Source organism: Nycticebus coucang, chromosome 7 (assembly GCF_027406575.1).
Source record: "Nycticebus coucang isolate mNycCou1 chromosome 7, mNycCou1.pri, whole genome shotgun sequence".
Taxonomy (NCBI): Eukaryota; Metazoa; Chordata; class Mammalia; order Primates; family Lorisidae; genus Nycticebus; species Nycticebus coucang.
In genome coordinates, this window is record NC_069786.1 from 57352006 (window position 1) to 57928721 (window position 576716).

General features: G+C 37.1%; 2 protein-coding genes and 1 long non-coding RNA gene across 9 annotated transcripts; 2 read left to right on the forward strand and 1 right to left on the reverse strand.

Moving 5' to 3' along the window:
* Positions 1–42941: 42941 nt before the first annotated feature.
* Positions 42942–405872, forward strand: SLC4A10 (solute carrier family 4 member 10). Of its 7 annotated transcripts, none has more exons than XM_053596756.1 (27): positions 42942–43171; positions 178109–178190; positions 217923–218069; positions 274785–274923; positions 285272–285432; positions 293214–293402; positions 302701–302792; positions 303786–303875; positions 308972–309129; positions 312161–312248; positions 320383–320529; positions 324603–324703; positions 327707–327881; positions 328463–328596; positions 328968–329213; positions 363709–363814; positions 368676–368837; positions 370262–370375; positions 371804–371965; positions 379003–379254; positions 380447–380515; positions 385772–385945; positions 386723–386845; positions 395490–395557; positions 398795–398911; positions 399751–399789; positions 404512–405603. In XM_053596756.1, the coding sequence occupies exons 1-26, from the start codon at positions 43124–43126 to the stop codon at positions 399761–399763; spliced, it is 3357 nt and encodes a 1118-aa protein (XP_053452731.1). In that variant the 5' UTR covers positions 42942–43123; the 3' UTR covers positions 399764–399789; positions 404512–405603. The 7 variants fall into 7 exon arrangements, with proteins under 7 accessions (XP_053452731.1, XP_053452734.1, XP_053452727.1 ...); XM_053596752.1 differs by lacking the exon at positions 42942–43171 and adding an exon at positions 149416–149621; XM_053596755.1 differs by lacking the exon at positions 42942–43171 and adding an exon at positions 149416–149621 and having other exon boundaries at positions 399773–399789.
* Positions 405873–413832: 7960 nt separating this feature from the next.
* DPP4 (dipeptidyl peptidase 4) lies at positions 413833–504803 on the reverse strand. The gene is made up of 26 exons (XM_053596760.1): positions 504674–504803; positions 504120–504207; positions 469486–469584; positions 468993–469084; positions 467683–467763; positions 460205–460257; positions 460021–460093; positions 459247–459367; positions 455525–455685; positions 453886–453998; positions 446222–446357; positions 444132–444176; positions 441952–442059; positions 441626–441693; positions 440626–440679; positions 440164–440285; positions 438567–438614; positions 438221–438319; positions 435904–435973; positions 433211–433405; positions 430574–430628; positions 429890–429989; positions 427086–427150; positions 416935–417007; positions 416598–416671; positions 413833–414976 (listed from the first exon to the last, which is right to left on the reverse strand). Exons 1-26 carry the CDS (start codon positions 504677–504679, stop codon positions 414875–414877), a joined length of 2301 nt encoding a protein of 766 aa, XP_053452735.1. The 5' UTR covers positions 504680–504803; the 3' UTR covers positions 413833–414874.
* A 299-nt stretch (positions 504804–505102) lies between these two features.
* On the forward strand, positions 505103–505584 carry LOC128589898 (uncharacterized). Its single transcript, XR_008381153.1, has 2 exons — positions 505103–505236; positions 505322–505584. It is a non-coding gene; the product is annotated as an uncharacterized LOC128589898 (long non-coding RNA).
* Positions 505585–576716: the final 71132 nt, after the last annotated feature.

The following is a 576716-nucleotide window of genomic DNA, read 5'->3' on the forward strand; positions in this document are numbered from 1 at the left end:
TAGGTGGCTCTGTCTTGTATTCAGCTTGCCTTTTTCTGATTCTAGTGGATTCAACTCTGGGTTTAAATGTCAGCTGTGGAGAAATACAAGCAACTAACACACCCCTACCCCTATGGGAAAAACTGGGAGAAGAACATCAACCTTTCTCATTGCCACACAACTAGGGCACCACCTGAGGGGGTCCTTGGGCAATTGGCCCAGTTTAGGAGTTCCAAACCAATTGAACCAGTCAGTACGAACTCTCAGGTGGGAGTGTTTGAACAGTCTCCAGCAACTAGATAGCAGAGGACTACTGGCTGCTCAAATGTCGCTCACTTTGGCACTCTGAAAGGCCTGCAGTAGCAGAGGTGGACTGGGGGGCTGGTATCTCTTTCCCAACCTTGCACCTCTTTCATGAGTCACTGGTAACCCACAGGGCAGTGGTCCTGCTCCTCTAATAAGCAGATGTGCCAGGGCTTTGTGTCTGCCAGAGTCAAAGGAAAGTTAATGCCCCCTTGGCTTAGCCACCACCATCTGCCACCTGCCAGCTCGGGAAGATGAGGCCTGCCTGCCTCAGGTACTCAACGGCAACTGGAGAGTATTCCACCTGAGCTCAGTCTGAATCTGAAGAAAACAAGTCAGCGAATGATTAGTCATTGCACCTTTGCCCTAGCCACTCTACAGCACTGGTATTCATATAAGCCAAGGTCTGGCTTCCTCTGGCAGTCCTCAGAGTTGGGGAGGTATCTCTCCAATATTACATCCTAGCGGGATCACTGTACTGTTGCTGAATCTTTGTGGGAGGTGTCCCTGTGCAGCTCCCTGGTGGCTCCCATGACGAAAAAGGTGGCTATAGCAGCTTGTCTGGGAGTGCAGGGCACAGGGCTCCAGCAACAGGGTGGGGCACAGGGCTCTGGGCTCTGGCAGGGCAGAGCGCATGGTGCATGGCTGTAGCAGGGTGGCCACCTTACGAGCGGCTCTGGCTGGGCGAAGCATGGGGCTGGCAGCTCTGGCAGGGTGGCTCTGGCTGGGTGGGACACGGCCCAGCTCTGGCAGGGTGGGGTGTGGTGTGCTTGGTACTGGCAGGGTAGGGTGCATGGCTTGCAAGCCTCCTCCTGCACTTGGTTTGCACTTTCACAGAGCCAAGCCCTACAGCCTCCCCCCTTTGTCTGCACTACTGCTGGGCTTACTGTTACAGTGCGACTTTTCTACCATGGCCCTTGCAGTGCCTGGACCTGGCAATGAACTGCAGACCTTCTGGTCTCTGCAGGTGTTAGGCTTCTAGACCATCAGGCAAGGGGGGAGGGTGGACGGGAAGTTCAAAATGGCAGGGAAAACGTTAATTCAACTTTGATGCCTAGCAAGAGAGTGCTCAGGGTCACAGCAGGGTCCCTCTGGATAAAGTCCCCAATTCCTGCAACTCTCTCCCGTGGCATGAGACAAGAGGTCCTCAGTTCACCGCTCACCTGTAGAAAACCTACAGCAAGCCAAAAAGAAAAACAACAACAACAACAACATTCTTGGGGGAGGAGGCAGATATTTTTCCTTTGGGATGAGTTTTGTACCTGAAATTTGCTTTCTTGGAGTTGCAGCTTGCCTCAGCAGAGGTGACATGCAGTTATCACTCTTGTCTCTCAGCTCAGGTCCCAGTCTTCAGCATTGTTGGGTACTTTCTGGTCACAATCCTTCCCTCTGGATGGGAGCTTCTGTTGAAAGCTGGCTCCAGTTGGCCATCTTGCCCCTCCTCCCAGGAAGTGGGTTTTTGAGAGTAAGAGAAATTAGACAGAAAGGAAAATGGCATTGTGTAAAGAAAGAATCTGTGTGATTTGTCCTGAAACAGAATGGTTGTGTAAGAAAGTGAAAGGCAGGGCAAAAGTTAAAGAATGTTTAGAATGTTTGTAGATTGTGCAGGTTAAAAGAAGCTCATAAAAGAGAATTTGTGAAGGAATTTACATATGGTCCAGTTAACTGTCTTTTGGCTTGTAATTTTGTTTAAACAAATGTTTTAAGCTTTTGATATTTGACAAACCTTCCAAAATCAAAATTCTGAATTTGGGGCTTGGTGCTGGTAGCACAGTGGTTGCAGCACTGGCCACACTCACTGAGGCTGGTGGGTTCGAACTTGGCCTGGGCCAATTAAACAACAAAAAACACAACTCTAAATTTGATCTGCTTAAAATGTTAAGACACTGAAAGTCATAGGAAAACAAATTAAACTTATTTAATTTATTAAAAATGTATAGGAAACATTGTCAAAGATAAAATGGTGATTAATTTTGTATGGGTTGTGGTTACATATATGTTCCAATATTATAAAGCATTTATCTGTCCTAATGTATAAAGTATTAGTCTGTCCTCACATATAAGACATTGGTCTGTCCTAAGATATATTGTCAGTAATAATTTTAATTCATCTAAAAAAGAAAGTATTTTTTTTAAATGATTTTTGTAACTGGCTGAGTCCAAAGTTTATCCTAAAAAGAAAAAGAAATATTAAGATAGGCTGATGAATTCTCTTGAATTCAAATTCCTGATGTCTTTGGAAATTGAGTACCTTTGGACTAAAAGCAGACTTTTAGAACTTTCATTGGAAAGTTAACATGTCTATGAGTATTGCCAACCTAACTTCACACAGAACAGTAATTAGTTACATGGAATTGGGCTAGTTTGTTATGGCTTTTTGTTTGAAATATTGTTGATTCTTTCTATGTTCTGTTTTCCAGATGTCAAGAAAACCATTTTCTGTCTTTTGAGCTATTTGTAGCTTTTGTAGCTATTTGTATTTTGTAGCTATTTGTATGTACTTATGAGCAGAAATTGAAACATGTATTTTATTCTCTCTCTTTTATTTTTCCAGAATTTGAAAGCCATTTCTTTCTTTTTTTTTTTTTTTTTGTAGAGACAGAGTCTCACTTTATGGCCCTTGGTAGAGTGCCGTGGCCTCACACAGCTCATAGCAACCTCCAGCTCCTGGGCTTAAGAGATTCTCTTGCCTCAGCCTCCCGAGTAGCTGGGACTACAGGCACCCGCCACAATGCCCGGCTATTTTTTGGTTGCAGTTCGGCCGGGGCTGGGTTTGAACCCACCACCCTCGGTATATGGGGCCGGCGCCCTACCGACTGAGCCACAGGCACCACCCTTGAAAGCCATTTCTAAGTATTCTTAATTTCTAACAATATAGTTATTTGCATAAGTTCAATAAGAACCTGTTTTGTTCTATAGGACATAATGAAGGCACTGGTTATTTTTACCAAGGCTTTGGCTGGAATAGTATTTCCAGAGGTGTGCAGACTGTGTTAAAGAATTAAGGTTGATTTTATAAGGAAAATAAAAAAGCCCTTTGGAAAACTGGCTAGATACCCATAATTAACTTTTCCTGATCTGTGGTAAGTAATGAAGGTCACTTGCTGATGGGTCTGGGAATTGAAATGTGCTTGGCAACCTCAGGAGAAGAGGAATGTACCCAATGCATACAGGTATCTAATGGCACAGATGAAACCTGGGCTTATGAAAGGCTTTCAAGAAAGTTTAGCCTGAGATTTCTTACAAAAGTTTCCAACCAAGCCAATTTTAAAGAAAAGAGCCTAGATAGCTAATAATTAATTATTATTACTGCACTGTATGCAAATAATCAGACCCAGTATACTGAAGGTACAGTTTATTTTGGCAACTGAGTTGGTTCTGCTGTAATTTGTGTTTAGTGGAAAGAGAAATCAGATAGAGAGAAATGATTTAAAAGAAAAAAAGAGGCTGTGGCCCTGTTGTCTGTACTGTCAACTCATAAAATGAGACATAGCTGTTTTATTAAACTGATCTGTTAAATGGAACTAAAAGACTGGCCAAAGAGTATAGAATTATATACGGTAGTTATATTTGCTCTGAAGCCTTAAGACTCAACAAAGGTCACCTGTTGGCCACACTGGAAAAATTTGTGCAGTATTAAATGTTATCTGCTGTGTCTATATAGATACCTCTAGAAAAATTAGGATCTGAATGAGAATTTCCCAGTAAATTGTGTAACTGTAACACTGCGTACTACTGTGCCTAATCTGTATACTCTGCTAAGTCTGCTGCCAGCAGAAGCCAAGTTGCCCACTTGCCTGAACTTAAAGATGCCTTTTTCAGTATAAGGCTGGCTCTGGAAAGCCAGAGGCTGTTTGCTTTCCAGTGGGAGAGACCAGACATGGAAACCGCCATCCAGGATACATGGACCAGGTTGCCACAGAAGTTCAAAAACTCATCCATGATTTTTGGAGAAGTGCTGACTCTTGATGTCCAGAAATTCCTGGCTGAGGAATTAGAATGTGTGCTGCTCCAATATGTCAATGACCTCCTTTTAGGGCACCATACCCAGGAGGGCTGTGTCTAAGGCATGGACTGTCTTTTATGAAATGTAGAGGTATGTAACTATAAAGTGTCTAAATGAAAGGCCCAGATTTGCTAGTGGCAAGTATGTTATCTAGGATTTACAATCCAGCAGGGGGAGAGGAATCTAGGCATGGAATGGAGGCAGGTCATTAATTGCCTCCCTACCCCATGAGCCAAAAGCAGGTTCAGGAATTCTTAGGTGTGGTCAGCTTTTGTCATCTTTGTATCCTCAACTTTGCCATCTTGGCTAAGCCCTTGTATGATGCTGATAAATGCACCTGCATTGGGGCTACCAGACTTAGCCAAGACCTTCACTCTGTATGTCTCAGAGAGAGGAAAGATGTCTGTGGGTGTTTTAACCCAGGTGGTTGGGTCCTGGCCAAGACCTGTAGCTTACCTCTGTAAGCAGTTGAATGAAGTGTCAAAACGATGGCTACCACGCTTACAGGCTCTAGCCACTACTGCTCTCCTTGTGCAAGAAGCTGATAAGCTGACTCTAGGGCAGAATCTCAGTGGAAATACCCACTCTGTGGTCACTTTTATGGATGCTAAGGAACATTTTTGGCTCTCTAATGCAAGAACAACCTGAACCCAGCCATGCTCCTTCCAGTCAGTGGAAGAGAGACTGAACATGACTGTACAGAAGTTATGAGTAATGTGTATTCTAGCAGACCTGACTTGCATGACCAGCCTTGGAGAAATGCAGACTGAGACTTCTATGTAGAATAAAGCAATTGCATCACAATGCAAGGTGAGCTGCGGGCTGGGTATGCAGTGGTTACCTTAACAAAGACTATAGAGGCTAAGCCCCTACCCTAAGGAACATCAATCAGAAGGCTAATTTAATGCCTTTAACTTGAGCCTTAGAACTAGGTCAAGGGAAAAGTGAATATCTACATAGGCTTCAAGTATGCTTTTCTGACTCTCCAAGTGCACAGGGCATTGTACAAAGTAAAGGGACTATTAAATTCTGGAGGAAAAGACATTAAATATCAGCAGGAGCTACTTCAGTTACTAGAGGCAGTATGGAAACCTCAAAAGATGGCAGTGATGCAGTGTCTTCAACATCAAGGAGATGTTTCCACCATCACTAAAGGGAACACTAGGATCAGTACTGATGCAAACTGTATCAGGTGTCATGAGAGGCTCCTCTCTTCTTGTGGGTTCTGGAGTTCTCACCTATCTACTCCTGGGAAGATAAGGAACAGTTGGTAGCAGAGAGGAGCCAGGAAATGGAGGGAAAATGAATAAAGGTGCCAGATGAATGAGTAGCAGTCCTCTAGCTTCTAGGACCCACCATGGTGACAGGAATATTTGATGAAGTTGCTGGGCCAGTACCTCTACATCTCCCACCTGGCAGCCCTGGCCAAAACTGTCAGTCTACAGTGTGTCACCTGCAACTAGTTCAATGTGTGCCAAGAACTGATGGTACCTCCAGGAATCCAATTGTATGGAGCAATGCCCTTCGAGGACTTCCAGGTAGACTTTATTGAAATGCCCAGGTTTAGAAGGAACAAGTACTTGCTGGTGATGGTCTACCAGACTTGGAATAGGTAAAAGCCTTCCCCACTTTAGGAGTTCTTTTAGGATAAATAATAGTGTTGCCCAGAGAAATTATCCTATGGTTTAGGTTGCCACTCTGGTTTAAATTTGACAATGGGCTAGCCTTCATAAAAGAAATAGTGCAAATAATAGCTAAAGCTTTGAATATCACCTGGGAACTATATGTAATATATAGGCCTCAAAGCTTGAACAGAATAAAGTGCATGAACAGGGCTTTAAGAACAGGAATCAGTAAACTCTGCCAGAAAGCAAAGCCTAATCGGATAATGGGCCTTGCCACTGGTGTTGTTCAAAGAGGCCTCTGTTAATCTTCTGCAAATTTGCAGAGACTCCTAAAAGAACTAGGAGAGACTGAATTGAATAGACAAAACCATAGAAAGAGTAGCAAGGAAAATCTCCACTTGGGTAATTAACCATGTTCTGTTTAGTCTTTGGTGTCTGTACATCCTTTCTCTCTGGAGGATCGAGGGGACCAAGTCTAGGTCCAGAATCAGAACCTGGTTCCTCTCAAACCAAGGTAGAAAGGACTTTACACCATCATCCTGACCACATACATGGCAGCGAAGGTGGAAAAAATCCTTACCTGGAGTCATCACAGCTGGCTGAATAGGGCTTCACTGCCCCTTGGAAAGTAAAAGTAACTTTTAAGACAGTCAACATGCCCTGCTCCAGCCACATACTGGGACTGGCTGGTCAACGCACGGCTGAAGCCTGTGGAAACTCCTCAAGGGACTTGTCTTGATTAGACTTTGGATTTTGGGAAAAGTGGGGGAAGAATGTAACAGTAAAAACTTGTTATATATATTAGCCCACCACCACGGTACTATTAGGCCTGAGTAGAGAACCCAAGAAGAGTAACAGTCCCTAAAATCTCAGTGCTGAAAAGTTATTAATATTAGCACCTGCAGAAGCAAGATGATATTGAGACCCCAAATTAAAATATATTGGAGTCTCAAAAGTGGAGAATGAGAGAGGATACCTGAGAAGGGTGAGGTCTAGGAAAACAGGGCTTCTCAAGGACACCACAAGGACGCACCTGCAGGGTCCTCTCCTTGGTGACACAGCTCTTGGGAATTTGTAAACTTAACTTTCTGAAACTTGGAAATTTCCAAGTTCTGTGAAGTCCTGCAGTCCTGTAGGGCCTGGAATAGCATTTCCCTCTTGATTCAAACTGGCCAATGAGAAGGGTAGCTGTGGGTTGGAACTTTTTGATTGTTTATAAAAAGGGAAAGACCAAGCCAGTTGGGGAGTGCGGCCATTTGGAATTCTTCTATGCCGTAAGCTCTCAGTTGGTAAATAAAGCCCTTCCTCTTACAAACGTGGTATTTGAGTGCTCTTTCTCTCTGTTGGGCCTCATCTTTCTGCAACATTAGAAATAAATTCATGCATATATGACCAATTGATTTTGACAGGTGTGTCAAGATCATGCAATAGATAAAGAATAGTTTTTTCAACAAGTGTGCTGGACAACTAGATATCCATATATTTAAAAAATGGATGTTTAACTCTCAAGAAATTGAATTCTCAAATATGTGGTAACATGCTGGAATCCTGTGCTGGTTACAGAGTCCTTTAAGACCCATGGAACTGTCAGTGATAAACTGAGGAAAAATATTAGGAGCAGTGAGAGACAAAGAGACAGGACATGCAGAATAGAATTTTCAAAGGTGGGAAGCACAGGAGACCACCACAATCTTGTGGGGTTTAAATGGTGGCCCTAAGTGTTTGTTCCACTCAGCTTTTATTGAAGGCTACTTCCTTGTTAGCCCAGAGGGTAAGCTGAGGAAGGGAACAAAGATGTCAGTAGTTTCTCTGAGTAAGCATGTCAGCTCATTAACCTTAAAGGTCTGAGCAGCCTTGAGAAATCTGAAACCTGAACCTTATGTGGAGGCAGCCTCCTGTCTGTGGTCACACACACAGACTCCTAAGGGGTGGGGGTGGAGGTAATCCCCTCTAGTTCACTGTGGAGTAAAATGCCACTGGGGCATCAATCCCCTCTGAAGAATCAGTGGGACAGAAGAATTTTCTTCTGATCTCCACCCAGAGAGTCTTCCTCTGTGATAAGGGATATAAACTCTCCTACCCATATTTCAGGGCTTGAGCTGATCCTTTGATCTCTGCCCTGGCCAAAAACAAATCTCCACAATGGGTATTTGCTTTGACTAGTAACTGGGTAAGAGACAGCCTGGTTAATCTTTCTACTCAGGCCTTGCATGCAGCTTCCTTTGCAGCCTTTGTTTCTTCAGAGTGTTCACAGACCCAGCAGGGGTGTTTGCAACTGTATCCCCTACATGCCAAGCTTCCAGGAAAAGCAGGAAACTTGCTCAGATAAGAAATTTAGTGGCTGGTATAGCTGACCTGTTTTTATTCAGCCTTGCTCACCTTATTTCTCTGTTTTTCCCTTTTTCTGGGAGTGTTTTCCCTTGCCAAGAATGGGGTCTTGGATCTTGGGTCCCCATTCTGCCTGTGGTAACATAAAATGGTGGAGCCAGTTTGTATAGCAGTTTGACAGTTTCTCAAGGAAATTTATTACATATTTATTTTATTTTTAAATTTAATTGTATTTTTTCAAAAATTTAACAAGGACTTAACATATGATTTAGCAATTCTACTCTCAGGAACATACCCAATGGAAAACATTGGTTTTCTAAATATTTTTCCGCAAAGTCTCCTGGCATTATTCATAATAGCCAAAAAGTGGAAACAACCCAAATGGTAATCAGCTGATGAATGTAGCAACACAATTACGGTATATCCATATAATAGAATATTATTTAGTAATAAAAAGAAATGAAATACCTATCCATGCTACAACATGGTTGACCTTGAGAACATTATGCTAAATAATAGAAGCCAGACACAAAGGCCATGTTTTATATGTTCCATTTATATAAAATGTCCAGAATAGGCAACTCTATAGAGAAAGAAAGTAGATTAGAGATTAGCAGTTGCCAAGATTAGGGGAGGAAGGGTTTCTTTTTGAGGTGGGTAATGGGAATGTTCTAGAATTAGATAGTGGCTGTGGTTGTACAACATTGTGACTATACTAAAAACTTTTAAATTGAACACATTAAACAGTTAAAATAGTGAATTTTATGTTAGATGACCATGATCTCAATAAAAATTGATCTGATAAAAAAGAATGATGCTTGACTCTTATTTCATATCATATACAAAATTAACTTAAAGTGGATCAAGACCTATATGTAAGAGCTAAACTATAAAACTCTTAGAAGAAAATATAGGACTAAATATTTGCGACCCAGGGTTTGGCAATGGCTTCTTATACATCACAGCAAAAGCACAAGCAACAAAATAAAAAATATACCAATCGGTTTTCATCAACATTTAAAGTTTTGTCCATCAAAGGACACTATCAAGGGATTGAAAAGACAACTTATAGGAGATAATATTTGCATATCATATATCTGATTATTTGTCTAGTATCCAGAATATGTCAAAGAAAACCTTGACAACTCCACAGCAAAATGACAAACAACTCAATCTTTCTCCAAAGAAGATATACAATGGGCCAGTAAGCACAAGAGAAGATGCTCATTAGTTACTAATAAAATGTAAATCAATGAGATACCACCTAACACCTGCTAGGATGGCTATAATTTAAAAAAATAGTAGCAAATAACAGGTGTTAGTGAGGATGTGAAGAATTGTTGGGAATGTAAAATGGGTACAGGTTTTGTAGAAAAGTTTGGCAGTCCTTCAAAAGTCAAACATGTCCATACCATATGACCTAGCAATTCTACTCCTTGGTATACATCCAAATGAAATGAAAACAGGTGTTCAAAAAGAATCTTGTAAATCAGTGGTCATAGGAGCACTATTCATAATAGTGAAAATGTGAAAACAAGCCAAATGTCTGTAAACTAGATGAATGGATGAACAAAATATGTTATATCCATACAATGGAATATTTTTCAGCCATATAAAGAAATGAAATGGTGATTCATGATTCAACATGAATGAAACTTGAAAACATGGTAAGTGAAAGAAGCCAGACACAAAGGCCACTTGTTGTATGACATGACTTACATAACATATCTAAAGTAGGCAAATCCCTAAAGAAACAGTGGTAGTTGCAAGATGTTGGGAGTTGGGAATAATAAAAGGTGGCTGATTATGGGTAAGGGCTTTGTTTTAAGGTGATGAAATTGTTTTGGAACTAGATAGTGTTGATGATTGTGTAACATTGTAAATGCCATGAATTATACAGTTTAGGATCGCAAAAATAGTGTGTTTTATGTTATATGAATTTAACTTCAGTAAAGAATATTTTGATGGTAGGGAAAGCCTGAATTTCTTATAAAATTTATTGGGATTAATTAGCTACTTCTCTTTTTTTGCCCCAATCTTTAAATTGTTTCTTAATTGTTATTTGAATATTAAATAGTATCTTATTAAATGAAATTAAGCAAATCTGTTCTATAATATTATATGAACCTTGGTCAAATAAAAAAAAACCCTTATATACAGTGCACCAAATAATAAATATGATCATTTCATCAGGTCTCAGTTGTCTGTTCATTTATCTTCTGCGGAAGAGAAACATACGTTTAAAATGTTACTCATAAAGTAACAGTTGGGATTAGAACATTTCTCACAATTTAATGATATATTGAGCCATCTGGTTTCATATTAAATGACTGATAGTTGCTTAATTGTGTACATGTTAAATGGAAAATTAAATAACATTAAAAAAATTTTTTTGAGACTGGTCTCACGTAGTTGCCCAGGCTGGAGTGTGCAATGGCATGATCATACCTCAATGCGATTCTCTAACGCTTGGACTCAAATGATCCTCCTGCTTTAGCTTCCCAAGTAGCTTGAACTACAGGAGTGTATTACCATGCCTGGCTAATTTCTTTTTTAATTAACTTTTTCTTTTAGAGACAAGGTCTCGTTATGTTCTCAAACTCTTGGCCTTAAGTGATCCTTGCACCTTAGCCTACTGAATAGCTGGGATTACAAGCATGAACCATGCTTGAATAAAAACATTTTTTTTTTTAAAAGGTCATACTTTTTTTTCTTTTAACATAGCCTTCCTAGCCTTTTCTTAGTTTTTGTGTTAAGTTTACATTCTACATTTACTAAGTTTCACATATACCCTTGTAAGATGCACCGCAGGTGTAATCCCAACAATCACTCTCCCTCTGCCCACCTCCCCCCTCCCTCCTCTCTCTTTCCCCTGTCCCCCTATTCTTAGCTTATAACTGGGTTATAGCTTTCATGTGAAAGCCATAAAGGTGTAATCCCAACAACCACTCTCCCTCTGCCCACCTTCCCCCTCCCTCCTCTCTCTTTCCCCTGTCCCCCTATTCTTAGCTTATAACTGGGTTATAGCTTTCATGTGAAAGCCATAAAGGTGTAATCCCAACAACCACTCTCCCTCTGCCCACCTCCCCCCTCCCTCCTCTCTCTTTCCCCTGTCCCCCTGTTCTTAGCTTATAACTGGGTTATAGCTTTCATGTGAAAGCCATAAATTAGTTTCATAGTAGGGCTGAGTACATTGGATACTTTTTCTTCCATTCTTGAGATACTTTACTAAGAAGAATATGTTCCAGCTCCATCCATGTAAACATGAAAGAGGTAAAGTCTCCATCTTTCTTTAAGGCTGAATAATATTCCATGGTGTACATATGCCACAATTTATTAATGCATTCGTGGATAGATGGGCACTTGGGATTTTTCCATGACTTAGCAACTATGAATTGGGCTGCAATAAACATTCTGGTACAAATATCTTTGTTATGATGTGATTTTTGGTCTTCTGGATATATGCCTAGTAGAGGAATCATAGGATTGAATGGCAGATCTATTTTTAGATCTCTAAGTGTTCTTCAAAAGGAATGTATTAATTTGCATTCCCACCAGCAGTGTAGAAGTGTTCCCTTTTCTCCACATCCACGCCAACATCTCTGGTCTTGGGATTTTGTGATATGGGCTAATCTTACTGGAGTTAGATGATATCTCAAAGTAGTTTTGATTTGCATTTCTCTGATGATTAAAGATGATGAGCATTTTTTCATATGTCTGTAGGCCATATGCCTGTCTTCTTCAGAGAAGTTTCTCTTCAAGTCCCTTGCCCAGCCTGCGATGAGATCACTGGTTCTTTTCTTGTTTATATGTTTGAGTTCTCTGTGGATTCTGGTTATTAAACCTTTGTCGGAGACATAACCTCCAAATATCTTCTCCTATTCTGAAGGCTGTTTGCTTGCTTTACTTACTGTGTTCTTGGCTGTGCAGAAGCTTTTTAGTTTCATCGGGTCCCAGTAGTGTATTTTTGATGCTGCTTCAATTGCCCGGAGGTGGGTGGGGGGAGTCCTCCTCATAAAATACTCACCCAGACTGATTTCTTCAAGAGTTTTCCCTGCACTCTCTTCTAGTATTTTTATAGTTTCATGTCTTAAGTTTAAATCTTTATCCAGTGAGGGTCTATCTTAGTTAATGGTGAAAGGTGTGGGTCCAGTTTCAGTCTTCTACAGGTTGCCAGCCAGTTCACCCAGCACCATTTGTTAAATAGGGAATGTTTTACCCACTGAATGTTTTTAATTGGCTTGTCAAAGATCAAATAATGGTAAGTAGCTGGGTTCATCTCTTGGTTCTCTATTCTGTTCCATGCATCTACCTCTCTGTTTTTATGCCAGAACCATGCTGTTTTGATCACTATCAATTTATTGTATGGTCTGAGGTCTGGTAGTGTGATTCCTCCTGCTTTGTTTTTATTTCTGAGTAATGTCTTGGCTATTTGAGTTTTTTTCTGATTCCATATAAAATGAAGTATTATTTTTTCAAGATCTTTAAAGTATGACAGTGGAGCTTTAATAGGGATTGCATTAAAATTGTATATTGCTTTGGATAGTATGGACATTTTAACAATGTTGATTTTTCCCAGCCATGAGCATGGTATGTTTTTCCATTTGTTAACATTTTCAGCTATTTTTTTTCTTAGAGTTTCATAGTTCTCTTTATAGAGATCTTTCATGTCCTTTGTTAGATAAACTCCCAAATATTTCACCTTCTTTGGCACTACTGTGAATGGAATAGAGTCATGAACTGTTTTTTTCAGCTTGACTATTGTTGGTATATATAAAGGCTACCGATTTATGAATGTTGATTTTGTAACCTGAGATGCTACTGTATTCCTTGATCACTTCTAAGAGTTTTTTAGTAGAATCCCTGGTGTTTTCCAGATATACAATCATATCATCTGTGAAGAGCGAAAGTTTGATCTCTTCTGACCCTATATGGATACCCTTGATTGCCTTTTCTTCCCTAATTGTGGTGGCTAAAACTTCCATTACAATGTTAAAGAGCAGTGGAGACAATGGGCAGCCTTGTCTGGTTCCTGATCTGAGTGGAAATGATTTCAATTTAACTCCATTCAATACGATATTGGCTGTGGGTTTGTTGTAGATGGCCTCTATCAGTTTAAGAAATTTCCCTTCTATACCAATTTTCTTAAGTGTTCTGATCATGAAGAGATGCTGTATATTATCAAAAGCTTTTTCTGCATCAATTGAGAGAATCATATGGTCTTTGTTTTTTAATTTGTTTTTGTGCTGAATTATACTTATAGATTTACATATATTGAACCAGCCTTGAGACCCTGGGATAAAATTGACTTGGTCATGATGTATAATTTGTTTGATGTGTTGCTGGATTCTGTTAGGATCTTGTTGAATATTTTTGCATCTATATTCATTAGTAATATTGGTCTATAATTTTCTTTTCTTGTTGGGTCTTTTCCTGGTTTGGGGATCAGGGTGATGTTTGCTTCATAGAACATGTTGTGTAGTATTCCTTCTTTTTCTACATTTTGGAATAGTTTCAGTAATATAGGTACTAATTCCTCTTTAAATGTTTGGTAGAATTCTGAGGTGAAGCCATCTGGTCATGGGCTTTTCTTTTTAGGGAGGTTTAGTATGGTTGATGCTATTTCAGAACTTGATATTGGCCTGTTCAACATTTCCACTTGATTCTGGCTGAGTCTTGGAAGGTGACATGCTTCCTTCAGATTTTCATATTTCAGAGAATAAAGTTTCTTGTAATATTCATTAAGGATTGTTTGAATTTTTGAGGAGTCTGTTGTTATTTGGTCTTTGTCGTTTCTGATTGATGAGATTAGAGATTTTACTCTTTTTTTCCTGATTAGGTTAGCCAAAGGTTTATCTATTTTATTGACCTTTTCAAAAAACCAACATTTTTGTATTCTTTTGTTTTCAATTTCATTTAATTCTGCTCTAATTTTGGTTATTTCTTTTCTTCTGCTGGGTTTGGGGTTGGAATGTTCCTCCTTTTCCAGTTGCTTGAGATGTCCCATTAAGTTGTTAACTTCCTCTCTTTCCATTCTCTGGAGGAAGGCTTGCAGTGTTATAAATTTTCCTCTTAGGACTGCCTTTGCGGTATTCCAGAGGTTCAGATAATTTGTGTCTTTATTGTCATTTTGTTCCAAAAATTTGGCTATTTCCTTCTTAATCTCATCTCTGACCTAGCTATCATTCAGCATAAGGTTATTTATCTTCCATGTTTTTCTAGGAGTATGCAGATTCCTGTTGTTACTGAGTTCAACTTTTATTCCATGGTGGTCTGAGAAGATGCAAGGAATAATTCTCTTTTTTTTTTCTTTTTAAACTTTATTTATTTTTTATTTTTTTATTTTTATTCTTGGGGATTCATTGAGGGTATAATAAGCCAGGTTACATTGATTGCAATTGTTACATAAAGTCCCTCTTGCAATCATGTCTTGCCCCCATAAAGTGTGACACACACCAAGACCCTACCCCCCTCCCTCCGTCCGTCCCTCTTTCTGCTTTTCCTCCCTCCCCGCATAACCTTAATTGTCATTAATTATCCTCATATCAAAATTGAGTACATAGTATTCATGCTTCTCCATTCTTGTGATGCTTTACTAAGAATAATGTCTTCCACTTCCATCTAGGTTAATACGAAGGATGTCAAGTCTCCATTTTTTGTAATAGCTGAATAGTATTCCATGGTATACATATATCACAGCTTGTTAATCCATTCCTGGGTTGGTGGGCATTTAGGCTGTTTCCACATTTTGGTGATTGTAAATTGAGCTGCAATAAACAGTCTAGTACAAGTGTCCTTGTGATAAAAGGTTTTTTTTCCTTCTAGGTAGATGCCCAGCAATGGGATTGCTGGATCAAATGGGAGGTCTAGCTTGAGTGCTTTGAGGTTTCTCCATACTTCCTTCCAGAAAGGTTGTACTAGTTTGCAGTCCCACCAGCAGTGTCAAAGTGTTCCCTTCTCTCCACATCCACGCCAGCATCTGCAGTTTTGAGATTTTGTGATGTGGGCCGTTCTCAGTGGGGTTAGATGATATCTCAGGGTTGTTTTGATTTGCATTTCTCCAATATATAGAGATGATGAACATTTTTTCATGTGTTAGCCATTTGTCTGTCATCTTTAGAGAAGGTTCTATTCATGTCTCTTGCCCATTGATATATGGGATTGTTGGTTCTTTCATGTGGATTAATTTGAGTTCTCTATAGATCCTAGTTATTAACCTTTTGTCTGATCGAAAATATGCAAATATCCTTTCCCATCGTGTAGGTTGTCTCTTTGCTTTGGTTATTGTCTCCTTAGCTGTACAGAAGCTTTTCAGTTTAATGAAGTCCCATTTATTTATTTTTGTTGTTGTTTCAATTGCCATGGCAGTCTTCTTCATGAAGTCTTTCCCTAGGCCAATATTTTCCAGTGTTTTTCCTATGCTTTCTTTGAGGATTTTTATTGTTTCATGCCTTAAATTTAAGGCCTTTATCCATTTTGAATCAATTTTTGTGAGTGGGGAAAGGTGTGGGTCCAGTTTCAGTCTTTTATGTGTAGACATCCAGTTCTCCCAACACCATTTACTGAATAGGGAGTCTTTCCCCCAAGGTATGTTCTTGTTTGGTTTATCGAAGATTAGGTGGTTGTAAGATGTTAGTTTCATTTCTTGGTTTTCAATTCGATTCCAAGTGTCTATGTCTCTGTTTTTGTGCCAGTACCATGCTGTCTTGAGCACTATGGCTTTGTAGTACAGACTAAAATCTGGTATGCTGATGCCCCCAGCTTTATTTTTATTACTAAGAAATGCCTTAGCTATACGGGTTTTTTTCTGGTTCCATACAAAACGCAGAATCATTTTCTCCAAATCTTGAAAGTACGATGTTGGTATTTTGATAGGAATGGTATTGAATAGGTAGATTGCTTTGGGAAGTATAGACATTTTAACAATGTTGATTCTTCCCATCCATGAGCATGGTATATTCTTCCATTTGCTAATATCCTCTGCTATTTCCTTTCTGAGGATTTCATAATTTTCTTTATAGAGGTCCTTCACCTCCTTCATTAGGTATATTCCTAGGTATTTCATTTTCTTTGAAACTATGTTGAAGGGAGTTGTGTCCTTAATTAGCTTCTCATCTTGACTGTTATTGACATATACAAAGGCTACTGACTTGTGGACATTGATTTTATATCCTGAAACATTACTGTATTTTTTCATGACTTCTAGGAGTCTTGTGGTTGAGTCTTTGGGGTTCTCTAAGTATAAGATCATGTCGTCAGCAAAGAGGGAGAGTTTGACCTCCTCTGCTCCCATTTGGATTCCCTTTATTTCCTTGTCTTGCCTAATTGTATTGGCTAGAACTTCCAGCACTACGTTGAATAGTAAAGGTGACAGAGGACAACCTTGTCTGGTTCCAGTTCTAAGAGGAAAAGCTTTCAGTTTTACTCCATTCAGTAAAATATTAGCTGTGAGTTTGTCATAGATAGCTTCAATCAGTTTTAGAAATGTGCCACCTATGCCTATACTCTTCAGTGTTCTAATTAGAAAAGGATGCTGGGTTTTATCAAATGCTTTTTCTGCATCTATTGAGAGGATCATGTGATCTTTATTTTTGCCTCTGTTAATATGGTGGGTAACGTTTATGGACTTGCGTATGTTAAAACAGCCTTGCATCCCTGGGATGAAGCCTACTTGATCATGATGAGTGACTTTTTTCATGATAAGCTGTAATCTATTGGCTAGGATTTTCTTGAGAATTTTTGCGTCTATATTCATGAGTGAGATTGGTCTGAAATTCTCCTTTTTGTTTGAGTCTTTTCCTGGTTTTGGTATCAGGGTGATGTTTGCTTCGTAGAATGTGTTGGGGAAGATTCCTTCTTCTCAGTTTTTTGGAATAATTTCTGCAGTACAGGAATAAGCTCTTCCTTTAAGGTTTGATAGAATTCTGGTGTGAAGCCATCTGGGCAGGGAATTTTTTGGTTGGAAGATTTTTTATTGTTTCTTTGATATCAGTGGGAAGGAATAATTTCTATTCCTTTAAATTTACTGAGGTTAGGGTGGCACCTGTGGCTCAGAGGAGTAGGCGCCAGCCTCATATGCTGGAGGTGGCAGGTTCAAACCCAGCCCTGGTCAAAAACTACAAATAAATAAATAAATAAACAAATAAATTTACTGAGGTTAGACTTGTGACCTAAGATGTGATGAATTTTGGAGTATGTTTCGTGGGCTGATGAGAAGTGTGTGTATTCAGTTTTTTTGTGCTGAAATGTTCTGTAGATGTCTCCTAAATCCAAATGTTGAATGGTTAGGTTTAAATCTAAAATTTCTTTGCTCATCTTCTTCTTGGAAGATTGATCCAATACTGCCAAAGGAGTGTTGAAATCTCCAACTATTATGGAGCTGGAGGAAATCAAGTTGCTCGTGTCTGTTAGAGTTTCTCTTATAAATTGAGGTGCATTGTTGTTGGGTACATAGACATTAATATTTGAAATCTCATCATATTGAGTATTACCCTTAACAAATATGAAGTGACTATTCTTATCCTTCCTTACTTTTGTTGATTTAAAGCCTATTGTATCTGCAAATAGAATTGCAACACCTGCTTTTTTCTGATTACCATTTGCCTGAAATGTGGATGACCATCCTTTCACCCTGAGTGTATATTTTTCTTTTAAGGTAAGATGTGACTCTTGTGTGCAGCCAATATCTGGCCTGAGTTTTTGTGTCCAGTCAGCTTACCTGTGTCTCTTTAGAGGACAGTTTAAGCTGTTCACATTAATGGTGAATATTGCTAAGTCTGGTAATATTATGGGTATCGTGTTTTTCGAAAGTCCAGTGGACATTTTTAATCCTTTCACCACTGTGGAAGTTGGAGTTTGATCAAAAGGTTCTGAGTGAGTTTACTTTTGTGGTAGAGGATTGGGGTGGTCTTTGTGGAGAATAGGTCTGAGAATATCCTGAAGAGCCGGTTTGGTTATGGCAAATTTCTTCAACATATGAATGTCATTAAAGTATTTAATTTCTTCATCATAAATGAAACTCAGTTTAGCTGGATACAGGATCCGATGTTGAATGTTATTTCACTTTGGAGATTAAAAGTCGATGAGCACCCTCTTCTGGCTTGAAAATTTTCAGCAGAGAAATCTGTAGTCATCCTTTGTACTTCATGGATTTCTTACATCTGGCTGCTATCAGAATTTTCTCCTTCACATTAACTTTAATAAAGTTAATTATGATATGCCTGGGGGATGTCTTATTCAGATTGAGTCGTGCTTGGGTTCTGAAACTGTCTGCTATCTGAATTTCATAATCTCTTGGCATGTTGGAAAATTCTCTTTCATAATTTCATGGAGAAGGGCCTCAGTGCCTTGTGAGGCCACTTCATCACTTTCAGGGATTCCAGTGAGGCAGGTATTCGCCTTTTTGAATTATCCCAAAGCTCTCTGAGAGAATGATCCATTTTTGCTCTCCATTTCTCTTCGTCTTTGAGAGTTTGGCAGTGTTCAAAGGCTTTGTCTTCAATATCAGAAATCCTTTTTTCTGCTTGGTCCACTTTGTTACTGAGGGATTCTACTATATTTTTCAGACCTTTGAGGGCTGCAAATTCTTGCTTCAGTGTGTCAAAATCTTTGGTGGTTTTGTCTTTAAATTTGTTAAATTCTTGGGACAACTTTTGAATTTCTCCTCAAATTTCTAATTCTGACTTTTGAATTGCTGCTCAAATTTTTGATTCCAAATTTTCCTCCATTTTATTAATCTTGTTTGCCATCCAAATTCTGAATTCGATTTCTGACATGTTGGCTATCTGCTTATGAATGGGATCTTCAATTACATCTGCCATCTCTTTCCTTGGGTGGGGGTGTTTATCTATTCTGGTTATTCATGTTACCAGAGTTTTTCCACTGATTCTGCCCCAGGATTGTTTTACACCATTCGATTTTTCCCCTGGAGCTTTGTCGAGGACCCATACAGTGCTATGGCCTGGGAAACTGGGGACCTGTTTGGTGTGCTAGGGCTAAGTGGCTCTGTCTTGTTTTCAGCTTGTCTCTGTTCGACCCTAGTGAAACAGTTACTCTGGGTTGAAGTCTCAGCTTTGGAGAAATACCAGCAATTAAGTCACCCTGTCCACCACAGGTGACATTTGGAAATGAAATATCAAACCTTCCTACAACCACACACCCAGGGCACCACCTGAATAGTTCTAGGGTGATTGGCTCAGTTCAAAAGGTCCAAATCAATTGTCTCAGTCAGCACCTGTCTCAGGTGGGAGAGTTTAAAAGGTCTCTGGCAAGTGGATCACAGGGATCTGGTGACAACTCAGATATGGCTTGCTCCAGTGCTCTGTGGAGTCAGGAGGACCCACCCAGCAAATGGATCAGTCTGGGAAGGTTGATGCCTCCTTCCCCACCTTACACCTCTGTCGCACCCAGTCACTGATAGTCTTGCAGGGCTTTGACCCATTTGCCTATAGTGAACAGATGCTCCAGGGTTTTGCACCTGCCTGAATCACAAGGAAATCTATTTCTGTTCAGCCAGGCCTCTGTGCTCTGCCTCTATCTAGCAGGGGGAGGTGAGGCCTGACAACCTCAGGTGCTTGATGGAGGCTGGGGGGTATTCACTCAGTTCTAGCCCCGCCCCGATTGATGTTACTGACAGAACAGAACAACTTTGCGGGAATTTGTTTCTGTCCCTGCTAAATTCCCCTGCAGAAGAGAAGCTATTTTGAGTTCCCAGAGCCTGTGCCTCAGGCCCTGTCTTTGTTCCTGCAGGTTTGTATTCGGTTACCTGTCAGTTCTAGCCTCCTATCTTTTTTTGTTTATAAGCTGACTATCCCCTGAGGGCTGAGTGCATCTTAGGCTCAGTAAAGCGGTCCTCTGCTGTTGGAACTTCCCAGCTCTACGCGTGAGTTCCTAGTCCCCATGCTCCACCCAGGCCGGTACTGCCTCAGGCAAACCTTTTACTCATGGGGCCTGCATTTCCATCCCAGATCTGTTCCGTGGTGTTTGCCACCTGAGTAGATGCTCGGCCTCCTCTGGTTGCCCATGGAGACAGGGGGTGTGGCTTCAGAATATCTGGGAATGAACCCTAATGTTGCCAAAAGATGGCTGCTGCTCTGTGCCTCAGGACACCACTGCTCTGGTGTGGTTCCCTCTCAGCCGACCGTCCTCTCCTTGCTCCCATGCCCCAGAGTCGGCACTGACCAGCTGCAGTCTAGGCCCTGTCCACATCCCTGGAGAAATCACACAGGAATCTGGACTCCTGGGGGACAGGCCTCCAGACCTCTTGAGTGAGAGTGGAGGGGAGTGCTGGGATCTCAGAGTTGCAGGTAGAGAATATGTACAGTTTTATACAGTTTTATGCCTGGCAGGAGAATGCTGTGGCACCCTAGGAAAGGAGGTAGGTCCAGTTTTTAGAGGGTCTCTCCCGTGAAGTATAGTGGGAGGACCGCTGAACTCTGCTCATTTGTTTGTGGAGCACTTCGAGCCGTTCTTATGGGGGAGGGGACTCACATCCACTTGGTGATGGGTTTTGTACCTTTTGTTTTATCCTTGGGATCACAGCTCGCCTCAGTGGGGATGATATGCGTTCTTCAACCTTCTCTCTTTGTACCACTCTAATCCACCAGGTTACTTGCTAAATTTCTGTCCTTTAACTCTACTTCTGGATGGGAGCCTCTGTGAAAAGCTGGCTTCAGTCAGCCATCTTGTCTCCACCCCCGCTTTTTTTCTTCTAAGAAAATTTTAGATTAATATGAGGGTACATACGATTAGGTTATATCATTTGAATTTGAATGGAAAAGTTCAAGTTGTCGTATGTTCTTTATCCAGGGAGTATACCATAAACCCATGCACTGTACCCATTGGGTAGGATCTTCCCTCCATCTTTCTTGAATTCTTTTTTCTCATGTGGACCTGTACTTGTTAATCTGCTAGTTTCAACTTAGTATTGAATACATCTTCCCTCCATCTTTCTTGAATTTTTTTTCTCATGTGGACCTGTACTTGTTAATCTGCTAGTTTCAACTTAGTATTGAGTACATGATGCTTTATTTTCCATTCTTGTGATATTTAAGGGAATATTCTCCAAATCCTTCTATGTTGTTACAAAAGATGCAAAATTCTCCATCTTTTTTATGGCTGAATAGTATTCCATGGTATACAGTACTTCAGTTTCTTAATCCATTCGTGGGTTGAGGGGCATTTGAGTTGTTTCCACACCATTGCAATTATGAATTGAGCTGCTATAAACATTCGAGTGCAAATGTTCTTGTGGTAAAATGACTTTTTTCTTTTGGGTACTGAGTAATTGCAGGATCAAATGGAAAGACTACTTAGATTTTTGAGGACTCTTCATACTTCTTTCCATAAGGCTGTATTATTTTACAGCCTCACCAACAGTGCTTGAGCATTCCCTTACACCAGGATATGTTGCTTTTGGAGCTTGTGTTGTGGGTAATTCTCACTGGGGTTAACAGATATCTCAAAGTGGTTTTAATTTGCATTTCTCTGATGATTAGAAATGATGAGCATTTTTTCATGTGTTTGTTGGCCATTCATCTGTTCGTATGAGAAAAGACTTTGTTCATGTCTCTGGCCCAGTTTTTTAATGGGGTTTTGCTCTTTCCTTGTTTTTGCTTGAGTTCTCTGTAGATTCTAGTTAGTAGCCCTTTGTCAGATTCATAACATGCAAATATCTTCTCCCATTCTGAAAGTTGTCTCTTTATTGTCCTTAGCTGTGCAGAAACTTGTTAACTTGATCAAGTCCCATTTATTTATTTTGTTGTTGATGCAATTACTAAAGGGATTTTCCTCATAAATTCTTTTCCTGGGCTGATAAAATTCAGAGTTTTTCCTATCCTTTCTTCTAGAGTTCTCATAGGTTTATGTCTTAGATATTAATCTTTTATCTATTATGGGTTAATTTTTCTAAGTGGTGAGAAGTGCATGTCCAGTTTTAGTCTTTCACATGTGGCTAACCAGTTCTCATAGCCTCGTTAAATGGGGATTTCCTCCCCTCCCCTGCAGTGTATGCTTTTGTTTGCTTTATTGAAGATCAGATGGTAATGTGAGGCTGGTTTCATCTCTAGGTTCTTAGTTCTGTTCCATAGATCTATTGCTGTATATTTATGCCAATGCCATTATGTTTTGATCACTATGATCTTATAGGATAACCTGAAGTCTAGTAATGTGATGCCTTGAGATTTGTTCTCATTTCATAGGATTGTGTTGGCTATTTGTGTTTTTTTCTGGCTCCATATGAAACATAGAACTATTTTTACAAGTTCTTCAAAGTATGACATTAGTTATTTTAGTGGGGATTGCATTAAATCTTTAGATTGCTTTGTGCAGTAAAGACATTTTAACAATGTTGATTCTTCTCAACCATGAGCCTAGTATATGCTTCATTTTGTTAACAGAACTAGATATTGAAGTATCATGTAAAGCAGACACTTTAATCTTGACAGATAATTCACAAGAACCAATTGCAATAGCTAACCATTTTGAGGCAAGTTCTTCATAAAGGATGATACATTTCATAAATATATATCTCTAGACATTGGCCATTTCCAGTATACTGAGATACTTTGTGTAGTTCAACTTTTCCATTTGGTAGTTTTCCTTCCGCTTGTGTAACTCCCTTTAACATTGCTTGTAGTGATAGAAGACCAGTTTAAGATTTTTTATTTTGTCAGAATTATTTTATATTTTGTCTTTGTTTTTATTAAACAGCTTTATTGAGCTTTATTCTAATTTGTATATCATAAATCTGCCATTTTTGAGAATACAATTCAGTGATTTTTAATATATTTATCAGAGCTGGGCAAATATCACCATCTTCTAATTTTATAAGTATACTGGAAATGGCCAATATATGGAGATATATATTTATGAAAAGTATACCAGAAAATTTATATGTTGAAAATTACATTTCTAAAAGTCTATGTTATTATGTGGTTAACATTAATACATACGTAGGATATCTTTCTAAAAGGGCAAAGTTAGTCTAAAGATTAATTCAGTTTACGTGGTTTCAACACTATACATCTAAATCTTCAACATCAGCATTCATATTTATGGTTACTTCACAGATTTCTCTATGTTGATTCTCTCAAAATACAATCTTTCTCTTTTTTTTTTTTTTTGAGAGAGTCTCACTTTGTTACCCTGGGTAGAGTGCTGTGGCGTCATAGCTCACAGCAACCTCAAACTCTTGGGGTTAAGTGATTCTGTTGCATAAGCCTCTCAAATAGCTGGTGTATGCTTTTGTTTGCTTTATTGAAGATCAGATGGTAATGTGAGGCTGGTTTCATCTCTAGGTTCTTAGTTCTGTTCCATAGATCTACTGCTGTATTTTTATGCCAATGCCATTATGTTTTGATCACTATGATCTTATAGGATAACCTGAAGTCTAGTAACGTGATGCCTTGAGATTTGTTCTCATTTGTTCTCATTTGCAGGCACCCACCACAATACCTGGCTATTTTTTTTTTTTGTAGTTGTCATTGTCGTTTAGCAGGCCCAGGCTGCGTTTGAACCTGCCAACCCCGTGTATGTGGCTGGCGCCCTAACCACTGAGTTACAGGCGCTGAGCCATCAGTCTTACTCTTAAGAACAACAACTGGTAGAAAAGGCCCTAGTGGTGATTTTGCTAAAACAAGGCCACATTAATTTTTTCTTCACAAAGCACATCAGTGAGATTAGTAATAATATATTGTTTGGCTAGTCAAAGTAGATACCATATGTATAATCTCTATATGTGTGGTGCAGATAGTTAGATGTGGTAATTATTTATTGTGGAAGTGATTTATTAGATGAAACTGCACCTATGATTTGCTGTGTAATGTAGTTTTACAGGGTTAAGGTACTGTTCATTCATTTATCCATTTATCTAGTTTTTGTATGCATTCATTCATTTATTAATTAAAAAATATTTATTGAATTCCTATTATGCAGTCAGCACCATGATAGACCATGGGAAAAGAGGAAACAAGACAGAGTTAGTCTATAATGTCATGAAACAAAGACTCTAACGGTATCTTTTAAATGAAGTCCCAAATCAATATCTTTTTTCACTTTGAGAAGGAAAAAAACAAAAAATCCAAAACTTCCATGCCCTCATGAAGAGAGCTGCATTGTTGTTATCCCTGATGTCCTGACCTGACACTGGGAATTATGTTTTAGTTTACTATGATTCATTCATTCATTCAGCTGAATGGCATTCTTTGCTTCCTGTCTCCAGCAGATCTATGTCTACCAGACCACAGGAATTAAAATTTCATGGTGAGAGAACTGATATCATGATACAGTTTAAAAATATTTGTGTACTTTTTATGTAATCAGGCATTTTAATAAAGGAAATAATTCTTATTTATTGCTGATCAAACCACTGAACTCTTCCCAGTTAATGTTTTACCTCCTCTTTCTTATAAAAAGATTTGCTGTTTATTTTATACATGTTCTTAAAAATTATTTTGAGGCATTATTTTTATGCTGTTGTAATTCGATTCCATTGAGTATAATTACTTCATTATTTTACTAACCTTCTACTTACAGTGAAAGAAGTAAAAAGAAATAAAAATAGGATATGGTGAAATAATTTCACAAGACAAGGTATATATTTTCACTTATGTCATTTAAAACAAACAATAACAGGCTGGGTGCAGTGGCTCACATCTGTAATCCTAGCACTCTGGGGGGTGGAGTGGGTGGATTTCCCTGAACTCAGGAGTTCAAGACCAGCTTGAGCCAGAGTGAGACCACATCTCTTGAAAAAAAAAAAAAAAAAGCCAGGCTTTGTGGCAGGCACCTGTAGTCCCAGCTACTTGGGAGACTGAGACAAGAGAATTGCTTTAGCCCAAGAGTTGGAGGTTGCTGTAAGCTATGATGCCGTGGCATTATACTAAGGGCCACAAAGTGAGACCCTTGTCTCAATAAAATAAATAAATAAATAAATAAACAATAACCGATTTCCTTTTTTGAGCTACCTCTTCTAACTCTTGCCCTAATTCTTTGCTCCTTTCTTTTTCTTCTAATCTTATGGAATATGTTTTTTTTTTCTTTCTTTTTTTAATCTCAGATTACTGTGAGGTTGCAAACAACTAGCTTGTAATATTTGCATATGTTAGGTGGAGTCTTTCTTCTAGTTGTGTCCTGCAACCAAAAGGTGTGTCAATATCCTTACATTGTGTCTGTTAAGTGGGAGCGCATTAATTCCCTCCCCTCTTCCCCTCTCCATCTCTGTCATTCCCTCTACCACCAACTTGAATTGAATTGAAGTTTTCTCTTTGTGGGCATGAGAAAACTATTGTATCATCTACTGATTTCATATTAGTATTGAGTGTATTGGGCATTTGCTTCTCCATTCATGTGATGCTTTACTAAGAAGAATGTGTTTTAACTCCATCCAGCTTAATACAAAAGATGTAAAGTCACCATCTTTTTAGGGCTGAATAGTATGCCATGATATACATATATCATAGTTTGTTAATCCATTCCTGTATTGATGGGCATTTAGGTTGTTTCCACATCTTGGCAATTGTAAATTGAGCTGTGATAAAAAATCTAGTGCAAATGTCCTTTGATAAAGTGATTTTTTTTCTTCTGGATAGATGCCTAGTAGTAGGATTGTGGGGCCAAATGGGAGGTCTAATTTGAGTTCTTTGAGGAATCCCCATACTTCTTTCCAAAGAGGCTATATTAGTTTGCAGTCCCATCACCAGTGTAAAAGTGTTCCCTTCTCTCCACATCTGTGCCAGCATCTACAACTTTGGGACTTTGTGATGTGGGCCATTCTCACTGGGGTTTGATGATATCACAGGATGGTTTTGATTTGCAATTCTCTGATGATTAAAGATGATAAGCAATTTTTCATGTTTGTTAGCCATTTGTCTGTCTACCTCTGAGAAGGTTCTATTTATGTCTCTTGCCCAGTGATAGAAAGAATTATTTCCTTTTTTTTTGTTGATTAATTTGAGTTCTCTGTAGATTCTAGTTATCAACCCTTTGTCAGATTCATAACATGCAAATATCTACACTTGAGAATATAGGCATAGGTGGCACATTTCTTAAACTGATTGAAGCCATCTATGACAAACCCACAGCTAGTATCATACTGAATGGAGTAAAACTGAAAGCTTTTCCACTAAAAAATGGAACCAGGTAAGGATGTCCTTTATTGCCACTACTATTCCACATAGTGCTGGAATTCTAGCCAATACAATCAGGCAAGAGAAAGATATAATGGGAATCCAAATGGGAGCAGAGGAGGTCAAACTCTTGCTCTTTGCTGATGATATGATCTTATTCTTAGAGAACCCCAGAGACTCAACCACAAGACTTGAAGTGATCAAGAAATATAGTATTGTCTCAAGGTATTAAATCATGTCCACAAATTAGTAGTCTTTGTATGCACCAATATCAGCCTAGGTGAAAAGCTAATCAGAGACACAATTCCCTTCACAATAGCTTCAAAGAAAAAGAATTACCTAGAAATATACCTAACAAAAGATGTGAAAGACCTCTACAAAGAGAATTATGAAACCCAATGAAAAGAAATAGTAGAAGACATTAACAAATGGAGGAATATACTATGTCCTTGGCTGGGAAGAGTCAACATTGTTAAAAAAGGAATCTACAGATTCAATGCAATCTACATTAAAATACCAACATAATACTTTGAAGAACTGGAACAAATAGTTCTTTGTTTTAATGGAACCTAAAAAAACCCCATATAGCCAAGGCAATTCTTAGTAATAAAAACAAATATAGAGGCATCACTCTACCAGACTTGAGGTTATATTATAAGTCTACAGTAATCAAAACAGCATGGTACTGGCACAAAAAATATAGACATAGACATATGGAAACAAACCTGTCTCTTACAGCCATCTGATCTTTGATAAATCAAAGAAAAACATACACTGGGGAAAAGAATCCATATTCAATAAATGGTATTGGGAGACTTGGATAACCACATGTAAAGACTGAAACTGGACCTGCATCTTTCACCACTTACAAAAATTGACTCAAGATGGATAAAAGATTTAAATCTAAGACATGAAACTATAAAAATCCTGGAAGAAAGTGTGGGGACAACTCTAGAGCATGTCAGCCTGGGGAAAGATTTTATGAAAAAGACTTCCATGGCAATTGCAACAACAACAAAAATAAACAAATGGGACTTATTTAAACTAAAAGCTTGGGCACAGCTGAGAACGCCACAATTAAAACAAATAGACAATTTTCAGAATCAAGTATAGTGTTTTTTGTTTTTTGTTTTTTGTTGTTGTTGTTACTTAGGCCCAGGCAAGGTTTGAACTTGCCATGCCTAGTGTGCAGGGCCAGTGCACTAACCACTTAGTTATAGCACCTAGCTGCAAATATAGTTTTTGATGTGCCAATTTCTCTCGTCCTATTGTTTCTAAAATTGCCACCACCCATTCCATTGAACTACTCTTATGAAAGTCCCAGTTACTTCCTCATTGCTAAGTATAATTAATGTTTTCAGTACTCATATATCTTGCTTAATTAAAATGGCATCCTTCCTATAGCTCAGGCCAAAAACCTTGGCATCATTCTTGACTCCTTTCTCTTATACCTCATACTCCAACCTTCAGCAAATACTGTTGGCTGTACCTGTAGAAACATATCCAGAACCCCACCATTTCTCATCTAGTACAAACCTTTCCATTTCTTGGTTCTTGATTTCTCTGCTTCTTGCCTTGCTCATTTCTATTTCCCCCTTTTGTTCTCTTTGTCTGGAAAACTGATTTGCTCACATATATGCATCATCCACTACTGCACCGGCCTCAGCTTTTACTCAGATGTCACCTCTGTGAAGTCTGCTATCTGGCTATCCTAATTAACATCAGAAGTCCAGACACTCCTTATTCTCCTTTCTTGCTTTGTATTTTTTCATTGCATTTATCATCATCTTGTATACTATGCATTTTACTCATATACTTATTTTATTCTTTCTCTGCCTCATTTCCCTTCCTTCACCTAGTGTTTTTGAATGTTTTATTTCTGTAAGATATCCCCAGTTCTTAGGAGAGTATTACATATCTGGTGCATTAAAAGTGCTCAAATAATAATTTGTTGAAGAGGAATACATTTTGTTGTAATTAGGATAATTTCCTATTGGGTCAGTAATAGTTTAAATAGATTTGTTTTCCATAGGCCTGGTTTACTAAGGGACAATATCTGATTTAGATTCAACTATAATTTTAAAATTAAAATAATACAGTATTAATTTTATAAGCACTCTTTCTTGCTTTGTGTGATTTTAGTTTACTTGGATTTGGATGCCAAGATTCATTTTTAGATCTTTCTGTTTATTAATGTGGGAAACGTTTTGGAATGACACAATACAGAACTAACTCCTGATCTCACAGATGTTTCCTCAGGTACCAGAGTCAAGTGATGGAGCAGTGACATCTTGAGGTATGACAACTTTTAACCTAGCTTGTTAACTGTTCAGTTTTTCACGTAGCTGTTCCTCACTTTTTTCACTTAATTCTCAGTGTGTCCTTTGTTGAATATTGAATTATATTTTTGAAGGCAAGCATCCCTGTCTTTGCAATTGCCTTTGCGATAGTCTTGAAAAGTGTCACTATATTTCTTGAGAAAGCTCTAGTATTCCCTCTTAACATCTCCAAAGTAGAAAGGAAATATTATGAAAAGAAGCACTTTTTGACATTAAGTAAATAAAGGGTTAATGCTAAAAAGTATACTATTTTAATATATGTAAGGGAATTCTCACTGAGAATGTGGCAAGCAGTGCCCTCAGAAAAGAACCTGTCAAAATCCATTTTTGGTCACAATTTTTTATGGGATAAAGCTGTGTCTAGGTCTCAATAGCTCTTAAACAGGAGTCAAAATTGTATACATAGAAATCATCAAAAATTTTTCCATTATATGTGGGTGATATTTGTGTGTTAATAAAAAAATATTTTATTATACATGTAGCCCTTTGGATTCTTGTTCTAATCTTAAGTGTAAAATAGTTTTCTAGGAAAATTGATATAGATAATATTACATTAACATAGATTTATACAATAAAAGCAGTAAGGATAAATTATAAGAATACTTATGAAAGGTTTGAAAATAGTTTGATTTATTGAAAACAAATTTTAGGGCGGCGCCTGTGGCTCAGTGAGTAGGGCGCCAGCCCCATATCCTGAGGGTGACAGGTTCGGACTGCAACAACAAAAAAATAGCCAGGTGTTGTGGTGGGCACCTGTAGTCCCATCTACTTGGGAGGCTGAGGCAAGGGAATCACCTAAGCCCAAGAGCTGGAGGTTGCTGTGAACTGTGATGCCACAGCACTCTATTGAGTGCAACAAAGTCTCTATTGAGACTGTCTCTCTAAAAAGAAAGAAAACAACTTTTAGAGTTATAAATTGGGATGTAACAATAGTTGAAACAAAAATTTAGGTGAATTAGTGTGTCATTGAAAAGTCTGGAAGTCTGTTAAAGGTTGGTATTTGCCTTGTAAACCTCTTAAGGAAATATTGTACATAAACTTTCTCTGGTTCCCAAATCCATTATTTCCAATTCTCTTTTAACCAAATGCACATAGATATCCTCTAGCCACCTCAAACTCAGTGGAACAATGATAATAGCCACTTTTTTTTTTTTTAGTAATTACCATTTACTAGACATTATTCTAAGTGCTTCATTTGTATTAACTGATTTAATCCTCAGAACACTTCTGAGTTGATTTTTTTAATACCTTAGTATTATAGATAGGAAACAGACTTCAGGAGTCTGAAAACTTGCCTAAGGACATGGATATTAAGTGACACTTTTGAGCAAAAAACTATGTGTTTGTTTGTTGTTTTTATTGAGACAGAGTCTCCAGGTAGAGTGTGGTGGCATCATAGCTCACAGCAACCTCACACTCCTGGGCTCAAAAGATCCTCTAGCCTCTGCCTCCCAAGTAGCTGGGACTACCAGCACCTGGCTAGTGTTTTCTACTTTTAGTATAGATGGAGTCTTGCTCTTGCTCAGGCTGGTCTCCAACTCCTGAGATCAAGCAATCCACCCTCCTCAGCCTCCCAGAGTGCTAGGATTATAGGTGTGAGCTGCATGCCCGGCAAAACCTATGTTCTTAACCACTGTGAATTTCTTTCAAAATAGACTTCTTGGGAAGTTCTTTGAAATGGCCTCTTTTACTGCTTTCTGTTTTGTTGAATGACACCATAATCTATCAAGGCAGAATCCTAGACATAATCTTCTTCTTTATTCACTGCATCTGAACAGTCAATAAGGCATGTCTATTTTCCTCCTTTGTCTCTTAGAACCTTTTCCTTTTATCCATTGTTATTACAGCTTAAATAGTTCATTGTCATCTGAGTTAGTTATCAGCTATCTAGTCTCTCTGCCAGTCTTGCCTCAACATTTTTCATGTTACACCTCAAGTGATCTTTTTTTTTTTTAATTTTTGCAAGTGTATGGGGTTCATGAGAAAATTTGCTGCATGTATTTAATGCATACTGATCAAGTCAGGTAATCAGGGTGTTCATCACCTGAGTACAGTACATTTTTATTAAGTATAGTCATCCTACTCTCCTACCAAGCCTTGAATTTATTCCTTTTATCTTACTGTATGTTTGTAATCTTCTCTTCATCCTTCTTCCTCTCTCTGGCTCACCTTTCCCAGTCTCTGTTATCTGTTTTCCACTCTTCTACCTCCATGTGTTCAAATATTTTAGTTCCCACATATAAGTAAGAATATTTTTCTTACTTTTCTCTACATCCTCTCTGACATCTGTTAATGCTTCTCTTTTTAATAACAGCCATTCTCATTGGGGTAAGATGATAGCTCATTTTGGTTTGATTTGCATTTGTCTGATGATTAGGGATATTGAACATTTTTTCATATAACCATTGGCTCTTTGTATGTCTTCTTTTGAGAACTGTCTATTCATACACTTTGACCATTTTTTCCTGTTGTTTGTGTTCCTTGTATATTCTGGACATATACATATTTTCTTGTTGGATAGTTTGCAAATATTTTCTCCCACTCAACTGTATATCTTTTCACTCTGTTGATTATTTCATTTGCTGTTTAGTCTCCCATTTGTCTGTTTTTGTTTTATGCTGCTTGGGCTTTTGAGGTCTTAGTTATAAAATTCTTTGTCTAGACCAATGTCCAGAAGATTTTTCTGTAGGAATTTTTTTTTTTTTTTTTTGAGACACGGTCTCACTATGTCACCCTTGGTAGAGTGCTGTGGTATCACAGCTCACAGCGACCTCCAGCTCCTGGGCTTAGGCAATTCTCTTCCCTCAGCTTCCTGAGTAGCTGGGACTACAGGTGCCAGCCACAATGCCCGGCTATTTTTTTTTTGTTGTTGTAGTTTGGCTGGGGCCAGGTTCAAACCCACCACCCTTGGTTTATGGGCACCCTACTCACTGAGCCATAGGCACCGCCCTCCCCTAGGTATTAACATAATATTTTTATAGTTTTGGGTCTTACACCTAAATCTTCAATCCATTTTGAATTGACTTTTGTATATGGTGAGAGATAAGAATCCAGTTTCATTATTCTGCATGTGGCTTTCTAATTTTCCTAGCACTATTTATTTTTTAAAAAGTCCTGTTTCCAGCATAAGTTCTTGTTGACTTTGTTGAAGATCAGTTTGCTGTAAATGTGTGGCTTTATCAGTGTGTTCTCTATTCTGTTCCATTGGTCTGTGTGTCTATTTTCATATCAATATTATGCTGTTTTGGTTACTATAGCCTTGTAATATATTTTTAAGTCAGGTAATGTGATGCCTTCAGCTTTGTCATTTTTGCTTAGGACTGCTTTGGCTATTAGAGGTATTTCTGGTTCCATATGAATATTAGGATTGTTTTTTTTTTTCTAATTCTGTGAAGAATGACATTGGTATTTTGATAGGGATTTCATTTGTAGACTGCTTCAGGCTATATGGTCATTTAAATAATACTGATTCTTCTGAACCATGAGCATGGGATGTTTTCATTTGTTTCTTTCCATAGTTTTCCTTGTAGATATTTTTCACCTCCTTGATTAAGTGTATTCATAGGGTTTTTTTGTAGTTATTATAAATAGCAATGCCTTCCTGATTTCTTTTTCAGCTAGAATTTTATTGGCATGTAGATACACGACTGATTTTTGCACAGTGATTTTGTAGAATGCAAATTTACTGATTTCATTTATCTAGGAGTTTTAAGGTGACTTCTTTAGGTTTTTATAGATAGAAAATTATATCTCTAGCAAAGAGAGGCAGCTGGTGTGATGTGGCTGATGATAGACACTGTGGTGGAGCAACCCACTGGAACCCAAGTAGTCCATGCTGGTGTTGGTGTCTGGTGACAGATTGGGCAGGGCAGTCCCCTGGCTCACTAGTAAATACATGCAGGTGGGTGTCAGCTGTCATGATATCAGTAGCTTAAGTTGGCCTGATTTCATACCCCAGAAGGAGTGATTAGGTACCAATGGTAGTGGACTTGGCTGAGCAATTTCTAAGCCTGTGGATGGTGCATTTGACTGCTGAGGGGATGGGACTGGGTGTGATAGGCGTGTTTTCAGTTACTGACGAAGATGAGGTAGTCCCTAGGCAAAGGGGAGGTAGTTTCCAATTCATCAGGAGGATACTCTTGTGTGAGCTGTGGTGGCTGCATTGTGAGCCTGCCTCCAGGAAAGGTAGGACCCCTCATTTGGAGCAGCATGGGAAGATAGCTGGGGCAGTGCAGTCTGTCCATGCCTTGATCTTAAAACAGCCTGTTTTAAGGCAGGGGAGTTTGTTCTTGGGGTACGTAGGAATGCCTGGTCTCTCCCCTTTCCTTCTCTCACCTGATTGTAGCAACCATATTACTCTGACCTTAGGACATGACATAAATCCCTGGTATCTAGGCTGAAGTACCATCTAGCTCAGATGCCTGTGGAGTCTGCCTGGGTTTCCTTTATGGAACAAAATCTCTGCAATCTCTAGGCATATTCCAATGTCAGGTCCAAAGCCCGCATGTGTTGAGTGGTTCTCTTATAGCCAAGATTGCAGAAGGCTATGGTGGGAGTGTGGAGCCCTGGAGGTTTCTCTCTCACTTTTTGGAGCTTTTCCAGGAGCTTCCCCCAGTAGGATCCCTTGCTGCTCTCCCATTACTTGTTTTCAGTGCTTCCGTTTACTTTTCTGTTGAATGCCAGCATTCTCTCTCAGATGATCTCTTCCACCCTGGCAGAGCTGTGGGCCTCACAGTAGTGACCTAGGGTAACACAGGAGCCCATTAGCACTTCATTCTACTCAGCATGCCTTAATTGATCTTTCTGGTTGCTTAAGATTTTTAAAGAGCTTCCTATCACCTGTTGGATAAAGTCAATCTCCTGAGTATGGCAAATAGGGTATTTTGTAATCTGGTCCTTGCCTTCACTCTCATCCTTCCCTCCTGCCACTTCCTTTATGCATTCCATGTTTCAGTTGTAGAAAGCTTCTTATAGTTCTTGAACACATGGTATTCTTACCGTACGGAATATCTTTCTTCTATTCTCTCCAATAACCCAGGCTAGTAGTGAGTTATAGTAGTGTACTGTGGAATACTGAATTAATGTTTGTCTCTACTCACTGTCCTAGACACTAAATCAGAATTCTTCAGAAATTTGTAGATGTCATGTCTAAAGATGAGACAGTGACAGGCATGGAGAAAGCATGCTGCGTGCCATTTGGCCAAAGGAAGGCTTCAACCACCTGGCTCAGGAGATTACCACTGCAGGATTTCTCACCATGACATGGTGGTTTTCACCTGGATTGTTTTCTGTTAGGAAATAGGATCACATGCTTCTTCCTCAGTCTTCAGTGAATGAGCTCGAAGCAGCACTTGCATACACGATTGATAGAAAGTCTTCCTTTTTGGCTTGACAAGCTTCATTCTTTTAAAACTTTCTGACCATAGTACCAACTCTTAAGTTTGGGTCTGGGGTTCTTCTTCATCTATATGGCAACTGGAATTGGGGAAAACATTTGATCTGGCAACCTGAACAAATTAGAAATCAGTTACAGCACAATGCAGAAAGTGAGCACTTTAGAGGCAGATAGCCTGGTTTGGAATTCTGACACTACTGCTTATAACAGTATGAGGTTCAGCAAACTATTTAACTTCACTCAGCTATAGTTTTTACCTATGTAATTGGAGGCAAAATGCATACTTCTCAGGTTTTATATAAAGGGTAATTTTAAATAATTATATAAAATACTTGGCACAGCACCTTACATGTTGTAAACACTAAATTTTTTTTGTTTGTTTTTGAATAGTGGATGGTATGTTGGTTCATTTAAGGTATATCCTAATATAGTGCTATGTATTCTTGTCTAAATAATTATACATATTTAACCCAAACAATTTTCTTTTAAGAAAGGTAATAGCTATAATTAGATAAACAGAAAGTATGTAAATAAAATTGGAATAGGTAGTGCATAGGCCACTTGTACCAGAATTTCTTGTGAAAATACAGAATCTTTGCCTTGCTTCAATTTACTAGATTAGACTCTTGGATGGGGGACCTAGGAATCAAAAATTTTCAGAAGCTCCTAAGGCTATTCTGTTATAAATTTTAAGAAATAATTGCCTATAAACTAGATTTTTTTTTAGAAATACTGCTTATCTATCTTTAAAAAAGTCATTTTCTATTGACTTTGGTCAGCCTCTAACACTGATGATGTGGTAAACGAAAACTTAATTTGTATCTGAAGTTACAGCTTCTGTATTTTCTAGGTAGGTTTCAAGCTCATATGAATCACATTAATTCTAATACTACATTAACTGTGTTTTCAATCTTATTTGGAAAGACCATACTTTTGATTATAGTTTAATATCCAATATAAAATAATGTTTGCAACAGATTCAAGTCAAGTGCTTTTATGGCTGTGTTAATTATCCAATCATGGTTTAGAGACTATTAATCTTAAACACCAAAACAGAAACAAAAGAAAAATAAATAAGCAAAAATCAAGAAACAAACTTCAACCCATCCTTTTTCCGGTACCCAGCACCAACATTAGTTAGTATGTTTGGATATGTTGTCATGTTGCTCTGCTAGTAATGTTCTCTTTACTGTATATAATATATAGATACACACACGTATGTATATGTATCTATACACACATATCTGGTATGGTAAACATTTTTATATATTTTAGAGTTGATATCAGATATTATCTCCTCTGGGAAATAGTCTCTGATACCCCCTGCCTCTGCCTGATCTGAATCAAATACCCCTTCTATTTCTCTCACATACCTGTCACACTGTCCTTGGAAAGGTCTGATTGTCTCCCTTTTATACTGTGAGTTCCTTGTGGGTAGGAACTTTGCCTTTCCAGAGTCTTGTACAGTACTGAGTCCACAGGTATTCAGTAAATATCTATTAAATGAATAAATCAATTTTTGTGTATCTTAATCAATTTATGAAATGATTATGTCCTTGAGAAGTGGATTGAATACAAACACTGAAATAACGAAATCAATTTTTTCATAGAAATAAAAACAAATTTCAATTGTTTAGCTGACATTTGTCCTATTATTAATATTGAACTAAGTTAATATTTTCTACCTTAAGTTTTCCCCTGTATTTATTTAAGGTCTGTGCATATCTTCATTTAACCGTTAGTGTTTAATGTCTAATGTCTCAGGATTGGATGATACTGTAGAAATCTGGCTTTAAGTTTTCGAAGCCTAAATCCAGGTAGACACAGTTTCCAGATAATAGCATTGTAAGAAAAGATGAAGAATCAGGCTGTCCATATCTAGAGATTCTCCAGAATGGAGGAAATAAAAAATTGGGCCTTTTAAGCAAGAGGTTTAGTTGCTAATGTGCACCCTTGAGAAAGGGCCATATGCTCATTCTCTACTAGTTAAGCCTTAGTTTGGGGTTAGGGAGAGAGAGAGAAAATGGTACCCAATTCAGATAGGTTTGCAGATATTGAAAATAGAGAGACATTGTGTCCCATTACCACGCAGAGGCTTTGAAAGTTTTCCTCATTACTGAGCAGCCTAAGAGAAGTAGGATAGATATATCTTTATAGTAAAAAAGGTTCACACTTAAGAAGTTATTTTGATATTTTTCTATTCAGAACTTCCATTTCATATTTATAATATAATTCCATTGATTTAAAGGTGATAGAAATAGTTAACAAAAGAATGCTACCCACGCCCTGAACTGTCAAAGGAGTCTATAAGAAAACATGCTGAAATGTTAACTCTGAATAGCTCTGTTTGATGGGATTATGAGTGGTTGTCATTTTCATATTTATAAGTCTCTAAAATTTGAAAAATTTTCACAATGAAATGGCTTTTTCATCTTGCTTTTCTGGCTAAACATTACTCACCTTTTAGTTTACATTCCATCCCTCTTCCCACTAGAAACTCATTAGCTGGACAGTGTATCCCTACTTGATACTCTTTTAATATTCTGGATAACTTGTTCTCTTATCACCATGGTTCACTGAATAATCATCTGTCCCCTTTTCTAGAGTGGCAGGCATCATACCTTATTAATCTTTGCACCCAATAGATGGTTATTAAATCTTTGTTGAATTGACTAATAAAAAATGTCAGCATAAAATTTATTTTATGATTTGCCCAAATTACAGTTCTAGATAAGGTTTTCTCTCCATTAAGAAAACAGGCCTTGGTGTGTGTCTCACTTTATGGGGGCAAGACATGATTGCAAGAGGGACTTTACCTAACAATTGCAATCAGTGTAACCTGGCTTATTGTACCCTCAATGAATTCCCAACAATAAAAAAAAAAGAAAACAGACCTCTGTTTATAGGTATGTAATTTGTAAAGACATAGGAATTGTGGAACCGTCTGAAAATCACAAAAGTCAGAACAAAAAATTCTGGCTCATAGGTATTGTAAGATCATGTAAAATGTATCTGAATTCTCTTTGTTCGCTAATCATTTGTTTGCTTATCATGAAGCTGAGAAATTGCTTGCTGAGAAATACATTTTGATTTTTTCTTTTCTTTTTCCTGTATGACGTTTGTCATATTTCTCTGACAGAGTGCAAACTCAATAGTAAACAAGAGATTTTTCTTGTTTGACATCATTTAAGAATGTAAAGTCTACACATGGAACATTGGAATAATGATTCTTTTAGCATAATTTTTCATAACTCGGTATAGAAAAGGGACAAGTTAAGGTTTATTTAGCTACAAGATTAACTCTGTAATAAGTGTGATATTGATTATTTTCAAGTCAGAAATAGAAATGATACATTCAGGAGCATTTAACAAAGATAGTGATAATTAGGCTTAAAGGCTGATAATTGGAGAAGTAATAAGTTGAGGCATGTATATACTTTTTATTTACATAATAAGCAAAGAAAATTATATGTTTTTCCACAAAAATAAATCCCCTAAGGATTTTGAATCTCTGTAGTACGGGTGAGAAAAATGCTATTAAAAGTTAGTCATTTTGTCTTCTGGTTTACCTCTGTGTTTTGCACATATTTTTAATATAAGCACTTTGTTGAATGATGTTGACTTTCTTCTCTTCTAAACTGAGCTTTTGGAGTGCAGGATACATTATTTGTTTCTGCATAGATGCTAGCACAACTGCGAGAAGTGCGACTTGGAGGGTCTTTTAAATCTGGACATCAGCCCAACATTGGAATAAACTCCCTAATTACTTATTTCATGTATTCCTTTTCTGACAATTGATAGCTAGAATCATTATCAGGCTGTCGTCCAAGGACATTTGTAAACAAAGAGCATTATATGATACCTTTAAATTTTAGTACTATATAATGAAGTTTCTTATTATGTGCTATATTTTGGAATGGGCATTTTTTTTACCCCTTATCATAGTAGTTAAGTATCATCACTTTTTAAACTGTCACAGGAGAACATTTCTGGTATCTTTTGAGTTAGTCAAATTCAGCTAAATACTTTTGGATTGGTATGCAGTTTACCCTTGAACAACATAGGTTTGAACCATGTGGGATCACTTAATATGCAGATTTCTTTGGCCTCTGCCACCCCTGAGATAGCAATAACAAACCCCTCCTCTTCCTTCTCCTCAGCCTACTAAACATGAAGACAGTGAGGATGATCTCACTGGGGTTAGATGATATCTCAGAGTGGTTTTGATTTTCTCTGATGATTAAAGACAATGAGCATTTTTTCATGTGTTTTTTTGTCATTCATCTGTCTTCTTCAGAGAAGTTTCTGTTCAAGTCTCTTTCCCACTTATAAATGGGATTTTTTGTTCTTTTCTAGTTGATTATTTTGAGTTCTCTGTAGATTCTAGTTATCAGCCCTTTGTCAGATTCATAATATCCCAAATCTGCAGATGCTGGTGTGGATGTGGAGAGAAGGGAACAATTCTACACTGCTGGTAGGATTGAAAACTAATACAACCTTTGTAGAAAGAAGTATGGAGAATTCTTTTTAAAGAACTAAAAGTCGACCTTCCATTTGATCCTGCAGTTCCATTACTAGGTACCTACCCAGAAGAACAAAAAATCCTTTTACCAAAAAGACATTTGCACCAGAATGTTTACTGCAGCTCAGTTCACAATTTCCAAGTCGCAGAAGCAACCTAAATGCCCATCAATCTATGAATGGATTAACAAACTATGGCATATGTATACCATGGAGTACTATACAACCATAAGAAAAGATGGAGACTTTACATCTTTTATGTTTACCTGGATGGAATTGAAACACATTCTTGTTAGTAAAGTATCTCAATGGAAAAAAAAGATATCCAATGTACTCAATAATATGAAACTAATATATAAACAACTACATGCCCACATGAATGATAAAACACAAATATAGTCTAGCAAGGATGAGGAGAAAGAGGGGAGGAGGGAGGGCGATTGGTGGGATCTCACTTAATGTGCACGATGTAAGGGTGTAAAGCACAATGTAAGGGTGTTAAGCTCCCCTGGGTGAAGGTGTCAATTACAACTTGAACTTTACCTTGGAATTGAAAATTATGTAACCTAAACATTTATACTCTCATGTTAATTTGAAATTAAAAAATAGAAAATTCAGAAAAAGATAATGAGGATGAAGACCTTTATAATGATCCACTTAAAATTATAAATGGTAAATGTATTTTCCCTATGATTTTTAGTAACATTTTATTTTCTCCAGCTTACTTTATTAAAGGATATAGTTTATGATAGATATAACATATGAAATATGTGCTAATAGTAAGGTTTCTGGTCAGTAGTAGGTTGTTAGTAGTTATTATTAGTCATTCAGTTTTGGGGTAGTCAAAAGTTATCTATGGATTTTTTCGTTATTCAAAGGGTTGTCAACCCTAACTCCTCCATTGTTCAATGGTCAAACTCTATTTGCCAAATTTAATAATGCTTTAGATTGTTCAGAATCTTAGTGTGGGTCCCAAAGGAGAGAGCTACAAAGGGATAAAATGTAACTAAAGGCTATGAACTGTGCTGAGGTGTATTTTTGTACATGAAAAATAACAGTTTGTTGGAATATTAATCTTGGTCTGGCAATATTATTACTAAAATACTATTACTGTTCAGAATATATTTCTGAACTCATTGCCAACCTAAAGTTCAGCTATTTTATATTAAAAGGGGCCAAAGCAAAGAATTTTGAGATCTAAACTAGAAACCTAACACCATCGGGACTGAAACTGTTTTCTTGAAATACCAGTGTTGGTAATAACCTTTAGAATACAGTGTTTTCTTCCAATATAATCAATATTAGATGGCCTTTTCTCTAAGATAAACATTATATTAATGTGCATATCTCAACCCCCAGGGTTTAAAATGGCAAAAGGAGGAGGAACTGGAAGTACATGGAATCCAGGCTGACTTGCATGCTTAGGGGATTAGTACAAATTGAGGTCAGCAAGAGTCCCAGGATGCAGGACAGATCAAGGAAGGAAGCACACCATGGTGGCTGTATTCTTTTGCTATTGGCCATGACATGGGCAGCTGGAGAGGAAGGTGGCTCTTTTGTTAGTTTTTTTTCTGAAATTCCTCTTTGTCTGTATGGTTGGCTGATGGTCAATACTGACTTTTATTTCATTCTGCAAGGAGGAAAATTCCACTTTAATTATTGCTGGGTATGACAGGAAAGAGCATCAGAAGCATAGTACCTCACACATAGTAGGACTGGCTAAATGAAGACCAGACTATTGTTTCATTCCAGCAGGGCATCTGGAACATTTAGTTCCTGGGAGAAATTCAATCTTGCAACACTTAATGTGATGTTTTAAATTATGGCTAATAGAATCTCCTTGGATTTCTAAATATGAGCAGGCTAAACGTGAACCCAATCATCCAGGACCCAAAGAAACTTTTAATTCATCCAGGACCCAAAGAAACTTCACTATAGTGGAAAGAGTTCTGGATTGGAAGAAATATAAAATTTACTTGGGATTATTTTTCAAAAGGTCTATCTTCACCTACTTCCTCTCCTAGCTCCCACGAAGGTTATAGTAGAATATCTAAGGCAGATAATATGTAGTTGAAAAAAAGCTGCTCGTGCAAGTTGGATTTCCTCTTCCCATTTGTTTCTCTTTAACTCTTGAGTTTGACAATCAGTGGAGAAACTGAGTTGTAAAATTCTTTGATTTTGTTAGCAAAAATCCCATTACCTAGTGATTTCCTTCCCCGGAATTTATGAGTTCTATACTTAACTTCTTAGAGAAAAACATAATGAGACTCAAGTTGGGGGCAGAGGGGAGAAGGGAGGAGGATTGGTGTGCTCTCACCTAACAGGCACAATGTAAGGGTGTATGTATGGCACACCTCCTGGGTGAGGAGCACAACTGCAACGTGGGACTTTACCTAACAAAAGCAAACAATGTAACCTAGTCATCTGTATCCTCATACTAAACCGAAATTAAATAAATTAACAAAAATTAAAAAAAATTTAAAAATATACTTATCTTCTTCATGGGGACTTGTGTAATATGTAGATATATTCTCTCAGGTTATGGGCATTAATTCTAATATATTCTGTGAGATAAACATAGTAGGTTAAATGAAGATCGTGTTTTCTTTTTTCCATTTTCTTTTTGCTAGGCTAGTATTCAATACTTTAGATCAGAGAACTTTAGAAATATGATTTTTCTTGTTCTTTAGAAGTAGGATGTCTGCTGTTGCAACCCTCATTAAGTCCTGTTCTACTGGTAGAAATAGTATTACTGCATACATTAAGCACTCAAACAATGGTTGTTCTAGCAAAGTACCTTCATGATTTAATAACATACACTGTAAAGAAATATAGATTAACAGTAGTTTAGAAGACAATTCTATTTTTATTCTGGCTTTTGGAATAAGAATCAGACTTTTTCCTTGTTACATTTAAACTAATTTTGAAGAAATATAAAATGGAAGGCTTAAAGCTTCTTAGAAATATTCTTTCTAAATAGAATTATTTTTATTCTAACAAATTATTTGTGATTGTTGACTATGGTTATTTGAATGTCAAGGGAGCTTTTATTCATCAGTCTGTGGTAGACAGTTAAGTTGAGCCCCAAATCAGTAAATTCCTAGTTAGATATCTTGTCACTTGAATATGTGTTATTACTTCAATGTGCTGTGTACAAAGTAGGCACTCAAACAACAGTAATCATTATGGTTTTAAAAAAACCACATTTTTTTCTTATGTAAATAATAGAAGCTATTTTGAGGAATTGTATCAAGAAGGAAAAAGATAAAAGTTATCTATAATTGCACCTGTGATGAGTATTATAGAAAATTTACATGTATTGCTGAAAATAATTTAATATCCACTTCTACTGATTAAAGGTTTTAGAATTTGGTGAAAATTTTCTTATTTACAATAAACTATCTTAATAATTTTAGTCATCCACTTTTAACCCTTGAAAGTTTTTCACACCTATTCATTTGTAACCTCCATAATTAATCTGAGATCCAGTGATATATGGGCTTTGTTTCTTAAAAAACTCTGTCTATAATCAATTTTAGATTTTAAAAAATTGCTTAAAAAACTCTGTATCTATAATCAATTTCAGAAAATATGTGAAGTCAGTTAGTGATCATTATCAACTATTTTCCCTAACAAGAGCTTCTCTAACTTCTTTTCTTCCATGGATTGTTTAGATATCCCTACCTCTCTTTTGTGGAGACTTTTAACCTGAAGGGGTATATGTTTGGGCTATCTTGTCAGAATCATTGTCTTTTCAAAGTGCTTTAGTATCTTAATCCTTTCTGCTATCAAAATATTCTCTTGCCCTGTCATTTTTGTTGAGAAGTCATAGAAATAATATATTTCATTTTCAATAGTATATGAATTACCTAAGTTTCTTACTATTTAAATATTGAAAGTATCTGTCCAATTCTTATTGAGTGAACATTAATGTAAATGTTTCCCTTTTTTTGTGGTTAGTGAATATTCAGTCTCACTAAGATGTACTAATTTTGAGGTTATCTTATCTGTTTTAAAAGACCCCAGGTACTCAGAGCAGGACGCCTAGTAAACATTCTTAGTAACATCATCTTGTTTAAATTGTGTCTGCTGTGGGGTTCTGGGACTGATGTGAGTTGCCTCAGTGTCAAAATCAGGCTTAGCTGGTTGCAGTCCAGCTTGGACTAGTCTGTGTAAGAAGTTAGCATCTTAGGTGAGATTCTTAATGTCCATTAGACTTACAGCATTACAGGCTGTATTTTATACCAGTAGCCAGGTGTGGGCAGTGATACAGGGCTTGGGGGATCTCTCTTACCGGCCCAGGGATCCAAGGCATTCAGTGCAAAACCTGGCCAGCAGCCCGAGTGAGTAGGAGCCATGTGACTCTGGTGAGTTGGAGTGTGCAATTGCCTCCTGCTTCAGAGCTACCTGATCCGAATACTAAGCAGAGCTAGTGCCGGGCTGGGTGTAAGACACTGAAGACACTGCAGAGCAAGGCGCTTATTCCAGAGGCGTTACAAAACATGGAGATTAAAGACCAGGGAGCCCAAATGGAGCCGCTGCTGCCTACGGTAAGAGACAACCTGCTGTCACTTAGATTAACAGCGTTTGCTGCAAAACCTGTCAGGCAAGTGGTCTGTTAGCTAGGTGCAGTGAATGTACTTTTGGGGTGGTGGATAGCTCCCACGACATATGGACAGGGGTCTCCTCCCATCTCCGGAGACTGAAATGCATAAAGCAAAGCACATGATTTCCCCCACCCCCCTTCTCAATATGGATGCACTACAGTGATGAAATGTCTCATGTTTGCTGCTGTTTGAAGAAATGGCTAGGTTTTAGCAGCAGGGGCAGTTGTATCTCTCTCTCACTGCCTGTTACTGCTTGGTGGTTTAAGCCCTTGCAAAGAAGCCCCCTTTTATCATTTTTAACCCCTGACACATTTCCTCCACATACCTCATTCCCAGGCAGTGAGGTGAGGGAATCTGCTGCTGTTTCAGCTCTAAAGATTTAGTCTCTGCAGCCACCAGGAGAAAGAATAGAGGATTGTGTGTGTGTGTGTGTGTTGTCACTCTCTTTCTCAAAGGGAAATAGGTCATGGTTCATGTACAAATAAGGTATGCATTTGGGGGAGACAGGCACACTATTCAGATTTGAATATCTGAAAGGTTCCTGAACTCATTTGGAAGTAGCCTATCTGTTTATTTCTGGGTCCTTAAGCTGTCTCCCTAGATTTAATTTTTAGATAGGTGATTGATTTTTCTGTCCTCTCCACAATTTCTCTGTCTGGCTTGCAGACTTTGGAGATCTTTAGGCAACATCTTTTTCAGTCTGGAGCAGCTGATGTTGCTGTGTTTAAGAAAAAAAGAAAGAAAGAAAGAATGAAAAAATACCCCAGTATTTTCTTGACGCAACAGAGATGCATGCCAGGCTGATAGCTTCCAGGAATCTATTAGCAATGCTACAGCAGAAATCCCTTCCCTGCACTAAACCAGACTGAAGGGCTGTTTCTCAGCTCTCTGTTACTTAGGTGGGTGACCCACCTGCAGACTAGGTACTAGAAGTAAGCTGTCCATTTCCGAGTTCATTCCCAGGCTTTGAACACACCTTTAAATCAAATGGTACTATTTGAGGAGTGGGCAGATTCTGGGCCACTGCATTTTCAGGGCCTTACCTCTCCTGCCGGGCTCAAATGCTGCAAAAAGATTCCAGTTTGCATCTCCGGAATCAGCTGTGACTACTGAGCATGCCCAGTTCTCCTCCGGATGCCAGGTTTGGGCAGAGAGTGAGCAGGGAGATAGGAAGAATGCAGGAGTCACTCCTAAGAATAGAGCCTAAATAAAGGGCAGGAGACGTGTCAGAGCAGGGGTGGGGGCAGGGGAAGGAAGTATGTCAGTCAGCCTGCCTGCTAAAAAGTAGAGATATTTCTCTGAGGAATCAAAATGGAGATATATATATATACATATGAGTGAAAGGTTTGTCCACTTTACTAAACTTAAACTGATGCATAAATTAGGATACTCTGATTGCTCAGAATATATAGGATCAATGCTACCAGTAACAATTTCTCTGGAAGTGAGAGAAGAACTATACACAGGATTTGTTGTATGGAGATTTGGGGAATATTAGATATAGGAAAAAAATCCGTTTTTGGAGAGAGAGGAGAGATTGGGAGAGAGTGAGAAAGTGTGTGTGTGTGTGTGTTGGAGACTGTCCTAGAAAAACAGGCTGAAGGCTGTTTGATGTGGCTTATGGATTTGTCACTTGTGGGGAACAGTTAAAGGGTTTAGTACCCAATGAGGATTAAGTAGAGGAATTTAGAAAAGGATGATATTACTGGGCTAGATGGGTAAGCAGTTGTGGCTTAAAAGAACAGGGAAAATACAAGTTTGGCTAGGGAAAAAGGTCTGCAATAAAGCTGATGAAAATTTTAGAAGGCCAAAATTTGATTTCATATTATCCCCATGAAATAAATCAAAAGTTTGCATTTCATGAGGATAATGGCCAGTTCAAAATAGTCACATAGTTTAATGGCAAGAGAGGATCGTGTTAGCAGTTCATTATAAGAAAAACAAGCCTGAGAGTCCAGAAAGGTTGCTGAATTCTTGGGCCAGTTTACACTCATATGGTGTTTTCACCTTCCTCAATTGCTTTTATGGTGTTTTTAATTTTTTTTAGTTTTCAAAACAAGTGTGTTATGTAAAGCAGGTTTTATTATTTTCATTTAAAGATGAGAACTTGAGGCATAGGGAGACTGAATTAAATGCCTAAGATCCCACGGCGATGAAGCTAAAACCCGAATATAGGTTTTCTAAAACTAGTTGTGAAATTTTTTTAAAACATTCAATATTTTTTGCATCACTTTCTTAATCAGACTTAACATGTTTTTTACAGTTCCAGGACTATAGCTTTTGGGCTCGGATGAGAGAGAAAGAAGTAGCACTAGGCTCTGATTTAGAAAATTAATCAGATGATTAAAATTATGTGAGAGGCAATATTGGATAATATTTAAGAACATAGTCCAGTAGGTCTCGGCCCTGTTATTTATTTACTATATGATATTGGAAAGTTATGGCTCTTAGTTTCTTTAGCTGCGGAAAGGGAATGGCATGTAGCTTTTAAGTTTTGTGCTGAATAAATGAAATAACCTATGTGGAGTACCTGGCAAGTAGTAAGTGCTCAATAAACATCCGTTGCTATTATCATTGTTAATGTTGTTATTATCATGTTTATATGAATACGTGTATATATTATTGCTATATATTCATCTCGGTATAGACATTGAGAGGAAGTTTAAGTTTCAGGTTTTTATAAGGGTAGTTTGTCAGTCCTGTCTACTAAGAAAGAATGGGAAAGGAAACACGGGAAGAGACTTTGCAGTGGAGGTGGGAAGTGGGGATTCAAGTGATAGCTCTGAAAGTTTGCAGTATGAGTGGAAAGCCAATTGGAAAGGCATCGAAAGGTAAGATTAGATATGGGGCAGAAGCAGCCAGCGGTAGATAGAGAAGTGAGGGGAAAGAAATCAAGGAAGGAACAAGTATGTCATATGAGTGAATGTATTAATTCAGATTCCGGTGAAATGGAGATTATAATAAAACTTCCCAAGGTTTACTACCATCTACTATATATGAAGTACATCTGGAGGGTGCTGGTGGAGGAGTCCCTGATATGTTTCTCTTTTCTCCAAGACTTTCTTAGGAAGCTTCGAAAATACTTTTCTTTTACAAGACAAGCCATTATTGCATTTTGTAAGTTTAGTCACTCTAAATCTGAGGGAAATCACTCTTCTAGGGCCAGAACACAGTCTGACTTTGGTAGCAACTGACTGCTATGACAGAGGTAAAGAACACGCATTTCCAGAAGATTCATTCACTTATTAAGTGTTTACTATTGGCCTAACATCTTCTTGGTGTTGGTGATACAGCAATGAATAAGACAGTCAGAAACCCGTGATCTAGCTAGTCTAGAAATGGGATTCAGTTTAACTTTTCAAGAGACTGCTGCTTTCTCCTCAAATATTTAATCACTGTTGTAATCTTTTTGAGATGGATATATATGGCTATATATATAATGGTGATATCACTTTAGTAAGGATGGAATTAACTTTTTAAAAGCATGAAGCCAAATATTTAGGATTGCATTAATTATTTCATGTTTTCCTTTGACATTCAATATTGAATTTGCTTCTGGGACTAATCTAGCAACTTTTAAATTATTGGGCAATGGAAAAACTTCTAGGAGAATATTTTTATAAAAAATATATCCATCCTATGCCATTTAATCTTGGGTGATATACAGAAAGTCTCTTTTGGGTCCCTTAGAAGATTCTGATTTCTTAAAATTATGTCTTTTAATTTGGGCTTACTCATAAAACTTCAAGAAATATGAAACTACAATAAATCTCATTTTAAAAAGGTAATTTGAGGCTGGACACAGTGGTTTATGTCTGTATTCCCAGAACTTTGGAAGGCAGAGGCAGTACGATTGCTTGAGCCCAGGAGTTTGAGGTTGCAATGAGCTATGATCGTGCCATTGCACTCTAGCTCCAGTGACAGAATAAGACCCTGTCTCAAAAATAAATAAATGAATAAATAATAAAAGATAATTTGATGGAATGGGATAGATGATAGGATTTAGTACCTTTGAAAATGCTGATTCAAGATTTCTAAATAGCCCAGTTTATTGAATTGTTTTATTTGTGGAAAAAATGTTATTAAGAAATCTATATTATTAAATTGGGGGAAGGAAAATGGGGGCTAAAATGTCAAGGTAACAAAAGGGGTACATCAATTGGCTAAGAAATACTGTTTTTTTCTATTTTATTTGAATTGAAATTTAAATTATAATCTGAATTTACAGAAAACATACCACACGTGGTAGTTTGTAGGAAGCAATATTCATTCTAAGAAATTAATTCTAAGAAATTAATCTTCATCCCACTTTCATGAATTGACTTGTTATTCTAGAATGGTGAGTTACTATAACTATAGAAATAAAATATATGTGTAGGGTTCTAAGGTTAGGGATGAGTGATAGAATCTAAAGTCTACAAGTATTAAGTTTATTTATTGATTGATTATCATAGTGTTAAGTTCATGATAAAAACATTGAGGTCAGGTTAAGAAGTAGGATAGTTTAAGATGATGAGTTAGAAAATATCTGGTCCAAAGTCTGGACCTCAAATAAAGTTAGAGACTATGGTCAGAATATAATCAGACTTCTATCATTTCTTCAGATGTCTCAACTGGGTGTGCATAGATTACAATGCCTCACAGTGTCCTGTCAGTTAATAGAGAATGCCAGTGTGGGGGCCACTCTCCACTCTCTGTGTAGAGAAATTCAACTCTGCCTTTTTGTATCTCATAGAATACATGATATTTGATCACTTAACTTTCTGTGAAGATGCCACTTTCAATCTATATAACAAAGATTAAGTTTTATGATTTTTAAAAAATAAAGTAAAATTAAATTGAAATTTTGATATGTCTAAGACATATCAAAAAATTATCTCAGGTATTCCTTGGGGGTCTTACTTTTCATTAGAAAAGGGGAATTACTTATATATGTTTCATTTTTATAGAATTATGTACATACATATTTTAATCAGTCTTATTATTTAGGGAGGTTTAGGCTCACAGCAATACTGGGAAGAAGCTATAAAGATTTCCCATATATCCCCACCCCTATCTGCACATGCATAGACTCCCCTATTAAAACCATCTCCCGGCACAGTGGTACATTTCTTCAATTGCTGAACCTGTATCAACAAATTATTATCTTTGCATTAAGACCTGGTGTTAAACATTTAATAGCTTTGGGCAGGTTTATAATAACATGTATCCACTTATATTATATCATACAGAGCAGTTTCACTGCCCTAGAATTCTCTGTGCTCTTCCTGTTCATCACTCTTTCCCCACCAACCTGTGGCAACCTCTGGTCTGTTTATTCTTTTCATAGTTTTGTCTTTTCTATATTGTGAAATAGGAGGAATCATACAGGAGCATTTGCCGATTGGCTTCTTTCACTTAGTAATAAGCACTTATTTCCTCCATTTTTTTATGGGTTGGTAGCTCGTTTCTGTTTAGCACTGAATAATTTTCCATTGTCTGGACGTACCAGTTTGTTTATGCATTCACCTACTAAGAGACGAGTAGGCTGCTTCTAGGTTTTGGCAATTGCGAATAAAGCTGCTACAAACAAATCTATATGCAAGTTTTCGTGTGGACGTAAGTTTTTAGTTCTTTCAGGTGAATTCAAAGGAGTATGATTATTGAATTGTACAGTAAGAGACGTTAGTAATTTTAGAAACTGCCAAACTGTTTTCCAAAGTGGCTGCACCCGGTTGCACTCCCACTAACAAAGGAGAGTTCTTGTTACCCCACATACTCACCAGCATTTGCTATTGCCAATGTTTTGGATCTGCATTGAATTTATAGATCAAATTGGGAATAACTGATATTTTGACAATATTGAGTCTTCCTATCCATTAACATGGAATATCTTTCTACTTATTTACTTCTTTGCAGCCACAGGATGGATCAAAGAATTATTATAATTCTTTACAATTATGTAGTTTTCCTCATGTAGATTTTCTTTTTTTTATCATGGGGCACCATACACTGGTTTTATAGAATGTTTGACACATTTTCATCACACTGGTTAACATAGCCTTCCTGGCATTTTCTTAGTTATTGTGTTAAGACATTTACATTTACTGTTTCACATATACCCTTGTAAGATGCACCGCAGGTGTAATCCCACCAATCACCCTCCCTCATGTAGATCTTGTGTGTATTTTGCTAGACTTATACCTGTTTTAATGTTTTTGGTGCCTGTATGAATGATACTGTGTTTTTAATTTCAAATTCCACTTACTTACTGATAGTTTCTAGAAAAGCAGTTGACTTTTGTATATTAACCTTGTATCTGCAACCTTGTTATAATCACTTACTAGTTCCAAAAAATTTTTGTTGATTATTTAAGATTTTCTGCATAAGCAATCAAATAAAATCCAAAGACAGTTTTTATCTTTGGGAAGAACTAATCAGTTTGTTTTGTTTTCTTTTCTTTTTGTCTTATTAGCTAGGACTTCCAGTATAATGTTAAAAAGTGGTAGTAAGAGGGGACATCCTTGCCTTATTCCTCGTCTTAGTGGAAAAGTTTTGAGTTTCTCACTATTAGGCAGCATAATAACTAGGATTTTTATAGATATTCTTTCTCAAATTGAGGAAGTTCTTCTCAATTCCTAGTATACTGCAAGTTTTTATCATGAATGGGTATTGGATTGACATTTGGTTTTGTTTTTTGCTTTCTGTAGATATGATCATGTGATTTTTCTTTAGCCTATTGATATGATGTATTTGCATTAATTGATTTTCAAATGTTGAAATAGCTTTGCATAACTGGAATAAATCCCATTTAGTTGTGTTATATAATTAATTCTTTTAATACATTGATAGGTATGATTCAGTATTCTTTTTTTGAGAATTATTGCTTTTATATTCATGAGAAATACTGGTCTGTAGTTTTCTTTTCTTCTAACGTCTTTGTTTTTGGTATTACGGTAATGGTGGCCTCTACAGAATTAGTTAGCGAGTATTCCCTCTGCTTCTATTTTCTGAAATAGATTGTAGGGAACTGGTATAATTTCTTTTTAAATAATTTGATAGAATTCACCAGTGAACCCAGCTGTGCTTGGTCCCTTCTGTTTTGCAAAGTTATTAATTAATGATACAAGTTTAAAAAATAAATAGACTCATATACAGTAGAACCTCTGTAAGTTTACCACCCAAAATACTGTAACAAATTGGTCAACATACAGAGGTGATTAACATAAGGACTTTTCATTGAGTACCCGTGGTACAAATCTGGTCTTTGAAAATTAGTTCAACTTAAGGAGGTGATCAATGTGGAATGGTAGTCAACTATGGATGTTCTACTCACAAGACTGTCTTGCTGCACATTGGAAGAAGAAGAGTTGTCTTGGGTCACACAGTAAATTCACAAGCAGTAATAAAAGCTGATTAGCAATCATAATAACAACAACAACAATAATGTTCCTGAGTACTTTTCATATCTGACACCATAGATAAGCAAAAAACGTCTTCACAAAATTAGCATGTGGCCTGCAGCCACAGGTTGGACGCTCCTGTCTATGTGTTTGACCCAAAGGCTATTGAGATAAACTGAAGACAAGAATTTGTACTGGCTACTTAATTTACGGATGATGAAACAACATCAAAAGCATAAAGAAATATTTTTAAGGGTGTGCTATTTCACTTGTTAATGTCAGAACTTGGCCTGGAGTCCAAATCTTTTGATTTCTAATTTATCATTCTTTCCACTGTTATATCATCCCTATTCTAGTGTAGAGTTAACAATCAAGTCCCAAACTGCAATAGTAATTAGGCAATCTTTGTGAATTAACAATAGATATTGTCTTAGGTGCCTGATGGTATAAACGTCTCTAATCTAATGATAATCCTGAAAGGCTGCTAAAATTTTCTTTTTTTTTCTAACCTTATAGATGAGAAACTGAGGCTAAGAAAGTTGAGTATATTATCTAAGTTCACATAGCTAATAAGTATTAAGCTAGGATTTGAAAATATTTCATCTAGCTAATACGTGGCTTTATTCCTTTAAAATCTTTTAAACAATAAAAAGGAATTTCACTATAAAACAAACTTGCACTTCTACTTCTTCAATCAAATATGAAAGTGCTCTGATACAAGGTGCTTGAAAAATAAGGTATTTTTTACTATATATTATATGATTCCATTTATATGAAATGTCCAGTGTAGGTAAATCCAGGGAATATGACGGCTAACAGATACAGTTTCTTTTTGAGGTGATGGTAATGTTCTGGAATTATATAGTGGTGATGGTTGCACAACACTCTGAATATACTAACAAAACACTGAACTGTACACTGTAAAATGATGAATTTTTTTTTTTTTTTTGTAGAGACAGAGTCTCACTTTACTGCCCTCCAGTAGAGTGCCGTGGCGTCACACGGCTCACAGCAACCTCCAACTCTTGGGCTTATGCGATTCTCTTGCCTCAGCCTCCCGAGTAGCTGGGACTACAGGCGCCCGCCACAACGACCGGCTATTTTTTTTGTTGCAGTTTGGCCGGGGCGGGGTTTGAACCTGCCACCCTCAGCATATGGGGCCGGCGCCCTGCTCACTGAGCCACAGGCGCCGCCCTAAAATGATGAATTTTATGTTATGTAAATTTTATCTCAAAAAGAGTATGTTGTTGTTTACTATTATTACTAACAGGGAGAAGACCAAAGATCTGAAAAATGTTTATGTCACTCATATTTATATAAATTAAGAAGACTGCATATAAAATATTTATAAAAATTTAAAATAACTTGAGATACACACTCTAGATATTCTTTACCATACAATCTACTCTCATTGTGAATATAATGTTCAGGTTGGTCAGAGTTTCAGCAAACTATTTACCAACCTAGAGATCTCTTGGAATATATATTTAAAGTTGAGTTATGAGTATATGGCATATTCTATGTACTAGAGAGGAAGAGAACTATTTTACTTGGGTCAAATTTTATTTAGATATTAATTGCTTGTGGCAATGTTTTATCTTAGTGGGATTCTCTAGGCAATATATTAAGGATAACATGAAAATTTCTGAAGAGCTATTTGTATAGTTGATCTTATATTAAGATTAAATATTAAGTTCATGTTAAATTTCAAATAGTTCATAATTCCAGAGATGTTCTCACAGGATGAAAATGGAGCTTAATATACAGACTCATTTGAATATAGAGATATTGTATGATAGCTAAAAACTCTTTGTATAGTTTGAAATAATGACAAAGTCCCTGTATCAGTATCAAAAAGACTTACTCATTCATCATGGAAATTATACTCTCAGGATCTAATAACTCAAGTTTTTAAAGCAGAATTTTCCCATTGCATATTGAATGTGTTAGGTTGCTGGAATGCCTCCAAAATTTATTTGCGACTGTGCTTGTTCATGCTAATTCTGAAAAACCAAAATTATTTAGAGAAGTCTCTTTTTAATGGCTTTTTAAAAAAATTAATGGGATTTTGATATCAAAGATGATGACCAGGCCAAATTACAGAGAGCAAGTGCCATGAAAAGCAGTTAGGTATGTAACAACTACCAGATGGGATCAAAAATATAACTGTGCTTACGAAACACATTTCATAATTTTTAAATTCATACAGCTTGTTTCACAAATGAAGTCGTGGATTTCTGTTGGTATTTAAGTTTCTCTAGGAATAAGTCTAACTGAACATATTTGATTTGCGGTGAAAAAAATGACTAACAAAACAAAACCCAGAACAAACCCAACATGTAGACAGCAGTAGGACATAGCCCTAATGTATAATATGTTATTTGAATTCATACCATGTACTTTGTGGTTTATTAACATAGTATAACTTTATAATAGAAATGTCTCTCAAATATCTGATATTATATAATTGACAAGGAACTTCTAGTAGATTCAAAAAATTGGTATTTTTTTCTATTAAACAAAAAAATTATTGAAAACCTTGAACTTGAAGACCACTAGCATTGGAGGCAGCAAGAGGGCTAGTTGAAAATCTGTTTCAGGTCTTATTCAAGCCTATGGGCTCAGAATGTTAAAGAGTTAGCACCAGGAAACCAGCATTTAAAAAAGTGCACCAAATGATTCTTAGATACATTAAAACATGAGAATTTTTGCCTTGAAAAATTAACAAAATAGAAAAAATCATTATATGTTTTAAAATTATTTTAGCTTTAAGAATGCTGGGAGACTGAGTTTTGCTACAAAACAAAGAGAGCCATTTTTCAAAATAAATCATGACAGGTTAGAAAATTCAATGCTTCTTGCCCATTTTACTTAATTAGCATGTATTGTGTATTACTTTGAAATATTGTGTATATACATCTTTATCTAGACATATATGTAGATGGTTCCAACTTACATGGCTTGACTTAGGATTTTTCAACTTTGTAATTGTGCAAAAGGTAGATGCAGTCACTATTTTTCTTGATGTATGATGGGGTCACCTATAGGTGAACACATTGTAAGTTGAAAATACCATAGGTAGAAAATGCACTTTTGACATAGATATGTTCAATTTATGATGGTCTTAGTCAGAAAAAACCCTATTGTAAGTTGAGAAGCATCTATATACAAATTGTTTTGCTTGTTATACATAAAAACACATATAACTTGTTTCCTGAATCAGTGTGCTAGATTCTTGAATGTATCGTCATTTTAGATAATTCCGCGCTGCTCTCACAGAGCCAAGTTTGTGGAACTCCTTAATCATATTATGGGTGATATACTAAGGAGCAACACTGTTATGAGCTTGGGCTCTCGAGTCAAATAGTCCTGTTTCAATTAATAAATATGCCAACTTTGGCAAATTGTGTTAAGTGTTCAAAGTCCTACTTTTCTCATCTGTAAAATAGGAATGGTAACAATAGTAGTATCAGCATCACAGGTTTATGAAAATTAACAAAACATATATAATATTGTTCAGACTAATGACTCAATAATAATAGCTATTATTATATGATAATAACCTCATAACTTGAAAACCAATTCAACAAATATATTTGTATATAATCATATATTAATAATATATGATAAATATTATATATCTATACATTAATATAATTATATATAATAATTATATGTCAGATAATTACATAATATTTATATAATCTGGTAAGTATAATAAAATGCATTTTCCTAATTATAAAATTGTAATAGGAAATTGTATTTTAGTTAGGATAGCTTAGAAAGCATTGAAAGTAAACATAAAAGAAAGTACTTATTTTGTAATTTTTAAACTTTTTATTTTGAGATAATTCTGACTTACACAATAATTGCAAAAACAATACACAGAGTTTTCATATACCTTTCATCCACCTTACACTACTGTTAACATCTTACATAACTAAGTTAATTATCAAAATTAAACTAGGAAGTTAACATTGATATAATTACATTAACTAACCTACCATATTTATTCCAGAATCACCATTTTTTCCACTAGTATCCTTTTTATATTCCAGTATACAATTCAAAATGCCATATTATATTAAGATATCGCTTTTCTGTAATCTTCAATTTGTAACAATTATCTAGTATTCCATTATCATTCATGAACTTTCCACTCTTGAAGTGAACAGGCTTCTGGGAGATTGCCTTTGTGTTTGTTTGAGATTTTCATAATTAGATTGAGGTTGTGCACTGTTAGCAATATCATAGAAGTGAGGTTGTTCCCTTTTCCATGTGTTATAACTGATACATGAAATCTTATTTCTGGTGATGTTGACCTTGATTATAGGGATGTCTTCAGTGTTTTCACATTGAAAAGTAAAAAATTTTCCCTTTGTAATATTATTTTGGTGAATAAACTTTGAGAGTGTGCAGATATCATTTTCCTCAAACTTGTGCATACTAATTTAAGCATTCATCGGTGAATATTTCTCGCAGCACTTATCTCGGTGGTATTTGCTTTGTAGTGATTTTATTTTTTAAGTTTTATTTGTTTTTAATCAACACATAGAAATTATATATATTTGTGGGGTACAGTATGATATTTTGATATGCATATACATTGTACATATTACCTCTAATCAGGGTAAATAACATATCCACCACCTCAAATACTTACATCTTTGTGGTGGAAATATTCAAAATCCTCTTTTAGCTGCTTTGAAATATAATTGTTACAGTCACTCTACTGTGCAATATAACACCTGAAATAAATTATTTCATTTATCTAACTATAACTTTGTACCCTTGACTAGCCTCTTCTCTCTACCCTTACCTATTGGAGAGATTCTTTTTCTTCACAAGACTAAGAACTGCTGTGGTCAGTGAACTGGGAGCTTCTTGAGAACAGAGCACTGGCTGCTGGTCCCTTTGGGGTCACTCCCCTTTACCACAGACCTGAGCTCAATCAAGAGGAAAGAAGAAAGTCCACAAGAAATATGGACTATGTAAAATGGCCACATTTAAAAAGTATAGGCATCCCTGTGGAGGAAGAAGAAAAAATAGAAGGCCTGGAATACTTATTGAGGGAATAATTGAGGAAAACTTTGTTACTGCTAGAGACTTAGCCATCCACATGCAAGAAACCCAATGAGCAATGGGTAATTTATTGCAAAAAAGAATAGCACCAAGGCATGTAGTCATTAGACTAGCCAAAATTAATGAGAAGGAGGATCTCCTGTGAGCCTTGAGGTGAGAATATTAAGTAACCTACAAAGGAAAACCAGTAGACTGACAGAAGATTCCTCAACAGCAACCTGGCAAGCTTGAAAGGAATGGGGTCCTATCTTTAGACTCCTTTAACATAATAATTGCCAGCCAAGAATTTTGTATCCTGCAAAACTTAAGTTTATAAATGAAGGAGAAATAGTCTTTTGCAAAGAAGCAAACACTAAAGGAATTTGTCACCACTAGACCTGCCCTACAAGAAATACTTGAAAGTGTTCTACACATGGAACAGAATAATTGATACCCACCAGTGTAAAAATTCTCAAAAGTTAAAACAGCTCTTATAAAACATTAACACAAGTGAGAAAACAAAGCTATAAGGTAATAATCAATGTTATGACCAGAACAGTAACTAACAATATTAATATTGAGTATGAATGGTCTCAATGACCTACTTCAAAGATATAGATTGGTTGAATGGATGAAAAAACAAAAATATATGTTGTTTCAGGAAGCCCATTTTACTCATGAAGATTCTCACATACTCGATGTAAAGGAGTAGAGGAAAAATAATCCACACTAATGGAAATAAAAGAGCAAAGGAGTAGCTATTCTCATATAAGACTAAAAATACCAAATCAACAATGGTTAAAAAAAGGACAAGTATAATCATTATATAATGATAAAAAGGGATCAATTCAGTGAGAAGATAGAATAATCTTAAAAACATATGCACATAACACAGGAGCTTCTAGATTCATAAAACAAATTCTTCTATAACTAAGGAAAGAAAGAAACACACCATCATTATAGCCACAGACTTTAACACTCCACTGACAGAACTAGACAGATGTTTAGGCAGATCAACAACAAAACATTGAACTTAAGCAAGACTCTCGAACAAATGGACCTAAGAGATATTTATAGAAAATTCTACCCCAAACTATAGAATATACAGTCATCTCATCAGCACATGGGACATTTTCCAAGATAGATTATTCATTAGGCCATAAAATAAATCTCAGCAAATTTAGAACAATTGAAATTAACTTTATATCTCAAATGGTATAGAAATTGATTAGAAATCAATTCCAGGAGGAACACTCAAAGCTTCACAAATACATGGAAAGTAAACAATTTGCTGCTGAGAGATGCTTGAGTCAATGATGAAATCAAGATGGAAATCAAAAGTTTTTGAATTTATTGAAAGAAATGACAATGGCTTCCAAAATCTTTGGGGTACAGCAGTAGTAAGAAGGAAGTTTATAGCCTTATATGCCTACATCAAAAAGACAGATCACAAATTAACGACCTAGTGTCACACCTCAAGGAACTAGAAAAAGAAAAACCAAACCCAAAGCTAGCACAGGAAAATAAATTACAAAAAGCAAAGCAGGAGTAAATAATATATAAACAAAAAAAAAGGATCAATGAAACAGAGGGTTTCTTCTTTGAGAAGATAAAGTCACAAACCAAATAAAGGTCATGTACTTGGGGAAGAGGAGGTTAAACAACCCCTTTTGTTGATGATGTGATCTTATCTGTAGAAAACCCTAAAGACTCCATGAAAAAAACTTCTAGAATTGATAAATTCCATAAAGTCTCAGGTTACAAAATCAGTGTTCACAAATCAGTTGCACTTTTATACCCTCATAACAGCTAAGATGAGAGTCAAATGAAGAACTCAATGGCATTTACAATAGCTAAAAAGAAAATATATACCCAGAATATACTTAACCAAGGAGATAAAAGATCTCTGCCAAAAGAACTACAAAATGAAAGGAATCATATATGACACAAATGGAAAACATCATCTGTCCACGCACTGGAAGAATAAACATCATTAAAATGTCCATACTGCCCAAAATTATTTATTGATGCAATACAATTCCTGTCAAAATACCAACATCATTTTTCACAGATTTAAAACAAACAATCCTAAATTTCATACGGACAGAAGAAATAGTCTGCAAAGAGAAGCAAAAAGAACAAATCTGGAGGCATCGCGGTACCTGCCTTTACTGCTATAAAAATAGACAAATTCAATGACATAGAATAGAGAACTCCATAATAAAGACACACAGTTACAGCCAACTTATTTTCAACAAAGCTGACAAGAATTTACACTGGGGAAAGGACATACTTCAATAAATGGTGCTGGGAAAAATGGATAGTCACATGCAAAACAATGAAACTGGATGCCTGTCTTTCCCCATACACAAAAATTAACTATAGGTAGGTTAAAGTCTTAACTGTAAAATTTGAAACCATAAAAATTCTAGAAAAAAATGTAGGAAAAACTCTCCTGGACGTTGGGCTAGGCAAAAAATTTGTGACCAAGAATCCAAAGCAAATATAGCAATATCTAAAATAAATGAATAGGGCTTACTTAAAAAAAAGTTGCTGTACAGCAGTGGAAATAACCAAGAAAGTAAATGGACAACCTAAAAAATGGAAGAAACTATTTATAAACTATATGTCCAATGAGGGGCTAATATTCAGAATCTACAAAGAACTTAAATCAGCAAGAATAAGCCAAACAACTCCATTAAAAAGTGGGCAAAAGACATGGGCAGACGTTTTTCAAAATAGGATATATAAATGACCAATGAAAAATGCTCACTATATCTAGTTATCAGGTAAATTCAAATTAAAACCACAATGAGATATCACCTTACCCCTATCAGAATAACCATTATTAAAAAGTAAAAAAAATGGTGTAGATGTGGTGAAAGGAATGCTTATACACTGTTGATGGGATATAAATTAGTATAACCTCTATGGAAAATACTATGGAGACTTCTCAAAGAACTAAAGGTAGACCTACTATTCGAGCCAGCAATGCTACTTTCCTTTAGGTGTCTACCCGAAGGAAAATAAGTCATTATATCAAAAAAGACACCTCTGAGTGTTTATCATAGCATAATTCATAATTGCAAAGATGTGAAGTCAACTTGTTTCCATCACCTGTTAAGTGGATAAAGAAAATATGGTGTATATATATATATATATATATATATATATATATACCAGGAAGTACTACTGAGCCATAAAAAGGAAGGAAATGATGTCATTTGCAGCCACTGGATGGAACTAGAGAACATTATTCTAAGTGAGGTATCTAAGGAATGAAAAAACAAACACTGAATATTCTCACTAATAAGTGGAGGCTAAGTGATGTGTACTCAGGATCATGAAGTAGTGTGAAGGACATTGGAAACTAAGAAGGGGAGGATGGGAAGAGAGCAAGCAATAAAAACTTACCTACTGGGTACAACGTACACTGTTCTGGTGACAGGCACATTAAAAACCCTGACTTCAAGATTATACAGTTCATCCATGTAACAAGAACACTTGCACCCCCCAATGTTTTGAAGTACAAATTATTTAAAAAATTAAAAAAAAGAAAATCAGTAGTTTTTTATTCACTGACAGCAAACAGAAATCAAGAAAGCAATCCCATTTATAAAAGCTTATGATGACTGTCTATTTCTCTTGTTCTTTATGCATTTATAAATTAGAATTCTGTAGTGAAGAGTTGTTACTTATCTTCCATTTATTTGTTTACTGACTCATTTATTACACTTATTTTTTCAGTATGGACTCAGAGGTATTTTATTGTCTGGGAAATAATTTAATACACAATATTTATTTTTTTGGTCAGATTATTTCATCCTTGGACAGGAGGAGCCCCTTCAGCTGGCTCTCGTGTGCTTGCAAAGTACTTTCCACCTTTTGTGAGTGGTTCTGTAGAATATGGCACTATAAAGTTTTCCAAGGTCATTTTGTATTTTCCCTAACTCAATCATGGAATGAATCACATCATTGAAGAGGTACTAGGCTAATTTTTGAGGCTATTTAGAAATATTGCTAAAATTCTATCCAGAAAGATTAAATATCAATTTTCACTTCCACTAGAAGCTTCACTGATATTTAACAAACTTTGTCAATTGGCCTGGTAGACATTTCACTGACCCTTTCTTTTTTTTTTTTGTAGAGACAGAGTCTTACTTTATGGCCCTCGGTAGAGTGCTGTGGCCTCACACAGCTCACAGCAACCTCCAACTCCTGGGCTTAAGCGATTCTCCTGCCTCAGCCTCCCGAGTAGCTGGGACTACAGGTGCCCGCCACAACGCCCGGCTATTTTTTGGTTGCAGTTTGGCCGGGGCCGGGTTTGAACCCGCCACCCTCAGTATATGGGGCCGGCACCTTACCGACTGAGCCACAGGCGCCGCCCTCACTGACCCTTTCTTTTGTACTCCATTTCCAACTTTGTTTGCTATGAGTATGTTAGTATTTTTTCATGAAGTTCTTTCCTTCCCTCCCTGTCTCTTCCTCCCTCCCTCCCTTTTTTATTATTATTTATTTTGAGACAGGATCTTGCTATGTGTCCAGGCAGGAGTGCCATGGCTATTCACAAGCATGGTCGTTATATTGCACTGTGGCCTGGAACTCCTGGTCTCAAACAATAAACAATCCTCCTGCCTCAGCCTTCTGAGTGATGGGGACTATAGACATGTGCCACCAAGACTGACCTGTATTTTTGTTTTGTTTTTTTCTTTTAAAATCACAGCCCAGAAAAACTACTTAAAATAACCCTTTTTTTTTTTTTTTGAGACAAGCTAGGATTATAGGCATGAGCCACCATGCCCGGCCTATTTAAAAACTTCTTTAACTTAGTTCACCAGTAGCATGTACTTCACAAGTAATGAGGTATTACTGAAATGCCACGTAAGACAATTACTATCTTATCTCTTATGTACCTGGTTCCTTTGTTCAGTGAAGGTATGAATTTTCCAGACACATCATTACACATCCTCACTAGATACCATTTTGGCCATGACAATTTATAGTCTTCTTTGAATAATGAATGAAATGGTTCCCCTGCTTCCTCAAATACCATAGACATTCTTTAATGTCAAGAATAAAGTTGAGGGAAGTCCCATTTTCAGGGAGTTTCAGTGTCTTGTTTTTTCATCAGGCTTACTGTTTATTACGATATAGTAGATTGGATATACATACTCATTTTCTTTGTTAAGATGATTTATACGAACAGTACTTTCATCTATATTGCCTCTTCTGAAGAGACTGTCATTCTTATTTGACTTGTCTAGTACTTTCTGTGTTATCAAACCCATGTTGAAGAAGTGCCTGAAGATCCTGATATGACAAAGTTGAAAAAAGTAAATTTGCTAGACCTTTCTATATGTTGTTACTTAAAATACAACATAATGATTTGAACCCTGCTCACAATGCTTTGATTTAATAATTCTGCTTTTTATCCTTGTATGCTTTGAAAAGTAATTAGTGTATAGAACTTGTTTTGATAGTAATGCCAGTATAAGAAAGGGCATTGAAATCTCCAGGAAAGACCATTTGTGCAATGTAAGGTGACGTAATATTTTGCTAAATCGTTAAGAGGACAGAGAAATGGTGAACTTAATATCCATTTCATCCATTAAAATTATCTATAAAGCTGCCCCATAATTCTGGAAATTATAATCATATGCTATTCATTTCAAATATATTGATCCAACTTGAACACAGCTTTGACAAAATCAGCCTTTCACATAATAACTTTTAATATCTTATCATTTCACCTATTACCTTTCATTATTTATAAGTATTATTTCATATCTTTCTACATACTTGATCTTCACCATCTCTGTTAGCATTATAATTCAGTATTCCTAACCTTTCTCATCTATCTAAACACATTCCCGCCATCTCTTCAGATAGTAGCATGGGACTGAATAGGACTGAAAAGGGATATTTTTGTCTTTTATTCCCTAGAGTATTGATGTATCTCAATGTAAAGATGCCTACCTAGCTCAGCAGCTCTTTTGATTTCAAAGAAATAAAATATTTTTGATTGAATTCTACTGCCTAACTTTCATGGTTACGCTGAAACTTTGGCATTACAATCAGCTTTTCTTGGAAAAATGGACTTTCCTGATATTTTCCTTGGTTTGAAAAATATCTTGAAAAGAATGGAAAGGCTTCAGAAGTTTATTAAATCTTACATTGTTCCATAAAACAATGATTTGATAATTTTATTTCAATAAGTTATCATCAACACACATTGACCTGCATATTTCTCTTCAAAAGCACCTGCATGTTTAGAAAACAGGGCACATGCAATGGAAATTTAGAATAACAATATATGAATTAGTCATATAATTTAATGAAACTGAAATTTTAATTAATTTACATTAATTACCTTTCTGGTTGTGTTTTATTGGGTAAGCATAGAGGGGGTAAAGAAGTGGCTTTTTTATTTTTAAGAAATGCAGGAATTCAACCCATTTAGAGAGGACAGTAAAGTGCTGTACAAGGGCATAAGAAATATTTTGTACTGCTTTGCTCATGATATGTTTGTGTGGATGACCCATAAGAAATAAGATCAGTATAAGCAAATAAGACTCAAAGTTTGTTCAAACCATTTTAAGGCAATGGTTTTTACCGTCTAGTTTCTTAAACCTTTTACTAAGATTATTATAGAGTAGACAAAATCCTTTGGTGCAAGGTTTCTTTTCTCTAGTCCAGTTAGAATAATTACTGATGTATCTTGGTGCAAAGTTGTCCAGTTTTTTGAGTTGGGAAATCTTCTTATGGAGCTCTCATCTCAGCTTTCATTTATTTTTGTGGATTTGTGTTTTATATCAAACTCTCTTTAGTATTTGTAAATATTGTAACTAGGAATGGTGGAAAAGAAACAGTCTGATGAAAAGGTAATATGTAATTCAGTATAGATAACTTCTATTGCACCTGACAGTAAATCATGTTTTTCTGAAAATTTGTGAGAATCTTATATTTCCACTAAATTTAATAGTGAAGAATGTGCCATTGAGGTATGAAATGATTAGACATCAGTCAGTTTGAGGAAAGCAAAAGTGAACAGACTTGAATTTTTTTATTGTTATAGTTTGGAGAATTAGCATTTAAAAAAATCAACACTTTATTAAATATTAATTTAGACTGAGCATAAATTTGCTTTAAATAATTTGTAAATAAATTGATTTTAATTTGAATTATGCATGTCAATAAATACTTAGTAGATCGGCCATTTTTAGTTCAGTTTGACAGGCAGTTATTTGCTTATAATGTGGCATAGTTATTTCATATACAATGAAGGTTTATCAGGTTGAGGCTATTAGAGACTGGTAACTATGTTTGGTTCTTTTTTTTTTTTTTTTTTTTGTCTCTCTTTGTTACCCTTGGTAGAGTATCTTGGTGTCATAGCTCACAGCAATCTCAAACTCCTGGGCTCAAGCGATTCCCTTGCCTTAGCTTCCCAAGTAGCTGGGACTACAGGTGCCTGCCACAACACTCAGCTATTTTTAAGAGATGGTGAAGGCTCTCTCTGGCTCAGGCTGGTCTCAAACCTGTGAGGTCAGACAATCCACCCGCCTTGGCCTCCCGAGTTCTGGGATTAGAGGCATGAGCCACTATACCTGGCCTATGTTTGGTTCTTATATTTGTTACTAATATGCTCTGCATAAGGCAAGATATTTGAATATTTTCCATTTCAAATATTTCCATGTTTTTATTATCTGCATTTTATTCTACAATGAAGTCTTTTAAGGAATACTTTTATTCAGTGCAAAGTAGGTTTGAGTAGAATAGCTACTTTTGAACCCAGTTGAGACTGGAGGATTTGGGGTGGTATAATTCATGTTTATGATGGCAGCACAAGTGTGTTTGCTTTTCTTTACCCTTCATTTATTTCTTGGTTTATGTATGCTACACAAAGACACTATTTCCTTTTCTCTGGCCTTAAATCTGCTTCTCTTTTTTATTAACTACACTTATTAGACACTTGTTTACATAGAATGGTAATATCTCAAGAATTTTTAGACACATGGAAATATCAAAAACAACAAGACAATGTTGCATAAAAAAACTAGTAAATTAACGAATTAAAATTGTTTCAAATCTGTGGTTAAATCTTATCACTTATTTTAAGAAAATTCTGTTTTTTGACTAATTCCATTGTTGGATTTTAATAAATACATGATGTATTGATTTGATACAATGTTTGCTTTAGAGCAAAATGTCAGGATTAGGCAACAATTTCATCAGTAACAGAATTTTGCCTTGTTTGAACTAAGGAATTAATTACTTTTTGCAATTTAGCATTCATGACCTTACCATTTTTTTCTGTGGGTATCTTGTTCTCATAAGCTTCTGTTTTAAGTCAAAAGTTTTCATAGAGATTTTTGTTCCTATCCACTAGTCTTCAAAGAAAAAACAAATACACAAATAAAACAAAATGGAATTCATTTATTAAAACATTTTGGAGACTTTGGACTACACTTTGAAATGACAATAAAACAAGAAGGATGAGTCTTAGTCCATCTAACGCTTCATACAGTGGGTGATGAGGAATGATGGAGTAAGATGATTTGATTTTCAGAAGTAATAATTTGATAATCAGAAGCCATTGAAAATTGGAATGGGGGGCGGCGCCTGTGGCTCAAAGGAGTAGGGTGCCAACCCCATATGCCCGAGGTGGCAGGTTCCAACCCAGCCCCGGCCAAAAACTGCAAAAAAGAAATAATGAAGAAAATTGGAATGGATCGTCATTTATTCTTAATAGTAGAATGATTATGCTGCCTTAATCCATAAATTGTGCAAAACCAGGAAATTTTAAAAGTGGCTAGGTATGAACATCCTACTTTATTTATTGACATCTATGTTGGGAAAGATTTGGGAATTTCCAATAATGTATTTTAATTTCTTGGTTTAATATGTTCCCATGAAACTATAGGCTTTGATAGTTTCTGGAATTTTACTGAAAATTCCAGATACACTGATAATATTTTTTATACTGAAAGACTTCTGATGATAATATTGTCCATAGCTAATACACTCAGAGTTATACCTATATATTAATATATGGATTATAACAAAAACAATATAATAATAAAGATGAAAATACAGAGAAGACAATAAGCCATTCTTACTAACTTCGCCGTGATTGCTCTGCTAGTTTTCCACAAATGAATGAATAATCATTTCATCTTGATGTGACTTTCTAATCGCATATTCCTTTCTTAAAAGCTATTACAGTGGTTTTATATTATGTGAATAAAGAGACAAGAGTTCGCCTTTGATTATTTTGGATAAAGCCTGCATGAGAAAACATGCTATATTGTTTGGACTTTGTCATATTTTAAGAGGCTTGGATTTTCAAAAAATATTATATTCCCAGAGAATTTAGTGCTGGCTGAACATTCAAATTGAAAACCAAGGAAAGTAATTTTACATAAATCTGAGAGCCAGTCAAAATAATGAGCAGTGAATATTTATCAACTGCTGACGTTATGTTTGGAAACTTCATGCTAATTCTTTTCACTGTTGAGGACCTGTATTGTATATAAACCTCCATTTAATATTAGTAAGCATTTGCCTATGGATGGGGGAAAGGAAATGGCTTAAGAAAAAGATGATAATATAACTTAAAATAGATACATTCTATTAATGCACATGACTACACTGTGTGAATTAAATCATGCTTAAAAAAAATTTTGACAGAAGCTTTAATTTCCACTGTAGTCAAAAGAGAATTATGTGCAAAATTTAGCTATTGCATCTAAGGTTTATAGCTTCTAGTGCTAGTGGCTTTTTTTTTTTTTTTTAAGAAAGTCTGTGTTATTTTGTGATCTATTTATAATGCAGCTAAGCAGATAAATTGATTCAGTGACTACTAGGGTCAGGTTCAGTATCAGGCTAGAAATTCTAGCCAGGCATAAAAGGAAAGTATGGTTATGTCTCATAAGGATAATTTAGATTACCCTTTGTTTACACTCCTTGGCCTTATCCCATTATAGACTAGGTAGATTTCTTTATGATAGTCGCCAGTTTGAGCGCCAGTTTGAGCAGCTTAATATGTCTGACCATGCCCTTCTACCAAATTTAAAGGATAGTTGCTAAAAATAAAACAATGCAATTATTTCTGTCTAACTTTTTTGAATTATGCAACACAAATAAATGGGAAATATTTTGGTGTTGGGAATCAGAAAACACCAGGCTAAATAATTTTCACTCAATGGTTCCAGCTCTATACTTTAGAGCTCAAATTCAACCTTGCATAGTCCATTAACTGATTTGAAAGTCCTGTGTGTGGATCTAAAAAGGTAGAGGACATGTTTTCAAATGTCTAAATAAGTAAATATGTATTTTGTTATCAGCACTGCTGATAATGCTCTAACCTGTAACTAGCAAATGATTTCTTTCCTGTAAATTAAATAAATTGCTTCACGATTAGATATAGGTAATGCCATAAATATTTTTACCCTTAATATTAACAAAAGCTTATGGAAAGCCTAGGCACTGTTATAGAAAAACATTTTACATTTGTTAACATCTACCCTTTCACCTAGTTTTTATATGTATTGTCGTTGAAATTTTCATTATCTTAGGTAGCCAGGGTTTTATGAGGGTATAAATCCTAACTTCTTTCTCATTTATTCATAGTTCTAAAATAAGTACTATTCTGGTACCAGAGGCATGTCTCTTACATGCAGAGATTTTACAGCAGGCTTTTAAAAGTCAACTTTTTCTTTTTCTGGAATTACATAGGAGATATATATATATTTTTTTTTTAGCAAATATTTTTCTCTCATTCTGTGGGTATTCACTTTATTGAAGCTTTAAATTTTGATGAAGTCCAATTTATCTATTTTTTCTTTTCTTTTTTTTATTAAATCATAGTTGTGTATATTAATGTAATCGTGGGGTACCATGTGCTGGTTTTATGTACAGTTGGAAATATTTTCATCACACTGGTTAACATAGCCTTCCTCGCATTTTCTTTGTTATTGTATTAAGACATTTATATTCTATATTTAGTAAGTTTCACATGTACCCTTGTAAGATGCACCTTAGGTGTGGTCCCACCAATTAATTTCCCTTCACCCATTCTCCCCCTCCCCTACCCTCCTTTTCCCCTTTCCCCATATTCTTAGGTTATAACTGGGTTACAGCTTTCGTATGAAAGCTATAAATTGGTTTCATAGTAGGGCTGAGTACATTGGATACTTTTTCTTCCATTCTTGAGATACTTTGCTAAGAAGAATATGTTCCAGCTCCATCCATGTAAACATGTAAGAGGTAAAATCTCCATCTTTTTTAAGGCTGCATAATATTTCATGGTGTACATATACCACAATTTATTAACCCATATTCGTGGGTTGATGGGCACTTGGGCTTCTTCCATGATTTAGCAATTATGAATTGGGCTGCAATAAACATTCTGGTATAAATATCTATGTTATAATGTGATTTTTTGGTCTTCTAGGTATATACCTGTATATACCTAGTAGAGAAATTATAGGATCAAATGGCAGGTCTATTTTCAGATCTCTAAGTGTTCTCCAAACATCTTTCCAAAAGGAATTTATTAGTTTGCATTCCCACCAGCAGTATAGGAGTGTTCCCTTTCTTCATGTCCATGCCAACATCTCTGGTTTTGAGATTTTGTGATATAGGCTAATATTACTGGAGTTAGATGATATCTCAAAGTATTTTTATTTATTTATTTTTTTATTGTTAAATCATAGCTGTGTACATTTGTGCAATCAAGGGGTACAATGTGCTGTTTTCATATACAATCTGAAATATTCTAATCAAACTGTTCAACATAGCTTTCATGGCATTTTCTTAGTTATTGTATGTAGACATTTGTATTCTGCATTTAGTAGGTTTCACCTGTACCCATTCTAAGATGCACCGTAGGTGTGGCCACACCCATTACCCTTCCTCCACCCTGACTTCCCCCTTCCCTTCCCCTCCCTTGGCCCTTTCCCCATATTCTTGTGCTATAGTTGGATTATAGCCTTCATATGAAAGGTATAAATTAGCTTCATAGTAGGGCTGAGTACATTGGATACATTTTCTTCCATTATTGAGATACTTTGCTAAGAAGAATATGTTCCAGCTCCATCCATGTAAACATGAAAGAGGTAAAGTCTCCATCTTTCTTTAAAGCTGCATAATATTCCATGGTATACATGTACTACAATTTGCTACTCCATTGGTGGGTCGATGGGCACTTGGGTTTCTTCCATGACTTAGCAATTATGAATTGGGCTGCAACGAACATCTGGTACAGATGTCTTTGTTATATTGTGATTTTTGGTCTTCTGGATATATAGCTAGTAAAGGAATTATAGGATCAATTGCAGGTCTATTTTTAGATCTCTAAGTATTCTCCAAACATCCTTCCAGAAGGAACGTATTAGTGTGCATTCCCACCAGTAGTGTCGAAGTGTGCCCTTTTCTCCACATCCATGCCAACATCTCTGGTTTTGGGATTTTGTTATGTGGGCTACTCTTACTGGGGTTAGGTGATATCTCAAAGTAGTTTTGATTTGCATTTCTCTGATGATTAAGGATGATGAGCTTTTTTTCATGTGTCTGTAGATCGTTATGTGTCTTCTTTAGAGAAGTTTCTCTTCAAGTCCTTTGCCCACCCTGAGATGGGATCACTTGTTCTTTTCTTGCTAATACATTTGAATTCTCTGTGGATTCTGGTTATTAACCCTTTATCGGAGGTATAACCTGCAAATATTTTCTCCCATTCTGAGGGCTGTCTGCTTGCTTTACTTACTATGCTCTTGGCTGTGCAGAAGCTTTTTAGTTTGATCAGGTCCCGGTAGTGTATTTTTGATACTGCTTCAATTGCCTGGGGAGACCTCCTCATAAAATATTCACCCAGGCCGATTCTTTCAAGAGTTTTCCCTGCCTGTGCTTCAAGTATTTTTATAGTTTCATGTCTTAAGTTTAAATCTTTAATCCAGTGAGAGTCTATCTTAGTTAATGGTGAAAGGTGTGGGTCCAGTTTCAATCTTCTACAGGTTGCCAGCCAGCTTACCCAGCACCATTTGTTAAATAGGGAATCTTTCCCCTACTGAATGGTTTAAAATGGCTTGTCAAAGATCAAATAACGGGAAGTAGCTGGATTCATCTCTTGGTTCTCTATTCTGTTCCAGACATCTACTTCTCTGTTTTTGTGGCAGTGCCATGCTGTTTTGATCACTATCAATTTATAGTACAGTCTCAAGTCTGGTAGTGTGATTGCTCCTGCTTTGTTTTTATTTCTGAGTAATATTTTGGCTATTTGAGGTTTTTTCTGATTCCATATAAAACGAAGTATTTTTTCAATATCTTTAAAATATGACAATGGAGCTTTAATAGGAATTGCATGAAAATTGTATATTGCTTTGGGTAGTGTAGACATTTTAATGATGTTGATTCTTCCCAGCCATGAGCAAGGTATGTTTTTCCATTTGTTGACATCTTCAGCTATTTCTTTTCTTAAAGTTTCATAGTTCTCTTTATAGAGATCTTTCACGTCCTTTGTTAGATAAACTCAAATATCATCTTCTTTGGCACTACTGTGAAAGGAATAGAGTCCTTGATTGTTTTTTCAGTTTGGCTATTGTTGGTACATATAAACCCTACAGATTTATGGGTGTTGATTTTGTAGCCTGAGACATTGCTGTAGTCCTTGATCACTTCTAAAAGTTTTGTAGTAGAATCCCTAGTGTTTTCCAGATATACGATCATGTCATCTGCAAAGAGTGAAAGTTTGATCTCTTCTGACCCTATGTGGATACACTTGATCACCTTTTCTTCCCTAACTGCAATGGCTAAAACTTCCATTACAATGTTAAAGAGTAATAGAGATAATGGGCAACCTTGCCTGGTTCCTGATCTAAGTGGAAATGATTTCAGTTTAACTCCATTCAATACGATATTGGCTGTGGGTTTGCTGTAGATGGCCTCTATTAGTTTAAGAAATGTCCCTTCTATACCAATTTTCTTAAGTGTTCTGATCCTGAAGGGATGCTGGATATTATCAAAAGCTTTTTCTGCATCAATTGAAAGAATCATATGGTATTTGTTTTTTAATTTGTTATTTGCTGAATTATACTTATAGATTTATGGATATTGAACCAGCCTTGAGAGCCTGGGATAAATCCCACTTGGTCGTGGTGTATAATTTTTTTGATTTGTTGTTGGATTCTGTTTGTTAGGATCTTATTGAGTATTTTAGCATCAATATTCATGAGTGATATTGGTCTATAATTTTCTTTTCTTGTTGGGTCTTTCCCTGGTTTAGAGATCAAGGTGATGTTTGCTTCATAGAATGTGTTGGGTAGTATTCCTTCTTTTTCTATATTTTGGAAGAAGTTTAATAATATAGGTACTAGTTCTTTAAAGGTTTGGTAGAAATCTGACGTAAAGCCATCTGGCCCTGGGTTTTTTTTTTTTTAGGGAGATTTTGTACAGTTCATGCTATTTCAGCACTTCATATAGGCCTGTTCAACATTTCCACTTCATTCTGGCTAAGTGTTGGTAGGTGGTGTACGTCCAAGTATTGGTCGATTTCTTTCAGATTTTCATATTTCTGAGAGTAAAGTTTCTTGTAATATTCGTTAAGGATTTTTTGAATTTCTGAAGGGTCTGTTGTTATTTCATCATTACCATTTCTGATTGATGAAATTAGAGATTTTACTCTTTTTGTCCTGGTTAGGTTGGCCAAGGGTTTATCTATTTTATTGACCTCTTCAAAAAACCAACTTTTGGATTTATTGATCTGTTGTATAATTCTTTTGTTTTCAATTTTATTTAATTCTGTTCTGATTTTGGTTATTTCTTTTCTTCTGCTGGGTTTGGGGTTGGAATGTTCTTCCTTCTCCAGTTGCTTGAGATGTCCCATTAAGTTATTAACTTCCTCTCTTTCCGTTTTCTTGAGGAGGGCTTGCAATGCTATAAATCTCCCTTTTAGGACTGCCTTTGCAGTATCCCAGAGGTTGTGACAATTCTTGTCTTCATTGTTGTTTTGTTCCAAAAATTTGGTGATTTCCTTCTTAATCTCGTTTATAACCCATCTATTCTTCAGCATAAGGTTATTTACCTTCCATGTTCTTGTATTTGTATGCAGATTCCTGTTGTTATTTAGTTCAACTTTTATCCATGATGGTCTGAGAAGATGTAAGGAATAATTTCTATTTTTTAATATTTGCTGAGTTTAGATTTGTGGCCCAGGATGTGGTCGATTTTGGAGTATGTTCTGTGGGCTGATAAGAATGTGTATTCAGTTTTGTTGGGATGAAATGTTCTGTAGATGTCTGTTAGTCCAGATGTTGAATGGTTAAGTTTAAATTTAAGATTTCTTTGCTTAGCTTCTTTTTGGAGGATCTGTCCAGCACTGCTAAAGAAGTGTTAAAATCTCCTATTCAGCTATTAAAAAAAAAATGGAGACTTTACATCCTTCGTATTAACCTGGATGGAAGTGGAAGACATTATTCTTAGTAATGCATCACAATAATGGAGAAGCATGAATCCTATGTACTCAATTTTGATATGAGGACAATTAATGACAATTAAGGTCATGGGGGGAAGGAAAAGCAGAGAGAGGGAGGGAGAGAGGGGGTGGGGCCTTGGTGTGTGCCATACCTTCTGGCAGCAAGACATGATTGCAAGAGGGACTTTACCTAACAAATGCAATCAGTGTAACCTGGCTTATTGTACCCTCAATGAATCCCCAACAATAAAAAAACAAACAAACAAACAAAATAAATAAATATCTTCAATTTTGTCACTTAGAAAAAAATCTCCACCTACTATGGAACTGGAGGAAATCAAGTTGCTCATGTCTGTTTAAGTGTCTCTCATAAAATGAGGTGCATTCTGCTTGGGTGCATAAATAATTGAAATCTCATCGTATTGAGTATTACCTTTAAGAAATATGAAGTGTCCATCCTTATCCTTCCTTATTTTGGTTGGTTTAAAGCCTATTACATCTGCGAATAGGATTGCAACACCTGCTTTTTTCTGATTTCCATTTGCCTGGAATATAGATGACCATCCCTTCACCTTGAGTCTATATTTGTCTTTTAATGTAAAATGCGATTCTTGTATGCAGCAGATATCTGGCTTCAATTTTTGTATCCAGTCAGCCAACCTGTGCCTCTTTAGAGGACAGTTTAAACCATTCACATTAATTGAGAATATTGATAAGCCTTTCAATAGTACAGTGGACATTTTTAATACTTTTGCAACTGTGGAAGTTGGAATTTGATCAAAATTTTCTGGGTGGGTTTACTTTTGTGGTGGAGGATTACATTGGTCTTTATGGAGGATAGGTCTGAGAATGTCCTGGAGAGCTGGTTTAGTTCTGGCAAATTTCTTCAACATGTGAATGTCACTGAAGTATTTAATTTCTCTGTCATAAATGAAACTCAATTTAGCTGGGTACAGGATCCTGGGTTGAAAGTTATTTTGTTTTAGGAGATTAAAAGTCGATGACCATCCTCTTCTAGATTGAAAGGTTTCAGCAGAGAGATCTGCAGTTATTGTAATATTCTTGCCCTTGTAGGTGATGGTTTTCTTAGGTCTGGCTGCTTTAAGAATTTTCTCCTTCATATTAACTTTAGTGAAATTGATTACGATGTGTCTAGGAGATGTCTTATTCGAGTTGAGTTGTGCGGGAGTTCTGAAACTGCTGACTGAATTTCAGAATCTCTTGGCATGTCTGGAAAGTTCTCATTCATAATCTTATGGAGAAGAGACTCTGTGCCTTGTGAAGCCACTTCATCACTTTTGGGGATCCCTATAAGATGAATATTGATTTTCTTTGAATTATCCCAGAGCTCTCTGAGAGAGTGATCCGTTTTTGCCCTCCATGTCTCTTTCTCTTTGAGATTTTGGGAGCGTTTGAAAGCTTTGTCTTCAATGTCAGAAATCCTTTCTTCTGTTTGCTCCATTCTGTTACTGAGGGATTCTGCTGTGTTTCTCAGATCTTTAGGGCTGCAACTTCTTGTCTCAATGTGTCAAAATCTTTGGTCATTTGGTCTTTGAATTCATTGAATTCTTGAGACATCTTTTGGGTTACTGCTTGAATTCTAATTCGATCTTATTTGCTATCCAGAGTCTGAATTCGATTTCTGACATCTTAGCTATTTGTTTGTGCATGGGATCTTGCGCTGTGTCTGCCCCATTGTTCCTTGGGGGAGTTGATCTACTCTGATTATTGATATTGCCAGAGTTTTTACTTTGATTTCATCTCATGATTGTTTTTCACCCTTGCCTCTGGCCATCCTCAGAGTTGGGGTGGTGTCTCTCTGAGATTAGACCCCGGGGGTGGGGATCACTCTATTATTCTTGGACCTTTGTAGGGAGTGACCCTCTGTAGCTCTTCTGGGGCTGACCCAGCCAGGGAGTTCTGGTTCTGGGAGCAGCTCTGGAGTGTGACACCCCCAGATCTAGCAACAGGGCTGGGGGTGGTGCTCATGGTTCTGGGCGTGCCTGGAAACCAGTGACTTTGGCACAGAGGGCCCAAGGCTCCAGCAGTCTCTGGCCAGGAGAAGGGCTCTTTGCAGAGGGAGGGAGGGCTCCAGAGGGCACGCAGCTACCAGCGTCCCTTGCCAGACCAGCAGGCGGTCTGGAGGCAGCGAGGGTACAGAAGGGAGGATGCGGGGTTGCACGGCTCCCAGAGTTCCTGGTCAGGGCGTGGGGAGGCCCGGCAGGTGGGGTAGTGGGTCCCTGCACAGCTCTTACCGGGGTTCAGGAGGGTGCAGTTCTTCCAGAGTGCCGGGAGAGTCCCGGAGCAGCTCTTACCTGGGTCTGGGTGGATGCTGATCACGGGTCCCAGCGCAGCTTTTCTGGAGGTGGGAGGGTGTGATCACTGGCCCTGGAGAAGCTCTTCCGGAGGTCTGGGAGGGTCTATCTCAAAGTATTTTTGATTTGTATTTCTCTGATGATTGAGACAGAGTCTTGCTCTGTCGCCTAGGCAAGTGTGCAGCTGTGTCACAATAGCTCTCAGTAACCTCCAACTCCTGGGCTCAAGCCATCTTCCTATCTCAGCTTTCTGAGCAGCTGGGACTAAAGGCACATGAAGTGCCATGACACCTGGCTAAATTCTCTACGGTTAGTAGAGAAGGACTCTTGCTCTTGGTCAGGCTGGTCTCAAACTTCTGGTCTTAAGCAGTTCTCCTGCCTCAGCCTCCCTAATTGCAGCTAAGATTACAAGCATGAGCCACAGCACCCAGCCATAGGATCTTCTTATTTGAAGACTGTTAACAAAATCTGTTGTGTTTGTTCTTTCATTGATGAAATGAAATTATTATTATTATTATTATTTTTTAAATTATTTTCATTTCACTTTGAAACTAGGTAGTTCCTAGAATGTCTTTGTAACCATGTACTTAATGACATTTCCATGCCTATCATGTTTAGTAGTGTAATTATTCAAACAATTGAACAGATTAATTTCAGGTATTTCATTCTATAAAGGTGATTGTCAAGGAACATAATTATTTTTATGTCCAAATTAGGACAGATTAAACTGTGAAAATTTTGAAATATTAGTTGATAATCAAGATGATATGTCCAAATTCACGTATAAATCTCCATTTGTACGCACACAACTGAAATGATAAAAGTTTTTAGGGCCTTGGTGTGTGTCACACTTTATGGGGGCAAGACAAGATTGAAAGAGGGACTTTACCTAACAATTGCAATCAGTGTAACCTGGCTTATTGTACCCTCAATGAATACCCAACAATAAAAAAAAAAAAGTTTTTGATGTTCTGTTTGGACAATATTTTAAAATATTGAATACAAAATAGTATACATATCCAAACTAGTATAGACATCTATCAACATTTGAAATTAATTGCAAAGCAGTTGAGAATGTATAAATTTGTTTATGTTATCTTTTAATCAATTTTATTTTGCCTGTTTGTAATGTTTTTTTCTATAGAAGTTTTTCATTGTAAGGTAGTCAAATTTATCAATCTTTCATTTGTCAGTTTTTCTTTATATATTAATCTCATAAATACATTTTCCTATCTATATTGTATTTTTTTAATTTTTTGGTCTTTCACTTAAACTTTTTTTTTTGGTTGTACTTTAGGACAGATATTTCAAACCCAATTTCTTTTAAAACTTTTTATTTTGGAATAAATTTTGATTTATAGAAAAGATGCAAAGATACAGGAAGTCCCTGTCTGTCCTTTACTCAGTTTCCTCTAATGTTAACATCATGCACGATATATTTGCCCAAACTAAAAAATTAACATTGGTATGTCACTTTCAACTGAATAGATTTTATTCAGATTTTCCCAGTTCTAGGATCTTATCCAGGATGCCACTTTGAATTTGCTAGTCATGTCCCCTTAGTCTTCTCTGATTTGTGACAGTTACTCTGTCTTTGTTTTTCAGCATCTTGATACTTTCGAAGAGAACTTGTCAAATATTTTGCAGAATGTTCCTTGATTTGGGTTTGCCTGATGTTTCCTGCATGATTAGATTGGTGTTATGAGGTTTTAGGAAGAACAGACAGAGTGAAGCACCTTTCTCATTACAGTTTGTCAGGGGCTGCTTGCTATCAACATCCTTAACTTGGTAATACTGACATAGATCCCTTGGTTAATGTGATATATGCCAGTTTTGTCCACTGTAAAGACACTGTTATACCTTTTCCATACTCTTATGATGTTTGGAATCCACTTATTAAGTTCAGTCCATATCAAGCTCCATCTCTTGCAAGGAAGGATGTTTCTATGTGCATCATTTGTATTATTCTATAAGAAAAATTTATCCCTTTTCTCTCTTTTGTCTATTTATTCGATGATGTATTTAATCAGAATGGATTCATACATATTTATTTTATATGTTGACTCATAACGCAACACTATTTTATTTATTTTGTTACTCAAATTGTTTAAGCTTTAGGCATTCAGAGATTTCAGTTCAGCTCCTAATAATTTTATTTTTACTGTTGTTTTGAGGGGATCATGTTGAATGAAAGGGAAAAGATATGTTTGTCATGGATTTCTTTTCTTTTTTTAGACAGTCTTATTTTGTTGTCCTGGGTAGAGTTCGATGAAGTGAACTCAAGCAACCTCAAACTCTTGGACTCAAGCAATCCTCTTGCCTCAGCCTTCTGAATAGCTGGAACAATAGGCATTGCTTGAACACCCAGCTAGTTTTTAATTTATTATTTCTTTTTTAGTAGAGATTGGGTCTCACTCTTGCTCAGGCTGACTTCAACTGGTCTTGAGTCAAGCAATCCACCCACCTGGGCCACCTGGAGAGCTAGGATTACATGTATGAGTCACCATGTCTGGCTTTGTCATGGACTTTTTAGAAATCTCAGAAGTAATAACATACACAAAATATACTTATTTTTCTAATACTGATTTTTTCCTTTGAAAATACTTAGGACTTAAAGTAATGCAGGACATTTCACTTTTCAAGATTCTCTTTTTTTCAAATTTTATTTTATAGTGATGAGGAACTTAACAAGAATTCTACCCTCTTAAGTATTTTTAAGTGTAAAATATGGTATTGCTAACTATATGGACTGTGTTGTATAACTCATATTTATTACTATTGATTAGGAAACTTCCTATTTCCCTTTCCCCAATCTCTGGAAACCACCATTCTGCTCTCTACTTCTATGGGTTTGACTATTTTAAATACCTCATAGAAGTGGAGTCATGCAGAATTTGTCTTTCTGAGACTTATTTCACTTAGCATAACGTCCTAAGGTTCATCCATATTGTTAAATGCAGCAGGATATTTCATAGTATTATATCCAAATATGGACCATATTTTCTTTATCCATTCATTCATTAATGGATATTTAGGTCAGTTTCACATCATGGCTACTGTGAATAATGCTTCAAGATACTGATTTTTGTTTCTAATATATATATACATATATATGCAGAAGTAGAATTGCTGGATCATATTCTATTTTTAATTTTTGAAGAATCATCATACTGTTTTCCATGAACACACTATTTTGCATTCCCACTAAAAGTGTACTGTTAACAGTCCCACAAAATGTGTTCCAGTTTCTCCATATTCTCATTAACACTAGCTGTCTTTTTGATAATAGCTGTGTGAACAGAGGTGATGCGATATCTCATTGTGATTTGATTTGCATTTCTCTGATGATGGGTGATATTAGACATATTTTTGTATAATATTGGCTGTTGATTTGGAGAAATGTCTCTTCCAATTTTTAGCCCATTTTAAAATTAGGTTATTAGGTTTTTTGCTATTGAATTTTAGGAGCTCTTTATATATGTGGAAATTAACCCATAATTCTAATATGCGGCTTGCAAATAATTTTTTCCCATTCTATATGTTGCCTTTTCTACTCTGTTGATTGTTTCGTTTGCTGCACAGAAGGATTTTAGCTTGTACTCTCATGTGTCTATGTTTGTTTTGCTTGCCTATGCTTTTAGTATCATAGCTGTGAAATCATTGCCAAGACCAATGTCATGAAGGTATATTTTTCTTTCTTTTTTTTTTTATAAATTTTTTTTATTGTTAAATCATAGCTGTGTACATTAGTGCAATCAAGGGGTACAATGTGCTGGTTTCATATACAATCTGAAATATTCTCATCAAACTGTTCAATGTAGCCTTCATGGCATTTTCTTAGTTATTGTATGTAGGCATTTGTATTCTGCATTTAGTAAGTTTTTAGTACCTATTCTAAGATGCACCATAGGTGTGGTCCCACACATTACCCTCCCTCTAACCTAACCTCCTCCCTCCCTTCCCCTTCCTTGGCACTTTCCCCATAGTCTTGTGATATAGTTGGGTTATAGCCTTCATTTGAAAGCTATAATTTAGCTTCATAGTAGAGCTGAATACATTGGATACTTTTTCTTCCATTCCTGAGATACTTTGCTAAGAAGAATATGTTCCAGCTCCATCCATGTAAACATGAAAGAGGTAAAGTCTCCATCTTTCTTTAAGGCTGCGTAATATTCCATGGTATACATGTACCACAATTTGCTATTCCATTCGTGGGTTGATGGGCACTTGGTCTTCTTTCATGACTTAGCAATTATGAATTGGGCTGCAATAAACATTCTGGTACAGTTGTCTTTGTTATATTGTGATTTTTGGTCTTCTGGGTATAAACCTAATAAAGGAATTATAGGATCGAATGGGAAGTCTATTTTTAGGTCTCTAAGTATTCTCCAAACATCCTTCCAGAAGGAACGTATTAGTGTGCATTCCCACCAGCACTGTAGAAGTGTGTCCTTTTCTCCACATCCACACCAACATCTCTGGTTTTGGGATTTTGTTATGTCAGCTACTCTTACTGGGGTTAGGTGATATCTCAAAGTAGTTTTGATTTGCATTTCTCTGATGATTAAGGATGATGAGCTTTTTTTCATGTGTCTGTAGATAGTGTGTCTATCTAAACTACAGTTTCTCTTCAAGTCCCTTGCCCAGCCTGAGATAGGGTCACGTGTTCTTTTCTTGCTAATACGTTTGAATTCTCTGTGGATTCTGGTTATTATACCTTTATTGGAGGTATAACCTACAAATATTTTCTCCCATTCTGAGGGCTGTCTGCCTGCTTTACTTACTATGTTCTTGGCTGTGCATAAGCTTTTTAGTTTGATCAGGTCCCAGTAATGTATTTTTGATACTGCTTCGATTGCCTGGGGAGACCTCCTCATAAAATATTCACCCAGGCCGATTCCTTCAAGAGTTTTCCCTGCACATGCTTCAAGTATTTTTATAGTTTCATATCTTAAGTTTAAATCTTTAATCCAGTGAGAGTCTATCTTAAGTAATGGTGAAAGGTGTGGTTCCAGTTTCAATCTTCTACAGGTTGCCAGCCAGTTTACCCACCACCATTCGTTAAATAGGGAATCTTTTCCCCCCGAATGTTTTTAATTGGCTTGTCAAAGATCAAATAACAGGAAGTAGCTGGATTCATCTCTTGGTTCTCTATTCTGTGCCAGACATCTAATTCTCTGTTTTTGTGCCAATACCATGCTGTTTTGATCACTATTGATTTATAGTACAGTCTTTGTTTTTATTGCTGAGTAATGTTTTGGCTATTTGAGTTTTTTTCTGATTCCATATAAAACAAAGTATTATTTTTTTCAAGATCTTTAAAATATGACAATGGAGCTTTAATAGGAATTGCATTAAAATTATATATTGCTTTGCGTAGTGTAGACATTTTAACGATGTTGATCTTCCCAGCCATGAGCATGGTATGTTTTTCCATTTGTTAACATTTTCAGCTATTTCTTTTCTTAAAGTTTCATAGTTCTCTTTTTAGAGCTCTTTCACGTCCTTTGTTTGGTATACTCCCAAATATTTCATCTTCTTTGGCACTACTGTGAAAGAAATAGAGTCCTTGACTGTTTTTTTGGTTGGTTATTGTTGGCATATATAAAGGCTACAGATTTATCGTTGTTGATTTTGTAGCCTGAGACATTGCTGTATTCCTTGATCACTTTTAAAAGTTTTGTAGTAGAATCCCTAGTGTTTTCCAGATATACGATCATGTCATCTGCGAAGAGTGAAAGTTTGATCTCTTCTGCCCTATATGGATACCCTTGATTGCCTTTTCTTCCCTAATTGCAATGGCTAAAACTTCCATTACAATGTTAAAGAGCAACGGAGACAATGGGCAACCTTGCCTGGTTCCTGATCTAAGTGGAAATGATTTCAATTTAACTCCATTCAATACAATATTGGCTGTGGGTTTGCTGTAGATGGCCTCTGTTAGTTTAAGAAATGTCCCTTCTATACCGATTTTCTTAAGCGTTCTGATCCTGAAGGGATGCTGGATATTATCAAAAGCTGTTTCTGCATCAATTGAGAGAATCATATGGTCTTTGTTTTTTAATTTGTTTATGTGCTGAATTATACTTATAGATTTATGTATATTGAACCAGCCTTGAGAGCCTGGGATAAATCCCACTTGGTCATGGTGTATAATTTTTTTGATGTGTTGTTGGATTCTGTTTGTTAGGATCTTATTGAGTATTTTAGCATCAATATTCATTAGTGATATTGGTCTATAAATTTCTTTTCTTGTTGGGTCTTTCCCTGGTTTAGAGATCAAGGTGATGTTTGCTTCGTAGAATGTGTTTGGTAGTAATCCTTCTTTTTCTATATTTTTGAAGAGGGTTAATAACATAGGTACTAGTTCTTCTTTAAAGGTTTGGTAGAATTCTGACATAAAGCCATCTGGTCCTGGGCTTTTCTTTTTAGGGAGATTTTGTATAGTTGATACTATTTCAGCACTTCATATAGGCCTGTTCAACATTTCCACTTTATTATGGCTTAGTCTTTGTAGGTGGCATACTTCCAGGTATTGGTCAATTTCTTTCAGATTTTCATATTTCTGAGAGTAGAGATTCTTGTAATATTCGTTAAGGAATTTTTAAATTTCTGAGGGGTCTGTTGTTATTTCATCATTACCATTTCTGATTGATGAAATTAGAGATTTTACTCTTTTTTTTTCCTGGTTAGGTTGGCCAAAATTTATCTATTTTATTGATCTTTTCAAAAAACCAACTTTTGGATTTATTGATCTGTTTTATAATTCTTTTGTTTTCAATTTCATTTAATTCTGCTCTGATTTTGGTTATTTCTTTTCTTCTGCTGTATTTGGGGTTGGAGTGTTCTTTCTTCTCCAGTTGCTTGAGATGTCCCATTAAGTTATTAATTTCCTCTCTTTCCGTTTTCTTGAGTAAGGCTTGCAGTGCTATAAATTTCCCTCTTAGGACTGCCTTTGCAATATCCCAGAGGTTGTGATAATTCATGACTTGATTGTTGTTTTGTTCCAAAAATTTGGTGATTTCCTTCTTAATCTCATCTATAAGCCATCTACCCTTCAGCATAATGTTATTTAGCTTCCATGTTTTTGTATGGGTAGGCAGATTCTTTTTGTTAATGAGTTCAACTTTTATTTCATGATGATCTGAGAAGATGCAAGGAATAATTTCTATTTTTTTTAATTTGCTGAGGTTAGATTTGTGGCCTAGGATGTGGTCGACTTTGGAGTATGTTCCATGGGCTGATGAGAAGAATGTGTATTCAGTTTTGTTGGGATGAAATGTTCTGTAGATATGTCTGTTACGTCCAGATGTTGAATGGTTGAGTTTAAATCTAAAATTTCTTTGCTTAGCTTCTTTTTCGAGGATCTATCCAGCACTGCTAAGGGGGTGTTAAAATCTCCACTTACTATGGAACTGGAGGAAATCAAGTTGCTCATGTCTATTAGAGTTTCTCTCATAAATTGAGGTGCGTTCTGGTTGGGTGCATAAATATTAATAATTGAAATCACATCATATTGAGTATTACCTTTAACCAATATGAAGTATCCATCCTTATCCTTCCTTATTTTGGTTGGTTTAAAGCCTATTGCATCTGCGAATATGATTGCAACGCCTGTTTTTTTCTGCTTTCCATTTGCCTGGAATATAGATGACCATCCCTTCACCTTGAGTCTATATTTGTCTTTAATGTAAGATGTGATTCTTGTATGCAGCAGATATCTGGCTTGAGTTTTTGTATCCTATCAGCCAACCTGTGCCTCTTTAGTGGACATTTTAAACCATTCACATTAATTGAGAATATTGATAAGCCTTTCGATAGTCCAGTGGACATTTTTAATCCTTTTGCAACTGTGGAAGTTGGAATTTGATCAAAATTTTTTGGGTGGTTTACTTTTGTGGTGGAGGATTACATTGGTCTTTATGGAGGATAGGTCTGAGAATATCCTGGAGAGGTGGTTTAGTTCTGGCAAATTTCTTCAACATGTGAATGTCATTGAAGTATTTAATTTCTCCGTCATATATGAAACTCAATTTAGCTGGGTACAGGATTCTGGGTTGAAAGTTATTTTGTTTTAGGAGATTAAACATCAATGACCATCCTCTTCTAGCTTGAAAGGTTTCAGCAGAGAGATCTGCAGTTATTGTAATATTCTTGCCCTTGTAGGTGATGGTTTTCTTTCATCTGGCTGCTTTAAGAATTTTCTCCTTCATATTAACTTTAGTGAAATTGATTATGTTGTGTCTGGGGGATGTCTTATTTGGGTTGAGTCATGCTGGAGTTCTGAAACTGTCTGCTATCTGAATTTCAGAATCTCTTCACATGTCTGGAAAGTTCTCCTTCATAATCTCATGGAGAAGAGACTCTGTGCCTTGTGAAGCCACTTCATCACTTTTGGGGATCCCTATAAGATGAATATTGGTTTTCTTTGAATTATTCCAGAGCTCTCTGAGAGAGTGATCTGTTTTTGCCCTCCATTTCTCTTCCTCTTTAAGAGTTTGGGAGCATTTGAAAGCTTTGTCTTCAATGTCAGAAATCCTTTTTTCTGCTTGCTCCGTTCTGTTACTGAGGGATTCTACGGTGTTTCTCAGATCTTTACGGCTGCAACTTCTTGTCTCAATGTGTCAAAATCTTTGGTCATTTGGTCTTTGAATTCATTGAATTGTTGAGACATCTTTTGGGTTATCACTTGGAATTCTAATTTGATCTTATTTGCTATCCAGAGTCTGAATTCGATTTCTGACATCTTAGCTATTTGTTTGTGCATGGAATCTTGTGTTGTGTCTCCCCCATTGTTCCTTGGAGAGTATATCTACTCTGAGTACTCATATTGCCAGAGTATTTCTGTTAATTTCGTCTCATGATTGTTTTTCACCCTTGCCTCTGGCCATCCTCAGAGCCGTGGGTTGTCTCACCAAGATGAGAACCCAGCGGGATCACTCTATTGTTGTAGGATCTTTGTAGGGAGTGACCCTGTGTAGTTCCTCTGGGGCTGCCCCAGCCAGGGAGTTCTGGTTGTGGAAGCAGCTCTGGCTTGTGACACACCCGGATCCAGCAGCGGGGCTGGAGGTGGTGCATATGGTTCTTGGAGTGCCTGTTGCCCAGTGACCTTGACACAGAGAGCCCAAGGCTCCAGCAATTTCTGGCCAGGAGAAGTGCTCTGGGTAGAGGCAGGAAGGGCTCCAAAGAGCACACAGCTACCTGTGTCCCTGTCCAGACAAGCAGGCCAGTGTGGAGGCAGGGAGGGTACAGGAGGGAGGACACGGGGTTGCCTGGCTCCCACAGTTCCTGATCAGGGCATGTGGAGGCCCGGCCGGCATGGGTTGGGGGTCGCATGGCAGCTCGTATAAAGGTCTGGGTGGCACCATGCCCAGGAGTTTGAGGTTGCTATGAGCTGTAATGCCACAGAACTCCACCCTCGGCAACAGCCCAAGGCTCCAGTGTGCCAAAGCCAATAAGGCTGTAAGGCAGCTCAGTCCCCACCTTAAGGCTGCTCAGTCACTAAGTTACTAGCTTCCACCTGATCCTTGCTCTGTGACCCTGAGCGCAGAGCTTTCTGGGGCAGTTCTCTCACAATGGCTCCCTGCGGCCCACAGCCAAATACTGTTAGCTCCGTCCGGCTCAGCGGCTCAGTCTGGGGCTGTAGGCAATGCTCAAAGTTCTCTGCACTCCTGCTGAAGCTCTCCCCAAGGCAGTTCAACTGAGTACCAAGTCCAAAAACACTAAAACAGTTCACAGGTAAGGCCTTTCCGATTTGCAGTCTGACTGCTCCTTGTATTTATGGTTGCCGGCAGGATTAGGTTGATCGAACACACGCAGCCACTTGCCAGTTTTCCACTGTTTTTGTCTTCCTCTTGGGGTCTAGAAGTCCCTTGCTGACTACCTGTATCCTCAAAAGGATGATTATAGGCAGATCCCACCAGCCAGAGATGCCTGGATTCTTATCTCCCCAGAGTCACTGTGCCCAGTTGTAGGGAAGCTGTTACTCAGCCGCCATCTTGCTCCATCCTTATGAAGGTATATTTTTCCTAGGAGTTTTCCAGTTTTAGGCCTTGTGTTTAAGTCTTACAACCATTTGAGTAGATTTTTGTAAATGTTATAAGTTAAGGGTCCAATGTCATACTTCTGCATGTGCATATATAGTTTTCTGAGCACCATTCAATGTGTATTCTTGGTACCTTTGTCAAATATCAGTTGACAGTATTTGTATCGGTTTATTCACAAGCTCTCTATTCTCTTCCTTTGGTTCTCTATGCCTATCTTTAAGCCAGTATCACACTGTTTAAAGCTTTATATTTTGAAATTGGAAAGTATGATGGCTCCAGTTTTTTCTTGTTTACCAATAAATATTGATTTAGCAACTTGGAGTTTTTTGTGGTTCCATGTGAATTGTAGGATTTTTTTTCTATTTATAGAAATTCCATTGGGATTTTGATAGGGAATGAACTGAATATGTAGATGGCTTTGGATATTATTGACATTTAAACAGTATTAAGTCTTCTAATTCATAAACATGAGATGTCTTTCCATTTGTTTATGTCTTTTTAAATTTTCTTCTTTAATGTCTGGTAAGTTTTAGTGTATAGATCTTTTACCACCTTGGTTAAATTTATTCCTAAGTATTTTATTCTTTTCAATGTTATTGTAAATGGGATTATATTCTTAATTTCTTTTTTAGATAGTTCATTGTCATTGTACAGAAATGCAAATGATTTTTGTTTGTTGATTTTATATGCTACAATATTGAGTTTGTTTATTTTAACAGTTTTTTGGTGGAATCTGTAGGGTTTTCTATATTTAAGATCATGTTGTCTGCAAACAAAAAGAATTTTACCTCCTTGTTTTCTAATTTGCATATCCTTATTTCAAGTTCCATCTAGATTGAATACAAGTGGTGAGAGTGAGCAGCCTCGCATTATTCCTGATCTTGGAGGAAAAGCTTTCAGTTTTTTAGCATTTATCATGTTAACTGTGGGCTTCTTAAATTTAGCCTTTATTATGTTGAGGAGACTGAATTAGTAATCAAAAACTTGCCAACAATCTTAGAATCAGATGGCTTCATTGGTGGATTCTACCAAACATTGCAGAAAGAATTAATGTCAATCCTTCTTAAACTCTTCCAAGAACTTGAAGAGGAGAGGACACTTTCAAACTCATCTTATGAATCCAGCATTACCCTGATGCCAAAACCAGATAAAGACACCACAAAATTAAACTACAGGCTAATATCTTTTGTGAATGTAGATGTAAAAATCTCTAAAAAAAAAAAATAGTAGCAAATTCTATTCAACAGCATATTAAAAATCCTTTTAATACCTCTTGACCAAGTGGGACTTATCTTTGGGATACAAGAATGGTTCCATATTGACAAAACAATAAATATGATACATTAATAAAAAGAAAGAAAAAATTGCATTATTATCTCAATAGACTCAGAAAAATAATTTGACAAAATTTGACATCCTTTCCTAATAAAAACTCTTAGGATTCTTTTATACTTTGAGAATTCTTTCTTTATTAAGTTATTTCAACTTATTACTATCTAATAATATTTTAGTGGAAGAGTATTAAATAGTTAGTGACTTGTCCACAGTATATAAAGTTTTAAAATTTAAATAAAAAATATTCTCATATAAGAAATACAGGAAATGATACCACTTATCAAATGCACAATTATTTGTTTTTAAATAAGTGAGGTATAGAATATATTAAAAACAAATGTATTCGCTACTCAACAATTATTTATTCATAACTTTCTGAAAATCTCTTAACTTTGAAACTGCTTTATGATAATATGTATAAAGTAAAAATATAACTCATATAAAATTGAATAATATACTTTTGATAAAAGTGATAACTTTTGAAATACTGTTTGGTACATGAATCACCTGTCATTTTAAATTTTCCACACTGACTGACATTCAAACTAATAGAACTTAGGTGTGAGAAATAGAAATTCTCTCATGAGTAGTTTTAAAAATATGTTTTGCAGTCAAGATGAGAAGCTAATTAAGGACACAACTCCCTTCACCATAGTTTCAAAGAAAATGAAATACCTAGGGATATACCTAACGAAGGAGGTGAAGGACCTCTATAAAGAAAACTATGAAATCCTCAGAAAGGAAATAGCAGAGGATATTAACAAATGGAAGAACATACCATGCTCATGGATGGGAAGAATCAACATTGTTAAAATGTCTATACTTCCCAAAGCAATCTACCTATTCAATGCCATTCCTATCAAAATACCAACATCATGCTTTCAAGATTTGGAAAAAATGATTCTGTGTTTTGTATGGATCCAGAAAAAACCCCGTATAGCTAAGGCAGTTCTTTGTAACAAAAATAAAGCTGGGGGCATCAGCATACCATATTTTAGTCTGTACTACAAAGCCATAGTGCTCAAGACAGCATGGTACTAGCACAAAAACAGAGACATAGACACTTGGAATTGAATTGAAAACCAAGAAATGAAACTAACATCTTACAACCACCTAATCTTTGATAAACCAAACAAGAACATACCTTGGGGGAAAGACTCCCTATTCAATAAATGGTGTTGGGAGAACTGGATGTCTACATGTAAAAGACTGAAACTGGACCCACACCTTTCCCCACTCACAAAAATTGATTCAAGATGGATAAAAGACTCAAATTTAAGGCATGAAACAATAAAAATCCTCAAAGAAAGCATAGGAAAAACACTGGAAGATATTGGCCTGGGGAAAGACTTCATGAAGAAGACTGCCATGGCAATTGCAACAACAACAAAAATAAACAAATGGGACTTCATTAAACTGAAAAGCTTCTGTACAGCTAAGGAGACAATAACCAAAGCAAAGAGACAACCTACACAATGGGAAAGGATATTTGCATATTTTCAATCAGACAAAAGCTTGATGACTAGGATCTATAGAGAACTCAAATTAATCCACATGAAAAAAGCCAACAATCCCATATATCAATGGGCAAGAGACATGAATAGAACTTTCTCTAAAGATGACAGACGAATGGCTAACAAACACATGAAAAGATGTTCATCATCTCTATATATTAGAGAAATGCAAATCAAAAGCACCCTGAGATATCATCTAACCCCAGTGAGAATGGCCCAAATCACAAAATCTCAAAACTGCAGATGCTGGCGTGGATGTGGACAGAAGGGAACACTTTGACACTGCTGGTGGGACTGCAAACTAGTACAACCTTTCTGGAAGGAAGTATGGAGAACCCTCAAAGCACTCAAGCTAGACCTCCCATTCGATCCTGCAATCCCATTACTGGGCATCTACCCAGAAGGAAAAAAAATCCTTTTATCATAAGGACACTTGTACTAGACTGTTTATTGCAGCTCAATTTACAATCGCCAAAATGTGGAAACAGCCTAAATGCCCACCAACCCAGGAATGGATTAACAAGCTGTGGTATATGTATACCATGGAATACTATACAGCCATTAAAAAAATGGAGACTTTACATCCTTCGTATTAACCTGGATGGAAGTGGAAGACATTATTCTTAGTAAAGCATCACAAGAATGGAGAAGCATGAATCCTATGTACTCAATTTTGATATGAGGACAATTAATGACAATTAAGGTTATGGGGGGGAGGAAAAGCAGAAAGAGGGACAGAGGGAGGGGGGTGGGGCCTTGGTGTGTGTCACATTTTATGGGGGCAAGACATGATTGCAAGAGGGGCTTTACCTAACAATTGCAATCAGTGTAACCTGGGTTATTGTACCCTCAATGAATCCCTAACAATAAAAAATTAAAAAATAAATAAAAATAAAAAAAAATATGTTTTGATTTATAAATACATAGCTATATTGTGAGATGAAACCAAAACTAATTTAAAATTAAAAATTGAGATTGTTATACATTTAAAATGGTGTTTTGAACATGAAGAAAATATACTATGTGGTCAAATTTGCAAAGATTTATAATTTGATAGTTTCTAAGATATACTATTTCAGTTGGTACTCAAGAGTTATGTGATTAGTTTTTCCTACTTCAGACAGTGAATCTATCATCATTAAAATGTGTAATAATTGTGGCAAGCTATAATAATATAAACAATGAATTTGCAGTGTTCTAAAGTAAATTATTTTCTCTTTTGAGTATCTGTTAGTTATTAGGGTTACGGATGCTAACAAGCTTGTTCTCTGAATTTCAGTTTATGTATCTTAAAAATATTTTGCATGACTTTTGTGGGGATTAATAATATAATGTATTAGAGTAATCTAGCATTAAGCCTAGCACATAAAAATAGAGCTATAAATGTTAATTCTTTTTTCTACACTAGATAAAATTTGTAAAAATAAGTGTTTTTGATCCATATTTTTTCTAGAGTTAAGCTATTCATTAACCTAGCCTGCTCCTCATATTTAATCCACTGAGCTTACTATGAATACTTATAAAGAAAAACAAAAATTTCAATGAAAGTTAAGCTATTCATTAACCTGGCCTGCTCCTCATATTTAATCCACTGACGTTACTATGAATACTTATAAAGAAAAACAAAAATTTCAAAAATTTTTTAACGATGGAGGAAATGTTCATAATTGGCTATAAATATGTTATCTTGATTTATCAAGAAAATATCATACTACCAACGTTCATTTTATGTGCTATGATGATAGGCATTTATGGTAGATATAATAAATTTGTTACCACTGCTTCCTTTAGTTGGCAATTAACAACATAGGGAGCAAAACAAGATATTTCTGTGAAATTAAAGAGATAGTTTACTACTCATCCATAAAAAAGGATGAATTAATGCCTTTTGCAGCAATTTGGAAGTAACTGGAGATCATTATCCTAAGCAAAGTATCTCAAGAATGGAGAAACAAACACCACATATACTCTCTTATAAATAGGAACTAATTGATGAGCACACAAGTACACAGAGGGACGTTAAAGTCATAGGAATCAATCTGGGGGAGGAGTAAAGAAGGGAAGGACAAAAATCAGCACAATGAACACTATTTGGGTGATGGGCACATTTATAGGCCTGACTCAAGTCATGTATCAAAAACATCTGTACCCTTTAATATTTTGAAATAATAAAAAAGAGGTAGTTTAAAAACTAACATGGGAAATTATGATAGATATAGGGGCCAACATGCAATCTTCAGAGCAAAGACAGTAATGACAAATAGTTTTATTTGCTAATAACATTGCTTTTTGTTCTCAATTTATGGCGAGGCCATAAATTCTTACTTTTTTTTTTTTCCTGCAAGCAATGCATGGCTTCTGGATGCTAGTTGACTTGTTACTTTAGTAGATAGCACAGATAAGTCACTCTTTTCAACATTTATTTACAGATTCACTTGCTGTCCTGCAGAAATTTTAAAGTTTTTACTATTTCATCTTTATTTTTTTTTAATTTAAGGTCTGCTTGATTTTTTGTTTTTCATCATTTGGGGGGAAATTCTTAGCAATTATCTTTCGAAATATGTCTTTCATCTTTATCTCCTGCCCTTCTGGACTTCTAATTCAATGTAAGTTAGATCTTCTCGTCATATCATCTAGATCTTTGACTCTTTCTCTTATATTTTCTATGGCATGTTTATCTTTTTGTCTAAATAATTTCTTTTGGCCTATCCCTTATCCATTGAGGTCTTATTTTAAATCATGATAGATTTTAGTTCGATATTTCCAGTTGATTATTTCACAAAACTGCAATATTAGTTTTTATAGTTTTTTGTTTAGTTCCTTGCTAGAATTTGTAAATTTGACTTTTATTTCCATAGCCATAGCAAGTGCAGGCTTTTTCTTTTTTTTAATGTTCTGGCTCTGACAGTTCTACTTGGACAATCAGTGGGTCTGTTTCTGTTGTATGTTATTTATAGTGGCTCTTATTCACATTATCATGTCACCACCTCTTTTTTGTATGATTAAATTTTACTATGCGCTGAGTATTGTGTTTGTACAATTATTCATAGAAATAATTTAAGGTTTATGGTTTTATAATTTTCCTGAGATAATTCTTTCTCCCTGCTACTGCCAAGCATCCAGGGAACGAGAAATTCTGGATCACTTTCCTCTGATTTCAATCTGTGAGATTTTCTGAGCCATTCAGAGAACTCAATGCATGACTAAAATCAATGTAAAGGCTGTTTTACTTATATCTCATCCTTACAATTAGAGTATAGCCTTTTGATATCTCCTATCACAACCACAAGCCCTTCAAATTTTGCTTTCAAACCCTAACAGGCTATCAGAAGTACTATTTAGTTTCTCAGCTAGATCAGACCAGCCCAGAACAAATGGCACCAAATGCTGCACTCACCTGTTTGATTTTTTCATAATTCCTCACTCTCATGAGCTTTTTTCTGTTTTTAGAAACATGTTATTTATACTTCACCCATATTTTTTAAGTTCATATAAAAGATTTTATTTTATTATTATTATTTTTTTGAGACAGAGCCTCAAGCTGTCACCATGGGTAGAGTGCCATGGCATCACAGCTCACAGCAACCTCCCACTCCTGGGCTCAAGTGATTCTCCTGCCTCTGCCTCCCAAGTAGCTGGGACTACAGGTGTCTGTCACAATGCCTGGCTATTTTTTGTTGCAGCCATCATTGTTGCTAGGCTGGCCCAGGCTGGATTCGAACCTGCCAGCTCAAGTGTATGTGGCTGGCACCTTAGCCGCTTGAGCCACAGGCGCTGAGCCAAAATATAAAGGATTTTAGCATTATCAGTGGGAGGATTAGTTTGAATTAACTGCTCTACCATAACCAGATATATAAGTCCTTCTGCAATGCCTATTATATTGAAAAATATATTTCTAGGTAGTTCTTTATAGGAAAATATTGCCATAGAATTAAAATTTATTCTATATTGAAAATTAAAAAATATACTGATGGCATTTTTGTTAATTCCAAATGGAATCCATTCTTACTGTGTCTCAGAGTGAATTACTATGTGTAAATTCAGAGCTTTACATGTATTCATAGCTTTCATAAATAATTAGCTGTTAAAGCAGAGGACTAGTGAGTGTATAAATGACCATGTTGTTCCATTAGAAATAAACTTTGTAACAAGCACTTAAAACTGAAGATTTGAAAACTCCTTTGGTCTGAAACCTTTCAAAGGTGAAATAGTGTTAAGTGTCAGAAAATAGCATTACAGTAATTAGATTACATCTAATAAGAAGATTTAAAATGTTAGTTCCTATCTCTGGTGTTCAATTTGACTTTTCATCATCCATCTGACAGCAATCATCCTTGTGCCCTGTAACTAAAATGTCAGTCATTCATGATAAACTCCTATAAAAAGATGTATTTAGTTATGTATTTAAGTATGATCTTATTTTTATGATACTTTATAAGTTTTTATAGGTACAGAAACAATGGGTAAGAGTGAAGGAAAGATTCTTTAGTCAGTACTTGGGAGAACCTATTTGGTAGCTTTTAGAGGCAGAATATCTTTAAATATAACTTCAGTTAATGCTGAGCACTGCGTTCCTTTCTCCTTCTCCTGAGTCCCCAGGGTTAACACATACTTAGGTTTTAACAGTGTTTTATACCATTACAACACCTGTGTTCACTAGAAGTGAGTTTATTGATGATCATACAGTGTAAGTCAAGTTAGTGGGAGAGATGTGGGACTGGAGGGGCTTTCAGGGCCTCTCACTTGCCTTTGTCATGGTACTTCTGTACACTGTTTACTTGGGGTGGAGACCAAGGAGAGGAGAGAACCAAATGAAGCATCCAGAGAAAAGATTCCAGTGATATGATTTTGATAAAAGCTTATTTAGTAGATGTGTAAGCATTAAGGAAAGTTACCATTTTAAATATTCCAAAACCCAGTTATCCTTTCATATCAAAACATTCACTTTTTTGTTTTTTGCTTTTTTGTTCAGAAAAAATACTGAGTTAAAAACATTTTAATCATATATTACTGGTAATGTGGCTCCTAGACTTTTGTGGAGGGCTTTCAGAACCAGTTACCATAACAGAGCCAAGTCTCTGTAGGGAAAAAGGAGAAGATCCTGGTTTAAGAACATATTCTTCTTAGTAAAGTATCTCAAGAATGGAAGAAAAAGTATCCAATGTACTCAGCCTTACTATGAAACTAATGTATGGCTTTCATATGAAAGCTATAACCCAGTTATAACCTAAGAAAATATGGGGAAGGGGGAGAAGGAAGGGAGGGAGCGGGGAGGATGGGCAGAGGGAGGGTGATTGGTTGGATTACACCTGCGGTGCATCTTGCAAGGGTACATGTGAAACTCAGTAAATGTAGAATATAAATGTATTAACACAATAACTAAGAAAATGCCAGGAAGGCTATGTTAACCAGTGTGATGAAACTGTGTCAAATGGTCTATAAAACCAGTGTATGGTGCCCCATGATCACATTAATGTACACAGCTATGATTTAATTAAAAAAAGAAGAGGCTTTGGAGGAATTAGAAGAAAATATGTAGCAAATCTGAAGGAAAAATGTTTAAAGACAACTATGGATAGAACAAGAATTAGCAAAAGCACATGCAAGAGCAGGAAGAGTAGAGGAATTGGAGCAGTCATATTTGGGAATAGAGAATAACAAAAAAGTAGGGAGTATGCTGCTAGACTCTCAGGTGACATCATATCTGTGGATTACATCTACTTTTGCAGGATTACAAAAGGGAAACAAAAAGGACTGCATAAACTGTGACTAGAGAGAATTCAGTGATGGACGTGGGTAACTAGATGTTTATAGAAAATGTGGCTTTGTCCCTGTTCAAGAACAGATCCAGTCAGATTTATAGATGTGTTTCCTTTCCTTTTTTAAAATTCTTTAATTCTATCTTCCTTAGCTTCTATCTGAAGTGTTTTGGAGGGCAGGATTGTGGAAAAAGCTTGAGACCAGATGTTAGAAGGCCAGATACTGTCCTCTTTCACAAAGTGACAAGTCAATCTCTGGTTGGTATGTTTGTGAAGTAGACATAATAATACTGTACCATTATTTTATAGGGTTATTTCAGGATAAGCTGAAATAGTTTTGAAAATGCTTTGAAAAATATACAAAAGGTAAGGCTTTATTTCATTAAATACTTATAAGAAGCAGTATGTTATAGAATCACAATAGACCTAAGTGAACTTCCTGTACACCCTTTTCCCATTTGGTCAAGTTACTTAGTTTCTCTGATTAGAAATATTCTCATTTATAAAATAAAGATATAATGACTCTATCTTAAATAGCCTTGAGTATTCACTGACACTACATGTGAAGAGTTTAGTGGCGTATCTGGCACACAGTAGGTGTTTGTTGAGTGCTTGCCCCTTCGTTATCTACAGTGATATTAGGAATCTCCTCCATGACTATTGGTTAATTTGCATGGTTCCATTTCTTTACTTATTATTTATATCTACCTTATTTGTACTATTATATACTTCATTTTTATGTTCTTTGTAGCTTATATCCATGTACTAGGGTTACCTGTACACTCTATGCCAGTAATTGGCAAGCTGCTGAAAGATGGAAGCACATCTTGACCACTTTATGTTCTCTACCATGTATAAATCATAGGCAGTTTGTCAACAGTAATAAATCTTTACTGTATTAGATAGGTCCCCAATTAGATTCTGAATGAAGCTTTTGTGCTTGGTAATGTCTTTAGTTTGACTCTAAGGAGTATTTAACATCTATACTGTGTAAGCCAAGACAGTTACTAAGAAATGCAAGCATTTATTTCTGCATCTACTTTTTGATTTTTGTCCTCCTGCAAGTCCATGTCAGTATGTGTTTGATGGCATTTGGGTAGATGTTGAGTATCTTTGCAAGGTTGATGCTTTGAATCTCTTATCTCTAGATCTTCCTTTGAAGAGTTCATTTGATTAGGTAAGGCCTTCATGGAATAATCCCTCTTTTGATCAACTTAATATTAGTTAGGGACCTTAATAATACCTACAAAATCCCTTCACCTTTGCCATAAAACATAATCATGGGAATTATACACATATCCTATTACTTTTTTCATATTGTTTTGTTTAGATTCAAGTTACAGTTCCTGCCCAAACTCAAGGGTAGGGATTACACAAAGATGTGAATACCAAGAGGCAGGAATCATGGGAGTAGCTTAGAATTCTACTTATTAGAGTACTGATATAATTTTTTGTATCCAATTGTAAATAGTTTATCAAATAGGAACTTCTGTGACTTGATAAATTCTGTTGTGAGTCATTGAAATTTTGCATTAGAACAACTTAATCTGAGTCTTTTAGATTATCTATTAGGTAGTACCTCAACCCAGAAGAAAAAAAATATCAATTTAGGTGGGTGGTCATTGTGTATGACACACCTTTGGGGAGTGGGACACAATTATAAGGGGGACTTTACCTAACAAATGCAATTAGGGTAATGTGGTTCTTTGTACCCTCAATGAATCCCCAAAATTAAAAAAAAATATCAATTTAAAGAAAAATACAGATGAATAAAAACTTTTGAAATAAAACAAATGGTAGTGTTTTCCTGGCTTTTTAAGAGGTTCGTACCTTTTTTGTTTTCTTAATAGACAGCAGAAGATAAGAATTTTTGAAAAATTCCTAGTTTTGATCTAACTTAAATCTCGTGATCAGGTTAATGGATAGTAATTTTGGCTGACTCAATCAGCAAAATAAAAAAAGGGGATCTGAATTTGCATATAGTATGGTTAACTTTATTTCCATTTTATTTATGATTATTATCACCATCCAAAGGTATTGAGATACTTAAAAAATGTTTTACCATATGTTTAAGAAAATAGTTTCAAAAAAGAAAATAGTTTCATATTTCATTTTAAAAAGAATATGTAAAAATTGAATTTCAAAGGAAAACATGTGCCCACACAAGTACTTGTATAGGAATGTGGGAACATTATTCATGATAGACAAAAAGTGAAAAAACCTAAATGCCCATTAACTGTTGAACAGTTAAAATTTAGCATATGGAACATTATTTGATAATTAAAAGGAATCAATACTGACATATGCCACAATATAAATAAAACTTAAAATGTTATGCTAACTGAAAGAAGCCAGTCACAAAAATACCACATATTATATAATTCCACTTACATGAAATGTCCAGATAAGGTAAATCCATAGAGATAGAAAGTAGATTAGTGGTTGCCTAAGATAGAGAGGGAGGAGGGTTGATGGGGGAGGAAAGAGACTACAAATGGTGATAGAGTACTTTTGGGATGACAAAAATATTCTACAATCAATTAATGTGATAGTTGTATAACTCTATGAACATACCGACCATTGGGTAATCCACTTTAAGTGGGTAGATTGTATGGTATGTGAATTATATCTCAATAAAACTGCTAAGAAATACAGAATAGCATTTTGATGCAACTGACCAAATTATTTACTGTTTTACTTATCTTTCCTGAGCCTTTTTGTTGTGAGGCATGTTTTATCTGCTAAGGTATGAATATCCAACATTGAAAAATGTAGTTATCTGTTGATTTATTTTCAGTAATAACCTGTAGAACTATATAAGAACATTATTATTGTCCAAGACTTTTACCATATTTGGTCAAAAGCAACATATAATCCTTTTGAATGAAAAGTAAAGGACAAAAGTACATAGTGAATTCATTAAATCTTTAGTCCCTTGTTCTATTGAATTAAATTTAGATAAAAGCTCTGATTATATGAAAAAGATTTTAGGAACACCTGAGATCACCTGTTATAAATTTAAAATTGTAGCCTTAACAATTTTTAATTTATGTCATATAATTTTCTTTTCTTTTCCCCCTGCTGCTCATTAGAGTCTTTCAATTTAATTTGTGTCTCTTGTGGTGTAATGTTAACTATAAAAAGGCAATATAAAAATAATGTTCAATGACAATGTAGATGAAACAAAGGGTACAAGTCCTTTTGACTAGATTCAGTTTAGAAATCTTTAAGGCAGTCTGATACTTAGCTGCTATTTAAAAATACTTTATGGAATTTCACTGTATGAGGTTTTCTTAGAATGCCTCTGAGAATGTACTGCTTTGCCTTTAACATTGTTTATGGATTTCTGAGGAATTTATTAATACTTTAGGCTTTTTATTTGCTTGTTTCACAATCCCATTTTGCAGATTGAATTACTCAAGCTGCATAGTTAACATGATTTATCCAAAATTTAGTAGGCAATAACAATTTTGAAACCTAAGCTTTCAGAAACGAATTATGGTTTTTGACTAAAAGAATATTTAGTACCTTTGGCTACCTTACTTTGGCCAATGGAATTTTAGTTAAACTTGTAAATGTTCAGAAGCTAAACATGGGACCTCATATTTGGTACTTCTTAAAAGTAAAAATGATAGTCTTAAAAATATGCTTTATGGAGATACTCTACTTATTAATAATTACTTAAAAGTGAATGATACTGCAACACTATGGAGTCTTTAGTTTCTTGCTAGTGATATGACCTGATACGAGTGTCTTAATAGTCTTGATATTGTAGCCAATTATTAAAGAGCACTAAGGGATCATTGAAGCCTTTTTAAAATCTCTTGGTAGATCACGTCTAAATTGTCCCACAACTTATTTTTTTCTACAGTAAAAAACATGGCTTGAGCATTTTTAAAAAATTGTATCCAAAGCAACCAAAACTCTTTATTCATTGTTTTGTGAAGACAAATACAAAATGGTTTGCAATTTCCTTAAAATTGTAATTTATTATAATTACTTTCTATTTAAAAGAGTTTTCTCTAAGGAGATGCAGGGTTTGTTTTTTTTTTGTTGTTGTTGTCGTTGTTATTAACATTATCTGTCAGTAATTCTGTAACTAGAAATTATTCTACTCTATCATAACAGGTAGCCTGTATTACAAATATAATACAATAATAGTAGCAGTAATAAAAACCAACTACATTTTACTTGTTTCTAATTCTCTCGTTGTTTGCCTACCTTTTCCCTTCAGGCATCTTGACACATGGTTAATCTGATTGCTATATGATTTGCTTGTCATGTGAATGTCTGTATATTTAAAATTGAAACCACCACATTGCAGCCTTGCCCACAGCAGGATCTAGCAAGGTAATGTGCAGATAGTACCTACAAATTTATCTCTAGGCCTAAATACATTTCGCACTCCTTTCAGAGGTTTTTTGTTTTCTTTTGTCTGTTATTCAGGGACTAAGCCAGTGAATATATCAGTCACAGTGACCTATTAGTCTTTAAGCTGACAAACCATTGCTATCTCTGTGTGTCCTAAATACAGCTTCTTGGAAGTGTTTTTGGTGTTTTGAAGTGAATATTAATGATAGGGTAACTAGCCGGTGAGGATGATTGTTAGGTTGTTGACATGTTTGTTTAACTTCAATTAAGAGAGAGAGATGTGATCCTAGCACTTGGGGTAGTGTGTGTTGTCCCACCTGCTCAGCTGTGTGTCTGGGTGGAGTCCCTATTAGCAATGTGGTAATTTGTTCTTATAAATTAGATGAGGGACTACAGTACGAGGCTCCTGCTCACAGTACCTCACTTTCCTTCCAGATAATTTTAGAGCAATCTCTTTATAACAACCAGTTTATTTATATCCTGTTTCCTTTCTAAAGGAACTAAAACAATTTTAAAAATGCTAAAACTGAGTTCTTCAGAGAAAAACAGCTACTTGGTGAAACAATTTAAGAGAAATAAGAATCCCAAACAAACACGCAAAAAAAAAACAAAACCTGAAGAATGAGAAGTTTCTCCTTAACTTATTTTGTTTACACTCACTTATCTTTTAAATTTCCATTTTCTCTATAGAATTATTTTAAGTAACTATTATCCACAAAGTTTTTTCTTTCCAAGTTCACATTCTACCTTTGTAAAGGCCTGATGTTAAGTTGCGAGTATGATATTATAAACATTACACCCCTTAGAATGAAATATATAAAACTCTCCTTTAGCATATTTGAAGCTAGACTTATTCCTTATTAATAAAAAGAAGAAAAAATAAAGTGAAGGAAAATGTAAATTCTAAAACTATTTGGTTAATGAGTGTGGGAGGGTGAGAGCATGCAAAGGGAAGCTGGACACTCTTGGAACATATGATTATATTTTCTATATTCTGAGGTATTACAAAATTGGAATAATTATAAAACTTTTTTTATCTGTACATTATTTTTATTTCAGTTTGTTTCCAGAGATGATAAGATATAATCTTGTCAAATTATTACAATGCTACAATATGAATTTGTTTATTCTGTTTTAATTAAATCATAGCCGTGTACCTTACTGCAATCATGGGGTATAATGTGCTGGTTTTATATACAATTTGAAATATTGCATCTTACAAGGGTACATGTGAAACTTACTAAATGTAGAATATAAATGTGTTAACACAATAACTAAGAAAATGCCATGAAGGCTATGTTAACCAGTTTAATACAATATGAATTTTTTAACAGCTGCTTGTTTGGTAAGAGATCTTGGTATTTATATAGAATTGTGGAGGCTGTATGTTTTATACTTGCATACATTTTTGTTAATAGATACTTATAATATTACTTATAACATTTATGTTCTACCTGCTAAGAAATTTCCTGTGGCAAAGGAACATGATCTTGAGATACATTTCTCAGATTTGCTTCAGATTCGTAGTAGTGAAATGTTAGGCTTTATTGAGGAAATGAATGTGGTCAACTGGACATAGAAAAACTAGAAACATGAAGTTCTGGGATTTTAATTCTGACTCTTCTTTTTTGATCTTGCAAATAATATTGTTTACTTAAATAAATTAGTGAACAAATAAATGATCGTTTTGGTTATCTCTATGATCATGTCACCCGAGTTAATAAGGAGCAATGAACAGAATAGTTGAACCTTTTGTGCAGTGCTATCGTTGAACTCATAGCTAAAAGTCACTTGGGACAGTAAATAATCATAATGGCATTTGTGTTTAAACCCTGGTAAATAGTAGAATGTTGATACAAAGTAAAATTGGATATTTGATATCTAATGAATCAACCAATAGGAAAGGATTTTAGACTTTGTAACCAGAGATAATGACCCATGAAGGAACTACTATGGATTCTATTACAGTGGCTTTTTGTAAATACACTTTCTCTAGCATATTTACAGGCTATAGTATCGATTGCTAGACCAAATTAGATCACTTAGATGTGTAGTTCATATTTTAAAACAGACTTTTTCTATAATGCTCTTTTTTTTTTTTTTTTTTTTTATTTTTTTTGTAGAGACAGAGTCTCACTGTACCGCCCTTGGGTAGAGTGCTGTGGCGTCACACGGCTCACAGCAACCTCCAACTCCTGGGCTTAAGCGATTCTCTTGCCTCAGCCTCCCGAGCAGCTGGGACTACAGGCGCCCGCCACAACGCCCGGCTATTTTTTGGTTGCAGTTTGGCCGGGGCTGGGTTTGAACCCGCCACCCTCGGCATATGGGGCCGGCGCCCTACTCACTGAGCCACAGGCTCTTTTTTAAAAGTCTTCTGAATTTAGAAAGAATTTAGAAAGAATGAAACATATTTATAGGAAATACTGACTTATTACATAGGTTTAGTGGGAATTTTTTTCTCACTTGGTCTTTCTGATTTTTTTAGGGTGTTGAGTAGACATAATGTTAGCCTTGGTGTGTGTCACACTTTATGGGGGCAAGACATGATTGCAAGAGGGACTTTACCTAACAATTGCAATCAGTGTAACCTGGCTTATTGTACCCTCAATGAATCCCCAACAATAAAAAAAAAAAAAAAAGAAGTTTACATAGTACCACAGTTGCTGTTATGGGCAAAATTAACTGCTTTAGCTTACCTGCGTTTTTACATTTTATTTATATATACATATGGTTTTCTTAGTGAAGATATTTTTCACATGAATTTTTGAAACCGGAGAAACAATCTAAGAAGGAAAGGCAAAGACAAGAAATTCTATTTAACATTTTTATGTTTATTTCACTTTAATGAATTATACTACAATTAAAATTGGAAATGTATTTCTAGAAAAATTTTGTATGACATTTAATATGCAAATTACACCAGAGATCAAGAATGTATTTCTGTAATCAGAATTGCAGGCATATAACTGAACCATCTCATGAAAGACAAGTTCAATCCAAAAATAGTAGCATCTTTTGATAAATATACTGAGGTAAGTGCTTTGAATGAGTACATTTTCCCCTTGGAATTGACAAGAAATGAAATAATCATACACTTAACTTTCCAAAAGAGCTTATTTTGTTTTATTAAGTTTCTTTGAGTTTTCAGGACCCTATATCTGAGAAGCTCTGAAGTGTCATGACGACAAAGATAGAAGGTTAATGTTTTAGCCTTGTCGCTGGTACGGAGAGTCATGTGTTAAATGGAACTAGCTATGGTGTTCTGGATCACTAACTGAATATGATACTTACACTCTAATCTTGGTGGAATTATTTTGTTTAGATAGGTAAATACTGTATTAAATGGACATTATTTTTACAAAATGAGGAGGGAACTGGGAAAAGAGGTGAAATCCTATGGAAAGAACATATTTGAATATTGGTTTCACCATTCATGATTGAGCTCTGAGATTTCAACTAAGGGCTGGATATATAGTGGTAGATACTTTGGACTACTTAAGTTTCAAAAAAGGGGGCAAAATCTTAATATATTTGACAGATGAAAGAAATATCTTTTTAGTATAACCAGGATTTTGCACAAGCAAACTTTCACATATAGCACTGAGCCTTAGCAATTGGCTCATGTAGTTTAAATGGTAATACTTGAGGCAGGCAGAGAGTACTAAAAAGAGCCTAGAGGCCAACCTTTCAGTGCAGTTTGTGTGTTGCTGTGTTGTGAGTATGCAATTGTGTGTACTCTCTATCTTAAAATTCAAGTCTTTTTGTGGAAAAATCTTAATATCGTTTTTAAGTAGCTGTCTTTAATAGGAAGCTATTTTATGGAAATGAGGCTATTTGTGATTTTTTTTTGTTTTGCCATACTTACAAATGAACTTGCATGTTCTCAGATATTTAAATTTTTAATGTTAAAAAATCCAGTAATAACACAAGGATAGGCATCATCTATTTGTGATATGGTCCAATCTAAATTGAGGCAAAAAAGCTGTATTAGTTAAACAGTACTAGCTAACAATGAAATATTTTTGGTAATATCAAAATTAACTTCTAGTTTTCTCATGACAGAATATTGTACCAAATAAAATTTTAGAAGCTTTGAAATGATCCTCTCTTTGTTAAAGTGCCAGTTCCTTTGGTATGTGTTTCCTTTTGTCACCTGGGGCAATTTTTCCAACACGTAACACATGTGATGTTTTTTTCTGCATTTGGAATAATCAGCTTTTCCTTGGGCTCATTAAGGGGGAGAAAAACTGCAGTCAAGGTATTAGCACAAAGCAAGGTATTAACACTGCCCAATCTCTACCAAATACCAAGTTCCTTTGTCTAGTACCTAATTAACATACTTTAATGAGTTCACCAAGTTTAATGAATACTTCATGTAAAACTCAGCACTTTCTAACTCCAAGATTAATCTGACACCTGATGTAACAGAGCTGGCTGATATTATGAATAATTCATGAGCTAGTATTTCTCAAATAACAAATAATAAAGAATATGAAACATTTAATATGGAAGGAGGTCTTAAAGATTTGCTATATACTCACTTGAACATACTATGATTCTTTCCAGCAATCTATTGAAATGTACGTTCAAGTTAATAATAGCTTGAAAGAAACAATGTAATTTATGTAAATATATTTCTCTTCACACTAATGATTTTTAAGATGTGATGAACCATTTAATAGTAAAACTCGCTGCTTATAAGTTATGTCCTATAAATAGACTTTGTTACTTTGACTCTGTTGGGTTGATCTACAAAGTCTGTTTTAGTTTTAAGATGTGAATAACAAATATTTCTTTTGTTAAAAAATAGACATTTTGAACTGTTGAAGTTGGAAAGAGTATTCATAATGCTATTGTTAATTGTAATTGATATTGTATTGATAAATGCAGACATTCAGTTTTGTGTCCACATCGATGTGAAGCTTTTCATTTGCTGTTATACTGGGAGGTATAAGCACTCTGAGAATTTTAAGCATGCTGCCTTAAGGTAACACCACAGTGTTAGGATCAGTTTTCCTCCCATTTTCTTCATCCTACTGCAAAAAGTGGGAAGAGAAGAGATATGGGTAAATTGGCTAATTTTGTGATGTAATTTTAGCAAACATTAGACATAGCAAATATGATTAGTGTTTTCCAGGTTCTATTCTAGGAGCTGGTAAAATAGAGAGGAAAACCAACATCTCTGTCCTTGAGGAGCTTAACTCTAACAGGGAAGACAAATTAAATAATACTTGTAATAAAGTATGACAACTATGAAGGAGGTTATGAGACACAAACAATCATTTATGATTCAGCAATGAGAAGTAAGCTTTGACTTGACATTTTGCAGGTAGAGTAGGAAAACCTGACATCTCCACATGTCAGCTAAAAGTCCGGTGTAAGCCAGAGACATTAGCTAATGTTGAGGATTTTTCAACATTGATCAAAATATACCTATCACAATGAGTTGCATAAGTTACTTTGAGAAAATATATTTATATTTTGAATATATGTGTGCATATGTGTGTATATGTATGTATACACACACACAAGTAATATTGCCATCATTCAAACTATTTTTGCTCTTCTTTTGGAGTTGTCTTCAGGTCCTGTGACATACTGTTTTGACTGTGGTAGCAGATTTTCATGCTTTGAGGCTGGATTTAGTTTTTCAAAGAACCAGAAATCATCCAGAACAAAATATGTAAAATAGGTAGCTAAATGGAGTAAAATCATTCTTGTTGTTTCAAAATATTAATACAATAACAGGTACAACAATTAAACAAGAGTGTAGCTATGAGATAATGAGTCTAATTTTTTTCTTAATCAACTCTGAAGATAATTTTTTTTAAAAGTATTATTACATATTGCCCTGTAGCAGCAGCGCTGGTATGTGCTGCTTTAGTAACAGGAATTTTATGGTTACACTATATATAGGTTAGATTTCTAATAAATAACTCTGACAATAAAACTTTTAAATACTCTACTGGTTAAAGTGTAGAGTGTCAGATTTTATGAATGCTATTATGGTCTGACTGTATACTTGGAGTTTTTCATTAAGAGAAGTGTGGCCAAGGGAGAAAGGAGGAGGGAAGAAACTTGAAGATGTCACTGGGAATGGGTGAAGACTTCATGAAAATTCAGGCTGGGAAGAAAGAATTCAGGGAGGATGCAATAGCTGTTTGAAATTATCTGAAGGGCTTTCATATAGAAGAATTAGGTTTACTTTGTGTATCGCAGGGAGAGCAAAACTCGAGCCAGGGAGTGGATGATATGGAAAAACAGCTTTTCTCAAAATGGAGCAAACAGCCCCAGAAGCAGTGAGTTCTTTATCACTAGATGTATTCAACTAGGGAACACCCGATCACTTGTTAATTATGCTGAGGAGGGAACTCAAATATTAGGTGATAAGTTTTATCAACCCTATGATTCTAGGACATCTGAAAAAAAATTTTCCAGAATTGATTTTACTGGTGCAGGAAATACATAACTTTCCTTACATACACTTCAATTCTCACATCTTGGAATATGCTCAGGTTATAATATAGTCTTTTGGAACATGTTACTTGATTTTATTTTTTTATTCCCAGAGAATATGGGTATGTACAATTTTCCCCTTTTTAGAGGAATTTTTTATAGAAGATTTCTAAATGGATTAATTTATCCCTATTCCTGGTTCTCTCCATTTAGTTTTTATAGAGAAAGCTAAGGGTACATTTTCTCCTTTCAGTTTACTTTACTTTGAAGATCCTACAACATACCTTGATTCATTATTAAATGTGCATTGTGTCATGCTATCAAGTTCTAGCTTTGTGTGCTTTGTGGTAAGAATTTTGTGTGGAAGGTCTTTTCCCCCTTTTAAATGAATTAGTGTATGTCTGCCTCATGTTGAAGCTTGCCTTCTGTCAGTATTTGTGATAAATTAGCTTCTGAATATTATTTGAAATGCTAGACACAAGCTGTATCACTATAAAACAATTTCCAGTATTACAGATGAAGCAATTTGTTTTTAGCCCACTAGATTGTCCGTCTTTTATTTTTGTGAAGAAACAAGCTAAATTCAATGTTTTTGCTTACCAAGATGGGATTGTAGGATTGTGTAGGATTTGTGGCCTTTGTAGGCAAACATTTCTCATTCAGGAACACTGAAGGATGTATTCAAGCAAAAAGTCACATGGTCTGTTTCATTTACTTCAGGTATATACACATGCACAGATACACATATATGCACACACATACATACACATGTATGACCTGTATATAAGATATATAACATACGTATATTCACATGCACAGATATACATATATGCACACACACACATGTATGCCCTGTATAGAACATATATAACACATGCATATATGCACACACATACAGACACATGTATGACCTGTATATAACATATATATAACACACACAAACATAAAAAATATAGATTAGTGGTTTCTTAGATTGCTCTTCTCAAGTCCAAGCAGATTGCTTTGATAATTAAGTGTGCCCTGGTTACTTCTGGTGCACTTAATTTGGCACACAAATATTATTATATACAATGCTAATATGAGCAACACACTTGGATTTGGAAATCATTTTATAGTGAGGGGCAACATTTTGTAATATTAAATTGGTAATAATATCATGTGGTATATAAACAAGGGACACAATCGTTATTTTAAAACATGATCAGCCCTCACTATTCATTTACAGCAGGCAAACAAAAGTGTGTCACTCTTATTTTTGTTTTAAAGATGAGGCTTTTCGTTGACCTCCTTCTATAAAGAAGAAGCAAGTTGAGTCATTATTTAGAATACCAGTCCACGCTTCCAACTGTGTGACTCAGTGAAACTCAGTAGCCCTGGTTTAACATATTCTCCAAAGTCTGAGGGAAACCATGACCTCTTTTTAGGCTTGTAAGTGCAAGGTCTGAAGTCAAATGGTCTGTGTTAAAATTGCAGTTACATTGCTGCTGCCTGTACGTGTCTTGCTGTCTCTCTCATTCTCAGTTTTTGTATCAATAAATTTGTTACAATAATTGTACCTACTTCTTGGGTTGTGATGAAGATTAAATGAATAAATATAAAGTGCATATAATGGTAACTGGCATATAGTGATAAATGATATCATTCTTATTTCAGTTTCTAGGGTCTTTCATGACGTCTAGTTTTCTAAGAAGGAGCCTTTTAAGTTGCTGCTGTTCAGCGCGTACTTTCCCTCCTTCCTTCCCTCCCTTTTTCCTTCCCTTCCTTCTTTCTTCTCTTCTTTCCTTTCATCCTCCTTTTCTTTCTTTCATTGCATTTATTGGGCATTAGCTCTAGACATTGGATATGAGAGGAGGAAATTTTCATTTTCCCTGTTCATTAAGTATGAAAAATCTGCTGCTCTAGGAAGCAGCTTGCCTTGAGTTTTTCAGCCATTCTAGCCAGAATTACTAAGGCAAGAGTATTAAAATTCTTGATCCCCCTCCCCCACTCTTCTACATTTCCAGTTTTGACTCCTTTTTGTTTCAGTTAGGTTTTGTTTGATGCCTACATAATTTACTCCCATAGTGATCTTGTTTTTAGATACTAACATCACAAGATTAACTCTTGTCTGCAGGTGTCTTTAAAGTTTGGTTCAACCCAATTTCTTTTCCTTAGTTTGTTTGTTTGTTTCTTTTGAACATGTTTGCCTGGATACCTTTGCTCGCACAGTTCTAATAGGATAGCATTTCTTGTAGGAAATTTTTTCTCCAGGGAGAAATTAAATTCTCCAGGGTCCAGATGAAACTTCATAGCTTTCTTATATCACTCTAAGTGGAAAGTGTCTCTTCCTCTTCTAAGAACCTGTTGAATTCATCTGAGTATTTACTGAGTGTCCTTTGAATACTGAAGCCATTTTAATATTTCTCTGCACCTTTTTCTCCAGAATTTGATACCAAACAGGCAGAATGATAATAAAGTCTTTGCTAAATATTGGTGGTATGGTCCAAAATTTATATGTTGAAACTTAATTGCCAATGTGATAGCATTAAGAAGTGGGGCATTTAAGAGGTAATTATCTCATGAAGGCAAAGCCTTCATGGACCTAATGAGTTCCTTCCTTTCGAACTCTTCCATCATCTAAGGGGACAGCTTCTTTTCTTCCAGAGGATTCAGCAACAGGACACCATCTTGGAAACAGAGAGGCTGGGCCCTCACCAGATACCAAACCTGTCAGAGCTTTAATCTTGGACTTTCCAGCCTCTAGAACTGTGAGACATAAATTTCTATTGTTCATAAATCTCCCAGTCTCAGATACTTTGCTATAGTAGCACTAAGAGACTGAGGCAACCAGTTGATTTGATTTGTTGACACAGGAGCAGTTCTTGATATTACTTATTTTAGTGTTAAATATAATGTAAATTCAAAAACTGTCTGAAAATAATTCAACTATGTTAAATCTTTTCATAGCATTTCAGAGTTTAGGGAATTTATAGCTTTTAAATTATAGTCATAGTGCTAGGTACTAAAGGGGACAGATGGATAGCTAAAAATTATCTCTGATCTCAAGGTACTTTCAACTGAGAAAGAGGAAAAACATAAATCGAGGCAGAAGAAAACAGATTCTTAAGGAGTGGGAAGGTAATGTGTTTTGTTGGTGTGGGGAAAGAACTAATTTTGATAGACTGAATTAGGGAATGCCTTATAAAGAAAGTGCTATTTAAGCTGAACTATGATTCCCGAACAGAATTTGGGAGAAAGAGATTGGGGATGAGGGCAAGCTGTATGATAGGAACGTAGGGTATATGGTAAAATGTACTGAGAATTGTGCCTGAACAAAGAAGTTTGGGATCAGTTCAGTAAAGAGCTGATGCCTTTTAAGAAATAAAATAGCACGGTCCAAAGTGTTTAAGCATGACAGTCCTGGTAGCTTCTTTAGAGGTGAAATAAGATTTTAATGATTTGAAATAGAAACTTTAATTTTATAATAACCATTTTTTTCTGCTTTGTGCATTTTTGGAGACCTAAGACATGTTTGAGTGCCTTTCAAAATTTGATGTTTAAAAAACTCCCCCAATTTTAATAAGCAATAGGTAACAAAATATCACTCCCCATTTTTTTATTCAAATTAGATACTGGGGTCTTTCTGATTCACTGACTTCTTTCTTTGCCTTTTTGAATTTCTGCATCTACTTCTACTTTGAGGTGTGACAGAAACATGGAAACATTTTAATGTGGCATTACTTAGCATTTTGCATGTAAATTTTTGTCCTTTCAAGCCTATATATAAACCAGAAATTCATAATTCAGCAAGTCGCCTCACAGACATTAACCTCGTGATCCAACTAATTAATCTTATGTGGCAGCATTAAATTATAATGCTAAATTATATCAAAGTGAATATCTATTAAACTTCTTTAAAGAATTCTGGAAATGTATTTTTGATCTTTTCATTTAATTATGATTATTTTGGCTGTTTTTGAACTATGTACTCAGAGGTACAAGAGAGAAGAAAAACATTTTGGGATGGTGCAGTTCTGGAAATGAGGACAGTTATTTTAGGTCATCAAATAAAGGTCAAACCATTCTGGAGCTTTCGGAGTCTCAGGCCAATGCTCTATCATGTGGGTATGTGAATGCAATGTTATTGGACCGGGAAACTGCCCTGGCCAGGGAAATAAGGAATTAATTATGTACTTATTGATACATGAAACAGTCCAGCTAACGCTCTTGATGAAGTTGTGGAATAGCCATGAATAAAGTTAGCTAAACATTCCTGGATGGGTGTTGAAACAGTCTGAGGTTGCATATGAAGTCTCCCTAGTGTGCTGTGTGACCCTGAGAGTTTAGTTTCCCTGTCTCTAAAATAAATCACACGATATATTTCCTTGATTCCAGTTGAGAGGTCAGTTTCATCAAGTGAAGGTTTACTGTGAAATATTTGATAGAAATATGTGAGTGAAATGCATTCCTAATATTAGTAGTGTTTTATTTTTAAATAAATTAGCCTTAGTTTTAAAACTGTTTTAATAAATGACTGGAGGTGGGAAAGGGGAGGGGAAGAATAAACACTTTTTCAAAATTCTATAAAAGATATAATCTGGTAAGATTTTCCTAGTGGTAACGAATATGATCTACTTTGTGAGACAGATTAAACAAACTACAATGCACCTTTGCTTCCCTATGTCATTAAAATGCCACGTATATAAAAAAGGTTGCCTTTAAATACAAGAATCTCAAATAGAAAGCATTTAAGTAGTAATATATTTTTTTAAATGAGAAATAGAAGTTCATAGTTTAACAGATATGGTTGAAAAAATAAAATCTATATTTAAAAATAGGTAAGTTTTAACATAATTATCACATTTATGATCATCTGAAATGGTAAAAAAAAAATGCTTAAGAATCAATTGGATTTATGTTCATTTATCAGCCTTGAGAGAGGCAGTATGATGTACTAAAATGATGTGACATGTGGCTTTACACAGGTCTGAATTTGAAATCCAAATCTATTACTCCTGGATGTATGAATTTAGAAAAATATCTTAAGCTCTCTGAACCTTTTTATCTGTAAAATGGAATAAAATTTCCTACTTTAGAGCACGTGGAGACTATTGATAGTGCATTTAATTTTGCACTTGATAGGTACTAAATGACTAATGTATGGTAGCAGATATTTACTAGATGGTAGCTGTTACAATTATTTCTACTGTTGCTGCTGCTATTGCGGCCAAGGACTGTTCTAGCAGTTTAGAATAAACATCTTTCTGCACCAAAAGAAAAGAGTTTCCTTTTTTGTGACAACACTATTCTAAAGAAAAGGGAGTATAAGGTTGATCTCCTGAAATTGTGTCATAAAATGTTTTGATTTTTCTTTATATTGGGGCCAAGACAAGAAATATATTCATAGCCTGTTTATATTAATATACACCCCAACCTAGAAAAAAATTCCTCTCAGTCTCTACCCTCTATAAATACACAAATATTTTTGTTTAGCAGCTACTTTGTTATGCCTTGAAGATGCAGCTGTGAATTAACACAGAAGTAACTCTTGCTAGTAAAGAGACTACATATTAGTCAGAAAAATAGGCACAAAGAACTGAGAGAACTAATTTTGTTAAATTCATTAAAACATTTTTTTTTAAATCCAAACCAAACGCTTGTAAGCATGACATTTCTCAAAATGGACAAGCATTTTTTCTCCTTCTAAGATACAGCAGCTTATGGGACTTTAATAAAAACTTCTTAACGCAGTAGACCTATCTAATTTCAATGATCTTAAGAAAACAAAATCCATTTTAAGATTAGAATTGTGAGGTTGCAATAAGGCCAGCTCACTGTAGCTGTAATTAATTTTGTGTGACAGTGGCCTGTAAGACCAGAGCTTGTATTATGTGATGAAGGGGCAACTCCTACTTGGCCACTGACTTAATTGTGCCTTTGAGGCCTTCTTGAAACCTCATGGGTTTCCTCCCACTCTATTTTTGTATTTTATTCTCCAAAGATGCCCCAGATGACCTTCATCATGGTGATTATGTTGCTGACGGAGGAGGGTGGACTTGAGTCCTACTTGCACAAGTGTCTGCCCAATTCAGAGGGCTCTAAGTATCAGGACAAAAACGGTACCCAAAGTTTCGTAGGATCTGTGTCTTTCCTTGGTAGCACTTTTCAAATAATTTTTCTAAGAATAAAACAAACAGCTTCATTCTTGCTTTTATTTTTTACTTTGGAAGATAAGGTATATGATTTTTTTGAACTAAGGATGTAGAAGTAAAGAAATTATATATACACCATACTTAGTAACTATGTGACTTTATGGAAGCTCTAACCTCTTTGGGTTTCCTTTGTTATCTATAAAATGAGAGAACTTGATCTTTTTTAAGCTCCTTTTTAAACCTTAAAGAATTCTATACTTTTATAATTCCATGGGCTTTTAAAAATATTTTCTTTTTTTTATTAAATCATAGCTGTGTACATTGATAGGATCATGGGGCATCATTCACTAGCTTCACAGACCGTTTGCCAAGTTTCATATATACCCTTGTAAGATGCATAAAAATATTTCCTATTAAATGATGTCTACACTTTGTTTATTTTAAATATAAAATAGTTAATATATCACTCATATGTAAAATATATCTTTTTCATCCCTTCCAATGAAAAATCATGAAAAACTTTATAGCATATGCTTTTTTTTACAATTATTTAAAAAATAAAACATATATCTTGGCTTTGTTCTTCTATGTCTATCTTTAATTCTTCTGCCAGGAGTATTTGAAGCCCTCAACAAAATAATGGTATATATTTTTAATTTTTATTTAAAATTAGAATACTGCTTTTTAGTCAAGGAGGATGGGAAAACATTCTTTATGCTAAACTTCTAGACTAGAACTTGAGAATCAGACTATGAGTTGGTTTCAAGGGTTTCATGAATCACTCAAAATTGTAGGTATCACACGTAGTGTATGTGCCTTGTATACTTATGTGGGCAGAAAGCTGACATCAGATTATAAAAGGAGCCCATAATCTGCCAAAAGTTAAGAACTACTTTCTGCATCAGGCAGATTGGCAAAAAAAGTGTTACTCAAGAGATCTTGGTAGCCTTTATCATAAAACAAGGGATAGGGAGCTAGTAATGACCAGCTTAACGTTCCTCATGAGAAGAATGTGGGCTCTGTTATAGACCACGGATACAGATGCTGAAATGCCTGTTGCGTGACCGGAGACGTGAACCGAGCAGCAGCTTTGCTGTAGGTGTAAACTCGCTCCTGTAATTATTAAGTCAAGAAACAGACTATACACCGTGGGATGGCATATAGCAAAATTATCTTTATTCCAAGTTTTAGTTTTATACTCTTCCAGTCACGTACACACCTAATCCATTATCTATTAGTTTCATCATCTTATCTTCTTTTTTACATATCTGTAATTTAACTTGAAAGGAAATATTTATCATATCAATGCAATCACTTGTGTAGTAAATCTCTTCCTCCAAACAGTGACTAGGTTTTGAGCAGGTATCTAAAAGGTGATCACAAAGACAAAAGTAGCCACAGGGGAATTGAATATTTTCACTCAGTTTACTCAGTATGAAGTAATGACTGTGACCTTCCTTCAGGGCAGAGCACCTATAGACCTCTGACAATATGTCGTTAACATATGTCAACCCTCTGGCCCGTATCTCTGAGGAAGGGCAGCATGCCCTTTGATTTCAGGCTTCACGGAGTGTACTGCTTCAGAGAAAAGGCCTAAGGAATTCGTAACTCCAAAAGCCTAACTCTGCGAGTAACCCAGGGGGGTCCAAGCCTCTTAAGCCTCTGGAAGAAAAGCAAGTCATTTTAAACTCACACTGAATTTACTTTGTGTGCTTGATGTAGGATATGTTTATTTTTAAATATTATCCTACAAATGCTACTTAAAATAATTTGATCATTCATTGCCTTTTTTGCAAGTCTTTTGTTGGTGTTTATATGTCAGCGTTCTCTTTTCCTTGCCTTGTACTTCATGTCTTATGGCAAATTTGGGTGATATGGTAATGTTTGATGATTATCTTTGCTATCTGAGAAACTCACTTTGTAGCCAAGACAGATTTTTCAAGCTATGTTATAAATTAAATGAAGTTGTTTATTCTAAAGGCTGAGGCATTTAAGTTTTAGGAAGAACTATGTGGACATAAATTGACTATAATTTAAGTATTACAAAATAGAATGGGCTGTCTTTCTGCTTTGGAGAGTTTAATTTTTTATGTGCTTCTGTGTTGGTAATATGAATGTCAGAAATTGACCTTGATTTAAAGTTTCCAAGGATTACTCATACCTTGAGTTACTTCACTAAAAAATATTCAGATAGGTTTGGAAAATGCAGTGCTGTGCTAACACTAATATTTGTAGTTCTATGTAAATGCTGCGGTGTTTCTGTAAGGCAATCCTGGGTAAAATGCTGTACATATCACCTCTTAGCCTACTTGAGGCTCTGTAAAGATCTCCTGTACCAGTTTTAATTTTGGTTATGATCACACAAATTTAAAATTAGTATCAATATTAGGTGAGGCTAGTGCTCTGCAGAATACCAGGAAATTATTACAAACTGTTTTAACCAGATATCTTATTCTTAAGCTACAGATTCTTCCACACCTTGTTTCCTTGCTTTTATCTTTTCACTATGTATCTATCTATATTAGATAGACACATATTTCTTCATAACCTGACTCCTTTAGGTATAAATAAATTCCTTTCATGACCTGTATCTGTCCTAATCTGGATGATTGGCTTAAATAATGAATCTGGGGGGTTGGGAAGTGACAAAGAGCAAAATGGGAATAGAGCATTGCATTTGAGCTCTGAAGCCCTCCTAACAGATGGAGAAAGTGCTTTGCCTACTTAAAATCTCATTCATTTTTGCTATTTGTAGAAAGGAAGTATTGTACACCTGAAGCTGGATAGATATCTATTCTCTTCAGAAATGACTTAAAATCAATACAGAAAAAGTTATTTTTATTAATGCCAAAATGAGAGGGCATATGTAATTTAAACATTTGATGAGTTTAAAATACACACAATAAGTGCAGTAATCTTAGGCATACAATAAGTGAATGTTCCTAGATACATATGCCTATGTAATCATCACTCTAATCAAGAAACTTCCTCACCCAGAGGTAACCATTACTCCAATGTCCATCACCATCGATTGGTTTTATCTCTTCTTGAACTTCATATACATTGAAATCATACAATATGAACTTTTTTAAAGTGTTAAAAAATATTTTACTGTGAACTCTTAGAAGCTGACTTTTTGTTTATCATTATGTCTGTGAGATTTATTCATGTTTTTGTAGGTAGCAGTTCACTCTTTTTTTCATATAGTATTCTGTTATATGAATGTACCACAATTTACTTGTTCATTTTGCTATTGATTAACATTTTATTATTTTCATTTTTTTGGTATTATGAATAAAACTGACATAAACATTCCTATACATTTCTTCTTCATAAATATATGGAGACTTCCTCTTGGAAGTCTAAGAATGAAATTATTGGATCATGGAATATGAATACATATTCATATTAGGTTAGTATCTATTGCCTAACAATTTTCTCTTCTTTTTTTAAACTAAGTCATAGGTACATAGATCATGAATATGCCTAACAGTTTTCTAAAGTAGATTTTATCAATTTTCATTCTCACCTATATATAACTTATGAGAGGTCTAGTTGCTCCACATACTTGCTAACCCTTGGTATTGTCATTCTTTTTTTGTTTGTTTGTTTGAGACGGAGTTTCATTTTATCACCCTCTGTAGAATGCTGTGGTGTCACAGCTCATAGCAACCTCCAACTCCTGGGGCTTAGGTGACTCTCTTGCCTCAGCCTCCCAAGTAGATAGAGTAGCTGGGACTACAGGCACCCGCCACAACACCTGGCTATTTTTTGGTTGTAGTTTGGCCAGGACTGGGTTCGAACCCACCACCCTCAGTATATAGGGCCGATGCCCTACCTACTGAGCCACAGGTGCCACCCTGGTATTGTCATTCTTAAAGTTTAATCATTCTGGTGAGTTTAATGATACATATATTTTATGCACAGGGAGGAAGACTCATGTAGTTTATTAGTTCAACAGATATTTATTTCAAGCTTTTTCCATTCATTATGCTCAAATGTTCTTAGTGCAGGCTTATAGTCCAAGGCAATAAATCATATTTTTCTTAATGGAGCACAAAATCTTGTATTAAGTGAATACTTACTAACACTTTTCAAGTACTCAGAAGTGTGCTTAGTGATGGGGAGGACACGTAAAGGAAAAGTAGAAGCCTAATACTTGCCCTCAGTCATGTTACAGACTGTTTAGGTAGATAAAAACAAAGTACGTAAAATGAGCAATCCAAAAGGACATGATGACGTATAGGTGCTGGCTCCTGTGTAACAGATGATAATAGGAAAAGGGAATTAATACTGATGTTTTTCAGGTAGTCATTAGAGGCTCTCTTCTTCCTCAATGTCCCATATCAAATCAATCACTATGTGCTATCATATCTGCTTTCTAAATCTCAGGAATCTGCTTTTCCTATTGCAACTGTAGGTCAGCATTTGTGTGTGTGCATGCATGTGTGCACATGTGTGTATGTGTGTGTGTGTAGAATACTAAAATTGCCTTCAAGGAGTTAACTCTTTCTACATTTTGAGTCCTTTTTTATTCATTCTGCTATCAGACTGTTCTTCCTAAAAATTGGGTCTCATTACTTGAAGATAATCTCTTAGTTAAAATTTTCTAATTGTTTTCTATTGTTTTGGGGGCAAAATCAAAACTCTTCAGTATGTCAACTAAGACTTTATCATACTCTAGCCCAAGCCTATATTTCTAGCCTTGTATCTCGCCACCTTTCATAGGTGAACATACTGTTTTTCATATACCCTCAATGACTTGCATCCTACTGTGATGTTTCATACCATTGTACGTGATGGGTTCCCTTTGTGTTTCTCTTTCTTAAGGACTTGAATGAAGGTCCACTTCTGCCACCTGTCTCATTTCAATTCCCCTTCTCTCTCCTCTGATAGAACTCTTTTGCATTCTGCTCACAGAGTATTATAATTGTTGATTTGTGTGTTCATTTTCTTTACGGGATAGTGACTTTCTTAAGGGAAAGGCTGCTGTCATTAATACTTAATAGTCAGCAAATATGTAGAAGAGCTAGAATTTTAGCCACCTGTTGCTAAATGTATAGGATTTTAATAGATGAACAGGAAGGGATGAAGATTTCTCAGAGGTGGAAAAGATAGCAAAATCGTGGAGGTGGAATTAACACTGTGTGTACAGACAGCAGGAGAGAGACGTGTATGTGTGGAAATATATAGGAAAGGTGGCCTGTGTTGGAAGTATTGGATTAAAGTGGATAGTTTATATTAAAGGATAGAAGTGTAAAGGTTGATAAAGTGGAATGAGGTCTGATTATGGAAGGCTTTTTTGAGAGTCTAATAGAGAGGTTTAGGCCTGATATGGATGACAAGAGGGAGACATTATTGGTTTTTGAAGAGGGAAGTAATTTGATAAAGATAAGTTTTAAGGAAATTTATTTATTTATTTATTTACTCTCCTCTCAAGGTAAAATTGACAAAAATTATATATTTCTATGGCATAAAATATCATATTTTTATGTATGTATACTTTGTGAAATGAGTAAGGAATAGTAAGGGCAGTTTGCAGAAGGAATTTGAGAGGAAAGACTATAGCTAGTAAGATCAGATACAAGGCTTTCCTGCTCTCTGAGGTGAGATGCTGAAGAATTTAGGTGATGATAATGGCAGTGCAGATACAGTGAAAGAGATACATATAAGTTATATATATATTTTATATATATATAAAAGATAGCAAATCTTATATATATATATATTTGCATTTTTTTGGCTGGGGCTGGGTTTGAACCTGCAACCTCTGGTATATGGGGCTGGTGCCCTACTCCTTGAGCCACAGGTGTCGCCCATAAGTAATATTTTTCAAGACAAATTAATATGACTTAGCAATAAATGAGACATAACTTCATTTTTTTCAACTCTCCAGTTCATTGAGAAGTCAGGGGGCACTGGATTATCTGGTGTTACTTAAGGAATGTCAAATGACAGCCTTCTCTTTTTTTTTATGTTGTTTGAAGTCGATGTCACTTATTTCAGATTCTCATTACCACTTACCACCCCCCTTAATACATTTATAACTATCATAAGGAACATAATGGATTCTCCATCTTCCTCTCCTGCTAGTTGGCTGCCAACATTCATGCTCATGACTCATAGAATTCCTCATTTTACATCAGCCATTTACTGATAAAGACTTAATCATCATGTGGCATGAATCCATCTAGAAGCAGAGGGTCACAGAATTCTGAAACCAGACAGGAATATGCCATTCATATTCATTTTGGAGATGATCCGAGGCCAGAAGTATTATGTGACTTATCTAGTGTAACACAACCAGTTAGTTCTAAGTCTTCTGAGTTTTAGTTAAGGATGCTTTCCACTACTCTGTATTTTCTAAGCCTAAATTTCTGTGGTGAAATCATAGTTAAACTCTCCTTAGATCAAAAACTTAGTAGCTTTGCTCCTGTATTCCTATCCTCACTTAGCAAGCTTCTTGGCTAGACAAGGATTCCTGCCTTCAGGAGTTACTTTACTCTCTTAAACACTCTCTGACCACGTATGACTCCTTCTTCAATCCGGAAGACATTTACAGCTATTTTATTATTAATATTTTCCTTTTTAACATAATAAGCTTTCTCATATTTTTTAATCACTGTAACCTTTCTTCCACCTCAGTTTTTGTGTTTGTCTTCCTAGAATACAGACCTTATTGAGGGAAAAAGAATCATGGAATTATGTTGACACGAACCCCTATTTCTTACTATTTATTCTTAGTATTGTCTGACATATCCCCATCTCTACTTTGATTTGATACTTCTATTTTTCTCTATTTTCTATTTAAATATGGTATATCTTTTTAAAATGTGCTTTTTCTTTTGCTTTGTGAGAAAATGAAGAGCTTCAGGGACAATCAGACCTGTCCTGTTTTTCCTTAACTGGTCCTTACTGTGTCCATTTTCCCAAAACACATTCCCAAAAAGAATTTCATAAAAATCCTATTTCCACCAAATACATCATAGAAAAAGGATTCCATTTCTAGTATATTTGGAAAATATTTATTGTTACATCTCCTTCTTGAATTTAATAAACTCAAGAGCAAAGTTTCCAAGTAATCTAGTAGTAGAGATATTTTGTAATTTCATTTAATCCAGTGGGTCTTTTGGGGGGAGGGATTCTTTTTTTTTATTAAATCATAGCTGTGTATATTGACGCAATCATGGGGTACCATGTGCTGGTTTTATATACAATTTGAAATATTTTCATCAAACTGGTTAACATAGCCTTCCTGGCATTTTCTTAGTTATTGTGTTAAGACATTTATACTCTACATTTAGTAAGTTTCACATGTACCCTTGTAAGATGCATCATAGGTGTGGTCCCACCAATACCCTCCCTCCATCCATCCTCCCCCCTCCCCTTCCCTCCCTTTCCCCTTTCTCCCAGTGGGGTTTTTTTTTGAGACAGAGTGTCACTCTGTTGGCCCTGAATAGAGTGCCATGGCATCTCGATAGCTTACAACAACCTCAAACTCTTGGGCTCAGGTGATGCTCTTGTCTCAACCTTCTGAGAGGCCAAGACTATAGGTGCCCACCATCGTGCTTGGTTACTTTTTCTATTTTTAGTAGAGATGGGGTCTCGCTCTTGTTCAGGCTGGTCTCAAACTCCTGAGCTCTAGTGATCCACCCACATAGGCCTCCCAGAGTGCTAGGATTACAGGTGTGAGCCACCTTGTCTAACCTAATCCAGTGTTTTAAAAATTTACTTATCTTTGAAACCATTTTCCTTCTAACATTTGTTAAGTTCACTCAGTACTAGTGTACTATAAAATGAGTGAGTACAGATGATGTTCATAGAGCTCTGTGCTTATGAGAATGGTAAGGAAAAATGACTACAGGGAAAATGAAGTTACCAATTTCAAGCTCAAACTTGAACGGAAAGGCAAATGAATTCAGTTTTTAGGTGTTAAGATTGAGGTGGTGACATGTAAGTGTAAGTTTATAGGATGTGAATTTAGCAAGATGCTGTTTCATTTATCTATTGCTGTATAGCGAACCACCCTAAAATTAATGACTTAAAACAATAATCATTGTATTTGCTCAAAATTCTGCAGTTTAAGCTGGGCCCATCTATATGGCTTTTTGTTTGTTCTTGAGGTTCTGACTCACTTGGCTGCAGTAATCTGGAGGTGGCTGAGGGCTGGGCTCAGATGGGAAGCTGGACAGCTGCATATTTTTCTCTGTTTCCATTAGTTTCAGACCCTCTCCCCCTCCACCTGAACCCTCCACATGGTGTCTCCTGTAGGGTGGACAGATTTTTTACATGAGAGCTCATGATTCCCAATAGTGCAAAAATAAAAGCTCTTAAAGAAGTAGCTCAGTATTCCATTCTATTCAATATTTTCATTTTGGTTGGTGCCCATTGCTAAAGAGCTGGCATTCCATTTTGGGGGTGTTCTCTTGCTCTAATTTTTCATACTTCTGGAATTCTTTCACTGATCCTTCTCATCTGGGGAAGCTGTCACTTTTTATTTGAGTTTCTTTTGTGTAGATGGGGCTTCTCCACCCACACACATACTTGTATAGGTGTGTGTATAGCCTATGTTGGGTAAAAAACTTTGGCTTTGCTTGTAGGTTCTTTGATGGTGATCTAGGTTCTGGATGGATGACTTAGTTATAGATAATCCTTAGTTTTTTGGTTTTGTCAATTTCAAGTTATTTATAGGATCTAATAGCGGTGAGCTATTTGTGTGGATAGATTCCCTGTCCCTCTTTGATGACGGAGTATGGAGACCTTTGAAATCATCTCTCTTTCTCTAGTCCTATGATCTTCTTTTTTTCCTCTTATGATTTTCTTAACATTGTGAATTGTATTGGCATACCCAGTTTAATTTCTGAATTAGTAGGTGGTCTTTCTGGGTAACAATCAAAGACATCCTGTATGATTGAGCTGGTAAATGATGAAAAGACATGTGAGATAACCTTCTTGTCAATAGGTGGCACTTGCCAGAAGAAACATCTGCAATATTGTTTTAGGGTCCTGTGGTCGGCTCTGTTTTCCCAGGAGAATTGCTAGAATGCTCAGATGGTGGGTGGGGGCCTAGAACCTCCAGGCGAGTCCTTATTCACCACAGCAGAAGTGGGTAGAGGAGTGAGGCTGGGTGGGGCAGGGTTGGGTGAGCCTGCTTCAGGCTTCAAAAAGCTGCTAAGGTCCTGTGTTGTTTTGGCAGTTGTCAAAGCTGCACATCCACCCCCACCCCTACACACACATTTTCTGAGAAAGCTGTCAGAGTTAGGGAGTGGTTGAAGTAGCCCCACCCAGCCAGAAAGTCTGCTTGAAGAGTCAGGGTTGTTCAGGATTGGGTTACCCTCTTCTCACCCCTCCTCTACTCTGTGAGCAGGCAGGAAGTCACACTTGCTGAGCTCCCCCACAATGGTGCTGTGGGCTGGGAGCTTCCCTATCTAGGATCTTGTCCTAGGCTGAGAGCATGGCCTAATATGGCTTTAATAATAAATTCATTATATTAACATATAAATATCATAAAATTTATATGTAATATATAATTTATATAATGTAAAAATTTGTAATATATAAATATATTTATTATCAAATATTAAATTTTTTTCCATAAAATAAGCCATAGGCCTAGTTCAGGTCCAAATGAGGGGACCATAGAAGGGTGGGAATACAGGGTGTATGTTTGATGGGGGCCATCATGCAGCAGACTACCATAGATGCCATACAGCAAATAGAAAGTACACCAGCTTGAGGAAGAGTTTTAAAATTTCCTATTTAGTTGTTTGTTTCCCACACTAGAACACTGAAGCAAAGACTTTCATTTACTATTATATTCACAGCACTTAACACAGTACTAGGTACTTGGGAGGAATTCAATAAACTTTGGTTTAATAAATGAATATATATATGAAGAGAAGAACAGAGAGTTAAGTACCCAACTTCCTTCATAAATACTTTACAGAGAGTGTATTTAGGGAACAGAGAACTAGACAATGAGTGAGTTTCACAGGAAGGAAGGTGAATGATAGTGTTTATTATAGCAGAAGAGTCAAGGAGAATAGAGTAGAAAAAACCCTATAGGCTTTTATTAGCCTTCTTTGAAGTTGCATATGTCATTCTTTATTCTGTCTTCTTTGGTTGGTTGGTTGAAATGTTCAGAGATTTCTCAGGTTTTAAAATCTTTAGCCAAATTTTATGCTATTAAGCAATTTAAAGTGCAGTAGCCCCAAATGAATCTGTTTTATGGTAATGATACTGAGAGAGGAATATTTTGACTTATTACTTTTAAACATTTCTATAAAATGTCATCATTTTGTAAAATCTTTAATAATGTCTAAAGAAAATAAAAACAAAACAATCCCAACACTTAAGGAGGGTGAGATTGGAGGATAGCTTCACGTGTGGAGTTTAAGACCAGCCTGGGCAATATGGCAAGACCCCATCTCTAAAAACAACAATAATAACAAACCTAGTAAAATCAGAAAAAAAACTATAGACTCTAGAGTTACAGTCATAAGTAGAACTTACATTCAATATTTTTTATTGTATTGTATTAAAATATACATGATAAAATTTATCATCATAAACTTTTTTGAGGGTATAGTTCTGTGGCATTAAGTATATTCACAGTGTTGTGCAACCATCACAACCCTTTATCTTCAGAACATTTTCATCATCCTATATTGAAACTATATACCTATTAATCAACAACTCCCATTCCCTTCTTCCTCCAGGCTCTGGCAACCACCATTCTTTCTTTCTCTATGAATTTTTCTAACTAGGTATCTCATATCAGTAAAATAATAGAGTATGTATCCTTTTTGTGTGACTTACTTGAGTTAGCATGTTTTCAAGGTTCATCCATGTTGTAGCATGTATCAGAATTTCATTCTTTTAAAAGGCTGAATGCTATTCCTGTGGCTGAATAGAATATGCCACATTTTGTTTATTCATTCATCCATCTGTTGATAAACATTTGAGTTGTTTTTATCTTTTTATTATTACAATTTTTTTTGCATGATCATAGCAGTTTTGCACTTTTACCTCTTTATAGTCTATTTAAATTCTCTATGTTCTCTTTTCCAGTTTTGCTTATTCAGGAAAATTTCTGGCCCTGGAGAGATCAAAGACGTTTCCAGCTATCAGTAGAAAGCAGGGCCATGTTCTTTTCATAGTTGGAGAAGGGCTTGTACAGGGGCTTGAAAAAAGTGGACAGTATTTGTCTGGAGATAAAATCTTTATTATAAAAGGAAAGGGAAAGAATTTTATCACTTAAATAGCTATGTGACTTTAGACAATGCATTTGATCTGTTTGTGTCTCAGTTTCCTCAATTATGAAATATGGAAATAATATCCATGTCATAGTTTTACTATAGGGATTAAATGAAAGTGCTTGGTTCAAAAGAGGATAATAGATAAAATGAAATTTCTGTGTTGGTGTTTTTGTCTCACATCATGAAAAAAGTGGCTGGTGGATTGTCACAGTTTAGGCTGAATAATTGGTATGACGTAACTTAAATACGGGTTATATCATAATCCTTCAGGGGACTGGGGATAGCAGAGCCAGAAACAAACAGTCATTTTCCATGTTGCTGAGACTTGGTGTTTATGTGTAGGGGGGATCGCATGATACTCATGTTAGGAAGCTGTGGGAAGTGAAGATAAACAGCAGGTTTGTATATGGGCCCCATGGAGAGGCGTAAGGCCAGATGCCTAATTGTAGGCACTGAGGTTATTTGCAGTTGAGCTGCTTATCACCCGGGCAACTCGCTTTTGCTAGAATTAGAGTGATTACCACCAGAGATTTATTTATTCAGTTATGATTAATGATTCTTATGACAATATTGGGAAGGTCAGTGAAAAACTAAGAACTGTCATTTAGTGAATATTTACTATGTTCCAGATTCTAGGCTAAGCTCATTACATATGTCATCTCATGCGACACATATACTCCTCCCAATCATTCTGTGAGGCATGTGCCCATTGCCAATTCCATTTTACAGATGAAGAATTTGAGTGTTAGTGAGATTAAACAATTTGTGGAAGATTGTATAGCTATTAAATGGTAAAGTTGATATTTGAGCTCAAGTACTTTGACTTAACTGTGCTTTAACAACTACAAAGATGCTAATACAAAGATTAATTTCCTTCCTTTATGTTCTGATATCTTTCATCCAAGGTTATTTGACTTAATTACAATTACATTAACATAGAATTCCTCAATTTTTATAATATAATTGGGAGTTTAAAATGAGAAAAGTATCACTATTTTAGTTAATACTGATTTTCTCTTAGATGAGGAAAAGTAAAAAACTTCTCATATTTCTACAAAAAGAGGGACTGTACATCAAAATGACTCAAGGTTAAAGATACTGAGGTTAAGCCTATGCAGGGGTCCTCAAACTACAGCCCACAGGCCACATGAGGTGGTGTGATTTTATTTGTTCCCGTTTTGTTTTTTTACTTCAAATATGATATGTGCAGTGTGCATAGGAATTTGTTCATAGTTTTTTTTTTTAAACTGTAGTCTGGCCCTCCATCAGTCTGAGGGACAGTGAACTGGCCCCCTGTTTAAAAGTTTGAAGACCCCTGCTAGAGGATGTTACAAAGTCATCTTTAAGAATAATATTATATTTCTAAGTAATATCACTAATAAGAATTTGCCCTCTGAAAATTTTGCTGGAGGAAAGGCATATTCTTTCATTTTATTTGTCTTGTAAATATTAGACACCTATTGGCGATAATGTACTATGCATCTTTACAGTATTAAAAAAGGCACAGTCCCTGCCCTCAAGAAGGCTATAGGCCGGTGGTGAAAATGTGTCTGCAATTACTATAATAAAGCACAGGGTCTTGTGGCCAGAGGATTTAGCCCTAACAGGACGGTGTAGAAAAGAAAGCTAAAGCAGAGAGACTCAGGTCGAAGTTTAGTTGGCTAGGGTTCAAAAGGAATCGATAGAAAATAGAATACATAAAATTAAAAACTAAATGATAAAACTGGAAAAACATTTATAGCTTATTTTTGGTACTCAAAGGGTCGATATTTCTCTTATATAAACCACTTTTATAAACAATAATCTTAAAATCAACTTCTTTGGACAGAGATTTAAGAGAGGAAGTTTTCAAAGCACATTGTTAATGTTAGAGTGAAGAAAGAAAACAAGGAATTAGGGCAGCGCCTCTGGCTCAGTGGGTAGGGTGCTGGCCCCATATACCGAGGGTGGTGGGTTCAAACCCGACCCTGGCCAAACTGCAACAACAACAACAAAAATAGTCGGTGTTGTGGTGGGCACCTGTGGTCCCAGCTACTTGGGAGGCTGAGGCAAGAGAATTGCCTAAGCCCAGTTGGAGGTTGCTGTGAACTGTAACGACACGGCACTCTACCGAGGGCAATAAAGTGAGACTGTGTCTCAAAAAGAAAAGAAAGAAAAGAAAAAAGAAAACAAGGAATTCTCTAAAGAATTCCAAATAGCCTTGGTAGTAATAAAAATTAGTACAAAATTGAGATTCATTTTTTCAATAATCAATTTGTTAACTATTCAAAGAGTGGTAACAACCAGTATCGATGAGGCAAGGCTAAGGGTTTAAAAGACACTGTCATTCACTTACAGGTACAGATTAAATAGCTTCATCCTTCTTAGAGAACAAATTGATCATATGTATTGGAAGCATTAATTTCTTCTATCAGATAAATTTTACTTCAAGTGATTCATTCAAAGGAAATGAATAATCAGAACTCTGGGAAGAGTGTATGGAAGAGCTATATGATGGCACTATTTACAATAAATAGAAAAGTACCAGCAATCATGTTGGTTAAATACTTACGTGATTTCATGCCATTAGCATTGTCGAAGACTTGTAAAAGAAGATACCAAAAACCACACATAATGAATTACTAAGTGGAAAAGCAAGGATATAAAAATATTTACATTATGATTCTGTGTATGTATTTAAATATTAGAATGGCATACATTAAAATATATGCAGTGGCTTTAGGAATGTGGTAAAACTTCAGATGGGTTTTTCTTCTCTGTCCTATTTGTGTTTTCCATACTCTCTGTAATACACCAGTACTATTTTAGGAATTTATATAATTTGATAATGTCTTGATTTTATAACATACAATGATCACGAGAGTCAATTCAGCAAGTGTCTTTCCTTTTCAGTGATGTAATTAAGTGAATTATGCATGTTTAAAATTTTAATATAGCCTTTCCTGATTTTACTGGTTTTTCTTTGTAATCTATACTATCTTCAAAGTAAAGGTCTTGCAGATATTTTTAAGTAGTCTGTATATTAAGACACATGGCAAACATTGGTCATCTTTTGACCAGTGTAGTTTTTTTTAATTGTTCATATATAAATGACAGTATAATAATATTGAATTATATTTTATTTATAACAATAAAAGGAAAGTGGCTTAAATTATAATAACAGAATTACATAGAACATTACTTAGAATTTTTTTAATTTCAAAGAAAACACTAACTAGTCTTACCAAAGAAAAGCCTTCCATCATCTGTCTATTGATAAAGATGGAAGAAAAAAGTAAGAAGGAAGAAAAAATATCTCTTTTAGAAGGGTTAGATGTTAAATTTTCTTTGAGACAGGATGGTTACACCTAATGACCTCTTCCTACTTCCTCTATTGAATTTTCTTTTTATTTTATTTTAGTATAGAATAATGAAAAATATTTCCTGGTACAGTGACTCTAAAGTTATTGAATCAAATGAAGTCTCTAAATACATCTCTTGTGTAGAGTATGAGATGCATTTGTACTGCTGAGGTTTGATAGTTAAAACCACAACTAACTTAGTTCTCTAAATTTATTAGGTAAAAGTGTTTTATAATCAAAATTGTATTTCAAAGAATTAAGTTTTAGAAATTTACTTTAATGCTAAGGAAAATAATTTTTTATTAGGTAAGAATTAATTAAAATATCTTTCGGTACTTTTGCGTCCTTTCATCTTTCACTTATAGCTAAAGAGTGACTTACAGACACAATTTTTGAATGTAATTTAAGTGGTTGGCTTTCTTTAATGGGGAAATCAGGAAAATAAGTAGTTAACCCACAACAGATTATTGATTTTCAAGTACAGACATGTGCTTCATAACAATGTTTTGGTCAACAAATGACCACACGTGCCGTAATGTTCCTTAAGCTTATAGTGGAGCTGAAAAATTCCTATCACCTAGTGGTGTCTTTTTTTTTTTTTTTTTGTAGAGACAGAGTCTCACTTTATGGCCCTCGGTAGAGTGCCGTGGCATCACAGAGCTCACAGCAACCTCCAGCTCCTGGGCTTAAGTGATTCTCTTGCCTCAGCCTCCCAAGCAGCTGGGACTACAGGCGCCCGCCACAGCACCCAGCTATTTTTTTTTGTTGCAGTTTGGCCGGGGCTGGGTTTGAACCCGCCACCCTCGGCATATGGGGCCGGCGCCCTACTCACTAAGCCACAGGCACCGCCAGTGGTGTCTTCTTTTTTTTTTTTTTTATTAAATCATAACTGTATACATTGATATGATCATGGGGCATCATACACTCGCTTCATAAACCATTTGACACATTTTTATCACAGTGGTTAACATAGCCTTTCTGGCGTTATCTCAGTTACTGTGCCAAAATATTTACATTCTACATTTACCAAGTTTCGCAAATACCCCTGTAAGATGCACCACTGGTGTGATCCCACCGATCCCCCTCCCTCTACCCACCCCCCCCTTCCCACTTCCCCCTATTGTTAAGTTGTAGCTGGGTTATAGCTTTCATGTGAGAGTCCCAAATTAGTTTCATAGTAGGGCTGTGTACATCATTGGGTACTTTTTCTTCCATTCTTGGGATACTTTACTAAGAAGAATATGTTGCAGCTCCATCCATGTAAACATGAAAGAGGTAAAGTCTCCATCTTTCTTTAAGGCTGCATAGTATTCCATGGTATACATATACCACAGTTTATTAATCCATTCGTGGATCGATGGGCACTTGGGCTTTTTCCATGACTTAGCTATTTATGAATTGGGCTGCAATAAACATTCTGGTACAAATATCTTTGTTATGTTGTGATTTTTGGTCTTCTGGGTATATGCCCAGTAGAGGAATTACAGGATTGAATGGCAGATCTATTTTTAGATCTCTGAGTGTTCTCCATATATCTTTCCAAAAGGAATGTATTAATTTGCATTCCCACCAGCAGTGCAGAAGTGTTCCCTTTTCTCTGCATCCACGCCAACATCTCTGGTCTTGAGATTTTGTGATATAGGCTAGTCTCATTGGAGTTAGATGATATCTCAAAGTAGTTTTGATTTGCATTTCTCTGACGATTAAAGATGATGAGCATTTTTTCATATGTCTGAAGGCCTTGCGCCTGTCTTCTTCAGAGAAGTTTCTCTTCAAATCCCTTGCCCAGCCTGCGATGGGATCCCTTGTTTTTTTCTTGCTGATGCGTTTGAGTTCTCTGTGGATTCTGGTTATTAAACCTTTGTCAGATATATACCCTGCAAATATCTTCTCCCATTCTGAGGGCTGTCTGCTTGCTCTGCTTACTGTGTTCTTAGCTGTGCAGAAGCTTTTTAGTTTGATCAAGTCCCAGTAGTGTATTTTTGAAGCTGCTTCAATTGCCCGGGGGGTTCTCCTCATGAAATACTCAACCAGACCAATTTATTCAAGGGTTTTCCCTGCATTCTCCTCTAGTATTTTTATAGTTTCATGTTTTAAGTTTAAATCTTTAATCCAATGAGAGTCTATCTTAGTTAATGGTGAAAGGTGTGGGTCCAATTTCAGTCTTCTGCAGGTTGCCAGCCAGTTCACCCAGCACCATTTGTTAAATAGGGAATCTTTTCCCCACTGAATGTTTTTAATTGGCTTGTCAAAAATCAAATAGCGGTAAGTAGCTGGATTCATCTCTTGGTTCTCTATTCTGTTCCAGATACCTACTTCTCTGTTTTTGTGCCAATACCATGCTGTTTTGATCACTATCGATTTGTAGTAAAGTCTGAGGTCTGGTAGTGTGATTCCTCCTGTGTTGTTTTCATTTCTGAGTAATGTCTTGGCTATTCGAGGTTTTTTCTGATTCCATATAAAATGAAGTAATGTTTTTTCAAGATCTTTAAAATATGACAGTGGAGCTTTAATAGGGAGTGCGTTGAAATTATATATTGCTTTGGGTAGTATGGACATTTTGATAATGTTGATTCTTCCCAGCCATGAGCATGGTATGTTTTTCCATTTGTTAACATTTTCAGCTATTTCTTTTCTTAGAGTTTCATAGTTCTCTTTATAGAGATCTTTCACGTCTTTTGTTAGGTAAATTCCCAAATATTTCATCTTCTTTGGCACTACTGTGAATGGGATAGAGTCCTTAACTGCTTTTTCAATTTGACTGTTGTTGGTGTATATAAAGGCTACCGATTTATGAATGTTGATTTTGTAACCTGAGACGCTGCTGTATTCCTTGATCACTTCTAGGAGTTTTGTAGTAGAGTCCCTAGTGTTTTCCAGATACACAATCATATCATCTGCGAAGACCGAGAGTTTGATCTCTTCTGACCCTATATGGATACCCTTGATCGCCTTTTCTTCCCTAATTGCGGTGGCTAAAACTTCCATTACAATGTTGAAAAGCAATGGAGACAATGGGCAGCCTTGTCTGGTTCCTGATCTGAGTGGAAATGATTCCAATTTAACTCCATTCAATATGATATTGGCTGTGGGTTTGCTGTAGATAGCCTCTATCAGTTTAAGAAAAGTCCCGTCTAGACCAATTTTCTTGAGTGTTCTGATCATGAAGGGATGCTGGATATTATCAAAAGCTTTTTCTGCATCAATTGAGAGAATCATATGGTCTTTGTTTTTTAATTTGTTTATGTGCTAAATTACATTTATAGATTTACGTATATTGAACCAGCCTTGAGACCCTGGGATAAAACCAACTTGGTCATGATGTATAATTTGTTTGATGTGTTGCTGGATTCTGTTTGTTAGGATCTTGTTGAATATTTTTGCATCTATATTCATTAGTGATATTGGTCTATAATTTTCTTTTCTTGTTGGATCTTTTCCTGGTTTGGGGATCAGGGTGATGTTTGCTTCATAGAACGTGTTGGGTAGTCTTCCTTCTTTTTCTACATTTTGGAACAGGTTGAGTAATATAGGTACTAATTCCTCTTTAAAGGTTTGGTAGAATTCTGACGTGAAACCATCTGGTCCCGGGCTTTTCTTTTTAGGGAGGTTTTGTATAGTTGATGCTATTTCTGAACTTGATATGGGTCTATTCAACATTTCCACTTGATTCTGGTTAAGTCTTGGAAGGTGGCGCGCTTCCAAGTATCGGTCTATTTCCTTCAGATTTTCATATTTCTGAGAATAAAGTTTCTTGTAATATTCATTAAGGATTTTTTGGATTTCTGATGAGTCTGTAGTTATTTCGTCTTTGTTGTTTCTGATTGATGATATTAGAGATTTTACTCTTTTTTTCCTGATTAGGTTGGCCAGAGGTTTATCTATTTTATTGACCTTTTCAAAAAACCAGCTTTTTGATTTATTGATCTGTTGTATTATTCTTTTGTTTTCAATTTCATTTAATTCTGCTCTAATTTTGGTTATTTCTTTTCTTCTACTGGGTTTGGGGTTGGAATGTTCTTCCTTTTCCAGTTGCGTGAGATGTCCCATTAAGTTGTTAACTTCCTCTCTTTCCGTTCTCTTGAGGAAGGCTTGCAGTGCTATAAATTTCCCTCTTAGAACTGCCTTTGCAGTGTCCCAGAGGTTCTGATAGTTTGTGTCTTCATTGTCGTTTCGTTCCAAAAAATTGGCGATTTCTTTCTTAATCTCATCTCTGACCCAGCTATCATTCATCATAAGGTTATTTAACTTCCATGTTTTTGTATGGGTATGCAGATTCCTGTTGTTACTCAATTCAAGTTTTATTCCATGATGGTCCAAGAAGATGCATGGAATAATTTCTATTCCTTTAAATTTACTGAGGTTAGACTTGTGACCTAAAATGTGGTCAATTTTGGAGTAAGTTCCGTGGGCTGATGAGAAGTATGTGTATTCAGTTTTGTTGGGATGAAATGTTCTGTAGATGTCTGCTAAATCTAAATATTGGATGGTTAGGTTTAAATCTAAGATTTCTTTGCTCAGCTTCTTTCTGGAGGATCGATCCAACACTGCCAAGGGAGTGTTGAAATCTCCGACGATTATGGAGCTGGAGGAAATCAAGTTGCTCATGTCTGTGAGAGTTTCTCTTATAAATTGAGGTGCATTCTGGTTGGGTGCAAAGATATTAATAATTGAGATCTCATCATATTGAGTATTACCCTTAACAAATATGAACTGACCATTCCTGTCCTTCCTTACTTTTGATGGTTTAAAGCCTACTGTATCTGCAAATAAAATTGCAACACCTGCTTTTTTCTGATTACCATTTGCCTGAAATATGGATGACCATCCTTTCACCCTGAGTCTGTATTTGTCTTTTAAGTTGAGATGTGACTCTTGTATGCAACAAATATCTGGCTTGAGTTTTTGTATCCAGTCAGCTAACCTATGTCTCTTTAGAGGACAGTTTAAGCCATTCACATTGATGGAGAGTATTGATAAGTCTGGTGGAATTTTGGGTATCGAGTTTTTCAAAGGTCCAGTGGACATTTTTAATCCTTTCGCCAGTGTGGAAGTTGGAGTTTGATCCGAAGTTTCTGAGTGAGTTTACTTTTGTGATATAGGATTGGGTTGGTCATTGTGGAGGATAGGTCTGAGAACACCCTGAAGAGCTGATTTACTTATGGCAAATTTTTTCAACATATGAATGTCATTGAAGTATTTAATTTCTCCATCATAGATGAAACTCAGTTTAGCTGGATACAAGATCCTGGGTTGAAAGTTTTTTTGCTTTAGGAGATTAAAAGTTGATGACCAGCCTCTTCTGGCTTGAAAAGTTTCAGCAGAGAGATCTGCAGTTATTCTAATATTCTTACCTTTGTACGTTATAATTTTCTTTCGCCGGGCTGCTTTGAGAATCTTCTCTTTCATGTTAACTTTAGTGAAGCTAATTATGATATGTGTGGAGGATGACTTATTGGGGTTGAATCGTGCTGGGGTTCTGAAGCTGTCTGCTATCTGAATTTCAGATTCTCTAGGCATGTCTGGAAAATTTTCTTTCATAATTTCATGCAGAAGGGCCTCTGTGCCCTTGGAGGCGACTTCATCGTTCTCAGAAATTCCTATAATCCTTATGTTGCTTTTTTTCGAATTATCTGAGAGTTCTCTGAGTGAGTGATCCATTTTTGCTCTCCATTTCCCTTCCTCTTTGAGAGATTGGGAGCGTTTGAAGACTTTATCTTCAATGTCAGAAATCCTTTCTTCTGCTTGCTCCATTCTGTTACTGAGGGATTCTACTGTATTTTTCATATCTTTGAGGGCTGTAAGTTCTTGCTTCAGTGTGTCTAAGTCTTTGGTGGTTTTGTCTTTAAATTCGTTAAATTCTTGAGACAATTTTTGAATTTCTCCTCGAATTCCTAATTCCATTTTATTAATCTTGTCTGCAATCCAAATTCTGAATTCGATTTCTGACATGTCAGCCAGTTGTTTATGAATGGGATCTTCAATCATATCTGCCGTATCTTTTCTTGGGGGGGGTTGATCTATTCTGGTTATTCATGTTACCAGAGTTTTTCCGCTGATTCTGCCCCATGGTTATTTTACTCCCTTTGGTTTTTCCCCTGGGGTTTTATCGAGGGCCCGTACAGTGTTGTGGCCTGAGAAACTGGGGCCCTGTCTGGTGTGGTGGAGCAAAGTGGTTCTGTCTTGCTTTCAGCTGGTTTCTGTTCGGTCCTATTGCAACTTCTACTCTGGCTTGAAGTCTCAGCTGTGTGGAAAAATCAGCAATTAAGTCACCCCGCCTGCCCACCTCTGGCCCCAGTTGGAAAAGGAGAATCAAACCTTCCTACAATCGCACACCCAGGGCACCGCCTGAAAAGTCCTCAGTCTATTAGCCCAGTTCAAAAGGTCCAAATCCGCTGTCTCAATCGGCACTTGTCTCGGGTGGGAGAGTTCAAGAGGTCTCTGGGAACTGGATTACAGGGGCCTGGTGACTCCTCTGACATGGCTCACCCCAGTGCAGCGTGGAGTCAGGAGGAGCCACCCAGCAAACAGAGCAGTCTAGGAAGGTTGACGTCTCCTTCCCCACTTTGCCCCTCCGTCGGACCCAGTCGCTGGTATCTCTGCAGATGGCTAACCCAGTTGCCTGCAGTGAACAGACACTCCAGGGGTTTGCACCTGCCTGAATCGCAAGGAAGTCTGCCAGGCCCCCGCAGACTGCCGCTATCTAGCAGGAGGAGATGGGGCCTGACATCTTTGAGTGTTTGATGCAGGTGATGGGAAGGAGGTGTTCACTCAGGCTTAGCCCCGTCCCTGATGGATGCTGCGAACAGAACAGAACAGAACAGAACAGACAACTTTGCGGGGTTCTGTCTCTGTTCCTGTCGAAATCGCCTACAGAAGACGGGCTGTTTTGAGTTCAAATGTCTTTGCTGCTGGAGATTTGCGTTCGAACACCTCTCTGGGTCGGCCCCACCCTGGAAGTTTCCCAGGTTTGTGAGCCGTGTCAGGAAATCCCCCGCTCACCGGTGGCCTCCTCTGGTTCCCCAGGGAGACAGGGGGTGTGGCCTCAGAATATCCAGAAGTGAGCGTTCTGCTGTTAAAGAAAAAACGGCTGTTGATCTACCTCCAGGGAACTGCTGCTCTGGTGTGGGCACTCAGGCGACCCTTTTCTCCTCTGTCCCGCGCCCCAGAGTCAGCACTGAGCGGCCGCAGTTTGTGCTGGGTCCACACCCCTCAAGAGATCCCCCAAGAATCAGAACTCTTGGGGGATGGGCCCCCAGACCCCGATTGGGAGTCGGTGGGGGGTGGGGGGGAAGCTAGAGTTTCATTCAGTTTTACGCAACACTACGGCCCGGGGAGGGCTCCTGCACTGCACCGCAGGGAAGTGCCGCCAAGGCTTGATTTCCCCTCAGCAGAGTGCCCTCTCCTCGCTCACGTGTCCCAGAGTCAGCGCTGACCTGACGCAGCTCAGGTACTGTGCACTCCCCTTGAGAAATCACCCAAGGATCCAAACTCCGGGGGGATAGGCCCTCAGACCCCGAGTGAGAGTAGGGGCTCTCAGCTCTCAGCAGGGAAGCTAGAGTCTTATTCAGTCTTGTGCCCCGTAATGTTGCCAGGGGAGGGTTGGTGCACTGCACCGCAGGGAAGTGCCGCCACGGCATGACTCCCCTTCAGCCTGGTGCCCTCTCCTCACTCGCGCGCCTCAGAGTCAATGCTGACCAGTCGCAACTCGGGGACTGTCCACTCCCCTTGAGAAATCACCCAAGGATCCGAATTCCTGGGGGACAGGCCTCCAGACCTCAGTGGGCGGGAGGGGAGCGCCGGGGATTCAGGGTTGCCGGCAAAGGATTCCCAAAGTTTTATTCAGCCCTATGTCCGGCAGGAGAACGCCACGGCACCCCCAGTAGGGGAGGTAGGTCCAGTTTTTAGAAGGTCTCTCTCTGGAGTGTAGTGGGAGGGCCTTTAATTTCTGCCCGCTTGTTCAATTGTGGGGCTCTTGAGCCAGTCTCATGGGGGAGGGGGACTCCCGTCCGCCTGGTGGTGGATTTTGTACCTTTTGTTTGCCTCCTTGTGATCACAGCTTGCCTCAGCGGTGTTGATGTACGTTCTTCAACCTTCTCTCTTGGTGAGGCTCAAGTCCACCAGGACACCTACTACATTCCTGTCCCTTAACTCTCCTTCTGGACGGGAGCCTCTGTTGAAAGCTGGCTTCAGTCCGCCATCTTGTCTCCCTCCCCTCCAGTGGTGTCTTGATGATCATGACTCTGTATAGGCTTAGGCTAATGTGAGTGTTTGTGCCTTAGTTTATAAGCAAAAAGTTTACAAAGTAAAAGAAAAATAAACGTTTTAAAAACAAAAATAAGCGTATGGAATAAGGTTATAAAAAAGGAAATATTTTCGTACAGCTGTAAAATACCTTTGTGTTTTAAGCTAGTGTTATTACAAAAGAGTCAAAAAGTTAAAAAAAATTTTATAAAGTGAAAAATGATTAAGCAAAGGTATTGAAGAAAGGAAATTTTTTTTATAAATTTAGTATAGCCTGTGTACTGTACAGTGTTTATAAAGTGTACAGTAATGTGCAGTAGTGTCATAGGCCTTCAGATTCATTCACTACTCACTGGACTCAGCCAGAACAACTTTCAGACCAACAATCTGCATAGTAAATGCTCTATACAGGTGTACCAGTTTTTATGTTTTATACCACACTCTCACTGTACCTTTTCTATGATTACATATGTTTAGATACCCAAACACAAATGCTTACTGTTGTATTACAACTGCCTGCAGTATTCATTATGGTAACGTGCTTAATAGGTTTGTAGCCTAGGAGCAATAGGATACAGACCATACACACCTAATATGGTTATTAATGTTATTACAAAAGAGTCAAAAAACATAGCCTGGGTGTGTGGAAGGCTGTACCCTCTAGATTTGTTAAACATACCCCACAATGTTCACACAATGAGAAGAGTCACCCAATGAAGCATTTCTCAGCATATGATCCCATTGAAGATTTAGAAATTGTACTCTAACATATAAGATCTTTCCAAATTTTATAGTATATTTTCGATTATTGCTTTTGGTCTCTCAAGTTTTCTATTAGTTAAATCAACACTTTAGCAGCCGAGACAACTGTGCGGTAAGCACAGCAGTCTCTTGGCAAAATCACGAAGCACAGCAAATATATCTTTGGACCTTTCATCTTTTCTTTTGGTATGTTTCCATTCAGATTCTTTATTCAGATTCTTTTTTGGCAGGTTCTGTCCTAAGCACACCAGGCTTTCAGCAACCTTAATACTTTCCTATTCTTTAAAGAAAGTAGTGAATTCATGATATATACTAATCTTCAAAACGAATTTGGAAGTTCCATTTAAGAAACATAATCTCTTAATCCAATAAATTAATTTAAGACCCTTATAGAATGACAACTGATGCTGAAAATTTCAAACACTGCTGGTATGTCTCATGGGTCTTCTCAAACCACAGTGTATGAGCGTGCCCAGTCTACTCCATCCCCAAGTCCACTCATACAGACCCTGGCTTGTTTATTTGGTGTCCTTTTATGCTTTTAAGCAGGTGTTATTTGTATACTAAAAGGTCTAGGATCAACATCATAGAATAAATTCTCAGAAACTGGATTTGAGACAGGTGATGACCAAATTATGTCTTATATAATAGATATTAATTTGATATACATGTGAATATAAAGACTATATGTACAGAAATATATATTTTAAATTGTGCTTTAATTTCTATAATCAGATATGATACACTGAGATAGAGGTATAAATTTTATATATCAAGAAAATAAAAAGCACATTTATACACTTAATAGTTTAATTCCCTTAAAATAGAGAAAGTTTTGAATTTAATTAAAAAAATAGAGATCACATTTGTATGGTTACAAAATTAATATTGTCATTATTAAGAAAAAGTAAGTAAATTTTACTGAGCACTTATTATGCACTCAATTCTATTATTTTAAAGAATCATACTGAATCATATTCACTCCATACTGAATCTCAGAGTCAAAGCATTCTATAATAGACATACTCTTAGACAATGTGAATGTTACTTTCTTTGCATTATTATTATTTATTATTGCTTAATATTTCGATGTAGCAATTGTCTGATTCCTTTTCTGAATGTATTTATGTTCGTTCGTTCTTTACAAGGTTTTTGCTTCTAATCCTTATCTTAAACATTGTTATTGTTATTAAATTTTAAATTTTGTGAAGGCGAAAAAAACCGGAAACCTAATTAACACATGTATATGTAAAAATTAAAAAAAAAATCATAAAATATGGTTCCTGCTTTCAGGCAGTTTAAAATATTGAGGAAATATGCCTTTCATTCTTTTGCTCGGCAAACATTTATTGAATGTTTACATATGTAAATTAAGAATACTTCCTCTTGAGGGGTTTACAGGCTAAGGAAGAGATAAAATATGTACATGAATATTATGAAACAAATTTGTAAATGGTAAACTGGTAAAATAGAAGTTCAAATAAAATGTGAAGTTTGGAGGCCACATGCATAAAAAGAAAGGTGTCCAAGTGAAGATAGGTGTCCATGTGTCTAGAAGAGAGGAGCTGTAAACACGTGGGCTCACACAGTGAAATGATTATACAATCCACTTATAATTAGAATTTTTCAGACATTTACAGAAATTGCATGTAGGCATGTAGAAATATAAAATTAGATAATTTAAATAAAAATATCAATAATAATGAAATGTAGTACATTTTTAGATGGGCGTACATTTTGAATGTTGAACATTTGACTCACTTCACCGTGAAAGGAATATTCCTGTTTGCTTTATTATAGAACTTCGCAATAGTGAGTTGAACCCCAAGTAAGAGTGCCCTATGACAATTAAACTTTAAGGTCAATAGTTAAGAGGTAATATGAAACGTTGTTTTAAACTTGAGATCAAATGACTCCCAAACCTAAAACGTTTGTTAAAAACATTTTGAATATTAACATTGCCAAAGAAAGACTGTTCAGTCAGAAGGAAGAATGGTCGGCAGCCTGGAGAGCGTGGCAAATGATGATAGTGTTCCTCTAGTCCTGGGGAGGGAATTGAGGGGACCCAACCTCTCCAATGACCTATCCAGATCTAGATTCAGTGGCTTTAACTTATGCAATCAAATATTTGAATCTTACCTAACTCATCCAGGTTTGATGCTACATTCACCAAACTTAATTAAAGTTTTACTGTCCATGGTGGTGCTGGAGAGGGCAGTAGCCTCAGCAGTGGTATATTATAAATTAACAAATCTTGGTAAGCAAACGTATTATATTTTCCTTTTTTTTTTTTAACGATACAGACAGAAAGTTCTTTATTTTCAGCTTGTTTTAAAATGAAACAATTAACAGTATTTTATGGGTGATTGCCATATTCCCTTCTATTCCAAAGGAGTGATGCTATCAGAACTAGAGAATAAGGTAAAGTGGTGTTACTTTAAATTCTGTTATGATTTTTATACCACTTATGCTCCCTAAATTGCAAAACTTCCTTATGATTTCAGAACTTTACAGGGAAAAAGGAAACATCTTGGTGATTTGCTGCCAATATTGCTGTATATGGCTTTGTTAAACTCTGGACATATGAATTGAATGGGAATTTGAGAAGTGCTTTCTGTTTTTAACTAATTACGTGTTTTATATATATTTTAGTTTTTAGAATATTATAGGAGTGTACACATTTTGATTACATAATTTGCTTTTGTACCTTTTAAGTCAAAGTTATAAGTGTGCCCTTTACCCAAAGTATGTGCATTGCACCAGTTAGGTGTGAATTTACCCAACCTTTTCTGCCCCACCCACCTACTTGATTTCTGTTGAGTTTTACTACCATATGTGCACATTAGTTCCGATCCATCAGTTCCAATTTAGTATTACATACGTGTGGTGTTTTGTTTTTTTTTTTTTTCATTCTTGTGATATTTCACTTAGTAGAATGGTCTCTACTTCTATCCAGGTTGTTACAAACGGTACTAGATTACATTTTTTTTTGGCTGGCTCGTACTCAATGGTATACATATACCACTTTTGTTAATCTACTCATGAATTAATGGGCACTTGGATGTTTTCACATCTTTATAATTGTAATTGTGCTGCTATAAACATTTGAGAGGAAGTGTCTTTTTGATAAAATATCTTTTTTTCCTTGGGGTAAATACCTAGTAGCAAGATTGCTGGGTCAAATGGTAGGTCTACATTTAGTACTAGAGGCTTCTCCATAATACTTTTCATATAGGTTATGCTAGTTTGCAGTCCCACCAACTGTGCAAAACTGTTCTTTTTCTCTCTGCATCCACACCAGCATCTGTTGTTTTGCGACATTTTGGTAAAAGCCATTCTCACTGGAATAGGGTGATAGCTCACTGTGGTTTTGACTTGCATTTCTCTGCTGATTAGAGATGTTGAGCATGTTTCCATCCATTTGTTGGCCATTAGTCTATCTTCCTTTGGGAAGTTTCTGTCCATGTCATTGCCCCACTTTTTAATAGGGCTGTTTTTTTTTCTTGATGATTTATGTGAATCTTTGTAGAGTCTGGTTATTAGTCCTATATTGGATATATAGCATGCAAATATTTTCTCCTGTTCTACAGGTTGTCTCCTTTGTTGATTGTGTCCTTTACTAGACAGATACATTTTAATTTAATCAAGTCCCTTTTGTGATTGCTTTTGGGGTCTCCTTTATAAATTCTTTCCCTAGGCCAATATCTATGAGTTTTTTCAACATTTTCTTATAGAATTCTTAAAGTTTCATGCTTTAGGTTTAAGTCCTTTATCCACTGTGAATGGTGAGAGGTACAGATCCTGTTTCAGTCTTTTCCATGTGACTGTCCAGTTTTTCCAGCACCATTTGTTGAATAATAATTCTTTTCCCTGGTGTATGTTTTTGTTTGCTTTATAAAGATCAAATGGGAATATGAGGATGATTTCATCTCAGGGTTCTCTGTTCTGATCCATAGGCCCATGTCACTGTTTTTGTGCCAGTACCATGCTATTTTGGTTCGATATTAATTTAAAGCAAATCTTATCCCCAGCATTCCCAAAACAACATTATCCCCAAAGAGACCAAAATAAAAGTGACATTTTAAAGTATGAGCCTGAAATGTCACGTGAATTGAATTGTTTGCCATTTCCTAGAAATCTGTTGGCCAACTATGCTTGTCACAAGAACTCAGTGTGCAAAGATATGCTGTGTTTTTTGTGTGTTTTTTCGTTGCCTGGCTGGCTTTTATTTTTTCCCCAACTTCATTGAGTTTAATCACAAATAAATGAAAAACGAAAGATTGTACCATTTGACCAATATCTTCCTATTTCTTCCACACATGAACCCTTGGCAACCATCATTTTACACTGTTTCTACAAGTTCTACTTTTTTAACAATACCACATATACCACATTATATGTGATACTATGCACTGTTTGTCTTTCTCTGTCTGGCTAATTTCACTTAGCAAAATATCCTTCAGATTCATTCATGTCATCACAAATGGCAGAATTTCCTTCTTTTTATGACTGAATAATATTCCATTTTCTCCATATACACGATATATTCTTTTTTTTTTTTTTTTTTGAGACAGAGTCTCACTATGTTGCCCTCAGTACAGTGCCGTGGCGTCACAGCTGACAGCAACCTCAAACTCCTAGGCTTAAGAAATTCTCTTGCCTCAGCCTCCCAAGTACCTGGGACTACAGGCACCTGCCACAACGCCTGGCTATATTTATTTATTTATTTTTTATTGCAATTGTCAGTGTTGGTTAGCTGGCCCTGGGTTTGAACCTGCCAGCCTGGGTGTATGTGGCCGGCACCCTACCCACTGAGCTACGGGCTGCCCTACACCATATATTCTTTATCCATTCCTATGTCTATGGACCTTAGAGTATTTCCCTATCTTGGCTATTGTGAATAATGCCGGAGCAAACATGGGAGTGCAAATATCAAAATCATAACTCTTAAGGTACTTAAGAGAAATACTCAAAACTTGGTACATTCATAATAGTGCAAATCAGTGAAGTCCCTTGAGAGACAATTGACATCTCCAGGCAACATCCCCTTTTATTACTCACTTTACTTGCATTTTCCAATAATTTTGTGAAGACATGTGTGACTTTCAGACACATCATTTGTTACATTTGACTTAATATCATAGTTGCTTACTATAAATAAAAAATAAAAAAATAAAAAATCATGGTTGAGAGAACAAATTTATTTTAATGTAGAAATTAATCACGGAAAACCTGCATTGAGGCTAAGACCCCATAACTACCATACAACTTCTAGGTACAACTCATATTTATCTTATTATTTGTGCATGGCTGTTTTTTCTTCAAACATATTTTATGTTGTTAAGACCAAGAACATATTTTGCTTCTTTTTGACCTCATGGTATTAAAACAGAAACTTGATAAAATTGTTTAATGAATGAAATTCAGAAGCTACAAAAGATTGCTTTAAAAGAAAGGGTATAGAGCCTTTTTATTTCTGTTAATACTATACCTTTTTAAAGAAAGGAATTTACATTAGAAGAAAAGTAACGGGGGGGGGGGGGGAGGGTAACCTGCTGAGGATTAAGGTTTTAGTAGAGAAACATGGAGGTATAATAAAACTACCTTGTTGAAACTAATGGCCAGAATAATTCCAATTCTTGTTTAATTTATGTTCTGTGATGAGTTTGCTACTTCACCTAATTAACTTAGAGTATAGGCCTTATTAACCCAATTTTAAATTTAAAAGTTAGCCATCAACAAAAGATAAAGTTGCAGAATTCTCTTCAAAAGAATTATTAACAAATCCCCTCCTGTCATTATTATGTTAGTTTAAAATTACTGCTAGAGGTAAATGATAATGACATAGATTATTTCAGAAATCTTAGTATATCAATCTTGAACAACTTTTTATATTTTTGTGTTCTATAGTCAGAGTTATTATGATCTTAAGCTATATTTTAATAATCCATTTAGTTGTCCATAAATCTATACACAAAAAGACTGAATGTGAAATTATAACTAAGCAAAAATGTTTGTGTTTGTGAATATGAGGTAGTAATTACTTTTAGTCCTCAAAGTAATAGCAGTACAATATTTGAAATAGACTGAAGAAATGTTATAACTTTAAAATACAAAGAAATTAAGAATCCTAAAGTCAGTTGGATAGAGAAGAGATTGCTTTTCTTCCTTTGCTTATTTCTATGTTTCTGAAGTTTTCTGCCCTGTGCCACGGACCGCAACTGATTTTTAGCACACTTACAATCAACATTTATTCTGACTCATGGCTGACATTTCATTATACTCTTCTATACCTAATACTGGTTGTTCTTAGGGAGAAAAAAATGAAGAGTACTACTGGTGATTTTTAAAATGTCATATTCTTGATGTCTTGTTCCTAGTTTCATTTTTATCTTCCAGGAGGTACAATTTTGAGACAACTCCTTGAGTATCCTCTTAGTCACAAATCCCACTGATATCAATTGTCATCTGTGGTTCCTTAAAGATTTTTATCTGCACATTTATAGTCATTTCTGTTTAACAAAACATTTATTGATTAACATTAGGAGTTTTCCAATATTTTGCTATTACGAATACTGTTGCCATAACCATCATTACACTTCTACCTTTGTGTTCTCATTCATAGGCTAATTTTATAGAATACATTCTCAATAGTCAAAACATTTAAAATTATCAGAGATCTGTTTAAAGTCAAATTTAAGAAACACTTTTTCATTAAATTTAAGAGCTTCTTAATAGGATAATTTCTGCATTCTAGAAACATAAGCCCTAACGAGAACAAAACATTCAATGAAAGAAATTATGTGGCAATTACATGACTACCTGCCATTTATCCTATTTCCCTTATTTGAGGCATCTTTGAAACTTCTCTTTTGTTTGCTAAGAATACTATACCAGTTTTGAAATAGCCATTCCAGCATATATACTTGGCCTGAAAAATGCCCTGAAAAATGAATTCATCCTTTTATTGACTTAATACCTATTTTCAAGTACATTGTAAGTTCAGGGAACTACATTTATTAGGTGTGATGGGGAAGATGTTGTTGTTCATATAACAATTTTATCTTAAGGATCATAATAATTGAAAATGAGAGACAAGATTTAAATTTTAAAAGACAGTGCAAATGTTTTAGCAAATTCTAGAAGTTAAAGTTGAGGATTAAACAGCTTCTAAAGAGGCAGGCAAGACCAAAGCAAGTAATCAGGGAAGGTTTCATGGAAGATGTGTTTTGTTAAACTTTGATGGATAGATTTAGAACTGTGGGGATGAGGGAGAAAGGCATGCAGTTTCATACCTCTACCATTTGTTAAGAACTTTTTATTTTCTAGATAAGAGACACTTTGTAAATTAAGCACTTTATATTTTTAATACATCTAATGCTCAAAAAATCACTGTGTAGACAGGTGGTTGTTATTTCTGCTTTACTGGTAGGAAATCTAAGGTCCCGGCATAAAATAAATGGCAGCCCCAAAACCTGAACCAAGATCCAGCTATAGTGGCATGAATGAAGCTAGAAACCTTAACACATAAAATAATGATTAGGAATAACTGAGCCATTGATTAAGTTTAGGTGGAGTATCAGACAAATATAATAAAAGATATAATAATAATGAAATGGAAAATTTGTCAGAGTGCACCCTGGAGGTCGTCATATACCTATGTAGGACTTTGTAGAAAATTATTGACTAGGTGGTGAAATAATTTGATAGCTTGAAAGTAAGAATGGGGGCAGCACCTGTGGCTCAAGGAGTAGGGTGCTGGCCCCATATACCAGGGGTGGTGAGTTCGAACCCAGCCCCAGCCAAAAACTGCAAAAAAAAAAAGTAAGAATGAATAAGGTTGCTGATTTGATAACTAGCTGGCAATTAATATAGCAAATGTATCTATTCAGTCATTTCTCTATACCAGAATTGTGAGGCAAATGTTACCAGTGTTGATAATAATGAGGGCAGAGAAATGACCGCTAGATGTGGAAAGCGGGAGGAACTGGTTTCATTAGGTACTTTCTCCCCTACCTTCACCTTATCAACTTTTTGAGTGATCCATTTGATACCTCTCTCACTAGTGGAAATTATAATAGCAGTAATAACAATAAATATCATTTATTGAGATTATATTTTAGACTGTGCTGATTGCCTTATGTATATTATCTTATTTAGCCTTCAAAATAACTTTATGGCATAGATAAACATTACCTGTATTTTGCAAGTAAGGAAACTGAGGTTAGATACTTAAACAACTTACTTATGGTTAATAATGCAAGATTTACTCAATGTTTGTCTTCAAAGGCATTAGAATGTAAAAGTTGTATTTTAGCACTGATTTTTTTTTAAATGTTTCACTCCACGAGGTCTGGAGTATTTGCAGTGCCATCCTCTGAGCTTGAATACTACTGCTTCCTTATATATTTTTGATTATTTTGTAATTTTATTTTATATGTTTTTTTTTCTTTTTTGATTATTGCAAGTCATTCTGAGAATGATAATAGCAGCACATTTATTTTGCAATTACTCTGTGACGGTCACTGCTGTACCCCCTGGTATTAACCATATTTAATCCTTGCAACAACCCTACTAGGGTTATCATCATTTTACACTGAGGAAACAGGCACAGAGAATATATCCAGATCCTAAGGTCAAAACCAGCATTTGAACTCAGGAGTCTGCCTCCATTACCTATGCTTTTATCCACAAACTTATGAGTCCTTTTGACAAAGGGTGGATTTTGAGGGATTTTACTTCATTATTTTTGGTGTTTTTTACTGTTAAAAATCATATTTATTTATGATTTGTGAACACATTACAAACAAACCCATTACAGACAAAATCATTAAAGACAAACTTGCCTTCAATTTTTTAAAAGTATCATTTTACAAGCTTAGAGTTGGCAAGATTGCATTTATTTCCACTATACACTGTTTTTATTTTTTATAAAAATTTTAATGTGTTTTGGTATACAATAGTTCTACATATTTTTGGGATACAAATGATATTTTGATACATATGTATGATATATGATGATCAAATAGGTAATTGGGTTATCTATGACCTCAAATAGTTATCTTTTCTTTGTGTTTTGAACATTCTACTTTTTCTCCTCTAACTATTGTTTGTTTGTTTATTTTGGAGACAAATTTTTGTTCTATTGTCCAGGCTAGAGTGCAGTGGCATCATCAGCTCACTCCAGCCTTAAACTTCTGGGTTCAAGTGATCCTCCTGCCTTAGCCTCCAAAAGTGCTAGGATTATATGTGTGAGCCACCATGCAAAGCCTCTTCTAGCTATTTTGAAATGTAGAATAAACAAATGTTAATTATAATCTCCCTTTTGTACTATCAAATACTGAAGGCTATTCCTTTCATCTATTTTTGTACCCATTAACTAACTTCTCCTTATCCTCCCTATCTCTTCCCTTCCCCAGCCTCTGGTAACCATCATTCTATTCTCTACCTCCATGTGATCCACTTTTTCAGCTCCCACATATGAGTGAGAAATCATCAGGGATATGCAAGTCAAAATGAAAAAATCACCTTCTCACTCCTATTGAAATGCTTATTGAGACAAAAAGTAAGAGATGCTGAGAAAGGGAAACATTCATACACTGTGGAAATGTAAATTATAGCCACCGTGGAAAATAGTATGGAGGTTTCTCATAAACTTAAAACAGATCTATCATATGATCCAGCAATCCCACTGCTGAGTGTATATCTCAAAAAAGGATTCATAATGCTGAAGAGTTATCTTCACTCCCGTGTTTATTGCAGCACTATTCTAATGGCCAAGATATGGAATTAACCTAAGTGTTCATCAACAGATAAATGGATAAATAAATTGTGGTATAAACAATGGACTATTACTCAGCCATAACAAAGAATAAAAAAAAATCCTGTCATTTGCAGGAACATGGATGGGATTGGAGGTTATTATGTTAAATGAAATAGCCAAGATTGCATTTTAATGATAGCTATCAAAAAATTTCACTCAAAGGATCATTATTTTTCCTAGCAGTGAAAACTTTTAAAGATTAAACACATTATGAACTTTTTTATTTATATTTACCCTCATTAGCTCTGGAATGGTGCTTGGGGGAGAATAAATTGACACTGTTAAAAAATATTGTCTTTACACATGGTATTTTGGAGGCTTATTGGTACCCCTGAGGGGTTTCTAGGCTGGAAGTATGTTTAATTGTTATTTGAAAGGTTTCCTAAAGCTATAAATTTCTATCTTTTTGTTTCTATGAGTAAAATAGCATCATTCTGGGTAAAGGACTGCCTCTCTTTAGGTTCATTCATTCCACAAATTTCACAGAGAAAAAAATAAAGATAAAATCCACATTTATCATTGCATTGTCTTGTAATTAGTTTCTTTTGCCATTTTTAATAACTTCTATTCAAGAGTTGATGGTTAGCTTTACAATCCTAGATACATTCCCTTGGGACCATCTTTATATCTTTGTGTATCAGCATAGAATCAAGGAACGTTTGTTTACCCTAAGTTTTTGCTGTTATTTTTAGAAAACTTATAAGTCTATTAGTCATCCTTATTTTAAGCCTTTGTGTTAATGTATGCCAACTTTTCCTTTTTTTATTTTCATACAAACTTATTGAGGTTATTATTCTACATACAGACTGTGTGATAACCCAATTGGTAAGACAGTGAGGAAACAAGATAAGTCCACCCGAATATTTATTTACTTTGATGCAGTAAATCTGTGTGCACAAAGATATTTATTACATATTTATAATGCTTAAAAATGGAAAAAATGGATATACTCAATTGGGGATTGGTTAAATATAGTACTTCTATTTGGTAGAATATTTAGCCACTAAATTTTATGTTTTAGAAAAATAATTATTGACCTAGGGAAATGTTCATAATATAATACTTGGTCAAGATGAATAATAATTTAATATAATTTTAAATGTCTATTAAAATGCTAAAAGTAAAAATCAGTAATAGTTATCTTTGTGTAATGGACTTTTATGAGTTATTCCCCCCACCTGTTTAATCTTCTGATTTTCTTTTCCGTAGAGATATAAAGTACTTTTATAATTGGTATAAAAGTTAGTAAATGCAAAGTCAGTATTATCCACAAAATTGTTACATGTTTTATTTTCCTTTATTGTGTGACCTACTATACCAGTGGTTCCCAACCTTCCTAATGCCACAACCCTTTAATACAGTTCCTCATTTTGTGGTGACCCCCAACCATAACATTATTTTCATTGCTACTTCATAACAGTAATTTTGCTACTGTTATGAATCTTAATGTAAATATCTGATGTGCAGGATGGTCTTACGTGACTCCCGTGAAAGGGTCATTTGACCCCCAAAGGAGTCGTGACCCAGAGGTTGAGGACCACTAAACTATATAGCTTTACTAAGAAAAATAGTAGAATGATGATGAAATTAGAAAAAGTTGCATCCGTTAATAACTAGAATAAGAAAATGACGTGATGTGTTGTTGAAATTTGATGTTTTCACTAGCATATTGAAAAGATACCATCTCTTTCCCTGATTAGACAGGTAAAGGATTTGTGTATGTGTGTGTGTATGTGTTTAGATAGGATCTCACTCTGCCACCCAACCTAGAGTTCAGTGACACTATCATAGTTCCCCGTAGCCTTGACGTCTTGGGCTCAAGCAATTCTTCCTCAGCCTCCCAAGTAGCTGGAACTATAGGCCTGCACCACCATGCTGGCTAATTTTTTAATTTTTTGTAGAGACAGGGTCTTGCTGTGTTGCTCAGGCAGGTCTCAAACTCCTGGCCTCAAGCACTCCTCCCACCTCAGCCTTCCAAAGTGCTGCAATTACAGAAATAAACCACCAAGCCAGGCTTGGCTTTTTTTTTTTTTTTTATGGTACAAATCTATCATATGACCTAACCTTTTGTGTTGTAGCACCCAACATCTACCCCATTAGGCAGCAGTGATTACTTATCACCATAATTAGGATTTCAACAGAGATACTCAGTTTCCTCATGATCTGTTAGGTTTTCTTTCCTAATAGTTTTGCTGTACACCGTATATACTTGGTGACCTATGTCTACAAGTTCAATCATATTCTTTGTAAAAATGAAAAAAGGCAAATTTTACCACTTCTTAAAGAAGGGAAGTAAGTGCTCTGCAGGACTCGCAGCATTTCCCATTGTCCTGCTCTTTGTGAAAATCACCTTAGATTAACCATAATGACGAGTTAGAAAAACAGTGACACAAAGTTATGCCATACAAATTTTCCCCATTTTTCTTCATAAAACACTAAACGGTTGTGAGAGCTATTTGTCAAAAACAGTCTGTACCAGCTTTAGCCCAATATAAATAAGGTGTGAAAATAAACAATCAATCATACACACATACTAAATGACATGCAAGGCTCAAAAAGAATGATTTTTAAAAGTAGATTTGAATATTTTCATGAAACTGGAGCAGGACTATAAGTAAACATTACACTGAAATTTCAGATAAAATTTTTAGTGAAAAGAGGAAGTACATGAGAATCAGAGGTACTTGTTCCACTACTAAAAGACTCTTCAAAAACTAGTTCATACTTCTACAAAAAAGGTGAAGTCTCTAAGTATATATTTATAAGATGACTCATACTGGGAGGCCATCTTTTGGAAATCCTTTATTTTGTCTCTTTTGTTCAGTACATTCTATGTAATTGATTGTGCTCCATAAATACATCAAGGTCTTATTTTCCATTTAATATTCTGTTATGATGCACACTTTCCTTTGCCATTAACATCCTTTATTCATAGTACTCAGTGGTTACATGGTATTACACTTTTGGAGTACCATAACTTAATTTTTCTCTTATTTCTATTATTTCTCTTCTAAATAATGTGACATCAAACATCTCTGAGCATAAATCTGAATCTGCACTATTACCATCAGAAGATTCTCTAAATATAAAATGGGATTGAATATTGTTAAGAATCTGATTTCACCAACTTCTTTAGAAAACAAGAATTGACTGCTTCTCAACCTAACAAATATAGAAAAAAGTATTAAAATGAATATTATTTTACTTATTGAAGATAGCTTATTTTTGCAAAAATATAATTAAAAGACAGTGATTTATATAGAGGAAAACTCAGAGATAGGAATCTTGAATTCTGGCTTGGGTTCTGCTATTACCTGACCTTGAGCATGTCACTTAACTTCTCAAAATTTTAGTTACTTTATCTGTAAAATGAGAGTATTGGTTCACATGGTCCCTGAGAGATGCTAAACCTGCAGTAATTATTATAAAGTTTTCTTTTAAAAATGCAATCCCTTATTATTTGGGATGTTCAGATATTCCACAAATCATTTAATAGATAAAAATTGGCCTCAGTTTGTGCTTTTACCCTGCTATAGTCTGAAAGTTTTTATATCCTCAAATGTCATATGTTGCAAAGCAATATAAGTAGGTGGGACATCTGGAAGGTGATTAGATCACAAGGGCAGAGCTCTCGTGAATTGAATTACAGCCATTATAAAAAAAGGTCCCCCAAAGTTGCCATGCCCTTTTCTTCTGTCATATGAGATTATAGCAAGAAAATAACCCTCACCAGACACTGAATCTGCTGGCACCTGGAACTTGGACTTCTTCTCCTCCAGAGATGTGAGAAATAAATTCCTGTTGTTTATAAGCTACCCAGTCTGTGGCATTTGTTACAGCAGCACAAACGGACTAAGACCCTTCCTTTTGTCTCCCTTTTCAGTCAGCCCAAGCACGTTCTTCTGCTAGCTTCCATCTCTTGTATCAAACATTTGTTAGACAGACAAGTTAGGAGAACTGTAGAGATATTCTGCTTTGCTGTTATGACCATACCTTAATAACACTGGCATGAGTATGAATAAATAATTTTTTATAGAGCAATAGTTATTTGAAAAAATAAGATCTTACAGTATTACTTGTTTAAGTGGGACAAGCAATAGATTATAAATAAAGAATTATTTGGTTTAAATAGATTTTATCAACTAGTTCATAGAGACATTTTATCAACTAGTTAAGAGAGCCTCTTTGCACTCTTGGTTTGGTGTTTTTATTGCAAAAATCAATCATTAATAAATGTGTTTGCAAGAAAACACTGGGGAAAAATAGGTTACATATTCTAATTAATAACATCCAGACAATGATGAAAACAAAGTTTGTGTCCCAAGCTTTGACAAAATATCGAATGGAAAATTCTGTTTTCTTATATCCCATTTATTCATTTAATAACTTTGTTCAAAATATGTACATATGAGAGAATACAGAAAGAATGTAAACCAAATATTCTTTCTCAAGATTTTCTAGGCAGTTTATAAAAAGTAAACATATGCACAAGAAGTGGACAAATAACAAAAACTAGAGAATTTGATGAGAGTGCTTTGCTTATAAAATGAGATCTGAAATAGTAGAAGAGATCAGAAGGGAACGCTGACGTTTCTCTTTCCTTCATTTCTCATGTTCAATCCCGAAATTCTATCCCTTTTCACTAAGACGTACATCTGGAACTCACTCATTTCTTTCCATTCCTACCTCAACCTCTTTGGTTCAGGCCATCATCATCATCCTCTTATCAAAATTATGCGACATCCTCCTAACTTGTCTCTTCCTCCAGGTTTGCTTTACTCCATTGCTGCTCACAGTGTAACTTCGATAACCTAAAACATACAAACTGGTTATGTTCATGGCCTCTCATTCTGCTAAGGGCAAAGCTCAAACTCTTAAATGCCTCCCACGGCTTACAATAGTGGAGCCTTGGCTCCTCATCTCTCCCTTGTGTTAAGACTCTTTCTGGTTTCACCAGGCTGCATTTACCACTCCTTGAATGTGACCTGAGAAGAATCTTCCCAGTTTTAACGGTACTTTTCTACGGAGATTCCGTCTGATCCCTAGATTAGGGTAGGATGCCCTGTTGTTGCTCTCTATCTCCTTTTTAATTTTTTAATTGTAACAAAACATAATTGTTAATTTACTTTGTGTGATGGCAAGTTTTGTGATGGTATCGTGTCCTTAGCACCTATGCAATACCTGACCCACAGAAGATGCTCGATATTGTCTACATAAAAGATGAATATAGAAATAGAGATGTGTAGTTGGGAAGGCCTCACTGACAAGATGAGTACCTATTTTGATACTTTGACAATAAAAGGATAACTACTGCATAGACAAATCATGTTTGTCTATATGTGATTTTTCATCCAGGGGTGTCATTGTACGCATACAGCCAAAATTCCGAGTCCTGTGTCTGAACCTGTGTCTGTAATTTCTGTAAAGGGATTGTGTGGATCAGTGTACACAATTTCTTAAGATTCGTTGTGACTAGTGTCCAAGATAATACATATTACACTCATCAAATAGTGTGAGTGGGAGATGGGAAATTATATTGATTTATTCTTAGTTTACATTTATCTAAAACATTTTCTGTATGACACTTTAGCTATTATTGAATAGCAAGTAGTTTATTTCCTTAGCATAGAAAGTGATAATAGTGTCATTAATTCAGACTGCACATAACGTGAAGGCTATTTTAGGGTAATATGTTGCATTTGATGTCCTAGTTTTGAATTTAGTTAAATTGACTATAGTCATAGTCTGTTTTTGGTTTTATTTTCTTATTTCTAAAATATAAACTTTGTTCCATGGTAAAGAGAAATCATCTCCAATTATAATTTTACAGAATATTGATTCTCTATTAGACTACTAATCAATCTTAAAATTTCATAATTCTATTATTTTGTGGTAAGAGAAAGCACTGCTATAAACTTAATGAATGAGACACAAATGGGGTGGCATGTGTAGCTCAGGGGGTAGGGCACCGGCCACATACACCCAGGCTGGTGGGTTTAAACCCAGCACAGGCCAGCTAAACAATAACGACAACTGCAACAAAAAAAATAGCCAGGCATTGTGGCAGGTGTCTATAGTCCCAGCTACTTGGGAGGCTGAGGCAAGAGAATCACTTAAGCCCAAGAGTTGGAGGTTGCTGTGAGCTGTGACGCCACAGCACTCTATCGAGGGCATCATAATGAGACTCTGTCTCAAAAAAAAAAAGACACAATGAAAATTCATAATAAAAATGCCAGTAACTTATATAGATTCCATTCCTAGACTTAACCATGCAGTCTTAGAATTTGATAATAACACATTATCTTTTGCATGTTAAAGTTTCTAGAAGAATATATTAAGTAAAAATAAAAAGATATGTCTGAAGAATCTTAAATACAAATGAAGTTCCTGAAAATTAACAAGTAAATATGCATTTACCTACCTATTTACTGTAATATGCAATTATCAAAGATTGACAGAATAAAAAACACTTCACGTTTAGGCACTTACAATTATGCTAGGTTGGATAAGGGATGATACATGTAGTATAGAGGGACGATTCCTTTAAGAGAGTACAATTTTACTTGTTAACTCATAAAGTTTAACCTTAGTCACGTATGGAGAAAGCTGTCTAGTAATTAAGAATCGATATTTTAACATATTTTCAACAGACACATTGGATGCTTAATTAAATAGAGCATTGCTTATTTTTAAAGAACTGAAAAAAATCAAACTTTCCTTAGCAAGGGAAATCTGTATAGGAGCAGAAATGGAAAACCTGAACGATGTGGCTCCTTCTGTGTTCGGATGATGCAGAATTGCTCTAAGCAGTAAGCTTACTGTTTTCAGACAGCAGTAGCAGCATCAGCAAATACAACTGTGTCAGTCTCTCTTAGTACTGAGTGTTTGTAACTGCACAGGGAGATGATAAACAGTATATGAGATCTGATACTTTGATGATGCCTTAAACAGATCCTGATGGACAATTCTGCTGTTTGATATTTTCTTCACTAACCCTGAAGATGCTGAGAGAGAGAGATGGCTGTGATTACCTTTTGTAAGACAGGAAATGCAATCGTTAGGGATTTCTGGAAATAGAAAGGTCATGCAGTCTGGAACGTGTGAGTCTTTTCAATCTCTGAGTCATCAGGTATGACCTCATGAATTATGATGATAGTATTAGAATGTGGGGTTATTGTCTTTTTTAGTTGTTACTCGTTTATAATATATTCATTCATGCAATTGCTTATCGTCAGATTTTCCTTAAAATATTTGAATAAGTAATATTTATAGTGATGGGCAATAGCTAAACAATATGAATATTAGAAGTGTATGTGTATATGTGTGTATTTGTGTTTACTTTTGCTTTTTTGGGAAGTGAGGGTTAAAGGAAGAGATTTTTTGGATATGAATAAAAGCAAGGTTTGGAGCTCTTCAGATTCAGCCTGAATAGAGTTAATCTGCATCTTTTACTTCAAGTAAAAAAATAGCATAAATTGATGAAACTGATAAGGATACCTCATAGCAAGCTGCCTACAAATAGTGCTATATTACAAATATTTTATTTTCTGAAATTTCTTAAGCATATGAATCAAAGCTGCTACCATTATAGTATGCCACACAACAATAAAAGTTTTATGAGTAGATTCATGTTTATCAGCCTCTGGGCTGTAAGCTAATTTCCTGAGATTTATATTGCAATGAACTGTTTTAGAAGGCATTGGTTTAAATCATTTCTCAGACCTATCGACAACGCTCTTAGTGCTTTTTAAATGTAGATATCTGCTGAAGCATTGCTCTTAGATGAAAGCAGACTATATAAATCTGTTTTTCACAAAGAAAGCTTGTAGCATTTAAGGATGTTGAAGATTTTTTGAACAGAGAGCTTTGACATTTGCTTACTTTCATTTTCTAACTGAAAAGACTTGCCTATGTTAAACATGTTAACTACTAAGAGTAGAGAATCATCATAGCAAAGGATTTGAATGTATATATCTATTTTGAATAGATATTTTCTATATTTTGAATTCTGAAACTCGTATTTATTTTAAACTATCTTTACCTATCAACTTACAATGCATTTAACTTTGGGTAATATGTTTGACACTTGGGTAATATGTTTGACACGCAGATTTTGAAGGAAATATATATATATTTTTGGCATTACACATATTCCTCCCTCAATTTTATAGCACTTGTCAGATACTTCATATTAAATGATCAAAATGATGCAGCATTTCTCAGCAGAAAGATAGTTCTGTCTTCATGATTCTGTAGCATGATTATGATTTAATGCCTCATCAGGGTGAAATGACATAGATTTAAAAAGTAACATATTTCAGGAAGTCTGAAACTGAATTGATTCAGTTAAGGAGTTTCTCCTTTTTAATTAAAAACACACTGAAAAAAATAATACCTACTAATATTGGCTATAATTTATATGTTATTCAGGCTACTTAGCCAGCTTACATTCTTATTAGTAGGGAAGACTGCCATATTCTTAAGCTTGATTAATTTTGGAATGATTTGAATATACCTTGTAGTTGCTACAAAACCTGTTTAATTTGTTAGAATTTATTTCCAGTATTTGCATGTATTAGTCACTGTGAGTACATTCTGTTTCTTGGCATCGCCTTTGGATTCCTCTAGGTATTGATTTCACAGCATTCAACTATTTTTCACTGTATTTATGACCTTTCAAAAGAACCAAACCCTAAGGATTTTTGGTTACTTTCTGTTAGTGGCATTTAAAATTAGACTATCTCAGTAATGTTGTGAGGTGAAAGAATTAAGTTTGTGTCTTAGAATTGTCCTTTCTTCTACAAATCAGAAAGAAATTTCTCTGTTAAGATGTCAAAATACATTAGGTTAAAAAGTAAAGACTGGTTGAATGCAGCAGACATTTAAATGTAATGTCAATCCTTCTTCTTGTGTAGCAAGATGATCTTGACCTTTTGAATGATAAAATTGATTGTAAACCTGCTCAGCAATGATTGGTCATCTGCTTTTTACAAAGGTCACCTGTCTGTACTATTTACACATGAATTTCATTATACATCATAAAGTTTAATTTGTAAAGGTGGGATATCTATAAGCAACCATTTGAGTAATTCTTCAATTCAGTCAACATTATGTGAAAGCTGCTCATTTGCTTGATGCTATATGTGGTAGTGTAAGAAATAGAGAAATGAAAAAGTCATTTCCTGCTTTCTAGAAGATTGTGAGAAAATTTATGAACTGTGCTGACATTTTGAACTGACTTTTCATAGGTGGCATGCTACAATCAGTTTTACTTTTATAAACTGATGAATCCTACAACAAGTTAACTCTTGTTTTTTCTCGGGTATGTCTCTTGGTATTAGAGAAATAAAAGTTTGGGTCAAATTGTATCATTATCTATTAATTCCATAATTTTATTGTCAACTCTTTTAGAATGCCAAAGATGTTATTTCAGGACTTTTTAAACTATATAAAATAGTTTGTATGCTTTAGAAGCCTTTGTTGTTGGTGGCTATAGGTCTTACTGCAGCCAGAGTGAAGGTGAGTGGACCTAGCCCGTTGGCAAGAGGCAGAAGCAGGGACCCCAAGAATCAGCTCAAAAAAGAGATGCAACCAATCCCGTTTAATTCCAGGCTAGGTTGGGGTAATTAAATATTATGGAAGAGGGTCTTGATCCACTTCCATAATACTTAACTTTATTAAAAATTAATGGGAGTTTGGAAATAAAGAGTAGCAAGTGTGGAAGTGTCTGATACTACTCATTTAGGGGGTCCTTTGAATAAAATGAGGGAGAATAGTACTCAGGCTCTGAGAAAGGGGGCTTGGAGCAACTAGTATGGATGAACCTTAGCTCCTGACTGGTGGAGAGTCAGGCGTTAGTCTCTTCTCTTTCATACCAGTATGCTGGCTGAAAGTAGTAGCAGGCAGGAAGGTAGATGCAAAACCCTTGTTTCCCTAGAATCCTAAACTGGGACATGCTGCTAAATAGTGCTTCCAAAAGTCTGTTTTCTTGTACTAGAGCAATGGAAAGTGGTTTGCTAATTCTTCTGGCTGCAGTAAGAGCCTGTATAGCATGGTGGTTCAGTGTCTGGACTGCCATTTTCACTGGGTTCAAATTTTAGCTATACTACTTCCAGCTGTATGATTTGGGGTTGTTTCCTCATGTACAATATAGGGATAATGAAGACATCCACTTTAAAGAGTTGTTATAAAGATTAAGTGGATTAATGTACATAAAGCATTTATAATAGTAGCTGTCATATATCAAGCACATTATTGTCAACGTCATTTCTTGACAGACTTTATTATACACATTCTAAGGGATAGGATGGGCTATTGTCAGGCCTTTGGAGCAATAGTGATGCAGTTTAGTTTTGTTCCCTCTCCCTCACTCCCCTTATCAAATAAGAAATTCAGGCAAAAACATATGCTACACTGAAAAAGATGGTTCTAAAAAATGCAAAGAACATTCTACATCCAATTAAATTCTAACATTTACTAACAATAAGAGTTGTATTATTGGAAAACTTTTGTGTTGTTTGCATCTAGTTACTGGGCTGATCTAAACTCTGTTGGGATTTTATGTGTGCAGAGCCTTTGCTTACCTACGTTATATCAACTACTTCATTCATGACAGAAAGATCAGTAGGCCTCTGGGCAAATTCAAAAATGATTTTAGGGCTTCTGGGTTAAATTTGAAAGTTAAAAATTGAGATTTAAAGAAAATAATAAGACCAAGTTTATATAGTTTAGATTTAATGATCTGAGTTACTTACTTAGTCATTGGAGAAGTCCAGGACAAAAAATTTCTCTGAAAATTAAACACAACTTATTTTAATACTTTTATTTATTAGTGAGTATTTTTAATTCTAAATGTAAGATTAAAATTAAATATACTGTAAATAGGATACTATATATGTGAATAGAACAATTTCAGTTCCTATTTCATACAGTATAGTATTTTGAATTGCTGGTGATTATTTGACATAAAAACGTCTATCTGCTTAAAAATTGTCAGTAAACTCCTAAGTACAAGTGAATAATTTGTCTTTTGGATGAAGTTCAAATGCTTAAATATTACATTTTATTACATCTCTTAATTTCTCTTCTTCTGAGCAATTTCCTCAATGTGCAGCTATTTCCTCCAAATTGCAGAGTCAATTGAATCTTAGAATAATACAGTTTGTTAAAACCAACCAACTAACCATACAGAGCCCTGTGATGTTCCTTAACAAGCACTGTTTTAGGCAAGGATATAGAGTTCAATAGGTCCATGCCATCAGGCAATCACAGGTAATGAGTTATAAACACTAAGTAGAAGTAACTATAACAGAGTGTAGGAAGTAGTGAGTGCCATAGAAATACAAAAGAGAGATGAAATAGGTACAAATTATTCTGCTAGAGTGCTAAGTGGGGAAGGGAGAGGAGAGGCTATGGGGAGTTAGATTAACATGAAAAAAGTAGCATCTGAGGTTGACCTTGAAAGCTGGCCAAGAGAGAAAAAAGGTCATTTCAGGCAGAGGAAACAACATGATTAAAAGTAAGGAGGTAGAAAGCAAATAATATGCTTGAGCAGTAAAGAATCGTTCATTTTGGCTATAACCCAGTAAGATAATTCCGACTATCACAGGGAAGGTTTGTTAGGACCAGATAGTGTAGAATCTTGAATGTTAGATTATGATTTCTAAACTGAGGCCATTTCTTTGCTGGTCTACTTATTCCTGGGGAAAAGTAAGAAACAAAAGAGCAGTACCTGTATTTTGAAGTCATTTTCAGAGCTCTAACCCTCTTGAGACTTCAAAAATGAAAATTAAATTCCTAAGTAGATTTAGTAGTTAGTAGACAAGGTAGGGGGTAGAAGCAAAATGAAGGATTTTAATAAAATTTCTATCAGAATTACACGTGAAAACATTTCTCAGCCTATCCACAAGCACTAAAAAAGTCCTAGATTTCAGATCCTAGGAGACCTCCTGCTTGTCCCTGATGTAAAATCTATTTCATTGGTAGGTAATCTGATTTAGCTTTGGTTTTGTTTTTGACATTTCCTAGAGCAAGGACAATCTAGTGGGATCATTTTAATACTATGAATACTCATGTCACTATGGTGAATACTTGGATAAAACAGACTGTTTTAGAGAATACTGTGAATAGAAATTGCTGTTTCTAATCATGGTGTCACTGACTATTTTAGCTTTGTTCGTTGTTCATTTAGAAATGATAAATTAAACCATCACTGGTAATACTTTTATTATCACCTTCTTCTTTTCCATAAACCAGAAGCATTTCAGTATTGCCCGAGGTTAGAGAAAAAGCTGGGTAACATCCAAGAGCAGATTTCCTTTAGATCCGACAGCTGGGACATGACTTTGGTATCAGAACCAGGAAGATGTCATCTGTAACATGGTAATTGTGAAAAAATTGGAACCTAATACTCTCAGTACATAAGCTATTAAAAATATGTCAGAAGTTAAACTCCTGAAATTCCAGAGGGTGAATTGAAACAAACGCAGCCACAGTTGCTCTTCTGACTATTTTTAGAACAAAAGGAGACCCATATAATCCACAATACCCTATTTCTTCCTATAGAAATCTGAATTATTTGAAAATCTTATTTTCCAAAAATTTGGGGGGAAGTTGTACCTATTAATCCTTGTAACATTGTATCACCTGGGAAAGAGCCATACATGTGGTAAGGCCCAATAAACTTTTAGTATTTGTTTTAGACCATAGATTCATTCTGGAAGACAATTTGGATGTCACTGAGATTTGAGTTGCTTTAAAACATTTAAACAGTGTTTTCTTCCTCAAAAAGCAGATAAGTAAAAGACATTTGGCAGAAAAGAACCCTTTCTTCACCTCAAGCCTTTTAAAAGTGATGATAAAGGAATATCAAAAAGAAGAATAAGTTAAAATGTACTTGATATTTATTTCATCAAACTTCTCTTTCTAAAAGGCAGTATAGGTATGTTTCAATTAAGTATATTGCTAAATGTGCTACATATAAATGTATGCCATAATTCCTTTCCTTTCTCTTCTTTTTCCAAACTTCATTCAATCTCCTAAGAATTGTTAAGTCTATTGTACAGTATGGAGGGAGACAGTAGAGCACAGGAGTAAGAGCTACAGTGTTAGGGCTGGCCTCCTGGGTTTTCATCCCAATCTTTCACTGCTATAAAAATTCCACTGGCAATTTTTATGTTAAGAGAGTTACTTAAACTCTCTTTTCCTTAGTTCTGTCACCTGTAAAATAAGGAAACTAATATGTTAATCTTAGAGTTATGAGATTCAAATGGTTTCATGAATCAATGCTTTAAATAGTGCCTAGCTTAATAAATATTAGCGCTTATAATTATCCTCAGGGAACTAAGTACAGTCAAGGAGAAAGCTACAGACATGTGTACACATACCCCAAATATGAATAATACATATACACACGTAGCTAAAGCATTCTATGTATACACATATTTAGTACATATGTGTGCATAAACACACACATATACAAACACACATTCTACTTTAAGTATATATGTATGTGTATATATATATATATATATATATATAGTATACTAAAAAAGAAATTTAGTAACTTGCCTAGTCAAAATTGTCTGTAAAGGGTAGGGTGATATGGGGTTTAAACCAGAAAGTCTAGCTCTAGAGTGCTGGTAACCACTGTATTATACTGCTTCAGGTTATAGACACCTAAATTAGATAGCCATGTATAAATTAGTCTATTCTATCAATAAAAGCCATATCACGATAAGAGACATCAAGGTAAGTTTTTTTTATTGTTTGGGATTCATTGAAGGTACAAGGAGTTAGGTTATATTGAATTTGTTAGATAAAGTCCCTCTTATAATTGTGTCCCACCCCCGAGAGGTGTACCATACACGGAGATCCCCCATGCCCCTTCCTCCTTCCCTCTCCTTCATTCCCCTACCCCCCACCTCATTAAAGTAAGTTGAAACTGCCACACAAGACTCCATGGAGAGGTGTAACTTGACTTTTTTTGGTTTCCTTTCCAAGAGAAATAGTATAAAGTCATTAGCATGATTTCTGCCATAGGTGCTCAATAAATTATAGTTATTATTATCATAATTTTATAGATAATTTCATCCCAATCTCTCTTACTGGGTGCAATCTGTCATTGTTCTTAAATACATCAGAATCAAATTAATAACAATGATATTTCAAGCTTATCTCAGAAGTACTAAAGTCTATGAAGACACAATTTAAGTGTCAGATTTTCAAAACCTTCCCAAGTGAATCTGATGAACAGCCAAGATTTACAACTGCTGCTTTGTATGCTCATGACATCTGAATCGACAGCTCAAATCTCTGCCTTACCCTTTGTCTAGGGTTCCACAGTTTATTAATCTATTCGTGGATCAATGGGCACTTGGGCTTTTTGCATGACTTAGCAATTATGAATTGGGCTGCAATAAACATTCTGGTACAAATATCTTTGTTATAATGTGATTTTTGGTCTTCTGGGTATATACCTAGTAGAGAAATTATAGGATTGAATGAAAGATCTATTTTTAGATCTCTAAGTATTCTCCAAACATCTTTCCAAAAGGAATGTATTAATGTGCATTCCCACCAGCAGTGTAGAAGTGTTCCCTTTTTTCCACATCCATGCCAACGTCTCTGGTCTTGTGATATGGGCTAATCTTACTGGAGTTAGATGGTATCTCAAAGTAGTTTTGATTTGCATTTCTCTGATGATTAAGGATGACGAGCATTTTTTCATGTCTGTAGGCCGTGCGCCTGTCTTCTTCAGAGAAGTTTCTCTTCAAGTCCCTTGCCCAGCCTGCAATGTGATCACTTATTCTTTTCTTGCTTATACATTTGAGTTCTCTGTGGATTCTGGTTATTAAACCTTTGTCAGAGACATAACCTGTAAATATCTTCTCCCATTCTGAGGGCTGTCTACTTGCTTTACTTACTGTGTTCTTGGCTGTGCAGAAGCTTTTTAGTTTGATCAAGTCCCAGTAGTGTATTTTTGAAGCTGCTTCAATTGCCCGGGGGGGTCCTCCTCCTAAAATACTCGCCCAGACCGATTTCTTCAAGGGTTTTCCCTGCACTCTCCTCTAATATTTTTAAAGTTTCATGTCTTAAGTTTAAATCTTTAATCCAGTGAGAGTCTATCTTAGTTAATGGTGAAAGGTGTGGGTCCGGTTTCAGTCTTCTATAGGTTGCCAGCCAGTTCACCCAGCACCATTGGTTAAATAGGAAATCTTTTCCCCACTGAATGTTTTTAATTGGTTTGTCAAAGATCAAATAACGGTAAGTAGCTGGGTTCATCTCTTGTTTCTCTATTCTGTTTCATACATCTACCTGTCTGTTTTTGTGCCAGTACCATGCTGTTTTGATCACTATTGATTTATAGTATAGTCTGAGGTCTGGTAGCATGATTCCTTCTGCTTTGTTTTTATTTCTGAGTAATGTCTTGGCTATTCGAGGTTTTTTCTGATTCCATATAAAATGAAGTATTATTTTCTCAAGATCTTTAAAGAATGACAGTGGAGCTTTAATAGGGATTGCATTAAAATTGTATATTGCTTTGGGTAGTGTGGACATTTTAACAATGTTGATTCTTCCCAGCTGTGAGCATGGTATGTTTTTCCATTTGTTAATATCTTGAGCTATTTCTTTTCCTAGAGTTTCATAGTTCTCTTTGTAGAGATCTTTTACGTCCTTTGTTGGATAAACTTCCAAATATTTCATCTACTTTGTCACTACTGTGAGCAGAATAGAGTCCTTAACTGTTTTTTCAGCTTGACTATTGTTGGTATATATAAAGGCTACCTATTTGTGACTATTGATTTTATAACCTGAGATGCTGCTGTATTCCTTGGTCACTTCTAGGAGTTTTGTAGTTGAGTCCCTGGGGTTTTCCAGATGTACAATCATATCATCTGTGAAGAGTGAAAGTTTTATCTCCTCTGGCCATATTTGGATACCCTGGATTGCCTTTTCTTCCCTAATTGCAATGGCTAAGACTTTCATTACAATGTTGAAAGCAGTGGAGACAATGGGCAACCTTGCCTGGTTCCTGATCTGAGTGGAAATGATTTCAATTTTACTCCATTCAGCATGATATTGGTTGTGGGTTTGCTGTAGATGGCCTCTATCAGTTTAAGAAATGTCCCTTCTATACCTATTTTCTTAAGTGTTCTGATAGTGAAAGGATGCTGGATTTTATCAAAAGATTTTTTGCATCAATTGAAAGAATCATATGGTCTTTGTTTTTTAATTTGTTTATGTGCTGAATTATATTTATAGATTTACATATATTGAACTAGCCTTGAGACCCAGGGATAATACCCACTTGGTTATGGTGTATAATTTGTTTGATTTGTTGCTGGATTCTGTTTGCTAGGATCTTATAAAATATTTTTGCATCAATATTCATTTTCTTTTCTTTTTGGGTCTTTTCCTGGTTTGGGGATCAAGGTGATGTTTGCTTCATTGAATGTGTTGGGTAGTATGCCTTCTTTTTCTATATTTTGGAAAAGGTTAAGTAATATAGGTACTAGTTCTTTTTTAAAGGTTTGGTAGAATTCTGATGTGAAGCCATCTGGTCCCAGACTTTTCTTGTTGGAGAGATTTTGTATAGTTGATGCTATTTCAGAACTTGATATAGGCCTGTTCAACATTTCCACTTCATTCTGGCTAAGTCTGGGAAGGTGGTGTGCTTCTAAGTATTGGTCCATTTCCTTCAGATTTCATATTTCTGAGAATAGAGTTTCTTGTAATATTCATTAAGGATTTTTTTAATTTCTGAGGAGTCTTGTTATTTCGTCTTTGACATTTCTGATTGATGAAATTAGAGATTTTACTCTTTTTTTCCTGGTTAGGTTAGCTAATGGTTTATCTATTTTATTAACCTCTTCAAAAAACCAACGTTTTGTTGTATTCATCTGTTGTGTAATCCTTTTGTTTTCAATTTCATTTAATTCTGCTCTAATTTTGGTTATTTCTTTTCTTCTGCTGGGTTTGGGATTGGAATGTCCTTCCTTTTCCAGTTGCTTGAGATGTCCCATTAAGTTTTAACTTCTTCTCTTTCCATTCTGTTGAGGAAGGCTTGCAGTGCTATAAATTTCCCTCTTAGGTCTGCCTTTGCAGTATACCAGAGGTTCTGGTAATTTGTGTCTTCATTATCCTTCTGTTCCAAAAATTTGGTAATTTCCTTTTTAATCTCATCTATTACCCAGCTATTGTTCAGCATAAGGTTATTTAGTTTCCATGTTTTTGTATGATCATGCAGATTCCTGTTGTTACTGAGTTCAACTTTTATTCCATGATGGTCTGAGAAGATGCAAGGAATAATTTTATTCTTTTAAACTTGCTGAGGTTAGATGTGTGACCTAAAATTTGATCAATTTTGGAGTATGTTCCATGAACTGATGAGAAGAATGTGTATTCAGTTTTGTTGCGATGAAATGTTCTGTAGATGTCTGTTAAATACAATTATTTAATGGGTAAGTTTAAGTCTAAAATTTATTGGCTTTGCTTCTTATTAAAGGATCTATCCAACACTGCCAGAGGGGTGTTAAAATCTCTGACTATTATGGTGCTGGAGGAAATCAAGTTGCTCATGTCTGTTAGAGTCTCTCTTATAAATTGAGGTGCATTCTGGTTGGGTGCATAAATGTTAATAATTGAAATCTCATCATGTTGAATGTTATCCTTAACAAATATGAAGTGACCATCCTTATCTTTCCTTACTTTAGTTGGTTTAAAGTCTTTGGTATCTGTGAATAAAATTGCAATACCTGCTTTTTTCTGATTTCCATTTGCCTGAATTATAGATGACCATCCCTTCACCCTGAGTCTATATTTATCTTTTAAGGTAAGATGAGATTCTTGTATGCAGAAGATATCTGGCCTGAGTTTTTGTATCCAGTCAGCCAACCTATGCCTCTTTAGAAGACAATTTAAGCCATTCACATTAATTGAGAGTATTGATAAGCCTGGTAGTATTTTGGGTATCAAGTTTTTCAAAAGTCGAGTAGACATTTTTAATCCTTTCACCACTGTGGACGTTAGAATTGGATCAAAAGTTTCTGAGTGAGTTTACTTTCATGGTAGAGTATTGTGATTGTCATTGTGGAGGATGGGTCTCAGAATATCCTGGAGAGCTGGTTTAGTTATGGAAATTTTCTTTAACATGTATATGTCATCAAAGTATTTAATTTCTCCATTGTAAATGAAACTCAGTTTAGTGGATACAGGATCCTGGGTTGAAACTTATTTTGTTTTAGGAGGTTAAATGACCATCCTCTTCTAGCTTAAAAAGTTTCAGCAGAGAGATCTGCAGTCATTCTAATATTCTTCCTCTTGTGGGTTATGGTTTTCTTATGTCTGGCTGCTTGCAAAATTTTCTCCTTCATATTAACTTTGGCAAAGTTAATTATGATGTGTCTGGAAGACACTTTATTGGGACTGAGTCATGCTGGGGTTCTGAAACAGTCTGCTATCTGAATTTCAGAATCTCTTGCCATGTTTGGGAAGTTCTCCTCAATTATCTTTTGGAGTAGAGCATCTGGGACTTTTGAAGCAACCTCATCACCTTCAGGAATTCCCATAAGACAAATAGTAGGGGTTTTTTTGTTTGTTTGTTTTGTTTTTTTAAATTCATCCACAGCTCTCTGAGAGAATGATCCATTTTTGCTCTCAGCTTCTCTTCCTCTCTGAGCATTTAGGAGCATTCAAAAGCTTTGTCTTCAATGTCAGAAATTCTTTCTTTTGCCTGTTCCATTCTTTTACTGAGGGATTCTACTATATTTCTCACAACTTGGAGGCCTGCAAATTCTTTTCTTAATGTGTCAAATCATTGGTGATTTTGTCTTTGAATTCACTGAATTCTTGAGACAACTTTTGAATTATTCCTAGAATTTCTAATTCCAACTTTATTTCCATTCTGTTAATCGTGTTTGCTATCCAAGTTCTAAACTCTATTTCTGACATCTCAGCCATTTGTTTATGAATGGGATCTTCTGGTGTGTCCGCGTTTTTGTTCCTTGGGGGAGTTGATCTACTCTGATTATTCATGTTGCCCGAGAATTTCTTCTGATTCTGCCCTGTGATTATTTTCACTGTTTGGCTAGATGAGCAGGTAAGGTGAAATTGGATTGGGACTACTAGAGTAGTGATCAACCAGCCCTTTGCCCAAGAGCTGGGACTGGTGACTGTAGCTTTTCCCCTACAGCTTTGCAATGGACCCATGCAGTACTACAGACTGAGACACTGGGGACCTGCTTGGTGTGGTGGGGCTAGGTAACTCATTCAGCTGGTCTCTGTCCAACCCTAGTGAATCAATATCTCTGGGTTGAAGTCTCAGCTGTGGAGAAATACAAGCAACTAGGACACCCTTCCCCCCACAGGCAACAACTACAAAAGGAAAATCAAACCTTCCCACAACAACACAACTAGGGTACCACCTTGAATGTTCCTCAGGTGATTGGCCCAGGTTAAGAGTTCCAAATCAATTGTCCCAGTCAGCACCAAGTCTCAAGTGGGAGAGTTCAAAAGGTCTCCAGCCACTAGATAGCAGGGGTCTTCTGGCAACTTGAGTGTGGCTAACTCCAGTGCTCTGTGGAATCAGAAGGGCCTACACAGCAAATGAGTTAGTCCACAGAGGTCGATGCCTCCTTCCCCACCTTGCACCTCTGTCACATCCAGTAACTGATAACCCTGCAGGGCTGTGACCCACTTCCCTCCAATGAGCATATGTGCCAGCGGTTTGCACCTGCCTGAGTCACAGGGAGAACTGTGTCTCCTCAGCCAGACCTCTGCACTCTGCCACCAGCTGGCAGGGGGAGCTGAAGCCTGACTACCTCTGGTGCTTAATGGAAGCTGGGGGGTGTCACTCAGTTCTAGCCTGCCCCAGATTGATGTTGCTTCCACTTATATTCTTGTGGAATTTGCGTTTCTGTCCCAGCTGTATTCCACTGTGAGCCAGGATCTGTTTGAGTTCACAGAAACTGCAACTCAGCCCCTCCCTGCACCATTTCTCACAGACCTGGTGTCTCTGTCTCCACTGCACTCTGTGTTGGGGCAGGCTCTGTTAGAGTCCACAAAGGGCTCTCAGTTCCTACTCCTCTCTGAGCTGATGCTGCCTCCATGCCTGCTTTTGTCCCAGCTATGCTCTACTGGGTGCAGGTGCATCTTGGGCTCACAAAAGCAGCAATTCTGACTCAGCCCTGCCCTGGGAGTATGCTACCTCTGTATGCACATATTCTAGTCTCCATCCCTGCTGTGCCCAGACTGGGCAGGTACCACCTCAGGCATAGCCTTTGCTCACAAGGCCTGTGTTTCCATGGCTGTCACTAGAGTACAGGCCTGTCTCCCTCTGCTAAGAGAGACTGGAAGTATTTCTCTAAAATATCACCAGCAGTATGAGCCCTATTGTTGCCCCCGCTGCTGCTGTGCTGTACCATGGGGCACCGTTTCTCCCTCTCCCATATGGTTCCCTTGCACCACAGTCCCTGCTTTACACCCATGCCTCCGATTCAGCACAGACTTGTAACAGCCCACACCTTGTTCATACCTCTCAAGAAAATGCCCAAGAGGCTAGACTCTGCAGGGGGCAGGCTTCCAGACCTTGGGGTGGGAGTGGAGGGGAGTGCTGGGGGTTCAAAATTGTGGGTAGAGTATATGTTCAGTTTTATGCCTGGTGGGAGAGTGCCATGGCACACCAGTTGGTCCTCTCTGGGGAAGGAAATTCGGTTTTTAGTGGCTCTCTCCTGTGGAATAGAAAAAGAAGAGATACGAACTCTGCTCATGTGTTTGTAGAAAGTTCGCTGCAAGCTGTTCTCAAGGGGGAGGGAACTCCCATCCACTTTGTGATGGGTTTTGTACCTATTGTTTATTTCCTTGGGGTCACAGCTCACCTCAGCAGGGGTGATGCGTGCTCTTCAATCTTTTCTCTTGGTTCAGCTTCAAACTATCAGCTTACTTGATAAACTTCTGTCCTTTAACTCTCCTTCTGGACAGGAGCCTCTGTGGAAAGCTGGCTCCAGTCGGCCATCTTGCCTCCTCCCTCAGTACTTCTATTTCTTCACTAATACAGTGCCTAGTAGCTGGTAAATGCTTGAAACATTTTTTTTTTTCACTGAATAACAAAATGGGGAAAGAGAATAAAGTGTTTATAGAAAAACATGGCGTGGTCATTTTGAACACTATAGGAATTTATTTTATCTGAGATAGATAAGGATGCTTGCACCAGACTCTAGAGTGTCTTATAATTAAATTGAGGAATTTTAGATTTTATGCTTAACTAATATAAAATCTTTATAGTGTAGAATTTTGGCTAAGAGCATTGATCTGCCTTCAAACCCAGTATCCTCTTCTTGGAGCTGAGTGTTCCTGGGAAAGTTTCTTAGACTCCTTAAGTCTCATAATACTCTTCTGTTTTAAAGATTTTTAATAATATAATGTGTGCAAAGTTCTGGCATTGTGCCTCTGGCACATTGTGAGTCTTATAATGAATGTTAATTATTATTATTACTGCAGTTACATGCAACACTGAGAAAAATCAGACAGCTAAGGGACTAAGAGCTTCAGAATGTAGAGTAAGACAAAAATTGCAATTCCATTTTTCTTAAGTAATCAAAGTAGTCAGACTCTTAGAAAGTAGAATGGTAGCTGCCAGGGCATGAGGGAATGGGGAAAAGAGGAATTCTTCAATGGATGTAGGATTTCAGTTTTGCAAGAAGAAAAAGTTCTAGAGATCTATTACATAACAATGTTCATATAGGTAATGCTACTTTAAAAATGGTTAAGATCATAAATTTTATGTTGTGTGATTTTTACCACAATAAAAAATACAGTACATTAGGGAACTGGTTTCAGACCTGTTCTTCTGGAGAACAATAGAGATTTATTTGGTTTAATCTTTATGCCTAAATAATTTTTAATAATCAACAGGAGTACCAATACAGACTTAAATGGAATTAAAATATTATATTTTTCACCAGAGTAAGTAACACCTTTCTCTTCCTTAACAATTGAATCATTACCTGAAAAATTGTGCTCAGACTTGGGTCCTACATTAGAAAAAAGTTATCAAATTAGGATTTCCGGAGAGGATGATGCAAATAGTGAAAGATCTAAAAAAAAAAATGTGTTAGATTTGGAACTTGTAGTAGGAAGCTGTTGCCTTCTGACCATCTTTCAGTAGGCTCTTCCTTTGGATGAGAAGTCACTTGTTTGATTGGTGAAACCAAGGGAATTTGGCTTTTATTGGTCTTCATTTATCTGTGGCTCTGCATTAATGTGGCTGCCCAGATCTACATTAGTTTTCCTGGAATATCAGAAGATCAAGATAAGGCTGACTGGGTTACTAGAGGCTCTGCAGAACCACACAGCCTAACATGTGGATCCCAAGGTCCCATATGAAGAGGAAAGAGTATAAAGAACATTTCAGTCTCAAGTCTAACCAAGTTGAATTCTCCAGAGCAATACATTAATAAGTTAATAATGACTAACAACTTGACTACTATCTTACACATTTATCTCTATTTCAGAGAGAGGAACATAATTCATTTCCTGTTAGAAAATTAAACGTTTACATGCCAAAGAGAAGACTTACGACTAACAATATTATCTTCAAATATTTAGGATATCAAATAGAAGAGGAATTAAAACTAAACAGGTTGAGAATGGGAAAAAATAAAATAAAGGGGTTGAAATCATAGGGAGATAGATTTTGATCTTATTCTTCAATCCATTTACCTATAAAACTATTTATCTATTATTTATGATCTAGCCATTTTTGTTGTGATAAAGTCTGAGAATGCAAAGATGGTATTACAATCTAACAATATTTCTAAACATTATAACTTTCCAAAAATAGAGTGCACTTGCTGTACAGTAGTTATCTGTCATTAGATTTGTTGAAACAAGGTCAGACATGTGGCTGATAAGACATTAGCCTAGATGACCTCCAAGAGCACACCTGAAAAGCACAAATTGGAATTTGCCACTGGAAAATAGGGGAAGAGCTAATGTCAGCAAAATAGAATCAGAACCACATCTCAAGGCACCTTTTTGTTTTCCATGGATAATCTATTACACTATTATTCCTGTTTTAAACTGTATGCATAATAACTGGCAAAAAACTGTAAAGGTTGCTTCATGAGGAATAGCAGATATTATTTTTATTTCTCTTCTGCATGTTGACATAGTATCTTCATTTAGGTAAGAATAATGGACTCCTAAACCCTGTAATGGTTGACAAATCATGAAGATGTACACATCTAGTCATATAATAAATTCTAGTATGAACCAAAATTATATTTTAATTAGTTTGCTTATTTGATCAATCCAACTATAACTTCATGAAAATAAAAAGTATTATTTTTCTTTTTTAAAAATTTTGAGTGCCTGGCAAATGGTAGGTGGTCTATGAAAAAATGTTGATGCATGAGTTTTCTGTAAATTAATTAAGAATCTGTTTTTAAAAATAAAAATGTTCGCTGATTGGTTTCATTGATTGTATCACTGGTCTTTTAAATATCTTTTTAATAATATTCATTAAAATGTTATATTTAGGGGAAAAAAACCTTTTGTGATACTGCTAAAGTCAAAGGAAAATTTTTACCTTGAAATCTATATGTTAGAAGACAAATAGCAATAACTATGAGATCTGACAATTGACTTCCTGAAGTTGCCCCCAGTGCTTATGTTGGCAGCACTATACAAACAACCTGATATAGTTTCAAACCTTCGTATTTTAGTGTCTCACAGTTGTATCAATGTGTGAAAGTGTCTTTCTGAGTGACATTTATTGTGGTGTGTGTTTTTGTGTGCTTTTGCTAGAATGTGGGAGCTTGAATTAGAGCAATGAACAAACATTTGTAAATTTCTTGTTAAATTTGACAAGATTGACAGTAAAATCAGGGACATTTTAGTCCAAGTTTATGGGGATAATTCCATAAAGGAAATGGCAGCTTACAAATGGATTAAATATTTTTCCGAGGGGAGAGAAAGCATCACTATAAAGAGAGGTGAGGGCAGCTATTTCTTTTACATGCTAGATACAGTGCTAACACATGTGTATTTTCCATAGCTGAAGTTCTGAATAGTAGAAGAAATCCTCACATCTCGATTATACACAAATTTAACTCAAATGAGTAATTGTGGTTTTGTGAAGAGAATAAGTAATTTAGGAAACAAGAAATTATTAAACAAGAGTACAATATACATTTTTACTCACTTTTTCCTCGTGTTCCATATCAAATCTACTTCCATTTTTTCCATGTTCATATATATGTATATATATTTAGTTAACATAGCCTTTCTGGCTTTTTAAGTTTGAGATGTTTTTGACATTTGTATAATTAAGAAAATCACGTTAGCTAAAATTGCTATTAAATGTATACGTGGCTACTCATATTTCTACTGCTTTTTTTAGTTATATAATATAACATTAGTAATCTAATAAACAATCATTGTGCTTTAAGAACAATTACTGAACTGTTAGATCTTCCTACTTTTTAAATAAATTATTTAACCGTATACTTTTTATAACTCATGCTCATAACTGAGGTACAGTATCTTTTCCGACAGCTTGTTTATTTATCATTGAAGTTTATCTTCTCATGTTTTATTTATCTTCTTTTATTTATCTTCTATCTATTTCTAAAAATATCTTGAAATTTCATTATTTATTTAATCCATAATGCCTTGCAACTATTATTTTATAATTCTTACTCTCTCTTTTGATTGTTTGCTTTACTTATATTAGGAAACTTCTTTTCATCTTTAGTTTGCAAATTATTGAGTGATCAAATCTAATTCATCTGTACACATTAAAAATGCAGACACTTATTTCAGTGTAAATAACTCACATCGTTGACTGTTGTGTATATAGGCCAACTCAACTGTCCTGATTAAAGAGATGGCTGAGTACTGTGCAGTACTCTGATTTTGTAGATTCTTACAAAGTTGTAAAGAACAAGTCTTTATTTATGATGGAGAAGCTAGAAATGGCTAATTGCATTTTAAAATGTATAAATCTACCTTTATTCCCTTCCATAATTGAAACTATGTCTCCTACCAGGCCATAGTACAAGATAAAAATATCAGGAATTGGGGTGGTTGGAATGGAGAAAGTTATGGATATTTGGGATCATTATAAATGTTATCTTAGGCTAGGCTAAATCATGGATAAGTACCTGAATACAGAAAAAAAATGACTTTTACATTGAAGCAGAAAACAATTTAATAAAAACTTTCAAGTATTTTACTATGGAAAAGTACCTAGAGGTCATAAATTTTATTTTTAAACTCATTTTAATTTTATTTGTGTTTATGTTCATAATTTATCATCTCATCATTTCCTCTTCTATCATAGACATGACTTCTGGGATAATTTTGTTTTCTTCTGGAAGTCTATACCTATAAATTCCTTTAGGGAGGGTGTTTGGTGAAAAATTCTATGTTTTCTTTGTCTAAAATCTCTTCCTCCCCAACTTTATTGAAGTGTAATTGACAAATAAAAATTGCCAAGTGTACAAGGTGATGACTTAATATACGTATACATTTTATAACAATTCTCACAATCAAATTAATTGCACGTATGTGTGTAGATCTGCTCTTTTAACAAATTTCAAGTATTATTAACTATAGTCACCATGGTGCACATAAGATTCCAGTGTGTAGATCTGATCTTTTAACAAATTTCAATATTATTAACTATAGTCACCATGGTGCACGTAAGATTCCAGAACTTATTCATCTTATGAGTGAAGTTTGCACCCTTTGACAAAACAATCACCCTTCTACTCTCTGCTTTTATGAATTTGACTTCTTGAGAGTCTACATATAAGTGATATCATTTGGTATTTATTTTTCTGTTTCTTGCTTATTTCATTTAGCATAATGTTTTCCAGGTTTATCTCTGTTGCATATTCCTTCTTTTTTTTTTTATGGTTGAGGAATAGTTCAGTGTGCGTGTATGCCACATTCTGTTTTTGCTTTTTTTATTGAGACAGAGTCTCTGTCACCATGGGTGGAGTCCAGTGGTGTTGTCATAGCTCACTGTGAGCTCAAACCCCTGGGCTCAACCAATCCTCTTGCCCCAGCCTCCCAAGTAGCTGGGACTATAGGTGCACTCCACAATACCTGGCTAATTTTTCTAGTTTTAGCAGAGACAGTGTCTTGTTCTTGTTCAGGCTGATCTTGAACTCCTGAGCTCAGGCAATCCACCCACCTCCCAGAGTGCAAGGATTATAGGCGTGAGCTGCCACACCCATCCTCTATATGCCACATTCTTTTTATCTATGTATCCACTGATGGACACTTAGGTTGTTTCCATATCTTGGCTATTGTAAATAATGCTGCAGTGGACATGGAATATGAATAGCTCTTCCTTTGTAGATATACATAGGATATATGTACATAGGGTATATATATATTTCCTTTGTAGGTATATGTAGAAGTGTGATTTCCAGATCATATGGTAATTCTATTTTCAATTTTTGTGGTCCTCTATACAGTTTTCTATAATGGCTATACTAATTTACATTCCCATTAACAGTGTACAAGGGTTTCCCTTTCTCCGCATCCTCACCAACACTTTTTATCTCTTGTCTTTTTGGTAGTAGCCATCCTAATAGGTATGAGTTGATATCTCATTGCCATTTTGATTTGCATTTACCTAAAGATTAGTGATGTTGGGGACCTTTTTATATAATTGTTGGCTTTTTTTATAATCTTGGGGAAAATGTCTACTTGGATCCTATGCCCATTTTTAAACTAAGTTATTTGGGGTTTTGCTATAGAGTGTGTGAGTTCTTTATATATTTTGGATATAACCTTTTATCAGATGTATGTTTTGCAAATATATTATTTCTTTCTGTAGGTTGCCTTTCATTTTGCTGATTATTTCCTTTGATATACAGATGAAGTGTCTTTCTTCAGTAATAGTTTAGCTAGATACGTACTTCTAGAGTAACATATTGCTTCTTGGCATCTCAGAGATATTATTTTACAGTCTTTGGCTTCTCTTTTTGTTGGTTTTTTATTTCTTTGGAAGTGATCTCTTTTTTTTTCTGCCTTGCTACTTTAAAAATGTGTCATTCTACAATTGCACATGATATGTATAGGTGTGAATTTTCTTTCAATTATTATTTATGATTCATTGTGATTCCTAAATTTGAGATTTTAAGTCTTCTACCAATTCTGGAAAATTTTCACCTATTATTTGAAAATGGTTCTCCTCCCTCATTCTCTCTACTCTTATTTTCTAGAACTCCAGTTAAGAATATGTTATCCTACATTTTTTAATTTAGTTTTGACTTTTAATGTTTTTTCATTCTGTGCTGTGTTCTGTGTTTTTTCTTCAGATCTTTTTCCTGGTTCTCTAATTCTTAGATCGTCCATCCACTTAACTATTTTTACCCATCCATGGGGTTTTTAATTTTAAGAATCACACATACACACAGACAAAATTTCTTAAAGTTACACATTTTCCACATTGGGATTTTCAATCCTGTCTTTGCTTTGGGGAGAAGTGTTCTTTCTAGGCATTGGGATTGTAAGAACAACAAACTCAATACCTTGGTACTTTGGTAGCAAGTCATTCTTGCTCTGGGTCCTCTTCATGTCTTTCATACTTATTCTAATAACTAGGGTCTTGTTTTGATACTTAAGATCCAGCTACCACTTTACTCTCTTGTCAGCCTCACAAAGATCAGTTTTCTTTTGTAAATCAGTTCATGTGTCTCTTTATAGAGTCTTTACTGACTTTCTCAGAGAGAAATAGCAACCTTTTTGTGTTGAGTGTCACCTTTATGTATTTCTTTCAAAATACCATTATATTATTGTACTTACTTGAAGTCTGTAATCTTTTCAAGGGAAGCAACAATATCTTATTGATTTTAGTGGCCCTAATGATACAGATAACAATATAACAAAAATTTATGGGGAACTTACTGCATGCCAAGAAAATGCATAAACTTTGTGTGTACTATAAGTAACTCAAGACAAAGAGAGATTATATAAAATGCCCAAAGTCACACATCTAGGAATTCACTGAAACGAAACTTGTAACTAGCCAGATGTTATGTGGCCCCACATACAAACTCTTAGTGTCTCTCCAATGTTGCTTTTTTTTGATACTGTTCAGAATGGGAGAGTTAGCAGCAAATAAATAGGTCATATCAGCAAGAAGCTGGGCTTGCACACTATACAAACTCATGGGGGCTCTGGCAAATGCTTAGGGAAGGACGCAGCGGGACAAATATAGGAAAGCCTGTGAGACAGATGGAAACTTGTGGTGGGGCATTTATGAGCAAGCAACATGAAGAGAATAAAGACAGCATGAGGCATCAACAAGGAAATCTAGCAGCAGTTAATATCATGTTCTGGGTACAAAATTGGATTCCTAGGCAGAACTGAGGCTCCAGAAGGACCCTTAAGAACAAGTCAGAAATAAGCACAGAATTAAACTTGTATGCAAATAATGCCAGTATCACTATCCGTAAAATACTTTTGTCTAAATAAAACTATTATTAACTTCTCAAACACCTTTTACCCTTCAACTGCCAGATGTCAGGCACAGCAGGAGAGACAGTATTCTTTAGGTCCCAAAGCAGTCATAAGTATTATGTAAAACTGTTGTGATGAAATTAATCTTGCGCCAGAAGTTGCTCCAGCACTACATGACTTTCAACCCTGAATCTGACCCTGGATTATTTCATTTCAACAGACCAGAGCCTCCCTGACCTGTCTATGTGGTCCCCTAACTTGTCTTCAGTTTTGAATGGGTGGAGTTTTCCAAGTAAATGAGATGAGAAAAAAAGAGATTTTCATGTGATGATTTAGTTCATGCCTTCTTAACACTATTCCTACAATAGCAGATTTTACTCTCCAATTCTTATTCTCAGTTCTATTTTTTTCGTGTATGTGTAAAGATGAAATAACACATTTACTTTGCATGAGTAAATGAAACCTAAATTGGTTGGTATGCCAACTTCCCAATTAGATACTTTAGAAGGAAACTCAAGTGCTTCTTTAATAAAAATACATAAGAAAGAAAAAGTGATTTAATGGGCTACCTGAGAAGAAACATAGACTTAGCTCATATTCTCATGAGACAGTGTAGTCTATATCACAGAATAGATACCAGATCCTAAACATCTAATTTCTCAGTAGTATGCTAATAAAAAGAGATAGGTTCATTTATTTTATGGAAGTATAATATATTCAGTGAAAGTAAAATTAGGCTTGACTTATGCTTAGTTTTCAGTTCATCTAGTATTTATTGAAATCTTTTAACGTTTTAGTTTCTTAGCTTATTTTTAAACATATATTCCTATTTAAAACACCACAATACAATTAGAGGTTAAGTAGTCAAACCTTTTATATTTGTATTTTACTTTCATTACATGGTAATGTAATGTCTCTGGAGTAAATAATGGATGCATGTGTTGAATATTATTACTGAACCTAAACGCTAATGTTCAATGTTCTTAATTTCATAATTTGAAATAAAAGTAATGAGTTGGATAAGAAAACCAATATGTTAAAATCCAACATCCATTTTTTAATAAAACAGTAGCAAAGAATTACTAAAGCTGAATATGAAAATATAGGAAGTGTTAAAGTCTGTACAATACATGTCTTAACATAGTGAAATGATTAAAATCAACCATAGTAATTTGTGATATATTTTAACATTAATGAGAATTGAAAAGTTTGGAGGCTTTGGAAATTATAAACACTTAATAAACTAGTCCTTAGGTCATGTTTATAAAAATGCACGTGTCCACGTATTTCTGTTGTTCCTTAAATTAAAATTAGAAAATGCTTTGTTCATATTAAATTTTATACTGATCCATAGGTTGAGAAATACCATGCATTCCTTAAGTTGTGAGGAATATTCTTTGAAAGTGTTCTATACTTATTTATTAGTCACTCTTGTTCACTTCCTTTTACACATCCAGAAGTTTATTCTATGCCCTCTTTTTCATATCTGACAGAAATTAAAATCTTTATGAGTTAATCATGCTGTTGATAGTTCTTTGATAACCCAGAGTCTCTCCACCATTTTTCACTCTACCCTTCATTGAGCAGTATTTTTTTTTTTTAGTAGGTATTTCTTAGTCAAAGGCATGCACATAAGTTGTCATTTCAATTATGTGCCCATTTCCACACAATTTGAAGTCATGGATTTTTAGTCATTAAAGTAAATGTGACATACTAATTGTCATATATATGTGTATGATTAGGTCAGAGTCACAGCAAGAAACAGATGGTTATTCAAAAGGGGTCATTAAAAGAGTTTAATGAAGGGACCGTTTATAAAGTTCTGGGCTGGATAAAGGGAAATCAGATAGGGTTAGTGAAATCCTGAAGACCTGCAGCAGCAGGAACCTGTTGCCACCCCAGGCCTAAAGGAGCAAGATGTGAGAGTAGTTAATGAAAACTAGAAGAGCTATAACAGTCATATGACAAGAGCTTTGGTCTTTGATAGAAGAACATAGCCACTGACAAACTATAGCCCAATGGGAAATATGACTCCTCCAGCCTCCAGTCCTCTGCCATTATCTCTCATTGGCTGAATTCAGTCAGAAGCTAGCAGGCAAGGAACCTGGTGATTGCAGTCCATAAAGACAGAGCCTGATGAAGAGTAGAAAGTGGATCTGTAAGGGTTAGTAGAGAATACAGCACATCATACTATGCTAATATCTAATAGAAAAGCAAAAAAGTGGTTGCTTTAAAAAATTGATATGATAAATAATGCAGGGTGATAGGACCCCTTATGGAGGGGAATTTAGACGATCTGGCAGAATTGCAAATTTATCTAATCTTTGACAAGGCAATCCCACTTCTAGGAATCATCTCAAAATATAAACTGGCAAAAACACAAAATGATAAATATACAAGTATATCCATTGCCAATAATTGAGGAGAAGGGAGGCAATTCAAATGTCTGTCAATAGGGGGCTAGTGGAGTGAATTAGGGGCATGCGTACGATGGAGTATTATTCAGCTGCAGAAATGAATAAGAATGATCTTGATATACTTATGTAAAATAACTTCCAACGCATATTATTAAGAAAAACAAGGAACAGAAAACTGTTTCTAGTATGTTTAAGAAAGAGGAGTATGTGTATATATAAATATAATTGCTTAGATTACCAAGTGGTAATAATGGAGGGATAAACTAAAAATCAATAAAAATGGGGATTTATAAGTAGAAGAAATGAACAGGGTAGAAGAGCAGGAATGTAAATAGTTGTAGGGAAGAAAGAATTTTAAATTGAAAATAAATGCAGCGTCATCTATTAATTCATTTTAGGATGCAAAGATAATTGCTAAAATGACTGCATAAAGGACATGAAAAAATTTGTAAAACTGGAAAAATTATATTTCATTGAAGACCACAGATAAGAGTTGTGATAAATCAGAATAATGCATTTTTCATGTATTCATAAAGAGCTTAATGATATTTATAAATAATTCTGAAGAAATGGTTAATATTTGGGGGACCATTTTAACAATTAAATGACTCATGTTAGTTGCTCTTTTGTGAGAGAATACACTGTTTTAAGAATACTACAGATGTGAGACCCAAGGTACAAATCTCTTTTCTGCTGTTGCTCTCTAATACTTGTTCAGTAAAAAATACCAACAACAATAAAAATTCTTCCTTTTAAAAACATTTTTGGAGCTGGAGATGTTCCCAATTTACATTTATACATATTTGGATTCAAAATACAAATGTCTTACTGTTCAGAAGTCATCAAGTTACAGAGAATCATAGAATGCCTTTGGTTATGCTGGTTACAAGTGTTTGTCTTTAAAATGGCTGAATACAAATTCTGTTTAGTAACAATCAGGGTTTAACTAGTGCAAGCATGTACGCCGTCTTTGTTCTTCCTTTAGAAGGCATAGGGGATATGTACTTTAGTGGGACTAGGAAGAACAAACCACTTTACTCCTGATGGAAGGAAGAAACAAGTCAAAATAATACAGCAAAAGGTATGACTTATGCAATTATAAATCCTAAACTTAGCACAACTCAAACTTCAAAAATTGAAAAATATTAACTTCAAAAGTTATAAATTATAGCTTCTGTATTAAGTTAACAGACTATGTAAATAGACTTAAGATGTGATTTCTATAAGGACTGGGCACTGTTACTCTGTTCCAGGGCCATAGTCTTTACCAATGTTTTGCAAATTGCAGATGACAAGCCATTATTAAGTCCTGATATAAATGTAATAGATAGTGACTAGTATTCTTAAATTAAATAGAATATCCTAGAATAGAATATATGAGAATGCATTGTTTATAGTAAGGGTAAATATTGGTTTGTGAAACTTTTGTTTGATTACATATATGTGGGACACTGTGTTGTAATGAGACACAATGAATATGTGACTGTTTTGTTTTTCATGTCTTAAAAAATTTTAAAACATTGTGGTATACTACCTACTGGAATCAGTCATCACACCGTTTTTGACTCCATGTTGTAGGAAGGGTAAATTGTATGGAGGGACCATGTAATATATTTGTGTTTTCTTCACTACACAATGCTAACGTGTGTTCCTAAATGAGTAAATATACATGGAAATTAGCATGAATTAATGTGTCTGATGTTCAACAAATCTAGAAGGTAACTCAATACAAGATGAAATAAGAATTTATCTTACTGGTATACTTGGGGTAACTGCAAGTTCTGGTACCCAAGGCTGTACATTCTTCTGCATTCACCTCATCACACCCAATACTTGCTGTTGGAATAAGGGGGAAGGATAATAGTATATTGAACAATATTGAAATAATCTTTTGAACTATAGTCAAAACAGAGAATTTTCATAATATATATATGAGCATTAATTTGTGTCTTGGGAATTTTCAGCCTAAGAGACCATATATTTGATGTTTCTATGGAACATCCAGTGAGTACTTAAAGGGGATAATGTATATGATGCTGAAGAAAGAAACATTTATATTTAATTACATTCATATCTTTTATTTTTTCTTTCAAAGAAACATTAAAATTAAATCATCTCTACTTGTATAAAGTTAACTTTTAATATTTCTTATTTAGATTCCACTTCTACTTGTACTGCAAAATTTCACTTTATCTCGGTATCTTTCCATTAACTATTCAATGGAATTATCTTTTGTTCAAGGATAGCATACATGCTTTGTATAAATAAAGAGAAAAACCATTTTCATAAGTTAAAAATTGATTCAGGTCCTTGAAATAAAAGTAAATGTTGTATTGTATAGCAGACAATATCTTCCCTGTAAACCTTTTATTTTGTAGTTGTTGCCACTGTAAGGTACTAGTATTATAGTGCCCTTTCTGACCTCTGAACACGGAAGCATTCTTTTCCCATCAGTAAATAACCAGTAATGGGATTGTTAGACCAAATTATAGGTATACTTTTAATTTCTTTGAGGAATCTCCATACCCTTTTCCATGGAGGTTGTACTAATTTGCAGTCCCATCAATAGTCTATAAGTATTCTTTTCTCTCTGCATTCATGCCAGCATCTATTATTTTTGGACATTTTATTAAAAGCCATCCTATAAATGGTAAGGTGATCATTATATGGTTTTAATTTGCATTTCCCTGATGATTCGTGACATTAAAACTTTTTCATATGTTTATTGGCCATTTGTCTATCTTCTTTTGAAAAGCTTCTGTTAATGTTTTTTGCAAACTTTTTAATTGGGTTGTTTTTTCTTGCTGATTTATTTAAGCTCTTTGTAGATTCCAGATATTAGCCCCTTTATTTGATGTACAGTTTGCAAATATTTTCTCACATTCTGTAGGTTGTCTATTTGCTCTGTTGATTATTTTCTTAGCTGTGCAGAAGATTTTTTAATTCAGTTAAGCCTCCTTTATTTACTTTTGTTGTTGCTATAATTGCCATTGGGGTCTTAGTCATAAATTATTTGTCTAGGCTAATATCTAGAAGAGATTTTTCCTACATTTTCTTCTAGAATTCTTATGGTTTTATGCCTTAATGTAAGGCTTTTCTCCATCTTGAATTAATTTTTGTGAGTGGTGATAGAAATGGATTCTATTTCATTCTTCCTCATGTGGCTAAGTTCCTTTTCCCCAGTGTATATTGTTGTATGCTGTGTCAAAGATCACTTGGCTGTATGTGGATGGTTTTATATCTGTGTTCTTTATTCTGCTTCATTCTATGTCTCTATTTTTGTGCCAATACCATGCTGCTTGGTTACTACACTCTTTTAGTATAGTTTGAAATCTGGTAATGTGATGTCTCCTGATTTGTTCACAGCCGAATTCTACCAGACTTATAAGGGACAGCTGGTACCCATACTACAGAAATTATTCCACAATAATGAAAAGGAGGGAATCCTCCTCAACTCATTCTATGAAGTCATTATCACTTAGATGCCAAAGCTAGGGAGGACACAATAATAAAATAAAAGTATAGACCAATATTACTTATGAGTAAAATACTAAAACCAAATTCAACAGCACCTCAAAAAAAAAAAAATCCACCTGACCCAGGATGGTTCAACATATAGGAAAAAAAAATGTGATTCATCACATAAACAGAAGCAGTAACAAAGACCATATGATCATCTCATTTTCTCCCATTTTAGACACCTGACTGTAACATCTCTTTAGTGTTTTAACACTGTTTATTCCAACATCATAAATAGTTAAGAAATCAGTTAACCATATATCGCCCACCTCATTTAGTCTAACATCTAAGTTCTGGAAGACCTTTCTAGGAGATCAGTAAACTAATCAGAAATGATAATTGGAAGCACCTTATTAATGTCCAAGAATGGTGTAACTTGATATTCTTTGTTCTTATAGGAGTATTAATTGCCATTCACAACCAGATAGAAATTGTAAATATACTAGTTTATGTTTTGATTCATTTAATATTTTGCATTTTGTCCATTTCTGCATAGCCAAAATGGATTATACTCAACCTTGCCTGCATTATTTTATTGAGTACCAAATTACTGAGTATACTATTTTAAGCATGTATACAACGTTCAGAAAACATAGCTTCTGTAAAAATATATGTAGAAACTAAATTAAAGTTTAAAGCACATGATCATAATTCACTGTTTAGCTTGAATAAAATGCATTATACTGAAGCAAAGTAATTAGAGTTGTCATTTACCTAATAATTGCTTCTAATTGCTTTCAAGGGATTAGATACTCCAACCCATTTTTAATGGCAGTGGAATTATTTCACCCTGCCATAGCATTATTAGTGTTAATACTAACGATTTTCTTATTTTCCTTATATAGTTCAAGATGTCATCTTGTTAACAAGAATTCTTTATCAGGGATAAAAATGTATGCTGCTAAATTGACAGGATAACCATTTGTTTTCTATTTTTTATCTCACTAAAAAATGATGCCAACTGCAATGTTTGACTGCTTTCAGTGTCAGGGAAAACCAAATAAAATTCCTTCTCTGAATATATGGTCAAATTTATTTTACTTTCCTTTTAAAAATCAACACTTATAATTAGACTACTCATGCACATGTAGATTTAACTGACTGAATTAAGTCCCCAAAATTAGCTCACGGTAAGGTATATTTTTGGAAATTAACAGCAAATATGTATTATCATTTATTCTTCTTTCTCTTTATTCTACAGAGAAATGATGAAGAGGCAGTCGTGGATAGAGGTGGAACTCGTTCTATTCTCAAAACACACTTTGAGAAAGAAGATTTAGAAGGTAAGACTGTCGCGACCCCTATGCACTGGTCTCGGTCGCCACAGGAAGGAACCAGGCCTGACACAGATTAGCAGTACATGTTTGCTGGAGGCGGGCTAACCTTAGGTGCAGGGTAGGCTCAAGCCCCCTCAGCAATGGCTGTTGATTAAGGTTATACATAACAGGTGTGGAGAGTTAAGGTAATTACATAGGAGGCCAGCATGCCTAAGGATTGGCACGTGCCCTCCTCATGCGCTCTTTCCCCACGCATTCTTTCCTCACGTGTTCTTTCCCCACAACCCTCATGAAGAAGTACTAAGCATCAATGTTTATCACATGCTTACTAGTGAGTGACCGATCTTATCTCATTCTGGAACACTGAGTTACTTGGGGGATTGCCCCTAAGTCACAAAACATCTCTAGGCTTGCCAGGAGACTGTGCTGTTCTCAGCATGTCCTTTCAATGTGATAAGAATCGGTAACTGTCCTTTGCAAGCTTGGTGTCCATTCCTCTACATAAGACATTTTTTTGTTGTTGTTGGGATAGCTATTGGTGTGCTTTCTGTAAGTATTTTGAAGAGAAATGTGAGGTCTGTCATGTTGTAGAGAATTGTGGAAGTTGATATAAGAGTAATACCCCGTTTTCCCAAAAATAAGACCTACTTACAGGAAAGATAAGATGTCCCCTGAAAATAAGACCTAGCGCATTTTTTGGAGCACACCTTAAAATAAGACACTGTCTTATTTTCGGGGAAACAGGATAGTGGTGCACTAGTGGTGGAGGGGGATATATCTGATTGTTTCAGTACAGTCAGGAAAGCCAATAATCAGAGCTGCAAACAATGGGCAATGCAAACAAATCTAAAAGACATTTTGTGAACTCCTGTTATACAGGCACTGTGTTGTATGCCCGTCTTTCTTTCTTTTTTTTTTTTTTTTTTGTAGAGACAGAGTCTTACTGTACCACCCTCTGGTAGAGTGCAATGGTGTCACAGCTCACAGCAACCTCCAACTCTTGGGCTTACGCAATTCTCTTGCCTCAGCCTCCCAAGCAGCTGGGACTACAGGCGCCCGCCACAACGCCCGGCTATTTTTTTTTTTTGTTGCAGTTTGGCCGGGGCTGGGTTTGAACCCACCATCTTCGGAATATGGGGCCGGTGCCCTACTCACTGAGCCACAGGCGCTGCCCTGTATGCCCGTCTTTTAATAATCCTTGCTTTAAAGAATCATAATCGGGCGGCGCCTGTGGCTCAAGGAGTGGGGCACCAGCCCCATGTGCCGGAGGTGGTGGGTTCAAACCCAGCCCCGGCCAAAAAAAAACTGCACAAAAAGAAAAGAATCATAATCAACTGGGAAATGAAAAAGTGATGACAAAGAAGCATATTAAGTTCTATACGTAGTATGAGAGCTGAGTATAGGACAGAAGGAGTATCTAACTTGGCCTATGTCGTCAGAGTAGGCTGTCACTGGAAGAGAGTTAAGGGCAATTGGAATTCTTGTTTTACTTGTATGTGTGTCTGTATAAATATATACATATATTTGACAGGTGGAGGAGCAGCTAATTCAACTAGTATGATCAAATGGCTAACTGTTAATGTTTCTGCACTTCAGTTCTCTTAACTGTTAAAATAAGGATAGCAATGGAATATATTTCCTAAAACTTACATGAGAATTTAGGGAAAAATACTCAGAACAGAGTTCGCATAAGAGTTAAGTATTGACAATTATTGTTATACCTCAACTTAATGTACTAACAGCATTAGTTTGTTTTTATTTTTTAACCAGAACTTATTCCTAGTGAAATACAAGGTATATAGTATTTGTAGTCTTTTGACTGAAAAGTGAAACTGAGGTGATCCTAAGAACAAATAATCAGAGAAATCTAATAAACCCACTAAGCTGAGAGGTATAGGTTTTTTCACCTTAAGCATTATAATGTAGCCACTTTAATTTAATTAAAATTACAATTAAATTCATCGTTCTTAGATCTTATCTTTTGCCACAATTACATAACGTGAGAGTCACTGTAATATTTAGAGACAACTTTCAACAACTATTCCTGTTCTGTGCCTGACATTTTGCTTGTTACACAGAAAATACCTAGGCCAGAGAAAGTTATACTCATTGGGTTAACTTAGTGATTTATATCGAAGTAAGCCAAACCTTGAAAAATCTAAACTCATAGTGGATAATATAAAAATAATTTCTCTTTGTGTGAAATTTCATTATATTACTTTTTTTTCAATAGCATATTTACCTTCCTCCTTACATCATGCCATGGCAAGCTGTTCTTATATTTACTAAACACACACCAAAAGCCCCAAGAAAGCAAGAAGTTAGTCTAGAAATATGCTCAATTCCAGAGAAAAGCCATCTTGTTTAAAGATTATGATGTATACTGTATCATAATTGGAACTTAACAATTACTATTTTATAAATAATTATAGTAAAATGCTAACTGGTTGTTTTACACAGGAAATACATAATATATAATACAAAAACAAATTTACTAAGATCAGTTTAATTATTATATCTGCATACATACATTTTCCTTTGCTGAGCATAGTTAGGGAATACAGTTGACAGCGCACAATGCTTATTAAAAGTCATTTCTGATTGGTAGAATGCAATTGAGTTGACCAGATTTTCTTCTATTTACTATATATCAGTGGTGGATATTTTAATTCCAGAAGCTAATAATTGTGGCTAAGTCATTAGTGATCAAAATTAAATATAGAATGCACAGGTATACAGATATACATTTTATAATTTTAAAGGAAAATAGGAATGAACTTTATTTTGACTTTCTAATATTTGTTCTGTCCCTAGACCACACTAAACAGATAAGCAATATACCATTTGAAAATGTTGTGGAGGGTTCTGGTGTGATATTTCTCTCTTCTGTATCTTCTGTACTGTGTCTTTCCCATGTACACAGTGATTTAATAGATCTGTTAGTGGTTCTGGATTGATATCCAGAATTAGAAAATAATGCAAGAGTGATATAATGGGTGTCATGGTTCAAGAAGAATCAGCTGGCAACAGAGTATCAAGTGACTGGTGAGTGAGAGGGCCCAGTGAGAAGGGTGGCATTGCCGAGGTAATGGTGGTGGTAATTCCTCTTCTGCTGTGTACTGCTATAACAGAACACCACAAACTAAATAATTTATAAAGTAAATAAATTTGTTTCTCACAGTTCTGGAGACTGGGCAGTACAAGGTCAAGGGGCCCATATAAGTCAAGGACCATTGTGCTATGTCACCCCATGGTGGTAGGAAGAAGGGTGAGAGAGGGTGACAGAAATGGAAAGATGGAATGCAGAGCTTCAACGCCCTCATAATCCACATTAATCCATTCACAAGAGCGGGGCCCTCATGACCTTAACACCACCTTTAGCCCGAACTCCCAATGCTGTTACATTGAGGATTAAGTTCTCGATTCATGCTTCTCAAGGAACAAATTCAAACCATAGCATCCTGCCTTTGTGCAATTAAAGGAAAAGAAAAGAACTACTTTTTAAAAGCTTCATTAGTAATATAGATAATGCATAATAAATATTTTAAATGAAATAGAGTTAGGAATTGCTATTGTAGACAAATGTATTTTTAACATATAAACCCTTCAATAAAGATTTTAAATTCGAAAATTAGTGTTTCTCAGGATTTATGTATATATACTAAGCTAATAAAATTACTGGTATAATTTAACATCCTTAGTACAGCTTGTAGAAATGCCAGGTGGTTAAAAATATCTATAAAATCTCAGGTGGAATATATTTAATGGAAAATGATCACCTGTTCAATAACAACAGCTTGATGTAATATATTAATTTATTCATGTTTATTATGTATTCTGATGAATATGTCAATTGTTTAATTCTCTCCCTCCAAACTTATTTCTTTTTTGTTGTATATATTCTTTTACCATTTTAATGTCTTCAACTACTACCTAAAATCAAAAGAATACAATTTTATTAGATTCTGTTCATTTTCTATTTTTGTGCATCATGTAAACACTTTGAATCTCTCTCAGGGGTCTCTTCTTCTCCCCTTCCTTGCATTCTCACTGCCTCTGATCTGGTTCTTTCTCTCTTCTGTGTACTGTGTCTTTTTCGTACCCAACCTCCTTAATGTTACCGCAGTGTTGTTTTTGAGCCTACCTCTGCTTTCCTATGGTAAAACGTAGTGAAGGGCATTGAATCCCTATAATTAGATAACCTCAGGATTCTGACTAGAGCAAAAATTGTAGAATTTGACCACTTCCTATTTTTGATCTCTCATGTCAGTGTGAAATTAGTACTACCCAAAGTATAAAATTACAAAAGAGAAAGATATTAATACCCTTAAAATTTTTTTACTTGCTCTATACTACATGGATTGTGGATAGTGTTGCTATATAAAACACAGGATGCCAAGTTAAATTTGAATTTTAGATAAACAATAAATAACTTTTTAGTATAAGTATATCCTGTACAGTATTTTTATTTATTGTTTTTTATTTGCTAAATCTGGAAATGCTGGTAGTGGATGGCACATGAACTACCAACATTCTCTGGAAGGATCGAGGCATTTATTTCCTCAGTTGCCAGAGGTGCTACCTGCTGAGGACGCACACCAAAATTACCATCAACTGAAAGGAGCTCCCCTTGTCGATGGGACATGCTAATTCAGTGAATTATCCGTGAAGGAGTACCAAAGCCTGGCCTCTTTGCCTCAATGTGGGGCAATTCTGAAGAGTTGTCCCAGCTTCAGAGTTCCCTGTGGAATTGACTGAGGCCTCTGTTGCAACTGCACCGTGCACCAAGTCCTGCTTCCTATAATCTTTCACAGATGTTCTTGCTGGCAATTCTCTTTAACAAATTCCCTGAACACAAATCTCTAAGTGGCTGTTTCTGGGGAACCCGTCACTCCTCTGACCTCTAAATAGTGCCAGTAGACAAACTTTGTAGTCAGCAGAACCCACACATTGTTTATTTCATCTGTGGGGTTAAAAACTAATGGGTTAGAGGACTCTGAAAATAAATGAAAATCATCTTGTATCAGAAGGGGAATGGCAGGGATTAGTATCCCCTTTAAATACCAAGAATATGCATCAGGCTTGCCACAGAAGAATCTTAGAATCTTGTCAAATCCTAGAGGTTCATAGTGGACTACTTCAAACTCAACCAAGTGGTTGCACCAATTGCAACTGCTGTCTCAGATATAGAATCTTTGCTAAAGCAGGTGAACATGGTCTCAGGAGCATGGTATGCTGCTATTGATCTGGAAAATCCATTATTTTCCTATTACTATCAAAAAAGAGTATCGCAAGTAGTTAACATTCCAGTGGAAAGTACAGCGGTATCCATTTCTAGTTTTGTTCTGGCACTGTGTCAACTGTCCTACCTTCTGTCATAATAGAGTCCAAACAGATTTGAGCTCAGTGATGTTCTGCACAACATCACATTTGTTCACTCTACTGACTGAATGAACAAGAAATAGCAAGTCTGTTTGAAGTCTTGGTAAGACAGACACATTTTAGAGCCTGTTTCCCAGTGAATCTGATTAAAAGACAACATGAAAGTTGGGCAGAGTGCCACACTATACCGAGTCCAGGGTGGATGGATAGATAGGTTGGGTCAGTTTTCACAAGGACTCAATAAAAACAACCCAGAGTCCCTTTAGGTCCTCTTATTCACCTCAGTTCTCTCTTCATTGTTTACCCTTGTCCTATCCGATTTTTCTCAGAATGGATAACTGTGTTTCTAAAAAACTTAGTATTTTTTTCTGGATATGACTGTATCTTTTGCAGGCGTAGCAGTTAAGTCAATGAAGCAAGGCACTAAAACAGTCCAAGTTCAGATAATTAAGTTCATGAACTCACCATAGAAAAAGTGCTGCATTACTTTATAACTGAATATCACTGTGGTTACCTTAGAAGTACTCCCTTGGCAAGCTATGCACCAATACCAGGGTCTAGTCCACCCTTCAGTGAACTTTTTCTAGGATAAATTCACAACTTAATTGTCAGACTTAGTATGGTAACAGCTCTGATGGCCATTTCAGGAAAAGAGTTCCAAAATTGCTTTGAAGGGTAGACCAGGCCCTGGTATTGGTGCATAATTTCCCAAGAGAAGTGATATTCAGCAATGAGGCATGTAGCACTGTTCCTAGCATGAGTTCGTGTACTTAATTGTCTAACCATCTATCCTATTAACTAATTAGGTGATCATAGAATAAAATTTAATAGCCAAATGTAATATACTATCATTTTAGCCATTTTGGCAAAACTAATCAATTTTTTTCTTTTTTTTATTATTTTTATTTATTTATTCATTTTTTATTGTTGGGGATTCATAGAGGGTACAATAAGCCAGGTTACACTGGTTGCATTTGTTAGGTAAAGTCCCTCTTGCAAACATGCCTTGTCCCCAGAAGGTGTTTGAAGACAATAGTGTCGAAAAACCTGATAACTTTAAAAACTTTTAAAATTTTTTTCTAAAAATGTTTTTTCTGTTGGTAAAATATGCAGACTATCAAATTTGCCATCAGTACAATTCAGTAACGTTAAGTACAGTCACATTATTGCGCAACCTATGTCCAGATCTTTTTCATCTTACAAAACTGTGAAATTCTATAAACAAAATTCTATAAGCAAAAACAACTTCCTTTTTCCCATCTGTCTCCAGCCCCTATCAACTACCATTCTAACTTTCATTTCTATGAATTTGGCTACTTTAGATACCTAATACAAGTGGAATCACATAGTATTCCTCTGTTTGTAACACATATTTTATTTAGCATAATGTCCTCAAATTTTAGCCACACTGTAGCATATATCAGAATTCCTTTCCTTTTTGAAGCTGAATAATATTTCATTGTATATTCCCCACTTTCCTTGTCCATTCAACCATCACAGGACATTTTTTTTTTTTTTTTTGTAGAGACAGAGTCTCACTGTACCACCCTCGGGTAGAGTGCCGTGGCGTCACACGGCTCACAGCAATCTCTAACTCTTGGGCTTACGCGATTCTCTTGCCTCAGCCTCCCAAGCAGCTGGGACTACAGCCGCCCGCCACAACGCCCGGCTATTTTTTGTTGCAGTTTGGCCGGGGCTGGGTTTGAACCCGCCACCCTCGGCATATGGGGCTGGCACCCTACTCACTGAGCCACAGGCGCCGCCCCATCACAGGACATTTTACTTCCTCTTATATCTTAACTATTCTGAATAGTGTTGCTATGAACATGGGTATGCAAATTTCTCTTTGAGATCTTGTTTTCAGTTCTTTCAAATATAAACTCAGAAGTAAAATTGCTGAATCATATGGTAATTCTATTTTTGATTTTTTGAGGAAGTACCATATTGTTTTCCATAGCAGCTATTCCATTTTACATTCTCACCAAATGACCAAGGTTCCAGTTTCTCCATACCTTTATCCTTACCAACATTTGTTATTTTCTGGTTGCGTGTGTGTGTGTGTTTTGATACTAGCAATATCAATGGATGTGAGGTGATATCTCATTGTGTTTTCAACTTGTATTTCCCTAATAACTAGTGATATTGAACATCATATACTTATTCCCCATTTATATATCATCTTTGGGAAAATGTCTATTTCAAATCTTTTGTCCATTTTTTAATAGGCTTGAATAGATGTTGGGTTAAATAGAAATTGAAATTTTTATTAATTTAACGGGGCTATTTGATTACTATTGTTGAGTTATACAAGTTCTTTACATATTCTAGGTATTAACTCCTTATTTATATGATTTATAAATATTTTCTCTTGTTCTGTACATTGCCTTTTCCCTGTTAATTATGTCTTTTGATGCACGGAAATTTTTACTATTTATTTAGTCCAGTTTGTATATTTTACTTTTATTGCCTGTACTTTTAATGTTAGATCCAGGATGTCTTTGCCAAATTCAGTATCATGAAACATTTCTCTATGTTTCCTACTAAGAATTTTATAGTTTTGGTTCTAATGTTACCAGAATTTTTTTCTGTAGTATGTCCTTGGTCTCTGGGATTTGAAGAATGAACCCATAGACCACAGATTAGTGGTAAGATAGGATTTATTAGATAGAAAGGAATACAGAAGGAATAAAAAGCACCAGAGCTTCTGGCAAAGGGAAAAACCCAAGTGGGAAGTCTCCAGGTGGGTCTTTTATCTAGGGGTATAAGGTCTTGAGAATTACGTTTTGCCAGGACTTGGTGGATGGGAGACACCTTTTCAAAGTTAATGAGCATATTAATAAATGAATGAATGCAGTCACTCCAGCTCAAGCAAAAAGGTAGGGTATCCACTGCAGAAGAGGCCTGCCCAGCTTACATGAAATTGCCCAGGCCTAGGAAACTAGGGTCCCCTCTCCAGCCTTGAATGGGGGAACCCTGTATCACTTATGTTCAAGTTTAGGTCTTTGATCCATCTTGAGTTAATTTTTGCATATATGTATAGGATGCCTAACATTTTTTTCATATATATTTCTTTGTTTCCTAACATTCTACCTCCTCTAACCAGCATTTCTCCCCTCATGTTGAATTTTCTCCCAAATCATTCTACAGAGAAAACCTGTTTAGAGAAAGATACTATTATTCCCTATATTCTGAGCATGTGCTTCTAACAAAAGTCCTGCTGTTTTTCTGAACTCTGAGAACATAGAAGAAGCAGTAAAACTTTAGGAATATTATTATAGACTTTCCATTCAAAATCATTTTATATTGCTCCATGCCAAATTGATGCCTTCTTATCTTCTCCCTTTGCTGGTGTTTTCCCCAAAGTTTTCTTTTTGCTCATCTATTAGCATTACCTGATCTTCCCCAGGAGAGGAATTATATTCCTTCTCCCAACTTCCCTTTATGACTTTATGCCTTTTTGTGTATTATTGTTTTGTATACCTATACATCTTAACTTTGTTACTTGATTATAAACTCTCAGAGGAAGAAATTTTCATCTTACACATTTTTGTGTCCTCTCATAGTATTGAGCACTTTTTCTTAAACTAGAAATGTACTAAAGAGATGTGTTGCATTGAATCTCATTCATATACAATCCAGCAATATGTCACTAATATAATAATTTATATGTAGTTAGGTACATGAATAGTGTTCATCAGCTATTTAATTAGCTTTTAAACATTTGATATGTAAATACAAAAGTTTCTAATTATGTTTCACTATAATAAAATAAATAAGTCCAGTAACATTTTAATCTGATATTTGAGAATTCATAAATTTAAAACTTTAATGAAAAAGTTAAACTCATCATTAAATCTTGCCCGGCAAATTAAATTTAAAAATAATTTATATTTCGTGTAGCATATATTGAAGTCTTTCAAGCAAGTACTTAATAGGGAAAATTATGTCCCTATCTTGATATTCTTTGATATTTGGGCAAAAAATTGGCTTATAGCTACACTAGGTCTCCTGAACTTCTGACCTACCAACTTCAACTTGGGGTTCTTACAGTCCCCTCCAGGGGGGATTAATTTGCTAGAGTGGCTCACAAAACTCAGAGAATCATTTACTTATGTTTATTGGTTTATTATAAGATACTACAAGATTACAGAACCTTTCAGGCTGCTTTGTTCATAACCTTGCTAGAGCCCAGAAGGTATGGCCTGGAAAGGGTAGCCTGTTTGTGCCTAGAGATAGGGGTCTGATTTCTGAGCTCATCCAGGCCTGGGGAATGGCAGGGGCAGAGTGGCAGTGGTGGTGTCTCTGTGCACACCTGAGCAGGGGAACCCTATATCAAAAGAATGAATCTATTCTCTTGAGAACTAAGTCAGTCTTATGAGAATGAGAATTTGCTTGCTACCTCAAGAATAGCACCTAGTCATTCATGATGAATCTGCTTTCATGACCCAAATACCTCCCACTAGGCCTCACCTCTCAGCATTGCCTCATTAGAGATGAAATTTCAACATGAGTTTTGGTGGGGACAAACCATATCCAAACTATAAAGACCCAAAGTCCAAATAACGTAAGGAAAGCACCAAGCTCAAAGCAACCATACAACACAATTCTATTGATAACAGTACTCTCCTACTTTCCTCCTTTCAACCAATTCATTCCCAAGTTCTAAACGATAGCTAAAATGGTTTTCTGATCAGAATTGTTAGAATTTCAAAACTATTTTTTCACTGAAAAGCCAAAAGTAATTAATGTTGATTTTATAATTATGACACAGTATTTTGCAACCAAAATAAAAAATATTTTGGACAATAGAGAAAAAAAGCCAAACATGACTGGACCTCTACTTTCTGATATTTTACATCCAAAATCTTATGTAAAGGGTTGACAAACTATGGTCTATGAACCAGATCTTGGCTGTAGACATTTTTTTTATATCCTATAGCAAAAGGATGATTTTTATATTTAAAAGTGATTGGAAAAAAATAGTAATATTTTGTGATATAAAATACATTTTGTTATATGAAATTAAGACTTCAGTGTTTATTAATAAAGCTTTATTGGAACATAGCCATGCTTATTCATTACATTTTATCTATGGCTGCTTTTTTCCATGACGATGAAGGAGTTGAAGAGTTGTGACAAAGAATATATGTGTCTCTATCTTTGTTCACACCACTGTTTAGTGTACTATAAATCACAGTGAGTTTGAGTGCCATACATTTCACTGTACCATGATATTTTATTTATTTTTTATTACCAGTGCATGAGTATGACAGGCCCTGTCAGTCTACTAGGAAAAGTGAAACTAAAGCTCCTCTTTGTGCAACCCCCAGAAGTATGAAAAGCCAATTCTTAAAGCAAAAGACTAAAATGTAAAGCAAAACATATAAGAGAAAATTAAATTTTGAATGTCATATTTTTATGGCATAGTGGATTACAGATTAGTTTGTTAGTTAGATGGCAAAACATTTTGTTTATTATGTAATAACACTATAGCTGGACTAAAAGAATAGAATGTATCTCAACCTAACCAGACTAATCGTCATCACAATATTTTTGACTCACAAAAAGGCTGTCAGAAATATTATAAACTTTAAAGGAAAGTTTTTTTTTTTTTTTTTTTTGTTTGTTTTATTTTTTTTGTAGAGACAGAGTCTCACTTTATGGCCCTCGGTAGAGTGCCGTGGCCTCACACAGCTCACAGCAACCTCCAACTCCTGGGCTTAAGCGATTCTCCTGCCTCAGCCTCCCGAGTAGCTGGGACTACAGGCGCCCGCCACAACGCCCGGCTATTTTTTGGTTGCAGTTCAGCCGGGGCCGGGTTTGAACCCGCCACCCTCGGTATATGGGGCCGGCACCTTACTGACTAAGCCACAGGCGCCGCCCAGAAATATTATAAACTTTAAAATGAAATATCTTTTAGCAGAATTTTCTCACAAAATAAAAATGACAAAGAGACTACCACCAGTGTATATTTCTGGATTGCTCAATTTTTAGCCATATATGAGAACTTGTTTGCTGTTGATAAATTAATGAAATAATTTTTAATTAAGGAAGCAGAAGAAATGTGCCTAGAGAAAACAAGCTGTTTAATGCTATTAGCCTTTTGGAAAATAGCTGCCTTAAAGAGATGAGTATACTGGAAGTAACAAAAATAGTCAATTAAAACATGATAAAGTAGCGATATCAGTAAGATAGTGGATTAGGAATCCCTGGACACTTCTCCCCTTTAATAAAACACAAATTCAGGAAAAAATCATGGATAAATTTCCTTTGTGAGAAATCCAGCAACTAATTAAAAAGTTCTTGCACCCCAGGGAATATGAAACTAAATTCATTGAAGCTGGTTAGCATATTTAAAATGCATGCTTGCCAGAATTACTACCCTAAACACAAAATCATACAAATGGAAAAAGACTCCCCTCTCCCAGCTCCTCCCAGAAGAGGAAAAGAATTGTTCTGCGTATCCAATGCCACACTTGTATGAGGGCTACATAAAGGATTGGCTTCTGTCTTGAGTGTCTGAGGCTGATGGTATATAATCTAGCCACCTAGAGAACAGAGATGACAGTTTAGATTGTTAGCCATCATATTTCCTCAACCCCAGCTCAGCACAGAGTAAGCAGTCAGAATCTTATCTTCCAGTGTCTCCCTGAGGACAGAAAAAGTTGGTTCACATGTCCAAGTATTGGCTTTTTATATTTCTAGGGGTTGCATGAAGAGGAGCTTTAGTCTCACTTTTCCTAGTATATTGACAGGGCCTGTCATACCCTAGATGCCTGGGACTGAAAAAAGTAACAAAAAAAAATAGATTGGACCAGCATGAGAATTAAGAAGCCTCAGAATATACCTTGGATGATTGGTGGCAGTCTTCTCCTGTATAAGGCCAGACCGTTAACAATGGGAGAGGAGGCTACATTGTCTAATGTGAAGATACCAACAGAGAGTATCAACAAAAGTGAACAAATAGGAAAATATGCTCCCCCACAAAGGAGCATAGATCTACAAAACTTAACCCCAGTGAAATGGAGACATGTGACTTACTTGACAGAGAACTTAAAATAACTATAACAAACATGCTTACTGAGGCTTGGAGAATAGTATATGAACAAAGTGAGAATTCAACAAAGAAATAGAAAATGTTTTTTAAAGTATCAAATAGAAATTATGGAGTTAAAAAATATAATAACTAAACTAAAAAATTCACTAGAGGGGTACAACAGTAGACTATATTAAGCAGAAGAAACGATCAGTGAATTCAAGGACAGATAATTGGAAATTATTTAGTCATAGGAACAAAAAGAAAAAACAATAAAAAAGAGTGAAGAAAACTTAAGGGACTTATGAGACACTACCAAGTGGATCCATGTAAGTATTATGGGAATTCCAGAAAGAGATGGGAGAAGAAAAGGATAAGAAAGTTCATTTAAAGAAATAATTGTTGAACTTTTCAAATTTGGGGATCCAAGATCCAAGAATTCCAAACAACTCCAAAAAGATGAACTCAAAGATATTCACTTTAAGATACTTGATACTCAAGTGGTCAAAATTTAAAGGTCAAGGGAGAATTTTGAGAATAGCAAGAGAATCGTGAATTGTCATGTACAAGGTGAAAACTTCGTAAGAGTATAAGTAGATTTCTCAGCCGAAACCTTGTAGAACAAAAAGGAGTGAGATTATACATTGAAAGTACTGAAAGAGAAAAATGCCAACCAAAAAACCTATAGCCAATGAAACTATCCTTTAATAATTATGGGGAGATAAAGTCTTTCCCCTGGTGAATGAAAGCTGAGGAAGTTTATCACCACTAGACCTGCCTATAAGAAATACTAACGTAAGTTCTTCAAGTTGAAACAAAAGGATACTAAAGAGCAACGTGATAGCATAAGAAAAATATAAAACTTGTTGGTAAAGGTAAATATATAGACAAATACAGAATTGTAATACTGTAATAGTGGTGGCTAAATTACTTTTAATTCTAGTAAAAATGTGAAATATTTAATAATTAGAATTTTTCTTTTTTTTTTTTGAGACAAAGTTTCAAGCTGTCACTGTGGGTAAAGTGCTGTGGCATTGCAGCTCACAGCAACCTCATACTCTTGGGCTTAAGCAATTATCTTGCCTTAGCCTCCCAAGTTTCTGGGACCACAGATGCCCAACACAACACCTAGCCACTTTTTTGGTTGCAGTTGTCATTGTTGTTTGGTGGGCCTGGGCTGGATTCGAACCCGCCAGCTCCAGTGTATATGGCTGGCACCCTAGCTGCTTGAGCTACAGACGTGGAGCCAGAATATTTTTAATAAATAAAAATATGTTAACATATAAACAGTTTAAGTAAATGTAAATTGTGGCAACAATCGTATAAAATGTGTAAGAGAGGCAGAATTAAAACAGTTGTGGCTCAGTGAGTAGGGCGCTGGCCCCACATGCCGAGGGTGGCAGGTTCAAACCCAGCCCCGGCCAAACTGCAACAAAAAAATAGCCGGGCGTTGTGGCGGGCGCCTGTAGTCCCAGCTGCTTGGGAGGCTGAGGCAAGAGAATCGCGTAAGCCCAAGAGTTAGAGGTTGCTGTGAGCCGTGTGACGCCACGGCACTCTTCCGAGGGCGGTACAGTGAGACTCTGTCTCTACAAAAAAAAAAAAAAAAAAACAGTTCTGTTTTGTATGTGATTGAACTTGTTATCAGAATAAAATAGTCTGCTATAGCTATAAGATAAATTATGCAAGCCCAATTGTAGCCACAAAGAAAATATTGAGAAGATGCACAAAAGAAAAATAGAAAGAAATCAAAGGTTATCAACACAAACAATCTTAATAAAATATAAAAGATGACAGCAAGAGAGAAAAAGATGAACAAAAGAACTGTAAGGCTAACGGAAAATGACTAACAAAATGGCTATCATAAAATTTCCCCTTAAATAATTACTTTAAAAGTAAATGTATTAAATTCCCCAATTGAAAGACCCAGGGTGGGTGAATGGATAAAATGACAAGAGCCAAATAAGTGCTGTCTACAAGAAAGTCACTTCAGAAAAATATCCGTTAAATGGGAAAGAATAGGAAAGATATTCCATGAAGATATGTAAAAAGGGAAAGAGAGAGATGACTACACTTATATCAGATGAAATAGACTTTCAGTCAAAACTATCAGAAGAGGCAAAGGAGGACATCTTATAAAGGAATGAATTCATTAGGAAAATGTAACAATTATAAATATTTATATACCCAATATCAGAGCATCTAAACATATAAAGCAAATATTGACTCAGTTGAAGGGAAAAATAGTAAACAATACAAAATCAGTAGGAGACTTTACTATCCCATGTTCAATAATAGGTAAAAAAAAGTCTAGACAAAACATTAATAAGGAAGCAGAAGACTTAAACAACACTGTTGAACAAATAGTCCCAATAGACAAGTACAGAATATTCCACCCAATAGCAGCATCATGCACATTATTCTCAAGTGCACCCAGACAGAATATTCTCTAGAATAGATCACATGTTAAGTCACAAAATAAATCCAAAGAAGTTTAAAATTATCAAGATCATACCAAGTACCAAGTATTATTTCTTTCTATTTTTTTTTATTAAATCATAGCTGTGTACATTAATGTGATCATGGGGCACCATACACTAGTTTCATAGACCTTTTGACACATTTTCATCACATTGGTTAACATAGCCTTCCTGGCATTTTCTTAGTTACTATGCTAAGACATTTACATTCTACATTTACTAAGTTTCACATATACCCTTGTAAGATGCACCTCAGGTGTAATCCCACTAATCCTCCCTCCCTCTGCCCACCTCCCCCCCCAAGTATTATTTCTGACCACAATGGGATAAAGCAAGAAATCAATAACAGTATGAAAACTAAAAAATTCACAAAGATATTAAATGAAACACTCTTGAACAACCAGTGGGTCAAAAAAGAAAAGGAAATTAGAAAATATCCTGAGAAATATGAAAATTAAAATACAACAAACCAGGGCGGTGCCTGTGGCTCAATGGAGTAGGGCAGTGGCCCCATATGCTGGAGGTGGCGGGTTCAAACCCAGCCCCGGCCAAAAACTGCTAAAAAAAAAAAAAAAAAAAAAAACAACAAACCGAAACTTCTAGGATGAAGTGAAACAGTTTAAAAATAAAAAAAATACAACAGGCTAAAACTTCTAGGATGAAGTGAAACATTCACTTCATTGTTTAAAAGACAATTTCCCATCAACAAAAGTTTACATTAAAAAAAAATCTCAAATAAATGACATAACTCTACATTTGAAGGAACTAGAAAAAGAACTGGGCTCTATGTTATCAGAAGGAAAGAAATAATAAAGATCAGAGCAAAAAGAAACAAAACAGAGACTAGAAAAGCAATAGAAAAATGAACACAAAAGTTGGTTTTTTTAGAAGTTAAAACTGACAAACCTTGGCAAGAATTAAGAAAAGAGAGAAGATTCAAATAAATAAAATCAGAAATGAAAGAAGAGATATCATAACTGATAGCACAAAAATAAAAAAGATCATAAGAGGCTACAGTGAACAATTATATCCCAACAAATCAGATAACTTTGAAAAAAATAGATAAATTCCTAGGAACCTACAACCTGTGAAGCTTGAATCATGAAGAAATAGAAAATCTGAACAGACCAATAACAAGAGAAGATTAAATCAGTAATCAAAAACCTTTAAACAAGGAAGAGCCCAGGACCAGATGGTGTCACTGGTGAATTTTATCATTTAAAGAAAAATTAAAGTGAATCCTTCCCTAAGTCTTCCAAAAAAATTGAAGAAGAGGGAATACTTCCAAACTCATAGTATGATGCCAGCATTACCTCAATACCAAAGCCAGACATGGATGCTGTAAGATGAGAAACTTAAATATCCTTGATGAACATAGATACAAAAATTGTCAACAAAACACTAACAAACAGAATGCAATAGCACATTAAAGGGTTTATATATCATGATTAAGTGTAATTTATTACTGGGATGCAAGAGACACATCTCTGGGATGAGTTTGAAAACACACAAGTCAATAAATGTGACATACCACATTCACAGAAGGAAGAACAAAAACCACATTAAGTAGATAAAGAAAAGGCATTTGACAAAATTTAACATCCTTTCATGATAAAAATTCTGAATAAATTAGATATAACAGGGATGTAGTTCCACATGGTAAAGACCATATCCTGCAAACGCACAGTTTACATCACCATTGACTGGTATTACTAAGATCAGAAACAAGGCAAGGATTCTTACTCTTGATACTTCTATTCAACATAGCACTGAAAGTCCTAAGCAGAGTAATTAGGCAAGTAAAAGAAACACAAGGCACCCATTTGGGAAAGGAAGAAGTAAAATTGTCTTTGCCCGTAGCAACATCTGATAAATAGAAAACTTATGGTCTACTAAAAAACTGTTAACAACTAACAAATGACTTCAATCAAGTTGCAGGATGCAAAATAAACATACAAAAATCAGTAGCATTTCTACATACTACCAATGAGCTGTCTGCAAAGAAATTATGAAAACAATCTCTGTTATAATATTATTTAAAAAATAATTAAATTTAACCAAGGAGCTGAAAGATTTGTGCATTAAAAACTATAAAATACTGAAAAGAGAAATGTATTATGACACCAACAAATGGAAAGATTGCTTGTGTTCATGGGTTAAGAGAATTAATATTATTAAAATGTACATTCTACTCACAGTCATCTATAGATTTAATGCAATCCCTATCAAAATTCTAATGGTATTAGAAAAATAATTCTAAATTTCATGTGGAACAACAAAAGAGTCAGACTATCCAAAGCAATCTTGAGCAAGATGAACAAAGCTGAAGGTGTTACACTGCCTTTGATGATAGTAATCAAAACAACATGGTGTTAACAGTGTGGCATAATAACACTTAAACTAATGGAACTGACTAGAGAACCCAGAAATAAATCCACACACATACAATCAACTGATTTTTGACAAAGTTGCCCAAAACACACAATGGAGAAAGAATAGTCTCTGCAACAAATGATGTTGGGATAACTGGAGATCCAGAAAAATGAAGTTGGGACCTTACAGCATACATAAAAATGAACTCAAAATGGATTTAAGATTTAAAGGTAAGACCTGAAACTGTAAAAGTCATAGAGAAGGCACAAGGAAAAAAGCTTCATGTCATTGGTCTTGGCTATGAGTTCATGGATACAACCTAAAAAGTACAGTCAACAAAGCAAAAAAATAAGTGGATGACATCAAACTGCACGGCAAGGGAAAAAAATCAGCAGAATGAAAAGTCAACCTATGGAATGAAAGAAAATGTTTGCAAACCATTTATCTCATGAGGGATTAATTTTTAAAGTATAAAAGAAACTCTTACAACTCAATAGCAGAGAAAAAAACTAATATTTTGATTAAATTATGGGCTAAATATGTGAATAGATATTTCTTCAAAGATGACACACCAATAGCAAACAGGTATATGAGAATATACTCAATATCACAAATTAGTAAACAAAAAATACACTACAAATACCAAATATGGCTATCTAGTCAATCCATAGCTTCAAGTAGGAGGATTAATATTAATTAAATTAATATCAGGAATTATTTATTAGGTATGGTGACCTGGATTTGATGTATCTTTTTTTTTTTTTTTTTTGTATCTTTATAGGGTACATGCGATTATCAGGTCTTTAGGTAAACAAGGGGTGAAATTGTAAATATAGATAGGTATAAGCACAAATGAGATGTAGCTTCTGCCCTCAAGGTGCTTGTGTTACAGGTAGAAGTTTGAGCATAGCTCAGTGTAATAAAGAATTATAGTCATGAATCACTTCACAACAAAGAAATGTCCTAAGAAATGCCTAGTTAGGCAATTTTATAATTGTGAGAACATCATAGAGTGTGTTTACACAAACCTACCTGATATATACAGCCTACTAGGCTATGTGGTTGGTATGTTCAATTGCTAATAGAATACAAACCTATACAGTAGGTTACTGTACTGAATGCTCCAGGCAATTGTAACACAAAGGCAAATAAGTGTGTTAAATATATTTAAACATAAAAAAGGCACAATGAAAATATGATGTAAAAGATAAAATTTAATACCCCTATGTAGGGCACTTGTAGCATGAATGGAGCTTGCAGGACTGGAAGTTGCTCTGGTTGAGTCAAAGAGTGAGCAGTGGGTGAATTTGAAAACCTATGACATTACAGCACACTACTGTACGCTTTATAAAATACTATACGCTTAAGCTACACTAAATGTATAAAAATAAAATTGAACTACCACATCATGAAGGCCACACCATTAGAAGATAGGGATTTTTCAGCTCCATTATTAATCTTATGAAACCACCATCCTATATGCAGCCCTCATATACAGAAAAATCATTATGAAGCTCATGACTATATATACAAATTGCCAATGGAAACAGAAAGTAGATTCTGCTGGGAAAAACTAATGTTGGCTTCATAAGACAGATGTGGGCTTTGAAGGATGGATAAGAGTTCTGAAGTCAAAGAAGGAAGGATCTGTTATGTTCTGGGAATAGGAAATATGATGTTACTAGGCACTGGGATTATTTTGGGGGACATAAAATGTGACTGTACATAAAGTTTCAGACCTTACATGAGGTAGTCAGATAGTGAAGAATGAATTAATCTTTGAGTCTTTTAGTAAGATAAGTACTATTATTAACTCCATTTTACAGACGAAGAAACCAAAGCACAGAAGATTAAACAACTTGCGCAGGGTTACATGACTAGTAAGTGGTAGAGCAAGGATTTAAACCCCGAAGGAAGACTTGGCCATAACTATTCACTTTTTCATGACTACTTTTAAAAAGTTGAGACTGTCCCATTATGAAGCAATACAGAATTTCGTATTTAGTTATATCCTGTATCACAGTAGGTTCCAAATAGTTTTGCAAAATGTTGAAAAGTTTTATAGTTAGAGTGGGATTTCCATTAGAGTGAAATTCATTCACATAAACAGGAAAGCCACTCCTTGAAGACTAATTTTATTATAGCCTTTTGTTCTTTTTTTTTCTTTTGTTCTTTTATTTTAATTCTCTCTGCTGCTGTGCCACAAAATGAATAATCTTATGGCTTTCTTAATTCAAATGTCTTTCTTTTAAAAAGTGTCTTTGCTGTTATTGGTCGATTAATTTTTATGCAATTTAGTATTTTTGATTATAGGTTCAATGTCAATTGATGGGAAAGTTCTAATTGGTGTTCATTTCTTTGGTAATAGCTAGTGGATCTAATTACACAGGTGTCATTTGGAATTGTATATTTTGCTGGCCAAACATAGATACCTGAGGATGAGAATTAGGGAGACAGACTAATCTGAACATTTTAGAAAAAAATATCCAATAGTAGATTTCAGTCTCTTATTGGGGTATATTTGACACCTGTGTGGATTGTGTACTAAATTGTTCTATTTTCCCATGGGTATTTTAGGAATAATAAGTAAGTAAGAGAATATTTTCTTAAAGTCTTTAAAAATGGAGTATACTTTTTTCCTAAATTAATTCTCAGATATTTGATGCTTTATATTTCTTGATTTTAATTGTTTTACATAATTTGTGTGAATAAATTCATTTTGATATATAATTTATTTCTGGTATTTGTTTATTTGAAGTGTGAGGCAACTTGACCGTTATTTATGCTTAACTTTTACCATTTGTTGTATTTCCTGGTAAATTAAAAAATCTGAAGTATTTTTCTAAATTGGATCATAGTTTATTAGACCATTTGAAAGTACTTATAGATACACATTTGCATGAGGATAGTAACATATGTGTATCTATGGCTAGGAAATCTGCAAATTTATAGTTTCATAATTTGGGAGTCTTAATTATAGACTTTACATCGCTAGCTTAGGATGCCAGCTTTTAGGCAGCCAACTTTAGAATAAGAACCCATATTGTTAATCTCCCATCATAGTTCCTTATAAGTCAGGCTCTGTTTAATACTATTCTCTATCTATCAAAGGCACAGTATTGTATTTGAGGTATTTGCTCCTTAATGTGACATATGACATATTCTTTGTGAATTGGAACTATATATTTGTGTACGTATGTACATGTAACATTTTCAATTACTATTTCAGAGATATAATAAAAAAGAAATTCACTTTTGTTACATTAAATATAATCCCATAAATATTAAAAGAGGAAATTATATAGCAAGAAATTCTTCCTTTCCTTAAATATACATCTTTGAAGACAAACCACAGATGACCAAAGCCTCTTAATATTTACAGCATAGGTTTATATTTACACTATACTTTTGTTGAGTTTTCCAGATATCTAAGACTTAAATGTTTATTATTTAGTTATATAGTTTAATAAATGGGGGAATAGTATGACAGGAGGTGACTTTTAGACGGAAAGCAACTTAATCTACTTTCTGGTTACATTTTAAAAACTCTGTTTCAGCTTTTCAGCTGCTAATCTGCCTCCCTATTGGGATCCTAAGAGTTCTTCAGCTACATATAATACAGCCTTCACAAATACTGATAATAATGAACAAATGTTAAATAATAATTGAAAGTAGTGATTTTCTTGATCTTTTGGATAATATACACCCATAATTTTTATAATACTGGAATCACTGGAATCCTAATAAAATTAATTCCTTTTGGGGGTAGCAGTATTCCATATTACTGTTCTGAATGTTCTTTTTTATATTTTTCTCTCAGTGAACTTGTTTCCTTCCCTATTCTTTCTAAAAATTCTATTATTTTTAAATAGATAAAATTGTATATATTTATTATGTACAACATGCTGTTTTGACGTATATATAATATACTTCAAAATATAATATAATATACACTTTATGGAATAACTAAATCTAGCTAATTAACATATGTATTACCTCACATAGTTATCATTTCTGTGATGAGAATGTAGCATTCACTCTTAACCATTTTTCCAGAATATAATATATTGTAATTAAATGTAATCACCAAGGTGTACAACAGGTTTTTTTGGATTCCTACCAGCTGGAATTTTGTATACTTTAACCAGCACCGCTCTACCATCCTCCATTCATCCAAACTCCTCATCTGCTGAGAATTACGTTCTTCTTTCTCATTCCATGTGTTCCTTCCTCATTCTGTCTTCTTTCTTCCCCAATTACTGCTTCATTATTTACTGGCTACGATAGGTCAGAACCATGAAAATCACAATGATTTTCTCTTTCCTTCCCTTCTTTCTTATTGCCACCCTTTTATGAATTTCAGGTGGAAAGATAATAAAGGAAACCAAAATGACTGAAATTATGATTAGAAGAAAGTAAAATTTCAATTTTCTGCTGGTAAGATAAGCTTTTGTCTGGTCTCTGGAGCAGGAAGATTATGCATATTCTTTTGTATTACTGTTAAAGCACTTCTAAATATCTAAAGTGCATTTGTAATAAAAATATTACACCTTAGCAAAAGAATTTCTTATTTTGAGGTAAATATTTAAAATTATCACTGTTTTTCCTTTGCATAACTCATAACTTGTTTCTTGTAAAAATAAATTTTCATGATTTAATTAGATGATAATATAGCAAGAAAGCATTTTATGACATCACAGTGATTAATCCAAAACCATAGCTTCAGCAATACCAGTGAAGTAAATGACAATGTTGTTCATAAAAACAAAGGCATGTTTACAAAATTGGAACATCGTTTACATGTGAATGGCTTCTCTCATGCTATCTCACTAATTTTCTGTTAAGGCTTATTAAAATACATTCTATTTATTTAAATAGTGCTCTTAATTGCCAGCTATCATGGCTACAGTGGCCTTCTGGCCTCAGTCCCTTTCAATTCTTTGTTGCTTTCAAAACTTTGACTGTGTTTTTTTATTTTCAGATTTCTTTTCTCTCAGCTCTCTTCCCTGGGTGTCTTCTCTTCTCAGACCATTTCTTTATTGATGTATTTCCTGTTTTATCCACTAGCCACTCCCACCTATCCCGAAGTTTCCACATTTTTCCTCAAAATGAAAATAGTTTTATTACCTTAAAAATTATTAAAATAATGTAATACCCAACTAGAAAAATCCAATAAATATATAAAGGTGTGAAGAAAGCAAACAAAACAATCCTGAATCCACCACCCAGAAGTAATTACTGCTAATAGTCTGAACAGAATCATAACAGAATTGATATTATGAACAGAATATTAATTATGTGTCATAAACAGACACATAATTATAACTAAATTATATATAAATTGAATTATGACACATTTTATCTTTTAAGCTGCTCTCTTTTCATCAAAAGAATCAACTTCTTTTCATGTTAATAAATATAGGTATTATCCATTTTAATTACTACACAGCATTTTATTGCACAGTTGTACCTTGCTTCATTTAAATAATTCCTTATCATAGACATTTTATGTATTTCCTATTTTTACCTTTTGAACAAAGCTGCTATGAATATTATTATTATGCATCTCTGTATTTGATGATCTTCCTGATGTACATTCTCAGATGGAGAATCACTGGATCAAAATGGTACAAAGTTAAAGCTTTGTACCATCTTCCAGAATGATTATACCTATAGACAGTCTTATACATGAGCAGTTCTCTAATACATGTAGTGTATCTATTTCTTTAAACCATTGAAAATCTCTCACCTTTTATATGCTAGTTTCTCTCCACATTTGTCTTTATATTTTTATTCTTATTTGTGTATGTGTGTGTATGTGCATGCACTCTTGTCTGGATCACTCACTTCTAGGAGGGTTATTTGCACCGATAAAATAAGTGCTGTAATTGTCTCTATGCAGTTGTCTAACCACAATGTTGCAGGTGTGTCCTTTTACACTCTGAGCATACCTATGGTAGACACACTGAAGAAGATGGATATAATTCCAGTGTAGGTCTAATACGTTCACTTTATTAAGGTAAATTGATCAGACCATTCTGGGATATCGAAAATTGCCAGTAACTAAAAAAAGAAAATTAGGATGTTCCATCTTTATATCCCCGCCAGGTACCAGGTAGTGATGTTCTAATAATCCTTCTGCTCTTCCCCCTTATCCGCTGCCTCACCAAAGCCCTTGATTTGTAGCAGTTGACAATTTTTTGGTTAAATACTTTCTCTGTGGCTGATTTCAGGCACTGAGGTATTTCCTTTGAACACAGAGTTAAGAAGAGATGTGCACATCTGGTTTTGGTGAGCTGGGATAAGCCAGGTTATTTGGGACAGAATACAAGCCATTGTTTTCAGTAAAATAGTCTGTAAAAAAAAAAAATCATTGAAAAATACAAAACATAGTTTTTGTATGCCAGTACAAGTCCGTTTTTATTCCAACTAATGTTTAAGGAGATAGAAATTCCTTTTACTTCCTGATAAAAACAGGTGTAGTGTCCTAATATACGTTCTTGAGCCCTCTGTGTTTCTGTGCCTCTCTTCACAAGGCCTACTTTCTATTTTTTACCTGCTAATACACATCCTATCTTCCTTAAAGTTCTGTGGGCTATTTATTGAACATTTTAGCCTACTCTAGCATATAATACTATAAAAAAAGCCTTTATATTTGGTGTAATTTGATTATTTATTAAGAAACACTTGCTGAACTTTTAATGTCCCAGAACTTAGAATTTAAACATGCTCGGACATACCATGTTACAGCCTATAGAATCTATCATAGACATTATACACATTGTTATACAATGTTATTTCACTGAAATTTTGAAACATTTTGTAAGAAAGTTTATTTAAGAACCTTAGAAAACAAGGTTCTAAGGGAATGTATTATTGGCAGTTACATGTGATAAAAGTACATTTGGCAGATCTGATTTTGAATCTTAATTCAGTCTTTGTATGGTTTGGGGCAGGTTGTTCCTTTAGTTTTTTTTAACTTTATTGAGGTATGATTGGCAGGTAAAAAGCAATACAAATTTAAGGTATGCAATTCACTGAGTTTGGGCAAGGCGATACCCGTGAAATCATTGCAAGGATCAAATCCATGGCTATATCCATCATCTCTCAAAGTTTCCTTCTGCCCTTTTTATCATTGTTATTTTTGTGTGTGTAGTAAGAACACAACACAACACCTCTTTGGAGATTTTAAGTATCCACTACAGTTTTGTTAACTGTAGGCCCTCTGCTGTATGGTAGATCTCCAGAACACATCAGGAAGACTGTCTTTTACTTTTCTTGATCCTTATTTCCTTATCTGTAAATTTGGGGAAATAGTCCACAGTATATAGGAATTTTGTGAAGAGTAAAGGAAAAAAATATAAGTAAAATGCTTAGCATCGTAGTGGTACATTGAAGGTTCTCCATATAGGTCAGTTTCTTTTTTTAGCTCTAAACTCTTACAGCTATTTCAAGTACCAAATGACTTGGCATTTATTTAAATTCTGCCTTGAATTTTGTTTGCCTTTTCTAGTGTCCTCAGCTTACACTGTTAAGCAGTTTCTTATGCATAGTCTGTTATCCCCATCAATGTTGGTCACATAGGATCAATAATTTTTGATTGTTGTTAATTTGTCTTCCTATTGAAGTGTCAGTTATTAGTTAACATTTTCCACTTGTTCTCCTGTTTGAATTACTTTCCTCTCTTTCAACACTGTATTTTTATTGTCAGTCCTTTTATAGTTTCTTAATTTTTTTCCAAATGATTTTTATCACTCAGCTATAACATCTAACAATACAAACTTGGTGGCTTCAGATAGAATCATTTTGGTCATAATTCTATAGGTTATCAATGTGAGTTGGACTCAGCTATTTCATACTTCTGGTCTAAGTTGGGTCCTGCTTCAATAATCAGCTGATGGTTCGGCAGCTCAGGCTGGCTGGTTTATGAGGTCCTCAGCTGGATGGTTATCAACCAGAGCTTCTCTGTACAGGATGTCTTATACAGTAGGCGAATCTGGGTACTGTGAGTTCCAGAAGCAACAAATGGTAAGAACCAACGCATAGGTACTTTGTAAGCATTTGTTTGTGTCACTTTTGCTATTGTTCCCCTGGTCATTAGCAAGTCACCTGACAAGTCCAGATTCAAAGGTTGGAGGAATACATTCCACCTCTTGATCGAAAAACTATTAAAATATTGTGGCCATTACAAAATATATACCATATTGTCTACTTGTTTCTCATTTATAAACGTCTCCATAGAACTGCCAAGTGTTTTTTATCTTTGCTGTCAATTGTTTAATTGTTTTAGTAGGGTCAGTTTCACTTTTTTCTATCCATCAACTTTTCTCAAGGAAATCTCTTGTTTTTGCCCCCAGCAACTCCTCAGTTTTTCCCAGCAAATCTTTATGTTCTTAATTACCATAATTTTCAGAATGACCCATTTTTTACACGTGTACATGTCTTTTGAGTTAACATAATACAAAACTGAATCTGGAAAAATTTATAGTTTAAAATTTTTTGTTTATTTCCCAACTTGCGTCCCTGAAGCAAAGTAGCACGATTGCTCAGAAATCATAATTTAATTAAAATGGGGTTGTAGAGGTAAAAAAGTACTTCTCTTTTGCATTCATTTTTCTCAAGTATCCCAGAACAGATGCTGATCGATATTCTCCCTCTTCCCTGCAAAATAGAGCAACACAATGTAAATGTTTAAAAATAGTAGTGACATTTCAAGATTTTTGATTATAAAAATATATGCTCTATTTCACCTTGTTTTTTCCCCCCATTCTGACATGAACATTATCTCTCTAAATTGTTCTTCTGTTTTTGCTCACATTAGAGCAAAAACTTCTCACTCCTCTGCTGATTCAAACCTATTTATGAGGACTAACTCAAGTCCCGCCTTCTCCATGAAACTTTCACTGATCATTATTCTTGATTTTACTCTTATTGTGAATGCCTAAACATTTAATTGCTGGAACCACAACAATTAAAAGAATATTAGTAATATTCTTTTATTTTACAGAATACTGTAGAACAGATTAGTATTGTTTACTGCTTTTTTATGTGTCTTCTAATTTGTATGATTTTCTGCTGTTTTCATTGCTGGACTTGTTTTTTGACTAATTTGAATTCTAGGCTCTCTGAACACTGTAACCATCTAGCATTAAGCTGTTTAACAATCTACAAAAATTAGGAATGTCTCATGTCTTTTTTTTTTCATTTAGAAAATCCATATTTTTAGGATTCATTTACTCAAAAAATATTAAGTACTTATTACATTCTAAGATTAAAAAATAACACTGCTATCTCAGTTTAGTTGCTGTTTTGGGTAAAACAGTGTTACAAACTGGTAAGAAATAGTATTTGTGAAAATATGCCACAGTATCTTCTAAATTAGTAAATCTCAGACTATGGCCCCTTTGATGATCAACTGGTAGGACTTCCAAGATTTCTGCTTTCTATACTCCGTTTTTTTCTTCCTATCGAACAAGATTTCTACTTTCTACTTGCAGTAGTCACCTTCATGAGGCCCTTTGTTTTGTAAGGATTACAAATACCATCCCGGGGCAGGTGACCTTGAGCACTGGTATACTTTTCCTTTTAGCAAAACAACACAAGAAATAGCAGTACAGTGCCCTAGTAATACCTCCTGGCTATACACACACATAGTCACATTCTCTTGATCTCTTTTTTTCTTTCTATTGCTCCACCTTAGCAGAGAATTTCTATTAGAGTTCTTTGATGTATTCTGAGAAATGATGCCTTGTTGTGTTTTCTGACTCTGTTAGAGTTTCCATGGAATTAAAGCTTTTAGCTTATTCAGCTTAAGAAGGTACTTGATCTTTTCCTGTGATTGACACATCTAAATTTCTGTAGCAGCTCAGTAATTGTGTACTAGCTGTGTTATATTCATTTCACCTAAAAAAAATTAATAAATAAATAAAAATAAAAACCAAAAAAACAGTGTTCTTTTCTAAAGTAGATAGCTTGACCCCTTCCCTGCCGGCTAAATGAAGGAGAGTAGTTTATTACTAGTATTGCTAATTATAGTCTACAAATGCATCTCTTTATTCATTGTATTCTGTAAGCATTCATTATACAACAACCACTGTCACATCAAAAATTGTTTCAGTATTGGTAGTTATTATTTAATTAAATTATTTTCAATAATTCTGAATTTGCTCAACAGAATAAAAGCCACACAATTTATTTTAATAAATACTGTCAAAAATCTAGTATTTGTTAGCAAGATTTGTGTTCAGAAAGCAATGTTTACAAACTTGTTTTTCTTTATGGGGAAATTGTATTTTCTCTCAACTGACACATGTGTCTTTGTCAGTTGAGAAAATTGGCCCTGAAATTTTTCTGGGACTTTTTCCTATCCATGGCAATAATCTAACTACATTTATTTTTCTCAGAGTTCATTTTGAAATCTGTATAGGTTGATGGAAACCTGATTTTGCTTTCTAATACAGATTCTATAGGAGAAGTTTAGATTAATTGTTTGAAAAGTTGCTTGAAGAAGGAATCTTAGATGAGATTTATAAGACAAAAGGAATCATCTCATTTTTACTTTGAGCCTAAATTGTAAGAATGATTCTAATTACAATTAAATTCTAAATAAATTTAAGTTTTCTGAGCTTATATAAAAAAATATATATTTTTTTAAATAATACTGTTCCACCCTTCACTAATGTTTTCAAAATATATTCAGAACTAAATGATTCTGTTTTTTGTTTGTTTGTTTGTTTGTTTTTAGTTTGGGGTTTTTAACATGATATAAAGTCAATTCTTATTGAGTACTTTATTAATTTAAGAAATTTCCATTTGAAAAGATTTCATCTTTTCACTAAATGTTGGCCTTTGTTTTAAAATAAAAATTGTTCTGTATATAATTTTGAAACATAATAAGATTAGGATTAATATTTGTCAAGTCATTTCAGAACAATGACACCTATTAGTAAGTTTCTTAAATTCTTCATCTTCTTAAGTGGTAGCTACCAGAGTAAAAATTTCGATCATGGATATAATGTAGTCAGAAAAACTGACAATAATATTCATCTGAAAAAAATTTATTCCCCTTTCTTATTCCTTTAAATCACTAAAGGTTAGCAGTGTGAATGGAAAAGGGAACTTACTATATTATTAGTGTCTACTATGTAACAGGCATTGTCTTCAATATTTTATATCTATTATATGAGCTCATATAATCTTTGTAAAAAATCTTCTAAGTCTTTAATATCTACCATTACTTATTTTGTCCTGTAAACAAATGAGGTTTTTGAATCACTGACAGACTATTTTGATTACTTATAGCAATAACCACACAGGTTTTCCATGCCCTATTCTCCTTTGGAGGAAAAAATGTACACAGTAATGTGCATAGGAAGAGCGCTCTGAAATTATAAATCTGTGAGTTTATACAGATTAACTTGGAGTTAATGTACAGTTCATATACAACTCTTTTCTCTTGTTCAGAGAGAGGAAGAGAAACCATATCTTCCTTATATACAGTAATCCAGTCTTCTCAGGGAAGAGAAAGGGAAGGTCCCCAGTTTAAATCTTTTGAAATGTAAACTGATTACTCTGGGATTTTATTTTCTTTTGAAAGATAAAACTCATAGTTCTAGAAGATGACTGTCTCTATTTCTCTAGAGATCTCTGTCTATTCAGTCAACATTTAACCCAGATTCTAGTTTTTCTTGCTTTATAAGGTCCCACTGAGCAGAAATATGAAAACATTTTCTTTACAGTGCGACAGCTATGAATTGTGGCAGTTTTAGTACTATTGCTATGAAATTGCAACCATTAGCTTTCTTTCCATTCCTTTCTTAATGTGTTTAGTAGCTTAATTCATTAGTAATCTGCTGTCTATATATTTTTCTTAAAAATCCCCCTCCTTATGCAAAAGATTATTTCTTCAACAAATATGTATCAAGCATCAAGAACTGTCAAACTCTGTTCTAGGCACTTAGTATACATTACTGAGCAAATCAAAGACCCCTGCCTTTTTTATATTTACAGGGGGGAAACTAGAAATGAAACACTAAACACAAGTAAATTACAGCATATATAAGTAGTATAGAAAATAAAGGTGGAGAAGAATGAGGGACATGAAGGGCTTTAAGAGGATAGGATATAATATTCAATAAATGCGTATGGTATGCTTCACTGAGAAGCTGAAATATGAGCAAGGACTTGAAGAGGAATTAGCCAACTAGGAAAAATATTTCAGGCAGTGAAAAATGACAATGGAAAGTCTCTAAGATGGCAGTGAGAACAGTAATGAGACTACATGGCTGGAGTGAAGTGGAGTGAGGGGAGCATTAGCAGGAGAGGTCAGAGAGCTAACAGTTATGGGTTGTGCAGGTCATGGAGGATCTCGTACAGCAATAGAAAAACTTTGGGCCATTTTTCTGAGTGAAATGGGTGACATTAGAAATTTTAGCAGAGGAATGGCATGATTGCATTTGCATTTTAAGAGGACTACACTGATTGGCTGTTATATTTAAGGCAGACTGCTATTCAGGAAGGCCTGTGGGGAGGCTATTGCACTAATGTAAGCTGGGGATGATGATGGCCCTTACCAGGGCAGTGTAGTAAAATGAGAAGAGACTGACTTCTGGATATATGTTGAAAGTTGTCCCAACAGATTTTTCTGATAGATAGGTTTAGAGAAAGGGAGGAGTCTAAATAATTTAATGTTTGGACCTAAGAACTAGAAAAATATTTTGTCATTGATGACTGAGATAGACAAGGTTGTTGGGGGAGCAATTTATTGGAGGAGGTAGAATGGGGATGATTAGTTTAAGTCTTGAACATGTTTAGTTTGGAAATGTCTATTAGACATGCAATAGAGGTGGTTGAGTAAAGAATTTGGATATGCTAATTTAGAATTTAGAAGAGTTTGAGCTGGAGATATAGAAGTGGAAGCTGCCTATGTATAGATTATATTAGCAATGGAGTTTTGGTTTTATGGGTCCCAAAGTTTGTAAACTTTTGAGGGTTCTTTCTAAGCAAAAAGAACTCAAAATTTGAATACATATTTGGAATAGAGGTAAATATCCATTTCAGATGAAAAAGAGTCAAAACAGTTATTTGGAAACTGATGAATAGCACAACATCCAAAAATTTGGAGAAGTATCTTAAGATATTTAATTAACTGTCTGACATATCACTGTAATACCTGTCCTCCGACATTTTTACATCTAGTGCCAATGATTTTGTAATATTTTCTGTTGAGAATATGGAAAAATTAAATTACTATATCCTCTATCATGAGTAATTAATTTTGTGTGTGTGTGTGGAGACAGAGTCTCGCTTTGTTACCTTTGGTAGAGTGCCATGGCATCACACTGCTCACAGAAACCTTCAACTCCTGGGCTTCGGTGATTCTCTTGCCTCAGCCTCCCGAGTAGCTGGGACTACAGACACCCACCACAATGCCTGGCTATTTTGTTGTTGTTGCAGTTTGGCTGGGGCTGGGTTTGAACCCGCCACCCTCGATATATGGAGCTAGTGCCCTAATGACTGAGCCACAAGCGCCGCCCATTAAATTTTATTTTTTATTAATGATAGTCTAGAAAAACTTCTTTCATCTTTGTAACTCATTTATAATTTTATGAACATCTTCAGTGTTGTCTTAAAATTAAAAAAAAAAAACCCATATCAATCTTTTTGCATGCATGACCTGTAAGATCTGGGAGAATTTTCCAGGGACTAACTTTTGGCTCTATACAATTCAAACCTTGATTCTTCTCTACTTCCATATACTTCTAAGTCCATACAGATTCTGATACCTTTTCATATGGTAATACCACGTCCATCCCTGTACCTGTGAGTCATGATGTTAGATAAATTTGTCACAGTGGATGCTAGGAGTATTCCTGGAAGGTATTTCTACTCTAGAATAGCTAACAATAACCTTATTCTTATATGGAGTGACTATGAGCTCATAAATATGTTCCACCAATATAAATGTATCTCCAACTCAATTTCCTCTTATTTCTCTGAAATATTCACAGATACTCAAGCATGATGAAAGAGAAAGGAAAGAGACAATTTTAGGCAATTGTGGTTAATGTATCTTGCATTCACAAATTTTCCTAAAAGATATGACCATGCAATCACAGTATTACCTGTCCCTTACCTATCTGTACTCTCAGGGACTTGGAAAAGGCCCATGCAAGTGAGGGTACCTACAACTTAACCTTCGGGAAACATACAGTAGCATCAGAAAGTTCATTAGTGGAGTGGCACCTGTGGCTCAGCAAGTAGAGTACCTGCACCATATACCGAGGGTGGAGGGTTCAAACCCGGCCCTGGCCAAACTGCAACAAAAAAAATAGCTGGGCATTGTAGTGGGCACCTATAGTCCTAGCTGCTTGGGAGGCTGAGGCAAGAGAATCAGCTAAGTCCAAGAACTGGAGGTTGCTGTAAGCTGTGACACCACAGCACTCTACCAAAGTAAGACTCTGTCTCTAAAAAAAAAAAAAAAAAAAAAGAAGAAGAAAAGAAAGTTCTTTAGTGAAAGTATTATTTTTCCCTGGATCTTGTGATCCTTGTGTTGCCAGCTTTTTAAAAAGGTAGGGTGTTATAATATCTTTTCTAAGTCTATATAAATATTTACTTTAATATCTAATTTTATGTTAATAATTTTATATTTTTTTCTTAAAGGGAGACTTCAACATTAATTAAACTTCAGACTCCATACAAGGTAGATCTTTTTTTGAGGCCTCAGTGTGACTGAGGGATATTTGATGTTAGGATTCCATAGGACATGAGCTATAAAGACAGGAGGTTGTAGGATGTATAAAATTGAGATTATAGAGAGTCTCCATTCATTGCCAATGAAAGACCTGGGATAAAAAGATCATAGGAGTTCAAGGAACCTAAGTGCCAAACAATCATCTGCATGTGTTTTGGAATCTCATGAGCTTAAAGTAGGAATAATACTGAAGAAAGTGATAGTAAACCAGAAGCTCAAATCTTTTAGAAGTGAGTAGAAATTATCTGGACCTTGTAGATTTCAGTAGCCATGAGACAAAGCATGTAGTGAGTATTATCTACCATGGGATTTAAATATGAGAGATATGGGGGAGGATATAGGGAAATAGTCTGAAAGGACCAGAATGTAGCAAGGGACACCACATTACCTATTCTATTCACCCAACAGAGGCAGTAAAACAAGAAAGACACCTTTTCCATATTGTGTGAGAATTATGGGAAAGAGGCAACAATTCCTGTAAGGTTGTACGTGATGCAATTCTCCAGAGAAAGACAGGTTTCTGTTTTAACAAAAAAAGTAAAGAGAACATTTAGAAAATTGATTTTTGGCTCACTGGAGAGGATTCAGCATTTGGAGAGAAATGAGAAAGCAAAGATATTTTTTACCAGCTTGTAACATCACATATATTAAATTTGTTGTAAAAATAAATCATTCCTTATCTGTAGGGGATATACTCCAAGACCCCTGGTGGATGCCTGTAACTTCAGATACTACCAAACCCTATATATACTATGTTTACCCCTATACATACATACCTATGATAAAGTTTAATTTATAAAGTAAGCATAGTAAAAGCTTTACAACAACTAATAGTAAAATTGAACAATCATAACAATATGCCGGCATCCCTACTTTTGTGCTTTGGGAACATTATTAAGTAAAGGAATGATTCCTTGAAGACAAGCACTGTGATAAGTGACAGTTGATCTGAAAACTGAAATGGCTTCTAAGTGACTAACAGTCAGCTAGTATATAGCATTTATATGATGGACAAAGGGATGGTTTATGTCCTGGGCAGGATAAAATAGGACAAAATGTGAAAGCTGAAGATTTTGTCATATTAGTCAGAATGGCACTTGATTTAAAACTTAATGATTGTTTATTTCTGGAATTTTCCATTTAATAATTTTGATTTTCAGTTGACTGCAAGTAACTGCATCTGAGAAAAGTGAGTCTGTGGATAAAGGAGACTATTGTATTGCCACATAATACTAAATCACATGGTTGTGTTTTGCATGTTCATTAACCTATTGAAGAACATTATGGTTGCTTCTCATTTTTGAAAATTATTGTATGAAGAAAGCTGATGTAAACACTCATGTGCAGGTTTTTCTGTGAAATTCATACTTCCAAACATTAATCCTCAGTGTAATGGTATTTTTTACATTATACAATTATTTACACTTAAAGGTGTGACTTTTGAAAGATAAATAGGTCATGAAGGTAGAACTCTCATGAGTGGGATCGGTCCCTTTATATAATAAAGAAAAACATGAGAGATGATTTCTCTCTGTCTGCCTTGTGAGGACACAGCAAAAAGGCATCTATCTGCAAACAAGACAGAGGATCTCACCAGAAATCAGTTTGGCCAGAACCTTGATCCTGTATTCCCAAGACTTCAGAACTGTGAGAAATAATTTTCTATTATTCAAGACACCCTATTTATGGTATTTTTGTTATAGCAGCTGAGTAGACTAAGACAACTTAAATATAGAAAGCAAAATATAGAAAGACATCTCAAAACTCAGTGATAAAAAACAAAAATCCAATTGCAAAATGGGAAATTATATGAACAGACTTCTCACGAAAGAAGATAGACAGATTGTAAATAAGCAAATCAAAAGAGGTCTTTGGGTAGCAACCTATTTGCACAACCACATAGGTTCTACCCCTATCTGGAACAGTGCCTTCTCTGAATTCTTACAATTCCTCCTGTGGACCCAGCCTCATTCCTAATTTTTCATTTCTTTTGAATCTGTTTCACAGTCCTCTTGGGACTTCCAGCTCCTTAAAGTTTTCCATCTCCTTGTTTATCAGGCTTCTCCCTCCTCATGCTGAATTCTGTAGGTTAGGCATTCCAGCTCATGTCTCAAGTCTTGCCTGATTTTCTATCGTATCATCTTTACTAATTTCTAACCCCATATAGGAACAGCATTAAGTAAAATCAAAGAGACCTGAGAATTACCTAGTTGTTCAGGTATGAGGGAGCACACACTGGCTTTTAGTGTGTGAGGCAGAGTCTATTTAAAAATATGCCTGGAGGGGGTGGGGAGGGGAAATGGTAGCCTAGAAACAGGCTGCCAACACATTGCTCCCAAGAAAAGAAGTGAAAGGCACAGGCAGCTCATCTGAAAAACAGCATTGGGAAGTCACAAAGAAGCAACATAGGACACTCAGAGTAAAGGGGGGAAAGGCATAGAAACAGGTGATGGGATAATTCATATAATAAGATCAGAGTCTCTGCAGGAAACAAAGGGAACATAGACCACTAAGGCACTGTACTTGCTCTGCTAGCACTGTGTGAACTTGTCTGTGGGACAACTTCCACCACCTCCACAGACCTCTGCCAGGTCAGATCAGGGACCTACCAGAAGTCTGTGCAAAGCCATTGCATGAGACAGCGGGCATGGTGGGGATAGGACAGCAGCTAACTTATATCCTGAGCTCTCAGGTGCACCATGCCAGGCTTGCATTGGGCTAGGGAAGGAACAAATTTACTCATGGCTTTCCTGAGCTATACTCTGTGACTTGAAACCAAGAATTTCCCCTGTAGTGCACAACGGCATCTGAGCATAGGAATTGACTTGGAATGGGTGTAGCAGGCTTCAACCTGAGAGGCTGTGGGCTACCACTTCACTTCAGCAGGTCTTAGGAGGAGTGTAGAGAGCTTTGCCATCCCAGGGCATAGAGACAAGACAAAGCAATGAAGTTCTACACAGTAAGACAAACAGAAATCCACCCACTTATCAATTCTTTCAATAAATGTGAATGGCTGGAATTTCTGACTGAAGAGAGATGGGTTGGCTAAAAGAATACAAAAAAAGAAAATACAAGCCAAGTATCTGTTGTCTTCAGGAAATACATGTAACCCATAAGGACTCATTTAGATTCAAGGTGAAAAAATGGAAAACAATATTCCATGCAAACAGAAACCAAAAGAAAGCTGGTATAGCCACTCTCATATCAGATAGCAAAGAATTGAAATCAATGAAAGTAAAAGAAGACCAAGATTTTCCTGATCTAATTGTGATGGGAATAATTCAACAAGAAGACTTAACAATCCTAAATATCTATGCTCCTAACACAGGACCACCCAGATTCATAAAGCAAATCCTGCTGAAGCTATACCAAAGGATAAACAGCAGCACCATAATTGTCACAGACTACACCACACCACTATCAGAACAGGAGAGGTCCTCCAAACAGAAAATAAGCAAAGAAAACAGTGGACTTAGAACTCTAGAACAAATGGGCCTAACTGACATTTATAGAACATTCTCCCACAAAACTACTGAAAATATGTTCTCATCAGCTCATGGAACATTCCCTAAGATTGATCCTAGGTCATAAAACATGTCTCAAATTAAAAGAAATTATACTGTATATCTTCCCATACCACAGTGGAATAAAACTTTAAATCAGTTCCAACAGAAACACTCATCCCTACATAACGTTTTGCAAACAAACAACCTATTGCTAAATGACAGCTGGGTCAAAGAGGAGATAAAATGGAAATCAAAAGATTCTTTGAGGTATGGGCGGCGCCTGTGGCTCAGTGAGCAGGGCACTGGCCCCATATGCCGAGGGTGGCAGGTTCAAACCCAGCCCAGGCCAAACTGCAACAAAAAATAGCCAGGCATTGTGGCGGGCGCCTGAAGTCCCAGCTACTAGGGAGGCTGAGGCAGGAGAATCGCCTAAGCCCTGGAGTTGGAGGTTGCGTGAGCTGTGTGATGCCACGGCACTCTACCGAGGGCAATAAAGTGAAAATCTGTCTCTACAAAAAAAAAAAAAAAAGATTCTTTGAGGTAAATGATACTGGGAACAAAAGTTGTTAAAATCAGTGGGATACAGCAAAATCAGTCATGAGAGGAAAACTTATAGTCTTAAATGTCCGAATCCAAAAGACAGAAAGATCACAAATCAACAATCTAATAAAGTATCTTAAGGAATCAGAAAAGGAAGAACAAATCAATCCCAAACACCACAGAAGAAAAGAAATAACCAAGATCAGAGCAGAACAAAGTGAAATCAAGAACAGAAGAATTCTGCAGAAGATTAACAAAGCAAAACTTTGGTTCTTTGAAAATGTATACAAAATTGGCAAGCCTCTCGTTAGATTAACCAGTAAGAGAAAAGAAAGGACTCTAATATGATCAAAAATGAAAAAGGAGATATTACAACTGATGTCACAGGAATACAAAACATCATCTTTGAATACTATAAAAATCTCTAAACTGATACACTTGAAAATATGGAGTAAATGGACATATTCTTGAAAATATACAACCTCCCTAGGCTCAGTGAGGAAGAAATAGAACTCCTAAACAGGCCAATATCAGGCACCAAAATTGAAGCAGCTGTAAAAAAAATCTTACAACCAAAAAAAGCCCCAGACAAGACAAATTTTATTAACCCTACTAAGAATAACTTATACATGTACCCATACTACAGTAATTATTCCTTAACATTGAGAAGGAACAAATCCACCCCAACTCATTCTGTGAAACCAGTATCACCTTTATCAAAGCCAAGAGAGGACACAACAAAAAACAAAACTTATAGATCAATATCCCTTCTGAATGTATATGCAAAAATTCTCAATAAAATCGTAGCAAACTGCAGAGATGCAAGGTTGGTTCAATATACACAAATCAGTAGCTTTCATATATGCCAAGAACAGTTAAACTGAGAGCTAAATCAAAGATGCAATATCTTTCATGGTAGCAACAAAGAAAATAAAATACCTAGGAATATATTTAACTGAGGTGAAAGACCTCTATAAGGAGAACTATGAAACCCCAAGGAAAGAAATTATAGAGGATGTAAACAGATGGAAAAACATGCACACTCATGCACTCACGATTGGCAGAATCAACACACAAGAATGGAGAAATAAGAATCCTATGTACTCAATTCTGATATGACGACAGTTAATGTCCTAGTACACATTGTTGGGGGGTGAGGGATGGGGAGAGCTGAGAAAGGGAAGGAGGGAGGGGTGGGGGTTCAAGGGATGTGGGACACCTTTTGAGGGTGGGACACAAATATAAGAGGGTCCTTATCTAACAAAAGCAATCAGTGTAACCTGGTTCTGTGTACCCTCAATGAATCTCCAACAATAAAAAAAATGTCTATACTATCCTAAGTAACTTACAAATTCAATGAACTCCCCATTAAAATACTGTTATATGACCAGAGATGCGAACGAACAGCAGCTTTGCTGTGGGTGTAAACTCACTCCTATAATTATTAAGTCAAGAAACAGACTACATGGGATGGGATGGCATATGGCGAAGTTATTTAGGGGTTTGATTTTATATCTTTCTAGTCACATACACACTTAATCTATTATCTTTTAGTTTCACCATTACCTCAATTTACCTGTCTGAAATCAACTTGAAAGGAAATATCCTGTTACCACATCAACACAATCACTTTTGCAGTAAACATCTTCTTCTAGACACTGACTAATCTCTGGGCAGGTGTCTAAACAAAATCATAAAGAAGAAAGTAGCCACAGGGAACAGAGTTAATGGAAGAATATCTTCAAGCGTTCACTCAGTTTACTCAGTATGAAGTAATGACTGTGTCTTCTTCTCAGGGCTGAGCACCTATAGACCTCTGACAATATGTTGTTAACATACATCAATCCTCTGGCCCGTATCTCTGAGGAAGGACGGCATACCCTTTGATCTCAGACTTCACGGGGTGCACAGCTTCAGAGAATGGGCTTGTGGAATTTTTAACTCCAGGCAAGCCAACTCTGCGTGTGTCCCAGGGAGACCCATGGGGACCCTTAAGCCTCTGGAAAAAAAGCAAGCCATTTTAAACTCACACTGAGTTCACTTTGTGTGCTTGATGTAGGATATGTTTATTTCTAAATATTATCCTACAAATACTAACATTATTTTTCTCAGATCTAGAAAAAATAGTTCTACATTTTGTATGGAACCAGACAAGACTCTGAATAGCCAATACCATCTTATGTAATAAGAACAAATCAGGAGGCATCATTTTACCAGATTTCACACTATACTACAAGGCTATAGTAACCAGAACAGCATGGTATTGGCACAAAACCAGAAATATAGACCTATTTACTTTGTATCAGGACAGAGAACCCAGATATGAAACCATCCTCCTATTCCAATTTGATCTTTGACAAAGTACACAAAAACATACACCAGGGCAAAGAATTCTTATTTCATAAATGGTACTGGGGAAACTGAACAGTCTCATGTAAAAGGCTGAAACAGGATCCACACCTCTCACTGCTCACAAAAATTAATTCACAGTGAATTAAAGACTTAAACCTAAGGCATGAAAGTGTAAGAATTCTAGAAGAAAATGTTGGAAAAACTCTTATAGATACTTGCCAAGGCAATGAATTTATGAATTTATGAATCACAGCAACGACAAAAATAAATAGACCTGACAAAGTTAAAAACTATTTTTTCTGGAATGACCATTAAAGCTGTCATCACATGACACACAAAAACATGCAAGAACAATAATGAACACCACACAATAAGATACTGCCACACATCTACACAAACACAGCTGTGCAACACTGATGTACGTATAGCAAGGTTATGAAACCTACCAACTAGTTTGTACAGTGTGGCCAACGTAAGCACTCGATGGCAAGTTTGCAAATTTAATTGTTAGACCTCTGAAAGATGACAATTCTGATGGTTATTCTAGAAAGAGTCCCAAAATTGCTCTGAAGGGTGGACTAGGTGTTGGCTTCAATGCATAGCTTCCCAAGGTGAGTACTTCAAAGGTGACCATAGCGATATTCAGCAATAAGATATTGGGACTTTTTCTAGGACGAGTTCATGAACTTAATTGCCAAACCTCCTATATCATAGTTGAAATCATGAGGTCAAGAACAGGATCCTGGGGGTCCCCAGCCTTGAATGGGAAGAAGAAGAAGCAAGGGAAGTTATATGGCTAAAACAAAGGAAAAAGAGGATGAAATGAGAGAAAGTAATACTGAGAAGATTGTTGTCAGAGGTATCAAGTGCTACAATGAGAAACAGTAGAAATGAAAAACTCCCCCATGAGACTTGGCATTAGTAGAGGCCTTAGTGAAATCTGTTTATTAGAAGGTAGGGACTTTTTCTCACACTTAACTATGAAGGGAAGGGAATTGGTAGAATAACACAGTTAGTTGAGGGTGGGGAGAGGGTAAAACAAATTATTTTCTAGTAAGAGTGTAATTAAAGTGTGGGGAATAGACAGATTACAAAATATATAACTAAACAACTAGTATCATAAATGGTTGTGATAGGCCTGTGGCATACTTAATTAGGAAATGTGCCAAATAAAGTGCCAAGTCCCAAACTTTACATCTTATAAAAACTCAAGAATGATTTGTTGGATTAAATTATGTTGAGTTTCTATTAACATGTAAATAATTTTCTGTGCCCTGAAGTAATTTAGAGTTTAATTTTTGCATTTATTCCCTAATAAAGGTCATCGAACACTCTTTATTGGAGTTCATGTGCCCCTGGGAGGAAGAAAAAGCCATCGACGTCACAGGCATCGTGGTCATAAACACCGGAAGAGAGACAGAGAGAGAGATTCAGGATTAGAAGATGGAAGGGAGTCACCTTCTTTTGGTAAGAATCTTTTTCCTTGTTTTTATGATATGATTGTAATATGTATGCTTGGACAATTTGCAGTTATCAGCAATACCTCATACTCATAAAATTGTTGATACTTTTATAAAAGAGATTGGGAGTGGTGGGAGAGAGAAGTGGTAGGAGTAGTGTTGAGAGAGAAGGCTTGATCTTTGTTTTTCTCATATGCATTTGCTTTGTGAAAATGAGAATTGATTTAGATTTATGATGTAGGAAATACAACCAAGTAATAAAGCATATTGTATAAGCTCTTGATAATTTATGCAAATATAGTCATTTGTCTATATTTCAAAGTTGTTTGAAAATTCAAGGGAAAATGCCTTTATTTAGTTCCCATTTGCACTATTATTGATGCTGCCCAAATTTCACTCTTAGGACATGAATGTTTTATTATTTTTTTTAATGTTCTTCCTTTGAAAGTATATTCAAAAGTATATTCAAAAAGTATATTCAAAGGAAGAACATTTGAAAGAATATACAGTGCATGTTTATGTAGTTGTTTATAATCTTTGTGACATGAGAACCCATACACATCACATAACCAAGAAGCTAGTGTTCAGCTCCTTGACCTTCCAACCTCCTGTGACCTTGGCTAACACTGTAATCAGCTCACATATTCCTCCATAATTTCTCTAACTCTGACCTTCAAAGTCACTCACTCACTCACCTTGCTCCCTGACCAGCCTCTCTCCTTAATTGCTTGTGCAACTACTTGGCCCCTCTATTTTTTTTCTATCCATAGTGTTGTCCTTTCTTTTGTTACTCTGATTTCATAGCATGTAATTTTAGTAATACTTTAGTATTCTTTTTTTTTCCTTTTTTTTTTTTTTATTGTTGGGGATTCATTGAGGGTACAATAAGCCAGTTACACTGATTGCAATTGTTAGGTAAAGCCCCTCTTGCAATCATGTCTTGCCCCCAAAACGTGTGACACACACTAAGACCCCACCCTCCTCCCTCCATCCCTCTTTCTGCTCCCCCACCATAACCTTAATTGTCATTAACTGTCCTCATATCAAGATTGAGTACATAGGATTCATGTTTCTCCATTCTTGTGATGCTTTACTAAGAATAATGTCTTCCACTTCCATCCAGGTTAATACGAAGGATGTAAAGTCTCCATTATTTTAATGGCTGAATAATATTCCATGGTATACATATACCACAGCTTGTTAATCCATTCCTGGGTTGGTGGGCATTTAGGCTGTTTCCACATTTTGGCGATTGTAAATTGAGCTGCAATAAACAGTCTAGTACAAGTGTCCTTATGATAAAAGGATTTCTTTCCTTCTGGGTAGATGCCCAGTAATGGGATTGCAGGATCAAATGGGAGGTCTAGCTTGAGTGCTTTGAGGTTTCTCCATACTTCCTTCCAGAAAGGTTGTAGTAGTTTGCAGTCCCACCAGCAGTGTCAAAGTGTTCCCTTCTGTCCACATCCATGCCAGCATCTGCAGTCTTGAGATTTTATGATGTGGGCCATTCTCACTGGGGTTAGATGATATCTCAGGGTGCTTTTGATTTGCTTTTCTCTAATATATAGAGATGATGAACATCTTTTCATGTGTTTCTTAGCCATTCGTCTGTCATCTTTAGAGAAAGTTCTATTCATGTCTCTTGCCCATTGATATATGGGATTGTTGGCTTTTTTCATGTGGATTAATTTGAGTTCTCTATAGATCCTAGTCATCAAGCTTTTGTCTGATTGAAAATATGCAAATATCCTTTCCCATTGTGTAGGTTGTCTCTTTGCTTTGGTTATTGTCTCCTTAGCTGTACAGAAGCTTTTCAGTTTAATGAAGTCCCATTTGTTTATTTTAGTTGTTGTTGCAATTGCCATGGCAATCTTCTTCATGAAGTCTTTCCCCAGGCCAATATCTTCCAGTGTTTTTCCTATGCTTTCTTTGAGGATTTTTATTGTTTCATGCCTTAAATTTAAGTCCTTTACCATCTTGATTCAATTTTTGTGAGTGGGGAAAGGTGTGGGTCCAGTTTCAGTCTTTTACATGTAGACATCCAGTACTCCCAACACCATTTATTGAATAGGGAGTCTTTCCCCCAAGGTATGTTCTTGTTTGGTTTATCGAAGATGAGGTGGTTGTAAAATGTTAGTTTCATTTCTTGGTTTTCAATTCGATTCCAAGTGTCTATGTCTCTGTTTTTGTGCCAGTACCATGCTGTCTTGACCACTATGGCTTTGTAATATAGACTAAAATCTGGTATGCTGATGCCCCCAGCTTTATGTTTATTACTAAGAACTGCCTTAGCTATACGGGGTTTTTTCCGGTTCCATACAAAACGCAGAATCATTTTTTCCAAATCTTGAAAGTACGATGTAGGTACTTTGATAGGAATGGCATTCAATAGGTAGATTGCTTTGGGAAGTATAGGCATTTTAACAATGTTGATTCTTCCCATCCATGAGCATGGTATGTTCTTCCATTTGTTAATATCCTCTGCTATTTCCTTTCTGAGGATTTCATAGTTTTCTTCATAGAGGTCCTTCACCTCCTTCGTTAGGTATATTCCTCGGTATTTCATTTTCTTTGACACTATGGTGAAGGGAGTTGTGTCCTTAATTAGCTTCTCATCTTGACTGTTACTGGTGTATACAAAGGCTACTGACTTGTGGACATTGATTTTATATCCTGAAACATTACTGTATTTTTTGATGACTTCTAGTAGTCTTGTGGTTGAGTCTTTGGGGTTCTCTAAGTATAAGATGATGTCGTCAGCAAAGAGGGAGAGTTTGACCTCCTCTACTCCCATTTGGATTCCCTTTATTTCCTTGTCTTGCCTAATTGTATTGGCTAGAACTTCCAGCACTATGTTAAATAGTAAAGGTGACAGAGGACAACCCTGTCTGGTTCCCGTTCTAAGAGGAAAAGCTTTGAGTTTTACTCCATTCAGTAAAATATTGGCTGTGGGTTTGTCATAGATAGCTTCAATCAGTTTTAGAAATGTGCCACCTTTGCCTATACTCTTCAGTGTTCTAATTAGAAAAGGATGCTGGATTTTATCAAACGCTTTTTCTGCATCTATTGAGAGGATCATGTGATCTTTATTTTTGCCTCTGTTAATATGGTGGATAACGTTTATGGACTTGCGTATGTTAAACCAGCCTTGCATCCCTGGGATGAAGCCTACTTGATCATAAATAATGACTTTTTTGATGATAAGCTGTAATCTATTGGCTAGGATTTTGTTGAGAATTTTTCCATCTATATTCATGAGTGAGATTGGTCTGAAATTCTCCTTTTTGTTTGGGTCTTTTCCTGGTTTTGGTATCAGGGTGATGTTTGCTTCATAGAATGTGTTGGGGAAGATTCCTTCTTCCTCAGTTTTTTGGAATAATTTCTGCAGTACAGGAATAAGCTCTTCCTTGAAGGTTTGATAGAATTCTGGAGTGAAGCCATCTGGACCAGGGCATTTTTTAATTGGAAGCTTTTTTATTGTTTCTTTGATCTCAGTGCTTGAAATTGGTCTATTCAGGAGCTCTATTTCTTCCTGGCTAAGTCTAGGGAGAGGGTGTGATTCCAAATATTGATCCATTTCCTTCACATTGTCAAATTTCTGGGCATAGAGTTTCTGGTAGTATTCAGAGATGATCTCTTGTATCTCTGTGGGATCAGTTGTTATTTCCCCTTTATCATTTCTGATTGAGGTTACTAGAGATTTTACTTTTCTATTCCTCGTTAGTGTGGCCAATGGTTTATCTATTTTATTTATTTTTTCAAAAAACCAACTCCTCGTTTCATTAATTTTCTGAATGATTCTTTTATTTTCAATTTCATTGATCTCTGATTTGATTTTGGATATTTCTTTTCTTCTACTGAGTTTAGGCTTAGATTGTTCTTCTTTTTCCAATTCCATAAGATCTCTTGTGAGATTGTTGATGCGATCTCTTTCTGTTTTTCGAATGTAGGCATCTAAAGCGATGAATTTTCCTCTCAAAACTGCTTTTGCAGTGTCCCACAGGTTTTGGTAGCTTGTGTCTTCATTGTTGTTATGCTCAAGGAAGTTAATGATTTCCTGTTTTATTTCTTCCTTCACCCATCTGTTATTCAACAGAAGATTGTTTAATTTCCATGCCTTTGGGTGGGGTCGAGCATTTTTGTTAGAGTTGAGTTCCACCTTTAGTGCCTTATGGTCTGAGAAGATACAAGGTAAAATTTCAATTCTTTTGATTCTGTTGATATTTGTTTTGTGTCCCAGGATATGATCAATTTTGGAGAATGTTCCATGGGGTGATGAGAAGAATGTATATTCTTTATCTTTGGGGTGGAGTGTTCTATATGCATCTATCAAGCACAGTTGTTCTAGGGTCTCATTTAAATCTTTTATATCTTTGTTTAATTTCTGTTTAGAGGATCTGTCCAGCTCTGTAAGAGGAGTGTTAAAGTCCCCTGTTATTATGGTATTATCAGATATCATATTGCTCAGACTGAGTAAGGTCTGCTTCAAGAATCTGGGAGCATTTAAATTGGGTGCATAAATATTTAGAATTGAAATGTCTTCTTGTTGTATTTTTCCCTTCACCAATATAAAGTGACCATCTTTGTCTTTTTTGACTTTAGTTGCTTTAAATCCACATGTATCTGAAAATAAGATTGCAACTCCTCTTTTCTTCTGAATTCCACTTGCCTTAAAAATTGTCTTCCAACCCTTGACTCAGAGCTTTAATTTGTCTTCTGAAGCCAGGTGTGTTTCTTGCAGACAGCAAATGGATGGCTTGTGTTTTTTAATCCAGTCAGCCAATCTATGTCTCTTCAGTGGGGAATTCAAGCCATTAACATTTATTGAGATAATTGATAAGTGTGGTAGTATTCTATTCGTCTTATTTGGTGAGAGTCTATTGCTTAGTTTTATCTTTTGCATCATTGTGGAGGTTAGGTTCTGTCCTTTGATTTCTGACTTCTTACTTTGCTGCTGATCCATTGTGGTGGTCAGTGTGCATAACAGGTTGAAGTATTTCCTGTAGAGCTGGTCTTGTTGTGGCGCATTTCCTCAATGTTTGTATATCCGTAAATGATTTGATTTCTCCATCAATTTTGAAGCTTAGCTTAGCGGGGTACAGAATTCTGGGCTGAAAATTGTTCTGTTTAAGTAGATTAAAGGTAGATGACCATTGTCTTCTTGCTTGGAAAGTTTCATTAGAGAAGTCTGCGGTCAATCTGATGGATTTGCCCCTGTAGGTCAACTGGCGCTTACTCCTGGCTTGCAGAATCTTTTCTTTTGTCTTGACTTTGGACAGGTTCATCACAATGTGTCTTGGAGAAGCTCGGTTAGAGTTGAGGCGACCTGGGGTCCGATAGTCCTCTGAAAGCAGTGTGTCAGAATCTTTGGTGATGTTTGGGAAATTTTCTTTTATAATATTCTCTAGTATGGCTTCCATTCCTCTGGGGCATTCTTCTTCCCCTTCTGGAATTCCTATAACTCGTATGTTGGAATGCTTCATAAAGTCCCATAATTCTGACAGTGAACGTTCTGCTTTCTCTCTCTTCTTTTCTGCCTCTTTTACTGTCTGAGTTATCTCAAGAACTTTGTCTTCTACCTCTGAAATTCTTTCTTCTGCATGGTCTAACCTGTTGCTGATACTTTCCATTGCATCTTTAAGTTCCCTAATTGACTGTTTCAGTTCCTTCAGCTCTGCTATATCCTTTTTATATTCTTCATATCGTTCATCTCTTATTTGATTCTGTTTTTGGATTTCCTTTTGGTTATTTTCCACTTTATTAGCAATTTCCTTCATTGTTTCCATCATTTCTTTCATTGTTTTCAACATGTGTATTCTAAATTCCCTTTCTGTCATTCCTAACATTTCTTTACAGGAGGAATCCTTTGCAGTAGCTACCTCATGGTCCCTTGGTGGGTTGTTCTGGACTGGTTCTTCATGTTGCCTGGAGTTTTCTGCTGATTTTTCCTCATGAGTGATTACTTTTATCTGTTTCCTTGCCTTAATTTTCCTTTCACTTCCTCTTGCTCTTTAAGTTCTTGTGCCTGTGGACTAAGGGTTACAGGACCAGAAGGGTGAGAAGGTTGAGGCAAAAAAGGGATGAAAGAAAGGAGGACCGAGTGATAAGAAAAAAAAAGAAAGACAGAGAAAGGAGACGGGGTGGGTATAAGGAATATTGACAAAAAAAGAGAGGCACAGAAAGAGGGAGACAGGGCAATATAGATGTACAGTAGGGTACTTTGACACAATCTTAAAAAACCCCACCTTCTGGGGGTGCCCAGTTGGGTGGTTCCCTTGAGGTCAGCAGCTCTTTGCAAACCTGATCAGACATAGTACCCCACGTCCACCAAGTAGAGAGGAAAGACAAAAATGCTATAAATAAAACCAAAACAAGCAAACAGAAAATTTACAACGATAAAATTGGGTGAAAAACCAAATGATAGCAGTAGAAACACTAGCAAAAATGAAGTTCTAGTTATTAAAAAAAGCAGCAATGGGAAATTATAATTAAACTAGAAAAATTGAGAAAGAAAAAGGGATCTGTATGGAAAAGATTGAAATTAAAAAATAAAAGAACATCAGCAATGTCAAAATAAACTAAAAAACCAAACAAACAAAAAAAAAGAAAAAATACACAACCAAAAACAAAGCAGTTTTTATATGTTATTGAATGTTGTCTGGGCAACACGTGGTCTTCTGGGGTATGAGATGTTAATCACAGTTCTGATACGACTGGAGGCTGCTGATTTCTCAAACCCCAGCAGGTAGGCACCCTAAATCTCTCTTCAGCCCACTTAAAAGGCACTTCGAACTTGTAAACTTGCTGAGCAGAAGCTTTCCCAGCTTTCTCGCTGGAATCACTGCTGAAGTGGCTATCCACTTACCCAGTGTGCCAAAACGGGTCTCACTCTGCCCCTGAGGGTTTGGGCTGCAAGGCAGCTCAGACCCCACCCTTAGGCTACTTGGTTGCTGGGTTACCAGCTCCCACCCGTTTCTAGCTCTGCAACCTTGAGGGCGGAGCTTCCCGGGGGAGATCACTGACAATGGTTCCATGTGACCCACTGCCAAACACTATTAGCTCCGTCCGGCTCAGCGGCTCAGACTGGGGTCCTAGACACCGGCCAAAGTTCTCCACACTCCCGCTCAGGCCCTCCCCAACGCAGTTCAACTCAGTGCCAAGTCCAAGGACACCAAAACAGTTGACAGGTAAGGCCTTTCTGGTTTGCAGTCTCGCTGCTACTGAACTTACAGTTGTGGACAGGTTTGGACGGATTGAACACACGCGACCACTTGCCTGTTTTCCACTGTTTTAATCTTCCTCTTGGGGTCCAGAAGTCTCTCGCTGACTCCCTGTATCCTCATAGGAGTGATGATAGGCAGATCCCACCAGCCAGAGATGCCTGGAGTCCTATCTCCCCAGACTCACGGTGCCCAGATGCAAGGAAGCTGTTACTCGGCCGCCATCTTGCTCCGCCTCTTACTTTAGTATTCTAATAAGTATTTCTAGTAATCTATTTAGTAATGTTAGTATTCTAAATGCCAGTGGTCCTGTGTTAGTTTTATTCATACATTTACCTCTCCTTTTAAAAATCATACTTTTATTTGGTTTCCTCTGTTTTCCTTCTTTCTTCTGCCTCCCCAAATAGACACATTGTGCTGGAAATAGTCATTCAACAGGGTGGATTGTGACCATGATAAATTCATGACTCAACTAGGCCTTCAAAACCTTCTCCCAATTCTTTAAATTTTGAAATGACTATTTTTCACCCTTTATAACCATTCTCCAACATTTCTGTTAGTATTTTTTCTTCTTTTTTCTTCTTACTATTACTTAGCAGATAATCTTGCTTTCTACTTCAGAAAAAAAAAAAAACCCAGATAATTAGAGTAACTGACTTACCTTTCCTCCTTTTTTTTTTTTTTATTAAATCATAGCTGTGTACATTAATGCAATCATGGGGCACGATACACTGGTTTTATATACAATTTGACATATTTTCATCACACTGGTTAACATAGCCTTTCTGGCATTTTCTTAGTTATTGTGTTAAGACATTTATACTCTACATTTAGTAAGTTTCACATCTACCCTTATAAGATGCACCGTAGGTGTGGTCCCACCAATTATCCTCCCTCTCCCCTCCCCTCCGTTTCCCATTTCCCCATATTCTTAGGTTATAATTGGGTTATAACTTTCATATGAAAGCCATTAATTAGTTTCATAGTAGGGCTGAGTACGTTGGATACTTTTTCTTCCATTCTTGAGATACTTTACTAAGAAGAATATGTTCCAGCTCGATCCACATAAACATGAAAGAGGTAAAGTCTCCATCTTTCTTTAAGGCTTCATAATATTCCATGGTGTACATATACCACAAGTTATTAATCCATACATGGATCGATGGGCACTTGGGCTTCTTCCATGACTTAGCAATTTTGAATTGGACTACAGTAAACATTCTGGTTCAAATATCTTTGTTATAATGTGATTTTTGGTCTTCTGGATATACACCTAGTAGAGGAATTGTAGGATTGAATGGCAGGTCTACTTTTGGATCTCTAAGTGTTCTCCAAACATCTTTCCAAAAGGAATGTATTAGTTTGCATTCCCACCAGCAGTGTAGAAGTGTTCCCTTTCCTCCATGTTCACGCCAACATCTATGGTTTTGGATTTTGTGATATGGGCTAATCTTACTGGAGTTAAATGATATCTCAAAGTAGTTTTGATTTGCATTTCTCCGATGATTAAGGATGATGAGCATTTCTTCATATGTCTGTAGGCCATGCACCTATCTTCTTCAGAAAATTTCTCTTCAAGTCCCTTGCCCAGCCTGAGATGGGATCACTTGCTCTTTTCTTGCTAATACATTTGAGTTATTGGTGATTATTAAACCTTTGTCAGAGACATAACCTGCAAATATCTTCTCCCATTCTGAGGGCTGTCTGCATGCTTTACTTACTGTGTACTTGGCTGTGCAGAAGCTTTTTACTTTGATCAGGTCCCAGTAGTGTATTTTTGATGCTGATTCAATTGCCCTGGGGGTCCTCCTCATAAAATATTCCCCAAGGCTGATTTCTTCAAGACTTTTCCCTGCACTTTTTTTCTAGTATTTTTATAGTTTCATGTCTTAAGTTTAAATCTTTAATCCAGTGATAGTCTATCTTAGTTAATGGTGAGAGGTGTGGGTCCAGTTTCAGTCTTTACAGTTTGCCAGCCAGTTCACCCAGCACCATTTGTTAAATAGGGAATCTTTTCTCCACTGAGTGTTTTTAATTGGCTTGTCAAAGATCAAATAATGGTAAGTAGCTGGGTTCATTTCTTGGTTCTCTATTTTGTTCCATACATCTACGTCTCTGTCTTTTTGCCAGTATGATGCTGTTTTGATCGCTGTTGATTTATAGTATAGTCTGAGGTCTGGTAGTGTGATAATTCATGGTTTGCTTTTATTTCTGAGTAATGTCCTGGCTATTTGAAGTTTTTCTGATTCCATATAAAATTAAGTATTTTTATTTTTTTCAAAATCTTTAAAGTATGACAGTCGAGCTTTAATAGGGATTGCATTAAAATTGTATATTGCTTTGGGTAGTATGGACATTTTAACAATGTTGATTCTTCCCAGCCATGAGCATGGCATGTTTTTCCATTTGTTAACATCTTCAGCTATTTCTTTTCTTAGAGTTTCATAGTTCTCTTTATAGAGATCTTTCATGTCCTTTGTTAGGTAAACTCCCAAATATTTCATCTTCTTGGGCACTACTGTGAGTGGAATACAGACCTTGACTGATTTTTCAGCTTGACTGTTGTTGGTATATATAAAGGCTACAGATTTGTGACTATTGATTTTTGTAACCTGAGATGCTGCTTTATTCCTTGATCACTTCAAAGAGTTTTGTAGTAGAATCCCTAGTGTTTTCCAGATATACAATCATATCATCTGTGAAGAGTGAAAGTTTGATCTCTTCTGACCCTATGTGAATACCCTTGATCGCCTTTTCTTCGCTAATTGCTATGGCTAAAACTTCCATTACAATGTTAAAGAGCAGTGGAGTCAATAGGCAACCTTGCCTGGTTCTTGAACTGAGTGGAAATGATTTTAATTTGACTCCATTCTATATGATATTGGCTGTGGGTTTGCTGTAGATGGCCTCTATCAGTTTAAGAAATGTCCCATCTATACCCATTTACTTAAGTGTTCTGATCATGAAGGGATGCTGTATATTATCAAAAGCTTTTTCTGCATCAATTGAGAGAATCATATGGTCTTTGTTTTTTAATTTGTTTATGTGCTGAATTATATTTATAGATTTACATATATTGAACCAGACTTGAGAGCCTGGGAGAAATCCCACTTGGTCATGGTGTACAATTTGTTTGATGTATTGCTGGATTCTGTTTGTTAGGATCTTGTTGAATATTTTTGCATCAATATTCATCAGTGATATTGGTCTACAATTTTCTTTTTTTGTTGGGTATTTACCTGGTTTGGGGATCAAGGTGATGTTTGCTTCGTAGAATGTGTTTGGTAGTATTCCTTCTTTCTCTATATTTTGAAAAAAGTTCAGTAATATTGGCACTAGTTCCTCTTTAAAGGTTTGGTAGAATTCTGATGTGAAGCCATCTGGTCCTGGGCTTTTCCTTTTAGGGAGATTTTGTATAGTTGATGCTATTTCAGAACTTGATATAGGCCTATTCAACATTTTCACTTGATTCTGGCTAAGTCTTGGAAGGTGGTGTGCTTCCAAGTATTTGTAGGTATGCTTCCAAGTATTGGTCAATTTCCTTCAGATTTTCATATTTCTGAGAATAGAGTTTCTTGTAACATTTTTTGAATTTCTGAGGAGTCTGTTGTTATTTCATCGTTACCATTTTGGATTGATGAAATTAGAGATTTTACTCTTTTTTTCCTGGTTAGGTGAGCCAAAGGTTTATCTATTATATTGCCTTTTCAAAAAACCAACTTTTTGATTTATTGATCTGTTGTATAATCCTTTTGTTTTCAATTTCATTTAATTCTGCTCTAATTTTGGTTATTTCTTTTCTTTCTCTGTGTTTGGGATTGGAGTGTCCTTCCTTTAAATTTGCTGAGGTTAGACTTATGATCTAAGATGTGATTGATTTTGGAATATGTTCCATGGGCTGATGAGAAGAATGTGTATTCAGTTTTGTTAGGATGAAATGTTCTGTAGATGTCTTTTAAATCCAAATGTTGAATGGCTAAGTTTAAATCTAAAATTTCTTTGCTTAGCTTCTTATTGGAGGATCTATCCAACACTACCAAAGGCGTGTTAAAAACTCTGACTATTTTGGAGCTGGAGAAAATCAAGTTGCTCGTGTCTGTTAGAGTTTCTCTTATAAATTAAGATGCATTCTGGTTGGGTGCATAAATATTATTAATTGAAATCTCATCATATTGCGTATTACCCTTAACAAATATGAAGTGACCATTCTTATCCTTTCTTACTGTTGTTTAAAGCCTATTGTATCTGCAAATAGAATTGGAACACCTGCTTTTTTCTGATTTCTATTTGCCTGAATAATAGATGATCATCTGTATACCCTGAGTCTACATTTATCTTTTAAGGTAAGATAAGATTCTTCTACGCAGCAGATATTTGGCATGAATTTTTGTATCCAGTTGGCTTTGTATCCAGAGCCAAACTATGCCTCATTAGAGGACAATTTAAGCCATTCACATTAATGGAGAATAGAACTTTGAGTATCGAGTTTTTCAAAAGTATAGTGGACATTTTTAATCCTTTCACAACTGTTGAAGTTGGGGTTTGATTAAAAGTTTCCGAGTGAGTTTACTTTTGTGGTGGAGGATTGCACTGGTCATTATGGAGGATAGGTCTGAGAATATCCTGGAGAGCTGGTTTAGTAGTAGAAAATTTCTTTAACATGTGAATGTCATTAAAGTATTTAATTTCTCCATCATAAATGAAACTCAGTTTAGTTGGGTACAGGATGCTGGGTTGAAAGTTATTTTGTTTTGGGAGATTAAAAGTTGATGACCACCCTTTTCTAGCTTGAAAGGTTTCAGCAGAGAGATCTGCAGTCATTCTAATATTCTTCCCTTTGTAGGTTATGGTTTTCTTACGTCTGGCTACTTTCAGAATTTTCTCCTTCATATTAACTTTAGTGAAGTTAATTATGATATGCCTGGGGGATGTCTTATTCAGGTTGAGTGGTGCTGGGGTTCTGAAACTGTCTGCTATCTGAATTCAGAATCTCTTGGCATGTCTGGAAAACTCTCTTTCATAATTTCTTGAAGAAGAGCCTTTGTGCCTTGCGAAGCCACTTCATTGCCTTCAGGGATTCCTATGAGGTGAATATTAGTCTTTTTCGTATTATCCTCAATCTCTCTGAGAGAATGATCCATTTTTGCTCTCCATTTCTCTTCCTCTTTGAGAGTTTGGGAGCGTTCAAAAGCTTTGTCTTCGATGTCAGCAATTCTTTCTTCTGCTTGCTCCATTCTGTTATTGAGGGATTCCACTGTATTTTTCAGATCTTTGAGGGCTGCAAATTCTTGTCTCAATGTGTCAAAATATTTGGTGATTTTTGTCTTTAAATTCTTGAGACAACTTTTGAAATGCTCCTGGAATTTCTAATTCCAGCTTTTCTTCTATTCTATTAATCTTGTTTGCGATGGAAATTCTGAATTCGATTTCTGACATCTTAGCCATCCTTTTATGAATGGGATCTTCAGTAGTGTCCGCCATATCTTTCCCTAGGGGGGTTGATCTACTTTGGTTATTCATGTTACTGGAGTTTTTCTGCTGATTCTGCCCCATGATTATTTTACACCTTTTAACTAGATGAGCTGATAAAGAGAAGTTGGGGTAGGGGCTCTAGGAGTAGTGCTTAACCAGCCCTTTGCCCAAAAGCTGGGACTAGTGTCTATACTTTTTCTCCTGGAGCTTTGCCAAGGACCCGTACAGTGCTTGGACCTGAGAAACTGGGGACCTGCTTGTTGTTGTGGAGCTAAGTGGCTCTGTCTTGTTTTTAGCTGGTCTCTGTCCTACCCTAGTGAATCAGTTACTCTGGGTTGAATCTCAGCTGTGGAGAAATGTCAGCAATTAAGTCACCTCACTGCCCACAGGCAATAATTGGAAAAGAAAAATGAAAACTTCCCACAACCACACACCCAGGGTACCACTTGGATAGTTCTTGGGTTATTGGCCCAGTTCAAGTGGTCCAAATCAATTGTCTCAGTCAGCACCTGTCTCAGGTGGGAAAGTTCAAAAGGTCCCCAGCAACTACATCAGGGTCTGCTGGTGACTCAAGTACGACTTGCTCTGGTGCTCCGTAAGGTCAGGAGGACCCACCCAGAAAATAGATTAGTCTGGGAAGGTTGATGCCTCCTTCCCTACCTTGCATCTCTATCACACCCAGTTACTGATAACCCTGCAGGGCTCTGACCCAGTTCCCTCCAATGAGCAGATACTCCAGGGCACTGTGCCTGCTAGAATCACAGGGAGATCTATGTCTCCTTAGCCAGGCCCCTGCTCTCTGTCACTATCCAGCAGGGGGAGGTGAGGCCTGATAATCTCAGGTGCCTAATGGAGGCTGGGGCAGTTCGCTTAGTTACAGTCCCGCCCCTGACTGATGTTGCTGACAGAACAGAACAACTTGCAGAATTTGTTTCTGTCTCGGCTATATTCCCCTGCAGATCAGATGCTGTTTGAGGTCACAGAAACTGCGACTCAGGCCCGGTCTATGCCACTGTCTGGTCTCGGCTACAGTTTCCATTGGAACTGCTGGTTAAGCTCATACTCAGCTGTTAGTTCCAGCCTTTGTCTCAGCTATGATCCCCTGAGGGCCAGGTGCATCTTAGGCTCAGTAAAGCGGTCCTCTTGGTCAGCCCTGTACTGAGAATCTGCAGTCTCTGTATGTGCGTGTATTCTAGTCCCTGTGCTCTGCCCAGGCTAGTACTGCCTCAGGCAAACCCTTTACTCATGGGGCCTGCATTTCCATGCCAGATCTGTTCCGCCAGTGGCTGCCACCAGAGAAGAGGCCCAGCCTCCTCTGGTTGCCCAGAGAGACAGGGGGTGTGACTCTGGAATATCCAGGGTGTGAGCCCCATTGTTGCTGCTGTGGCTGCTGCTCTGTGCCTTAGGGCACTGCTGCTCCTGTATGGCTTCCTCTTAGCTTAACGTCCTCTCCTCACTCCCATGCTGCAGAATCAGCACTAACCAGCAGTAGTTCATGCCCTGTCCACACCTCTTGAGAAAATACCTAAGAATCTGGACTTCTGGGGGACAGGTTTTCAGACCTTGGAGTGAGAGTGGAGGGGAGTGCTGAGAATTCAGAATTGTAGGTAGAAAATACTACAGTTTTATACAGTTTTATGCCTGGCAGGAGTGTGCCATGGCACCCTAGTAAGGGAAGTAGGTCCAGTTTTTAGAGCGTTTCTCCCATGGGATAAAATGGGAAGATGTTTGAACTCTGCTCACTTGTTTGTATGGAGTACTGCAAGCTGTTCTCATGGGGAAAGGGACTCCCGTCTGCTTGGTGATGCATTTTGTACCTTTTGTGTGTATCTTTGGGGTTGCAGCTCACCTCAGCAGGGTTGATATACATTCTTCAACCTTCTTTCGTGGCTCAGCTCTAATCTACCAGGTTACTTGCTAAACTTCTGTCCTTTAACTCTCCTTCTGGACAGAAGCCTCTGTGGAAAGCTGGCTCCAGTCAGCCATCTTGCCTCTGCCCCTCACTTACCTTTCCTCCTATTAAACAGATAGACCTATATGACTACAACTTCAACCATCCTCTACTTTTTCTTAATATACTGAGTTTTCTTTTCCATTATGTTATTCCTATTCTCTCTCACCACTTGTGGAAACTGATACCATTTCTAATCTAATTGACCTCTCCTCTTCATTTGGATTGTTCTTATCACTTTTAAAACATGATAGAGTTTCTCCCATCTTAAACAGTTCTTTAGCATCCTCACAACCCATGTTTAGTCATTCAGATATGAAGAACATAAACTATGTATAAAAATGTGAGGTAACAATGTTACTTCTAAAACTATAGGTATTGCTTTACTCAATATCTTCAGTAAGTGTTGTGAGAGAAGTCTGTACTCTACAGCTTTTTCATTTTCTAGGTTTATATCGTTTAAGCATGAATGCTTATATATATTTTCTGTGTGTTTTAATGAAGAAATTTGCTAAGATAGATCTAATGATAGACATATTAAAAAGATTTCCTAGCCTGCATACACTGATATTTTCTACTTGGGGAATATTTTCTTATTATGTCTTCTTATTCTATTCCATTTGCATCGATCTCTTTGTGAATATTAATTACCTAAATGTTGGATTTCTGATGTTTACTTTTTGTCCCATTCCTCTGTTGTTTAATGTTATTCTCGTATATTACCATTTGGTTATCTGTAGTATAAATTCTATATATTACTACTTCTATGATGGGTTTGGATTTTACTGTTGCCTTTTTAGTTTTCTTGAATTCCTTTCTTGTATCATCCTATTTTATCTACAATTCCTCCTGCCTTTTTGTAACTACTTTTTGTTTTTCTTTTTGATAGAGTCTATCCCCAGCTATTTCTGGACATTTTATTATGAAGTTAATAATTTGGGGCTGTCAAGATTAGTTTTAGTTTCCATTGGTTTTTTAGTATTTTTACAGACCCCATTTTTTTTCTTTTTTCTCATTTGTAAATAAGGCAAGTTATATACAAGTAGTATCTACCTAGATGCATCCTAAGATGAGTTACCAGGCTGCTACCAGTATACTCCCTTTCTTCATCACTATGCATGGTTATAGGTGTTAAACTTCTTCAAATATCATATACTTATACTGGGGGTAGAATAGTTGTTGTTGAGGGAGTGTGTAAATAAAAGTACTCTGGTATCCTGCACTAGTATGATAGGATGGTTGTCCCTGAGTCTGTGAGGAGAGAGAAGAGGATGTACTAAAAGTTTCTCACATTTTCAGGTGTTTCCTGTTTTATAAGGCGGAGTCTTGGACTCTAATAGATGATTGCATAGATCACTTTTCTTTCTTTTTTTTTTATTAAATCATAACTGTATACATTGATATGATCATGGGGCATCATACATTCGCTTCATAAACCATTTGACACATTTTTATCACAGTGGTTAACATAGCCTTTCTGGCGTTATCTCAGTTACTGTGCCAAAACATTTACATTCTACATTTACCAAGTTTCACAAATACCCCTGTAAGATGCACCACAGGTGTGATCCCACTGATCCCCCTCCCTCTACCCATCCCCCCCTTTCCCACTTCCCCCTATTGTTAAGTTGTAGCTGGGTTATAGCTTTCATGTGAGAGTCCCAAATTAGTTTCATAGTAGGGCTGTGTACATTGGGTACTTTTTCTTCCATTCTTGGGATACTTTACTAAGAAGAATATGTTCCAGCTCCATCCATGTAAACATGAAAGAGGTAAAGTCGCCATCTTTCTTTAAGGCTGCATAGTATTCCATGGTATACATATACCACAATTTATTAATCCATTCGTGGATCGATGGGCACTTGGGCTTTTTCCATGACTTAGCTATTACGAATTGGGCTGCAATAAACATTCTGGTACAAATATCTTTGTTACGTTGTGATTTTTGGTCTTCTGGGTATATGCCCAGCAGAGGAATTACAGGATTGAATGGCAGATCTATTTTTAGATCTCTGAGTGTTCTCCATATATCTTTCCAAAAGGAATGTATTAATTTGCATTCCCATCAGCAGTGCAGAAGTGTTCCCTTTTCTCCGCATCCACGCCAACATCTCTGGTCTTGAGATTTTGTGATATAGGCTAGTCTCATTGGAGTTAGATGATATCTCAAAGTAGTTTTGATTTGCATTTCTCTGATGATTAAAGATGATGAGCATTTTTTCATATGTCTGAAGGCCTTGCGCCTGTCTTCTTCAGAGAAGTTTCTCTTCAAATCCCTTGCCCAGCCTGCGATGGGATCCCTTGTTTTTTTCTTGCTGATGCGTTTGAGTTCTCTGTGGATTCTGGTTATTAAACCTTTGTCAGAGACATAACCTGCAAATATCTTCTCCCATTCTGAGGGCTGTCTGCTTGCTCTGCTTACTGTGTTCTTAGCTGTGCAGAAGCTTTTTAGTTTGATCAAGTCCCAGTAGTGTATTTTTGAAGCTGCTTCAATTGCCCGGGGGGTTCTCCTCATGAAATACTCACCCAGACCAATTTCTTCAAGGGTTTTCCCTGCATTCTCCTCTAGTATTTTTATAGTTTCATGTTTTAAGTTTAAATCTTTAATCCAATGAGAGTCTATCTTAGTTAATGGTGAAAGGCGTGGGTCCAATTTCAGTCTTCTGCAGGTTGCCAGCCAGTTCACCCAGCACCATTTGTTAAATAGGGAATCTTTTCCCCACTGAATGTTTTTAATTGGTTTGTCAAAGATCAAATAGCGGTAAGTAGCTGGATTCATCTCTTGGTTCTCTATTCTGTTCCAGATATCTACTTCTCTGTTTTTGTGCCAATACCATGCTGTTTTGATCACTATCGATTTGTAGTAAAGTCTGAGGTCTGGTAGTGTGATTCCTCCTGTTTTGTTTTTATTTCTGAGTAATGTCTTGGCTATTCGAGGTTTTTTCTGATTCCATATAAAACGAAGTAATGTTTTTTCAAGATCTTTAAAATATGACAGTGGAGCTTTAATAGGGAGTGCGTTGAAATTATATATTGCTTTGGGTAGTATGGACATTTTGATAATGTTGATTCTTCCTAGCCATGAGCATGGTATGTTTTTCCATTTGTTAACATTTTCAGCTATTTCTTTTCTTAGAGTTTCATAGTTCTCTTTATAGAGATCTTTCACGTCTTTTGTTAGGTAAATTCCCAAATATTTCATCTTCTTTGGCACTACTGTGAATGGGATAGAGTCCTTAACTGCTTTTTCAATTTGACTGTTGTTGGTGTATATAACGGCTACCGATTTATGAATGTTGATTTTGTAACCTGAGACGCTGCTGTATTCCTTGATCACTTCTAGGAGTTTTGTAGTAGAGTCCCTAGTGTTTTCCAGATACACAATCATATCATCTGCGAAGAGCGAGAGTTTGATCTCTTCTGACCCTATATGGATACCCTTGATCGCCTTTTCTTCCCTAATTGCGGTGGCTAAAACTTCCATTACAATGTTGAAAAGCAATGGAGACAATGGGCAGCCTTGTCTGGTTCCTGATCTGAGTGGAAATGATTCCAATTTAACTCCATTCAATATGATATTGGCTGTGGGTTTGCTGTAGATGGCCTCTATCAGTTTAAGAAAAGTCCCTTCTAGACCAATTTTCTTGAGTGTTCTGATCATGAAGGGATGCTGGATATTATCAAAAGCTTTCTCTGCATCAATTGAGAGAATCATATGGTCTTTGTTTTTTAATTTGTTTATGTGCTGAATTACATTTATAGATTTACGTATATTGAACCAGCCTTGAGACTCTGGGATAAAACCAACTTGGTCATGATGTATAATTTGTTTGATGTGTTGCTGGATTCTGTTTGTTAGGATCTTGTTGAATATTTTTGCATCTATATTCATTAGTGATATTGGTGTATAATTTTCTTTTCTTGTTGGGTCTTTTCCTGGTTTGGGGATCAGGGTGATGTTTGCTTCATAGAACGTGTTGGGTAGTCTTCCTTCTTTTTCTACATTTTGGAACAGGTTGAGTAATATAGGTACTAATTCCTCCTTGAAGGTTTGGTAGAATTCTGACGTGAAACCATCTGGTCCCGGGCTTTTCTTTTTAGGGAGGTTTTGTATAGTTGATGCTATTTCTGAACTTGATATGGGTCTGTTCAACATTTCCACTTGATTCTGGTTAAGTCTTGGAAGGTGGCGTGCTTCCAAGTATCGGTCTATTTCCTTCAGATTTTCATATTTCTGAGAATAAAGTTTCTTGTAATATTCATTAAGGATTTTTTGGATTTCTGATGAGTCTGTGGTTATTTCGTCTTTGTTGTTTCTGATTGATGATATTAGAGATTTTACTCTTTTTTTCCTGATTAGGTTGGCCAGAGGTTTATCTATTTTATTGACCTTTTCAAAAAACCAGCTTTTTGATTTATTGATCTGTTGTATTATTCTTTTGTTTTCAGTTTCATTTAATTCTGCTCTAATTTTGGTTATTTCTTTTCTTCTACTGGGTTTGGGGTTGGAATGTTCTTCCCTTTCCAGTTGCGTGAGATGTCCCATTAAGTTGTTAACTTTCTCTCTTTCCGTTCTCTTGAGGAAGGCTTGCAGTGCTATAAATTTCCCTCTTATGACTGCCTTTGCAGTGTCCCAGAGGTTCTGATAGTTTGTGTCTTCATTGTCGTTTTGTTCCAAAAAATTGGCAATTTCTTTCTTAATCTCATCTCTGACCCAGCTATCATTCAGCATAAGGTTCTTTAACTTCCATGTTTTTGTATGGGTATGCAGATTCCTGTTGTTACTCAATTCAAGTTTTATTCCATGATGGTCCGAGAAGATGCATGGAATAATTTCTATTCCTTTAAATTTACTGAGGTTAGACTTGTGACCTAAAATGTGGTCAATTTTGGAGTAAGTTCCGTGGGCTGATGAGAAGTATGTGTATTCAGTTTTGTTGGGATGAAATGTTCTGTAGATGTCTGCTAAATCTAAATATTGGATGGTTAGGTTTAAATCTAAGATTTCTTTGCTCAGCTTCTTTCTGGAGGATCGATCCAACACTGCCAAGGGAGTGTTGAAATCTCCGACGATTATGGAGCTGGAGGAAATCAAGTTGCTCGTGTCTGTTAGAGTTTCTCTTATAAATTGAGGTGCATTCTGGTTGGGTGCATAGATATTAATAATTGAGATCTCATCATATTGAGTATTACCCTTAACAAATATGAAGTGACCATTCTTGTCCTTCCTTACTTTTGATGGTTTAAAGCCTACTGTATCTGCAAATAAAATTGCAACACCTGCTTTTTTCTGATTACCATTTGCCTGAAATATGGATGACCATCCTTTCACCCTGAGTCTGTATTTGTCTTTTAAGTTGAGATGTGACTCTTGTATGCAACAAATATCTGGCTTGAGTTTTGTATCCAGTCAGCTAACCTATGCCTCTTTAGAGGACAGTTTAAGCCATTTACATTGATGGAGAGTATTGATAAGTCTGGTGGAAATTTGGGTATTGAGTTTTTCAAAGGTCCAGTGGACATTTTTAATCCTTTCGCCAGTGTGGAAGTTGGAGTTTGATCCAAAGTTTCTGAGTGAGTTTACTTTTGTGGTATAGGATTGGGTTGGTCATTGTGGAGGATAGTTCTGAGAACATCCTGAAGAGCTGGTTTACTTATGGCAAATTTTTTCAACATATGAATGTCATTGAAGTATTTAATTTCTCCATCATAGATGAAACTCAGTTTAGCTGGATACAAGATCCTGGGTTGAAAGTTTTTTTGCTTTAGGAGATTAAAAGTTGATGACCAGCCTCTTCTGGCTTGAAAAGTTTCAGCAGAGAGATCTGCAGTTATTCTAATATTCTTACCTTTGTACGTTATAATTTTCTTTCGCCGGGCTGCTTTGAGAATCTTCTCTTTCATGTTAACTTTAGTGAAGCTAATTATGATATGTCTGGGGGATGACTTATTGGGGTTGAATCGTGCTGGGGTTCTGAAGCTGTCTGCTATCTGAATTTCAGATTCTCTAGGCATGTCTGGAAAATTTTCTTTCATAATTTCATGCAGAAGGGCCTCTGTGCCCTCGGAGGCGACTTCATCGTTCTCAGAAATTCCTATAATCCTTATGTTGCTTTTTTTCAAATTATCTGAGAGTTCTCTGAGTGAGTGATCCATTTTTGCTCTCCATTTCTCTTCCTCTTTGAGAGATTGGGAGCGTTCGAAGACTTTATCTTCAATGTCAGAAATCCTTTCTTCTGCTTGCTCCATTCTGTTACTGAGGGATTCTACTGTATTTTTCATATCTTTGAGGGCTGTAAGTTCTTGCTTCAGTGTGTCTAAGTCTTTGGTGGTTTTGCCTTTAAATTCGTTAAATTCTTGAGACAATTTTTGAATTTCTCCTCGAATTCCTAATTCCATTTTATTAATCTTGTCTGCAATCCAAATTCTGAATTCGATTTCTGACATCTCAGCCAGTTGTTTATGAATGGGATCTTCAATCACATCTGCCGTATCTTTTCTTGGGGGGGTTGATCTATTCTGGTTATTCATGTTACCAGAGTTTTTCCGCTGATTCTGCCCCATGGTTATTTTACTCCCTTTGGTTTTTCCCCTGGGGTTTTATCGAGGGCCCGTACAGTGTTGTGGCCTGAGAAACTGGGGCCCTGTCTGGTGTGGTGGAGCAAAGTGGTTCTGTCTCGCTTTCAGCTGGTTTCTGTTCCATCCTATTGCAACTTCTACTCTGGCTTGAAGTCTCAGCTTTTGTTTGCGTCCTTGTGATCACAGCTTGCCTCAGCGGTGTTGATGTGCGTTCTTCAACCTTCTCTCTTGGTGAGGCTCAAGTCCACCAGGATACTTACTAAATTCCTGTCCCTTAACTCTCCTTATGGACGGGAGCCTCTGTTGAAAGCTGGCTTCAGTCCGCCATCTTGTCTCCCTCCTTTCTGCACAGATGACTTTTCAATCAAGCTCTGTCTGCTCAGAGTTAGTAGAGACTCCCTATTAGACTCTAGGAAAGGATTATCTGTTGGACTAAGCTTCAATGGTGAGTTTTCATCCTCTTACAGTATTTGGAAAAAAAATTTTACATCCCTTGTAAATGTTTAGTAAACAAATACAAATAAACAGTATTTATCATCATTTGATTATTCGCTCCAAGTTTTTCTGTTCCTCCCCCCTCCCATAGCTCTATTATGTCAGTTTTTCTATAATGGCAGTTCTCAATATTGACTGTACTTGAGAATTCTAAAGATTTACTGCTTCCCAACCCCCACACCATTCAGAACTGTGCCTGAGGGCCAAGCATGGATATTTTTTAAAAAGTGCCACAGGTAATTCTATTGTGCAAAGTTGAGATCTATTCTTCTGGAAACTTTGCTATTCAAAGTGTGATCCATGAGCCAGAAATATTAACATTGCATTTAAGTTTGTTAGAAATGCAGAATCTCAGGCCCCACGTCAGAACTGCTAAATCAGAATCCGTGTATTAACAATATCCTTAGGTATCATACGCATGTTAAACTTTGACCAGAGATGCTATAGGACATGTCTTGTCAAACTTTGTGGTATGTCAGAATCACTTTTAAAAAACATTGATGCTGGGCCCCACCCTCAAAGACTTTTTTTTTAAGTTAATATGGGTGTTTCCCTAGGTACTGGTATTTTTAAAAAGTACCCCAAGGGATTTAATATCCACCTAGGATCAAGAATCATTGACCCTAACAATCTTCTACCTATTTGATAAAACTTGGAAATAAGTCAGGTGGCCCAGATTCTCCCTCTGATATGTCAGCTGCTATTTGTGGATGCCACCTACATCCTTCCTCCCTCAACCATCTGAGTATCTTTTTTGACATTTAGACCTAAGATCTGTTTTATTGGGACAAATGTCAAATGTTTGGCACTCTTGTGGTTTCTAAGCAGTAACTTCCTAGATTTCACTTTGTGAATCTCTCTAAAACTAATCATTTGCCTTTATTCCTATTCCACAGTCAGTTCAGATGCCTTGATAGGTAGTCAGTCATATGCTGAGACTGAAACTGCTTCCTGAACACCATCCCACTTAATTTGGGCTTTGTTATTCTGCATGGTGAGAATATATAAGATTTGTATGTTGAAGGGTTCAAAGAAAATTTCTGTCAACTTAAGAAATATTTGTTTTGGCTCGCCCCTGTATCACAGTGATTAGGGTGCCAGCCAAATGCACTGAGGTTGGTGGGTTCCAGCACATCCCGGGCCAGGTAAACAACAATGACAACTGTAACAAAAAATAGCCAGGCATTGTGGCGGGCGGCTGTAGTTCCAGCTACTTGGGAGGCTGAGGCAAGAGAATCGCTTAAGCCCAGGAGGTGGAGGTTGGTGTGAGTTGTGATGCCACAGCACTCTACCGAGAGCGACATAATGAGACTCTTGTCTCCAAAACATAAATAAATAGAAAAGAAAGAAAAGAAATATTTGTTTTATTTGGATGGTTTCCAAAAAAATATTTGTAGTCATATTTGCAAGTAACTCAAAATTCTTCAGAATTGGACTTCCAAAGAAGTATTGACTAGAAGAGAATTCAAGAGAGCACTAGGTCCCTCTTGTGGGAACCTGGGGATTTTATGTTGCAAGTTGCAGTATGGGTGTGTGAAGTCATGGAATAATTTCAGCCAAATTCTGAGGCAAGCATCATATAACAAAATGATTTTGGGGAAAATGTTTGAATTTTGGTACTCTTAAAAAGTTTTGTCACTCCATTATATAAGCAGCATCAGTAAAAAGACCCAATCGTGTGAATACGGTATTGTTAAGAACCTGATTGTGTTAGTTTTGCATTTAGGTCAGAGAATGGGCCTTTAATATAGTCAAAAGAAACTATGGTGGCTGGGTGCAGGGCCTCACACCTGTAATCCTAGCACTCTGGGGGCCAAGGTGGGTTGATTGCCCTGAGCTCAGGAGTTTGAGACCAGCCTGAACCACAGGGAGACCTCGTTACAAAAAGAAAACAAACAAACAAAAAGCCTGGCATTGTAGGGGGCACCTGTAGTCCCAGCTACTTGGGAGGCTGAGGCAAGAGAATCACCGAAGCCCAAGAGTTTGAGGTTGCTATGAACTGTGATGCTACGGCACTCTACCAAGGGCAGCATAGTGAGATTCTGTCTAAAAAAAAACAAGAGAGCGCGAGAGACTATACTTGTGTCGCAGACAAACAATGATTAAGATTCATAGACAATTCCAGAGATAGACTCAGCTTTTTGCCTGTGTGGTAGTGGTGGTGGCAACATTTTGATTATACAAAAAAACCTTTGTTACCCACAAATAAGTTCAACCTACTTTTGCTACTGTACTTAATAAATATAATAATTTGCTTATATAAATGCGATAATGATTAATTAATTCTCCTTCCTATTGCAATCCATCCCCCAGTAATAGAAAACTGCCAAAAATTTGCATCTTGTTAATTTTCATGATATCTTTTATTCACCTGGTATAATTTGAAATTATCTTTTCAACTGGGAACATTGGTTAACTGTTTTAAAATAACAAGTTTGAAGCATAAGCTTGAAGTCAGTGAAAATATGAACGATAATGAGGGAAATTTGGAACATTTCAACATTGATTTTTTTTTTCTTCAGCCTTCCGGCAAAAAATGTAATAAATAGATGTAATAAAAAGATGATAGGATTATGCCAATTACAATTAGCTAATCTATAAGAGGTACAAATAAATCTAAAAAAAGACTCTTTTAAACACTTCCTTAAAATATGATACAAAAAGGTACTGAATAAATTAGCACAATTCTGAAATTAGACTAGGATTTTGCCAGTCTTTGATGGTAAATTGTGCACACACTTCAGGAGAAATAAAGTAAATATAGAAAACATGACTTCAAGGAGCTATTTTTTGATAGGCAGCGGCTTTCTGTTCCTGTTTTAACTCCCAATTAGGTGATACATAAGAATGTCAAGGTGTTTTTTTAAATTTATTTATCGAAAAATATAAGACAAGTATTCACAGTGTTAGGGCATAGATGCATAAATGTACAACTCAAGGATTTATCACACAAGAACATCTGTGTAACTACCGCCTTGACAAGCACTTCAGAAGGCCCTTGTGCTCACTCCCAGTCACTACTGTCTCCCTCTTTCTCAAAAGGATCCCCGACCTTTTCCTTATACTGCATGTTCTGCTTGTTTTTAACTTGATATAAATTAAATCATACAGAAGGTATTTTTTGCTCAGTATTCTGTTTGTGGAATTCACCAGTGTTTTGGGGTATAGGTTCAGTTTATTCATTTTCTTTTTTTTATAGCATATTGTGTTTTTATAAACCATGCATTCTATCATCAATGTGCATTTAGATATATACAATTATGAGCTACTATGAATAATGTTTCTGTGAACATTTTTGTATATGTCTTTGGTGTACATATACATTTCTCGTACCTAGGAATGAAATTTATCTATTGCTGAGTCATATGATTGGCATGTTTTCAACTTTAGTTGATAATGCCAAATAGTTTTCCAAAATTGGGGTATGTATTTATGCCCTCACAAGCAAAGCATTAGAGCTAATATGTTTTTATATACTTACTAAACACTTGATAATTTCATGCTTTAAACATTGGCCATTCTATTAAGGTGTGTAATGATATCTTGGTTTAATTCTTATTTCTTGATTACCAGTGAAGTTGAGCAATTTTGCATGTGCTTTTTAGCCATTTGCATATCCTCTATTATGAAGTGCCTATCAAAATCCTATATTTTATATTGAAATTTTTAATCAATTTATATCAAATTTTTTTGAGACAGGGTTTCATTCTGTTGTCCAGTCTAGAGTGCAATAGCATAATCATACCTCTGCAATCTCAAATTCCTGGGCAATCCTTCTGCCTGAGCTTCTCAAGTAGCTGGGACTGTCAGTGTATGCCACCATGTCCAGCTAACTTTTTTATTTTTTTAGAGAAAGGGTCTTATTATGTTGCTCAGGTTTGTCTCAGAACTCTTGGCCTTAGTTATACTCCTGCCTTGGCCTCCCAAAGTGCTGGGATTATAGGCATGAGCTACTTATAGATGTAAGTTTTTTGTTAGTTTTACATGTTTTAAACATCTTTTCATAGTCGTGGCTTATGGTTTCATTCTCTTAATAGTGCCTTTGATGTCTCTACAGATTCCAGAAGAGGTTGCTAAGTGGTTGAGACTCATATTCTCTAGGCAAATTTCTCCATGTTGTCATTTATTTCCATTACAAGCTTCAGTAAATATGGAAGCAAACTCTTATCTTGATCTACCATATTCTTGGCTGCAGTTTGTATTTCAATGTTCTGTGGTTTCAGTGACTATCACAAAAATAAAATACCTATCAACATAAGAGAAATATTTATATTAACTTAAAAAATTCTTTCTGATTTTGATAGTTCTGTAATTTACATGAAATATGTAATGCTATTTTAAAGTGTCTATTTTTAGTAGAAATGAAAAACTAGGTATTGAATTATACATTTTGAACATTTACTGTACTGAAGCATATCTGAGTCCCTCTTTAAGATGTTAAAAAATATGTTGGTACGATGATTATGAAAAGTCATTTGTGAACATAACCAAATACCTGTAAAACAATTTCAATTTTAAAGAATAAGTAACCAGAGACAGGGAGCCATATGCTATTTTGAATCTAAATAAAATACCCTTGTTGCTGAACGGATTACCCTACTTTAATAAATTATCATTTCCTATACCATTGCTGTTATCATTGTGTTTTAGAGATGTCTTTTGAATGCCTAATAGTCTACCTCACACTTTTAATTCCTCTTTATTCATAACTGTAAGGGTGTTATTTCCATATTTCTCTTATGACTAGTATTTTAAAGGTGTGTAGTGAGTAATCCTCATGCTTTCTAAGAGGTAAGAATAAAAAGCCTTAAAATTAACACTCACATGCACAGCAATTGAGTATTTGAGGGGGTTGATGCCTGGTATTAGAGCTACCTAGATTATTGATGCCGATTAAACTGAAATAAATCAATGGAAACACTGATGAGAGAACATTGTAGAGTTATGATGACCGTAATATCAGTGGAAGCATGGCTGCTATAAGATGTGGCCTCTGACAAGTGATTGGGTAGTCAGAACAGGCTGTCATGTAACACAAAGTGGCTATGTCTGCCCACACTGGGTAAGTCTAATGGAAAAATATAATTGATTGCCTAGTATACCTCTATAATCACAAATTATGCTTTTATATGGCTATTCAAAGTATTGATTTTTTTTTCTAAAATAGCCACAGAGATAATAGGCTCATTAGAAATGCACAAACTATAAACAACATGTGTTTTATCTATGTAGGTATACTTATACTACATATGTGGATTTTTTTCAAAAAATATATTGGAAAATATTTTTGATACTTGAGACAATTTGAATAAAAGAGATGAACCATACAGCTTAGAAATATTGAAAAATTAAGAAAAATATATGTATGCCATGAATGCATAAAATATTCAGTGGATACTAGTCTATTTTTAACATTTACTACCATAACATATACAAAAATACATTACAAAAGTTAAAATTTATAAAATGTTACATACATGAACACTAATAGACTGTATTGTACATGGTGCCATTCACACTTGAAAGAAATGTAAAAATGCTTAAAGATGTACTATTAAATCACAACCGCATAAAGTTAACTGTAGTATACACCATACTGTTGTCATAATTTTGTAGTCCCCTCCTGTTGCTATTGTGATGAGGTCAGGTGTTGGTAATATTTGTGTAAAATGCCCTGTGATGCTAATCATCTCTATGAGAGCAGTTCGCTTCTTCAGTTAACTACGTACAGCGGTAAAACATGATCTCTGATGGTTCTTGTGCATTTTTCATTGTGTTTGGTGCAATAATACCTTGCATAAAACCATGGAACCCTTAGGAAGTGGTACTCGTGATGCATAAAACCATGGAACCCATAGGAAGTGGCATTTGTGATGCTAGAAGGGCTCCCAAGAAGCAGAGAAAAGTCATGAGATGAGACAAACAAAAGTTGAATTGCTTGATATATGCCATAGATTGAGGTCTGCAGCTGTGGTTGCCTGTCATTTCAAACAGATGATGTAAGCTGATGATGTAAACTTACAGTATCGATAAATACAGCGTAGTACTGTAAATGTATTTTTTTTTCCCCTTGATTTTCTTTGAAGAGAAAGAATATATGCATGAGCAGATGTTTAAAGCAGATAAAAGTGCCTTATTCTGGAAAAAAAGCCACAAAGGACATTTATTAGTTGGTAAGAGAAGTGAGCATCAAGATTTAAGGCAGAAATGGGTAAGCTAACTCTGCTGTTTTATGAAAATACAGTTAGTTTTATGACCAGAACTGACCCTGTCTATAAAACTACTCACTCCTTAGCCTTAAAGGGAAAAGACAAACATCAGCTTGTCAGTCTTTTGGTTATATAATGGTTTTGGTTTTGGTTGGACAATGTTCTCACTTTTTCTGGATTGGGTCTATTGATGCTTTGTCCCTGAAGTCAGGAAGTACCTTGCCAGTAAGGGACTATTCTTTTGATTTTAGACAATGCCTCTAGCCATCCTGAACCCCAGGAGTTCAGCCTGAAGGCATCAAAATTGTCTTCTTGCCTCCAAACAGAACGTCTCTAAATTAGCCTCTAGATGGGGTACAGGGAGGGTGATAAGGACCTTTGAGGATCATTACACACAGTACTCTATGGAAAGGACTGTCAGTGCTGGTGGAGAGAACCCAATAGAGAGAACATCATGAAAGTCTGGAATGATTACACCACTGAAGATGCCACTGTTATTAAAGAAGCCATGAAAGCTATCCAGCTCCGAACAATAAATTCCTGCTGGAAAAAAAATTGTGTCCAGATGTCGTTCATGAGCCCAAAAGATTTGCAACAGAGTCAATCAAAGAAATCATGAAAGAGATTGTGGTTATGGCAAAAAAGTTGGGGGTGAAGGGTTTTGAAATATGGATCTTAGAGAAATTAAAGGGCTGTTAGACACCAATGCAATAGGAACTGACAGAAGATGAATTGATGGGGGTGGGTGCTTCTAAACCCATGCCAGAAGACGAAGAAAAAGACACAGAAAAAGCAGTGACAGAGGACAAATTGGTGTAAGGGAATCTGGCAGAAGAGTTCCAGTTATTCAAGACTGCTTTTGACTTCTTTTATGACATGGCCCCTTCTATGATACAAGCACGATTGGTAGTGTGTGGAAACATTTTTAGAGAAATGAAAAAGAAAAAATGTCAGACAGAAATTACAGTGTATTTCCTTGAAGTTAAGTGTGCCTGCATCTCCTTCCTCCCTTTCCATCTCTTCCACCTCTGCCACCCCGAGAGAGCAAGACCAAGCTCTCCTCATGTCTTCCTCCCCCTCCTCCCCTCCTCTTCCTTGGCTGACTCAGTGTGAAGACAGTGAGGACCAAGACCTTCATGATGATCCATTTTCCCTTATTGAGTCATAGATATATTTTCTCCTCCTTAGAATTTTCTTCTTAACATTTTCTTTTCTCTACTTCACTTTGTTGTAGGAATATAATATGTAATACCTATAAAATATGAAGTATACGTTAGTTGACTTGTTTATGTTATTGATAAGGCTTCCAGTCGACAGTAGTCTATTAATAGTTACGTTTTGGGGGAGTCAAAAATTGTACTCAGATTTCAACTGTCCCAGAGGTCAGTGCCTCCAACACTGCATTGTTTACGGGTCAGCTGTAGCTGCTTTTCTCTTTTTCCTACCTGGGACATCTCCTTTCTCTATATGCTCCATAATATTTCCAACTCTAGTTTCTGAGCAACCATATTTGGAGCATAGGAAATGAGAAGAACTAACGGGGGTAAAGCAGGTATGTTCTTACTTCACTGCTACTCTTGCGAGCTGATGCCACTCTCTCTAGGTTTAGCAAGATTCGAGTTACCTCATTCTCTCTTGCAGGGTTTCTCGCCTGCACTCCCTTCTTGCCTCAGTATTCAGACCTCTTTTACCACCTAGGGGTTCAGCTATCATGGCAGGTTGTCTCTGCTGAGATCTTCTCAGCACTCAGTTGCAGCCTTTTAGGATCTAAGGTGACTCCACATTCCACTCTCTCTCTCTTTCTCTTTCACTTGTGTGACCCATATGTGATTCATGGAAAACACACCCACACATTCAATGCCCTGAAAATTCTGGGAGTGCATGTTATTCCAAATAACAGCTATCAAAAGCTAGGCAGACTTTATGTTTCTCAGTCAGGAATCATATTTCATACCCCATTTTGTTGCAGGAAATGTAGCGATCTCTCGGGCGCCTGTGCAGCTCTGCTCACTTTGCTTGCGGGAGGGGCAGGCACCTCTGTCACCATCCCTTTTTAGAGGAGAAAGGAAACATGGGACTTAATGTCACAGCTCTCTCTGATGACATCTAATTCAAAATGTGTTTACTGTTTCCAGTTCATGACTCTTTTATAGCCTCACTGTGAGTGAAGAGTTAGAGTCACACAACTAGGGTTTTAGGAAGATGATTTGTTAATTCTGCATATAATCTTATATCCCCTTTGGAGAGACATAATTCTTTTTTTTTAATTAAATCGTAGTTTTGTACAATAACGCATTTATGGGGTACAATGTGCTAGTTTTATATACAATTTGAAATACTTACAATTTGGAGGCGGAGCAAGATGGCAGCCGAGTAACAGCTTCCTTGCATCTGGGCACCGTGAGTCTGGGGAGATAGGACTCCAGGCATCTTGGGCTGGTGGGAACTGCCTAGCATCACTCCTATGAGGATACAGGGAGTCAGCGAGAGACTTCTGGACCCCAAGAGGAGGACTAAAACAGTGGAAAACCGGCAAGTGGTCGCGTGTGTTCAATCCGTCTAAACCCGCCCACAACTGTAAGTTCAGTAGCTGCGAGACTGCAAACCAGAAAGGCCTTACCTGTGAACTGTTTTGATGTCCTTGGACTTGGCACTGAGTTGAACTGCCCTGGGGAAGGCCTGAGCGGGAGTGCGGAGAACTTTGGCCGTTGTCTAGGGCCCCAGTCTGAGCCGCTGAGCCAGACGGAGCTAATAGTGTTTGGCGGTGGGTCACACGGAACCATTGCCAGTGATCTGCCCCAGCAAGCTCCGCCCTCAGGGTCGCAGAGCTAGAAACGGGTGGGAGCTTAAACCCAGCAACCAAGTAGCCTAAGGGTGGGGTCTGAGCCACCTTGCAGCCCTAACCCTCAGGGGCAGAGTGAGACCGGTTTTGGCACACTGGGTAAGTGGATAGCCACGTCAGCAGTGATTCCAGCGAGAAAGCTGGGAAAGCTTCTGCTCAGCAAGTTTACAAGTTCAAAGTGCCTTTTAAGTGGGCTGAAGAGAGATTTAGGGTGTCTACCTGCTGGGGTTTGAGAAATCAGCAGCCTCCAGTCGTATCAGAACTGTGACTAACATCTCATACCCCAGAAGACCACGTGTTGCCCAGACAATATTCAATAACATATACAAACTGCTTTGTTTTTGCTTGTGTATTTTTTTTCTTTTTTTTTGTTTGGTTGTTTTTTTTTTGTTCTTTGTTTATTTTGACGTTGTTGATGTTCTTTTGTTTTTTAATTTCAATCTTTTCCATACATATCCCTTTTTCTTTCTCAATTTTTCTAGTTTAATTATAATTTCCCATTGCTGCCCTTTTTAATAACTACAACTTCATTTTTGCTAGTGTTTCTACTGCTATCATTTGGTTTTTCACCCAATTGTATCCCCGTAAAGTTTTCTGTTTGCTTGTTTTGGTTTCATTTATAGCATTTTTGTCTTTCCTTTCTACTTGGTGGACGTGGGGTACTGTGTCTGATCAGGTTAGCAAAGAGCTGCTGACCTCAAGGGAACCACCCAACTGGGCACACCCAGAAGGTGGGGTTTTTTAAGGTTGTGTCAAAGTACCCTACTGTACACCTATATTGCCCTGTCTCCCTCTTTCTGTACCTTTCTTCTTTTTGTCAATATTCCTTATCCCCACCCCCTCTCCTTTCTCTATCTTTCTTTTTTTTCTTATCACTCGGTCCTCCTTTCTTTCATCCCTTTTTTGCTCCTCAACCTTCTCACCCTTCTGGTCCTGTAACCCTTAGTCCACAGGCACAAGAACTTAAAGAGCAATAGGAAGTGAAAGGAAAATTAGGGCAAGGAAACAGATAAAAGAAATCACTCATGAGGAAGAATCAGCAGAAAACTCCAGGCAACATGAAGAACCAGTCCAGAACAACCCCGCCAAGGGACCATGAGGTAGCTACTGCAGAGGATTCCACCTATACAGAAATGTTAGGAATGACAGAAAGGGAATTTAGAATACACATGTTGAAAACAATGAAAGAAATGATGGAAACAATGAAGGAAACTGCTAATAAAGTGGAAAATAACCAATAGGAAATCCAAAAACAGAATCAAATCAGAGATGAACGATATGAAGAATATAAAAAGGATATAGCAGAGCTGAAGGAAATGAAACAGTCAATCAGGGAACTTAAAGATGCAATGGAAAGTACCAGCAACAGCTTAGACCATGCAGAAGAAAGAATTTCAGAGGTAGAAGACAAAGTTTTTGAGATAACTCAGATAGTAAAAGAGGCAGAAAAGAAGAGAGAGAAAGCAGAACGTTCACTGTCAGAATTATGGGACTTTATGAAGCGTTCCAACATACGAGTTATAGGAATTCCAGAAGGGGAAGAAGAATGCCCCAGAGGAATGAAAGCCATACTAGAGAATGTTATAAAAGAAAATTTCCCAAACATCACCAAAGATTCTGACACACTGCTTTCAGAGGGATATCGGACCCCAGGTCGCCTCAACTCTAACTGAGCTTCTCCAAGACACATTGTGATGAACCTGTCCAAAGTCAAGACAAAAGAAAAGATTCTGCAAGCTGCCAGGAGTAAGCGCCAGTTGACCTACAGGGGCAAATCCATCAGATTGACCGCAGACTTCTCTAATGAAACTTTCCAAGCAAGAAGACAATGGTCATCTACCTTTAACCTACTTAAACAGGACAATTTTCAGCCCAGAATTCTGTACCCTGCTAAGCTAAGCTTCAAAATTGACGGAGAAATCAAATCATTTACGGATATACAAACATTGAGGAAATTCGCCACAACAAGACCAGCTCTACAAGAAATACTTCAACCTGTTCTGCACACTGACCACCACAATGGATCAGCAGCAAAGTAAGAACTCAGAAATCAAAGGACAGAACCTAACCTCCACACTGATGCAAAAGATAAAACTAAGCAATGGACTCTCACCAAATAAGACGAATAGAATACTACCACACTTATCAATTATCTCCATAAATGTTAATGGCTTGAATTCTCCACTGAAGAGATATAGATTGGCTGACTGGATTAAAAGACACAAGCCATCCATTTGCTGTCTGCAAGAAACACACCTGGCTTCAAAAGACAAATTCAAGCTCCGAGTCAAGGGTTGGAAGACAATTTTTCAGGCAAATGGAATTCAGAAGAAAAGAGGAGTTGCAATCTTATTTTCAGATACATGTAGATTTAAAGCAACTAAAGTCAAAAAAGACAAAGATGGTCACTTTATATTGGTCAAGGGAAAACTACAACAAGAAGACATTTCAATTCTAAATATTTATGCACCCAATTTAAATGCTCCCAGATTCTTGAAGCAGACCTTATTCAGTCTGAGCAATATGATATCTGATAATACCATCATAACAGGGGACTTTAACACACCTCTTACAGAGCTGGACAGATCCTCTAAACAGAAATTAAACAAAAATATAAGAGATTTAAATGAGACTCTAGACCAACTATGCTTGATAGACACATATAGAACACTCCACCCCAAAGACAAAGAATATACATTCTTCTCATCACCCCATGGAACATTCTCCAAAATTGATCATATCCTGGGACACAAAACAAATATCAACAGAATCAAAAGAATTGAAATTTTACCTTGTATCTTTTCAGACCATAAGGCACTAAAGGTGGAACTCAACTCTAACAAAAATGCTCGACCCCACCCAAAGGCATGGAAATTAAACAATCTTCTGTTGAATAACAGATGGGTGAAGGAAGAAATAAAACAGGAAATCATTAACTTCCTTGAGCATAACAAAAATGAAGACACAAGCTACCAAAACCTGTGGGATACTGCAAAAGCAGTTTTGAGAGGAAAATTCATCGCTTTAGATGACTACATTCGAAAAACAGAAAGAGAGCACATCAACAATCTCACAAGAGATCTTATGGAATTGGAAAAAGAAGAACAATCTAAGCCTAAACTCAGTAGAAGAAAAGAAATATCCAAAATCAAATCAGAGATCAATGAAATTGAAAACAAAAGAATCATTCAGAAAATTAATGAAACAAGGAGTTGGTTTTTTGAAAAAATAAATAAAATAGATAAACCATTGGCAAGACTAACTAGAAATAGAAAAGTAAAATCTCTAGTAACCTCAATCAGAAACGATAAAGGGGAAATAACAACTGATCCCACAGAGATACAAGAGATCATCTCTGAATACTACCAGAAACTCTATGCCCAGAAATTTGACAATGTGAAGGAAATGGATCAATATTTGGAATCACACCCTCTCCCTAGACTTAGCCAGGAAGAAATAGAGCTCCTGAACAGACCAATTTCAAGCACTGAGATCAAAGAAACAATAAAAAATCTTCCAACCAAAAAATGCCCTGGTCCAGATGGCTTCACTCCAGAATTCTATCAAACCTTCAAGGAAGAGCTTATTCCTGTACTGCAGAAATTATTCCAAAAAACTGAGGAAGAAGGAATCTTCCCCAACACATTCTATGAAGCAAACATCACCCTGATACCAAAACCAGGAAAAGACCCAAACAAAAAGGAGAATTTCAGACCAATCTCACTCATGAATATAGATGGAAAAATTCTCAACAAAATCCTAGCCAATAGATTACAGCTTATCATCAAAAAAGTCATTCATCATGATCAAGTAGGCTTCATCCCAGGGATGCAAGGCTGGTTTAACATACGCAAGTCCATAAACGTTATCCACCATATTAACAGAGGCAAAAATAAAGATCACATGATCCTCTGAATAGATGCAGAAAAAGCATTTGATAAAATCCAGCATCCTTTTCTAATTAGAACACTGAAGAGTATAGCCATAGGTGGCACATTTCTAAAACTGATTGAAGCTATCTATGACAAACCCACAGCCAATATTTTACTGAATGGAGTAAAACTGAAAGCTTTTCCTCTTAGAACGGGAACCAGACAAGGTTGTCCTCTGTCACCTTTACTATTCAACATAGTGCTGGAAGTTCTAGCCAATACAATTAGGCAAGACAAGGAAATAAAGGGAATCCAAATGGGAGTAGAGGAGGTCAAACTCTCCCTCTTTGCTGACGACATGATCTTATACTTAGAGAACCCCAAAGACTCAACCACAAGACTCCTAGAAGTCATCAAAAAATACAGTAATGTTTCAGGATATAAAATCAATGTCCACAAGTCAGTAGCCTTTGTATACACCAATAACAGTCAAGATGAGAAGCTAATTAAGGACACAACTCCCTTCACCATAGTTTCAAAGAAAATGAAATACCTAGGAATATACCTAACGAAGGAGGTGAAGGACCTCTATAAAGAAAACTATGAACTCCTCAGAAAGGAAATAGCAGAGGATATTAACAAATGGAAGAACATACCATGCTCATGGATGGGAAGAATCAACATTGTTAAAATGTCTATACTTCCCAAAGCAATCTACCTATTCAATGCCATTCCTATCAAAGTACCTACATCGTACTTTCAAGATTTGGAAAAAATGATTCTGCGTTTTGTATGGAACCGGAAAAAAACCCGTATAGCTAAGGCAGTTCTTAGTAATAAAAATAAAGCTGGGGGCATCAGCATACCAGATTTTAGTCTGTACTACAAAGCCATAGTGCTCAAGACAGCATGGTACTGGCACAAAAACAGAGACATAGACACTTGGAATCGAATTGAACACCAAGAAATGAAACTAACATCTTACAACCACCTAATCTTCGATAATCCAAACAAGAACTTACCTTGGGGGAAAGACTCCCTATTCAATAAATGGTGTTGGGAGAATTGGATCTCTGCGTGTAAAAGACTGAAACTGGACCCACACCTTTCCCCACTCACAAAAATTGACTCAAGATGGATAAAGGACTTAAATTTAAGGCATGAAACAATAAAAATCCTCAAAGAAAGCATAGGAAAAACACTGGAAGATATTGGCCTGGGGGAAGACTTCATGAAGAAGACTGCCATGGCAATTGCAACAACAACAAAAATAAACAAATGGGACTTCATTAAACTGAAAAGCTTCTGTACAGCTAAGGAGACAATAACCAAAGCAAAGAGACAACCCACACAATGGGAAAGGATATTTGCATATTTTCAATCAGACAAAAGCTTGATAACCAGGATCTATAGAGAACTCAAATTAATCCACATGAAAAAAGCCAACAATCCCTTATATCAGTGGGCAAGAGACATGAATAGAACTTTCTCTAAAGACGACAAATGAATGGCTAACAAACACATGAAAAAATGTTCATCATCTCTATATATTAGAGAAATGCAAATCAAAACATCCCTGAGATATCATCTAACCCCAGTGAGAATGGCCCACATCACAAAATCTCAAAACTGCAGATGCTGGCGTGGATGTGGAGAGAAGGGAACACTTTTACACTGCTGGTGGGACTGCAAATTAGTACAACCCTTCTGGAAGGAAGGATGGAGAAACCTCAAAGCACTCAACCTAGACCTCCCATTCGATCCTGCAATCTCATTACTGGTCATCTACCCAGAAAGAAAAAAATCCTTTTATCATAAGGACACTTGTACTAGACTGTTTATTGCAGCTCAATTTACAATCGCCAAAATGTGGAAACAGCCTAAATGCCCACCAACCCAGGAATGGATTAACAAGCTGTGGTATATGTATACCATGGAATACTATTCAGCCATTAAAAAAAATGGAGACTTTACATCCTTCGTATTAACTTGGATGGAAGTGGAAGACATTATTCTTAGTAAAGCATCACAAGAATGGAGAAGCATGAATCCTATGTACTCAATCTTGATATGAGGACAATTAATGACAATTAAGGTTATGGAGGGGGAGCAGAAAGAGGGATGGAGGGAGGGGGGCGGGGCCTTAGTGTGTGTCACACTTTATGGGGGCAAGACATGATTGCAAGAGGGACTTTACCTAACAATTGTAATCAGTGTAACTGGCTTATTGTACCCTCAATGAATCCCCAACAATAAAAAAAAAATAAAAAAAGAAATACTTACAATTTGAAGGTTAACATTGCCTTCACCGCACTTTCTTAATTGCTGTGTTAAGACATAGTTCTTGATGCGTAAGTGGAAACATTCATTTTATAAATCTTTTAACCTGCAACAAAATTCCTAATTAGCATTGATAACAGTATATTATTTCAGTTATACGAATGAATTAAAATACGGAAATTCAAATGAATCGGTTATATATGAGCAAAATATTAAAGTTTAATTCGAGATGGGAAATATTATTGAGCTTTAAGGAGACTGGAGATTTGAATTTGAAACAGAAACTACCAAACTTGTCATTATTTCATGATTTCATAACATAGATTGTCTGAATACTGACTTATCTGAAATATAAGGAAGATAAAGAGGAAGAAAAGTGTCTGTGATCCAGAAACATATAATGGTAAACATTTTGTGAATCCGTTCCCTTAAACTAAATGTCATAGTGCATGAGGCTTGTATACTTCATAACAATAAGATGATATATTAAAATAGAAACTTCTCATTTCACGTCTGTCATTATACTTGTTATGCTGGCGTGCTAAATATATTATTCAACATATGTTTTCAAGGCCTTAGAAATAGAGAACTTTTGGATAGAGCTTGCAGATAGGAGAGTATTTTCCTGATTATTATGAATGATCTCTTTAAGGACCTGGTGAATTGTGAAAGTGATCTAAGTAATGTAGCTAATAATGCAAAGAAGAAAGTTTACTAAGAACTTGCTTATTTTCGGTTATGATTCTACTACTGCCTTTCCTCACAGTATAATTATTTAAATTTCATTTTCTTAACTATTTGTTGAAAATATAGTCTATATTCCAAATGGAGAGAGCTTGTCTATTTCTGATCCTAAAAGTAATATACTTTAGAAGTTCAGTGCTATTTAAAATTATGGCAAATCCTTTTGCTCTTACTCAGTTTTCCTCATTGGCGACTGTTTGGCCTCTGATGCTATTAATTGACTTCTTATTCTTTTTGAAATCTTTTTATACTTTGTTACTGGATATACCACTCTCTCTATCACATGTGAGCTCCATGAGGGCAGAGACTTGTTCTGTTTATAAATGTCTCATTCACTACTTAGAATAGTACATGACACAAAGGTGTTCGTTAAATATTAATTTAATGTATTCATCCATTTACATGTCTGTGCATTCATCTTCTGATTCCTTTCTCAGCTCCTCTTCTTCCTCCCAAAACTTAAACCTGCTTATTTACTTCATGTGAAGTCATCTGCCCTCTTTATTTTTTCATTTTTGAGTCGTCATCCACTGTAATCACATGACCTCCTTAGTTAAATGCCACTTATGTCTCTGTCTCTGAACCTCTCCTCTTTTCCAGAATCCAATCTCAAATCTCCAACTGCCTTAAGACCTCTTTCACAGTCACCTCGAACTCAGCATATCCAAAAGTTGCCTTTTGAACACTCAACCTATAATACTGGTTCCATGTTCTGACAACCATCTTTTAATTAATGGCACTGTTATTTTCCCATTCTCTCTGGCTTCAAATTCTAAATTTTTTTCTGGCAGTTAAGCCTGTATCATCATCATAACCATCACCACTACCACTATCATCAGTATTAAATAATATTTACATATTGCCTTACAGTTTGAAAAATCTAGGGGCTTGGTCCTCTCTCATTCCAGGAGACTAATCAGTTAGGTGGTAATATAAAGAACCCAGCGTTGGTAGTCTGCTCACTCCACATTGCAGAATTCTGACTCCTAGCTCCCTGTCACCTTGATGCTTAGCTTTCCAGAGCTATAGTTTCTTTGCCTCTTTTGGTAATTATGTCCCTGTCTTGCAAATACATTTCTCTTTAATGATATATTTTAATGCACTCCAGTATTCCTATGATGGAACCACTTTGCTTGAAAAGGTCTGCTATTTGGACTTGTGCTGATTACTTGATACAATCTAGTCTGATAAACCTAGGGACTAAACTTTATATTTTTCGAAAACAGTATTCAAGACTCGCTTGTTCTTTCTTTCCTTTGAAGTTATATCTTGACTACAGACCTAACTCTTATGGTACTGACCCATGGATTTGCTTACGTAATTAAATGAGTTTTTTCTTGAACATAGACATTCTCAGTATTAACTGCTTCCAGTTTGATCCACTAATCATTAATTGTGAAAGATATAATCCTAATTTATAATTTTATATCTCTATATTTATTTTAACTTATGTATTTTATATGTGCTTGTATATTTATATGTATAAATACATAAAATTTTTATATCAGATGCAGCATATATAGATGTATAGGAAAGGTTTTTTTTTTTTCTGGTTCCCTAGAAGTGGACTTTTTGCTTTTCTCTTTGCTGGCATTTTTTAATCGCCATTTTATTTAGATGACTGGGCTATTATTTTACTACTTATCCTGACTCTAAACACTTTCCATTTGGCCAGATTCTAGCTTTCCCTTCTTTCTGACTCCTGGTCCAGTGGTATTGTATTATCTGCATACAATTCCTCTCTAGAGCATGCAGCTGATTTTATACCTGAGATTTTATTTTGATCTTCAGCTTCTGAGATATTTTCTTGCATTATCCTATTTCTAAATTCATTGTCTAAACAGAACCATTGATTTTTGTCTCAGTAATTCTGATTTTTTTCTTTACCTTATAGACAAAAATATTATGTTCCCATTGCTGATGTGGCCTAGCTTACTCCTACCTCCTCCTGCTAAACCCTCCCTGACCAATGTAGCTTCTATTTATTTTTATTCCTCTTTACTCTTACAGAAGTAAGTACCAGGCATATTAGTGCTTAATTATTATTTCTTTACATTATCTCCTGAATTTATTTATCCTCCAAAACATATTATCACCAATTTAAGAACAGTAACTGTGTTGTAGCATTTATATTGACTAGAATAGATAATATATGCAGTTAATGAATTGACCTAGTCACTACCCAAATACAACAAGAACAAAGACTGTAATATATGATTTTTTTAAAAAAAGATCCTACTTTATTCACTTAAGAAATCAAGGAAGAAATCATTGTCTTTTTTTGTTGTTATTGTTTTGTTTTGTGGGGTTTTTTGTTTATTTGTTTGTTTTCCTGGCAACTTCTTCACATTCTGTCATTTAATCAATTGTTGTCTGGTCAACTTGGCTAATAAAATAGTAAGCCTGTCATGTATCCTCATGAATCTCAATATAATTGACCTTCTAATGCATATAAATTATTCCACTTTGTTTTTATACTATTATAGTAATTTTATTAAACTTGAATAATAAATAAGAGAATTTTTTATATTGTATGAATACATTATTTGAGGATATTTTGCTTGATTTTCATACTTCTGTATATGTATTATAACACACATTTAAATTGACATGCTAAGTACTCTGTGAGTTTCTGTTCCCACGGAATACATATTATAAGAACCAACACAAAACAATAACAATAGCAACACAAAAAGCAGGACAATTATGTTGAATTAGGCAAAGGATAGTCTTTCATGTTTTAATAATTTCATCTAATCTTATTTTCTTGTTTAGTACAATTAACTAATACTATTTCTTATACAATGGCAGTCTTGACTATTAATGCAAGCATTTTAACCATGATTTCCCAACCATTTTCGCAAAACTATTATATTCAGTCTAACAGACCAAGGCTACCTTTCATTTTGACTGTATTTACTAATTTCTAGCTGCTTCTCAAGTATTTGGTATTATTTACTGTTACTGTACAGAAGACAGAAAACTCTGAATAAAAGTTTTTTCCTTTAAAAAAATATAAACAAAAGTCAGAAAAAACAAATTGACTTGTTGACTGCATACATTTTGTCACCTTACTCTATCCAGAAAGCTATGCATAAGCTGCATAAAATGAGATAAAAATTTTTAAAAATCTGAGTTTACAAAATGTATCTTTGCCCTAAATTATTATTTTTACAGTGCTTTCATTCATTTAGTAAATAAACATTTATTAAAGTTTTGATATTTACTGAGGCCATAAAGCTAATGTGGTCCCTTGCCTGTATATTTCATACCTTCTAGCAGAGGAAATAGACAAAATCAATTATTGCACAATTAATTATTTCATTACAATTGCAATGAGTATAAAAAGAAGTATAAGGTGCTATGAATTTGGATAACAGGGACTTGACATGTTTGCATATGAATATTTTTATACATGACTATATATGTGTTTTTGCATGTATTTTGAAAGGGTGATTAGGTAAGTGTGCCAAAGTATATTACATTTAAGCAGTTATATAGAACAGCTAGAAAAAAACTGTACATGCAAAGACTCTGAGATGGAGAGAGCATGATGTTATAATGTCCCAGAATGTAATAGGAAGGGGAAGAGTGGTAGATAAGTCTAATAAGGTAGGCATGAGTTATCACAGAAATTTATTCACACAGGAATATGTATGATAGTATATTATAATTGTATGTATATTTTTCAACTGTCCAGAGACACATTTATATGAAAAAAACTATCACTTGTGCTTTATGTAATACCTAAATCTTTTTAGTAACTTATTAAATGGTTTATTTTCGTATATAAAATATTTAATATTATAGATTTTAGTAGTCATTATATACTTGTTGTACTCATTCTTTTTTGTTTTAAACTGTTTAATATGTAGCAGATGTTTTAATGGACTAACATTGAATGTATAATACTTTTGTCATTGTTGAGTCTTCCCATCAATAAACACTTATAATTTATTTAGCTCTTGTTTTACATGATTTAATGAGGTTTTATAATTTTCATCACAAATGTATTGCATAATTTTGTTTGATTTATCCCTAGGTAACTTGAATTTTTTCTTCTAAAGTAAATAGAATTTTTTTCCTACCAGATTTTCTAATATTTTTTACAGCCATATAGGGATAGTATAGATTTTGTATTTTGATCTTCTACCAAGCAACCTAGTGAAGGTATCTAGGTAAGCAGTCATATAATCTTTAAAAAATATAAATGAAAGAGGAAGTAATAAAAACAAAATCTCCAAGAATTATTTTTTTAATCTTTACAGAGTGAACTGAAGAATGGACAAATAAAACTGAGAATATTTAGAGGCAGAAAGGCAGTGAAAGTTTCACAAATAAATTTTATTTGAACAAAATCTTTTCATTTAAACAAAGATTTTTTTTTTCCTGAGAGTAATCAGAATGGCCATAAAGATAGCTGTTGGGAGACACTTCTCTGCTGATCTTTAATGCTCCTACACATCTTATGAGCAGAGAGAGGCACTGTCTTTGCAAGGATATTTGTGTAGTCAACAGGTTAGGAAGAGAACTTGTTCTCTCTGGAACAAAGGACAGGTTTATTGTACTGTATAACCAAGATAATGTGTCCTTATGGAGCAAAACTTAAGGAGGGTTAATGTCCTTTATAAAAGAGTTGAGTTTCCTAACATTGGTTTTTCCAAGTCACACATCCCATTCGTTGCATGTGCATTGCATCTCTGGTCCTTTGCACATCATTTTGGAGGAGTTGGGGCTTAGGTACAACGCAAATGGCATTACTCACTGCTGTTCTGTGAGTAATAAACTTCCTTTTGTCTCTGATCCCGGAATGTCATGCCTTTTGCCAGCATTCGTAATACTGACAGGGTAAATGGTACCCTTCACCGTTCTTGATGGTTTTGGCAATGAGGATGGGATGCTGACAAAGACATGGCTTTTGGAGAAAGGATGAGGATCTTATAGCTGATTAGTAGTATTTGGGATCTTACAGCTGATTAGTAGGATTTGAGAGACTTCCACTCATATGAGTAGCAAACATGTTGATGAAATTGTATAGTAAGCAGAGCAATAGATGTTCCTCCACCTTGTTGTCTAAAAATGAGGATTTGGGGACATAGTTGTAGGCTGAGAACCAGGGGGTAGATTTAATGATCAGCTGCATGGCTTGGAGGCTTCTTTGACAGTCTAGCAGTAGTCTCAAATTCACCAGACTGTAACAACCAGTACTTAGATTCATTTGGGTTGCCAGGTGTCCCCGAGGGGAAGAACAAGGTTGTATTTTCTTTTAGACAGCAGTTTCAGAGATACATACTTATAATGAACTTGAAAGGGAAATTAATAACAAGAATAACAAGTATGTGTAGAAACCAGACAAATCATTTGGACTTTGGCTGGCTTTCTTGGGAAGTGAATGAGGTGGGTCATGTGATGTTGGTCATAGAAGAATGGTACATCTAGGACATCTTTTTGCTTGTATTCTTCTATTATGCCAACTTTGAATCCATATGAAGGTGGTAGTGAAAGGTCTTGAAATTTTCCTCAGTGAATTCTATCTGCTGTAGAGAACTTTGCTCTTATGGAGATTTCCTTGGAAGAGACAAAACCAAGGGGAACCCATAGATGAGGCAGTGATTAGGGTTAGGTTCTTACTGAGCAGATTAGATTTATAATAAGTGACCCACTGGAGAGTGAAAACTCAACCAAAGAATTTTAGATAAATTCTTGTGACCAGAATAAAGCCCTGGAAAAGTTCTGTAGTCTTATGTTGAAAACAGGCAGGAACTCAATAACTGTTATCTTAATAGTAGGACAGCACATGTCTCTAATCTGAGTTTGTAGTGTTGTTGTTCCAGCATGATTAGCTCATTCTAGACACACCACTATGGCACTTTAAACTAATCTGTGTGATGTGTTCAGATTTCTGAACAATTTACAGTCAGGTAGTCATGCCTGTAAAACATGTAAACCATGTAAAACAATTGGCTGATTTTCAAAGTATCTGGTAGATCTTTCACATTTCTATTATTTAGGGATATCTGTTATTGCTAAGTGTTGGAAGGGATTTTTAAAAAAATGAAAAAAAATTTCTAAAAGATTTCCAAGTCTGCCACTCTCATCTCTTCCTGGTTACTGAATGTAGGTACCCTTAAAAGATATCGTCTCCTCTTAGCCTCTGTATGGATAATAAGGACAAAAGAGTTAAGGTTTTATGTAAACTTATCGAAACTTAGGATCTCACCACAACCATTTCTAATCATGATATATTATTCTTTCTCCTTGCATAAACCTCAGGTTTGCCTGATTGGCATACCCTCTGAATGGCAATCTAGGTCCCAGGAATTCATACTTACTTCTGGTTTAGCCACCTGAACACTCTTGTTGGCTTGGCATGGTTCTAGATTATAAAAATAATAGTCATTTGGTTGAATACATTGCTTGGCAAGTCCCTATACAGTGGGCCAAATAGCCCACTAATGTGGGTGACATGTGGATCTTTGTAAATTTTATAAAAATACCCTTGTTACTTCTGATCCTTTCCAATGAAAGGTCTGAGTGTGAGTAGGGGATGGATGGAAAAATAGAAGTTATAGCTACTGGACAGAACACACTCAATAGTTCAGTTGCAATAGTGAAATTAATGATCTTTCATAATTTCTCATTATAATGCTAGTGTTCTAATTTGGACAGACCAGAGAGAAACTAAGGCAATGTAAGGCGGGTGTGACATTCTTTATTCAGCTCACAGTGGCTGGTGAGCTGCATGGGAGGTCTACCCTTATCCAGCTCCTGAGAGCTGAGTTACATAGTTTGTCCACAATTTACAATCTACTGTCTGCCCAAAGGGAAGGTCCTGTACATGTTAATGCCCAGGTTGCCAAACAGCAGGCACATGAGCGTGATGTCACTGTGCACAGTTATGGCTGTCTAGGAACACATAGTGCGTTCTAGCCAGGTCATATGTCACCAAGTCCAGACAGCTTTATCTGGTCCCACACTCAAGGCCATGGGCAAGAAAGGACAAACACTGATATCTGTTCCTATTACTCCAGCCTTTTTGGAGTTTCTTACCTCATAATCTATGCATTTAATTCTTCTGCAAATGTCCATGTGTGAGGAGTCTGGAACTCTGCATTCAAATATCACAACAGTAACCCAAGTCCCAACAGTCATAGCTTTTGATGATGGAATAAACGATGGAAAATACAGTGACCAGTACTATTCACCAACCCTGAAGCTTCCTCATAAAGGGAACATTTTGGTGTGGCTCTCCCTAGCTGTGGCAAGTGCCTTAAGTCTAATTCTTCATCTGGTGGCTCTTACCATTACTTGATCACCATTGCTTTTATCCTTAAGAGGAAGTTAGTCAAAACTTTAGGATAGTCTTAAGTTCCTTCATATCCTGCACAGAAAAAACCCATCTACACTTCTGGATGTCTTTCTAACCCCCATTTCTGTAACCATCACTAAGTCATTCCATGAGATGGGTGAATGCTACATGGTGGGTGGCAGGGACAAACAGGTCAGATTGGACTGACTATCCTCAAGTAGTTCCTCTAGAAACAGGGATTAACTTAATTATCTTAATGGAAGTGAGAATTCTAAGGTCTTCTATCTGGACTGGAGGATATGTTGGAGACACTGCCAGCCTACATCTGCCAAGTGATGTAAGTCATTTTTTTAGAGCCCCAGCCATGATAAGCAACATGTTCTTTCTAGGGACATTAAGACTGTATGTCTTATGTCCAATTCATGCTTTGTTGCGCCTCTCTACCAAGAACACAGTGACCTATAAATTATGGGAGTAATAAAAGACCTTTGAATCTTTAAGTAGAGTATGTAGTCCTTAAATGACTCTTGCAATCTCTCAAAGATGAGGTATGCTTGACTATGAGGATGAATTTCCTAGAAGGATAATTGACTTATTTATGTGTTGCCTGGAGGCAGTTACCCCCACAATGGGAAGAATCAGATTAGAAAAAAATGATAAGAAATTTGTCCCTGGATTTAAGAGGTAAATGACACAACTAAGTCTTCTTCAGCCTCACCTCATTGGCTAGAGTTTTTATTGATGGTAAGAATTGCCCTCAACTACCTCCTTGTAGTCCAAAGAAGAGATTGTGTAATTCCTCATAAATCTTACTGTACCTGACTCAACTAATGCCTCCACCCAAGTGGAAAGGTCAGTATCAAAAGTTAGGGAGAAAGTTACATGGTTTTGTGAAGTAGATCTTTATGTTTTAAGGATTTGTTGATCTGGTTAGGTTCAAGAACCTGGCAGCATGGTTGAGGTATATACTATAGGTTGATCCATCCTTCTGCTTTGAGTCCTGATAATAGTAACCTTAAGTGAATGCTATATGAGGCAAAATGAATGAATTTGTTAATAGCCTCTGTTGGCTAAATTATTGAGAGTGACTAATGACATGGCATGCTCACTGGAAAATCTGTCAAAAAAAATGATGTCAAAACTAGGGGTGGGTATTATTGGTTACCATTTTCAGTAGCTCTTGCTATCATAGTATTAGAAGAAGAGAAAGAGAATAAAGAAAAAATAAATCCTTGATAAATTATGGCTAAAAACCTTTCCAAATATGGCAAAATATAAACTTGCATGTTAAAAAGCTCATGTTCCCAAGCAGATAACTGTGAAAAAAGAAAAAGAAGCATATGCAGAAATAACATAACCAAGCCTTTGACAGCTAAAGACAAAGAAAAGAATCCTGATAGTAGCCAGAGAAATATGGTACATTTCATATCTAGAACAATGATCCCAAGGATTCCAAGTTTTTCATCAGAAATTTGGAGACTAGAAAGAAATGGAACATCATTTGATTCAGTGAAGTATTTTTTTAGGCATGAAGGTTAAATAAAAGTATTCTCAGATGAAAGAAAACTATCATCATATTTACTGGTGAAAGATTGAATATTTTTCCCTCTACAGCTAGTCACAAAGTAAGGATGACCACATTCACCATTTCTACTTAATATCATATAACTCCTAGCTAGTACAATAATGAAAATAAAGGAAGAAAGGAGAGAGAGAGAGACACTGGGAAGGAAGAAATAAAATTGCCCATATTCACAGATGACATGATTTTCTACATAGAAAAATCCCATGGAACACACCAAAAAAACTTAGCAATAATAGGTTGCAGGACACAAGATCACAAAAAAAAAAAAAAAAAAATCAAATCACATTTTTATACAATAGCACTAAAAAACTTGGAAATAAACTTAAAAATGTGATTTACAATAGCTTCACAGAATGAAATATCTAGGTATAAATTTTATAAAACATAGGAATATCTTTATTCTGAAAACTACAAATCCTTATGAAATAAATGATTTGAAATGAATAAATAAACTTGAAACGAAATAAATGAAGGTACATACAGTTTCCAGGGATTGGAAAAATAATCATAGGATGCCATTCTTCACAAACAGATTCATAGATAAAATGCAATTTCAATCAAACTCCCAGCAGGAATTTTGTCAATACAGAAAAACTGATTTTAAAATTTATATAGAAAGGCAAAAGGAATAAGATAGCCAATTTTGAAAAAGAAGACTAAAGCTAGAAGATTCATGCCATCTTATTTTAAGGATTATTTTAAAACTATAGTACAAGAAAGTATGATATTGGGAAAGAGACAGACAATGCAATGTCCTGATGTTTGTGTCCCCCTCCCCCACCTTCAAAAAGACTCATGTTGACATTCTAATCTCCAATATGATGGTATTAGGAGCTTTGGCCTTTGGGAGGAAATTAGGTCATGAGAGTGAAACCTTTAGGAGAGGAATTAGTGCTGTTATAAAATGGACCTCAAGGAGGAGACGAGCTGGCTGACTGAAGAAGCTTTACACAGAGGCTCCCATGCAGAAGGAGAGTTAAAGGACAGAAATTTAGCAAGTAACCTGGTGGATAAGAGCTGCACCAAGAGACAAGGTTGAAGAATACACATCAACCCTGCTGAGGCAAGCTGCGACCCCAAAGATACAAACAAAAGGTACAAAATCCATCACCAAGCAGATGGGAGTCCCCTCCCCCATGAGAATGGCTTGGAGTACCCCATAAACAAATGAGCAAAGTTCAAAAGTCCTCCCATTATACTCCACAGGAGAGACCCTCTAAAAACTGGACCTACTTCCCGTACTAGGGTGCTATGACGCTCTCTTGCCAGGCATAAAACTGTGTAAAACTGTATATATTCTCTACCTGCAATTCTGAGCTCACAGCAATCCCCTCCACTCTCACTCTGAGGTCTGGAGGCCTGTCCCCCAGGAGTCCAGGTTCTTGGGTGATTTCTCGAGGGATGTGGGCAGGGCATGGACTGCAGCTGGTCAGTGCTGATTCTGCAGCATGGGAGTGAGGAGAGGATGGTCGGCTGAGAGGGAACTACACCAGAGTGGCGGTGCCCCGAGGCACAGAGCAGCAGCCATTTTTGGCAATAATAGGGCTCACCCCTGGATATTCTGGAGTCACACCCCCTGTCTCTCTGGGCAACCAGAGGAGGCCAGGCATCTACTCAGGTGGCAACCACTGGTGGAAGATCTGGGACGAAACACAGCCCCATGAGTAAAGGGTTTGCCTGAGGCGGTACCGGCCTAGGTGAAGCGTGGGCACTAGAAAACACACGCACAGTGCTGCAGACTCCCAGAGTGCGGCTGACCCAGAGGACTGCTTTACTGAGCCCAAGACGCATCTGGCCCTTAGGGGATCATCAGCCTAGACAAAGGAGGGCAGGAAGCTAGAACTGACAGCTAAACGAGCTACGAATACAAACCTTTGCAGCAGCAAAGACAGGGCCTGAGGCGCAGGTTCTGTGAACTCAAAACAGCTTCTCTTCTGCAGGGGAATTTAGCCGGGACAGAAACAAATTCTTCAAAGTCATTCTGTTCGGTCAGTAACATCAATCAAGGGTGGGGCTGGAACTGAGTGAACACCCCCAAGTCTCTATCAAGCCCCTGAGGCTGTCAGGCCATACCTCCCCCTGCCGGCTAGAGGCAGACAGCAGAGGCCTGGCTGAGGAGACATAGATTTCCTTGTGATTCAGGCAGGTGCAAACCCCTGGAGTATCTGCTCATTGGTGGCGACTGGGTCACAGCCTTGCGGGGTTATCAGTGACTGGGTGTGACAGAGGTGCAAGGTTGGTGTGACAGAGGTGCATGAACCTTACTAGAATAATCTATTTGCTAGGTGGGTCCTCCTGACCTCACAGAGCACCAGAGCAAGATATATTTGAGTTGTCAGCAGAGCCCTACGATCTAGTTGCCAGAGATCTTTTAAACTCTTCCACCTGAGACAGGTGCTGACTGAGACAATTGATTTGGACCTTTTGAACTGAGCCAATCGCCCAAGGACTATCCAAGTAGTGCCCTGGGTGTGTGGTTGTAGGAAGGTTTGATTTTCCTTTTCCAATTGTTACCTGTGGAGGGGTAGGGTGACTTAACTGCTGGTATTTCTCCATAGCTGAGACTTCAATCCAGAGTAACTGTCTCACTAGGTCAGATAGAGACAAGCTGAAAACAAGACAGAGCCACTTAGCCCCATCCCCACACCAAACAGATCCCCAGTTTCTCAAGCCATAGCACTGTACGGGTCTTTGGCAAAGCTCCAAGGAAAAAGTCAAATGGTGTAAAATAATCATGAGGCAGAATCAGTGGAAAAACTCTGCTAACATGAATAACCAGAGTAGATCAACCTCCCCCAAGGAAAGATATGGCAGATGTAACTGAAGATCCCATTCATAAACAGATAGCCAAGATGTCAGAAATCGAATTCAGAAGTTGGATTGCAAACAAGATTAATAGAATGGAGGAAAATTTGCAATTAGAAATTAGAGGAGCAATTCAAAAGTTGGAATTAGAAATTCGAGGAGAAATTCAAAAGTTGTCTCAAGAATTCAACAAATTTAAAGACAACCCACCAAAGATTTTGACACTTTGAAGCAAGAATTTGCAGCCCTCAAAGATCTGAAAAATACAGTAGAATCCCTCAGTAACAGAGGGGAGCAAGCAGAAGAAAGGATTGCTGACATTGAAGACAAAGCTTTTGAACACTCCCAAACTCTCAAAGATGAAGTGAAATGGAGAGCAAAAATGGATCATGCTCTCAGAAAGCTCTGGAATAATTCGAAGAAGGCTAATATCTGCCTCATTGGAATCCCTAAAAGTGATGAAGTAGCTTCACAAGGCACAGAGGCCCTTCTCCATGAAATTATGAAACACAATTTTCCAGACATGCCAAGGGATTCTGAAATTCAGATAGCAGACAGTTTCAGAACCCTAGCACAACTCAGCCCGAATAAGACATCCACCAGGCACATCATAATTAACTTCACTAAAGTTAGTATGAAGGAGAAAATTCTGAAAGTAGCCAGACATAAGAAAACCATTACCTACAAAGGGAAGAATATTGGAATGACTGCAGATCTCTCTGCTGAAACTTTTCAAGCCAGAAGAGGGTGGTCTTCGACTTTTAATCTCCTAAAACAAAATAATATTCAACCCAGATCCTGTATCTAGCTAAACTGAGTTTCATTTATGATGGAGAAATTAAGTACTTTAATGACATTCACATGTTGAAGAAATTTGCCATAACCAAACAAGCTCTTCAGGATATTCTCAGACCTACCCTCCATAATGACCAGCCCAATCCTCTATCACAAAAGTAAGCTCACTCAGAAACTTTTGATCAAACTCCAACTTCCACAGTGGTGAAAGGATTAAAAATGTCCACTGGACTTTCAAAGAACTCGATACCCCAAATTTTACCAGACTTATCTATATTCTCCATTACTGTGAATGGCTTAAACTGTCCTCTAAAGAGGCACAGGTTGGCTAACTGGATACAAAAACTCAGGCCAGATATGTGCTGCATACAAGAATCACATCTTACCTTAAAAGATAAATATAGACTCAGGGTGAAAGGATAGTCGTCCATATTTCAGGCAAATGGTAATCAGAAAAAAGCAGGTGTTGCAATTCTATTTGCAGACACAATAGGCTTTAAACCAAGAAAAGTAAGGAAGAATAAGAACGGTCACTTCATATTTTTGTTAAGGGTAATACTCAATATGATGAGATTTCAGTTATTCATATTTATGCACCCAACCAGAATGCGCCTCAATTTATAAGAGACACTCTAACAGATATGAGCAACTTGATTTCCTCCAGCTCCATAATAGTCAGACATTTCAACACTCCTTTGGCAGTGTTGAATAGATCCTCCAAAAAGAAGCTGAGGAAAGAAATTTTAGATTAAAACTAACCATCCAACATTTGGATTTAGCGGACATCTACAAAACATTTCATCCCAACAAAACTGAATACACATACTTCTCATCAGCCCACAGAACATACTCAAAAATCGATCACATCTTAGGTCACAAGTCTAACCTCAGTAAATTTAAAGGAATAGAAATTATTCCTTGCATCTTCTCGGACCACCATGGAATAAAAGTTGAGCTCAGTAACAACAGGAATCTGCATACTCATACACAAATATGGAAGTTAAATAACCTTATGCTGAATGATAGCTGGGTCAGAGATGAGATTAACAAGGAAATTGCCAAATTTATGGAACAAAATGACAATGAAGACCCAAATTATCAGAACCTTTGGGATACCGCAAAGGTAGTCCTAAGAGGGAAATTTATAGCACTGCAAGCCTTCCTCAAGAGAATGGAAAGAAAGGAAGTTAACAACTTAATGGGACATCTCAAGCAACTGGAGAAGGAAGAATATTCCAACCCCAAATCCAGTAGAAGAAAAGAAATAACCAAAATTAGAGCAGAATTAAATGAAATTGAAAACAAAAGGATTATACAACAGATCAATAAGTCAAAAAGTTGGTTTTTTTAAGGTCAAGTAAGTAGATAAACCTTTGGCTAACCTAACCAGGAAAAAAAAGAGTAAAATTTCTAATTTCATCAATCAGAAATGACAAAAACAAAATAACGACAGACTCCTCAGAAATACAAAAAATCCTTAATGAATATTACAAGAAACTTTATTCTCAGAAATATGAAAATCTGAAGGAAATTGACCGATACTTGGAAGCACGTCTCCTTCCAAGACTTAGCCAGAATCAAGTGGAAATGTTGAACAGGCCTATATCATGTTCTGAAATAGTATCAACCATACAAAATCACCCTAAAAAGAAAAGCCCAGGACCTGATGGCTTCACATCAGAATTCTACCAAACCTTTAAAGAGGAACTAGTATCTATATTACTCAACCTGTTCCAAAAGGTAGAAAAAGAAGGAAGACTACCCAACACGTTCTATGAAGCAAACATTACCCTGATCCCTATACCAGGAAAAGACCCAAGAAGAAAAGAAAATTATAGACCAATATCACTAATGAATATAGATGCAAAAATATTCAACAAGATCCTAACAAACAGAATCCAGCAACACATCAAACAAATTCTACATCACGACCAAGTTGGTTTTATCCCAGGGTCTCAAGGCTGTTTCAATATACCTAAGCCTATAAATATAATTAAGCACATAAATAAGTTAAAAAAACAAAGACCATATGATTCTCTCAATTGATGCAGAAAAAGCTTTTGATAATATCCAGCATCCCTTCATGATCAGAACACTTAAGAAAATGGGTATAGAAGGGACATTTCTTAAAATGATAGAGGCCATCTACAGCAAACCCACAGCCAATATCATATTGAATGGAGTTAAACTGAAATCATTTCCACTCAGATCAGGAACCAGGCAAGGTTGTCCATTGTCTCCATTGCTCTTTAACATTGTAATGGAAGTTCTGGCCATCACAATTAGGGAAGAAAAGGAGATCAAGGGTATTCACATAAGGTCAGAAGAGATCAAACTTTCACTCTTCACAGATGATGATTGTATATTTGGAAAACACCAGGGATTCTACTACAAAACTCTTAGAAGTGATCAAGGAATAAAGCAGCATCTCAGGTTATAAAATTAATAGTCACAAATCTGTAGCCTTTATATATACCAACAATAGTCAAGCTGAAAAATCAGTCAAGGTCTGTATTCTGTTCACAGTAGTGCCAAAGAAGATGAAATATTTGGGAGTTTACCTAACAAAGGACATGAAAGATCTCTATAAAGAGAACTATGAAACTCTAAGAAAAGTAATAGCCAAAGATGTTTACGAATGGAAAAACATGCCATGCTCATGGCTGGGAAGAATCAACATTAAAATGTCCATACTACCCAAAGCAATATACAATTTTAATGCAATCCCTATTAAAGCCCCACTGTCATACTTTAAAGATCTTGAAAAAATAATACTTCATTTTATATGGAATCAGAAAAACTTCAAATAGCTAGGACATTACTCAGAAATAAAAACAAATCATGAGGAATCATGCTATCAGACCTCAGACTATACTATAAATCAACGGTAATCAAAACAGCATGGAACTGGCACAAAGACAGAGAGGTAGATGTATGGAACAGAATAGAGAACCAAGAAATGAATCCAGCTACTTACCGTTATTTGATCTTTGACAAGCCAATTAAAAACATTCAGTGGAAAAAAGATTCCCTATTTAACAAATGGCGCTGGGTGAACTGGCTGGCAACCTGTAGAAGACTGAAGCTGGACCCACACCTTTCACCATTAACTAAAATAGACTCTCACTGGATTAAAGATTTAAACTTAAGACATGAAAATATAAAAATACTAGAAGAGAGTGCAGGGAAAACTCTTGAAGATATCAGTCTGGGTGAGTATTTTTTGAGGAGGACCCCTGGGGCAATTGAAGCAGCTTCCAAAATACACTACTGGGACCTGATCAAACTAAAAAGCTTCTGCACAGCCAAGAACACAGTAAAGCAAGCAGACAGCCCTCAGAATGGGAGAAGATATTTGCAGGTTATGTCTCCAACAAAGGTTTAATAAGCAGAATCCACAGAGAACTCAAATGTATAAGCACGAAAAGAACAAGTGATCCCATTGCAGGCTGGGCCAGGGACTTGAAGAGAAACTTCTATGAAGAAGACAGGCGCACAGCCTACAGACATATGAAAAAATGCTCATCATCTTTAATCATCAGAGAAATGCAGATCAAAACTACTTTGAGATATCATCTAAGTCCAGTAAGATTAGCCCATATCACAAAATCCCAAGACCAGAGATGTTGGCGTGTATGTGGAGAAAAGGGAACACTTCTACACTGCTGGTGGGAATGCAAATTAATACATTCCTTTTGGACAAATGTTTGGAGAACACTTGGAGATCTAAAAATGGATCTGCCATTCAATCCTATAATTCCTCTACTAACTATATACCCAGAAGACCAAAAATCACATTATAACAAATATATTTGTACCAGAATGTTTATTGCAGCCCAATTCATAATTGCTAAGTCATGGGAAAAGCCCAAGTGTCCATTGATCCACAAATGGATTAATAAATTGTGGTATATGTACACCATGGAATATTATGCAGCCTTAAAGAAAGATGGAGACTTTCATGTTTACATGGATGGAGCTGGAACATATTCTTCATAGTAAAGTATCTCAAGAATGGAAAGAAAAGTATCCAATGTACTCAGCCCTACTATGAAACTAATTTATGGCTTTCATATGAAAGCTATAACCCAGTTATAACCTAAGCATATGGGGAAGGGGGAGAGGGAGGGTAGGGAGCAGGGAGGATGAGCGGAGGGAGGGTAATTGGTGGGATTACACCTACGGTGCATCTTACAAGGGTACCTGTGAAACTTAGTACATGTAGACTATAAATGTCTTAACATAATAACTAAGAAAATGTCAGGAAGGTTATGTTAACCAGTGTGGTGAAAATATGTCAAATTGTATATAAAACCAGTGTATCATGCTCCATGATCGCATTAATGTACACAGCTATGATTTAATAATAAAAAATAAATAAATAAAATGGACCTCAGAGAACTCCTCATCCTTTTCCACCATGTGAGATTAAAAGGAGAAAATAGTACATGTGGGATCTATTAGCATAGAGTATAAATGTCTTAACACAATAATTAAGTAAACGAGATAGGTATATATTAACCAGTGTGATGTAAGGGTTCCTAGTTCTATATGAATTCAGCACATTGTACCCCATAAATGCATTAATGTATACATGATCTATGTGTTTATGATTTAATAAAAAAATTAAAAGTATATTTAAAAAATTAAAAAAAAAGGAGAAAATAGCAGTCTGCAATACAGAAGGCCTTTACCAGAACCCAACTATGCTGGTACCCTTATCTCAGACTTTCAGCCTCCAGAGCAGTGATAAATACATTTCTATTGTTACAAGCTACTCAGCTTATTATACTTTGTTGTAAAAGCCTCAGTTGATCAAGACAGACACCACCTAGATCAATGGATCAGACTAGAGAAATGGTTCTCAACCTTCCTGATGCCACGACCCTTTAATACAGTTCTTCATGTTGTGGTGAGCCCTAACCATAAACTTATTTTCGTTGCTACTGTTCTTAATGTCACGGCATTAGGAAGGTTGAGAACCACTGGACTAGAGAGTCCAGAAAAATAGTTCAAACAAATACAGCCAATTGATTTTTAATAAAAGGGCAAAGGAAATTTTAGGGAGAATATACTTTATCTGTGTTTTTTATTTTTGTCTTGTCAAGAAATGGTATGATGTTGGAATACTTTTAACATCCATATGCAAAAAAAAAGAACCTTGATTCTCACATCTTATAGCAACATTAACTCAAAATAGACCCTATCTCTGAATATAAATATAAAACTAAAAATCTCTGGAGAAAAATGTAAGAGAAAATCTTTGTGACCTTTAAGCAGAGTTTTAAAATTTGATATCAAAAGAATGATCCATGATAGAAAAAAGTGATAAATTGGAATTTATCAAAATTAAAAACTTTTGCTCGGTGAAAGATACTATTAAAAAATGTAAAGACAAGTTCCAGATGGGGAGAAAAGAAAATATATGCAAATCATATGTTCAATAAAGTCTTCTGTCCAAAATATATAAAGAACTCTTAAAACTCAAGAGTAAGGAACGAACAACCCAATTAAAAATAAGCAAAATATTTTAACAAACACTTTGCCAGAAAAGAAATGTAGATCTCAAATAAACATAAAAGATTGTCAACAACAGTCATCAGATAGATGTAAACTAACAATGAGATTTCACTACATAAAATGGCTAAGAAATAATTGATAATACCAAGTGGTGGTGAAGATTCAGAGCAGTAGTAATTGTCACACGTTGTTGATAGGAATGTAAAATGAACGGCCATTCTGGAAAGCAGTTTGGCAGTGTCTCATAAAGTTGAACATACACTAACCATATGACCTAGCAATCCTCCTTTTACATATTTACCTTAGAGAAATAAAAACATATGTTTTCCCCAAATCTATCTAAGAATACTTACAACAGTTCTATCCATAATTGACAAACACTGGTAAACCAAATGTCCTTCAACAAGTGAATACATAAACTGGGTGTAGCCTGTTTCTACAAAAGATTATTACTCAGCAGTGACACAGATGAATCTCAAAATCTCAAAAGCATTATGCTAAGTGAATAAGGCCAGTCTCAAAAGGTTACATGCTGTGTTTCCACTTACATAACATTTTGGAAAAGGCAAAACTAGCAGCAAAGACCAGATTAGTGGTTTCCAGGGGCTGGAGTATCACAAGAAGTTTTTTTTTGTGAGTTAAATTCAGCATAGTTTTAATATAAGTGAATTTTATCACAGACAACTTTTCTGAATATTATCCATAAAATATAGACATAATATATATGATAAGAGAAAATGTGTGTATTTGTGTAAGAAATAGAAACAGTTTTCATGATGAGTATTTAAATAATCTAAAATAATCATCATATTTGATTTTTTGATAAAATATATGCAATAATATTTACATTTTACATATTTATGCTCCCAAATCATGCTAGACTTAATGTGATGATAAATTTAGTTTTAATTTTTCATCTACTCAGGATGAGGATTGCAGTGGAGGGCAGGATGGGTGTGAGTTCGGGGTGGTGTTAAGACAGTGACTAGAATATTTTAAGCACAGAGTCTTTGTAATACATGTTCATATTCTGATTGTCCGCAGATACCCCATCACAGCGGGTACAGTTTATTCTTGGAACTGAAGATGATGACGAGGAACACATTCCTCATGACCTTTTCACAGAACTGGATGAGATTTGCTGGCGTGAAGGTGAGGATGCTGAGTGGCGAGAAACAGCCAGGTGAGAATTTTTGTTGAAGGGTAAAGGTATACTAAAGAATTTTCATGTTATTAGGAAAAGAAATTTTTAATGCAATGATTTTGCAAACATCCGTGACTGCTGCTGGCTTTAGAAGTTGTTCATCTGGCCTGGGTATATCCTATAATGGGATACGGGTCAGAATGAAATGTGAAGGCAGTAATTATAGTAAACAGTGACGCAAGCCAGCAGCAGCTGCGGTCTTAAAGATAAACAGTAACATAATTTGTGTGTCATCAATAAAACAATAGAAATCAAAAAGTAATGTATTTCTGTCTTTTCCGCTGCAGGCTTGCACCCAAATTAGTGATAATATGTGATAATTTGAGTATGGGGCTTTTTGGGGGGAAAGAAAGGGCAAACATTATGATAAAAAGTTTTAGGAACAGTCCTCAATTTCATATTTGGTGAGGATAAATATATTTTGTAATGTGTTTCTGGACACATTTAAACAGTCTTTTCAAGAGAGCTTTTTAAAAATTACTTTTTCTATCATGTATAATTAATATTTTCTATTGGCATTCATGTATAGTTGATGAATTATTGTAAAAAGTTAAATATTACATTTTGTTTTGAGTTTTCATTTAGTCTTGCTCATTTGCTCATTTCACAAACCTTCATCAAGTATCCATTATGTGCCAGATGGAATGGATATAGAATAATAACAACAAAAATCTTAGATGTTGCCTTTAATCTAATACAGAAAATTAAACGACATTGTAAATGCTGTGTAATGAATGCCGTGATACAGGATTATACAAGGAATTGTGAGCACACCTAGGGTTGTCCTGTACCCACTGCCTTTCCTAGTTTTAATGTGAATACAAATCATCTGGGGTGTTACTAAAACATAGTTCAGTAGGCCTCAAGCATAAAATCTCAGATTCTGCATATCTAACAACCTTCGATTTGACTTTACATCAAATGTTTTTGGTTTGAGGAACACATTTGAGTAGCAAGTATCTAAACCACAAGGATGAAGGAAAGAGGATCAGGATAGTTTCTCTGGTAGAGGTGATTCAATTCTTGAGCTGACTATTGTAGGATGAGTTGGCAGAAAAGCAGAGGGAACAGTAGTTTATTTATTTATTTATTTATTTTTGCAGTTTTTGGCCAGGGCCGGGTTTGAACCCACCACCTTCCGTATATGGGGCCGGTGCTCTACTCCTTGAGCTACAGGCACCGCCCAGGGAGCAGTAGTTTAGGCAGAGAGAGGCAGGATTTGTACAAGCTCATCTTCAACACAGGTTTTACTGCTTTTTAGGCTATCCCTCCCACGGTCAGATAGCTCTTTTAGATATTCTTTCTGTTGAATACATTTGTTAGTGGTCCTCAGAGTGCAGCAAGTTTCTGAGGGCCACAGTACTCCACTGGATCACATTAAGCTGGTGGCTTCTTTCCATCATTGACTTTACTCAATCTATGTAGAGTTTGTGTGGAATTAAATATTCAATCATGATAATGAAGTTGGTGAATATTACTGGCCCGATTAATTCTTGTCTGATACATTTTAAGTGGCCTTTATAATTCTTCTTTATTGGCAAAATACTAAAGGTAAGTAGAAAGAACCATAGTAGCTATCACATAGTTCATCCCTATTAAATTTTTTAAAAATAAAACTACTGTCAACATTTAAAATTCAAAAAGTATAGGATGATGGAGAAGCAAAAAGTATTTCTCTACCTTTATTCACAGTACCTCTCTCAAAGTTAATCACTGTTAACAGTTTTATTGTCCGTCTTTCAAAAAAAATTTAAATACCTAGATCTGCATGTAAATATATCCCCTTTTAAATTTTTACAGGAGTTATATAAAATACACAGTATTTATACCTTCCTTTTTCCATTTAATAATATGTTTGGAATAGTCGCCATATCAGCAATACAGATTTACACAATCTTCTTAATAACTGATTTGCATTTAATCATATGGAAGTACTTTGACTTAGCCAGTGTCAATAGATGTTTAGATTATTTTTTAAAATAAAAATTGCTACAATGATCATTTACACAAATACTTTGGCATTATTTTGTAGATATTTCTATAGGGTGAATTTCTAACAGTGGAATTTATAAAGCTAAGAGAACAGATTTTTTTTACTTGGATATATACTGCAAAATTACTTTCATAAAATGTTTTAGTTATTTGCACTTCAGCTAATAGTGTATGAGAGTACTTATTTCCCCCAGATCTTTGCTGTACTAAATTATTAAACTGTTTTAAATGATATCAATTTTATAGATGAAACATAAGTCTCATTGTTTTAATTTGATTTCTTTAGTTATTCATGAAGTTTAACATCTTTTCAAATTTTTATTTTTTTCCTGTGAACCATTTCCTTTATCTGTTTTATGTCAAATAATTCATTATTTTCTTTATTTGGCTTTTTGGATACTTTAAATTGGTTTTATTTTATTCTGTGTGAATTAACTTTTAATGAAAAATTTTACATAAATCAATTTTTGTGATGATGTTTTCTATTATAATATTTTAAATATGAGATTAAATTTAAAATAGTTTTTATATGACCTGGTACATTTTAAGATTAACAGCTTTCTACCTTAGTTTGTTTTCCAACTTCATTGAAAAGTAACCATGTAGTAGTTTATTTTATACATACTCATCTTCTCTATTTGGTGACAGGCAATATATGATCATCTTCTCTACAAATTAGTGATACAATTTTTGCTTTTTCATCATTAAGGAGTTGTTGATAAGGAAGTGCACATCTCCCTGTTTAAGACTAGAACCATCTGTCTCCCACTGGTTGTAAGAAACAGGTGTTCCTGAATGACTTGAAAGAAGATTTGGTGGTTGTGATGATTAGACAGCTTGGTTAGTTAGTCTGTTTAATTTATTGCTAAGAAGCACTTTTGGGGAACATTTCATTTAGAGTCTTTTCTTTACCCTCTTATCATATAATAGAGCTGAGAAGTAAGATTGGAATACATACATCCATATTTTGGCGTGCGTAACTCCCTTTTTTCTTAAAGTGATTATTTTTCATTTTCCAGATTAAATGGTGATCCATACCAATAACTTGCTCACTCTTAAAAAGTCAGGAGATGGAAGAAGCAATACTAGACTTTAACTCTTTCACTCTGTCACAATTTGAGAAGGTTGGGTTTTATCATGCTGTAATTAGAGTCTAATAGATGAACTTGAATAACATGTTTATCCTAAACCACCAAAATATATTGCTCTTTATTTGAAAGAATAAAAGAGATGATCCAGTTAATTATTAGCATTTTCTAATATTATTACATGGGTCCGGGTTCTTAGCTACACTTCTGGGACCTTATGCACGGTACATGTTTGAGGTTCAAGGCGACAACTGATGAGTGACGAAAGTAGTAACAGCCATTGAAGAGGTGGATAGATGAACTTTAGCTGAGATGCACTACTTCAGGGAAAAGAAGAATATATAGTGAGGATTTCACAGTGTAGTGAGTTCTAAAGTGGCAGAAGTAATATTGTTCTGCTTGGCCTAGTTCATCTAAAAAGGCTAATTTTAATTAATTCTTGACCCCATCTGATTTTTCAAATGCAATTTAATTCTAATAAATCATTAGCATAACCATTTGAAGCAGCTTTTTCTTTTGGTTAGCATTCCAGGTGGGATTAATAATTTTTCTATCCCAGTAGTAGAAGTAAAAAGGATATTTTATCAACACATTGCACCTGTCACAGATCATATCTTGAATAATTTATACCTGCTGTCATTGCCAAGTAAAACTCAAAGTTTCAGATTTTGAAGCTAAATTTTTGGATCATAATTTTCAATAAATTTTTGTGAAAGCCAGCTGTTCACTTTTAAAAGCCCTGGAAGAAGCCATATGAAGAGGGTAATGAAATCAATGTAATTACAATGTCCTGCTTATGAATAACATAATGTTATTAATAGAAAAGTGAGTAAAGCTACCACAGCTGTGCGATTGTGGAAACAACATTTTTGACTCACTGTGGTTGCCCTTTAAAAATGCTTCCCACAAATGATCTCAGAAGAGACTAAGGAGGGGGTAGCAGTGAGGCCTCGGATACATACATGGTAGTATGGAAAAGGATTATTATATCAAAACAATTACTGATGCTGTGAAAACATTTGATATTCATATTCAAAATTAGTAAAGGTCCAGTCGTCTGGATTGCTCAATGGAATGTGAGGCATGACAATAATATGAATTAAGAACAGCTAATGTCTAAAAACACTAGGTTTTGATATACTTCATTTCCTCTTAAAATGACTATTGCTATTATATGACTACATATTATTCTCATGCCCCACCTTAACTATGTCCTTTCCACTGCCATATCCCCCAACTCTCCTAAAAAGGGACATTTTTTTCTTGAGCTGTTCACTATTTCCCCCAAGGCTAAAGTCTTAGATGATATAGTAACTCTTTTTTGTTTGAGTAGAATCAGAGAATAATAATTCTTAGAAAAGTTAAACTGAGTTAGTGGTAATAGAATACACAAAGTTATCCAGAAAACACCTATTTCTAATTAACAGAAGAATTTTATTTTGTATATTTTTAATATGAATATTGTAGGGAGATTATCATTATTTTAATCTTCAAAGAATTCACGAAACACCTATTTAATGTTGTTTAGTAGAAGGAGGCTTCAGTGTACTAATCTTGGATGAAAAACAGATTCAGATCTACTGAAGGAAATGAAAATAATCTGCTCAGGGTTTAAATCCTCCTCTATCCCCATAGCAAAGGTCATGCAATTGCCTACCATTTTGACTTTTTTTTTTGCAATGTCCGTCACATCTCATTCATGCTTTGAGATTCTTGTTTGCTTGGGTTTGCTGTTCAAACAAATGTCAGGAGAGTTTTTCAAAAACTGGAATAAACTGCAGCACTTTAGGTCATTAACTGCAATCAGGCATTTTGCAACTGACAGTATAATCAGTGACTACAAATCTTAAAACAGTATCTGGTATGTTCCAAGATCTGTTAATTTCTATCTTTGAAGGATGAAGTGGAATGAAAAACAGAAAAGAGAAATATACTTATGTATTTATGTATATAGTGTGTATATATATATCATTTTTAATAGTTTCTTTAAAAATATTCATTTAAATATCTCTTAAAGCTTTTGGCATCATTCTGGAGCTGGCATAAAGCACTGAATCTTGAAATGTTTAGTATCTTTAGTAACTTGATATTTGTAACTTGTGGGTTCCTTTTTATGGAAAGTACCTTCTGCCTCCTCCTATAATACTCATAAAACCCATGGGTACATCAAACCATCCATGCATATAACTTATATTGGTCACCTTAACTACAAAACTGCTTGGAACTCCCCAGGTCTTCATTCTTTTCTAATACTACCAACCCCCCAATGTGAAGGAAATTACTTTAAAGGAAGGAATTTACTTCTTGATTTGTTTTTAAAATGTCGTTTTAGATAGACACATAGATCACTGGAACAGAATAGAAAACCAACAAATAGACCAACACAAATATAACTAAATGGTTTGTGATAAAGGACAAAAACTATTAACTGGATGAAGAATAATCTTTTCAACAAATGATGCTGGAACAATTAGATATCTATAGACAAAAAAATTTAACCCCAGCCTAATCCTCATAGTGTACACAAAAATTAATTCAAAATAGATCATAAATCTAAATGTAAAGCATACAGCTATGAAACTTTTAGATGAAACGTAGGTGAAAATCTTTAGGACTCAAGGGAAACACCAAAAGCACAATCCATAAAAGAAAATATTTATAAACTGAGCTTTATCAAAATTAAAACTTTTGTGCTGTGAAAGATTTTAAGAGAATGAAAAGACAAGCTAGACACAGTAAGACAATATTTACAAACTATATATTTAGCAAAAGTGTTATTTGTAGACTATATAAAGAACTCTCAAAGTTTAACAATATGAAAATAAACAAATCAATTAGAAAAATGGACAAAAGACATAAACAGACATTTTACCAGAAAAAGAGATATATATGGACAATACCACATAAAAAAATGTTCAGAAGCCGGTGCAGTGACTTACTCCTATAATCCTAGCACTCTGGGAGGCCAAGGTGGGAGGATCACTGGAGGCCAGGAGTTTAAGACTAGCCTGAGAAGCACAGTGAGACCTGGTATCTGCAAAATTTAGAAAATTTGAATGTTTGTAGGGCCAGCGACTTGGGTGGCTGAGGCAGGAGGACTGCTTGAGCTCAGGGGTTTGAAGTTAACAGAGAGCTACGCCTGTGACACCACTGCCCTCCAGCCTAGGCAATAGAGACCCTGACTCAAAAATAAAAGTGCAACATTTTTAGTCATTAGGAAAATGCAAATTAATATCACTGCATACCTAACAGAATAGCAAAAATAAAAAACAGTGGTAATTACAAATACTGGTGAGGATATAGGGAAAGTAGATTTCTCATATACTGTTGATGTGAACATAAAATGGCAGAGCCACTATGAAAAAACAGTTTGGCAATTTCTTCTAAAACTAAACTCTGCATTTACTATATGATGCAGCAAATGGCCTCTTGGGGAATTTTTCCTAGAGAAATGAAAACTTATGTTCACACAAAACCTACACATGAGCATTCGTGACAGATTTATTTGTAATAGCAAAACCTACAAACAACTTGAATGTACTCCAATGGGTAAACTACTCAACAAACTGGTATATCTATTCATATAATAGAATATTACTCAACAGTAAAAAGGAACAAACTACTGGTATATACAAGAACTTGGATTGATCTCAAGGACATTATGCTAAATGGAGCAAATGTCCATCTCAAAAGGTTGTATGAGTCCATTTAGATAACATCCTCAAAATGACAAAGCTATAGTTATGAAAAAGACATTAGTGCTTGTCAGGAACAGAGTGAGGGTTGAGACGTAAGGGTGGCATGAGGAATTTCCTTTGTAGTGGTGGAACAGCTCTATATCTTGGTTACATGAGTCTATACATGAGATAAAAATTCATAGAACTACATACATACACACATATGTGTGCTCCCCTCACCCCACATCTGATTAGATTCTTAAAATTTACATTTTTACTTTCAAAGGAGCCAAGATAAGATGATGTAGAAACTTTTTCACGTCTTTAATCAACTTTACTGTTATCCAGAAGTAAAATTTAACCATTTATTTCCTTATTAAGAAAGAATTTGATCATTTTGTTTTTCTTAAAAGAATTTGATCATTTTATACAGATCAAGAGACCCATGAATATTTTTAAAATGACTTTGTTGTTATTGTAAAATGTAAAAATAATATTAATGTATGGGAAAGTTCATAGTTTTATACTTAAGTAATTAAGAAAAACTATCATATTTTAGTACGTATAAATAGATCTATTTCTACATTGTACCTGAGTAAAATTTTTAAAGAAAGAATTTCAGAAGCAGTTTAATATATAGGTATGACAGAAAGTACTGTAGTTCCAGAAATTTTAATTGAGGGCGTTTTCCCATAGAGAAAAATATGTTTCCCAAACACTATTACAGCCTTTCATTACCATAATTCTTTACCACCCAATGACAGAAAAGTAGGCTTCAAATCTAAGAAAGTTCTTCAGTCAAAAACGACACTACCATGAGGGGTGCTATATAATCTCCCTTTCTTTTGTTCTTTTTGTCTGAAAACTACATCATATGTCAGTAGTATACAAGCTGATAGAAGGTTTAATAAAACTTGTACCCACCCCCAGTGGGAAGTTCTATTATAGCCCATTCCACAAAATAGGATATTTGAGTGTTACAAAGAAAAACCACCTGTTTTTATGTAGTATGGTAGGTAGTAAAGAAAACGGGAGAGTACAAAGGACATTTTTCAACTTGAGGTTGGTTCCAGGCAAGGATAAAGATTAAATGTCATGTCATTGTATTAACATCTTTGAGCTGAAAGGACCATAAATTTGATTAAAGTAATTACATAATAGTGGGAGATGGGCACAGATTCTGGAGAAAAACAAAATTAAAAATAATTTGAATTGAATCCTGGTTTGACAAGGTGGTTAGGTAATCTTGGGGGAAATTATTTAATGTGTTGAATTTGTCTCCTTGTTTTAAAGACAAGAAAAGTATGGCCCAGAGAAGTTAAAAGTGTTTTTCTTGATCACTTGGTGGTTTAGCTATTGAGTAGGGACAAAACCTAGATTTCTTTTCATTCTCAATTAGTCCAAGGTACTTTCTACAATACCATTCCATTTCAAAATATATGGTAAGAGGTTGATCCTTTTTAATATTGACATTCATAATGTGACCAAGGCCGTACTCCTATCTCTGGCAAGAAATACTAATTTTTATTATTTATTAAAATCGTATTTGTTCTCACCATTAATTCTAATTAGGATTTTTATGTTGGCATGAATAGCTACAATGGTGACCTGTATCAGTTGAGATAGGTTAAATTATGCTGTAAAACATATCCTACAAACTCAATGGCTTAAAATGGCAGGGGTTTATTTATGGCTCATGATCCAGGTCCATCATGGGTCAGTGGAAGCTCTGCACATCTCTTTGGGATAGCTGCTGCTAGCGCAGCTCCATCTTGAACTCGTTACCATGGCATGGAAAAAGACCACTCCACAGTGTCTCGTCTTGGCAATTAAATACTCCAGGTTGGAAGTGACACACAGTTTCTACTCTCACCTTGTCCAGAACTGGACACAGACACTTGGACCCATGGAAAAGGAGCCATGTAGTGATACCCTATTTACTAGGAAGAAGCTGAGAACCAGTTATAGCTCATGGACAATACTGATGACCATCACATGATTTATGAGGCATATTATGGCCCTGTGAAGGGCCATAACTTTAGAAATCACTAATATGAAAAATTCCTAACTGTGTAAATGAAAGTGTTCTATAAAACTCCCAGCTTCAAAGATAACATTGTACATGATTTGAGGCTTACATGGAAGTTTTTTAACCTCCATGTGTTTTAGGCATAGCTAGTCTTCCCTTCTGGTTTCTTCTTTTTTTCTTTTTTCTCTCTGAATAACCAGAAACAGATTCATACTTTTCTTGATGTCACTTTCTACTCTACAACTTAATCAGTCTGATTAGCTCTTTTGGTTAGTTCCTTTTGGCTAATTTACCTAATTCTCTAATTAGTTACTCTAACATATTTATTGTTCATGGAAGTGGGTCATTTGATTACATAAAACAGTATTGTAACATCATATAAAAATGAATTATATTGCTTAGAGAGAGGAAGTAGGGCCAAAAGTGACTAAGCAGAGAAGGAAAGAGGGAAATGATGGGAATGAGATGAGGAAGGCAATTTAGGTTAAGTTTCATTAGAAACCATGAACTTGAGCTACTTTTCTGCTGCGGGACACAGTACGGGGGCTGCAGTCACTGCATCACAATCCGTCTCATAGGCCACGCGGACCCCTCCATCCTCTCTCCAGGCCGACTTCCTTGCAGCTGGGACCCTTCTCTCTCCAGAGCGCTGATTATTTTTGGCCCCCAGAATCTGTGCGGTGCAGAAAAATTAAAAGGAAGGTGGGGGGACTCAGAAGCGCCGGGCAAGGAGCAGAGACTTGAGAACACCTACTGCAAATAATAAAGACATTGAAAACAAACAAAAAGAGACCATGAAATTAAGTTGGTCATCTATTAAGAATAGAGAGCAAGTATAAAAGGCTAAGAGTGGCCATGAAATACAGGGACTGGTTTCTCTGTAGGCTTTCATTTATCTTCCTTACACGTGTTACATTCGTCTCACTCCGAGAAGGCAGTGGTCTCCCATTGGCATCAGGGTAAGGCTCCCCGACTATCCGTGCTTGGGAGGCACAGCTAGGGAATAGAGTCTGGGCTCCAGTCTCATGTGTTCAGGGCCTGGGAGACTGCTCTCACTAGCTTTGATCCAACCAAGCCCAATGAGGACTTTTCCTATTAATAGTTCACAAATGATACTAGCCTCCTTAAAAATATAATATTTTGCCAAGAGACTAAAATATTCAGGTTTAAGAACTTCCGCTAAAGGAAAATGAGTATCCTTTCATTACTTTTTTAATGACCTTTAACTTTCCATGAAGAAGCATCCTCTATTAATTCTGTAAAAGATTTGCTGTCTCTACTGGTTAAACATTTTTATGAAGCTGTTTCTTCAGAGTAGACACATCAATAAAAGTTACATGAGTTTTTGTTTTAAATTATCTTTCAACTACAAGGAGAATGCTAGTTTAATGGTATTAAGATGAACCCAAACTCATAAAACCAAGAGCAATATGCATATTTTTCTGTTTCTATTTTGTTCTATTTTTATTCTGTTTTGTTATTGGGACAAAGGATCATTCATCTGCAACATAATATGCATGTGCTGATATTTATTTGTGTAGGTGGTTGAAGTTTGAAGAAGATGTGGAAGATGGAGGAGAGAGGTGGAGCAAGCCTTACGTGGCTACTCTTTCACTGCACAGCTTGTTTGAGTTGAGAAGTTGTATTCTGAATGGAACTGTGTTGCTGGACATGCATGCTAACGCTTTAGAAGAAATTGCAGGTATACTTTTTTCCTTTTAGTTTACTTTTATGGGTACAGCGGCTTTTTGTGACTAACTTTCCCTTATAATTTCATACATGTGTAAACTTTGGAAAACAAATTCTCACAATCAGTGTATGGGGCCTTAAAATCCATTTTTTCCTACCCTTTCATTTTAGATAAAAGAAATTAAGTCTCAGGGAAATATAGTTTAGCTTGTCAGTACCAAGCCTAGGATAAGAGCCTTAAATATTGTGACTCCCACTCAGTATTTATTGCTTTTCACTATATTGAGATGGTCACCATTAGAAAATTGAAGGAAAAAAAACCCTTAAAGCTAAAGGTTGATTTTCAAATATTCAAACATGAAATAACCAAATGAAAATATTTTGGAAAACAGAAAGTATGTTGGTTTAAAATGGGCACTGAAATATCTGGCCATTTATTTTAAACCAAATTAAAACTCTTGAATTCCAGAGGAAGCCAAGTGTTGCAGTTGAGATTTTTTCTGTAATTTAATACTATGACTAGCCCTGGGCTGAATGATTTGTATGAAAATCCATTATGTTTGTGTAACACAGACAGTTATATTTAGGAAATGCAGAAAAAAATATGGAAATAGACTCAAAGAACTCTTGTGTCTTTTGGTCTAGAACACAACATGTTTTAATAAAAACAAAATAATAAAAAAGCACAGAAATGAGTTTTTAAGGAGTATAGATGAAATGACTAATGGAGGTTTTAAAAGTTTATAGTTTGAGAAAATAAAATAAGTTCCATATGGAATTTATTTGTGAGGTAAACTTAAGGAAGACTTGAATATCCTAATTATATTTGAGAAATGAGAAGAAAAAAACCCCAAAACTCTGTTTGTGGTTTTTCTGGGCATATAAATAAGAGAGAATATATTAGAAAAATAACATATCTAAATTAATCTTCAAAACTGCCTTATAAAGTAGGTGTAATTTTGATTTGTCAATGAGAAACTAGAAACTCTAGAATTTTCATGGCTTAGGGTCCATACAAGGATCTCCAACTTTGAGCTCAATGTTCCTTCTATTTACACTACAGGTGCTGTCGGGAGAAAAAGAGACACCTTGAGGTAGATGTTGCCCAAATTTTCATGGCAGATTGATCACTTCAAAAATTATCTATTTGGTTACTGGTGCTAATCGGCATGCACACATTGCAATACAGTATGTGTAAAAAGAAAAATAAGTGTAGAAAGTTTATGTTGGCTTACAATATTAAGCAAAATAAAAATACTAAAACAAACAAACACATATACACAAAAAACCCCAAACAGAAAATATAAGCCTTCCTCCTCTAAGTTTCATGTAACACCTATAAAGAAGTTTCCCTTTACATTACATAATTAGAGCCTAAAAGGCATTATAAAGTTGAATATAGTAAAGTTTTCAGAACACAGTTTATAGAAGGACTTTATGCTAATTAAATCAAGGCCTTGAGAAAATAGTTCACTTAGAAATTAGCAGGCTTTCTAAGAATGTTAAAATAGTAGCTATCCCACCCAGTTTCTTAGCTTTATAGTAGTTAAGAATGAAATGGCTAAGATTTTCATAGTACTTTGAAGTTTAGGAAGCTCTTAAGTTCATGTATTATCTTTTTGTTACTAAAGCTATATTATTATTGTCAGCCTTATTTCGTAAGTAAAGAAACTAAGACTGAAAGGTAAAAGGTCTTACCCTGAGGAGTTTATTCCTACTGCTTAATACAGTGATAGCATTGCCTTTGAAAATGGATTAATCTAAATAAGGTTTGTATTGTTTAGGTATATATATAATGATGCTATCACTGTCAAATTCCTCACCTGGCAAACAGCCTGATAATGTACTTTAGATTTTTACCAAGCTTTCAATTTCTTAAAGTACGTAATTTCTAATGCTTTCCTTAGGAAGTTATTCCTCTGAGGAAATTTTCTTTCAGTAATTCAGCTAAAACTATTCATTTTAGCATCTTAGTTCAGTTTTATTGTCTGAAGTTATACTCCTTTTCCTTAACTCTGTCCCCCCCACTTTCCAGTTTCAAGTCTATAGGGTCTATGGAGGTTAGATGTGTTAAATCTAACTTTTTCAGGCAAATTACATTCTCTAGTCTATCCTCACAATGAAAGTAGTTCAACGGAAGTCTCAATATCCCAAATAGCATTTTAGTATTCTTTCTGCTTTTCTAATTAGTGTATGTCTTTCTGACTCTGAAGTAGCTCAACTTGAATGTCCCATTTTCAGTGGAGAGCAGCCTATAAATGACATTCAGAATATTTCAGTAGTTTAGAACTAATATCACATAGAAAAATATAACCATTAATAAGAAGAGGCTTCCTCTTATTAATTGTAATTTGGCTATATTTAAAATAAGTTATTTATTTCTGCCCTCAATAAAATCTTGTTAAAATATTTCTCCTCCCTGAAGCTTATAATTATTACCTTATTTTTTATCTGCTGTTATTTTTACTTTATGATAATTGAGATATCTTATTAGGTGTGTAATAAATAAGCAGCCTTTATAGTTTTAGGATTTCTAACTTATGCAAAGTATTTTTACATTCATTCTAATATTTCATTATCCCAGCAACTTATGAAGTGAGAAGGAGGCCATTTCTCCCATAAATAATACATAAGTGCTATGTCAAAGATGACTTTTGTAGAAATGGAATTTCTTTTTTTTTTTTTTAGAGACAGGGTCTCACTTTATGGCCCTTGGTAGAGTGCTGTGGCATCACAGCTCACAGCAGCCTCCAACTCCTGGGCTTAAGCGATTCCCTTGCCTCAGCCTCCTGAGTAGCTGGGACTACAGGCGCCCACCACAATGCCCAGCTATTTTTTGGTTGCAGTTCAGCCGGGGCCGGGTTTGAAACCACCACCCTTGGTATATGGGGCCGGCGCTTTACCAACTGAGCCACAGGCGCCGCCCTTGGAAATGGAATTTCTTTTGATCATAAATTTTGCTTTATTCTGTTTCATGATAATTTGTGATCATAGTGATTAACAATAAAACCTGGAATTTTTCTCAATGTCCTAGTTATTTATATATGTTAGGCAGTTACTAACATATATTTGTCACAAATTTAAATTTTCTGAAAGTTATATCTAATAGTTTTTTGTTTAGGGCTCTAAACCTTAAGTATTTTGTGAATGCATAGGTTCTGCAGAATTAATGTTTTCTAGACATTTCTTTGTAGAGGAATATAACCCAGTTGTTGTTTTAAAATGATCAAGGATTTTTATATTAGCATTCTACTATGTTTTCTAAGAGACTCAGATAATTCCTTAAAGGGATTTTTATAGACTTAGTAACAGAAAATTCCATTCATATCTGGCAGGTCTGTCAAGAATTTTTGGTATAATTGAAGCATTATTTTCTTTTGGATAGAGTTAATTTAAAATATATATACTTATATCTAAATGATTTCTGTATATTTAAAATATAGCTATTTCCAAATGTTTCAGGGAACTCAATAAATTTAGTTCATTCTTTAAAATATTACTTAACCTTTTCAAATCCTAAATTCTCCAGATATATTTTCTTACCACAATTTACTCTAGTATGGAGATTAATTGTATTGAAAGTGCTTCTTAATTTTATTCATGTAAATTACAGTATATGGTATGAATTGTGGTATATGCTAGTCTCTTTGAAATTAATCATTATAAAGATTAATAATGGAATTTTTTCTCCTCAAAATGTATATGTATACTTTAACCTAATTTTGTCAGTGAGAGTTAGGAAGAAATTAAAACCAAATCAAATTTAGTACCATGGACAGATTATCAATTATAGCTCTCAACTCTTTAAAACAAACTTTGTTGCTTAAAAATCTTTCGTAGGGCTTCGCACCTGTAGCTCAGTGGTTAGGGCACCAGCCACCTACACCAGGACACACCAGGTCTGGCAGGTTCGAACCTGGCCATGGCCTGTTAAACAACAATGAAAACTACAACAACAACAACAAAAATAGCTGGGCGTTGTGGTGGGCGCCTGTAGCCCCAGCTACCTGGGAGGCTGAGGCAAGAGAATCGCTTAAGCCCAAGAGTTTGAGGTTGCTCTGAGCTGTAATGTCACAGCACTCTACTGAGGGCAACAGCTTAAGACCCCATCTCAAAAAAAAAAGATCTTTGGTTGAAAGAAAAATCCATAGTTTGTTTCACTGAATCTCATCTGTAGATTGAGGAATATGGAAGTAACTTTTTATTTTAAACATAAAATAAAAAATTATGATAATGCTTGATCTGAAAAGGATTAGTTTACATCTGTAGTTTACATCTTTAGTACCCACACTCCTGTTAATGTGGCAACCAAACCATAGAATTTAAAACCTTCAAAATCCCCCAATGTCTTTAAAAGTTAAGACAATGGGCTTTTGAAGAATTTATGTGATAATCTTTAAAGAGGCAGAGATTTATGTAGAATCTGCAAAATCTCGTGGCTTCTAGGGGCTTTCATTCAAGATGGATTGGCTATGATAAAATAATCACCTGATTAGGCTGAAAAGAATTTTTCATTTTCTGAGGCCTGTTAACATAAATGCTACTAGTTTTTTTTTAGAGCCTGCTAAGTGTTAGAAGCATGTGACCCATTTATCCTTTTTCTTCTTGCTTTTGCTCCTGTCATCCAGATGCTAGCATTGTGCTTTGGCAGGCTGGGCTATATTATTTAGTCATCATAGCCTGCTGAGATTGCAGGACTTGACTCTGGGCCCAAGGCCATTATGGTCCATTATCCTCTCCTACTTTTCAAGTTAACACTAACATATATTGCAGTGGTAAAGAGAACCATTTGAATGATTACTGAATCATATTCCCTTTGGTACTTAAATCTCACACCAGTATAAGTTATATTCTTACACAAGATGATTAACTCTTCCAGTTAATTAAGATATAATTTAATGCACTTATACTTCAAAGGAGTTTACTGTGTATTTCCTTGTGACTAATGAACAGATGAGTGTTTAAAAAAAAAATATTTGCTTTCCCTTATGTAGCTGTGTCAAATAGAGACCTTATCTATGAAAAACTGTGAAGCAAGTAACCTGTGGGGTTTTTTGTAGTGCTAAAGCCCAGAAAGATTAGGCTGTATCAGAAATTAAAAATCAGAACAGATTTGTTAATTATTACTTTTGATTCTCATTAGAATACCAAAATGGAGATTCATATTATAGCTTATGGATGGAGCTACCTTACAAATATGTCATATTAATGTTTTAGTAACCTACTTTACAGCTTTCATTATGAAGAATATAATACACATTGTATATACACTTTTCCACCTTAGTAAGGTGTCAGTATAATGTCATATATGTTGACAATTATCATTTCCTTTATTTCAAATTAATCCAGGTGTTTTATGACTACTGGTAATCTCCAAAGAACTGCAAAATAAATTTAAATATTATTTTACATTATCATACATTTTTAAAATTGGAAGGGACCTTTGAGGTAATTATAGTGACTAATTTTTAAACACTCCAGGTTTGTGTTATGGCTGACTCCCAAATATTCACTCGACTTCTTTCCATTCTAAATAGAAAAATGATAGAGCAAACTACAAACTATGTGGCAAATGTGGCCTTCTGCCTGATTTTTGTAGGGCTTTTGAGGTGAAATGGTGATTACAGTTTATATGGTTGAAAAATAATAAAAAGATTAATATTTTGAGAAAAATTGAAATGCAAATTTCAGTGTCGATAAAAACAGTTTTATTAGAGTATAACTGTGCCCATGTGTGTGCATATTGGATATGGCTGGTTTTGTACTACAGAGTTGAGTAATTGTGACAGAGATCAGATGGCCTAAAATATTTATTATCTGGCTCAACACACAGAAAAACCTTATCTACCTCTGGTTTACTGACTTCACTCCGGAATGGAGGGCAGTTCTGGATTAGCCTGAGCCAACGATGTGAATCCCTGTCCGTTGCCAGTGATTGCTTCAGGATAGGCAGTTCTATGTCAGATGGGCTAAGGAGATATTTTACTGGACAAAGGAAAAAAGAACATTTCTGTTAAGAGAGAATCACCAAAAACTAATCTGTTTCTCACTAGATATGAACAGACATATATTTCCTTCTTGCTGTTAGAAGTCACTTTATGACCACAATGAAAAGCAGCCTCAGCTTAGAGGTTATACCTAGAGTAGGAGGAAGCTGACCAAATCATAGAGAAATGGAATTAGAGCCAACTTAACTTTGATCTTTCTTTTATATTAGCCAATAAAATTAAATCTTTTAGCTAGTTTGAGTTGGGTTTTCTATTATTGATAAGCCCAACCTTGTCTCTACTTAATAGACTGTTATGAAATCTGAATATATTAAAACCACCATAAATTTCAGCCCAGAAACCTATACATTATTTAATGAAAACTTCAAGGAAAATCCCATATTTGGAAATATTCACTGATGGCCTCAATATTCCAATCAGTGCATCAGGTACTTTATAACATTAGTCTTGGCAACAACATATGAGATGGACATTATTATCTCTATCTATAAATAAGGACACTGAGGTTACTCAACTTTGTGAGATCACACAGCTAGAATGCAGTAGAATGGCCTGAATTTGATTGCCTAGTATATTTTCCTTTCACACTAAAAGGAAACATTGCTTCTAAGGGATAATTCCGCTAATTTTGAAAACTTCAATGTATTCAAAAGGGCAGTGGAAAGCAGTGTGTTGTGATCTGCTTTACGTAAAGGATTCCTCAAGGAAACCAATTGGAGTAAATATTGGGTGTCAGAAAGTTGCTTGCACTGAGGTTTTTTGGGGGGAAATATTTACCTTACTGAGAAAGTTAAAGTACCTTTACCCATTTATTTAACTTTATTTTCATTTCTGACACTATGTATGGTTCATATAAACCTGGTTAATTCTAGCCTTCTGAAACCTCACCTTCTACTCTTTGTTTTGTAGTTTTTAATCCAAAAATTTCAAGGAAATGTATTTCAAGAAAAGTTGGAGAAAAGGCTAACTGTCTAGCAAAATGAAGGAGAATTGTTTACTCTCCAAATGCAGGCAACTCAGATGGCTGACATCAATCAGATTGTCAAAGATGAACTTTTGCTCACTTAAAGAGAAAACAAGGAAATTACTCTGTATTTGAAAATGGAAGAAAACAATATTAAAATATAAATTTAAAACCGTTTTTCAATTTCAAACTTATTAATGATTTTTTTGAGGCCTAATTTACCTCTGTTGCCCTGGCTAGAGTTCAGTGGCACAATCTAGCTCACTGCAACCTCTAACTCCTGGGCTCAAACGATCCTCCTGCCTCAGCCTCCTGAGTAGCTGGGACTACAGGTGCCTGACACCCCACCCAGCTTATTTTTTCTATTTTTAGTAGAGATGGGGTCTTGCTTTTTCTCAGGCTGGCCTTAAATGCCTGAGCTCAAATGATCCTCCCTCTCCATCCTCCCAGAGTGTTAGGATTAGAGGCACTAATGATTTTAATATTATCCCTATAGCTGTTCCCTCCTATCAGTATGAATAATGGAGAAATAAAGAACTTCATTCTCAATACAACTATGTCCATTTGAAAAATAATATTCCATAAGAATTATATATTTAAAATTGAAAAGGCTTATAATTAAATTTTTTCCAAATCTTTCTTATACAACAGGGAAGATAAACTTCTGTTTGTAACACCATACTCAGGTATTTTTAAAGGACATCATTCCTGTTTTAAGAAGAACAATATTATTTGAGAGTGTGCATATTTGGACTCTAGTTCACTGCTGGCACATGTATGACAGCAAAGCTGCACTCATCTTTGTCCTGTATTTTCTCGTAGATATGGTCCTTGACCAACAAGTAAGCTCAGGTCAGCTGAATGAAGATGTACGCCACAGGGTCCATGAAGCACTGATGAAACAGCATCACCACCAGAATCAGAAAAAACTCACCAACAGGATTCCCATTGTTCGTTCCTTTGCTGATATTGGCAAGAAACAATCAGAACCAAATTCCATGGACAAAAATGGTGAATGTTTCTTTATTGCACTCTTTATGTTTCCTATAAGTCTCTGAAATATCAAAGTGGTTCTAAATCCTTTAAAACGTGTTTTATTTGAAACTGATTTATTGACATTCAAGTTGTTGTAGAATTCTTTTCATAAGCATGTATGGTCTTCTTATCAAGCACCAAACTATAAAAATTTAACAAAGAATTTAGATTTCCTGAAAAGCTAATGAAAGAATGCAGGAAAAAAAAAAAACACCTGATATCTAATAAGAACTTACAGATTTAAATGCAGCAAACATAAACAGAACATCTGTGGCATACCAAACAAGGTCCTGGTCTCTGTCCCATAGCTTGAAAATATAGTGGGATGCTTTGACTTATGCCATAGATGATCCCAGGTTAAAAGGAATAGTGATTGCCATCTAATGTTCGTGGAGAAAAGATATCGGTTTCATGTTCTTTGTAGTCAACAAATTCTGTTAGCAATAATGATTGAAAAAACCAGTGAGTGCATTGCTTGTGGCTCTCTATGTTAAGCCTAATTCCAGTTCATGGGCTCACTGCTGTTTGCAGTGCGGAATCCATGGAGCCAACCCAATGTCATCTTCATATACCAACATAGATGACCATTATCTTCTAACAATTGTGACTTACTATGATTTATGCTTCAAATTACTTTATTTTTTCTATATTTTTTATTCTCTCCTTGCATCCATTTAACCCTTCATCATTTACACTGAGGAAGTTGCTTAGAAAACTGTTAACATCCATACTTTCCATTAGTTTCATGGAGAATGAAGTTATCATGATGCTAATAAGAATGTATTTAATGTCCACAGATCTAAAAGAGAAAAATTAATGCAAAGTATTTTGAAATGCTTTTGGAAAGACTGATTTCTACAAATGGACTAAGGCACATGCATTGACAGAATGGAATATCATGCAATTTCACTCTTATTTTCAAAAGCTTCAGAGATGCCTTAAATACAAATGTATGAAAATGAGTTTTCTCCAGACTTGGCTTCATATGGGAATTTTTACCACTTTTTGTACTACTGAATGAAATATACATAAACAAATATAGAAGAAATGACTTATTAAAAAGATGAAGGTGAAGATGAATTTTTTCTCAGAATATAGAGCCAGTTCTTAATGGCAAAATTATTTTTGAAATATTCATTTGATTTTTTGTAGATTCCACTGAACATTTTAAGGATTTGTAACTTGCTTTGAATCAAATCACATATTTAAAATAAATTTATATTATAAATTATAATTTACTTTAAAAATGTAATATATAAAATGATAAAACTTGAAGCTTTGATAACCTGAGGGAGTATAAGTGAAGTACTTTTATCAATACTTACAATGATAGTGTTTATTTGATATAGTGATGTTAATGAAACATACTTGGATATTTACTAATTTTAACTATGGGCTTATCTTTACACGATTCCAAAAACGTTATTAAAATATGTCCATGAACAAACTCTTAAGAAGGCAAGCACATTTCATAAAAATTAACTTTTGCCTTAATTTCACCAGTTTTTATGGAAATCAGATAATAAGATATATGTCTATAAGAAAAATATGTGTTTCCTCAAAGAGGCCAGGATCTTGGATTGGGAATTAGTTAAAGTATATACATCAAATTTCATGGGGGATAATGTTTATTATGCAAAAAAATTTCATTGAATTTTTTGTGTTTTTGAGGGAAGCAGGTATGGAATATTTATTTTAATATCAGGCAGACCTAGACACACTGCTATGACTTTAAACTTCTATTAAACATAAGAAGAAATGATAAAATTAAGTCTTGAATCACGGGTCTACACATAGATACAAGGTTTTCCAAGCGCCTACTTTTTGTCTTATTTAGGGCATGGCTTAGTTTTCACAAAAACTAGAATCTGAGTGGTTCTGAAGTGATTCTGTCACCATCTGTCCGATCAACTTTTATCTGAACACACACAAATCTTTTCAAGGCGTACGTAAGGGTAATAAAAACTTGGAAACATTTCTAATAAGATTCACATACCCAATTAAGTATTGTTGTGTAGAGTATGCTGTCAGAAGTGGTTTTCTAAGCCTAGGCTTATCACACCTCCTTATGACTCTGTTTTGCTTCCTCACACACTTTGCATAATTATGTGTGTTGAGAATTCTGAAAATATGTATAGACTTCACCAATTTAGAAATAAATCTCGTACCCAAAAGTGAAAAAAGTGCAAAAGACCTTTGCTACTAAAGTTCTCAATCTGCTTAGGAACTTTAAAACCTGACAGATTCTAGACAAATAAATAAACTGAAATTAATTGCCATAAAAATGTTTGATATTCTATTTCAAATATGCTATAGAGATTTAAATTTTTTGTGCAGTACTACAGAAAAATGCAAAAAATTTCAAATATCCAAAAAAGGTAAAAATAATCTTAGCTTTAAAAGTCTCTAGTAAAATATTTTATGCAAAAGATTGACTTTTTCTCTTAAGATTACAGAATAGGAATTAAATAGAGCAAGAATTTTCTAGAAACATGAAAACAGAGCACAATTTTCTTTTCAAGCATGGGAATAGAAATAAGTCTCCTTCTCTTGTTTAATGTGCTTTTTACTTTAGAGGCAAAACAATTGAAATTTCCTCAAAAACAAACTAAATGCTTACATAAAGACATCTAAAAGAGTCATATAGAACAAGGTTTCTACTTTGCTAATTGTTCCTTGAGCATGCTACCTTGGTAGTACTGCCAAGAATTAAACATTAAGACACTGCATTTCAAATAAGAATCTGCCCCATTCTACAGATTAGATTATCAAATCAGCGTATTTCCTTGCTCTTTGCCTCCTCAGGGCTGCTCTCTCTTGTCCATACCTTTTTTGAGTGATTTGTGGTAACTTGTCAATGTCACCTTTAGAGATTGCTTTTTTTGTATAATTTTTTATACATTAGTTTGCTTATTTTGTACAATTTTTTTCCTTGGTATTCTGCAGTCTCTTCAGGGCTAAGATGTGGGATAGTATGGATTCACCATGCATTTTTAATGCCACCATGCTGTGTTTAACTTTCACTTTTCATTAAGCATCAAAACTGTGAGAATTAAATGCCGGATTCTGATGTTTCAATAAAAAGTGACAGTTACATTTGGCAAAACAAGGCAAAAAATAATAGAAAAATAATATCTACTTTGATATTAGAACCCTGGAAAGGGTATGGGTGGAAAGCACTCAAATGTACCCAGACATTCAAATAATTCTTTGAATATAGGAAGAGTTTCTGAAACTAAGACTTTCATGTTATATAATATAGAGAGCAATATATATCAGTAACTGTATAATTTAGCTCATATATTCAATTGCATTTTGAGACATTTGATACAAATCTAGTATAAAATATTATTACTTTTATGATAATTTTTATATTTTTGAAAATAATTTGCAATTCTTCATTTCGTTAAGTATAGGGCATCTTTATTCCACTCTTTTACTAATGATTTCTAACTCTATTCCTTTGCCTTCACATATATTAATATTTTCTTCCTCCTAATCTGAATAGTTTCCAGTTTTACTTTTTATTTAGGATCTATCTCAAAAGGAGTTACAGAGCAGAAAGTCTCTAACTTACCGTGCAAAGCCATAGGCTACCAAAGAACATTTAGATTTGTTACTATGGGATATTAGCTCACATTTAGGCCTTTAGACTTTAGCCTTAAAGCAACGTACACATATGTATTGTGCATAATTTTTATTTACAGTTTTGGAAATCGTATCTATCACCTATAATCACTTCTTTTGATTTTCAGATGCATGATGTGTTTGTGTGTTTAGATATTTATTTGCTTTCTTGTTTTTTAAATACTATGTTCTCATAAATAAGATACCCAGAAGTTAAAATATATCCTTCATAATGTTCTACCTTTGAAGAAAAAAGTAATAAATCTAGAATAATAATTCTTAGAATTGTTTGAGAGAAAACACAGTAAAAAATTCATGTATGTGAAATAATTAAACTTTATTTAGTAAAGTTAGTATTTTTCATTGTTTCAAGAAAACAGGATGACATTGGTGGCAAATCTGGTGGGTCTGGTCAGAGGCTATATCGTCATTACTGAGTTTTGGAATGTTAAGGCTACAGCTTAACAGCAAATATATTTCCAGTGTGATGTGTTTAAACTCGTTATTTCTTATATTACATAAATTAAATTATTTTCAGGCATACTAATTTTTCTCCAGGTTTAATTATGTGCATACTTTTCATGTTTTTGAAGTGTACCTCACCTAACCGACATTTTCTGAATATTTAGCCCTTCTTTCCTCATGTTTTCTATTCCCATGAATAAATGTATTGTTACACATGTATGTAACTTTGTCATTCATCTTTATATTTCTTTATTTTGCTCTGTCTTGTGTCTGTCTCTAACAGGCTCATCTCATCTCTGTACCTCCCTCATCTCCTACCCTTTGGGTACTCTAAAATGCCTTGAAGGTTTCTGAGGTAGTGTAAACCAGCTTGGTCTCCAGGTTAATAGTAATGTACCTCCATGTCTTCATCCCAGTTTCCTTCTAGTGTGCGTAATCTACGGTGGTTTAAACAGTAGCAAATGATAATTACACTTAAGAGATATATTCTTCTGTGGATTTGAATTGGGCCAAATATAAATTTAAAAGCTGCTGTTTTATAATACGTATGTATATACATTAGTTGAAGAAAACTATAAAACAGATGAATTAATATACTACTTAACAGGATTTTTGAGAACATATTTATTTTGCAGTTGTGTTATAATAATCAAGGGCTTTGATGGTATTGACAGTACTTAAAGTCATAAAATAGTGTTTTTGATATAATCCCCTGTTCCTTCACAGAACTTTGTTATGAAGGAAATGACTTTTCAGTCTCACAGTAGACTTAATGAATGATTTATGGTGTTACAGGCAGAAAAGTAGAGCTTCCATTTTCTAGTTACTAGTCACTTGAAACACTCTCAATTTTTTTGTATGTTTGCCCCAGATACTTTATAATTATTACTAGAAAAAGACACGGTCTATAATAATTTTTTTTCTTTTTTTTTTGAGGCAGAATCTCACTTACTTGTTCTGGGATTGAGCACTATGGCATCATAGCTCACAGCAAACTCAAACTCTTGGGCTCAAAGGATCAAAGGATCCTCTTGCTTCAGCCTTCTGAGTAGCTGGGACTATAAGTGCCCAACACAACACCTGGATAGTTTTTTTCTATTTTTAGTAAAGACAGGGTCTCACTTTGCACAGGCTACTCTTGAACTCTTGAGTTCAGGTGATCCACCGTGTCAGCCTCTCAGAATCTCTCAGTATGCTAGGATTATAGGCATGAACCACCAGGCCCACCCTATAATAATTTCTTATTTAGCTGACATGTAATCCCTACATGGACATCTAGAGAATAAAAAAGGAGGCATGACTCAAAGAAAAATAGTTAAAACATGGCTAAGTACCCGTAGCTCTGTGAGTGGGGTGCCAGCCACATGCATCGAGGCTGGTGGATTCAAGCCCAGCCTGGGCCTGCTAAACAATGACAACTGCAACCAAAAAATAGCTGGGCATTGTGGTGGGTGCCTGTAGTGCCAGCTACTTGGGAGGCTGAGGCAAGAGAATCACTTAAGCCCAAGAAACAAAAAAAAGAATGTTAAAACAGGTGCTAATATGAATCCTATACAATATATACCTATTTGATAAGATGTCAAACAAATGTTAGAATTTTAAAGTTAAGATGAAAAACTCTTTGACTTTAACATGGCAGAAATTAAATATATATGGTAAATAGAGAAAGATATTAGGTTTCTCACATGTTTACATTTAAATAGTCATAGATACTTACTAGTTAATACAACAATATATACTTTTCATGAGTTTTTAAATAATTTATCCTTAATGTAATAAGGTTACTGAGTTAATATAATTGTCTTTTTTTGTAGTCATTCTTCATACCTCAAAATTATGTAGGTATTATAAAAGGCAATTAAACATTGTAATGACATTCACTTATAGGAAATATTAATATGGCAGTGATCACTGGAGAAAGTGAAGGTATAATATAAATAGGCTAAAGCATTTACGTTTGCAAGCATTGTGACACAGCGATTAGAAAAATTACATACGATTAGCATTTCAAAAGCTTCCATATTTGTATCAGTGCTAAATCCTAACTTTATACTATTTTTTCCTGGAGAGGAAAATATCTTACCAAATTCAAATAATATTACCTTCTGGTTAAAGGTAAAATCTTATACCTAAACATCATTATACTGTGAACTACTATTGCCTTAGATATCAGCAAGAATAATAGAGATGAACTTTTAAAATCTCAATTTATTGATTCTTCTTATATTTATTTAAGTTAATGAAATTCATTTTGAATTTCAATCCCATCATTTCTTCTGAAAGGTGGCAATGATTAGAATAAACTAAAGAAATAAATAGTTATGCAAAAATTGTAATTGTAACAGAATTATAAAAATTATTTTGATTTAGGAGTTTTCCACTGCTTCTATAGACTATAATTCATATGTGAACTTTAGTTTTATTCATATAACAAATAAAATTTTAACCTTTTTCAAATGCTTGTACTTTTTCAAAATAACCCCAACCAAACTTGTTAGTTTAATTTTAAAATACCCATACATTTATCTGTATCTTCAAGTTGTCAAAACCCCCTTGAAGATATATACATTTAATGTGTATTATTTCATCTTAATAAATTAATGTATATTTTTAGAAATGTTCTTTAAACTTTGAAGGATTTTTGATGTAATCACATATATTTAACTAATATTTACTCCCATTACTTAACTGCTACTTTGAAATATAAAAGATAAAAAATTTGTAGTTTATATTTCTGTGTCATAAACTGAGAGTTTTTATACTTTTTCCTTGCATTAGCATACAGTCTATGCACACACATATATAGGATTAAGAACTAGAAAGAAATTTACTGTGCCCTAGTATGTCTTCTGCAGTTAACTTCTCAATTAGGTCATTACCAACGTCACTTAAAATATCTATTAAAAATAGTTTCTAAATCCTTTCTTGATTATCAACTTTATAAGGTACTATTTTATAAGATTTTCTTAGAACAAGACCAGTACAAAACAATAGGTCTTTATAATGTTGCAAATAATATTAATATATTAATTAGTGTAATTATTTACAAGAAGGAATACAAGTGCCAATATTTTAAATATATTGCCCAGGCTGAAGGTAATTTGTAAAATATTCTGCTTCAAATATACAGATGAAAACAAAGTATTCAATTTCTTCAAATTTTAAGTTACAGCATATTTTTTATCCAATTCAGTCTCTTCAGAGTTGATGATTTTTGCACTGGGTTCACTCTCTTTTTGTATGTGCTTGTTAACAGAATTAAATAATTGCTCCTCCATATAATTTTATGCCACATGAAATAAATGACTATAAGGAAGGAGCTATACATTTTTAAAAAATTTTCCATGACTGAAATTTCACCACTCAATTTTATAGAATATACAGTAAATTTAAGTTTACATAAATCTAATGTTCTAACTCATGAAAATATGGAAAATGATGTGAAACTGGTGATTGAAGACATCTGTTAGTAGCACAAATGCATTATGTAAAAGGTTTTTTAAAAATTACAGTTATTATTTTGAGAATGGTAAATTGAATGCTGCTAATGAATAGTTCACAGTCATAGCTGCACCTTGTAGTTAGAAATGGGAGAATGAAAATAGTTGATGTAACTTGTTTGACATTTCTCTGAAGTTTATGTATTTCCCTGGAACATGGTATATTTCTAATCTGTGTACATTGTTTGAGGTGGACTTGCTCTAAAAAGTCATTTTAATTTTCTCTTCATCAAATGGGTTATTTCACTTTGTTTAGTGAAAGCAATGAAATATTTAAGTTCTAGAAGAATCTTAAGCCATTACTTTCTGGTTTTACAGAGTAGCCATAAAGTTTGTGTGTGATTTAAAATTGCTCATGAACTTTATGACTTTCCCATTTAACAATTTAAAACCATAAAATGTTTTACCTTTTAGTAAGTTGACCCCTGCTGCCTAACTGGCATATAATAATATTGGAAAGACAATAATTAGTGTTTTTAATAGCACTTGGTAATTTCTTGATAAGAAAGAGTGAGTTTGGGGGAGAGAATTTAAAGAAAGGGGTGTTTTGTTTTATGTTTTGTATTTACACTCAGAGTTTAGAGAAGTTTAGGCAGAGACTGAAGGTGACCCTAAAGGTGACCTTTGAATAAGCTTGGGCTTTCGTTAGGTAGAGAGGAAAGATAGACAGAGAGAATATTTCTGACATCTGTGAATGATGAGAATGAGAGAAGTGTTTTAGAGTCACTGAATCATGATCATAAATACGGTGAAGGCTTCCAAGTTGGGTTCTTGTTCCTCATTTCATAGCAACATTAACACCTGAAGATGGGGAGAGGTTTAATTTTCATTTCACTGCTGACTATGGACAAATTTCAGATGATTTGTGATTGCAAAGAATGTTTCATATTTAGTCAGTGATGGAATTCAACATCTTATAGTCATTTCACACTCCCAGCTCTACTATCCACTAGGATCACTATCTTCCCTATAATGGAGAAAAGAACTATAAAGTAATTAAGTTTTAGTTAGTATCTATGGAAAATTAATATAATTCAAGTTTATCTTAAACCTTATTGTGTATCATTATGCTTATGTAATAGAATAGTCACTGACATAAAATCATGCTTACAGTATTCATACGGTGTGAAATAAAGGAATTTCTACCTAAACCCCTTATGTAAAAATTACTCCCAAAGAACTTTTTCTCATTGGTTTGGCTTTTTAGACACAATAGAACCTAAAAATATACTGTGTTTTTAGATAAATATTTGTCCTTGTTTTAATGCTTTACCTTTTAAATTCTTCACCTTTTTGAAGTCTGAGCTTACATCTTAATGTCTATCTTATCATTTTTTATATACACCGTTAGTTTTGGTTGAAATTTGGAATCAATAATGTTTCAAAAATCATGGTTACATTTAGATATTTTTGTGGGCAATCTTCATAGAGAATAAACTTTTGGAGTTTTAATCTAAAAAATGGTTTAAATTTTCTCGACTGAATTCTCCCATTTCTATCTGTAATTGATAAATAAGAATTTTTGTATTGATATAGACCTCTTATAGTGATCCTTCATGCTTACATCATACACTCATTAAGAAATGTGTATTAGTCTAGTTCAATTGAAATTCATATTTTATGCAATCTGCTTAGAACTCTGTAAGTAATTGTTTGTATTCTGTAATAACAATCTCTTTTAGCAGGTCAGGTTGTTTCTCCTCAGTCTGCTCCAGCCTGTGTTGAAAATAAAAATGATGTTAGCAGAGAAAACAGCACTGTTGACTTTAGCAAGGTAAGCTTTTCTCTCTGCCATCAAAAAAAGTTGCTAAATTACTACGAGATATTACTAACCATTTTAAGAGGTGTTGACACAATATTTTGCATGCACTTTTTTGTTGTTTCTTAGTCAAAGCTTGATATTGTTACCAATAATGTTTTAAGTCCACCTGTAACATTTTGCTTATTCAGAAAAACCAACTTAGAAGTTTTATGCCTAGTCTTCAGGTTTCAGCCACTTGGTATAATGTATTTCTTCCAATAAGAAGAATAATTTTCACTGGGAATTGAAGAGAATTTAATGTATTGTTTAAAAACATTTGCTGGTTTTTATTTTCAAAATAACTTTTCTTTTGTTTATGTGAAAGCAAATCATATTATATAACATAAATTTTCATGGTCACCATATCTCAGACAAAGGCATTAGTATGAGGTAATTCTACAAGAACATAGTAAAAACTGAGCAGAGTTTTGAATAAAAACATATTTAAGGGCTGCCTGTTGAGGAATACATCTAATTGGAGACAATTCAGATGAAATCATTTAGTTGAATATATTCTAAGAAGATAATAATTCAGGGAAAATAATGTGATTAGGGTTAGCAATTCCTGACATTGTTTATGTTCCAATGGTCAACTATGTCAAACTAACAGCTGAACAGAAAAGATGAGGAGTTTCGATCTTGGGTAAAAATAAGGAGGAGCAATAATTCTCTGTATCTGAGTGGCTGAAACAGTAATAACTCAGAATAACATTTTCATAAAGCCCTTAGCACTGGCAACGATTGTAGCAGTGGGAGGAGTCGGGAATGGGAGGCGGCAGCAGAAGTAGCCTGAATCGCGGTTCTGAAAAGACTAATAGTAATCAGCTCCTTGGACCTGTTTCAGAATCCCTCTGACAATGCCTTAATAATCTAGGCCTAGTTACGTGCATGCTCTCCCTCTGGTGCCTGGCGGAGTCTCCCTGGGAGCATGGTGTACCAGCTTAAGTCTGTTAATTATGCGTGCAGGGACTGGGAGGCCAACAAAAGGGGCATACTAGTCCATGTGGGATGAAACAAAGGCATGAAAAAGGACCTCCACACCAGCAAGAGAGAGAGGTGAGGGTCTCTCAAGGCATTTCCATGGTGGTTCAAAGCTCATTTCACTATATGGAGGCATGTGATTCAAACATTAAGCCAGTTCAAATGCATTCCATCTGCCACTCTACAAATTCTCTTTTTAAAGCATTACATCTTCATTCATCTCCAAGTTGGAAAAAAGTTGTCACAAACTGCTATACATTTAATTTCTGACATTCTTAATTTGAAACAATACCTTAAAACCAATGGCATAAGTTGCTCATTTATTTCTGCAGGCACTAGCAGTGGAACAAGGGCATATTTAACATTTTCAGAAACAATTGTTATAAACCACATAGCTCTTTCTTTGGAATAAATTAACCTTTTAACTTTAAAAAAAAATATAACTTTTCTACACTGATTATCATACCTTCATATTATTTTGCTTAGTTGTGTGACCTATTTTCACAGCCTTCAAAAATATTTCATCACATATGAAAGAAAATGAAGATCACCAATTGAAGACAATAGTCTCATCTCAGACTCTCCCCCCAAAACAATTAAAACTACAGAAGAGTGAAAAATAAATTTTCTTTCCTTCAATTCTTTTCTTCCTCATTGCAATTCCCTTCACTGGCCCATTCGATCTTTTGATAGGCAAGTTAAATTTCTAGAGCCCTCCATTTAATGCCAGCCACCTGCGTTCCTTAGCCCCTGTTCACAGTCTAGTACATTGGCAAGATTATGGCTTTTGTGAAAAAACAGGAGATCTTAAATCCTGACTCTAGCCCTTATAAACTATCTGATTTCAGAGAGGTTCTCTAAACTTCAGCCTTCTCATTTGCAAAATAAAAATATTTACTTATAGTTTTGTTATGAAGATTTACAGAGATAAAATGTAGAGAGAGCCTGACACAGTTCTTGATATACAGTAGGTGCTTAACAGAAATTGGTTACTTTTATTATTAGTAGTGGTAGTAGTAGTAGTAGAAATGATAGTGTCAAAAATAGATACTAGACCAGAATGCAATATGTTTGGTTTCCACTGGACATTTAGTGCCTTGAAAGGTGTTTGGGATGTATTTGTTGAATGACTGCTTCAAGATTCAAAACAATTTAAACCTTTAATTTTGGAATTAAAAACAAAAATAAAAATGAGTAACACTTCTTACGTTATAAACCGGAGGGCAGAGAAGTAGAGTTTGGAAAGAACAGTTGTGATCCATCACTATGGAAGCAAATTTTAGTGCCAGATTTTGCAGGTGTGTGAATTAAGGTGTTTTTTTTTTCCTTACAATTTCAGTTTCGTAGTGAATTTTTTAAAACTCAGCTACTCCCCAGGTTACTTTGACCATTAAGCCCCAGTAAATTTTTGAAATGTTAAGAGAAGTCTTGATTGATCCACATGAGCTGATCCTATATTCTATCTACATTCAACCTCACATTTTTAATCCTTCCAGTGGATAGGGCCATCAAATGTACTCTTTCCTTATCATGTATTCAAATGATAAGGAAAAATTTAGGCCAGCAGTTCTCAACCTGTGGGTCATGACCTGTTTGGGGGTTGAACAACCCTTTCACAGGGGTCGCCTAAGACCATCCTGCATATCAGATACTTACATTACGATTCATAACAGTAGCAAAATTACACTTATGAAGTAGCAATGAAAATAATTTTATGGTTGGGGGTCACCACAACATGAGGAACTGTGTTAATGGGTTGCAGCATTAGGAAGGTTGAGAACCACTGATTTAGGCTATAACCTGAATTGTCAGGTTTCAGCTTCCTATAATGCTTTTAAAAAGCAGATATGTTAAAATACTATTTCTCTGTGTTTTAATGGCTTTTTAATGTTGGTGATGTTCTTTTCATTTCAAAGAACCCAAAGAAGCCTTCCCTTAGTTTTCTGTGTAGAAATAACTTTTTTCTGTATCAAGCTTCAGTATGTGAAACATGTTACAAAGAGTTAGATAATTAAATCCTAGAATGGTAGGAAACCTTACACATCTCATTTAGTTAGACAAAAAGCTGAATCCCAGAGAGAGTAAGAAGGCTACTGGAGAACACTGCCTACTTATTGTTGAGACCCTTTTTCTCCCCGAGGGAATCTCTGTACATTTTCTTGTACTTACTGTAATGGGCTTAAGACTTTAATTTTCTTCCTAAATTACCACCCATTTTTCCTTCAACTCAGTGTTACGGCTTAAGTGTCACACCAAATACCTAGAATAAAGGACTTTCCCTTCTTTGCATAAAGATGGGGCTTGGAGAACCCAGAAGCATGCAGGTGAATGCAGACCCAGAATAGTGTAACTTGATTCTTTCAAGATGCTGGGCAAGATCCTGTTCTGAGGACCAGAAATTTCCAGGATTTCTTTATGTCCATTCCAAGTGTTTGAGCCCACTTGAGGATTGTCTTAGGGAAATACTTCAATTTCGGTCCTGAGAACTATATTAGGAGGTTGTAATTTTATAAAAGATTAAACTGTGGTCCTTAAACATGATCATTTGTTATATTAAAAGGCAGTTTGTTTGCCAGATAAGATTCTTCACAAATTATATAGTACAAAAATGCAATAATATAGGGCTACTCTAGGAATAATATAATTTATAATAATATAATTGGGAAATATATAATCTATTACCCCCAAATATATATCTACTTTAAGAATAATAATGTGTAATAAGTATAATGTCTACCCAAATATATAATTATAATTTTATACATTTTAAATCAAAAGATAAATTTGCTAATTCTGAAATTAAATTTTGTATATTTTAATGCTCTTTTTAAATGTTACATTAGGTATTATATAATTTAAAAACTGTGTAAGGACCATATATTTACTTTTATAAAATTAAACTAATGTGATATACTATATATTTCTTGGTTTAATTAAATTAATTGCCATTTGCCTGAGGCATGGACTTTAATAGTTGAAACTATGGCATTTGCTGCAATGGATGAGTTTAAAGGAAGTTTTCTAGGTGGAATTTAAACTTCAACTATTACCAATGTGATGCTTTGATTATCAATTACAAATTTTCTTTATAAGATATTTTCTCATTTTAAATTTTGTTGCAATTTATTAGTTTTATATCACTAATTTTTCCGCTGAGGAGAAAAACTTAATTGTTTATTCCTTAAGCTGCGTAAAGACTTATGGAAATTTATTATGTTTTTCTCACTTCTTTTTTTTTTGGCCAGGGCTGGGTTTGAACCTACCACTTCCGGCATATGGGGCCAGCACCCTACTCCTTTGAGCCACAGGCACTGCCCCTGTTTTTCTCACTTCTTAACAGTGTATAGAAAGTCTTTTATAAGTTTCTTGGGAATTTTTGTATTATAATGGAAATGTAAAGCATTACTAATTTAAAGCATTTTCATTTTGTACATTTCTCCTAGCTACAAATAAACTTGCAAAAATGCTGGCACAAATTTCATAAAATATGACCTCATTAAATACTTTTGTTATCTATAAATTAAAATTCTAGATCTTACAAAAGTAACATATTTATTGTACAATCCAATACACTTTATAAATTTACAAGTTTATATTTGTGAGTATATTTGTGGGTTAAAATCTTTAGAATTTGTAATATTTGTCATTTATTTCTTTTTATAAGTAGTTTGGCTTTATTACATCATTCTTTTCTTTAAAATGAAATATTTGTTCTATTTGGTACTTTCTGATGAAGTACTACAGATTATTTTTGTATTTAATCCTTGTGATAAAATACATACTGTATATACTAGATTTTGTGTCTTCTGGTACCCTTATCCCCCAGGAAGATTAATTAGTTATAAGCCTTCCAAATATCTATTTAGGGGTCTTAATTTCAAAAAGCAATGTATTTAGTCACTAAAGTGTTATTTTGAATTTTCTAAGTTACTCCAAGAAATTTTAATTTCTTCATCTTAAATTTTAGAATAAATATTCTCAAATCATTAGGCCTGTAAAAGAGCTATCTGGCTTAAAAGTATTTTCACCTTCACCCATATTTGCCAGAGCTCTTTCTTCTGTCTCTTGGCTATTCTCACTTTGATTCTTGACCCCCATTTTGTTAACATGAGGGAATAAAACCAACTACTAGAGCAGATAAACTCTTTTCCCCTGAAAACATAAAAAGCAATTCAAATGAATTAGAAACAAGATACAGACTTTTTAAAATTTCCTTTAGCATCACAGCTTAATTTTCATGTACATAAACATTGGTATCTATTCTTAAGGATATTTTACATTCATTTTCCTGACTTCGCCTTTTGCTCTCAGCATTCCTTCTTGTTAATGATTGCTTTTGTTCTGTGTGCATTCATTTCAATCACAGACATCTCATGTCGGAATTCAACTATGGCTCTTCAGCAACTCCAAATGTTAATATTTTTATCTGTTTACTCTGTTGTATCTAAATTCTCTCCTGGAAAAATAAAATTGAAGAATTATTAGCTCAAGAATAGAGTATGATGAATATAGAACAAACTAGAAAAAAAGAGAAAAATCTAAAGTCATAATTCATAGTGTAAGGAGAAATGTGGTTATATTTTTTTTGAGATAATTTTGTGTATTAATTGAAATATGTTGCATACAAAAATTAAGGTAATGTCGTATGAAATAGTAAATGTTGGTAAATTCTTTAAATTATAGTTAAAGTAGATTTATTTAATTGAGTATGTATATTTCCCTTGCAAAAATTTATGTTTGTATTGGATAATTTCCCCTGAACAATTTCAGGGAAAATTATTAATACTGAAGACGTTTCTTTTAAAAATAGTGAATAGAAAAAGTAGAGTATTTAATTTATTAATGACAAATTAAAATAATTCACAATTAAAGAACAAAGTTATAGAAAAAGAGCAAATGAGATGTTTGTGTATATTTATTTAAACTAAATTTTTGATGGGTTGCTATCCTGTCTCCCCAAAAATAAGACAGTGTCTTATTTTAAGGTGTGCTCCCAAAGATGCGCTAGGTCTTATTTTCAGGGGACATCTTATCTTTCCTGTAAGTAGGTCTTATTTTCGGAGGATGTCTTATTTTTGGGGAACAGGGTATATGTAAGATCTTAGGCTAGAATATGATTTATCAAATTTTTCCAATTTTGACTTACCTTATTTACTTTGTGATGGTCGCAGGTTGATCTACATTTTATGAAAAAGATTCCTCCAGGTGCTGAAGCATCAAACATCTTAGTTGGAGAATTGGAGTTCTTAGATCGAACTGTGGTTGCATTTGTCAGGTTGTCTCCAGCTGTGTTGCTCCAAGGACTAGCTGAAGTTCCAATCCCAACCAGGTAAAATGTATAAGAACATTGTTTTACACTTTCTTAACATATTTTTTTGTAGGAAAATGGGGGTTAAATATGATTTTCAGTTAAATTTTGACTATAAACTAATGCGTAATCCATAAAACTATTGTTTCTTTTCGATCACAGGGGAGGGAAAAGTGTTTTATAAATTATTCTATTTTTTCCTACTCCCTCTCAAATGTCTCATGTTTTATTCTAGGCATGCTCCTCATCTCTGGGTACCCTGGTCTATATAACCATACAAATCCTTTTTTAAATTTTTGGTAAAAGAAGTGATAAAGTATTAGTCTTTTCTCAAAAATTAGATTAAACTGTATACTAAAGAAAGAGAGGGTCTTGTGTATGAGTGTGGTCAAATTTAAAAAGATCAAGATTTCCAAGGTTTGACTTAAGCTTGAATGAGTAGGTCCTCAAAATGCATGTAACCACCCTTATTAAGAAAGTCTCTGCCGCATCAAATATACTGTATGTTTTAATCCTAGGCACAATGTGCCTCCCACACGCAGGGCCTAAAAAATCACTTGGAGTGTGGTTGAATCCAAGTCAAAAGTACAAGTTTAATTTTATTACCTGAACTTGTTTTTCATTTAACTACACATAAAAATTTATGGCTTAGGGATAATACAAACTGAATTATGTTGTCTATTGATATAAAGTTATCTATGGGTAAAATCATTAACAAAATAAAAAGAAAAAACAGAATATTGACTTTAGCACCCTGAGTTCCTAGCAATTTATCTAGGAACCTTGTTTGTTTTCTTTTTCTCTACACAAACTATCAAATGCAATACTTATATACAGATAGCCTTTCACTCTAGTCCTGTTCCCACAGCAAATTAGGGCCCCTATATAGGGCCCTGTTTCCTACGTGACTGGTGCCCTTTGTTTGATGCCACAGCTGACTCAGATACTGTTCAAATGCCTCCTCTTCCGAACATTGAATGCTTTAGCCAAGTAAAAATGAGATGAGTTCAGGTGCTGTGGGAACTGGGTTTGCAGAATAATGTTCCCTTTATAGAACCTTGGCCATATAACACAACAGATTATGTCACTCTATGCTTTGATTATGGATAAGATATTCCAGAAATATGCAATGGTGCAGTCAGGAGAGGCCTCATTTTGTTAAAACTCAGCTGACTTGAATGGGATTTAGTGTTCAAACACCTATGTCTGACTTCATTCAGGTTATAGAAAGAAGTTTCTGTTTATTCTGTTTGAAGACCACTGAGATTTCTGATGAACGTCAACTTCTGTTAACAAATGAAAAGGGTAAATTGAGCACACTGAAGTGGCATCTGACGGTATAATCAAGGCTGTGGTTTTCTATGTACAGTCTATAACCCATGCCAAGTTTCTGGGAATCTGGGATTCAGCTTTAAGATGTCTACTAATCGTAGAGGTATTATTGGAGAAGTGTAAAATTCCTTTTCAATCTTCCAAGCAGGACATTCTCATTCACCACTTAGGAAGGTGTGTAGTGAACTATGTATGAGTAAATGATGGCTATTTATGACAAGGATAGGTCCTGTATTTCAAAAGAAAAGAGAAATTTCCAGGAATAGAGAAGAGCCATAATAGGGTTACGTACTCTCACTTTGAAAACTGTCAGGTTTAGGTGACCTCATTTCGTACTGAGATAGCAAAGTATGTGTAGAGAACAATGGAGGAAAATTAGGGGCACTGGAGAGCAACTGCGGAAGGGGAAATTCAAAGACTAGACTATTTAGTTAGGAAAGGTGAAAAATGGAAGGAGATTAGTTAGACAAGTAGAATAAAGAAAGTCATTCAGGGTTTCTAATTATCCTTTCATAGGAAGGCAAAAGGGCACCCCATCAATATAATGGCAACACATAGTAGAAATGTCAGAAAATAATCTTTTAGGACTTTATAAATAGCCCATGCAATGGGAACCAGAAAAATAGCAAGATGTACATAGGTTAGGAAATTTCTTTAAAGTATTATACTTGATAAAGCATCTGTCACCACATTAAACTATTCCTGTTTTTAATGTATTGTGAACATTTCTATGTAGTAGGAATTGCTTGGATTCAATTACAACTCACACAAAAAATTGTCATATCCTCTAAGATTCTGCAATATATGTATTATGTAAAAACATGTATAGTCACTAAAGTTTATCACTAAATGAAGGGTAGAATTATGGTAAATATTTTAGTGTACCTTATAAAGCAATTAATTAGTCTTCATACTTAATAGCATAAACCATTTAACAAATTAACACCATATAATAATACTTTAGAATATGGGTCATTCTTTAATTTTCATGATTTCCCTAAAGCACTGACCTCAGAGACAGGGAAATTACCACTTCTCTAATATTAGAGCATATATTGATTTCTTTAAAAGCACAAGTTGTGATGATGAATTTGACAAACCTTTGACCTAATTTAGGTGGCATAGTATAGTGTAGCTGCTATTTTTATTTCTTTACCTTTGGAATTAATATATTACTAACTCCCCATTCTCTTCTGCCTAAGTGATTCCTTACAATACTTGTTTATATTTAATATAAATTTTACACAAATCTACTTTTTCTTGACCATATATTCTCTCCTCATTTTTACTATTGTATTACTTTTTCCCCCTTTGAACCTGCTATCCATTTTATGTACACGTACGAGTTTTCTTTCTTTAGAAAGAAATTTAGAAAGGTTTAATAAGATTTTGATTTTCCCACCTTTGTTTTTGAAGGATTATAGAATTCTTACAATACCCAGTAACAACTGCATAGGCTGTACAGCCAACTAAATGGGGAAATACTGAGGTAAAAATAACCACACATTCCTGTTGCTCCCGGATGGTACACATGAGTCAATCATTGTAAAATGTTCAAAATAATAATGAACTGTGAAAAACTATGGCAGTGTTTCACAGCAAAATCTCTGTTCTCACTAATTCCTTTGAGATGAGTGATTCTGTACTACTAAAAGTATTTTTATATTTCTATCACGAAACATTTCTTTTTTCTCTTACATTTCCTTTTTCTTAATTACAGATTTTTGTTCATTCTTCTGGGACCTGTGGGAAAGGGTCAACAGTACCATGAGATTGGCAGATCAATTGCAACCCTAATGACAGATGAGGTATTTATTCTACTTCATTGGGAACATTATCCCCACTAGGTACACCTAACTTTTGTGGGTCCTGTTCTCATGACAGTTTGCTGTGAATCAGATTTCTCTGCATTGAATTCCAATCTCCCATGCTTCCACTATAAAATTTCCTTTGGAAAACTTTGTTCCAGAGGGGTAAGGGATTTATGCATATGAATATAGTGTTTTAGAAAGAACTTCATATTCTAAAGAAAATTTGTTTAGTGGCACTTAGACTATATGAATTAATATTCCCATTATGGTATATGTGTTAAAGTACATGTATTGCTGTTATCATTGCAACTCTTTTTTGAAGGAATAAAAGTTTAAGGTCCAAAGGGAAAAAAATGATGGCAGTAATATCCGAATAGTAAATATGATGCCAAAAGGCCATACAACACCTACCAACTCTCTAAAATTGCCTAAATACAGATGTTCTTGACCTGAGACTCTTTGGACTGTTAGAGGACCCATGAATGGATTTTAAGGGACTTGCGATCTGCCTGACATAGCACACAAATTCTTCTATGTAAAAAAATTAAATGTAGATAACTTTTTGGATTGGAAAAAGCTTTCATTAACTTCTCAAAGAGGTGGATGCCTCAGAAATGTAAGATCGTAACTATAAGAACATAGAGTAGTATCCTGCAATTATTTCCTTTCATTTGGATTCTTTAACACATTATGGAAATTTGTTCTCATTGTTAAAAGGAAGAACAGATGTAGTAGATCACAGAAGGGGCATTGATCCAAAATTCAGTAGTAAATGAACAAATGAGATTATACATTTTCTAGAATACCACCTAAATGATTTAGTAATGTATTTGTTGAAGTACATGGTTGCAGATACTTGAAAATTCTGTAAGAAGATCTAGTTAGTATTGTCCAGGACTTACCTTAGGTTTGTTAAATATGAGTTTGTTTTTAGGGTTCAATAAATTCTTCTATACGTTCAAATTATATTTTATTATTTTATATGAATTAGTTATTGATATTTACACACAGAAAACCGAAATCTGGAAGAGATACTTTTTTTATCAGTTTTGAAAAAGAACCAACTTACTGAGTGCATTAGTGCTCTAGAGCTGCCAGAAAAAATTATCACAAACTACATGGCTTAAAACAAAGGTAATTTTTGTTTTCTTACATTTTTGAGGCCAGAAGTCTGACGTCAAGGTGTCTGCAGAGTCACACTCCCTTTAAAGGCTGTAGGAGAGGATCTGTCTTTGTCTCTTCCATCTATCGGTGGCTTGTGGTGGCTCCTGGTATTCCTCGACTTGTGGCAGCAGAACTTTGATTTCTGTCTCCATCTTCACATGGCCTTTCCCCCTGCTGTAGCTCTGTTATGTCTTTTCATTTTCTGTTATAAAAACATTTGCTATTGATTTAGGGCCCACCCTAATCTAGGATGATTTCATCTTGAGACCCTTATTTTAATTACATCTATAAAACCCTTATTTCTAATCAGATCATGTTCTGAGGATCCAGGTTGACATACGTTTTGGGAGGACATAATTCATTCCACTAAAATGAGTAACTTACTCTGTTTAGGAAATTTGGAGCCACGCCTGTGGCTCAGTGGGCAGGGCACTGGCCCTATATATCAAGGATAATGGGTTCGAACCCAGCCCCGGTCAAGCTGCAACGAAGAATAGCCAGGGGTTGGGGTGGGCATCTGTAGTCCCAGTTACTCAGGAGGCTGAGGCAAGAGAATCGCCTAAGCCCAGGAGTTTGAGGTTGCTGTGAGCTGTGATGCCATAGCACTCTACCGAGGGCAATAGAGACTCTGTCTCTAAAAAAAAAAAAGAGAGAGAGAGAGAGGGTGGCACCTGTGGCTCAGATGAGTAGGGCACCGGCCCCATATGCTGGAAGTGGTGGTTTCAAACCCAGCCCTAGCCAAAAACTGCAAAAAAAAAAAGAGGAAATTTGAGAGAAGACAGGAGAATGAATAGTTTCATAATGACCACAAAGCTGGTCTGATACATGTAGAACTCTCATAGTATATTTGCTTTTAGTGTTTCCATATTTATTAATATTTTGCATTTTTTTACAGGACTATGAAATAAATGATATGGTAATTTGTATCCTACAATCTAAGTACTATTGTTTTCATTTTTATATTGTCAACCTTGGCTCCTTCATTGTCAGTTTCTCCTTCCTTATTCTATCATTTATCTCAATTCACAAAAATGACCTATACTCTCCTATCTTTTAAAGAGAAAAAAATAAAAAGAAGGAAGGGAGAAAGGAAAGCTACTTCTTAGTTGTATGATCTTGGATGAGTTAAATAATCTCAACTCTCTCTACCTCAATTTCCTCATCTTTAAACTGGGACTAATAATACTAGTACTTATTTTGTGTTACTATTGTGATGAATATATTTTTATTGCCTACTATATATTGGAGATAAAGTGGTGGAAATTAACAGCATGGTCACCGGCCTCATGGGGCAAGCCTGAAGCTGTCCTTGCCTCCTCTGGTCTTCATACCCTAAATCCAACCTGTCAGTAAATCCTCCTGGCCTGACTGTTACAATGTACCCAGGATCCTACTATAGTCCTTCTCAAGTTCTGCACTATCACCTGATATTCACTATCACTTGGTCCCTGTCACCATTATTATTCTATAATTGTAATTGCCTTTTAGTTGTTTTCCTGCCCTTGCCCCGCTTCATTCTGCTCTCAATGCAATAGCTAGAGTGATATCTCTTCTGCTCAAGACCCTCCAGTAACTTCCTCTCTCATTCACAGTTAAAGCTAAAGTTCTTATGATGATCTACAAAGTCCTGCAGGATGTCCTTCAGCCCCTTCCATCTTACTGCTCAGACTACTCTCCCTCCTGCTCACTCCTCCCCAGGACTTGGCCCTTTTCTGCTTCTCAAGCATGATATGCATGTTCTGTACTGGAGATTGATTGCTTCTGCCTGGAAAGCTCTTCCTCTGGGTAGCAGCATGGCAGCTGAAATACCTAGTCATTGAAGGCTTTCTAAACTTTTTAAACATGTATTTACAATTGCCGCCTCTCCCCATCATACCCTTATTCTCTTTCCTTGCTTCATTTTTCTCCATAGCACTTTCCATCATCCACCTAAACACATACTCATTTATATTATTTCTCTTTCACTCACCCCCATCCTGAGAATGTAAGCTCCCTGAGGGCATGGCTTTTTGCTGGCTTTGTGCACTGCTGTATCCCTAGCACTTAAATTGTTTGATAAACATTTATTGAATGTTTAATCTGAGGAAACAGGCATTAAACATCTAATTATATAATTAACAATTAATTATAAGAAGTAATTATAATTACAGTGAAAGCTATCAAGAAGAAGGAGAAGGTGTTAGGAAAATATTAACAAAGTGTCTTATCTTCTTTAAGAGGGGGTCAGGGAAGGCTTTTCTGAGAAGTCAGATGTGTTGAAATCAGAATGTTAGGTTAGCTAGACAAAGAGAGGGTAGAAAAGCAATTTCAATTAGGTTATTGGTGAAACTGGTACTAGGGAAACAAGAGTAAACTCTGTTTGTAATTTAAAATCAAACAAATTGCGGTGTCTACTATCTTTAAAGACCTTTAAAATAATAGGAAGTCAGTTGTCAGATGAATTTGGACATTCATTATCCAAAGTAGGATATAGGATCATGTGATCTCTCAAAGCAATTTTTTTTTTTTTTTTTAAAGAACAAGACTCTTTTGGGCAGCACCTGTGGCTCAAAGGAGTGGGGCGCCGGCCCCATATGCTGGAGGTGGTGGATTCAAACCCAACCCCGGCCAAAAACTGCAAAAAAAAAAAAAGAACAAGACTGTTTTATTAAAAGCTTTATTCATCCTGAGTATGATCACTGTGAAAATTCTGTTGACATCGCTTATCTGAGAAGGGCAAAATCCTTTGCTAACTCCAGCCACTGGTCCTCACCACATGCCTGGAAGGCAAGGGCTTCAAGTGAGACTTTGCTGTTATTCACCAGCTGCTGCCATCTAAAGGGGGGCACAAGCCAGTTTTACTGTCCCTTGCACACATGGAGGTTACTGCCCAACCGTTAGGTCTAGGAAGTGACCATTTCAGAAGGAAGCCTGAATGCTGCTCAGGACCTTGGGCAGTGGTAGCAATCACGCCTGTGACCGGGCAAGGGAGGGACAGGAATTGAAATGGGAGAAGTTGGCCAAACACACAGGTTTTTACATCTGTGAACCGACCCATAAGCCAAGGAACAAGAAGTGCCAGCAGATCAGAGGCCAGTGGTTACCGGGAGAAAACAGCTCACTAAACAGACTAGGGGAATGGAAGACATGGAGAGGGGAAGGTCTGTTTCCCTTTACAACAACCAAGTTTATGGGTGGATTTCCAGCCATGCTTGTCATAGGGCACTTAATACATTCAGTGCTCTACTAAAATATTTTAGGAAACAGTATTACAGACACTGAACCCTAATTACTTTATCCATATTGCTTTGTCATACCATATTATTTATAAAGCAGTGGCCTAGAATACATTGCTCCAAAACAAAGATTAAACACACTTCCCTTCTTAACTATAAGTTCTACTTTATTATCATGAACCTGGAATGTTCTAAGAACTTTTCAAATGTCTCAGGGGAAAATGAGGCAGAATTACTTAAAGCTTCCATAAAAGCTAGAAATACTCTTGAGTGAATGATATATTTCACTCCTTCATAAAATGTCTTCTTTTTTTTTTTATTAAGTCATATACACATAGATCATGAATACATTTATGCATATGTGGGATACAATGTGTTTTTTTTTATACAATCTGATGTGCTTACATCAAACCAATCAACATAGCTTTTGCCTCATATCAAACCATAAACCATTCTAATTTTTAACCAAGACGTATGATCAAATCAATACCTCAAAAGAATAGATGATTTTAGGCACTATAACAAGTGACCAGGCGATCTTGGAATTGTCCCAAAATGCCAATGTCTAATTCAAATTTGTTCCTTATTCTGATGAAGAAGTAGGTATCTGTTCTCATTACAAGGGTGATTCCCAGGGAAGAAGTCTGAGGCCGTCAAAGTCTTCAGTTTCCTCGACCTTGCCTGGACTGTCTATAGTACCAGTTCACTCACTTCACTTACATGTTCCAGTGAAAAAAATATTCTAGGAGACCAGGCTTACATCCAGCTTTTCTCCTTTTTTTGAAAATGAAGCAAACACTTGATGTAGAGGTTTTGTACAGAATTTCATGGGATGCATGCTGTTCTTCCTGGGAAGTGGATAATGCTTTCATTTCTTGATACAGAACAGTGACATCAGTGGGAAGAGTCACTGTGAGGTCCTTATACAGCAATCTTGCATAAAATTGGAAAAACTGATCCCTTGGATCCACTTTGTAAGTAAATGACAGCAAGTTGCACAGTGACTTTCTCTGAGGGGGCCCATTTAGAAAGGCTGTAAAGTCACTCTGTAAAATGATATGCCTACAAAATGACTTTCATAGTTTCCTGTTTTCTTTCCAAATCTTCTTCCTCACTGATCTCTACATTGGCAATAAATGCTTTAACTCCGGCTTGTGGTTGCTTCAGTTCAGCCCTCAGCTCATCTTGTAGAAGCCTCAGTTTACGGATCTTGGTTTCAAGAGCACTTCCCACTGCCTGTGCACTCTGTAGCTCTTCAGATCCTTTACCTTTACGGGATCTGTTCACTTCAGTCTCTAGTCTTTCCAAGTGAGCTAAGACACCTCCTTTGGATTCTCCCTCTTGATGTAAAGTATTCGCCCGCTCCATCTCCTCAGATCCCCAAGAGCCTTCCCATGAAACTATCTTGACCAGTGGTAATAGGGACCTAAATGTCCTTGCTCCCTGCCTCTGGTGTGCTCCTGAGGACATGGCCCCCTTTGGCCCACTAGGTTTTCTAAAAAGTCATTCAGCCCGCCACTGCGGTCACAGTTCGGCCGGTCCATGGGGCTTCCTTTCCCTAACCTTCTCTCCCCTTGTTCATACTAGCCAGGGCTTTCAAAGGAATTTTTTAAATTAAATGATATCAAATCAAGAAAAATTTCCAAGAGGATTGCTACTAAGTGGAAAAGAATAAAGTCATTTGCGGTTCTAAGTGTTCAGATGTGGTCATGGGGCCAGGTAAAGATCTTTACAAGAATATAGTCTGAGCCATAAAACCAATGGCTTGTGGCAGGGAAATCTGTGCTTTTAAAATTAAAAAAAACAAAAATCTCTTTCTAAAAGTAAAACTAAGCTATGAACATATCTTTGATATTTTCATATTATCCTAAACAAATTACTATATATTTGTCACATCAATGATATTTTATATAGTGCTTCTAGTTGGAAAGTCAAGAAAACATCTTTTAAAATGTTCAATATCACTTCAGCAGCAGTTTAAATTGAGTATCAAATGAGAAGGTAAAACAAATGACCTATAAATAGAATAGCATATTTAAAAACAGGATTTTCCTGGAAATTTTGAGATCTGGTTACTGTCATCTAGGTCAGCATAAAGAATAATATAGGAGTCCCTAATCTCAAATATTTGTCTGTTCAATTTCAACTTACACAAAATAAAAAAAAGTATCAGAAATATTTATGTTTACTGAAATTACTTTTTCCTCTTTATCCTTATTTTTACTTTCTTGTAGGTATATCATTCTTATCCGTGTTAGTCAGGAGAGATTAGGTTATACAGCAGGAATAAACAAAGTCTTAGTGACTTAAAACTATAAAGGTTTATTTCTGTTATGGTGAATGTACATCACAATACTGGCATCACAATGCTGGCAGAGAGACTTTGCTCATTATAATAACTCAGGCACTCAGCCTGAGTTTCCATCTATATCTGTATTTTCTTGGTCACTAAACAGGGGGAAAAAATGATAATATGATGAGTTACACATTGTCACTCAACTTCCATTCAGAAATGATATATGTACACCTAAGTAGAACATACTTAATTCAAATATTAAACAAGGGAAGGAAAGACATATATCTAGAAGAAGATCTAGAATGTCTTTGAGCAGTTGTAAGGACTACCACGATGCATGTGTGTGTGGCATGGCAGGTGGGGAGGGCAGAAGTACAAAATGTAACTCAAACTTTGGATGGAAATACACTTTCTGCACTGTATAGATATAATATACACTGGGCCTTCCATATCCATGGGTTCCACATCCTCAGATTCCATCAACTACAAATCAAAAAAGAAAAATATTCAAGAAAAATAACCAATAAAAATTAAAATACATGAATAAAAACAATATGAATAGAAAATTGTGCAGTATAACAGCTATTTGCATAGTACTTGCATTAATTCAATACTATAAGTAATCTAGAGATAATTTAAAGTGGAGCTGCTCCTTGACTTTCAGTGGGTTATGTCCTGATAAATCCATCCTAATTTGACATATATGATATTTTCAACTTAAGATAGATTTATGCAGACTTAACCCCATTAAAATTGAGAAGCATACTAGTGCATATCACTTCTGAACCTTAAAAAGATCAAAAAATGTAAGACAAACCATGGGAAGTTAAGAACTGTCTATATATGAGAAAATGTCTGTAAGTTATATGCAAATACTACACCATTATATATAAGGAACTTGAGCCTTCATAGATTTTAGTATCTGCAGGAAGTCTTGGAAGCAATCTCTTGTGGATACTGAGGGATGACTACATATATCCAAAAAATACTAGCTTATACCCTAATCATTTTCAAAATTGAAACAAAGCTAACCTTTCAAATTAGTTTATATATGCCAGGATATAAATATTGCTGAAATTTCTAAAACATTCCACCAATTTTGATCTCTAATTTTAAGCAAGGGCTTTCTCATGAAAGTTTGACTTTCCCACACATAAATAACCTTTGCCTCGCTTAAGTCATTCACTCGAGTTTAATGGACCACCTTTCATCTTCCTTTTCCTTCCCCTTGCTACTTGCCTCAAGAAATTTCAATGTTCATGTTGCGTACTAAGAAAAATAGTATTGATGAAACTAAATTATACTGCTGCACATTACAAACTTTCTTATTGTCAGAGCTGCCTTGTTCTTCAAATTGTTATAATCACACTTGAGCTACCCGGGATAAAAACACTGAAGACGTCAGGATTTTATCATTGTTTCTTAGCTACATATGATATTTCTGTTCTTTCTAAAGGTATTTCATGATGTTGCTTACAAAGCTAAAGATCGTAATGACTTGGTATCAGGAATTGATGAATTTCTGGATCAGGTTACTGTTCTCCCTCCTGGTGAATGGGATCCAAGCATTCGAATAGAACCTCCCAAAAATGTTCCTTCCCAGGTATGTATATTTGAAAATATTCTTTAAAACCTCATTATTTTGTTTTCTTTTAAATGTGTGTCCTAAAATATTAGAACTATCAAAAACACTCAAATGATTTAAGTTATAACCTTTAATAAAGCAGGGGCATGAAGGTACAAAATCTTCCTTGGTGCTATCCAGCACACCTCACGGAGACACTTGGCATTTTGATAATAAGCTACCAAATAAAACAGTCCCATATGTCTAGAAAGATTTTAGACACAGCTTAAAAGATATTACATGTTACGTTGGAGGAAAATATAAATTTTAATAAAGTGTAAACAATAGCCTGAGGAAAAAGTCCTTTGCTGTCTACCTATGTTCTGATACATCCCTTTGACACTGGCAAATATTAGGAAAATTCAAAGGTATGGCCTTATTATATTATGTAGAAAACTTCCTATTACTGCTGATCACAGTAAAAATTGGGAAGATTTTAAAATTATAATTCCTACATTGCCTTACTTTCGTATGGATATGTGGCATAAAAATTATGAAAATTCTGCCTGTGAAAATCTAGTGTGTATTTTAATCATCATGCAATTTAGAAAGATAGAAATAAAAAGTATTGGTGTTATTTGCAATCATTTACTTACTGCAGGCATCACTGATGAGAGTGGTGGCCAAATTATTAAGCTCATGCCTACTGTATCTGCCTCCCAAACCCTCCCAGTCATCATGTTCTCAGCCTTGCCTTTGGCCCTTGCTTTGTAAATTATAGCTTGGTCTGACTCTGGTGCCCTATTTGAAGTGACAGATGGCCTAATTGACCTGGACCAGGACTTAGAAGGTTTCCTGGTTAGCACAGAGGTGAGCAAATGAGCAAGTGTACCTCTCAAACAGGAGAACTTGAAAAGGTTATCTCAAGCCCACTGTTATTTTAAAGGAAATAATCTGAAATCTCATTTCTATATTTTTATTCTGAGGTCATTTTATAATTATTAAAGACTGTCTACTTTCCTTTTCTCAATAGTTTACAACTGCAGCCGTATATGGCAGTTGATATATTATTAAAATAAAAGCAGTTGCTTCAGAAGTAATTATAGGAATTATAGATTATCTCATTTGTTGTATACAACTTTGCATAATGTAATGCTTCCTGAAATAATGATAGAAACTCCTTAATTGATGTTATTTAGAGATAGTCAGCGAAAATATTAATACATTAAGAGTAAGTTTCCAAATGTCACTGTAAAACCAATTTGTTCTTCACACATTGAAGTTTTAGTTAAGCAATTTCAAACACTTTATTTTTGAAGAATACTGTCTTTCAAGCAAGTTGAGGTCTGGAAGGTCTGTAATTTTTATTATTTTTATGAGACCCTTTAACATCAGAATTAATTGCTAGATTCTGGGTATTAGGAGGCAGCAGTAGAAAGAACATTAACTTAAAAATCAAGGCACCTGGTTTCTGCCATTATCCGTTTGTATGACCTTGAACAAATGCTTTAACCTCTCTACTGGTGTTTGTAAAGGTGCTGTCCAACAGAACTTTCTGCAATGATGGCAATGTTCTACATCTATGCTGTCTAATAATCAAGCCAGTAATGAGCACTAGAAACATTGCTACTACAAGTAAAGAACTGAATTTTTCATTTTAATTGACTTGAAGTTAAGTAGACATGGGGTTATTGGCTATCATCAGACTGCACAGTTCTATCCAATGAGTTTCCATTAGCAATAAACTGTATGCTACTTTTCAACATTAATACTTTTAAAATATACTTTGTAATTCAATAATAAATAGTGTGAGTCCACTCTTTATTATTTGGCATAAAATTAATATACATTAAGCACCCTGACCCCATACTCGTTTAAATAATATTCCCCCCTATGGGATAAATTCCATGGTTTTTATTCTTTTGAACTGTGAAAATCACAGCATTTTTAAAGCTTTGTCCCTTCAGTTAAGACAAGAATAACTTGTCACCTCAAAGGATAACCCTGAAAATATTCATTAGAACTTTGCATCAGTCATTGTAAACACTCTAAAGCAGTGGTTCTCAACCTTCCTAATGCCATGATGTATTTTCATTGTTACAAAGGGGTGTGACCACGAATTGAGAACTGCTGCTCCAAAGTTTGTGTGCCCTAAACTTCTTTGCTTTCCTTTCATGCCATGTACTTGCCTGTCAAAACCACAACCCTGTGAGAATCCAACTCTTTACTTTGTACCTGTGTTCATACAGCCGAAACTGAAGGAAAACATTTAACTACCATGCTGTTCTCAGTAAGCTCCTGACCACACACCTCAAGTGCACCCTTAATGTTCCATGTACATCACTTGTTTTTCTCTCCTCAAACCTCCAGCACATCATTTTTGGCCCTCACTCTTGTGTGTGATTTGTCTCCTCCTTCCCCAAGAAATTTGAAACAATTAAGAAAGAACTTCCATAGACTCCCACCAGCATAAGTATCCACCTGCCAGTATCTGCCACCTTCCCAGGTCATTGCTGATAAACTACCCTAAGTCAGCCTTTAACTTGTGTAGTAGAACCTATCTCCTCACATCTACTCGAGAACATTACCAATTATACTCTTTCTCCTCTATCTCATCAATTTTTTTGTATTGTATCATTTTTAGTAGCATAAACATACTGTTAATTCACTAATTTTAAAAACTAGAATTCTCTTGATGCCACTACCCAGCCAACTACTCTTCTTCATTCCCCTTTGCCACAAAATGCCACAGAAGGGTTCTCCGTGCTCCCTGCATGGATTCCCTCCTCCAATTCTCTCTTAACACCTATTTCAATAGGCTTTTGTCTCTACCACTTCCCCAAAATAGACAAAGTTACCAATAATCTCCACAATGCTAAATCCCATGGTCAGTTCTTAGGTGGCATTTTATCTAATTTAACAATCAGTAGCATGTAACAGAGTTGATAACTCCCTTTTCCTTGGTCTATTTTTTTTACTTGGCTTCCCACACACCATTATAAAACAAGTAGCTGGGACTACAGGCGCCCACCACAATGCTCAGCAATTTTTTGTTGCACTTGTCATTGTTGTTTAGCTGGCCCGGGCTGGGTTTCGATCCACCAGCCTCCGTGTATGTGGCCAGCACTCTACCCACTGAGCTACGGGTGCCGCCCTTTTTTTGTTTTTTTTGCAATAGCCTTTGGACATCTCTGAGTCAGAAAGACCCATATTATGGATTACTTCCTGGTTAGAAAGACATCATCCAGGATATACTTTTATTTCATTTTATTTGATTTCATTTTTATTTTACTGAGACAGGGTCTGACTTTATCACCTAGGTACAGTGCAGTGGTGTCATAATAGCTCACAGCAATCTCAAACTACTGGCCTCTCTAAATGTTCCTCCTGCCTTAGCCTCCCAAATAGCTGGGACTACAGGTTCATACCACTATACCTGGGTAATTTTTCTATTGTTTTTTTGTAGAGGTAATATCTTAGTCTTATTTAGTCTGATCATGAACTACTAACCTCAAATGATCTTTCCACCTTGGCCTCCCAAAATTCTGGGATTACAGGCATGAGCCACTGTACCTGGCCCAGGAAATACACTTTTAAAATAGTGATAAATAGCTTTAATGTTTATTGGTTGGACTGTGCCAGGCATCTAATGCCATCATAACTAACACTTCCTTACTCCCACCCTGGTCTCTCTCTGCCGCTTCCCTTTCTTTATACCACCTATCTCTACCTAATATTACAAGTTTATTCTCTTTTCACCAACAGAATGCTTTTTTCTTGCCCATTTTTGCAACTCTAGCATTCCTGAAAATAAATGACACACACTATGCACTCAATTAGTATTAGTTGAAAGAATAAACACCCATCACTTCAGTTAATTCTGTCAAGCATGGCACAAGAGATGTAACTGTGTCCCCCAGTAAATGGAGGAGGGAACTGAAGCTGTGGGAGGCTCCATAACTTCCCAGCTTTCAAGCAGCAAATAAGTAACAACTCCTTGGTTCTAAGCCACTCTGCCTATTGCTTCAAGAGGGAAAAAAATGTTACTGTTGGTAGAACTAACTTCTGAAATTGAAACAAAAAAACAAAACAAACAAAGAAACTCCCTGCAGGAGAAGAGGAAGATTCCTGCTGTGCCAAACGGAACAGCAGCCCACGGGGAAGCTGAGCCTCACGGAGGACATAGTGGACCTGAACTCCAGCGAACCGGAAGGTGAGTGAAAATCACTTGGGTGGGAAATCAAGAATCAAATGACATACCATTCTTACCTGTCAGGAATTTTCAGATCCATTTTGTTTTATATTTTTAATCCCTACTTGGGAGGGGGTGGGGGTGAAAATGCCAATTAATTTAATTTCTGTGAAGTTACTAATGATTGTTATTACTGTTAAACTAAAACCATTCCATTTTATCTTACCAAGTCTTACATTTTGCTATGCATAAAATGCATTCCCAGATTCTTAGAATAAGAAAACTGTCAATTGACTCTTCCAAAAGAGCCCGCTAAAAGCGTCAAGTTCAAGATAGAAATAAAACTGAATACCGAGAGCTCAGTCTTGTAGACCCTATCTCATTAAATGCAAATAGGATCTATATAATGGTATTTTTTATTTTTATGGCTGTGATTTGAAAGAGCTATATGATTTATTTTTCTAATCACACATCTTTGAAGAGATGAAAGTTTCAATTTATTTCTTAAAATGGTTCTTTATGGTTTTTTGACAGCTTGTCTCTCTCCAAGCAATGTGTGAGCAGAAAATCAGAAACCCTTGGGTGGGTCTCTCTTCGGGGAATGTGTGTGCACAGCCTCCATTATCATTAAAGGCAGTTGCAAAGGCTTTGCAGGCTTGGTGCTCCTGCCCTCAAGGCCGTTTCCTGTACTGCTGGCAGTGTGTCCTCTAAGCTAACTTTCCAGTTCCTGACAACTCTGCATTTTAATTCTGTGTTCTTTCCCTTTATCTATGTGTTGTCTCTGAGGAAATGTCCTTTAACGTCTTCCTTAACATCTTCCTCGGGCGTAATACGTAATTTGAGATGGTTCAAACAAGTTTTTCCTTTTTCCTTCACTGGAAGCTTTGTTACTCATTCTGCTTACTTTCATGCTTTCAAATGCTGTCTTTTTTATTTTTGGTGGTATTTTTTTTTTCTCTTTCTCAGGTGTAACATGCCACATAGCTTAGATTTTTTTCGAAGTTCACTTTTCCTTACTGCTTCCTAAATCCTCCCAGGTCACCAATATCCGGTATCTTCGCTTCTCCAGAGTTCTTCCACAGATTCTGTTGCTGACATGACTTGAAGTATCCATTACTCATCTGCTCTCCTGGAGTTGCTGGTGTACATCTGGGCTGCTCTTGCACTGTTCTCTGTAATGAACTCCCACTTCCGGATTTAGATTTTTACTGCTTAAAAGCACATTTATTTCATAGTAATATAACAGCTATTCAGACTAATGTACGCTCTAATAAGTAGTTAGAAGGCAATGGTTTAATATAAAGTTCTATCAAAACTATAAATATTAATTACTAATTAATAGTTCATAACCACATCAAATTCTTCTCGGGGATTAGGTGGGATATAAATCATAAATGAATGTGTAAATAGACTAGTGGAGTAAATCTGCACTGAATTATAGCTTTGACAGGTTAACAAATTATTCAGAAAGGATCCCCCAAATTAAAAATATGTGTATGTTTTACCAAACACAGGGAGTGGAACCTAAGGTCATCTGTGAGTGTGTGTAAATTTCACAGGTTCTCTGCAAGCTTCTCTGAGTTCCAAATGTCCTTTTTTTTTTTTAATTGAAATTTCACTCTTCTCAACCCTCTCCTACTCCTTCTTCCCTGATAGAAGCAATCAGTAGGAAGACATAACGATTCTATACCCGTAGACTAGTAAGATAGTTACTAATATGTAACTATGAGGTCTAGATCATATCTGGGAAATTAAAAACAATGGTAAATTTTTCACTTATTCTGAATACATACATTTTTCAAGGCCAATCACAATTAATTTCTCTAGAGAATAATCATTTTTGAGGTAATTCTAGGACTACCAAATGAACATTCTTATCTATAAAATATGTAATAAGAGTTTAACATTTTTGTATGATCCAAGTATATTAAGCCTTCTGGCAGTATTTTAGAGCATAATAGGTTTTTCACCATTAGCCTTCATGTAGGAACTTAATCATAGTCTTATTCATTTTACTATCACATCTTTACTTCATGGAGCACAAAGGACTTTCAGTAGTCAAGTGTTAAGTCTATGTAGTATTATGAAATGTCCACAGAATGAGAATGTCTATTTATTAAAGCTCTCTTCTCTAATAGATTAAAAAAAATGTAATCCTCAAATTTTAAGCATCACTTTATAGTTTAAAACTCTTTCCCCCAAAATATCCTCCTTCAAATGTTTCAGTGTGGTTTTAGAATTTGTACCACGTAAAGTCATTATTGTTCTTGCAAAATCATAGATGTTGGGAGATGCTAAGGCAATAGTTGATCAAAATTACATTTATCTAGTTTCGTTGTTATAAAGTCCCCTCCTCTGGTTTCCTAAAACTGAAAACAACTCTGGAACCTATCTAGTAAGATAGTTACTAATATGTAACTATGAGTTACATATTAAGTTTTCCATAAGGCCATTTAAATATCTCCCTGGAACAATATCTGATGAGGGACATTTTTATTTATTTATTTATTTTTTATTTTTGGCAGAGAGAGTAGGTAACCATGGTTAAATATGCTTTTTCTCTCTAGGGTGATGTTCACTACTGGCGTATACAAAAGCCACTTAACTCTCCCTCCCTCACTTTCTGCTATACTAAATGGAATGTAAACAATTAGAAAATACTGCCAATGGTTGAGGATGGTAGGCCTGAGTTTAGGAGGAATAGGTTGATGTAGAAGCGTCACAGAGATTAGAGTGATCTTTGAATCTCCTTATTTGAATTTTGATTGGTGAACAGCTCTGAATCTTGTTTGAGAGAACCTGAGATTTTTGTTTGTTGGCACGATATCTAGTTAGGAATTGAGGTAACCTAGAGGTGCAAAGCCGTCCCTGTAGATCCTGATAATACAATGTAGCAGGTTAATGTGGGTCTCACTTCTGCTGATGGAAAACATTACTGTGACCTGGCAACAAAGCAAATGAGCATTTGATTTGTGTTTTTTTTTTATATTTGTATTTCACTATTGTGTTTTCCCCCTGTCTTAGGATTTTTGGGGGACTTATTTTAGATATCAAAAGGAAAGCTCCATACTTCTGGAGTGACTTCCGAGATGCTTTCAGCCTGCAGTGCTTAGCGTCTTTTCTGTTTCTCTACTGCGCGTGTATGTCTCCTGTCATCACGTTTGGAGGACTGTTGGGAGAAGCCACTGAAGGGCGCATAGTATGTATTATGCTTTTCTCCGAACTTTCAAACTCAATCCATGCTTAGCATTCGTAGTTAGACAAGTGAGCATTTAATTTTGGATTCCTTTAATACATGGTCTGGCAGACAAACTTCATACAAGTTTTCGGAAGGGTTAGTGGAACTGTTGGGATGTGGGTGTGGAATATCTCAGAATAACTATTTCTGAGTCTTACACCAGGTTCTAGCTGATGCCTTGCCTGTGCCCCCCTAGTGCTCAGCTAGCTTTAGCTTTAGTTCTTAACTCACAAGAGATCCATTTGCCATATACCTGGGGCATTTTTCTGTTGACACTAATCCTGAATGTATTTAAACTTTTGATAAGGTAACAGAAACACGAGGTGGGAAGGTGGCAAGGACAGCTCCCCATTTGCTATCATTCATTTTCGGCTTACCGTTGGGCCAGTTTTCTCATGTCCCTCCCCCACATCCTGCCCAGGTTTGCTAAACTTTTCATAATGGAGGAGAATGTGCATACCCATGTATTAAACATTTTTTCCCCTAGTTACAGTGGCTGCATATACAGCTTAGGTAATGGAACCATTTATATCTCTACACAGAGTGCAATCGAATCTCTCTTTGGAGCATCCATGACCGGGATAGCCTATTCTCTCTTTGGTGGACAGCCTCTTACCATATTAGGCAGTACAGGACCAGTTTTGGTGTTTGAAAAGATTTTATTTAAATTTTGCAAGTAAGTGTTATGTACTCTTGGCCCTTAGCCCCTCTCCTTTTCTTCACTGTATTTATGCTTCTCCCGGCATCACTTTTGGAGCACTGTTGGGAGAGATGGAAGTGGCTGATTCAATTTGTCATTCATATCTCTCCATGGAAATAAAGGAAAAGTAAAAGATTTATGTATATTGTTATTTAATATTTATAAAAAGTAAGATGAATTTTTGTCCCCTTAGATGTTTCCTTTAGACAAAGTCTTGAGTTTAGAATCTCATGGGATGTGAATTTTATTTACCTACTCCCTGAATTACCCTTACTTTCACTTATTTAAATAGCGTCAAGCTGTTAAATGACCTTCGTTCCACTGTTCTTTCCTTTTCCTCCTCCTAGAGAATATGGGCTGTCGTACCTATCTTTAAGAGCAAGTATCGGACTTTGGACTGCAACCCTGTGCATCATACTTGTGGCCACTGATGCAAGTTCCCTTGTCTGCTATATCACCCGATTTACTGAAGAAGCTTTTGCTTCTCTGATTTGCATCATTTTCATTTATGAAGCCCTGGAGAAGTTGTTTGAGCTCAGTGAAGCCTATCCAATCAACATGCATAATGACCTGGAACTGCTGACACAGTACTCGTGAGTACCATTTCCCCTATTGGATGTTGGACTTTACTTTTTACAAATATTGCTATTGTCTTAAGAAAGATGAGGAACTTAGCGAAGAATGTTGATGGCCTAAGTTGATTTATGGCCTAACTCCTGGACTCTCAGAACTGAATAGGCTTTTGAAAGTCACCTAGTCAGCCACTCACCTGCTCTTTGTGTTCTCGTTTTTTGGTGTGTTCTCTGCCAAGAATGTCTTTTTAAAGTTCCATTTCTCAAGTATTCTCAAAAGTAAGGAGATAATCAACCAAGTCAATTTTAATACACACAAATTTTGCTTTTGTAAAATATATATAGCTTGGTCTTTCTTCCAGGTGTTTTTAATTTACTCTAATCCAAAGGAACATAGTAATGAAAATGTAAGATTTCAGGCTTAGACCAGTGAGGTAAAAGAAACTCGTTGGGTCTAAATTGTACTAGCTTGACTTTTGAAAGTGTGATTAAAACAAATCACCAAGTTCTGTCTTGTTGTGGGGATTTTTAACATTTATGGTGGAAATACTCAGATACTACTTATTGAAGGTAATGTTACAAAGTTAAGGGCTAAAAATGCGATTGGACCTGTTGCTGCTCCTTCTAGTTTTGGTGTGACAGAGGTTTGGAATTTCTCTAAGGCTTTGTCTGCAGATTATACATGGCCATTAGTGAATCTTTTGTTTAATTTAAGAATTTTTTGTTGTATTTATGCATAGATTTTTTTTATAAAGCAGATATTTGAACCAATATATTCATTATCAGACCCTTAAAACCTCTGCATCATCCACCAATGCTTTTCCTATAAACTGCTTCGATATGGACTCAAATCCTTTGAAATAATTTTATCTTTATTTACTACTAAAAATTTAAATTATTGAAATTAGGCCAAACCAGCACAATGCTATAATTTTATTTAGAATGATATAATGATACAATGTTGAAAATAACAATTTTTACTATACTAACTTTTTTTATTGGTCTTCAGAGATGGTGTTAAACAGTGCACCCCTTCTTTTGGGCAAGAAAAATCAAAGAGGAAATATTAATATAAAATAATTTGCCCCTTCAAAGCAAATAGTGAGAGTATTTTGAGAATGATCAAGGAGAGACTGAAGCTAGATGTTAGGGACACTCAGGAAGCAGGCAGATGGGAAGAGCAGTCTGATCAGACCCAGGGATAACGTTCATACATGCCATTCCATTTATCTTTTCTTGAAAAGGGAGCATGTCACTGAATTTGGATGCCCATGTTGGGGTGTATAATTCTTTCTGGTTGGATTTCAAACCTAGTACCTGCCAGCAACTATGGAGGTGTGAGGAAAATCGTGATGAATAATAGTCTGTCCTCAATGCATTTCTGGGTCAGCTGGGACTGTAGACAAGCAGACAGCATAATGACATGAGTGTTGTGTTGAGAGGTTGGTGCAGGTTGCTGTGGTTCCACATTAGAGAAGCACCTCACCCACAGTTAGGGTTCAGAGAAGGATTTCTGGAAGAAGTGATACAGAACAAAAAATCAGTAGGGGTTATGAAGGTTCTGAGGAATAGAGCATAAAGTGGCTCAGACAGAGCACATGCACAGGCCTGGATACGAGAGATTCATTACAGCTTTGAAATATGGCAGGTCCCTAAAGTTGCCATACATAGGGACAGTAGGAAATTAGGGTTAAAAGTACCTTTATTTACAAAAATTCATTACAAAAATGTACAAAGAGGTGGCCAATATATACAGAGTGTTTTGTAAAGTAATATATATGGCAGTAAAACAGGAAATTAAATTATTTTCTGCATAAAACATTTACTCTGTTTCATAAATTCCACATGACACTTTTAGTGGCTTTCTTGTCATTGTGACCTTTTGCACCAAATCAGATTTTAAGTGTCATTGTATTAATTTCAATTTCAAGTTTTCTACTTCAGATGATGCTGGCCTCATGCTTTTATAGTTTTTATTAGAAAAACTCCTATACATTGTTATAGCTGGGACATAATATGTCTGAGATTGTGATCTGTGAAAACTAACTATACCTATAAGGTCACATATCTTCAGTTCACTTGTAAGAAAAGGGCATCATGTGTAGGATCTACATTTCATATATTTTTATGCTCGGCCTTCTGTATTCAGATTTCCTTAAATTCATAATTTACCAACTGAATAACAAAATGTCTTAGATTTTTTAAAAAGATTTTCCTAGTTCCTCTGGCATCCTAACCTTATAATGTGGTAATATGTAGACCTTATATTTGCAGATATAAGCTTTTCTTTCATTGTGCCAAGAGCAAGTGTCAAGATAATCTATTTAGTTTTGAGAATATATACGTTATACCAGATGATCAAGCTGAATATGTCAAGTTAGCAATAAGTAATGAGTTTGTGGGAATAATTTTTTCTTGGTTGCTTTGATTTTAGGAAATGGCAAAAATAGAATGAAGTGTTCTGCTTATGTAAGATGAAATGTTCCTTCAGTGTATAGTAATAATCTAAAGTTCTTAAGGATGGCTAGCTAAAGAAGGATGAAGGATCCCTATCAGTGTTTTGCAGTTGCTTAGGCCAAAGCAAAATGCAATCTTTTACTCTTACTTGTAATACACAGGGTGTCTATAAAGTTCACGTGCAATTTAAAATAGTTGACTATTTTAAATGACCTTTTGGACCTGTGTGTACATATATACAGTGTGTCCAAAAGGTCATTTAAAATAACCATACATATATATATACACACACTCATATATATACACATATATGCACATAAAATGACCTTATATATATATATGTACATACACACATATATACACATGTGTATAGAAAGAGTTAAATAAAATATAATAATTACTAAGTTGCCAAAGAGAGATTTCACTACTGGGTTAGGAAAAATGTTTTCATTTTTTTCTGTCTCTTTTTTGTTTTATGCAATACTCAACCATCTTTTTTTTTTTTTTTTTTTGTGGTTTTTGGCCAGGGCTGGGTTTGAACCCACCACCTCTGGCATATGAGGCCGGTGCCCTACTCCTTGAGCCACAGGCAATACCCCTTTGACCAGATATTAACCTCCTTTGAAGTAGAAAGCATGTAACAATGTTACTCCCTTAGTCCAAGCATAATACTGTCAGTATAGTTAAGTGATATGTGTACTAATGAATGGAACATGTTGCAAAATAATTTACATCACCTGATCAATCTTGTTAAGCAAGAAAAGACAATTTTGCTTGTTTACATTTTCTTTAACAGTGCTCTTAAATATTTCACCTAGAAGTTTTGAATGAATTTGACATAGTATGAGAACACTGACATGGGATTAAAATATATAAAATTTTTTTTCAAAACTAGTTGTGATTTAAAATTTAGACAGGGCATCAACATGGCAACAAAATAATCTGAAAGAACCAAGAGAAGCAGGACAGCAGTTCACAGCAGAACTCCAAAAGTTGATCCGATCAGTGGGAAGAAAGAAGCTGAAAGGGAAGTTATCAGAGTTCCTGGGCCTTGTAGCACTCACTAGTCAAAACACGAAGAATGAAACAGATTGAGAGAAACCTCTGTGTCTCAACTTTTTAAATCACATTTTTTTTTTTTTTTGCTACATATACACTTGACTAAATTTACCCATAATTTCTTGCAACACAACTTTGTAATTTTTAATCTATTCAAGTAATGTCTGTGTACTCCCATGAGATTGACCTTTTTTTTCCAGCTCAGCTCATATTTATTGATTTTCTTTTTAACTTTAAAGCCTTTTATAATTTCTTCTTTTAATCAATTTTTAAATTCTATTTTTATAACGGCTTTTTTGAGATATAATTCACATACCATTCAATTTGCATATTTACATTGCAGAATTCAGAGGTTTTTAGTTATCCACAGAGTTGTACAACCATCATTTCAGTCTATTTTACAATATTTTTGTCACCCCCAGAAAGAAACCTTATCTATTCCCACTAAAGATCACTCCCTATTTCTCCAAATTTCCTCCCCCAGCCTCAGACAACCATCAGTCTACTTTCTGTGCAACTTCTTTTCTTCATGAGATTAATCTTCATAATGGTAGGTTGTGATTATGAGGCATGCCTTTGTACCCACTGTACCTAGCAAAATGCTCGGGACATATGATATTGACATATCTGTTCATATTTTTATATTTCTGGAAACTCTTCTTACAACTGATATGCACATTTGTCATAAAGATTTCCCCCTCAACAAGATGATTTTTAAGTATTGCTTTTTTTCTTTTGTGTGGTTTTTGGCCGTGGCTGGGTTTGAACCCACCACCTCCGGCATATGGGACAGGCGCCCTACTCCTTGAGCCACAGGCGTCACCCAACAAGATGATTTTTAGAAAGTGAATTATCTGACAGCTTAGCATCAAATAAATAGCAGACACTCAGTGAATGATTATTCAATGAATTCAATTCAATAAATTCAATTAATAACCTTCTAACAACCTACCTCCTTCTTGGTTCTGGATCCAAACATTTGTTGTCCTTGTTTTCTCTTCCGGTTTTTGAACTAAATTCTTATTTTAATGATACAGTCTTGTTTACAGAAGCAGTGGTATCCAGTAGAATAGTTTATTGTTTATTGTTTACTTGTTTTATTCTCATTGTTCCTAATGGATCATGAGCCTTTTGTGGACAGAATTAGTCTCTCTCTCACAGTTTTTTTGGTTATCTGGATCACTTTTATAATGCTTGACTCATGGTTATAAGTGTGCTTATTGCCCAGATAGTGTTCATGATATCCGTAAAGTAGGTTTCATCCAACCCTTCCTCTCTCTTCCCCTGTTTGATTTCTGTTAATTTTACTCCCCTCTAAGAATGTGTGTACTCTTAAATTAGTTCCATTTAATAGTGAGTATGTGAGTTGTTTTCCATTCTTTAGATACTTCTCTTAGGACAGTAGTCTCTAATTCCCTTCAATCTGTGGCAAAGCCATTAAGCCTCTTTGTCTTTCTACCTTCAGAGAGCTAGGGATTGGTAAATAGCAGAAAACTTTTATGGTGTCCTTCATCAATGTTATTCTTCCTTTTCTATAACGATAGTTTTGAATTATAGATCTTAAATAAAATTATCTTTCATACTTTCTTATCAAATAGCTATGAAAAGGCAGTAGTTTACATGAGCACCTCGTGTTGGAGGGAGAGAGCAGACCAAGTATTGGTGTTTCTTGGTTTCTTCCCTCACAAGGCATTGAATGGCTACAGTTATGTGGCCGTATTTTGGTGAGATATGGTGTCTTTGAAGTATTGACCCCGTTTCTATTTACTTCCTGAATGGACGTAGATTTAAGGATATATTCTGATATATTTAAAGAGAAATATAATAATGTTTTAATTTACATTAAAATACCTCAACACACACACTGTGGTAAGAAATACAAAGGTCAGACCAATAAGTTTGTGAATTCATCCTAGAAAAAGGTGGTACATACCTCATTGCTGCATATTGCTATGATTGTCTTCTAAGTCCTCCCCTGGGGAAGCTATGCACCAATGCCAGCACATAGTCAGTAATTCAAAGGAGTTTTGGAACTCTTTTCCTGGAATAGCCATTAGAGCTATTGTCGTATGAAGTCTGACTATTAAATTCATGAAGTCATCCTAGAAAAAGTGCTTTGAAGGGAGGACTCAGAACTTCCCAAGATGATCAGAGTGATATTCAGCCATGAAGTATATAGCATGTTTTTAGGAGTTTGTGCACTTAGTTGTCTGACCTTCGTATATGTTAGGTTAAGTAACAACCATAGGCAGCTAGTATTCTGATCAAGAGTCCAAAGTCTAGGAGTGGTTATTTAGCAGTAAAGCAAAGAAACTACACTCGAGAAAAAGCTGCTATGAACCCTGTGATTATTACCTACATCCCACTCTACACTGAAGCTTTCCCTAATGTCAGAAATAGATTTTCGCTTGCAAAATTACTGACTTGTTAATCAATATTTAATCTTTAATTCAAGATATGAATTAAAAGTATTCAAGATATGTGGACTGAACATGATATTTCTAATTCTGCCAGAAAAGAATGTAAGAATCTAGCAAGTGAATCAAGTAGTCTCAACCCTGAGAGGTGGTTTTCAATGCTTACGTTGTAACTGACCCTGGGTCCAGCCATTTTTGTTGACTGATGTCACTAAAACAGTACCAGAATCCTGAGTAGTAATAGAGTCATGTCATTCTTGAAGGAAAATTTCATGCAAGGTGATGTCAACATGTGTGGAGTAAGAGAGCAAGGGCTTTAATGAGCTGACAAAACGGGTTATAGGAAGAGTTTTTCCCACATTTCCCAGTAAATGTTTACTTAGTATATGTATAATCTGTGTATTTGTAGTCAAAAAAATAGTACCCCTCATCTTTGCCTTTCTGAAATGCATTGGAGCATGATGTACCTATATCTATAAGATCATTCACTTTTAATATTTCTTTCATCTGCTGGAAATGTACACTTTCTTTAAAGCACTTTTTCAACCACCAATATATATATCATCAGTGAAAATAAGTTTAGATAGGCAACAAAGTTGTTTTCTTTAAGCAAGTTTCCTAATGAAATGTTCTTCCAAAAACTTTACTGAACCCCAAATACCTCCCACCAGGCCCTGCATTCAACACGAGATTCAGAGGGGCCAAACATCCAAACCATATCAACCACCACAGTCAATGTGTAAAACATTTCCTCAAAATGCTTCCTCATTCCCCTTTGCAGTATATCTCTCACTCTGATCCCTTGACAATCACTGACATGAATTAAGTCTCTAAAGTTTTGCTTTTTCTGTAATTTCACATAAGTGGAATCACAGAGCGTACATGTCTTCCTTTACTTACCGTAGTGCTGTGAGATGCACTGTTCTATTCTACATATCTGTTTCTTTGTATTGCTGGGTAGCATTCTACTGAATGGATGTGCCACAATTCATTTATTTATCCAATCTCAAGTGGTTGATCATTTGGGTTGCTTCTAGTTGGGCTATATTGCTTCACATGCAGATGTTTATTTGAACTATATTTTAATTTTCTCTTGGGTAAATATCTAGAAATAAGATTGCTCAGGAAAGTGCATTTTTAACTTTATAAAATACTGCCTAAGTAGTGATAGCATTTTGTATTCTCATCAACAATGCATGATGTCATATTCCTGTTTCCCTGCATCCTTACCATCACATAGTATTGTGCTGAAATATAGTGGCAGCTCTACTTATCAATGTATTATCTGTCTTCCTATAATCCGTTTTGTCAGCTTATTAAAGACCTTGCTCTATTTAGTCTGCTTTGATCATTGCTTTTCCCAATGACCACATCAATTCCTGCCACAAATAGATGTTCAATGAACATTTGTAAATAAATGAATGAAAGTTTAATGAATATAACCTCTATTCAGAGCTAAAAAACAAATTGAAGCTCTGAATGGTTTACAGCTTGCCCAGTGGAAGAACTAAGGTAAACCCCAAGACAGCTAACACTTCATTGAACACTTTTGACATTGCATTGCTTTGTAGATCAATAGTTGTGCAAAGTAATTTTATTATTAATATTCAGAATATAGATCTAGAGATGTCCTTTGGGCATAATAGCTGCTTAGATATTATTTGTTGATCAATAAATGAAGGAAGAGTCTAGAGGCTACACAGAGAAATAATGACAATGGGATATAATAAGAACTATGTGGGAAATATGTATAATGGCCTGGAGAAGAGGTAACTTCCTATCCTAGGGAGCTCAGAAGCATTGCCAGAGAAAAGAAACCTACAGTTATCTTTTCATTTCTGTTGTATCTGCCACTTGAGTTTATTGTATGTAGCATATCTATGTTTCTTTCTCTCTCTCTTCATTGCACTGTGAGTTCCACATGAGCAGGTTTTCACTGGAGTGGTGGATAGTTGGGTAAACAGAATGGATCCAGGGACCAAATGGCAGAGAGCCTTAAAACTTGAAATAAGTTTTATCTGGTACGAAGGTCACTGGGGATGGTGACAAGGCTCTGGGAAAATTATGTGTCAACAGGTTAGAGGTGATCTCAGGAGAGAAACAAGGAAAAGTAACCAGGGCATGGAATGTTTAAGTCCTGACTATTGCCTGAGACAATGATAATGAAGGAAAAAACTAGAAACAACAAAAAACAAAAATTGTCAAGGCTTTATTCATTCATTCAATAACATTCCTAGGAGCTATGACAAAAACTTTGCATATATGATGGGTGGGACAAGTATTACCCCACTTTACAGACAATTAAATTAGGACTCCAACAAGTTAAATAATTTTCCCAGTATCACATAGACAATGAATGATAAATGAGGGTCACTCCAAGGCCAATTTGGTCTTAAAGCCCATGAAATTTCTGCTATGACATATGAAGTAAAAACAATAGTAAATGATTACAATAATTATTACTCCTTAAAGGCAGGAACTGTCATAGATTTCTGTGTATCTCAAATAGGATGTGGCACAGTACTCTGTTCAAAATAATTTTAAATTGTTATATCAATCATTGAATCAATGAACAAATAAGTCTTCTTATAAGTGCCAGGTACTTGGGTACAATATAGATAGGGTCCCCACCCATATGGAACTTACTGTCTTTTGAAAGAGTCGGACATTAAATATCACACACTGAGTCTTTAGTTACAGTTGACATAAGTGCTATCAGACAAAAGTATAAAGTGCCAAAAGAATGAGAATTATTTCCAAAGTAATATATTTAGAGGCTAAGAAGAAGATACGTCTATTTGAATGGAGATGAAATTCAGATGAGAACAACTTTAATAATTTACTGGAGATATTTTTTATATTTTCAGTATTATCTAGTGTTGGTGGTGTTTAACAAATTTATGTTGCATATCTTTGACAAGCTATTTTCTTTATAATATGCAATAGTAACATGTCTAAGACTAAAATACAAAATATGGAAATAGATGTATTTACAAATGACATATCCCTGCATTATTTAAGTAGTCATCTTAATAGAAACTTATTAAATGTTTAATAATAGAGGAATAAGGCTCGGCGCCTGTGGCTCAAGTGGCTAAGACGCCAGCCACAAATACCTGATCTGGTAGGTTCAAATCCAGCCTGGGCCTGCCAAACAACAACGGCTGCAACCAAAAAATAGGGGCATTGTGGTGGGCACCGGTAGTCCCAGCTACTTGGGAGGCAGAGACAGGAGAATCACTTGAGCCCAGGAGGTGGAGGTTGCTGTGAGCTGTGATGCCACAGCACTCTACCCAGGGTGACAGCTTGAGGCTTTGTCTCCAAAAAAAAAAAAGAATAACTAAGTAAACCGTGTTGCATCCTTTAAAAAAATAATGGTTCTAAACAGTAATGTAGCAACATGGAAAATGCTTGTATTACAGATCTATATACTGTAAAAGAAAAAGCATTGTGTACTTATCAAAATATGTTGAAATATAGATAAGAATTACTGAAAGAAAGATCAAAAATTATAGAAACCACGGTGAAAAGACCAGGAGGTACTTCTTCTTTATTTATTTTATAAATATTCTGTAGTGTGGTTTTATTATTTTTAACCTTCAAGATACTTTTTGGAATAGAAAAAGAATAATCATAAAAAACATGTCTGACTTCTACAATAGGTCAGGATTCTCTGATTTTATGTTTTATGTTAGTACCTAACTTGCTACCCAGCACTCTGGGACCTAATTTTGTCAACAAAAAGACTTAGAAGGGGAAAAAAACGAATCATAAACCATTACTGTTTAGTGCATACAGGAGGGTGCTATTAATACCTACAAAGGCAAAGGAGAGCATCTGCAACCCAGGGACTAAAATTAGTAATAATGTTGAAGGGAGTTCTACCAAATTATGTTTTCCAGAAGACAGGCTCTTCTTATGTAAGGAGGACTGATCACCTCTATTAGCCTTGAAACAAAAGCAAAGACTTCAGGATGAGGGCATTTAATTATAATGTTTATCGAATCACTCTGTAGCCACTTATATAAACAAGATGGCTCAGAGCACGAGCTCTTCTGTGAGCAATAAAGGATAGTAGGGGATGTATTTTGTGAAAAGTATACTTTGAGCCAAACAACCCAGTACCACACGTTAAAATTATTGGTGTTTCATACTGGAGTTTTTTTAAAATGAAGAGCAGTGTAAACTCTGCCCTTTCTTCTGCTTTATAGGTAGATTTTTTTAGTCCATGAACTTGTAACAGTGAGAATAGTAAATAGCCATAAGGTGATATTAACACCTAATTATTTTTTAATTATATCAGGGGCCATTCTAGGTACTTTTACCTATATTAACTCGTTTTACCTCATTATAACCCTGGGAGGTTGATTACTGTCATTGTCTCTACTTCACAGATAAGGAAACTGAAACATCGTGTGGTTAAATAACTTGTCCAGAGTTGCTCAGCTAAATGCTTGCATTTGAAGCAACATGGGTAATCTGGCTGGGAAGTTCAGTGCCCTAAGCAGTAAGCTATATCATACACCAACAGATCTGTATCTATTGTTTGCCTTAATACTTGCATCTTAAGGCCAGAGTCACTAATTTTGGGCAAGATAAACGGAACTTGTTCAGCCTCATATTCCATCTCCTCACAGTGCTATTTCTATTTTTCTTTTCTTTTCTTCTCCTTTTCTTTTCTTCTCTTCTCTTTTCTTATCTTTTTCCCTTTTCTCTTTCTTTTGTGTAGTTTCAGATTGTAATAATTTGGAGTAAGTTCATCAATATGGAGGGGAAAGCAGGAAATGGGATATTTTTCATTTCATTCTTAATTTATTTATTTAGAATATCTACTTTTGATGTTTAAAAACATAAAAGCTAACTACCCAGAAGCCTTCTTTGAGCCACCAAGAGTTGGTACAGAGATCATGTTCAAACTTTCAACACAGCAGCCTCTGAGAATTATCTGCTGAGATTTCAGATATCAAATATGCAGACTCGGGAAAGAACAATGGTGTGCTTGGCTATCCATGATATCTGTGATGTATAAAATGAATCTTCTAGATTAAAAACATATTCTTCTTAGCAAAGTATCTCAGGAGTGGAAGAAAAAGTATCCAATGTACTCAGCTCTACTATGAAGCTAAATTATAGCTTTCACATGAAGACTATAACCCAACTATAGCACAAGACTATGGGGAAAGGGCCAAGGAAGGGGGAGGGAGGGGGGAGGTTTTGGTGGAGGAAGGGTAATGGGTGGGGCCACATCTAAGGTGCATCTTAGAATGGGTTCAAGCGAAACTTACTAAATGCAGAATACAAATGTCTACATACAGTAACTAAGAAAATGCCATGAAGGCTACGTTGAACAGTTTGATGAGAATATTTCAGATTGTATATGAAACCCGCACATTGTACCCCTTGGTTGCACTAATGTACACAGCTATGACTTAACAATAAAAATAAATAAATTAAAAAAAATAAAAACATATTTTCCCATTTTAGAATTGATTTATAGATGAATAGTGTCACTATCCAGAGACAGCCCATCCAACAAGCCACATAAGTGACTAACTTCCACTTTACAGACTCAATTCTCCAAAAATGTTTCTCCTGTGACATTTGTACATCAGATTTCTAACTTAGCACTTTACATTTCAGTGTTGAAATGCACATACTCTACCAGAAGCACATTACACATGATTCCATTGGATTCACTAACACAGTGCAAATCACTTTGGAAGCAGAGACCACAGCCCTGAGGGAGGGGTACCCACAGCAAGCAGAGTGAATGGAGAAGCCAGGCCACCAGCTTCAGATGGGGCTGTGCAAAATAGGAAAGTGGGCGATGGGGCTGAGGGCAGGGGAGGTGGTGTAGCTGCCCCATGAGGGCAGGGCTGCAGGGTGTTTTACAGGGATTTCTTAAAGGGGCAAGGTCCTGAAAGGGAATGCTGGGAGGAACACGCAGTGAAATACACATGATTTCATTGGTTCTGTAGTCATCTCACTCTTTTGCCTTTCTTGATAGAAATGGCATCAAGTTACATCTAGAGGGAACACATTATAGATAAAACAGCAGGAGTTTGAGGGTCAAACAGACCTGGATTCACATTTAATTCTATCAGTACGGCTTTGAGTAAGTTATCAAACATTTGATTTCTTCCACTATAAAAGGTGGAAACTAAATTATTAACGTAGAAAACAAATACCTCCTGCAATGCACATGGTAGCAATATGCATACTATACCTATATGTAGACATGCAGTGGTTATAGAACGCACATACACGTGTGCATATACCTACACGCATAAGCGGATGTATTTATCTATCTACTATAGTAATAGCTTTCTCCTTTGTTGCGTTACTTCTGCAAGATACTTGCCATATTTTTCTTCTTTACATTCTAGTTTTATATATGTGTGTGTGTGTATACTTGCTTTTACCAAATTCTGGGAATATGTAAATAATTTCCCATTAAACTAATGTAGGACCTGTTTTTTCTTCAGGTAAACTAACTGACCAATTTGGAAAATTCTAACTGTTCGCTACCTAAAATAGTAGAATGCTTGCCACTTGATCTACAGCTTCAGATAATACATTAATAACTTACATTAACAAGAAAGAGACTCTTGCTCATAGTGAATGACGTTAACAGTTTTTCTTTTGCTAGCACTGCTATGCAGTGGCCACCTGTGATATAATTATAGTAAAACCTTCATAGGTGACCATCTCCCTGCATTGACCACCTCTGTGAGTTGACCTAAGTTTTATTGACCAGCCTTGCACCATATATACATATAAGTACAATAGGCCTAGTGCCTTATGTTGACCACCTCTGTGTGTTGACTAGTTACTTACAGTCCCTTGGGTGGGCAACTTACAGAGGGTTTACTGTATTTGAATTCACAACAATGCTTGTTTAGGATATAAGGTAGGTCCACTGTGCTTTTCTACATTCAAATTATTTAAATCAGAAACAACATATCTTTGTGCCTAGGTAAAGATTCCAAATAATTATTCTATTCTCCATAACAATTTAAATATGTTTTATAATTCTAAAAGAAGACTAGAGAGCATATCGCAGTTTCAACTAACCACACACGGGACCTAAGTTAGTGCTCCCTGACCAGTGGGTGGAAAATGGATATAAGGAGGCCCCTCAGTTTTACCTGGCAGACCTCCAGACAGCTCCAGGCCATCTTCTGTTTGCTCACTCCAACATGCTTAGTTAGCTGGCATTCACAGTGGGGAGGGAAAGACAGGTAGCATTTTTGTCCTTCCCATAATTGCACTCAATATACCTTTTGATCTTGGAACCATCTCCAAGGATATTAAAACTGCACGAAAATGGAAAACATTTCTTCCTCACAAAGTTGGAGGTCTTGAACCTGAGCTTTACAAGATTTCTTTTTGGATTCCAAATTCTCACAATTTATGCAAGAAAAATACAGAGTACCTGTTTTAGTTTTTATTTTTTATTTCTTGCCCTATGTATTAGATTGCAAGAATATACATAAGAATGAAGTAGTTGATATTTATTTGTTATCCAAGTATAATTTAGGACACAATTATAAATCTTTTTGTTTATGGATTGACTATGTGCCTTGTCATCTCCTAACCTACCTGGTCTTTCTTGGGATATTAAAATTATACCTCTTGGTATGAAGATCCTTAGTTCCAGGATAGATATAGCTTTCTGATTCTGCTACAAAGTAAAGTTAAACTGAAAATAAAGCAATGTTGAGTAAAAGAACCTTTCTATGTTTAACCTACTTCTCAATGACTCCATTTGTAAAGAGTACAGACCAGAAATCCATGCCCTACTGGTTTCTTTCTATGGTACCATCCTGTTGCCAAGTTCCAGTTTCTTCATTTTTAAAATAAGGACAAACATTTCTGTCCACCACTCACAAGGGTAATTATTAGATTTAATGAGTTCATATCAAAATACTTTAAAACCCATAAAACACAAACTTGTATGAGGATCCCTACTTTGTATTGTGCATTTACTAAATTCTAGGATTAATATCACAAGCTTTACACATATAATGTTATCTGTTTTAATCCTCAACACAACTCTGCACTGTTGTTATAATCATGTGCAATGCATAATAAATTAGTAGATTCTGAGAGGTTGGGTAGTTTGCTAAGATCTAATAACTAGAAATGGGCAGATCCAGAATTTAACTCAATGTTACTTGCAGATACAGGCCTTACTTTTCTACTCAGAGCTAACACAACACAATTACTGCATGTCCTTTAAGAATGGTAGCTGTCATTAAGAAAGAGGGGGAAACCACTGAATTTGTTGCCTATCCAACAAATCTGACAAAGAAAACACTTTGTTAAATCTATGCTTTTATGTTAGAATAGACCACCTGAAAATCCCCAAGCTTCGTACCTTTAAAAATTTAGTGTATTTCACCGCACTAATATTTAAATTCTATCACTAAAAACATAGCTATACAACACATTTTCTAATCTCTTAGAAAGTAGAACTCCTTTGCCCAATAGATAGTAGGCACTAAAATAAATAATTGCTCTTAAAAGCAGTACTTCCTCAACTGTGATATGATTTGGTAGTCCAAAATCTTGTTTTTCAATAAAAAGGAGATTTCATGAACAGAAACAGAGCTCCTTTAGGTTTGTTTCATTAATCAATAAATATTTCTAAGTAGCTTCAGAGCAAACATCCTATTAGGTCGGTCACAGGTATGAGGTCTTCGTTCCCCGTAACAGCACTGCCAGCCATAATCATGTTAGCTCTCATTTGTGCATTTTGTGGACAGTGTCAGTGCTCAATGCAGCACCACTGGTCTCTATATCCAAAGACTTGAACAGGATCCTGAACATTTGGCATCATGTCTTTCACAAATTTCGGCCTTCTAAACCCAGGTTTCACTGTTGCAACCAAAGCCATTCCTATCTAATAAGACCATGATGCCTCTTACTCAACTATGGTTTGGTGGTAAATCCAGCCGCCATCCCATTTTTCTGAATGTTTTCAGTCAAAGCACCTGGATTCTCAGCATCCTGAGATGAACAGCTATTGATTGGCTCTTGCTGTAGCCATTGTGCTTAGTCAGTGTTCTAGCCTGGCCAACATCCTCTGCATGTCAAAGAAAGGATCCTGGCGTAGCTGCTCTCAGAGACTTTCTACCACAGGGTGACCCAAAGTAATGTTGGGAACAAAATGCCCCTCCATTTCATCTGGGTGCAAATAATCAGCCCCAGAGTCCAGCACCTAGAATTATTGGCACCTAAATTAGCCAGGTTGCTATTGAGGATGAACAGGCCAGTCGATAGCTGGATACCATGACACTGGTTCCCGAGAACCAAACTACCCCAAGAGTTTGCTAAGAGGATGAAAATATCACCCAATTCATCCTTTTTAAATGTTTAAAAAAAACACATTAGTACTCAAAACAGTGACTAAATTTTCTTTTGACTAAGGAACTGATTTCCCCAGGGTAAATCAGACAACAGACATGAGCTGGAACTCATAAGAATTTACTTTAGGGGGGGGATAAAAAAAAAAAAAAAAAAAAAAAAAGAATTTACTTTAAAATCAGTTATGTCTTCTGTTTACTAGCCTGCTGTTCAAATGAGTGAACTCACAATTTGCTTTGGTTTTGTCACTGGAATGGGTTAGATAAGTTAGAAAAGCTGATTTAGTGATATTGCTATAAAAATGGAATAACCCCAAATCTCTATTGATGGGGTCTTTGGTAGGTATATAAATAGGATCAAAGGGCTACTAAATGTGTTTGTTTTCACATTCCTTTCAAATAAAGCTCTGCTTTGTGTATGATATAAATTACATATACATATATACACACATTGCATACACTTTTCTCCCATTTAATGTGTATATCTAATGTGATGTTAGTTCTCTCTTACTATATTATTACTCCTGAGAGACATTTGACATATTTTCCTATTTCAAATTTCTATTACTTTTATGATCATTAAGTTTACTTATATTAGATTTTCAGAATATGAAAATGTTATCCCATAAAACTCCTCTAGCATTGAGCCTATTTTTATTGAGATAAAGTAAGAGATCAATTTGGGGGAATTTTTCCCATCAAAGGAACGTACTACTAGCTTACTAGTCAGAGTTGGTAAGGCTCAAATAAGTATGAGGAGAATAGTAGCAAGACATTTGAAGCCCTACCTTCTTCCATTTTTCACCTAATGCTTTTTTACTTAACACTGACACTACTGTAAAATTGGAGCAAGAGATTCAGGACAAGACGTTACAGATCCAGTTGACAGTTTTGGGGAGGCTGCTGTAGGTATAATCTCCAAACCTCCACTTGGAGGCTTTTCTTTCTTTCTCTTGTCTAATGACTCTGCCTAGGACTTCCAGTACTATATTGAATAGAAGTGGTATCCAACCTTGCCTTCTGATAGATCTTAGAGGAAAAGCTTTCAACATCATCATTTAGTCTGATGTTAGCTATCAATTCATCACATATGGCCTCTATTATGCTGAAGTACATTCCTTCTATACTTAATCTGTTGAGAATTTCTATCATAAAAGGGTGTTGGATTTTGTGAAATGCTTTTATGCATCTGTTGTCATGACATTCTGTTAATGTATCACCCTTACAGATTTTGTTTTGTCCTTCATTCTGTTAATGTATCACCCTTACAGATTTGTATCCTCACATCTCTGGGGTGAAACTCACTTGAATAATCCTTTAATTTGTAGTTGAATTTGGCTTTCTTGTATTTTACTAGAAGCTTTTTGTATCTATGCTCATTGGGCTATTGGCCTGTAATTTTCTTTTCTTGTAGTGCTTTTTCCTGGGTTTGGTATCAGAGTAATGTCAGCCTTATAAAATGAGTTTGGTGGTATCCTCTTACTCACATTTTTGGAGAGTTTAAGAAAAATGTCGACCTCATAAAATAAGTTTAGTGGTATTCCTCTTATTCACATTATTGGAGAATTTGAGAAAAAATTGGTATTAGTTCTTCTTTAAATGTTTTGTAGAATTCAGCAGTGAAGCCATCAAGTCCTGGGCTATTCTTTGTGGGAAGGGTTTTGATTATTGATTCAATTTCCTTATTTGTCGTTAGTCTGTTCAGATATTCTGTTTCTTCAGGATTCAGTCTTTGTAGGTTATATATGCCTAGGAATTGATCCGTTTCTTCTAGGTTATCCCATTTGTTGGCCTATGATTGCTTTTAATCTTTTATGATCCTTTGTATTCATGTGGTATCAGTTTTAATGTCTCATCTTTCATTTCTGATTTTATTTTTGTGTCTTCTTTCTTGTTCCCTTAGTCTAGCTCAGGTTTATTTTGTTTAAACTTTTAGTTTTGTTAATCTGTTCTATTATTTTTCTAGTCTCATTTATTTCTGCTCTGATTATTATTTCCTTTCTTCTAATAATTTTAGACTTAGTTTATTCTTATTTTCCTACTTTCCGGAGATGTAATGGTGATGTATTTTAAATCTTCTTTTTTGATGTGGGTGTTTATTGTCATAAATTGCCCTCTTAACACTGCTTTTACTGCATCCCACAGTTTTGGTATGTTTTATTTTCATTTTTGTTTGTCTCAAGATACTCTTTAATTTCTCTTTTAGTTCTTTCATTGGTCCATAATCTTTAATTCCCATGTATTTGTGCATTTTCTAAAATTCCTCCTGTTATTAATTTCTAGCTTCATACCATTGTGGTTAGAAAAGATACTTAATATTATTTCAAGTATTTTGGTTACTGATATGGAATTTATATGAGGGTTACATAACCAACCTTAATCAAAAATACCAAAGGCTTCTTAGTATTTTCATCTTATTGGTCATAATACTTACCAAGGACCCCCCAACAATCAGTCTACACAGTCTGGGCCCTGCCTCTCCCAGTCCATACCCCATCTTGTCCTCTACCCCTTCTGCTCCAGCTACTTTGACACTGTTTGATCCCTCTACTTCACCACACCCTGACCATACTGTACCTTACTAAATTCTGCTTCTCTTTTGAGTCTGTTTTCCTTTAACACCCAGACTCAAGGTGTGGCTTCTCCTTTTTTTTATCTTCTTAGCAATCTAGATTTCATATAATACATTTCACAAATGTGTCAGGTAACAGTGGAGTAGGCTGTTTAATATATTTCATCTACATTTAAAGAAAGCCCCCAGAATCATGTCTATCTTATTCAATACTACACTTAGCATGGTATGTTGCATGACACTCAATAATTTTTTATTGAGTTAATTGAGTATTGTGCCTAATGCCTTGATGAATAAGCTTTCAATAGATCCTTTTAATGTGTTTCCAAAGAGATGGAAGAAAACATACTGTAATCTAAGTTCCCTGAAAGTATAGCCTAACAGAGAGGCTTATTGAAAGGTTAATTTATTTTAGGGAGCAGACGTGAAGAGCAGGTAGAGTTACTGTTATGAACTGAATTGTCCCCACCCCCATCTGTATGTTGAGGCCCTAACTATCATTGTTATTGTATTTGGAGACGGGGCTTTTAGAAGGTAATTAAGTTTAAGTGAAGTCATTAGAGTAGAGCCCTAATCCAATAGGACTGTGGTCTTATAAAAAGAGGTAGAGAGAGGCCTCTTTCTCTTTTTCTTCTCCACGATGTGAGGGCACAGTAAGAAGGCTGCCCTCTACAAGCCAGGAAGAGAACCCTCTCTCGAACCCAACCATGCTGCCACTATGATCTTGGACTTCCACCCTACAGAACTTTGAGAAAATAAATTTTTGTTGTTTAAGCCCCCGAGACTATGGTATTTTGTTATGGTATCCTGGGCAGACCAATACAATGATATTAGAAAGTAGACAAGGTTGGTAAGAAATTGTGTTATCTAATTGGTCACCAGCACATGTGACTGATTCTTGGTTTCATGGGATCTGTAAGAAAGCTTATGAAATCCAGTTTACAACTGTTTGTCTTAAGGATGAAAAAGGAAAGCATGTATCTGTCAGTCCCTATCCTCCATTAATTAAGGGTGGCAGCAGCCTAAGGGCAGCAAGAAAGAAACACATGGTGCAGCCTTCAGCTCAAAGGAATGCTTATGCCAAAGAGGAGTATTTTGGAGTGTCTCTTCTAGTCCCCTACAATGACATGATAAGCTGTTTCTACTATTGAAAATAATCCAAATATCTTGGGCATGTAATTCTAATTGCACAAGGCATAATAAGAGAAATATATATATATATTCTCTTATGATTTCACCATGATGACAAATATTTTTGAGTTTTCCGAAGAGAAAAAAGAGAGACAAAGCTAGATATAAGAAAGACTTTGAGATAATTTGTACACACTAAATGAGGAAGTAAATTTAGAGCTGCCGCAAGAACCAATTATTTTTTCAAATACATTTTATTGTTATAAAAATAATCCATGCATATCTTGAAAAACACAAATAGTATAGAATGATTATAATGAAAAGCACCAGTTCACTCAAAAGCAATACTTTCAACAAAGTTTTTGATTATTTTTGGTGCTACCACTAAATCTCTACACAATATGCTTATAGTATTACTATTTATTATTTTACCAATGTTAAATATGACTAATTTACTTTTCACTCTTATACATATGGATTTAGCTCATTTTCTACAACCACCCCCAACCGTCCTCCTCACTGTAGCTCCCTTTTCAATATAATTATATCACATCCTATGTTCTACCATTCCTGTAACCTCTGTAGCCATAAATCAATCAATCACCACAAATAACATTTATGCCTTTCCATTTCTTGTTCTATCTCACCCATTGACAGGACTCCTCACATTCAACCTTGTAAGAGATGAATAACTCTCACCTTTCCTTCCCACTCTGCCTTCCTCCTACTACCTCTACTCTTCCTCCCTCCCACTACCTCCTCATGCCTGATTCCATTATAGTGGCTATTAATATATCTTATTTTGTAGTCATGGTTAAGTAATTTGCCAAAAGGTTAATTTTAAAAACAAACAAAAAAAAACTTTATGTAATTATAGCTATATAAATACTGTTTACTGTAGAGCCCAGTAGTGGGCAATGATTCTTTTCCTTATTCTGAGTATATAATTACAGAATGGTGATATAAGGAGTAGTTTAGACTCTCTCCCTGGTGAAACAATCATAGTGGTAAAAATTATTTTAAAAAGCAATAATGAAAAGTTTGTAGAACTTTTCTTAAAGGTATACCGCAAACGATGAAAATATTATTCAAGAAAATCCACTGTCCAAGATTCATAAGTCAAATACTACTAAATCTAAGCAAAGAAATAAATGGCAGTGTCATAATTGTGGGAAACTTCAACACTCCTCTGGACAGATTATCATTGCCAGAAGATAAGTAAACACTAGACTTAAAGAGGGCTCTAGAGCAAATGGACACAGCAGAGATCTATAAAACCTTCTACCCCCAAACTGTGAAATATACATTCTTCTCATCAGCACATGGAACATTTTCCAAGGTAGATTATATGATAGCCCCCAAAACAAGTCTCATCAAATTCAGAAAAACTGAAATCATTCTATATGTCTTTCACATTACAATTGATTAAACTAGAAATCAACTCCAAAAGGAACTCTCAAATCTACACAAAATCATGAAAATTTAATAACCTGCTGCTGAGCAAATCTTGGGTCAATGATGAAATTAAGATGTAAATCAAAAGATTTTTCAAATTGCGTGATAATCATGACAAAAGCATTAAAAAAATCTATGGGATACAGCAAAAGCACTGTTAACAGGGAACTTATAGTCTTAAATGAAAAAAATAGACCACATATTAATGAACTACTGTCACACCTTAAGGAACCAGAAAAAGAAGAATAAACCAAACTTAAAGAAAAGAAATAACATAAGTCAGAGAAGAAGTAAACAAGATGGAAACAAAAAAATGATACAAAGTATCAACAAAAAGTTGGTTTTTTGAAAAAGGTAAACAAAATCAATAGATCTCTAGTTAGATTAACCAGAAATAGAAGAGAAAGGACTCAAATACTGTCATTCAGAAATGAAAAAAGAGACATTACAATACATACCACAGAAATACAAAATATCATCTGTGGCTACTATGAAAACCTCAACACACAGAAATGAGAAAACCTAGAGCAAATGGTAACATTTTGGAAACACATGACTTCTAAGCTTGAACCAGGAAGAAATAGAAATCCTGAACAGACTGATAGCAAATAATGAAATTGAAACAGTAATAAAAACTCTCTCCATAAAAAGAAAGCCCCAGACCAGATAGATTCATAGCTAAATTCTACTAGACCTACAAAAAAAGAATTGGTACTCATGCTACTAAATCTGGTTTATAACTTTGAGAAGGCAATAATCCTCCCTAACTCATTCTATGAAACCAGTATCATTCTAATACCAAGGCCAGGAAAGGACAAAACAAAAAATGTATAGACCAATATTCTTCATGAGCATAGATACAGAAATCCTCAACAAAATACTGTTAAATGAAATTCAACAGCATATCAAAAAATAATTGACTATAATCAAGTAGGATTCATCTCAGGGACGCAAGGGTAGTTCGGTATATGCAGATCAATAAATGTGATTCACCATATAAACAGAATTAAAAACAAAGGCTTATGATTCTCTCATTAGTTGCTGAAAAAACATTTGATAAAATCTAGCATTACTTTGTGATAAAAACCCTTAATAAACTGTCACAGAAGAAACATACCACAAAATAATAAAAGCCATACATGATAAACCCCTGGCCAAAATCCTACTGAATAGGAGAAAAGTTGAAATCATTCTCATAAGAACCGAACAAGACAAGGATAGCCACTGTCACCACTTCTATTCAGTATGGTACTAGAAATCCTAGCCAGAGCAATCAGGCAAGAGAAATAATTAAAGGGCATCCAAACTTGGAAAGAGTAGATCAAACTATCCCTGTTTGCCAATGATAAGATAGTATACCTAGAAAACCCTGAAAACTCCAACAAAGACTCATATAATTTTTTTTGATATTTTTTTTATTAAATCATAGCTGTGTACATTAATGTGATCATGGGGCACCATACATTAGTATCATAAACCGTTTGACACATTTTCATCACACTGGTTAACATAGCCTTCCTGGCATTTTCTTAGTTATTGTGCTAAAACATTTACATTCCACATTTATTAAGTTTCACATATACCCTTCTAAGATGCACCGCAGGTGTAATCCCACCAATCCTCCTCCCTCTGCCCACCTCCCCCCTCCTTCTCCGCCCTTTCCCCCTTCCCCCTATTCTTAGGTTGTAACTGGGTTATAGCTTTCATGTGAAAGCCATAAATTAGTTTCATAGTAGGGCTGAGTACATTGGATACTTTTTCTTCCATTCTTGGGATACTTTACTAAGAAGAATATGTTCCAGCTCCATCCATATAAACATGAAAGAGGTAAAGTCTCCATCTTTCTTTAAGGCTGCATAATATTCCATGGTGTACATATACCACAATTTATTAATCCATTCATGGACCGATGGGCACTTGGGCTTTTTCCATGACTTAGCAATTATAAATAGGGCTGCAATAAACATTCTGGTACAAATATCTTTGTTGTGATGTGATTTTTGGTCTTCTGGGTATATGCCTAGTAGAGGGATTATAGGATTGAATGGCAGATATATTTATAGATCTCTAAGTGTTCTCCATACATCTTTCCAAAAGGAATGTATTAATTTCCATTCCCACCAGCAGTGTAGAAGTGTTCCCTTTTCTCCACATACATGCCAACATCTCTGGTCTTGGGATTTTGTGATATAGGCTAGTCTTACTGGAGTTAGATGATATCTCAAAGTAGTTTTGATTTCCATTTCTCTGATGATTAAAGATGATGAGCATCTTTTAATATGTCTGTAGGCCGTGCACCTGTCTTCTTCAGAGAAGTTTCTCTTCAAATCCCTAGCCCAGCCTGCAATGGGATCACTTGTTCTTTTCTTCCTTATACGTTTGAGTTCACTGTGGATTCTGGTTATTAAACCTTTGTCGGAGACATAACCTGCAAGTATCTTCTCCCATTCTGAGGGCTGTCTGCTTGCTTTACTTACTGTGTTCTTGGCTGTGCAGAATCTTTTTAGTTTGATCAAGTCCCAGTAGTGTATTTTTGAAGCTGCTTCAATTGCCTGGAGGGTCCTCCTCATAAAATACTCACCCAGACCGATTTCTTCAAGAGTTTTCCCTGCACTCTCTTCCAGTATTTTTATATTTTCATGTCTTAAGTTTAAATCTTTAATCCAGTGAGAGTCTATCTTAGTTAATGGTGAAAGGTGTGGGTCCAGTTTCAGGCTTCTGCAGGTTGCCAGCCAGTTCACCCAGCACCGTTTGTTAAATAGGGAATCTATTCCCCACTGAATCTTTTTAACTGGCTTGTCAAAGATTAAATAATGGTAAGTAGCTGGATTCATCTCTTGGTTCTCTATTCTGTTCCAGACATCTACTTCTCTGTTTTTGTGCCAGTACCATGCTGTTTTGATCACTATCGATTTGTAGTATAGTCTGAGGTCTGGTAGCGTGATTCCTCCTGCTTTGTTTTTATTTCTGAGTAATGTCTTGGCTATTTGAGGTTTTTTCTGCTTCCATATAAAACAAAGTATTGTTTTTCAAGATCTTTAAAGTATGACAGTGGGTCTTTTCCTGGTTTGGGGATCAGGGTGATGTTTGCTTCATAGAACGTGTTGGGTAGTCTTCCTTCTTTTTCTACCTTTTGGAACAGGTTGAGTAATATAGGTACTAATTCCACTTTAAAGGTTTGGTAGAATTCTGATGTGAAACCATCTGGTCCCGGGCTTTTCTTTTTAGGGAGGTTTTGTATGGTTGATGCTATTTCTGAACTTGATATGGGCCTGTTCAACATTTCCACTTGATTCTGGCTAAGTCTTGGAAGGTGACGTGCTTCCAAGTATTGGTCAATTTCCTTCAGATTTTCATATTTCTGAGAATAAAGTTTCTTGTAATATTCATTAAGGATTTTTTTAATTTCTGAGGAGTCTGTTGTTATTTCATCTTTGTCGTTTCTGATTGATGAGATTAGAGATTTTACTCTTTTTTTCCTGATTAGGTTGGCCAAAGGTTTATCTATTTTATTGACCTTTTCAAAAAACCAACTTTTTGATTTATTGATCTGTTGTATAATTCTTTTGTTTTCAATTTCATTTAATTCTGCTCTAATTTTGGTTATTTCATTTCTTCTACTGGGTTTGGGGTTGGAATGTTCTTCCTTTTTCAGTTGCTTGAGATGTCCCATTAAGTTGTTAACTTCCTCTCTTTCCGTTCTCTTGAGGAAGGCTTGCAGTGCTATACATTTCCCTCTTAGGACTGCCTTTGCAATATTCCAGAGGTTCTGATAATTTGTGTCTTCATTGTCATTTTGTTCCAGAAATTTGGTAATTTCCTTCTTGATCTCATCTCTGACCCAGCTATCATTCAGAATAAGGTTATTTAACTTCCATATTTTTGTATGAGTTTGCAGATTCCTGTTGTTACTGAGCTCAACTTTTATTCCATGGTGGTCCGAGGAATAAAGATGCAAGGAATAATTTCTATTCCTTTAAATTTACTGAGTTTAGACTTGTGACCTAAGATGTGGTCGATTTTGGAGTATGTTCTGTGGGCTGATAAGAAGTATGTGTATTCCGTTTTGTTGGGATGAAATGTTCTGTAGATGTCTGCTAAATCCAAGTGTTGGATGGTTAGGTTTAAATCTAAGATTTCTTTGCTCAGCTTCTTATTGGAGGATCGATCCAACACTGCCAAGAGAGTGTTGAAATCTCCAACTATTATGGAGCTGGAGGAAATCAAGTTGCTCATGTCTCTTAGAGTTTTGGTTATAAATTAAGGTGCATTCTGGTTGGGTGCATAGATATTAATAATTGAAATCTCATCATATTGAGTATTTCCCTTAACAAATAGGAAGTGACCATTCTTATCCTTCTTTACTTTTGTTCGTTTAAAGCCTATTGTATCTGCAAATAAAATCGCAACACCTGCTTTTTTCTGATTACCATTTGCCTGAAATATGGGTGACCAGCCTTTCACCCTGAGTCTATATTTGTCTTTTAAGGTAAGATGTGACTATTGTATGCACAAAATATCTGGCCTGAGCTTTTGTATCCAGTCAGCTAACCTATGCCTCTTTAGAGGACAGTTAAGCCATTCACATTAATGGGGAATATTGATAAGTCTCGTAAAATTTTGGGTATTGAGTTTTTCAAAAGTCCAGTGGACATTTTTAATCCTTTTGCCAGTGTGGAATTTGGAGTTTGATCAAAAGTTTCTGAGTGAGTTTACTTTTGTGGTAGAGGATTGGGTTGGTCATTATGGAGGATAGGCCTCAGAATATCCTGAAAGCTGGTTTGGTTATGGCAAATTTCTTCAACATATGAATATTATTAAAATATTTAATTTCTCCATCATAAATGAAACTCAGTTTAGCTGGATACAGGATCCGGGGTTGAAAGTTATTGTGCTTTAGGAGATTAAAAGTCGATGACCACCCTCTTCTGGCTTGAAAAGTTTCAGCAGAGAGATCTGCAGTCATTCTAATATTCTTCCCTTTGTATGTAATGGCTTTGTTTTATCTGACTGCTTTGAGAACTTTCTCCTTCATATTAACTTTAGTGAAGTTAATTATGATGTGCCTGGGGGATATCTTATTGGGGTTGAGTCGTTCTGGGGTTCTGAAGCTGTCTGCTATCTGAATTTCAGAATCTCTAGGCATGTCTGGAAAATTCTCTTTCATAATTTCATGGAGAAGGGCCTCTGTGCCTTGCAAGGCCACTTCATTGGATTCAGGGATTCCAATGAGTCAGATATTAGCCTTCTTCGAATTATCCCAGAGCTCTCTGAGAGAATGATCCGTTTTTGCTCTCCATTTCTCTTCCTCTTTGAGAGTTTGGGAGCGTTCAAAGGCTTTGTCTTCAACGTCTGAAATCCTTTCTTCTGCTTGCTCCACTCTGTTACTGAGGGATTCTACTGTATTTTTCAGATCTTTGAGGGCTGCAAATTCTTGCTTCAGTGTGTCTAAGTCTTTGGTGGTTTTTTCTTTAAATTTGTTAAATTCTTGAGATAACTTTTGAATTTCTCCTCAAATTCCTAATTCCAACTTTTGAATTGTTGCTCGAAGTTCTAAATCCAAATTTTCCTCCACTTTATTAATCTTGTTTGCAATCCAAATTCTGAATTCGATTTCTGACATCTCAACCAATTGTTTATGAATGGGATCTTCAATTGCATCTACCATATTTTTCCTTAGGGGGGTTGATCTATTCTGGTTATTCATGTTACCAGAGTTTTTCTGCTGATTCTGCTTCATGATTGTTTTACTCCCTTTGATTTTTCCCCTGGAGCTTTGTTGAGGACCCATACAGTGCTGTGGCCTGAGAAACTGGGGCCCTGTTTGGTGTGGTGGGGCTAAGTGGTTCTGTCTAGTTTTCAGCTGGTTTCTGTTCAACCCTAGTGAAACAGTTACTCTGGGTTGAAGTCTCAGCTGTGGAGAAATACGAGCAATTAAGTCACCCCGCCCACCACAGGCAACAATTGGAAAAGGAAAATCAAACCTTCCTACAACCACATACCCAGGGCACCACCTGAATAGTCCTCAGACGATTGGCTCAGTTCAAAAGGTCCAAATCAATTGTCTCAGTCAGCACCTGTCTCAGGTGGGAGAGTTTAAGAGGTTTCTGGGAACTGGGTCACAGGGGTCTGGTGAGTACTCTGATATGGCTTGCTCCAGTGCTGCGTGGAGTCAGGAGGAGCCACCCAGCCAATATATCAGTCTGGGAAGGTTGATGCCTCCTTCCCCACCTTGCGCCTCTGTCACACCCAGTCTCTGATAGCCCTGCAGTTGGCTGACCCAGTTGCCTGTAGTGAACAGATACTCCAGGGGTTTGCACCTGCCTGAATCACAAGGAAATCTTCCAGGCCTCTGCGCTCTGCCTCTATAGCAGGAGGAGGTGAGGACTGACAGGCTTGGGTGCTTGGTGAAGGTTGGGGGGTGTTCACTCAGGTCCAGCTCTGCCCCTGATTGATGTTACTGACAGAACCAAACAGAACTGCTAAATTCCCCTGCAGAAGAGAAGCTGTTTTGAGTTCCAAAGCTCTGTCTTTGCTCCTGCAGGTTTGTATTAGGTTACCTGTCAGTTCTATCTTGCTGCCTTCCTTTGTCTATAGGCTGATGATCCCCTGAGGGCCAGGTGCATCTTAGGCTCAGTAAAGCGGTCCTCTGGGTCAGCCCCACCCTGGGAGCTTCCCGGGTCTGTGAGTCGGTACCGCCTCAGGCAAATCCTTTACTCATGGGTTGTTGTCAGCCTCCTCTGGTTGCCCAGGGAGACAGGAGGTGTGGCTTCAGAATATCCCGGAGTGAGCAGTATTGCTGCCAAAAGACGGGGAACTGCTGCTCTGGTGCGGTTCTCTCTCAGCCAACCGTCCTCTACTCGCTCCCGCGCCCCAGAGTCAGCAGTGATCAGCTGCATTTTAGGCACTGTCCATACCCCTCAAAAAATCACCCAAGAATCTGGACTCCTGGGGGACAGGCCTCCAGACCTCACAGTGAGAGTGGAGGGGAGTGCTGGGAGCTCAGAGTTACAGGTAGAGAATATATACATTTTTACACAGTTTTATGCCTGACCGTATTGCTGCTAAAAGCCAACTGCTGTTCCAAGCCTCAGGGAATTGCTGCTCTGGTGTGGTTCCCTCTCAGCCAACCGTACTCTCCTCGCTCCCGTGCCCCAGAGTCAGCACTGACCAGCTGCAGTTTAGGCACTATCCACACCCCTTGAGAAATCACCCAAGAATCTGAACTCCTGGGGGACAGGCCTCCAGACTTCACAGTGAGAGTGGAGGGGAATGCTGGGAGCTCAGAGTTGCAGGTAGAGAATATATACAGTTTTATGCCTGTCAGGAGAACACCATGGCACCCTAGTAGGGGAGGCAGGTCCAGTTTTTAGAGGGTTTCTCCTGTGGAGTGTAGTGGGAGGGCCTTTGAACTCTGCCCATTTGTTTGTGGGGCACTCCGAGCTGTTCTCATGGGGGAGGGGACTGCCGTCTGCTTGGTGATGGATTTTGTACCTTTTGTTTGTATCCTTGTGGTCGCAGCTCACCTCAGCAGGGTTGATGTGCATTCTTCAACCTTCTCTCTTGGTGCAGCTCAAATCCACCAGGTTACTTGCTAAATTTTTGTCCTTTAACTTTCCTTCTGGACGGGAGCCTCTGTGGAAAGCTGGCTTCAGTCAGCCATCTTGTCTCAAGACTCATAGAATTGATAAAAAAAATTCAGTAAAGTTTCAGGTTACAAAATTAAGGCACACAAATCAATAACATTTCTAAATACTAATCACAGTCAAGCTGAGAGTCAAATCAAGAACCCAATAAGATTTACAGTAATCACAAAGAAATTAAAATACCTAAGAATATCCTTACATATGTAGAATATCTCTGTAAGGAGTACTAAAGAACACTGATGAAAGAAATCATAGCTAACACAATGAAAAAATGTCCCATGTTCATGAATTAGAAGAATCACCATTGTTAAAATGTCCACATTTTCCAAAGTCATTTACAGATTCAGTGCAATTCTAATTAAAATTCCAATATAATTTCTCAGGGATCTAGAGAAAATAATCATAAGCTTCATAGGGAACCAAAAAAGACCCTGAATAGCTAAAATAAGCCTAAGCAAAAAACAACAAATCTGGATGTATCGCATTACTTTACTTAAAATTATACTACAAGACTACAGTAACCAAAACAGCATGGTACTGCTATAAATGTAGCTGCATAGACTAATGGAACAGAATAAAGAACTAAGAAATAAAACCATAAAGCAAAAACCATTTGATTTTTATGAAGCAGATAGAAATATAACACTGGGAAAAGGATGCCCTATTCAATTAATGGTGCTGATAAAACTGGATAGCCACATGCAGAAGGATGAAATTGGAGCCCCATCTCTCATTATATACAAAAAGTGACTGAAGATGAGTTAAGGACTTAAATGTAAGATCTGCAACCATAAAAATTCTAGAAGAAAACACAGGAAAAATTCTTCTGGATATCAGCCTAGGCAAAGAATTTATGAATAAGACTCCAAAAGCAAATACAACAAAAATAAAAATAAATAAATGGAATTTAATTAAACTAAAAAGTTTCTGTACAGAATAGAACATGACCAAGGGAACAGACAAGCAATAGAATAGGAGAAAATATTCACTTATAAACTAAACAGCTGCCAGAGGGCCAATATCCAGGAAGAATGGAATGGTGAAAAGGGACAAATCATGCACTGTTGTACAACCACTATGGAGAGCAGTATGGATATTTTTCAAAGAACTAAAAGTAGATCAATCATTCAATTCAGAAATCCCACTTCTGGGTATCTACCCAAAGGAAAACAAATAACTTTATTAAAAAGTCACTTGTAGGGTGGCCCCTGTGGCTCAGAGGTGTGGGGCACTGGCCCCATATGCCAGAGGTGGCAGGTTCAAACCCAGCCCCGGCCAAAAACTGCAAAAAAAAAATTAAAAAGTCACTTGTACTCAAATGTTTATTGTAGCACATTGCACAATAGCAAAGATAAGTGCCTATCAACTGATGAGTGGATAAACAAAATATGATAGATGTATCTTACAGTGTACTATTCATCAATAAAAAGCAATGACATAATGTCATTTGCAGCAACTTGGATGGAACTAGAGAACATTATCCTAAGTGAAGTATCAGGAATGGAAAAACAGATAACCACATGTTCTCATAAGTGGGAGCTACATGCAAGATATATAGATGGTCATAAAGAATGGTAACAGACATTGAAAACTAAGAAGGGGAGTAACAGTGTTGAGCAGTTTCTTTCTGCAGTTGGTCCTTGGTCTCAGGATTCAAAGAATGAACCCACTGACTACAGATCAGTGGTAAAATAGGATTTATTAGAAAGAGAGGAATACAGAAGGAATAAAAGCCCCAGAGCTTCTGGCAGAGGGACAGACCCAAGTGGGAAGTCTCTGTGTAGATCTTTTGTCTAGGGTTACGAAGTCTTGAGAATTACATTTGGCAAGGATTTGGTAGATGGAAGAAGCCTTTTCAACACTGAGCATATTAACAAATGAATGAATGCAGTCCCTTTGCATTCATGGCAAAATGGCTACAATAAACTACTTCAGAAAAGTCCCTCTAGGCTTAGATGAACATGAAATTGCCCAACCCTAGAAAATGGGGTTCCCTGTACAGCTCTGAATGGGGAAACTGTATATCAAGAGGGGATGAGGGATGAAAATCTACCTATCAAGTACAATGCATACTATTCTGATGGGGTACACTGAAAGCTCTGACTTTAGCATGACACTTGTAACAAAAAACACTTGCACCTTCTTCATTTTTTGAAATTAAAAGAAGAAAATCTACTAAATCTTGGTAAGAACAGTGAGTCTGTGGCCCTTGAGCTACAATCTACTTCTTTCCTTCCTCCCTTCCCAGCTCAGCATTAGCAGAAGCTTCACTCTGGGCAGGTATGGCTAAGAACACAGGGCTTCCTCTCCTTCAGTTTCTCATTGAGGTCAACTGTTTTCCCAAGAGGTGAAGGCTGCCAGCATTTCTTGTCCTCCCTACCTTTCTCTCAAAAAGCTAAATTCCAGGTCTATGCATCTGAGAGACTGGGGTCTCTTCTTTCACCCACTAAAAAGGCAGAGGCTTTAATCAAACATGGAACACTGAGAATGTTAGAGGTCCCAGGTATTAACAAGACCCTGCTAGTTGCCTCCACTTAGCTCCCTGCTCCTAAAGCAGGAGAGTCATTCAGAGAAAAGCACAACACTGCCCCAAACCCAGCTCTGCAGTCATGCCTCAGAGATTTTGTCCATGTAAGCACTGTAGCTCTCTCCTAAGGATCTGACTTTATTTGAAACACAGTAAAGGGAAGTTCAAGCTTAAAGGTGTTCTCAAAAATCATGTGAGTTTTGATGGAAAGCAATTAAGAGAAAATTGGTACCTGCATGAGAGATACAAGCTAAACCACAATCAGCAAGCTTGTATACCAGAGAGAGCCAGGAAACGAAGGAGATTTAAGAAAAGACCTCCTGGGTCAGAGCAAACTCAAACAGTGACCTCAAAAACTACCTCTGCAAAAAGGCTGGGGTTTAACTGGATCAATACACCAGAGCAATTTATGCTCCAGGGCATTGTAAAACACAATAGAACAATTAGCTAGCAATTAATGGAACTTAATAGTTGGGTAAATTGTTAGCCCTACAGCTACCACTAAGAAAATAACTAAAACAAAATATTGTGAAGAAAAGAAAACAATGTTTTTAGCATCATTGTCAAATGAATTCTTTTCCACATTTCGTGAGAGGCTTGAAATCCTTCCACATTTTGGTTTTCTTTCTCTTTGGATCATGCCCCTTTCTTTTACAGACTTTTATTTTTCCTGGAATTGCTGTCTTTTTTTTCTCTTGCCTTCTGTGCTTGAATGTCTTTAAGATTCCCCAAGAATTAAAAAATAGCATCCTATTGACCCCTTATTTTTTCTTGGGGAGTTCTTTCATGGAGTCAAATGCCATTCTGGGAAGAGAGGGTATGTGAATGAGTTTGTGTTAGTGGGGGAGAATTTCTGCACTCAACAGTAGAATATTCATACTCTCATTTCCCTTGTTTTCAATGCTGCCTCTTATTTCTGTGAGTTCAGAGCCTTTTGAAATTCTACTGGGCAGGCCAGATCCCTTCGTAACTGCAGTAGGAAGGAGATAATACAGTACATCCTAGTTAGTGATTAAGAGTAGACTACTTAAGTTCAAATTCTGGCTCTAATTTTTCTACCTGGGTAACCTAGGCCAAAGCACACAGACCTCAATCTTTTCATGTAAATAATACTACCCTGTTTCCCCAAAAATAAGACATTCTCCAAAAATAAGACCTACCTACAGGAAAGATAAGACGTCCCCTGAAAATAAGACCTAGCGCATCTTTGGGAGCACACCTTAAAATAAGACACTGTCTTATTTTCGGGAAAACAGGGTACCTATTTTGAAGATTACATGTAAAAGTAACTATGCCATTATAATTATTCTGTTATGCTTTAGCAAACATCTGCTTTCATGTGATTTTTGTGTTTTGTTTATATATTTTTTATTGATGTCTCCCCTCGTCTCTTTTTATATTATTCCTTTGCTTAATTAATTTTAGTTAATAAGAAAAACTAAATACTGTGTTCAGTCCTTCATAAATCAGAAGTCAAAATTGACTATTAATTTTAGAAAATATTCGGTGATTTAATGGTTTTAAATAATTTTTTTTTACTAAATTATCCTTTCTATATGCATATATTATCTTTAATGTGTTTGCTTAGTGATCTAATGACCTATCTTCAAATTAAACAGGGACTTTTTATAAAATGACCTTTATCCTTTGGGTATATACCCAGCAATGGCAGTGAGACTACTGGATCAAATTATAGGTCTACTTTAAGTTTTTTGATGTATCTCCATATGATCATCCATGGAGGTTGTACTAGTTTGCAGTCCCCTCAACAGTGTGTAAGAGTTCCTTTCTCTCCACATCCACATCAGCCTCTGTTGTTTTGTAAAAAGGACACCTGCATTTGAATGTTTGTAGCAGCACAATTCACAATAGCATAGATTTAGAAACAACCCAAGTGCCCACTAATACATGAATGGCTTCATAAAATGTGGTATATACCTAATATGGAATACTACTCAGCCAAAAGGAAAAATGGTGATCTAGTATCTTTTGTGACAACCTAATGATCATCGACCATGATGATAGCAGCAACAATTCCCAAACCACCTAAATATATACTAGGTACCTCGTACATATCATATCTATCTATGTAATTAGGTCATTTATTATGACAATAGCTCTAGTAAGTAAACATTTTCACCCACATTTTACATCTGAGGAAACCAAGATTTAGAGTGGGTAAGTAATTTGCCCTTGGTCATAGAGCCGGTAAATGATAGTGCTAACATAAAGGCCTGTGTTCTATGACTGTGTACAACCAACCTTGGCTTTAGAAACAACCTGCATTAATCAATGCCTATTACCGCATCTCTGCAGTTAGAAGGAGATAATATAGTACATCTTAGAGACATGTCTGGTGTCTCTATGTTCCTTTTCCTGGAGCTCCTGTTTCTGCTGTCACGGAGATCATGACAACTGCCCATAGTATCTACAATTCCTTATCCCACTTCCTTAAAACATTTGTTACCAACTTTCTCATTGGAGCTCCCTGCCCTCTTTGAGGCCTACTCCCAAGCAAGCCCAGCTGGGGAGTCCTCTAATCTCCCTTAGTAAAAGCAAGGGAATGTCTGCATTGAGCAACTCAAGTAGAGATTTGTTTTGTTTTGTTTTTTATATAATTTACATATCTCTTAGAAGAATGACTAAATGGTGGTAAAGTATTTTGACTAAGTTCCTGATGTAATAGACAAAAGAGAGACTATTGCTTAGGCACAGACGTTTACTAAGTAGAAACTATAAGGTATTTTCCTATAGTAATAATTTTAGAAATGGCTGTTAGGTCTTACAGTTCTATTAATATCACCAATAACTTTTAAGTTATGTAATGTCTGTGGGTTAACCTGGGAGATTAACCACCATTTATGAAATGGTTCCATAAGAAAATGCTTTCTGAAGGGAAAATACCAAGTTTATGAGTGAAATTTCGAAAACATTTTATAAATTGAAGTTAATTTCCAAGGCTATTAATTTTTTGGTTATTTTTGCTTGTATCTTCTCCTTAGTTTATAAAAGTATAAGTATGAAGTCAGAAATTGTGTTTTCTATTACATAATAGTCCCTCTGTTTCTAGTCTTTATTCTTCTAGCTGCTCTCACCCCAATCCAGCATTCAGCTTGGTATCTTATAAGTAATAGGTACTGAAAGAATTTATGTATTGATTATTAGATTTTTAACAGGACTACCACTCATCACAAACACTATAACCTTAGAGACCTCAGGTTTTCATTTCAACCTAGCTTTAAATTCTGAATTATATAGCAAAAGTATAAATGAATTTTAGAATTTGAATTAAATATCTCCTTTCATTTTAATTGATATGATTATACAATATTAACTGAAGTGGGTGAATATTTTAATGATAAGAATTGATGGTTATCATTTTTCGACTTGACTTATAATGTAGGGGGAAAATGGTTGTTATAAGGACCTCTCCTTCTAGGAAACACTATAAGCTAGCAATATATCTATTTTGATTTTTGGAAATAATCTGTTGTAGAATAGTTTAGGCAGACCTAACTACCTGTCTGTCAGATGCAGGAATGTTGTGAGTGGGGAAGAAGAATCCATTGTACATTAGCTTGAGTACAGTGACAAAAAGCTACTTCGTTCGGGCGGCGCCTGTAGCTCAGTGAGTAGGGCGCCGGCCCCATATGCCAAGGGTGGCAGGTTCAAACTGAGCCCCGGCCAAACTGCAACCAAAAAATAGCCAGGTGTTGTGGTGGGCGCCTGTAGTCCCAGCTGCTTGGGAGGCTGAGGCAACAGAATCACGTAAGCCGAAGAGTTTGAGGTTGCTGTGAGCTGTGTGACCTCATGGCACTCTACCCCAGGGCGGTACAGTGAGACTCTGTCTCTACAAAAAAAAACATACTATTTTCTCTTTTCAGGTGTAACTGTGTCGAACCACATAATCCCAGCAATGATACATTGAAGGAATGGAGGGAGTCCAATATTTCTGCCTCTGACATAATTTGGGAGAACTTAACTGTGTCAGTAAGTAAAACATTGAAAAACAAGTCATATCTTGAGTCATTACTGTAAGGGCTTTTGTTCACATTTTGAATCAATTGTTGCCACTAAGGTAAATTTGTTTTGAATGCATAATGTTATAAAAGTGATAGATTTGTTTTAATTTTAATTTGGTCCATTTCAGATATGTATCAGTAAACCAGAGTGACCTTTCATGATTAAATTAAAGTGTTTCTAATAGCAGAACTGAATCACTCTAAAAGCCCACATATACAGACTGATATGACTGAAATGAAATGAAAGCACATTAAATACGAGTGGTGTTGACCTAAATGAAACCATATGGCAGAACTAAGTCTGCCTTCTGTGTAAAGAACTCAGAATGCTTTTACTTTGCTCTGTAATACTGCTCCAGATGTTCAGAACATGCTGGGGTGGGGGATGTTTTTAATATTTTAGTGTAAATACTAAAGGCTTTGGGAAGAACAAAAGTCGCTTTTCTTCCCAAAATTCTAGTACCTCTCTTAACAAAATCTTTCTCATTTTCATTATCTTCCACTCAATAAAGGGAATAGAAACATATTTTACCTGCAACAATTAAGTCCAGTACCTTTGTTTTTTCTCTAATTAGTGATTTCTTTTTTTCTCATAGCTGCGTTTTTCTCAATTTTTCTCAATCTATTATGATATTTGTACTTTTCTTATATATATTTCCATCCTTTACTTCCATTTAATAAAATCTTATAATTTGAAAAAGTATTCTGATTTTATATTAAAATTCAAGTGGCCCTAGTTTCTTTTCTGTTCTTCCCTGTCACGAACATCATTACAGTCCAAAGCTTCTGCCACTTTATTTACCTGTGTAAGCTCAAATTTTATCCATCAGCAAAACGGATAAACAACTCTTGTGTTCTGTTATTGTTAATGTTTATTCTGTTCCATCTATTTTCCCTAGAAAAATAACATTGCTAGGCTGCTTCTACTCAAAGAGCCATTTAAATTGAACAATAAAAGAAATTTGAGCTGATCAAGAAAGAATGCTATGGTCATTCAGACTTTAGACATAGGATCGAGGTGGATTCATTCAGTAGTGGGTCTTTTACTTATACTCCCCTTTTGTAAACTGTATTATGTCCATAAGGTCCTTGTGTCCTTTGTCTTCATGTTCCTTAAAACTAAATAATCCATCTGGATGAGTGGTTCACACCTGTAATTCTAGGCAAGCGGATCCCTTGAACTCAGGAGTTTGAAACCAACCTGAGCAAGAACAAGACTTTGTTTCTACTAAAAATAGGAAATTAGCCAGGTATTGTAGCAGGCACCTGTAGTTCCAGTTACTCAGGAGGCTGAGACAGGAGAATTGCTTGAACCTAGGAGTTTGGGGTTGCTATAAGCTAGGCTGAGGCCAAGGCACTCTAGTGTGGGGCAACATTGTCAGACTGTCTCAAAAAAGTAAAAACAAAGACACCCAACATCTAAATAATGCCTTCTGTAAATGATTTAACATGATAATTTATTATATGTGTTTTAGATTTTCTAATAGTTTAAAATTAAATATAATATGATTCTATGTATTAGCATATCCTTAATAATAACCTTCCAAGAGACAGACTTATAGCATAGTTGATCTGCCTAACTATGAATTAATTTTAGATATTAAAAGGTCAAGGGATCTTTGAAGTTATGTAGTGTCAATGAAAACTATCTTGTAATCAAAGCAAATGTAGCATTGTGTTTTTTGTATTTTTTTCAAGTTCTATACTAGCTATTCTGGTAGGTATTTTTATATTATTTTTCATTAGAAGTTTTATAATTGATAATTGATCAGAAATAGCCTTTATAACTAAAGGGAATGCTAGTTAATAAAATTATCTTTTAACCTTTTTAAGTCAACAAAGACCTTAAAATTTTTCGTCTTAGTACTTTTTCCTCCTCAGAATAATCAGTCATATACCTACATTAAAAGTACTTTATGAAGGCGGTGCCTGTGGCTCAAAGGGGTAGGGCACTGGCCCCATATGCCGGAGGTGGCAGGTTCAAACCCAGCCCCGGCCAGAAACTGCAAAAAAAAAGTACTTTATTAATATAAAGTACTGAGCAATGGCTATTTTAACTAATTTTCTTCAAGCTGTATAAAAAATTAAATTGGAGTGTATTATTGAAAAGCTAATTTTGTAATAAAGTCTACAAACTGAAAAAAAAATAAAACAGTGATATAAATTTAATTTACAGTTATTTATTTGGCAGACCTAGGATTGTTTTATTGACTTGTTACATATCTCATGAATTATGTTTTATTCCTTGCCAACTCAGCAAGGGCAAAGACCTGAAGCTTTCTTTGATTCCCCTAACCTGCAATACACATATGCTTAGTAGATGTTAAATATTTGAAATGCTCAATGATAATTTTGAAAAATAGTTTCATCTCACATATTTACTACTTAGTGCAAATATTTATGACAAACTAGAATACTTAGAATTAGGTATTTTTAGCAGTATCTTGAAATAGGCCATTATAAAGAACCTTTAAAATTTAAAGATTTAAAATATTTACAAGCCTTTAACTAGCAATTAGTTAAGAACTGTTTCAATGACTGAAATACATATTTAGCTTGTACAAATATAAGGGGCAGAACACTAATTCCAACTTTAATTTCTTATTTTATCAAACGTAATTTTTGCCAACTTATAGAATTGTTGAAACTTAAAATGTGTTTGAAGAGTAATTAGTAGAAATCAGTTTGTCAACAAGCATTTTTTGAGTACCCATTCATTGCAAGTGAAACCATATGTTAGACTAAAAAGAAGAAAGCAGGATTTGGATTTGGTTTTCACTTCTAAATTTCAGGGCATGTTCTTTATGTGTGTGCACACGTAAATGTGTGTGTGTGCATGTACACGTGCATTGTGCCTGCATTAGGGGTCAATTAGGGTAAACCTGAAAATAAATGTCAAATTTAATAGGTCATAATTTTTCTTTTTTGAAATTAACTCCCCGTTTCTTCCAAAAAAAGAAAAATAAAGAACATTTTCAAATTTGCTGTGAAGTAACTAGGTAGGCCAATGGCAACTTATGATAGAGTAGAAGACAGTGATCCTTTAAATAGCATCTTTGTTCTGAAAAATTGAGACCGAGACTCAGCCAAATCCAAGGATCATTTAGACTATTTTTATACCTGCACAAATGACTGAAGATGCTCACAAATGTGTAGATAATGTGTTTATCGTGGAACTTTTAGTTCCTGCCTGTTATCTGGTAATTTTGTTCATCCATTGTCTTGCTTGGTGATCGGTGTGCTCGCATCTCTAGACAGGCGCAGGAGAAGGGGCTAAAAAACACAAGGATTCATTTTTGCTTCTTTATCTATTTTTATGGAGTTTTGAAAGAAGGAAAATTAAAGCTATAATTAAGGCCTAGGGGATTTTTCTGTGGTTTTTCAATTATCCAAGCTATAGTTCTCTATGTTAGCTTAGCGGGGATAATGAGAATTCAACTTTAGCTATCATGGAAGGTTTTTGCAGTTAGATTAGAAAAGGAAACAGATTCTTTTACACAATTATAAGGTGTAATAACTATATTTCTCAAGAATCTTAAGTCTAGGGTGGCTAGCTACTTCAAGTAGATTTAAATAGTTGTTTGCTTGTTGGTAACAATGTAGCTATTTGTGATTTATTTTAGAATCTTTGGAAGGCACTTGTCTTCTGCTATACAGGGATTACAGGGCCTTATGCCAGATTCATCAGGCAGGCTCTGTGCTGGTGATCCATCTAAAAGTCCGTAGTTTTCTGTAACATCTGTCTGTACAATTCAATTTTTGTTCAGGTCCAGCATATCTCAAGGACTAATGAGGTCACTGGATCATTTAAACCATTCTTTTCTGTGTATTGAAATAAAAAAGAAATACTTTAGTAATCTAAATTTTAAATAAAATAAAAGAAACCAAAGTGAGTTTAAAAGAATTTTTTTCTTTCAAAATAGTTTTTAATGTTTTTCTTAGAGGAAGAAAATTTTTGTGACTCTGCTGCCACCTCATGGCGAAGATGGTAATTAGACGTGATTCTTTAGGGACTTAAAGAAATACAGTACCAGAAAAAAAAAAAACAGGGAAGTCATAGTAAACATGGGCTTTGCCTTGCTGTGTGGTGATTTTTTCTCGTTTGTTCTTTAACTCAAGTTCAATAGCCTGATCTTTGACTCACAGTTTAACTTCGGTAATTATATACAATAGGCTTTCTTGTTGCTTTTCTCATCTTTCTTGGTAGCTTTTGGACTGGATAATTCTACAAAATCACTGTTCTTCTTTAATACATAATAACATTCCTTCTCCGGAATCCTATTTTCACCACAGCTCTGCTGTCACTCAACAGTGGTGAGGCCACAACAAGTTATTGAACATCTCCTCAGTTTCCTCAGACAAGAAATAGAAATAGAAATAATACTATCAACCTATTTTGCAGAGTTGGTATGAAAAACAAAAGGATATATTTAAGTGACTTGCCATAGTGTCTGACCTCAGTAACCATTTACTATCAACTGTGCCATACTTTCAATAATTTTGGTGAATTTAGGAACTTAGAAGATACTAATACTAATACACTAATAGAATACATACTAATTGGGAAATTAATTAGTTTTAAAGATTTAAGTTGAAAATTTTAAAATGGCTCATGTTCAAATTCTACATAATATAAATCTTTGATATTTTTCAGTACCTATGCTGATAAAATTTGAAAAGCATTATGTAATGTTCTTTAAATCACTGTGAGAGTCATCAAGGAAAAGCTTCAACATCTCATTGCAGTTGATCAGAAGATATTAGTTTGCTGAAAGAAATGCATACAGTTCTTTTCTTAATAGTTCCATTTGTTGTACTTCCTCGGGCAGGAATGCAAGTTGTTGCATGGAGAGTATGTTGGAAGAGCCTGTGGCCACGACCATCCGTATGTCCCAGATGTTCTATTTTGGTCAGTGATTCTGTTCTTTTCCACAGTTACTCTTTCAGCCACCCTGAAGCAGTTCAAGACTAGCCGGTATTTTCCAACCAAGGTATTCAGACTATTTAATTTTTCTTATCTAATTGTAAACTAACACACAACATGTTATGAAATCCTACATGATTTAGGATAAAAGAAAGAACAATTGCTATAATAAAGGGAGCCACTGAAAGGCTTTTTTGTGCGTGGGTTGCCGGGTTAGGGGTAGGGTGAGGTGAGGGGGTGACAAGAAAGCATTTTGCGATGCAGGTGCCAGGAGTGCATGTGTCTGTAGGTTTTCCTCCTCACTGAGACCCCCAAGGCTCAACTCCCACTTTCCCACTGAGGTTTTTCGGAGCTTCACAGCACACATTGTGTTACTGATTGTCATTTTCTTGCCCAGTGAACAGTGGGAACTATTCCAGCATGACAGATACCTCAGAGGAACCTATGCTACATGCTCTAATTGGGAAAGCCCCCACAAGACTCATTGGAACACTGTTCTCTTTTTCAGTGTTTAAAGCGTCAGTCGCTCCCCCAACCCACCACGTTTGCATCTGCATATTTGGAAAGGAAAGTAAACAGAGAAACAGCTTAGTTCAATATTTAACACTGCAAAGTAACACCTATAATGTCTGATTCCGCCAAAAAAGGGGGGGAAAAAAGAAAAGAAACAAGGAAACAAGCTTTTTAGGGAAGAGCTATAGATTATAATCAAAATTACACACTGGGAAAATGTTTCAAGAACTGTTCCTTCCACAGAGGGCTTCTTTTTTTGTCACCTCCTCCTTCCCTAAGGTATAAGATTTTTCTGCCAAAACCATAGTCTGATGAATGCAATTTTTTTTTTTATAAATTGAAACAATATCTCAAGCATTTTGTGTATATGTCAAAAGGCAGATCAAAAGAAACCAGATCGTGTTGATAATTGTAAGAGAGTATTTGCTCAAAATTGGCTTTATAAATGAAAAATGGCTTTCAAAACTGGCTTATGTGGAAAAAAATTTTTAATTTGCCCACTCCAACTGCCATACTTATAGATAAACTAAAACATTATGCTTCTTCAATAAAAATATATAATTTTTATCTTACCATACTTGAGGTTTATATATTAAAATAATATTTATGTGAGAAAGACCCCTAAAATTCAGCCAAATTCTGCCCATTACACTTCATTCTGTGTTCTAAATATTCATACACTTGAGTTCATAATAAACTTCGATTTTAAATAAATATCGAAAATAGCACAACCATCATGGAGCTATCCCATAATGCCTCATTCTGGAAAGTTTGAGTGCCTACCAATCTTAACGACAGCAACACATAAACATACATTCAGGTTCTGACAGAGCTAATGGTAATCTTATAGTATGCATAAAAATAATATTATGATATTATGTCATAAAGTGTTTATAATGTGTGACTCTAGATTACTTTCCTGAGTATTTCTCAATATTTATAGCTCCTTCAAGTGACAAGTGTTTTCATTATTTTTAGGTTCGATCCATAGTGAGTGACTTTGCTGTTTTTCTTACAATTCTGTGTATGGTTTTAATTGACTATGCTATTGGGATCCCATCTCCAAAACTGCAAGTACCAAGTGTTTTCAAGGTGAATTCATCCTAGCACTTAATGTCTATCTCTCTATATTTATAGTCTAATCCTCATTTAAATGATGTCTATAATCCCAGTACTTATGATTTTCATGAAAATTATTGAATACAGATTAGTAAAGCAGAAAATAAAATATACAACATGACTAAAATTTTGGTCTCATATTAAAAGAATAAGAATTACAAAATATAAAACCTAACGGTTTTTTTGAAAAAAATTTCCTGTCAACTGTCCCAGTTGATGTATCTATATACAACACTAATAACAAATAAGGAAATATTTCAAAACTAAGGGAAATGCATTATCTTGAATTGCATAGCAGTTAGGACTAGAAAAATAGATAAAGATAGGACTGGAATAGTAATTTTGAACATGCTAGTAATGAGATACAGGTTGAGTATCCCTTATCAAAAATGCTTGGGCCCAAAAGTGTTTCAGATGGTTTTGGATTTTGAATTGTTTGAAAATACATAATGAGATATGTTAGGGATGAAATCCAAGTCTAAAACAAAATCCATTTATGTTTGTATCTAATTTATACATATAGGTTGAAGGTGATTTTATGCTATATTTTTAATAATATATGTGACCTGTCACATAAGGTCAGGGGTGGAATTTAACACTTGTGGCATTATGTTGAAGCTCAAAACGTTTGGATGTTGGAGCATTTCAGATTTTTGGAGTATGCTCAAGCTGTAGTGACCTTGGGCCAGTTCCTTATCCTGAGATGAGTTTTCTCATCTATGAAATGGGGACTCCTCATAGCGTCATTGTCAGAAGGAGTTCCTCTAAGATTCAGCCCAGAACCAGCCATGTTTGGGACCCTTCCTTAAGCCTCTGATGTGAGCAAGTGTCTTTCCCCCTTTTCCATACAGTAGCCTGTGCACACATCAAAATAAAATTATGACATGATTAATATATTCTGCTTATATGTCTGTCTCTGATTCTAAACTGAAGGAAAGCTATGACTTACCTTTGTATCTCAGTTCTAGCACACTGGTTAACATGCTATTTGTAAATGTAAATAAATTTGTCAATAGTAAATATTAATATAATTTCATTTATATAAGTATTAATTAGAAACATAGATATTTTTGAGGCAGTCTGTCAGAGTTCAAATCCCGTCTCTGTCACTTACTAAATTTGGGATCGTGGTAATTTACTGAATTTCTCTCTGCCTCAGTTTTCTTGTCTACAACATCTTCTGTATCAGGGTGTTATAAAGAAAAAATGAGTTAAAATATTTACTGCACCTTATTTACAGTTACCTTATAAGGGCTTTATGAGTAATATTATTATTAATTATAGCCCACTCAGCGCATCAGTTTATAATTAGGACTTTCCTAGTAGTATCGGTAAGACTTAATTGGATTAGGTATCTGTTAATCCAGTTAATAACTATGTATATTCTTTTACTTTTTACAGCCCACCAGAGATGATCGTGGCTGGTTCGTTACACCTTTAGGTCCAAATCCATGGTGGACAGTAATAGCTGCTATTATTCCAGCTTTGCTTTGTACTATTCTCATTTTTATGGATCAACAGATTACAGCTGTTATCATCAATAGAAAAGAGCATAAGCTAAAGGTATATTTCAACATCCAGTTTAACATAAATAATTCCAATTTAACTGACATCAATTAATATTCATTAGACTGCCTATATTCATTTGTTCAGTGAAATATTAAAATAATGTTTTTAGATTCAACTTTTTCTATTGTCTTATAAGATATTTTGTCTTACATTGAGATGAAAATGTATTTGTTTCTAGCACTTGGCTAAACTATAAAGTCTAAGACTTTATCTTAAGGTCTTAAAAAACATCGTCAAAGTTTTAACTTTACCATGTTTAACATATGTTAATTAAATAACAGTCTTTTCTAATGAAGTACAACCATACCAATTTGTCTTACATCAGGGATTTCCCCTGTTCCTCTACTTAACCGTAGGTATATTTATTACATTGAATTAACTGTTGATACAAAATTGTATCTTCAGATAGTCCCCATTTTAATTAATTATTATTCTCCCTGCCCTATAACAACAAAACCCAGACTTTGTTATAGTTTGATATCTTTGAGTTTTATTGCAGATTTTACTAAGTTTTAAAAGTTTTTAAAGAAAGAGAATAACTAAATATGGATGTATCTTACATATTCTGACCCTACCGTTTTGCAATTGTGAATAATCAAAGTTGTTTACTGGTATGCAATTTGCCTGACGTATATAATTTGAATACTATCACTTCCAGGAATATGTTAAATAAAATTAGTGAAATCATTGGATGGTTAAAAATAATCTGAACCAAACCTTGTAACAAAAGAACATGTACAATCTTGTTTTGTTCTAGTGCTATGGGGACATTACCACCTGTCTTCATATACCCTTCCAACTCTAGGAAAGAAATCATTATCAGTGCAAGAGAATTCATATGTGTAGAATTTGATAAGTATGTTAGAGAGATGGAAAAATCCCAGATTAAACTTTTTGATAGGATAATTATATAAATGTAGGAGAGCACACCTATCGAATAAGCCTTACTAAGAGGGAATTTTATGTTGAGAGAACGTGTGTCTATCTTAAAACAAAGGGCACTCTTCATTCTCTTTGTAGAAAGTAACTTACAAGTTCTCAGAACCTTTTTTTAAAAAGTTATCATTCCATTCACTCACAGTTCTTAACAAAATGTTTATTAAGAATATATTTTGCAAAAATATCTCATAAAGTCTTAGAAACTCGACTAGTAGTGTGCCAGGTACCTGTTTAACCTCAGTTTTAAAAAAGAGAGACCCTGATTTATAATGTTTGCCTGTTTCCATGGTGGGGGTGCTCCTCCTGTGGCCCATTTCATGTTATCCAATGTAACAACCACTGGCAGGAAAATTTTTTGAAAATTTAATAATTGCCCCTATGAGTTGACTTCAAAACACTACTGACCTAGGTCATTCAATATTGGTAATTTTGAATTATTTACAGAATTATTTCTTAAAATAAGGAATTCAGATTTCCAAGTTTAATAGTCTATTTAATATTCATAGATTCATTTACTTTTGAAGTTACATAGTGAATTAAATAGATCTAGTTAAAACAAGTTTAAGCACTTTAAGTTGAATATTGTATTTCTAACAAGTAGAAAAACATTTTTCTTAGATATAAGCTTATTTTTTAAGATGCAACATCTCTATTTTTCTGATTATGAAGTAGTACAGATAATATTTAAAAAGTTAAAAGACAAAAATGAAAAACAGTACAATTTTATTACCTAGAGATAATATTGTTTACATTTTGATGCATACCCAAATATGTATTTTCATAATATAATACATAGGGCACTCATGTTTTCATGTCAGGACCTTATCGTGGCAATCATCTCATATCAATGTATATGACTTATCATTTTTAATTGCTAGATATATTTCATCATATGACATATGTCTAAAAATGAACGTAAAAAGTCCTGTTTTAGGAAAGTAGGCTATATTATCACTGGCTAAATAGTATTCCATGGTATACATACACCACAGTTTATTAATCCATTCAGGGGTTAATGAGCACTTGTAAGCTATATTATCATTGTTTACCTTTCAAAGAATGATTTTTTTAATTAGATCATAACTGTGTAGATTACTGCATTTATGGGGTACAATGTGCTGATTTTATAGTTGGAACATTTACATCAAACTGGTTGACCCGGCCTTTATAGTTAGGCAGAAATCCCACTGATTTCACTACAAAACTCTCCTGGTTGTAAAGGCTGTTAGTTAAACGGGTTTGGCCAGCATTTTTTTCTAGTTATTAAGGGAATCACATTAAAACAAATTCAGAAGTAAAGGAAGATTTGCTGAGGGCGTTCTTACCTTTTGGTCGTTCTGGGTCCGTGCTCTTTCCAGGTCTCTCAGTCTTGTAAGTCCCACAGCGCTGGCTCTACATGAACCAACAAATGTCCTTGACAGAGCTCCAAATTGACAATATTTTCCTCTTTTTCATATAGTGTAGAATAACTAAAATGTAGTAAAGCATTCTTTAAGTGGACCTTTCCAGAGCTTATCTTATAGAATTAAAAACAGAGCTAAAGAATTTTATATTTTTGTCACTGAAATAAACCTAACATAATGAGGCTACATTACTAAACCTTTCTTATTGTTTAAATAAATGATCATGTAGTTCAAAGGTTCATTTTTTTTTTTTTTTTTTTGTAGAGACAGAGTCTCACTTTATGGCCCTCGGTAGAGTGCCGTGGCCTCACGCAGCTCACAGCAAAGGTTCAAATATTTGCCCTTTTACAGCCTGGATTGAGTAGATGATAGAGCAAATCTAAATTAATCAGAAACTCTGCTATATTGTCACAGGCAGGAGAGTCAGTCTGTTCTTGGCCGTGGTGAGTCTGAATACTCCATGCTTCTCCTTGGCCATGGATATTTGCAAAGCAAGTTACTTCCAGGGAAGACATATTTTAGTGGCATGAAACTCTTTTTGGGCCTATAGCCCTTGACTCCAATAAGCTTCAGTAAAGTGTGGTCTGACGCTGATTATTTTCCCATTCACTACAACAAAATCATTTTCTCAGAACTTTATTCACTCCACTCAGAGTAACAGTTTGTTCCATAGTCATTTTCTCCACATGTTGCTTCACCAAAATGTTTGCAAAGTCTCCTGGCCTTGACTTGAACCACATTTGCACTAAAAGATGCGTTTTTGGAGTGTATCCCCAGACCACAACTTAACTGCTTGTGAAAACCATTTTCAACTTTTGATAATTTTCTTTTCTCATATGAAACCCCCTTTTTGCCTTCTCTGGAGCCTTCCCCAGAATTGTTTAGTCAATCATGCTTTCTAGTTTCTGTATCAAGCACCTGGTAGACTCCACATCATGTATCCAAGTCTACATCATATGTATAAATCAACTTAGAATTCCTCATTTTGTTTTTTCTTTCCCCAAACTTGTATTTTAGATCTTTTCACTTTTTCTTCACCTCTACTGCCAAAACTAATAATTTTCTTTTTTTTGGATAAAGTTTCTCATGCCAGTAAATATGCTTTTATCATTTTGTGACTGTTGCTTCATACACAATAAAGCTGTGTTGCTCTGCTTTTATTTAAGCCCAACTCACTAAGTGATTACATCCCAAGAATGAGGGAGCTCAAAATTAGCAAATGCCAACTCACTGCTCTCATGATACTTTGGGTGGTTCTAGAGAGAAAGAAACTGCAAATGTAAAAATATAGTATATATGTTTTATGTATATATATATATGTATATATGCATACATAAATCCATACTCTCTCTAGCATTTTGTTTGTTTCTTCCATAAAGAAGTAGACTAGGCATAGGTCAATTGAATCCCTTTGAAAAGCATTCAAAAAAAATCTGCTTGGTTTTTTTCTTAAACACATTCACTAAAAGTGAAAAGAAACACAGATATTATCTTACAGAAAGGAAAGTTTCTGTTAAGACACAACTATGGGATTTCTACATGTTTCTGTAGACAGTTCAGACTTCTTTTGACATCATTTTTAATAAACAGCAATACAATCCCAGATTACTTGAGTAAATGAATGCATTTGCAACATTCATTTGGCACTACATTCTCTTGATGATTATGGCATTTGATATGTTCTTTTTTGCCCTCTTTGTCAGCCTGGTTCTTCATGTCAATCTATAGTCTTTTATGTGGTTAACTTGACAGATGCAGGAAATTGCTGCCAAGCTTTGAAATGCATTTTTTCAGCAGTGGCATCTGGGTATCAGATGGTCCTCTTGGCTGGCCTCTTGTCTTGCTGCATGTTGGTTTTAGTGGGGTCTGGTGTAGCATCACCTGTTGCTATGCTCCCTTTTCCTCCCATATGTCCATTTCCCGTGATTCATGGATGAATGTGAAAATAAAAGCTCTAGTTCTGTCTTTATTTGAGAAAAAAATCTACAGAAATATGTTAGGAGGTGCAGAGTTCTCTCTCTGACAAAGGGATACTTCCCTTTGGCTGGCATGCCTCTCAGCTAATAATTTGGTTACAAAGACCAAGTTTTTAAAGACATTTTAAAATGAAAGGCAAGAAGGATGCTGATTAATTAGTGCAAGTGCCAGAACTGCTTTATTGCCTTTGGTTTGCATTAAATCAAGTTTCTCCCATTGTTGCACAATATAATCAGGGGGAAATTACATTTTTGTTTTCATTATACATATATTTGTGCATTTCAAAGCTAGCCTTCTAAATTTATAAAGGAAATGATTCCCTCCAAAAGGATTATTTTGTGCACTGCCTACAATCCTGACTCTCACTGTTTATACTTGTATCATATTTTTAAAACACTCAATAAGAGCTACAGGAAATAATACCATAAGGAAGTCCTCCCTCACGTTATTAAGCTGCAGTGAACTTGGACCCTTAAAGGTCCAAGGTGTGGTAAAAAACGTAAGTCCTGCTTTCAGGGCCCTCATCCTCTGCCCTCCTCTGATATTTGTCACAGCAACCAACAATGCTTACATCTTCTTTCATTTTCTATTAACAATGCCACAGCTTTGCAAAATAGCTCCAAGGGCACCATTCACATTGCACTCTCTCCAAGGCAGGGGTTTGGGTAGACAGGTCATTCTTTGTTCGACATCCTCACTCCAGACTGGCTAAGACAAAACACTTCTCAAACTGCTTGACATTGTCTTTTAAGGGACCAAAACTAAAGTTCTATTCTGTGGAACTACGTCTTCTAAAATGTTTTGCTAAAAGGCCAAGAAGCTATATTATGCCCCCGATAAAACTTCTTCCTATGCCTTTTTGGTTATCCTGACACCAGGATATTTCTCTTTCCACTCTACAGCTCTTACAGATGAAATTCTTTCTTGAGCTACTTGCAGAAGACAAGTTTCCAGAGTCACAGTCATCAGAGAAACTTAAGTGTAGACATTTTGGGGAACTGTAGCATTGCCTTAGCCAAGCTGATCCCATGAAAGGCATCGCTGAATTGGTGACAACACAGGAGGAAAAGGTCCCTAGGTGGATTTCTCCCATTATCTCCTCACTATCATCTCTTGAACTTTTATAATTTGACTGGGATGAGCAGAGAGGAAAAGAAGTACAATTTAATTTAATAATCCTTTTCTTAATAAAAAGACAACAAAAACTAGATAGCAAAGAGCAGATATTAAAATAACATATATGCAACAAACAGTTTTGTTTCTCACTGTAGGCTATGTAAGTTTTTACATTAACTACAAATTGCTTTAAGTTTGATAAAACTGCCTCTAAGAAAGCCAAAATTATTATTCTAGAAGAGTTGGTAATTTCTGCTTATGATCATAACAAATTTAACTGCTATATTTATTTTAAAATTACACATTAAATTTAATTTTTAGAGATGTTTCAGTGACATCTATTTCACTATTAAAAGTCATTCTGTAACTTTTATTATTTCTTTGTTGTGTGCCAGTGGTTGTACTATAAACTATGGTAAATATTGGAGAAATTATATGATAAGTTGTCTGCTCTCAAGAAACATATAGTTTTATTGAGGTGCTTGGAAATTTATTGTTTGATGACTAGCATAGAATAGTGCCTTTACATTTGCTGAATGTTTACTATATGCAGACATTATTCTAAATAATTTTCAAAATTAAATAATTTAATTCTTAAAGCAATCCAATGAGGTGCTTTCTGTTATTATCAAAGTCATTTTCATATAATTTACTTGACTTGCATTGATTCTAGGCAGTCTGTCACTAGAACCTGTATTCTTAACCACTTTATTATACTCTCTCTCATGAAGTAGTCATTAAAAATTAAAAATAAAAGTTGGAACATACACTCGGCACCTGTGGCTCAAGTGGCTAAGGCGCCAGCCACACACACCTGAGCTGGCGGGTTCAAATCCAGCCTGGGCCTGCCAAACAACACTGATGGCTGCAACCAAAAAAATACCTGGGTGTTGTGGCGGGTGCCTGTAATCTCAGCTACTTGCAGAGGCAGGAGAATTGCTTGAGCCCAGAAATTGTAGGTTGCTGTGAGCTGTGATACCACAGCACTCTACCCAGGGTGACAGCTTGAGGCTCTGTCTCAAATAAAAAAGTTGGAACATAAATTGGCCAAGATGTTGGTCACCTCTGAGGCTTTACAATTCCAATTCCTGTGGGGCATCGAGGGCAAGGGAAATGGTACTTTTCCCCATTTTTGACTTCCCTCCCCAGAACCTCTCCTAATCACTCATTACACCTTTTTTCCCTCCTTTGCATTTCCTGCTTGTTCCTTGAAAGCACTTAACTTTACAACACCTGGAGGTCAGTGACAGTTGAGTAGAATCACAGAGGAGATAGAAAATAAAAACTATCATTTTTAAGGGGAGGCTGAATTTTTCTAGTGCTGACACTGAAACAAATGAGAACAAGATAGCAGCACTGTGTTGACACAAACCTAAATACAGGTAAGGGAGCTTCGGTTCTGTGATACTATTCTTCCCAGTAAAAGTCGCCCACTGAGATAAAAGAGGGTAATTGGAAACTGGATGTTTATCTTTAGGTGCTCTGATATGAAGGGTTCTGGAGTATTGTCAGGAAGTGGTTTCTATTCACAATCAGGCCATTATAAGCTCTGTTGTTGATGGTTTCTTTTCTTTCTTGCTTTCTTTTTTTTAACAGAAAGGTTGTGGGTACCATCTGGATTTATTAATGGTGGCTGTCATGCTCGGTGTGTGCTCCATCATGGGCCTGCCATGGTTTGTGGCTGCCACTGTCCTCTCCATCACTCACGTCAACAGCCTAAAATTGGAATCAGAATGCTCAGCTCCGGGAGAACAACCCAAATTTCTTGGCATTCGGGAGCAAAGGGTTACAGGGCTTATGATTTTTATTCTTATGGGTTCGTCAGTCTTTATGACAAGTATCCTGAAGGTAATTAAATTGGCCTTTATGAATTTGAGAGAAGGTAGAATATATTTATCATTGTTTAGAAATGTCATCTGAATCTAAACTGTACATTTGCAAATAGAGTATTATATGGCATGCAATGAAAGGGATGACTTTCTTTATATAATTCTTCTTAACCTAAAGTAGACAGATTATGTCCTATATTTTAGAATCCTTTACATATATAAAACTTTATTCTTGCAAAATAAAATTTAAGTGTAAATAATAGTAATAATTTTGAAATGATCATCAAACTGTGGGGGAAAGTCACTCATTATTTTTGACAGACTTGTGACCTAAGTTCATTCCAGGCCTACCTAAAGTACAGTTTCTATTTTTTGTCCATGGACAGATATATTAGCAATTAACACTATTTACTATAAGAGAGGTGCAGAGATAAGCATAGTCATGGTCATGGTCATGTACACAGTTTTGTTTTAAATGCTCTAAAAAACAACCACATGGATACCATAATTGTATGTACTTATTTTTTTCACACAATAATTGAAATCCATTTTGAGGAGCATTAAAGGCTAATTATTTTGTCATGTAATTTTAGAAGATTATTTTCAATGTAGGTTAATTGCATTATAAATTATAACTCATTTAAGTTGCTTACAACTTGAAAAATTTATTTATTTAGTCATTTATACAAGTTTGTAAGAATTAATTTCTATGCTATATATGTTATGATAGACATAGGATGATGGTGAACTATTCCAATAAAAAATATGTTTAAAAATATCTGTCATAATGTAGGAACTAATTCTAAATGTTAGCTTTTTTTTTTTACCTTTAATTCAGATATTTTACCATTGTGAAACAAAATTCAAATTGTCTCCAAAGTGGCATAATAGTAGTTAATATTATTGCTCCTCGTACATCGCATGCTTTTGTAAACAGGTTTTGACCTATTGAACACTTATAACACCCTTATTATTATCATCACTTTTTAGATTCTGGGAAACTAAGACACAGAGAGCTTAAGTAACTTAAGTTTACACAGCTAAAAAGTGCTAGTGCTGGAATTTGAACTCACGTCTTTTGGTTCTATACTATGTTGCTTCTAGCGTGAAATACTTTTTCCCCCTGTTTTTCTCTTTGATAAGTGCAAAATAGCATGACCACATTATATTTTTAAATGATTTGTGCCTTTTCTCTAATTATTCTTTTACAGTTCATTCCCATGCCAGTGCTGTATGGAGTGTTTCTTTATATGGGTGCTTCATCCCTAAAGGGAATTCAGGTAAATTATTTACAATGCGAGCACATCTCTGATGACTTATCTTAAGGTCGGTTGGGATAAGTCATGTGACAGCTGAGAAAATGACATTACCTGGGGAGCAGATTTTAAGATAAAATTAAATTTCTTCAAACCGGTCAGAGTAACAAAAGTTAAATAAGATTCTCTCCAGCATCTAAGGTTCACGATCTTGAGAGTATTTTTATTTGCCATATGTATATTAAAACTATAAGAAGTTTAGATTTTACAGCTCTTTTAGAAAACTAATAGCAGTATATGTCTAGATATATCTAAATACTTATAATCTTTGACACTCTAATCATGTGTACGGATTTCTGTCCATGAGAATTAAAAAAAACTTTATGCACAAAGGTGTTCATTGTAATAATACTATTAAAATATTGGAAACAGTCCAATTATCCAGCAGCAGTAAAATAATTAGGTGATGTATGCTACAGTCACTGAAAATTGATAATTATGATGAGCACAAAACTTACATGGTAATAATGCGAAGTGAAAAACTACTTACCCAGGTTGATAAAGCTATGAGTTTGAGCTAGATTAAAAAGGAAGATGGAAAATAAAAATAACTTGCTGGCTGAGCACAGTGGCTCACGCTTGTAATCCTCCCAGCATTCTGGGAGGCTGAGGTGGGAGGATTGCCTTGAGCTCAGGAGTTCAAGACTAGCCTGAGCAAGAACAAGAACCCTGTCTCTACTAAAAATAGAAAAACTAGCCAAGAATTTTGGCGGGTGCCTGCACTCCCAGTTACTTATGAGGCTCTGATGGAAGGATTGCTTGAATCCAGTAGTTTGAGGTTGCTGTGAGCTAGGCTGATGCTATAGCACTCTAACCTGGGGCAACAGAGTGAGAGTCTGTATAAAAAAAAATAAAATAAAAATGAACAAAACAAAATAACTTGTTGAAATAGTGAGCTCCTGGGTGATTTTTTTCCTTTTATGTTTGTTTTTGTGTTATTATTATTACAATTGCATTTATAGAATTATTTTTAAAATTAGACAAACAGTAAAGGTATAGGGTAAGGCAGTTTTGAATATCAGGAAAACTATACCTTGTTTAAGTAACAAATATTTTAAATATTACATGAATTTTATATTACATAGCAAATTACTATATAACTTAGTAACATAACAATAAACATTTATTATCTCACAGTTTCTGGGAGTCATGAACTTGACAAAAGATGAGTCAGGTGGTTCTGGCTCAAGATGTCCCAGTTGGTTGCTGTCAGGATGTGGACAAGGGCTACAGTCTGCTGAAGGCTTGATAGGGCCACCACTTTCAAGGTGGCTGTCACCTGTGGGCAAGAGGCATCAATGCTTTTCCGGTTGTTGGTAGGAGGCCTCAATTTTTTGCCGCAGTTGCCTCTCTGTATATCCTTCTGTGTCCTTGTGACACAGAACCGAACTCCCTCAGGGTGAGCAATACCAGAGAGAGAGAATGAGGATGAAGTCCCAGTGCCTTTTGACATCATCTCCAAAGTTGCACATGACTGTTTCCACTTGACGTAGAAGTGAGTTCTTGAGTCAAGCTTGCACACAAGAGGAGAGAAGGGGAAACTCCATTTCTTGAAGAGAAAAGTATCCAGGAATTTATGGACACATTTTAAAACCTCCACAAGTATATTCCAAATCTTTTACAGAGGCTGTTGGCAAATGCTTTCTGCTTATTTCCTTTGATACTGTTATGGGTTAAACAGTGTTTCCTCACAGTTTATGTCCACCTGGAATTTTAGAATGTGGCCTTATCTGGAAATAGTCTTTGTAGATGCAATTAGATATGGATCTCAAGAGATTATCATGGATTTCGGGTGGGCTCCAAAACTAATGAGTGTGGGCCTTATCAGAAGAGGAGAGGACACAGGGAAGACTGCACACATGACTATAGAGGAAGAGATTAGAGTGTTGCTGCCACAGGCTAGGATGCCTGGAGCCAGGAGGAGCTGGAAGGGCCAAGGAAATTTTCCCCTCATAGGACCTTCAAGGGGAGTACAGCCCTGCCAGAACCTTGATTTCAGACTTCTGGCCTCCACCACTGTGAAAGAATAATTTTCTAGTGATTTAAACAGCTAAGTTTCGATAATTTGTTATGGCAGCCCTAGAAAGTAACACAGATTTCTACTTAAATTGTCCTTTAAATAATCTTCTTGTAGAACTTAACATTATTTAGCCAAAACACTCAACATTTTCTCGGAAATGAGTTTAGAGACTTATTTATTATATAGAGGTTTTCTTTTCAAATAAGAAGAACATATAAATTGCAGCATTTTCTATAACACAGCTAGTAGACTGATTGCTATTCAGAACATATCAAAGAATAGTCACCTGACCAAAGGACAGCTAAAACAGGACCTCAGCTCCTGATTGGACACCTCAACTGGCTCTGACTTTGGGAGAAGAAACAGTGCTTAGGCCTTTAGGGCAGTGCTGGATGTCAGACTGAGGCAAAACTTCGACCTGAAGTCATTGTTAGACCACTGAACATCCAAAGTAGAAAGTATGACCATGTACTGGATCAGGGCGAGGGAGATGGCGAGAAGTTTCATACATTCATAAATTTTACTCCAATTAGATTTAATATGCTCATTTAAAAAAAATTCACGTATGAAAAGAGTATTTTGATAGAATTGGTTTGGTAAGCTGATAGGGAAGAGTACGGAAGAGGTTTTACGTAGTTGTTTTGCTGGGGGACGAGGAGGTTGTTGTTTGTTTTTTTATTTTTTGCCTTTGGCAAAAGTTCCACAAGTACTAATTTCATCTGGAAGTGAAAAGTATTTATTATTAGGCCCCAGGCTTACATAAATATCGCAGCAGAAGTTTGAGAAACAAAGTAAAATCATTTTGATAGGTTTCAACAGATTTTTCCCCCTAATTTCGCTCACATGATTTTATACCCATGAGTTTTAGAATTAAACAAGAATGTCAAGTGTTGGGATTATTTGGGGTGTGAATCTTTTAAATGAAAATTGAAGAAAACATTGTAAAAGGCCAATAAGTTAAGTATAATGAATTTTAAATAACACAAATGAAACAGCAAGCCAGGTCACACATTGACAAACAGGGTCCGCACTGAGAAACAGGGTTTGTGAAAATCTAAGTGAGCCCTAAGCTCAGGCAGTTGAAATTCCTATTTGGAACTGGAGCTAACTGGGTGAAGAAAATGTGATACTGGTATCTGTAAATGTTAAAAATCAAATGCAAAACTCAAGATACACTTACCATCATCATTATTACTTGCATATGTAACGAATACCAACAGTTCAAGGGGCATGTCACGTTGTTATCCTATATGATGGAGGAATCTGTATGCTACCTGCTGTTTGGCAATATTGAGAAACTTATTATCTAGGCTTCTCACTGTGAAACATGGCAGAAAAAAATGGATCACAGTGTTCTTATGAATGCTGTTTCTGTATTCAGATATATAACCACATCTATATTCATTCCAACACTTCAGGAATCCAAAGTAAAGCAAATGTGCCATTTAAACAATAACAATTGAAGCACCCACACACTGAAGTACACTTATGCAATAACAGAACTTCACAAATGGAGAAATGGTGGCTGGGAAAAATTAGTTCTATAGAAAAGGAAAGTTAGAAGCCAAAGGGTTTTAGGTCTTTCTCATCCCCACCTCCATGATGCACCAAGTTTTATTTGTTTGTTTAATGACTTCTAATGTACTTAGGAAATAGAAAGGAAAAGATCTAATGACACATATATGGATGGTATAGAAAGATGAATTCAGGAATGGATTTAGCAGTTAGTACTCTGCATAGGAGTTTCAGTAAATGTTTCTGGAACATATAAATGAGTATTAATAAATGAAGGGTCAGTGGAAGAATTAATGTACGTTTGAGTCTGGTTAGGTAACTAGAGTAAAAAAGATCATGCTGTGCCATAAGACAGCACAAAAGGAAAGACAGGTTTCTGTTGAATTATGTTGTATTATTATATGTACAAGAAAGTTTTGGTAAAACAGGTTGTTTTGATGCTAACATTTTGACTCATGAGTTGACTCATGAACATTTTAACATTTTCTCTGCATATTAAAATGATTTTGGAATATTTGATAAGAATTGCTTATAGTTTTTTATAAGTGTATCTAATAAAGAAAATCTAAATACTTTTGAAAATGCATAATGGATGATACTGTAGAAATGGTGTGAAATAGACAAGTGGTTGACAGTGATTGAGACCATTATTTTCTAAATGATCATCTCCTGTTTGGAACATAGAAAATTGCAAAAATTGGTCTGCGAAAAATTAACCAAATGATCCTCATAAAATAAAACTAACATCCAGTATAATGGGTGATTAAGTAAAATGTTATTGAAGATTCAAACAGAAAATTTGATTTGCTTAATAAAGGGGGCCTCAGAGTCAAAGCTATGATAATAATATTAAGTACTATGAAAATTATTATAGTATATGGCAAAAGTGGAAATATAAATATCATTTATCCATATGAAAATAATTTTATTAAAATGCAATTTAAAATACATGAATGTTTTGACTGTGCAGTATTGGACATTAATCAAGAAATTAAATTGAGTTACAGTTTGCTCTGGAAAACAAAAATTTATCCAGGTTAAACCTTTATGTTTAAGATGTTTGTGTTTGTAAAGATAGCATGGAGACCTCTGTTGAAGAACAAAGTGGCTAATTCAAAACAGCAGAATCAAAACAAGGAAGTGAAAACATCCTAGTCAGATATGGGTCCAGAAGTGAGGAGAAAGAAAGGGGAGAGAGAAGAGAGAGAGCGCATGAGCACCAAGGCAGAGATGTTGGTCTGGGAGTCATTAGCAAGTGTGTGAAAGTCAAAGTCACGGGTATGGATGAAACTCTTCCAGGAGAGAACGGAGGTCCAGGAAGCCCAGTGGTTGAAGGGCAAGTAAGGGAAGAGATTGTTATGTGACAATTAAAAAGAGGATGGTGATTATGCATTTACTCCCAGGCTCTGCTGTTCAAGACAGCAAGGTGTAGCATTGGCTTTACCATTTTTACACTTTTCTAATTTATAATCATATTTGAGAAAACACAGATATTTTTAAACTGAAATTATAGAAATTCAGAGTGTAAGCGTGACAATCCCATTGTCCTGATGTTCAAATATCAACTATAGTGTGATCCAGATATGTTCTGTGAACCTAAAAGTTTGGACATATTAAACATCAAATCTTCCTACTTCTATTGTTGTCTTATTCCTAAGAAAAATTTAGTCTGTTCAATCTTTTAGTTTTTTGATAGAATAAAGCTCTTCTGGATGCCTGCAAAACATCAACCAGATTTTATATATCTGAGGCATGTACCACTTCGAAAAGTCCATCTCTTCACAATTATTCAGATGAGTTGCCTTGGCCTTTTGTGGATAATAAAAGTTTCAAGAGCTGCTATTGTCTTTCCCATGATGGTATGAAACTTTTGTCAACTCTTTTTCTCTTACTTATTTTCTGGTCTCTTTGGAAACACAAATACACGAGCTAAAATTTGAACTGTAGAGTCATTTTGAGTGATTATTAGAAATCCCAGTACAAAGTTTGATATTAAAATTAGTGACTAAGATCAAATTTGAGAGTATCTATGAATTTCAGTGGTTCATGCTAGTTTCGTATCTATCATTCTGAATGTTTGTAGTGGTTTAAATTAATTGAAGCTGGTTGGAAAAAATGTAAACTTTCAAAATATAACATTAAAGATATATTAGTCCAAAATGTTATATAAAAATTATGTATAAAGTTATATATAAATCCAAAAAGTTAGGGACATTTTTTTTTAAAGTGCATTAAATGTTTCAGACAATTTTCAAATACTTCAAAACCATAGTGAATTTGAATGACCATAAATAACTTTAAAAATTATCAGCATAGACAATAATGGTCTGATATTCATTTAATATAGTATAAGCTATTAACTACATGTATTTAAAGAAACATAGTCAAATACATTTTATAATGTTTTAAACAACTTTAAATAACTCTGCTGTTGGTAAAATCATAGCCATTATTCTAGGGATAAGAAAGGGAAATGAAGGAAGCAGAACAGCAGCCAGTGTTTTATACACACGTATCTTCAAATGTTACTTTGATCTCAGCCATAATAGAGATTGATTTGTTTCTTCCCCAACACAAACAAACGAATGTACAGCTTCTATCTTTCCCATTTTAAACTATTTTATTATTTACTTCAGGTGTTAGCCCTGGTGTTTGTAAGAAAGTTGATGGACTTGTTATTTACCAAACGTGAACTCAGCTGGTTGGATGACTTAATGCCGGAGAGTAAGAAAAAGAAACTAGAAGATGCTGAAAAAGAAGTAAGAGTAAAATCAGTATTTTCTAAAGAAGGAAAAAAGAATATAGTAATAACTCTTTGCAAAACTATTGTTTTATCTTTAGACAGTGATTATTAACATAGGTGATGTAATTTGAAAGTTTAATGTTTAAAATCTTAAATATTAGCCTTTTGCGGATAATAAAAAGATAAAGATCTCACAGGAGGAAAACAAATTCTAACGTAATATGCAAATACTTTACACTTAATTATCCTAAAGGCTTATTTTTTTCTGATTTCTCCCTTGTGGATGGCAGAAACTTGCTGATGCTTTTTCAGATTATGGACATGCAATAATTGCTTTTTAGGAAAATATGTGAAAATTAAAAAGACATATTACTACCAAAGGTAATTTCTTAAGGAACAGAGTTGTAATCAAAAGATTCTAATATAAAATTAGTTATTCTTAAAATATGTGAAATGCTTAAGGGGAAAAATGATCTCATTTGCCTTCAAAGTCATTTAAGATTGAGTAAATGTTTAAGAAGCTTGGGAGACTTAATAATTTTCAGACTGCTGATTTATCCTATTCTGTTTCATAAGTTATAACAATTTATTTTAAGTTTATGACATATTTAAAGTTCATATGTTAGCTTGGGTCTATTTTGAAGACTAATCATAACTTTTTTTAAAGTACGAAGTGTACAAATGGAAAAAAGTATTAAACAATGGTTAGCAGAATGGTTGAATCCATACATTGTAAAACATAAAAATAAAACTTCTAGGTGAATAGAAATGACATTGAAAAAAATGTTTTATGAGAAATATTCCTTTTTCTTAATATTTTTCTTGCTTCTACAGGTGGTCAGTAAGTGTGCCCAGTTTCCTATCTATAGAGTATTTTCTCAAACTATGACTATATTCTCTATATCCTTTGGGGAAATGTTTCAGTGGTCTTGGGGTTTGCTCATTCAGTGAGGCCAGATTAGGCCACAAAACCTAATGCAGTTTCTGCTCAGAAATTTGTATAAATTTGGCTGTAGAGTACGTGATTGATGGTTCCTTCACTTTCCATGGTGTTCCATCACTGCTAATGGATTCCCATACATTGAGAATGATCATTATGACACATCTTAATTCTGTATGAATAGATTAATTTTTCCAAATGTTGTAGAGGTATACTTAGAATCATACTATTAGTAATGTTACTGTAACACTGAAAATATTATGTTTTTTTTCTGTTTAATATATTCTTATTTAAGTATTAGAGTTATTATAAATAATACTTATTAAGTACTGGAGTACTATAAAAAATAATCCTTTAGTATATTTTGATACTCTCTATTTCCTTTTAGGGCTTTAGTAAATATTTGTTCTTATCTTCATATATCATTCAAGAAAAATATGACAGAATTTGGCTCCAGTGAAATTTGAATAAGATGGGCACAAGAATATAGAAATTCTAAAGCCTTAGGTTATCCATACTTCATGTGATTAAAATCACTCAGATTAAAACAATTTCCAAGAAGGTTTAAATTCCAAAGAAAATAATTTTGAAGACAGAACTCAATGTCTATGAGCTTCTCTTCCATTATCCAGAAGATTATGTTAAATCTTCTGATAATTTTGGTATAGCAGGTCCTCAAATAACATTGTTTTGTTACATCATTGATGAGAAAAAAAATCGATTCCCAGTGGGGGCCACTGTCTGTCTATGTAGAGTTCTCCCTACATCTTCGTAGGTTTTCTGTAGGGACTCTGGTTTCCTCCTCATCTCAAAGGTGTGCCATTTAGGTGAATTGGCATGTCCATATGTTCCCAGTCTGAGTGTGTGTGTGTGTGTGTGTGTGTGTGCGCGCGCACTCCACTATGGGGTGACTATGGGGTGGCATCCTGTCCAGGATGGGTTCCTGCCTCGCACCCTAAGCTGCTGGGAGAGGCTCTGGATATGCATACTCTGAACTGGAATAAGCAGGTTGGGAAATGAATGAAAAAATGAATAACAAATGCACAATAACAAACAGTGCAGTATGAAATTGCTCAGCAAACCAGTCCATATTTGTTACTGTTTTTGAACTGTGTGGTGGTAGCATGTGCTCCTTAATGTTTTTGCTCTGCAAACATTTATTACTTGGTTTAACCCATCACCTCTATACCCACCATCACTCATTGAATCATCAGGATTTGGGTAATTCATTTCCTTACTCATTTTTATTCATCTTTCTTGATGTATATATAGCTCACATTGATTTCAATGTTTAATATCAAAAGTAGTTTAAGTCTGTATTTAGAAGTTTAGTAATATTTTTGTGATCAGTAATGTGCGGTAGGAACTTAACTCCTGTTTCTAACAATTAGCCTGAGGTAAATTTGGTTTCATCATATGTGTTTTGCTTGAAGTTGCAGTTTCCAGGAAACTATCAACAACTTTAAGTGAGGACTTACTGTACTATTGATTAGGCTCAAGAATTAACATCGATATATCATTTTGTTTTATTTTTCTACTTTTATTTTCTTTCAAATGCCTTTACTGCTTCTGGTAGGATAAGCAAGCCAGTCTGCCAGCCGTCCTCATCTCTCTTTCATAACATTGTCCTTAGGTGATACTCATACCACCAGACAGTCTTGCCCTCAGAACCTCAAAAACTGAAAAATGATATGTAATCTGCTCATTATGTTTAAAATTCTTCCCTACTATGATTCAAAGAAAATTTCAGGTTTACCTTTTATTTTCCTCAGAAATAAGAGGGAACAAGTTTGATTATAATCATACATGTGTTAGAATTTGCTATTCCCATTGCCCAGAACCTCTCATACAGGTGTGTATGTGCGGCCCTTGTATGCCTGTGGGCCATATGTGCATTTTGGATTTTATGAATCTCACAGGGCAAAGAGTAATGAGTTGCTAATCTTTTTACACTGTATACCCACTGTACTTCAGTGGGTGTTTCCAATTATGACGATAAAGACATTAGAAGTAACTAAGTATCACTAAATTCCTAGAACTCATGCTTTCTGAGGGGATACAAGCCAATTAAGAATTTACTGGGGAGTGTGACAGCTATCACCTTCAGATCCAAGTTGGAGGGGAAAGCCTTGCAGCATATTAACCATGCAGGTTTATACATCTTTAAAACTTAGGTGGATTAATATGGTGATACTTTCATGTGACCCTCATCACATAGAAAGGAAAAAGAAAACCAGTAATACAGTCAAGAATAATCCATAATTGAACATTAAAATATCCTTCTGACTGGTGCAAAGATAGCTAATTCTCTATCAGACTGGAGAGAGAAAGGAACTTTAATGATGTTCACTTTCTAGTTTGGGATTAGTATTAAAAAAATATGATCAGTAAAGAGAGTAGAAAGATATAAGGAAAATGATGTTAAATCTTAAATTCCTGGTTGATTTGCCCAGATCTTGGTTTTTTGTTTTCTTGAGGCTTACGACCGACTCAATGGAAGGATATGATCTTACCGTGGCGTCTCATACCAAGGCCCAGCCTTAAGGAATTGTATGTTAAGGACAAGTTCTCCAGAAATGTTGCCTTTCTGCAATTGCTCAAATTAATTGAGTAACTTTGATCGTGATCTGGCAAGATGGTAAATGGCAGAAATGTCTCAGCTCCCTGAGACTTGAATTTAAAGTAGGCTCACCTCTTGTCCTTTTGATGATGGTTACAAGCTTGTACCTTTATCCTCCAGGGTTTTCCTATCAGTAGCCCATTTCTGGTCTTATGGCACTGAGAAAACATTCATTTGACCTTAAAATTCAATAATGAGTGAAGCAGAATAAATAGCTACACAGGCCAGTCCAAGGTCGCAGAGCTTCTGTTCCAAATTTTCATGTACTTCATGCATATGCATATGCATATGCTTCAGTTTTTAGAAAGAAAGGATTATAATCAGGGTAGAAATGAATATTGGAACCCTGACATTTTGCACATTGCTCTGTGTAAAGGGAAGACTGCAGAATCAAATTCTGGATGTCCAAATGTGCTCAGAGTACCAACATGCCTTCCTTCCTACTTAAATATTCTCTAGGACATTGCTCATATTTGTCAAAAGGCTACTGTTAAAAGCAGAAAGCCCCAGCAGAATGTTTGCTTCTAGGCGGGGGGAAAAGGGTTAATGTTAGATAACTTCCAGAAATTCAGTTCTGTGGAAATGATCATGATACTGATACTCTTGATTTACTGGGAGTTCACTCTAACATACACACTATAGGCGTAAACAAAAAGAGGGCATAGATCTTTTTGATCTATATAAAGCAGAATCACGAAAAAAGTCAAGAAAGCATAAAATCAACCTAAAAACAAGAGCAACTGAAAAAAATTGCAGAGGATGTCTTACTACTAAGAAAGGTCAGAACTGGTTTTGGATTGGTAATCGTGGCCAAATTACTACACAGACCAATATCATTTCTAGCTGAATCATAGGGTGGTGCAAATCTATTCTTCTTCCTCTAGCAGTGGTTTTCCAAAGTGTGGTTCTAGAACTTCTGCTGCATCAGCCAACACCTTGCAGCTTGTTAGAATGCAAATTCTTGGGCTCTGTTACAGATTTCTTAAATCAAAACTCTGGGGATGGGGCAACCATCTTTTTTAATAAGGTGATTCTGATGCATGCTGAATTTTAAGGTAAGTCCTTTCCTTAAACCACAGAATCTGGATCTCCAGAATACTATCTTCTAAATACAAGAATACTCTATTGGAATTTTAAAATTTATACTAGTGTATGTATAATCACTTAGAAAAACTGAATCAAATATTCTGATGAAAAATAAGCTACCTCCATGTATTTACATGAGTTCTATGTGGAACCCCTCCCTATTTTTCCTTTTCAGCTTTTATTGAGTGGTTTTATGTATCAACGCTTCTACTGAATGGAAATTATACTTCTTATAAATATAACATTTGTGATATTCAGAGATTTTATGTATATATATGTGTGTGTGTGTGTAATGTTTGCACCATTGTCTACTTTATTAGTCATTGGTGAAGGAAATGATTTAACACTTCCTATGTTCTGTAGACTTTGTTTTAATATTGGGTGAAATAAAGAGTTTGAGTGTGACCTATAAAGTCCCTTCCATTTCTTAAGATCTGTGAATTCTAAAACTGATGACTATTTTCTCTCTAATACTCTAAGCATCCTTGTAAACATCGGCTCTCAGCTGTTTGTGCTTCAAGATATTCAAAGTCTCTTACGTTCCTGTATAGATACAGATTTTGCTGAAAAAATGGATTATAGTTAACAGATGTTACCCATTTCACTAAAGGTGGGTAAAGGATGAAGCATTTGTTAGGTATCATGATATGCGTATGGTCATTTTTATGCTATCACAAAATACAATTCAGATTCATACTGTAATTTGATATATGACACCCTGCTTATCAAAACACACCAGAATTTGACTTCAATTTTATTTTTCACTTCTACTCCACAAAGGCCTTTGGCTCTGACCAGGCTAGTTGTTTGCTGTCTTGCAAACACATCTTATTTATTCCTCCCTTTTCTGGTGGCCTACATCGTTCCTTCCCACCTAGAGTTTCTTCCTTTCTATATCCTCTGCTCCGGTGCTTTCCATGGTGATCCTTCATGTCCTCTAACAGGAGGGCTTATTTCTCTGTTTCCATTGTTGTTCCCTAGTACCTAGCACACAGCCTGTCATGTATATCATTTGTTACATGGATTAATTAGTAGCCCCTGGATTATTCTTCTGGTTCACTATGTGCCTGTCACATAATACGTGCTCAGTTAATGTTCACCTGCTGTTGAGTAAGTTTGTTTTTCTAAGCCTTGAGTTTCCTGCTGGATATAGCATGAATTGTCCTTGTCTTATTTTGTATCTGAAAATCATTTGACTGTCTTTTAAAAGATGGCATTTAAGTCACAGTGAATATCCCTGCAAGGATCTTGGGCAAATTTTGACCATAATCCCTGTGGCATCTCCCCATGTTGGAGAACTCTACATATTTTTGATGGATGCTGTGTCAACTCAGTGCTGAATGGAACTCATTTAAGGTGCTTCTGACTTGGAAGGTGGCAGATACCCATGAGCATCATTATGCTCTCACTCTTTCATTTCTGCTGTGATGGAGAGAACCTAGGTTGTGATTGTGGTGACGGCTTCCTCGCAGTGCTGCCGGGATGCAGCCGGCCCTCCATCCCTACGCTCCAGGGCCCACCCGGCTTCCTTCTGGCACTGGAGGCAGCGGCTGCTCTGCCACCCTTCTCTTCAGATAAGCATGGCTTGGAAGAGCTATCTTTAGAGGTGATGAGTTTTTGTTTGGATAGAATTATGACTAGTATAAAGCCCACACATGCTAACAAGCCACAGAGTGCAAAATAATTATTGAAAGCAATTTGAGAGAAAAGTGGAAAATCATCTGAAGAAAAACCAAAATTGTTCACAGAGCTTGGGTCCAATTTTTACTGTTAGATTGAATCTCGAGCTTTCCTTTTCTGCTGCCAGGTAACCTAAGCAATTACTGTACTATTGTTCTCGCAGGCTTTGTGGGACTTTACTGCCTTTTTAACCTTTCCACCTGGCTTGACATTTTATCCTGGATCCAGGAGGTAACATACTGGACTTCATCTTTCAGTGGGCAACCAAGGAAAGAATTGCATTTTGCTTGGATCTTGGTTTTACTTATATAGCCTTTGGTATTACTAAATGTAATCATCATTGCTCCTATAGAAAGAGTAACCTTTTCTGCCTGAAATGATACACATGCTTTGTCCATGGCCTTCAGGATGTGCAAATAAGATTATGGAATGTATGTATAATATTCTGCATATGGTGACTATATGAGTTGGAAGGCACACCTCATTCTAGGCTGCAGATCAGTTCTGCACTGCTTGAAGGTAATTTCAAATCAATGGTATTGTCTACACACCTTGATTTCATTCTAAAAATAGTACTGTCAAATGACAAGGGGAAGAGGCAAGATACACAAATAATAAAACTTATCCAGTGGGCCCTAACTGGCCCTTTTCTTTACCCCTTTGAATTACAGCAGAGAAAGACAATTACATTCGTTCCTGGAATGCAAGGGGGTAACACACATACCATTAGCCCCACTGAGTATAAATATGGCATACGGTTTCTGGAGGGGAAGCTTGGAAGCAGAGAAATAGCAGAGCTTGCATAATCTCTGGTCTTTCTATTTATTCCCAGTAGAGTTAATAGATTTGCGTGCGCCGAGTCTCAGAGAGAGGGGTCTGCCTTGGCCTGCAGGTTGGGAGAGCACTCCAAGAGTGAGTGAGACCTGCACCACATTGTATTATATATTCATAGGTTAGTTGAAGAAGCACTGGAAAACACTTGGTTTCTTTAAGTAGTGAGAAATATGGTTATGGGATTTTCAGATTATGGAGTGCATGGGTAGAGGGCCAAGATCTGATTGCCAAGGACCCTAGGAACAACCTTGTCCACCAGGAATAATGACATCAATGAAAGTTCTCTCTGGAAGCTGGTTTAGGCCAGTTTACTCTACTAAGCTACTAAAAGAGGGAACGAAAAGAGCCTTCAGGGCCATCCCTATTTTCTCTTATCAGTTTCCATTCAGGCAGGAGGTCACCTAGTTCTTCATGTCTATAACATCTAAAAATTTTAGTTCTAGAGTTAGAGCTATTTTTAAATGACTCAAAACAATTGTTCGAACTTAAGCCATGCTAATTGACCCATTTCAAAATAAATGCATTAAGTAAGAGCTATAATCAATTGATAACTGTCTATTTTGGTGCATGGAAAAAGTTTGTTGATAACTTTCAAAAGTTATTTGAAAACTAAGCCAGGATATTTCAGTATGGGTAGCCAGTCATAAGATTATCTTTATTCCAAAGATACAGTTTTTAAAAAATGTTATATAGGAAGAAATGTGTGTATGACTATGTGAAGTATTTCCACCCTTTGGAGAAAGGTAGAATATTATCACCCTCAGTAGAAATTTGAGGCGTAGAAGACTAAAATGCAGCTAAGTGGAGTCAAACTGCTTAGTTCTCTCCTCCATCAAGGCACGCCTGTGTTTTGATCCATGCAGGAAGATACACTCACTGTCTCATTCCAGGTCTCAAGAGCAGTGATTGTCTAAGTGTGGTCCCCAGACCAGCATAATCATCATCACCTGGGATCTTGTTAAAACTACAAATTCTTGTGGCCTCTATATTCCAGGCTCACTGAGTCAGAATCCCTGGGGGTTGGACCCAGCAATCTATATGTTTAACAAGCCCTCCAGGTGATTCTGATGTAAACTCAAGTCTGAGAACCACTGCTATGAGCACAGTCCTCATTCCCTCCTAACAGAGCATTCTGAGAATATAATCTTAACTTTATAACACTAGAACTGATTATATTACTGTTACCCATACTTGTGTCACTGTAAATGTAGATTACTTTTTTAAAAATGTGCTTGGAAATTAACCAGTTTTTCATTGAGTGACGTGAAGGAGATTGTTGTTAGCATTTAAATTACTTTGTGTTATGAGACTCTCATTAATTACTTATGTTCTTAGTAGTTGATACTTTATGGAAAAGACCTGCGCTGACATTAATAAATGCAAACAGAGTGGGAGGTCCTGAGGTTAATGAGATAATGAAACATTAATCTGTGTTTCTTCTTTAATGTAAAATGGAGATTCATCAGGTTCACTCTGTATATTTCACATTTGTCTTTCCAGGAAGAACAAAGTATGCTAGCTATGGAAGATGAGGGCACAGTACAACTCCCATTGGAAGGACATTACAGGTAAGATGTAAATTTAAAAACACAACAATTAAGTAACGAAATGTGTTGATATGTACTGTACTTGAGAATTTCATGCTGCGTGGCCTCCCATGTAGGTTTGTTGAAGTTGTGTTAGAGTAGATAGAACTGAGAAATAAGGATTAGATTATTGAGTCCCAGTACTGAGTTCTGCCAGGATTAGCTGTGTGACTGACTATTTGCTATTTGGGTATACTTGCAAACAAGGAAGCAGGATGGGAGCTGTTATCTGAAGTATTTTCTTACCATATTTTATAATATATATGAAAAATAGATTTGCTTTGGGTATAGATACATATATATTCACCAAACTGTTCATAGATAAATGCTTTAATTCTGTGAATTTGCCTCTAAAAAAGGCATTTTCAAAGAAATAATGTGTTTCTTGAGTGGAAGGATTGAGTCATGTCAGTCATTTTAGGAAATATTTATGCAGTTCTCCAAAATACGTTAATCTTCTTTAAACAAAGATACAGCAAAATAAAGCAAACTACTGTAAATTATAATAAAATTTTTTTTAAAAAACTCTATTCAAATTAATATGAGGGTACAATATTTAGGTTACACCATTCTCACTTCCAGAGCAAAGTTCCTTTCGTAGAAGAGCCCCTCACCCAGGGGGCGTGCACATTAAGTGAGATCCCACCCCATGCCCTCCCTCCCTCTGCCATACATTCTCCCCCCTCACCCCTCTTGCTTCCCTCTACCCCTGAACTAGACTATAATAGTATCTTATTATTCTTAGGAACATGTTATAATAAAAACTTTTGCAAGTATTCAGCCAAAATTATCTTTTTCTTTCCCTTTCAGTATAATTTAAATAGTTTCCCTCTGCAATTCTATTTAATATTCCATTTAGTACCCAATTTATTACCTCAATGTGCTTAAGGACAATTAAAGACTATGCCAATAAAAAAAAAAAAAAGAAAATAGAGAAGTCTTTTGTCAGAGAAAGGAATTTGTCAAAGTGTGGACAAATAAGATAGGAGAGAATCTTCTGGATCTTCAGAGTCTGACTCTAAAATCATGTTCCCTAGAATTTCAAGAAGTATAATTACATACCACTTAAGGGTGAGTACAAGTATAGAAAGCATTTTATCTTTTTTTTTTTTACAACATTTAAATTTTAAAATCCTGTTGATTGTGTAGTTGAATCAGCATATTCCCAAGTATATTCTGTAGACACCGCCTCTCATGTGGTACCACTCTCAAAAGGGCTTTGTGGTTAAATAAGTTTGGAAAATGTTCCATAACTACATTCCAGTTTGGAAATTCACAATGCATATTAGCATATGAAACAATCTAAGTAGTACTACATATTTTAAAACACATGTTTAGCTTTGTTTAATTTAGCATTTTTAAGAGTTTGCTCTTTCAAGACTCAAGACTCTTCTTCATATAATACGAAAAACTTTTATTTCTCAAGACACTTTTGGAAATTAGTTTCATTCTTTCTTCATTCTTCATTCTTTGTTACTAGGAAACTCTTTCCAGGAGACTAAGGGATGAAGGGATTAGAGGAATTAAAGAACATGTTTCTCAATGGGGCAAGGAAGGAAGATCCAGAGTTTTGTTCCTCTTAAAAGTTGACTTCATTACTCTCTTGTGAATAACAGTCAATGAGGGTCACGTGAGGTCAGCGTAGGGTCGCTGGAGATAGGATTTTTCCATGGCAGAATCTCTTCCCTGCATGTAGTAAAGTGAGAGCTTTTCTCTCAGTTACTGAAACTCTCTTTCACTCAGTTTGTGATTTCTTGCTGCTGCCATTTGTTTAGGTTTCTAGCCCAGGAGATGTTGTGGAGCATCCTAATATTACTTGTAATTGGTACCATTTTTAAAATGTGAAAAGAGCCCCCAGCATAGTACAGGCCCTGCTATTGTAGGTTCCCCCAGGGTATTTGGAAAGACTTCTGTCAAATACACAGGCTGCATTCATTTATTCAACAAATACTTATTGAGTGAGAGCTGAAGGTTCAACTCTTAGGGGAACAGCAGCGAAAGAGTGGTCAAGAAGCCTGGCTCTCATGAAACTTATATTCGAGCAGAATAAGACATAAGCAAATGAGTATGTCATGTAGTATGGTATTTCACATTATGAAAAGTACAATCAAAACAAAAAACAAATAAAAAAGATCGAAGTGCTATGAGAGGATGGAAATAGCACTTTGCAGTAGAGCAAAGCGAGCCTGTCTGAGAAGGTGACATTTGAACAAAGGAGGGGAATGGTCACCCCATGGGAAGGGATGTTATTAGCAGATGGAAGGATGTTACCAGGCCCCAAGACAGCAACAGGCCCGGTGGTGTTCCAGAGCAGTCAACAAGCCATTGCTTTGTGGCCAGAGAGGAGGGAGCAGGGATGCGATGGCAGGAGGTGAAGTTAGAGTGGGAAGGAGAACAGGGCCTTACGGGCCATTATAAGGACTTGGCAACAGAGTGAGTAAGGAGGAGCCACTGACATGTCTGAGCACAGCAGGTAAATAAACGGTGATGCTGTGAAAGTTAGGAACAAGAGCTTAAGCAATGGATGTGCAGAGCCTAATTCCTATTAAATTGAAGTGAATTAAGAACATTGCAGGCCACATAAGTATCTTACAGCTTAAGCTTTTATTTACATTAATTTTTACAATTTTTTAATAACTAAAATATATAATACTTCTCCATTTTAATTATCAAAATATTGTATAATAAACAAAATGTGGCATGTATATACAATAGAATATTATTCAGACTTAAAAGGAAGGAAATTCTGGCACACGCTACCATGTGGCTGAACTTTGAGAACATTACATTAAGTGAAATACCCCAGTCACAAAAAGAAATGCTTTATGAGGCCACTTACCTGAGGCACGTGTTCAAAATCACAGAGACAGAGAGTGGGATGGTGGTTTCCAGGAGCCGGGAGGAGGAGGAAAGGGAGTGAGTGTTTACTGTGTTCGGTTTTATAAAAGTTTCAGTTTTATAAGATAGAAAGAGTTCCGGAGATGGATATGAGGGATGGTTGCACAACATTATGAATGTATTTAATAACACAGAACTGGGCATTTAAAAATGGTTAAAATGGCAAATTTTATGTTATGTGTACTTTACCACAATAAAAAAAAAATGGGAAAACATACTGTACAAAGACATAAGGTTGTCCTCTATTTAGATTCTGTCATTGAATAACTGCAGTTACTTCTTTATTGTTTATTATTTCATTTTGGGTAAACTTCTATCTAGAGAGGACCCGTCTGTGATCAATATTTCTGATGAAATGTCGAAGACTGCCTTGTGGAGGAACCTTCTGATTACTGCCGATAACTCAAAAGATAAGGAGTCAAGCTTTCCTTCTAAAAGGTTTGAATTTCAAAATAATCAAAATTTACACTAATTCCATTTTTTAACATAAATCCATTAGCAAGAGAATAATATTGGTGTCCATCAAATTTAGATCTAAAATATTCCAGAAAATAAAGTGGGTAATAATTTTTTAAAACGGTATATTTTTCAACATTTCCCTTTCAAAATAAAAGCTCACTCCTAAATTATTTCAGTGAGGGGGGGCAGTGATGCTATAAATGAGCCCCAATGCACAAGGTATTTTTAATATTAATTTTGGATTACTAAATTTTGGCCTACTGGTTTGCAGAATGATGTTATTTTACTTTTTTACTGCCCATTTCCCAGGACCCTCTTAGATACCTGGCCACATTTTATACTCCCTCATTCTCATTTGTAAGCCAATGTGCATTATATATATGCAATGATGATTACCTGCTTAATATATTTCTTCTTGCCCATTCCAACCCCTGAGATCTTTTCTAATCATCTCACCCTAAAACTATCAGCTCCTGAATTCTATCCATTCTTACTTTTCTCTTTGTAAACATGTGAACAACTCCTATAGTGGTGGGTGGTAGTTTTAGTGCATGCTGGGGGAAGCATGTGTCCTTAAATATCAAGATGAGATTTCCAACTGAATTTTTTAAAATTTATAAATAAGTGTTCAAATCATTCAGTCTTCTCAGATGCTGATCTGAAAAAAAGGAATTCCTGTATTATGCTAATATCTCTTCTTGTTTAAGAGTGATTAAGGGATTTCGAATAGTGTTTACTATAATTATGAAGTTCCTTTATTTTTATGACCTTAAATTAACTTTTTCTACTTAATTTTTGTATTACATTTTTGTCATAAGCTCCCCTTCCTAATCACTCTAGAAGCTGATTCCCCAAAGGTAAGACCCGTTCCCTGAAACCTATTCCTTGGTTGCATTTTCTTTTGTTAAATGGTGTCTTCTAGAAATCTGGTTAGTCTATGTCCTCTGTGTGAGTTTTGGGGAGGCAAAAGGCATGGAGAGTCTTGGGCTCAGATTCAGGATCATATTGAGTTTCATGGCCTTTCTATAACCACTCAGCTCTTTAAGTGTGTCTGACATCACATATAAATCAACAAATGTCACAGAACTGTATTTAGTAATCCATCGAATTTCTAGATAAAGCAAAGAAAATGTTTCCTTTTAAGAAAAGCCAGGAGCTTCCATGTGTGTACCATCATGTGTTCAAACCTGTAAGCTTTAGCCAGCTTCATGAGACTTCACTGGAAACATGGTCTAGAGAAAGGGGCTACATTAGATTTACAGAGAGTTTTCTTTGTTTCTTTTTGGGCATATATTTTGGTATATTTATATGATATATATATCCTAAAATGGCATGTTGCTTCAGTGTCATCTCCATACCATAAACAAGACAAACAGCAAATGCTCAGAGTCTTCATCCCAGAGGCTGGTGATTCTGTCTCTCAACTACCTCCAAAATTTACTCCAGAGTTGGTTAATATATATTATGCAATAGGCTCTCTCAAAAACTTTTGGTGGGTATTTTCTGCCTTTCAATAGGACTTTAAAACCTTCACATATTTCTTTGCTTGGCTCAAGCAAAAGTAACATTTTATTCCAAAACATTCGTAAACTCCCTTCCTCAACAATCCCTGCGATAGTCTGATAATTCTTACAGTAATTCTGTTTTGCTAGAACTCTTGGAACAAAATCAGAGTTATGAGAAGGATAATTTCTCGAGCCCATTGAAATATGTACTTGTGGACCCTTTTGCATTCAAAACAAGCATTTATCTAATTTTTTTAAAAATGTGAAATTCAGATTTATGAGCTAAAAAGTATGCCATCCTTGGGAAATATGTGGAGAATTTGAGCCAATCAAACCCTAGATGGTTTTTCTTCCTGTATAATAGGATTTATAGTCTGAACTCTTACCCTGTTTTTCTTTTGTTCAAGAAGTTTTTATGACATATTTTAGGTTCTCCTTAAAGTCAAGTGACACTTAACAACAACAACAAAAAAAAGTTTTGTTTTTCTTTTAAATGATGATTTTAGACAGTGGATCAACTCCAGTGAATAATGCCATGTGCTTTAAATTAGGTCCAATATTAAATAGATTATCCTTTAAATTTCAGTTTAACTACTTGTTTCTTTTTCTTCAAACCTCTATTTTTCACTAATGTGTGATAAAATAGTACTTCTTTATTTTTTATCGCTGAAATAAAGCTATTTCCACTATGGTGGAATGAGAGTTTACACATTTTTCCTTATCTTTTGATGTGATCAAATCTATAGTTTTCCATGTGAAAGGTATCTCTTGATTGGTGGTTAATGTCTTTTCCTCATAATAGTAGAAACTGGGAAAAAAGGGTAGAGCTTACAGAAATCCTCAAACCGCTGAAAATTAATAAAGCAATACCTTTCCAAAACTACAGCTTTCTCTTAGTATCTGTTGGAGGCTTTAGCATACATATAATGATCAGGAACTATAAAAATGTTAGCATATCTATTGAATAAAAAAACAAGCCTAAAGACCAGGTTACCAGGGCTTATGCCTCCTGTGTCCTAAGCTGGCTTAGCCTTTGACACGCTCTGCCCCAGTTGTGTCTGTCCCATCTCTTGCTGTAATATGCCTGAGAAAATGCTAGAAATGTTTTCTTGGAATTTGGAATAGAGGTTGTACCTTCTCAATTATTTTATTCACTTTTTGTTGTCAAACATATTTTATCTAGTTTAGCTGAGAATAGACTATAACTAACCTCATGTTCTACCTATTGGGAGGATGTCTGATTTTGATCTCAGAGCCATATACACATGTGATAAGCACCTTTGCTGCTCATTGAATATATTGGTGGAAATAGGGCTCATTAAAAACCACATTGCATCAGAATAGGTGAGCAGCTCTATGTTTGATAACACTGACATCCAAGATTAATGTTTCTTGAGAAGGTCCTTGGAAGTGCTAGGGAAAATAGCACTTAGTTTTGCCTCAGCGGCAGACACTAGGCTCTGGGACCCCTCCCGACCCCCCACCCCCAATACTCCTCACTACCTTCTATCCTGGATTATCCTTCTTTGCTCTGATTTACTAGGCCTAGGCTCTCTGATGACCTCTTGGTAAATATTGTTCATAACAACCATTTTAGAGCCATTGAAAAGTAACAATTTCATAGATTACTTAGGAGCATGACAGTACCAGACCACTTTTTGCCCCCTCTTGAAATATTATTTCCTTATATTTTAAATTTTAACTCCCCATAGACAAAGACAATATTGTCCATCTTGTATTCCTACATCTTTGAAAAGTAACTGGCACATAGTGGACACAATATATATCTATTAGAGTTACACGTAATAGACATGTAATATATGTATATATTTGTTATAATCAAAACCTAAAATTGATTGGCATCCAGAAAAGTGAATATAACAAAGATTCCAGGGAGCAATAGCCAAACAGTAAGAAGATTCAAATTGAGAATATTTTTCAGAGAAGTCTTAATCTGGTTATAAAATGTCTGCTTCATAATTTGCTGAAATATAATCTGATACCAAAACCATAGTGTTAATGGAGAAAAAAAATCCAGTCATTTAATCAGTTATTGTTTTACAACCAGACACCCAATATAAACAAAGCAGGGCACATCTGCAGATCAAATTGACATTCTGAATCTTTTTATTCACTATTTGGTGATGAATAGTGCAATTAGAAACTCGTTTGTTTATCAAAAGTTTAGGAAACACCTCCTACTTTTCAAAGAATTGTGTATATAGGAATTATGCATATGTAGAGACCTTGTCTCTGTCCCCACAAGTTCTTATGAATAGCATCTGGTATTCTGTCTTTTGAAAGATAGAGTTGCACTGAAATTTGAGAATACCAGCCTCAGAATTCTGAAATTTGAGCTAGAAGAAGACATAGAGGCCCCTAGTCCAAAATTAATTTTACAAATGAAGAAACCAAATTTCAGAGAGATTACATAACTAGGCCAAGGTCATCTAGCTCATTCTTAGCTTCTGGTGGTTAAACCCAGATCTTTCAAAACCAAGCCTAGGGTTGCCCCTTTTCATTGGCTTTGTTTAGCAGAAAAGACTGGGAGCCAGGTACCTAAGTAAAAGTTAATTTGGAAAGCAGGAGAGCAGGCACTTGTCATATAAAAAGAACTTAAAGTGGAAGAAAGTGAGTCATACAGATAGAGGAGTTAAAAATACAGAGTTAAGGCTCCCAACACATCATGTGCACACTGTCATCTCTTCTCATGGAAGGAGAAAAGAAAAGAGAGAAGAGTTGCTTTGCTCTGACCTGTAAGGAGTGTATGCTGAGAAGTGTGGCAGGCACAAACCCGGGCGCCATAGACACGCGCTCACACCAGCTCTCAGCGCTGGCAGCGTGCCACAGATGGCAGAAGCTCCGGCACTTCTTACCTGATGGTGCCGGGTAGTGGTGACAACTGAGAAGGGCTGTTTCTAGCTTGAATTGGAGGAAAAACAATTTAAAAAACACACTCTAAGAATGTGTCTGAGTTATTGACCACTAAGAAAGCTGCACAGAAGGCCCCAGAGAAAAAAATAGAGTATTGTTACTTTATTCCTTAGAGAAGATTTATAAAACTAAGGGTGTCCCCATGATCAACTGCTTCATAAATCTATATTAAGGGCTGAAGCTAACAGTAAAAATTGTAAATTCTTCTAGTTTCGGGGCCTCAGAAGCTGGTTGTGGGTCATCCTTGATGTCAGCGGTGGTGGAGGGGGGAGTTCACAGAGAAGCCTGGATGTAGAGAGCTTTGCTCTGGGCTCGAAGGAGTTGGGGAGGGAGCAGTTCTTCATCCTCTGGAATATACACTCTAGATTCATATGAAGGCATTGTTTGAATTTTCCATGAGAACCGTTAATGTAAGAGTAAGAAAAATATACAGGGGAAAAGTATTGAAAAAATAGAAAAAAAATGGTAGAGTCAGTAAAGTTAATTGGAAGATAGATTAAACAGAAGCCACTTGGGAATGAGTTTATTTGAGAAGGAGTGAAGGGAAACATCCTTCCCTTGATGCACAGAGTAAGTAAGGATTTGTCTGTGAAGAGACACACAGATGTCTGGAGAGCAGAGAGCCTGGTGACCTGTCCTTCAGACCAGTGTCTTCCTTACCTGACCAAGGTACAGTCCTCACCAAAAGTCAAGATCTAGTCCATGCAAAAAGGATGAGCCACTTGGGGCAGAGCCCAGAAATGCCTACTCTGACATCTTGTTGATGTCATTTACCAGAATTGGTGCTCTCTGAAGATAGGGGCATGGTTGACATTTTCAGCTATCATCAGTGAGTCATTTGCCCAAATGAGGATCCTGGTATTAATCGTGCATGCCTTTGGAATTGTTTTAAAAAATGTCTGGTTTTTGTTTTGTAGTGTCTGTTTCTGAATTCCCCCTCTCTGCTGTTCTTGGTTTCTACCTCACTGAGTGCAGAGGATTTTGACTGTTGCTGTCTATCTGTGCTTTGCAGCGTGAGAGAGTGATGCCTCAGGGCCCTTGTGATGCTTTGGGATTGATGGGTTTTGTGTCTGAGAAAGCAGATCTCACTGTAGCCGTGCTGGATTGCCATAATACATTTCTCCTTTTTTCCCCCTATAGCACTGAAAGCCGAAAAGAGAAGAAAGCTGACTCAGGGAAAGGTGTTGACAGGGAGACTTGTCTATGACTTGATCTTCAATTTATTTTTTACATATATATGAGAAGAGTGTCACAATTATTAATAAAACCGCTTTGATCATGTATTGTAAACTCTGTCTGTCATCCCAAATCCACCTTCACAATGTAAGTAGTGCAATACTTGTTTCATTTCTGTGTTTAAACTTCTGAGCAGTCAGACACCCTTGTGAGCAGAAACAATAGGTAATGCAAGAATCTGTGTGTTCCTTGCTGTATGTTAGACCTTTGTAAACGCTGATTCTTCTTGTCAGTTTTACGAGAGCAATAGCTTTCCTCAAAGAGATAAGTCATATTTACCTCGTTTGTATTTTCCTACCTGAGTGACCTGCAGGGGCCTGATAGTTTCATTCAGAAGAATTTTGAAAGGTAGTCTTACCTCTTTTTATTTTTTATAGCTTAGCATTAGTGGCTCATTTCCAAAAACCCAAATCAAAAAGTTCGTTTGAAAGCATTTTTTACTAATTGTATTTATGGATTTCCTTGATTTAATATGATACATTTACTACTTAACAATTTATATGTAACTGAAACTTAAAGTCATTTGAAAAAATATATAGAAATCTATTCACAATTTGTTAAAAAGAATCATATAGGATGCAAAGGAGTCAAAGAGTATTTGCTTAAAATGCAAGTTGCGACTACATGATCCAATACTGGGCTTGTATGAAATGCTTTAGAAAAACTTTGTAACAGTTTTGTGGGATTTTCAATATAAACCTCTACCAGAAATATGCTGTTACCTTCCTCTCCCATTGACAACATATGTTTTCCAAATAAACCTATTATATACGTATGTGTGTAATAGCACATGGTGAACCATTGTACATGAAATTCCACTCCTGTACAGTTATCTGCTGCTAGTGGTCATGCACTGCTTAACGCTGGTTCTCAATCATGTTCTAATGTTAGACCAACAGGTCTCCAATTATAATTTTTTTTTTTCTCAAAAGATTTTTTCCACTTTTTACTTAAATGCATGTTGTGGGAAACAATCTTTTAAATGAAATTTTTAGATTCTGTATTTCAGTCCAAATGGAATACAAGGGGAAGGACAGTTAAGAATTTTTTGTAGTCTCAGCTGCTCGGGAGGGAGGCTGAGGCAAGAGAATCACCTGAGCCCAAGAGCTGGAGGTTGCTGTGGGCTGTGACACCACAGCACTCTACTGAGGGCGACAAAGTGAGACTCTGTCTCCAAAAAAAAAAAAAAAAGAATTTTTGAGTATTACGAAAAATACAATTTTATTTCATTTTAGATGAATGTGAAATTAATGAAGACTAAATCTCACAGTGTTCTTGGTTCCTAAGTATGATCAGTAATCATCAACTGTATAATACTTCAGTGTTCAAGTTCACAATAATTCAGAGCCCTGTGGCTTTTCCAGACTATTAATTATGTACACCGTAAATGCACATAAAAAGTGAAAACAACATTCCTCTTGTGACTAAGCTAATGAGGGGGAAAAATAAACAAATCTTCTATTAGGCTCAACCTTTTGATACATTTTACAATTACCCTCAAAACTCTTTAAGGGGTTATTTTTTTTTTCTTATGGAATGTGACCTTAAAAATTATGGGAAAAAGAATTTGCAGTTAATAAAGTTTGTATTTATAAATGCTGATGAAAATACAGAAACTTCTTGTTCCAGTGTATTGCCTCTGTGTATTTTATAATACGGATACTATATTGTAAACATTTCCATTGTTTTATGATTTAGCCGGTCGGTCCCAGAAGCAGCCTTTTCATGTTTTAATATTTTAATAACAGCTCTGCTAAAATGATCATAGTGAGTCAAAACCGCCATATGATCGCCTGTTGAATAAGCAATCATATCCAATGAGATTCTGTATTTCTGAGTATTTTTATAGTCATTTTGTTCTTGTGTGAATTTTAATGCTATACCTATGTTAATCCTAATATTTTGAAATCATATAAAATATAAGAAAAATGTAGTGTTATATATTTACTCCTAATTTCAGATTCCAGGTCAGAATTACTGATGATCTTGAATGTAATTTAGTGCAAAGTTTAAAAAATGTGTAAATGTGGCTAGGATATTGTGTTTTTTCACAACTAAGAAACATTATGTGGAAATAAATATTTATCCTAACTAATTTCTTTGTGCTTTATAAATTATAAAACAAACTGTCTTGTCTTTTTTCTTCATATTAATTAATCAGTGTAGAAAATTTTGATTGAACATAATATTTAAATTCAAGAAAGCTTGGGATGTGAACCTTCAAGAGCATGTTTTAAGAGTAAAATATCATAATTTTATGAACAGAAAATTATGAGAACTTTCTAAGTGTATATTTTCTCATTTTCTCAGAAATGGGCACAGAGGATATTACTCCCCTGACCAGTGAAAAGCTCTAAAGTCATGAGTAGGATTCCCCATTATTAGAACTCTAGACTTCTGTTTTTTTGTTTTGTTTTTGTTTTACACTTCTGTTTTTAACTTCTGTGGGGAAAGATTTCCTAAAAGTTGTCTCCTCCCTATTTTTTTACAAAAGTCAGATGGGACCATAATTCTTTTATAGCCATCTGGCAGTGTGTCGTGGAGATAACTGCTATCTTAGAGAGTTACTTTGTAATTGTCAGTATTTAACATCCTATAATATTGGGAAATTTTTTCCTGATTATAAGCTGAATGTCCCTTGCATGACATTTTAATCTATGGTATGATAGAAACTTTCCTCTGAGGATTTGCAAACAACTTGTATTTTAATACTGGGCCTAGATCTTTCAGGATTTTTCTTGACTCTTAAAAGTGTGACTTATTCTGTTTTTTATTTGCACTAACTTACCTCTGTTTTGTTTTAACTTTAGCCCATTTGCCCCCAACACTTGTCTATTTTACTGTCTTTGCAAGATTGCTCTCCAATTTTTCCAATATATCCATTACATGTCATAGATTCACATGATGAAATGAAATCATCATTTGAAAGTTTTATGAGAATACTTTGGATAATGTGATGATTCTCTAAGTATCTACATTGAGAGGTTAGCTGTAGTCAGCCCCTTCAAGAACAGTCCGCATGTGGCGCAGGGCAGCTATGAATGCGATCTAATACAAAACTGTGAACTTACTTAAAACATTATGAGAGTTTTTTTGTGTGTGATTTTTTTTTTTTGGTGGAACTCGATTGCACAGTTCTTGAGCATGAACTGTGTAGACAACAACAACATTGTATTACAATATCACATAAAATAAACCTATCTATGCTCTCGCTATCTGTACAAATGTGTGGCATTAGTTTTCCAGTGGTGTGTAGCTTCCCCTGTGTTCCCTTCCAAGCACAGTCGAGCTGACACCATCGGGTACTACATGTGGTTGTGGTGACTTGGCAGGGTAGGGATTATCAATATTTCAACCTACCATTGCAACATTAGGTGTTTGATGTTATTTAGGAGTCAGGTAAGCATTTTTATTTGATTATAAGGGCACATCCATGCCCTGGCAGCACCTGACACCTGGCCTGCCCCACTTTACAATCAGCTGTCCGCATCAGCAGCTGAGATGTGGAAGGCACATCTTGATTTAGAAATAGAAATAGAAATAGAAATAGAAAATCCAAACCTTGAGTTCCATTTTCTACTCAATTAATTTTCATAATAATAGTAAAATGGTCCCTTGCCTATTATTATTTGTTTAATCCCATCATGGCTTCTACAACATCTTGAAAGAAAACAAAACCCCCCAAAGGAAGAATAATGGCTGAAGGGAAGATTGTTCAATGAAAAGAGGTTACATAACTATCATTTTGTCAAAGCAAGTAGTAAGCCACACCACTTAATTTGTAGGGAATTTGTGCTAGTTTTCAAAGACTATAATTTGAAAAGGCATTATATATATATATATGCATATAAAGAATTGTGTCAAAAGGACGAAATAGTGGAACTGAAAAAAGTCTCTTTGCAACAACAAAAAAATTTTTTTTAAGTTATAACTCAGGCAGCTTCCATTGTAAAAGCTAGTTATGTGGTAGCATTTAATAGCAAAGAATCAAAAACATTTACTGATGGGTGAGTTTATTAAGCAGTGTATGAAAATCATGGCAGGTATTATTTGCCCTGAAAAGAAGGGGATAGTTCTAAAATCAGTTTGTGTCACCAGATTATAGCCAGGTGAATTGAAGAAATTGGAAAATCTATCAAAAGATGTTTGGAGGGTAAAGCTGATAACTGAATCTCATGCTTTGGTGATGGATAACAGCACTAATCCTACAAATATTGCTCGATTTGCCATTTTTCTTAGAGATATTGATGGCAAATTTAATGTCACTCAAGAAATGGCTTCTTTAGTGCCGCTAAAAGACACAACTAAATCAAGAGATTATGTGAAGCATTAAAAAATATGTCTAAACAATTTTCTTTGTCCATTGTCAACATATCTGGTATAGTTACTGATGGTGCCCCTGCAACAGTAAGTAAAAGAGGGGGACTTGTAAAATTAATAGAAGATGATGCAATTGCTGCCCCAAACTCACATTTGATGAAGTCTCATTACATTTTACGTCAAGAAAATTTATGTGCAAAAGCTGTAAAAATGATAACATTATGCAAATTGTCATCAAGACTGAATTTCATAACAGTCAAGGGATTGAACCATCACCAATTCTAGGAATTCCTTAAAAATATTGATGCTGTCTACAGCAACATCATTTACTTCTGGGAAGGAAGATCGCTAAATCAAAGCCATGAAAAGATTTTATGATTTTTTAAGGTTTTCAAGTTGCTTATGGTATCAAAAACCAAATTCATGCTAGAACCTCACAGTGAAAACTGGCTTACAGATTCCGCATTTTTTGTGGATTTTAAACCACTCAATTAAATGAGTAAGCATCTCAAGGTGAAAACCAATTTGTTGATATAATGTTTCAAATCATGATAGTGTTCCAAATGAAACTGATACTATGGCAAACAAAAATTAAGACAAACAATTTTATGCATTTCCACATGTTAGCTAAATCCAGTCCTGTGAACAGTGAAAAATATGCAGACTTTCTTTTCCAATGGACATAAGAGTTTGGAAATAGATTGCAAAATTTCTGGGAAAATAATATTTTGGTGCATTTGCAATTCCATTTCCAGTTGACCTAAATATGTTACCTGTCAATTTTCAAATAGAATGCATAGAGTGCAATCTGATATTCAATTTAAGGAAAAAAATTGATCATATCTCTTTACTGTCTTCCCTGAGACAAGTATCCCTTGCTTCACAATCATGCTTTATTCATCACTTTTTGGCAGCATCTATACTTGTGAGCAACCGTTTTCAAGAATGAAGCCCATTAAGAGTAAAATTAGGACCAAAATATCAGATGAGCACTTTAAGAAATCACTGAGAATTACAACTACTTCCATGGAACCAGATATTGATGCATTAGTTTCTCAAATATGTCAAATATGGCACTAATTTTATATGGCCCACTGTTCTTTTACTTTTATAATAAAAGTAAAGTTCTTTTATTACTTAGATATTTACATTTTCCATATTAGTGATTATTATGTAAGGACTGTTTTGCTTATCTGTGGTGACGGAAACTTACCCACTAACAAAAGTTTTCAGCTGCTGTTAGTGATGGATACTTAATGTGTGGCCCAAGACAACTCTTATTCTCCCAATTTGGCCCAGAGAAGCCAAAAGGTTGGACTCCCCTGGTATGGAATATAGCAGGGAAAAAGTAGAATTGTCTCTTTAGGGATCTTCCTCCCGGATGATAAAACCAGACAGTCTGTGAATGGTCTGTAAATTTCTATTAGGATAGAAAGCAAACAGACTCAAGCATAGTCCCTGGGAACCTAACACGTACCTCTAGGTACAAAAGCTTTATTATAATTATTTTATGTATAGCGTTCTTTTATGTATGGAGATTAATATCCCCATATACGGACATACAGTTGTAGTTGAAAAAAATGTGAAAAGCACAGTGTGAACAGTAAGCCTGACAGTACTAAAGATATCTACGGAGTAATTTTAGTACAAAATTTAGCCAATGGCTGCCACATCAGAGTCCAGAAGCCACCTTCCTCCTGCCCACCTCACATCCTCACTCACTCATCAGTTTTTACCAGGGACCTATCTTGCCTTCTGGTGTGTGTAGATGCAGAGGTTTCTTTCATGTGACTTCTTTATTCCATTTGTTTCTAATTTTGTGTAGGTAAAAGGGGTTTGGGGTGTTTTACCCCACCTTTGTTACTTTCCAGAGCCCACTTCTGTTCTCTGGTGTTTACCCAGCCGGCAAAGGCTGTTGATTTCATAAATACAATCAGAAGATTCTGCTGGGTAGTTCATTAAGAATGATTAAGTAATTGTTCCTTAGAACATGAAGTACTCTTACTGAGGTACTTACTGAAGCACCTGAGGACACAGAAAAAGCTAAGGCAAAAAGCTAACCTGTGCCACCTCTGGAGACCCCCAGGCAGAAGGAGCAGCTAAACAGCTGATTAGGGAGAGGAAGACAAGAAAGGTGGCTTTGTCCTAAGTGTCTGGCTTTGTCCTAAGTGTCTCTGTAAACTTCACAGCAATGCAACCATTGTGGGAGGTAGGTGTTTTTGTACTGTTTTCAAATGAAGACTCTTGAGTTCAAAGAGGTTAAATAATGTTCTTTAAATGTTTCCCAGTAGTTAGGGGTGGTGCTGAGAACTTAACTCAGGTCCATGTGACCTAGTTTCTGGCGGGGGCAAGTCATTCTGGCTCTTGGAACCAGAATGAGGTTAAGAAGAGAGATACAGTACTTCCTCTCAATGTTACATTGTCTTGGCACCCATCTCTCTGTGAGTAACAGTGAAAACCGAACCAATGCACTGAAATATTTTTATTTTTTGTTCATGAGCCACAAATATCATGATTTTGAGTAAAAGAAGCTTATAAAAAATAATTTAGGATTTCGGTTGTTGAATGGTCACACTGCTCACCATGCTCACACAGGCTTTTTAAATAGTTTGACAACCTGGAGAGCTGGTTCACGTGAAAGGTTATATAGAGTAAGAACTGTGATTAAGTTGAAAACCAGTAAGTGCCAGAAAAAAAGTAAGGAAGTTATCTGTCGATTCAAATTCCTCAGTTTAAATGTTAATATTGTCACAGAAAGATAACATGCAGAGAGATGATATATTTCTACTGAGCATAACATTGTTCTTATTAATACCACGCTCTGATCTTCTCTTGTTAGGTAGGATGTTATGTGCTATAACCCTTATTTGTCTTATTCTCAGCCACCTGAACACCCACGCTAGGTCACTTAGGAGGTATGCAAAAAGGTCCCGGGACACCGCTGAAATACCTGTCACAAAGCTGGCCAAGAATTCTCTGACTTTACGGAAAAAGCCATGCTTTCATTTTGATGTGTTTCATTTAGAGTTTATTAAATCTTAAATACTATGCACATCTAGTTGTCTTATAAATCAGAATTCTCACATCAACTTAGAGCAGAAGCAGCAAATGCCAACAGGTGGGACTGGTAGCCTCAGTGACCACCTGTGAAGGAGAAAGGAAACAGAAACTGCCCAGAATGACACACAACCTGACGATAATTGATCTTTCCAGAGGGGGCTCTGAGTCACCAAGGGTGCATTGAATTATGTTTTGTGCCTAATATTTAAGAAGGCATGAAGGTATGTAATTACTTTTAACAATATTTCTGACAAAAAAGTCCAAAAACAAGTTTTAAAGTGATTTTTCTAAAAATCACTGAAACTTAAATTACAAACCTGTATCCAAAGAAAAAATGTAAACCATTTCTCCCTTCTTTTGGTGTGTGTGCCCTTGGTCACTGATGTGCTTTACCAGGACGTTTACTAGTGGATACTTAGTTATGCAGATACCTGCAGAGGCCACAACATTATCAATGGCAGCACAAGTCTGCACAGCTTAGTGGTATGACTGATTGTCAGACCTAGAATTTCAAATTTACCCTCAGATTAAGTTTATCTCTAGAAACTTGTCAACTTACCTTTTTCCCAAAAAAGCTAATTTAAAACTCCTATTGGCAAGTAAACCTTATCCTATGAGGATCAAATGAAAATCTACATTGATTTTATCATTACCAATTTTAACCCCCAATGCCTGCAAAATATTTGCTGGGATTTCCTCTGGGCTCCAGAAAAAAATATTTAGCATGTTTAAAAACTAAAGAAACAATGAATTCCTCTCATTTTGATATTGGACAAATATTATACAATACCTGACTTAGATACCACTATTGCAAAATCTGCTTATTATATAACATCTGGTATTATATGATATCTGAAAATAAAAGGAGGATTCTCATTTAATTTGCATTTATAACTATTCTATCCAGCATGTGAACATATATTATTATGGCTTCTTCTTGATATAGAATTCTGTAAAGATTGGTCCAGCTGCTCACAATGATTGCACCATATCAAGAAATACAATTTTAACAATATCCCTGTGGGTCTGAAGGTCAGTTTGTGGTTCCAAAGAGTGGGTGGGATTTTAGACTGAATGAAGGTGAAGCTACTCACTGGCATGCTCTGAAAATGTAGTTGAAGATGGATTTCACAGTCCTCTGTCCATGCCTGTGCATGACTCACCAGTCTCATGTTGAATTGATAGATTTGTTTTCCCATTTCTTCCATTTTTAGATTTTTATGCTGTAGCTTACCCTGTCTGGGAAAACTTTGTCTAGCAAATGGTCTGAAACTAAGATTAAATTCATAAAGTCAATTTTCGGAAAAAAAAAAAGACTGCTTTGCAAATAATTGAAACGGAAATCATGATTCTTCACTTACCTAGGCATTGCTTTGCTAAGCCAAATTCAGCACTTGAAATTTGTGCTTTCATTTTTATGGTGATGTCAACCAAACACAATTGGTCAAACACGTAAGTGATTGACTTGACTTTGTTTTGAACTTCTATTAAGGTGTCAGAACTGCCAAAATAATATTCCTTACTAATAATTTATTATATGAGTCTCATCATAATTACCTGGAATAAAAGTATAAATTATGCTTTATATAAATAATTAAACTTATGTTAAGTTGATTTCTCAAAGACTATATGTATTTATGATAACAAATTATGTATTAGACAAAAACCTAATGAACTGCTTAGTTGAACACATTTTTGTGTGTCTTAATTTTTTGCAAAAGCTAAACTCTTTCCATGTTTACAAAGTAGTCTGGGATTACTAACAAAATAAACAGGAAGTTTTCTAGACAAATGTGTCGATATGCCAGTGTGGTTTAGGTCTGATTCAAGACACAACTCACTACATCTGAAAAAATGAAGGCACGTTTATTAAGTGACCAAGAGAAAATCCACAGTAGGTAGAATGGAAATAAGAATACATTACATTCTAGTTTATTTCCCATCTTTAAAAACAAGTCCAAGGAAGTTTAAACATTCTTTTCATTAAAATGCTTAAAGGAATGAAATATGAAAAACTGATGCAAGGACTCCTTCAAGTTAGGATTTGCGATACAAATATTTTCATCTTTTAACAGGGCAAGCTGATGTGTTCACATCTCAGTTTCAAGCTGCTTCTTTCCCTAGGAACATCAGTATTTTTTTTTTTTTAAAGCACATTTACAATGCTTTCCCATCACCCTTGCCGTGTTTTTGTAGCACCTATAGCCATAACTGGCACCTGGGGGCCTGCATTGCTGGCAGTTTCCCTTACATTTCTTTGGAGTCTATTCAACTGCTGTGGTTTTACTTAGAAGTCAGTGCTTTGCATATTTGATTTCCTGAGACTGTTTGAATAGTCTTTCTCAGAAAACTGTGCCAGTCTGGCTGTGAACAGCTCTTCTCCGAGGAGAGCTGACAGTAGCCTGGTCGGGTGGGTATGCGTGGACTTGGGTTCCCAGCCATGCCCTGCTATCTTCTCTCCCTGTTCCCTCTTGTCCCTACCCACAGCTTGCAAGCCCTTCAAACAGGACAAAATCTGGACTAGTCCAGTTAGAAGAAATTAAAATACTGCCAGGGAAGTTATAAGAAGCTCACATAAAAACAATTCCTATTTGTTTCAGCAGCTGATGTGGAAATGATTTTAAATGATAAACAAAACCAGACTGGAGAATTCAATTCTGTAAGGTAAAAATGTGTTGTGAAGACAGAGTCTCAAATTTTGATTATAGGTCTGGATTTTGGAAACAAAGGTCACCTTAAATTTCTTGAGTTAAGTGCATTTTCAAAGAAGATGTAGAATGCACTTAAATCAAGTGCATTTTCAAAGAAGATCATCTTGACAGGTTTTGAGATAATGGGAACAACAATGGCTTTTAAGATGCTTTAAATGGCATGCCATTTTGAGGTGCTAAGGTAAAGAGAAGCATTGTTTTATGAAGTGGCTCATATGGGTATAAATATGTTGGTGTGCTGTGCTGCTAGCGATTCCATGGTCTTCGTCAGTATACCACTAGAGAGGGAGAAAGAAAGGGGCAGAATTAGGAAGTCAGTTATCTTAAAAAAAAAATTAACTATGCTCTCATAAGCATACGTGGTATAAAACAGAGTATTTTAATTCCTGAAACAGTTTACACACTGAAACAGGATTAAACAGGGTGGGTGTCTAATTTCCCTCAGCTTTTCCAGGGCATGTTGTTGTGTCCTACAGAAGTCTGATTCTCTTTTGCAGGTGCTGAGAGAACTCACTGTGAATTTAGTTTTACTGCATAATGCTTTAAGTATATGTAAATTCTAATTAAAACACCAAAATCTATTTCCAAATTTGACTCAAAGGACACTTAGAAACATGCCATGCAAAGGAAAGAATGTTTATCCCATTAAGCCTATTTGTTTTAATAAAGTGTTATCAAGTGTCAAACTTCTTTACACTCTAGTAAGATAAACTGTATTAAAATAAATGAATGTTTTAGAAGGCATTTATTCCTAATATATAGTACTATGAAATTAGAGACATCTATTTCAATATTATACATATATATTATACAATATGTATACATGTATGTATACATACATATATGGAACATAAGTGAAGTCAAAAGTCCAATGTTTGGACTACTACCTGTGGTTGTTCAAAAAACATTACATGGCAAATGTATTGTTTGATACACTTAGATTTTACACTGGATTTTTTTTTTTAACCTGTATCTCTGACATTTATGTACATGGCATTTATAACCTGTGGCAAAAATTTGTCAACTCATACTTTATTAAATAATTGGAAAGTCACTCATTGCTGGGCAAACATATGTTATGGAGACACAAACTAACTTTTTAAGAATGCTTCAGTAAAGTATTATGTCTCTTTTCTTTAAATGGTGGAAAAATAAACTTCAACTTATTATAAAAATAGGACCCAAAATATATGCCAGTTTTTCTCAGGATCAAATAACTGTTCTGCTTCTATACAGTGGGCACCGTGTGAGCTAAGCACAGAGCAAATCAAGTGCTTTGACGCACAGAGGCACAGATAAATGTGCATACCTGGTTTTTACTCAATCTGAAAATCTGTAGTGCAGAAAATGAATCTGACTTAATAACTGGAAAGAGTCTCTGTGTAGGCGACAACAGCTCTAGCCATTTCTGACATTATAAAACAAGCCTAATTGTTTATGACCTGTGGTAGTTCAACAGAAGATAACGTGGCAATTGTAAAAACTGAAGTGTGGCAATCATTAATATCCCACTGTTGTCAGAATGGCTACATACTAGACAGAAATGGATTTTCATATTTGACCTGAGCTATTATCATGCTGGTTTCACTTTAGAATTACTTTGCCACATACTTACCGAATAAGTGATTACTTTTGAACCAAAATAGAGAGAGATCAAACAGTCCCAAGAGTAGGAGAGTGGTGGTTTGACACACACAGGGTATGCAACACTGCATCTCAACCCCAAACTCTTTAATATTATTGAAAATTACTCTGTATATGGCTCAAGGATATCACTCCTCTGTCTTCACACTGGAAAATAAAACCCTTTTTTATTCTGACCCTTCTTTGAGAAGTAGCCTGAAAGAGGTAAGTATGCCCTACTAGCAACTTCCCTCCCTTCAGAAAGTTTTTCGATACCATTGCCTGGAAGTCCACTCCAGCATCCACCAGGGCCTTGGAGATCTGAGCTGACTGCTGGAAGTGAACGTTATCTGCAGGGAAAGAAAGGAAATACAAAGTAGCTAATAGCTGTTCCAGTTTTGACACCAAAGGGTGGGAAAGGCATAAGAAGAAAGGGACTGTTTGAAGTTCTAGAACTCAGCATCCCATTTAGCCCAAGACAAGTGAGTTATGGAAAGCAACACTGTTTTATTGAAGTAAATGTAACAGTCTTGCCCCTCATGCTTTTGTTTTGTCAGTAGTGAAATTGCAAACCTGTCTGTGATACTAAAAAGTCTAATTAACTGAAACTCACCATCTGCTGTTCCATGAATAAGGAGGTACTCAACTTGTTTAAAATTTTCAGCTCGGCTCATGACTGTTGAATTCTGGAATTGGGAAAAAGAATGTCATTATTCAAAAAAGGATCTGCCATAAACTGATTTTTCACTTCAGTTTACAAAATAAAATGTTTTCAGCTGGGGCCCCCTTTGATACAAAATATAGCAAACCGATATTCAAGCAAATGCTGTCTCCATGCATGGCAGGATGCACAGCATGCCCTGTGCCTAGGAGACAGGACTGGGAAGGGAGGATGCCGAGTCTTCCCTGCACATGCAGGAAGAGGGCACCTGCCACCCAGCCTGCATGCAAAACCCCTCGAGTCCCAGATCCCAGATTGGCTGTGTCCTATGCATTAGCACAGGGCAGAGTCTCATATTAGCAATGTATGTTCCATGGGCTTCTGTTGTAGTTCAGCCAAAAAGTGTATTACCATGGCAACCATGTGTCACATGGTGCCATACATGCTACATTTCAAAGAGCCTGTACATAGCATTTGCAACTAAACATACTCTGCAATATGTCATGTAAACTTTGGTCCACATTGCTAGGCTCTGAATGAAAAGCAAATATTACCTCTTTGGGAACAGATGTTAAAAACTGGAGCAAATGTAACATACGGGAGGGGAAAGGGTAGAAAAGATCAAGAATGGCCTTAGAAAACTGGTGGGTTGTTGTCTGCCTCATTCTGTACATTGGAGGAAATGCAGCTATTGGATCAAATCATTCCCAAATCAGCCAAGAATAGGATAAAAAACTGGGAGGCCAGCTTTTTGAGACTGCTTTGTGGCCCAAGCCAGGTAGGGCTCCTAGAATGAGGGTCAGGATTCTTGGATGAAAAAGCCATTAACAGTATAGATCTAATCATCTGATTTTAATTGTAGAATATTTACAAAGTTGGGATGATGGTAGAAATGTCACAAAGACACCTGAGTGCCTCTGGGAGGGTGGAAGTCTGCTTTGATTTTTCTGTTATGGGTTGTTCTGGGCAAGGGGCAGTAGCCTCTCCATGGCTGGTCCTGCAGCATCTTGGTGAATCGAAGTCCACTCAGTGAGAGCCAAGGTTTGTGTTTTACGTATGTCTTTGTAGCTTTAGTATTTTTGCTGGGAACCCTGGTGGCCTGGCAGGGAATAATGCTAAGGTCAGAGTGTGCGTATTCTTGTCCCAGCTTTGGTATCAGTGAGCTGGGCAACTGGAGATATCCTGCTCTCGGCCTTGATTTCTATGAAATGGGAATAAGAACCGAATAGACCCCTCTACAAGGCTTCACCTTCTTCAATTTCAGGGTTCTATGTAAAACACACGAAGATATTTTGAGAGCAAGATCACAATCACATGACTTTTATTACAGTGTGTTGTTACAACTATTCTATCTTATTATTACTGTTGATCTCTTTCTGTATCTAATTTTAAATTTAATTTTATTATATGTATGTATAGGAAGAAATAAGAAACAATGTACACAGGGCTCTTTGCTATCTATGGTTTCAGGCATCCACTGGAGGTCTTGGAACGTATCCCCTGTGGATAAGGGGGGGGGACAATGGTGCCCCTCTTCCTCCCTCACAGAAATAGGAACTAGGAGACATGGCAGAGCATTTTATATATTTATTTTTGGTTAAATGTATGATGCTGATATGAGAATTCTGTTACACAGTGTTTCTGGGGCAAAAAGATGTTATGTCTACAATTTTCAGGACAGAGTCTTCCAAAATGTTTCAGTTGACTGAATGTCCCAAGGTCAACCTGCCCTAATAAGCTTAGAGTAAATGTTCTCCCACCCCTGAGTAGACTAGTTCCCATTTGTCTTAACCATATTCCACTTCTGAATGAACTTTCAGAGCAAACACTGAGGGCTCCTTAAAAGATATTCTTTTATTTTACTTTATTTTTCAAAAACATTTTATCTGGTGAGATGTCTCAGGTCGATACATCCATATGCGAATCCATCCATCCATCCCAACATCACCATTTGTCTATCTGTTCATTTTTTCCCTAGTCAATCAATATTTATTTGTTACATGCCCCACTAAACAATATGATCCATAAGAAAATAAATTTTCTATGCTGTTCGTTATTCTTAGCATCTAACATAGTGGTAAATATTTGCTAATTAAATGAGCAAAAGAAAGACCTCATTAAACACTTGTCCACTACGTTTGATCTGAGTTTTGCAGAGGCAAATGTTATCAGCTGGGGCACACAGAATAAAATAGTCTCCTTCTGAAATTTGCTGAAATATATTTTGCCCACCTTCAAGCAATACGCCATTAGTAATAACAGCTGATTTTCACTGAGCTTTTACCCTATCACTGTGTCAAGCACCAGGAAAGACTTATAAAAGCACGTTGTATCTGATTCTCACAACATCCAAGTAAAACAGGTGTACACCAACCCTGCTTTATAGATGGAGTCCTTGAGAAGTGAACGTTATCTGCAGGGAAAGATGAATATTCACCAGAAGGTGAATAACCAGGTACAATACAACAAGTGTGAAAACAAGACAAAATCTGACAGCAAAGCCCCTGGTACTTCCTGTGTTGCACTACGTCTCTACTAAAATTCCCAGCTGCTTATGATGTGGGCTTCCAGCAAAGGAAATAAAATGTTAATTAACTGTCCCAGAATTTGGAGTATGCCATAATTCACAGAACAGGTATGTTTTGGTACTCTCCCGAGACCTCATGTCTTCTTACTCTGAAATAAGAGAAAAAGAGATTTGTCTGCACAGCCCTGTGAGATTTGGGAGGTGTATTTTCTGACTGTACAAGTGTTATACAGCCTAACGTGGCAATAGAACTCTGAGTAATTTTCTGCCCTTCAGAGAGGAAAGGGTCAAAATCGATCTCCCTAAAAGACACTTCAGCAAGTGTTCAAAGCTGGAGCCAGGAAAGGCTGAGGCTTGAACGCTGACAGGGAATATTACCATCCTGAATCACAGGCGCAGGTGCCCTGATTAGAATCTTTTACGGTGATCCTTTCTGCTAGCCATGCTCTCAGCCCGTGCGACTTCCTCCCTCCTTGTTTCTCCCCAAATTAAATTTAGCTCTTTGCTCATGGAAGATAGTCAACTTTAACACCCAGACCTGACCCAAATATACAACTGTGTCACCTCATCTCACCTCCAAAAGCCTCCTGGGCCTGCCTTGCTTGGCAGCTTGAATAGCAAAAGCTGCTCCTACAACCTTCCCGAGCCATGAAGCTGAGAAATGTCATTGAAACACAGAGTAATAGTTAGGAGACATATAAATACGCAGGACAGTTAGCAAGGAATGTGATAACTACTGGAGTTTGGACCAAAACAGTTTCTGGCTGCCTTTTTTTTTTTTTTTTTCTTAAATGGAGTGAATACAGGCTGAAAGAAGACAATTTTTATAAACAAGTAAAACCCTGAGCCTAAGATAAATGTTGTGATGTACACACTGTAGCTGTGATGAACTAGACATGGTGAGAAATGCAACATACTGAGAAAAAGACGAAAACTGTGATAAAAGTGTCATGATGCAAATTGTTTTACATTAACAATATTACACTACAAAGAAAGAAAGACAAATAGTTTAATGCAGCAAGAGAAAAATAAAACAAAAGCTTTCCCAGCAACTGGAAGATAAGTGTGCCATTGCAAATGCACACGTGCCCTGCTCACTGGGAGAAGGTTCCGGAGGGACCTCTCTGTGAGAGGAGACAGGCAGCCGGGAGGCACACCCCACTTTAAGGCTATCAAACTGCACAGAACGTTTTATTCCTCTAGAAAAACGCAGCTGTGTCACCTTGCCTCTAGAACCACTGATCCTTCCCTACTAGACTGCGCTTCCTGGCTTCACAAGTACGACTCTTTGCCATCCACTGTACGGCATACTTTAAGCTATAAAGGTAACATGCAAAGCTAGTGAAAGAAATGCACACATTGATTTAAGGTACGATTAATGATTGTAAAAAATTTAATTATGCTATTTTCACCCACCAAGATAGGATAATCCCCCTTTGCCTATCCATGGAAACAGAAATAAAAAAGGAAATGGATGACTAAGTTAGAAGCTGAATAGTCTATCACCAACTACTAAAAAGGAAACTCAGAGTGATAAATGGGCAAGGATGCAATGGTGGTGCAGTTGGCACTCTCCTGAGGCTAGAAACTTCCGGAGAGCCCCGCTGCCAGCAACAGTCTGGCAAAGAGAAGTGGGAAGGATTGGTCCAGTGGCAGTGCCGATTCCACAGCCTCCCTGTGAGGAGCTTTTCCTTCAATCCTCAAGAAGAACCATCTGTAACTGCTCGTTGGATCATGCTGGTTCCTCAGTTACCTTCCAACAAATAAATCTTTGTATTTTTTAAATAAAAGAGAGAGCTGATAAGAGTAGGGTAGTACGATGAGAAACAGAAGGTGTAACAATTTTGAAGCTACCCCTTGCGCCACCTAGGAACCAGATGGACCAGTTGCTTCCTAAAGATAATAACATGGCAGCCTCCGTGTTTTGCTTCATAGCAGGCACAGGTGTCTCATTTAATCATTTCAGTAACCCTGGGGGGCGGATCCGATTGTCCCATTATCCAGATGAGGAGACTGAGGTTCAGAGATTAAGGAGCCTCCTCAAGCTCACGGTGATGGTAAATGATGGAAATCGAATTTGAATACATGTCTGTCGAACTCCAAAGCAAATGTCCCCTACTATCACATTCTACTGTCACTTGCCATCACCGCCAAATATTCATCACCATCTCCAGGCTCTTACAGAAAAAGTGAGTAGTCAGTGGGTCTAACAGACTAAAACTCAGCACCTCCATAAGATACCACCTCGGGTTTACCGGCTTGCTCTATGAATTCTCCTACTTGCAACCAGAGCTGCATAAATAATATTAAATCATGCCATTTCAGGAAACATTATTAGTGCCACAACAGAGGCCACAGAAAATGTTTCAGAATAAAATGAATTCAAAACACTCTATCAGATGTTTTACTTGTTTATATCTATCAAACAACTGTCCCCATGAGATGCCAAGGAAAGAGCTCCCGTCAACCCCAGACAGGGGGCTCTACCTCAGGCCTCACCAAGCAACACTGGCTTCTTTAAAGATCACACAGCAGTCAACATTTTATCAGCACTCAACAAACAAGTTAAGGTTTGGCTTAAATCTGAAGGTCTCTCTCCCTTTGGCATATTCTGGGATAATAGAACAAATGTCAAATCAGTACAAGATGGCATATTTACAAAATTGCACCCTGTTTTGCATAACCTAACGATGCAGCAGTTCTTAAGGATTGAACATTTCAAATCTGCTAGCAGAAGACTGCCAAATCTATGACTGTTTCATACACTTGCCAAAAGCCTATCAAATTTTGAGCAAAATGCAAAATAAATCTCCTCTACAAGTTAAATCAGTCCCTTCTGTGTGTTCCAGGCTGCCCTCTTCTCTTGGCAACAAGGCCCAGGACTTGGGCCCCATTTCTCTTGCCCTTGGTCTCGTACTTTTGTGTGTATTCATAATCCACTCCCTCCCCAGGCTTATGTCCTGCCTTACTGGCTGCCACTTGGCCTGCTCTTCCCACAGCCCTTCTCCTGTTATCCCCCAGTTTATGGGGCCCGCTTCACGCATCCTGAGAAAACCACTCTCCCTGCTACCCAGTTGTCTCCTGTGCTGATCGGCCTCTTCCCCTCTGCGTCACCTGTGGAGAGCACCTGTGCTTTTCCTCTCCTCTTCCCAAACCTCCCCCTAATGATGCAGTTGAGTGCCCTCTCCTTTTCCTAACCCTCAATGTCTGTATGTTACATAACATTGTTGTGCCTCAGTTTCTGTGTCAGTAAAATGGAGAGAAAATACTTCTCGGAGAGGATTTGGGGCAGAATTAAACCTGATAACCTATGTGAACAGCTTAGAATAATGTCTGGCCACAGAGGCACCAAGTAAATGGATGAAAATGTGAATGAAATAATGAAACGGGATCCCCTCGGGTTGAGAGAAGTGGGAGGAAGTGGAGACCTTCACTTCTTGGACATTCCTCGTCCCTTCTCGACATGCTCCCAGGTTATAGCATTTCCGGGGCTTTGCTCTCACAATTTGAAAACCATTGGTCTTTTTAAAACATACTGGCTGCCGTGTCTTATTCAGGTCCATCTTTCATTACCCATCCTCTTTTATTTCTCTCCAAAAATCCTGCGTTTTTGTACTGACATGGAACAAACTTCTGAACAAGTAGAACTCTAGGCACCCGGAATGAGTGAATGGAAGTGTGCCCGATGCTAATATTTTTTACAGATTTGACAAAAGGCCTACGATTGGACATAGGAGAGGCCACCCAATCAGCCAGGAGCCCACTCCCCACAATGTGGCTACAGTCGTCTGCTTATTGCTACTGCTTGTAAGGGTTGTTGCCTCAGATGTCTCATTTCTTTGCTCAAATCTGTCACCATTTGTCCACTGGTAACTGAAACAGCAGAAAAGATTCCATAGAGCCACACTACTCATTAACTCAGATTTGTCACCTTTCCACTTTGGCGGCCCATTCAGAACTTCTGGGACCAGCTCCTTGGGATTTTAGGGAGGTGAACATCTTTCCTCTTAGAGTTCCTGATATCCCTTAAAAGTGCTCTCCTGATTTGCTGCTTGCCAATAGGCCGGTGATTATCTTCACACAGAGTCATATGGAGTCACTGCTGTGACACTGCATTTAATCCCAGGGCCCCCAATCTGTACGGTAGTTTTGAAGGAAGAAGAAAGGGTGCTCCCTCAGGTTGGCTGCAGCCCTGCAGGTGCACACCTTAGAATGTGGAGTGCAGACCAGCTTCCAGCAGGGTGTGAGCTAAACCACTGCCCACGGTGTCCCTGCCTCTTCCATTCATGGCACAAATGGTTCCTCTAATGGGAAGCAGGACTTTACTGCACAAGGTGTGCTTCTCTTGATGATGTGGGTTTCTCTACATTCTTTCAAACCCAGGCCATCAACCATCTAATAAATTCTTTTCTCATTTGAGTTTTATTACAAATTGTATTCTCCTCTAGAGGCTATAATTCTGGCTACTGTTGTATCAATTAATTCTTTAGCTCAAAAACGTGGGGAAAAAAAATCAAGGCACTTTGGGTGCTCCTAATGTACTGAAAAGAGTCACTGATTCAGACTACGTAAATGTAAATCATTTTTAAAATATTTCTTTCTGACCCACCGAAATGCACAGGGTGGTGAAAGCCTCTGAGAAATTGTCTTCTTTGTCTTTTCAAAAAGGATGGGAGGGAGAGCAAAAGGGAGGGAGGAAGAGACTGAGAGAGGAAAAACAACCTGGGAAAGAGAAGTAAAAAGATGGGGTCCAGAGGGGCAGCTGGGGCCTTGGAGGAAAAATAGAATCTTTGAATGTATTCTTGCCAGAGACAAAAGCACAGGCTCATTTAAAAAACAAAGGAGGGCAGCTTTATTCTAAAGCCTGCTGTGCACCAAAAATAGGCACTTAGATTCAGTTCTCCACACAGATTCAGTTCTCCACATTTCGGAGGAAGCAACTCACCAAGGTGGAGATAATTCAGTAAAATGCCTTCGCCTCACTTTTATCCTGCCCACCTTAACTAGCACCCTCCCAAACAATTCCTCTGAGTAACACATTGGGAACCTTTAGCTCCCCGGTACTGGCAGTTTTAATGTGTCCATTGCCAGCAATGAATTTCGTGCCAAGAAAACCCGACTCCTGGCGTGGAAGGATTAAACAGTCCTCGGGTGCCATCTGTGCAGTGAAGTGAAAGAGTGACTTTGTGCACCCAGTGTGCCTGTGTTGCCATTGGCAGTAGGAAGTGACTTCTATTTACATGACTACCTCATGCAGCGAACACCTAAGGGGAGAGATGAAAGTGGCCACCTTAGTGGTGGGGCCGAGTCGGAGAAGAGGGGATCTGTGTGGGAAAGCAGAGATGATGAGACAGTCTGGGCGAAGACACAGGTTGAAATGACAGATTAGAATGAATTACCCTATAGGATTATGGAGGGAGTGCTAGTTAAGAAGAACTATCCTGTTGGCTTCTTTGAGGAAGCAGATATCAGGGTTTAGACTTGACCCTGTGCTTCAGAGAAAGTTCAAAAGACTTTTTAGAACAGGCTTCCTTTTGACTCATCATCCACCATATTCCAGAGTCAGGGATTAGAATATCTGAGAAACCCCCTTGACAATCAAATGTAAGTGTTCTGTTGGGTTATTAATAAGAACATGCAAGCTGTAAAATGAGAGCAACTCCTATAACGTTTCCCTTCAGAAAGTTTTGAAGTTAAATTAAGAAAGGTTTGGGGTCTATACCTCATACAAGGAAATCCAAGGAATAGAATGTTGAGGAAAGCCTTGCCTAGGCAAGAGTACTGCAGAGGGGAAAGTCCAATGCAAGATAACTATTAGTTCAAGATAGAATAAAATGAGGAACAAGAGACACACAGGGATAATATGGGTGTGAACACGGGATGCTACTGCAGAGGGAGGGCTGGGCAGGTTTCCTCACAGGTAGAGTTGGAGGGGAAATGACACTCCAGGCAACAGAGGACAAAGACACAACGTGGAAGGCTATAGAACATTCCAGACAAACGTCCATTGTCAGATGGGAGCTGAATACCTGGCTAATGAGCGAGGACAGGACCTAACTGAGCACACAGGGAAGGACGGTGCAAGTGTGGTGGATGGAGGCTCAGCTCCTAGCTCCGTGCACAACAGACGGGACTGTGGGAAGACAAGCTACAGGGAGACAAATTGGGCTATTGTTAGAAAAGGAGATGGGTCGTGTGCAGTGGCAATGCAGTTATGAAAAGAACAAGGGTGTTTACAGCAGCTATGGGACTTGGAGGAGAAAGTGGGGAGACTCAACCTATCAGTAGGGACTGTCAGCAACCTGATCGTGGGACTGTTTTGTAGAGGAAGATGACTGTGCCTGCCTTCACCTATTGTTACTCTTCTAGCTTGACTGAAAAACAGAACTGAAAACACACTTGCAGGCACTAAGGCAAACACCTTACCACCACCAGGCTACACACGCACGCGTGCGTGCGCACACACACACACACACCCCTACCCCTTGCTGATTAAGTAAAAAGTAACAGGTAAAACTAGAAACTTAAGAGTTTTACTGTGTTTTGATCAGAAGGCTTCAGAATCCATAGTAATAATGATGACATCTTACAAAAATGTGCAAATCTTGCTTAGACCAATGTATTAACAGGACATCATGACACAGATGAAAAGAAATTATGTTCTGAAATTATTCTTGCTATTTTTTCTTTCTTGTTAATTCGCCATCCTGGGAAAAATTTTGAAAAATCCTTTGGAGAATGTAAACGTCAAAGATGATTTACCTTGTCAGCTGTAAGTTGCAGGTTTTTTGTTTGTTTGCTTGTTTGTTTAACTACCATGACGAATAGAAATCAGGAAAGTTTGGGAAGGATCAAAGTGCTAAAATAGTCCCAGTACTTATGCCAGCATTGATGGCTGCATCACTGTGGCACCAAAGAGAATACTCTGGCTTTGCCATGGCCCCCATACTAGCACGTGGGGGCTGTCAATGATAGTTGCACCCACACCCTATTTTAAATACTATAGCCCATCTGGAGCAACCTGCCCACTGGTTCTCCCATCAGGCAACCAGCCTGCTGGATGCTGTTCAGTAATTTGAGTTCAAGGCTTTTCAGGGAACTGCCCAACTATACCTCCCCTTACCTACTTTACTCAAATCTCACACGAAAAAACTCTGCAAATTTGGCTATAGGTAAGAAAATCACAGGCTTGTATATAAATCTTACTTATGATAATATCATAAGAAATTTGAATATATAGCTAAAGGTTGACAGAGTCTTCTGGGCTCTAAAAGAATATGTTGAATTTGACGTTTTCTAAATCGAAATTTTTATAATTAAAGTAATTATCTGATGTTGCTTTGTATTTCCAAATGAATGCATATTGTGACCTATATAGCATACGATAAAGACTGTAATTATGCAGAATATAGTAGGGGAAGCTATTGGAGTATCTCTAAACCACCTGTGTTATTTCTTTTTAACAAGAATTTTGTTGGAAATAAAAAAATATATTTTCTTGAATAGATACACTTAAACAGGTTCTTAATCCATTTATAAATAGGTTATAAAATGGGTATAGTTCCTCATCTCTTACCCTGTAATGGCCAAGGTTGTCTTCTGGCGTTGGGAGACCCATGTAACGTTCTGTATACACTGAATCTGTGAAGGAAAAAAGAAAAAAGCCTAATTCATACAATTATCAACTTTTCCTCCTTTTGTTGGGCTACTTTGGAAGTTTTCGTATGTTTTAACTTGTGTATAGAAATATACTGTTACCCTCAGAAGTATCTCTTACAGATCATTTTTATTTGGTTTGCTAATGTAGCCAGAGATGCTGATTCCCAGAATCCTACTCAGACTTATACCTTTCCATACTCAAGCCATTCCCACTTAGCCCTTATGATGAAGGCAAAGGAACAGCAACTAGATGATCTAAAATGCAGCCAATAATCCGCCTGCAGAAAAGTCAAACATGAAGTGCTAAGAGGTAAGGAGTCTTTACATTATTGCGTGACCTACTCAAAAAATTTTAATTAGGAAGTCACCTAATGCCTCAATTGTCTTAATTTTTTTTGGGGGGGGGGGCGGGTCGTGACAGAGGTGTATGCCGTAGTTTATAATAATCTATTCCCTTTCAGAAAGCCCTAATAATGTTCACTTACATGTACTAGTTGCTTACTTAAGTCATAGTTTATTGTTTTGGCAGGTTGGGATTCACTATAATGAAAAGAAAGAATTCAGTTATCATTTATTTGCTGTATGTCCCCATATTGGCTCAGCTACTCCATCATAATGCAAGTTAGACATTTGTTTTCTCTCACTTTGCAGAGAGGCTTCACTTTTTGTGTTATAACAGTTGAGCACTGTGGAACAGATTACATTAATATCGGTCTGTTGAAATGACATAAGCTCTTTTATCTATAAATATGGTAGAAAAAAACAAGTTGCATAATTGGTTTGGTTATTTTAGATAGTTAAACATATTTTTACCCAATTAAAAAAATTAAATCAGACATTGTATATATATGCCCTAGATTATCAGTGAGAAAATTTATGGTGGCCAAATTCCAATATAACTTAAGAATTCTGACATAACTGTTTTGAAAGATGCCCCCTTAAGTGATCGGATTACAATAAATAAGTATAAGAATATTACATTGCCATTGTCCTCTATGGGTGAATGGTTTGAATTTTGCTCATATTGTACAAGTGTTTCAACATTGATTTCATTAATTCTATAAACAAATATATTGTCTAAATTCAACATCCTAATGCTTTTTGAATGACTAGCGTGAAAAATTTGAAACTACACTGAGGAATGTTATTCCACGTGTATTCTTTATGCTATTTCTATGACAATCAAAATATTTTCCTCCAAAAGGAGTAAGAGTGATATTTTATTCTTTTGATTAAAATGAATATGTACTATATATAATTTTATATATTTAGAGGATACTAATATAAAAATGTAATATTTAAAGAACGCTTAAAAATGTAAGACAAAATATATGATCTTCACAATATGCTCATACTTTTTAAACTTAAATATTATTATAATAATTTAGGTGGTTTATCAAAAATAAACATTTGATGGGGGAGGGGAAATGGTGATTAAAAGCAAAGGAAATTTTTCCCCAAGTATCTGCAGACTTCCATTTTGGTTGTCTTAGAACACAATGCCCCTTTCTTATTTATGCTAACTAGGTTTTACATGGATAAGAAGATCTAAAATTTTTAAAATAACATTTTTTAAAAATTATGCACCAATTATAAAATACAGTTGTAAACTTTCAGAAATATGCCTTGAATTATCATTGTGTCCCTTTTTCCTATCTTTGAGTGAAATTGTTCAAATTTACACATGTATAGGAACTGTAGGAAACTCCAGTGTATAGATTGATCAATGTACACATTTAATGAAGTTCTCTTATCATTATGCATATATTTTTATATTTTAAACTCGTAATGATTGTTTCTATTATTTTATTGACCACCAGAGGTCTCCAAAAACAAGCCGTCCAACAAAATAAATAATAAACAGAAAAATATATGAAAACAAATCCATTGTGTATAGAGCAGATTGTAACTCTGTCCTATCATTTTTTTTTCCTAACAGATAACAATGAATTTTTTTAGATTGGCCTCTCTTGATTGGGAGACACTTTCAAAGAGGGTTTGGCACAGGATTGGTACTACCATCCATCATGCTATAGAATACTTCAGGTGCTTATTCACCACCACTGATTCTATTCTTACACGACACAGAGGACTTGAGAGGGGACAGAAGAGGTGCAGGAAAATCATTCATCTCCTTTCCACTTCTGACTCTTCTCTCCTACCTCTCCATCCACTGCTCACTCCTTCCCCCTTCAGGATTGTAGTTTGGGAGGTGTACGATGCCTTATATTCTCTCAACAGTGAATAGCATATTCTAGAATAGCTTCACCTCCTCATAGTGAGAGAAAAAAAAAAAACCCTCGCAATTCCACTGTCCCTACTCTCCTCTTTCCACCCAAAGCCCTACTTATATCTGACATTTAACTAAAGGGAAAGAAATATGCATTTCTTATATTCTGCTAATATGGGAAGCCTCCAAATCAAAGTAAAGATAAGGAAGGATGTATCTGCAGAAATGTGGCATTGAGGCTGTTTTGAAATTTGGAAAACAGAATTTGTTGATAAGAAACTAAACATGTGATAAAATATAACACTGCCTAGCCTTGCACAACAGCAGAATAAATGAGATCGTCTTATTATAGGTATCCAAAAAGAACCTCTGAGATGAATCAGCCTATTATTCACTGTAGAAACACTGACACTCAGAAAGGAATGGTTTTGTTACTAGCATTTTTAAGGTCAACAGTCGGCATCACTTCGTACCTGACAACAATTACATACCATAGTATTCCCACCGGGACACAGGCGCCACAGCTATTCCACACTTGAACACACCACTTCCCGATCCCAGGACCATTGAGGTTACGTACCCTCCATATGACTAAGGAATGGAAACAGTTATTTTTATGGAGGTAAAAGAAAAGGACATATGGTAAGCGAGTCGCAGTTTCCACATTTCTCACATCTTTATATACTGTGCCTCTTTAGAGATAGAAAGCATGGTATAGGAGGCTTAAATTGGCCTTAATTGGACAGTATCTGAAGACTACACTTTCAGAGGCCCGATCCCTTTTCTCAGTAAAATGTAAGGGGGAAAACGTGGAAAACTTGCTGACCCTAGTGACTGGGTAGAACTAATTAAAGAAAAAAACTGAAAACAATAAACACAAAAAACCTTTTCGACTGACTCATGAAAACAAGTCTCTCCCCGGCCCTTTCTTCCTTCTTTCCCTCCCTCTTTCCTTCCTCCACTCTTTCTCTCCTTTCCTCCCCAACCTCCCTTATCATAATAAACAAAGGTTTAAGCTTGGCTCAGTGGAGACCATAGAGGGTTATTACCCAGAGAACTAAGAGTTGATAGACATGATTTTCACCTCCAGATATGTACATACAGAACGTAAATTAACCCGCTCTGTGTTCTAGTCACAAAGGGATGCATTCAGATTCATCAGGCAAACTACTCACCCAGCCCCAAATTGCAATTCGTTTGTTGTCCACAAATCCCATATTTGAAAATTGCCTAAAACACATTGAAGTCCATAAATCAGTATTGCACTGTGTATAGAAAACTAAGATACACATACTGCACAAATGTGAGACCCAGCCTTTTGTTCTTTATTTCATTGTTGGAAACTGACATGAATTACTGCCAGCAGTCAAATAAACACCTGAAATAAATATCTATCATTTTAACTTAAGATCTAGATGAAAAAGGTTTACTTTTGTCCATAATAATTGTGTGTGTGCGTGTGTGTGTGTGTGTGTGTGTGTGTGTGTGTATACGATTCACAGAAAACAAATGCTGGCAGTTTTTTTCACAGCTTTATATAAAAATTTGCAGCCCAGATGCACTTTTCTTTACATAATTGAATTCAAATCTCTCCAGATGTTTTTCAGTTTCAGAGAGTTTGCCCCTGCAATGGTAAAAGATAAGGGTATAAAGAATATCTGAGTAGGGCTTAGAAATGTCTCTGGGCCCCCTACCTGCGAACTTACACACTACTCTCTAAATAAATCCCTTCTTATGTTGAGTGTTGATTAGTTAGCTCAGCATCACTAAATATAAAGCAATTTTTTCTTGGTGGATTAAGAAGTCTTTTTTGCCACTAAACTGTGTTTAGATTGGAATCCTGGTATAGAAATGAGAAAAATATTTTATGTACTTATTTCTTAGCCTTACATCAAAAGGAAATATTTTTTATTAAAAAAAAAAAATCTAGTAAACGAGACCCTTTGTGGGGGATTAGGGAGCTGTTGTGTTGACCTACATGTGACTTTGAGAGTCTTTGTGTTTTTGATCGATGATATAGGCCTAGGCAGTTCTGAGTTAAAAGTACTAGAAAAAATTAAAAATACAGTAGTTTTCAACTCATTATCTTTTCCATGTAAACTTTTTAAAATGGAAGAATGCACACAAACAGAAATGTGCCTACAATTATTAGTATACAACAAAACAACAACAGTACAACTTCCACAAAGTGAACATATCCTTGAAACAACAATCTGTATGTACCATCATGATCCTCCAGGCCATTTGCCTCTTTGCAAAGGGACAAAACAAAATGTTTACATTTATTGGATTCCATAAAAATCTCACCCAAATTTATGCCTGGTTTTGATCCTTATGTAAAACACAGAAGATGTACACTTTGGTGTCCGGCTTCTTTCATTCAATAGCATGTTTGTAAGATTCACCCAGTTGCTGTGCCTAGTTCTTTTTAGGCTTGAAAGAGTGTTCTGTTGTATAATTGCACTACATCTCATTACTTTTTAAATCAGGTTTGTATATTGTGGGTACTCAATTCTGTAATTTTTAGGGCTTTCTTTGGTCAGATTTGGGAGGTCTTGGAAACTATGCCCTTTCTCACAGAGGACAAGTCTGGATAGCGAAAAAATTTTATTTTATTTTATTTTATTTTATTTCAGTTTATTGCTAGGAAAAATTTATTTTTAAAATATCAAATCTTCACTCTTGAATAAATTTATCCTCTGTCTAATCTAAATCTCTATCTTTTCATTGTTAAGGAAAATAGCTTAATAATTTACTTTGGTATAGGAGAATTTCATCTACTCAAGGACAATTAACAAATTGTCTCCTCTTTAGATATCTCTCTCTCCCTCTATCTTTTCTTTTTTTTGTATTTCTTTCTACTTAATAATTCACTGATCTTTCTGCTTTTTCTCACCTATGGCTTCACAACATTATTTTAAACCACCCCACCATCCCCACTATCATGGTTCTCCAGACATCTGTGAAGTTGGTTATAGAAACTCAAAGTTAAATTTCCCACCTACTAATTGAAATTAATAGAATGTAAGCTTCAGAATGAGACTGGATTCTAATTCTGATTCACCTTAGCAAATTACCTAACCTAAGAGCCTACATTTCCGTACCTGAAATATGGAGTAAGAACACCCATATCATAGGATTTCAACAATACTTTTAGGTAAAACACTTCCCCCACTACATGCCCATCATAGGGTAACCTTTATTCACAATTAAAATCTCTCTTAAGCCAGAACACATCTCATCTACGTAAGTCCCGTAAGTAGAGGGCCCTTATGAGATGTGATTCATACTTGACGAAGCCCTTATAAGTGAGACCATTTTCCCAAAATAGAAGAGTCATCCCCATCCGGGTTGTAGGAGGAGTCACTGGAAGGACCACATAGCTGTCACCCACTACAATGTAAATGTGCACTGAACTCCCCTGCTTATCCTTGATGATAAGGGATGGGCTTGCTTGTTTTATCAGATGTTTATTCAGAGTACATTTATCCCTCAGTTTGTCCATTTTTTTTTTTGATGAATTTCATGTCTCTGTTCTTAGGAGATTGTAACACATACGCTAACTTTCTTTATAGAGTCAAATACACAGAGGAATTTAGGAAATGCACTTTTTTGAACTTCATATAAATCTATAACGTCATATATTTTTATCTAAATATAAGATTTGCTCTAAAAACCTACCACAAATATGTGAGATTACAAATTCATCCCAGGACACTCTATATTCTTTTTTATACTTTATGACTTTAAAATATAAATTGAGAGGGGGGAAAAAATCAGATGACCTTTGAAGTCATCTTCTAGTCACTCACCTGGCTGCTTCAATTTGATCTTCAACTTCAAATGTTCCCAGTCTTCTGTTGATTGCGTGCATGATCTTATCTCCTTGGTAACCACTTCCTCTGCCGTCAAAGCTAGCTACTATAACGTTTTCTGTGCTTGCAAGGTAAGTAGCCCAGTTGAGCCTGAAGATAGCGTCTGCTTTTTGACTGCAGGGGCCTGCATATCTATGAAGAAAATCCCAAACTGTTAGCTTTTATGGTTTTCTTGAATCAAATGAAGAGAAGAGTGCTTGCATTTTTCTTCCCTGAGGACAAGAAGTGTGCATCTTTCCTGATCGTGAGCCTGAAATTGTGCCAGCCACTGCTGTGTACAGAGATGGGTCCTTAATACAACCACAGTGGCTGGCTGTTTTCTTCAAAGATGTGCATGAGTTTTATCTTTGAAAATTTGCTATCAGACAGAGACTTCACAGACCAACAGTATTATGTAATCTTGGAAATTTAAGAAATAATTTTTCTAGTAGTTGGGATAGGGTAGTTGTGTTGTGAAAAAATAATGACAATGACAATAAATGCAGCTTTGAATGTATCTTTCCTTCCCTGCTTGCAAACACTCTGGACTACAAGTTTATTTCCCAGGTTGTAACCCTTTTAAGGACTTTACTGCGTCACGGGCTTTGTATGCCCCACAGGACCTAGTACAGTGTTGCTTACACTGAGACTCCATAAGTCGCTGGGGAATGGACCAAAGTATGAATGAACCTATTGCTTAAAACATCAAAGGTGAAAGAAATAGATTGCATTGGAAAATAGATAGGTTGTTTGGCATTCTACTTACTAACAAGTTTAACTGCCTTGTATCTGCAATATTCACAGTTTACACTCTATACATAGCTGTGTGTGCAATCTCCATCAAGCCCTTTCATTTCTGTTTGTTATTGAAGAAAAGCACCTTATAGCTCATTGCATTTCATTTTTTTTCATTGCATTTCATTTAAATATGTTGCCTCTGTACGATCCATAGGACTTTTTGGCATAGACCTTCTCCAATAACTAGTCCCTCCCCAGCCTCTCTCTCTGGTTCATCAGCTCATTGTCCCCCACATAATTGGATAAGTCCTGATTGCATGCCTTTGTTAATGTTTTCCTCTTTCTTCTTAGGGCAGTCAAAAGAACTTTAGTTCTAAAGAAACTATTATATTATTTTAATTTTAAACTAAATACTGTAACATTCCAACTGAAGCAGGAGAATGGGTTCATGCATTTTAGGTGCACGTAAATATTTTTTAACAACATGTGAAATGCCTTTGGCCTTTCAATGATATTTAATGTGCTAGATTAAAAACTTGTCTTAACATTAGGTATGTATTAAGTGACCTAACTCCAAGATTAAACAAGATTTTTGACAAATAGAAAACAAAGATTTAGACATTAAAAAAGAGAGAGAGAAATTACTAAACAGGTGTTCAATTTACCTTTTCTTTTTTTAACCTATCCTAACGAAGGAGGGAGAATATAATTCATACTTACTGGGTTGATTGCACTAATGTACACAGCTATGATTTAACAATAAAAAAAAAAATACTTACTGGGGAGTCAAAGAAGATAAAAATACCACTCTTTTCTAAAGCGTGATTTTTTAGTATTAGAGCTAAAGCCTGAAACAAATTAGTGTCACTAATGAATTTGACTGTATTAAGTCAAAATTAGGCTTAATGAAATCAAATATCACATCTAGAAGTTTAAAATATCTGTCTTTCCCGTTCTTTGTGATTTTTGTTTAGTTTTCATGGAACTTTGAATATAATGGAACAAAATTGTGTCTGATACTAATGTCTGGGCCCATTCTCCTCTCCTTTTCTTTTTGCTGGTAATAACAGAAAAATTATGTTCCTGAGGTTCAGTTTCTCTTCCATGTAATGGGCCAGTAGAAGTCACCATATGGGCTTGTTGTGTGAAAAAAATAAGGCAAATTATGCTAAGCACCTGGCACATGGCAGGCACCCAGCATGTCAGTTACTTTGTTTTGTTTTAATAAAGGAAATGATGCAAGCTAGAACAGGAAGAGTATGACACTGTGGTACTATGGGTAAGACCAGTGTAATTTTAGAAAGATTAAGGTATAGTGCATGCCTAATAATTATCAAAAATATTTTACAAAGTTGCCATATTTCTAATTCACATGAGTTTACATTTGCTGTTCAAAGACTTGTGATTTCAGAACTTTCTCTAAGACTTGAAGAAGTTTGGATTATAGTGAACATTTTCCCCTATCATGTCTCCTGTTCACCAAAAAGGGGAATAGAAAATACCAGGCGACAATATTCCAGGAACTAAAGGAAGAGAAACTTGAGACAACCAATGGTAGGTGGAGGTAGGGAACTATGGCAACTGTTAAAATCCACTTCTTGCTTGTTAAAATGTCCAGGAGGTGAGTTAAGGATGAAAACGGGGATTGCCAAATTCCTTTGAAATTCCCTTGGAGTTCAAAGAAACAAACAAACAAAAAAATCCATATGTCATTCTGAGGGAAGAGCAGCATCTACATACTCTATTAAGATGCGGCAAAACACAGACTGGGATTTATGATTACAAAAACGGAAAGAGGAAATAGTTGTGATTCAGGAAGAGAGGATGCATGTTGGCTCTATTTTTCGGTAAGCTGCAATGGTCAGAAAATACGACTGACACTTCAAAATTGCTCCCTCAGCTTGAATACTTACACATCCAAAAGTAGAGGATATTTCTTAGACTTATCAAAATGAGGAGGCAAGATCATCTGATACCAAAATTCTAAACAAACAGAAAAATTAATTAGTGAATTAAGAACAATTATTAGCACAAGATTTTGTTCCTTATCTTCATTAGTCGATAAGTCATGTCTAGAGTTTAACAACATGTTAAATTAGAATAGAAAAAAAAAATGAACTGCTTGAATTCAGTGTGTTTTTAAAATATAAAAATATTTTTCTTTCCGGTTGAAATACTAGTTAATGCTAAAACAATAAAGTTATTTCTAATGATGTCTCTATTAAATACATTGGTGTCTTGTAAAAAAAAAGTGCATCTTAGAATTTCTAATGTTTTGTTTTTATGATTCTGTTCTTTGGCATCTGATCTACTTATCTAGTTTGTTTATGGCTTATGTTCTAAGTTTTCCTCCAAAATGTTTTCCTCTTCTTGAATTTCCTTGAAGCTGTTTAGGATTTAGTTGGCCCCAACTCTATTTCAAAATTCTGATTTAATAACATTTTTGTAATTCTTATTGCCATCCCAGACCGCAAAGCTGAGTTCCCATTTTCAGCTCTATTTCACAGAATGAAATCGGGTTTATATGGAGCAAACTGTTGCGTACACTCTGTGTGATCTTCCACGGATCTGTTTAACTCTCCACGCTTGATTTAACATCAGTTTAATAAAATTTGTCTCTAAATAATGAGTCAGTTTCCTTCGCTGCTAAATTAAAGATGAGTTATACTAATAAAGCTTAAAAAATGATTTCCCACATTGTAATAAGATTATTTCCAACTACAGTAGATTTAAACTATAAGGGGAAAAAAACCTTTTCTCTAGAGCTATTCCTTATTAGAATTTGATCTTCCTTTTTGTTTTTTTGCTTGTTACAATTATTTTAATTAAAGAGAAAAGAAAGGTTTAGGAGTAAAATACATAGACAGATTTTTCTTCAGTTTATATTTTGCTGATTATTTTTATGCCTTCTGATTAAATGTGCTTATAAGAACAAACATTTGTCTCCATTATAATTTTAATAGAATGTCAAAATATAAGTTGACCGTGATATCTTAATGAACATGCCTAGCCCAGCTTTTGATTTCTGCTTTGTTTGACTTGGCACTAGTTAATCAGAAGGCCTTTTAGTTCCACTGTTTTGGAGATATACACCTTTTTCTTTGGAGTTTCTTTCTACTCTCAGAGCCTCATCTTCCTTTCTCCCTCCTCCCTGACGCCGTTCATTGCCTCCTTTCTGCAGTTTGAATGGTCATAACCAATAGGACATCTGTTCCACCCTCTGTCAAGTTATCCATCTCATTCTGTGGCTTCCCTGACCCTGAAGCCTTCAGAGCTCCCCACTGTTCACCAACTGACAAAGAAGTCACATGTCAGTATTCAGTGGCCTCTGTACCACGCTTTCAATGTTAACTCTGGAAAACTCTAATGTCTTGCCAGTCAACAGTGGCTCAAGGGGCCAGAGCACTGGCACCACCTAGAAGGTCCCTGCAAACTTGGAATCCAGGACCCACTCTGACCTGGTGGGTCAGAATGTGTTAATAAGGTCCTAGGTGACTCATGTGCACATTTCCTTTGAGTGGCACTGCTGTTCCTCAAGACCTTACTCTTCTGGTGCTTTCCTAACATTTAAAATTAGATGCATTGAATATTTTCTATTCACCTAAATTAAAAAATATCTAAAATAAATAAATCCTAATGGATTCCCCATCCCCCATAGGCTGTTACCTCTTGATGGAAAAAAGAAAGAAAAAAAGGAGATTTTTTAGTTGAAGAAACTCATTGTTCTTAGTGGTCTCTGTATATAGTCCATGATTAGACTACCAGGCCAGGGACTAGGCTAACTATGGGAGGAGAAGAGGGTTAAGAAAAACTCAAGTTTTCTCTTCAGAGACTGACAGTAATTTATGGCAAACGCTAATTTTTTAAATCCAATCACCTCAGATAATTTTGATCTTTGGGGGTAAAAGGAAAAAAAAATTAGGATATCATCAAGTTAAATACACAATTAGTATTTACTAGTAAAATAACAGATTTGATAATGAGATAAAACTGAACAAGCAATAGTGTATTTTCTCCAAATACCTTTCCTATTGACAAAATAAATTTTACATGGCATGGTACTGTATTTTAAGACAAAGGAATGTGACAGAATATTTCATAGAAAAGTAGCCGTCTAAATTAGATTTATATACAATACAAAATGCCTATTTTCAGATCAAATTATTATATATAGTTATATTTTATTAGTGTTTGCATGGAAAGTACTGTTCTAAGAGGAATTTAACTTACTTGTTTCATTTAAAATAATAAAGTCCAGTTTTTTTGAGGCCATCTGAATATTCTGCAGCATTTTATCCAAAGCTGAATTGTCTTCCAGGACTCTCAGTTCTAAACAAATACAGAAGACAGCAGTAATTCATTACAATGTGATGAATTTGGATTCTACAAGGCAATAATGAGCAAACACAAAACTCACTGATGGGACTAAACATATACTTCAGGAGCTAAGCCTCGTATTGGAGACACTGGCAATACGTTCTGAAGCCAAGGGAAATCGCAGGGTGCTAAGGACTTGTTGATCTATTCACATGCACCTTCCTACAAGCAAATAAAGGGTAAAATATGAGAAAAATACCTTTATCATTTGAACTGCTATGCAGTGTATAGAGGGGCAGACCAGGGCCTGTTAACATAAACAGGAAAAAATATGTTTTAGACAATATTTTTTAAAAAGCAACAGTATATATATATATATGTTTTCAAAAATATCATTTGTTACCATGTAACTTTGATAGAATGCATAGTTAATATCATTATAGATAAGAACCTTAAGAAATTTTAGCTGTTTTGGATTTTTTTTTCCTTAAAATAATTACCATGGAGTGTAAGAAGTATTACTGGAAAAGCACTGGGCTTGGTAGAATGAAGTGGAGAATGAACCTTTGCCCTGCGAGGCACCTTGGGCACTTCTCATCTCATCTGCGAGGTGAACTACAGCTGCCATCCTTCCCGCCCCCCACCATAAATCTGCAATCCCCATGACCACACAGGCGCTCGGCCCTGCCCTCCGCTGAGGGGGAGCCCTGGAGACCCGCCTCGGGGAGGGGCGGGTTTCCCTGCAGCTCCCGCTCCGGAGTCCCGGAGCCAGGCGCACATCTGCAAGGTGCCTGACTTGGATGAGCGCTCCTTTCTGGCAGGCAAAGTGTTTTTCTCACAAGCCCATATCGTCACTATTCATCCCAACTGTGGTAGTTGCAGAGTGGAAGGTAATGTATAGAAAAGCTATTTTGTGAGCAATTTAATTTTGATACTTTTGGATGGTAATATTAATTTTTACACTTGATTGGAACCACAGTGCAGGCACTATACAGACCTGGGTTTGAATCCTGGCTTACTTGCTGTAAGACTTAGGACAAAATATCTATGCTTCAATTTCCTCACATAAAAAATTGAGGATAATAATACCTACTTTATAGAGCTTTCTTAAAGATGAAACAAGATCATGAATATAAAGCTTTTTGCACATGCCTAAAAAACAATGACTAAAAACAGCCATAGAACATAATAATAAAGAAGGAAGATTCAGGTAACTGGTTTGGAAACCTTTTTTTTTTTTCTTTTGCTACTGGCAGTTCCTTTTAGAATATCCAGATTCTTTCTCTCATTTTGAGAAGTAACTTAGCACAGTGTTTCAAGGGGAAGGCAGGGGAGGCAGAGCCCTGTGTTTGAATCCTACTGCACCTGTAACTAGCTGCGTGACCTGCATGAGTCACTTTGCCTCTCCTTGTCCAAGTTTCTTCATTTCTAATACATAATAGGAACAGAAAATAGAGCAGTGAGCACGTGGGTGACAGGCACTAGGCACATACATTGTCTCATTTAAAGGGGCAAGTGCATTAAATGATAATTTAAAACTCCATAATGTGTGCGTATTTAAGGATGAAATGTTTCTGTTATGCCTGAGCTGTGTTATACACAGGGGTGTGTGTGTGTGTGTGCATAAGTGTGCATGAGCGTGCATGTGTGTTCAGTCTAAAGTAAGCTATGTAAGGCTTTCTTTTAGGAGGGGAAGACAAGGTAGTTTAAACTCACCACTTAAATGTGAACATAAAGAAGGGGACTTAGGTGATTTCAAGAGCTCCTTAAGTTCAAAAGGAAAGGAGGGAGCTACTTTAGATAGACTCTCGAGTCACAGGGATGACTGTCCTCCCCCCCAGGCAGCTAAGACTTACCTGAACATCTCAGCTGATAATACTTTGCCTCCTTACTAAAGGATGCAGAATAGTACTGACACCTTTCTGGATCCAGCTCACAACTAAGGCATGTCACTTTCTTGTAGTCGTTAAGTTGGATTCTATAAAACCAATAGGGGAAATTAAGTGCTTGACGAAAGGATACATGAAAAGAAGGAACTGAATAATGCCATAGTCTAGTCAAAGACAGCAGAATGCCAAAGCAATCCTCAAAATGCTTTCTCCTGATGTGAAGTAAATAAGTGAATTTCCAAACCTCCCATTGCCAGGAAATATCACGAAACTTCTAATCAAGCTATTCTCTTTTGTTGGCATGCAGATTGATTTATGAAGGATTAAAAGTGTTCAAGAGCAATTCCGGTTTAATATTAGGACAAGGAAAAAAAGAAATTGTTTTATCAGCTGAAAAGACTTATGTCAACAATGCGACAGAACTCTTACTTATAAAGATTTCTTCCTCCTGGCATTCCTTTATATTCATTACTAATGTAGTATCTAGGAAGAAAACAAATGAAATATATATTATGTTTTTTTAAAAAAGTCAGATACCTGCCACTGAGCTCTACCCTGGAGCCCAGAGTGCACACAGTACAGGGTCCTCTGTCTCTGCTCCCCTGCTCCTTAACCCCCAGAAGCCATTTTTCTCCATTATCTCTACTTAGAAGAGATTTTCTATACAGAAGTCATACATTTTCTTCATACATTTACAGACTAAAATACATGAAACCAGTGAGTTCCTGTTTAATTAAAGTGACGAGTAAAAACTCAAAAGAACCTTTTGTAAGAAAAATATAACTGGACAACTAGCCTGCAATTAAGATCCCATTTATCAATCCTGTTTTCTGTATTTCCTGTCTTGTAACATAAGCTACCAGATGGCATGAGGCCCATCTTTCTGAAAGCGGCAGAGCCACTTCTAAAGAGGGTCTTCCAAAACTACTTTGGGCCGTGGCAAAATTCTTCTGTGGTGAGACCAATACAGGATAATAAAAATGTCTCAGATTCTAAACAAAACTAACACTGTAACTTATATGGCAGTTGACAGCCTCTTCAAAGCTTTCCATTTTCCAAAGAGTATAAGGCTGAGACCTGGACAGATAAATAGCCTTTCCAAGCCTTTCAAAAAATCTGTGCCAGCTGAAATTTTACAAAATGCCCGATTGCTAGTTCAGTGTTCCAGGAGATTCAAGTAAAAGAGGCTTCAGTTCTTGTAATGTAAAGCAGGTAAGAGCAAGAGGTACTGCTGCTTGGTGGCATGGTATCAAATCTGCTAAGCATATGTGAAAATCATTAAGGCTTCCGTATGTTAAAAAGAAAAAAGTATTGAACACATTCCAAAGACACTACTCTTTATTTGTAGGAGATTTTTCCCTACTTCTGGGCAAAGAGGGCATGATTACGACAAGCGGGTTTATATCCCTTTGATTATTAACGTACTCACAGATAATCGCTGGTGACAGCTTCTATCCCAATGACTTCCCAAGCTCCTTTTGTAATAAATGTGCATTTCTGACAGGGTTTTTAAAAGAGGACTTATTAGACTTTCCTTCTAATCAAAGTTAAGTGGAACATTAAATCACTTATATCAGAAATTCAAATGCTCTCAGGTTTCCCCAGCCCATTCCACCTTACCACGTACACCACTAAGGAATCTGAATTAGTCTCATCGTTTGCCACCCTGATCAACTTTACCATATGATTTCCACTTCCAGTTAGTTTCACAAAAAAAAAAGGTCAACCTGAAATAAATTAAGTAAAAATACTCACGTCATTGTCTATTGGGAAATGACAAATGTGTTTGTAACCCTCTTCATTGCTGGTGATCTTGTAGAAGCTGTTACCATCAGAGGTAAAATGAGGTTCTGAAGGCCTAAACTAGGAAATAATCGATGACAAAGAAGCATTTAATGCACATTAGTCTCATCTCCGTACCAAGTTTAGTATTAGGAAGTCCTCCCCAACACCTGTGCTCAAAAATCCATGATGCACTTACTTACTGAATGAAACTAGAACATTTAAAAAAGAAAATTCTCTTTCTGTAAAATGTGGACAGAAAGACCAGTCTCATAGGTAAATTTTGCAAAGAAAAAATGAGAGAATGCATGTAAAGAGGCTTATAGAGAACACTCAATAAATAGATGTGGTTACTGTTATCTTGGGGCACCTTCTCCCTAGGCGGCATGACTGTGACTTCTGGCTGTAAGTTCCTGGAAGATAACATTAACCTTTCAGTTTCAAGGAGTATATTTCCTCAATGACTCAGATGTGCTTTCTTGACACAGACACTATTTTCCACCGTCTCAGCTTGGAGATGGTTTGTAATTTGGGGACATTTTTCTTTCCCGGTTTTTAGGTCTATTTCTTCTTGAAAGGCAGACTTAGTATTTAACCATTTCGGGACTAGATACCATAAGGGCTCTCTGGTGTATATTTCATACAGAAACATTTATGGAGTTGCTTTTATTATAAGCCTTTTCAGTTGGTTAAGCATGGTCAATCATTTACAAAAAACCATTTGTGTAGAAATATAGAACAAGATTTCCATTTTTTTACAGTTCAATAAAAGAGAGTAGTCAGTACATAACACAGTTTCAGTAGAGAGTCTACCCCCACCTGAAAGGAATATGCTGCTTTATGATTTCGATTTCCTAGTTACATTTCAGAGCAGGTAGGAGATGGTCTTTTAAAATTGTTGGTACACTTCACCCTCGATGTTTCCTCTCTCATCAGCTCCCATTTTGGGAAAGAAGAAAAATGCTCCCCTCTTCTATTTAGTGATTTTAAGCGAATTCATTTATGGAGCAAGCTGAGGCGTGCGGTACACTTGGTGTTCTCATTACAGAGCTCCGAAACACATTCCCCTCTCTAGACCTGTGTTCACAGCCTTATCTTTTTAATACATTTCCCTGTTTCCCCTGGATGGAGTTGTGCCTAGTAGAAATGTGTGAAAAGTGGCATCTGTCTGGTTAAATACAGAGAGGAAAAAACATATTTTTTTCAAAGAGTCGTGAGGAAGTGTAGCATGTCTCTTGCCATGGAGGAAACCACTTTTCATGTTGGCAAACCTCTCCCCTCTGCCCAATCAATGCCTGAAGAAAAAGGACGTGTGAATGCTGCCGGAGCTCTGAGCCCAGCTGGACGGGTCGTCTTCCAGGTCGGGGGCCCTCGCTCTACGACCCAAGACATGTGAAATCTTTACATTTTTTGAGCCACTTTGTTTCCCTCGTAAAAGAGGCTTAATAGAAGTGGTCATAAAAGCAGGTGAGATTTAGTCCTCCTCTTGTACGTGAGCTGTCATGATGGCTGGAGTTCCCTCACCAACTCGCCGCATGCCACAGTCTGGTAGCAGTGTGGTTATTCTGTGCATTATGTACTTAATGCTGTAGGACTGAGAAACAGAAGTCTCCGGGATCACCATGCTTTCTTGGATAGAGTCCTGCATCTGGGTACCTAATAAAGTGTGAGCCCACATGAGTATGATTTCCTCGTAAGGAAGGTACACAGCAGGCACTGTGTAGATGCTGCTGAGTCTCTACAGGTTATAGTCACCTCTCTGTAGGCATTTGTGCAAGCTGGGGGCAGAAACTGTCTTTTCTGCCTTTAAAGAGCATATCTTCAAAGATGAGGTCAACAAGCACATTCAGTATCTTGGCCAACATTCAGCACTGGTTGCTTTTTGACTTGCTGGGAGCTACATCCTGCCTAGAGCGAGCATTTTCTTTGGTCTGGTCTTGATTTTTCACATATTCCCTAACTTTTTCCGACTGGGTAAGTTATATGTTCTCTATAAAAAAGATATCTCTACAGGGAATCTTTAAATAGTTTGAGAAAGAGGTCAATTAATATTGCTGTTAATAACCAATAACCAGCTTGGAGACGCTACATATTAAGTAGCTAAGTAGCTTGACCCATTGTCCGTGAGATCCCATAAGTTGTATATCTCTTACCCTTCCAACCCAGCCGGTCTCACTCCTTTCAATGTGCTGCCGCGCCTAGGAAGGGAAAGATTCAATGACAGCTTTTCAAAGTGAAGTAGATGATGAAATTGATTCTTTAGCCATAATTCGTGGTAATACGAACAAAATTGTACTTGTAATAAAATATTTGAAAACCATCCACTCACGTATTTTTTTCAGGTTAATATTATTTTTCATGAAATTACATTAGATCATTTACCTCACTTGCTTAGAGCTCTGCCCCAGGCCCATATCCACACCCTGCCCAGAAAGCTCCTCTGATGTTTTAACAAGCATAGAACTGAATAGAATTGCGTTTTCTTTCTTCAACACCACCAGCTGGTTCCACTCCTTCATTCTTCTTCTAGTTAGTGGCACCTGTTCACCCAAGCCAGTGACCCGGGGTTCATTCTAGACTCCCGCACTTTTCCCAGGCCCCTCTCTCGGCCTGTGTTGCCCAATACTTTCACTTCTGTCCCTCTCTGCCACCACCTCCTTTGTTCATGTCCTTGCACGTTTCCCGCTGTTGCCATCTCCTTGTTGGAGATCTGCCCCTCTTCTCTCAACCCCAAGAGGGGACTTAGCTTCTGCTCAGTCCCCGGCTGACCTCATGTGGCAACAGACAGTTTTCCATGTATCTGGTTACGATACTCTCTCCTTCTTAAAACTTTCTTACAGAGTAAGCCCATACTCCTGGAATGGCACCTGTGCCTCAAGCCTACGTCTCCCAACTGTGCTCCCCTCAACTCATAGTGCCTGCACGTCCCAAACCCTTCCTACCAGTTGCCCTTGCACAGCCCTCTACTCAGGGGTGGGGCTGGGGGATGGGCAGCATCTAGCCCTTGCTGCCCAGCACCCGCGACTTATCTCAGACTGCCCTGTAGCTCTCCATGTCCTCTCCTTGTTCCATTCTCCCTGACTCCAATAGAGGGATCATCTGCTTCTGCCCTTCACTCCCTTGATTAAACCCTTCTTTGCACAGTCCCTACATTACAGAGATTTAATTGGCAGGAAGCTAAGAGCTTGGATTTTGCAGCATGAATTATGGTCATGTCCTATGAATTGAGCAAGGGCCTTAAACTTACTGACCCTCAGTCTCCACAGTGCCTGCAAACTGTATGTGTTGAATAAATGATGGCTGTTATGATTTATTTTCATAATGGTATTCCCTACTGGAACAGAAACATTTTGGGGACAGGCATGTTGGCTAATTCTTCTTTTTTTTTTTTTTCATATATCTGTATCTTAGCACAGAGCTTGCAATATAATAGGCATTTGAGGTTTGTTGCATAAATACATGGAAAGTGAATCAAGAGACGTGAAGTTCTGTGAGGCGACAATCTTCCCTGTGCCCAGCCAGGGTGGCAGCAGGGAGGGGAGATGTGTAGATACAGGGTCCATGACCAGAGCAGGAGGCTCGTAGAGGTGGCCTTGCCATATACCAGCCAACCTCTTCTAGGTTCAGCCCCTCCTGTGGAGGTTGGCTCCCAGGTGACTTTAATTTTGATCCCCTAATCTGGCTGGCCCTCGTGGTTTCCTAACTAGAAACCACCCCCCGCAGAACCTCAGAGTTAGAGTGGCACTGAACTTGCCCCAGCGCTGGTAGCCTCTCAGAGACTGCTACCTGCTTATTGAAAGCTGTTCCCTGCTTAGAGACAGTCACAGTGACGGCAATGGATGTGTGGCCTCCTGGTGTCTGTTTCTTTTGACATGTACTCAGTCATTCTCCATCCCCTGTATGTTCTCCGTACAAACACACCTCCTTGACCGTGCAGCTGCTGGCCCTCTTTTTCTGAATATAGACATCAGATTCTGTCTCCTGGGTTTCCAGTCACCTTCTCTCCCCTTCCCGAGGGACGGTATCCATAACTTAAACAGTGTGACTAGTGAGTGAAGGTGAAATGGAAGCACCATGGGATAGCAGGTGTCTAACAGGTAAGACTTGCTGCCTCAGTCAGACCATCAGAAAGAAGAGGAACTCCAACCTAATTTCCCTACGCCCAAACTTTACTGTCCATGATTTCACAGAGCTCTCCCAGCCCACACTGCTTTAGAAACAGAACATTCCCATTCAAACTCACCACTAAGCAGTTCCATCTGCCACTGGACTTTTCATAGTCACAAATATCCATGACTGAATAGTTCTGAATCCTCCTGAGCCACTGCAAAGAAATCCTTTCTGGTGTTGCCCATGTCACATCACACAAGTAGTGGTCCCTGGGAGGAAGGAAGGAGCAAGAAAGAGAGAGAGAATTTAATATAACTATTGCCAGGCCGTGGTAAAAATAGACATTTTAATCTTAGTGAAAAGAAATCAGTCTTAATGGGAAGCAGAATTTTAAATGGTTAATAAAAGCATTGAATACCAAGTTTACCTTTTCTTAAAGCCTAAACTGTAATTTAATTTTGAATGGAAATTAAAATATATCCACCAGAAAAAGCAGCACTGATATCTTACAGTGGCTTAACATAACGTGACTCAAACCATGTGCTCAGGATTTAGCAGGTCCTCAGCTCAGCCTTTGGGGGAACCAGGGAGTCAAAGGTGACTTTTTCCCATCTCCCTTCTGCTGTCTTGAGGAAACAACACAGGGAGGCCGTGGACACTAGCTGGCAGAAATGTATTTCTGATAATTTGACGTGCTTCTTTGGAAAATTCTTCCTATTAGGGTGAAATACAGCTGACCTTTTTCTCAACTTCACTTTCAAATGGGTAAAAAAAAAAATTGACTCACACCTCCACAACTTTGAAAATCAAAGAATTATATTCTAAAAAGACACTTCTCAAGAGTCAAAACATGAACCAAGTGAAGAAATTGAAAAACCCCGTGGTATTTTAACATAAATTCATGTAAACAGATATTTCTGGCAGCGCATCCTCCTCCAACACATACCTTTAAAAATTTTTGGAACCACGTCCTGATTTATAGTGAAATGCATGGAATTTATCATTTACTTTTCCGCTGGCTTCCCCAAAGTTTCTTGCTCTGGATAGTTTATTTTTTTGTCCCCCCCTTCCCGCAGAGTGACCTTGAATGACTATTCATAAATCACTCCTCTCTGGTGTCTGACCAGAGCCCAGCTCCCTTCTGTCAGAGCCTTTTCATCCTCCTCGTCCCCCCTGTCCCGTGGCCGCACCTTCCCCAACTGCTCTAACAGGCTCTCCTTGCTCTTCTCAAGCAGGGCCTGCCCCTTCCTTGTGTCACTCGTGACACGTGCTGTCCTTGCTTGACTGCAAGCTCTTTGAAGCAGGGCTCGTGTCTGTCTTTTTGACAGGGAGTCCCCAGAACCTAGCAGAACACCGGCCTCAAGACAGATACTTGTTACATTTCTGTGGGATGCAGCATAGAAGAAAGGAAAAAAGTCCTGCCCTGACTTTGGTGGCCACTAGCTCTGTCCTCCCCCAGAATCTGTAGATCAATTCTGTCTTCACTCCCTTCACAGACATTAAGTCATAAAACAAATATTTACTGCGCAATAAGGATGGGTCAGATGCAGGATAAAGCACAGTAAACCCCTCACTCAGGCTTCATTATCTCTCATTTACAGCTGGGGACACTTATTGTGCTAACGTGCTGGGTGATACCCGGGCCTCCATGCTGTCCCCCCTGTAGGGAGCGGGTATTCCCAGCAACAGAGCGCCCATGTCCACAAACAGGGCTTCTTCTCCACTTAGCCCTTTGTCTCGCTTCTTAAAAGCCTACAGTGTGTGGTCTGGGTGGCCAGGACTCTCAAGAACACCCCCTGAGGATTCCCAGATGCCCCTCTCTCTTTATTCAGCCTTGTCCTTCGGCTGAAGGGACGGCTGTGCCCTAACTTCTTTAGGTCTTATCTAACATGTCCCCTGTCCACAGTATCCTCTCGGAAACCCCCTCTTTCTACACTACTATGCCAGGTCTTTGGGCGCTCATCACAGATGCCATGCTGCAGGGTCTGAGAGTGCAAATGCCTCTGTGTGTGCCCAGGAACCAGGTGCCCCATCTGCTCTGACGCTTCAGCATCTGGGCAACGCGGAGGCCTGATTGAGAACACGGAAAGGCAAACAAGCCTTACCAGGATGGGTAGTAAACCCTTGTGAAAAGCATGGATGAATAAAAAAGAACAGAAAAAATGAAGCTTTTTTGAAATTAATTTTGTAGGCCAGGGGTTGGCAACCCTTTTCAGGCAAGGGTCAGACAGCAAATAAGCTTTGGGATCTGTATATTCTCCGCTCTGCCTTCATAGCACAAAAGCATCCAGAGACCATACTTACACAATGAGTGTGGCTGTGTTCCACTGAAATGCTAAAATTTGTATCTCATATGATGTTCAAGTATCATGAAATATTCTTTTGAGTTTTCTTTGTAATCATTTAAAAATGTAAAACTCATCCTTACATGTGGACTATAAAAAAATGGGCATTAAGCTGGATCTGGCCCATAGGTCCTGGTGTTAACCCTTGTTCTACTCCAGTAGTTCTTATTTTTTTAGAAATCAAACAATCTGATGAAAATTTCATACCACTCTGTGGGGGGAAATAGCCTCTCCACTCCTACGCACACAGTATCCAAGGGCTCCATGGGCACATACTAGTAAGCTGGGATGTAGAAATAGTCTTTCCCTTTTTAAAAGTGCTCTTTCTGATAGAAAGAGGGGGCAGGTGATGCAGGAAGAAAACTCTACCCTCATTAGTGGATCACCTATTACTATGTACTTTCACTCACTGAAAGTTAACAATTATGCCTCAGATTCAGAAATCAGCAATGTAAAAGCAACTTTTCCTCATTTGAAAACATTGAGTAATGGAATTTGGGAAGTCAGCCAGGAAACTCACGTGCATCAGCCTTCTTCCCTGCCCATTCCTAGATCAAAGGCTAATGAACCTGGACCCTGCCCCGCCTTTGTCATCCCCCATGACCCCAGGTGTACTCTGTACCCTGTGCATGCTCAGCAAAGGCAGTTCATCAGAGGAGTAGACAGTATTGTTTAATTTTCCTGTAAACATACTTCTGCTCAATCACAGCCCTGAGCCAAGATCATGCCAGGCTGGAATGTTAAAGAGTCATTAAAAAGATGTAAACCAACAGGTAATTGTGCTTTTTACTGAAAAGTTTAAGTCTCTGTTTTAGATCAGAAGAATCCAACAAGCAGGATTATCACCCACACTGTGCTACTGTATGATGACTTTATTCTGCAGAAACAGAGAGGCAAATACTGACTAGACTTTCCTTAAGTCATGGTCAGGGGAGGGTGAAACAGGGACCTTCCTGTGAGCCTGTACTGCTTATCCCAGGATAAACGTACTAAGCCAGCAAGCTCTTCCAACTTCTGGAACTGGATTAGTCCAAAGGGAAGTGGCTGATGTTAATACTAAAGCAGTGGAGTAACTTCTGGACACAGTAAGAGTTCACACCCATATGGTAGTTACATGCCAGTAACTACCCCCAGGACTTGACATAAAGATCACAACCACTGGATGGGGTGGGTACCATTGCAGTTCACATTTTGCCAACAAAGAAATATCAGTGCAGCAATATTAAGTAGCAGTCCCAAGATGTCCCAACTGGAAAATGGTGAAGCCAGGATCAAATCAAGCAGTCAGTAGCTGAACTTCCAGTTTGTACTCACTGCCTCTGTAGAACCTACACCCGTCCCTCTGGGAAACATCATTGCTAGCTAGGTTTACCTTCTTGCTTCTTTTCAACATAAAATCCCTCACTCAATGAAACCTATTTATTCCAAAGGAGATGTGTGTAAACTGACTTTTATACAGCAAATCATATTTGAATGCACTGACTTGCTTTTGAAAATAATGCTACAGTTACTTGCAAAGTGTAAAGTGACTGTCTGTCTTAATACAATGCCTTGTCAACAGTAGGCATTTAATAAATGCCTGTTTGGTCCCATTCATTTCCCTAATTTGTGTAAATGTTTCTTTTGGTACATTGGAGACACTTAAAATAAGGTGTGCATTACTAAAAAGAAATAATATTGGAAGTAAAAATGCTACTCAGAGCAACTGCAACCATGGAGTGATTAATTGAGCGACTCATCCCAGGAAGTGGGCATACTGCCAGCACTGGCTGTGGGCTCTGCGCCACCCTCCACTCTGATGGGGATGCCAACCCTCCCAGGTTGCTGAAGATCACTGTGTGTGGGAGGGGGGATGAAAAGAGCAGATGGGGGGGTGGGGTTGTGCAGCACCCATGGCATTTGAGCCCTTGTCTGCATCCTTTCTTGCAGGTGTCACCAGCCTCCAGTGTGTGTATTTCTCATGTGACAATCTCAGTCCCTGATGCCCCTGCTTTATAGAGTAGGGGTCATCAACTGTTCAGAGGGGACATAGCACATCTTTCTCTACTGTGTCCCTCAGAAGCAGAGAGCAGGAGTGAGGCAGGTCATGATTTGGGTGTGATGAGTCCCAGAACCATGCAGTGTAAGTCAGGTGGGGGCGCCTCAGTAGAACATGCCCTCTCCAATCCTTTAACTTCAGGCCACACCATCTGCAGATGGCCAGGAAGAGGTAGAACAGAGGAATTGCTATGCAAGGTCATTTTGTAGGTCATCCTCGGTGCTGGCTGTGTGAATTCCTATTCTACACACACAGCTGGGTAACCCACCTCATCTACTTACCCACCCATCTATCCATCCACTTATTTATCAATTTATCCTAGAAATATTGGCTGAGCACCTATGTCCCAGATACCCTGCTAGGTGTTGGAGATACTATTGTACGATTGGTCCCTACCCCTACAAAACAGTCAACAATGAAAGTCCTTCTCTAAATAGAAGATCCATGATTTTACATTCTATGCTGTCTTCTCTCAAATATTTTGAGCTCTCAAATTCCCATTATGAGTAGTCAGCACAAAGTGCAGCCTAACAAATCTAATCAACTGTAGTGCTAAATTAATGAAGGTGGCTGGAAAGCTCACCCTGGTTCAGGTTTAGACCTGGGTAGTCAGAAAAGTGGCCTCACTGCCCTTCACTTACTATCAGAGAAGCAGTGCTTCCACCTTTCCCCTTTCTGCACCCATTGCTGCTAATTCCTAAAAAAATCACAAATCAGCTTCCTCCTCCTGTAGGATTTCACTTGTTGGAAGCTCTGTGGCAATGGACATGCCCTAAAGGGAAAATTAACCAGGGACACATGGGCAGAGGAGAAAGATGCTGGTCCTGACAAGGCCTCCCACTCCAGAAGGCAGTGAATCACCAGGTAAGAGGCGTGACCTGCCCAGATTAGCCTGGTCCTGCTGGATCTTTGTGTGACGTGAGAAAATGGTGCATCACCACGTGTGTACTAGAATGTTCTTCCCAGAGAGGATCCAGAGTCTAGTTTTAGAAAAACTGTATCCTTCTTGGTGTTAACAGAGGCCAGAGCTATATTTTAAATTCCCTACACGACATTCCTGTGGCATTTCCCAAAATGATTCTTTGGTAATACGTGTCCCACACAGAACATCCATGGTGAGTGAGGCCATCTCCACCAGGAGTGCAGCTTAAAGAACTATAAAGAACAAAGACTTAATGAGGAATTCACATAGGGCCAAATAGAAGTCCTGAGAATTGCTTAAATTTCCTGAGCCAAGCACTTCACAACTGTGCCTTGCTGAGTGATTTCAAGGGGGAAACACTTCGCCTCTTCATCTGCAAAATGGTCATGAAAATGACACCACAGGATGCCAATGAGACAGCAAGAGATGAACACAGCACAGTTCCAGCCCACAGGACTCAAATTCATTTTAACTCAATTATTCAAATATTCTGGTCGGGCAGGGCCAGGCCTCTATCCTGGCTCTCAAGATGATAACTTGCTGTGTGACCTTGAGCAAACGAGTCCACCTCTCTGAGCCTCAGTTCTTTCATCCATGCTGTGCTTTGCAGTGCGGTTCTGACCAGGTTCTGGATCCTCTCCATGCTCTGTCTAACCTCCCGAGACCCTGGGGCAGGGGAAATGCAAGAACTTTATTTCCCCAGCTGAGCAGCAACCTTCCCTTTGTTTTCCGTGCCTCTTCATTATATCTCACTTGAACAAAAGTGCCTAGGTCCTTAAAAAGTTTAAAAACTGTTGACAAGGTCTAAAGTCCCTTCCAAATAGAATATTTTTCAGGGCAGGTGCTCATGTCTCATCCTCTCTGCAGACAGATACTGGTTCCAGACCAAATGGCACACCAGGCCCTGCCACTCCTTTCCGGGACAGCCCTGAGAATTGTCCCCAGGTCTGTTTGTTCCACCGCAGCGCCCTTCTTCCTCACCCTGCAGGGCTGAATCCCACCTGCTCAATCTGCATATTTTGCAACAGGCTTTCCTCGAACCCCTCCTCAAATGCCTCCGTCCTGTTTATGCCTCTATCATATCACTCTTGGGGTCATTCTTTGGAATACTTTCTATTGTCTACCTCACAAAAAGTGTTACAAGGGCACAGATTTCCTGTGAACTTTGGGAGCACAGAGGCTGCTCAATCAATGTTGATTAAAGAGGTAGCTGGATGGGACCAAATGGCAGATTTTAAAATCTGTAGGTCAATTTTTACACCATTGGACAAATGCAGGAAAAGATTTGTTTTTTACTTTATTAATAATTTCCTCCCAGAACAAATAGGTCAATATAGGCATGTCTCACCAAGTTAATAAATTATTAACTATAGAGCATAGCCCACAGCATGCCTGATGTTAATGCGACCCTAGAGAAAACGGCCAGATAGCTTTGATGGTACCTTCAGGAATCTGAGGGCACCAGCTGTATTCACACACAAAGGGAGGCACAGGGCAGGGTGCCTTCCTTTCATGTCAGAAAGTCAAGTTTGAATATAGACCCATACATGATCATTTTCTTAACCTCCAGGTCTCATTTTATAATCTGCAAAACAGGCATATAATAGTAATTGTTGGAAAGAGAGAGTTACTTGAGATGAAGCCTGAGCTTTTGCCCTGTGTCTGGTGTACAGTGAGTGCTCTATGCATCCTCACTGTTATTTAGAAATAACAACAAAATCAACATAAGTAACACAAAGGAATGAATGAAGAGCTACGTGACAGCCATAGATTGTACCCAGTATAGTGCCTTTCTTACCGGAAGATAATTAAGGGGCAGACAGCGCTCCATGGTGGAATTTCAAATCACTAAGGATCACTTAAGCCAAGTGACATCTTGGGGGCAAGAAATGAGCTGAGGGCTTCTCAAATTTAATCCACAGTTTCCCTAAATTTCTCTAGATCTTACAAAGCTCTGTAGGCTCTGACCTTATCTCCCTGCTCTCTCCTTCTCCCAAAAGGCTCCAGCCCCCTTGGCCTCCTTGCAGTCCCTCCAGGACTCCGAGCACATTCCCCCTGCAGGGAACAGGTCCCCCCTTTCTTCATATCATGCTCCCAGGTCATCTTGTCACCGAGGCTTTCCCCGACTCCCCCCAGGAGCCCCATCACTTTTGCCCTGTTTGGGTTTTCTTCACCACGTTTAACACCACCTGGCGTTTTGTACTGTTCTTTGTTTACTGGTCATTGTCTATCTCCCCCAATTCGAGCTCTGGCTTCAAGACACCAGGGTCACCAGTGCTGTGTCCACTGTGCATCCCACATTAGAGGTGTGCCCAGCCTGAAGACAGCACACAGGGACTCGACAAAGAGCTGCTGAAAGAAGGAACGAGTGATTGTCTTCTGGGCCGACACAATGGGAGGCAGAGAATGATTCTGCAATTCATTTTTGAAAAGATCCACCCTAGAAAGTATGAAACTATTCGCAGTGCAAGTATTCAGGAGACTAGCCTTACCCAATTAATATAGAAGCAGGAGCAGTGATTTGTACGGAAGTTGCATTGGTGGCTGAGCTGAGAGAGTCTGTATTTACAACAAAGAACTTTACAGTTGGATTCACAGCTCCTGCCTAGGAAAAAACAATCACAGAATTGGTATTGACAAAAAATATAACATTATTGCACAAATTTAAAACTGCACAAATGTCTACATTATGGCAGTAGAAGTCTAACAATCAGATGCATTGAAAAAATTTAATATAAATAAAGTGAATGTAAAGGAGAATCATGAAATGCAACCTTTTCATGTTCAAGCAGAAACATAATATATATTTGTGTGTGTATATATTTATATACACTATATAAATGTCTGTGTGTATATATATATATACACACACACAGACACACACATATAAAACTTGAAGGTCCAAAGCCCTTCTGTTTAAATAATGAATGTTTCTATCTTTATAATTTATGTTCTTGGTATAAGCAAGGATAAACTTCTTAAAACCAATTCTATTATTAGCAAATATACCCTGACTCTACAAGTCCAAAAGTCTTTGATAGAGATCACTTATGAAGAATACCTTCAAATAGTCCACTAGAAAAATCCGTTTACCTGAGCCAAGGGCCAAGAATGCTAATTAGAGAGCCCTCATTTCTACTCCAAATTCAGGTTCACCGTGCGGAAGCTTTACCATCAATATTATGACAGAACCTATAAAACCTTTTTAAATATACACATAGATCTTCAATTGACAGATTAGTTAGAAATAATATGATATTTTTAGTGAGAACATTCTATGAGGTTTTTTTTTTTTTTTGCCAGTTACACTCATCAAAAAATAACATTCCACTGAAAACACATCTCCATTTTTAGCCTCTGATCTTTTTTTTTCTTTTAACTTCCTCTGTCTTCCTAAAATGGCAGCTCTTCATAAAGCAAATTGAGTGAGCTGGTAAAAATAAAAATCCCTTTTTCCAAATTGCTTACAGCAAAACCACTTTACTATTAGATTTTCCTATATTATGGCCATTATTGTTGCAATACTAGTGAAGAATCTGGTGTCCTAAACCCCCCTCCTCCTGGGCTTACACTGCTTAACAAAGCTCATCAATTTTAATAAATATGCATCTTGGAGTGGAAAACAGCTTTGGAAACCAAGACGTGACACTATTATTCCAAATGTAGGACGTGCAAAATTTACATTAGTGCCAAATCTATAATAGAACCACGAAAACTAGTCATGTATCCTGTTAATTAGTAATACGATCTGATTTATAACCAGGCTTTTCAACTTCATCTAGGGCACATTCCAACTTCTACAAATGAGATGAGCTTCTGATTCAATTACAGCCTCTCTTTCCCTCCATTCAAACGTTTTCATTCCCCCATCTCTTTGAAAAGCATTTTCCCCATTTTTTTCTGCTTGTCATTCCTCAAAGTTTTTGGAGAAATTACAAAACCTTAAATCACACTCTTTCCTGGGATAATAAAAATACTTTAAAATTGCCAGATGCTGTTGACTTCAGCAAGAGTAATCACAGCAAGCTGTTGAAGAGAGACTGACAATATTTTCATTAGCAGGAAGGGATTAAATGAAACCATTCTCTTCCCACCAAATCATGGAACCACTGTACAAAGAGGAGCACAGACCTTTGGATATGGAACCCGTACAGTCTTTGGGTACTGCAATGACTCATCAGAGTAGAAGGAGTATTCAATAAGTGGGACTTCTGTGTCGTTAAATTGGGCATATGCTAAAAACGTGCCGTTTGGAGACCACCACAGAGCGGAGTAGGCACTGAAGACTTCCTCTGAAAAAAAGACATAAATTGTTCTGTTATAAGAAGTAGCTGATAAATTGGCTTTGGCATTCAAAATATTGTTCTCATTAGCTTTAGTAATTACAGTAGAGTTCAACTAATGAACCACTTTGCGTTTGCTGGGTTTCCAAAATCAGAGTAATACAAATGAATAAAAATAAAATCTTCAAAGATATATCTGGATAGTAAAAAATAAGTAACCCATTGGACCATTTTAGAATATTTTAGCATGCAATATTTAATATAAGCTCTACATTTTTTTCTTTATCTTATAATCCTCTAAATTTATGCCTCAAAACATACTAAAAGTAAATTTCACACAGGAGGCTGATTCTCCTTTCTAATTTTCAAACAGTCAACATGCCAGCATACCCAAAGGGGCTTGGTTTGTACTGAGCCCGCGAGGTACTGGTGGGTGGTGTGTAGCTCCAGGCTATCAAACCAATATGGTGCCCAGAGTTTACTACTCTTGGCACAAACAAGGTATGGGAAGGATGGATTTGGAAAGGCAAGGAGCTCCACAAGACCCCTACGAAGAAACATTTCCTTGTCCAGCCCAGAAGCTGAAAACTCCCTTGCATTAACACCCTCCTCTGGTGTGAATGCTGATGAGTATAGGAAGAGGGTCAAAGTAGGAGGAAATTGAGAGAAAACATCTTGCTTTCTAGTAGATCATGGATCCTTCTCAATCTTTGACAAAGGTAACTCCTCCCTGTGTTTATGACGGGTCAGTCAACCTTTGGCTCTTAATGTGTTGAGGCCTACTTTTCCCAACTGAGAACGCAGGAGTCAGCTAGACTACACACAGACCCCTATTTATTCCACAAGTCTCGTGAAAGTGTAAATGTAAAAGCAAAAGCATCAAAACTAGAATCTTAGAGTTAGGAAATCGTATATTCCAATCCTCATCTGAGGCCTGATGCTTCTTTACAAGTTGCTTCCTGACACTCATTTCCAATATTAAAAATAATAATAAGTAATTACAATAATAAAAATACAGTAAGTATTGTGATGTGCAGCTGACCTTGAATGAGCACTAACTTTGCACCAGGCATTGATAAGACATTGACATCTATTGCCTCAGTGAATTCTCACAATATCCTGGTATACTGGTGAACAAAGTGAGGTGGGCCACAGATATTAGACTATCTCCCTAGGGTCATAGTCTAATAATCAGTACAACCCAAAATTGACCCAGACTTCCTGCTTTTCATCTCCACGTTGTGCTGCCCCTTCCTGCGTCGGTGCCGGCCTCTCTAGTAACAGAACCTGGTTAGACAGCCAAGGTTCCTTCAACTGCTTCATATGTACCAGTGACCTGAACACACTTATGTAGCAATTTAGAATTTACAAAACACATCTAATTTAATCATCACTAAGATCTCTGGGTAACTCTATTCACAGAGGAGGAAATTTAGGCTTAGACTGAGTGAACTGCCTGAAACAAAAATAGAACCCAGGCCTTATGACTCAAGTCAAGGTTTCCACCAAGAATTTCTTTACATACTGAGTTGATATCACATCCATTGTAGCTTTTACCCAGGGATTCTAGTCTTTAATACAGCTGCAATTGTGTAAAATCAATACAATGTGAGCAAGGTTTTGGTTTTTTTTAATTAATTGTAAATACAGATAGCAGGTAGTGCTCTATGTTTTGGAGTAGTGGTTATTTGGAATGCAGAACATATTTTTTCATATTGACAACGTAATAATTTCCCTCTAGGGACTGAAGATTTTAGAGATTAGTAGCGTAAATTGGAGCTGTAAGCTATTCTTATGTCATGATTAAGGAAAATGAGATCTCTCTGGCTATTGCCTACTTCAGAAAATATGAAAATGTTAGCAGTGCTCTTATCTTAGAGAGGGCCAGATGTTTCTGAGGGAGGGTCACAACTGAAGAGGCACTTCTTGGAGATGATCCCAGAGGCCGCACTATGCTATCCAACAAGTATTAAAGAATCTCTAAGAAACTAGCATTGGTAAATTTCATTACAAGTTTTTTTGTTTGTTGTTTTTAGACAGAGTCTCACTCTGTCGCCCTTGGTAGAGTGCTGTGGCGTCACAGCTCACAGTAATCTCCAACTCCTGGGCATAGGCCATTCTCTTGCCTCAGCCTCCCGAGCAGCTGGGACTACAGGCGCCACCACAACGCCCGGCTATTTTTTGTTGCAGTTGCCACTGCTGTTTTAGTTGGCCGGGGCTGGGTTTGAACCTGCCACCCTTGGTATATGGCACCAGCGCCCTGCCCACTGAGCCACAGGCGCTGCCCTCATTACAAGTTTTTTTTTTTTTTTTTGCAGTTTTTAGCCAGGGGCTGAGTTTGAACCCACCTCCTCCAGTGTATCAGGCCAGAGTCCTACTCCTATGAGCTACAGGCGTCGCCCCTCATTACAAGTTTTAATCAAACACTTTTTCTAGGCCAAGGAAAATTTATCTTTCTTTTAATGTGATTTTTTTTTTATTGTTGTTATAATGCTATCTATTGGGCGCTCCTGTGGCTCAAAGGAGTAGGGCGCGGGTCCCATATACCAGAGGTGGCAGGTTTAAACCTGACCCTGGCCAAAAACTGCAAATAAATAAATAAATAAATAATGCCATCTATTAATTGAACTTTACTTGGACTGGGTAAGAATCAAAATTAAGTCATGAAAACAAACAATTTTTCTTTTAACTGCCAAGAAGAAATAATAGGAGAAAATAATGAATCTTTCTAATAAATAAGAGGCAATCTTGTGAACAGTTTGGAACAGCCTCACAATGTCTTTTATCTTGGCAACTATTGATAAGGAAAATGCTTTTCTAGTATTTTCTAAGTTTGTAAAATGTGTTTCTAATAGTACCTAAAACTCTTTATCCTAAAAGAGACATTTCTTTTTAATTTTCTTTTAGTTTTGTTTCTTACCCACTTTTTCACAGCTTTTCTAATTATTTCTTCTTCTTTAAAAATAGGAAGTCAGGGCGGCGCCTATGGCTCAAGGAGTAGGGCACCGGTCCCATATGCTGGAGGTGGTGGGTTCAAACCTAGCCCCCGCCAAAAAAACAAAAAAAAAAAACAAAAAAAATAGGAAGTCATAATTTGTCTTCATTGAAATAATCAAAATTCTCTTAAAAATGGGCATTTTCTTCCCCTTCACTATCCAACCTGCAGATAATATTTTTTCATCTTTTGAATGTTGCAGGAGTATTTAGCTTTCCTTAGTAAAACCCCTACTGGGTTATGCAGGCCCAGTTAAGAGAAGCTTCTGATGTTAATCTGGAGGCTTTTATGCCCCAGTAAAGCCAGAAAAGGTGCCCACAGAAAGGTCTTTGTAGCAGGAAACCAAAGACAAGAGGAGTATTGTGAGACAATGAGGACAGAGGAGCAGTAGGTTCTGCTAAGAAATTCTTGGTCCATGAGACGTCTTTGTGCTATGAATTCTAAAAGAGATTTGATGACAGTTGGGGGGAAAATGTGACTTATTTGAATCTCATTTAATTTTCTCATTTTGAAAGAAGTGTTTATTTGTAAAAGCTTATAGATGTTCTGATTTGAAAGAGCTTGAAAGTCTTTACCTTCATAAACCCAGTCCGTTATTCCATTATATATTATATCCTCTTTCCCAGTCCATGTGATTCTCTGACTTGGTGAATTGGGTTCAACTTTAACATAAATGTCATTGTTCCAAACATAAGCCTAGAAAGACAAAAAAAAAAAAAGCATTGGCATCAATTATAGTATGCTACAATATATTTTATCCTAGAGTTTTAAAAACATTTATCTATGCAAGTATGATGTATTATGCTAAAAATAAGCTTACAACTACCACTATTTCGATGCTAACGTGTATAAAAAGACCTAGAAGACTGACCACTGGTACAGGATCATATAAACTTGTGTATTTGTTTCTTGGGAGAGTGAAGAGAGGGAATGCAGTTGCTTTCTGGAAGAGAGAAGTTCAACTGCACATGAACATTCCATCTTCTTGTTTACATTCTTTCAGACTTCTAATATTCTTCTAGCACTAAAGAATATGAAGCTAGGTCTACAGTGACACAGAAGGACACAGAACTTGCAGAAAGCAAGGGTGAATCAAAAAGTATCTAAGTAGGACAGATAACAAGACCTTAAAAATTTGATGAACATTTTCCGTGAATAAACAAGTCTTTCTAGATACTTACAGGGATTATGTTTATTCCATTAGGCTTATAAAATATTTTCTTGGATGATGACACTATATTTTACAGGGAAATACTGACTTCCTAAAATGTTTGCTTTGTATCAACTTAGTAGCTTCTGTATATAAAAGATTTGAGTCAATATTTTTCTGACAAGAGAGACCCACTCACCAATTTATGACCCTCTGGTGACCACGCAATCCACTGTGTATTGTTTGGAATTCTCCCTTCAGTAATCAGCTGCCTAGAAAAAAATAAAAGGAAACACTGCCTAAAGAATAACTCACAGTAGCGTTTTCTTAAGAAAAAAATTACAGTAGAAAAGCCTATTAGATTTTATGGGGAAGTCACTGACCTTGTATTTAAATCATAAATGTCATATGAAGCTGTGTAGGAATGCCTCCATTGCTATAAAAGAAAACAGACATTTCAGGTTTCCGTGATTCTTGATAATTTGGCCACTTGCTATAGAAGCTCAAGATGATAAATACAATATACAGGATTATATGAGTCTCAAATTTTATCATATGTTATAATTCTCTATTTAAGTTCCAGGATTTATAAATTTGAAAGTATCCAGGGGATCAGCTAGTACAAACTCCTCTGAACCTCCTCTGTGACTTAGCTCTGGCATCACCTCCTCCAAAGGGGCTTTGTGGGACCACAGTGGGCCAAAGTGCCACTTTTTGAGCAAACATTATTCCTAGCACTTACCATAATGTGTTAAGATCGCCTGTTTAGGAAAATGCAAATTTTCACATTGCACCCATCTTACTGGCAAAAGATTTAAAAGATATGTAATTTTATTGCTGACAGTGATGTGAAGAAATGTTTAACTTCATACATTGATGATGAAAATCTAAAGTGCTATAATTTCTTTGAAAGCCACCACCTCGCCACATATATTAAAATTAAAATAAATATATCATCAGTATTTTAAACAACCATCTCAAGAAGCTACAAATGAAAATCATACTAAATCCAAAGTAACTAGAAGAAAACAAATAATAAAGGTAATAAAGGTAATTGAGAAAACATACAATAGAGAAATATTAACAAAGCCAAAAATTAGTTTATTTGAAAAGACTAGTAAAATTGCCAACCTAGTAAAGGTGACTGTAGGGGGGGGAATAAAAATGACCAATATCAGAATGAAAATGGGACATCATAACAGACTATACAGACATTTGAAGATTATAAGAGACTATTACCAACATTTTTGCCAATAAAATTTAAAAAATAGAAAAAGGAGAAATTCCTTGAAAAGCTATTTATCGAGTGTGAGAAAAAAGTACAGTCCTACATCTAATAAACAAATTGAATTCATAAATAAAAACCTTTACATAAGGAAAATTCCAAGGCCAGATAAATTTACCAACAAGCTCATTGTTATTTATCTGAATGAGTTGCAAAATTGTGCCTGTGATTCTGTGTATGGATCTATTACAGTTTGTTTATCCATTCACCTGTTGAAGGACATCTTAGTTGCTCTAGATCTGTGCTTTGTGGGACCAAAGCCTGTGCACAGATGATCTACACACAAATGTATAGCACCTTTCTTCATAACTGCCAAAACCTGGAAGCAACTAAGATGTCCTTCAATAGGTGAATGGATTAACAAACTGTAGTAGATCCATGCATAGAGTATTATTTAGTAATAAAAAGAAACGACTTATTAAACCACAAACAGACACAGACGAAACTTAAATATATATTGTTTAGTGAAATAAGCCAATCTGAAAGGGATACATACTATATGATTCCAACCATATGAATTTCTTGAAAAGGTAAAACTATGGAGACAGTAAAAAGATTAGTGGTTGCCAGGGGTTTGGGGGAAGGGAGAAATGAATAGGTGTAGCAAAAGGGATTTTTCTGGCAATGAAACTGCTCTGTATGATCTTATAATAGTGAACACATGTCATTACACATGTGTCAAGATCCATACAGTTGCCAAAATCTACCAGTATAAGAGTAGATACATGTTATACACCTGTCAAAACCCACAAAGACTGAAGCCTAATGTAAAGTATGGACTTGAGTTAATAATAATGTATCAATGTTGGTCATCTGTTGTAACAAATGTAGCACACTAATGTAAGACATTAACAACAGGTGACATTTAGGGAGGGAAGGTGACGGAGTTTGTTGGAACTCTCAGCTTATTTTCTGTAAACCTATAACACTCTGAAAAATAAAGTTCTAGAATTAGAAAAAAGAATTAGAGCTCTATCAGATGACTTAGAAGGAATTCCACATGGTATCACTGAGTGAAGAATGAAACGTACAGAAAAGTAAGTAAAATAGGATTCCATAACTTTTTTTTTTTTTGTAGAGACAGAGTCTCACTGTACCGCCCTCGGGTAGAGTGCCGTGGTGTCACACGGCTCACAGCAACCTCTAACTCTTAGGCTTATGCAATTCTCTTGCCTCAGCCTCCCAAGCAGCTGGGACTACAGGCGCCCGCCACAACGCCCTGCTATTTTTTTGTTTTTGTTGCAGTTTGGCTGGGGCTGGGTTTGAACCCGCCACCTTCGGCATATGGGGCCGGCGCCCTACTCACTGAGCCACAGGCGCCGCCCCCAGGATTCCATTATTATTTGCCCTGCAATAATTAAAAGAAACCCTATACATGTTTGGGTTTATAATATTACATGTTTATAATACTACATGAACAAAGAGAGAAATACACAATACAGAGACGCACATTAATACACTGTGGAGCCAAGTGAGAAGGGAAAGGGGAAGACAGAAGATTAAAAGTATGTAAATGAAAAAATACATAAGTACGTAAATGACCACATATTTACATTATGAAAAATTATGTCTGAATGTGGATTCAGACATAAATTGAAGGTATTTTAAAAGAAATTACTTGTTTATATAACTGCCTTTCCTACCACACACTTAGAGGTAGGAATTGTGTCTTATTCATCTTTGGATAGCTAGAGTCTGGGTTAGTGCAAACCACATTGTAAGTGTTCAAGAAATAAACCAAATTTTTAAAAAATTGAAATTGTACCAGTTAGGATGAGACAGATGAAACAGACAGCCTAAGGACACCCAGCTATCTGGTAGCAGAGCTGAGACGCAACGCCAGGGTTCCCAACCTTAACTACTTACATCTCTTATCTCCTATGCTTTCATGTTAAGGGCGGCGCCTGTGGCTCAGTCGGTAAGGCGCCGGCCCCATATACTGAGGGTGGCAGGTTCAAACCCGGCCCCGGCCAAACTGCAACCAAAAAACAGCCGGGCGTTGTGGCGGGCGCCTGTAGTCCCAGCTACTTGGGAGGCTGAGGCAAGAGAATCGCTTAAGCCCAGAAGTTGGAGGTTGCTGTGAGCTGTGTGAGGCCACAGCACTCTACCGAGGGCCATAAAGTGAGACTCTGTCTCTACAAAAAAAAAAAGAAAAAAAAAATATTTACAAAGTTTCTACTTTTCCAAGTCCTATGTTCCTTTACTGAATCCCAGGTTATTTTAACACACCCACGCTTATTTCTGGACACGTCAAGCACAATACTTACTAATGCCAAAAGGTGTGGTACAGGGTAAAAATATTAAGAAGAGTTGAGGTCATTTCAGATGATAAACCATCATAAGTTAGAAGAGGAAACTCAAGATGTTTGGTATGTTCACTTCATCTTTTGAAACAGACTCATCAATTTTAGGTTAGAACACTGGCAGCTATCATCTATAGGATGTGCCAAGAAATATAATGGAGGTGGGTGGGGAGAGGCAGGGATCATAAATTAGGCCTTTGGGAGGGAGAGAGAATTATGAAAAAGATGATTCTTAGGCTGCGTTTAGTGGTAGAGGATGAGAGAGAATGGGTAAAAAAAGCATCATGGCAACGAGGAGTTGAAGTGCAAAGATAGGCAAAGAGCAGAGATGCTGGGAAAACATTCATGCCAGACTATGTGCTGCTTACTTACTCACACATGTACTCACTCACTCAATTATTTCTTTTTATCACAACTTAGAAATAATAATTGATCATTCTAGGTGTGCTACCTTGTGTGGTACGATCTCTAAAACAGTAGACAGTGGACCTCTAAGGAAATGTAATGAATTATTATTTTTCTTTCTTCTGGATATGTTTGTTGAGAGTCGGTTAATCAAAACATTTATGCTATACAGAAAATTCCACTGGATAGTCTTAGAAGTAAAAAAAAAAAAAGAAGATATAGTTCCCTACATTCGATAACCTTGTAATTTTGTACTTTGCAATAAAATATGCATTCATTTAATAAGCATTTGTTAGACATCCACTGTGTGGCCCTGTCCTAGGTGCCAGAGGTGCAAACATGGAAAAAACACAGGGAAACTGGCATTAAATAAGGGAAGCAACAAATAGTCAAAGAAGTAAATAAGAAACCACGCAAAATGTTGTGAGGGAACTAAAATGGGCTGATGTGATAGAAAATGATTTACGGGGTGTGGGCAGAAGAAAGTGGCAAAGGGAAGTATTACATAAAGTGATCCAACAAAGCTGAACCCCAGTTAGTAAAAAGGGACAGCTACATGGTGACGGGGCAAGAAGGTTCCAAGAGGAAGTAGCATCAAGTACTTTGGCCCTTACATGCACATGAGGGTGATGCCCAGAAAAAGAAAGAGCTGTGCACTTATGGGTTCTCAACTTTGGATCCCGGAATCACCTGGGAGCCCTTAAATCTACCTGTGTCTGGGCACCACCCATAGCTTTACTGAGTTACATGCTTTGGGGTAGCCACAGACATCTGTGTTTTTAAAAAACCTCCCCAAGTGATCCTATGGTACAGGTGGGCCAAGAAATACTGGCCAAACATGATGAGGGGGCTGGGAGTTATGCTCAGATGGACAGACTGGGCACCAATCACAGAGGCCCCGTGGATGCCAGGGTTAGAGTCGGCATTTGATTCTGAGTATGATGGGACATCATTGGAGGAGTTAAGAACAGGTGTAGCATGATCTAATTTTGGATTTAAAAGGAGCACTTTGGTTACTCCCTGGAGCATAGATAGCAGGGGAAAGAGGACAAAGCAAATACACCAGAAGTACTTAAAGACACTGGTACCTCCGGTGAAACAACAAACACAAATCACCAATGGTGGCTGTCTGCCGGTGAAATACACCCATTAGAACACATCGAATAGGCTCAGAGCCTGTAGCCGCCAGCTAGAGTGCCGCCAGCCACATATACCAGGGCTAGAGGGTTTGAACCTGGCCTGGGCCTGCCAAACAACAATGACAACAACAACAGCAACAAATAGCTGGGTGTTGTGGTGGGCACCTGTAGTCCCAGATACTTGGGAGGCTGAGGCAAGAGAATCACTTAAGCCCGAGAGTTGGAGGTTGCTATGAGCTGTGACACCAGGACACTCTACCAAGGGCAACATAGTGAGACTTTGTCTCAAAAAAACAAACAAACAAAAAGTCAAATAGCCCTGTTGAACCTGACAAAAGAGGAAGTTGCACTAGATTACCTTTCTGTGTCTAACTTGCCCCCATATATTATTAGCTTTTAACATGGAAAACTGCTCTCTGTGGTTTGAACCATGGTTGCTGGCTTTGCCCCCAGAGACTTCCATTTTATTGATCTGGGGATTGGACCTGGACACTGGCAATTTTTAAAAGTTCCTCAAGTGAATTTATTCTAGAGGTAGCAATAAGAAGCATAGATTTAAGCAAACAATAATCAGTTAACTGGCAACCGATGTATGAAGTTGTGATAGGATTCTGATTCACTTATAGTCGACTAGTTTAGCAGAATACAGTCGGAGTCTTTTGTCCAGGAAATGGAGCCCAGCATAGTGAAACTAGGGTAAATGTTATCGTTGATAGTTGACATCCTGGGATGATAAATGGAGCAGAGAATGGTTTTCTTGGCCTGAGTACAGCGAAGTTGGTATGTGAGATAAGATGCCTCAGTACTATTTGTTCTGGGGGATATAAAGTGGGAATCCCTCATTTTATATTTTGTTTTCAGTACAGAGTATTTCCATAAGTATCTAATCTTTCCTACATGTCTCAAAACTTCCTATACTTGGCAACTGTTGTCAAATCCACCAATAATTAAAAAGTTACAGTTCAAGTTCCTGGCCACTTGCATACTAAACAGGAGGAAGAGGATATGAGGTTAGCCCTCCCCTTTCCTGAATGTGAGAATCCAGGGTTGGGCTGGGCAGCTGGGGGAAGCTGAATGCTCTTAGAAGCTTGGTGGCCGTGCTGAGGCGCCCCTCCTTAAAATGGTTTGGATATGTTGGGAGGTGGTCCAGAATCTCTTCTGGCAAATTTAACTCCTTTTTTTTGTAGAAAAAAAATGCACCTCGGTAGAGTGCCATGATGTTACAGGACTCACAGCAACCTCCAGCTCTTGGGCTTCCGCGATTCTCCTGCCTCAGCCTCCCAAGCAGCTGGGACTACAGGCGCCCGCCACAATGCCTGGCTATTTAACTCTTTTTAAAGAAAATACTTATTGAGGGTCTTACTATATGTAAAGCTGAGACAAATGAAATAAGAGGTTATATCCCTGGATGGACAAGTCAGACATATAAACTTACCTGTAAATTATATGATAAATGCTCATTATAAGTTTTTATTGACTAATTCGTATCTGTAGTAGAATATTAACTAGTTTAAAAAAAAAAAAAACACAAAAGAGCCCACTCTGCTTTATTTACAACACGCAGGCCGTCTGTACAAACAGCTAGCCAGTATTATTAAAGCCAAAAGAGGTGAGTGAGAATTGTCACCTATCTGCTTTCCTTCCTCGCTTGGCCAAGCTCTAGTACTCCACCTTTTGAGCTCCCATGCCCCAAAGAGGAAATCCAAAATTAAAAATACAACCGGTGGAGAAGAAAATGGGGAGTGAAATAGAAGAAAAGGTGAGGAAGGGGAGTGCTATATTTACACTAGAGTTTTATAGACAACTGTCCCATCCCATCCCAATTCCAACCTGGCCCAGAAAGTGATGGGTGGCAGAGCCAAGAGACAAATACTACAGACCCGGTTTCCCACCCCCAACTGCAATGGGTGCCATTTCAAGTCCAGAGTGGGGAGGAAGGATTGGCTAGGAATTTGAGACTTATTTTCAAACAAGTCTTCCTTGGGGACAGTATCCAAGCTCCAGGGGATAACCCTGAGGCTCTGTTCCCAAGTCATGTTGTCATCTGGAAGTTCCAGCTTAAAGGCATCCTCAGGGTTCTCCAGATTTGGGGGGCCCCCTAACCGCCGGGCCTCTGGCCGCAGTTCCTTGCATTTCTGGCAATAAAATTCTTCTTAATCTTAGCACAGGAGAGGTGGATCCACATCCCACACAGGCTGCACTCAACCATGGGCCGCCCTGCAAAGGGCTTTCAGCAGTAACACGTGATCAGATCCCATGAGTCATCACCTGATTCTACCGTGATATCTTCATCCATACCCCGCATTTCACCTTCACTGGAGCTAGCATCTCCATCTTGACTTGCTCCAGTGCTGCCTACCTCCTTGCTTTCACTGTCAGTGATAGGGGCTCCTTCAGTGTGTACCATGGCGGGGGGCCTAGGAGCCTCGGGGCTGTTGGGAGTACAGGAGCTGAGGCTTCACCCCCCACCACTGCTGCCATCTCTTCCTCCTCCTCTTCCTAATAGTAGCCAGTAGTATTTTACTATTTGAAAGCACTGAAAATGAATTTCTTTTAAAACATTGGTTGAACTTGTTAGTCTTTTATGAATTGATTCTGAATTGATGAGTTTTTAGTGCCTATTATGTTACTTAGATGTCAATCTTAACTATCTATACACAGGAAATCAATTCTAAAACACCATACTCTAAGACTGTTTAAATGTCACAATAAGAAAACGTTTCTTTTACCTTCACATAGTTGTATTCTAAGAGAATAAACTGGCCATCGGGAGATACTGAATAATCATTTATAGAATGTCCAAACTCATCCTGTCAATCAAGAAGAAAAAAGAGGAACTGAATAATTCTGTTTGGCTGCCATCCTTGAGCACTAACACCATTGTTCTGGACACACGGTTTGTGCCCTGGGAGCATCTAGGGGATGGCACATTCACCTACACTAATGACCATGACCAAAAGTGAGTGGTGATTTGTGCTTGCAAAACCAGAAAAGGAAGGATTAATCCTAACCCAGGCTGTGAGGGGGAGGGGGAGGAAAAGAGAAAGCACTTTCTTAATAGAAGGAATGGAATGAGGAAGACCCCAGGTGTGGGACAGGGCACACATACTTAAAGAATGGGTTTATGTGTAATCTGAATATAGCCTGGGGGTGTCAGACACAGTGGAAGGTGAGAGGACACCAAATTAAAAAAACGTAGCTGCAACTTAAATATAAGATGGGGAAGTACCACCTATTTTTGCACGTGGGAGTGACAGAGTCATATCTATCTTTTACAGAGTGGCTGAAATGAGACAGAAGAGCAGAGGGGTGGCAGGAGCCTGGACGTGGGCAATGCAGAGGGCTGGTCTACAGAATGCGGATAGAGCCTCATTATCTCAAGATTAAGGGAAGTTTGCACTGGCCTGCACAGTGGAAATGGAAATCCGTGAGATGCTTGACATGCCGAGGTTTGTGGAGAGGCTAATTATGTGGATGTAGGGGTTGACAGAGATGTCAAGGATGATTCAGGTTTCTAGCTTATGTGACGTGGAGGAGAATTAAGTGACTATTTATCAAGATTGGAAACTCAGGAAGAGAAATAAGATGCTTTCGGTTTGCTGGGACAGTGAAGGGGAGATAAATAACTTTGTTTGCAATTCTGACTTTGAAATGATCACAAGCCATCCAGGTGCAGGAGCCCTCAGGCTATTGGCAACTGAAGTCTGGTTCTGGGGCGGGGTTGGGGTTAGGTGTGGTATATGAGAATCAGGGCCAGAGAAGAGAGTGCACTGTGTGCTGCCCTCTGTGCTCCACTAGTAAGTGGAGACAGAGCCCAGAGGAACACTTACATTTGAACATATGAGCAGAGGAGGAGGAATCATCAAAGAAGACTAAAAAGTAGCCAAGGTAGGGAGCATTTCAAGGAGGGAAAGATCCACTGGCCATATGCTGCAGAGAGAGTCCAATAGGATGAGAAACGATAGTACTCATGACTTGAAGCGCAGGGAAAATATAACCCAGAATTTATTGCATGAATTAATTATCTGATTAAACATACAAATGTACTGTTCTCCAAAAACATGGAGCTGTTTCCATATTCAGCATTGAATAGCAAGATATTATTTTCTTGTTTGTAGAGATATTCATGATCTAAAGAGAGAAAACAAACAGATCAATATTGCAAGTTGCTATTAAACATCTACAAAAATTATGAAATAAAATTTAAGATTTAACTTCACACAAGTATCAAATAAACATTTCTAAGTTGAGAATACATGAAAGATCAGACTGACACTGGCATGCATTTATTTTTCTATTGTCAAGATTTCAATTCACTTTTAACTTTCGATAGTACGTGTCAAATAAATACTTGGTTTTCTTTCTGTCTTCTCTTCGTTTGTACCCTTAAGTAGAAAAAAAAAGTTTTAAAAAACAAGAATTATATCTGTTAAGAGCCATAAAAGTGACCCACTACTCAACCTACCTAAGATGAACTTAACCTTAAAAATATGCCTTCTGCAAAAAAAAAAAAAAGAAAAAAAAATTCTTACCTGAAACCCACCGTAAGGAATAGCCCTTCAGTCTAAAATTATTTTTTAAGTAATCAGTTAGAGTGTAAGTTCTCCGAGTGTCAGTTGTAGCATCATCTCCTGGTTGGAAAAAGAGCCAAGTGTTCAGTAAGATGGAAAAAGTAAGTTTCAGATAAAATAAACAAATGGATCTCTACAACATACCCTGCTCACAAAATGCAGAAATGTGGCACAAAATGCAAGACACATTTTGAAAGATTTCAGACTGAACGGATGGAGAAAAATGCATTTAACCACTAAGTGTGTGTGCCTGTTCCACTGGGTTATTTTGGTGTTATAATCATGAACTTCACTGTGAAGGTCTTGATCAGCAATGTCTAATAGAAATATAGTATGAGTACATTTTCTTGTAGTCATATTTTTAAAAAAATTACGATGAAATTCATTTTAATAGCATATTTTATTTAAACCAATATATCCAAAATATAATCATTTTAACTTGTAACCAATATTTAAATGTTATTAAGGAAGACGTTCATGGTTTTTTTTTTTTGGTATTAACTCTTTGGAATCGGGTATGTAGTTGACACTTATAGCATATCTCAATTTGACCAGGCACATTGCAGGTCAATAGCTACTTGTGGCCACGAGGCCTGAAGCTGCTATAATGAATGGCATGGGGCCATGGAGCCAAATCACTCTTTTCTGAGGCTTTGAGGTCCACTTCAAGCTCTTTGTTCCTTTGAGACCTTCAAGGCATGCTGATCACCCAATATACGGATCGGATCTTTGTTTCTATCATTGCTTGTCCTTAAACTTGGTGGAATTTGTGTGGTTTTATACTCTGCTACTGGTGACCCAGATTCAAAGTCTGAAAATTATTTTTGATGTCTCTCTCTCTTTTCCCATCACACCCATCTAATGACCCCATTGATTCTTCCTAGGAAATCTTTTTTCCAGATAGCCCTGCCATCAAGGTCTCCCACTCCAGTCTTCCTTCTACACAACTACTGGAATGATTTTGCTAAAATTCTACTTTCATCTGGTGATCACTTCCTCAAAAGGTTTCAGTGTTTTCCCATTGCCTATAAGAATATTCAAACTCCTTAGCCTGACAACTCACAGCAGCCCTCCACAATCTGACACTCCTGTCCTTGGCTCACGTCCAGTCTGTCCCTGCCAAGAACCAGTTTGCCCAGAGCCATCCTCTGCTCCCTGAAGCCAGGACATCTGCTTGGGCTTTTCCTCCTCCGTCCCTCTCCTAAGTCACTTCTCTGCAACATCTTTCCTGCTGCTGCCGCTGTCACGATCACCACCCTCTGAGTCCCACTGCTCTCATGAAGATTTCTGTTTGACCCTCCTGACTTTTGCCCTCACACTACTTATATGGCTCTTGTCATTCAATGACTTGTGACAACTGATTTTCCATGCCTACTTGCGTGGTGTCCTCAATGAAGCCATGTACTCTTTGAGGACAAGAACTTGTTTTCTGTTTGCTTGTTTTTTGGGGTATTTTGCATCAACCTTTAGCACCTAGCATAGTTCAATGCCACAGGAAGCGTACACACTCACTAAGGTTGTACCAATTGATATAGGATAACACCCTAGAAGCACAATCAAAGCTATGTGATTGATTCTTCTTCCCCAATTTCAAAGCCTGTCTACTGATGACAAAGAGCTTAAAGTGTTTTTTCAAATCCTCTACTTTTTCTCCATACACACAAACATACATTCAAGCAATCAACCACCAACTGACGTTTCTATAACTGTAGTTCTTACTCTTTGGGGAACTGGGAAGCCAGTAGCACCTTGTTTTGTTAGTTTTTCAAAGCCTATGAGAAGGTAATTCTTTTGCAGGATATGTCTTTTCAAAAAAATGTTCTCTCTCTCTCTCTCTACATATATATATATATAATTTTTTTTTTTTTGAGACAGAGTATCACTATGTTGCCCTCCGTAGAGTGCCCTAGTGTCACAACTCACAGCAACCTCAAACTCTTGGACTTAAGCAATTCTCTTGCCTCAGCCTCCCAAGTAGCTGGGACTATAGGCACCTGCCACAAGGCCTGGCTATTTTTTTGTTGTAGTTGTCATTGTTGTTTTAGCTAGCTCAGGCTGGGCTCGAACCCACTGCTCTGGTGTATGTGGCTGGCACCTACCCACTGAGCTACAGGCGCTGCCCTTTTTATGTATTTATTTATTTATTTATTTTGAGACAGAGTCTTACTTTCTTGCCCTCAGTAGAGTGCCCTGGTGTCATAGCTCACAGCAAACTCTTGGGCTCAAAACATCTTCTTCCTCAGCCTCCCAAGTAGTTGGGACAATAGCTGCCCACCACAATGCCTGGCTACTTTTTAGAGACAGTCTTGCTCTTGCTCAGGCTGGTCTCAAACTCATGAGCTCAAGGGATCTGCCTCGGCCTTCCAGAGTGCTGGGATTACAGGCATGAGCCACTAAACCTGGCCCCTCAAAAAATGTTCTTAAGATTTTATTTCTTCAGATCTTATCTGATAATAGACTTGTATCTGCCTATGAAGCCTTCCATTTCAAGGGATCAAATTGCTACATTTCACTTCATTACCTTTTTTATTAATTACTTTTTTATTTAAATTCCATTTTTGAATAGGTTAAAGAGATTTAAAATGCATTTTTTTATCAATTTAGTCCTGCATTTCATTCCTGAAAGTTAGTAAGATTATCTAGTTTGTTAGTAGAAGTAGAGCAAGTGGGCAAAATCAGCCCTTTAACTTATTAACTTACAAAAAAGAGGTAAAGCTTTGTACTACTGAAAATATCATTTGAAACTCATATTTATTCATTCGCAAAATGCTTTCAATTGTCTATATCCATCAAATCATTCTGTCATATATCACATAGTTAAAAAGAAGTAATGTTTGAAAAATACTACTGAGGAGGATACACCCAGCTATCAAGAGCTATTGGTCCAAAATGGACCAAAAACACACCCCCCCCCCAAACTAGTGTAATTAGAGGTATAGATGGTTATAGACATTCACAATTCTAATATTGTCTGCTGATGTAGATGTGTACATAGACCTATAGACATAGATTAAAAAATAAATAAAGACCCACATACATAGATGTATATAACAATAAAATAGAGACATAGATCTATGGAACAGAATTGAGAACCCAGAGGTAAAACCAGCCTCATATCACCCTCGATAATGTAAACAAAAGCATCCACTAGGGAAAAGAAACTGGACCCCCACCTCTCACCACATAAAAAAATTAACTCATGCTGGATCACAGATTAAAATCTAAAACACAAAATTATAAAAACACTAAAGAGGCTGGGTGCAGTGGCTCATGCCTATAATCCTAGGGCTCTGGGAGGCTGAGATAGGTGGATAACTTGAGCTCAGGAGTTCGAGACTAGCGTGAGCAAAAAGTGCGACGCCGTCTCTACTAAAAATAGAAAAACTGAGACAAGAGGATTGCTTGAGCCCAAGAGTTGGAGGTTGCTGTGAGCTATGACGCCATGGCACTCTACCTAGAGTGACAGCATGAGACTCTATCTCAAAAATAAATAAATAAACACTAGAGAAGAAAGTATGGGAAAAACTCTTTATGACATCAGCCTCAGGAAAGAATTTATGAAGAAGATACCATTGGCAATTGCAACAACAACAAAAATAAATGGAACCTGATCAAATTTAAAAGCTTCTGCACAGCTAAGAACGTAATCAACAAAGCGAATAGACAATGATCAGAATGGGAGAAGGTATTTGCATGAATAATACATATCTATTATATATATATATTCTATTACTAGCTGGGTGTATTCTCCCAGTAGTATTTTTCAAATAGTACTTCTTTTTAGTACCACCATCTGACAAAGGGCTAATAAAATGAATTAATTTTGGGGTAAGAGACATGAACAGAATCTTTTCCCAAGAGGATAGACAAATAGATGAAAACATACTCATTACCCCTTGCATCAGAGAAGCGCAAATCAAAACAACCTTGAGATATATTGCTTAACCCCAGTGAGAATAGCCCACATCACAAAGTGCCAAAGCTGCAATTAGTGGCCTGGGTGCAGAGAGAGGGAACACTTATACACTGTTGATGGGTTTGCAAACTAATACAGCACTTTTGGAAAGAAGTATGGAGACTCATCAAAGAGCTAAAAGTAGATCTTTCATTTGATCCTGCCATCTCATTACTAGGTATCTACCTAGAAGAAAAAATAATCACTTCATCATGTGGACAGCTGCAGTTGAACATTTTTAGCAGCTCATTCACAATGGCAAAGATGTGGAAACTACCCAAGTGAATGAATTAAGAAACAGTAGTAGATGTATACTATGCAATACTATTCAGCCATAAAGAAGGTGGAGACTCTGCATATTTTGTATTCACCTGGATCGATTTGGGGAACATTCTCCTAAGTAAAGTATCTCAAGAATGAAAAATCAAGCATTCCATGAATACTGTGTTAAAACTAGTAGATCAACAAGTATAGGCCCACACGAGAGAAAAACACATTTAAATTCAAAAAAGGAGGAGTAGTTTGATAAGTTCCCACCTACCAGGTACAATGAAGGGATACATGGCGTACTACCTGGGTGAAGGACTCAACTGAAACTTGGACTTTACCTTACAAATGGAAACAATGTAACCTAATCATGCTACCCTCATATTGATTGAAATTTAAAAAAAAAATAGATGTATCAACATAGAACGTCTGTCCTTGACTCTAGGTTTTCTAGAAAAAGAATTAACTGAATAACTATAATAGATCACATATAGTATTATCTCATATAGGTCACATATAGTATTATCTCATTTAAATGCTATCTCACTTTTTACTCAGGTTTTTCAGGGCAACATGCTTATGTTGGAATATTAAAATAATTGAGGAAAAAGTCCCTTGACATCACCTGCTGCTTAGCGTGCTGCTATTCATGCTCATACTGAAGTCTTTCCTGATCACTTCCCTCTCCTGCCCTCCTCACACCTTGCTGGGTTCATTCTCTCATCAGCCCCTAGCTTTTCGAAACCCACCATCTCTACCACTTTCTGGCTCTCCTCTGCTCACGAGGGCCCTTGTGAATTGGTTCCATCTGCTGATCTAGATAACAACACTGACGCCCCACTCCTGCCCCAGCCCGGGACATCTCTGCAAGGCCCATGCCTACGCCGGCTTGTGTTGGGCTCACTCAGCTGCTTTACAATAACCCTGCAGCCCAGTTCCCATATGTCAGCTACCCAGTCCCAGAGCCGCACAGCTACATGGGAGCAAGCGGAGCAACAAATGTTCCTTGTTTTTTTTGTCTTGCCATTTGATAAGCGGGCACATTGGAAGACAGTTTTGAAACATCTAGATAAGCGAGTTCTGCAAGGCATGAGTGCCAAGTCCAGGTTTTGACCTTTAGCAAACTCATAATTTGCTGCCAAGTTACAATCTATTTTGTCAAACCCTTATAGGACAGGCTCACGTTTCTTTTTCCTTGTCGACTTGCTCACTGACAGGGCACTGCCACAGCAACAGATGAAAGTCTTTGGCTGCTTTTGTGATTTTCCTGGTGTGGCCTGGGACACGCCGTTCATTTGACTTATCAGTTCGGAGCATTGCGCAGCCAAGTGAAGCAGTTAATCATATGTTACCCATCAGCTCACACAGAGACTCTCAGATTTATCTCTTATTTAATTAAAAAAAGAAAAGGTTAGCAACTTTACACTTTAGCTCTTTGGCTAGAGCAACTATTAGGTTGGAGCATATGAAAATAATCATTTTTATCAGGTAAGAAAGGTAAAATAGCAGCATTTAAAATAGATCAACATTATAATAAATTATTATCAGGCTAGGAGTGGCAACTCAGTTCTGAACTCTCCAAACTTTGGGATTGTTTGAGGCCAAGAGTTCAATACCAGCCTGAACAACACAGTAAGGTCCTGTCTCCACTAAATTAATTTTTATTAGAGTCTTATGGCATCTTAATGAATTCTAGGATCAAAATCATTTCCGAATAAATGTAATCCCAGAATGATAAGACCCAAATAAGAAAGTGTTGTTCATGGGATATTCTTGCTTTGATTAATTGTTACTATATGATTATAGGATATTTTCAATACTTCTATATCTACTCATAATAAATATTTTTTGTCTATATTAAACTCTAAAATATAATATTTCCACTTCACAAAGATAAACTGTTTTGGTAAATAAATGGCTAATGAAATAAATCTAAAAAGAAATGTGCTCTTTACAGCTCATAAATGCATAAAGTTGTTAAAAACAGGCAAAAGAGATATCTGGTTATAGAGTTCCTGTGTTCCATATGGTAATCAGTTAACATTCCATATTGATGCTTATATCTATGATGAATATAAAGAAATAAAATGAGTGTTACTTCAAAATTTCCTCTAGCAAAATAGCAGCCTTGACATAGGGACAGAAGAAGAAAAATAAAGAAGGCAGAAGAAGAAATTGACTGAAAGTCTTCTCAAATCCTGTAGCTGTCTTTATTATCCAGTGGCACAGGCTGGCTGCCACCTACATCTATTGATTCGACAGATACCCACTACGGAGTTGAGTAGCTGATGTCTTTGCAATCAGAGAGTCTGAATGTAAATCCAGACTTGAGGCCTTGGGACAATTAATGAACCTTTCCTATAGTTTGAGCAATAGTGTCCCCTCCAAAATTCATGTTGAAATTTAATACCACCACAGTGGTATCAAATTCACAGGGGCCTTCAGGGGAAGTGATTAGTGTCTTATAAAAGAGATGCAGAGAACTGACCTAGGCATTTTTTTCCTTTCTACCTTCTACCAGGTGAGGACAGAAACAAAGAGGATGCTACACAGGGAACAGACCTTCACCAGATGCTGACCTACCTGCACCTTGATCGTGCACTTCTCAGCCTCTGGAACTGCAGGAAATAAAGTTCTCTTCTTTACTAATTACCCAATCGCAGGTATTCTATTATAGCACTATGGATGGACTAAGACAAAAATTGATATCAAAAAGGCCAGGCACAGTGGCTCACACCTGTAATCCCAGCACTCTGGGAGGCCGAGGTGAGTGGATTGTCTGACCTCACAGGTTCGAGAGCAGCCTGAGCCAGAGAGATTCGCGTCTAAAAATAGCCAGGCATTGTAGGGGCACCTGTAGTCCCAGCTACTTGGGAGGTTGAGGCAAGGGAATCACTGGAGCCCAAGAGTTTGAGATTGCTGTGAGCTGTGATGCCATAGCACTCTACCAAGGGCAACAAAGTGAGACTCTGTATCAAAAAAAAAAAAAAAAATCAATACCAGAGAAATTGAATGTTGCTGCAACAGATACCTAAAACTGTGGAAGTGGCTTTGGAATGAGGTATTAAGTAGGGGCTGGAACAATTTTGAAGTGCATGCTAGAGAAAGCATAGACTGCCATAAATGGACTGTTAAACATGAGTCTGGTGAGGGCTTAGAAGAGGAAAGCTGTAGAGACAGCCTCAGTCTTCTTAGAAATCCTTAAGTGATCATCATCAGAATGTTGGTAGAAATATAGGCAGTAAATGCCGTTCTGATGACTTCTTAGCTAGAAATAAAGAATATATTATTGAAAAATGGAGGAAAAGGCCATCCTTGTTACAAAGTGGCAATGAAGTTGGCTCAATTGTGTCCATTTATCTGTGGAAGGCAGAACTTAAGAGCAATGAACTAGGATGTTTGGCGGAAGAGATTTCTAAGTCAAGTATTCAGGATGCTGCATGAAGTCTCCTGATTACCCGTAGTAAAATGTGAGAAAAGAGAAATGAATTAAAGATGAAATTTGTAATTAAAAGGAAAGTAGAACTTAAAGATTTAGAAAAGTCTCAGCCTGGCCTGAGCCTGACAAGTTGTGCAGAGTGAAAAGGTGGGTTCAGAGAGAATGCCAAGGGTGTGGCCATGCAACTGTTTGATAAGGAGCTCATTATGGACGGAAGGAACCCAGATACTAGTTATTCATCAAGACAAAGGAAGAATGACGCTGGACACATATCAGAGGTTATGGTGTTATTACTTCTCCCAGAACAGACCCAAAGTGCCAAAGCCTAGGGGACAGAACTACATCAAAAGAAGGGCCCTGGGCATCCATGGGACCTCAGCAATTCACCATCCTGCATGACCTTGAGTCTTTGCTCCCTACATTCTGGCTCAGCACTCCTGGACTGCCCCATATGTGCTCAGCCTGGCCCACCTGCCCCTCCAAAAGGTATAGAAGAAAAATATCTATGCAGCACCCACATGGTGCTAACTCTGCAGGATCATAGGGTGCATGGCTGAAGAGTCATGGTGACCTCCGCCTAGACTTCAAAGGATGCCTCAGAGAGCCTTGTGGCCCAGGCAGAGGACTGCCACAGGGGTGGGGCTACTGCCAAGGCTCCCACTAGAGCAATGTTTAGTGGAACTGTGGGGGCAAGGTCACCCCTGAGACCTCAGAACTGTAGAGCCATCTGTGTGCAGTTTCAGCCTGGGAGAGCCATAGACACTAGACTCAAACCCATGAGAACTGTACTATGGGCTGTTCCTGGCAAAGCCATGAAGAGGAAGAGGCCTCTGGGACCTTAGGAACACAGCCCCCATCCCAGTGTGACTGGAGGTGGGGCATGAAGTCAAAGATTATTCTCAAGCCTCAAGATTTCATGTTTGCCTTGCTAGAATTTGTACTTAAATTGGAACCACCTAACACTTTCTTCATGCTGTTTCTCCCTTTTGGAATGGGAATGTCTAGCCTATGTCTGTTTCACCACAGTACTGTGGAAGCACATAACTTGTTTTATTTCATAGGTTCACAGCTGGTCTCAGGATGAATTGTACCTTGAGTCTCACCCATATCTGATTTAGATGAGACTCTGAACTTTAGACTTAAAGTTGATGCTACAACTTAAGACTTTTGAGGCTGTTAGGATGAAATGAATGTGTTTTACATATGAGCAGAACGTGAATTTGGGGGACCAGGGGTGGAATGCTATGGTCTGAATGTCCCCCAAAATTCAGAGTTTAAAATTTAGTCATTGGCTGGGTGCACTGGCTCACACTTGTAATCCTAGCACTCTGGGAGGCCAAGGTGGGCAGATGGCCTGAGCTCACCTGTTTGAGACCAGCCTCTAAAGCTGCTCTGGAGGCTGAGGCAAGAGAATTGCTTGAGCTATATTGAGACCCTGCCTCTAAAGCTGCTCTGGAGGCTGAGGCAAGAGAATTGCTTGAGCCCAGGAGCCTGAGGTTGCTATGAACTATGATGTCATGGCACTCTACCAGGAGTGACAAAGTGAGACTCTCTCAAAGAAAAAAAAAAAACGTAAAAACTTAATCATTGTTGGAGTGATATTAAGAGGTGGGGCCTTTTGAGGGAGTGATTAAGTCCTAAGAGCTCCTTGCTCTTGAGTGAATAAGTGCCTTATCTTCTTTCCTTTCTTCCTTCCTTCCCTCCCTCCCCACCTCCTTCCTTTATTCCTTCCTTCCTTCGTTCTTTCTTCCTTTCTTTCTGATAGGGTCTTGCTTTGTTGTCCAGACTGAAGAACAGTGGTACAGCATAATCACAGCTCACTATAACCTTAAGTTTGAATTCCTGTGCTCAGGCAATCCTCCTGCTCAACTTCTTGAGTCCTGGGACACAAGCACACACCACTGTGCTCATTTTGGATTGGTACCTTATTAGAGGGGTGGAGACAGCTAATTTAGGCCTTTCCTTTCCACTTTTCTGCCACATGAGGCTACAGTAAGAGGGGCCTCACCACTGTATGCTGGTACCTTGATACTGGAACATGAGAAATTAAATTTCTGTTGTTTATACATTACCTGTGATATTTTGTTAAAGCAGCACAAACAAAGACAATTTTTTTAAAGCCTCAATTTTTTAATCCATAAAATGAGACTAGTATTTAGCCCATAGGGATTTACAATGATTAAATGAGATAATACATGTAATATACTTAGTTAAGAACTTAGAATTTAAGAAGTCCTGAGGATATATGTCACACTTATATGTGTTTTACAAAGATGAAGAAAAATTATCTTTCCCTGAGCAGTAAGATTAAGGATTTAACTGCAATAAAATAGTAGCCAATTAAGTTTCACTATATTCATAATCAAAAGTGATCCTTTAAGACATCATGAGAGTGTTACATTAATAAAACATCTAGGATGAGTGCAGTCTAATCATTTGCCAAGGGCTAATGAATATCACTTTCTCCCTTTGACATGCCTAACACCATCCGTAGCATCCCTCAGTGGGCACCAGCACTTTCCAGGATGAAGGGAAACCCTGGACTTTGTGGAATTAGACTGTGCGAGAGGGGTGTTTGTCTGATTACTATACCTAAGAGGCATTAGGTTATGATCACTATCGGCAGATTTACTTTTGCCACGGGAAAAACATCCTGGGACATATGATAAAGGTGTTGTCCTTGAGCTGGAGGCTGTAGAATGTTGGCACTGCCCACTCTCACCACCTACCTTAGCATCAGTGTCAGATGACCAAATGTATTAGGGATATAACCACTGGGATTTCAAATGCCCACAGTGAAAGGCCAACCAAACAGTGCAAAGCACATTTCCCAGAATAGCAAGAGTTTGGACAAAAGGAAGCACCTTCATGGGATAGTCTGTCCTGGCTTCTAACCTCACTTCCTCCTCCTCCTCTCTTCCCCTTCTACTCCATCCACACTGGCCCCCAGCAGTTCTTCAGACACACCAGGCTTGCTACTGCCTCGGGGACTCTGCGGTGGCCCTTTACCTTCTATCTGGAATGTTCTTCTCCTAACATGCCTGAGGTTTGCTCCCTTACCTCCTTTAGGTCTATGTTTAAATGTCTCATTTCTTCCCCAGACTAGTACTGCAGCCCTTCTTTCCTGCCCTTTCCAGCTTTTTTTTTTTCCTTAGCAGTGACACCATCTAACATACTATACATTTTTTTTTCCTTAGCAATGACACCATCTAACATACTATATATTTTTCTTATTTATCTTATTTATTGTCTGCACCCCCTTGATTAGACAAGCTCCATGAGGGCACTGATTTTGTTTACTATTGTATCATTACAGCCCGGAACTGTGTGCCTGGCACACAGTAGGCATTCAATAATAGCTGTTGTATGAAAAGATAAAAACCAGACTATACAAAAGTAAGAAACAAAATAGCTCTAAACATTGTTATTTGAACTCCAACTGGCTGCAGTATAGGAAGAGCAATGACCTTAGCCAGACAGGTCCTCACAGAACTGAGACAGGAGCCTGGGGTTCCCGCCTGCCTTTGGCCACCATTAGCTTAGTTCACTTCTCTAAGCATATACCAGCCATTTACCTATTGTCTTTCAGCTCTAAATATGCCCTTCTTTTCTCAGTAATGCTGGAAATGAGATCTACAGCTGTATTTCCAAGACCACTTCATCTGCAGGATTCCTATTAGGCTCTGCCTACAGGGAAAAACAGAAAAGAAACTTTGGACTGTAACAGAAGAGAAGGCACACAACACATCTTAGAGTTTTGAGCCCATATCTTCAGTAATCCTCTTTTTTTCTTTGTTGCCAAGCCCTAGAGGTGGTTCCTTCTTGTAATTACTATCTTTGAGATACCTCACAATTCCTCTTTTGCTCTTTTATTTGATAACCAATTTTCATATTAAACCCCTTTGCTGAAATATCTGGTGTGATATCTACTGGGTGTCCCCAAAGTTGCCCCTTAAGTCACCATACATGCTGAAAAATGGGAAATTGGGCTAAGATGCCAGCCACATACACCTGAGCTGGCGGGTTTAAATCCAGCCTGGGCCTGCCAATAACGGCAACCAAAAAACAGCCAGGCATTGTGGCAGGTACCTGTAGTCCCAGCTACTTGGGAGGCGGAGGCAGGAGAATCACTTAAGCCCAGGAGCTGGAGGTTGCTGTGAGCTGTGATGCCACTGTACTCTACTCAGGGCGACAGCTTGAGGCTCTGTCTCAAAAAAAAAAAAAAGAAAACGAAAAATGGGAAATTGTAGCTAAATGTTCCTTTATTTACAAAATATTTGTAAAATATTTTCTATGGGGGTGGCGCCTGTGGCTCAGTCGGTAGGGCGCCGGCCCCATATACCAAGGGTGATGGGTTCAAACCCGGCCCCAGCCAAACTGCAGCCAAAAAATAGCCGGGCGTTGTGGCGGGCCCCTGTAGTCCCAGCTGCTTGGGAGGCTGAGGCAAGAGAATCGCTTAAGCCCAGGAGTTGGAGGTTGCTGTGAGCTGTGTGAGGCCACGGCACTCTACCAAGGGCCATAAAGTGAGACTCTGTCTCTACAAAAAAAAAATATATATATATATATTTTCTATGGGTTGGCCACCTCTTTGTAAAATTTTATAATGAGCATTTTGTAATTAAAGGAACATTTAGTCTCAATTTCCCATTTTTCAAATGTATGGTGACTTCAAAGACAACTTTTGGGACACCCCACATTTTGATCGCTGCATCCTAACTTTCACTCAGCTGTAAATAAAGTCTTGTAAAAATACAACTTCTCGACTTGGGGTCAGCAAAGTTTTCCTTAAATGGCCAGAGGGTAAATAGTTTAGTCACCATGAGCCGATGGTCTCTCATCTCTGCTGCAACAACTTAAGTCTGCCGGTGCTGCCTGAGAGCAGCCACAGCCAGTATACTAATGACTGGGCACACCTGCGTTCCCATACAACTTTATTTACAAAGCAAGTGGCCAGCCCTGCCTATAGTTTGATAACCCCACCTAGCCATTTCTCAAAATTGTGAGCAACATAAAAAAAAAAAAAAAAGGAAAACAAAAATCCTGCTCCCAAGATTGGTTTTGAAAGACAAATGTTGAAATGTAGCTTTGACACAATATCAGCATAAGACTCCAATAAACACAGCAGAAAAATGAAAGTGGACAGAATATTCACGTCTCTATAGTCAGTCAAAATGGGGATCTTCTTGAGACACTGGTAAAGAAACGCAAGGCTGGAGGGGCTGCCTGAGCTCACCCCAGTTTCCACTTCCCGGTTCTCTCTGCCATCACAGCAGGCAGGAGGCGGCACACTCAGGAAGCCAGCATTGAACAAGCACAGGACTGCTTGGTTCCCTTTTGAAGTGAAATTGCCTTTTTTTTTTGTTGTTGATTTTAGTCCTTCTTTCTCCCCTTGATAAGAGGCTTCTGAAAATAAACAAAACTGGTCCAATAATGGCCTAAACTGACATTTATAGAGCTTCTATGCCCCACTAAACTGACTATAACCCAACATGATGTAATCCAATGTAATCTGAGGTGATGAGAAACAGTTGGAAGGTGGAACATGCTTAACGTTATAGCTAACTGACCCACAGCCCCAGGAAACATGCAACTATTTTAGCAAAAGGCTAGTTTCTCTGGACAAATATTTAAAGTAGTTCTAGTGAGATATCAGTGGAAGGTAGTATAGTACAAGGTAAGAAAGATCAGCTTGTATTAGAAAAAAGAAAACTGATTACAGAACATCAGCATTTAGGGAACTGAAAGCTATAATAAAGACTCATTGGAGAACTTTCCAGAAAAATGTATAAGTCTACTCAACAAGACTACTATTTGTGACAAGCATTTGTCATCCATGATATCAGGAAAAACAATCCCTGGAGGGGAAAACTGCCACAGAAGTTTCCCTTTCGATTTGCCAGGCAAAACATTGAAAAGTATAGGGTAAATATTATATTATATTGCCTGCTTCTGGCACTGGTGAAAGGGAAAAAAAGGTAAAAATATATAAAGAATAATGATTATAAATTCTTGTAGAGTTCTTCCAGGGTGCCAGGCTGTTTTGGGCATTAAATACTTTTTTGGGGGCGCAGGGGGGTGGGGGGGAGATCAAGTCTCACTCTATTGCCCCAGCTAGAGTGCAGTGATGTTATCATACATAGCTCACTGTAGCCTCAAACTCCTGGGCTCACATGATCCTCCTGCCTCAGCCTCCTAAGGAGCTGGGACTATATATAGGTATGCATGACTATGCTCAGCTAATTTTTGTATTCTTTGTAAAGACAGGGCCAGGGTCTTGCTCTGAACATCTGACCTCAGGCAATCGTCCTACCTCAGCCTCCCACTATGTCCATTAAACTCATTTATTAAGTAATTTATTCCTCTTATCTTCATCCCCATTTTACAGATAAGGAGACTGAGGCCCTGGAACAAAGTCCCATGAACCAGATAGTGTGACTCCAAAGCTTGTGGTTACAGCCACTGTTTTTAGCCTCTCCAAATGTTTGGGGCAGTGGACTGTATGTAGTAAATGCTGTGCTGGCAGCTTTTATGAGTTAGTAGGTATGATATAGGACTTCTGAAAGTGCTTGAATTCAATGTTTGCCAACAATTTAAGTAGGCAAGTCAGTAGTATTATTTGGACTTGGGTCAGTTGAACCAAGTTTTTCTAGTCCTCCAAAATCAAAAGGGTACAAGTTCTCTCTAAGAACTCTACAATTTTTCTGTCTGGACTGTATTTAGGGTGGCAACTCTCTGGCTTGTTGGAGAGGAAGTAATGTCATCCTTGTTCTCTTTTGCATAGTATATCCAAGAACTTCCATCATCTTTCCCCTAACCTCATAAAAAAAGTAACTATGTCTATTTTAATCCAGGTTTCTTTTCTTCCTTTTTAAAAAATCTTTCCTGGCCAGGTGTGGTGGTTCATGCCTGTAATCCTAGCACTTGGGAGGCTGAGGTGAATGGATTGCCTGAGCCAGAGCAAGACCTCATCTCTAAAAATAGTCGGGTGGTGTGGTAGGCACCTGTAGTCCCAGCTACTTGGGAGGCTGAGGCAAGAGAATCACTTGAGCCCAAGAGTTTGAGGTTGCTGTGAGCTATGACGGCTCAGCACTCTACCGAGGGTGACAAATTAAAACTCTGTCTCAAAAAAATGGTTTCCTGGATTTTAAACTTTCTGCAACGGTAAATAACTCAGGCCCTGCAGTGTACATTTTGAAAAAAGTTTGAAATTGTCCAACAAAAACCTTTGAAAATTCTTCAAAGCAAAATCTACCCTAACGGGCTCCTTTTCTAACATGCTCATCATTTCTGGGCATCTGTCTCTCCTGCCTCGCTTTCCTTAGAATGCAGAGAGAGGGGCTTCCTTCCTGACAGCTCTCCCTCAGCCTTCACCTCGGAGCTCTATCTCCTTGATTCCCAAGGGATTTTGTTCTCATGTCATCTTTTCCACCTCAAATATCTTCAGTGTCTTTTTCAGAGCTTACTTCTGCACTGTCACCAAGCATTCAGAGGGTGCACCTTCCTTAAAGAGATACCACATCCCGCTGTCTCCTCAAGCTACCTGGACAAACTTCTCCAACAGGTAGGCTGCATATGTGACTTTCCTTTTCTCACTACCCCTTGTCAAGCCTCTTGATCTACCCTGTACTCTTTTCTCCCTCCTCTTCTTATTTAAATGCTAATTTCCTGTACCATATATTTTGCAAATTAATCAAGTCATTTTATACCATTTAGGTACTTAATCTGATTGGTCTTTTCTTAATTAGACAATAAATAAACTGAGAGGAGGAATGTATTGTGTTTATATTATGTTTTTATCAAAAACAGTACTGTACACTATGAATAGTAGGTATATATGATCTACTACTGGATTTGACCCTGTGTTTATGAACATAAGCATTTTAATGAGAATTGTAGCTCTATTAAAAATAGTTCATCAGAAATATTTTTCTTGCTTGAGCTCTAAGATAATTTCTTTTTTTTTTATTGAATCATAGCTATGTACATTGATATGATCATGGGGCATCATACACTAGCTTCACAGACTGTTTGACGCACTTTCATCAAGATAATTTCTTTAATTCACCAGAAATTTGTTTAGCGACCACTGTGTTATTCAATATTCTAGGCATAAGAGATATAACCACATACACACACACACGAAAAAAAAACATGGAAAACTCCTGCCCTCATGAAGCTTACATTCTAATTGGAGAAGGCATATGAACAGACAATAAGTAATGTCATCACATGTTAGGTGGTAGTGAGTGCCACAGAGAAAATATTTAATACAGCAAGGAAGGGGAGAGAAAGGTCAGGTTTGGGGGTGTTGCTGTTTTCAGTAGGATGGTCAGGAAACCCTGCTGGTGAGGTGGCATTTGGGCAGGGAGCTGGCGGAGGGGAGGGATGCAAAGTACTACAGGCAGACAAGCCAGACAAAGCCTCTGAGGCAGGTGAGTGACCAGGCAGGGAGAGGAGGAGAGGAAGGAGCTCAGGTGGCGACTCTGCTCTCAAGGCCTTGTCGGCCATTTTGAGAGTATATGGTTTTCCCTTTGAGAGATGGGAAGCCATGGAATGGATCTGAGGAGAGGAGGATAGAATTCGCCTTATGTTGAAATAGGATCAGTGTATTAGCTTTATATTGCAGTGTCACACATTACTGCAAACTTAGCAGCTTCACACATCACCCGTGCATCACACAGAGTTTGGCAGGTCAGTCCAGCCCAGTAGGGCTGGGTTCTCCCTTCGGAGCATTATAAGATGAAAATGAAGGTTTTGAGTTGTCAGTGGAGGCTCTGGGAAAAAATCTGCAGGTTGTTGGAAGAATTTGGTCCTTTGAAGTCGTGAGACTGATGTTCCCATTTACTTGATGACTGCAAGCTGGGAGCTGCTCTCACCTCCTGGAATCTACCCACACTCCCGGCCACATGGCCCTCCCTATTCCAGGTAACACTTCAGAACTTCTCAGGCCTGGGATGCCTCACTGTCTGTGCTGTGCCTCCCAGAGGAACTCTGCTTTTAAAGGGCTCCTGTATTCAGTCTGGCCCAAGAGGTAATCTCCCTTTCTTCAAGTCATTTGTGCTGTATAAAAACCCTAACCACAGAGAGGCGGAGCAAGATGGCAGCCGAGTAACAGCTTTCTTGCATCTGGGCACCGTGAGTCTGGGGAGATAGATAGAACTCCAGGCATCTCTGGCTGGTGGGATCTGCCTATCATCATCCCTGCGCGGATACTGGGAGTCAGCGAGAGACTTCTGGACCCCAAGAGGAGGACTAAAACAGTGGAAAACCGGCAAGTGGTCCCGTGTGTTCAATCGGTCTAAACCCGCCTGCAACTGTAAGTTCAGTAGCAGTGAGACTGCAAACCAGAAAGGCCTTACCTGTGAACTATTTTGGTGTCTTTGGACTTGGCACGCAGTTGAACTGCCTTGGGGAGAGCCTGAGCGGGAGTGTGGAGAACTTTGGCCGTTGTCTAGGGCCTCAGTCTGAACCGCTGAGCCAGACGGAGCTAATGGTGTTTGGCGTTGGGTCACAGGGAGCCATTGTGAGCGATCTGACCCAGCAAGCTCCGCCCTCAGGGTCACAGAGCTAGAATTGGGTGGGCGCTGGTAACCCACCAACCAAGTAGCCTAAGGGTGGGGTCTGAGCTGCCTTGCAGCCCTAACCCTCAGGGGCAGAGTGAGACCAGTTTTGGCACACTGGGTAAGTGGACAGCCACTTCAGCAGTGATTCCAGCGACAAGCACTTTCCTGGGAAAGCTTCTGCTCAGCAAGTTTACGAGTTCAAAGTGCCTTTTAAGTGGGCTGAAGAGAGATTTAGGGTGTCTACTTACTGGGGTTTGAGAAATCAGCACCCTCCAGTCGTATCAGAACTGTGATTAACATCTCATACCCCAGAAGACCACGTGTTGCCCAGACAATACTCAATAACATATACATACTGCTTTGTTTTTGGTTGTGTTTTTTTCTTTCTTTTTTTTTTTTTTTTGGTTTGGTTGGTTTTTTTTTTTTGTTTATTTTGATGTTGTTGATGTTTTGTTTTATAAGTTCAACCTTTTCCATACAGATCCTTTTTCTTTCTCAATTTTTCTAGTTCAATTATAATTTCCCATTGCTGTCTTTTTCAATAATTAGAACTTCATTTTTGCTAGTGTTTCTACTGCTATTATTTGGTTTTTCACCCAATTTTATCCCATAAAGTTTTCTGTTTGCTTGTTTTGGTTTGATTTATAGCATTTTTGTCTTTCCTCTCTACTTGGTGGAGGTGGGGTACTGTGTCTGATCAGGTTAGCAAAGAGCTGCTGACCTCAAGGGAACCACCCAACTGGGCACCCCCAGAAGGTGGGGTTTTTTTAAGGTTGTGTCAAAGTACACTAGTGTACACCTATATTGTTCTGTCTCCGTCTTTCTGTGATTCTCTTATTTTTGTCAATATTCCTTTTACCGACCCCCTCTCCTTTCTCTATTTTTCTTTTTTTTTCTTATCACTCAGTCCTCCTTTCTTTCATCCCTTTTTTGCTCTTCAACCTTCTCACCCCTCTGGTCCTGTAACCCTTAGTCCACAGGCACGAGAACTTAAAGAGCAAGAGGAAGTAAAAGGAAAATTAGGGCAAGGAAACAGATAAAAGAAACCACTCATGAGGAAGAATCAGCAGAAAACTCCAGGCAACATGAAGAACCAGTCCAGAACAACCCTGCCAAGGGACCATGAGGTAGCTACTGCAGATGATTCCACCTTTGAAGAAATGCTAGGAATGACAGAAAGGGAATTTAGAATACACATGTTGAAAACAATAAAAGAAATGATGGAAACAATGAAGGAAACTGCTAATAAAGTGGAAAATAACCAAAAGGAAATCCAAAAACAGAATCAAATAAGAGATGAATGATATGAAGAATATAAAAAAGATATAGCAGAGCTGAAGGAACTGAAACAGTCAATCAGGGAACTTAAAGATGCAATGGAAAGTATCAGCAACAGGTTAGACCATGCAGAAGAAAGAATTTCAGAGGTAGAAGACAAAGTTCTTGAGAAACTCAGATAGTAAAAGAGGCAGAAAAGAAGAGAGAGAAAGCAAAACATTCACTGTCAGAATTATGGGACTTTATGAAGCGTTCCAACATACGAGTTACAGGAATCCCAGAAGGGGAAGAAGAATGCCCCAGAGGAATGGAAGCCATACTAGAGAATATTATAAAAGAAAATTTCCCAAATATCACCAAAGATTCTGACACACTGCTTTCAGAGGGATATCGGACCCCAGGTCGCCTCAACTCTAACCGAGCTTCTCCAAGACACATTGTGATGAACCTGTCCAAAGTCAAGACAAAAGAAAAGATTCTGCAAGCTGCCAGGAGTAAGCGCCAGTTGACCTACAGGGGCAAATCCATCAGAGTGACCGCAGACTTCTCTAATGTAACTTTCCAAGCAAGAAGACAATGGTCATCTACCTTTAATCTACTTAAACAGAACAATTTCCAGCCCAGAATTCTGTACCCTGCTAAGCTAAGCTTCAAAATTGATGGAGAAATCAAATCATTTACGGATATACAAACATTGAGGAAATTCGCCACAACAAGACCAGCTCTACAGGAAATACTTCAACCTGTTGTGCACACTGACCACCACAATGGATCAGCAGCAAAGTAAGAACTCAGAAATCAAAGGTCAGAACCTAACCTCCACACTGATGCAAAAGATAAAACTAAGCAATGGACTCTCACAAAATAAGACGAATAGAATACTACCACACTTATCAATTATCTCAATAAATGTTAATGGCTTGAATTCCCCACTGAAGAGACATAGATTGGCTGACGGGATTAAAAAACACAAGCCATCTATTTGCTGTCTGCAAGAAACACACCTGGCTTCAAAAGACAAATTAAAGCTCCGAGTCAAGGGTTGGAAGACAATTTTTCAGGCAAATGGAATTCAGAAGAAAAGAGGAGTTGCAATCTTATTTTCAGATACATGTGGATTTAAAGCAACTAAAGTCAAAAAAGACAAAGATGGTCACTTTATATTGGTCAAGGGAAAAATACAACAAGAAGACATTTCAATTCTAAATATCTACGCACCCAATTTGAATGCTCCTAGATTCTTGAAACAGACCTTACTGAGTCTGAGCAATATGATATCCGATAATACCATAATAACAGGGGACTTTAACACTCCTCTGACAGAGCTGGACAGATCCTCTAAACAGAAATTAAACAAAGATATAAGAGATTTAAATGAGACCCTAGAACAACTGTGCTTGACAGACACATATAGAACACTCCACCCCAAAGATAAAGAATATACATTCTTCTCATCATCCCATGGAACATTCTCCAAAATTGATCGTATCCTGGGACACAAAACAAATATCAACAGAATCAAAAGAATTGAAATTTTACCTTGTATCTTTTCAGACCATAAGGCACTAAAGGTGGGACTCAACTCTAATGAAAATGCTCGACCCCACCCAAAGACATGGAAATTAAACAATCTTCTGTTGAATAACAGATGGGTGCAGGAAGAAATAAAACAGGAAATCATTAACTTCCTTGAGCATAACAACAATGAAGACACAAGCTACCAAAACCTGTGGGACACTGCAAAAGCAGTTTTGAGAGGAAAATTCATCGCTTTAGATGCCTACATTCGAAAAAGAGCACATCAACAATCTTACAAGAGATCTTATGGAATTGGAAAAAGAAGAACAATCTAAGCCTAAACTCAGTAGAAGAAAAGAAATATCCAAAATCAAATCAGAGATCAATGAAATTGAAAACAAAAGAATTATTCAGAAAATTAATGAAACAAGGAGTTGGTTTTTTGAAAAAGTAAATAAAATAGGTAAACCATTGGCCAGACTAACGAGGAATAGAAAAGTAAAATCTCTAGTAACCTCAATCAGAAATGATAAAGGGGAAATAACAACTGATCCCACAGAGATACTAGAGATCATCTCTGAATACTACCAGAAACTCTATGCCCAGAAATTTGACAATGTGAAGGAAATGGATAAATATTTGGAATCACACCCTCTCCCTAGACTCAGCCAGAAAGAAATAGAGCTCCTGAACAGACCAATTTCAAGCCCCGAGGTCAAAGAAAAAATAAAAAATATTCCAACCAAAAAATGCCCTGGTCCAGATGGCTTCACACCAGAATTCTATCAAACCTTCAAGGAAGAGCTTATTCCTGTACTGCAGAAATTATTCCAAAAAATTGAGGAAGAAGGAATCTTCCCCAACACATTCTATGAAGCAAACATCACCCTGATACCAAAACCAGGAAAAGACCCAAACAAAAAGGAGAATTTCAGACCAATCTCACTCATGAATATAGATGCAAAAATCCTCAACAAAATCCTAGCCAATAGATTACAGCTTATCATCAAAAAAGTCATTCATCATGACAAGTAGGCTTCATCCCAGGGATGCAAGTCTGGTTTAACATACGCAAGTCCATAAACGTTATCCACCATATTAACAGAGGCAAAAATAAAGATCACATGATCCTCTCAATAGATGCAGAAAAAGCATTTGATAAAATCCAGCATCCTTTTCTAATTAGAACACTGAAGAGTATAGGCATAGGTGGCACATTTCTAAAACTGATTGAAGCTATCTATAACAAACCCACAGCCAATATTTTACTGAATGGAGTAAAACTCAAAGCTTTTCCTCTTAGAACTGGAACCAGACAAGGTTGTCCTCTGTCACCTTTACTATTCAACATAGTGCTGGAAGTTCTAGCCAATACAATTAGGCAAGACAAGGAAATAAAGGGAATCCAAATGGGAGCAGAGGAGGTCAAACTCTCCCTCTTTGCTGACGACATGATCTTATACTTAGAGAACCCCAAAGACTCAACCACAAGACTCCTAGAAGTCATCAAAAACTACAGTAATGTTTCAGGATATAAAATCAATGTCCACAAGTCAGTAGCCTTTGTATACACCAATAACAGTCAAGATGAGAAGCTAATTAAGGACACAACTCCCTTCACCATAGTTTCAAAGAAAATGAAATACCTAGGAATATACCTAACGAAGGAGGTGAAGGACCTCTATAAAAAAAACTATGAAATCCTCAGAAAGGAAATAGCAGGGGATATTAACAAATGGAAGAACATACCATGCTCATGGCTTGGAAGAATCAACATTGTTAAAATGTCTATACTTCCCAAAGCAATCTACCTATTCAATGCCATTCCTATCAAAATACCAACATCATACTTTCAAGATTTGGAAAAAATGATTCTGCGTTTTGTATTTAAACGGAAAAAAACCCCTATAGCTAAGGCAGTTCTTAGTAACAAAAATAAAGCTGGGGGCATCAGCATACCAGAATTTAGTCTGTACTACAAAGCCTTAGTGCTCAAGACAGCATGGTACTGGCACAGAAACAGAGACATAGACACTTGGAATCGAATTGAAAACCAAGAAATGAAACTAACATCTTACAACCACCTCATCTTCGATAAACCAAACAAGAACATACCTTGGGGGAAAGACTCCCTATTCAATAAATGGTGTTGGGAGAACTGGATGTCTACATGTAAAAGACTGAAACTGGACCCACACCTTTCCCCACTCACAAAAATTGATTCAAGATGGATGAAGGACTTAAATTTAAGGCATGAAACAATAAAAATCCTCCAAGAAAGCATAGGAAAAACACTGGAAGATATTGGCCTGGGGAAAGACTTCATGAAGAAGACTGCCATGGCATTTGCAACAACAACAAAAATAAACAAATGGGACTTCATTAAACTGAAAAGCTTCTGTACAGCTAAGGAGACAATAACCAAAGCAAAGAGACAACCTACACAATGGGAAAGGATATTTGCATATTTTCAATCAGACAAAAGCTTGATAGCTAGGATCTATAGAGAACTCAAATTAATCCACATGAAAAAAGCCAACAATCCCATATATCAATGGGCAAGAGACATGAATAGAACTTTCTCTAAAGATGACACACAAATGGCTAACAAACACATGAAAAAAATGTTCATCATCTCTATATATTAGAGAAATGCAAATCAAAACAACCCTGAGATATCATCTAACCCCAGTGAGAATGGCCCACATCACAAAATCTCAAAACTGCAGATGCTGGCGTGGATGTGGAGAGAAGGGAACACTTTTACACTGCTGGTGGGACTGCAAACTAGTACAACCTTTTTGGAAGGAAGTATGGAGAAACCTCAAAGCACTCAAGCTAGACCTCCCATTTGATCCTACAATCCCATTACTGGGCATCTACCCAGAAGGAAAAAAATCCTTTTATCATAAGGGCACTTGTACTAGACTGTTTATTGCAGCTCAATTTACAATCGCCAAAATGTGGAAACAGCCTAAATGCCCACCAACCCAGGAATGGATTAACAAGCTGTGGTATATGTATACCATGGAATACTATTCAGCCATTAAAAAAATGGAGACTTTACATCCTTCGTATTAACCTGGATGGAAGTGGAAGACATTATTCTTAGTAAAGCATCACAAGAATGGAGAAGCATGAATCCTATGTACTCAATTTTGATATGAGGACAATTAATGACAATTAAGGTTATGGGGGGGAAGCAGAAAGAGGGACGGAGGGAGAGGGGTGGGGCCTTGGTGTGTGTCACACTTTATGGGGGCAAGACATGATTGCAAGAGGCACTTTACCTAACAATTGCAATCAGTGTAACCTGGCTTATTGTACCCTCAATGAATCCCCAACAATAAAAAAAAAAAACCTAACCACAGGAATAAAATCCATCACATCCACAATCTCAGGGATTAGTACAGAGGAGGGAAGGGAGAAAATCTTGGGGGTTATATTAGAATTCTACCTACCATAATCACCTTGCCTGTTGTGTTGGGAAAACACTGTAGGAAGGTAAGAAAAGAAATAGGGAGGTTTTTTGCAATAACTTAGGTGAAAAGTGATGGTATCTTCAACCAGGGTGGCAGCAGAAGAGGTGGTGGGTGTGGTCAACTCCAAAAGACCATGAAGCCAGAAGTGTCAGGATGGCATCGATATTGACCTCAGCTACTGCAAAAAATGGAATTGCTATTTGCTGAGACAAAATGTACTCAGGGAGGAATAGGCTTTGAGAGACAAAGAGTTTGGGAGATGTCATTCTAATATGTCTACCTCACATCCAAATGCAGATGTCCAGTAAGCAGTTGTATTTATATACTCAGGAGAGAGGTCTGATCTGGAGATAAAATTTGAGAGTTTCCAGGTTAAAGATGGCATTTAAGACGAGTGGATGAGATCATCGAATGTAAAGAAGAAAGAGGTTTTACGACGGAGCCTTGGAGTAGTTAGAAGTCAGACACTAGGAGAGCTCTGAGAAGATTGGGAAGCAGCTCATAGCTGGGCAGAGAGACAGCTGGGAGAGAGGTGAGTGCCAGGGGAGGGGAAAGGATGCCCAATTGACCTGCACCTGAGACAGAGTGGGCGCCCAGTTCCCCTCCGGATTTGGCAACACCAAGGAGGAGGTTAGAGACCAACAAAAACAGCAGTTTTAGAGGTGTGGTGGGGATAACCCTTCCTCCAGTGGGTTTAAGAGATGAAAAAAGGGGAGAATGGGGGCGGTGCCTGTGGTTCAGTGGGTAAGGTGCCAGCCCCATATACCGAGGGTGGCGGGTTCGAACCCAGCCTCGGCCAAACTGCAACAAAAAAATAGCCTGGTGCTGTGGCAGGTGCCTGTAGTCCCAGCTACTCAGGAGGCTGAGGCAAGAGAATCACCTAAGCACAGGAGTTGGAGGTTGCTGTGAGCTGTGACACCACAGCACTCTACCGAGAGTGGTAAAGTGAGACTCTGTCTCTAAAAGAAAAATAAATAAATAAATAATTAAAGGGGGTGGGGGGGAGAAGGGATGCTGACAGTGGTAATAGAGGACTCTTTGAGAAGTTCTGTGGTAAAGAGAGCAGAGAAAGGGAAGTGCCAGGTTGGCAGGGATGTGGGTGGGGATGTTTATTTTTTAAAGGAATATAAGAGATTACAACATGTTTATGATCAAGTAAAGATAAAAATGATGTTGACATAGGCAGGGGAATAGGGAGAGCCTTGCCTTTGGGTCAGCAGAAGGGGATGGAGATGGTGGGAGAGGGAGGGCCTGGCAGGGGCAGGAACGGGAGCATTTGACCATCCCCTGGGAGAGGCCCAGGCAGGTGGGTGCCCAGGGTGGGAGTGACGTTCTCTTCTAACGGTGTCATTTTTCTCATTAACACAGAATCCTGGTCCTCAGCTGAGATGCTGGAAGGTCAAGGAGAGGCAATAGCTATAGTAGTTCACCAGGAGTGCAGGTGGAGAGAGACAGGAAAAACAGGGTGGAGGTGCAGGCAGGACTGAGGGGCCTCTGGGTGTGGGGTTCTGGATTCCCCTTTCAGTACAGTCAAACCCTTTTCATTTTAAGGAAACCACTACCATGCAGAATAATTTTTTCCCCCTGGAAATTTGACACCAAAGATTTGTGTCATCTTTAGTTAGATTCTTTTTGTCCATGTCAAATTAAATTGGAGTTTCTAGACTTTGTGAGGTTTCATTTGCTTTCATTTATTCGTTTACTTATTTATTTTGTTTTTATGGCCATTGCTATTTCAGGTCCTACTTTCATCAGTTAACTTTTGCAGATCCAATTTTTACTGTTTTTGAAAGTTTGTTCATTTTATTTTATGTTGATTGTTTCTGCCATTTTTCCCCATTATGAATTGGATAAATTATGGTTAGTTTACATGACTTTTTATGAGAAAATAAAAAGTAATTCCCATCAGATGTTTCTGATCTGCTGTAATGTCTCATATTGTATCTTAAATATTGTCAATTCAATTCTTCCCTACTCGTGATCACTTTGGATGCCAAGAGAAAGCAAGTGCTGGGGTCAAAGTGCCCTAAAAAAAAAAACAGCAAAACATACTCTCTGGCAATAAACCTAGGTGGCTAGGAATGTAAGTGAGATCAGACCTGGCTTGATGCCTGGCCTCTTTTGTTAGAAAATTAAATTCTTCCAGTGTAATTAAAAGAGAGCAATAGCCACATAAAAAATATGCCCACATGGACCCCCCAATTTCTGTCTTTCAGAATTCCCAGTTCAACTTAAGTGTTTGTCCTTCCCCTTCCACGTGCTAAGGAAAGAAGTTCCTCTTCAGTCCCAGAAAGGTGAGTCTTGATTAGTCTAGTCCCATCATCGCAATTCATTCTTCTTGCCAGTGATTAGGTGAGAAATAGACAAAGTACACCAATCTAGCCATTAAAAGACCTGACCATCTGCGAGGTCAGAGGACTTCTGGAAATGGCTTTTCTCCCCGACACAACACACCACCAATAAGCAAGGCATCCTCTTCTGGGAAAGAGCCGAATGAGCCAGCGCTGCGTGGAGCTGCAGCAGCCATGCTCAACCACCAGAGGATGCCCTTGGGGACCCGAGTTCTTGAAGATGGTGTCACACCACTGCATTACCAAATATAAGCAATGCTCGGATTCTGCATTTCTCATTTTCTTCCAATTACGTAAAATATAAGATGCTAATAATAATAATACAACTTCATAGTTTACATAACTTTTGGTCAGGTTATTCTGCTACTTGAAACCAAAAAACATTCTTTTTTTTTTTTAGACGGGGTCTCACTCTGTCCCCTAGGCAGGAGTGCGATGGTATGATCACAGTTCACTGCAACCTCTCTAACTCTAACTCCTGGGCTGAAGTCATCCTCCTGCCTCATCCTCATAAGGTGCACACCACTACACCTGGCTAATGTTCTTATTATTTATAGATATGGGGTCTCAGTGTGCTGCCCAGGCTGGTCTGGAATTCCTGGCCTCAACTGATCTTCCTGCCTCAAAGTCCCAAAGGGTTATGAATATAGGCATAAACCACTATGCCCAGTGCCAGAATATTCTTATACAATCTTCATACAGAATCAGGGGGCTGTAAATTGGTGAAGACTGTTATGGAAGTGAACTGCATGTTTGGAAGACAGTGCAGTGGCTGGAGGATTAGAAGGACTGTATTGAGGCCTATTAATTATTAACTCTTTATGCTTGGTTGGTTAGGTACAGACTTCCTGGGCCAGCATTTATACTTTGCTCATTAGTGCTTCCATAGCACTTTGATCATTTACTAGAAGGGCACTTAGCTCTTTTGATTATAGTTAATGTGTACGTTTCTTTTAATATGATGAATTATTTGAGGACAAGGGTCATATCTGCAATCTTTATATCCCCAGGGACCCATGGTGTCTAGCACATAGAAAATTCTCAATAAACAGATGCTGAGGGTCCAATGGAGGAGCAAGAAAGGGAAAAGGTTGGGGTAGGGAAGAAGCAGCCCCCCAAAATGCATCCACCCTCAACACCACCTCCTTGCCACTATCAACACCACCTCCCTTCCACCACGTATGGGGTAAAAAGCTGCCATTGCCATTGTTACAATTTCCATTGCTGCCTCCTATACTTCTCTTGGCCCCAGGAAGGATTTCCCTGCTGGCCAGTGGTATCATGTATGGGGAAGGGAGTGGGAATTCCTTATGTGGCAGTGATTAAATGAGGGTGGGATAGTGAGACAGTTATCTCAAAGAAAAAAATGGAAGAGACTAAAGAGTAAAGCAAGGGTTTTCCCACTAAAATGAAAAAAAAATATAGATGTATATATATGTGTGACTGTGTGTGTGTACTCTATATGTATATATGTATATACTGAGTTGGATATTACCTTCTGTTGACAAGTCTGTGCTGGGTGAATATGAAGTAGAAAGCCCTTACAAGCTGGCTTTGGAAAGGGGAAGGCTGATTGAGTAGGGAGTAGGAAGGAGTTGGACCAGAGGAATGTCTACAAATTAGCTCTTCGGGGAAGGAAATAGCCATAGAGCAAGAGGAAGTTCTTCACTTTGCCTATCCAGTGACCTAAGGAGTCATCTTTAACCTCTTTTCTTCCCTCATTCTTCACATGCCAATAGATTAGGTCTTAACTCCAAAACACATTCTGCAATTTTTTTCACTTGTCTCTGTCTCTGATGCTACCACCCTGGTCCAAGTTGTCATCATGTCTCACCTTATCCCTAAGCATTATCCACAAAGGAGTCAGAGGTACATTTTTGAAATGTAAATAAAATCATGTCATACACATGCTCATGGTAAAACCCTCCAGTGGCTCAAAATCATACTTGGAATAAGAGAGAAATTCCCTTACTTCCTTGATATGAGAAGATGAAAAAGTGATGGGGGCAGGGGTGGTGGGGTGGTGGAATTACTTTCTGTGTCCCTCAGTCCTCTCCATCTCACTTTATTTTCATCACAGCATTTATTATCATCTAAATATAGTTCTACAAATGCCTATAATCTGTCTGCCCTATGGAAGATCAAGGTCCAGGGGAGCTGGGTCCCCATCTATACTGCTCAGGGCCATGTCTTAGTCCATTGTTATAAAGGAATATCTGAGGTTGGTAAGTTATAAAGAATAAAGACTTATTTGACTCATGATTCTGGATGAAAAGTCAAAGATTGGGCATACACCTTTTGGGTCTACTGCTACTTCCACTCATGGCAGAAGAGGAAGGGGTATTGGTGTGTACAGAGATCATATGGCAAGAGAGGAAGCCAGAGAGAGAGAGGCATGTGCCAGGCTCTTCTGAACAACCAGCTTTCACGGGAACTGATAGAGGGGATCAGTCTACTCATGAGGGAACTGCTCAGATGGCCCAAATACCTCTTATTGGGCCCCAGCTCCAAAATTGGGGATCAAATTTCAGCATGAGGTTTGAAGGGGTCAAACATTGGACCAAGCAGGCCATATTTTGGGCAACTACAACAACACCTGACTTATAGTAAGCATTCAGTAAATGAACTTGCAAATATTGCTTTCAGGACCCTAACCCTGAAAATGAGAAATAAAAGTCAGCCATGAAATTCACGAACCTGAGTCTGAGTAGAGTAAACTTTAATACAACTGGGGAAAACTAAAAAAGAAAGCTCTAGCCTCACAGAAATAGTATTAGAGTTATAACAACCACATAGCTCCTTTCTGGGGGACCTAGTGTAAAGAAATCAGGAGGGATAGATGATAGAACCCACTTGATATTCACCCTTCCTACTCACTGTTTCTATTGTACATCCTGAACTCCTACAGCTCCTAGAGTGCCAGGAACAGAAGTGCTCCTTGAATTACCTCTTCCTTTTGGTCTTTAGATATTGAATTATGGGACCCAAACTCATAGGTCTACTTGCTTCCCCGGTGAGGCAAAAAATAAAGTGTGCATTAATGTGTTTAGTAAAAGAAAGCAAATAGTTTATATTTAAGTTTTTAAAAAATTCCCATAAATCATAATTTAGAAGTACAATAAAACTGAAAATATAATCCTTGACAAACAATAAAACAGCAACCTCGGTAGTTCTAATGTAGTGGTTTCAGGTTACTCTCCAAACTGAGAGACACACACCCTTGTTTAGAAGTCATAATGGAGCTGTGACCACCAAAAGTAGAAATATTGACAAGATATTGATTTACAACAACAAAAGGATTAACATCCAATCACAAAGCAATAATTAAACATTAACCTAGAAAAACTCTCACCAAAGTGTTTCTTTAAATCAGCTATTTATGGGAGGGAACCAGTAAACCCAAGGAAGGCTAGAAATCAAAGATTTGGATTTCCAAGATCCAGCTTTACTTGCAAGCACCTAAACTATGCCTCAGTTTCTTCAAGTGTTAAAATCAAGATAGTGATACAATAGTGATACATCTCTCTGACCTGAATTGCTCTGTGAAAATCAAATGAAATAATATAACTTGCATCAGAAACAATACAAGTTTAACTTCGTACAAATAAGTAAATACAGACTTGTTATTACTACGAATACTACTACATAAAACCAGTCAAAACCTTGGGAAGTCAGTCCTGGGCTGGAAGTTGCTGTCTGAATACAGCTTTATATAGGAAAGGAAGTATTAGAAGTAGGCTCTTTTCCTCTGAATACTTAGCATACAAAGAGTAGCAGTCATGAAATTATAATACAGATATGTAAATGAGAAGTCATAACAATCATGCTAATAAGGCCAAGCTGATTCTATGATTACAAGCTGAAAGAAGGCTATAGAGTTTAATAGTATCAAGTATCAGCTCTACAGTCACATTGCTTGAGTGTGAATCCCAACTCCGAAACTTTGATCAAGTTCCTTAACTTCATTGGTAGCCAGCTTCCAAGATGGTTCCCTGGGTTCTCCACTTCCTGGCATTTATGCCCTCCCACATTGTATCAGAGTTGGTCTGTACAGCCTACAGTTCACAGCAGAAGTAGTGGTATAGCAGCCACTTCTGAGGCTTGGTCATTACAGGAACAGTGGCTTCCTGCTTAGTTCCTCTCTTGAATCTTTCATTCTAAGGGCAGGCAGTTGCTCAGTTATTCTAAGAGACCCATATGATGGAGAACTGAGGCCTCTAGCTAACAGCCAATGAGCAAACTCAGAAGTGGATCTTCCAGCCCCAATCAAGCTTTCAGATACATCTTGATTGCAGCTTCATGAGAGATCCTTAGCCAGAACTACCCAGCTAAGTCACTCCCAAATTCCTGATCCATAGAAACTGAGATAACAAATATTTATTTTTTAATTTCTGGGATAATACCTTATGTGGTGATAAGATAACTAAAACACCACCTCAAACTTTCTGTAAATCTTCTGTGCAAATGAAGCAATAATAGAACTTCTCTCAAAGGGTTGTTGTAAGAAGTAAATGAGAAATACATTGAACGTCCCCAGCCCAATATCTGGCACACAGTAAATTCACGTTAGCTATTGTTACATCCTTCTGTGCCTTCTCTTCCAAAACAAGGTGGTCTGGCAGATTATTTATATCCACATTCATCACAGGCCTTGGAACTTCCTTAAGTCATAAAATTTGAACACACGTATCCAGCTCTAGTCAGTCTTTCATACCATTTTTCTTTGACCGTCAATTGGGCAAACAGTTTTTCCTTTTGCTCCCCGATCTATTTCAAGAAGAAAGGCAGAGATTTCTAAGATAGAGAAAGTAAAGGCACATGCTACAGCCAGGGAAATAAAAAACCAAAGTAACTGGCCTGAAAAAGACTAACTCCCTGACCCCATGAGCACCCCACAAGGGCTGACAATAGTTAACTGGACTAACTGGAGTCAACTCAAGCTTTTACAGAGTACGCTGTTTAGAGAGTGTCCCCAGAAATATACAAAGCTTTCATTCAGACTCATTTCTGTGCTTTTAAACCTGAAATAGAGCCTGGACTTCCTCAGGCAAGCTTCATAGATGTTATCTTTTTCTCTCCCTGATTATTCCCATCTCCTTCTCATTTGGGTTTTCTTTTGTTACTGATGGAGAGGTGAGCAGTCCAATTTCCTACATGCTGAAAGGAGATGTTGAGTAAATGTACTGCTAAAGCAGAGAAAAGAAAAAAAAAGAATAGATATAAGTCTATCCCATAGTAAGATTCAACTATAACTATTTGACAACTAACCAAATATGTCAAATCTCAGCCTATTTTATAATGTAAAAGAGGAAATAAAGGAATCATAAATACTGAGTGAGAGGTTTTATTACCACTAAGTCATGAAGATTTCTATAGTTCCATACAAATATTTTTACTTATTTTACTGTTAACTCTCCAGAAAAAATGTTTAAATATACAATATACTTCTATAATAGGAAAATTGAAAAAATTTAAAACAAAATACAATACAGAAGAGGGAGGAAGAGCTTTGAATTTTCTTGGTGAAATAAACAATTTGACCTCAAGGAGTTTTTAGTTTAAGAAAAATGACAATTTTTCAGCCACTCTGTCTCCGTCCCTCTTCCTCCAATCTCTCTTGCTTCCCTCCTCTTCTGGGTGTGTCTAGTTTTGCTAAAGTGAGCATTTCATATGGAAACATTTGACCTTCTCTAGCCAACCTCTCAGGGAACTAACTTAGGTTTGCTCATTTCTTCCTCCTTCCTTTTGTTTGCTGTTTAGTTCTTTGCTTTACAGATAATCTAGGTCTTAGTTTTGTTTTTCTATTGAATTTTCTTTCCTTTCCTTTTTCCTTCCTTTCCCTTCCCTTCCCTCTCCCTCTCTTCTCCCTCTTTACCTTTCATCCTTCCACACTCCCTCCCTTTCTAATTAACCTGTATTTGTTTGACACTAAGCTTTTATTGACAATAGGAAGGGCATTTCATGGGTGATGACTTTGAATTCTTTGTAAGGATGCTGTCCCTTTTTTGTGGCACAGCCCAGGAAAGGTATTGCTGACTTAGTAAAATGCTACATTCCTGAGTTTTCATCTCTGTTCCTTATGATAAGGCAGGAGTTGAAACAAAATGACTTCCCTTTCCGCTTAAACATACACACATGCACATTAAGAAATACAAAAACAAAAATAACTAGAGTGGCAAGTGTAAATAAAATCACCAGGAAACCACATCTCCACCCAGCTGCCCAAGAGGCATCCTTGGCTGCCCTCTCCCTTACCTCCTTATGTGTAACTAGTTCATAAAGTTTAGTTGTAGATCTAACCTACAAATTCTGATCTGCACCCTGAGAGTCCTGGGCTGTTGCCCGTGCTTCTCCTCTAGGGCTCCATTTCAGCCCACTTTGGCTCTGTCATGCCCAACAATTCCATGTGCTTAAAATCTCTCAGTAGTTCTGCATCGCCTACAAGTGAAAGTAAACTCCTGTTTCTGACGTCTGCTTTCCTTTCAGCCCCAGGTCCTTCTATAATCCCTGAACAGAGGACATGACGCTGTGTCTTTGTGTTGACACACATTTTATGGAAAACCTTACCTCCTGAAACTGAGGGAAAATATTCAAGCTTCTCCACAAAAGAAACTTCTTAGATGTATGAGAAGACTTCCCTGGCTTTCCCAGAAGTAGTCCTTCTAAACCCCCAGGGAAGTTTGCTCAGACATCTCTAAATGATGTTTTTGAATCATAGGAGTAGTTAGATGGAGACACCTGAGTCTCTCAAGAGAACATTTTTGAAATTTAGGCTCGACACATGTAGCTCAGTGGTTAGGGTGCCAGCCACATACACTGGGGCTGGTGGGTTCGAACCCGGCCCAGGCCTGCTAAACCACAATGAAAACTATAACAAAAAAATAGCTGGATGTTATGGCGGGCACATAAAGTCCCAGATACTTGGGAGGTTGAGGCAAGAGAATCGCTTAAGCCCAAGAGTTGGAGGTTGCTGTGAGCTGTGATGCCAGGGGCCTCTAGCGAGGGCAGGCAACATACTGAGACTCTGTCTCAAAAAAAAAAACAAAAACATAAAAACAAAGACATCTACTCAAACTTTACTTGGAGAAGAGTTTAGGTGATGTTTAGGGGAAATAGCAAGACAGCCCTCCCCCGCCTATACTCTGTTTTGGGAAGCAAAAGAGATTCCCAAAGTTAACTCTAACAAGCCTTACAGTCATTTCATTGCCTATTTCACAGTGCGTATTAAAATTCCATGTTCCCTCTAACTTTCCTTAAGGAAAATTCTAATAACTACAGTTTCACTCATCCTTTCAGTTATAACGTGATGGTGCAGTGACATTTTGAAGACAAATAGGTATCCAAGTTACTTCAATTCTTATACATATGTGTATATATAACAAATCACATTTTTAAAAATTTTCCCACCAGACAAACTTCTTAATATTAGGGACCTTATATTAATATTTATAAAACTTAATCTTTGTACTTGTAGCAACTAACACAATGCCTGGAGCATAACGTAAATCCTATAAATACGTGTATTAATTATATAAATGGCCCATCCTTTTCCTATAAAGCTTTGTGTGTGCGGCCTAAAAAGTATTGCTTTATGAAAATACAGGTAGGTTGTATTTTAACAATCCATGAGAAAGAGTTAAACCTAAGTGGACTGATGTCTGTCATTTAACAGTTTAAAATGGCAGTCACTGCTGGTTTCTTTAACTAAATTTAATTAGCCATAGATTAACCCATTCAGTTGTTTAACCTTTGGCGGCTTTTCCCTGACCCACAAATTGCAGGGCAAACATGGTTTTGATAGCTCTACAAACTAATTCTTATCTCGCACCTTGAAATCTGGATAAGATCCCTTCAGTATGCAAGCACTGATCACAAATTTCCTGATTGAACCTTCCAGAGAGAATGCTTTATTTAGTTGGCCAACTAACTGAGGGAGTGTGTAATGCTGAAATGAAAGCAAGTGTTTAAAAGGAAAGTGGGTCCAGAGGGTCCTAGACTAGTTATTCTCGCTTGCTTGCATCCAATATTCCATTAACTGAGTGTTTTGTATTAAAGCGAAACTAGAACATTCGGACAAGCTAAAAAGACATGAAAGTGGTTTCAAATGAAAGAATCCACCAAAGCATCACGATTCTAGCCCTTTCTGCATATTACCATGCACAACAGCTGTAATATGTAGCTCAGCAATCCTCCTACATTGATCAAACAGTTCCTTCTCTGCACCTCACCCTCCATCCAATCCATGAGTTTCCTCATTCCCTGAAGGAAACAACCCAATTTCCCTGACCGTTGTCTTTTTTCCAAACTGTATTTTAGGGCTTTCTTTCTCATTTTCCCCATCTTCTTAAGACGTCTTTACTGCAATGTTGGGCATCATTAAACACCTTTTTTTCCTTTGAAGATGATGGCCAGAAACTTTAAAAAAATAATAATTATATATATTTAAATTTAAGTTTTTTTAAGAATCTGAGGATTTCCCTCTAATTTCGGAAAGTATGTATTTGTTATACACAACAAAACCTAACAAAACGTGGCAGCTGCAAGTCTTGCCTTTTAAGTGCTGGAGCCCCAGCGAAGTGAATGCAGCCACGCGCAGCAGCAACCCCAGAGAAGCCTTCACAGCTTCACCCAGAAGCTCTGGTCCGAGCCCCCGGGAAAAACCCTTGTTTCCCTTCCTGTGATAAGACGGAGCCTGAACTGATCTCCAATTGTCTTATCTTCTTTCAAGTGTTTCAAACTTACCGCTTTTGTTCAGCAGAACCACGGGCACGGTGATGATTGTGACCAGCGCAGCAGCACCCAGCAGTCCCAGGAGAACCTTCCACGGTGTCTGCAAACCGGTCAAGTCAGGGCCAGTTAGAGGGAAGCTTTTGGCCCCAGTGTGGGTTAAGAGGGTCGGGGCCTGGGTTGCTCCAGAGGCAGCGGGATTTGCGGATGGGAGCGCATTAGGAGAGAGAGACGGTGGACTGGAAGTGTTTGGAGCGCGCCAGTGAAGAAGAGTTTGCGAAGGCGGATACCCTTGAACTTGCGGCCCCTGGTCACGTTAGTGTTTGTTTCCCTACCTCTGTTCCGATACAAGAGTGCATTTTGTGGGTTGCTCTCCGAAACCTCCAAGGCTCGGTGCCTAGGTCCCAAGTGAAACCCCACGAGTCCGAGAACGAAGCGAAAGTCCTTGGGACTTCCCTTCACCTGTCAGAGGGTGGCCCTGGGGCTTCTGCCTAATGGGAATCCCTGGTTGGATTTCTCGAGCTTTGGGGCAGTTTGGGGGAGAGTTTGGCGTAGGGGTACCTACTCACCTTCATTGTAGGCGTCTCCTCCGAAGGGAGCTTTCCCAGAGGAGCGCAGGCAGAAGTCACTGCCAGTCGCGGAGCCGGGCGTCCTGCTCGCAGCTCCCGGACGCGGAGTCACTGGGGGCTGGAAAGTTTCGGCCCCAAGTTAAACATTAGTGAGAGCGCAGCCCGCTCGGTTTAAAGGCTCCGCCGGCAGGCTGCGGGGCGGGCGGCGCGGGCGGCGCGGGAGAAGGCGCTCAGGGCGCAGGGCGCGGGGCCCCGGCATCCCGGTCGGGGGGCGCCCGCGAGGCGCCTCCTCCGTACGGCGCGGGGCGCGCAGGGTGCTGGGGGCCCCGAGGACCAGCCGGGGGTGGCGATGGCGAGCGCCGGGGCACGGGTGTCGGATGCACAGACCCAAGTGGGCAGTGCCGGGGGCCTTGGGTCTGTTTTAGCTGAAATGGAAGTTGCCACTCAAATCCGGCAACAGTGGACAGGTGAGAGACCGAGGCCCAGAGAGGGCATGGGGCTTGGCAAACCCACACAGCTCACTGCTGGGATCTGGAGCTAAAACTCAGGCCTGCCAGTGAAAGGTAGGTTGGTATTGGGAGGTGGGGCGAGTAGGGTATCTGCGGGAAAGAAATTCTCATAATCCTGAAAAAAGTGCTGCCATTTTAGAAAACAAGCAACCTCCTCCGTAGACACCTGGACAGCTTCAAGGGCAGAGTTTCTGGGAAACACCCTACCACAAACACCGAAAATCCTGGCGGCACTAGAGAAGAGCCTCTGGCAGAAAGCTGGGCTCACTTCCCCATTCCAGCTGTACTGATAAAGCTAATAAAAGCCTTTTGCAACTGAGTGGGAGCTGAGCTGACACCTGGTCAGTCAGTCTCCATTCCACTTTTCCCCTCTATTAAATCAAGTCATTCCTTGTTTCTGGACTGGACTCCTCTCCTTCCCGGCCGCACCCTTACCCTGGTTCTATGCCAGAACCTCTCTCTATCTATGGCTGTACGCTGTCTGGAAGGCACAAAAAGAAAAGATGACCTTTTTTTTTTTTTTTTCACCACAGAGGGAGACCTCTTTCCCACTAGAGTACAGTGGCTTACTGCAACTTTAATCTCCAACGCCTAGGCTCAGGGGATCCTCCTGCCTCAGCCTCTTAAGTGTCTGGGACTACACGGAGGTACCAGCACACCTGGATAATATTTTCTATTTTTGGTAGAGAGGGGGTCTTGCTCTTGCTCTGGTTGGTCTCGAACTTCTGGCCTCAAGTGATCTCTTTCCCCACTTAGGCGTGGCATGGGCCTCCCAGAATGGTTGGATTGTTCACTTTTGAATGGCACTGAGAGGCCGAGTATCTGGTGTCACCCTCAGCAAGGAATTTCCAGCTTGTCTTGCAGGGTTACTGTTCATTAAGATGCCACAAATGAAGTACTGACACTTCTGTGGAACTTGACCTTTTCCCAGGTGCTGCTCTGAGCATGTTCTTTTTTACAGGGAAGAAGCCTGTGCACAGAGAAGTTAAGTGATTTGGCCAAGTCATTCAACTTGGAAATATTGGAGCCTGGAATTAATCATGTTCTGAAATCACTACTCCACCTGGTCTCTCATCCTTCAGTCTTGTAAAAAGTTTTGCAGAAGAGAATAGGTCACATATGGCTTCTCTTCCCATTTATTACATGCATCCACAGATATCTGAGTGGTTACAATGTGCCAGAGTCTCTTCTAGGTGCTGGAGATAAAGTGGAACAAGAGAGGTCAGGTCAGTACCCTTGGCACTTTCAGTGTAAAATACACAGTTAAACATTGCCTTTGGGGCCTCTCCATAATTACTTTCTGTCTTGAGGATAAGAACACCTACCCAAGCATACCCTCTCTGTCCAAAGAGGTAAAGATTAAAAGCACAGAATCTAAGGAACATTAACAAATGATTAGGAACAAATTTGTTTCATACCTAATTTCTAATATAGACATTGCTTTTGAACTCAGCCATCTTTCCCCCTTTTGCCCACTAATTGCTTATAAAACATAAATGTCCTCACTCATTCCCAAATTGAACTCTTTATCTTCTCCAGTAGCCTCACCTCACTCTGCTGGATAATCTCTATCTGCATTAAAAGTATCCCCATCCACTGCTTATAAAAACTAAAATCTTCAATCCTCATAGTTCTTCTTTTCCACTCTTCCTTGGGCACCAGTTTCTTTCAATTCTGCCTTTGCTAAGTATTGTATCTCTAAACTGCTGAGGAAGGTGAGTCAAGAGTTACTGGAACCCGTGACCTGTTGCTATGAAGAGAGGCCCTCCAGCAAGGACTCTTCGTAATTTGGGCACTCAGTAATGGTGGGAGCCATATTGGCCTTAGTGAAGGAAGTCCTTAGGGTTGAGACTGTGCTTAACCTGCATGCCTGCACCAGGATCTATGCATTCAGCAAGCCCAGGGAAGGTGGAGGTGTTGGGGTTCAAGCAGTTGTCTGTGTCCGTGGCTCTTGGACCCACCAAAGCAAGGGAAGTATGGAACAAAATTTATTGAGTTAGACAAAGATAGGTTTACAGAGTAAGAGCAAGATACATTCTCCATAGACTGTGACAGGCCCCTTGCTGTGGCAAAAAGACTGTTAATGGGCTGGGTTCTCTTTCTTACCTTCTGGACTGGTTCCTCCTTGTGGTACAGATGTTACCATGGAACCACTTTGATGGACAGTTAACAACATGGTAATTAGCTATAAGTCACTTTCCAAATCCTGTTGTGCCTCGGCTGCCTGGCCCTGGGCATTCCTCCTTCCCCAGTTATGGTAGTCAGTTACTCAGGATAGGATCAAGGTGGGGCAGCACTAAGATGGGCCATTCTTGTCCTTCCCAGGTGGGGCAATTGCTCCAGGCAGCCCCAAGGCTGAGCACCCATTTTGTCCTTTTTCCCTAGGAGACCCAGAATTCTTTTTTTTTTTTTTTGAGACCGAGTCTCACTCTGTCACCCTTGGTAGAGTGCCGTGGTGTCACAGTTCACAGTAACCTCAACCTCAAACTCTTGGTCTTAAACGATTCTCTTGCTTCAGCTTCCCAAGTAGCTGGGACTACAGGCGCCCGCCAGAACACCTGGCTATTTTTTGTTGCAGTTGTCACTGTTGTTTAGCTGACCCAGGCCGGGTTCAAACCCGCCAGCCTCAGAGTATGTGGCTGGCTCCGTAACCACTGTGCTACGGGTGCAGAGCCGAGACCGAATTCTAACTACGTACCTAACAGAGGGAGGTTGGCTGACATCCACCCAACAGATCATTTTGTTTGTTCTCTGGAGGATATTCCTTGAGACACAAATATCTCCACACTCCTATGCATTTCAAGAGACTTTATCACATGCCACTCCCACCTCGACCTCTTTGTTGCCAATCTTTCAATCTTGTTTTTTTTCCAAGTTCTTATGGAACCAGCTGGCCAACACATTAGCCACCACTTATGAGTCAGTGTAGCTCTTCTCTCAGACCATGTCTTTTCATGCAAAAAGCAGATGTACTGCTCAAAGTGCTGTCCACCAGTAAGATTTCCCTTTCTACTGTATTTCATGGCATCCCTGAGTGGGTGTTAGATACAGCAGCCATCTACTAATTACTAGTGCCAGCTTACTTTGCATAAGGCTGACTCTTCTGCTTCTGTTGCCTGCTTCTAGGGAACTCCTCACGAAGCTATGGGTATGTGTTGAGGGAGAGATGTTGAAGCAGTGGGAGAAGGCCACATGGAGTCTAAGTTCTCTGTGCCTGTGAAATTCTCGTACCTTGTGGACCTGCTGGGCTTATCTCCTATATCACACAGATACCATTTTATTGTTTCTGTACATCCCTAATTTCATCATCTGGCGGATGATGAAATTCATCAAGTTCATAGTGAATAGCTAGGTTATGCAGTTACTTGGTGTTATGGGTTGAATTTTTTTTTTTTTGACCCTCAGTAGAGTGCTATGGCATCACAGTTCACAGCAACGTCAAACTCTTGGGCTTACGTGATTCTCTTGCCTCAGCCTCCCAAGTAGCTGGGACTATCAGTGCCCTCCATAATGCCCGGCTATTTTTGTTGTTGTTGTTGTTGTCATTGTTACTTAGCAGGCCCCAGCTGGGTATGAACCCGCCAGCCCTGGTGTATGTGAGCAGCACCCTAATCCACTGAACTATGGGCCCTAAGCTGTTTGGGGTTGAATTTTGCCCTCACCCAAGAGATATATTGAAATCCTAACCTCCATGACTTTTTTAGAGGATGACCTTGTGTGGAGATTAAGGTCTTTACAAAGGTAATCAAATTAAAATAAGGTCATTAGGGTGGGTCTAAATCCAATGTGACTTGTGTCCTTATAAAAGGAGAAAATTTGTACACAGAGATACACATAGAGGAAAGGAGACATGAAAAGACATGGGGAAAGGTCATCATGTATGAGTACAAGCCAAGGAGAGAGGACTATAACAAGCCTTTCTCTCACAGCCCTCAGAAGGAAAGTAAGATACCATAAGACTACAGTGATGTTTTAACTCCACAGAAATCAGCATGAACCTAGTGTTAGTGTTTGATAACTCCCAGGAGGTCTGGGAGGTTCCTTTTCACAGGGCATTTTCAAACTTAGAGGTCTGTGGTGTGTCTTTTTGGGGAAGTGCTCTGATAATATTTTAAGGTCTTTTCCTCAAAAAGATCTGACCTCCATTTCAAACGAGACTTTCTAGGTCTGTTAAGTAGTTTGAGTCTGGGAACTTAGTAAGAAGCTATGAATTTCTGTTTTGAAAACAAAGAGTCAGATTTCTGCCTACCAGGTCTAGAAATTTCCTGACCTGTGGAGATCCCCATAACTTAGAATTATCAAACCATAGTTTAGAATGTTGTCCATCTACTTCATTCTTAAATTCCCTGTGATGAATGAGCCACCACCATTGCAGATCTAATACCTTGATTACATTATGTCTATAATTGTTCATGGAAATAGCCACTTTTGAGAATCTGAGTCTGGGAATTGGGTTACAGAGGGTGAGCTGTAAACCTGGAGGTACACTATCAGATTGCAGAACAACAAAGGAGACAAAAAGCAGAAGGAATAAATACCTCGGTCTCCTTTCCTGCCCTTTCAATGAAGACAGAGCAAAGGAGCCTGGGTAATGGAGGATGCTGTGTGCAGAGTCAGCCTTTAAGGCTGTGCTATACAAGGAAGAGAAGGGTGGAGAGGGGACGGGGACCCACATGAAAATAGCCCCATAAGCAGCAGCCTGACTCTGTTATAGTATTTCTTATTTGCTGAACTATCTCCTTATAGAGATAGGAAATGTTCTGTTTATTCCTTCATCTTTCTTCTCCATCTTTCTCTTTTCAACACCTAGTTAAGTACCTGGAACACATTCATAGTCAATAGATGTTGGTTGAATAAAGGATGAAATGAAATGAAAAACGAAGAAAAAGTAACATCAAATCCTTCTCTGTATTCCTGGGGTCTGGAACTGAAAAGCTGGGAGAGATACAGAGAGAGGGAGGATAGCTCCTGGAGGGAAGAAAATGAATGGATTTCACTCCTCACTCTCAGTTATGGAGGAAGAGTAAAGTCAGTACAAAGGTATGTGTTTGTTTCTTTGATCAGTGAAGATCTGCCTTCCACCTGGTCAGGGAACTCTGCCCTACCTATGTGGGAGGAATTTCTTGCTGCCCTCAGGCCAAACTCCACATTTCACCTCCTTGGGACTTCAGATCACAACTAACTTCTTCTTGGCCACCTCCAAATTTGTTTTGTTTTATCTTCTCCTTTGCCTACCAACCATACTTGGATAGATTATCTTGCTGGTGCTCCAGGTTGACCTTATAACAATAAAATTAATTTCTATCAAGAGATATATAGATAGATAATGTGGAAATAGCTAGATAGATAATCCTGGAGTTTCGGGCCCAAAGAATAATACACACAAGGGCTTGAGTAAGAAAGCTGGAGGATCTTTAGGGAACATCTGCTTAGTTTTGCCAGGATATAGAGTATTCTAGAAAGTAGTGGAAAGTGAAGTTTAGTCATGGACATATTCTTCTTTCTTAAATTCAATATTCAGTATGTACTAGGGAGTCACTGAAAGTTTTGACTGAGAAAGAACCCCAATAGACTTGAACTATAGATGTAAGAAGCAGACAATGAATGTCAGCTGAATAGAGGAGAAAGTAAAAAACTAAAGCTAGGGTGATTGTTAATAAACTCTGGATATTATAAAATTAATGGGCTAGTCGGCTCGGCACCTATAGTTTAGTGGTTAGGGCACCAGCCACATGCATTGGGGCTGGCGGGTTGGAACCCCACTCAGGCCTGCTAAACAACAAGACAACAACAAAAATGGGCATTGTGGCAGGCTCTTGTAGTCCCAGCTACAAGGGAAGCTGAGGCATGAGAATCACTTAAGCCCAAGAGTTTGAGGTTGCTGTGAGCTGTGATGGCACAGCACTCTACTGAGGGCAACATAGTGAGATTCTGTCTCAAAAAAAAAAAAATTAATGGGATAGTCACCTCTCTCTGTAGAGCTTGTTGTTAAAGAATTTACACTTGTTAATATGTAACTCTCTAAAAACCGTGGTCATGGTGTTTTCCTTGCCTTAATAATCAGTAACAGCAAATAAGGAGTTCTTATATTCAGTGCTCAATAAAAGTCTTTTCTTACCTGTTAGACAAGGTATCAGCCAATGGATGAGGAAACGTTTTGGCTTGTCTGATGATGTCCTTTGGATATTTTGTGTGGTTTTCTTCCAATTTGGAGAATTTGCTTTTATTAGTTCTTGATGTCTAAAAATATTCATGATGTAAAAAAATACTCATATATATTTATGAGAAAATGTGTTTAAAATCCTTACAGCCTGATTCTCAGAAAGTGGCTGTAGCTATGATGACATCTTCTTGTCATTGTTTTCCACACTGTGAACACGTGGTAGATGTGGAGGGGTGGAAAGGGGGAGTCAGAGAGCATCTCCAATCCCCTTTAGCTCTAGGTGGGCTCTTTGGCTAGATCTAGAAACCAAATGACATCACACAGATTAACGAGAAAAGCACATGGACTTTATTAGTTTTACTTATAAATGAGCATCTTCACAAGAGGGTAAAGTCCAAAGCAAGATGCCTTTATGCTTTTTAAAGAAACAATGGTAAATTTGAGAAGAGATGACAGGACAAAGGGATGGGCTAGGGGCATAAAATTTCTCAGGGAGTCTCTATATATAGTCGTATGGAGGGGGGCATGGAAGGTAAGGGTGCTTAGTCGAGCATATTTATTCAGGCCATTGCAGCCTCCACTTCTCAGTCTCTAATGATAGGAGCTATTTTATTGCCCTTGTACAGGGAATTTTTGTGGCTTGCTGCATATAGGAAGACACAGGTCAGCTAGTCCATTCTGAAAACACACATTCTCCAATGTTTTCTACTTGGAATGATCAATATACCAAATTTGGCATATGTCAGGATGCCATGTCCTTCACTTGTCCACTTCCCTGGTCTGCAACTTCACTAGAAGTTTCAAACATCAAAAGCTGAGTTGGTGGTTATGGAGAGAAAAGTTGGGTTAGTAGCTGTGTCACAAGGGATCTGCAAAGGAAAAGAACATAGATTGGATGCAAATGAATGAACAGAAAAGAACAAACCCAAGCACAGTGCCCCATATTCCATTAAACTAGCCTCCTGTTCCTGGGAATAACAGGCCCACCCAAGAAAAATCTTTAGCTTCATTTATCGTTTTCTTTTTTTGTTTGTTTGTTTGTTTGTTTGTTTGTTCGTTTAGTTTTTGGCCAGGGCTGGGTTTGAACCTGCTACCTCCGGCATATGGGGCCGGCTCCCTACTCCGTTGAGCCACAGGCACCACCCATTTATCTGGTTTTTTAAAAGGTGCAGATTAGACTCTATTTGTCTCCAGTCATTTCATAGAATCAATATTCTTCTCTGATGATCATGCAGTCTCCCAGAACACTGTGCTTCTAAAGCATGACAGAAGCTAAACTAATTTTTTGTTTGTTTTTTTGAGACAGAATCTCACTTTGTCGCTGCCAGTACAGTGCCCTAGTGTCATAACTCATAGCAACCCTCTTGGGCTCAAGCAATTCTCTTGCCTCAGCCTCCCGAGTAGCTGGGACTATAGTCACCTGCCACAACGCCCGGCTTTCTTTAGAGAGGAGGTCTCACTCTGGCTGAGTCTGGTCTGGAACCAGTAAGCTCAGGCAATCCACACACATCAGCCTTCCAAAGTCCTGGGATTACAGGTGTGAGCCTGGCCAGAAGCTAAACTATTGATACAGGGTTCCCCCATCCCAGTCTGGAAAGGGATCCCCATTTTTTAGGCCTAGGTGATCTCAGAAATTATTCTCATCACAGAACCCCATCTCTAGGCACAAACAGGCCCTTTCTGGGCTGCATCCTCTGCATTCAAGCAAAGTCATGAAAAAAGCCTGATCAGTATCTGACCTGGGTGTCTTCTCCTGAAGTAGGCAGTATACACCCTGCTGCCTTGCCTGGGACAAGGACTGCAAGGATGACATTCCTTTGCTAATTTTAGGATTGTTTCTTCCTGTAGGCTCCTGATCATTTGTGACAACCCCCCTGCCCATAGGCTAGGAAGAGCAGTATGTAAACCCCACACAGAAGGCCCATATGGGCTTCCCACTTCCCTAAGTTCTGTTCCTCCTCTTTCATTTATATCTATCTCTCTCTTTTTTTTAATTAAATCATAGCTGTGTACATTAATGTGTTCATGGGGCACCATACACTAGTTTCATAGACCGTTTGACACATTTTCCTCATACTGGTTAACATAGCCTTCCTGGCATTTTCTTAGTAATTGTACTAAGACACTTACATTCCACATTTACTAAGTTTCACATATACCCTTGTAAGATGCACCGCAGGTGTAATCCCACCAATCCCCCTCCCTCTGCCCACCTCCCCCATCCTTCTTCCTTTCCCCCTTCCCCCTATTCTTAGGTTGTAACTGGGTTATAGCTTTCATGTGAAAGCCATAAATTAGTTTCATAGTAGGGCTGAGTACATTGGGTACTTTTTCTTCCATTCTTTGGAAGAAAGAATTCACTGGATACTTTACTAAGAATATGTTCCAGCTCCATCCACATAAACATGAAAGAGGTAAAGTCTCCATCTTTCTTTAAGGCTGCATAATATTCCATGGTGTACATATACCACAATTTATTAATCCATTCGTGGATCGATGGGCACTTGGGCTTTTTCCATGACTTAGCAATTATGAATAGGGCTGCAATATATCTATCTCTCTTGTCTTTCATTAAACTCTTTTCGCTTACTCGTATGGTCTGTGGTTTCATTCTTCAAACCTGGAGATCAAGGATCTGACAGAAATTCCAGCTATACTATCAGCTTCTAATTGGGGTGTTTTCAATGCTTATATATTAATATCAAACTCTTATTTTATTACTAGTGAAAGATTTAGAGCTGCCATTTTAGCCTCATAAACACAGATGCTTAGAAAATAAGCTCTCAGGGCGGCGCCTGTGGCTCAGTGAGTAGGGCGCCGGCCCCATATGCCGAGAGTGGCTGGTTCAAACCCAGCCCCGGCCAAACTGCAACAAAAAAATAGCCGGGTGTTGTGGCGGGCGCCTGTAGCTACTCGGGAGGCTGAGGCAAGAGAATCACGTAAGCCCAAGAGTTAGAGGTTGCTGTGAGCCGTGTGATGCCACGGCACTCTACCCGAGGGCGGTACAGTGAGACTCTGTCTCTACAAAAAAAAAAAAAAAAAGAAAGAAAGAAAATAAGCTCTCAACATTGAAAATAATTTAGAATTGTGATATAAAAGTGGGTTTTCAATATTGTATCTATTATGTGTGGTACTACCTTGTGAACAAAGGAGTTCAAGTTTGTGATTTGGCTAACACTAAAAGTGGAGTGCCTGGTGACAGAAGGGGCCAAGCATCCAACTCCATATTGCTCCAGCCATCCAGGTGAGGATCATTTTCTTTCTTTCTTTCTTTTTTTTTTTTGAGACAGAGTCTCACTATGTCACCCTGGGTAGAGTGCTGTGGCATCACAGCTCACAGCAACCTCAAACTCTTGGGCTCAAGCAATTCTCTTGCCTCAGCCTCCCCAGTGACTGGGACTGCAGGCACCTGCAACAATGCCTAGCTATTTTCAGGTGGAGAGCTTTTATACACCTGTCACCACAAAAGAGAAACATACCAGTGTTGTTCACAAATAAGGTTGGAGTAGAATTCACCACCTCCCAGGACGGAGTTTATTGTGTCTTATCTTCTGTCATATTGACTTCTGTACCTCTTCATTTCCCTATTGCCCCGTCAGTCCACAGCAACAGATCAGATTACAAAATATCTGATATGGGAGGTCTTTAGGAGGCCTTTAGTCTTCAGCTTTGTGAGCTATAGGGTTTACTTTTGTCATCTGGCAAAGTTAGTCTAGAATTTTGGTCTGTCCATATGTAATCTTTGGTGTCTGCGAACCTAATAGAAAAGCCAGTGAACTTCCCACTTTACAAAAGGCTGATTTGAGAGCCCTTTGGAACATCTAGTGATTTGACAAACATTTGTACACTCAAAGCCAGTGTCAGGACTGCCTTGGAGTCATCAAAAGGAGAAATAGTGTCAAGTTGTCTTCTCAGTGGTGGGTGACATGCCTTGGCATACATCCATTTTCTGCTCTTTATCCACCAGACACTCAATTGGTAGGAACGAAAATAAGTAACTTTTGCGTAATCTAGATGTTGACATAACCAGTAATCAAACTGATTAGTTATTGTAGCTAGGATTTGGAAGACTGGTACAAAGGGTGCCAAGTCTGTGCCTGACTGGTTGAAAAACCAGCAAATGTTAATAGGAGCAAGTCACAGTCTGAGTAAAAGGTCCATAATAGGGAGTCAGAGGGAGTATGAGGTAAATTGAGATGGCCTCCAGGCAGCCTTTAAAATGGGCTATCAAGAGACTAGGAAAAGCTTTATCAACAAAAAGAGAATTTTGTTGTTATTGTTGTTTGTTTTTTAAAAGAAGAGTAGTAGAGAGACCTAAGAGGAGGAGAAAACGGCTAGAAGTAGAATTTCTTCATCTGTGGGCTTCCATAAAGCCATCTGCTTCAAAGAAATACCATTTTTCTGGGGCTGGGGAATTGGCCCTGGAAATCCTTACTTCATAGTCACTTGAAGTGGTGGCATGATTTGTGTGGATCCAGGAGGATTTTTCTTTTATCTTGGTGGCAATGAAGTGGGCAGCAGTACCTCACATGGGCCTTCCCAGGGAGGCAACGGTGTGTGCTGTCCTCTAAGAATCTTCATATATACATGGCCTCCTGTTTGACCAGGATAGCCAAGCTTGTCAGTTGGCCAAGACCATGCACTTTTTTTTTTCTTTTGAGACAGAGCCTCAAGCTGTTGCCCTGGGTAGAGTGCTGTGGCATCACTGCTCACAGCAACCTCCAACTCCTGGGCTCTCGTGAGTCTCCTGCTTCTGCCTCCCAAGTAGCTGGGACTACAGGCGCTGGCCACAATGCCCTGCTATTTTTTTGTTATTGCTGTCATTGTTATTTGGCGGGCCTGGGCTGGATTCAAACCTGCCTGCTCAGGTGTATGTGGCTGGTGCCTTAGCCACTTGAGCCACAGGTGCTGAGCCAACCATGCACTTTTCGCTTGTTGGTGATATGCCACAAGTATATAAAGTTAGTGCCTGTACAGCAAGCGATAGCATCAGATTGTTTCCTTAAATGTCCATAATGTTTATTCAACCCAGAAATGTAAGGTTTAGAGATGGTAGCAGGCATAGGGTGACCGAAAGCTTTTTCAAAAGGGGTTAATTCATGTCTTCTACCTGGAGGACTTTGAATTTTTTTTTTTTATTAAATCATAACTGTATACAATGATATGATTATGGGGCATCATACACTCACTTCATAAACCATTTGACACATTTTTATCACAGTGGTTAACATAGCCTTTCCGGCGTTATCTCAGTTACTGTGCCAAAACATTTACATTCTACATTTACCAAGTTTCGCAAATACCCCTGTAATATGCACCACAGGTGTGATCCCACCGATTCCCCTCCCTCTACCCAACCCCCCCCCTTTCCCACTTCCCCCTATTGTTAAGTTGTAGCTGGGTTATAGCTTTCATGTGAGAGTCCCAAATTAGTTTCATAGTAGGGCTGTGTACATTGAGTATTTTTTCTTCCATTCTTGGGATACTTTACTAAGAAGAATATGTTCCAGCTCCATCCATGTAAACATGAAAGAGGTAAAGTCTCCATCTTTCTTTAAGGCTGCATAGTATTCCATGGTATACATATACCACAATTTATTAATCCATTCGTGGATCGATGGGCACTTGGGCTTTTTCCATGACTTAGCTATTATGAATTGGGCTGCAATAAACATTCTGGTACAAATATCTTTGTTATGTTGTGATTTTTGGTCTTCTGGGTATATGCCCAGCAGAGGAATTACAGGATTGAATGGCAGATCTATTTTTAGATCTCTGAGTGTTCTCCATATATCTTTCCAAAAGGAATGTATTAATTTGCATTCCCACCAGCAGTGCAGAAGTGTTCCCTTTTCTCCGCATCCACGCCAACATCTCTGGTCTTGAGATTTTGTGATATAGGCTAGTCTCATTGGAGTTAGATGATATCTCAAAGTAGTTTTGATTTGCATTTCTCTGATGATTAAAGATGATGAGCATTTTTTCATATGTCTGAAGGCCTTGCGCCTGTCTTCTTCAGAGAAGTTTCTCTTCAAATCCCTTGCCCAGCCTGCGATGGGATCCCTTGTTTTTTTCTTGCTGATGCGTTTGAGTTCTCTGTGGATTCTGGTTATTAAACCTTTGTCAGAGATATACCCTGCAAATATCTTCTCCCATTCTGAGGGCTGTCTGCTTGCTCTGCTTACTGTGTTCTTAGCTGTGCAGAAGCTTTTTAGTTTGATCAAGTCCCAGTAGTGTATTTTTGAAGCTGCTTCAATTGCCCGGGGGGTTCTCCTCATGAAATACTCACCCAGACCAATTTCTTCAAGGGTTTTCCCTGCATTCTCCTCTAGTATTTTTATAGTTTCATGTCTTAAGTTTAAATCTTTAATCCAATGAGAGTCTATCTTAGTTAATGGTGAAAGGTGTGGGTCCAATTTCAGTCTTCTGCAGGTTGCCAGCCAGTTCACCCAGCACCATTTGTTAAATAGGGAATCTTTTCCCCACTGAATGTTTTTAATTGGCTTGTCAAAAATCAAATAGCGGTAAGTAGCTGGATTCATCTCTTGGTTCTCTATTCTGTTCCAGATATCTACTTCTCTGTTTTTGTGCCAATACCATGCTGTTTTGATCACTATCGATTTGTAGTAAAGTCTGAGGTCTGGTAGTGTGATTCCTCCTGTTTTGTTTTTATTTCTGAGTAATGTCTTGGCTATTCGAGGTTTTTTCTGATTCCATATAAAACGAAGTAATGTTTTTTCAAGATCTTTAAAATATGACAGTGGAGCTTTAATAGGGAGTGCGTTGAAATTATATATTGCTTTGGGTAGTATGGACATTTTGATAATGATTCTTCCTAGCCATGAGCATGGTATGTTTTTCCATTTGTTAACATTTTCAGCTATTTCTTTTCTTAGAGTTTCATAGTTCTCTTTATAGAGATCTTTCACGTCTTTTGTTAGGTAAATTCCCAAATATTTCATCTTCTTTGGCACTACTGTGAATGGGATAGAGTCCTTAACTGCTTTTTCAATTTGACTGTTGTTGGTGTATATAAAGGCTACCGATTTATGAATGTTGATTTTGTAACCTGAGACGCTGCTGTATTCCTTGATCACTTCTAGGAGTTTTGTAGTAGAGTCCCTAGTGTTTTCCAGATACGATTTTGAATTTTTATAAAGGGCCAAAGGTAACTACCAGTTCTACCCATTTAAGTCCAGTTTCTTCACATGCTTTTCCTCAAGTCCATTTAGTGTTCCACTTACCCAGAGAATTAGCTGTGGTATGGGGTATGCAATTCTAATGAATCCCCCAGAGGCTTTGCAAGCAAGTGTTATAAAATGAGTTCCTTGGTCTGACTTAATCCATAAATGGATGACGAAGTAATTTCACTTAGTAATTTCTTCACTACTATTGTGGCATCAGCATGTCTAGTCAGATTGCATTCAGTCCATCCACTGAATTTTCAGGCAGTAACCAACCAACAAGAGCAGCCTAAAGCTGGAGGTTGATCTTGAAATCCCCCACAAAGACCACCAGGGAGCGGAGTCCAATGCAAAAGCAAAAGGGCCATTTATTGCAAGTTCAAAATTGGGCTCCCGGGGTCTCCGCTACAACGGATCCGAACCAGGAGCCCTGAGCTCTGGAGCAGGGGGTTCTTATGGCCCCACGCAGCTTGAAACAAAGGGGGCGCTTCTGGATTGGTCAGGTGGGGGAGGTCCCTGATTGGTGGGCATTTGTCTCATGATTTCCGGGAATTGCCTGGGCTTGCCTGGAAAGTTTTTAAACTTACTGAGTAAAATGGTGGGGGAAAGCGAAACTTAACTCCTAAGATGGTGCTGGTCTGGTTCTTTCAGAGGTGAATGTGTGACATCTGTCTGGAGTGCCGCAGGGGTAGCATGGGCCATGGAGGACTTCCTGAGGAATGTTGGCTTCCTCCGGTGACTTGGTGATATTTATAAATAGTGCACTGGGAAACAATTTGTTCAGAAATTTTACATATTCCAGATAATTTTACAATTATCTTTTAGTTCCAAAAGCATCTCGTTTGTATATATGACCCACCTGATGGGAATTAAGTGCAAGCCAAAAGGTTAAAAGAAAAGGAGCCGCAGGAAGTCTGTTCAGCCCCACATAAGCTCCATCTAATAATTGCTTGGCACCCTTTTGTATCCATTTATATTGTTCAGATTTGGGGCCATTTCCTGATGGTCAATATGTCAGCCAGGGATAGAGACAAGTTTATAAATTGGGTGGAAAGTATTTGGCTGCGTACTTAGCAGTCTTGCCTTTGGTATCATATCCTAAAGGTAGAATATCAGTCTCTTTATGTGGGCCAGACAGTAAAGAAGAGAACTACAGAAGGGAGGTGGAATAGCAATAAGGCAGCAACTGTATGTCCATTAGCAAGAGGAGGACCAGCAGAGGTTAGGAATTCACAGGATTTCCAGATCATGTCAACAGCATGACAGACTCCAAAAGCTTGGGTGGCGCCTGTGGCTCAGGGAGTAGGGCACCAGTCCCATATGCCGGAGGTGGCGGGTTCAAACCCAGCCCTGGCCAAAAAAAAAACCACAAAAGCTTATCTGGAGCTGGCATAAATAGTGGCAGTTCTTCCTTTTTCCAGTGTGCATGTCTTCCACTCCTTCATGGGACAGGGATTGGAGTTAGGGGTGGAGTGGTGGGCCTTAGCTGCTCCCCTAAAATGAAGGGAAAGAAATATAAAGAGCCGGTAGAACAGGGCTGGGGGCAGGGCCAAACCAAACTCAAAAGAGACTCCTGATTTGCCAAGGGAGGGACTACCTATTCTCTTTTGAGTGGCGGGTCCCATAATCCCATATGTAAGAAGGCCTCCCAATTTTGTTGTGTGCCGTTTTATGAATAAGAAGAAAAAAAGAGTAAATGCTTATTATTGAACTAAAGTAAAAAATGTCTGTCATCCATTTCTTTTTTTAAAAATTGTGGTGAAATATGTATAATATAACATTTACCATCTTAACCGTTTTTAAGTGTACAGTTTTCTCTTTTTTTATCCAGAGTAATATAAAGTTTATAATGTAATTTTAGTGAATTAAACATGCCACTTAAAATTATTCATCTAGGATTCCCCTTTTTCTTGGCAAGATGGTGGAATATGACTTGACTACTCACATCACATGCTTTTGGACTGGCATCTGATCTCTGCTGCTTGAGTTGCTCCTCACAAAGGAGATGCAGTGTGGAGACAATGACAATATGGGACGCAGAGTCTTCCTGGAGGTGCCACATGGTGGCCTTTGCTATGGGTGTATGTAAAGGCTGCCATACGCGTGATATTCCTCATGCTTGAAAGAAGCCAGGATACTTGCAGTCCTCCAAGCAGAAACTCAACTAATGGGAAAGATGCTTTGAAGAGCCAGAAACTACAAGGCAAATGCACTACAACGGGGAAGGTCAGATGCTGTTTGGCTCCCTGGCTAGAAAATGTGGTTTTAGGTAATAGTATTTACATAGGTTCTGCAGAATGTTTCTTAATTTTTTTCTTTTATTCTCTACCCTACCCTTCCTGCCCCAAGCCTTTTGTTTTTGTTTTTGTTTTATTAAATCATAACTGTGTACATTAATGCAATCATGGGGCACCATACACTGGTTTGAAGACAGTGTTTTCCCTAACCATCTCCCATGAAATTTTAATGCTACAGATATATTGTATTTATGTTTATACTGTATGTACTGTATATATTGTGTACTATATATATGTACATACATACACACACACACATATGTATACTTCCTATGTGAGAAAATAAGGCTTTTTGCTCTCAGTCACAATGTAGGCTCCAGAGGTACGTGCATTTCCAATATGAACGTGACAATGAGTCGGGATCAGCAGGATGTAATTACTCTCTTAGAGCACATGACAGAAATACTGAATTCACTCTGAGAAAGCTAATCTCTGCAATCTTAATCCTGAGAGAATGTGTGAACTGACAGTGGTCAGACCATATCTGACGGGACTCAGACCCATGTCCTCTATAGCACTCTACCCAGGATGCTCAGGACTTGGCCAATGACTGCCAGGGCCCCAATATTTAACTCTGGCTTCCAACTCAGGACCAATCAGAAAAAGAGTTCTATACTCCCTACACCAATCTTGTAAGCTGCTCTGCTTCTGGTGAGCCTACCTGTTGTTTTTTATGCCCACAGGCTCTGATCAGAGCACACCCAAAGCCTTCTTTTCTTCACTATAAAGCTTTTTCAGGCTTGGTGCCCATAGCTCAGTGGTTAGGGCACCGGCCACATACACTGGGGCTGGCAGGTTCGAACCTGGCCTGGGCCTGCTAAACAGCAATGACAACTGCAACAACAACAACAACAACAACAAAATAGCGGTGCATTGTGGCAGGAACCTGTAGTCCCAGCTACTTGGGAGGCTGAGGCAAGAGAATCACATAAGCCCAAGTTTGAGGTTGCTGTGAGCTGTGATGCCATGGCACTCTACTGAGGATGACATAATAAAACTCTGTCTCAAAAGAAAAAAAAGCTTTTTCACTACCCTCTTCATTGGCTTTAAGACTGCCAAACGCCAAGTGATAGTGGCTGACTCCCTTCCCTTCCTCTGAAAAACTGACCTTGCTTGTCCTTGTTTGAGAGACTCAGAGCAGGGATGTAGTCGTGGAAGATCTTCCATATTTTAAGACACCATTGATAATAATTCTCTCACTTCTCCACTGCAGTGTTACAGCAGCAAGCTTGCCTTAGTCATCCGTCTCTGTGCTCTTCAACCATCTTGAAGGCAGTGATATTATTTATCTCATCCTTTATCAGCCACACTATTTTAGTAATGCAAAAACCATGCCTTGACTACAGTATTCATAATATTCAAAGATGCTTAGAAATACAGGCAGTTGCTAAAAGACTTAGGCAAAGTCTTTCAAAGGAAATCCTATGCATAAAAACCCTATTACTGAGTTCATTGAAAGCTAATTTGTTAACTCTACTTTGATGGGGCCCAGAGAAAACATCCATGTGCAAATAACTACTTTGGAGGGATTTAGTTAGAAATGTTTGTTTCTTTAGATTTAAGACTTTCTGTCACGTTCGCAAGAGCATAAGCATTAAAACGTTGGCAAATAAACTAAACGTGAACTCAGGAGAGGCTGAAGGATGATTCATACTTCCTGAGTAACTACTATGCCAGGCAGTGTCCTGGGAATAACTAGTTGAACAAGTCAGGCGTCCAGAATCAGAGTTTACAAACCAGTTTACAACCATGACTCCATCCCAGCTTGCCTGCAAAACCCAAGACCAAGTCTCAGATAACTAGGCTTTACTGGGCCCTCAAAAGCATTTTTGGGGAGGAGGTTGAGGGAAGAAATTAAATTCCTGGAGGCCACATTAATCCACTAGGCTATGGACCTGATATTCAGGGTGCAGTGGTCCTCCTGGCTCTCTCCCACAAATGCTCTGCCTTCTGTTTCCCTTCGGGTCTTGCCATTAAAATGCCTTTTCTACGTTAAGTATCCCCATCTGTGATATTTCCTTCCAACCAGTCCCATCAGGTAAAGCCCAACCTCTTCCTCCCTGTCTCCACTATCAAACTCCATTGATTCTAACCACATTTTATTTAACCTTTTGATATTCTGGGTATGTGAGATTATATAGTATACAGAGATAGAGAATAAAACAGGTTTCCAGGGTCAAGGTGGTGGGGGAAGGAAATGGGTAGATGTAGGTCAAAAGATACAAAGTAGCAGGTGTGGAGGATGAACAAGTCAAAAGCTCTACTATCCAGCATGAGGACTATGGTTACTAATAGTGTACTGCATTCACGATGTTTGCTAAATAGGTGGACCATAGCTGCTCTTTCCACAGGTGGAAAAACGGGTAACAATGTGAGATGACTGATGTTAATTCGTTCCACTAGAGTAACCATTTTCTATTTGTACATTTCTTAACATCATATTGTATACTTTATATATACACCATAAAAATGTATTGATGAAAAGTTTCATCAATCTGATAAGCAGACTTGAGTAGAGGTTGATACATACGCATTTTATCAGGACTTTTAAGCCTGGGAGGCCCTTCCTGACTCTAAAAGGTTGTGCCAAACACACCCCACACGTTCCTCCTTTGCTGTCCAGAGCATGTTTTATCGAAATGATCTGTTGACTTCTTGTCTCTCTTACTTTGCATTGAGTGTGGCAGCCGGGCTTTATTAATGTTCGTGTTTCTAGAAAAGTCAGCCACGCGAGGCTGGAGTAAACTGAGCAGTGCACCAAAGCTGGCAACATGGAGAAACTGCTGCCTGCAGCCACTCCCCAGACCACCTGCAGGGAGGGGGGCAGGAGAGGCGCAAGGGAAGCCTGTGTGCTCAGACAAGCCTGGGTCTGCCGTCCAATTATTACATGCCCTTGCCTCTTTTTAAAAACCTGCTTCTCAGAGTTTTGGAAATTTTATGAGATAGTAAGTGAGTCATCACAGCTACTCCCAAGCCTTTGAATGTGTATCTATGTGGATAATTTCTCTACTTCAGATCTCTCTTCTGGACTCTGCGCCTCTGGGAGGTGCCTACCTGGATACTTCAGAGTCCTGTCTGGTGCAATTTAGCCAAAGGGAATTAAAAGTTAACAGCACCAACCCCCACCACACACCAAATGTCATCCTTTCCCACCATGCTCTCCCTTAGTGACAAGTATCGCCTGCCATGCCACATGGCCCCAGCCAGAAAGCCAGGATGCTCTGTGCCTGCTCTCTGCTCACTCCACTCTCAAACCAAGAGACTCTCCATTCTTTGCCCACATCCCTCTCTGCTTGCTCCTTCTTCACGCAAGCCTTCCTTCCACTCTCCTAGTCCGGGGCAAGGCTCAGCCCCTTCTGACTAGCTTCCTGTCCCGCCGTCATTTTCCTCCAAGGCAGCCTCTGTTACTTTCCTGCTTAAAACTGGTGCCTGCCCCTGCTGCAGGATCAAGTCCCATCCCTTATTCTGCTCTGGTCTCTTCTCCTTCTCCTTCTCCCAGCCTCCCCCAAACTCCCCCAACCCACACTAAGCTACATGCATTTCTAAGAATTGAAAGGCAATCTCTCCTTTGCTTCTGAACACTCAGATGCCTGTTCCCTGTGCCAGGAATTTCATTCCCTTTTTCTTCATTTGGTTAGGTCCTAGTCAGGACTCCGGTGCCATCTCCTCTCAGAAGCCTTGCCCTCCTCACCTTTCTCAGCAAGGTGCTTGGCCTCTGTGCCCCCACTGAGCCTTGCGCCTTGCTTCTTTTTAACAAAACACTCATCCCTCTGCAATGTAATCATCTAATGCTGTGGTCCCCGAGCCCTGGGCCGTGGACTCGGACCAGTACTGGCTGTGGCCTGTGAGGAACTGGGCTGCAGAACATCATTGCCCAAGCACTACCTCCTGTCCCCTGAACCCCCACCCACCATCTGTGGAAAAATTATCTTTCATGAAACTGTTTCCAGGTGCCAAAAATGTTGGAGACCTCTGATGTCATGTAATAATTGCCAAGATTTATGGACCTCGTGCTGTGTGCTGGAGATTGTTCTAAGCTCTTTACCTGTGTTAGCTCATTTAATCCTCATAACAACCCTATATGGTAGGTATCATTGTTATCCCTACTTTGTAGATGAAGAAAGTGAGGCACAAAGAGGCAAATATTCTTTCCAATATTATATATTCAGCATTTGAACCCAGGAGGCCTGACTCCAGAGCCATACAATTATCTCCTATAATCTAATAATCTCTAAGGATTTTGTCTGTGCTGTTCACGATGTACTCCCAGGGCCCAGAACAATGTCCAGCACTTCATAGCTACTTAATAACTGCTTATAGACTCAGGGAATGGATAAATGCTGACTCATTTATGTCTGTCCTTCCTGAAGGGCAGGGATCAGACGTTCTTTCATTTACTCCCGCAGCATTTACCCCAGTCCGGCACCTAGCATCTAATAAGTTTGTTAGACATAGGTACACAGACACTTGGTGAGGTTCAAGATTCCATTTTGTTCTTCTGAGATCTCGCACTCACCCTTCCACTCCATAACATACTTTGCTGCATGTCAGTTTTCAGTATGAAGAAATAAATCTGGTCAACTGCTGTTTTACAGCTGGAAAAACAGAACGGCACCTGAGCCAAACAGTTTTGTACCTCAGAAAAGCTGGGAGGAGTGCTTCCCTTCTCCCACGGGTCTGTGGGTGGAGGGCTGAATCATCAAGTTCTTTAAATTCCTTGGAAAATGATAACTCGAAGGAATATTACACAACATGGAGAAATAGGAGGAAAATAAGCAGAGACCCACAAATGACTGAAGTGTTGAAAAATATCCACACAGCTAAAAATATATTGTAATCAAGTTTAGGGAGAAGACGGGATGGGGAGGTGGTCAACATTCCACTGGCCTGAAGGGTTGGCACAAATGGGCTTGTGTTTAAAGGATGGTGAACAGATGTTCTCCGGCCTCCAGAGGAGAGGGGTGTGCAACACCCTTGAGGCCATTTGAGGATCTGAGTCAGTGGGAAGAGCACATCTTTACTAGGGATAAGACAGCTCAGGTTTCAGCAAAATATTCTAAGAGAGTATCAGTTCTGTGCCACCCAGGCAGAGGGGAGGGAGCGCGCCAGTAATAAGTCAATCCCAGATGGTAGTTGCATTGTGCATTTTTCTTTTTTACATGAACACCTAAAGCTCCCAGTATATTTCTTGTGGATTACTCTAGAAACTTTGAAAACTTCAGATAGGAAAGGTGGGCCAGACTTTTTCACAGTCATGCAAACAAACAGAAATTCTCATGTTCCCTGGTGACTAATATTTGAGAAACAAATTGGTGCAGCAGATAGAAGATGGACTTGAGGTCCCCACTTCCCTGGCCCTTTGCAAGCAGCATGGCAAGAATTAAAGAGGTATAGAAAATATCAAAAATACTAACTAAGGGGCACAGGGTAGCCTCAGTGAATGGGAAGGGAGTTGTCATTAGTATTAGTTGTCATCAAGATTATTTTCTTAATTGCTGAGAAAAAAGTAGATTGAGGTAGATCTCCAAATCAGATAAGTTTTTGATTAGAATGAAGGACCAGAATTGGTTTTCCAGATGGAGTCACTTGTTAGAAGGGGATTGTGAGAAGTATTTATTCAACAGTTTGTTCCACAGACGGTGTTTGGGCTATTGGGAGGGAGGTGCTATCTAAGTGTATTGTAATAAGGAAAGCCCTTAGGGAGGAGGGGATTGTGCAAGAAGATGTGTTCTCTAAGCTTTCACATTGGTATTTATCTTTTCCATCTGAGAAGTCCTTTATGGCCAAGGACTATCTCTTCTAGTTTGTGTTTATTATATAAATTTTCTTTTTCTTTCTCAGAGTTCTCAAGAACTAAGAATACACATAGGAATAGAACAAATCTAGAAATCCAGGCTACTTGTACTTCTGAACAAGTGTAGAGTTCATATAAATATTCATAAAAGGTATATATGGCACGAGTCTCTACCTAATGATTGTGTGGAACACCTGGTATTCCAGCTATTAATGGCAAATAGTGCATCCTCGGTCCCCCAGAGACCTCTGTCCTCAGCACATTTAACCTCCTTCCTAGATCTCAGAGGTGCAAGGGTCCAGTGTGCCTGCATCTCAGCCATCTGGACAAACTAGTTCTCAGACTAGAGGCCATGAATCTTTCTGTTTTCTCAGGAAGAGCCGTTTTTTTCTTTTTTTTCTATACTCTTTGAAGGCATTGCTGGTGGACAGTTTTCAGTAGCTTTCTCCTTTCTATTATGGTGAAAGGTGTTGATTAGTAAATAGGTCATTTATATTCAGTAATGGTCATTTGGAGTTTTATTCGACCACAGTATTCACTATGAAACAAGCCAGTATTTATTATTTTAGCAAAAAATAATAAATTTAAACATACATACAATCATATTTGTGGACTTTTCACCTACCCAGCTGCCCCTGTGTGAAGTTAATTCTTATGGACTGGTAAACTACGTTTATAAGAATTATACATACAGGCTCAGCACCTGTGGCTCAAGCCACTAAAGCACCAGCCACATATACCTGAGCTGACGGGTTCGCATCCAGCCCTGGCCTACCAAATAACAATGACAGCCGCAACCAAAAATAGCCTGGCATTGTGGCAGGCACCTGTAGTCCCAGCTACTTGGGAGGCAGAGGCAGGAGAATCGCGTGAGCCCAGGAGTTGGAGGTTGCTGTGAGCTGTGATGCCACGGCACTCTACCCAGGGAGACAGCTTGAGGCTCTGTCTCAAAAACAAAACAAAAAAAAAACCTTATATATACATCTAAGCTATATAGAAGTTTCTTGCTTTAGGCATTTTTAATGATTAAGAGGCTCCCAGTAATTCTTCCTGATTATGGAAGAGGGGGGAAAGTATGTAAAGATTAGATATGAAGCATATGAAATTGCTAATCTTTAACCCTTTTTGACTTATAAAAATAAAAATGTAGGCTAGGTGTGGATAGCTCATGCTTGTAATCCTAATACTCTGGGAGGTTGAGGTGGGTGGATTGCCTGAGCTCATGGGTTCAAAACCAGCCTGAGCAAGAGCAAGACCCCCGCCTCTAAAAATAGCTGAGTGGTGTGATGGGCACCTGTAGTCTCAGCTACTCAGGAAGCTGAGGCAAGAGACTCACTTGAGCCCAGGAGTTTAAGGTTGCTGTGAGCCACGATACTCTACCAAGTCAAGGTACAAAACAAAACTCTGTCTCAAAAAAAAAAAAGAAAGAAAATTTAATATAGTACAGTCTAACTTGTCTAGGGTTTATTTACAAAATAATACATTCTGTGTTACACAGAATATAAAATTGATACTGGAATATTGGCATAATACACTTAAAAGGATAAGTTCAAAAGCATTTTAATAAAGATATAAATGTTATGATGAGCCTGTCATTGAAGAAAGAAGACACAATTACATTAATTTTTCACCCAGTAGTTAAATATAAACCTTGTAATTATAAAAATATATTATTAGTTCATCATAAACCCTGAAGTCAGTAACATTTTATGAGACAACTCTTTATTGTGTTCTTTGAATTGTGTTAAGGAGGGTTTGCTTTGTCTCACTGAAGACCATGTTTGTACTATTTGCCTCGGTCTGTGGCTGATGTAAGAAAGTATCACACGCTGGGTGGCTTATAAACCACAAACACTCATAGTTTTGGAAACTGGAAATCTAAGATCATGGTGTCAGCATGACGATTCTGATGAGGGTCTTCAGAGTTGCAGACTGCCAGCTTCTCATCGTATCCCACGTGGCAGGAAGAGAGGGAGCTAGTGCTCTGGTACCTTCTTTAGAAGGACTCTAATTCTTCTCATGAGGGCTCTTCCCTCATCACCTATTTACCTTGCAAAGGTCCCATTTCCAAGTACCATCACAGTGGGATGACAGGACACATGAATTTGGGGTGGGGGATAAAAACATTTAGTGTATTGTAATATTTCAACAGAAAATGCTTTAAAAATTTTAAACTATTCTGTACATGATTTAAAAAGTACTAACATGTAAAATTAATGAAATATGATCCATAATTATCTTATTTAATTGTTATCATGAGAATTCTCAGAAATATTTGAAATATTTTTGTGTTAAAAAAGTCTGGCTAATGACCAGAAGTAATCTCCCTCTATATTTTGGTCCCAGCTATAGTCATAAGTTACAACTTGTTAACCAAAAGAGCTAATATTCCTCTTCAGTTTGTGTGTGTCTGACAGACAATCTTAATAAAGGAACTCATGAGTATCTGATGGCATGGTGCAGCAGAGACATAAGGAGAAATTTTAACAGCCTCACTAATCAGGAGCAAATTTGATCCCGCGGAAAGCAAGAAAATGCAGAATGATGGAATGACTGCATCTTGATCAGCCAGAAAAGAAATAATCCTCCCCTATCAATCCCAGGATGTCAGATTAAGACCTTGCACCTCTTGAGATAAATATCTTAAAACTCCAGATTACTTCCTTAGTAGAGATTTTCCATCTGCGTGGTGCAGTTTTTATCAAAGGAACAGTTTTACTTTTGCATTCATGATAAATTTTCATTTTCATTACTTGGGAGTTGTCATTTAAAATCGTTTCACCATGGAGTTTTGTGTGGTGAGATTTGACCCTTATTAATTGTTTCAGAGTTTTCCTTTCAAAATGCCTGAGAAACCCAGTTACAACCTAAGAATAGGGAGAAGGAGGAAAGGGAGGGGAGGTAGGGGGGAGGTAGGAGGAGGGAGGGGGATTAATGGGATTACACCTGCGGTGCATCTTACAAGGGAATATGTGAATCCTAGTAAAAGTGAAATGTAAAGTTCTTAGCAAAATAACTAAGAAAATGCCACGAAAGCTATGTTAACTAGTGTGATGAAAATGTGTCAAACGGTCTATGAGCCAAGTGTATGGTGCCCCATGATCATACTAATGTACACAGCTATGATTTAATAAAAAAATAAATAAATAAATAAATACCTAAGAAATTTAATAAACTTTCCTGGTAGCCTACAGTGTGCTTGCCCTTCCTTATCTCCAGTTCCCAGATGCAGCCTCCCCACTTAACATCTCTACGTGTCACTTAGGATGGCAGCTGTCATCACTTCTCCCAGCTGACCTGATGCCTCACTCCTGGCCCACCTCATCCCTACCCCTCCATTGATTCTCTGTGCTGTACTCAGAGAGCTTCCCCTCACCAGCAGGTGCAGTCCTACTGTTCCCAATCCCATAAGCATGTGTATAGATTCCTGTGTAACATCACTTCCTTTCTCCACCACCTCTGCCACAGTGCTTCTCTGTCTAACTCAGGTCTGTACTGACTCACGACCCTTTTCTAGGAGCCCTTTCTCCAACAGCACCCCAATTTCCTGCACCTGGATAACCATGGTTGTTTGTGAAGCTTTTCAAATCTCATCACACTAAACCCCATGGGGAAAAATTTTAAATGACCACTCCCAAGTGATGAAAATGAAAATTTATCCTGAATGCAAAAGTTAGGTGTAAATTCTTCCAAATTGCTTTACCAGATCCTGAAAATCAATTTTCCTGGCACCTTTCCATTCTTCCCCTTGCGGAACTGACCACATTCTACTATCATTGTCTTTCTGCTTTTCTGCAATCTCTGTGGTCTGTAAGCACCTGAGGCAAGTCCCTTTGTCTATCTTGTTCACCATTCTATTCCCAGGGCCTAGCATAGTGCCTGGCTCAGAGTAGACATTGAGTGCATGATTGTTGAATGAATAAATGAATGAATGAATTCTTACATAGTGACATGCAGACAGACAGATATAGTGATACACAATAATGTTTTAGACAGAGCTCCTATTTTTGAAAGGCTTATAGTCTGTTTTACTTTCTGTACATTAGATGATTATTTAGAATAATAAAAAGGACGTGTTTTTTAATTAGGTCTGGATTTATATCCCAGCTTTATAATTTAGCAGCCCTGTCAATTTGGGTAATTTGTCCAACCTTCCTGAATCCCAACATATGAATCAGTAGGGATGAATAATGTCTCCTTGGTAGGGTCCTTATGAGGATAAAATAAGCAACACTAAATACATAGTGTAACAAGAACTCAAAGATGTTAGCTCCCTTCGCCTCCAACATGAAGCTCTGCTTCCACTTAAAGCTTGCTCACCTTGTCAGTGAACTTGAGATGCTCCTCTCCCATATATGTGATCACAAGCTTACACTGTTTTGTAAAACAATATTGAAGAGAAGAGTATAAGAGAATTTATATTTATTTAAACAATGTTCAGGAATATAATACATTTAAAAAACATGTATAGATCAATAATTTATAAAGATTAAAGCATTATGTGTCAAATATCCTATCTTACTGAATGGGATAAGTAAACTTAAAATTAGATTTCAATGGGAAGAGCTCAGTTTTATAGTATGGGGTTCAAGTTTTAGGCTACTCTTAAATTTTATAGTACCACATTTCAAATATAATTGTAATAGATATAAACTTAAACATTTAAATTTTCAATGGAAATTACAAACTACATTAGAGTTGTATTTTTGTACTTGGTAACTAATGACATCAATTTTAGACCATTTTTTTTCTCTAAATAATGTTATTGTTTTACTTCACCATGTAATGAGTTAATGGATGTGCAGACAAAAGATGTAACTATTTCTTTGCCATTATTTTTTCAGTAAAAATACACACCCTAAATGAAGACACAACACAGTGTACTGAGATAGCCTTATTTCCAAAAAATTTATAACCCAAGGGATAGTTTTGCATGTTTTTCTCACCGGCTGGATTGTGGCTAATCGTGGCAAAGTGTTTTGATGCTGTTGGTTTGGCTCTTAAATGAAACTGGATCCTGACAACAAAGTTCAAGAATTATTGTCGGCTTCTCTGCATAACTTAGAAGCATCTCCAAAGGCATATGTACTATTGCCCTGGCAGACATATATACACAAGTACAGTGTAACACCTCTATTCTCCATGCTTGGCAAGTTAATGTGGATGTTCATTTTTATAGCCGCTAACTTATTAGCTGTGGATTACGTTGTCACTTTGTGTGTTACATTTCCAAGCATAAGAAGTGTGAGTGAGTTCTAAGACATGTGAAATGAAGGATCAGCTCGCAAAAGCTGGTCTTGAAGGCATCAGAGAGTAGGAATAAAGACTTCATCATGCAGTTCCTAGAGCCTGCCAATTCCTTGATTGACAGCTCTCTGTATGGCAAGTCTTGAGGGATTGGGTATTTAAATCTTAATTACAAAAAAGTGTTACAGAATACTAAAAATCATTCAATGAAACTTGAAAGCTTATAATGTAGCATTTCTCTATTAATCTCTCATACAGAATAAATTTGATTGACAAGATCCATACACATAGTGTAAAGAATTTAGAAGTCGGTACAAAACTAAAGGGGAAATTTTACGTATCCTCTTTTATAAATTAAGTTGCCCCACAATTGTGTACACAAAAATGAAACAGATTAAAACAAACTTTATTATGGATATAATTCTTTTCTTTCTGTTTTTTTTTGGGGGGGGAGATTGGGGGGACAGAGTCTCCCTCTGTTGCCCTGGGTAGAGCACCTTTGCATCATTGCTCACACCAACCTCAATCTCTTGGCCTCAAGTGATCCTCTTGCCTTAGCCTCCCGAGTAGCTGGGATTACAGGTGCCCATCAGGAAATAGTTTTCTCTATTTTTAGTCGAGACAGGGACTTGCTCTTGCTTAGGCTGGTCTTGAACTCCTGAATTCAGGAAATCACCCACCTCAACCTCCCAAAGTGCTAGGATTACAGCCATGACCCACCATGCTTGGCCTATGGGATATAATTTAACTGGCCTAAATAACTAAAGTCTTACCAACAAGATTCAAACAAACTAAAATAATACAAATAGCTGAACAGTAAAGAGAGTTTTTAAAAATAAAAATTGAGGAACATTCACAGAGCACCAATTATCCTCTTGGGGTGTCTATGTTGTTCTCTTATTAATTGATTAACTCAATAAACACTTATTAAGAGATGTTAATTTAACAGACAAAAATTAAGAGTCCAAATCCTTTACCATGTGCAAAGCATATAGAGATAATAATGGTGGGGGTCATATAAAATCCAGTGGGAAAATTCTCATGAAAGCATAATATAACATAGAATGTCATTAAAGTACAAATTAAAAGTCTGGATATCTTTTGTTCTCTCACACCTTGTATCCACTCTCCATTCTTTTTACTTTTGCTCTGTTTGGGGGGGAGATTGATCTATATGGACTATATCAATCAGATGCTGAGGTTTCTAGACAAATAGAATAAACAAGACACAGTTAACCATTGAACAATATAGAAGTTGGGGCACTGACCCTCCATTATATAAAATCCATATATAACTTTTGGGTTCCTAAAACCTTGACTACTAATAGCCTACTATAGACTGGAAGCCTTGCCAATAACACAGTCAATAATCACCAATTTTGTATGTTTTATGTATTATATACTTTATTCTTACTATAAAGTAAACTAGATAAAAGAAAATGTTATTAAGAAATTCCTAAAGAGGGTGGCGCCTGTGGCTCAAGGAGTAGGGCACCGGCCCCATATACTGGAGATGGTGGGTTCAAACCCAGCCCCAGTCAAAAACTGAAAAAAAAAAAAAAAAGAAATTCCTAAAGAAGAGAAAACATATTCACTATTCATTAAGAGGAAGTGGATCATCACAGAGGTCATCATCCTTGTGGTCTTTATGTTGAGTAGGCTGAGGAGAAGGAAGAGAAGGCGTTGGTCCTGTTATTTCGGGGGTGGTAGAGGCAGAAGAGATAGAGGAGGCGAAAGAGGAGAGAGAAGAGATAGGCATAAATAAAAGCATAACTTCTATTGAAAAATCTGTATGTAAGTAGAGCTATGCAGTTTAAGCCTATATCCTTTAAGGGTCAACTGGATGAATGTGTGAAAAGAGATTTATTTTAAGGGACTGGCACATGATTACGGAGGCTGAAAAGCTCCATAGTCTTCCATCTGCACCCTGGAGGCCCAGGAAACCTATGATGCAGTTCCAGTCCGTAGTTGAAAGGTCTAAGAAGTAGGGGAGCCAATGGTGTAAGAACCCACCCAAGTTCTCAAGGCTTAAGAAACAGGAATGCTATTTTACAGGTGGGAGAAAATGAATATCTCAGCTTAGCAGAGAGCAAATTCTTCTGTCCTCTACCTTCTTATTCTATGGAGGCCCTCAACAGATTGAGTGATGCCGACCCGTATTGATGAGGGCGACCTTCTTTATTCAGTTTACTGATTCAGATACTAATCTCTTCCAGATACACCCTCAGAGACACATGAAGAAAAAATGTTTTGCCAGCTACCTGGGCCTCCCTTACCTGGTCAAGTTGGCACATAAAATTAACCTTCACAATTCCTTTGCTCTTTGGTTTCTGGTTGGGTTCAGCCAATGGAGATGCTGGCAGCAAATCACAAGAAGGAAGAAATATGAAGTGGGGTATTGAATGTCCCAGCTCTTTCTACAACCTGTTGTAGATGTTTCCACAACTGTTCATCAAAACCCGCAGCTCCTTTCCAGTAATCCCCATAATACCAATTTGAACGTGCCACCTGTTTCTTGCAAGGCCTGACTGATGGATTGTGGGAACAACAAATCCTATGGGGATTCCAGAAAAACTTTATAAAGTGGCATTTGAGTTGATCTTCATGAGAAGTGGGGGTTCCATGGGAAACATTCAGGGTGCTTTGAGTGTATGACAAATGGATGAAAATAAATAATAAACTAAGAATGATATGGGGTGTAGATAGTGAAGGACCTTACATTTCCTACAGAGGTATGTTCACTTAACCCAAAGAATACAGGCAATAGAGTGTTCTAGTGGGATTTTAAGCAGAAGGCAACTGATAATAACAAAAACAATATTTCTTAAATCTAATCATTATATTCAAACTTCTAATGAATGGAAATATTTTTTGAAGACATTATTAGAATGACTAAGATTATTTTTATTATGATGTATACTCTATATGTATCAGTTTTAGCTATTTATAAATTCCCTTTGCTTATAATTTTTATATATCCAAAGAACTAAAATTAATTTACATAATAAATAAAAACAAAACCATATGGACTCTAAAAATGAATTAATGTTAATTTATTGCAAAGGATGATGTTTGGCTAAAAAAAAGCTTAAGTTCATTAACTCTTCATAAAACTCTTCATAAAAGAGTTCAACGTTCCTATATTACCTTGTGTTTTAGGATGATTCACTTTTTCCACTTCTTTTATGGCTCTAACTTTTTTTGTGTGTGTGTCTTTCATCTATATAACATGCTGTGATGTCATTTGACCTTCATTTAATACATTAAGTATCCCTCAAATTTTAGCTGCTTAAGCAACAATTGTATTACGCTTATGAATTCTGTGAGTCACGAATTCAGACTGAGCACAGTGGGGATTTTCTCCAGGATGTCTGGGGCTCCGCTGGGAAGATGAATGCTTTGATGAGGACTGTTGGCAGGGACCTCAGCTGGGGCTATCACTGAGGTCTCCACATGCCTTTCCATGCAGCATCAGTTTCCTCAGCATGGCACCCTAAGGGGAGCCAGACTTCTTTCAGGGCAGCCCAGAGCTTCCACGTGTCACAGCTGAGCCGCATGTCTTCTAACTTAGCTTCAGAAGTCATGTGATGTTCCTTCTATTGCATTCTATTGGTTACAGAGAGCTGCAACACTTCCAAGATTCAAGGCTTATTTCTTTATGAGTAATGTGTCAAAGACTTTTTAGCCACTTTTAAAAACTACCATAGGTTATGATAATTAATCTTATTAAATACAAAAACAGATATGGAACACTTAAAAGCATCTTTGTTCTGTAATATGGTGGAAATCTAAATAATCCAGATGCTTGTGTTTATTAACAGAATAATAACTCAAATACTTTCCTTAAGCTTTAAAATTGGTAATTAAGTCCAAAATCAGAGGATAAATGTGGTGGGACAGCAAGTGCACCATTAAGGACTTAAGAATTCACCAAATGACTGCTTTCTCCTTTCCCATGGAAGAGTGCAATGAGATCTTCATGGAGAACATATCAACCTTATTACTCTGGCAACCACACAGCATATTCACATGACCAAGGTGGCACCCTGCCATCTGGACATCTATCTATCTACTTACCCAGCCAGTTGCAGAATCCTATCCTCGCAAATGGTCAATGAACACCACTTGTGAATCCAAATCCCCTCAGTACATTTCATCAGCCACTATTGGTGACCAGTTCCACACACACTTAACCAGTTTCCCACATGTGCAAACTGACAGCAATTTTCGTTGAGACTCCACAGTGTGCCTCTTGATCTTTGCCCCATGGATTCTCAGGTGCCATGACTTTGGTTTTCTTGGGACTCATGTATGCATGACCTGGAGGTGAGGAAAAATGAATGCCCAAAGGGCTATCTTTCACCAATGGGTTGTGCAAGTTGTGACTATGAATCGCTGTTTGTCCTTTTCATCACTTGACAGTGTTCTAAGATGCATTTCAGAAGAATCCCCTGAAATCCCTGTGATATGTATTGAACATCACTTGCCCATCATGGCAGTAATTTGTAAACACATCCTTTTATTGACTTTCTTCCTTTTTGCTTCACTCTCCCAGGTCCTGATCCATAAGCCCTATACTCACTTCCCAAATAAATACCTGTATGCATGCAAGCCATTATTTCAGGCTCTCTTTTCAGAAGCTCAGATCCATGGAGCTGCTAGAGGGAATTCATTGCCTCAACCCAAAGGCAGCAGTGAAGAAAAAGAGAGGGTGTCAGTGAAGCTAGGCTGGGGTTCCTATAACCTAACAGCCCCATTATCTGTCTTCATCTATATTGGATATCTCTCCATTTCTGGCAAATCTGCTCTTTGGTAGCATGGAAACAAGACAAAAGGACTGCTCTATAAGGCATTAATGTATTCTTTAAACTAGAACTTCAGTATCACTTAAATACATGATATGTATGGTAGCTCTCTTCCAAGATAGTCCTTAATGATTCTTGCCTCCTCAAAGTCATGCCCTATTCTGCCTCCTCCCACACTGAACGGGACTCAGCTAGGTAACCAGTAGGATATTGCAGAACTATGGGGTGTTATATTCAGGACTAGGTTGTGAAGGACACTGTAGGTTCCACTTTGCTCTCTTTTGGAAGCCCTGTGGAAAAATGTCCATTTGTCCATGTAGTGGCAAGAAACTAAGGTCACCAGGCCATAGCTAGCACCAACTCACCAACTGTGTTAGTTTCCTAAGATCCTAATATATCCTATCTGCAAAGTACCTTTTGCCATATAAAATAACATATTAACACATTTGGGGGATTATGATATGGACATCTTTGAGGAGCCATTAATTGAGCCTACCGTGCCAATTGAGGGAAATATCCTCTCCTCTCTCAATTAAGTGTCCAAACGCTTTGTGCCTCTGCTGACAACTTGATTGCAACCTGATGAGAGACCTGAGCCAGAGATGGCTAGCCATTCCTAAATTCCTGATCCACAGAAACTGTGTGAGATGATATATTTTTATTATTGTCATAAGCTTACTACAATTTGTAGTAATTTGTCACCCCCTTAATAGACACTACAAAATGAAAAAGTTGAAGATAAGGTCAAGATAGCTGATTAGACATAGGTAGTATGTGCTCCCTCCATAGGGAGGAACCAGAATGGTAAGCAGATTCTCACACTTTGAACAGATCATCCAAAGGAAAACACTAGGATTCACTAGGAAAGCAATAGAAAGCACCAAAAGTGGCTAAAGAGAGAGTTCAGTTCAACTTTCCTGGCTGGGGATGGCTAATATCTAGGAGAAGCTCCTGGATGTGGAAAAACAGTCAGAGAGAAGCCTCCAGAGCTCCACTCTCTAAGACAAGCTTTTAAGATCTTGGCTACGAGAGAGCCCTCTGACCCATGGAGGTCTCAGGCCTAACAGAGACTTCTTGAAGATGCATAGCGACATTGTTACAAAAAGAGAACTCATGTGGAATCCCACAGGCATCTGAGCCTAAAACAACTGGAGTTGAGCACCATTCTGAGAAGCTAGACATCAGAGAACCACAGGTATGCCTGCAGCCACTGTGTGGCTCCCAGGATGGACAGAGAAGCTCAGATGCTCCCAGACATCCACAGGAAGGTCTCCACTACACTGCTGTGGGCTGCTTTTGAGACTGAGATGCATATTTCACAGTTTTTTGCCCATATTGCCTGCCTAGGTGGAACTCCACCCTTTCCCTTGGCAGGTCCAAGGTGCCATTTTGAGGGTTTGACACGGATGGCTGTGCCTCCTCCTCAGGCTGAGTTTTGGGTTGATGTGGCTGCAGTTTCCTCCTGATGGGGAGGGGGAGACAAACCAGGATTTCCAGCATGTATCTGGGATTGTACTGGCTGCTGTAGGACTGAGCCTTGAAGAAACTGCACTCCCCACAGTTTCCTGCCATTGCAGCCTTGCCCTCTCTGGTCATAGGTCCAAGGCACTATTTTGGGAGTTTGAAACCTGGTAGTGCCCTGCCCTTTTGCTGAGTCTGGGCTGATGCATCCCAGCCCAACTGAAGAGGGAAAGGGACCCTAAGTGCTCCCACCTACACCTCAGGTAATTCCTGTTCCCATGGCCAATAGTACTATGCTCACTGCACCCAGGTCCTATACAGGTCCTATACAGTCCTATTTTTCTCTCTTCCTAGACTGGCAGTGTTTTTGCAGCTGTCCTGACCTGGGAATCTTAGCCCCTAGTTCTCTACATTGCTGGATCCACAGCCAATGCTCCTGAATACCCACTTGGACCACAATAGCTTCAGAGGACTAGTGGGTCCTGGGAGAACACAGTGGGTCCCAAGGAAACTGTGGGTCTCCTGGAGCTAGGGCATTCATGGTGAGAGCATCCAGCCAAGAGGAAAGTGCAGCATGCCAGAGGGCCCCTTAGAACAACAGGGACCAAGGTACCAGCTACCAACTATCGGAGCCATCTCCTCATGTTCATCCTCTACTCCCCCACCCACTGTGTTGAGGCAGCCATACCTATTCCTGATTGGGCCAGGCAAAAGCTCAATAGGGGATGATTAAGCCAGGGCACTTAGGAACAACTGCCCTGCCTCTAACAGTACACTTATCACACCCAGGATTCCATGAAGCGTGGGGTTACTCCTTTCCCACTAGAAAGCTGCAACAAGTGCATTTGTGTGCCAAAAGGCAAAAACAACTGCCTTCCTTGAGGGAGGGCAGGGCTAATAGTCTTCTCCTCTAGCTGTCTGTCACTTCAGACTACCCTGGAGTCAAGTCCCTGGCACAACACTATCTCCCCTGCTGGAGCATTTCAGCCACACCCCACAATCAGTCTGGTAGCCCTGCACACAATTGGTTGAGGTTCCTATATAACATCTGCCTCAGCTGGATTAGGGTGGGAGCTGGGAACCTGGGTACTTTTGTGCCCCCAGAGGACAGAGACAGCTGTCACCTCTGGGAGAGGGAGGTATAAGCAGTTTGTGTATCCCACAGTCCATTGTTTCTTTTAATCTCATCAAAAGGGGCCTGCCCCTCCTGTCCCAGCTAACAGAGCATCTGTTCTTCTACTGCCTCAGCATTTTTCCAGAGGGAGAGATCACCCCACCCCTCACTGTCACAGCAAGTGCCTGAACTTAGGGACTATTGAGGAAAAGTTTGCCAGACTTCTCTCAGTCTGGTCTTCTCAGGACTAAAGCTAGACTTCCAAGGGTGTGGGAACAGGGGAATACCTAACCTAGCCCACTACTGCTGGCACCTAAACTTTCCCATGGGTCTGAGGTCCAACTGACCCAAATTGTCAGCCACACCAGGGTGGGGAATCTTCTTGCATAAACCAAAAAGCACTGTATCGCTCCCTCTCTATGCTGAGCAGCAGAGTTCCTGACAGAGGAGATAGATGAACTACAAAGCTATCTGTTCTGATTTGAGGAAGAGGTTCTGGAGGAAAAGAAATAAGCATAAGAACATTGGCATTATGAAAAAACAGATCTCTAGCAATGGATTCCAACCAAAAGGAAATTTTTGAACTATCAGATATTCAAAATATGATATCAAGCAAACTCAGTGAAATCAATGATAAAATAGAACAAATTGAAAACCATCTCTCTCTCTCTCTCTCTCTCTCTCTCACACAAACACACACACACACACGCACACACAAACAAATTCAGAACATGAATGAAAAAATTCAGCAAGGAGATAAGAACATAGCAGAAATTCTGGAAAAGAAAGAGTCATTCAGGAAATTTCAAAATATAGTGGAAAGTCTAAACAACAGACTAAACCAAGCAGAAGAAAGAATTTGAAAGCTTGAAGATAAGACTTTCAAATTAACTCAGTCAGTCAAAAATAAAGAAAAAAGAATCAAGAGAAGTGAACAAGTCTGTGGGAAATATGGAATTATGTAAAATCCCCAAACATAAGAATCATACATATCCCTAAGAAAGAAGAAAAAAACACAAAAAGCATGGAAAACTTATTTGAGGGAATAATGGAGGAAGATTCTCTGGTCTTGTTAAAGATTTAGATATCCATGTATGAGAAGGCCAACAAACTCCTGGAAGATTCATTCCAAATAGGACATCGCCAAGTTATCAGTGTTGGCCATTAGTCATCAGTCTGGCCACAGTCAAAGCAAAGGAGAAAATCCTGAAGGCTTCAAGACAAAAGCACCAAGTAACTTATGAAGGAAAGCCATCAGACTAATGCTAGACTTCTCAACAGAAACCTTACAAATCAAAAGGGATTCAGGTCTTATCTTTAGTCTTCTTAAATGCAATAAGTGTGCCTGCCAAAATTTTGTATCTTGCAAAACTAAATTTCATAAATGAAGGATAAATAAAATATTGCCAAGACAAGCAAACACTAAGAGAATTTGTCACTACTAGACCTACCCTACAAGACATGCTCAAAAGTTCTTTAAACACCCCAAAATGGTCAATGTTCATCAATGTAAATACTCCAAAGGTAAAGCTCCAGATATCATAAAACAGTAAGATATGGGAAAATATAAACCAACTAGGTAACAATCAACATGGTGACTGGAATAGTATTTCACTTATTATTATTAATATTTGGTATAAAAAATCTAAATGCTCCACTTAAAAGATATAGATTGAATAAAAAAGGATATAGATTGAGGAATGATTAGACAAACTCAATCAAAATATTTGCTACCTCCAAGAGACCCAATAAATTCATAAAGAGTCACATAACTTCAAGGTAAAGAGGACAAAAGAAAATTCCATATGAATGGAAATCAAAAGCAAACAGGAGTAGCTATTTTATATCAGATAAAATAGACATTCAATCAACAATAGTAAAATAGACAAAGATGGTCATTACATAGTGATAAAGGCATCAATTCAACAAGAAGATATGACAATCCTAAACATCAGTGTATATGCACCTGACACTAGAGCTCCCAGATTCATAAAAAAAAAGTAATAGAATACTCCCTAACTTATTCTATAAATCCAGTATCAACCTAATACCAAAGCCAGAAAAAGACACAACAAAAAAGAAAACTACAGACCAAAATTTCTTGTGAGCATAGATGCAAAAATTCTCAACAAAATACCAGCAAACAGAATCTAACAACACATCAATAAATAATAATAATTCACCACAATCAAATAGGTTTCATCACAGAGATACAAGGATGGTTGAACTTACAAAATCAATAAATGTGAGTTAACACATAAAGAGAATTTTAAAAAGCCTTTATGATTATCTCAGTAAATGGGGAAAAAGCATTCAATAAAATCTAGCACCCTTTCATAAAAGAAACCCTTAATAAACTAGGCATAGAAAGAACATACCTCAAAATAATAAAAGCCGTCTATGAAAAAGCGCACAGACAATATCATACTGAATGGGATAGATTAAAGGACACCCTCTAAAACTGAAATAACACAAAGGTGGCTACCTTCATTGCTTAATGCATAGCATAGTACTAGAAATCCTTGCCCAACCATTCAGGCAAGAGGAAGAAATAAAGGGCAAAGAAATTAGAAAAACAGACATCAAACTATCCTTGCTTTCTGAGGATATGATATTATATCTGGAAAACCTTAAAGACTCCTCCAAAAGATTCCTATAATTGGAACTAAATTTTGTAAAATTTCAGGTTACAAAGGTAATGTACACATATCAGTAGCATTTCTATACATTAGTAACAGCTAAGCTGAGATTCAAATCAATAACTCGATGCCATTTACAACAGGCAAACAGAAAAATAAATACCTAGGAATATGGATATGTAGGAACTCTCAAGGATGTCTACAAAACACAGATGAAAGAAATCATTGATAACACAAAGAACTGGAACAACATCTCATGCTCATAAACTGAAAGAATCAATGTCCATTCTGTCCAAAGTAATTTACAGTGCCAATGCAATTCTCATCAAAATACCAATGTCATGACTGGGCACCTATAGCTCAGTGGTTAGAGTGCTGGCCCTGTTCACTGGGTGTGGCATGTTCAAACCCAGCTGGGCCTGCTCAATAAAAGCAAAAACCAATGTCATTTTTCACAAACTTAGAAAAAAAACAAACCTAAATGTAATATGAAATAAAAAAGAGCCTATATAGCCAAAACAAACACACAAACAAAAATCAAAACAAAACCATAACAAATACCCTACAACTCCCCCCTGCCAAAAGGCAAAAAAAAAATACATAAACAAACAAAACTGGAACTATCACATAGCCTAAGTTCAAAATTATGCTACAAAGCTATAGTACTCAAAACAGAATAGTACTGGTATAAAAATAACAAATAGTTCAATAAGACATAACAGAGAATCCAGAAATAAAACCATATACCTACAACCAACTGATCCATGACAAAGCAGATAAAAACATACATTGGAAAAAGGATGACATATTCGATAGATGATGCTGGGAAGAATAAATAGTCAAATTCAGAAGAATGAAACTGGATCTCTTGCCAGAGAGAATCCCTAATGTCTTACCACATGCAAAAACTAACACAAAATGGATTAAATACTTAAATGTAAGACCCAACACCATAAAAGTTCTAGAAGAAAATTTAAGAATAATTCTCTGGACATTGCCCTAGGCATAGAATATATGACTAAGACCCCCAGATAAATGCAACAATAAATAAATAAATAATAACCAACAGAGTAAATAGTAAACATAGGGAATAAGAGAAAATATTTGCAAACTATACATCTGACAAAGGACTAATATCCAGCATCTACTAGGAACTCTAACAAATCATCAAGTAAAAGAGAAATAATCCAATTAAAATAGAGAAAGACATGAACAGACATTTTTCAAAAGAAGATATACAAATTGCCAACCAACCTAGGAAAAATTGTTCAACATCATGAATCATCAGGGAAATGAAAATTAAAATGAGAATGAGATACCATCTTACCTGTGTCAGAATGGCTACTATTTTAAAGAGCAGGTAAACCCCAGCATCTGGAAGGCCAAGTCAGGTGGATTGCCTGAGCTCACAGGTTTAAAACCAGACTGAGCCAGAGGGAGACTCCATCTCTAAAAATAGCCAGGCATTGTGGCAGGTGCCTGTAGTTCCAGCTACTTGGGTAGTTGAGGGAAGAGAATTGCTTGAGCCCAGGAGTTTGAGGCTGCTGTGAGCTATGATGTTGCAGCACCCTACTGAGGATGACAAAGTGAAACTCTGTCTCAAAAACAAAACAAAACAAAACCAAAAAAGACAGGTATAGCCATTCTCATATTGGTATAATTGACTTTAAATCAACAATATTAAAAAGAGATACTAAAGAAAGACAAAAATGGTCATTATACATGTATAATGGTACAGAGATAAATTTAACAAGGAGAAATAACAATCCTAAATATTTATGCACCTCGTACAGAAACACCCAGATTCATAAAGCAAACCCTACCAACTCTAAGCAAAGAGATAAACAGCAGCCTTATAATTGGTGGGGACTTCAACTCCTCACAGACAGAACTGGACATACTATCAATGCAGAATATAAATAAACACTGGACCTCAATGGGTCTCTAGAACAAATGGACTTAATGGACATTTATAGATTATTTTGCCAAAAAAATATTGAATATATATTTTTCTCATCAGGATATGAAGTGTTGGCCAAGATGAATCATATCTTAGGCCATAAAATGTGTCTCAACAAATTAAAGAAAATAGAAATCATACCATGTATCTTCTCAGACAGACTTCAGTGGAATAAAACTAAAAATCGAGGTGGGTGGGGCCTTGGTGTGTGTCACACTTTATGGGGGCAAGACATGATTGCAAGAGGGACTTTACCTAACAATTGCAATCAGTGTAACCTGGCTTATTGTACCCTCAATGAATCCCCAACAATAAAAAAAAAAAACTAAAAATCAACTCTTAGAGAAACAATTCTGCACAAAATTATGGAAATTAAACAACCTGCTGCTGAATAATTACTGGATCAATAATGCTATTAAGAAGGAAATCAAATGTTTTTGTGAACTGAATGACAAAGGGGAAAAAAGCAATCAAAATCTATAGTATTAAGTAAAAGCAGTCCTAAAGGGGAATAGTCATAGCTTTAAATACCTACATTAAAAAACTGAAAGATCATAAATCAATAATACAATGGCACCTTTCAAGAAACTAAAAAAGGAAGAGAAAACCAAACCCAAATCCAGCAAGGAAAAAAGAAACAAACAACAACAACAACAACAAAAAAAAACTAAGGTCAGAGAAGAACTAAACATAATGGAAATCAGGAAAACAATGCAAAGGATCAAGGGAACAAAATTTGGCTCTCTGGAAAGATAAATAAAATGGATAGATGTCTTGCTAGTTTAACCAGGAATAGAAGAAAAAGGACCCAAATAAGCTCAATAAGAAATGAAAAAAGGAGATATTGCAACTCATACCACAGAAAACACAAAATATCATCTGTGGATTCCATGAAAATTTCTACACACATAAACTTGAAAAGGTAGAGGAAATGGAAATCACACAATCCCCCAAGATTCAATCAAGAAGAAATAGAACTTCTGAACAGATTAATAATAAGCAATGATATTGAAGTAGTACTAAAAAATATTTCCAACAACAAAAAAATCCCTGAACCAGATGGATTTACAGCTTAATTTTAATCAGACCTAAAAGAAGAGCTTGAACTCATACTGCAGAAATTATTCTGTGACATTGAAAGGGAGAGAATTCTGCCCAACTATTTTACAAAGCCAGTATCATCTTGATACTAAAGCCACGAAAAAAAAAAAAAAAAAGAAAACTACACACCAGTATTCCTTATGATTATAGAAGGAAAAAATCCTTATCAAATACTAGCAACCCAAACACTATAGCACATTAAAAAATTTCTCCACTATGACAAAGTGGAGTTCATCCCAGGAATGCAAGGATGGTTCAGTACAGGGAAATCAATAAATGTGATTCACCACATAACAAAAAGAATAACAAAGACCATATGATCATTCAATAGATGCAGAAAAAGCTTTCAACAAAATCCAGCATTCTCTCATTATAAACACCCTCAATAAATTAGGCATAGAAGTAACATATCTTGGGAGAGGAGGTGGAGACAAGATGGCTGAATGAAGCCAGCTTTCCACAGAGGCTTCCATCCAGAAGGAGAGTTAAAGGACAGAAATTTAGCAAGTAACCTGGCAGATTCGAGCTGCACCAAGAGAGAAGGTTGAAGAACAGACATCAACCCTGCTGAGGCGAGCTACAACCCCAAGGATACAAACAAAAGGTACAAAATCCATTACCAAGTGGACAGGAGTCCCCTACCCCATGAGAACAGCTCAGAATACCCATAAACAAACAAGCAGAGTTCAAAAGTCCTCCCATTATAGTCCATGGGAGAGACCCTCTAAAAACTGGACCTACTCCCCCTACTAGGGTGCCATGGTGCTCTCCTGCCAGGCATAAAACTGTGTAAAACTTTATATGTTCTCTACCAGCAATTCTGAGCTCCCAGCACTCCCCTCCACTCTCACTCTGATGTCTAGAGGCCTGTCCCCCAGGAGTCCAGATTCTTAGGTGTTTTCTCGAGAGGTGTGGACAGGGAATGGACTGCTGCTGGCCAGGGCTGATTCTGTGGCACAGGAGTGAACCACAATTGGCTGAGAGGGAACCATGCAGGGACCGGCGGTGCCCCAAGGTACAAAGCAGTAGCCGTTTTTGGCAACAATAGGGCTCACCCCTGGATATTCTGGAGTCACACCTACTGTCTCTCTGGGTAACAAGAGGAGGCTGGGCATCTTCTCAGATGGCAACCACTGGCAGAACAGATCTAGGACAGAAATGCAGGCCCTGTAAGTAAGGGGTTTGCCTGAGGTGGTACCGCCTAGGTGGAGGGCGGAGACTAGAAAATGCACACACAGTGCCAGCAGACTCCCAGAGTGGGGCTGACACAGAGGACTGCTTTACTGAGCCTAAGACGCACCCGGCCCCCAGGGGATCATCAGCCTAGACAAAGGAGGGCAGGAGGCTAGAACTGACAGCTAACTGTGCTGCAAATACAAACTACTGGGCAGCTGCAAAGACAGGGCCTGAGGCGTAGGTTCTGTGAACTCAAAACAGCTTCTCTTCTGCAGGGGAATTTAGCCAGGACAGAAACAAATGCTGCAAAGTTGTTCTGTCCTGTCAGTAACATCAATCAGGGGTGAGGCTGGAACTGCATGTACAGCCCCAGCCTCCATCAAGCACCCAAGGTTCTCAGGCCTCACCTCCCCCTGCTGGATAGTGGCAAAAAGCAGCAGCCTGGCTGAGGAGACATAGATTTCCTTGTGATTCAGGCAGGTGCAAAGCCCTGGAGTATCTGCTCAGTGGAGGCAACTGGGTCACAGCTGAGACTTCAATCCAGAGTAACTGTCTCACTAGGGTCAGACAGAGACCAGCTGAAAACAAGACAGAGCCACTTACCCCACCACACCAAGCAGGTCCCCAGTTTCTCAGGCTGTAGCACTGTATGAGTCCTCAGCAAAGCTCCAGGTGTAAAAAGGTACAGACACCAGTCCCAGTTTGGGGGCAAAGGGTTGGTTAATCACTACTCCTGGAGCCCCGAACACAAATTTTCCTTATCAAATTGTGTCAAATGATGTAAAATAATCATGGGGTGGAATCAGAGGAAAAACTCTGGTAACATGAATAAACAGAGTTGATCAACCTCCTGCCCCAAGGAAACATATGGCAGGTGTAACTGAAGATCCCATTCATAAAGAGATGGCTGAGATGTCAGAAATCAAATTCAGAGTTTGGATTGCAAACAAGATTAATAGAATGGAGGAAAAGTTGGAATTAGAAATTCGAGGAGAAATTCAAAAATTGTCTCAAGAATTTAAAGACAAAACCACCAAAGATTTTGACACATTGAAGCAAGAATTTGCAGCCCTCAAAGATATAAAAAACACAGTAGAATCCTCAGTAACAGAGTGGAACAAGCAGAAGAAAGGATTTCTGAAATTGAAGATAAAGCTTTTGAACACTCTCAAACTCTCAAAGAGGAAGAGAAATGGAGAGCAAAAATGGATCATTCTCTCAGAGAGCTCTGGAATAATTTGCAGAAAGCTAATATCCACCTCATTGTAATCCCTGAAAGTGAGGAAGTGGCCTCGCAAGGCACAGAGGCCCTTCTCCATGAAATTATGAAAGAGAATTTTCCAGACATAACAAGAGATTCTGAAATTCAGATAGCAGACAGAATCAGAACCCCAGAACTCTCAACCCGAATAAGACATCCCCCAGGCACATCACAATTACTTTCACTAAAGTTAATATGAAGGAGAAAATTCTGAAAGCAGGCAGACGTAAGAAAACCATAACCTACAAAGGGAAGAATATTAGAATGACTGCAGATCTCTCTGCTGAAACCTTACAAGCCAGAAGAGTGTGGTCATTGACTTTTAATCCCCTAAAACAAAATAACTTTCAACCCCAGATCCTGTATCTAGCTAAACTGAATTTCATTTATGATGGAGAAATTAAATACTTTAATGACATTCACATGTTGAAGAAATTTGCCATAACCAAACCAGCTCTTCAGGATATTCTCAGAACTATCCTCCATAATGATCAGCCCAATCCTCTACCACAAAAGTAAACTCACTCAGAAACTTTTGATCAAACTCCAACTTCCACAGTGGCAAAGGATTAAAAATGTCCACTGGACTTTCGAAAAACTCGATACCCCAAATTTTACCAGACTTATCAATATTCTCCATTAATGTGAACAGCTTAAACTGTCCTCTAAAGAGGCATAGGTTAGCTGACTGGGTACAAAAACTCAGGCCAGATATTTGCTGCATACAAGAATCACATCTTACCTTAAAAAATAAATATAGACTCAGGGTGAAAGGATGGCCATCCATATTTCAGGCAAATGGAAATCAGAAAAATCAGGTGTTGCAATTCTATTTGCAGATACAATAGGCTTTAAACCAACAAAAGTAAGGAAGAATAAGAATGGTCACTTCATATTTGTTAAGGATAATACTCAATATGATGAGATTTCAATTATTAATATCTACGCACCCAAGCAAATGCACCTCAGTTTATAACAAAAACTCTAACAGACTCTAATGTGCTGGTTTCATATACAATCTGAAATATTCTCATCAAATTGTTCAACGTAGCCTTCATGGAATTTTCTTAGTTATTGTATGCAGACATTTGTATTCTGCCTTTAGTAAGTTTCATCTGTACCCATTCTAAGTTGCACTGTAGGTGTGGCCCCACCCATTACCCTCCCTCCACCCTAACCTTTCCCCTCCCTTCTCCTTCCTTGGCCCTTTCCTCATAGTCTTTAGGAAGGCTATGCTAACCAATGTGAAGAAAATATGTCAAATGGTATATAAAACCAGTGTATGGTGCCCCATGATCGCATTAATGTACACAGCTATGATTTAATAATAATAAAGAAGGAACATGTCTTGATCAGAAAAGTCATATACAATAAACCCACAGTCAGCATCACACTGAATCAGGAAAAGTTAAAAGCATTCCAACTAAGATCTGGAATATAAGGGTGCCCACTAACACTCTTCTGTTCAAAATTGTTTGAAATCCTAGCTAGTAATCAGGCAAAATAAAGGGTATCCAAATGGGGAAGAAAAAGTCAAACTATTGCTTTTTGCTGATGAGATGATCTCTTATCTAGAAAACCTCAAATATTCCACCAAGATATTCCTCGGATTGATAAATAAATTCATCATAATCTCAGGTTACAAAATCAATATACACAAATCAGTAGCATTTCTACTCATGAGTAAGAGTCAAGTTGAGAGTTATATTAAAGATTCAATACCATTCACAACAGCTACAAAGACAATAAAATACCTGGGAATATACTTTACCAAGGAGGTGAAAGTCTCCAAAAAGAGAACTATGAAACATTGAGGAAAGAAATTGCAGACATAAACAAATGGAAAAATATATCATGCTCATGGATTAGTAGAATCAACATTGTTAAAATGTCCAAACTACCCTAAGTGATTTATAGAATCAGTGCATTCACCATCAAAATACCAGTGCATATTTCATAGATGTAGAAAAAATAAATCTATGCTTTGCTTGGAACCAGGAAAGAGCCCAATTAGGCAATACAATCTGAAGCAAAAAGAACTCATCTGGAAGCATTCTATTATCAGACTTCAAACTATACTACAAACCAAACCAGCATGCTATTGGCATTGAATTAAAGACATAGAACAATGGAACATAACAAAAAACGCTGTTTTTTTTTTGGCCAGGGCCAGGTTTAAACCCACCACCTCCGGTATATGGGGCCAGCACCCTACTCCTTGAGCCACAGGTGCCGCCCAACAGAAACTTTTCAAAAAAAGATAGACAAATGGCCAATAAAAATATGAAAAAATGCTCAACATCACTAATCATCAGGAAATCCAAATTAAACCACAATAAGGTATCACTTTATACCAGTTAGTATGGCTTTTCTTAAAACTTCAAAACAATAGATCCTGGAGTGGATGCAGAGAGAAAGAAGTGCTTCCACAGTGTTGGTGGGACTGCAAATTACTATAATCTCAGTGGAAAACGGTATGGAGATTCCACAAAAAACTAAAAATAGACCTACAACTTGATCCAGCAATCTTACTACTGGGCATTTACCCAACAGAAAATAAATTATTTTACCAAAAAGACATCTGCACTCAAATGTTTATTGCTGCACAATTCACAATTGCAAAGATACATAATCAGTGCAAGTGACCATCACTTCATGAGTGGCTTAACAAAATGTGGTGCATGTATTCTATGGAGTACTACAATGCTATGCAGCCACAAAGAAGGATGAATCAAGGCCTTTTGCAACAATTTAGATGAACCAGAGACCATTAACCTAAGTGAAGTGTCTGAAGAATGGAAAAACCAATACTACACGTAATCACTATTAAATTGGAATTAACTGATCAATGCACATGTGCACAGAGGGAAGTAAAACTCAGTGGAAATCAAGCATGGCAGAGGCTGAAAGAGGGCATGGGTAAAAAACTACCTACAGGTACATTGAACACTATCTGGTGATGGGCTCACTATGACACTAACTCAAGCATAACAAAATTGATAAATGTAACCAAAAACATTTGTTCCCTCATAATATTTTGAAATAATAATAAAAAGTTACTTGTTACCTCTGAATCTATTAGAAATAAATGAAAATATTTAATAGTATTTAAACATTTATTCACATTTCATTGGAATTTTTATTTTTATTTTTTGAGATAGAGTCTTACTTTGTCATTCTTGGTAGAGTGTCCTGGCTTCATAGCTCACAGCAACCTCAGACTCTTGGGCTCAAGCAATCCACCTGTCTCAGCTTCCCAGGTAGCTGAGACTACAGGTGCCAACCACAATGCCTGCCTGTTTTTAGAGATGAGGTCTTGCTCTGGCTCAGGCTGGTTTCAAACTCTTGAGCTCAGACAGTTCACCCGCCTTGGCCTCCCAAAGTGCTAGTATTATAGGTGTGAGCCACTGCATCCAGCCTTCATTGGAAATTTTAATATTATGTATTTAAGGAAAAACTCCTTTTAGAGTCTTTATTTGCAATTTTGGCTGTTGGAAATATCAGGTAACTTGTAAATAAATAGTTTTAAATCTTTACCTACTTATAAGAATAGAATTTTTCTTAATGTTAAATTCCAAAAATATAAAGAAGTAGTCATTTAATAATCTTATTCTGGGCTGAAGGAGAGCAGTGAGGAAGAATAGGGAGTGACTATTAATGAGTAAAGGGGTTTCTTTCTGGGGTGACAAAATTTTATTGTACTTATGGTTGCATAAAAACCATTGAATTGTATAACTTAAATGGGTGAATTATATATGGCATGCTAATTATATCTCAGTAATGACTTTTTTTTTTTTTTTTTTTTGTAGAGACAGAGTCTCACTGTACCGCCCTCGGGTAGAGTGCCATGGCATCACACGGCTCACAGCAACCTCTAACTCTTGGGCTTACGTGATTCTCTTGCCTCAGCCTCCAGAGCAGCTGGGACTACAGGCGCCCGCCACAACACCCGGCTATTTTTTTGTTGCAGTTTGGCCGGGGCTGGGTTTGAACCCACCACCCTTGGCATATGGGGCCGGCGCCCTACTCACTGAGCCACAGGCGCCTCCCCTCAGTAATGACATTTTAAAAATCTTATTCTAGCATAACTAATCTAAGGCTGGAAGCCAGGATAATGATTTCTCTGTGGAGGGGAGTAGTGACTAAGAAAAGGAGTAAGGAGGGATATATACACACACATACACACACGCACACACACACGCACATATACATACATATGTATATGTATATATATACATGTGTGCCTGTGTGTGTGTATATATAGTTTAATCTGGCTACTGATAGCATTCACTCTGAAAATTTATTACACACCATTTGTGTGTTCTTCTGTGTATAAATTATACTTCCATAAATTTTACCACAAAATTAAAATGACCACAAAAAAAGTCAAAATAGTATTCTGCAAACTGTAGTTCTCAATGATGTATCTAGAAGTGCATAATAGTTATTGCTCTCTCAAACAATGTATGCGTAGGAATGAGAATGGTGACAAGGACACTGACTTTCAATGACTTTAAGATAGAGTGTGGGTTTATTTGCCATTCCCATAAAGCACCCTCCCTCTTTCATAATAAAATCATTTATTTTAATGTGGTTTTTATGAAAATATACTGTTATAATAGCTATAATTTAAAGTCTTGTTTATAAAGAACATGTAAGCACTTCATTTCAAAAACTTGATATAAAAATTGTGTTGAAAGAAGCAAGTTCAAGTTTCTTAATTACAATTTTGAAACAATTTTATTTCAAAGTTTATGGATATTCAATTCTTAGTATCCTCCCTCATGTATTATAGCACAATGGTATAATATAAAAGTACTGTTTTTAATAAATTTTGACCAACCCTGAAGAATCCCTAAAGTTCATCCATGACATACCTTTGACTAATGTCATCTGATAATTTTATGAGATATTGAGACATCTGTAGGACCATGATTCTCAAAATGTAGGTGTCAAAAACTATGAGAGATCTAGTAGCTTATTGAAAGCTATAAGCTTATCATGCCATAGAATCACAGAATCTGGCAGCAGACATGAGACTCCTGGGTCAGAGACAAAGAGCAATGTATTATTCACAACCATAGCAATAGCAAGAGCATCATCAGTTTTGCATTAAGTTCACCTAACTCCAGTTCCCACAGGAGAATGTGATGAGTATCAAGTGACACCTGCACATACAGTGGACTGTGTTACAGGTGAGGGATCTCAAGCTTAAGAAACCTAAATCTTTTATGTTGTACATCATAATCTTTCATATTGAGGTTTGTCACAAAAGTAGACATTATCTTTATTTTTATTTGATGGCAAATATACCTGCTCTTGCTCTGGAGGGAAATATCATCTCTGTTTTCCCAAAGAAAAGACAGTCTTGATCAAAGGCATTTGGTGCCTATGCTTGCAAGGCATCAGAAACATGAAAGACTCATGGAGAACTGGCTCTCAACAGTTGAAGGTTTGTGAGAACTTAAATTGATCTGAATTTCATCAGTGAAATAAAAGCCAACCAAAAACTCTCCTAGATAACTCAGAGAAAGACATTCTATGAATAGAGATATACAAAAGAACTGGGACTTTGGCGGAGGAACGGAGCTGTATTCCTACTATGTTCTGAGCCAGGTGCTGTGGGGACAAATTCTCAGGCATAGTCATCAGGGTTTTGGTACTTCAAAATTAGAGAGTCCTTTGGCAGCTAGGCTGAGATAGGGAATAATGAGGAGAAGAGGCCAGCACAGAACAAAGGCTCAACAAATAGTCTTATAGGGCTTAATTATTCTATTTATTATGTTTCTAAGATTTTTTCCATGCTCAGTTGTGTATGCCAATAATTCATTCATTTCTAGGGATGAGTGTTCTGTAAAGTGAATATATTACAATTCATTTATCCTTCCATTGTCCAATGGGTATTTGTGTTGGTTTCAGGTTTTGTGTTATAATTATGTGTACTACTGTGAACATTTTCCTGGTGCATATGTTAAGGATACTATGAGGAAGAAAAGGTATTTAAAATGTTTTAATTTTCAACTTAGTGGTGGACTTCATGAGCATTCATGTTATTAGTAAGCTTTATAATTTACATGCATGTTATATTCTTTTGTATGTATCAGGTATTATATTTTAAAAGATAATGAAATAATTATATGGAGAAAATAAGTGGAAAGACCAAATAGGGTATGAAGTTCTAAAATAAGCAAAACAATGTTATTAGCATTAAGCTTTACATATTTCAACACTATAAGACATCATATTTATCATCTTTATCTTAGTTTATTGTCCAGATAGGACTTTTCCAACTTCAACTTAAATGTAAGTAATGTCTTCTAAATTGAGGACAGGCAGCTAGAGGGTAAGGCCTATTTTGAAGTCTCCTTTTTCGTTTTTATCAAGCATTACATTATGATATTTGCTATCCCCATATAGTAGCTTGGAAAACCTAAGTTCCAGAAATAAGTACAAACATCAACTCTTCACTTTTATTTCCTCCCAGGATGTTAGCTACACATGTTAGTTATGTGCCATTTTTAAATTTTTGGTGAAAGAAAAAATACATGTTTATTATCAAAAATTTGGAATAGTATAAAGAAGGAAAAAAATCATTCATACTGCACCCATTTTAACCATGTTCACAGATGCTTTCTAACCCTGTTTCTATGAGTTTATACACATATGTGTGTGTATATACATGTATATTTTGAGAAAAACTGGGAATATTCTTAAAAATATACATTGCACTGGGTATATGTTCTGCTATCCCCTTGAGCACTTTCTACTTACAAAGATTCTTTCAAAGCATAGTTTTTAATTACTTCATGGTACTTCATTAAAAAATCTTCAATAGTGTGTTAACCAGTTCAATGAAAATATTTCAAATTGTATATAAAACCAACACATTGTACCCCATGATTGCATTAATACACACAGCTATGATTTAATAAAAAAAACCTTCAATAGTGATTTCAGTTAAATTTTTTGTTGTTTGGCTATTAAAAGTGAAACCACTTTGATAATCCCATGGCAAAACCAAAATTAATAGTCAGGACTACAACTCTTAGTCCAGTGTTTATTTAACTGCTATAAGCTTCTTGAGGTTAGGGACCACGCATATTTATCCTGGTTAGTCTCTAAAGATGGCCCCCTATTAGCCACGCTGACGCTGCATTCATGGTGTTCAGTCATCCTCTCCCATAATGAATTCAGGGGAGGTGAGGCTGCATGACTTCTTGGGCAAGGTAGTAAGAAGCCTTTCAGCTCTGTCTTGGTCTCTTTGTATTTAGAGAAATTCAGAAAACATGACTACCTGAAGAGCTGCCTGGCTGTACGGAAGCCCAAGTCAGCCCTATGCGTAGGTCACATATATGATGAGAGAGAGAGACAGAAAGTGAGTGTTTGGAGAGCCCCAGCTGTCAACCTTTGAACTCTGGGAGACATAATAAACTGTAGTGGGTTTTTTTGTTAGTTTTTTTGAGACAGAGCCTCAAGCTGTTGCCTTGAGTCGAGTGCTGTGGCATCACGGCTCACAGCAACCTCCAACTCCTGGGCTCAAGCGATTCTCCTGCCTCCGCCTCCCAAGTAGCTGGGACCACAGGCGCCTGCCACAACGCTCAGCTATTTTTTGGTTGCAGCCCTTGTTGTTTGGTGGGCCCGGGCTAGATGCGAACCTGTCAGCTCAGGTGTATGTGGCCGGCGCCTTAGCCACTTGAGCCACAGGTGCCGAGCCTAAACTGTAGTTTTAAGGCATTAAGTTCTTGGCTGGTTTGTTTTACAGAAATAGGCAATCCAGCTGGGCACAGTGGCTCGCACCTGTAATTCTAGCTGTCTGGGAGGCCGAGGCGGCTGGATTGACTGACCTCACTGGTTCAAGACCATCCTGAGCCAGAGTGAGACCTCATCTCTAAAAAAAAAAGCTGGGTGTTGTGTGGGAGGTTCTTGTAGTCCCAGCTACTTGGGAGGCTAAGGCAAGAGAATCGCCTAAGCTCAAGAGTTTGAGGTTGCTGTGAGCTATGGCACTATAGCACTCTACTGAGGGTGACAAAGTGAAACTCTGTCTCAAAAAAAAAAAAAAGAAAGAAAGAAAGAAAAAGAAAAGAAAAGAAAAGAAAGAAATAGATAATCAAAACACTGCCATATCACTTCTATATCTTTAGCACCTATCATGAGCCTGGCATTCTACACATGTGAATTTTTTTTTTTTTTTTTTTTACTCACCACTATACTAACAAGGAAGATTTTTTTTTTTTTTATAATTAGAATGCTAGGAAAATGATTCATTTTTTATTTTATTGGTTTTTCTTTAATCTTTTTAGTCTCATTTTCCATTCTACTGACTGGGTATTTATTCAAAGAGTAAAGTCAAATGTCATAACTGGCTGAAAATTTTCCTTTCAAAGTCATTTGTTATTTGGTTTATGAAACTTGTTTCTTAATAAGTACAATTTGGTTTTACTTTGAAACTTCAGAATTAAGAAGAATCTTTTTGTGTATACACACAAGATTGTGGCATTGGTATCGTGTCTTGCTAATGTTTCCAAAACGGTGCGGGGAGGACAGGTGACGTGTGACCATGCATTTGGCACAGAGCCAGTGCTCTTCCAGTAGGTGCTTATGTGGGGAACTTAAATATGGGAAAAAGTGTGTTTTTACCATCGTTTCTGGGACTTCAAGTAAGATAACAAGAAAATTCTTTTCTCAATCCTATCTTTTACCCTCTTGTGGTAAAAAGTTTTAGAAAAAGAGCCAAGAAAAGAAAGCTGCCTAAGATAGAGGTAAACAGGGGAAGAACAGCGCACTCGTGCAGTCTGTCAGTTTCTCCCAGGGAGAAAGCTTTGCAGCCATCACAATAAAAGCAGAATGCTATTTTCTCTGTTCCTTCCTTTTCCCCTCTCCTTCTTTCCTTTTTGAACTAAAGTGAAGTTCAGCAGCAGAAGAGAAAAGATGATAGCCTACCTGTGCCTTTTAGAAAAAAACGGGGACTTTTTTTTATTTGTAATAGTTTTACTGAAATATAATTCTCATACCAAATACTTTACCCATTTAGAGCACATAATTCAATGTTTTTTAATATATTCAAGAATTGTACAACCATCATCACAATCAATATTAGAACATTTTCAGCACCCCAAAATGAAACCTCATGCTTATTAGCAAGCAGTCACTAAAAACTTGTATACTGGGGTGTGTAAGTGACCTTTATTATTTTATTCCTCTTACTATATATATTCCAGTACTACAGTGGGTTAAGATTATGGCTTTGTATAATTCTGCTTCCTTGAAGTGTGGGCTCCATCAGCAGGGACAAATGAAATAGCACACAAGATAAGAGAAGGTACTAGCACAGTGCCTGGCACATAAGTGGCCATTTCTACAGGGCAATACTACATACTTCTAGCTGTCTTTTTTTTTTTTTCTTTTTTTCATTTATTATTAAATCATAGCTGTGTACATTAATGCGATCATGGGGCACCATACACTAGTTTTATAGACCATTTGACATATTTTCATCACACTGGTTAACATAGCCTTCCTGGTATTTTCTTAGTTTTTATGTTGAGACATTTACATTCTACATTTAGTAAGTTTCACATGTACCCTTGTAAGATGCACTGTCGGTGTGGTAAAAACGGGGACTTTTCTTTTCAGTGAGACACCACTGAAGCATAGAAGTGTGTTCCTATGGTATCCTGAGCTATGGGAACAAATTTCCAGGCATGGCCACCAGTGTTTTGGTATTTTAGAATCAGCTTCTCTGCCAGGATAGGCAGTAGGTAAGGTGAAGAGGCCAGCACAGAGCAAAGGCTCAATAGTAATTGTTACCCCTTGTCACTCAGACTCCTTGCTGCAGAAGCCTCAGTGTTAACAGTCAGGCTGCACAACCTTCAAGGAGATGTTCTGTACCTATGAAGCATCAGCTAAAATGAGAAGCATTCTATGTCTTCATTCTAGTCTAAAGGACTATTTAATATCAAAGTCCTTTAAGATGTTAGAGCAGACCCTGAGATGGGCCTGGACGTGCTGTACAGGGCACCCCTTTTACTCTGAACTTGTGCTGTCTTGCTCCAAACCTTTACAAACATGGCAAGCATAGACAAAACTCAGACCTCTCACAAATGATTCTCATGACTACGAATTTTATCCTGAGGGAAAATGTTAGTAGAAATTATAATCACCAATTTGAGGCTTCACAAAAACGACATGAAACACACGGCCTGGGCAAGGTGGGGCTACACAGGTTGCTGCCAAATTTCTAATTCACAAAGGAGTGTGCTTTCTCGGGCTGTTGCAGAGGCCTGGCTGCTTGCTGTGTACAGCGGGAGACACCTGGAGAGGCTCCTTCTCACTTTACACTTTTTTCTAACTAACCTAATTCTGATTCCAGCTTTCAACATTTCTCTGCTCAGATTCTCTGCTTTAAACAGACAACCCACAGACTCTCTTCTCTGTTCTCCCAGAAACTGCGGGAGCGGAGTGGCTTTCCCTGCTATGTGCTACTTGGTCTCACCCTGGAGCAGAGACGATTTGCCTTGTACAACTTCAAAAGTCCCTTTGATAAGCTGATTTTGGCGTCTTACTTAAATATCGAACAATCCAGCTTATTATCACTTCCAGTTTGTTCTTTAAATGAATTCTTTATCACATCCACTAAATTCATCCAAAGAATGTCTAATTTCTCCTTAAACGATTAAGAAAAAGCCACCCAAGATATTAGCTATAGCAACGGTGAGATTTGTAGTGTGAAGCAACGTTTTCCAGCTCTGCTCCCTGCTCCAGAGTCTTGGCCCTTAGTTTTGTAAATCAGAGTATTCGACTCTCAGGCCAAGCGGGATCTTATTGCAAAGATCCAGATGAGCCAGATCATGACAGGCAACTTCTGAATGGTCAAAGTTAGCAGGCTTATTGGCAAAAAGGGAGGCCAAACCTGAATAATCAGCAATGAATGAAGTATTAGGTCAAACCACAGAACAACTGCTGCTAACTGGGCTATTTCAACCTCACAGAATATTTATTGTTATTAAACTATGTATTAGTGACCCTCTTAGGTAGTTTGAGAATTGCTGACTTAAACAAAATGAATTGAAAAAACTTTGCCTGTGTGTGTCTACTTTAAAGATTCAGCTAAGTATCAGCTGCTCTGGGGAGCCCTGTCTGACCCCAGAGCCTTTTATCTCTATTACATCCCTTACTCTGCAATGCAGTGTTTGCATTACCTGTCTCTGTTCCCCGCTGGGCTATTTTCTTCCGTTTTTGAATACATTAATCACAAGTTTGAAGAGTTCATGAATTGAATGAATGAATATGTGAATGAATGAATGAATGCAATGTCAGATTGGAAGATGATAGCTGTAAAACTTTAAGACTTCTCTTGAGTAAGGGTGGTAGTACTCATCTTGGAAGGTTGGTGAGAAGGAAAAAATGAAATAAGCTCAATTATTTTATTTAACCAGCAAATACTTGAGTATATACTTGGAGAAAAATATTGTGAAAAATATTCCAAAGTGCTTTAAAAATGATATTGTTTTCCTTTATTTCATAATAAAATTTGATTGGCCAATTTCTCTGACTGTACATACACCACCAGGCAGGGCAGCTTTCCATTGTTCTCGAACATCCTGTTTTTGGATTTTCCAGCTAGGAATTCACATTTCCTCATAACTTTACTGTGGTTACTACTTTGTACTACTACAGCAATATAAATGATCATTTAGGGAACCTCAACAGTGAGTATTTTGATAACCTCTTTTTATGATCCTGCTTGATTTAATTTGGACACAATTCAGGAAAAAGAGAAGAGAAAACAGAAAAGTTAAACCTCTGCAGATTTGTTTTTTCGTAGTTCAAGATAATCTCTTAGAGATACGATGCCATTTTATTTTCATTTTTTACTTTGATTTTTATTATGCTTGGTGTGTTCTAAATAATTATAGTTTAGATTGGGAAAACAAGTTTGGTAGAATTTAAATTTCTTCGTCAACTGGATAACAAAGAGAAATGTGAAAAATATTTTCAAGATTTGAGGATATTTGGGTTCTAAAAAGTATCTATTATGTAAGTTAATGTTTATGTGACTTTGAAGTGATATATGCACTAATATATAATTAAAAGGAAAAGTCAGAGAAAAAAGACATCTTCCCTTAGGAACAGCTGAATTTGGGAACTAACAAGAGAAGAACAGATAATTCAGTGAGTTGTTGCATGGAATAAATTTACTATGGTAAAAACATCATTTACTTTGAGAACATTCCTATATTTTTCAAAATAACTCATAACATCATTTTGTATAATGGATGAGTTTCTTTTAGTGGTCATGGTTTCATAATTTGTAAAGCCTAAAAAATGTCTAACCTTCTAGTTAGAGTTTTTATTTTTGTATTTCTTTTCTAGAGTGCTGTGACACAGTAAATTGCTTTAGGTTGAGTGTTTTAAATTCCAAAAGACAAGGCTTCCAAAGGCACTCAGATGAGCAGGCAGAAAGGACAGAGTCATTGACTTCTAGCAGCTATTTAAGTCAAATGGATTGTATGGCACCCACAGACTGGATTGTAGTTCTTAACTACTGGAAAGGTTGGGTTTGATAAATGAGGTTTGGGTCTCTGGCTCTTGTTTTCATAGGAAACCCAGTGTAAATGATGCACAGCTTCTGAATCTACTCCATCAATTCAACTTAGTGGGTGTGGTTGCTGGAAGGGTAACCTCATTTCTGAAAGTGGGGGACTTGTCTCATTGGTGAGTGCACTGAAGGAATTGCCTATAGGATCAGGGCTGGGTGGTCTCTATGGTCCTCATGTTCTGAGGCTGAAATCCTGTGAAGGGAGCTGCAGGACCTTACACAGAAGACAGTTAAAGTTTAATGCTGGTACAGGTGTCAAAGGCAGTGGCTGCTTCAGGCAACAAAAGACTACAAGAGCAGAGGTTTGAGGTTCTGTTTCTAGAGTGTTATGATGATTGTAGTCCAGAGACTTGAGGGATATACACTGAAGGATACTCAGGTATTACTGGGGGACACGCTGATGGGCAGATGCTCCCATAGCAGAGAGAAAGAGAGAGAGGGGGAGAGTGTGCAAGCAGGTATGACTAGGTTGTGTATTTTTTGTAAGTTATCTCTGTAAGTCCTGCTGTTATAGTTACTTAGCTATGTAACAAATGACTAAAAATTATAGCAGTGCAAAACAACCTTCCATTATGCTCATGGTTCTTTTGGACAAGGCACAGTGAGGGCAGTTTGTTTCTATCAGGCCAAAAGACCCTAAGGCTGGGGACTGGAATCATCTTCAGGCTCATGCTCGCTCAGTGGTATCTAGTAGGTGAGGCTGGCTGTTGGATGAGCGTATTTCTAGGACTGTTGCTGTGGACTAAATGTTTGTGTCTCCCACAAATTCATATGTCAAAATCTAATCCCCATTGGAAGGTAATTAGGTCATGAAGGTGGGTCATTCATGAATGGAATTAATGCCCTTATAAGAATAGTTCAGAGTGCTAGGTGCCATGGCTCACGCTTGTAATCCCAGCACTATGGGAGGCTGAGGCAGGAGGAGTGCTTGAGCTCAGGAGTTCAAGGCTTGTCTGAGTGAGAGTGAGACCCCGACTCATGAAAATAATTGAAAAACCCAGCCAGGCGCCACGGGGAGTGCCTATAATCCCAGCAGCTTCGGAGGCTGAGGCAGCAGGATGCCCACAGGATGCCCACAGGATGAGTCTGAGGTTGCAGTGAGCTATGACACCATTTCACTCTGCTCAGGGCATGGGGTAGAACTCCATCTCGACCAAAAAAAAAAGAATAGTTCAGAGAGTTAGCTCATCCTCTTTCCACCATGCGAGGATACAGCAAAAATATGGCTGGCTGTAAACCAGGAAGAAGGCCCTGACCAGAACTTGACCTTGCTGGAATCCCCATGTTGGCCCTTCAGCCTCCAGAATTGTGAGAAATAAATGCTTATTGTTTGAAATGCCCAGTTTACTGCACTTTTAATAGCAGCCCAAGCTGACTAAGCAGCTGCCAGCTGCCAGCTGAAATATCACACATTGCTTCTCCCTGTAGCCTGCGCTTCCTCTCAACATGGTAGCTGGTTTTCAAGGGGCAGCAAGGCTGGCTTCTTGGGTTTGTGGCTGGCAAAATTACAGCAGACTCACGTATAAAGGGTTCTGTTCATTTTCATTTTGTATTGAGTCCCACAAATTATGTAGCTGGTAGAGAGAGAAAGAAAACTAACCACAAGTTATATTGCTTTCTTTTACCTCATCTAGCAAGTCAGGCAGCATCACTTCAACTACACTGTATTTGTTAGAAGCGAATCACTGAGGTGCCCCATATTCAAAGGGAAGGGAATAGATTCCACTGCTTGATGGAAAGACGTCAAGGTTCTAGGACGTATGTGGGAACATAAATATTGCTATGGCCATTTTTGGAAAATACAATCTGCCACATATACTCTGCATAAATTTCTGCAGGTGCCACCTACTGTGTGAGTTTTTATTTTGTATTTTGTATAATAGAGTGTTAAAATTAAAGACAGAGACTGAGGCACTGAGATAGAATTGATGTGCTATTCCATATCCAGATCAAACTATACAAAGCTGACATTCCATGACTTGAATCCCTTTTCAGAGTGAAAAGGTTTGATGTGGAAGAGAATTTTGAAATGATTTCTTTGGAAAGATCAATTTCTTTACTCTAGTTTACCCCAAGTTTAATAAGGGAGACCTCCATGAATCCAGTTGGAGAGTTTCAAATCATCTTTCTTGTAGCTAGAATTCTCAGAGAAGTAGTATTCAACTTACACCTTAAAAGGTCCAAGAGGTTAAAGTGATATCCTTATTTATTTTTTTTTTTTATAGAGACAGAGTCTCACTTTATAGCCCTTGGTAGAGTGCCATGGCATCACACAGCTCACAGCAACCTCCAACTCCTGGGCTTCAGCGATTCTCTTGCCTCAGCCTCCCGAGTAGCTGGGACTACAGGCTCCCGCCACAATGCCTGGCTATTTTTTGGTTGCAGTTTGGCTGGGGCCGGGTTTGAATCCGCCACCCTCGGTATATGGGGCCAGCGCCTTACTGACTGAGCCACAGGCGCCGCCTGATATCCTTATTTTTTTATTTAAAATATTATTTTATTGAAATGTATTATTTTGTTTAAATTAAACTTTATTATAATTATTCATTTTTTAAAAAGATGGATTAATCAATAAAGCATTTATTATCACAGTGTAGAGATAGGCCAAGGTAGGTGACTGTGTGGCTAGAGTGATTTGTGGGCTCACCAGACATCATGAGTATTATAACAGACATGGCCACACCCATGAGGAATATGCATCTTCCTGAGAAGCCCAAACTGGATGCCTCTCAAGGCACCTTGGCTGATGCTGAACCTTCTCAGACGTGATGGGAAGGGATCCATTTACACAGGCCCAGGCCTCCTTGCTGATTCTCTCCAGGAAGGAGGGAGAGAGGCAGGGAGCTGCTTTCCCTGTGCTTGTGGAGATGACCTCTGCAAATGCTGAATGAGGCAGGATGCAGTGCTTACATTTCCAGATGTCAAAGGTCAGAGGAATATTTTCCCTGGACCAAATATGAGGGCACTTGGTCAAGTGAGTCAATGTGAGTTTTTCACGGATTTAAATGATAGGGCACTAGAAGAGTGAAGAGCCAGAAGCCAGGAGTTGGAGTTAATACCAGACAGTAAAGGGCTTCTAGAATCTCAGAGGGACCCCCTGACAAGGAATGGCTGATGGGCCATTCTGGTTTGTCCAGAACTGAGAGGCTTCATGGATATGGCATTTCCTTTCTTTTTTTTTTAATAAACTTTATTTTTTTTATTTATTTATTTTTGCAGTTTTTTTTTTTTTTTTTTTTTGGCCGGGGCTGGGTTTGAACCCATCGCCTCTGGCATGTGGGACCGGTGCCCTACCCCTTTGAGCCACATGCGTTGCCCGGCTTCATGGATATGGAACTTTCACTGCTAAAATGGGGATATTTCTGGACAACCTGCGATGATTGGTCATCCTGCCTTTGACCATCTACAACAGAATGCATCTGTCCTGGATGAAGAATGGCAGGGGAGGGGCCCAGCATAGACCCTACAGGATGTCAGCACAAGTGCCCATGAGAGAAAGACTCATTGGTGAACACTTGCCAGGCCCAGAAAATCCAAAGACAAGTTCAAGAATGACAATTTCCTTTTCCTTTTAAGTTAATTTTTTTTTTAATTTTAGAATATTACGGAGGGACACGTCACATGTTTTGGTTACATGATTTGCTTTTGCACATTTTAAATCAGAATTATGCGTGTCCTTCACCCAGAATGTGTGCCTTGTACCAGTTAGGTGTGAATTTATCCAACCTCCCTATCCCTTCCCACCTACTTGAATTTTACTTCCAGATATGCATATAAGTGTTGATCAGCTAGCTCTAATTTAGTATGTGAGGCATTACTAAAATTTTGAGATACACAAAAGTCAAGAAACGTAAAATATGCATAGACAGAAACAAATGAAGCCCTCTCAGCAACACAGATAAGTCGAGCAAGTTGAAACTTGCATGGGTGAATCAAAAAGGACGCTGTTGATTATGTTTCTTGGAAATGAAATAATGGACCATAAGATAGTCTGTCTTAAAACTTTCGTATTGATCCATGTACTGAGTACCTGTGGTGTTTGTTGTTCCATTCTTATGATTCTTCACTTAGAAGAATGGTCTCCAGTTTCATCCAGTTTGTTACAAAAAGATACCAGATCACCATTTTTTTTATGGCTGAGTAGTACTCCTTGGTGTACATGTACCACATCTGACTAATCCACTCACGTCTTGATGGGCACTGGGTGGTTTCCACATCATTGTGATTGTGAATTATGTGGCTATAAATATTTGAGCACAGATGTCTTTTTTGTAAAATGTCATTTTTTCCTCTGGGTAAATACCTACTATTGGGGTTGCTGTATCAAATGGTAGCTGCTAACTATGTCTGTCTTCTCCTAGCTCTGGGTGCAACCCAGAAACTGGCTAGCAAGCTGTGAGGAGAGCACCAGGAGGGAGGAAGGAGAGTGCAGAGAATGAGTGGACCACAGTGGGGGCAGCCTGAGCCTTGGGGGTAGAGAAGGTTTGGTGCTGAATCATTTCTGCTTTCTGGCCCTGTAACATATTCTGATTACTGAATTCCACCCTTATTTGTTGCTAAATGGACCATAGGATGTCCTTGTCCTGACACCGACACTTGAGAGTATCTAGAAAAGTCCTGGGATGCACCAAATGTTCAACCAGGGAAAGTTACCTCCACTGGACATGTGTGAAGGGGGTGCTGCTGTGGGTCCTGTTTATTCAATATACTAGTCACGCTTGACATTTCAAAAACCCTGCTCCAACAAGAAGCTGCAAATGGCATGTCAATGAAATAGTTTGTTGATTCATCTGCTTCTTAAGCATTGTGCATTCTCCCTGGACTGTTTAAAATTGTTCAGATGATGATCTAGTTAGATATGGTGGAAAAAATCCACCCTTCTCAGCTCTCACTCAACTTCCAATGGCAATTAAATAGTTGCCTCTTCCTTTGTCTGGGGACCAAAGGAGTCCAAGAGGTAAACATCAGATCTCCCACAGAGAACAGTGGGTTCATTTGTCATCTGCAATGATTGTCAGTGTTTATAGAGCTACATCCACACTACAGCCTCAGCCAGGAGGACCCACCCACCTGCTACCTCCTCCTGCGCTCAGCTCACTTCATCTGCCCCATGGCACTTCCGGCTCTCATGGCGCGCCCCTTTGTGGACACTGCCTCGTCAGTGCCTGCCACTCCTTCCCACCCAGGCCTGCACCTCCCACACCTGGCCCCAGTCTCAAGCCATATGATGTTTCTGATTCTGTGGCCCGGGATTTCTGTGTTAGGGCCATGATTGCTGCTGCGTGGGCACAGCTTCTTGGTTTTCCTGGACTGGGTTTTAGTCTCAACTCTGTTAAAACTCTTAGTGTAATCTTAGGCAATTGTTTCAATCTCTATGAGCTTCAGTTTTTTTATCCAACACTTGCTATAAAGATGGCTGTGTTGCCCAGGCATACTGTGAAAAAATAAAGTTAGGTAGGACATGTATGTGTGGTATTATTATTAGTACAATCTGGTTAGCAAGCTTAGGTTGGGATTTCTGATGTTGTTCCCCTCATCTTTACCCTGCCCTGTCATTCCTGCATCCCTTGGCTTTCTTTCCAGGTCCCTGATCTTCAGGATTTGATGTACTGAAGGTCTGTATCTGTGTGGCCCCCTGGATTATTTCACCAGGGTCGTTGACTTCCTATTGCATCATGTACCTGTCAATTCTCACTCTTTTTCAATCCCCGGTGAACCTCTTCAGCCTTCTCTGTCCATTTGTACTATTCCAGTTCAACCAGTTCTCTTTTCTTCTGTCATAGCTATCACAAGGGGGAAAACCAGGACAGCAACATGTTCTGGAAGTCAGGTAAAAAGAGTGTTTAAGAAGGAGGGAGTGACAACTGTCAAGTGCGGCTAACAGTTCAAGGATGATGAAGCCTGAGAATTGATGACTGGATTTAGCAATGTGGAAGTTACCCGTGGGCTTGATAAGAGCAAATTTCAGGGAAAAGTGGGAACAAAAGTTTGATTAGCATAGCTTTAACAGAGAACAAGAAGAGCTAAATTAGAAATACTTAAGTACAAATAGCTCTTTCAAAGAGTGTTTTTGTTTTGTTTTGTAATTTTTTTTCCCCTCAGGTTAAAGAGAAGGTGGAGAAACAAATAGGATGCAAACCATTTTTGTCAGAGAATAAAGAAATAAAAGAAAGGGATCAATTGAGGAGACAGGAGAGAGGACAGTTCCTGGACTTGAGTAGGTTAGAGCAGGTGGGATCTTGTGCAGATTTGAAGGGGTTGTCCTTCATGAACAGGGATGGCTCTGCCACAGGGCAAGAAAAGAGGTGGAATGCAGGTGCACAGATGTAGGGTGTGGGGCGTGTGCAGAGGGGCTCCTCTGATGGTTGGAGAAGGAGGTGCTGAGAGTTGAAGCGAGAGAAGGTAAGAAATTGTCACCTGGGTGAGTGGAATGGGAAATGATCTGGGGAAATATAACTGCTAAGCAGTGTTCATCCTCATAATATTAATGATCACACATCTATCTACATTGATGTTGTCAGTGGATTTTTCTCTAGATATGTTCATCCCTGTGGGCAGAGAGTAGACAGAATGTTGACTTATCCAAGGGAGTGTGATGAAACAAGAGCAAGGCAAAGAAGTTGGGGCAAATGACCTTGAAATCTAATCTGGAAAATGGGAGAAGGAAGTGAGGCTGCAAGAAAAACCAGTGAAAATTTACAGGATCAATAGCGTGAAGGTGTTTGTGGGGTTTAGAGACTATTGTAATTGGAGTACAGGGGATGAGCTAAGAAAATAACAGTTATCAGCTAGAAAAGTTACATTGTTTAAAATTGAGATTATGGAAGTTGTGCAGTTAATGATAAAAGTTTAAGGATATAGCTGTGGGAATGAGTGGTCAAGCTAAAAGGGAAGACAAGATTATTGGAAGAGGGGGCGCCAAGGAATTGAGAGAACAGACATTGCAAAGCATCATCTGAAGGGATATTGAACTCATCAAGAAGTGGGAGAGGAGTAGAATTAGAAAGAGTCAATCTTAGGGCTAATTATCTTCAAAAAATAAGGAGTTACCAAGCAGTGGTGGAGTGGGGCTGTGGGTGACTTCAACAAATCCAGTCACCTCCAGAATGCTTACAGATCCAGCTTAAAAAGTTTGGTTGTTTCAGGTAGGCAAGTGGATAAAAGGGAACCATTGTTGTATGCTGGTCTTCTCATTATCAATTTTCTTTTTTTTTAATTTCTTTTTTTATTTGTAGAGACAGAGTCTCACTTTACCGCCCGCGGTAGAGTGCCATGATGTCACAGGACTCACAGCAACCTCCAGCTCTTGGGCTTCCACGATTCTCCTGCCTCAGCCTCCCAAGCAGCTGGGACTACAGGCGCCCGGCCATTTTTTGGTTGCAGTTCAGACGGGGCTGGGCTTGATCCCGCCACCCTCAGTGCCTGTGGCTCAGTGAGTAGGGCTCATTATCATTTTTCAATTTTAGTTGAGTTCATGAATACTATAAATGAAAGAGAAAAAGAAATGATATGGAATGATAATAATTAAGTTAGTCTAATTCGGTTAAGTAATTAATATCAAAGTGTGGTCTGGGAACTCCTAGGGTTTCCCCAAACTTTTTTTCAGGTTGTAGGAATTTTTGTAATAATACTAAGATGTCATTTGTGGCTGTGCTCTTTTTGTCTTGTGAGTGTACAGTGGCTACATATGATACTGCGAAGATTGAGTGTGGGAGACATGGGAATTCAACCGTCTTCTATTAAGTCAGAAATTTAAAAGATTTAAAAGAAATCTAAAACAATGATACTTTTCTTGTGTGTGTATGTGTGTTTTTTGCTTTGGAAAATGCAGTCTGTTTAATAAAAATCATTATTTACATTAGTTTTCAATTCTTTTAACTTGACTGAATTAAATATTTCAAACATTCTGTTTTAATTTTGAAGATGTTAAATACTAGCAGATAGAACTTGCAGAAACAAAAGCTCTTTGTAAAAAGTTAATTTTTAAATTGTAAAGGAGCCTGGAGACCAGGATGTTTAAGAACTTTGATTTTTGTCACCTACTAGAAAGTGAAGACTTGTTTGCCAGGAAAAGCTGAGAGGTGGGACTCATCAACAGAAGTGGAGGTGGAGAGCCCTATGTGAGGACAGAAAATTGCAATGTGAGTCTTATCATTTTTCAGAAGCAATAGCAGGGAACATGCACAGAAAATGTATCAGAAAGATTGTCTTTGAGCTTTGGAAGGTGTTCTTACTTTGAATATTGTTAAGAGTATTTTTAGTAATTAATTGTTATAAAAACTGAGCAATAAATCAGTATGAGTAAATGGTCTATCTTTGCAATTTCCATGAAACCCAATTGTTTTAAAGGTTTAGGGGTTTGTTTTCCTTTTCAAATTTGAAAGCAACAGGTGTCATCGTGGAAAATGTAGAAAATTCTGAACAGTATTAAGAAAATAAGAATTAGTTATAATTCTACCTCCCAGAGGGAATGAGTAAGCATGGGATTTTCTTCTGTCTCTATTTTTTAAACAAATATGTCAAGTTGTAAATATAATTTTACAACTATATTTACTTAATCATTATTGATATTATGAGCATTTGAATATCATTTGAATATCATTTGAAATCATTATATTTAACGAAGCAAAATATTCTATTTAGATTATATAATAATGTATTTAGCCAATCTGCTATAGTTAAATATGAAGAATTTTCCCTCCATTCTTCCCCCTTATAATGAAAATTTGACCATGCCTCTCTCTCCATCTCTCTATATTCCTTTGTTCTGTATACAACACACACAAACACACACACGTGCGCCCACACCAAGAACTATGCGTATAGACTTCTACAACACTGTTTCAAAAGCATTCATCTCACCCAAGGAAATGAATATAGCAAAGATGAAACTTCTTCCCAAGTTAACTTACAAATTTATTGTTATTGCTATTGTAAAATTTATTGGCAATTCCAATTAAAGTGCTAGTGAATTTTTTAAAAAATTTGATTAACTGAGCCTAAATTTCATTTGGATAAAATGAAAATTATGGATAAAAAAACATTTCCTGTCTTTTGATTTCAAAAGTGTACTAATAAATCTTTGAATGGATAATCTCTGTCATTCGATAGATGTTTGATAAAATTAATGGATAAAAAATATTTTGAAAATGAATGCATAATTGATGAGGAGGAACCTTGGTGACAGCAGGTATTAAAATGTATTGTAAAACAAAAGTAATTAAAACAGCATGGTTTTGTAATAAGAATTGACAGATAAAGGAATAAAATTCCTGGGAAATACAATCTAGTATTTATAAAAATTTAGTATTTGATTGAAAGAAGTATCACAAATAAGTAGTGACATTAATGAATACTCAAAAATGGTACAGATATCATTAGCTCTTTGGAAAACAATAAAAAAACAAACAAACAAACAAATGCATATCCATTTCTAAAGTTAGTGAGATTAAAATTAGAAGAAAAGATGTATGGTGCCATCTAGTGGTGAAACAGGTAATTGCATACAGTTATCGTTTAATGTAGCGTCTAAGGGTAGAAATTAAAACCGGAGGGAGACTTAAAGGAAGCAAATTATTCATTAATAAAAAGGTTTATACAAGGAACTTCAGCACCAATTTAAAAAAGTGTGTTAATACTGACGAGATGATTTTACTGTTTCACAGAATATTCTAAATGGCAGAGCCTTATGTAGTGATCGTAAGTGAACAAACAAGAAATTACAGTTCCAGACATTCACGTAAACAAGCGTGCCAACCTGTCAGACCTTTTTTAGTAACGCAATGAAACAAAAGAACAATCTGAGTAAAAGTTGTTGACTGGGAATTCATTTATGGAAGCAGAGCCTGCCAGGAGTTGTAGTTTTGAATAAAGAACACACACAATGGGAGAAACCCATCCTCCCGATTGAGCAGTCTAACTGAGGCCCAGGCTCGCCCTGGGCCTGTGCAGTATGGCTGTCTAGTTCCTCAGGGGAGACTGCAACTTTCCTCTCGACCCCAGGCTCCAGCTCCACACAGGCAACCATCTACCTCCACGCTGGCTGTCAGCCTCCAGTCTTCCCATCAATCTGTTTAGGCTGCTGCAAAAGACACACCAGCTCATCTGCAGGGCAGCCCTTTTCTTCATCTGTGGGAACACTCCCCTCTTTCCCATCCTGGTGGCTGCAGCAGCTGCTGCCCCATTGTAATGTCCTCTGATCCCTGGTTGACATATGGCTCCTGGACTAATGCAGAGCCCATAAATCCCCTTCACTGGAATTTTGGAAGCAAGTGAATCGGGCCAGTCTGTCTCTGGGCTGTCAAGACTGAGAGCTTCAAATTAGGAAGCTTTGGATGACCATTAATGTAAGCTGGAGAAGCAGGAAAAGTCAGTGGAGGGGATGAAGATGGAAGGAGCAGGACTTGGAGAGGAATGGAGCAGCACCACAAGGACCTCCTCCCTCACGCTGCTGCCTTGCTCTGCCTGGTGTCCAGTCAGTCCTGGGATTCCCAGTATTCTGATAAGCCCTTCTGTTTGCTGAAGCAGGTAGAAATGTTTTCCTGTCTTTTGATTTCAAAAGTGTACTAATAAATCTTTGAATGGATAATCTCTGTCATTCGATAGATGTTTGTTACCTTTACATCAAGTCCAAGTTCTTCAGCATGGCCTAGGAGGCCTCTTCTGATATCTGAAGTCTCGTCTCTGACTTTCCCTCACTCTCTCCTTTCTCCCTCTCCCCCTCCACCCTCCCTCTCTGCTCTCCACGCCCCAGGCATCCCCAAGGGCTCTCACTGCCCATGTCCTGGAACTCTACCAGCCTCCGGCTAGGCTGTTCCCCCTCTCCATAAAATACTTTTCCACTACTCCTTCCTCAAGAGAAATTCTTATTCATTCTCTAGATCCCAGCTTAGGCATTACTTGCTCCAGAAATCCTTGTAGGTCCCCTGAGACCGGGCTGTTTGCTCCTCCTATGTTACCCCACAGGACTTCGTCCCCATCCTCCTTATAACTTTTGTCACATGGCATCAAAATTGCCTATTTGGAGAAGACTCTGAGCTTTGTGAGAAAAGGACAGTATTTGCCTCACTGTCACCTCCCCAATGTTTTATACCTAATGTAGAATACAATCCAACTCAAATATTTGTTCAGTGAACAAATGAATATATACAGAGAACCATGTCTGTTATGTAAGCGAGAAATACTAAAGCCAAGTGCGTTGTAAATCTTTGCACAGCAAAGTGTCCCATCAGCCTCATGTCTGCTTAGACTGGGGTCTCTAAATCTCTAATAACATTTTTTTTGAGAGCTCCTCTCAGGTTTCACAACTAGATACTTTAAATGTATGCAACTTTCTCTTAAGATAAATCAGAGCTAAGTGCACGTGAATTGATATAAGGATTATCTATATTTTGTGGACATGGGTGGTCCAGACACCCACAAGGAGATAAATAAATGTTTGAGGTGGGTCCTTCAATGATTTTTACAATGGATGCCAATTTGGCAAGCTTGACTGGGCCCTACCAGTGTGAGGAACCATGATTTTGGTATGATGTTGGGGAATTTGTGGCTTCCATCTGCTGGTTATCTCACAAAATGTAGAGCTGAGAAAAATCACATACTGATTAAATCATAGAATCCCACACTTGGAAGGGACTTCATGAGATGATCTGGGCCCGCCTCCTGAAGGTCAATGCATAAATCATCTTGTGCAGATGGCTGTTTATACTATTTTTAAAGCTCTTTAAGGATGGAGATTACACAGCTTCCCTTGGTAGTCTGATCTTCATGGTCAAGAACTTCCTTTTTAAAAAGCCCAGCTCCTCTCCGCAGTTTGGCTCATTTCCTCTTTTTTTCAGCTGTCTGCGAACATGAAGAGTACATGATCAACCTTTCCTGCTAATTATCTCTGGCCCACACCCCATACCCTTGCAATTAATTATTAAGATTTATGCTATTCACCTCCCGCCATTTCCAAGCTACACACTTAAAATTCCTTCATTTTTCAGAAGACTTATTTCTCCCCTTCAATTACTTTTGCATTTTATATATCTCCCTCTTAGAGCCTATCCTGCAGTTCATTTTATAAAACCAGTAACAGCATTTCTCCATAAGTCCTAATCAGCTGTAAATTAATAGCAAAACTTGCTTCTTATCTTATTCTAGCATGTATTTGCTGTTTAAAATCACAGCATTTCATTTTTGTCTCTGGTATAGATTACATTTTCCAGTTAATTTCAAAGCCTTTAACTGTTAAACTGCTACTTTCTACAAGGCATTTCCTGTCGGTGTAATTTGTCCTGGGTGTTTTGACAGTCTGGATAAATAACTCCTCTACTCCCTAGAGATGTCCATGTCCTGATCCCCAGAATTATGAATATTTTATCTTGCCTGGCAAGAGGAATTTTGAAGATGTGAGTAACGATTTTGAGATGCGGAGATTAGCCTGGTTTATGTAGGCGGGCCCAATATAATCACAGGGATCCATATAAAGGGCAGGCAGGAGGACCAGGGTTAGAGGGAAAAGATAGGAGCATATAATGGAGTGATAGGCTTTGAGGAGGCAGGGGACAGGAGCCAAGCAACACAGCCTCTAGAACAACGGTTCTCAACCTGTGGGTCACGACCCACAGAAACCGTATTAAAGGGCCGCAGCATTAGGAAGGTTGAGAACCGCTGCTCTAGAAAGTAGAACAGCAAGGGAATGGATTCTTCCCCGGGACTCCCATGGGCAGCATGGCCCTGCCGACACCTGGATTTAGGCCCACTGAAACCCACCTGGGGTTTCTGACCTGCAGACTATAAAGTAATCCATTTGTGTTGCTTTAAGTAACTAAGTTTGTAGTCATTTGTTACAGCAGGAATAGGAAATGAACACAGTTTATTGCTGAAAGTATCTGTGCCTGTCTTGCTTGAGTTTCGTGGTTTTATTGGACAGACCATTTTTGGATTTATAAAGGTTTCTTGGTATTGCACTCACATCCAGAACCACAGCAAAATGAGTGGGTATTTAGTAGACTGTTGATAATCTTAACTCCTTAACAGTTGTTTTAAAGTGATTTATTTACTGGTGAATTCTGTTTATTGAAAGGGTTCTAGTGCTAGGGATTGCACCGTAAACTTGGAATATGCTGTCTCACTTAAGTGCCACGAGGCAGGGATTCTTATTCACATTTTGCTGGGGCTTTGAGCAAGGAAGCAGCAGAGCTAATGGCTGGCAGAACTGACCGTCAAGCCCCAGGCTGCGACTTAAAATCTCATCTTCTCTCTACTTCACCACTCTGACCTGCCACTGTACTATGCCCAATTTCCCCAGCTTGAGTACAAAATTAAATTTGAAGCGTCATGAATTTTCAAGAAAGATGTGTTACTATAAATGTAACTGACTTGGAAAAAACAACAACAACGACAACAAAAAAAACTGGATTCCTAGAAAGCCATGTATTTGTTCCAGATGTCAGATGGAAATGATTTCAAACATCAAAACCAAAATTATAATAGTTGGAAAAGTGAGAGGGATCACTCAAAAACAGTGAGGGAAAGCAAAAGTTCTCTTTGGCTTGTCAGGACCCCATTGATTTCCCTGGGGAAATATCATTTCTAAAAAGCAAAACTTCTAAATTCGTTTTCAGCAAAGTATGAATTAAATTTCTTCTTCTGTCCTATGAAAGTTTCTGACATTGTGTTGTTCTTCAGTTAAGTTTTGTTACTTATGTAATTTGCCATGTGAGAAAGGAGGGATGCTATTTTACTTCTTTGACCCTCTTCCTTCCATCAGTTCTGTTTGGAGAAGGGAGTGCAATTTTATTTTTAATGTTCCTCTTTCTCAACTGTGCTTTCCCTGTGGTCTGCCAAGGCTGGGAGGACGTGTACATTTGCACTCAAGTTATCTCATCTTAAACCGATCAACAAATAGTTAATCAGCAAACAGCCACCCCTTGGGTCTGCTAATTAAGCCTTCTGCCTCTCCTTTTTTTTACTGAATAAGTAGTAAACTTTCTCAATCTCCTATGTGCAGACATAGCTTCCAGTTCCATCCCTCTTCCAACCAGACTGCTGCGTCTGTGCCCCTCTCACGCAGCCCCTACTCCTATTCATCCTGGCAAATCTTGAAAGACCACAGTGGTCCACACTGTCATCTGTGTTGTCTCTGATGTCTTTGTCTCTTCCTAATTCATTATAATTCAATCTGCACCATCATTCCTTTGCGAGACAATAAAACCTGCCCTACAAACACTCGGGCTCTTATAGGGTGAGAGTAGAAGTGGATATCTTTCATACGTCCCAAACTAAACCTCCTATTTCCCCTCCAGCCTCTAAAACCTGCTCCTTATCCAGAATCTACTATTTAGATGTCAAGCCCGAAGTCTAGGATGGAGCTCTATCCTGCCCTTTTTTCATCCATGCTATCTCATCAATATTTCGCACACCACTGCTTTCCCATTTGCTCTCAGTTTTTTTATCCAAGTCTTCATCATTTTTGCAACCAAATTACTGAAACACTCCCCAAACTACTGCTTCCCTCCAATCTTTAAGTTGTTTTATGAAAGGAAGAGTTCATTCCAGATAAAAGAAGAAAGAAAAAAGGAGAAGGGGTTGTTCAGGTGAAGGAGACATAGATATTTGTGTCTAAAGCAAAACATCTCTAGAGAAATGAGATGGCCAAAGGAAGAATTAAAAAAAAAAAAAAAACTGGCAAGAGAAATCGAAATGAGACTGAAGACAGGGGCTGAAATATTACAATTGGAACACTGTGCACAGGAATCCTTCTCCTGGCTATTCACCAGAGGAGAACCACTGTTACAACATTCGTCTTTTCATTCTCATGTGTATTTTTTTTTTTGAGACAGAGCCTCAAGCTGTCACCCTGGGTAGAGTGCTGTGTGCTGTGGCATCACAGCTCACAGCAACCTCCAACTCCTGGGCTTAAGCGATTCTCCTGCCTCTGCCTCCCAAGTAGCTGAGACTACAGGTGCCCACCACAACGCCCGGCTATTTTTTGGTTGCAGCTGTCATTGTTGTTTGGCAGGCCCGGGCTGGATTCAAACCCGCCAGCTCAGGTGCATGTGGCTGGTGTCTTAGCCGCTTAAGTCACGGACGTCAAACCATGTGTATTTGTTTTTAATGCCCAAATACAATGGCTCTCACTCACCTAGTGTAGTATATCAGCTACTCCATCCAATGGTTGAAGTGAAACATTTAGGAGTCATCTTTGATCCATCACTTTTCCATCCTGCGGTGTGCTGGTGTAGGCTTGGATCCGGAGGAGAGACAACTGGGTATGTTACTTCCCAGATCCATGTTCAGTTTGAAATCTGCCATGGTCGGAGTAGTTTCATCATGAAAATTGGCAAATGGTACAATCAGGAGTATTCCCCCTGCACCATCGCAGGAGAGGGGGCTGTTAACCACTTACAGTAAATCACTGCTGCCCCTGCTCATCTCCTATGTCCAAGTAGTTCTGCTAGTTCTCCTGCCAAACTGTATTTCAGATTTGTCCAGTGATCTCAGATTGCTACGTCTTTGGCCAAACCACTATTATCTTTTTCTTTTTCTTCTTTATTAAGAAAATTTCAGGCCAAGCATGGTGGCTCACACCTGTAATCCCAGCACTTTGGAAGGCAGGAGGTGGGAGGATCACCCGAGTTCAGGAGTTCAAGATCAGCCTGAGCAACAGAGCAAGACCCTATCTTCTAAAAAGAAAAAAAAAAAATTTGACTGGATGTTGTAGTTCATACCTTTAATCCTAGCAGTCTGGAAGGCCAAGGCAGGTGGATTGCTTGAGCTTAGGTGTTTGAGACCAGCCTGAGAAGAATGAGACCCCTGTCTCTACTAAAAATAGAAAAACTAGCCAGGTTATAGCTGGCACCTGTAGTCCCAGCTACTCAGGATGCTGAGGCAAGAGGATGACATTTGAGGTTTCTATGAGCTATGGTAATGCCATGACACTTTACCCAGGGTGACAAAGTGAGATGAGACTCTGTCTCAAAAAGAAAGAAAGAAAGAAAGAAAAAAAGTTTTCAAACACAAATGAAAGTAGACAGAATATTGTAGCTAGGGCTCCTTGAAATGTTAGTGCAGTACTTTTTAATGACTGAAATAATGTAAAATCTGACAGGGCCCTTGTTGGCCTTATGTGTGGTGACTGCTTGGTCCTTGCCCGGCATCCCCTGTTCCCACAGAACTTATTAACTGCTCATATACTGTTTTTTTGTCAGGCAGGAAGACATAACTCTGAGTCCCAAGGAAAATCAGTGAGTTAATTTTGCAGAAGGAGCAAATGCCCTTGAGAAAGTTGTGATTAGCTTCTGATGCCCAGACGTCTGGTTACTCCAGGTGTTATCTGAGACTAAAAGCAAGGCAAGTTTCCCCGTTTTGTTCCCCCAAATCCTGCCCCCACCCAGTATCCCCCAGCCAGATAAAAGCTCCTTGCCTTATTTCTTTGGGAAGATGCATCTGAGGACTTCTGTCCTCCTGTCTTCAAGCATTGGACAAATCAAGTAAACCTTTCTCCATCTCCCAGCTCTGGCGTCACAGTGCTTGGCATTAGCTGACATTTAGTAGATTGAATTTGGGCTTCTACAGTACTATAATACACCCCCATCCGTTCCTCACTCAGCTTCAATGACTCTGGCCTTTTTGCTAATATTTTTTTATTTATTCCCCTCCTGGGTCCCTCCTCCCAGTCCCCAGTGGAAAGGAAGGAGCTGGAGTAATTGGAAGCAAATGCCATATCATTTTACCCATAAATTCTTA

Coding starts and splice junctions, on each gene's coding strand:
- SLC4A10 (XM_053596752.1), top strand. CDS start 149,541: ATGCAATCGTTAGGGATTTCTGGAAATAGAAAGGTCATGCAGTCTGGA. Junction 329,214..363,708: donor GAACTGCTGACACAGTACTC/GTGAGTACCATT, acceptor TTCTCTTTTCAG/GTGTAACTGTGTCGAACCAC. Junction 380,516..385,771: donor CATCCCTAAAGGGAATTCAG/GTAAATTATTTA, acceptor TCAATCTTTTAG/TTTTTTGATAGAATAAAGCT.
- DPP4 (XM_053596760.1), bottom strand. Junction 460,094..460,204: donor ATTTATGATTTAAATACAAG/GTCAGTGACTTC, acceptor ATTTTTTTCTAG/GCAGCTGATTACTGAAGGGA. Junction 430,629..433,210: donor GATCAAATTGAAGCAGCCAG/GTGAGTGACTAG, acceptor AATGTGTTTTAG/GCAATTTTCAAATATGGGAT.